Raw genomic sequence first — 487,587 nt, forward strand, 5'->3', positions numbered from 1 at the left:
TCTATTTAACCATTCTAAAAACTCGTTGAGTCTCTCTTCAGTGCCCGACCATATGCACAACACATCATCTATATATCTCTTCCAGAGGACAATATTCCTCTGGAAGAGATTGATGTCAGAATTGATAGGGAAGGCCACAAACTGGCCTACATAAATGCAGGCCAGACTAGGAGCAAATGTTGCCCCCATTGAAGTGCCAGACACCTGTAGGTAGATCTGGTCCTTAAAGGCAAAGAATTTTTGGGTCAGGGCAATCTCTATACATTGTAAGACAAATGTCTGGGGTGTGTCATAAAACCACTCACATTCCCCCAGGGCGTGAGCTGCTGCCACCAGTGTCGCTTCCTGGGGAAAGCTCGTGTACAGCGATTCAATGTCTATAGTGACTAAGAATTGATTGTGCGGATCGTATATTACATCTTCTAGAATTCTTAGCACGTCAGTGGTATCTTGGACATAAGCTGGTTGGGTAATGACACATTCTCTCAAAAAATAGTCTGCGAACTGCGATAAAGGTTCCAACAGTGACTGGATCCCCGAAACTATCGGGCGTCCCGGAGGTGGTCGTTGAGCTTTGTGGATTTTGGGTACTATATAAAATGCCGGTACTCTAGGTCTCATATTAATCAAGAATTCGGCTTCTTTATATGTCAACCATTTTTTCTCCTTTGCTTCTGTAACCAACATAATAATGGTTGCCTGCAAATCTTTTGTAGGATCCCTCACCAAAGGTCTATAATTGTAACGATTTCCCAACAGTCTGGCGACCTCAGTCTCATAGTCCTTAGTATCCATCACCACCACCGCCCCGCCCTTATCGGCCGGTTTGATGGTGATGGCCGGATTACTCTGTAAAGTCTTTAATGCTTGCCAATCCCGGCTACTCATATTGCTATGTGTAGTATCCTTCATGTTATGTTCCAATCCTGAAATATCATGAAGAACTTTCTGCTCAAAAACCTGTACCTCTGGACCTATCATATTGTTACGTGGACAGAACTGTGAGGGGCAGCGCAGGTTGGTCGAAAAAATAGAAGTTGGGAGACACAGGTTACTAACTTTACAGACAGATTTTAACGCTTCTAAAATTCGGTGATCCATTCCCTATTGGTACAGATGGTATATACATAACCTCTGGTTTAATATATCGTCTAAATGTATGAGAATAAGTGAATTAGGGATCTGAGTATTATAATCACCCTGTGAACAGGTCCTTTGTTGTGTATAATTATTTTAGTGGGGGACGACCTGTTCTCTGCCCCTTGAGCTCCTTATTGTGTGTGGTCTTGAGAACGGCAGCTTAGCCATGAGAGCTTTTTAACTATTTTTGTTTTATAGTAAAACATCGCACATAACATACAACACTGTTTATCCAACGGTGGTTGTTACTCTAGTTGGCACTGATTCACCATTGAGGGTCAAGTTGCCCTTCCTCCCCACCTTTTTTGTCACATTTAGCTGAGTATGGACAAGTTCTGCCTAGCTTTCACTGACGATCATATAGCATCCATACTTTCGGGTCCATCATTATTACCTAATGCTCCTCTAAACGGGACGTCATCAGCCCGTGATGAATGGGAAAGACTATCTAACACCAGGAAACGTCAAGTCAGGACTGCGCTCCATGGAGCATTAATGACTGAGTACCTGAGGGCGGGTGCAGCACCAGCAAGCCTCTTGGTGCGCATTGAGCCAAAAATCTTTTTGTATTGTCCCCCAGGAGCAAAGAAGGGTGCACTCCAAACCAGCTTAAGGGCTTGGGGGGAGGCACGACGAGAAAGCAAGGCTGAGGAGGAGGACAGGGATAGAGAGCCCGACAGTGAGGGAGCTGGTTTGTACCAACCTGAGGTGGGGAACCTGTTAGCGGGGCCCAGGACACTTTCTAGGAAGGGCAGCAGTGCCTCTAGCGGTGGCTTGTCTGAAGTGGAGTTAACAGACCGGAGGGAGAAAAGACAGCTCACATGGGACTTAGCAAGGCTGGAGAAAGAGAAGGAGGAACAGAGGATGGCTCATGAGCTAAGGCTGAAAGAGATAGATCTTCAGATCCTAAGAGTCGGGGCACACACTGTTCCTAATGGTGGCAGCAAAGACCAAGAAATCACCAGGGAACCCAAACCCTACCTGCCAAAGGACATAGTGGCTAGCTATGGGGTGGGCGACGATATTGCCAAGTGGCTAGCGGCCTATGAGGTCTCGTTAAGGGCCCATGGGGTTCCAGAGAAGTACTGGGGAGGGGGATTGTACAGGTACATGCCTCCAGCTGGTAGGGATGCTTTATTGGCCTTAGAGGAGGATGAGCAGACCCACTACCCCACCATGAAGGTGGCGCTCATAAGAAAGTTTGGACTAACACCCGAAAAGTACAGACAGAAGTTCCGGGGTAGTCACAAACTGGGCACACAGAATTGGGTGGACTTCCTGGACTATGCAAAGAAGGCACTAGAGGGTTGGATTCAGGGCAGTGAAGTGAGGAACTACGAGGGGTTGTTTGATTTAGTACTGAAGGAACACCTGCTCGAAAAATGTTTCCCTGAACTGCGTCAACACCTGGTGGATAGCAAGCTGACCAATCCCCGGAAGCTTGCTGAGGAGGCGGACATTTGGGCTAGTACCCGGGTGTCCACAAGGGGGACTGGAGGGGATACTCAAAAGGCCGGACAGGGCGCCCCCCAGAAGAAAGAGGGAGGGGAAAAGAAGAAGGAGTTCTCCAAAGGCCCCCAAAATAACTTCCAAGGGAAGGGAACAGGATTCACCCCTAGGGCTAACCCCCCCAGAAACCCTAATCCTGGCCAGAGTCAGCAGCCAAGGGTTGTCCATTGCTACGAGTGCGGTGGCGTTGGACACTACAAGGGAGATGCGAAGTGCCCGAAACGACCACCCCCTCCCATTGGAGGAAAGACCCCCGGAGTAGCTAGTGCAGTGCTCGGGGAGGAGATGCCCTTAACTAAGGGAAGGGAGTGGGCGGGTGTCACTTTAGTGTCCCTGGGAGAACGGGAGATGGTTCCTAAGATCCAGGTGCCCGCAAATACCGCAAAGTATGGGCAGTGGGTCACCATCAACGGCCAAAGAGGGGAGGCTCTGAGAGACACAGGAGCCAGTATGACTATGGTGCGTAGCCAACTGGTGTCTCCAGAGCAGGTGATTCCCGATGTACTCCACCCTGCCGCGATGGCTGACGGCAGAATGGGCCACTATCCGGTGGCCGAGGTTCCCTTTGAATGGGAAGGGGTTGCAGGTTCACTTCGAGTTGCCGTAAGCCCTGCCGTGCCAGTCGATTGTCTGCTAGGGAATGACATGGAGCACAATGCTTGGAAGGAGGTGGAATACCGGACTCATACTGAGATGCTGGGTACACCTGACTGGGCCTGTGTGAGCACAAGGTCCGCGACTACCCGGAGAGGGAGTTCGTTCAGGCTGGAGCCTGGAACAAAGGCCCAGCCAGCTGCCAGTCAAGGGAAGAACCGAGGACAGGAGGAGCCTGCCTCGGCGTCCGCCCCCCGTAGGACGGATAGGCCATCGGAGGTGGTGGACCAGGAGTCTGCGGTGGGGGATGTCACCGAACTGGAGGACCTACCCATCCCGGCCGAGTGGCACGTGGAGGGAGGCCCGTCCAGGGAGGAATTCTGCCAGGGCCAGAAGGAGTGCCCTACCCTTGAGGGACTGAGGCGACAGGCCGAAGCCCAGGCAGCAGGGAACGTTGAAGGGAACTACAGTGTTTACTGGGAGGATGGCCTCCTCTACAGTGAACCCAAGGCACCCCTACATGGATCGTCACGAGCCTTGGTAGTCCCTCAACGTTATCGAGCCTTCCTTCTGGAGTTGGCTCACGAGATCCCCTTGGCAGGACACCTGGGGCAAGACAAGACCTTCGCCCGTCTTGTCCCACACTTTTATTGGCCTCAAATGAAAGTGTCGTCCGATACCTACTGCCGGACATGTGTGTCTTGCCAAGCCAGTGGGAAAACGGGGGTGAAGCTGAAAGCTCCCCTGGAACCACTTCCTGTCGTTAGCACCCCCTTTGAAAGGGTGGGCATCGACATTGTGGGTCCGTTAGATCCGCCTACGTCAGCTGGTCACAGGTTTATCCTGGTTCTGGTGGATCATGCCACACGGTACCCAGAGGCAATACCTCTGAGGACCATAACAGCACCTGTTGTGGCTAGGGCCCTGATGGGAATCTTTACCCGAGTGGGTTTTCCCAAGGAAGTTGTGTCCGACAGGGGGACCAACTTCATGTCAGCGTACATGCGGGCCATGTGGAAGGAGTGTGGAGTGACCTACCGGTTCACAACTCCTTACCACCCCCAGACCAATGGTCTGGTGGAGAGGTTTAACAAAACCTTGAAAGGCATGATCAGAAGTCTGCCTGAAAGCCTGCGGAGGAAATGGGACGTCCTCCTACCCTGTCTACTCTTTTCTTACAGGGAAGTGCCACAGAAGGGAGTGGGCTTCAGCCCCTTCGAGCTTTTGTACGGGCACCCTGTACGTGGACCTCTCAACCTGGTGAGAGACGGATGGGAAAGAACTCCCAGGAAGCTTCCCCAGGACGTGGTGAGCTACATGCTGGCCTTCCGAAGCCAAATGGCTAAGTTGTGGAAGCAAGCTTCTGACAACTTGGAGGCCAGCCAAGCAGTAATGAAGGCGTGGTATGACCACAACGCTCACCCGGTGGAGTTGGAGCCTGGCCAGAAGGTGTGGGTGATCGAACCGGGAGAGCTTAGCGCCCTCCAGGATCGCTGGTCAGGACCCTTTGAGGTATTGGAGAAGAAGGGTAAGGCTACCTACTTGGTGGATCTTAAGACCCCTCGTCAGCCCCTACGGGTGCTGCACGCCAACCGCCTCAAACCCCACCACGAGAGGCCCGAAGTCATCTTGATGATGGTGACTGACGGAGCAGAGGACGCGGAAAGCGAGCCTCTCCCCGATTTGTTTGCGTCTCAAGAGAAGGATGGGTCGGTGGAGGGAGTGATTCTCTCCCCATCTCTAACTCCTGAACAGCAGGAGGACTGCCGCCAGGTCCTGGGGCAGTACTCTTCGTTGTTCTCCCTTGTCCCGGGTAGGACTCACCTGTGCGTCCATGACGTGGACACAGGAGACAGCCCACCTGTGAAGTCCAAGATCTACCGGATGTCAGACAAGGTGAAGGCCAGCATTCATAGTGAAGTCACTAAGATGCTGGAGCTAGGAGTGATCGAACCTTCTAGCAGCCCCTGGTCCAGTCCGGTGGTACTAGTACCAAAAGCTGCACCACCGGGTGCCCAACTGGAACTGAGGTTCTGTGTGGACTACCGGGGACTGAATTCAGTAACCAAAACTGATGCTCATCCGATTCCAAGGGCGGATGAATTGATTGACCGGCTGGGAGCTGCCCAATATCTAAGTACCTTTGACCTTACTTCTGGGTACTGGCAGATCTCTTTGACTGACGGAGCTAGGGAAAGGTCAGCCTTCTCCACGCCCAATGGCCACTACCAGTTCTGTGTGATGCCCTTTGGGCTCAAGAACGCACCTGCCACGTTTCAGCGTCTGGTGAACCAGATCCTCACTGGAATGGAGAGTTTCTCTGCTGCTTATCTGGATGACATAGCCGTCTTCAGTAACAGCTGGGAGGATCACTTGCATCACCTGCAAGCTGTTCTCCAGGCCCTGAGACAAGCTGGATTGACGATCAAGGCCAGCAAGTGCCAGATCGGGCAGGGGTCGGTAGTGTACCTTGGACACTTGGTGGGTAGGGGGGCGGTGCAACCCCTCCAGGCGAAGATCGAGGCCATCATGGCCTGGGAACCCCCCAAGACTCAGACTGAGGTCCGAGCATTTTTGGGCCTCACCGGATACTACCGCCGCTTCGTGAAGGGGTACGGAACCATTGTAGCCCCCCTCACGGAGCTCACATCCAAGAAACAACCTCGACGGGTAGTCTGGACGGAGGCTTGTCAGCAGGCCTTCGTGAAGCTGAAGCAAGCCATGTGCGAGGCCCCGGTCTTAAGGGCCCCAGACTTTTCCAAGAAGTTCATTGTCCAGACAGATGCATCAGAACATGGCATTGGGGCAGTGTTATCGCAACTCAATGAAGAGGGTCTGGATCAACCCGTGGTCTTCCTATCCCGGAGACTACTTCCCAGGGAACAGAAGTGGAGTGCAATAGAGCGAGAAGCCTTTGCAGTGGTATGGGCTCTGAAGAAGTTGCGGCCATACCTGTTTGGCTCGCACTTCCTAGTTCAGACCGACCACAGACCCCTTCGTTGGCTGATGCAGATGAAGGGGGAGAATCCCAAGTTGTTGAGGTGGTCTATCTCCCTATAGGGAATGGACTTTCAGGTGGAACATCGGCCTGGAGTGGACCACGCCAATGCAGACGGTCTCTCAAGGTATTTCAGCCTTAGTGATGAGAACTCCCAAGGGGTTGGGTAGCTCTCCCCACTTTCAGCTGGGGGGGACGCGTGTTAGACCTGTCAGCCCTTTGGGTGGTCCCTCCTCATCATTATTTATTTTGTCCCACTTTTGCCTCAAACCCTGTTAGTATTTTTTCCTTTTTGGGAACCACCAGACTTTTTCGTATTGATGCAGATTCATGGAGCCATTTTATCTACCCCTGGAACTTCTGTCTGAGGGCCTGGAGCACAAAATGGTGGCCACCTGTGACATCATCAGAACCCACTGGAACCTACTAGAACCTTCTGCAACATTCTGGAACCCTGTGACAGTTGGAGGCGGTTTGGAATGTTGGGAAGCTAAGCCAAAGTTGACAGTTGGAGCTGGCAGTTGGCACCTGACTGGTGAAGAGAGAGGAGCAGAAACCTGAAGGAGGAAGGAGTGAGGCAGCAGGGGTGGAAACTTGTGCCTGGAGTGGGGTCCATAAACCCACCCTTGATACTAGTCCCTACTGACTGAGCCCAGCCTGGAGCCCTGTGTGGGAGAAAGCAAGAAAAACCATCTTAAGGACCTGGACAGCAGGAACAGGCCTTAAAAGTAAAGAACAGCAAGTTCCTGACCTGGTTACTGGTAACTCCTTGAAGTCCAACGTCGAGAAGCCTAGAGACCTGGAGCCCGAGGTGGAGAAGCGGCGCTGACTGGAAAGCAGACGTCGTACCCGGAGCCGCCAGAGGTCGAGAGAGGGCGCCAACGGAGGTCGTGGAGAGTACCAGAGGTCGTGGAGGAAGACACCTGAGGTCGAGTGAGCGGCGTCGACGGGGGAGTGAAGTCCGCCCTCCGGAGTCGCCGGAGACCGAGGTGAATCGTGCCGGAGGTCGGGAGTGGAGATCGCACTCCGGAGTCGCCGGAACCTGAGGAAAGGAGCACCGGAGGTCGGGAGTGGAGATCGCACTCCGGAGCCGTCGGAAGTCGACATTGAGCCAAGACTGCCCGACGTCATCCAACCGGAGGTCGACATCGAGCCGGGGCCGCCGACATCGAACCGGAGCCGCCCGAAGTCGACATCGAGCCAAGATTGGCCGACGTCATCGAACCGGAGGTCGACATCGAGCCGAGGCCGCCGACATCGAACCGGAACCGCCTATCGACGTCGTCAAGAACTGACATTGCGCCGAGGCCGCCGACTTCGAACCGGAACCGCCTCACGGCGTCGACACGACTCCAGCGGCGTCGGAGCTTCATAAAAAGGGCAGTAAGTGGAATAGAGGGCGCCTAAGGCCCTGTGGAGCCCTAAGAGACCAACCTAGGGGCTAGAGAGGTGCTGGAACCAGCTTGATTGTGCCAGGGGTGAGATGAGACTAATACAGAGGGGTTGTGTAGTGTGGGAGAGCCAGATCTCTAGATTCCCCCTTGATCTACCTCAGTTTAGGCCTCAGCCTTGTCCAAGCCAGGGAGTATACCCCTCAGGCCATCCAAATCTCTACAAGCTGGGATTGGGTCAAATCATCCCATAATACCTCAGGAATGTGAAATGATTTACAAGTGTCACTGTTGGCTTTTATTATTTATTGGGAGCACTGTATTTATTGTATTCATCCTATTTATTGCCTCACAGTATTTATTGCCTCACAGTATTTATTGTTTCACAGTATTTATTGTCGCACAGTATTTATTGTCTCGCAGTATTTATTGCCTCATAATATTTAATTGCCCTTTATGTAATGCACTTATATTTATGCCTTGATTATTTATGATCTACCTTATTTATTGAATCGTTGAAGTATTATTTATTTGACGTACCCTTCCTCAGGAAAAGCCTTGTGTACTGTGATTGTATTATTATTTATTTAATCAGCAACTAAGAGAAAAGAAGATAAAGAGATATATTTTCAGTATAATTTTTAAGGTGTAGTGTCGTTTTTGGAACGGATGCACGCATGGTTATTGTGTGGGTATGACGTATGCTTAGCACGGTGCCTGATCCCTGACCACTCGAGCCAAGCTACCACAGTGTATGTCTGGGAAAATCCCATTACCACCACCCTTCCGGTGTGGGAGTGGGGTTTTTCTAACACGTAGAAACTGCCCCACAGGCAGATTATCTCGGAGGGCCCTAGGATGGTATGACCTGTAGTGCAATAGTGAGTTTTTGTCAGTTGGTTTTTGATGCACATTAGGCACTAGCTTGTTGTTTTCTGCTTGAATATCAAGATCAAGATATATTGCTGAAGATCTGTTAGCAGTCCATGTGAACTTGAGGCAATCATCAAGTCTATTTAACCATTCTAAAAACTCGTTGAGTCTCTCTTCAGTGCCCGACCATATGCACAACACATCATCTATATATCTCTTCCAGAGGACAATATTCCTCTGGAAGAGATTGATGTCAGAATTGATAGGGAAGGCCACAAACTGGCCTACATAAATGCAGGCCAGACTAGGAGCAAATGTTGCCCCCATTGAAGTGCCAGACACCTGTAGGTAGATCTGGTCCTTAAAGGCAAAGAAGTTTTGGGTCAGGGCAATCTCTATACATTGTAAGACAAATGTCTGGGGTGTGTCATAAAACCACTCACATTCCCCCAGGGCGCGAGCTGCTGCCACCAGTGTCGCTTCCTGGGGAAAGCTCGTGTACAGCGATTCAATGTCTATAGTGACTAAGAATTGATTGTGCGGATCGTATATTACATCTTCTAGAATTCTTAGCACGTCAGTGGTATCTTGGACATAAGCTGGTTGGGTAATGACACATTCTCTCAAAAAATAGTCTGCGAACTGCGATAAAGGTTCCAACAGTGACTGGATCCCCGAAACTATCGGGCGTCCCGGAGGTGGTCGTTGAGCTTTGTGGATTTTAGGTACTATATAAAATGCCGGTACTCTAGGTCTCATATTAGTCAAGAATTCGGCTTCTTTATATGTCAACCATTTTTTCTCCTTTGCTTCTGTAACCAACATAATAATGGTTGCCTGCAAATCTTTTGTAGGATCCCTCACCAAAGGTCTATAATTGTAACGATTTCCCAACAGTCTGGCGACCTCAGTCTCATAGTCCTTAGTATCCATCACCACCACCGCCCCGCCCTTATCGGCCGGTTTGATGGTGATGGCCGGATTACTCTGTATAGTCTTTAATGCTTGCCAATCCCGGCTACTCATATTGCTATGTGTAGTATCCTTCATGTTATGTTCCAATCCTGAAATATCATGAAGAACTTTCTGCTCAAAAACCTGTACCTCTGGACCTATCATATTGTTACGTGGACAGAACTGTGAGGGGCAGCGCAGGTTGGTCGAAAAAATAGAAGTTGGGAGACACAGGTTACTAACTTTACAGACAGATTTTAACGCTTCTAAAATTCGGTGATCCATTCCCTATTGGTACAGATGGTATATACATAACCTCTGGTTTAATATATCGTCTAAATGTATGACAATAAGTGAATTAGGGATCTGAGTATTATAATCACCCTGTGAACAGGTCCTTTGTTGTGTATAATTATTTGAGTGGGGGACGACCTGTTCTCTGCCCCTTGAGCTCCTTATTGTGTGTGGTCTTGAGAACGGCAGCTTAGCCATGAGAGCTTTTTAACTATTTTTGTTTTATAGTAAAACATCGCACATAACATACAACACTGTTTATCCAACGGTGGTTGTTACTCTAGTTGGCACTGATTCACCATTGAGGGTCAAGTTGCCCTTCCTCCCCACCTTTTTTGTCACATGTAGCTGAGTATGGACAAGTTCTGCCTAGCTTTCACTGACGATCATATAGCATCCATACTTTCGGGTCCATCATTATTACCTAATGCTCCTCTAAACGGGACGTCATCAGCCCGTGATGAATGGGAAAGACTATCTAACACCAGGAAACGTCAAGTCAGGACTGCGCTCCATGGAGCATTAATGACTGAGTACCTGAGGGCGGGTGCAGCACCAGCAAGCCTCTTGGTGCGCATTGAGCCAAAAATCTTTTTGGAAGACAAGAAATTCCGGGTGGACTGGAGCTACATCGCAAATAAGTGCACCCGGTATTGGCTTGTCTTGATCATTAACACGGGTAAGAGGCTCAGCGATGAGCTCCTCAAAGAGATCTTAGAGATAGAAGAAGCAATCAAAGCAGACACTACTATTGTAGATACTAAAGAACAACTAGCTAAGATCCAAAGTGATCTGGGGGAGTATCAGACATACATGGTTAATCAAAAGATCAAAGGATTAAGAAGGAATCTAGACAGATTTAGCCACGAGTGGGCCTTTACATACGCAGACGATCAGTATTACCAACAAGCCCCAGAACAGACATAATTTCCAACGGGTGTTAGGGGTGGATGTCGACAGGGTAGAAGGACCCCAAACAATTGGGTCTTTGAGAACACGAGTAGCGAGGATGAGGATTATGTTGCCCAACCATCCACTTCTAACCAAAGAGTGAGATTTAACCCCCAAGATAGAACCAACGAGGACTTTGGCGCTCTATTTAGGGTTTTTTTAGGACAACAAACCCAACACCCTGCAGACCAAAGAGGGGCCAGTCACAGGGGCAGGGGGAGGGGCCGTGCCCGCCAGAATTTGAATTCAACTTGGCAGACGTTCTCCCCAAGGATTACACGCAGCAGGGGCAGAACACCCCTATGATTGTGAGTGATAGCAATATAGTGACCAACCTCTCACAACACCAATTGACTGAAGATGAACTAAGAGTGCTCAATAAGGGGTTGGGGTATGTCCCTACCCCTAAACATGACGGTTTTAAACTCCGGGGTGAACTACATGGCCTTATGAGAAGGATTAAACTGACAAAGTTTTTTGAGGGTAAGGAACAGAATAATCCCTCTATTTTTTCGACCAACCTGCGCTGCCCCTCACAGTTCTGTCCACCTAACAATATGATAGGTCCAGAGGTACAGGTTTTTGAGCAGAAAGTTCTTCATGATATTTCAGGATTGGAACATAACATGTACTACACATAGCAATATGAGTAGCCGGGATTGGCAAGCATTAAAGACTATACAGAGTAATCCGGCCATCACCTTCAAACCGGCCGATAAGGGCGGGGTGGTGGTGGTGATGGATACTAAGGACTATGAGACTGAGTTCGCCAAACTGTTGGGAAATCGTTACAAATATAGACCTTTGGTGAGGGATCCTACAAAAGATTTGCAGGCAACCATTATTAAGTTGGTTTCAGAAGCAAAGGAGAAAAAATGGTTGACATATAAAGAAGCCATATTCTTGATTAATATGAGACCTAGAGTACCGGCATTTTATATAGTACCCAAAATCCACAAAGCCCAACGACCACCTCCGGGACGCCCGATAGTTTCGGGGATCCAGTCACTGTTGGAACCTTTATCGCAGTTCGCAGACTATTTTTTGAGAGAATGTGTCATTACCCAACCATCTTATGTCCAAGATACAAATGACGTGCTAAGAATTCTAGAAGATGTAATATACGATCCGTACAATCAATTCTTAGTCACTATAGACATTGAATCGCTGTACACGAGCATCCCCCAGGAAGCGACACTGGTGGCAGCAGCTCGCGCCCTGGGGGAATGCGAGTGGTTTTATGACACACCCCAGACATTTGTCTTACAATGTATAGAGATTGCCCTGACCCAAAGCTTCTTTGCCTTTAAGGACCAGATCTACCTACAGGTGTCTGGCACTTCAATGGGGGCAACATTTGCTCCTAGTCTGGCCTGCATTTATGTAGGCCAGTTCGAGGCCTTCCATATCAATTCTGACATCAATCTCTTCCAGAGGAACATTGTCCTCTGGAAGAGATATATAGATGATGTGTTGTGCATATGGTCGGGCACTGAAGAGAGACTTAACAAGTTTTTAGAATGGTTAAATAGACTTGATGATTGCCTCAAGTTCACATGGACTGCTAACAGATCTTCAGCAATATATCTTGATCTTGATATTCTATTCAAGTAGAAAACAACAAGCTAGTGACTAATGTGCATCAAAAACCAACCGACAAAAACTCACTATTGCACTACAGGTCATACCATCCTAGGGCCCTCCGAGATAATCTGCCTGTGGGGCAGTTTCTACGGTATCGCCGTAACAGCTCCACGCTACAAAAATACTCAGAACAGGCAGTTGACTTAGCCAGCAAATTGGAGAATCGAGCCTATCCTCAGAAGGTCATTAAACAGGCAACAAAACAAGCATATAACACGCCACGTGCCGCATTATTGGAAAAGACACCCAAGAAAAGTGGAGAATGTATCCCGGTGGTTACCACCTTTGGTCCACTTTCAACGAAAGTTAGACAAATCATTCGGAGGCATTGGCATTTGCTAAAAACTTCCAACATGAATATGCCACAGCCTCGTTTTGCCTTTAAACGATCAGTTAATATCCGCGATCGGCAGGTGCACACCAGACCTAAACAAGAACTTAGAGATACCGGCGTACCGCAGGGACATTACCCATGTGGGAGTTGTTCAGTATGTGAGTGTACATCCCCGACAAAAAGTGTTACTCTTGCCAGCAAAAATCCTGGTTTTTGAACAAGTTCAGCAATTGTAACACTACCAACATCATTTACAGACTCACATGTCCGTGCGCCCTACACTATATTGGCCTCACGACACGGAAGGTCAAAATAAGGATACAAGAACACTTGAGCACATTGCGTGCAAGGAAACTAACAACCAAACTGGTGCAGCATTTTCAAACCTGTAAACATGCACTTAGGGATGTCCGTTGGGTTGTTCTTGAGAGGGTAGTGGGGGATCAATACAATATGGAAACCAGACTCAGCACCAGAGAGGCACGGTGGATCTATCAAGAGGGGGTTGATCAGGTCGGATTGAACGAATGGAATAAGGTCAGTGTATAAATTAGAAACACTGTTTTGATGTCCCCCAAGTATTCCACACTCATATACTTGCTCTCCTGCCAAACCGATGAAGCCCTGTGCTATCAAGCAAAGTGGTTCAGATTGGAGTTGAATATACCTTGCTAAACACTATACTTACATTTTTTGTCTGGGGGTGATGGCACGATTATCTCTAACCCCGTGTAGTATTGAAGTTGTCAGTACTATAGACATCATGCAAGGAGCATTTGAATAGCCGTGTGTGTTCACCCTATGTTAAATAAAGCTATCATGTGTTCAATTAATAAAAAGCAACTCTCTAGTGAGGGTATTGATAAATGAACCTGTTAATAGCTTTAGAAATCTAAATGGTTCAAGTTCAGTCAAATATTAATATCGGGACCCGCATAATCGTGCAAGTTTATGCATACATAGTTTTTAACATTTGTGAATAGATGGTAAAATTTAACTTTATGTAACACCCATCTAATATGCACAAGATAATATATTCAGATACTATGCACAACAATATTTGGAATAGTGTGCTATGAAGCACTTGATTTCCGCTATAACAACGAGTAAATTAGCAGGTTAGCGGATCCAACTCCATTTAGTAATGGCGCCGGCTTTAGCATAGAATACACAGCGAATTAGCTGGCAAAGGAGGGGCCGATCACGCGCGATGACGCAGCGCGCCAAAGCCCGGTAATAATCTCGAGTCCAATCCGGGCCGATGCGATGCTGAGTCAACATCTGACACCGAAACGGTCACGGTAAGCTTGTTTGAACAAGGTTCTTTGAGTACACGCAATGTGGGGGGAAGAGATTACGACAGTATTGGCAACTCCATTTGCTTTGTATCAGCATTTAAAGTGATAGACCTGACCTCTCTCTTTTCTCCAAAAACCATAGCGGAAGTAGAGGCTTGAGATAGGGGGTTGAATGTAACAAGGAAATTCACATACTTGCTGCCATTGCCATATGAAACTAATGGCAGAATAGGAGAGTGTATGAAACGTTATTGAAATTGTGTCTTGTCAACATTCACTGCCTCACGATACTTTACCATGTTTTACAGATACACGATTGGAAGTGACTGGGTAAGCCAGTGAAAGAGTGATTGTATACACACACACAAGTGCTTGAGGGTACAGGTATGCCCATGGTGGGCAACATCCCGGTAAATGCTGCGACAAATATGTGGGGGAGGTTTTCCACATTGAATAACCTGTTTTTAAATGTGACCAGATGCCAATTAATTATGTTATGTTCTGCATGTCTGTCTGTTTTCTTGTGTCTCCCGTAGGTATTTTAAAATAGACAAGTTTTGGTGCAGGGTGGAGTGATTGACCCACGCCCTGAAGAAATTGCCGTGAGTTTTCTCCTTTGGCAATGAAACATGTCAGCTTTTAATGAGCAGACACACAGCACTGAATAAAGATTGTTAGCAAGTGTGATCTAGCTCGGTTTTAGATTGGGACTGGGGGGGCAATAGCTTGACTCCTGAGTTTCAATTGTGGGGTTGATCCTGTCGCACTAGTTGGTGCACAGACAATCTTTGTCAATACACCCTAGCACCTTGTCTTTATGGTTTTTCTCACCTTCTTATACACTTTTGCTTTGGAGCGGTGGTAGCTGATGATGAGAACCTGAGGTAGCAGGCGAGTACGTTCCTGCTCACCCCCTTGGTGTTACTACCGTGAGGCACCACCAATCCTTTCTCACATTTTTTCACATCCTTTTCTTTGTGTTTTAGTTATAGCTCACCACACAAAGGGAAGTTGGGAGACACAGGTTACTAACTTTACAGACAGATTTTAACGCTTCTAAAATTCGGTGATCCATTCCCTATTAGTACAGATGGTATATACATAACCTCTGGTTTAATAGATTGTCTAAATGTATGACAACAAGTGAATTAGGGATCTGAGTATTATATTCACCCTGTGAACAGGTCCTTTGTTGTGTATAATTATTTGAGTGGGGGATGACCTGTTCTCTGCCCCTAGAGCTCCTTATTGTGTGTGGTCTTGTTCATATGCCCCAAGGACTCTGACGATGTTGGCCAGGGCTTCGGTCCCAGTGTCCAGTTGATTTTGTCACCCAGTTGCCCTACCACCTGCCCTGCTGTCCCAGACCTGTCCCGGACCTGTGGCGTCCCCACTCGACACACCCACGTACTTTCCATGCCCTCCTCAGATTGTGGGGTGGTGTGGGCATCCTCTGAGGCAGGGACAGTGTTGCCGGCAGGGACAGTGTTGCCGGCAGCACTGGTGGTGGAGGCCGCACAGGTCGTTCCAGCAGGGGTCAGTGCAGTTGTTGTTGCTGAGGTGGTGGCGGTGGGGACAGTGAGGGCCTGGGACCTGGTGCACCCTGGCAGGCCTGATAGACCGGCTTCTGGGTCCGCATCCAAGGAATCTAGGGAGTCTGCATCCGAGATTCCATGTTCCGGGGGGAGACTGGCTCTGCAGGTTGGTGTTGTCATCTGCAGCAGTTAGTTCTTGGTCACCTGTGGAACAGAGGAGAAATGGTCATTGAAGTGTACCCCACATGCTTGGTGTTAGATGTTTGGATGTAACATGTTATGCACCACACAGTTTACATTGACATCACTTTGTATGGCTGCATGGTACTGAGAATCATGACATGATGTGGAGGTACATTCATTACTTGTCCATGGTGTGATATGTCAATAGATACCATGCGCGACGTACAGATTGTGTGATTACAAGGACATGTCGTCATCTAACGACTAGCAGCACAACAATTTTATGTGAAGCATCTTTGTTGTTTGCTCTGCATGAAAGACATTACATCTGAGCATGAACTAGCCATTGTAATCTCATGTATACCTTTGTCATATCAGGTGTTTTGCTTTCTTTTTACTACTGACCATGCTTAATTTGTTTTCATATGGGCCTTGATGCTCTGCCCCCATGGCACTTACAGATAGCATTCCGTGCTGTGCATTATTGTGCCCTGAATTTCTTAAACATGTGATTTGGTGAGTCACACTTTGGTTTCTGTGACAGTTACATACGCTTAGCTGTCTGCACACTGGAAGTGGCTATTGGATCTATGCCAAATTTGGTGTGATGTGAGGGCTGGTGTGGTCATATGGCTCCATGCTTTTTGAGAGAAATGCGGGGTGCATGCACTGTCTACTTACCTGTTCTGTAGCACATTTGTGGGGAATTATAGACACATCTTTTTGGGTGTGTGGTGGAGTGCTGCTCCATCTTGCTTAGCTTTGGGTCAAGGGTGCCTGGTGGGAGTTGTAGTGCAGGCTTCCCAAACACAGCCAGCCCCTCCCTGTTAAGATGGCTACCTACTTGTTAGGTGAAGGTGGGCAATGCAATGGCTGACACATGGTTGTGGGTGTGAGGAGTGCTCCATCCTGGTGTGCTTTGGGACAAGGGTGCCTTGTGGGAGTTGTAGTTCCGGCTTCCTCACCACAAACCCCTCTCCCTGTGAAGATGGCTACCTACCTGTAAGTTTGGTTGGTGAAATACAATGGCTGCCACATGCGTCTGGGTGGGGTGGGGAGAGTACTCCATCGTGCTGAGCTGTGGGACAAGGGTGCCTGGTGGGAATTGTAGTGCTGGCTTCCTCACCACAAACCCCTCTCCCTGTGAAGATGGCTACCTACCTGTAAGTTTGGTTGGTGAAATACAATGGCTGCCACATGCTTCTGGGTGGGGGGAGTGCTCCATCCTGGTGTGTTTTGGGACAAGGGTGCCTGGTGGGAGTTGTGGTTCAGCCTTCCTAACCACAAACGCCCCTCTCTGTGAAGATGGCTACCTACCTGTAAATTTGGTTGGTGAAATACAATGGCTGCCATATGCTTCTGGGTGGGGGGAGTGCCCCATCCTGGTCTGCTTTGGGACAAGGGTGCCTGGTGGGAGTTGTAGTTCAGGCTTCCTCACCACAAACCCCCCTCCCTGTGAAGATGGCTACCTACCTGTAAGTTTGGTTGGTGAAATACAATGGCTGCCACATGCTTCTGGGTGGGGTGGGGGGAGTGCTCCATCTTGCTGAGCTATGGGACAAGGGTGCCTGGTGGGAGTTGTAGTGCTGGCTTCCTCACCACAAACCCCCCTCCCTGTGAAGATGGCTACCTACCTGTAAGTTTGGTTGGTGAAAAACAATGGCTGCCACATGCGTCTGGGTGGGGTGGGGAGAGTGCTCCATCGTGCTGAGCTGTGGGACAAGGGTGCATGGTGGGAGTTGTAGTGCTGGCTTCCTCACCACAACCCCCCCTCCCTCTGAGGATGGCTACTTACCTGTAAGTTTGGTTGGTGAAATATAATAGCTGCCACATGCTTCTGGGTGGGGTGGTGGAAGTGCTCCATCTTGCTGAGCTGTGGGACAAGGGGGTCTGGTGGGAGTAGTAGTGCTGGCCTCCTAACCACAAACCCCCCTCCCTGTTAAGATGGCTGGCTCCCTGTGGAGCAGAGGAAGGGAATGGTTACACATGGCTCTCGGGTGGGGGGGAGTGTTCCATCCTGCTCAGCTGTGGGACAGGGGGCCTGGTGGGAGTTGTAGTGCTAGCTGCCTGTACACATGCAACCCAGGGAATGTTGCTAGCTACCTTTGGGGAGATTCAGAGGGAGTGAATGTTACATCTGTGAGACATGTGTTGGGGAGTGTGTGGTGCACATGAATGCATTTGGGCCTAGGAGGTGTAGCTTTGTAGTTGTGCAAGACAGTACATAGCAGTGTAATGGTATACATTTGTTTGTACTCACCAGCCTGCACTCCCCCGGGTATTCCTGTCTCTGGATGCAGTATGGCAAGCACCTTCTGCTCCCATGCAGTGAATGTTCTTGGTGTAATGGGAGGGCCACCGCCAGTCATCTGAGCCAGCTTGAGGTTCTTGTTGTTCCTTTCTTTAACCTTGCTCTTGAGGGCATGTCACCGCTTCACAATCTCCTTCTTGGTGCACCGTACAGTCCCTACTGCATTGACTTTGTTGACTATCCTTGTCCACATTTGTTCTCTGGTGGCTGATGGTGTCTGTTGGACCAGGGTACCAAACAATTGTGGTTCTACTCTGTTTACCTCATCTACCATGACTGATAACTCATTGTTAGTGAATTTGGGCATTTTCTTCTGTGCCATGGTGTGTGATGTGCAAATGTATTAAATGTGCAGGTGTGAGAGTGGTGGTGGTGATGTAAGTGGTGTGTGTGTGTGTTGTTGTGCTGGTGAGATGGTTTGCCTCTCCTTTGTGCTGTAGGGTTGGTCCCTTCGGGGGGAAAATTGCAAAGAATTCTGGTCAGGGAAGGGGCTGGTTTTATACTCAGGTTTGTGGGTGTGTCAAAATGGAGTATTGCTGCCAGGTGTGTAGTGTGGGTTGTCCTGGGATCTGTATTTTTTTAGTTGTCATGGGGATGTGTCATTGAGGTGTGTTAGGTGTTTTTGGGGGCTGAGTTAGTTTGACACTTGGCGGCCTTGTTGTGTGTTTTTTTTTGTCGACCGCCATAATTGTTCCGGAGCAGCCGCAGTGGTGGGTATGCAACCGCCCTTCCGCCGGCTCTCCCATTCAATACTTTTTGCGATCGCAGCAGTGAGAAACAGCGGGTTGTTCCGCTGTCACCTCAATGGTATCCTAATTGGACGTGCGGTCAATCCGCTGTCCTTACAGCGGTTTGGGGTTTATCCGCCACAAATCCGACCGGCGCAGACGGATTTTCACCTGCTCCGCACGCTACTGCCGTTCTTTCGTGGCATTATTCCAGCGCGGTCTGTTTTTTCTGGCAGTTGATCCTAATATGGCCGCCGGTTTTGCCGCGGTACGTGCGGACAGTTCATTTCCGCAACCACGGCGGTCGGAATAGTTTTCGGACCGCCATCCTAATCGACCCCCAAGTCTCAAAATATCTTTCAGATTACATTACCCAGATTTTACATATTCAAGTATGAATCAGCACTTCTCATAGCTAAAGCAGGCCTCAGACAGCAGGGCTATCGGTCCACTCTCAGTTACACTATACCAGTCATATAGGGCCGTGCACCTTATATTCAATGTGGCTCCGGCCATTTGTGGGACTAAGAGCCGGCACCCCGTTGGCCTGCAACAACCCCCATAGCCACTCTGTGCATCTCCTCGCTGGATTCTCAGCACTGCCCCCATCCATCACTATTCCGGTGTCCGAGCTGAGCTCTTCATCATCACCAGAGCTCCTTGTAACAGAGGGTTTGTTCCATAGCTGACCCATCCACCACGTCCCCTTCATGGACCGGGCTGGAACCATCCTCTTCTGGGTATCTCCCTTCGCACCCTGGGCTGCCGGGCCCAGATGAGGCTCATGTCCTTCTCCCATGTCCGCACATCAGCAGTTAAACAGACCAGGCCGGTCTGTGCATTAGCTTCTTGGTCTGGGCAGATCTCCCTGACCCCTGCAATGTATTCCACCAACCCTGCCACCAGTACAGCTGCTTTCTGCGCTCTCACTCAGCTCTATCCCAGCAGGACCAAACAGTACACCCTGGCCTAAAAGGGCCTAATTACAACAAACCAAATGAGCCTGGGCCCAGTGGCTGTCACTCATTTGACCTTACTGAGCCGACTCCTTCACAGACACACACGTCAACTAGTCGGACTCACCACACAAACCTGCAGTGCTGTGTGCAAGGACACTGCCAGCACTGTCTGCAGACTGCAGTATATCATGTGTCTGAACACCCAGGCACACACTGGAGCTAAAATTGCATCCAGTTCCAACTCATGTACCGGAAGCAGTCTGTCTCACTCCACAAGTCGAGACTGCACAGACTTAATTTCATGCCTTCCTGCCTGGAGCTAGTCTACCACAATCTTTCCCAACTCATCACAGGATAGGGTGGATCCCATCCCATTCTGCGACCAGTGCTTAATTTGAGCCAGTGGTTTCCGGTGCTCAGCACTAGCACTTAATCATCAACACATGCGCTTTTTATGAGCACCAGTTGAGGACACATTCATTTATTTTATAGGGAGATTAATTGATTTGCCCAGAATCACAGGATGTTGAGCGATGCCAAGACTCAAACCTGGTTCCCTAGCTCTGAAGTCGGCAGCTCTGGCCTTTTCTCACATCCTGTCCCCACTTTCATGCTTGGTAGTTGGTTCTGTTTAAGGCGGCACTAACAGGAGAATTGAGCTGGTGCAAGCTGCCTCCTGATGAGGGCCCCGGAACTTACTGTTTTACAAATTAACCACTGCCTGTGACGTGTCGGGAAAGGGTGGGTTGATAATGCTCTCCACTTCCTGATTGATGTGGAGGCTTAGCATTTCAGGGCTTGCATCTGAAACGCCTGGAATGAGGTGAAGACTGGGCATTGATGCTCAGACTTTGCAAAGCTGATGACCTCACAGGCCTCAAGGCTGTGAGGTTGTCAGCCCGACAAATACTTATACTTTGGGCCAGCCCAGGGTGAGCAACACAAGAGCAAGTAGTGAAAACGCCATGAGTCACATGTCTGCACTAGTGTGTGTTATTATCAATCACAGCAACAACGCGGTGAGTGGGGCAGACAGTGCTGACAGTTCTAGCAACTTACAAGGGTGTATTTTTTAAAGTAAAAAACATTTAGCATTGCTATGGTTGCAACGTTTTTACTGTAAATGTAAAGGGGGTGGAGCCTGACGCCCTTGGACAGAAACCGCTGCTGCATCCACTGAATCATTCTTGCATTCACTCTCTGACACACCCACAATAAAATACACACACATATGCAAGATAAATTAAAAGAATACAAGTAGGAAAAAAGAAAACATGCTGCTGCTTAAACACAGCAGGCACATGCTTGCAATAGCAAAACTGAACACAGCAGCGGATGTCTGTTTTGCACTGGTATTGTGCTTAGTCTGTTGTTGTTTTTAATTTCCAGCCTGGCCCCCACACTTAGAACGAATATATTGATCCATTCTGGAATAGTAAAGCAATGATACACTGGACAACTGCATTACATATAGGTCACCTGGTTTAGAGGAATTGGCCACACGGGAGACGTCACGCTAATGATGAAAACAGCACTGACCAGGTGGCCCGTTTGCACTGCCGATGAAGCTGTAGTAATCTCTGAAGAAAAAGTCAAATATAAAGAGGAGATCCAAAGGTATAAAAGGGGAACTATAAAAGAAAAACAATGAAAGCTAAAGGACTGTCCAGCCAGCCCTAACCCTGAAGTGCACTTATTTTCAGTTAGATGTGCACATGTAATCAAAAGATGCCAGCATTCAAAGAGCAAGAGAGCCAATGACTGATGCAAACTGAACCATTGCCCCATGCAGGAAGCTGTCACAGGTGGAAGCAAAGTGTGAATGGCACTCAGGCAGACCAATAGCAGCAGAGGGCTGACCAAAAGGCTCTCTATGTATCTATATGGATATATATTTAACTATATAAAGGTATGTATTTAATATTTTTTCATTACAATATCTTACCAGATAGCTAAGCCTGTCAGGCATTTCGAAGAGAGAAATAATTATTACAGTGCAAATCTTCTAGTATTTGTCAAAGTGGGTTTTCAACACCAAAATCTTTCCCTACAAAGGAAATCTTTGGGATTTCACGTAACAAAATACCCGAGTGCAGGCTTTACATGGTGCAAAAGCAATCCGCCCTTTTATGGTTTACTGTCTTCAACATATATTTTACATAGTAAATAAATCAGGCCTACTGGCTTTGTCATAACGTAATGTAAGAAATAGATCAGACCTATTGCATCTCAGATACTTTTCCCAGTGAACTACTGGGCTTAAAGCTGCTATCATTGGCTTGTCACCAGAACCAATTTGGGCCTACTGTACAGAGCTTAACTTTTCTCATAAGGCAACTATGAGCGAAACAGTCATAAAATTATAAACGTATACAAACCTACATTTGGACAAGTGAAATGCTATTTCTCCTAAGAGGCTCTAACAAGAATTCTAACAGTTCACATTTTCTGTACCTACAGTTTATCAGAGTGAAGTAACTAACACCAACCACTTGCCTACTAAAGTAATCTGTGAGATTCTATTTAGCTAAATACCTGCATACAGGCCTTAGCACAGGTTAATAACAATCCACCCTTTAAAGTCAATTGACTTCAACATATGGTTTTCACACTCAATATGTCAGGTCTACTGCCTTTATCGTTACCTTTTATATTAAACAATCAGGGCGGTAACCTTTATCATTGACTTGTCAACATAACCAGCTTCAACCTAATGTGTCAGGCCAGACGTAAGCTTTCTGACAAGGCAACCATCAGGTATTCTGTAATAAAGTAACAAATATGTACAAAATTACAGTTTTCAAAACAATCTAAAATCCCTCCTGCTAGAGTCTAACAAGGAATAAACTCAGTGGTTGTTCGGGTGGGTTCCTAACATCAGAAGCCTTGTCTGCTATGGCCCTCTACGAGATTCCGCTGACAAAGTATCTGCCTCGAGGCTTCAGCACAGTGGAACAATAACCCACCCTTAAACGCCTATTGCTTTCAAAACATGCTTTTCACAATAACTATGTCATAACTACTTAATTTGTCATCATTTTCATTATAAACAGATCACACTTAAGGAATACGACATAACTTTTCCCTAGTGAAACAATAAGGCTTTTACCATTTAACATTACATTTTTTCTCCCTGGAATCCCCCATATTGTTCACACAGATCAGGCGGAATTTGTTCCTAAACGTAACACCACTCATAATTTAAAGAGACTGGCGCATGTCTGGCACACCCCATACCTGATGGAAGACAACTACGCCCTCGCATTACTAGACATAGAACAGGCTTTTGACTCTGTGGAATGGCCTTATTTGTGGCAGGCCCTCCAAAAAATAGGGGCTTAGGGTGAGTTTCCTGAATGGGTGCAGTTGCTTTACCAAGCCCCTGTGGCGCGGATCAGAGTGGGGGCCTTGGTACGTAGGATGATCAAACTGTGTAGGGGCACGCGCCAGGGATGTCCGCTCTCTCCGCTACTGTTTGCCATAGCAATGGAGCCACTTGCTGTGGCTCTGTTGGGTGGGCTAGGAGAGTGGGGGGTCCAGCTGGGCGACACTAATCATGTGGTATCTCTGTATGCTGATGATACCCTGGTCTCTCTCCGCCAACCGGCAACATCAGTGCCATTGCTGCTTGCAGAGCTGAGGAGATTTGGTGTGGTGTCTGGGCTCCGGACTAACCCGGGAAAATTCAAACTAATCCCCATTGGGAAATTAGAGAGGGTGCTACAGGCAGAACTCCCTAAAGATGAACTACCATGGGTGGGTGAAGGGGAGAGATACCTAGGTATAAGGCTGGCAAACTCACCATCTAGGTACTTTGATCTCAATATTGGCAGAGTGATCGAGGAACTACGGAGCTCTGTAAGGTTCGGGGGGGACTTGCCGTTGTCCCTCATGGGTCGAATCGCTATAATCAAAATGATTATCCTTCCTAGGTGCTTGTGCACAATGCAACACTCGCTTTATCTTATTCCCCGGTCATATTTTCGAACGCTTGATCAACTTCTCAGAGACCTTTTATGGGGCAAAAAACTAAAACGGGTACGGCTAACAATGTTACAGAGGACATGGAGCCGGGAAAGGTTGGAGGTTCCTTGCATAGAGCTATATTACATGGCCTCCCAGCTACAGCATGCAGTGCATTGGATGGTCACCGATGACAATTGGGAGGCGAATCTCCTAGCAGGTACGTATGTCGGATACACACGCCCAGAATTATTCATGCTTGGGAGAGGAGTCCCCCCCAGATCCCATATATCATATGACATGTTACAGAGATCTGGGAAAATGTGGTCCAAAGGGTGATCCAACACATGCCGTATGCTCCTGATATGCCTCTGTGGGCACTACGACCCTTTGCCCGTATAGTGAACTCTATGTCCATAAGGAAGTGGAAGGAGGGGGGCTGCCAGACATTGGGAGACCTATATACGAACTGTAAATTTTTGAAATGAGAGGAAGCAACAAGCGTCTTTAATCTGGGGATGGGGCAATTTTTCCAATATGAGAAAATCTCCAGTGTGACCCGACAAATATGGCCTGGGTTTCACGAAGAACCCCCTAACACCAATACATTTAAAGTAATGTTATATGTGGCACAAGGCGGACGACTGGTTTCCCAATAATACAGAGCCCTGAAGGACGACCTGTCTGGGGGCGTTCTACCCGTAAAGCGCAGATAGGATGCCTTGCTGGAGATATCACCATCACATAGATAGTGGGAAAGAGTTCCGGAAGGGGTCCGTACCGTTAGCTCCAATGCACAATTTAAACTCCTACAATATAACCTAGTACACCAGGTATACCTTACTTCACGTACACTATATACAATCTATCCCACTCGAAGTGCTAAATGTCCGAGATGTAAGGCACAGGTAGAGAACTTCATCCATATGGTTTGGACATGTTCCATGTTAGCTCCCTATTGGGACCAGGTATTAACACATCTTGAGAGAGCCACAGAATGGGAGATACCAAAAGAACTCCGACAAGTAATATTGGGGCTACTACCTAGCCCCAACTGTAAAAAATTAAGTAGGTGTTTTCTCTCCTTTGGGGCTCCTATTAGCAAGAAGAGGCATTTTTTTTTTTAATAAATCTTTTTTTATTGAAATCAAGGCATGACAGAAGGAAAGGGAAGGTTACACGTACAATAGCATTATTAATTACTTTACAAATGGTACTCGAGTCATAGTGATCCCGAAAAAATAATGACAGTCACTGTTGAAACATAGTTATATCCCATTTCCAATCTCTTCTCACAATCTCGGAGGTTCACATATCTCTCCCCTGTGAGCATTCCACTGCCCCCAAACCTGCATCCATTTATTTGGGCATCCCCTGACTTCGTATATAGCCTTTTCCGTGACCATACACCAGTCCATATCACTACCCCAATCCTCGATACTTGGTGGACTCTGAGCTCTCCACAATCTCGCAATGTTGCGTTTTGCCACCATCAGCCCCTGGGTAACCCATATTCGCTCCTTGGAAGTTAGGTCGGTGGGGCCCCAGATGTTTAGGAGGGCTAGTTTAATGTTACAGTCTATCTGCTGACCCAGCACTTCTTCCATAAGGTTTGACACCGCCTCCCACTAGCTCTGAATAGTCGCACATTCCCACAGTGTGTGGACAAATGCTCCCTCCTGCCAACACCGCCTTACACAGCCGCCATCTGAGCAATAGCCCATGCGAACCAACAGCGACCCCGACAGATAAGACCTATGGAGAAGCTTCAGCTGCACCAGGCGAAGCCTGGGGGAGATGGCTACCTTGTGGGGTAGGCCACCACCGCCAGCTACTTATCATCTTCCAAACCCGCCACGTCATAGTCCCATTTAGCCCTCAGATGAGTTAGAGGATCCCCCATGTTGTTAATCAGTTTTTTGTAAATGAGTGATATGGCTTTCTCCGGCAAATCTCCATCTAGGACTCGATCCTCAAGTGGGGTGGACTCGGGGAGCTCAGTATCTTTGGGGAGAGCCGCAAGTAAGGCATGCCTGATTTGGAGATACCTGAAATGTTCAGAGTGCGCCAGCTCGTATTCCTGCTGCAGCCATGGAAAAGGGACCACCCCACCTGATCTCCACAAGTCACCCTAGATATACCTATGAGTTCCAAGCGATCAAAGCCCCTCGAGCGACTCAGTCTGCCCAGTTGCTGGCAATGCCAGAGTGGTGTAACCATCCCCTCCCATCCCAGGCTTTTGTTAGCCGATTTCCATATCTGCACCGCATGTCCAGTTGGGCCAGTCAGGGCAGGTTTCAACGACAGCACGTAAAGGGCCTTGTCAAAGTTACCTCCCGGGAGGAGCCATCTGTCGATCTGGAAGGCCGGGTCGCCCTGCGGCCTATACATAAATCGGCGATTACATTGGTTAATCGCCGCTAGATGTGATGCCCAATAGTACTTTCGTATATCTGTAAGTCCGATGCCCCCATCGAACCACCCCAACGGGAGTTTGTGCGTCGCAATAAGAGGTGGCTTCCCCTTCCACAGCAGGTCCCGTATGATACAATCAATTTCCTTAAAGTACGAGGGTGCTACAGGAGAAGGAGTATTGTGCAGTGCATATACGAACCTGGGGAGGGACATCATTTTGAACAGAGCCGCCCGCCCCAAGAGAGACAATGGAAGCGATGTCCAATGTAGGACGTCAGCTTTAAGAAGCACAAGAGGCAGCAGGAGATTGCGATCATAAAATCTGGACGGATCCTTAGAGACCCAGATCCCCAGGTATTTGAAGCCATCAGTAGTTTCCGCCAGTTGATAACCCTGAGGGAAGGTCTCTTTCCATAGAGGACATACAGCACTGATTTGGTCCAGTTTATAGAGTAGCCGGCATATCTACCAAACACATGCAATATGTCCAGGACCACATTAAGGGACACAGCTGGGGTTGCCAGATAGAGCAAAATGCCATCTGCATACAGCGATATGCGGTCCTGCCATCCAGATGTCCATTTGAGGCCCCTTATGGCGGAGTCATTGCGGACCCACATTGCCAAGGGCTCGAGGGCCAGGGCAAAGAGAAGCGGGGACAAGGGACAACCCTGCCTGGTGAAGAAGAGGCATTATTATTGCCTGGGTCAGACCCAGGCCCCTGCAGATGGGAGAGTGGATGAAAGATATATGTGAATGGGCGATGTCGGAGTGGGTGCGAATGAATATGGTACTTAAGGACAAAAAAGTAGAGGGAGACCTTCGGGCATGGTCTCAAATGATGGTAGATCTTAGGGATGAGCATGAGTCAGAAACACAGATATCTTGAAGAGTAATTAAGAAGTAGACATGGCATGGGTTAACATGAAGTGTTGAGAACGGGATACAGCAACCATGCATATAAAAGCACTGGAACCATGACTCAATGTATGAAGCGCAAGGGGGGAAGTTGGGAGTTAAGGTTGGTAAAACTCATGTAGACTTTATGCAAGTACTGGATATGAACGTTATTCTGTTGGGGATAATGGGCAAATGGGAACCTATTCTCTCCTTGTTAGAGTCCTCGGACTCGTAAGGTTAGATAAATGTGAGAACTGGAACATGATATGATAAACGGTTGTAAATGTTTGGGAAGGGAGGTCGGGGGACTACACAGTTACTTCGATATCCAGCTGTAAAACAATGCCTATATGATATAAATGCCAAACAAACTTATGGAGAAAAAAAATCATTGGTTTGACCCGATAACCAACAAAGGCCAATGGAAGTGTGCAAACCCTGGGAACTAGTGACCATCATGCATACAGTTATGAAATTACAAATATGTACAAAATTACAGTGGGCATATAATATTCAACCCCTTTCAATAGAGCATAACAAGAAATGTTATAGAGAAAAACTTCGACTCCCCGGGTTTACCAGAGTGGGCGGCCAACACCAAAACTATTGCCTATTATGGTAAACTGTGAGGTCACATATATTCAAATACCTGACTCCACCCAATAACATAGGGGCTGATTACGATGGCGGTGAACCCGCCACTGGCAGGCTGCCAGAAGCGGGTTCACCGCCATCGTGCGGCCATTTTCTACTGACCGCCATATGGACCGAATATTTCTGCTTGTTTGCGATAATTTTAAACATTTTCGCGATAATTTGCGAAAGTTAATTTCGCAAATTCCGCCCACCCCTAGTCCTGAGCATGGATGGGGTTAAATGTTTTACTAGTAACTTATGTAACCTGTTAACTGATGTAATTTTGTAACTTTGTGGTACCTCATGTAAAGCGCTCTAATACCTTCAGGTCTAGTCAGCGCTATATAAAACTCAATAAATAAAATAAATAAGTAAAATAAGCAACTCAGTTGTGCTGTACGGTGCATAGGCTTTGCCACAAGTCAAAAGGTGGACTTCAAGCACTCTTTTCAGTGGAAGCACAGAATTTCGGCCCAGTCAAATCCAGCCCTCGCATACATATAACTAAACTGGATGCCAGAGGGGATAACGAGACATGGTTCACTGACACAACATCAATGTAAAAAATATCGATGTTAAAAATATCGAGTAAAAAATATAGATAACAACAATATCGACTCCTATACTTAAACAGATAAGTATAAAAGTATCAACCAAAAAATATCCCTGTAAAATTATAGATGTATAAAATATCGATTTTTATATAAATATAAAATATAATAATATATATTAAATTATTTAAATATTAAAAATATTTTTAACAAAATTAAATACATTTTAATAAAATATAACAAACAAACTTCATTAAAAAAGATAAACACACAAACATAATATTTTATACATATATATTTACTTTAAAACAATTAATAAACTATCATTTTTAATTTATATTACAAATTTAAAATAATATAAAAAATAAATATATATTGATGATTAAAATATAAAAACAAAAATCTATAATGAATTAAAACATTAAACTATTAAAAAATATTTAAACTTACATTTCAAAATACAAACAATGCAACAGTAGGGAAAATGTTGGATAGCAAAGGGGTAAAAATAACTATTCCCACTCCAGTGAGTGCAACAGTAGGGTAAGTGTTGGATAGCGGAAGGGTAAAAATTACTATTCCCACTCCGAAGAGTGCAACAGTAGAGAAAGTGTTGGATAGTGGAGGGGTAAAAATTACTGTTCCCACTCCAATGAATGCAACAGTAGGATAAGTGCTGGATAGCGGAGGAGTGAAAATTACTCTTCCCACTCCAAAGAGTGCAACTGTAGGGAAAGTGTTGGATAGCGGAGGGGTAAAAATTAATATTCCCACTCCAAAGAGTAGAACACTAGAGAAAGTGTCGGATAGCGGAGGGTAAAATTACTATTTGCACCCCAGTGAGAGCAAAAGTAGTGAAACTGTTAGATAGCGGAGGGGCAAAAATTACTATTCCCACTCCAAGGAGTGCAACAGTAAGGAAACTGTTGGATAGCGGAGGGGTAAAAATTACTGTTCCCACTCCAATGAATGCAACAGTAGGATAAGAGCTGGATAGCGGAGGAGTGAAAATTACTCTTCCCACTCCAAAGAGTGCAACTGTAGGGAAAGTGTTGGATAGCGGAGGGGCAAAAATTACTATTCCCACTCCAAGGAGTGCAACAGTAAGGAAACTGTTGGATAGTGGAGGGGTAAAAATTACTGTTCCCACTCCAATGAATGCAACAGTAGGATAAGTGCTGGATAGCGGAGGAGTGAAAATTACTCTTCCCACTCCAAAGAGTGCAACTGTAGGGAAAGTGTTGGATAGCGGAGGGGTAAAAATTAATATTCCCACTCCAAAGAGTAGAACACTAGAGAAAGTGTCGGATAGCGGAGGGTAAAATTACTATTTGCACCCCAGTGAGAGCAAAAGTAGTGAAACTGTTAGATAGCGGAGGGGCAAAAATTACTATTCCCACTCCAAGGAGTGCAACAGTAAGGAAACTGTTGGATAGCGGAGGGGTAAAAACTACTATTCCCAGTCCAAAGAGTGCAACAGTAGAGAAAGTGTTGCATAGCGGAGGGGTAAAAACTAATATTCCCACGCCACTGAATTCAACTGTAGGATAAATGCCGGATAGTGAAGGGGTAAAATATGTTATTCCCACTCCGGTGAGTACAAAAGTAGGTAAAGTGTTGGATAGCGGAGGGATAAAAATGACTGATCCCACTCCACTGAGTGCAACAGTAGGGAAAGTATTGGATAGCGGAGGGGTAAAATTTAGTATTCCAACTCCAGTGAGTGCAACAGTAGGGAAAGTGTTGGATAGCAGAGGGGTAAAATTAACTATTCCCACTCCAGTGAGTGCAACAGTAGGGAAAGTGCTTGATAGCGGAGGGGTAAAAATTACTCTTCCCACTCCAGTGAGTGCAACAGTAGGGAAAGTGTTGGATAGCGGAGGGGTAAAAATTACTATTCCAACTTCAGTGAGTGCAACAGTAGGGAAAGTGTTGGATGGCGGAGGGGTAAAAATTACTATTCCCACTCCACTGAGTGCAACATTAGGGAAAGTGTTGGATAGCGGAGAGACAAAAATTACTATTCACACTCAAACAGTTAAAAAATATATATATGTATAGATATATACATATATATACATATATATATTAAACATTAAATAAAATCATAAAAATAAATAAACAATATTTTAAAAATGATAAATAAAATATATTATATATATAAAAAGAAAGCACATTATGATATTAATTACATATAACAAAAACCTACAAATAATATATACAAAAATTAAAATTAAAAACTGTTTGAACTAGAAAATATTTACAAGCAAAAAAATGAATCAATACACAAATGTATTTATTTTATATCCTACCCTATAACACCACACCAAAAACAAAATACTTCAACATTTTAAATTAAATGTACTTCCATATTTAGCATAATTAATAATCAATTAAAAATATATAAATAATAAAAAACCTAAGAAATATTAATTGACTACACACACTCTAACTCTATAATATCCACAACACACACCTAAATTAAACTATAAAATAATAAAACACAATTAAAAAACTTATGTTTAAATTAAAAACTATTACTATTGCCAACTAATAATAAAGTAATTCAAACGTATTTCATACCCACCCTTTACCCCTTTAAAAGCAAAAACAACACACACAAAAATTAACAATTACCCAAAGTAAATATCAAATAATTAACATTAATTAACAACTAACGCCGCTGTTGTGGTAGTGGGACCGGCCGCCTACAAGGGGGCCTACTCACCTAACGCATTACGATGCAACCGCCGCACCGGGGGTCGCAGGCCCTATCTTTTGCATTTGGCATTTTGCAATGCCAAAAAAAAGGCACTTGCATATCCCGGCACTACGAGGCAGGCACCATGCGGTGCCTGTCCCATGGCGCAGGGATATGTAGGGGGCACCATTACCCCCCAGTGCCCTTGCTCCAGGCCCAGGGATGAAGGGGGGCCCTTATAGGCCACCAAATCCGTTTCCGCCTTCCGTTTCGTGGCAGGTTGAACACAGCGAAACGACCGGCGCAATGCTCCGCAATGTGGCTGCTGCGACAGGCGGTCGGAAACTGACCGCCTGCCGGAGCCGTGGAGGTCGGTCTTTCCAACCGCCACGTTTCCGCCCGAAATTGTAATCTGGCAGGCGGAAAACCGCAGTACAATAGCAGAGGGCCCGCCTCCGACAGGCTGTCGGTGGCGGGCCCTCCACCATCGCAAAGAAGCCCTATATATTAATTATACAAATAACCTACCACCCTTTACTCCTATAAACACCACATCACACACCTAAAATTAATTACATAATTACCATAATTAATTTCCAATTAATTAATTAAAATTAATTAACAACAATTTTTTAATTAATAAATTAAAGATTCATAACTTTCCACCCTTTACATCTAAAAACACCACAACACACATCTAAATTAATTACACAATTACCATAAGTAATTACCAATTAATTAATTAAAGTTAATTAACAACCAATTATTAATTTATTAATCATAAATTACTTTATGCATTAAAAACTATAAAATCTCAACCGAACACATATTAATAAATAAAAAATAATCAATCAATTTAATATAATTAAATTACTTTCCACCCTATTCCCCTATAAACCCACAACCCGCTGCAAAACTTAAAACGCAAAATTCAAATAATTTTTTTTTATAACTACTAAAAATGTAACACATATATTACAAACACAAACCATTCTTATACAAGAAAAGATACATAACATAGCTATAAAATATATACTAAAATACATAACATTAATTTAAAAAACGATATTTTTAACAACCATATTTTTGCAAACGATATTAAACACTTCGTTATTTAAAAAAAGGATATTACTTACCTTAAGTCGATTTTCTTGACCACGATATTCTTGCTGTCGATATTTCTGAACCAGGATATTTTTTACTCGATATTTGTGCAACTCGATATTTTTTATTCGATATTCTGTCTCTCCACCACGAGACCTCCCTTCTAAGCATCATAGAATGGAAATGGATGGACTGGATGCAGACAACGAACAATGGATTAAACAACATCAGTAAAAGTAATTGTAAATGAACTACAAAGCTTGGCATCATTAAACATCTAATGCAATGATTTATAGGAGATAAAACATAATGGCCATATGTAGGTAGTCAAATACCGGTCGGTAACGGCCGAAATTCGGTAAAACACACGTTACCGACCGGTATTTAGATAGTTGAGATGTAGGAGGCCAAAAACACATATTCGGTAAATATGAATCGGTAAATACCGATTCAAATTTACCGACTTCAAAAATACCGCTTCAAATTTACCGAATACATATTTTCCGAATCGGTAAATATGAAGTGGTAAATATGAAGTGGTAATACGGAAAAATGTTATGTATGTAAATTCGGTAATTAAGAAATCCTTCAAAATCGGTAAATAAGAGTCGGTAACTAACACTGATAGAAATAGATGGTAATTTTCAACAGTGCATTTAAGCAATCCCAAAATGCAACAGCATGGACAACATGGCCGCTCTGTATGTCATTGCAAGGCGGCTACGTCTACAGGCTGCAGGACTGAGGATATGGAGACGGGAGGAACGCATCTACAGACAGCGCATCACACTCTTCCAACTGACTGATGCAGAGATACATGAAAGGTACAGGCTACACCCCCAAACCATCTTGGACCTGATAAGGGACCTGCACCCACTCCTGGACCAGCCAACAAGAAGGGCCCATGCCATACCACCACATGTGCAGGTGCTCTGCAGCCTACACCTACTTGCATCTGGCAGTTACCAGGGGGTGATAGCTGCGGTGGGCGGTGTTTCCCAGAGTTGCCTGTCCCGTTTCTTCAGGAAGTTCCTGGAAGCCATGATGCAGAGAATGCACCACTACATCAGCTTTCCAAACACACAGGCTGAACTGCAGAAAACTAAAACTGACTTTTATCAAATGGCACAGTTCCCCCATGTCATTGGCTGTATAGATGGCACACACATCCCAATCTGCCCACCAGCTGCCACTGAGCACATCTACAGAAACAGAAAGTCCACCCACTCCATCAATGTGCAAGTAATCTGCGATGCAGGGAACATCATCACTGATATTGTTGCCAAATTCCCTGTGAGCACCCATGACTCCTACATCTTCCAGAACAGTGGGATCTACACACGACTGCTTGCGGGAGAATTCGGAGAAGGATACCTGCTAGGTAAGTAACAGTGACGCTACATAGTACTCAGTGCAAATCATAGTGTATTGAGGCATGTGACTGATGTCTCCCTTTTACTCACCTAGGGGACAGTGCATATGCCGTGCGGTCATTCATCCTCACTCCCTACCTACACCCATCAACCCAGAGTGAGAGACGATATAATGTGGCACACAAATCTACTCGCAATGTGGTGGAGCGCACGTTTGGACTACTGAAGAGCAGGTTTCGCTGCCTCCATAAGAGTGGAGGTGCACGCCAGTACACACCCATCCTCTGCTGCAAGATTATTGCCACTTGTGCAATGCTGCACAACCTTGCCACAAAGAGAGGCACAGAGGTCGAAATGACATATATTGAGGACAATGATGATGAGACTGCGCATGCAGAGGCCAACGCAGCAGGAGTACAAACAGCAACAGATGGAAGAGTGAGACGGGCAGAGATCACATCCAACTATTTCTGAATGAGTAAGGGGACACAGCCTGTAGTTGGATGCCATGACGTAGTTTAATCAGGCAGCACTACGCCACAACACAAAGGAAACTGTATTGCAACAACAATGAAAAATTAAATTTTGTGAGTTAAGGGTTACTTCACCCAAATGTGTCATTGTTTCGCATGGGGCATTAATGTTTGTGCCCACGCGCAGCAGTGCGGGATGGAATTGAGGGGGCGTCCTCACTGGCTGGGGTACCAGTGGCACCACGTTGACGCCTGTTGCTCCGACGAGTGTCTGGGACGGGGGGGGGGTTATGCTGCTCCTGCTGGTCGTGTCTTCTGTGTCGCCAGCATCCAAAGCGCCAGCTGCTGCAGACTGGCTGGTGAGCAGCACTTCTAGTGCACTTGTGACCCTAACCATCCCCCTGGACACATCTGTGCTGCACTGTGCAAGGCCCTCCTGCATCGCAACAGAGCGCCTGCAGATCAGCGATGTGGCAGTCGCCAGCCGGTTCACTGCCCTCGAGGTCTGATCCTTCCTCTGATGTCCCCTGCGCCGTGTGGCCCTGTCCTCATCGAACTTTGAGCACAGCTCCATGATGGATTGGGACATGTCCCGCATGCCCGCTGCCATATCAGCAATGCCCCCTGCCATGGTGGTGATGCCCTTTTCAATGTTTCCAAAGGTGTTGTTTAGGCCACGCATCTGTTGCTGTACGGACACCATTGCCCTTGCCTGTACGCGTTGTATTTTCACCATGGTGCCCTCAAGACCTGAGAACACTCCATGGCCCTGCCCAAGGGGAGGTGGACTCTGCGGCCGAGCCCTGCGGCGCCGTCTGCCAACTGTGTGTTCTCCCTCAGACTCGGATGGCACACTGGCATGGGTTACATCCTGGGGTACAGTGGACGTTTCCGGGCCCCTCGACTCCTCGGATGATGAGTCAGTCACATCCAACCTAGCTGCAGGACGCCTCCTCAACCTGTGCTGTGCAGGAGGTGAAGATGGTGGTGAAACCTGCAGGACTGGGGATGCTGGCTGGAGCGGCGATGCTGGCTGGGGTGGTGTAAGTGCCTGTGGTGCCGTTCCCTGGCCGGAACTGGTGGTGGCCTTCTCTGTGCTGGGTGTGTGGTGTGCTCTCTCTCCCTTCTCATGGCCAGTTCTGTGCGCAGTAGTGCCTGTGGACAGAAAAGCAACAGCAGCTAAGTGTACCTGAAGCTTTGTCTTGATGACATGACAATACAATTTCTAGACAGTATCTCAATGTCCTCGTATCATGTTTGGCCTTTCAGGGACTACATCTCCCATGATGCATTGCAGGCATGCACTAATACCTGTACTGGAGTGGGATTCTCATGGCACATTTTGAGAGTTGGGATAGGGGTAGGGGGGGGCACATTGCTGTGCAAGCGTCTTACCTTGTTTGGAGGTGCCTCTGGCGGAGCTGTCAGCGTCCCCAATCCCCACGATGCTTTCTGGCTCAATCGTTGTCTCCACTAGCTCCTCCAGTTCTGTCAGGGCTGGTGCTCTGTTGCGTCCACCTCCTGTCTGGCTGGCCTCTTTTTTTAAGTCTGCCACCTTCCTCTTGGTGATAATGCGGATGTCATACCACCGCTTCTTCAGGACATCGATGTCCCGGGGGGTCACTCCTATGGCATTCACCTGTGCCTGGATTCCAAGCCAGATCTTTCTTTTTTCTGACTCAGGCACTTGCTGTGACAGTTTCCCAAATAGTTTCTGGTGCTGCTTCACGACCTCCTCCACCAGAACTTGCAGCTCCTTTGGGCTGAATTTGAGCTTTCGCTTCCTCTCCCCTCCTTCCCTCTCTGTGTCCTGGCTGGCCATGCTTGCAGTCTCCAGGTCTGAATCTGGCAGTTGCTCTCTTCCTCTCCTCAGCACTCCCAGCCTCTCCAGAGTCTGCTAATTGTGTGCACCTGCCTGGGTGTGGCCACTCCCTGGTTGGGTGGGGTTGAGGTTGCACAGGATTGGCTGCTTGAAGTCATGTGTTTTTGAACTGCCGATTCGGTATTTACCGATTCGGTATTTACCGATTCGGAAAATACCGCTTCGGTATTTACCGATTCGGTAAATTCCGATTCATGTTTACCGAATTTTACCGATTCGGTAATGTTTACCGATTGTTGACCTACATATAACTTACCGATTCTTAAATACCGATTCGGTAAAATTCGGTATTTATGAATCGGTAAAAATAATTTACCTGCATATGGCCCCAAATGCGAGATTACCTAGTGCATTTTGCATCATTGCTGTGATTCTTGTATTTCTGAGATTGTCAAATCTTTGGGTAATTACTCACATACACACTGTTAGAAAGTTGATTATTGTTGACCATCCTTCCTCCCCTCCCCCCTTGTTTTAACTAAAGAGACTATATTAAACAGATCATGCCTACTCTGGGCCTTCCCCAAGGAGACCGGCATATATTGCACAACCTGAGTTCAGAAGTAGAAAAGTTTGACCATTTGACATGCCCATTCTGCATTGTGCACAGTGGTCATAGATGTGGTTGTAGTGATTTTTGAGTTTCTGGATGATTGATTGTCACCAACGTGGTTTTTGATTGTTAAGTGCAGCTGTACTGGCCTGGGTCTTTTGAAATGTTCTCTAAATAATACACATCAGCGAAGTGTCCAAGATTGCATCTTTAGTGCAGGAGACACACTCTAGTGTCCTTTGCGAATGGTGGATATCACCAAGATGACTTGAGTGGGATGTTCTTCCCTTGGTTAACTTGGAAACGGATGAGGCGCTGGCAACATGGAACCACACCCGACTGCTCTTGACAAATCAAGGGTAATTGATTCATTTACTGTTTTGCTGCAGCAGTGTGTGTGTGTGTGTGTGTATATATATATATATATATCCAAAAGAAAAGTGCTCTCACACTTGAAGGTACCACACATGGCGTTCTTTACTTTCTTTTTATTGCAAGGACCGCAAGGCAAACAACTTCGCATTTCCAGCTACAAATTCGCCATTTTCACCATACGCGTTTCGGGCGTGCCTCGCCCTTGATCACTGGCATGGCTTCTCAGGAGGATAGGCAGCAAACAGGTAACTTTGCGTCTCATTCAGTTTATATATCCCGCCCCATTGGGCGTATGAAGGTAGTGCATGCTGGTCTTGGTAGTTCAATAAAAGTCTTAAACCTCTAGTGGGTGCCGCAACCTTGTTCCCTCACCTATGGTCATCACCACAGTGGGTTGCTGCAAAAATGCCAGGTTGGTGCAACAAGCAATTTACACAGTGTATCCACAATTCGTGACGGGGGATACTCACTTTCATACATATCCTCATTCATTTCAGTGTAAAGTAAATTGGAGAAATAGTAATCATGAACTGTGGTAGTGCTCTTTAATCACTTCAGAATTAATAATGAGGTATGTGCTATTTATTCCCATTTCATTAGATGCTGACTGTCAATTAGAGCTTGTGAACTATATTAAGGGGTCGCTTTTCTTATCCTAGGTGCATAGATGGGGGGCCGTAGTCCTGATGAGGCCCGCCAATTCATGAAATGGCCGAAACGTCTACAATACACCCTTGATTGTCATTTGATTTATTCACATTGAAAACTTCAAAGAGACTTTTGGCAGGATTCATGTTGTTCAGAATGCTCACAACAATCTTGGGAGTCAACATTATATTTACATAGCTCTGTACATCATTATATACTTACTTATTTGCACACTGCGCCGTCTGCACTGTAATCACTTATAGTATAACACTTTTATCACTTGATTCAATAAATATATTTGTACTAAAAAGAAAGGTGAAGTTCAGACAATATTTTGTGCAATCAGCAACTGAGTGTTGGCTTCATGTCATCAGTTAGGGGCCGATTCCGATCCGGGTCGGAAGGGCAACAAACGCGATCCGGCTGGAAAAACTACAAGCTGTACATGTGTTTTCCGCCCGACTCGTACAGCTGTACAAGCGAGCAAGTACATGCGAGCTACGGGAAATTCACCGACCGAGTCGTTCCCGGGTCCGAACCGCTCCGTACGTATCGGCTGTAACCTAACCGTGCCGTGCAATGGATGCGATTTACGACCGAGCCAGTACGATGCACACGTTGGACAGCTGGTGCGAGCCGGAGTGTCCGGCTCGCAAAACGTCCAGGAAGTTGCTTTTGTGAATCCGCGTCAGACCCCCTGTCACCCACAGCCCTACGACTCAGACACAGGGGTAGACCCAAGGGTCTCCCCTACACAGCCATGTACGGTGCAGATGGCACTGACACTTACCCACTGTAGGGGGCGCCCTTGTGTGAGACGTACCCATTCAGTCAATGGGAGCCCATGCACACGTCGTACGACCGGCTCCCATTGACTCCTATGGGAGTCCGACCGAACAGAGTCCGGCAGCATACGGCCGCATCGTACTCGCTCTTTTCGGACTGCAGGACACCGGCTCGGTCGGAAAACACTCCGGATCCGGCTCGGTCGGAGAGCTGTCCGACCCGGATCGGAATCGGCCCCAAAGTGTTGCCTGATTCCATTAACAGGGACTTCTCCGAATGGTAATACTACAAAAGTTAATAAACAACAAGGGGGACAATGAGGGCTCGATAAAGGTCCACCGTACTTGCCCTGGGTAGAACTAGAATACAAAAGAGGTACGGTGTTCCTGGGTGGCAAGTTGGCCACCTGGTGACTGCTTTTCTCCGGGGGAACATCCTACCGATAGAAGAAGTGGTATGTAGAACCACCCCACACACTTTAGATAGTTTTCATTTAGTCACTAGGTCCTGAGGAATCGCCAACTGATCTATTAGAGACATTTTATAGGCGAGAAACATGTTGACCACTAAGGGGTAGAGCGTAATTTTTGTCAGATTAAAACAAAATAGTCGCCCTCCTTCTTCTTTTTACTTTTTAATCAGGTTGTGACCTCTCCAGAATAAAAATAATTATAGAGGATTCCCTTACCTGTTTTAACCCACACACCACAGCTACATCTTACCAGGCCCCTCACACCCGCAGCACCTATACGGCAAGGAACAAAAGATCTCCGATAAAGAGCCCCTTTATGGGTGCCCGTCTGGCATTGCAGCGCCGGCTCGACGAGGAGCAGACCCATATGATAAAGCATGAAACACAGAGCTTGCTGGGTGTGTGAGGGTCCTAGTTCCGAAAGGAGGTATTTCCCACCTCCCCACCACTCTGAGTACTCACCAGGTGGCCAACTTGCCACCCAGGAACACCGTACCTCTTTTGTCTTCTAATACTACAAAAGTCCCATAGGACTTGCCTAATATATGTTATCGCTACCCTGGTCCTGAAAGATGTAGGGGCTTTTACTGTTCATATGTAATACCTTGGACCCTGGCATGTATATTTGTACAAATTAAGCAGTGTATTAGTGTTACAATTTGAGAGATAATTGATGTCTAGTGGGTGACACTCAGGGCATCATTTCTTAAATGACACAGGTAGAGCCAACTCTTAGTACTTGAGAATGAGTTTCATGACCTGTATTCATATTTTATAGCTGTGTAATCACTATTTATATTTTTGGTTTGATGCCCTGTTCAGTAGGAGCAGAATATCTACTGTCCAGACCTGTAAGGTCCCTTTATTCTGAGCAGAAGGTCTGATGTCAGAGCCTGGAAGAGCTGCGTAATTATTATTACTGATAACTATCCCACAGTTTTCATTTGACCACAAGCATGCTTAATTTGCAAAACGGCAAGTGCTTGGGCCCACATTTTATTCAGAATTCTGCAGCCGGCGCTACGAATATCGGGGTGCTGAATACAAAGGCTGTGTAGTATCGCTTCTACCCAGGGCTTTAAGTGAGCCGGGTCTCACCGGGTCTCAGCACCGGCCGTTTTTTAAAGGGGGGCTCGAAACGGGCCTCTGTCGGTCTCTGTTTTGTGCCCTGGCACAGGCGGTTCGTATTTTTTCCGGACTGCAGTGACAGTAGCACATCAATGTGTGCGTGCTCACACTGCTCACTTCTCACAAGGGAGAAGTTACGGCATGACGTTGTGCCAAGTGAGCATTGTAGGGGAAGGGAAATCCTTGCTTCTTGCATCTCCCTTGTGTCTGCTTTTTAAAACACAAGACTCCGAGCTCTGTTGCGAGTGAGGGGGCACAAATTAAATAGTGCACACTGCAAAATGCCACTTCTCTTTTTGAAACTCCGGAGCAGCAACATTGTTGTGGTGTCGCCAGGTGTTGCAAAATATATATGTATATCCGTTTAAATTCATATGTATGCACTCACACTAACATGAGGCCCAGAGCTTCAAAGGGCTTCCTGTCTGACCTTGCCTGGACAAGCTTCCAGCAGCTATTCTGAATCAGTCTTAGAGGTCACTTTCCTTGTCCTGACGTCATCATAAGTTTCCTTATCTGGTTGTGCAAGTTGCTTAGACAGTGCCGAGCCAGCTTTTCTGGTCTGCCCATATCTGGCTGTTTATAATTTGCATGGTGCAGACATTGCACATCCATGTTAGCCATATTTGGCTTGGTGCCTTATTCTAGTTCCGCTTACATGGCATTACTGAACTATATAGCACCCAGAAACCAGCCACTCTGGGAAGAAGCAGTCTGAGAGCCCCTAAGGTGACAGATCTGACTTCTTCCTTGCTAATTAGTAATGATGCATGCTTTTGGTACCAATAAATAAATTTCACTCTGTTTCTGAGCAAACCTGGTATGTCTGGTGAGTTTCATTCATTTGCTCCTGGGAGGGTGCCAGTATTTCCCCATCATCAGGGCTGTAAGTGGAAGCTTTTTCAATATTATATATAACAAGCCATAGTTGCTGCTTATTTATCTTATGCAACTAACAACCATTGACGAAGCCAATAGTCCTGACTTGTTGTAGGTATGATGTGACTTGTTGTATCATATATCTGGATGCAATGACAGGAACAGCAAAATACAAGTCGGGCGGCACACTTGCTAAGCACAGATATTTAGCTCATGTGTTTTAAGCCACGCCCTTAATTACATTGACCACGCCCCACTGAGAGACCCCCCTAGTCTTTTTTCATCCCACTTAAAGCCCTAATTCTACCTCTTACCACTTTCATCCACCAACAGACACTTTCTATCTCTTTGTTTTGCTCTAGAGGGTTCTTTTTCATCCCTTCTTTCTTCCTTTGTCACAGTTTTTTTCTCCTTTCTCTTTCCCACTGTTGTGTTTTTCTCTCTCTTGTTCTGGGTAAAGTCTGATGAGGAACAATAAACTCTGGTCCCCAAAAATGAGTGCCGATGCACCCCACCCGTAACCACCGGCTAAAATTAAGCACTGTCATGGGACATTGGAGCTTGTCATCCTCCCCAGTTCCCAAAGAATTAGGCGAAACCAGCTGGAAAATATTTGTAGACGATATTTGGAAAAATGCCACATCACAATTATCTCAAACACATTTTGGTTTCCCAACAACCTCAGTGTAATTACAGTGAGCTTTAAACGTCGCCAGGCTTATTCACACAGTTAATTCTCGAAATTACTTTTTATAATTGTGCTCACAAGCACGGCAGAACTCATAAAAAGCACAGCAGGACGAAGGTCAAAGGGATCAGGGGAATTATGTAAATACAACAAACCCACCTTTAGAGAATTAATTATATTCCATTTAATGCGGATCACGAGGCCGGGCATGTTGTGCTTACGTGTGCACGCCTGCCAGCCGCCCCACACATAAGCCTGGTAAGTTTGGCTGTAATTTCCACCCTTTAAAATGAATACTGGGGTCAGGTGCATCTTCAAGGGATTAAAAGCGACCCTGGCATCAGTAGTACTTTCCCAAGCGGGTAGTTTCCAGAGCTTAGATTTCAACCACCTAGCACCTTTAATTACAGGGTAAATCCAGTGTGCTGATTAATTCAGAAAGTCCCTACCGCGGGTCCCTCAGCAGGGTTATGGCTTCCATCTTTTTGAGCCATGGCGCGAGGGCTGTGCCCACCATGATGTGATAAGCCCTGGATTATGCAGTGTAGGACTTATTTTACTGGGGCATTTATATAGCGCTCGCCAAGCCACTGAGCGCCACCTAGTACGTTGCATAGGTCCGGGTATTCTACACAGACATGTGGGTGACAGATGCCTGGACAGACTGGCATTTTCATAAGCAATGGGGAACATGCTACGTCATTATGGCTGAAGCATGAACAGTGGAAGCACAGAGTTACCTAGGCGCGGTTGGCCATTAGTACTCCAGGCAACATATTAGTCCTTACAGACAAGCGAGTCAGGAAAAGTGGGGGCACGGCCATTAACAAGTCAGGCATAGACCAAACATATTCATTAGCCCCACATGGCAAGCATGCTATCGAAAGACACAGGTGTCAAGTGTAGAAGGGTTATTTAAAGTACTTGACCTGAACTCACTATGTCTGCTACTGTTGGCTATTTCACCTTACAGAATGGTCATATCCACCAAACGCCCTAATCCCACCAGCTCGTCTAATTACTCATCATCATGGGTCCACCTGCCCACCTCACTCTCTTAGGAACTACGAAGCGCCCTAACCATGAGCGATACGGCTTCTTCTCCCCCAACACCACTAGTTAAACTTTGATATCTTGGACCTTCATGTTTTTTTTCCATTCAGGTCCTATTCCTTATTCATCCTGGATTTAACACAGCTCGTACTCCATTCAACACCTCAGTCTTTCAGAGCACACTCGCTCATTGTTCTCACAGAGCCCCTGATAGCCCCTCTACCTTGGACTAAGACCGTCCCCTTTACACCTTCCCTAAGCAGAATAACCAGTCATGTTTGTCAGATGGAAGCTTCACCCCTTCCACAGTGCTGCATCTTGGCACAGTCTCCGCCTTTGCCATGGTGGTACGACAGCTTGTTCCAAACACTTACCGGCTCTGTACACTCAGCTGTGATTGGTACTTGCAGTATGACTGCTAGCTCTTTGCAACGGTGCTATCTCTCGCCGAGCGGTAGTGGTCATCCCCAGGGGCACTGGGGAAGCACTTCCCTTCCTTAACTAAACATGTCTCGGTCTCTTCTTGCACACAGCATTGCCTCAGGGACATGGATTCTGCCCATATGGCTCAATTTCCCAGTTCCTTTCCTCTTCTCTTTCATCAGGAAGTTGGAATAGTTAGTGTCCTTCTCTGATAACCTTCAGGCACTTCCCATCTTGAGGTGGTTACACTTTCTTCCCAGTCTCTTCCAAGTCATACGTTATCAACATTATACGTGAAGCCCAATGTATAGAAACAGAAGCCACAGATCCTGGATCATGTCAAGAAAGGAAGGCCAATGACCTTGATTCAACCTTCTCTCAGGATAAGCCCTTCAGAGGTCATGAGTAGCTCTCTAACCCTGGGGCTACTTCAAGCCATCTTCGGGGTTACCGGTAAACATACGTGGCTCCATCTCTCTTCTTCTCATCTCTCAACCTTCCTCTCTCTGCCTTGAACTCCTGACTGACAACCATCCTCGTCACCTCAATACCGATTCTGACATAGCATTGGTGACTTCACTGTCTCTTTAGCCCTGGCTGACACTGGAACATTCTGCATAAAAGTACACCTAAACCAAGCAAAGTGTGAAAAAACATGGAGAAATGCAGATCCTATTTAGAAAAACATGGCAGCTGTCACTCTGAATCATGTTCAGTAACACTTTCAACACTGTAGAATACTCAATTATTACCCCTACCCAAAATTCACTGTTATGGAAACACCTGGAATGCCATCCTCATAGGTGCCACATGCGTGTTGGTCACCTCGAGGGTGTGAGCCATAGAGGAACAAGGCTGCTAAAGCACAGGTGGCCAAACCTGAACCAAAGACCTCTGCTTTGAAAGAGGACTGGAGTCCAGGAGGAGAGATCATAACATGACTGAATGTTCTGTGAGTATGCAATATGCTGACCCTTTCCTTATCACCCATTATGCTATGGAGGTTGACCCTGGGTGAATACCACGATGAGGGACATTGGGAACGTCCACTTTCTACAGAGGCCTGCGGTTGTGTCCTAATACTGGAACTGTTTGAGCCATCTTTTTAGCCCAAATGGTGCCAGAGATATCGCTGTTTCATGGTCTGACAGGACCCTAAATTTTATGTCTACACTTTGATTTAGGAGCACAAACCTGGCCCAAGGCCATTAGTGTGCTTAACACTAGGACCAGACTACGGTACACATTTTTTCAGGCATGTAGAGATTAAGTAATTTATAGAATCGCAGGATGTTGAGCTGAAGCCAGGATCTGAAACTGGATCTCCATTGTCCAAAGTCGGCAGCTTGCGCCATTAAGCCACATGTCCTTCCCACTGATATTCCACAGTGCAACCAGCTTTACAAGTTGAGCATGTTCTGGCCCCTGCTCCCCCTCATAACTTGAGTGTTTGCTCATCCATTGCACTAGAAGTTCTCCTCTTGGAACGTGTGACTTTAGAGATGAGTCGAAGTTGAGTCTGACCTCACCCGTAAAAGTACACAGTGCTCCTGCCGTCGAATACCAGAAACTAGTCTTCGCATACCATTGTCCTTTCATTGGCCACAGAAGGCAGTAGAACTTTCGGACTTGCTTTGCTGCTAATCACTTCACCTGCTAGACATTTTTGGTGATGGGTTTATTAGTTGTGATTAGCGTGCTATACTTAAACTGATTTTGAAACCTAATGCCTCCTTCTGGATGAAGCCTTGAGTAATCTACCTAGGTATCTATGGAAAGTCAAGTATACAAAGGAAAGAACTTGGTTAGCTATTTCTGCTTCAACAGTACTTGACTCACTTGGGAACCATCTGTAAATGACAGTGAGAGTACTCATCATGGATACTGCCAAGTAACCACAGGTTGACCCGGTACCCATCACAGTCGTAAAAGAAAGGTACGAGAGGATAAACCTTTCCCTAGTCCTCCTAAATTGTAGATCTAAACATACACAAAGAAGGGAAAGTCTCTATGTTATTTAATTTTTCACAATCTGAGTTAGGGAAACCCTAAGGGTTCATTAATACTGCCCTGGCCCACTAGTTAGTGCCATGCTTCATCATAGTGCCGCTTCTACACTCTGCTGCAGACCAACACGGTGGAGCACAAAAAATATTTTTTGAAAAAACTCTAGGGATTAGTTTATGTAGATGCAGTAATCTGACTAAATCTATCCAGGAGGGTACCCTCTCTCTTACTTTATTCCTGGGTTCTTCCTGATAGGGTTAAAAATATATGTTGCGGGTGTAATTAGGGAATTAGCGTCCCTGTCACCCTCTCTGCTTGTATCGACATGTTTCTGCCAAATTCTATAGCCCACTAGGGGTCATTGGCATTCCTCAGGATATAGATCCCGTTTACTAGCCTCCAAAAATATTCTATAAGTGAGGTTTTTCATGTTTACTTAGCTTTTCCCCTTATGGTAACACACCAGGAAGTTCCCGAGTTTCATATATCCATTCCAAAATTCACAGTGAGAGTTGGACATTATCCTCTCGTCACACTTACTCCAAGGAACACTCGTCGCCCATTTGGTCCTCTCTTCACCCAGTACCCTACCTTGTTGCTTCACCTATCCCAAAAGAGCATATCCTGAATACCCTCTTCAGTAGAACGGAGTTGCTTAAGCATGTCCACATGACCATCAGCATTTCGTACAATATCAGTACTTTCTCATCTGTATTTAAATATTGGCTCCAGATCATCGCCCGTTAAGTGCTTAAACCAATAAATACTCTCCATTAACAAATACATTCCCCACCTGAACTCTTAATCGCACTTTCCCTCCCAACACCTTTATTCTGGCACCTATCAACACATACCCTGCTTCCCCTCTTTCTAATCTGAGGACTTTCCCGCTTCCAACAGTCTAGACACCGAAAAGATGCTAAAATATTCCAAGTAAAACAATATCTCTTCCCATTTTGTGTTGTAAATTTCATGTATGTACCTCAGTATTCCCCTCAGGCCTGCCATTGTAACTAGACGGCTCTCTCTAACTTTGTTGTCCCTTTTTGCTATCCATCATGCCCTAACTAATGCTATGCTTAGCACACCCGCTGACTCTATATGCTCCCAGAACACTAGCACGCCTGAAATGGTAATACTAACAATCCCTTGTCACTAAAACTTTAAAAGATACCTTATCACTTCTAATCCCTTCTCTTCTCAAAATGTCCTTGCCTTGTCCCTCTCTTTGTCCCTCTGTGATACAATTCGAATCCCACACACCTGCCCATGCACCGTTTATATGTTTGCTGTCAACATCTATCAACTGCAGAGCCTGCACTCTGGAGGCCTCCACCAATACTTGAGAATTCTAGTTGGTGGTCTCCTCGCTCCTGGAACCAGCCACAGAATCTCTGCCACTGTAAACGAGACAATGTATCCACAATGTGATACCTCATACAAGGTACATGCTTCACCGTGATTATGTCATTATAAATCATGCATCTGAGCACTAAGACACTCAAGAGACTAAGGTCTTGATTATGAGTACCTTAGCAATGTCAGATATGTCGAGACACTCAAGAGACTGAGGTCTTGGTAATGAGTGCCTGGGCAGATTCTGACTAACCCTGGGCCCTGAACTCCGCTGGCAGAGTTTGCAGAATTTTGCATACTCCGTGTTCCGCAGAGAACGCAAAGTTCCTGCAAAACCTCCGACTCCGGAGCGGAGTTCAGCCCCGGACCCTCCTGCCTCCTACCCCACCGCAATACGTCAGGCATACGTCATGGTAGGATTGCACATGTGCACACATGTGCAGTCCTACCATGACGTACGAGATTACGGCGAAGAGGTGGAGGAGGGCAGCCCGGGACACCGCGGTAAGGTAGGCGCGCTATTAATTTACATTGATTGTAAATTTTAAGTTAAAAAAGATATATTGCAGGGGCGGTGGGAGGCGCGGAGCGGGGCAGAGTGGAACGGAGCTCCAAGGAGTTTTTTGGCAACTCCGTAGAGCTCCGCGTAGAGCAACTCCGCCTGCAACGCCCGGGCCTAATACCAATAGCTCCTATTCCTGCATATATCTGGATTATAAATCCCGTCAAACCCTTGCACCGCTACAATTTGTCCCAGATAAATTCCAGCAGATCAAACCTACAGGTATTTACTAGGGAACATTCCCAGAAAATACTGCGTCATGCGGATTTTGGTGGTGTATGGACCAAAAAAACTATGTTATACCCCACTTTCACTTCAAAACTTATAATTGTCATTATTTATCCCATCCACTAAGTAATGGCCCCCGGGGTGCAATATATGATACAGGACTTGCAATCAAAGCCTAAATATCTTCTCATCCCACGCAATCTACTAGTTCACGCGTGGCAGCCACCATGTTATCTACATTAAAGTTTACCTTTTGTTGATATCAAAAACAACCAAAGGTGATGGACTTAAATAGTAGCACCTACCTTTTGTTTGACAGACTGTTTTTTTCCACGGTCCAACGCCATCAAGAAGGGGAAACACGCCAAGAAAATGATGTTACAACTATCCGTGCCATTGTCACCTGATGGGTCATAGTATATCTGCACAGCCCTTTCTGTTTGGTAGCCTCGATACTACATTATTTAACTTCAATCTGAAGTCTTTATCCTTACTTCCTCCAAGCTCAACTGGAAACACATGGTTTTAGTGAATACATTTAATATATATCTGCCCTCCCTGTGTCTAGACCACGCCAACATAGTGATTTCCACCAGTTTCATCCAACAAGGTGAAAACGTCTTCAGTCATCCATTACCGAGGCTTCAAGTACTGGCACTGCAGAATTACAAAAAAGACCAGAATTAGAACAATTCTGATCGTCTTCGAAGTTACACATATCAAAGGTTAAGATGTGGCGTTACGACTAGAGCTGCTGACCTTTGAGCTAGAGAACCAGCTTCGAGTCTCCGCTCAACATCCTGTGATTCTGGGCATTTCGCTTAATCTCCCCGTGCCTGAAAAACAAAACAAAAAAAGCGAATGTGACATTGCATAGTATAACTGGTGCTAAAGTCTCCAATACTTTTCGGTCGAGTTCGTGTTACATGAAAATGCAAAACCAAATAAAATAGAAATTCTCCTCCTTTAAAACAACCTAGGCAAGGGGGCACTGACTTCAGCCGTAAGAAAGTTCTGCGATTAGTTTAATACCATTCCTTGAGATCAAACATGGAGGGAGATTAGTAACAGACTTTAGCATACCTTTCAGGGGGGTCCTTCTCTGAAAACAGAACCAACATGTCTAGAAAGCATATCCTGTTCCTCTGACAGAGTACAGGCTTGTAGAAACCGTAGAATGTGCCCTCTTTTTTTATACACCACTTACAGTTAAATGTATCCTTGTGTTATACTGTGCAGTACCAACAATCTTTCAGTTGCAAACTTACTAGAAAAAAACACTTCTCAGTTTATGAAGGAGGTATTGATCGGCAAATCACAGTAACAATAAATGCTATCAATATATATTTATTTATTTCCTTGAAGATTTATACGACACCATCTCAAACTCACACGCAATGATTTGCTCAAAAATGAAAAACAAATTTTTTTTTTCTATCTAAAAACGTTACTCTGTGTTGATGGTGTCCAACGTAGGTGCAGGAGGGGAACATTTAGAAGATATGAATTTAAGATAACCTTACATACAATGGCCTAAATTTACTATTCTTTTCGTGGGTGCTCATGCAGTTCAATGCGGTGCAAGTTAATTCTAGAGCAATGCCAAACTCGCTCATCACAGTGGACCACCACCCGCTCTGTTAATGTATGCAAATGGGGCATAACGTGGCAGTCACAGAGCACACACCCCTCAAATGTGAAGTAAAGCTAAAATTAGCAAGAACAAGATTTGCTTCATATTGTAGCATTAGCCTGTGCTTAAACCTCTTGTAGCTTGGCACACAAACAGTCAGCCTTAACTTAGAGGCACTGTGTAAAGTATTTATGCAGCACACAAACAGTAATAAAGTGAAAACACGACACAAGAAAAATCCCACACCAATCTAGTAAACAAAGTACATTTTAATAAATAGCACAGCAGAATGACAAAAATCAAATCAATAGAACCAGAGATATTGAATTTTAAAGTTTTTATTGAAAATAGCACCAAGAAGCAGAAGGTGCCACTCACAGTAACCTAGTTGCCCTGAACAGGGTGGGGGTGGGGCAGTCACAAGTTCAGGCTGACTGCAATGGAGCTTGGGCCGGATTCAGGGACCGCGTTAGTCCAGCTGAAGAGTTACCTTTTCAAGACCAGCAAAAGAGTTCCATTTGCATTGGGGGAGGCCGTGAGGAGGAGCCTTTCGGCACGAAGAGCAGGTCGAGTGTCACAGATGGTCATTGCTGTAGTACGAAGAGCCAACCATCGCTGGAACCTCGCATTGGTTGGTCATTGCTGATGGTCGATATCGGTGTAAAATGCAGGTCTTCCGTTGGTGGTTGTTGCAGGCGGCAGAGATTTAGCATGAACGGGCATGTTTGCAGTCCAAAAAACCCCAGACTTCAGGATTTTCCCCTTTTTCTTCAGGAGGAGCCCTTACTGATGTCAGCCAAGGCTTCAGGGCCTGCGAGGGGCACCCCTTGGGGTCAGGACTCACTCCAGCAGTTGCAGCTGGGCAGTTGAAGGTAGACCTCTGGAAGCTTGTTGGGTCCCTGTAGCTCATACAGAAGGTCAGCCAACTGTCCCTTGGAGTCACTCTTGGCAGCCTGGGATCAAGGGGAGAGGATGTGGTCCGTCGGCTGCGCTGCGGCCTCTGGTGCAGGAAACCAGGGTTCGAGCCTCGAGGTCGCGTCCACATCCTGTGATTCTGGGCAAATCACTTAATCTCCCCGTGCCTGAATGTGTAATGTAAATACGGTGCTATGTAAAGCGCTCCAATACCTTCGGGTCGAGTTTGTGCTATATAAATATGCAAAAAAGAAAAGGGAAGCATGTCCCAGTCTTTCTTCTTCAGACAACAAGGCATTCCTTCCAGCAGCAGGGCAGCCCTGCTCAGAACAGGACAGTCCTTTTGCGGAATCTTACACAGGTCCAGGAGAGTTCTGAAGAGTGGTTTTGAAGGTCTCACTGCTATTCCTGATGCAAGCCTTTTTGTTGGGGAATCCTCTAACCTAAACCCAAAACTGATTGTGGTCAGTGCTTCCCATTCCCCTACGTTTGGCTCCAAACTGTCTAGCGCGACAAAGGCAAGGACAGGCCTGGTGTCAGGTTCCTTTGTGCGTTCTGTCGGCAAGGTCCACTGAAATGTAATCAGGACAGGGTACAGCTCCTCCCGCCATCCTCCAGGTAGACCCTCTACCAGCTACACCCAGGTCCCATTGTATATTGTCGGGCCCAATAGACATTCTTGATGATGGGGACCATTAACAGGCCCAGGCAGCTGGAAACTTCAAGAAAGTCCTCAGAAACATTGGGCAGGAAAATGGCAACTTTCTAGGAGTGGCATTTGGAAAATTATAATCTAATGTTCAGTGTTACTATTGAATAGGATTTTAAATTACAAGCCATTTGAGTGTAAACAGTATTCAAATATCTGATCCCATTCTGAAATTAGCACTTATTAAGTGTAATAAGGCAAACCAGTGTTAGTCCATAGGTGAGATAGGCCTTATAACTGTAAAAAACGACTTTAAGAGGTTTTTTTACTGATGAGACGTGTGTTGTCCTTATCTTGAGGATTCCTTCTTGCGTAGTGATGGTGGTGGCTAGATGCTCCAGTGGATGCAGTGCTGGTTGTATAGAGGGGCCTGAAGGTGGCTTCTTAAGGAAATTTCGCACTGAGGAAATGCAGAGACTGATTTCAGAGCTCCTTTGATGCATACCAGGTGGGATTTCAGTGGCCATGACAATGGTGGATGCCGCTGATGATGCCCTGTCACTCGAATGCATGGCTGGCAGGGGAGATGGAGAGCTGGAGGAGTTGAAAGATCCTGAAATGCTGATGATGAGGATGGCACAGGGAGACCTAGAGCGAAGCAGGGTTTGAGCAGAGGAAGGTAGGACACTTGGCATCTCCTTTTCAGGAGAGAACACTGGAGATGCTGGAGCCAGCACAAGTGCAGATTGTTGTACACAGGAGAAGGAGGCAACTTGCTTGCCACGGCCGATGGGGATGAAACAGCAGATGCTGATGCTGCACCCCTCAATGCCACTGTAGAGGAAGCAAAGGGTAGGATAGCAGTCAATATTAAGGTACATCTAAAGTCTAGACAGTTAAACAATTTCTAAGTGCAATTTTCATACTCTATGTATTTCAACCCATGGTCGTGGAAGATAGGCAATCATTCAAATTTGCATCCAGCAGGGCATGGCAAACGCGATCAAGAGCGATGTCATGCTCACTAACATCAGACCCATAGACCAGGATGTCGTCGCTGTAATTCAGCGTGTTCGGAATGTGTTGAATGATCTGGCGGATAGCTTCCTGGAAAATTTCTGCGGCAGACGAGACACCAAAGCTCAGCCGTTTGTACCGGAACAGTCCTAGGTGTGTAGCGAACGTGGTGATGTAACGAGACTTGGCGTCCAGTTCTAGCTGGTGATAACCTTTATTCAGGTCCAGCTTTGAAAACACCCTTGCGCCATTCAGGGCAGCGATCATATCGCTCAGGTGTGGTCCAGGGTGTCGCTCTCTTTCAATTGCGGTATTGGGCAAGCGCATGTCAACGCACAATCTCACTTTGTTGGGAGTCCCCTTTTTCGGTACGATGACCACCGGCGATACCCACGGCGTCGGGCCATCCGTGCGCTCGATGATGTCCGCTGAAAGCAGTTCCTGAAGTTCCTCCTCAACAGCACTTTGAAGATGATAGGGAACCCGTCGTGGGTGCTGCGCAACGAGCATGACCTGTTCATTGATGTGCAGCCGAATTTGGCAACCTCTCAGCTTGCCTAGACCGTGAAAGAGTTCGGGAAACTTGGTAACGTAGTCCTGTGTGTTGTTGATTTTGAATAAAATTTCCACCAGACGAAGCCGCTCCGCCGTGGGGAGGCTAAGAAGGCAGTCGGCTTCAGGCACTTTGATGACATGTATGACCGCCTGTATGGTGATGTTGCCATGCGTGAGCGTTGTGTGGAATTTACCCAGACAGGGAAGCGGTTTGTTGGCCATCCACATGAAAACGCGGACCGGTGCAAAAGTCAGTGGGGGTTTTGGGACCATTTTGTCATGCTCCGTAACTGGAATGTAGTTCAGCGAAGCACCGCTATCCATGACAAATTTAGTGTTGTGATTCCCCACTTTAATGTCTAGTCAAAGATATTTTTTTAGCTGATCGGGGTCTGCAATCATGTTCAAGTATTCCACTCTGTATGTAGAATCTCGGGAGGATGATGAGCTCGAGTCCCGAGATGGGGATCGGCGTTCCCAACATGACCTGCGTGATTCCCGGCTAAAATGTGATGAGCCTGGGGACCGCACGAGCTCTCCTCGAACGGCTCGTATGTGGTGTTTCCGGGTGTCTGAGCGGGACGATCTCGTTGTTTCACTTCGCTTGTTTCGGTGGTAGTCCCCACACATTGCTTCGAAGTGATTGGACCGCCCACATTTCCTGCACCGTTGGCCCATGGCCGGACAGGTGTCCACATGGGGGTAGTCACGTCCACACCGATAACATCGCTTAGTCCTTTCTGTCTTCCGATCTCTTCGCCTGAGCTCCCTTCTCCCATACTCCGGATGCCGTTGGCGAGACGACGTGCTGTGCCTCCATTTGTTCTCCGGCGAATATTTCCTTCTGCCACTCGAGTGTTCTTGAACGCGGTGTGCTTGCTCATGGCTGACGTTGTGACCTGTTTCAATGGTGGCAGCGTGTTCCTCCGCTTGGTCATATATGCGGGTCATTTCTTCAATCTCTTCTAGTTCGTGGGTTTTCCTCAGTAGCCGTCTCCGGAGTGTCTCTGAGTGGCAACCTGTTATTATTTGCGATTTGATGGCAGCATCAGGTGAGAATGTTTCAAACTCACAGTATCTCGACAGCCGTCGTAGCCTGGTGATGAATGCACCCATCGCTTCCTCCTTTCCTTGGCGTGCTTGATGGAATGTATGGCGCTCATAATCTACGTTTCTTTTGTGAAGGAATTTTTTGTTCAGTGCCTCACGCACTTTGTCATACGTCCCCGTTTCAGCAGGCGGAAGATCCTTGATTATTTTGCTTATTTCTCAGCCTGCGAGGTTGCGGAGGGCAATTAACTTCTCTTTGTCTTCCGTCACCTTGGATCCCTCAATATAGTCTTCAAAGTCTTCTAACCATTCTTGCCACTTGGGGCCCATACTCCCTCCCGTGGTCACGGTCAGAGATTCCGGAGCTCGCAGGTGTGATCCGAGGAGCTTCCGCTGTGGTGAGGTCGACATTGTGTCGTTGTCTTCTTTCCACTCCCTCGGTGGTGCTTGTTTCTTTACGTGTTCTCGCCAATGCTTGTTTATTTGCTCTCGTCAATGCTTGTTTATTTGCTCTTGTCGACGCTTGTTTATTTGCTCTTGCCACTGCTTGTTTACTTGCTCTCGTCAATGCTTGTTTGTTTCTTCTTGCCAATGCTTGTTTGTTTGCACATATCAATGCTTGTTTACTTGTACTTGCCAATGCTTGTTTTACGTCCCTTCGCCAATGCTTGTTTATTTGCACTTGACAAGGCTTGCTTATTTGCTGGGTGCCTGACTTCAAAATGGCCGCTCTGCACCACTCAAGGGGACTGTCTCGAAAACTGCCTGACTTCAAGATGGCCGCCGTCCCTGCGTACACACGAGGCTCTCTCTCCTAGCTCAGTCAGTCATTTCCATGCTGGACTCACCGGCAGGCAGCTTCAGGGTGGCACTCTTCAAGCTCTGCTTATCTCCGACGGTGACAGCTATCAGGTGAGGTCGGGGTGGGCTCCCGCCTTATTCTGCAGCTTCCCGCTTTTCCCTCGTGACAGCGTGCCACAGCTCACGCATCGGGCGTGAGGTTAGCCGGCATCGACGGGCTTTCAGCTCGTATTTCAACGCGCTCAATGACGCGCGCTGGCAGGCTTTCGGAGACGGCGTCTCCAACGTAGAGGCACTACTCTCTTCATTCTGGGGCACAAGGCAGGGTCGGGGTGGGCTCCCGACTTCTGTACTCACTGGTGGCATCCAACTCTTACACATCCAGCGTGCATCGCGCTTCGGAGCGATCGGTCGCTTCAGGCAGGTCCACACCTGCTCCTGTGGCTGCTCCCGGCTCTTCAATAATCTCGGGGGCTCCTTGGACAGTGGGGGCTTGCTTATCCCACCCTCGTCGCCAGTTGTAGCATTGTGCTACAAAGAACCACGGACACTTCTTGTGGTTTACAGGAGCTTTATTCATCAGCCTCTTATCTCTGCCTTGTCCCTACACTAACTGCCCCCTATCCTGTCGGGACTCCTCCTCTTCCCTCGACCCTCCGGCTCCGCCCTCCCCAGCTACTGGACTGCTAACTCTATTACACTGAGCAACATGGCTGATGCCTGGTGGAGCTGCTAGACAGCTATAGAGGAGATTGGCCCTGGTTCACCCCCTTGTCCGTCCGTCACCTACCCAGCCGGACATTGGGCATAGTTCTCCATGTCTCCCCGCTGTGTCTACTTCCTCCCTCACTGACCTTACCACCAACCGTTGAGACCTTGCTTTTTGACCGATGCCCGGTGGAGCTACCTTGATAGCTATAGAGAAGATGGGCTGTGGACTTCCCCCTGGCCGTCACCTACCCAGCCGGACTTTAGGCAGACTTTCCTTCGTCTCTCCGCCGTATCTCCCTCCCACCCGTTTACCTCACCCTTCTACGCTCCTTTCATCTTGTCTTCTATGCTCTTTAATGCTTGTAACCAATGTATCTTTGTAACAATGTGGAACCTCACGTAAAGCGCTCTAATACCTCCAGGTCTAGCCAGTGCTATATAAAACTCAAATAAATAAAATAAAATAAAAAGGTCTGGGAATAATCATGTATTCCAAACTTAAGATGCTCTCTGCATAAGGATTGCTGAATATGGCCCAGCTCTAAAGGAATGGCAATGATATCCCCACTGGTTCTGATAGAAGTACTTATGTACCCCCTGGCATTATCAGTAGTTTCCTGTCAATAGTAAAGAATCCAGAGGCCGAGGCAGAAGAAGCGCGGCAGGGAATAGCCCAGGAGAGAGAAGCAGGAGACCACAACCTATGAATCAGTATGGGTGGGAATGGGAAGAACAGGAAGGGAAAGGGAGCCCCCTGCACAGACATAGGTATTAGGGCTAAAGAGCAACATGCTAAACTGAGAGACTCAGAATGCATAACACTCCTCGAATATGGATCGGCTATTGCTACATACGGCACGCCTGGCAGGCGGACAAGACGACGCAACAGGCTTGAGCGTATACCTCCGCGAGGGCTGAAGAGGGTAGCGGGCAAATAGTAGGGAGGTAAAGGACACCGCTGGAAACAAGAGCTGCACCAACAGTGGCACCAAGGCATGAGTTCTGTCAACAGAAAGGGACAATGGGAATGAGCGACCATTAATAAGGCCTGAATGTAATAGTGTCTGTATTGATAATTGTATGATGCCAAGGGGAAATGTTCAATATGCCTGCATATAACAATGTCTGCATTGATGATTTCACAATGATAAGAGGAAATGTTCAATAAAATTTGTTTTTAAAAAAATCAGTAGTTTCCTGGCAAGGCCAACAAACGCCAAACCTATCCATTCCCTTCAAAGTGGCACACCTGGCAAATCAGGTGGAATCGTGTTATTTCAGTGTTTTCTTCTGCTTTGCTGCATTTAGTCTATGTTTTTGGTAAAGTACAGACATAAAATCCACCATTTTTGGTGCATTTCTTGCATTTGATAAAGTGCATTTTCTGCCTCGGTTTTAAATGCATTTAGTACTAGCTGATGGAAAAGGTTGTGGGCGAACAGAGTCTGGGCAGCATATTGTCTTCTCATTAAGGAAAAACTACACTTGGTTCTTCTGCCACAATATGCAGTGCGGCTGCCTTTTCAGGTTTTATGGGAACACACACCTCTAAATCTGGCTGTCTTTATTTTGCTAGAGTCAGATTAATTTTCCTATTGACCAAATGGGTATCTCCCCTCCCCAAAATGAGGGGGGCAAAGGAAGGGAGATAGAGGATGTGAGAGAAAGAGAGAGAGAGAGGGGTGCAAGAGCTAGAGGGAGAGAGAGCAGGCTTCTGCGTCCAATTAGTGTTGGCACATTAGAGCTTGACAGATGTGAACCAAACACCATCCCAATATATTTATATTTTGATTCAATGGAGAGCTGGGACCCAGTTATAATCCATGATCCCAGTATATTTAATTTCATGCTACATTTCACAGCTTTTGATTTTCTATGATTGATTTCAAGTTTGGGCCACTCTGTAAAGCCTGGAAGCCGTAGCAATCCTACAGGGGTCACACTCATCAAAAGCAAATCATCAGTGTATAGAATGTGAGTAAGGCGGCGCCCCTAGGTTCGGAGGATGTGCATTTGTGAGATGCACATCTGTGGGCAGACTTAAGATGTAGATATTTGACAATAAGGGGAAAGAACACACACTTGTTTTAGGCCAAGTGAAGTGCAGATTTTCTGAGAAAGCTAAGTGCCATCTCCAAGCTTGACACGTAACCAAGTTTCGGCGTAAAGAAGTTGAATGGCTCTCATTATTTTCAGCGGGATCTCGATACTGCTAAGTTTCTCCCAAAGTAAGTGTCGAATACCACCTTAAAATTGACAAAACAAACGTAAAGTGTTGATCTTTCAGTGAAGGCCTTTCAATGCAGAGTGTTTCATGGAATAAGATCTAAGTTGTCAACCCATTCTTGCAGATCTTTCAGTAATAAACTTGCAGAGTGCTTGGAATCAATGTCAAGTAGGGCTGCTAATCGATAATTTGCTGGGTCGCCTCTGTCGCCTCTCAGAAATGGGGTCTCTAGTTGGCAGTGATTTGCACCCTGTCCAAGTGAGTGACGCTCACTCTAGTCAGGGTAAGAGAGTCATGCAGCTAAGATAACCCCTGCTCACCCCCTTGGCAGCTTGGCACAGAGCAAGCGGGCTTATCCCAGCGGGAATGTGTAAAGAATTTGTACAGCCACACAGAGTAACACAGTTAAAACACTACAAGTGGACTCCACACCAGTTAAGAAAAATAGTCAATATTTATCTGAATAAAACGGATCACTGACGAAATATCGAGAAGAAGAATATCGAATTGCCAAAATATCGAAGGAAAAATATAGAATGCCAAAATATCGAAGCCCTATCTCCAAAGAGGTAAGTACAAAAATATAGAATCCAAAATATCGTTGTAAAAAATATAGTTAGTCCATTCCATTTCATTAGTCTTTATTGTCGATGCATTTCATCATAAAAGACATTTACAAAGCATTAAAAGATAAAAGTACATATTTTCAAAGATACAAATTTTTTAAAAAACACGATTTTAAAAGGAAACATAATCAAAATGTTTAAAAATGGGTCAATGTCTTAATGCCTCTTGTTTCTAATAAACCAAACCCAAGCCAAGAACTTAGCAACAGCAATAGCAACATATTCACTGGGCTCAAATCTCAACATTTCTAGGGCTTCTGACCCTTGCCTAGTGCCCAATGTTCGACATAAGGGCTTGAGCCATTTTGCTCGGGGTGCAGCATAGGCAGGACATGCAAAGAAAATATGACCAACAGAATCAATGCAGTCAGGGCAACTTTTACATGAGTCATTAGACATACCCTTCCACTTTTTAGTGAAAAGGTTAGTCTGAAGTGTGCCTACCCTGAATTGATGATAAAGTTTTCTGTCACAAGGTCTAGTGATGGTATCCCAGTATGCCTCGAGGAATGGAGTTCTTTTTTGGACCAGGAACCTTCCCGTCAAGGACTCTGCAGTAACTGAATTAATATGTTTCTGCTGCACCATAGACCAGTAGAGACTCTTGCAGTCTTTCTTAGAGGGAAAGGGGTTATTAACCGGGTCGGTCCATAAGTTGCCCAATCCCATAGATTCCAGGAGCTGCCTGGTCTGTTTGAACCATGGTATGTTGCCAGCCCCTAGAATAGAGCGTACATCAAGGAAGGCCTTTGCATAGAGGGCCAGCTCAGGGACAGTCCATAAACGCCTCCAGAAGGCCAGTGGCTTAAACCTCGCAATGTCATCAAACGAATGACAGCCCAGATCCAGCAGGAGAGGTTTAACTGGAGTAGAACATGGAAGGCCCGTGAGTAATCTAAAAAATTTATATTGTGCCTTTACCAAAGGAGAAAGATCTGCAAAGCCCCAGAGCTCAGCACCATAGAGGATTGCAGAGTTTATCCTCGCATTAAAAATTTTAATGGGGGGGCCCATCATTCTCGACTTTGATTGCTTATGTTCTTTAACTAGGCAACCAGAAAGCTGGGCAAATTTTAGAGATAAAACATCAATTTGCGGCCTCCAGTCCAGCTTATTTTCGAAAACTACCCCTAGATAGGTCATAACGTGTGTACGCTCAAGCAGAGCTTTGTCCATAAAAACATGTCCCTTTATGCCTCTCCCTTTATTAAAAACCATATACTTGGTTTTGGACACGTTGACCGCCAGGTCAAAATCGGAACAAAAATGTGTAAAAACATTAAGTGCCGCCTGTAGTCCAGATAGAGTCTGAGAGAGAAGTAGGGTGTCATCAGCGAACATAAGGAGTGGGATTTTAATACCTCCAAGCGTGGGAGCGTCCGTCGATGTATTGGAGTAGTACTTAACAACACTGTTAATGAACAATAAAAACAATGTGGGAGCAAGTACACACCCCTGCCTGACACCCCGATTGACCCTGAACCGTCCAGTAACCTGGCCCTGTTTTCCCCAGCGGACTTGTGCGTAGTTGTTGTCATGGAGCCTAATGATGATATTCAAAAGGGCTGGGGGAAGCCCAAGCTCCGCCAGTACGCTCCAAAGTTTAGTTCTATTGACTAGGTCAAATGCTGACCGAAGATCTACAAAGGCAGCATATAAAGTACCGCCACACAAATAGACCGTTTTCCAGACAATCAGTTGGAATTTGAATGCCTGATCGATGGTACTAGTACACGGTCTAAAACCGGCTTGGAGAGGAGAGATGATATCCTCCTGCTCAATCCAAGCCTGGATTCGTGCCAAGATCATTCTGGCGATAATTTTCTGGACCGAGTCAATAAGACTAATTGGGCGGTAGTTCCCCGGGCGTGAACGGTCACCTTTTTTAAAAATGGGGAGAATCTCGGCCCCCCCCCAAGAATCGGGAATATCTGCCCCTCTGGCTACGGCATTGGCAAAGTGTGCGATGTAGGGCACCCAGTTCACTGTATCAGATTTAAAGAGATCTGCGGGAACGCAGTCCATGCCCGGCGCCTTGCCACTTGAAACCTTGCTCAAAGCCTGTTTGACCTCAGCGCAGTCAAAAGTTAAAGTTATGGGGAGGAAAGGGTCCCCCGTTATAACTGGGGCAGGCCCCTCGACAACTGTGGGATCTGAAAATTGGGATTCAAAGTGGGTCACCCAGGCTTCCGGGGGAACATGATTAGAGGGGACCTGACTATTCTGGCTGTTACCCCACTTAATAGTATGCCAGAAGAGGGATAGGTTCCGGTGCTTACTAGCAGCCAAGAGGTTGTTCCAGTGATCGTTATCCCACTCCTGTTTGGCCTTGGCCTTTGCCTTTTTATAATTTATCCTGGCCAATCTAACATTATCTGGTTCTTTATTAGCAATGGCAGATTTTAATTTGCTAAAAGATTCTCGACAAGTTTTATTGTACCAGGACAATGGTTTTGGAGCTATGGATTTCTTGGCCTTACAAGGTTTTAAAAAAAGGGATTTAAGGCCAGAGAAAAGATGATCATGTATGCATGTATATAGTTAGTCACAATATCGAATTATTGTAAATGTCTTAAAATTAATATAAAAATTAATGAAATACAACATGTAATTAACTGAAACATATTTAAAAATACTTAAATTACTTTAAAATGAATAAATAATTAATGTAAGTAAAAAAAAAATAATACATATATATTAACGTAATATTAATTAAAAAAATGCAATATTTTTTGCGTAGGATAGCGGGCGGGTAAAATTTACTATTACCACTCCAGTAAGTGCAATAGTAGTGAAAACGTTGGATAGCGGGAGGGTAAAATTACTATTCCCACTCCAGAGAGTGCAACAGTAGGGAAAGCGTTGGATAGCGGGAGGGTAAACATTAGAATTCTCACTCCCGACAGTGCAATAATAGGGAAAGCATTGGATGGCGTAGGGGTAAAAATTAATATTCACACTCCAGAGAGTGCAACAGTAGGGAAAGCGTTGGATAGCGGGAGGGTAAAATTTACTATTCCCACTCCAGTGAGTTCAACAGTAGGGAAAGCATTGGATAGCGTAGGGGTAAAAATTACCATTCCCACTCCAAAGAGTGCAACAGTAGGGAAAGTGTTGGATAGAGTAGGGCTAAAAATTACTATTCCCACTCCAGAGAGTGCAACAGTAGGGAAAGCGTTGGATAGCGTAGGGGTAAAAATTACTATTCCCACTTCAGAGAGTGCAACAGTAGGGAAAGCGTTGGATAGCGGGAGGGCAAAATTGACTATTCCCACTCCAGTGAGTGCAACAGTAGGGAAAACGTCAGGTGGCGTAGGGGTAAAAATTGCTATTCCCACTCCAAAGAGTGCAACAGTAGGGAAAGCGTTGGATAGCGTAGGGGTAAAAATTACTATTCCCACTCCAAAGACTGCAACAGTAGGGAAAGCGTTGGATAGCGTAGGGGTAAAAATCACTATTCCCACTCCAGTGAGTGCAACTGTAGGGTAAGCGTTGGATAGCGTAGGGGTAAAAATTACTATTCCCACTCCAAAGACTGCAACAGTAGGGAAAGCGTTGGATAGCGTAGGGGTAAAAATCACTATTCCCACTCCAGTGAGTGCAACAGTAGGGAAAGCGTTGGATAGCGGGAGGGTAAAAATTACTATTCCCACTCCAAAGAGTGCAACAGTAGGGAAAGCGTTGGATAGCGTAGGGGTAAAAGTTACTATTCCCACTCCAAAGAGTGCAACAGTAGGGAAAGCGTTGGATAGCGTAGGGGTAAAAATTACTATTCCCACTCCAGAGAGTGCAACAGTAGGGAAAGCGTTGGATAGCGGGAGGGTAAAATTTACTATTCCCACTCCAGTCAGTGCAACTCTAGGGTAAGCGTTGGATACCGTAGGGGTAAAAATTATTATTCCCACTCCAGTGAGTGCCATAGTAGGGAAAGCGTTGGATAGCGGGAGGGTAAAAGTTACTATTCCCACTCCAGTCAGTGCAACTCTAGGGTAAGCGTTGGATACCGTAGGGGTAAAAATTACTATTCCCACTCCAGTGAATGCAATAGTAGGGAAAATAATAATGTAATATTTTATTAAAAATAAATAAATTATTAATACCAAATACAAATATTAAAATTAATTACCAACCAAACAATATTTAATAATTACTTTATTATAAATACCAATGTTTTTTTATTAATAACCTATTGATAATTACTTAACAACCAATTAATTTTCAATACCAAAAATTAATAAATGAAATTAATACCAATTAATAATTAATTAAGAATACATTAATTAGCAATATACAAAAATTATTTCTATAATTAATTATTTACAATTAAATTAATTCCCACCATATTACCCTATAAACCCACAACCCGCTACAAATAATAAATTAATACAATTAACATAATTATCAATTAAACAATTAATACTAATTAATTACCAATTAATACAAATTATTTACCAATTAATAATTAATCAACAACCAATTAATTTTCAATACCAATTAATAATTACCTAATAACAATTAAATTACTTCCCACCCTATTCCCCTATAAACCCACAACCCGCTACAGAAGTAAAACGCAAAATTAAATTAAAAATAATTAATAATTCCTAAAAATTATTATTTAATGTACTATAATTAAATTACTCCCCACCCTAATCCCCTATAAACCCACAACCCGCTACGGAATCAAATTACACAAAAATTAAATAACATAAAATTCATTACTTTAAAAATATTCAAACATACATTCCAAAATTTATACATACTTTTAACACATATACTAACACTTAAAACACTATAAAAAAATTAGATATTTTTAACAACTATATTATTACTGTCGATATTACTTACTTCTATATTATTTAAATCGATATTTTAGTTCTTACCTGATTTTCGATATTCTTCACCACTATATTTTGGCAATTCGATATTCTGTCCATTCTGGTGCCGATTCCGATCCGGTAAAAATAATTTGCGTACGACCCGTATCCGTACAAACTGGCAAGTACGAATCGTCCGTGAAAAATAACTACGAATAGCGTCGGGAAAAGTCTACGAGAGTGCGTCGGAAAGTGTTCATGTTCGAATATCGTCGGGAAAAGTGTACGAAAGTGATCCGGACAGTTTCACGTGCAAATCGTAAAACACAAATCCGAGCGCGCAAGTACGATCCCGACCGTCCGTCCGAATACACAATCGCAAGTAAAAAGGCCCGTACGGAGCCAACGCTGGTGCACACATGTACACGGGTAAACTCATGCCCGTGTACGAGCCGTACAGCCCCCCCAACCCCAAATATGTCAGCACCGTACACCACCCTGTCCGCACTGTACCCCAGCCCCGCAACTGTACGTGCCGTACCCCCCCATGTACGCGCCGTACCCCCCATGTACGCGCCTTACCCCCTGTTCGCACTGTACCCCAGCCCCGCACCTGTATGCACCGTACCCCCCCATGTACGCGCCGTACCTCCGCATGTACGCGCCGTACCCCAGGGCCGCACATGTACGCACCGTACCCCCACCGCATGTACGCGCCTTACCCCCCCCATATACGCGCCGCACCCCCGCATGTACGCGCCGTACCCCAGGGCCGCACGTGTACGCACCGTACCCCCACCGCATGTACGCGCCTTACCCCCCCCGCATGTATGTGCCGCACCCCCGCATGTACGTGCCGTACCCCAGGGCCGCACGTGTATGCACCGTACCCCCACCGCATGTACGTGCCTTACCCCCCCCGCATGTACGCGCCGTACCCCAGGGCCGCACCTGTACGCACCGTACCCCAACCGCATTTACACGCCTTACCCCCCCCGCATGTACGCGCCGTACCCCAGGGCCGCACCTGTACGCACCGTACCCCCACGGCATGTACGCGCCTTACCCCCCCCATGTACGCGCTGCACCCCCGCATGTAAGCGCCGTACCCCAGGGCCGCACCTTTGCGCACCGAACCCCCACCGCATGTACGCGCCGCACTCCAACACCGTACCCCAGCACCCTCACCCAGCATTGCATATGTACGGATCGTACCTACGCGAAAATGACTGTTACAGAACCAGAACACTGTAAAACAGCACAAGGAGGGTCAATTCGACTCGCACAACACCACAAAACACGTCTACATGACAAAATACATCTCAATGACTGACCTGGCACATCCAAACAGGCAAACAGAGGCCCCAAATCACAACCACCACTTATAACACACCCACCAAAATTCAAACACAGCCACACCCAAAAATGGACCAATAAAAAGGGCCCACACACACAACCCATGAGCCTTTGCAACAGACCCACTGCTGCCAGACCCCACTGAGAAACAACTCCACAGAGAAACTACTCCACATCACTCATACCTCCACTACACCTTCAATCACACACCTTCACACAACCTCATCCACAAACATCCCCCTCTTCACATTCACACACACACCGTCACATTCACACCCACACACCCACAACCATCCACACCCACACCCCACACCATGCCCACAGACAAGAATCCAAAGTTCACAACGGCGGAGCTGGACCTCCTTGTCAACGAAGTCATCGGAGTCGAGCCACAGCTGTTTGGAACATTGGTCAGACAGACCAGCATATCTGCAAAATCTGTCATGTGGCAGAGGATTGTCGACAAGGTGAATGCTGTTGCGCCCACCTGAAGGACCAGGCATGAATGCCAAGCCAGGTGGTACGATCTGCGCAGGGCGGTCAAGAAGAAAATGAATGAAGAATATGCCCAGACTAACATCACTGGAGGTGGGCCGCCCCGCAGACCCGTACACTACCATCCCTGGGAGGAGAAGGTGATGGCCCTGCTACCGCCGGTGGGAGTACACAGAGTCGAAGGAGTCGCAGAGCCTGGTGAGTACACAAACAACTTATGTAACATGAGGGCAATGGGGTCCACACCACATACACACCAAATGCACCCAATGTCCCCCAAGCACTCACCGCAAACAACCACACTCAAAAACCACGCTGATGCCACTAACATCACCATGCACCCTTCACAAATCAAGGCAAGGCCATGTCCAAGCCTACAACAACCACAAACACAAGACTGGATGTCCGGGAGGCTGGGAGGGTGGGCCCCACACAACACATTGTGGAAATGAGACGCAGACACCAATGCCCTCAGCCCATATGGCATAGGTACATAACCATGCACAATGCACAGGGACTGGCGAAGTACTGACAAGGTAGATGACACTTGGCTCTGCTGTATGCAGCACAAGGCCCTCCTGGGACCACTGTACACTCAAACACCAACTCCACAAGCACAGCTATCTAGCACAGGAACTCACACTCACTATCATGCCAGCATGCACCATGAGGGGTGTTGGAGGGAGGGCCCCCGGGTAGTCGGGGAGACTATTCCGGGCACCTTCCTACCGCAAAGGTACAGCCGAGCGCCGCTGAGAAGCCCCCTCGGGGAGGTCCTTCTCCTATGATCGTACTAGGCCCAGTAACACCACCACACAGGACTCAATAGCAGTTGCAAGATTGGATTCTTTATCGGCAGTAATACGGGCAATATTTACAGAGGGATCGAGGGATCCTATGAGAGTCTCAATGTTCGTTAAGAGGATAGGGTAGCGGGACAGTCTTAGTACCAACCAGGTATGGGAGGGCTCTGTGCCAGACCTTGGATGCTGGTCTCAGAGCGGCTCGGACGTGGAGAGCCGCGACGGCGTCTGCAGGGCTCGGATGGTAGTTCCGCTTAGGTCGAGCCGCGACACGGTCAGCAGGGCTCTGGTGGTAGGTCCGCTTCGGTCGAGCCGCGACGAGGTCAGCTGGGCTCAGGTGGTAAGGTTCAACAAGGTCGGGCCGCGACAGCGTCAGCAGGGCCCCAAAGGTTCGTGAAGGTCTTTAAGCACGGTGGAGCCGCGACGTCGTCAGCAGGGCTCAAGTGGTGGTTCCGGGTGAGTCTTCTTCCGTAGGGTCAGCCGCGATCCGATCAGCAGGGCTCTTGACTCCAGGATACAACTACTCCCCTGTTGTCGGGTCGCCCCAGATATAGGACGGGAGCCCTTTGATGTCCGGACCCTTGCGCCCGGAGGGGGCGGAGAGGCCGGGTAGGGAGCGGCCAGACGCCCAGCAGGAGAGGCGCCAGGCCCCAGAGAGCTGTGGGGCGGTCACACCCAGGTGTGGAGAGACGGTTGGGGGTCCCATCGATACTGCCCTCCACCGGGAGTGGGAAGGGCTCACGTGGTATCCCCCGGGCCAGGGGTTGGCGTCTCGATGTCGGGCCTCGCTGGGACCGAGGCCGGGTAGAGCAGGGTCATACAGATGATCACGTGGAGTGACGTGCAATCCAAGATGGAGGAGTCCCGATGTGCATGGGACCTCGTGCGGCTTAGCGCGGGGAAACAGGACCACGCCACGAGGCCGGCTCCCACACGCGTCCCCCCCAGCTGAAGGCAGGGAGAGTCACCCATCTTCTTGGGGGTTCTCCTCGCCGAGGCGGAAGAATCGGGACAGGCCGTCAGCATTGGCGTGGTCGTTGCCGGGCCGGTGTTCTACAGTGAAGTCCATCCCTTGCAGTGAGATGGACCAGCGCAACAGCTTGGGGTTCTCGCCCCGCATTTGCATGAGCCACCGCAAGGGCCGGTGGTCAGTCTGGACCCTGAAGTGGGTACCGAAAAGGTAGGGCCGGAGCTTCTTGAGAGCCCATACCACAGCGAAGGCCTCCCGCTCGATGGTGCTCCACCTCTGTTCTCGCGGCAGCAGTCGGCGGCTGATAAAGGCCACCGGTCGGTCGAGGCCCTTGGCGTCCAGCTGGGAGAGGAATGCCCCGACCCCGTACTCCGATGCATCGGTCTGGACTACAAATTCCTTGCTGTAGTCGGGGGCCTGTAGCACAGGGGCAGCGCACATGGCCGCCTTGAGAGCATCAAACGCGGTCTGGCAGCGGGGCGTCCAGTGCACCGTCTTGGGCCGCTTCTTCGAAGTGAGTTCCGTAAGGGGGCCCACAATGCTGCCATAATCTTTTATGAAGCGTCGGTAGTAACCGGTGAGGCCTAAGAAGGCCCGGACAGCGGTTTGGGTGGCGGGAGGCTCCCACGCCTGGATGGTGTCGACTTTTAACTGGAGGGGGGCCACCTGGCCACTCCCCACCTGGTGGCCCAGATAGGTCACAGAGCCTTGACTGATCTGGCATTTACTGGCTTTAATGGTGAGCCCGGCTCTTTGGAGAGCGGCCAGGACTTCCCCAAGGTGTCCTAGGTGCGCGGCCCAGTGGTCGCTGAAGATAGCAATGTCATCGAGGTAGGCCGCGCTGAAGGCTTCGAGACCGGCCAGGACCTTGTTTACTAGCCTCTGAAAGGTCGCTGGGGCGTTCTTCATGCCGAAGGGCATCACCCGGAAGTGGTAGTGGCCATCGGGGGTAGAGAAAGCTGATCGTTCTTGTGCGCCGGGAGTGAGCTTGATCTGCCAGTACCCAGCGGTGAGATCAAAGGTTCTTAGGTAGCGGGCGGCCCCTAAGCGATCAATCAGCTCGTCGGCTCGTGGCAAAGGGTGGGCATCGGTGTTGGTAACTGCGTTCAGGCCCCGGTAGTCGACACAAAATCTGAGTTCGGGGGCCGTGCCGGGGGCGGCGGCCTTTGGTACCAAGACTACCGGGCTGGCCCACGGGCTGTCGGAAGGCTCGATGACTCCGAGGGCGAGCATCTTGGCGACCTCGGTCTTTATGCAGGCTCGGACTCGGTCAGGCACTCTATAAGCACGGTGTCGTACAGGGGGGCTATCCCCCGTGTCCACGTCGTGGACGCACCAGGGGGTCACCCCAGGCGTGAGAGAGAAGAGGGCAGCGAAGGGTTGCAGCAGCTTCTGGCAGTCGTGGCGCATTTCTGGTGTCAGGGTGGCGGAGAGGCGGACGCCCTCCAAGGAGCCGTCTTGGCTCGAGGACCCCAGGAGGTCTGGTAGGGGCTCGGAGTCACTTTCACCCCCATCGTCAGTAGCCAGCAGTAAGCTTAGTTCAGTTCGGGCAAAGTGGGGCTTGAGCCGGTTGGCGTGCAGGACCCGGAGGGGGTTCTTCGGAGACTCCATGTCGACCAGGTACGTGACGGGGCTCTTCCTCTCAACTACCTTGAAGGGCCCGGTCCACTTGTCCTGCAGGGCGCAGGGGTCCACGGGTGACATGACCCAGACCTGCTGGCCCGGCTCAAACTCGACGGCGGAGGCATTCTCGTCATACCAGCGTTTCATGTCTTCTTGGCTGGCTTCAAGGTTGGCTTCTGCCAGGGCACGGAACTTCCGAGTCTGGTTCCGCAGGGTCAGGAGGTACCGGTAGACGTCGGGCGGGGCACTTTGGACGTTCGCCTCCCAACCCTCCTTGACCAGGCTGAGGGGCCCTCGGACGGGGTGCCCATACAACAGTTCGAAGGGGCTGAAGCCCAGGGACTTCTGTGGTACCTCCCGGTAGGCGAACAGGAGGCAGGGCAACAGGACATCCCATCTCCTCCTGAGGGGCTCTTCCAGGCCCTTGATCATCCCCTTCAGGGTTCGGTTGAACCGCTCGACCAGTCCGTTCCCCTGGGGGTGGTAAGGGGTAGTGAATTTATAGGTGACCCCACATTGTTGCCAGAGGGATCTCATGTACTTCGAGATAAAGTTCGTCCCCCTGTCGCTCACTACTTCTCGGGGGAACCCCACCCTGGAGAAGATGCCCATCAGGGCCCGGCCCACCACTGGAGCTGTCACAGTTCGGAGGGGGACAGCTTCTGGGTATCGGGTGGCGTGGTCGACCAGTACCAGGATGAAGCGGTGGCCCAGGGCGGTTCGGGGGTCGAGGGGCCCCACGATGTCGATCCCCACTCGTTCGAACGGGGTGTGGACGGCTGGAAATGGTTGTAGGGGGGCTTTCACCCGTCCCCCAGTCTTCCCGCTAGCTTGGCAGGTCGGGCAGGACCGGCAGTGCTGGTCCACGTCTCGTCTCATTCGGGGCCAATAGAAATGGGTCACGAGGCGGCTGTAAGTCTTGTCCCGCCCTAGATGTCCGGCGAGGGGCACGTCATGTGCCAGGTTCAAGAGGAACTCTCGAAATCGGAGGGGGACCACCAGCACCCGGCCGGCCCCTAGTTCGGCGATTTTCTGCTCGCTATACAATAAGTCATTGTCCCAATAGACCCAGTGGGTTCCCGTAGGGTCCCCCGCAGCCTGCGCGGCCGCCTGCTGTCGGGCCCCCTCGAGGGACGGGCAGCCCTTCTGCTCTTGCTGGAATTGTTCGCGGGTGGGGCCCCCGTCGTGGCGCCACTGGGCCAGCTCGGGGATCTCGCTGAGGGGAGCGGCCTCGTTGGAAGAAAGTTCGGACGGCCCGGCCTCCTCGTCAGGTTCCTCCGGGCCGGAGGAGGTGGATTGTTCGGGGCCCGCCGGCTGGTCGGGGGCCGGGGCCGGGGCCGCGGCTGGCTGGGCGGTCATGGACCGAGTGGTGGCGCAGGCCCACTCAGGTAGTCCTAGCATCCCCAGATGCTCTCGGCGCTCCACCTGGGCCCAGGGGGAGCTCTCTAGGTCGTTCCCCAGGAGGCAGTCCACCGGGGTGTCGTCGCGGAAAGTTACTTTTAGGGTACCGGACACTCCTCCCCACTCGAAGGGGATTCGGGCCATCCGGCACATGCTCTCGGTGTTGTCTGCGGTCCGGACAGGGCAGAGGACATGTGGCAGGATCTGTTCGGGGGTCACCAGATGGCAGCGGACAGCGGTCACACTGGTCCCAGTGTCCCGGAGGGCCTCGGCCCGTCGCCCGTTGATGGTGACCCACTGTTGGTATTTCTGGGTGTTGCTTGGGATGGTGGCTCGGGGCACCATTTCTTGGGAGCCTAGGCATACAAGCGACATGGCGGCTGGTTCCCACTCGGGGGACCCGTCGTCGTGGTTTTCCTCCTCGTCCTCTCTCTCCCCCAGGGCTGCGGCGGCTATGTGTCGGGGAGGTGGCCCCGTGGTCCCGTTCCGTCGGTTCACGGGGCAAGCCGGGTCGCTTGCATAATGGCCGGTCTGCTGACATCCGAAGCAGGTCACTGTCGGTCGTGGTCCAGACCGGGCGATAGGGGTCCCTCTTCGGCCCTGGGTCGGGGAAGCGGGGTTGGTTGCTTGCCCTCGTGGCAGACTTCTGGGCGGCCCGGCTGGGAATTCTCGACTGCGGTGGGACCCCCCTCCTCCGCCTCGCTGGCGGGGAGGTCCCGTGGTACTCCGGGTGTAGTCCCCCACAGGGTTCCGGGGGACCCGGGTGTTGACCCATCGGTCCGCTTCGGCGGCGAGCTTCCGGGGCTCGGTCAGTTTACTGTCCAGGAGGTGTTGCCTTAGTTCCACAAAGCAGTTGTTGGCGAGGTGCTCCCAGACAATGAGGTCGAACAGTTCATTATATGAGGTGACCTTGCTCCCTTTTATCGATCCTTCCAACGCTCGGCTGAAGAAGTCCACGTATTCGACCCATGTGGTACCGGGGATCTTCTTGCAGTCCCGGAAGCGTTGCCGGTACATCTCGGCCGATAGTCCGTAGCGTGTGAGTAGGGCTTCCTTCATGTGGTCGTACGAGGTCATCACGGCGTCGGGGAGTTGCAGCAGGGTATCCCGCCCCTCGCTGAGGAACCTCCCCCATAGGCCGGCGCCCCAATCCTTCCGGGGTACCCGATGGGAGGTCATGGCTACCTCGTACGCTCGGAACCATTGCTGGATGTCGTCATTTTTATAGTACTCCTTGACGACATCCTTGGGGATGTGGACCTTTGGCTCGGTCAGGGGCAGAGCGTCCCGGGCTCCGGGGTTGCTGGTCTCCCCAGTTTTAGCTTTTAGTTCAAGTTCTTTAAGGCTCCTCTCGTGCTCGAGGGTTAGCCGTCTCTCCTCTAGCTCCCGATGCCTTTTCTTCTCCTCGATTTCTTCTTGCAGCCGTAGTTGCTCCAGGGCTATCTTTTTCTCCGCCAGTAGGAGCTCACCGTCCAGCCGGAGTCGGGCAAGGTCCATTTCGTGTGTCCGTGCCCTTTCCCGTTCTCGTATCTCTTCGTGGGAAAGGCTGTTGTCCGGGACGGTTCGCTCCCCGTTTGTCGGGGTCGTGGTCGGCAGGTTTCCGTCCCGGGCCGAGGTCCCTTCGGCTCGGGGTGGCGGGGTCTCGAGTTCTGCCCAGGCTTTCAGGGCTCTCTGCATATCTTCCTTGGTGCCCAATCCTGTGGTTGGGATCCCTTTGTCCTTGCAGAACTGTTTGAGTTCTTTGTGGGTGTATTCCTCCAGTTTCTCCACCTGGAAGGTTGCAGCTACGGTTGCTTCTTGGCCATCCATGGTTTTATTTTCCCGTCTGGTCCGGCAGTGGTTGCGTTACTTGCTTGTACGATTGCGTCTTGCTCGGATCCCGTCGCTGGCCACCAAATGTTGGAGGGAGGGCCCCCGGGTAGTCGGGGAGACTATTCCGGGCACCTTCCTACCGCAAAGTTACAGCCGAGCGCCGCTGAGAAGCCCCCTCGGGGAGGTCCTTCTCCTATGATCGTACTAGGCCCAGTAACACCACCACACAGGACTCAATAGCAGTTGCAAGATTGGATTCTTTATCGGCAGTAATACGGGCAATATTTACAGAGGGATCGAGGGATCCTATCAGAGTCTCAATGTTCGTTAAGAGGATAGGGTAGCGGGACAGTCTTAGTACCAACCAGGTACGGGAGGGCTCTGTGCCAGACCTTGGATGCTGGTCTCAGAGCGGCTCGGACGTGGAGAGCCGCGACGGCGTCTGCAGGGCTCGGATGGTAGTTCCGCTTAGGTCGAGCCGCGACACGGTCAGTAGGGCTCTGGTGGTAGGTCCGCTTCGGTCGAGCCGCGACGAGGTCAGCTGGGCTCAGGTGGTAAGGTTCAACAAGGTCGGGCCGCGACAGCGTCAGCAGGGCCCCAAAGGTTCGTGAAGGTCTTTAAGCACGGTGGAGCCGCGACGTCGTCAGCAGGGCTCAAGTGGTGGTTCCGGGTGAGTCTTCTTCCGTAGGGTCAGCCGCGATCCGATCAGCAGGGCTCTTGACTCCAGGATACAACTACTCCCCTGTTGTCGGGTCGCCCCAGATATAGGACGGGAGCCCTTTGATGTCCGGACCCTTGCGCCCGGATGGGGCGGAGAGGCCGGGTAGGGAACGGCCAGACGCCCAGCAGGAGAGGCGCCAGGCCCCAGAGAGCTGTGGGGCGGTCACACCCAGGTGTGGAGAGACGGTTGGGGGTCCCATCGATACTGCCCTCCGCCGGGAGTGGGAAGGGCTCACGTGGTATCCCCCGGGCCAGGGGTTGGCGTCTCGATGTCGGGCCTCGCTGGGACCGAGGCCGGGTAGAGCAGGGTCATACAGATGGTCACGTGGAGTGACGTGCAATACAAGATGGAGGAGTCCCGATGTGCATGGGACCTCGTGCGGCTTAGCACGGGGAAACAGGACCACGCCACGAGGCCGGCTCCCACAAGGGGACAGACACATCACCTGGGAGACCCAATGACAAATCACACTACACACAACAGCAGGCCCGGTCACAACCCCCCCCCCCTAACACAAGCACACACACCCGGGGCAGGCAACAGATTTACACACTCCCACAATGGACATGTGACACAACAAGACCGATTCAGAGCCAAATAAGCATCAGAGCAAACAATCTACAGGTCAAACACTCAGGAGAACATCCCAATCTGTCCCCCGCAACATATCCATCCCCAAGTGGACATTGAGAGGAATGCTAGGCACATCCAACTACCTGGAGGAAATGTGTCAACTTGAATATGTATGAAACATAGATGTCGCATGAAACACCATTAACATTGTCTCCCTCTCACACACAGGGCAACGTCGTTGATCTCCCCCCAACACTGGGGGGGAAGAATCACAGTCCCAGGCACCGCGTGAAGACGATCCCACCGGCAGCGACGACTCTCACCACTCCGTGGATGACCCCGACCAACCTGGACCCTCTGGTGCCCAAGCCCCTGCAGCACCTGTGTCAGGTACATCTGTGCCAACCCCCACCCGCATTCCTGCCACATCCCAGGACACACCCAGGAGCCCTGCTCACACTGAACAACACAGCCAGTCTGACCAGGAGGGACAAGGTTCTCTGGGCACCCAGGAGGAGGCAGGCAACCCTGCAAATGCCATCCCTCAGGGGTCCCGTAGACCCGATGTGCCCACAACGGCAGGCCAGGCTCAAGTGGGCAGGGGTGGTGGGAGTGGAGGCAGGCGGAGGCGTGAACCTGACCAGCCAGCTCAGGACCCCGGTATGTCACACATACGCAACATCCTGGACTCATACCGGCGTGACACCAGAGGCATCAACCAGGTTGTGTCAAGACTCTCCGAGATGCAGGGGACCCTTGATGAGATTAAGAACCTGCAGGTCGAGCATCATGCCAGTCATCAACAACACCAAGGACGGATGGAGGCAAGACTGGCTGAGCTCCTGGCGGTGCACAGGGACGTGAGCCAATCACTCCGTCGGATCGCCCAAAGCCTGGAAAACCCTCCCTGTGCCAACAGGCGTAGCCCAGCACCAGACACAGGGAGGGAGGAGGAGGAGGAATCATCTGACGGAGCGTCCCCAGCATCGTCAAGGCCTGCATCTGAGGGTCCCCGGAGGAAGGTGGGTCGTCCACGGAAAAGACCGTGAGAGTCAGCGGACCAACCCCATCTCCCAGGTCACCTGGCCTGGCACCTGGCCCTCCGGCGCAACAGCAGCACCTCATCCAATGACATTCTCTGCCACATGGACTTGCTGGTCACAGTCTGACCAATGATGACCAACACTGTGGTCTGGACTCTGATGACTTCCAATACCAAGGATACCATCTCCCCCTGTGAACTTTGGATTCTATTCCCCCAGTACAGCACCCAATTGTATCTACCAAACCACTTACCCCACCGTAAATAAATATTTCACTTTGGACATGAGACGTTCCTGTCATTTTGCATCATTCAACGACATATGTGTGTGGAAATGTCAATCTATGCCTGAGTGTTGAAACAACTCCAGCCATCCATACCCTGGGATCAGAGTCTAGTACAGGACACACATGGGTCACAAGGCATCATTCAATGTAGGCATGGAGCACAACACTCATCTGTGATGGCCTCTGGCTGTTGAGGGGGGCTTGCTAAACTGTGCGGAGAGACCTATTTGGGAGATTATCATCAAGGCGTAGAGGTCTTGGCTCATGTGGAGGTTCCCGGGGAGGGAGTCCCAGGTATGTGTGGCCAGGTGGGAGAACAATGTCCTGTATGCTGGAGTACGGTGGATGTGAAGAACGGTGGCCAGGGCAAGGTTGGATGCACGGAGATGGCCCAACGGGATCTAGGATGACAGACGTACAAGGTTGGTTGGGGTCGGGGTTGTGGACTGCCTCCTGAGTGCGGGTGGGGAGTGTGGAGGTCACCCTGCAGCAGACAGTGATCCATTGCAGCTATCCATGGTGGACGGTGAGGTGGCTGGGGCGCAGGGTGTTGAATCTGAGGTGTGCAGATGCACCCTGGAAGTGGACCAGTTTCCTGGGAGTTTGGATGTACTTGCTCCGTAGAGGGCAGGGCAGTATGTGACACGGATGTTGTCATGGACCTGGGGGATGGTCTGTCTTTTCTTGGAGTGGATCTATCTGTGGATCATGTGCATAATGCAGAGGGCGTTGCAGCATGAGGTACAGATGCTGTGGACTAGCAGGGCATATGTGAGCGAGCCAAACATGATGCACACCATCTTGTGTGTGTGGTACTGGGTGCTTGTGCAGGGCTCTTGCGGGTGGGACACAGGCACTTGACCCAGCTGGAAGGGGACAATCCTCAGATGTTCTCCTCAGTCCTGTACAAGTCCAGCCTCAGGGTGCTCGTGTGCAGCCATCCATCAATAGATCTCATGCATACTTGAATGAAGGAACTGCCAATGTCTGTGTCTTTGTTGAGGGTGAGGAGCACCTGGCTGTCAATGGCATACGAGCTGATGATGAGGTGCTGTGCGCATGTGATGGTGGAGAGGGGGGTCCTGGACACTCTGTAGATTGACATGCTGAGAGATGATACCTGTGCCATGTCCCAGACAATGACACCACACTAGATGCTGAAGGCTGGAGTCCCACTCCCATGCCCTTGCTGGGCCACAGAGCCGGTGGGGAGTATTAGGGACGTGGCCTGGTTGGTGTGACAGGGCCTGGAAGGCGGGGCAGCGCAGTGTAGGCAGTTGGAGTTGCACACTCAGCATGCAAAGGTGTCGTGTGTGTGCCCAGGGTATGTCTGACAGCAGGCGTTAGATGTGCAGATGGACATAGCTCGGAGTGTGGCTGATACATCAGACTGTAGTGTGATGTGGGTAATGCAAGGACAGGATGGTGGTGCAATGTGCACCTTGCATGTGCTGATGGTCCAGCCTTTGGCACCGCGTGGCGGCAACAGTGGCATAGACAAGCTGAGGACAGCAAAATGAATGGGTGGAGGGAGGAAGTGAGGAGCATCCTGGAGGCGTGTGTGTTGCCAAATCTGGATACTCTGTTGGCCCTTGCTGCAGGGGCTGCAGCAGCAGGCGGCATCTCCTCGCAAAATGACAGAATTTGCACACATAGACTAGGATGTCAGAAGGACAACTGCAACAGGCGCGTGTGTAAAGTAAGGAGTGTCCAGTGTCACATGGCACACCCAGAGACATTGCATGCACAATCACCAAAGAAGCATGACACCGGATCAGGAAACTGAAGGCCGACCTGCGCACAGGAGACACACCCTCAGCAGCTGTTGGTGGCCCATTGTGCGGACCAACATGCCAAAAAACATACACGACCATGTACTTCATGCTCAATAGGGAGCCTAACCCATGAGCAACTGCATGCATGTTGCTAAACTACACATGGACTCCTATGCATAATCTTCCACAACTATGCCAGATATGCCGCATGCAAAGTGGCAAGAGACCTGCATTGACAGAGATGAGGCACCTTGGAGTGTGACAAACACCTTTATTACTCAGCCGCACACTAAGGGAAATGCATCAATTGGAACAGACTCACAGGTCATTTGGCTGACCATGTGTGACCTACAATGGACACCCCCTTCAACACACAGATGTGGAAATCCTACTGAGCTGGCACACAAGTGAAGGGGTTGAGCCTAACACCCCTTGCTGCACACGGAGAGTCTACAATTCCCCATTGAGCCTCATATGGGGATGTCCCACACTATGTCCACCATTAGCATCCCGTATGTTCCTTGGAGCCGTTATACACACATTGATGCCTCCATCAGAATCCACACACCATTACAGATGACTGCCAGGAAGGGTGACCATCAATTCATGGGAGCCATGCAACACGTCATGTGGCCCATGGTGAGTCGACATGTATAACAACATGAGCAACTATGAGTCTCGCCTATATGAAAAACTTGACACAAACGTAAGGGTAAAGCTAGTGTTGTGAGTTCATGTGTACATGTGTGCGTGTACGCATGAGTGTAAGATTCCCATCATCCACCCGAAGTGGTTTGCTTCATCATCTGGGAATTGAGGACTAATTTAGAGAACCATCTTCTACTGAGCAAGTCGTAGATATTGGTCTCTTATTTGTCCCAGCGTGGTGGAAACTAGTTTTGCTAGATGATGATTGGGTGTGATGGTCGCAGTGCTGGTGTGTGGTGATGGTGTATAAGTGCTGGTTAAAAATGTCTAACAAGGTACAAAAACAACTTTATTAGTAGCTACCTTGTTGACAAACTCTAAAAACAGTGCTCTAACAGTTTCAAATATAATAACTGTGTTGAAGAACGGTCAACATGTTTCTGCTAACGGATTTTAATCATCCTAGCTTTCGTCAGGACCTAGAAGCTACTGCGAAAAACTGTGTAAAATAATAAAGTGATTGATACAACCTGGACCCTGATAGGTGTCCAAGAAACTCCGTGGGCGGTAGTTTATATTCACTGACCTGCATAAATGGAAAGAAAAGATAAAAATAACACAACATAGCAAAATACCCTTCACATAGTGTACTTCTCAAGATTTTACAAATAGCATCCGGCACAATGTCCGATAAACCAAATACTCTTGGATGTATTAAGACTGTGATAAGTCTAACAACTCAAATCGAAATTAGACGACTTAAAGGCACTTACCCAATCTGTAATGGGTGTGCGCCTCACCTCACCTGGCTACTGCTCAGGTATAAGGAGGCCCCGCTCTGTAGAGAAAATCAGAGGGTTCAACAATGTTAAAACCTAGTGGTTGGTTAAAATTTAAACGCTTATGCCCAGCCGCGTAATGTCAAGAAACGCCTAATTGCACCGGGAATCATCCGACCGCTACAGCAATGGTCTCTAGAAAGCGCTCGATCTCAGTGACATTTTAAAGATAATGGTTAAGGCCTAAGCAGAAGGCCGGCTTGTACCACTAATGTGGTGCCTGTCACGTAGCATCAACTTATAGTAGAATGACAGCTCACCTGTCCGTCGGTACCTCTTGTCAGTGGCCGTTCTTAGTTGGTGGAGCGATTTGTCTGGTTAATTCCGATAACGAACGAGACTCCTCCATGCTAACTAGTTACGCGACCCCCAGCACACCCAAACCACCACTTAAGAGACTTACATTTGTAAACACCTTCAGCACACTGTCAAATGACGTGCAAAAAGTGGTACGAAAACATTGGCGGATTCTCAATTTGAACAATGAAGAAATCCCTCCTCCACTTTTCTCGTTCAAGAGAGGTACTAACCTCAAGGACAATTTGGTACACACACGACCCAAAACAAAGAAGGATCCTGCCATATCTACACTCTGGCACCTTCCACCGGTTCAAGGCCACTATCCTTGTGGCTCTTGCTCGGTTTGTCCTCAAACAGAACCCACTAAATCGGTTGACATTGGCACCCCAAAACCTTGGATTCTCAACAAACACACTAACTGTAATTCAGAGAAAGTCATCTATCTGATTACATGTCCCTGCTCATTGAAATATGTAGGGATGACCACCCGAAAAATCAAAGTGAGAATAAGCGAGCACAAGAGTACTATTAGACGCAAGAAACAAGCAACAAAAATGTCTAACCACTTTCTCTCACTTAATCATAAACCAGAAGACATCAGGTGGTTAGTCCTCGAACAACCATTCATTCCATCACATATAACAGACATCACTAACTTTCTGTTCCACAAGGAACAGAAATGGGTCTTCAAACTCCAGAGTGATCGCAATGGGCTGAATGATGATATTCCTTGGGCCTCACTCTAAGAGCAGACATCTATTAGTACCCTTCATATGTATGGTAATGATGTACTAGGAGGCGCTGAATTCTTTTAGTTCCGCTCTACAAAGGAATGGCCTTCTTGTCTACCATATGCTTTTAATATCATAACACCAGGTGTTTCGCTGTCCTTATCAGTTTATCTGTAGGTTTGTAGCCTGCTTTCCAACTACGGCAGCCCCTGACAAATATTGAGTCAAATACTACATTTCCCAGACTCTAACACGGAACGCGATGACGCAACATCTGCGCACGCACGTCAGCCTCGGTTTCCCTTAGTTGCCATGACAACTTAGATCGGCATTCTCTATTTCTGCCGTGTTCGGACACCTCGTAGGTTGCCTCCCCTACGAGCTCAGTACTGACAAGAGGTACCGACGGACAGGTGAGCTGTCATTCTACTATAAGTTGATGCTACGTGACAGGCACCACATTAGTGGTACAAGCCGGCCTTCTGCTTAGGCCTTAACCATTATCTTTAAAATGTCACTGAGATCGAGCGCTTTCTAGAGACCATTGCTGTAGCGGTCGGATGATTCCCGGTGCAATTAGGCGTTTCTTGACATTACGCGGCTGGGCATAAGCGTTTAAATTTTAACCAACCACTAGGTTTTAACATTGTTGAACCCTCTGATTTTCTCTACAGAGCGGGGCCTCCTTATACCTGAGCAGTAGCCAGGTGAGGTGAGGCGCACACCCATTACAGATTGGGTAAGTGCCTTTAAGTCGTCTAATTTCGATTTGAGTTGTTAGACTTATCACAGTCTTAATACATCCAAGAGTATTTGGTTTATCGGACATTGTGCCGGATGCTATTTGTAAAATCTTGAGAAGTACACTATGTGAAGGGTATTTTGCTATGTTGTGTTCTTTTTATCTTTTCTTTCCATTTATGCAGGTCAGTGAATATAAACTACCGCCCACGGAGTTTCTTGGACACCTATCAGGGTCCAGGTTGTATCAATCACTTTATTATTTTACACAGTTTTTCGCAGTAGCTTCTAGGTCCTGACGAAAGCTAGGATGATTAAAATCCGTTAGCAGAAACATGTTGACCGTTCTTCAACACAGTTATTATATTTGAAACTGTTAGAGCACTGTTTTTAGAGTTTGTCAACAAGGTAGCTACTAATAAAGTTGTTTTTGTACCTTGTTAGACATTTTTAACCAGCACTTATACACCATCACCACACACCAGCACTGCGACCATCACACCCAATCATCATCTAGCAAAACTAGTTTCCACCACGCTGGGACAAATAAGAGACCAATATCTACGACTTGCTCAGTAGAAGATGGTTCTCTAAATTAGTCCTCAATTCCCAGATGATGAAGCAAACCACTTCGGGTGGATGATGGGAATCTTACACTCATGCGTACACGCACACATGTACACATGAACTCACAACACTAGCTTTACCCTTACGTTTGTGTCAAGTTTTTCATATAGGCGAGACTCATAGTTGCTCATGTTGTTATAGTTTGTGGATCTGGGGATTGCAACTATTTGAGTCCTTAAACTTTATCCCTAGGACCCCCACTCTTTTTCAGAGATATCTTTATTATAGAGTCGACATGTATGCATGGTAACACAACATGCACAGGAGCAGTCCCCACATATCACAAACACGTACCACCCCCAAAATGCCTTGCTGCACTCCTTACCCCAAATGACTTGTCACCATGTCTGTGCATGTAACTCTGATCCAGCACACATTGCAATACTCATGAGGAACAGCAGGAGGGCAATGATGACATGAGCAGACGACAGCCGCAAGAACCTGGGGAGGACAGACACACAACAAGTCAGCGAAGAGCTAGTAATCCGCAGACATGTACATGTACTCTACAGGAATGATGTTGTCACCATGCCCTTAACAAATTTAGTGTCCCAGCTAATATGTATGGAATGACATCATCACTTGAAAGACACATCAGAACACACCTCCAAGTCACTTAGCACACAGTCAGCTCGACACACACATTGCAACACATGCCACACAAGGCTCAAAGCGTGCACACTCAGACACAGGGACTCACCATCATGAGAAGAAGTTGCGGATAAGCTGACTCCGGATGTCCTCATCCTCATCCTCATCCTCATCCTCACTTGCCCCGTGCCCGAGCCCTCCATCCTCCACGGGTGGATGATCCGGCTCATCCGGATCAAGGATGAGTGGCATGGCCTTCTCCACTGCCATGTTGTGCAGCATGCAGCACACAATGAAGATTTTGCAGACCTTCACCGGGGCATATGGGAGTGCACCGCCGGTCTTGTGGAGGCACCGGAATCTGCTCTTCAGGAGTCCAAACGTCCTCTCAATCACGCGCCTCGTCTGCCCATGGGTGTCGTTGTACCGGTGTTCTGCGGCTGTTCTGGGGTTGCGGAGAGGCGTCATCAGCCATGGCATGTTGGGATAGCCAGAGTCCCGTACATGGAAACATCATGTGAAGAAGTGGGTCAGGAGATGCCGTGAGAAACAAAGATAGCGCTGAACACAGGACTAACAGAGTATACCCACCAACAAGACATGCTCGTTCCGCGTGCAGCTGCAGCATAATTTCTGGCACACTGCTACGCCTCATGATGTATGCATCATGTGCGGACCCTGGAAAACGTGCACAGACATGGGAAATCAGCATGTTAGCAAGACACACCACAAGGGCATTAATGGAGTGGTAATGTTTTCTGTTTCTATAGGCTACCTCCTGTGCCTGTGGTGGTACAAAAGCCACATGTGTCCCATCAATGGCCCCAATTACATGAGGCATCCCTCCCAGGGCATAGAACTCACCCTTGACACCTCTCAACTGCTCACGAGTGGGAAAATGGATGAATTCATCCAGGTGCAACAACATGGCTTCTATAACATCATGCAGGACACGGCTGAACATAGTCTGGGACATGCCACCGACATCAGCTAGGGTCAATTGAAATGTAGGGCTGCCATCTCCTTCACCTTGGGGGTCAGAGCTGTAGGATACCTGTGTTGTGGTTGGAGGTGTGGTGCAAGCCGGCGGGTCAAGTCCTCTATCAACTCTTGCGAGAATCTGTATCTGCGTATGCAGTCATGTTCACGCATGGCATCCAGGTCTGGCATTCGTCTGGGGAGAGGCGGTGCCCTGCAGAGATTTGGAAGGAATAACGAAGAGTTAGTACATTACCACACCAATGTCACTGAGGTCAGCGCATGGTCAACAGCTAATACACATCTGCTTAATACAGAGTCTGTGCTGTGCAATACATCCAGGACACGTGGGCCAGCCAGGTGATACTCCTATGAACAGCCAGCCACAAATGTTGACGTGACATGCCATGAAATAGCTGTAAGTGACAAGCCAGACACATTACATGAGTGACAGACATCCACATATCAGCATTAGAAGGATGTCATCTCATACAGACAGCTGGCGGGAGTCTAGACGCACAGGTCACATGTTATCTGGAAATGGACAGATTACACACATTTCCATTAAGGGGTCCATGTCAAAAACTTATTTCACAGACATTGAGACAACGCAGACATTGCCTCATGTCAGGAAGTAATCTGCGAAACATCATGACACAAGTAACGTGTGAGTCCACATGTGGCATGGTGTGCGTATATGTGTGTCATGCACAAATGCACACATACACATGTTGGATGCTGCAACAGCAGATGGAGTTGACGGAACACCAGCGGAAAGCTCATGGGAACACATGACACACACATGACATAGTCACATCGTGGCACACTGGGAGTCACATGTCAGGTGTAATTATCCGTGTACCTGGAATCAGGGGACAGTTGCGGGTGTTGCAGACTGTGCCATACCAGTGATGCAGTGCTTGACACGTGTGTCGCACATGCACACATGTGCAAAGTGTGAAGGGGAAGTGTGCCACGTAGTGCCCCATCACACATGACATGTGTAAACAGCTCATCACACATCTATTGTGCCACAACATGAGGAGACATGTGCCACATCACTGCCTGACACACCCAGGCCCTGCACATGAAGGACTGCACTGACAATGACTTGATGTACAGCCTTGTGCGAGTCTGACACCTCCATTCCTTTCGTGTGCGCCTCCTATCACCAGTGTAAGCAGTGAAACGCAGTACACATGCTCTGAGGGCGTGTGTAGAGCCCGTACGCACGCGTGTATGTAGGCCCCAGTGATAGGCACGTACTCACGCGTGTATGGCCCGTACACGCGTGAGTACGTGCCGTATCACTAGGGCCTACGGTACCCCCAACGATAGTGATAGGCACGTACTCACGCATGTACGGCCCATACATGCGTGAGTATGTGCCGTATCACTAGGGCCTACGGTACCCCCAACGATAGTGATAGGCACGTACTCACGCATGTACGGCCCATACACGCGTGAGTACGTGGCGTATCACTAGGGCCTACGGTACCCCCAACGATAGTGATAGGGACTTACTCACGCGTGTACGGCCCTCACACGCGTGAGTACGTGCCGTATCACTAGGGCCTACGGTACCCCCAACGATAGTGATAGGCACGTACTCACGCGTGTACGGCCCGTACACGCGTGAGTACGTGCCTATCACTCTCGTTGGGGGTACCGTAGGCCCCAGTGATATGGGCTGTACACGCGCGAGTACGGCCCGTATCACTGTAGTGATGGTGCCCTAGGGGTACGTGTGAAAAGCACCGTACCTGTGTGGGGATTTAAGAATTACAATGGTGAGACATGAGGGACAAGTATTAGGGCCTAAATGCATGCTGGTTGTCATGGATACCGAGTTTCAAGTTCAAATTTTTACACCATGTGATCTGGAAAAATCAGTTGGCCACATTTAACAATGTTGCAAAGTGGTTGTTGACTTGACATGATGCTGCTAAATCGAAAGATGCAAAGGCTGTCACTGGTGTATGTTTAAAGGGATTGGAGGAAACGTAGGATGCAAATGAGTCTGACCAATCACTCTGTACTCTTGTATATGAAATAGGCCAGCAAGGCAGATATAAGGCAGGCAGAACCCATGAGAGGGCACTTGCCTGCACAACATGTCAGTCGATACCACTGCTGCTGTATTGTCTCCCTCTGGCACCATGTCAAGGACTGTGGAGAGGGCCCAGCCTTTCACCCAGGAGGAGAACGAGGCCCTGCTGGATGTGATCCTCCCACAGTACCCCATGCTGTATGGTTGACCAGGGGAGCAGGTGAGTGCTGACTCCAGTACCTTTGCCTGTGCACCTTTATTGTGTCTGTCACTTCTGGCATTGTGGCCAGGTGTGACAGACATGCAATGTTGGGTGGAGTGGGTCCCGGGGGGGGGGGATGGCTTATGTCTCTCATGCAGGGCTTGATGTAGTTCATGTGTGCATTCCTCACTTGCATTGTGCTTACTGTGACATTCACTGCATTGTGCATGGCACATTCTGCCAGTCAAATCCTCTTGGGCATTCTTGTTCTATTGTCCTGTGGTGATTCAGTGGTCACCCCGGTGTGACAGGTGACTGCACCCACAGAAGTGTGTGAGAGTTGAGTGGAGCTGTGGTGAGAGTGGTGAGAGTGTCCAAATGATGTGTACGCCCCCTGGACATTGATGTGTGTGAATGTTTCTTGTCATGTGGATGAGTGTCTATGTGGAGTGTTGCACCACAACTGCATGGAGGAGGCAACTGCTCAATCCATCTGATGTGTGAAGTAAGCCGTGCTGTGTGTCTGACTTGCTGAGCTAGCCCCACACCTGTGACCCCCCCCTGGCAAGTGGCACATGTGCAGAGTGAGGTTTGCATCCGCTGTTGCCAATGGCAGGTGATTGATGTGTGCCTGTGTGTGTCTGTGTACTCTGCTGATGTTTCGTCAGTGGCCTGGGGCATGTGACTGCTTAGCTTTGCTGTCCATCAGCCTTGTGTTGCTTGGGATGCACAGTGTGTGCCATGATCAGGGATTGGTTCACACCCCTCATGCCACCTGTGTATTTACTATGCCATGTAGTGCATTGCTGTGTCCCCAGTGGAAAAAGTCCCTATGACTGAGGTGCTATTACTTGCCAGCATACTATGCCCTGTTCCAAAAATCTAAGATGTTCAACTGTGTGTCTCTGTGACATGGTGCAGGTGTAGTGATGTTGTCCCACTTTGTCATCCACACAGGTATCCCCCTACCACAAGGGGAAGATCTGGAAGGACGCCGTCAAGGCCGTGCAATCGGTGGAGGGTCGCAGTCGGCGCCTGCCACAAGTGAGGAAGAGATGGCAGAACATCCGGTGCTGGACCCGGAGGATCGCCCGGGTCATGCTGAAGGACTCACCTCCTCGCAAGCATGGCGGGCGCCGGCGCCTGACCCACCAGATGCGGCGTGTCCTGGCGGTGGTCTTCCCTGACCTGGATAGGCGGATACGGGAGTTACAGCAGCAGGAAGGGGGTAGGTACATGTGTGTTTGTTGTGTGTCGCCAGCTTTTGATGCTGCTCAGTCGCCTGGAGACACTTCCAGGGTATATATGTGCAGTGCATATCCTGTTCCCCCACAGTCAACCTGTGCTGTTCTTCCTCCCATCCCCTCCTTGACATGTGTTACCTGGTCTGTGTGTGATCACTATTGCACATGGTCATCTAGGCTGCCAGTTTATCAAGGTGCACACTGCTTTCAGCATCATGTGTGGGGGTGGTCTGCCTGTGCCCTGTCCTGTACAGTCATTAGGGGGTGCATATTTGTTGCCACTGATGCTGAGTCCCAACATAGGAGTGTGAGGTTTCAAATGAACAGACTTGCTGCATGCATTACCAATGTTGTGGCCTCAGACATGATGTGCATGAGTGGGATATATGCATAGTGCCGGGACGGTTGCTCCTGTAACAGTCAGCTCATTCCAGGACCATGGAGCAGTGTGCACACTACAGTCCCCTGTCACAGCCTGCCCTCCTACTCATGTGTGTCATCCAACACTGTGCACATTCACTGTGGGTTCATAATGGCTCTGCCTCTGTGGCATTGTTCCCTGGCCTAGGTAGTAGTTTTCACATGTGTGATACATTTGCCCACTGGACAGGGATACAGCAGTTTGCTTGTGCATACTCACACTGGGCAGTGCCTGTGTGGCTATTCACAACAATCTGTTGATGTTTGTTTGTGACCAATATGTTTTGGCAGCCCTACAAGGTGATGTCGTGTTAATGAAGCTACTTTTCATACACCACCCCCAATTTACAGCTGATGTGCCGCACCAAGCCGTACACCTACATCCATGGCGTGTGTACGCCTTGTATCCATCATGTGTTGGGGCTGTAGGGGTACGTGTGTACGGCCCGTACCCACGCTCTGGGGGCGTGGGTACGGTCCGTACATGCGTACCCCTACGTCACCACTGCAATGGTGATACGGCCCGTACCCACACTCTGGGGGCGTGGGTAGGGTCCGTACACGCGTACCCCTACGTCACCACTGCAATGGTGGTACGGCCCGTACCCATGCTCTGGGGGCGTGGGTACGGGCCGTACCACCATTGTGGCGGTGACGTAGGGGTACGCGTGTACGGGCCGTACCCAAGCTCTGGGGAACGTGGGTACGGGCCGTACCACCATTGTGGCGGTGACATAGGGGTACGCGTGTACGTCCCGTACCCACGCTCTGGGGAACGTGGGTACGGGCCGTACCACCATTTTGGCGGTGACGTAGGGGTACGCGTGTACGGGCCGTACCCAAGCTCTGGGGAACGTGGGTACGGGCCGTACCACCATTGTGGCGGTGACGTAGGGGTATGCGTGTACGGCCTGTACCCACGCTCTGGGGAACGTGGGTATGGGCCATACCACCATTGTGGCAGTGACGTAGGGGTACGCGTGGTACGGCCCGTACCCACGCTCTGGGGGGGCGTGGGTACGTCCCGTACCATCATTGTGGTGGTGACGGGTACGCGTCCACGTCCACTTCCGTTGTGGCGGGACGTGGGATTGGTGGACACGCCCCCGAAGTGACCAGACCATGGAGGTAATGAATGTGCAGGATGTATTGGTAATTTGTGGGGTGTGGGTTATGTTTCCGGCCCCTTGCACCCCCCCCCCCCCCCTTTGCCCCTGGGGGTTGTCCTGACCTTCTGCGGCGTCTGCGTCGGTTTCTGTACACGAGGTGGTAGGCTATGAGGGCCGGGATGACGCGTAGCTTGGGGTCCATCGCTGTCCGTCGCGTACCGGGGCTCCTTGTTCGTGTCGTCCTCAATTTCCCGGCAGTTTTTGGCTCCCGTAAAAAATGCTGCGTGCGGAGTGACGTCGGCACGAATCGCACTTGCTGGTCCGTAGAACGCTGCCTGACTCCATCCGGACGTCGCGTATGCGCCGTCCAGATTCAGATTTGTATGTATTTTTTTGCCGGTCGGTGTTTTTTACGACTCGTACGGAAATGGCAGTTCTGTGTGAATCGTACTTGCGAGTTTGTAAGCTGTTTTTCCCGGGTACGAGTCGGACGGAAAAAACGCTCCGTACGACCATTCGTACCCGGGTTTTACAGGATCGGAATCGGCACCTCTATATTAAAAACTCGATATTCTGTCCAGTCGATATTTTGAATTCGATATTATGTCTGTTTACCGAATAAAACAAGACAAAATCAACAAATATCCAACATACACAAGTCAAAATATCACCTTTAAAAGATGCTCCAAGTTTAGTCCACAAAAATCAATGGATGCGCTCGTTTAGGATATAGTACCTGAGATGCATCACAAATCCAAGAATTTGAGGAACAGGGGAGGTGAAGCGTTGAAAAAGCAGGTGATGTGTCGGTTCTGTACTGCTACAAGGGAGGTGAGGTGTTGGTTCCTTACTGCTAGGCAGGGGAGGGGATGCGACGCTCCTTACTGTTGCAGGGGAGGTGATGCATCGTTTGTGGGTACGATGCGTTAGTTCCTTACTGCTGTGCGGTGTCTATTAAGAATTAAGAGCCCAGGGACGATGCATTGAAAATCCAGCCATGCTGAGACAGTTCTACAGGATTGAAGCAGGCGCTGCATCGGATTCAGAGCAGTGCGTCACGGACTTCGGTGATGCGGTGCTCGAAGCTCACGCAGCGGCAGTTCTTCTGTACACTGCAACAGAAAGCTGGGGCCTGCATTGTAAGCTGCGGTCATTGCGTCAAGCGGGGACCATTCTCTGGTGCTGCCAGCGGTGATGCGTCAAATTTGCAGCAATGCGTCGGTTCTAAATGACGCTGGGAGTCAATGTGCAGATTTGAAATCACCAGGATTCACTTTCAAGGGCCCAGGAACTGGATTCCACACCACTTGGCAAGTCAGTACTCCAGCAGAAGAGCCCAGGTACTGGCAGGTGAAGAATTTGATGGCCCTGAGACTTCTTAACAGGAAGCAAACTCAGCTCAAGTCCTCGGAGAAGCTTGCATGCAAGATACAGAAAGCAAAGTCCAGTCCTTTCACTCCCAGGACAGAAGCAGCAAGAAGCAGGCCAACACAGCAAAAGCAAACAGCAAAGTGGCAGTCCCTTCTGACAGCTTATCCAGTTCTTCTTCCTGGCAGAATGTCCTCAGTCCAGAAGTTTTTTAAAAATATGGGGTCACAGGTCCAGTGCCCATACCTATTTTAGTCTTTGAAGTAGGAAAACTTCAACGGACAGTCTTTGTAGTGCACAACAACCTGCCTTTCCCTGCTTAATTTGAGCCGGTGGTTTCCAGTGCCCACCGGCACTTAATCACCAACACAGGCGCTTTTCATGAGCACCATTAAAGGACACATTCATTTAGGAGAGATTTGGGTGTCAATTACAATCCGGTAAAAAAATTCCCCGTGCGACTCGTATCCGGTCTTTTTAACGTACGAATCGTTCAAGTGCCGTACGAACTGGCAATCACGATTCGCATGGTAAAAAGTCCATACGAACCGCATCGGGAATGATTTCCCACACGTCCTCGGGTCGGAAAATGTGTCCGACACGTCCTCGGACGATGTACCGTACAAATGTGAAAGGTGAAGTCCGACCGAGGAATCACGATCCATCCCGTGCGTCCGATGTTACAACCGTATGGAAAAAACACCGTCCGCACCGAACTCCCATAACAACCATGGAGACATGTGCCCGCATACGCGCCCAACACTCCCCCCCACCCCCGTACGTCCGAGATGTACCCCCCGTGTATGTACACCCCCACCCGTGTATGTACACCCCTGTACGTCCGAGTCGTACCCCCACCCCTGTACGTGTCGTACCACCGTCTATGTACATCCCAGTACGTTCGAGTCCTACCCCCACCCCTGTACGTGTCGTACCACCGTCAATGTACACCCCAGTACGTTCCAGTCATACCCCCACCCCTGTACGTGTCGTACCACCGTCTCTGTACACCCCAGTACGTTCCAGTCCTACCCCTACCCCTGTACGTGTCGTACCACCGTCTATGTACACCCCAGTACGTTCCAGTCCTACCCCCACCCCTGTCCGTGTCGTACCACCGTCAATGTACACCCCAGTACGTTCGAGTCGTACCCCCACCCCTGTACGTGTCGTACCACCGTCTATGTACACCCCAGTACGTTCGAGTCGTACCCCCACCCCTGTACGTGTCGTACCACCGTCAATGTACACCCCAGTACGTTCGAGTCCTACCCCCACCCCTGTACGTGTCCGACCCCCATGTATGTACACCCCAGTACATTCGAGTCGTACCCCCACCCCTGTACGTGTCGTACCACTGTCAATGTACACCCCAGTACGTTCGAGTCCTACCCCCACCCCTGTACGTGTCCGACCCCCATGTATGTACACCCCAGTACATTCGAGTCGTACCCCCACCCATGTACGTGTCCGACCCCCATGTATGTACACCCCAGTACGTTCGAGTCATACCCCCACCCCTGTACGTGTCGTACCACCGTCAATGTACACCCCAGTACGTTCGAGTCGTACCCCCACCCCTGTACGTGTCGTACCACCGTCAATGTACACCCCAGTACGTTCGAGTCCTACCCCCACCCCTGTACGTGTCGTACCACCGTCTATGTACACCCCAGTACGTTCGAGTCGTACCCCCACCCCTGTACGTGTCGTACCACCGTCAATGTACACCCCAGTACGTTCGAGTCGTACCCCCACCCCTGTACGTGTCGTACCACCGTCAATGTACACCCCAGTACGTTCGAGTCCTACCCCCAACCCTGTACGTGTCGTACCACCGTCTATGTACACCCCAGTACGTTCGAGTCGTACCCCCACCCCTGTACGTGTCCGACCCCCATGTATGTACACCCCAGTACGTTCGAGTCGTACCCCCACCCCTGTACGTGTCGTACCACCGTCAATGTACACCCCAGTACGTTCGAGTCGTACCCCCACCCCTGTACGTGTCGTACCACCGTCAATGTACACCCCAGTACGTTCGAGTCCTACCCCCACCCCTGTACGTGTCGTACCACCGTCTATGTACACCCCAGTACGTTCGAGTCGTACCCCCACCCCTGTACGTGTCCGACCCCCATGTATGTACACCCCAGTACGTTCGAGTCCTACCCCCTCCCCTGTACGTGTCGTACCACCGTCAATGTACACCCCAGTACGTTCGAGTCCTACCCCCACCCCTGTACGTGTCGTACCACCGTCTATGTACACCCCAGTACGTTTGAGTCGTACCCCCACCCCTGTACGTGTCGTACCACCGTCAATGTACACCCCAGTACGTTTGAGTCGTACCCCCACACCTGTACGTGTCGTACCACCGTCTATGTACACCCCAGTACATTCGAGTCGTACCCCCACCCCTGTACGTGTCGTACCACCGTCAAGGTACACCCCAGTACGTTCCAGTCGCACCCCCAACACAACCTCCTAAGTACGGAGCGCACCCCAGGCCCCAACATCACAACCGCATGTACGAGTCGTACCAAGCCACACACAAGGACAGCACCGTACAACCAAATGGCTCATGTACACACCGTACACACGCTCAAAACGCACGTACACAACCAGGACAAAACAAAACAACACAAGAATACACTATTCGAATGGCACAAAGCCACTAAACATGGCCAACAAACACTAAAAAAACACATTCACTGACCTGCAACTGCCAAAAACAAACAGAGGCCCAAAACACCACCACTCCTTATAACACACCCACCCAAACTTCAAACACAGCCACACCCACCAATGGACCAATAAAAAGGGCCCACACACACAAACCATGAGCCTTTGCAACAGACTCACTGCTGCCAGACACCACAGAACCATACTACAAGCTTCACCACACCTTACACTTGCACACCTTCACACAACCACCTTCACAAACACCCCCTCATCACATTCACACACACACACCTGCACAACCACACCCACACACCCACAACCATCCACACACCCCCCCCACCATTCACACCCACACCCCTCACCATGCCCACTAACAAGAATCCAAAGTTCAGTAACCGAGAGTTGGAGGTCCTTGTTGATGAAATCCTCAGAGTCGAGCCAAAGCTCTTTGGAACATTGGTCAGACAGACCAGCATGGCAGCAAAAACAGCCATGTGGCAGACCATCGTCGATGCTGTGAATGCTGTTGCGGACACCAGAAGGACCAGGCAGGAATGCCAAGCCAGGTGGTACGATCTGCGGAGGAGGGTCCGAGCCAAGATGCTGGAGGAACACAACCAGGCCAACGCCACTGGAGGAGGGCCCTCCCGCAGACCCGTACACTACCAGCCCTGGGAGGAGAGGGTGATGGCCATACAGCCGGTAGAGGCAGTCGAAGGATTAGGAGGACTCCGAGACCCGGGTGAGTACACGAACAACGCACCTCACATGGGGGACCTCATCCACAACCAAAATCACTAACAGGCACGCAACCACCCCAACCTATCGCATGACTCAACCACACTCCATGAACACGCACATGCCACTGCCGCCACCATGCCCCATGCACCCAGCTGGACAATGTCAAGTCACAGGCCACAGAAGACACCAACACATGACACGGTAACCCGGATGGCGGGAGGGTGGGCCCCAAAAATCACATAGTGCAACTCAGAAGCAGACAACAATGCCCTCTGCCCATATGGCCCAGGTCACAGCCAGACAAACAGTGTGTCCCCACACAGGAAAGACTCGCCAGCAAATGGCAGACGCCTTGCATCAACACATGGGGGTGAAGGCACTGTTTTGCACATGACAGCAGCTAATGAACAGCCAACACTGTGAAAGAGTGGCAGCACACACAACCACAGCAGCAGCGCACACACAGACACTACACCCAATGGGTGCCTGGAGATCAGAAACAAACTCACATCAACAAGCCAAGGGCCATTCAAAGGACTGGAAAAAGTGTGTGTCTAGGAAGCTGGGCTGAGGTGACAGAGGGTGACACACAGAGGGAGGGAGAGGGGGACAGAGAGGGAGGGAGAGGGGGACAGAGAGGGAGGGAGACACAGGGACACGGACAGAGGGAGGAGGCTGACACACGGAGGGAGGGAGAGGGGGACAGAGAGGGAGGGAGACACAGGAAGACGGACAGAGGGAGGAGGCTGACACACAGAGGGAGGGAGAGGGGGACAGAGAGGGAGGGAGACACAGGGACACAGACAGAGGGAGGAGGCTGACACACGGAGGGAGGGAGAGGGGGACAGAGAGGGAGGGAGACACAGGGACACGGACAGAGGGAGGAGGCTGACACACGGAGGGAGGGAGAGGGGGACAGAGAGGGAGGGAGACACAGGGACACGGACAGAGGGAGGAGGCTGACACACAGAGGGAGGGAGAGGGGGACAGAGAGGGAGGGAGACACAGGAAGACGGACAGAGGGAGGAGGCTGACACACAGAGGGAGGGAGAGGGGGACAGAGAGGGAGGGAGAGGGGGACAGAGAGGGAGGGAGAGGGGGACAGAGAGGGAGGGAGACACAGGGACACGGACAGAGGGAGGAGGCTGACACATGGAGGGAGGGAGAGGGGGACAGAGAGGGAGGGAGACACAGGGAGACGGACAGAGGGAGGAGGCTGACACACAGAGGGAGGGAGAGGGGGACAGAGAGGGAGGGAGACACAGGGAGAGCAAATCAGCCGTGTGGTGTGTGGGAATGTCTGCTCGTCAGCAGGTAGACTGCGTGCATGTAGCCAAGGGTGGCCAGTGCCAGAACCCCCCCTCTTCACCATGGCAAAACACAGGGCCATGTCACAACCTGTTCACGAGCACAACAACAGCTACCTGCATTATATAAGTGTGTGGATCCACTCCATGTGCACATGTACAGTGCTACACGGATGGCGCCAATGCATGGCTCGCCACACCTGCCCACTCCACTGCTGACTGCAGTCACACTTGACGCAGCAAGTAAGACTGTGCCACACATAGTTAAAGGGGCCAAAGTGCTGCACAAGGGACACACCCATGCACAAGTGCACTGTGAGTGGAATGCAAGACAGATCCTAATTCCAAGAGGAAAATTGCCAACTTTGAAACTGATGAAACATGGATGTTGCATGGACCAAAATTAACATTGTCTCTCTCACACACAGGTCAACGTCGTGGTTCACCCCCCAACACTGGGGGGGAAGACTCACAGGACCCGGATCTGCGGGAGCCCGATCCCACCGGCAGCGACGACTCTCACCACTCTGTGGACGACCCCGACCGACCTGGCCCCTCTGGTGTCCAACCACCTGCAGCACCTGCGTCAGGTACAACTGTGCCAACCACCACCCCCACTCCTGCCACATCCCAGGAGACACCCAGGATCCCTGCCCCACCACCACAATGCAGCCAGGCTGGCCAGGAGGGACACGGTGTCCCGGGCACCCAGGAGGAGGCAGGCGACAACGCCAATGCCACCCCTCAGGGGTCCCGGAGACCCGATGTACCCACAAGGGCAGGCCAGGTGCAAGTGGGCAGGGGTGGTGGGAGTGGAGGACGGCGGAGGCGCGAGCCTGACCAGTTGGCTGGGGAACCAGTATTTTCCCATGTCCGTAACATCATGGACACATACCGGCAGGACACCACGGGCACGGCCCAGGTTGTGTCCACCCTCAATGAGATCAAGGGGAACCTCGATGAGATAAAGACCCAGCAGGCCCAGCAACATGCGGAGCAACATGCCTGTCTACTGCAACACCAACGGAGGATGGAGGACAGACAGGCTGAGCAAGTGACGGTGTTCCAGGGGATTCACGATACACTCCGTCGGATGGCCGACAACATGGGCAACCCTCCCTGTGCCAGACGGCGTAGAACATCACCACCCACAGGGAGGGATCAGGAGGAGGAGGAGACATCCGACGGAGCATCCCAAACATCGTCACGGCCTGCTTCTGAGGGTCCCCGCAGGAGGCCGGGTCGTCCACGGAAAGGACCGTGAGGGTCGGCGCTACATCACCATCTCCCAGGACACCTGGCCTGGCACCTGGCCCACTGGAGCAACAGCATCACAGCATCAAGAGACATTCTCTGCCACATGGCCCTGCTGGTCATTGTCTGACCAATGTTGACAAAGACTGTGGCATGGACTATGAGGATTTCCAATGGCAAGGACACCAACTCCCCTACTGAACTTTGGATTCCAAACTCCCGGAAAGCCCCTCACTTTATCCTCCCCCCCCCAAAATAAAAATACACCATGAAGAGAAGATGCATGCTGGTTGCATTATTACCTTACATGTGTGTTGTAAAGTCTAAACATGCCTGAGTTCTCTTTTGACTTCAACCATCCACACCCTGGGGCCTGAGTCTGGCACAGGACACACGGGTCACAGTGTATTAGGCAAGACAGACATGGAGCACCATACACACCCGTGATGGGCCCAACCAGCTGAGGGGGTGGCCGCACAACCGTGCTGACAGACACATTGAGTACAGCAACAGTCATGCGCAGAGGTCAGGGATCATGTGGAGTGTCCTGGGGGGCACCCAGGTATGTGTAGACAGGTGGCAGAACCATGTCCTGCAAGCCTGAGTCCGGTGGATGCAGAGAATGGGGGCCTGGCCAACGTTGGATGCATGGGGATGGCACATGTCACAATACCCACACAGTCATGGAAATCATGCCCAATACACAGTCTCAGCCCACACACACAGCTTGCATCTTGCTACTCGACACATCGACACATAGCCACTATCCGGGAAAACCATGCCAGACATGCTGGATGCACCGTGGCAACACACCAGCATTGACTGAGAAGAGGCACCTTGGAGGCATAGGGACACCTTTATTAGTCATGTTTTCGGGATTGCAGAGGCAACTTGAAGTACACATGAACACTTCTTGTGGAGTAACATGTGGGTCCAACACTGGCACCCCCCTTCTGCAGCACAAATGCGTGATAGCCATGGAATTGGCACACAATTGTCGGCTAACAGCTAAACACCCACAGCTGCTCACGGAGAGACTGCCATACACCATTGATCCGCTGATGTGGAAGTCCCACACCATGTCAAGCCAATGCTAACCGTATGTGTCCGAGGGCAGTGTCACACACATTGATGGCATCATCACAATCCACTATCCCATCACTGATGACTGTCAACCAGTCAGACCATCTATTCAGGTGTACACAGCTGCATGTCGTGTCCCATGGTGATGCTACATGGCTGCAGAGGAACCAAACATCGACAGGGGCAGTGTGCATACATCGTGAACAACTGCCACACCCAATACACCCCTGATGCATCCCTTACCCTATGGAGACTTCCAAACGTGTCCGTGCCTGTAACGCTGAGTCAGCCCACGATGACGTGTCCATGAGGAATAGCAGTGTCTCTACAATGCAACCAGCAGACGGCATGCGCAAGTACCTGGGGAAGAGAGACACACAAGAAGTCAGCCACAAAAAGCACAGCCACTTGCATGTGCATTTACTCGACACATGTATGGATGACAACATGCTAGGTCACAATTATGACTGGGGAAATACAACCATCACTGCCACCATCACTCCAGTGACACACCCACACACACCTCTGACTCACGTGCCATACATGCAGGTGGAGACACACATCACAACACATGCCACACGGGGACCAATGCGTGCACACTCAGACACTGGTACTCACCACTAAGCAAAGAAGTCGCGTATGAGCCGAGTCCGGATGTCCTCTTGCGGCTCCACATCCTCCACATCACTAGCCCCATTGCCAAGCCCTTCGTCCTCCACGGGTGGATGGTCCTCGTCATGTTGATCCAGGATGAGTGGCACAGCTTTCTCAACTGCCATGTTGTGCAGCATGCAGCAGACCATGAAGATTTTGCAGACCTTCGCAGGGGCATATGGGAGCGCGCCGCCGGTCTTGTGGAGGCACCGAAATCGGCTCTTCAGCAGGCCAAACGTCCTCTCTATCACTCGCCTTGTCCGGCCATGGGCGGTGTTGTAGCGGAGCTGGGCCGGCGTGATGGGGTTGCGGAGAGGTGTGAGCAGCCATGGCATGTTGGGATAGCCAGCGTCCCCTACATGGGAAGCACATGGACATCGTTAGAAGTGGTGAAGCGGTCGTGCTGGTAGGCTATGCAAAATACAGGATAGACAGACTGTACCCACCAACAACACATGCTCTTTCGTTGCGCAGCTGCATCATCATTTCAGGCATCCTGCTACGCCTCATGATGTAGGCATCGTGTGCTGATCCTGGAAAACGAGCACAGACATGTGAAATCACCATGTTGGACTGACACACCGCAAGGGCATTGATGGAGCGGTAGTGCTTCCGATTGCGGTACGCTACCTCCCGTGCGTGTGGTGGTACCAAAGCTACATGTGTCCCATCTATGGACCCAATGACATGGGGCATCCCTCCCAGGGCATAGATTCCACGCTTGACCCCAGTCAACTGTTCAGGGGTTGGGAACTTGATGAAGTCATCCAGGTGAATCAACATGGCCTCTAAGAAATCATGCAGCACACGGCAGAACATGCTCTGGGACATGCCACCAACATGAGCTATGGTATATTGAAAGGTACCCGTGGCAAGAAAATGTAGGGCAGCCATTACCTTCAGCTGGGGTGTCAGTGCCGTAGGATACCTGTGCTGCGGTTGCAGGTGTGGTGCCAGTCTCGCCGTCAACTCCAGAATCAACGGTTGGGGAAGCGGTAGCACCGGATACTGTCATTCTCCCGCATGGCAGCCAAGTCCGGAATTGGTCGGGCAAGAGGCGGCGCTCTGCAGTAATTTGGAAGTGACAAGGAAGAGTGAGTGCACTACGACAACAATTCATATGTACTGAGCACATGTTAATCTGTCAATACACATATGCTACATAGGGAGTCAGGTATGTGCTACATGCCCTGGACACGTATGGCTGCCAGGTGACACTCATACCAAGACCCAGCTACACACGGAGATTGAGAACCTCCCCATGCCATGCCATGGGAATAGCTGTGTCCCAGTGCAAGTGAACAGCCAGACGCAAGACAGGAGTGACATACGCCCACACATCAGCAGAAGTAGGATGCCGATTGCAGAGACTGGTAGCGGAACACTAGAGCCACAGGTCACATGACATTACACTAGGACAGCCCACACACCTTGCCATGAAGGTGCACATGTCATGACTCACCACACATTCATTGTGAGGATGCAGACATGTCCTTGTCACGCTACTCCGTGTCCCATGCATACATGTGCACCTCACATCCGATACCACATGTGGCATGGTGTGCGGAACAGTGTGCAATGTCAATCTACACACAGACACATGTTGGTTGCTGCAACAGCTGCAGCTTTTGAGGGTGCTCCAACATCAACCTGATGGGAAGCCCCCACACATACATGACATAGTCACATTGTGCACCGTGGGTAGTGACAAGTCAGGTGTGGTAACCCCTGTACCGGGCATCAGGGGACACTTCCGTGTGTTGGTGTCCGTGCCATGCCAGTGACGCTCACCCCAAGTGTGCAGTACGACATGCTCACATGTCAAAGGAGTCAAGGGCATGCCTGGCACACATTGCACCGTCACACAGTACATCTGTACACATCTCATCATACATCTGGTGCCTTCTCGACTCAGGAGTAATGTTCCACATCACAGCCTGTCACACCTGTGCCCCACACATGTAGTAATGCACAGACGATGCCTTGATGTCCATTCATGGACAAGTATGTCCATCCATGGACAAGTATGTCCGCCCTATTCCCACCTGTGTGCCGCCTGTCACCACTGTGATGTGTGAAAACCGCCGTACTGCTGCTAAGAGGGCCTATGTACGTTCCCATATCACTATGGGAGTGCTGCCGTATGTGTACCCATCGTGATGGCGAGCGTACAGGCATGTGTACGGCCCGTACCACTAAGAGTACGCATACGCAACAACACCCATAGTGGTAGGGCCGTACGCACGCCTGTACGCTCCCTATCACTATGGGTGTCCTCGCGTATGCGTACTCGTAGTGGTACGGGCCGTACACACGCCTGTACGCTCCCTATCACTAAGGGTGTCCTCGCGTATGCGTACTCGTAGTGGTACGGGACGTACACACGCCTGTACACTCACTATCACTATGGGTGTCCTCGCGTATGCGTACTCGTAGTGGTACGGGCCGTACACACGCCTGTACGCTCCCTATCACTATGGGTGTCCTCGCGTATGCGTACTCGTAGAGGTACGGGCCGTACACACGCCTGTACGCTCCCTATCACTATGGGTGTCCTCGCGTATGCGTACTCGTAGTGGTACGGGCCGTACACACGCCTGTACGCTCACTATCACTATGGGTGTCCTCGCGTATGCGTACTCGTAGTGGTACGGGCCGTACACACGCCTGTACGCTCTCTATCACTACATGTACGCATACGCGAGGACACCCATAGTGATAGGGAGCGTACAGGCGTGTGTACGGCCCGTACCACTACGAGTACGCATACGCGAGGACACCCATAGTGATAGGGAGCGTACAGGAGTGTGTACGGCCCGTACCACTACGAGTACGCATACGCGAGGACACCCATAGTGATAGTGAACGTAGGCATGCGTGTACGGGCCGTTGCAATGCATTTGGGGTGCCCTAGGGCCCCGGAACGCACCGTACCTGTGTGTGAAGCTCCAAATTACATAGGGGACACATGAGGGACAAGTATTAAGGCCTACATGCATGCTGGTTGTCATGGAGACCAAGTTCAAATTTTGAATTTGTTCTGGAAGGTGCACAGCAGAAGTCAGTTGGAATGAATCTACTTTGTTGCAATGTGTTTGTGGGGCTGACATCATGCAGGAGAAAAAAACCGATAGAGAACCCACAGACTGCTAGGTTTGAAGGGATTGGAGGAAACATAGGATGCAAATTTGAGTGACCAATCACTCTGTACTCCTGTGCATGAGATGGGCCAGCAAGGCAGATATAAGGCAGCCAGGTCCCATGAGGGAGCACTTGCCTGCACATCTCTATATTCCACGACCCAGCTGCTGCTACTGATTCCCTGGAACCATGTCAAGGGCTGTGGAGAGGTCACAGCCATTCACCCTGGAGGAGAACATGGCTTTGGTGGAAGTGATCCTCCCACGGTACCCCATGCTGTATGGGCGACCAGGTTATCAGGTGAGTGCAGTGTCCACTGCCACAGACTGTGTCCCTTTTTTGTGACTGTGACTTCTGCCATTGTGTCCAGGTGTGACACACATGCTATGTACTGTAGGAGGGGTCCCAGGGGGGGGAATGCCTGATGTCTCTCAGCAGTGCCCTGAGACAGGAGGGGTGGGTGCAGAGTCCTCCCAGCAGTGCCCTGAGACAGGAGGGGTGGGTGCAGAGTCCTCCCAGCAGTGCCCTGAGACAGGAGGGGTGGGTGCAGAGTCCTCCCAGCAGTGCCCTGAGACAGGAGGGGTGGGTGCAGAGTCCTCCCAGCAGTGCCCTGAGACAGGAGGGGTGGGTGCAGAGTCCTCCCAGCAGTGCCCAGAGACAGGAGGGGTGTGTGCAGAGTCCTCCCAGCAGTGCCCTGAGACAGGAGGGGTGGGTGCAGAGTCCTCCCAGCCAGCAGTGCCCTGAGACAGGAGGGGTGGGTGTGATGCACAGTGTGAGCCTGGCTCATTGATTGTGTAGTTGCCCTCATTCCACCTGTGTCCTTTCAATGGCACGTACTGCTTTTGGCCTTCCCCCAGAGGATCATGTCCCTATGACAAAGTTGCAATGCGTTGGATGCACACTATGCCTTGTTGTAAACAGCAAATGTGTTCTAATCTGTGTCCCTGTGACATGTGCAAGGTGTATTGATGTAGTGTCACTTGTTCATCCTCACAGGTAGACGCCTCTGCCAAGGAGCAGATATGGCTGGACGCCGTCAGCGCCGTGAGGAGTGCGGATGGTCGGAGGCGGCACCTGTCCCAGGTGAGGAAACGCTGGCAGGATATCCGGTGCTGGACGCGGAGGATCGCACGGGTCCTGCTGGGGGACTCACCTGAGAGCCACAAGAACCGCGGGCGCCGCCGTCTCTCCCACATCCAGAAACGTGTGCTGGCGGTGATCTTTCCTGACTTGGACAGGCGTCTACAGGACATGCAGCAGCCGGAAGGAGGTAGGTACATGTGTGTGTTTGTTGTGTTTCACCAGCATTTGTAAGTGCACTGTTCCATGGATACACTTCCAGGGTTTATGGTGCTGTGCAGATCCTGTTCCCCACAGTATTGCAGTGCTCTCCTGCCTCCCTTCCCCTCCTTGCAATGTGTTCCCTGGTCTGTGTGTAGTCACTCCATCACAAGGTTATGTAGCCTGGCACCTTCTCCATGTGTACAATGCCTGCAGCATCATGTGTGGGGGTGGTGTGTAACAGGTTTTGTGACCTTGCCTGGGCCCTGTCCAGTTCTGGACTTGTGGGTTCCATGTCAGTTGGCACTAATGCTGAGTCCAGACATGGGAGTTAATCTCTCCAGTGCCAGGCCTTCCAGCAGGCATGTCCCATGTGGTGGCCTGTGACATGATGTGCATGAGTGTGCGTTACGCATAGTGCAGGGATGTTAGCGTGTGTTGCAGTCATTCCCATTCAGGAGCATGGAGTTGTGTGGCCACTACTGTCCCTAGGGGCATATTTTCCTAGGTATCATGCGTGTAATCCGAGAATGTCGACAATCTCTGTGTCTACAGCATAGGTTGTGCTCTGTGCCATTGTCCCCTGGCACCATGTTTCTTGACGTGAGATGTATTACAAGTGTCCACTGTCCAGCCTGACCTGATTTTCAAAGTACATACTCACGGTGGCCATTGCCTGTGTGTCTTGTTGCAATCATCTGATGATGCCCATTTGTACATGATTATTTGGACAGGCGCACCTTGGGTATTTGGCGTGCAATCTTGAATTGTTGCATCCCATGTGTATTTCACCCAGACTAAGAGATGTAAGTGCTTCCTGTGTCTCCACAGATTTGTCTCATGTAGGGGGTGGGTGGGGCGGCCATGGCCTACATGTCAAGACCTGTCATCTCCTTGCTCGGACTGGCCAGTGTGTGATGTTTGTCTGGACATACACTCAAGGTGCAGCGTGCCAGTCAGGGTGGGCATGTTCTCAGTATTACCTATGCTGCATGTGCCTCTAGTTCCTGGATTTGGTCCCTGCTCATCCCAATTTCCTGCCACGCTGTGTGGTGCAGATGCAGTGCTGTATTGTCCCCAGGGCCTTGCTCCTCAGTCAGAATACCATGTCATCTAATTTGCTATTGTGTCATGCTCTCCATAGTTTTTCCATGGCATGGTGGGTCACACAACTGTGTCTTGCAGGGCCTACGTATGTACCTTGTTTTGTAGTTGTAACTCATTCTTTGTTTCAGGCTATGCACTGTAACCTACGTAGATTTGACTCATGTGACATATGTATACAGGTGTATGATTAATTTCTGTCTCTTCACCCTGCCCACAGCATCGTCGGGGGACACGGAGGGAGACATGGACACAGACGGCGCGGAGGGACCGAGCACCAGTGCCAGCGGTGACATCGGGGCTGGCACTTCGAGTGGGACTGAGGCGGAGGAGAGTGAACCCGGGGACCTGTCGACTGGCACAACAGAGTATGAAGCTGACGGGTCCGAGGATGATCTCTTCGAGTGGGCGGTGGCTGCACCACCATCTGACAGCAGCCCTACATCTGGCACCGCCCCCTCCATTGGCATCAGCCGCCTCCCACGTGCTCGTGTCCCTTCCCAGCGTGCCCGGTCACCACATGTCTCCTTCCTGCCAGGCACCGCACCCCCTGCCCCTGTCTCCACTGCTGCCGCCAATGCTGAGTCTGTGGACATCCAGCGGCAGTTGCAGATTGGTCAGACTGCGATCCTTAATGTCCTCCATGGCCACAGCCAGGTCCTCAACAACATGGAGGCATACTTGGAGGGCATTCATTCATCGCAGGCTGACCAACGCAACTTTCTGAGGTCCATAGACTCCACACTGACTGCAGCAGTGGGTCTCCTGCAGCGCTACGTCCCACCCCCTACCCCTGCTCCTTCCACAATTCCCACTCCCATGCCTGTCCCACATACACCCAGACGTAAGCATGCACCCACCACAACAGACACAGGCACCACACCAGCAGGGAAGGTCCGCCGCACACCTCCTGACACGCACACACAGGGTGCAGTAGGCACACCCACTGGGTCGGGGGGCAAACGTGTGACACGCAGCCAGAGTGGGAGTCCGCATTCCACCCAATCCACTCCCTCCAAATCCCCTCCCCTCAGCTCTAATGGCCACATCTCCCCCAAAGACTCCTTCATGGCCGCTCTGTCCCTGAGCCCCACAGTGACACCACCCCGCAAGCGGTCAAGGAGGTCCCCGGTCAGGGTGCTTGAGTCTCCCCCCCTGTCCACACCCTCCCCCAGTGGCGCTGCGACCCATCCCTCTGACCCCCCCCCCCCCTCCTTGGGTCCTGTGGTTCCTTCGGGTGCAGGGGAGTCCCTGGAGGACCTTGCTAAGGTGTGCAGCGAGATCCTGGCCTCCGCCTTTGGCCCTGCCCCACCCCCTGTGGTGGAGTCCTCCATCCCTGCACCCACGACGCCTACCCTTCACCCTCCTGTCCCTGCGGTGCCTGTTTCTTCCCCCCCACATGATGCCCTCACCCCTGTGGAAGACAACGGATTGTAACTGTGCAGGCAAGCTAGGGGACACGCATCCCACTGTGTCCCCCATCCAGCTGGGACTCCTGGACTGCCCTATGGCCTTTGTTAATATTGGACTTACGTCATACTAGTTTTTTGCTCATGCTGAATAAAGCTATTTATTTATTGCCCTTGGAACACTCCTGCATTGCTGGCATTGCTGTTGGTGGGGCTGCTACATGGTTGTGGGTGTTGGTCATGTGTTGGGTGTGTGGGTAATGTAGTAGTGTGCTGCTCATAGGGGGGACCCCTGGATCTGTGTGCCATCACACGGTGTTAGCTACCTTTCTCCATTCATGTAAGCAGTTGCTGCATGTTGCAATTGTCCCAAGGTGTATTCCTTCCTCTGTGTACCCTGACTTCTTCCCTGCAGGGTGTCCCCTGACTTTAGCACAGAGCTGTGTGTCCATTAGCTGGGTGTGTGACGTAGTCCTTCACCTTTGCACATGCATGCTGAGCGATGTCTCCACCTGCATCATTCGTGGCATCCTTGTTAGTCATTGTACTTGTGTATGTGGCCTATTGACATGACTTCATGTGTACATGTTTTCTTTTCTGCGCTATGCATGCGTATACTCCCAGCCTCGCACACATGTGGTACATGTACTGCAGGGTCTTTGTGCACCTGACTGACATTTGTGGGCATGGTATCTGTGACTACTCCACCCTTTGCATTCCATGGGCACTGCTGGGAGTGATGGGCACCCACCCCTCCTGTCTCTGGGCACTGCTGGGAGGACTCTGCACACACCCCTCCTGCCTCTGGGCACTGCTGTGAGGACTCTGCACACACCCCTCCTGTCTCTGGGCACTGCTGGGAGGACTCTGCACACACCACTCTTGTGACTGGGCACTGCTGGGAGGACTCTGCACCCACCCCTCCTGTGTCTGGGCACTGCTGGGAGTGATAGGCCCCCACCCCTCCTGTCTCTGGGCACTGCTGGGAGTGTTAGGCACCCACCCCTCCTGTCTCTGGGCACTGCTGGGAGTGTTAGGCACCCACCCCTCCTGTCTCTGGGCACTGCTGGGAGGACTCTGCACACACCCCTCCTGCCTCTGGGCACTGCTGGGAGGACTCTGCACACACCCCTCCTGTCTCTGGGCACTGCTGGGAGGACTCTGCACACACCACTCTTGTGACTGGGCACTGCTGGGAGGACTCTGCACACCCCCCTCTTGTGACTGGGCACTGCTGGGAGGACTCTGCACCCACCCCTCCTGTGTCTGGGCACTGCTGGGAGTGATAGTCAACCACCCCTCCTGTCTCTGGGCACTGCTGGGAGTGTTAGGCCCCCACCCCTCCTGTCTCTGGGCACTGCTGGGAGTGTTAGGCACCCACCCCTCCTGTCTCTGGGCACTGCTGGGAGTGATAGGCCCCCACCCCTCCTGTCTCTGGGCACTGCTGGGAGTGTTAGGCACCCACCCCTCCTGTCTCTGGGCACTGCTGGGAGTGATAGTCAACCACCCCTCCTGTCTCTGGGCACTGCTGGGAGGACTCTGCACCCACCCCTCCTGTGTCTGGGCACTGCTGGGAGTGATAGGCCCCCACCCCTCCTGTCTCAGGGCACTGCTGGGAGGACTCTGCACACACCCCTCCTGTCTCTGGGCACTGCTGGGAGTGATAGGCACCCACCCCTCCTGTGTCTGGGCACTGCTGGGAGGACTCTGCACACACCCCTCCTATTTCACAATATGTACGCTCATGGCATACACGGATGTGGGTACGCTCCATGCATTCGAGGTGAGGGTACGGTCGTACTTACACTGTTGGGGTGGGGGTACGCTCCATACGTACGCGGGTGGGGGTACGGGTCGTCCTTACACTGTTGGGGTGGGGGTACGCTCCATACGTACGCGGGTGGGGGTACGGGTCGTACTTACACTGTTGGGGTGGGGGTACGCTCCATGCATTCGAGGTGGGGGTATGTTTCGTACTTACACTCTTGGGGTGGGGGTACGCTCAATACGTACGCCGGTGGGGGTACGTGTCGTACTTACACTGTTGGGGTGGGGGTACGCTCCATACCTACGCGGGTGGGGGTACGTGTCGTACTTCCACTGTTGGGGTGGGGGTATGCTCCATACGTACGCGGGTGGGGGTACGGGTTGTACTTACACTGTTGGGGTGGGGGTACGCTCCATACGTATGCGGGTAGGGGTACGGGTCGTACTTATACTGTTGGGGTGGGGGTACGCTCCATACGTACGCGGGTGGGGGTACGGGTCGTACTTACACTGTTGGGGTGGGGGTACGCTCCATACGTACGCGGGTGGGGGTACGGGTCGTACTTACACTGTTGGGGTGGGGGTACGCTCCATACGTACGCGGGTGGGGGTACGGGTCGTACTTACACTGTTGGGGTGGTGGTACGCTCCATGCATACGGGGTGGGGGTAGGGTCCGTACATATCCGTCCCCATGCTATGTGATGCTTGTGCGGCCCGTACCCAGGCCTTTGCCACGTGGGTACGAGCCGTCCCGCCATTGTTGGGGTGACGTGGGTGTGGGCGTGGTAAGACTCATACCCACGCTCTTCAGGCGTGGGTACGGGATGTACCTGTCTGGTTGTGTTGCCGGTTCGCGTCGTGACGGACTTCCGTTGTGGCGGTCGCTGGCTTAGCTGGACACGCCCCCACCCCCTCGTAGTGACCAGGGCATGGGAGTCAGGTATGTCCAGGGCATGTGTGCTGTGTGACTTTGGTGGGGGGTTTGTGGCCTGCCCTGGTCCTGCCACCCCCACCCCACCCCACTTTCCCCCCTCCCTTAGTTGTTCTGACCTTCTGCGGCGTCTGCGTCCGAACCTGTAGAGGAGGTCGACTGCTATGAGGGCCGGGATGACACGTAGGTTCGGGTCCATGTCTGTCCGTCGCGTACGGGTCCTCCTTGTTCGCGTCGTCCTGTCTGTCCGTCGCGTACTGGTACTCCTTGTTCGCGTCGTCCTGTCTGTCCGTCGCGTACTGGTCCTCCTTGTTCGCGTCGTCCTGTCTGTCCGTCGCGTACTGGTAGTCCTTGTTCGCGTCGTCCTGATTTCCCGGCAGTTTTTGGCAGCCGGAAAATATTCACCGTGCGGGATGACGTCGGTGCGAATCGTAATTCCTGGTTCGTGAATGGCAGGCTGCGAGCGTCCCGACGTCAGGTCGGCGCTTTCCCGGATCGCATTTGTAGGTTTATTTTGTTCGGTCGGGGTTTTTTACGATTCGTACGGAAATGATGTTCCCGTGCGAATCGTAATTCCATGTTTGTATATTTTGACGACCGGGTACGTGTCGGACGGAGAATATGCTCCGTCCGACGGTTTGTACCCGGTTTTTACAGGATCGTGATCGGCGCCAATGTGATTTGCCCAGAATCACAGGATGTTGAGCCGATGCCGAGAAACTGGTTCCCCAGCTCCGAAGTCTGCAGTTCCGGCCATTACGCCACATCCTCTCCCCACTTTCATGGTTGGTAGTTGGTTCTGTTTTAGGCGGCACTAACAGGAGAAATGGGCTGGTGCAAGGTGTCTCCTGACCGGAGCCCTGGCACTTGTGTTTTTTTTTACAAATTAACCACAGTTGGAACAACATCCCTGTATGAATTTAGAACGCACAAACTCTGCACCAAATTCGGAAAGAGTTGAAGACAGGCTCTCGTTGACTGTATCTTTACCTTTGACCCTGTACAGCTCTCTGCTGTTTTTCTGGAGTTATCTCAATGCAAATGCTAAAGAAAAGGGGTGGGTCAGCAAAGAGAGATTACAGGGGTTGGCTAAATGCTGGCTGTTATTTTCATGCACTCGGGATGTATTTATTTTTGGGGATTATCCAGAGAACAACCGCCTCACACTCTCATCAATAGACAAATAGAAAGCAAGACCTCAAGGCACGTAAAGCCTCAAAGGAGCTTTGGTCGTGGCCTAGAATCAAGCATGCTGTAAACATCAGACTGCTGAACTTGGACATAGTGTGTTTGTGTGTGTGCTTCAGCCTTTGTAGCCGTTTGTTGTGTGTTCCTAGGTGTTGCAGAGGTCTCACAAAACTCTGGGTGACACACACATGCACACAGAGATACACACGTTTCACTGCCATGGAGATTGTCAGCTTCAAGCCCTTACTCATTGATAACATGGAGCCCTCTGAATGTTTGAGCGCCTGTCGATGACGTGTCGCAGGAAACTGACTCATGTATACAGAAAACTCTTCAGAATGTATGCTGCCAGCATCTTCCCAGCCTACATCACCTCTCAAGCAACCCCCAACATGCATTTTGCACAGTAACATCCATCGGTACCACCCCCAGATGTTTGTGCCTCTATGTGCAATGGCATGTGACTATGTACAGCCTTTCTTGTTAAAATAATACATCATTTTTGTCTTAAATACAGGAATAAATGTATACATCAAAAGTCCTCAGTACCCCACAATAACATGCCTCTCCTGAAAAACAAAACATATACCCCCCTCATGACGTATCCACTTTCATCTCTGTGCCGAAGAGGACCAGGTAGGAAGATACCTCATTGTGTGTCTCACTTGGCTCTCTCTGGATAGGAATGGGATGCTGACGGAGACATACTTTGGGGGGTTCAGGCTGCTCACTGTCTCATGAGCTGCTCTGCCTTTTAAGCCCCTTTATGCTCACACACTGTTAATATTACTGTTGTTTTTTTCAGGTGTGATCTCAGACCTGGGTTCATCAATAGCCCCATTCAGCAGGGATTCATTTGACCTTTATGGTTATTACTAAGTACTTTTATAAATGTGCTTGAATGCCTTTTGTGGTTTGTTGGCGCTTGGAAAATAAGCGCAGCACTACACGCTCACTTATCTCTCTTGAATATAGTGTCATCAAGACCCTTCTTTGGGTTATCAATATGCCGCATTACATTTTAGGGTTGGAGCTCACCACCGTGATCATGTGAGTGCACATCCACGGGGACCACTTGTGACCCTGACCTGCGGCTCTATCTCAGTTCAGTATACCGTTATTGTACATACCTGTATTCTCCCTCCCTGTCATGGACCAAATGATGCTTTGATAATCACTAGAACTCGCCCAAGGTCTCGGCCTAACATCTGCCTGCATGCCACTTCATTCTTGGACACACTGGAATAATCCACATTTATTGTATGGACTACACATCCCAGAATGCACTGCCAAGCCTTCACGAACGTCTGGCAACCACTGTGGAATACCTTCAATAGAACATGTCCTGCTGTTCTTCAGCACTGTATTCTCTCTTCCAGGGTTTGTGGTCCAATGGGATTACACACACACTATGGCCAGTCGTGTGGTTAATCCTGTAGAGCCCAATCACGTGACTCCATCCTGGGCTTGCTGCTGCCTGGCACTGCTTATGAGCTCCCATTGCCTTAAGCTCCCTGTGCATGCCATGCTGTTTGACCCTTTGTGTACCAGAACACGTTACTTGTTTGCTGGCGAATTCTTGCCTTGCTTCCCCCCCCCCCCCCGAGTCTGTGTCCTGTTCCAGTGTCTCGTTCTATACAACTCCCTCAGCCTTGCAATGCATTTTGCTTACTCTATCTCCTGCCCTTAGTTTCCAGTCAGAGTCAGGTACAGCTCCTTGGCTGTCCCCTCTCTAATTCTCTCCTTGTTTGTTCATTCTGCTCATGCTATCATCTCCATTTGCTTCCTGCCTTGCCTCCATGCTCCTGATTTAGTTGCCGTTTTGCCTGTTGCTTGTCTGTCCTTTGCTGTTGTTTCTGCTCCTGTCTCTGTGTTTTTCTCCCAGCTTTATCTGTAGATTGTTTGCATTTCCCCTCTTGCAGCCTCCAGTCACCCTCCAGTTCCTGTCTCTTGCTTGTTTCAGATTCTAGTCTCATTGTCCTTCCCTGACATTTAGCCTCCAACCTCTCTCTGCTGAGCTTGGTGCAGTTTCTAGTTTGCTTGTGCGTGTCCTGCCTTGTTTTTTCTCAGTTTATCTTGCCACTTTGCTCTTGTATATTTGCTATAGACCCCGAGGCCTTTCCTGCTTCATTCAGTCTCTAGTTAATCATTTTGCCTTGTTAGTCCCATGCTTACATTCCAGTAACTACTGTCTTACTTGTGCTTGTTCACTGAGAGCAGTTTTCTCGCTGCTGCTCACCTTCCACTCCTCGTGTGCACCTAGTGTTTGGTAAGTGTACAGTTTTGTCTCACCTTTTGATCATGGCCACTGGATTCCAGGAGGCAATACCCACCCCACCCTTTGTCTTGAGTTTCATGTAGTTTTATGTGACATAATTAAACAAGCCCCCCCCCCCCATTTGGAATCCCAGTGCACAATAGGCACGCTGCCTTGGAGGAGGTAGATTGACTGGGGGAGGGATTGATGCAGCGAGGGAACGCTAAATTGGTGAGGGAAACCGGAATGAGCAGAGTTGATTGTAATCTAGAAAAAGCAACAAGTAGCGGCAGAACATATCACATCCTACAATTAGTCCCGCAGGGAGCGAAGCTGCAATGCCCCGAGGTCTTTACCCTCAACTACTCGGCTGCTCAAGGGGGATCAGTAAATAAAGAAGAAAAAGCTATGTGGGCTGATGGGAAGGATAGTGCCCGTATGGCCGACTGTATACATTTTAGGGATGGCAATACTGCAGGTGTGACAGATGAATCAGACCAGGGCCTCGGGTTACAAATTCTGTCATGGAACTTAGCGGGGCTAAAGAACAAACTTGCATGCCCGGACTGGGGGGAATTTGTGGGCAAGTATGACATCTGTCTCTTCCAAGAGACGTGGGCAACAGTGGGTGTGCAGAGGGTGGGCTTTGCCACATTTGATAAGTTAGCAGTTAAGGGGAAGAGGGGGAGACCCTCGGTGGGCTGTCAATTTGGGTGGGCACATACCTTGGATGTACAGTGGAACTGTTGACTACACCCTCTAGGGATATTCAGTGTGCACTCCTCTCTAAGCTAAAAATTGCCTTAGTCAATGTATACTCTCGTCCGGTTAATAATAGCCACGAATCAGCTACTATTGACCTCCTTGGCCAATTTATACCGTCGCTGGACCCAGGAATTTGGGTCATTGTGGGAAGCGACTTTAACTGCCACTTCGAACCACTCATAGACTCCGACTATTTAGACCCTTCGGAAGAAGACCAATTGTGGCTCATCCCTGACCCACAGATAACACCCATTAAAACCTGGTCTCCTTTGGCCTTGCAGCTGAATGCCCTTACTTTAACCTTGTCGCTAAGAGCTTGCAACGGGCGGACCAAATCAGACCAGCCGGGGAAGTGTACATTTAACAGACCAGGCCAAGCCTCACTCCTGGATTACATCCTGGTAAAAACCAGACTTTGGAGTAGGGTGCAAGATTTCTACATTATACAGAGGCAGGACAGTGATCATAATGCGTTGAGCTTGATCCTCAAACCCTGCAAGCTGGGGATTGGCAATCCATCCCAACGTTTTGAGAAAGGGACTAGTGCATTGGTTGTAATAGACAATAGAAGGAAAGTTAGATGGGAGCGTATACAGGAGTCTCCACTTAAAATGGCAAAAATATATCAGCTAGTCCTCCCAACGTTAATTAGGATGAGGGATTTCACGTTGGTGGAGGGGTCCAGCATAGATCAGGGTGAGGTAGGAAAAATTCATGCAGAATTATCCTTAAATCTGGCAGATATTTTCTGTCTGACGGGGAGCCATAGAAAAAGCTCCGGTAACAAATGCTCCTGGTATAATGGGGATTGCCGCAAGGCAAAACAAGACATAATTATGGCAGGGTGATATCGCTCTGAAGAATCACAACTATGTTTTCAGCTGGACCCAGAGTGGCTTGTCTCATGTATGTAACTACAATTCTTGTTTGTGTCCTAGTGTTCAGACACAGAATCGCTTGTGCTGCTGCCTTTCTAGAGCTTGCAGGTATTATCTAGGCCTGGGTGTGAAATCTCGCTCCGCTTGTGGAGTTTGCAAAGTTTTTCTCACTCCGAGCAGTGTGCAGAGGTCTTCCCTCACTCATGTACGTTAAGTGGGCGTCCACAAGCGTGCAAAATGTTACTCCAGACCTCTTCCGGGGGAGATTTCTCAGTTCTGAGTTATATCTGTGAACAACGCTAGTGGTAACCCAGTGTATGTTTGAGCAGTTATTGGTTAATTTTTCTTTTGGAACGCATTAAGGATACCTTGCCATTTCTGCCCTGCCCCTTACACTGTTGCACCTGCTGTTCGCTAGTGTATGTCACGGTCTACTCCTCCGCATCCGTACACCATCACTCTGCTCTATAGTCTGATATTTCGCAACCGTAAGGGCTGCTTTTACCAACCCACATAATAGTACGAGAATCTAACAAACCGGTCCATCTCCACCCTAATTGGTAACCTACAGTGAAGCAACAAACATACAAGAAATTTAGATAACAGCATCACTAACCCTTCCCCACGCCCAGATCATCTGGTTGGGGGATATCGCATATGGTTTACTAGCTGGTGACCTAAGGAGGCGGCTTTGTCTGGTCTTATGGAAGCAAAGGACCCTATTCCAAGCCCTATAGGAGGACAGTAACAGGCAATATCTATGTCCCTGACAAGCACCTTTTCAATAAGTAGCGCACATGGCCATCTCCAGTAATAGATAAAGTATGAGCTATTGGCTGAGTGGGGGGTGGTGCAGCATTTATCACGCTTATGGGGCACATATGGGAAGCATGGACCAATCAAAGTGTAGATTTTGTTAATGGAGGAAGGAAACAAGACAATAAACGATACACACTGTAGACCAGATTGGCTAATGGGGATTTCTATCCTGCCTTATAGAAGCCAATCATTAATACACACAATCATTTTTGACTATGATGAATCCATCACTTTGAAAAACCTATAAATACTTAGAGCAAGACACATATATTAAACAGCATTTTACTAGATTCAGACATAAAAAGTGCAATATACCTTATCTAGCTAGATCACTTTCCTTTTTCAGCGAACCCCATAATTTCTTAAACTTATTCAGTTTGTTGTGACACTTACAATGTAAAAAAAGAAATTCAATACTTAAAAATCTCTTCCAACACATTAGAAAATTAGGCTGCTCTCCAGATCTGTATTTACAGGAGGTAGCCATTAAACCCAGTCAAGACCAGGGTAAGGTATGTAACATACAACAGTGTCTCAAGGGGTATTATTTGTAAGGCAACTTTCAAAGAGGCACGTTTAGTTGCCGTGAGCACAGAGAACAGGGAGACAATGATTCGCAGAAACATGGAAAAACGTCTGTATATATTTCATCATATATTTAAAGACAAAAAGAAAAGCACTGTGTTACACTGGATGACATGTAACATGTGTAATACTGTGCACAAGTGCTCATGAAATGGTGAACGGCGCAAGGGACATGTGAGGAAGTATATACAGCAGACAGTGAGCGCAACCTAAACAAATTATATATACTAAGTGTATACGTAGACTTGCTCAAACAGTGAATGCAGATAATACAAAATAATTCAAATGAGCCATCTCGAGATTCACAGTGCTTTCCTTTTTGTCTTTAAATATATGATGAAATGTTGGACATACAAATGATCCATTCTTCACGTTGTATTGTACCCATCCCGCTCAACCCTCTGCCCCTGGCATCAGAAGGGCTTGGTCTACCGTGTTTACTATAGTGCTACGTGAGCTGTGAATTTGTTTGCTAACTCGGGAAGTGGGTGATAGCGTGTGGGGCAAACTAAACAAAATAGGGCAGTGTTGCTTCTAACTAGAACAGCTCTTGATCCCCATCCCGCTAGTCGCGCCTGCGTCTCGTCAATGTCATCTGCAAGTGTGTATTGCTAAGACTATGACAAGTGATGCCTGATCTCTGCTGATGACCCCTCTACCATGATGCTGGGGACCAACGTGTCTGCGATTTCATTGCATTGACTCTGCAAGTTGCGTATAATCGTGTCCCAATTTGTTGCGACTGCTTTCCGCCTTCGCCCACACCTGCAGGGAGCGCCTGTTTCAATTATTCTTCATGCCAAAGTAGTCAACACAGCTCTTCAGGACTATGAAGGTTAGATCTTTGTTAGCAGCCTTCCCTATTCCACGCCACATGGCAGTTTCCCTAGTCCACCGCCATTGGAGGTCAGCTTCCCTACTAGGTGGCAACCACTGTTACAGTCTAGCCACTGAACCCTCCCAGATTGACTAAAGCTGTGGTCCCATGACCAGCACAATGTTTAACGTCTACTAAATACCCAAATGGATCATCCTTTAAACGATAGGGGATCCGAACCTAGAGTTCAGTACAGTAAGGGAGATTTGCAGGTGTGTTCCAGAATCCACTTTGCCAACCAGCCTTGTAAATTGAGAATCAATTGTGGTGTGCAATCTTCATGCATCGACCACATTTAAACAACTGGTAATTACACGCTACTTTTGAGTGCCCCAGAACAAGGGGGCTCAAATCAAGAGACCACAAGCCACAATACTAGCTCTTAATGCAAGATCCATATTACATCACCTTGATATCTCCCTCCCCATTTGGTGATGCATCTCCCAACTTCATCATAGCTCTTTAGACAGAACCACCAGTTTAAGCATCCAGAGGGCACTAAAATGGTAGATAGATTGGTAAGCAGAATAAAAGCCACAACAAATTCATAGATGAAATGCTCTTGTCAAAATCTCAGCATGCTCAGCTGTATTTCCCTGCAGTGGAAATACTGAGAATGCCTGAAATGATGTCACAGAGTCTCACTATCCTGGCAGTTTGTGAAACCCAACATTATGTCACACATACATGGTTCAAATTCAATGCTATCCTGTCTGTAATGGTGTAAGCTATAACTGATATTCATAACAAGTTAAAGATAGGCCAAGTGGATATATTGTTAGACATGATTAACCAGCTTTAGTTCAAAACCTCGTCTTCTGCAGTATCAGGTACTTCAACAACACCTCAACCGCTCATGACAAAGAGGCCAGGAACCTGCCATTGGAATAACTAACAGGGACACAGATGAAGTCACCTGTATTGTCCCAGCTATACCTCTACCTGAGCCACACAAATTCTGAGGGATCCACAAATTTGTTTCAAGCATTTTCGGCTCAGTGATATCTTCCTTTTTTATCAAATTTCTGTACTTTACTTCAAATGCCATTAAAGTACCATTCATGTTGTGTTCTTGTTTTACTAGAAATGCTAAACATCCAGCTCCTTGATTTTATAAGATAGTCTTGTTGAGTTGTCAAGCAATCTTAGTCACGCCCAGTACATTTCTCTTGGCTCCCAGGCAGTACAGGCATACCAGCTTAGCATCTGAAGGCGAGAAAATGGACAGATGTCCCTTGAGCCACTCAGATATCTGACCTGTAAAGGATCCACTTTAGGGACAGAAAAACTTGCCAGAGATGAACAGATTTCAGATTTTGGGTTCCACAAGCCCTTTCTCTTGAGTCCAGATACAAACACACACAAGACATCTGGAGTAGCGAAGTTAAAAGCTTTTATTAGCAGCCAAACTAGTACAAAATATATGCTGTGTAATGGTAACCAATATCACACTGATTTTGGCAAAAGAGAAAATAAAGAACCTTAAGATTATGAATAAGCCAGCATGATATGTTTGTATTTCTTCTTCCTTCAAATCATCTGATATTGTGAGAAGTGGCATAGTGCAATCGCATCCCTAATGCCAAGGGCGAGACAACCTCAGCTAGCACAGCCGGCTAAATGTAGCGGATCAAGTTAAGCTAGCTGTCCAAGGAGCAGTGGTCCTCCCTGGAGTGAGAGAAGGCCCTCTCTGCCAGAGACTGACATGAAGAGTCTGAGAAGGTGTCCTCAAGATTCTGAGGATCATGAGAGGACTATCCTAGATATCTGAAAAACCTTATACGTCTATATCTTTTCAAACAAATGCTATGCCTAGATAGAACACCACAGCACATTATATGTTGTTTATATATTAACATTACATTACATATATACTATATATATCTATATATACACACACAATAATACATATATATATATATTATATATATATATATATATATATATATATATATATATATATATATATATATAATATATTCACTTAAAAAACCATAGGTTTCACACATGTTATAGTTAGCTGGACATTTCACTCGTAAAAAAACATTGAAATTCCCCCGTTATAGTTAGTTCAGATAACTATAACTCGCGCAACCGCAATCCACTGCTGATGACGTCACATATTACATCACTCATGACATCACTGATGACATCATCCTTGTGATAGAGTGGCGGCCACGCGAGTTATAGTTATCTGAACTAACTATATCGGGGGAATTTCAACGGTTTTTTACGAGTGAAATGTCCAGCTAACTATAACATGTGTGAAACCTATGGTTTTTTAAGTGAATTTGCAAGGTTTTTTAAATGCTAATTCCTAACTATAACGTTTTGTGAAACCCATGGTTTTTTAAGTGAATTTGTACGGCTTTTTAAATGCTAAGTTATGTATGTTTTATTATATTTTTTATATATGTTTTTTGAAGGTTTTTCACCGTGCGTGCACGGTGCTCGCACGGTGCGCGCACCCCGCGATTTTTTGAAAAAAAAATAAAATGTTTTTTTCACCCTTCGGGGTCCTTCAGGGACCCCCTGACAAAGACTAGGGGGTCAGGAACTCTCTACCCTGCCCCCTTTTCACGTTCGCCACCTTCCTTTTTCACTCTCGCACTGAAAACAAACAAAATGGCGGCCGACACTTCCTGATTTCGACTGATTCGAACGTTGACTGACATGAAACCACCAATCAGAATTACGCTTGCGCACGTTAGGGTGCTCGTATGGTGCACGCACGGTGCGTGCACGGTGCGCAGCTATAGATATGTATGTGCTTTTAACTGCAATTTTCTCAGGATCTACTGAACAGATTGACTCCATATATGCAAAAGGCACATCCCTGAGCTGAGGACTACCTCTTTGCCAAATTTCAAGTAATTCTGTTCAGCCGTTCGGGCTGTACCTTGGACTAAAGGTCCCTATGGAAAATTGCATGGGGAAAACGTGTTTTGGGACCCCCTTTTTTTCTCAGTCCCAGCTTGACAAATCCCCCCGAGACTTTCAGGGTAGGAGCGGAGCGCCCCACCTATTTTGAAAATTTTGCGAGGATTCGTCAACCGGCGCCAAAGTTATTCCAAATAGAATGTTGTGGATTTCCTATGGAAACACGGTCCTAACTACAACTATCTACTGGCGACCGCCAGTAGATAATATATATATATATATATATATATATTCACTAAAAAAAACATAGGTTTCACACACGTTATAGTTAGGAATTAGCATTTAAAAAACCTTGCAAATTCACTTAAAAAACCATAGGTTTCACACATGTTATAGTTAGCTGGACATTTCACTCGTAAAAAACCATTGAAATTCCCCCGTTATAGTTAGTTCAGCTAACTATAACTCGCGCGACCGCAATCCACTGCTGATGACGTCACATATTACATCACTCATGACATGGTCAGTGACATCACTCATGACATCACTGATGACATCTCAAATGACATCACTGATGACATCACTGATGACATCATCCAGTGAATATGTCTTTCTGAAAAATAAATATTTTTTATATATGTATATCTAAAGGTTAATGGAAGAATAAATGGGTAAATAAGTGTCTAAATGGATGTTTTTTTTGGTAAAATTAATTATATAACTGACTTATTAACAGTATCTTAGTGAATACAGTGATGTAATATGTGACGTCATCAGCAGTGGATTGCGGTCGCGCGAGTTATAGTTAGCTGAACTAACTATAACGGGGGAATTTCAATGGTTTTTTACGAGTGAGAGGTCCAATATATATATATATATATATATATATATTCACTAAAAAAACCATAGGTTTCACACACGTTATAGTTAGGAATTAGCATTTAAAAAACCTTGCAAATTCACTGAAAAAACCATAGGTTTCACACATGTTATAGTTAGCTGGACATTTCACTCGTAAAAAACCATTGAAATTCCCCCGTTATAGTTAGTTCTGGTAGTGTAAAATAAAAGTACAAGCAATTAGCGACCGTTTCTTGACTTGGGTGGGGGAGCCAGTTAGCAGCAGAGGACAGAAGCAGTGACTTGCTGGATGCTCCAAAGTGCGCATGTCACTTTGGTCGGCTGTCTGGCGTCGACCAAAATGACATGCGCACTTTGAAGCTCTCCACCTAGCTGTCTTAGAGAGCTGGGTGGAGCTGAAGCACAGGCCCAAAGGGCCTGAAGGAGCGTCCAGCCAGCCCGCTCCATCCAATCCTGACACTGATCTCAGATTGGTTAAGGGAGTTGGCGGGCCCATGCTGGAGTGAAGAAGAAAGGGAGGAGTGAGGACGTGCAAGCCAGGTAAGTTATTTATTTTTCATTTTTCTTTCCCTCTTGCCCTCTACCTCCATCCCTCCCCCTCTACACTTGGACGCCATGACACTAGCAGCAGCGGTATGCCCGTCCCCATCCCCCAGTCCCCATAGCTGGCAGCAAGCAATGCCAAACACTCTACTTACAATCTGGCTTTACTTGCATGGCAGGCGGTAGGGCACAGGATCTGACTTGAGCCACACCTCACTACACACAGCTGAAGGCCATGCACAGTAGGGGTTGGGACCTGTGGCAACCTGGTGTCACTGCCTTTCCGCAGGTTGAAGGCCATGTGCTGGCAGAGGCAGGGCGTGTATGTTCACTACGGGTTTACCCTGCACTCAACCATAAAAAAACACAGTTAAAAAAGGGGTTATGGTTCTAGTTCAAACTTGTAAAACTATTGAAATTCACCATAATGTTTATTGATACACTCACACACACCACAACTCGTGTCACCTGCCATGCTGATAACACCAATTTTGACACAAGCACACAAATACAGATATGAAGGAACCAACACGGTGGCCGGCGTGAGATACGGAGTATGTGGAGTGGATTGATAACCATAACTGGAGAATTTAACGGTTTCACTCATTTGATACAACCATAACTCACTTAACTGTGGTTTGTTTCAGTAATATGCATGTTTGTATGAGCAATGCAGCCAAAGCACAAGGCCATCGGTGTAACATCCATGGCCATAGACCAAAGGTCAAAAAGTCACATAATGCATAGTACTGTGCACACACAACAGATTGCGACATGTTTGTGACGTGGGTCAGAGACGTGTTCGAAAAGATTTGCATTGGTATGTCCGCACATGCAAAACTTCTGCCCTTACAGCAAGACGCGGGAGGGGTTGTGTCTTTCATTGAATATTTCCAACAATCACTGTCTAAAGCAACGACTACAGCGTTTTATGAAGACGTAAAGGCACTTTAGCATTCCATCAAAATCTGTATTCGGTTTAAAACAGGTAAACCATAAAAGGCGGCTAAAACATGATCAAATCGTTAAGCCCACAGTATAATGAAAAAGACCAGTATGATAATTTAGCCTTCATGGCAAATTGCCACACCACTTACGCAGCTTTAATCAATTCTGATTGATTCCTATCAACCAATAACAGAAGGGACTTTGCACTTCTGTTCTCACCTGAAAGATGGCTTAAGGGGTTCTGGGGATTCTCACGAATAAAAACTTAACTTGGGTGCAGTGTACCTGGGCAATACTACTAGAAACATTGCGCCCCCCCCCCCCCACCAAGAGGTCAACTATGGGACTTGAAATCAATGACTCGCGGAAGGGGGGGAAGGAGGGTCCCCTAATATCTCAGACAAAACCACTTGACACAACCAGTTATATGAGAATGAATGAGATGATTTTGTAAAGCGCGCAGTACCCGACGGTGTCTTAGCGCTAGGCGAATCAAGAACGGAGAGGGACGCAAGTCAATGTTATAGGCTCATAAAAGGTGAATGAACTACCCTAGGCCCAGTGAGGGTAGGAGACTGGAGATCATTTTACACATGCGGATACGCCACCCATGGCGCCCCAAGTTGCCTTCCACATCTACACTCTAGGAGATACATAGGGATGGAGACCAAGCGCACTGTCGCCAAGTCCAATAATGGATTGGAGGACTGGATATAAAGGTAAAATCGCATCAGTCCTAAATGCTAGATAATATAGTAAGGTCGCTGCTCTGCCAGTTGCTGCCCAGTTTCCATACGTTTGTGTTGGTACAGCTCTATTCCGCAGTTTTACGCATATTGGTAAATCCAACTGTGTTTGCTCATTTGCCTGCAAAAAAAGTGGGGAGCTATATCGGGTGTTTTCACTGTCTGGACTATGTCACATGTCAGAATGTCGCAGCATACTATGATTGCACGTCATAACAACCCTAAAGAGCTAAATAAACAAAGTATGTATGTGATATATGTTTGTATTGTGTAATGCTGCGAAATGTACCCCGAAATAAAAACAAGTTTTTCAACAAAAAAAATACTTGGATGCAGTGTAATGGGGATTTTGCCAGCAGAATTGCTTCTTCATTTGGGTACCATACACAGATCATTTGTCCAAACGAAGAATATTTTTTTCAGTTATTATTAGCAGAGTGTAATATGATTTTGCTAGTGCAGCTCGGAAATTGATTAAAAAGATGCAATAACTGCGTGCTTGGTCAGGATAAAACGTACATAATGTTAGTTGAATATTTTTGCGTTGGTGAGAAAGTATTTTCTTTGTGACCTCGGAAATTGCTGAAGCAGCAGTCTTTCTTTAAATTGTATTGTCACTTCTTGCATGTAAACTTTATAACAAATCTTTTCACTGGGGTCAAATCACCTATTTTCACATTTACTGCCGTTTCCCTGGCAGTGATTGTTTTCCTTGTCAGTTCAGGGAATGCAGTTCTCCAGATAGCGACGTCCCTCAGGAAATGGATTTTTCAGGCAACTCCATCGTCCCTGTATTGCTACAATTATCCATCCCAGCCGCGCGCTGCTGAAACGCTGAAACGCTTGACGTCATCCCGCCAAGGACGCCCGGCTCTAAAAATACAAGGTTCTATTTGTTTTTCCTTCTCCTGCCTGCAAGATTGGGTTTTGAGTATTTGAACAATGATATTTCAATTCTGAAAGGATTGATTTAACAACTGAGGCCAAGACCAGACTTGGAACAGAAGAGAAGCCATGTCAAGACAGGATGTGTGCGTTAGGGTGAGAATGTGTGCTGTTGTGACCCTTCAACACACAGTGTTTCTGTTTCAGCTTAGACCATTCTATAGCACTTGTAAGAAGGATCCTCAAAAATTCTTCTAGGTATTTGTGTACAGAGACTGACAAAATGGCACTAAGGCCCTGATTACGAGTATAGGTTCTATTTATCACCCCTGATAAATAACGATACGACGCAGTAAGTTATTTTTCATGTGCGATAAATAGCACCTATTACAAGTTTGGGATTTTGCCCTTTAACTCTCCAAATCCACATGATATGGTAAATACTGTATGATATTCTCCTGTTAAATTTCGGTAGGATTTGATCTGCCGAAATTTACTGAAAGTTGAGTTATTTGGCGCATCCAATAATTATCGAATGTGTTAAACAAAGTCAAACTCGTAATTCTGCCCATGCATAAACAGAGGTTTACGCACAGGTTTGAAAATAACGACCCACTCGCATTTAGGCCCATGGTATCAACAACAAACTTTATTTTTGACGACATGACTTTGGGCCTCATTTAGAGTTTGGTGGACAGGGTACTCCGCCACACATGTAGGGGAGTACTCTGACCTCCGCACTGACGGTCTGCCAGCTATAGTTCGAGACACAAAGAACATCATGTTTCCGCCGGCGGTACGCCCACTAGCCAACTGTGCCGGCAGAAACGTTGGGCCAGATGTAGATAATCCATAAATACTGAATTCTTAATACCAAATTTTACCGATTCGGTATTAAGAAATTGCTATTTCTTATGTAGCTAATGAATCGGTAAAAAATACTGATTCCTTAATATTCCTTAATACCGAATCAGTAATACCGATTCGGTAATAAGGAATACCTACCCGTTCATTCCTATGGGCTTGGAGGCCCATAGGAATGAATGTAAAGCCATTCTGTATTAGCGATTCGGTATTACCGAATCGGTAATACCGGGAGGTATTTCAAGGGTGCCAGGGTGTCCAAAGGACACCCTGTTGCACCCCTGAAATGTGCCTGTGTGCACATGTGGCGCACAGACATGCCCTAAGGGCATGGATGTGTGCCACATGGCACTTAAAAAACAAATTCAAAAGTGAATTTTTAAAGGAATTCGTTAATTACCACCAACTTGAAGTTGGTGGTAATTGACAAATTATTAAAGCACATAAGCACTCTTGTATGTGCTTTCTACATTGCATTTACCGATTCGGAAAATACAGATTCGGTAAATACCGAATCGGTATTTGCCGAATCATCACCTATATTAGGAATGGCTAAATACCGGTCAGTAACCCTGAAATTTACCGAATTTCGGGGTTACCGACCGGTATTTAGCCACCTACATCGGGCCCGTTGTCCTTTAAATGTAAGTACCTTAAACTGTCCTCATTATTTAGGGTGGAAGTTCTGCGGTACTTCATACTCTGTTCTGGGATGCCAGGCCTCAACAGAAAAAAAATACATCACCACGCCCTGAGAGAAAACTCTTAAGGAGTCAGGGTTATTAGCATCATTTTTGTTTACACAAAAACAAACTCCCACTTTAGAAGTTTGTTTTCGTAAAACATAAAGTTTTGCTGAGTAGCCGCATGGAGCATGGCAGCCACACAGCAAACTTTCATTGCCTTTCAAAAGAGACACCAAAGCAGCGGCTGCTCTGAAGGTGTAGAGATCTCCACCAGGCAGACAAAGAATTCTAAATAAGGCAAGCTGCAGAGTACTTCCCTCCCGGGTCTAAATCACCCTTGTAGTCTTCTTCCCAAGGGAAAACACTGCCTCCTTTTTTTACATTTTGGCTTGAAAGATAAAGAGCTTTTTTATTCTTTGGGACAACAAATGAGATATGTTAAATATATATTAAATATAATGCATTATGCAACCTCATGTAAGAGGTTGTTCAACTCACAATTCATCTTAATCCATCCGTGTGTCAAATGACTGGAATGGTAGTGACATCTTTAGACACTTTCGCCCCCTGGCAGTACATTTCTTCAGTGTGATAATGTTCTAAATCTCTTCACGATATCTCTTCAATTCGCTTCCCAGCAATTACTGCTCTTCTCAGAAGTACTGAAATGAAGATAAATATTCCCTTTGGGGAAATCACCATCCAAAATCTCTTCAATAATTTTCCAGTGCACCCCACCTAGCCTCCAGTGCACCCCACCTAGCCTCCAGTGCACCCCACCTAGCCTCAATGCTCCCCACCTAGCCTCCAGTGTGCCCCACCTAGCCTCTAATGCTCCCCACCTAGCCTTCAGTGGCACCACCTAGCCTCCAGTGCACCCCACCTAGCCTCCAGTGCACCCCACCTAGCCTCAATGCTCCCCACCTAGCCTCCAGTGTGCCCCACCTAGCCTGCAATGCCCCCCACCTAGCCTTCAGTGGCACCACCTAGCCTCCAATGCTCCCCATCTAGCTTCCAGTGAGCCCCACCTAGCCTCAATGCTCCCCACCTAGCCTTCAGTGTGCCCCACCTAGCCTCTAATGCTCCCCACCTAGCCTCCAATGCACCCCACCTAGCCTCCAATGCGCCCCCAAGCCTTTAATGCACCTCACCTGTCCTCCAATGCTCCCCACGTAACCTCCAGTGCTCCTGCTCTCCTAGCCACCAGTGCCCCTGCTTTCAGTTTCCAGTGCTCCTGTTCCCAGTCTCAAGTACTAACACTCCCAGGCGCCAGAGTTCCTGGTTCCAGCCTTTAGTAGTCCCCCTTAGTGCCTCCAGTGCTCCGCTTAAGCCTCCAATGCATCCCTCCAAGCCTCCAATTCATCGCTCCCAGCCTCCAGTGCTCTGCCTCCAGTGCTCCGCTACCAGACTCCAGTGCTCTGCTCCCAGACTCCAGTGCCCCGCTCCCAGCCTCCAAAGCACTGCTCCCAGCCTCCAGTGCTCCACTCTAAGCCTCCAGTGCTCTGCTCCCAGCCTCCAGTGCTCCGCTCCCAGCCTCCACTGCTCCTTTCCTAGCCTCCAGTGCTCCTTCCTCCCTCCAGTGCTCCACTCCCAGCCTGAAATACTCCGCTCCCAGCCTCCAGTGACCCGCTCCCAGCCTCTATATCTCCTTTCTCCTTTCTCGGGCCTTCCCTGCTCCTCCCACCCTCCAGTGCTCCACTCCCAGCCTCCAGTGGTCCGCTCCCAGTGTCCAGTGCTGCGCACCCGGCCTCCAGTGCTTCTGCTCAATGTCTCCTAGACTCCTGGTCTGAGTCTACAGTGATCTTGCGCCAAGTCTCCAGTCATTCTGATCAAATCTTTAGTGATTTTACTCAGTCTCCAGTGCTTCTCCTCCCAGGCTCCTGTGCATCTGATTCGAGCCTCCAGTGCTACTGTTCAAATCTTCAGGTGCTGCTGCTCAAAGCCACCAGTGCTGCTGCTTGAAGCCTCCGGCACGCCTGCTCCCAGTCTCCCGGCTCATGTACCCAGTGTTCCCACTCAAAGTCTCCAGTGCTTGTACTAAGACTCCAAATGCTCTTTATCCCAGTGTCCAGGCCCCTCATATTGATGTCTAAGGCACCTGACCCCGGTGTCCAGGGCTCCTGACCCCAGTGTCTTGGGCACCTGACCCCAGTGTCCAGGGCCCCTCATCCTGATGTCCAAGGCACCTGACCCCAGTGTCCAGGGCTCCTGACCCCAGTGTCTTGGGCACCTGACCCCAGTGTCCAGGGCCCCTCATCCTGATGTCCAAGGCACCTGACCCCAGTGTCCAGGGCTCCTGACCCCAGTGTCTTGGGCACCTGACCCCAGTGTCCAGGGCCCCTCATCCTGATGTCCAAGGCACCTGACCCCAGTGTCCAGGGCTCCTGACCCCAGTGTCTTGGGCACCTGACCCCAGTGTCCAGGGCTCCTGGCCCCAGTGTCCAGGGCTCCTGACCCCGGTGTCCAGGGCACCTGATCTCAGCTTCCTGGGCACCTGACCCCAGTGTCTAGGGCTCCTGACCCCAGTGTGCAGGGCTCCTGACCTCGGAGTCCTGGGCACCTGACCCCAGTGTCTAGGGCTCCTGACCCCTGTATCCAGGGCTCCTGACCCCTGTGTCCAGGGCTCCTGACCCCGGTGTCCAAGGCACTTGACCCCGGTGTCCAGGGCACCTGACCCCAGTGTCCAGGGCCCTTAATCCTGATGTCCAAGGCACCTGATCTCAGTGTCCAGGGCTCCTGACCCCAGTGTCCAGGGCTCCTGACCCTGTGTCCAGGGCACCTGACCTCGGTGTCCTTGGCACCTGACCTCAGCGTCCTGGGCACCTGACCCCAGTGTCCAGGGCACCTGAACCCAGTTTCCTGGGCCTTGATCCCTGTGTCTAGGGTCCCTGACCCGTGACCCCTGTGTCCAGGGCCCCTGGCCCCTGTCTCATTTGCTCCCGACTAAAGCCTCTGTGTTCCTGTCCACAGTCTCCAGCAGTACCGCTGTTTAAAGACTTCAATGCTCCTGCTCCCAGTCCTTTGAACGCCTGCTACGAGTGCCTTGAGCTCCTGCACACAGTGTCCAGTCATCCTGCTCCGTCTTTCGTGCTGCTTCTCAAAGTCCAACCAGTGTGCCCGCTTTATCCTCTGCCCAACGGAGGCTGCTCTTGGCCAGTAGTAGTGGGGCGGGGGGGGGGGGGGGGGGGGGGTGGGTTTAAGAAAAAAAAGAAAAGAGCACATACCTGCCGGCCAGCCACTGCCTCTTCTCCGTCCTCTGTACTGTGTCGGACCGGAAGCACACAGGCTCCCAGACTCCTCTAAGTAAATCACAACGCTGCTGTCCGCATTGTGCACTGAACGCGCTGTGGTTTAGTGCTCAGTCAGGCAGTGGAAGCCTGTGTATGTTCTCCACCCAAGCTTGTGTATTACAGCCCAGTTGAGAACATGCTAAGTGTGCATGACTGTTTGGCTGGCAGAAGACGGCCGTCCAAACCGTCATACCACTCCTCCCCCAGCTCTAAAAAGCCCAGCCCCGCCTCACCGAACTCCTTCAGCACGGAAAAATACAATGACAATAACAGCGTGCTATTATCATTTTATTTTTCCATTTTTGCAGTGCTGAAAAGCAGTGGGGCGACGCTCCTCCCCCTTAGCTGAGGAGCCGCTCCTGCCATCAATAAGGTCGTGATTTAGGGTTTGGCAGGCGGCCCGTCAAACTCTGGGAGGATGTTACATCCACCATCCTGAAGGACTCCTGCCTGGCAAACTCAGAGGTCGCAGCGGGCCAACAATATAAAAAGAAAGGGTGCAGATTAGGGATTTGCTTCCGCTTTCTAACTTCCACCCACACTGCCCTTGAGGAAGTCACCCTTGCTCCCTCTAAACTAAAGAGCAGGTACCAGCTTCAGCAGGGATCTCACTGGACAGATGACAATGTTTTTATGGCTTTTCTTTTCTTTGAACTGTGACTTTCAGGTTACAAAACAAAAGCAGAAGCTAATAAATAACAGTGCAACAAAGAAGATAACATGACACTGTTTTAAGGGGAAGTAGTGACAAGGAGTGGTGAATCAACCAAACATGGTTACAGAGAGACGGAGAGTGATGAAAATCCTCAATAGAAGGTAAGTGAGAGGCAAATGAAGCATGAGCTTAAAAGAAAAGGAAAGAAGTAAAAAATAAGAAAAAAGATGGAAGACAAAAAAGAAAGCAGGAGATTAAGACGGTTGTAAAGAATGAAAAATGGAAAGAAGGTAAGAAAAATGGACGCATGCTTCGCCCCCTTATTTAGTAGCAGATATGTATTGTATTGTAATTGCATTTATATAGCGCTTACTACCCCTGATGAGGCATCAAAGCGCTTTTTTGGTGAATAGCACGCTATTACAGGACACATAGAGTATTAGTGTTGAATTAGTATAGTGAAACATGCAAGTAATTTTAAGTAGTGGATAGGTTAGTCAGTTATTTGGATTCGGAATGATAGCAGAAGGATAGAAGAGGAAAAAAAGGTTTGCATTCATATAGCACCTGTTACCCCTGATGGGTGTTGAAGCGCTTTTCTGGCAAGTAGCACGCTACTCCGTAACCCATAAAGGATTAGTGTTAAAAATGAGTATAGTGATATATGAAGTAATTTGAGTGGTGGATATGGTATTCAGTTATTTGGATAGAGAGAGGGTAGGTGGCAGGATAGAAGAGGGAAAGAGATTTGTATTTATATAGCGCTTGCTACCCCTGATGGGGGTTTGAAGCGCTTGTAGTTCAAAGTGGGAGTCATTTAATTCTTTGGTTACTCTCTTGCTGCAGGCCTATTGGTGATCACTGCGCCTTCAGAGGAACCGCTCTCACGGCGGTTCCTCCAAAGGAAACAAATGTGTGGTGAAGTCCGCCATCAGTTTTGACAGCCATCCACCATGCTTTTTTCAAAAACAAACACCCAAAGTAGGAGTTTGGTTTTGAAAAACAAATAACTAATGACCCTCAGACCCAAGGAGTTTATTTTGTGTGGTTGTCATTATTTGCATTGTAGACTCTTAGTATGGGCAGTTTGCTTCCCTTACTTTGATGGTCAGCCCTCCGCCAGACCATCGGACAAAGATTTCCATTGACGAAGCCAACAGGAGTACCACCGACAGAAAACTGGCAGGCCACCGGACCCTAAACAGGGCAGGCAGACCAATAGTTTTAGTACAGGGTACTCCGTCACTCTAAATTGGGTCCTATGTCTTCTTGCCACAGCTTTTCTAGGTAAAGTATGGGGCAACGTCAAAGACTGGGAGCAAGATCAGACCAGTGGCGGCTTCTTCGATAAGGCGGAGGAGCATTGCCTTACTGTTTTTTAGCAGTGAAATGAAGGAAACATAAAATGATAACTCGCGTTATTATCATTTCATTTTCTCTTAATTCTGCAGCTCTGCGTGAGGGGACGAGGGCAGGAGAGGAGTGATAGCACCCTCCTAAGTGCACAATGACTGCATGGCCGGCCCTCTCGGGCTGGCCAAACAGTCTTGCGCACTTCGCATGTTCTCCATGCAGACTGCATTACATCCTGCATGGAGAACAGGCCCAGGCTCCCAGTCAGTGTCTGAGCGCTGAAACACGGGGCTTAGCAGCGTTGTGATTGGCTGACTGGGAGCCTGGGTGTGCTTCCTGTTCAGGCCAGCGAAGGAGGACTACAGAGGAGAGACGCGGCCAGGAAACTGCGAGAAGGTACGTTTTTTTATTTTATTTTTCAATACCCGCTTCCACTGTGTCCTCCCCACCTCCCGCCCCCTACCTCTGATCCGTGCTGGTCGCCGCTGGATCATACTCATCTATGTTAGAAGCAGACTTCGCCTGGCTGAATCAAAACAATCAAGATGGTACAAACAAAACTCTATTATTCTTATTTCAGTACTTAGGTAAACATACTACCTGAGTAGGTTTATAGACAAAATAAAATATGAAAAGAGCATGACTTTACAAAAGTGCTGGCTTTCTTGTGGTGAAACCCAAGGACAGTAAGCAAAAAGTGGTGTGAGTCTGCACGATTTGTAATGTAAGCTCAAGAAATTGATTTCAGATAACTGTATATTCTGAAATCAGACCTATTCAGAAATGAATAACCAGTTTGCTTCTTTTAAAAAATCAAAGAACCTACATTTGCATTTGTAGCATGCAAATATTGAACCACAACCAAAATTAACAACTGCAGAGATTTGGGGAGTGAGGAAAGTACTAAGGGGCTTTAAATGTGAACATTAAACTGCATGTAATGAATGAAAAGAATGAAAATACATTTCTAGAGCGCATGGCTGCCTGGGGGCATCCCAGCGCTAATAGCGGTGCAGCTTCAACTTCGGGCAGTGTTAGGGAAACAAGTAGGTTTTTACCTGCTTACGAAAGGTCAGGTAGTTTGGTTCAAGGCGGGTACAGAGGGGCAAGAGATTCCATAACTTAGCGGCATTTTACATGAAGCGACGCCCTCCGCTTTGTTTATTTTTTTATTTTTGGCACTACCGCCAGTTGTTTATTATCTGACCTTAAAGACCTATTAGAGCGATAGGGTTGAATAATGGACCTAATGATAGGCGGGTCCATGCCTGAGAATGCTTTATGTGTAATACACAAAGCCTTGAACTGGATTCTCTCTTGAATAGGGAGCCAATGAAGTGATGCAAGCGCGAGCTTAGCTGAGAGGCGTTTAGAAGTATTCGTAATCAGACGTGTTTCACAATTTAGCATTATCTGAAATTTTTTGGTGCTAGCAAGTGGGGTTGCCAGATATAGGGCGTTAGCGTAGTCAAGGCGTGACAAGATCAACGCTTGGACCAGCACTCTTCTCCCAGAGAAAGGTAGCAAGGGGAGAATCTTTCTTAACATTCTTAAAATCCCATAACAACAAGCTGCAAGAAAGGTTGAGCGAGTATGGTTTACGTGCTTCTCAGCTATTTTACCAATTCCTGGTAATCGTGAATTAGGGCGGTAGTTTGCCAACACGTCAGAATCTAGGTTAGGTTTTTTTAAGAGAGCTCTAACAATTGCCTGTTTCCAGCAGGGGGGCACTAATCTCGTTACCAGCGAAGCGTTTATCACATCCTAGATCACTGGTTATACAGTCTCAGAGATGAAATTTAAAATGCTGGGGGGTGCTCCAGATTTGAGTTGACTCAAAATCCCTCAAAGGGAGATCAAGTTCAAAGGGGGGTTGCCTCCAGCAGACAATCCCCACATTGGGCTGTCAAGTCAGGTGAAGATAAGGTTTGTGGGATCGTCGCCAGAGGAAAGGACTTATAGACAGTTTGTATTTTTGTAATAACACAAAACACGTAAACTTTTATAGTAGAAAAACTGGAATGGAAGCTATATGATCAGTGTTCTTTCAACAGCAACAATTTGTTTTAGTAGATAAAGTGTCATCTCTTCGACATCGAAAGGGGCGAAAAGGAATCATTACCAGTTTTAAAAAATCAGGTGAAAATGAATAGCCGACTACTGTCTATGAATCCCTATGAAAAGGACCGGAATAAATTGTGAAAGCCATTGGCCCACAAAGAAAACAGATGGATGAATAGTGGGTGGTATAACATGGCTGGGAGGAGGGGTGGGCTTTAAGACAGTCAAATGATATAGTCATTTATGTCCTGTCCTTTTATGTCCAGGGAGGGCATACTGGAATCTGTTCTGCTCAGTTCAAGTGCGACCATATCCCTGAAGGTTATTCCAGTACTGCCACCTTTTATTGTCTGTTGCGCTACAGAAACTGCACTTTTATCTTCTGTTCATCTAGCCTATTTAACTCTGCTGTATCTGTGGGACGTTGCTGGATTTGCACAAAATTGAACTTGGTGTCTGGCCAATGACGGAGCCAAATCAATTAATCTACATTCCATTTTGTTCTGTTTCGTTCTAACCATAAGACCTAGCGGGCAGGTTCAAGGCACTTGTAGCACTTCCTAACTGATAGGTTATGACACAGTCCCATCATATTTTGCCAGAAGCTGCTAAAGAAAGGGAAAGATCACATCATGTGAAACAACATGGCCCTTTCAGTATGACAACTCGGGCACACAACTGGCTCATGGAAAGTACATTTTGTGGAGCCGTTTAAGCATCAGATAAGTGTGGTATAGACTACCGTACTGTCTTATACCTACCAAGTTGCACTCAGACGCTATCACCAGCAAATAAGAGACACTAAGTAAAAAGCACGAGTGTACCACATCAAGGGAAGTTCCAACAGCTGCAAAGAGATCTCGATCGTCAAGGATTTCACCTCGCCCTCAGCCCCTGTCAACAACATCGCTGCCTCCCAGCAACTTTGCGATAACCTATCCAACTTCTTTCACAGCTAAATTGCAAACATTAACAGCAATTTCACACACCAACCCAACCCCAGTAAACTCAATGCTAACCTACTCACCACAAACCAAGACAGCCACCTGACTGAATGGACAACCCACACCAGAAATGGCATATGGCAATCCTGTAGACCTTCCACTCACGGGCACTAACAGACCCATGCCCCAAGACATCTACATCCTTGGAAAATCCCCAAATAGCACCACCCTGGCACGAAACAGCACCACCTTGACCCACATCATCAACACCTTCAGCACATTCGTCACTTTCCCTGATGAATGGAAACGTGCAGAAATAAATGCCCTCCTCAAGAAGCCCTCACCCGACCCGAATCAACTGAGTAATTTCCGATCCCGCTCCCTGCTCCCCTTTCGAGCCAAAGTTATTGAGCAGGCTATCAAAAGCAACTCACAACCATCTTCTAGACAGCATTCAATCAGGATTCAGAAAGTACAACAGCACTGAAACAACACTCATCGCGCCCAGTGACAACTTTCGAATCATCTTGCTCGACCTCTTCGCGGCCTTTGACACTGTCTCCACAACACCCTTATCAGGAGGCTCCACAAGATTGGCATGCAAGGATCCACTCTCAATGGATGTGTTCCTTTCTCATGGTAAGGACCCAAATGGTCAGGCTCCCACCCATCACATCAGAGACCAAGAAAATGATATGCGGAGTTCTACAGGGATTGTCCCTCAGCCCCACGATTCTCAACATACACACGATGCCGCTCACCAACACGATCCGATCATAAGGCATCACCATTGTCTCCTACACCGATGACGCCCACTTCATCCTCTCCCTGAAAAACAAGGCAACTACCAAGAGAACCAACTTCACCATCTGCATGACCATGGTAGCGGACTAGATGCGAACCAACTGCCGGAAGCTCAACTCTGGTAACACAGAAATACTGGTCGTCCTCAACAAGACCTCCCCATAGGACTCCAACTAGTGGCAGTCAGAGCTAGGACCAACACCCACACCCACAGACCATGCAAGAAATCTAGGGCTCATCCTAGACGAAAAGCTCAACATGATGGTTCATGTAAACGCAGTGTGTACTTCCTGTTTCCACATCCTATGCATGCTGCGAAAGATTTTCAAATGGTTGCCTCAGAACACCAGAGGGACAGTCATGCACTTATCACCAGCAAGCTGGTATAGGGAAACCCACTCTATGTCGGAATCTCCAGACAACTCCTACACACACTCCAGACCATCCAGAATACTGCTGCAAGACTCATACTCAATCTGCCATGCCGCACTCACATCACATCTCCTGAAGCTTCATTCGTGCCCCATTCACAAGCGCAGCTGATTCAAACTTCTCACACACACACATGCAAAGCCCACACAACACAGGGACAGACTACTTGAACAGCTGCATACACTTCAGCAACCCACCAGATGCAGAAGCCCTGCCTCTACCACATACTCCCTGCATCCATAAAAGCATAACTGGAAGTTGCTTATTCTCCTACATCGCACACAAGACATTCCTTAACTCATCACAGCCTCTGCCTCACTTCTTGAGTTTCACAAGAAGATGAAGACCTGGCTCTAAGTATAAGTCCCTTGGGGACCACACACCTACACACCTGCCCAAGCGCTTGGATACTCTCTCAGATGATTAGTGTGCTACACAAATCAACCTAACATAGCAGTTATCAGGAACTTGGCAATCATTAAAACCCTACTCAGATATATCATTTTTCTACCATTACACGTCTTTCACTTCCCTTGCCAACTCTTCAGTCGATGTCATTCCCAGGGCACCTATGTTTGGGGTGGCCTTATCAGTCAGGGTAGAGTATATCTACTTCTCTTCATAAATCTAGCAACAGTTATACTGCGGTTGTACGCCCATGCTACTCCAACCCTCTCTGCAAAGCCTGGTCAGTGAAACAAACACTACAATCTGACCCTATGAAATACCAAACATTTGTTGTGGCACTCAAGTGCCATCCTCACCCACAAGTTTTGGGATGCCTGTTCAGGCTTAGCCATCTTGCCACTGTGTTTAAATATTAATTTTTAATGCTAAACCATATCTGCGATGGCTGCGGAATGTACAATAACATTTCTATGTGGTCAAACAGTGAGCAAATTGGAACATTGCCCCTGTTTCTAGCATATTAATTATACAATTATCAAAGAAGAGAAGAACAGATACTGTGCAAAAATACAACATGTACAGATTCACAGTTGGAAGAAGGTGTGCTTGGAGCTCAAGGCACTCACAATATGAAAGGTAGTCAAAATATAGTGAATACACCATAAAACCGGCAATGGGACTACAAAGATTGAATGATAACGCTACTACATCTAAAGTATTGTTAGTCAGAATGTGGATGAATCCAGATAGGTTCCATTTACCATATACATTGACAGAGTTTCAACCCAAGTTAATTAATGGGCCATCATCAGGAATGTCAAAATTTGAAGAAGCAGCGAGCCATGTACTATCAAAAAAATGACATTTAATGTGTAAAATGAGATAGTAAATGGTCAGAGCAGGTGTAAAGAAAAAGCTTTTTCACTGAAAGTCTACTCACTGTAGGTGATACTGAAAAAGTCTGAAAAAGAGAGATTGCAGTGACAATCTAATGCGTTAGGTGAGGCAAAGTAGGAATCCATCACCAACACACTGAAGTGGGCACTTACTTATAGATGTTCTGAGTTGCCATTCTGCGACCTATTGGATAGTATTAGGGCATGGAAGGGGTCGTCAATTATATCCAAGATGGCTGGCGGACGTGCTTCCAGTAAACATGAAAAAAAGGCTCAGGCTACCATAAAATGGACCAAAAGGTCCTGAGTTGTCCACCGGAACCAAGATACGAAAAAAACACTTAATCAATATAAATCATTATTATAAAACAACAATCAATGTGTGAGAAACAATTACTCATATCCATGGTTCCTTATGGTGAAAAATAGTGACACTGTGATAACAATTAGAAAGATACGGATGTGATAAATAACAAAATTACAAGAATAATATTGGGTAAATTGACATCAATAGCCCATTTAATGGTAAAAGTAAGCAAAAGCACTTACTCAACATATAAAAAGAGTACATATATGTAATATTTTATCAGAATTACTAGTTTAATACAAAGTATGTGTTCTACTCTTGTTTGATTGTTGCGTAATCTATGTGCTAGACCCATTGGAAACCTCCTAATTTGCTCCAGTGTTTGACTGCAAGGAACTGTTGTTATACGGGTGTTAATTGTCCTTGGTTCCAGGTGCTGTTTATAAAGGGTAGTCCCTGTTCTGACAAAACGATGGAGAATGTACAACAACACTCCCAAAATGTATCACATGTTTTTTTTTTTTTAATGATTGATCTTAACTTTAATTACTTTTTGGATTTACTCCAAAGGAAGGCTTGTGGTGGTGCCTATCAGTCTAATTATTTTGAGTCTGCAACTACTGTCATTGCTCTGAAAACAAATGTCTTTGATGTTATTACTTTTAATAAGTATAATTTAATTTCATTAGTCCTGCTGGAAACCAGCTAAGGACAAAAAAGTGGATTGCCAGCCAAACTTTATTGCACTTATGAAAGAGCCCTGGAACAACCAGTCCACAGCTTGGAGTCAGATGTAACTTGTTGCAAAACAGAAGCCTTTTGAACACTGACAGTAGAAGACAGCAAGGCTGAGACCGATGGAATAAGAGTCAGAGTAACGAAGTCGGGCAAGAGCTGCACTTTACACAGGAGAACAAAAAAAAAAGCATTGGAAAAAAAAAAGGTCTTGAATTTTTGTCATGTGAAGGCATGTGCCAAACATATTCAAAGGGATAGCCAGCAATCACGCAATGCATTTACTTTTAAAGAAAACCCACCCCAAGATGGTTGTTGATGTGCTACATGTGCATGAGTGCGGGCTCAGTGAAAGAATATCGGAAACATTAATATTGTGTGAACAGAATATCGTGTCAAAAATATCGAGGCCAAGAATATCGAGAAGGTAAGTGCAAATAGGTAAGTATACATTTACTATTCTTAACTCCAGATCTAGGTACCTTGAAGATGCATATCATCAAGGTACATATAGCTGGAGCTATATATAGTAAAACTTCACTTTCCTATAGAAAATGACCTTAGAAATATTCTTGTCCTCGATATTTTTGACAAGAGATTCTGTTCCACGATATTTGTGTGTCCGATATTTTGTTCAAACACCGCATACAGTGAAAGTCAAAAGAGATCATGCAGGAAAGTGGGGGGAAGGGAAAAATGCAGTGAAAGAGAGCAATGCAAAACATGCACTGCCATTGAGTGCTCAATATAAATTAAAAAGAGTCCTCAAAAGGATGTAGTAGAAGGATACAAGTCATCTAATCACAGCACTTTGAGACTGAAATTCTCCTGAGCGGAACAAACATAGGAATGGGGAGGAAAGACATTGAATCAAGATAAAGAGGAGACAAATGAGAAACAACAAAGCCATCTAGACATGACAAGGGGTTGACCCAAAGCCCAATCCAAGTATGTGTTGTATTGGAAACAGCAGGTCTGCCTACAAAGAGCAAAAGTACTCTATAGCTGAAACTTAAAAAAGGGGTAAACCAGAGAGCCATGCAAGTGAATTTTTAATCCCACTTCAGCCAGAGGAATCCATGTTACCAACTGATCTAGCCCCCTCCGCCCCCCAACAAAAACATCTAATAGTATTGCACTGATTAGAACATTTATTTACACGCTTCTTGTAATAAAATAGAGTCGCTTTTGTTCCGCTCATGCGCGAGGTTTAAGAACTGTCTCCTCGTTCCACTGGGTTCTTTCCTCAAAACCTTTCACCAGGAGTTGGCCCTCTGGAACAAAATATTGAACAGTCTGTTTTATTCAAGACCGCGGGCCCTTTTAAGAGACCACATTTGGGTTGGTTTGAGAACCCTCTTGAAATAATTGCTGCTTTTGACAACTTATTGATGTAGACGTGAATGTGCGTCAACTGTTAAAGGACAGAATCTCCAGGAAATACCAAATCATTCGTTCTCACTTGTTTTCATTATTTTAATTCTGAAATCGACCCTCCCATCCAAACACTGGCGCTAATGGCCCCACTAGGAGAAATGCTTACCTAGGTTGTGTCCCCACCCTTTTTAGGTTTTGCATGCACAGTGCTTGCGCTGTGCTTGTTTTAGAGTCCATGCACTCCTTTGTACTTTTCAAACTAAAGACAGTGGCAGATTAAAACCTTACTGAAGGCACACATGCCCTTTATACTACACAGAAAGCTGACCCCTCTCAATGGACACGCAGGATCCAGTTGTGCTTCCACCCTATCCATCATTACATGTAGGCATCCGTATATTTTATGACTTATGAGGGTGCTTTCAATAGACCAAATATATTGCTTTACAGTATCTTGAGGAGACCCTTGCATAAAGAGACTGGTGTTTGTTGAAGGAATTGTTTCTTCAATTACCAATGTGAGCCTAACCCGCCAACATTTTTGGAAATGTTACTGCCTGATGTCTTTTTATGACTTGGACCTTAGCATTGTGTCGGGGTGTCTGGTGTTCAGGTCACCACCACCACTATTCTTCACAAGCATGCTCTCCAATACCACTACTCTCCACTACCATCATTGTCCACCTGTGCCACTCTTCCCCACCACCACTATGCATGACCTCCACACACTGCTACCAAAACCTGCCAGATCCACCATTCTCCACATCCAATATGCCACTCTCCATCACTGCTCTCCAGTCCCGTCACATTCCACCTCCATCACCCAAGCTACACCTCCTCAACGCTACAGTCGTCCCCCGTCCCTTGCAGCAGATGAGATGTTACCATTGGTTTTGGCAATCCCAATGCAACTAGTACCAGTAGGTGAACCACTTAGTCACCCTTGCGTATAAAACGCAATAGATTTTGATTGACTAGTGATGTAAAGCATGAGAAAGGCAAGCGTGACAGTAAAGATTGTGCTGTCCTTTTCTAGTACCGACTGCCATCACTGGGAGTCCTTAAAGAAACCTCTGTTCAAACAACCGAAATGTACTGAACTGTATTTTTGTGGTGAAACCTAATAACATGACAGAATAATAGAGCCTTTCCCCGCCATGTACTTTAAGTAGCCCACGAGAGAAAACTCTTTAGAGTGGATGTCGTACATACTTATGCCAGAGAAAATTATATGGCACGTTATTTACAACAAATGTATTACAAAACATGCATTTATTACTACAAGAAAGGTTAAATTCGAGATTATTACCACCATACAGCAAAATTAACAGACAAAAACCACTTTTTGTACTGCTTTGCAGACTACATGTAATAGTTAATTTCCACATTAAAACAAGACTTCTAATGCAATGTGTAGCGGTGAGGGTTTTTCTTTTGTACACAAGTATTCTGAAAAGCATAATGATTACAAATACAAAAAACATTTTAGCATAAACAGAAACTTAACTTGTCTCCAGAGCGATGAAAATGTGTTCAAAAGTGGCGTTCTCAGAAGGGTTCATTGTCTCAGTCCCAAATGGAAGTTTTATGCTGCTGTTCCTTCTATCTTGGCCACTGAAATTGATTTGCTTATCTCAGTCCTAATTCTAACATGCCTGATATTTTCACTATAGTGCATAACTTTATATACCCATATCGATAGATGCAGATCATGTTGTACCAGGTAGAGGAGATAAGAAAGTACCTTTAATATGAAAATACATTATTTCCGGCACTACTGAACGTGTGGCATAGTCTGCCACACATGAACAAATGCGTTCTGGGCATACAAATAATGATCTGATTTTCCATTGCGTTTCATACCAAGCTTGAGCGAGGATATGCACTATTGTCGAGCTCTCCGGCACTGGGAAGCCCTAACCAGGGCAGCAATGTGCGGTATAAATTCTGTTAGCATTACAGACCGCAGTTCTGTCCTATCTAGGCGATGTAATTAATCAGTTTTATATACCACATTTAATTGTATTCATTTCACCATTCATATATCTCATGGTACTAAGCCGTCTGCATTAAAGACTACTCGCCACCCATTTTGTTCTAATTGTCTTCCTAATGCCCATGTCACTGTTTTCAGTAACTTTTGAACCATTTTGGCTAGAAACTTTTTTTGTTTGGTTAAAATCTGCAGATTATGCTTCTGATGATGGATTAAATGGCAAATGCGTAAAAAAATCCATAATTGTGAGAAAAACGCTGTTACTGCATATATAGCCTTCCTCAATAAACAAGCCATAACGCTTTTACGAAGGTTAAGTGACTTATATTGCACGACTGTTTACTAAGCTAAAATTAACAACCAAAAAAACGTAATATTAATCACATAGGCAAAACCTAATGCATTTATCAATGCTTGTTCTATGCAGCTACTCGATTAATCATCAACCAAACAAAGTTCAGGCACATCTCTAGCATCTTGAAGGGTCTGCATTAGCTCCCTTTTCATGCTTGAATCCAATTTAAAATTGTTAGTGAGCTAAAAAGCACATCACCTGAAAAAACTGACTACCTGGCCGCTAAACATATCTGGCAGCATATGCACAAGGAGCACATCTCTTGCCAGTCTGGAAATACAAATCACTTAGTGTTTTAAATGGAAATCTAGGAGTGCAGGTACTCACTATTGAGAGTAACTCTTTGCACTTGAGAAGTGCCGGTACTCTCCTATTAAATGCATAGCAGCAGTGTTGAGAAGTGCCAGTACTCTTCCTCTCAAATCAGAGTTCCGGTACTAAGTACCGGACCTTACCGGCCCATTTAAAGCATTGGACTTACTACAAACACAAGCATCAAGAGGTTTTTCAGAATACAGCCCAAGACTTTTTGGACCTTTGTACTTTGGATTTTCCCCCTCATTGTTGATATCCCGGAAAGACCTCTGAACCCACATCATCAGTAATCTTCTACCTTCTTATACGGTATGTTCCCCATAACCTCCCCCATTCTATACGCTTTTGGTATATATATTGTGTGTTTAGTGGAATACCAAACAGACAGTGGCAGCACTTCTCATTGCAAGCACGTCTGTATGAGCATCTCCAGTCACAGGGGACACGTACTTTATAGCCCTCGGGTGTCTCCTTGGGGTAGGGTGGCGTGTTTCTAAATACCCCAATACAATTTAACAAATGCTTTGCCTTCTACTACAATGCTTATAGTGCTCTATAATGTGTGCAGATAATGCAGACAATAAAAATAAATACATTAAAACACACCACATAATATGAAGTCTGTGCAGTTTGTCATTGAGTCAGTTTGTAAAACTAAACTCAGCTGTCCTATTTTAGGCACCACCTTCCTAAGTTTTACAAGGTGAATCTTACAGTTCCTGACTTCAGAATCCCTTAGTTGCCCTGTACATGTGAGGGGACCCTTTACGCATGTTTCTATTTTGCAGTTTTATATAGCGAACTCAACCCCAAAAAATTACAAAAATGTACATAACTGCCAGTAACATTATATATGGTGAGAGCACGAATCGGGGGTACACGCTGGTGATGGAGCAGGTAAAACTAAATTTTGTATACCTCCTCTATTTTGCATGAAATTAATTACATAATCATTCTAAGCATTAACATGTACTAATTAGTTGGAAGTGGAACAACTAAGCAATCCTTACACCTTGATAAACACAAGATACACGTGGGACGAAAATGCTATTTGCATGGCAGAACAACTAAATTAATTAACTATGGTACACAAACTAACTTTAGATTGTGGTGAAATAGAGAATTGCATGATTCATGTTGCTTTTGTGATGTTTTGTGCTTTTAGACATGCAGAATGGTATTATTGCTTTAAATGTTGCTACAAACTAGGAAAATACTAATATTGGGATTGGTGTGGGATTAAACATTAGAATCTTCATTTCTATATTTTAATTACTGTTATGTCTGTTTTTGCTTAAGTTGGCATTCGGGCCTGCTAGGGCGCAGTACTTAATATGGAGCGCGATGTCTACTGCGCAGAATCGGATGGCTCTGGAGATCTTCAAGTGACCTTAGTTCCTGTACCAGCATGTCCCTTGTCAAGGATAGGAGCATGGAGGGTTGCCAAGTGATGAACGATGTGAACTACTAAGTGGACAATAGTCCATTCTAACTCTGGAACTTTTGCCTGTGAAATGCAGAAAAGGATATACATTTGTTCTCTGACATGCCAGGTCTCATGGGAAACCAGTCGGACATGAGAAAACTCAGAGAATTTACAAATTGGATTGGATTAGCCAATCGGAACTGTTTTACCCCTAAAATTGTTGCACATTGATCTGAAGTCAGCTGGAAAAAGGGTATAAAAGACTCTGATCTGCAAAGGGGGGTGGTTCACTGGGATGATCGTCTATGGCGTTGAGTCTGCGTTGAGCTGATGAAGATTTCCATGGTTTACCTTGGGTTTCTTTAAATTCGAGAGAGCGATTCAATCTGATGGTTTGAATATTGTCGTGGGTTGGACAGTTTATCCTGGAGATTGTCGCAGAGACTTGAATAATCCTCTGTGTGATCGGAGGGTCGCCAATTTCAAGATTTTGGTAAAGATAATCTAATGCAAATCTATGCTTATGCTCTAAATATTTGATGTCCTTTTGAAATAAATCTAATTATGTTATATTCTGTAGTGCCTAAAAGTTAATGCAGAGCAAACTAATACTGGATTAAAAAAAATTGGATTAATAAGAAATGAGTTTGTGATTCTTTAACTGAGTACTGGAATTTAAACAAATGTTTCCTAGGCTTTAAATTGTGTTTTAGCTGGTTCTATATCACCATCAACCAGTCTAATTGGTCCGTCGACCAAGTGGTGGAGTGCCTTGATGTCAAAGTCAGGATTTTATAGGTGCAGATGTATATAATGTATATAATGTAAAGGAATTACTCCTGATAAGTAACAAGGTACCCCCACATGTCCAGCGCTTTTTCTCCTGTGCACAGATTCGAGTGAGACATATGAGTGTTGGTGTTATGGGCCCCACCAATGAATGAATGTATGGATGAGTTAGTGTGATGACGAGTCTGTGACATAGGGAGAATATGTAAGTTTGTCCTTTTCCGCTGGAGCACTGGTACACGGCGTCCACCCACTATTTTCACAGCAGCAACGTGCAGGCAGCTACAGGGTCTTTTTTCCACCTCCAGCTTGGCCAAAGATAAAGCAGAAGTTAAGCGGCCATCTGGCGTCCTTTGGATCGAGTAGCCTGACTGGGGGCGTTCTGGAGCCTCACACTTAAATGGAAATGCAACAGAAACAAAAGCACACAACTTGTCACTTCACAGGTACTTAAGAGAGGCATGCTTTTGACTTTGTTCAGTCACTGTATATAAGTGCATGCATTGTATGAATGTCAGATGTGTTGGTCTCTCCCAGTATTTACACAAATAACAATTTGAATAGCACTATTTTATTTATTTTTTAACATAATGTGCTTTGCAAGAGACACCGAAACCTTCTATACTACTTTGATTAGAATATGGGACTACACAAAATACAGATCTCTAACAAATGCGTTAACCTCCAGAGTTATCTCACCATTATTATTATTCCCCGAGATTTACTGGACACCTCTGCAGCAGATGCCTTCACCCCATAAAATATTTTAAAATACAAACTTTGCAACAAATTAAGCAGAACAGATCTACTACCATGCTTCTCCTTGTTGCCAATTTCTTTGTGGCAGGGTTTAGAAAACATAATGTATTAGTTGAGGCCCAGAGTTTGCGTCTGGCTTGAGCCACTTTTTTTTTTTGTTGCATATTTATATAGCGCGAACTCGACCCGAGGGTATTGGAGCGCTTTACATGAGCACCGTATTTACATTACACATACAGGCACGGGGAGATTAAGTGATTTGCCCAGAATCACAGGATGTGGACGCGACCCCGAGGCTCGAACCCTGGTTTCCAGCACCAAAGCCGGCAGTCTAGCAGACGGACCACATCCTCTCCCCTTTTTGGCACAACCCCGTGCCAAATCTCGTTTGTTACATTTCCCAATGTGCTTACTCGTGATAAACCTGATAAACATGTGTGAGGTCTTAATATCTGATGTCTCTTCTTGTGAGGTCACTTCCTGTGATGCCACGTGTAATGTCATGCGTTGTGACATCATGATGCCACTTGCATACTGCCTAACTTGCTTAGGCCCCCAACTTGTTTTTATAGGACTTGTACCCTGCATAAGGTCACATTTGTTTGTATTTTTTTAGGCACGGGGAGATTTGCCAAGAATTTTAGGATGTTGAGCCAAACCAGGGACTTGTGCCTAGCTTCCCCTGATCCAAAGTCGGCAACTCTGGCCGTAACACCACATTTTTTCCTCAATTTGTCTGCACGGCCAAGAAATGTGCAGCCTGTCGGATTTTAAGCTGCTAGCTGCTCTCCCTCGAGCAGAAAGCAATACCACCGCAGCTGAGTCAATAACAAACTAGCGTAAAGTGGTAATGGGACCGAACGCATAGTACGTCCCTTCCTGGGTGGACCTTTCTCTCAACTGACAGCAATTTCTAACCAATCGGATTCCTCCGGGGCGGTACTGACGTGACCCCTCCCAGTACCGCCCCAAAACTGGCAGTCACTTTAAACTGGCTGTCTGATTGGCTGTGAGAGGCCTCAGTGTTGTCACTAGTTTAGAGCTGAGGGGAAAACAGAGGCAATCGCCGACGGAGTTTTTTGGGAGCTCGGCCGGGAGACGGGAGACACGGGACGCGCTCTGAAAGCTCCTGCCGGACCCGAGAGGGCAGGAGGGCATCATGTCTACGAACCAGCTGAAGCCACGGCTCTGCCACATGCTGAAAGGGGAGGGCGGCTATGGTTTCCACCTGCACGGGGAGAAGAACAAGAGCGGGCAGTACATACGCAAGGTGGAGCCGGGCTCTGCGGCCGAGGCAGCGGGGCTCAAGGCGGGGGACCGCCTGGTGCAGGTGAACGGGGCCAACGTGGAGAAGGAGACCCACCACCAGGTACTGGCGCTAACCTTTATACCTCTGTGATCCTAAAGCAACAGGTGCTAAAACTTCTGGAAACATCCCTTCCAGGCGCTGTGCTGACATCACAGCGCGCAGCGCTGACAGTTTACACCCGACTGCACATTGCATGCTAGGGTAATATAGGGTGTAATATATGGAGAGAAAGTTGAAATGGAAGTCCCAGAATGCAAAGTGATATCAGTAAAACATTCATTAAAACTTGGCAAAAGGTGTCTCACACACACCTTAAGGCGTCACTTGGAGATACGACTAATAATAATTTGTTTTGAAATAATACTTGTCTTCGCAGCAAATATTTTCTACAAAGCTCTTCCTACCGCATGTTTTGTTGTGCAGCTAAGTAAACAAAAGATTTAACTATTACCAAAATGTAATGGTGTCTACTCATCTGCAATAAAAACTTCAACCTTCTTCCTTCAGCTCTTGCCGTCTTTGGAAAGTGCCTAGGGCCTTTTCCAGTGCCAAATCAACCCAGCACGTGCTAATGTTTCTCTTCGTATATTCTCAGCCTTTGGCCTTCCAGCATTTGGTAGGCAATCGCGATACCACTTCTAATCAAGTTATTATCGAGCCCTTGCAGTGTCTCCAGTCAGCCGTCCTCTGTCGCAGGCAGCTTTTACACCCAGGCATCTTCTGTCCCTTACAGGTACCCCGTCCCCCAGTCGCCACCAGTTTCACCATTGAACCTTCCTCTGCCACTTGCAGGGTCGCCTTCTAGTTTATTTCTTTTGGTTGCAATATTTAGATTCAGGTTTTTTTGTATTGCTTACTTAGTTGCAGGCTTCCAGTCCTCCTGTGACACTTGGTCCCATCCACTCATCTTCTTTGTCCCATCCACTCATCTTCTTTGTCCCATCCACTCGCCTTCTTGGTCCCATCCACTCGCCTTCTTGGTCCCATCCACTCGCATTCTGTTAGTTGCAGGCTTCCCATCTAGCCATCCTCTGACAATTGCAGGCTTCCCACCCAGCCGTCCTCTGTCACTTGTTGCCATCATCCATCTTTTGTTAGTTGCAGGCTTCCCATCCATCCAGCCATCCTCTGTCACTTGCTTCCATTATGCCATTTCATGACATTTACAGGTTTCCCATCCAGCTATCCTGTAACACTTGCAGGGCCTCTATCCAGCCGTCTTTGTCTCTTCGATCCACCCAATTCTCAGTTTCAAGGTTCCCAACTCGTATCCTCGTAACTTGTATAATGCGACCATGCACAGAACATATTTGTTCCATATGCTGCCTTCTCCACTCTGCCCTCCTCAACATAGAGACAGAGACGAAACCTAATTTCCCACTATTAGTGCCTGAACTCTTGTTATCCTTTCCCCTATATTCCAGCTACCTTTACTCCTAAAATTCATATTTTCCAGTACAGAGCAGGTATTCCACCAGTTGTAGGGACTGATTTTATTCACTCCACAAAACCCCCGGTCTGCTATCCTTATTATTGTGAACCCCGATGATCCAAGGCACCCACCATCCTTACTACAGTACTCGTCTGTCCATTGCATATTACTATGTTCTCTCCACTCCCAGCATGGAGGTGACCCACAGCCGAGTTCGTATAACCACTGTATTTATCCTTTCTGGTTTCCTTAGTCGTCGCTCTGCATCCTACCCCCTTTTTTTAATCGTATTTATCATAACAACCTGGAGGAAAACGTAATCGTACATTCCTTTATACTGCAACATGATTAATTCTTTTTGAACCAAGTGAACCAGATTACACCAGCAGCCTCTACTATCCCAGCTCTTCTTTTGTTTCTCTTTGATTTGTTCTTTGCCCTCATCACTCGTGTTGCATTTGTGGTGGGAATGACTCGCCATATTTAAAACCCAGTATGCGTTTCTTCTACTGTTCCTTCCTCAAACAGACTTGCGTTTCACTATCCAGTCCACAGCTAGGTTGGTGTCCTACACATGCCTCTCTACTTACGAGCCTTCCTTGACTGTCTTCACCCTTTCCCATCTGACCATGCCCACCTGACGCCATACCATGCCCACCTGACGCCATACCATGCCCCCCTCATCTTCCTTTTTCAGTGCTTCTGTTTTACTCTTCTTTTCACACATTTTCTGTGCGGATACTAGAAGATTTGTCATACACAGCTGCTGTCCTTCTTCAATCAACTTCTTCTGTGTACTCAGAATATCAAGATATAGACTTATTACCATTCATGCTAATTGTCAATCATTAAAACATAATCACATACTTCTCAAAGCTGACCCCTCAGTGCTATATATTACTATATTCTACCTTTGATCGCAGTCACAACTTGTATCTATAAAGCACACGTTCACCCGTGGGTCTCTTCGCACTGAAATGTAGTGTTACCCAACCAAATGATGGTAATTTTATTTGCTTCAGAAGGAGGAAATGCTTAGACGCTCCATTATTCGAACTTGTAACCAGAGGGTCATATACAGATTTCTGGAGTGAATGCATTAGTCCTTTGAGAGACCAGACATATCCTCGTCTCAATAAGGAACATACTTCCTAAGAGAGAGAGGGAGTTCTCACTCCATTTAGTAAAACTCTTAATCAACAAACACTTCTATCCAGATCCTGTTAAACTCTGCTACACTTCCTGGCGCTGTGTGTGCCATGGCGGTGGTAGACCACCAGGTACCCAAACTGCATTACCCTATAGCACACACTTGCCCCCGCCTTGGCCTCTTCAGCATTCCATCTGAGATTTCACAGTGAGTAGCAGATGCATCTTCAGGGTTAAAAATAGTTCGCTCTTTGGAAACACACTGCTTTACTTAAACTATCTAGATCTGTTGAGTGGAATTACAAAACCAGAGTATGTTTACCACCGTTGTACAAGGGTGGTGCGGGTGCTGCAGCTGACGTGGCAGTTGAAGTACCTTAATGGGTCTTGGAGCTCAATTGCTCCCATGGAATTTGTGGTCAGTTGCTTGATTTACTCCTGTGACTTTTGTGATCTTCCCCCCTCCACACACACTTTTATTCCAGGCCTACTGATGGACCAGCGCTCACAACTGCGGGGTTGATGTTCTTTAAGGCAGTAGTAAATGGTGCCCACATCTCCACTGTAGGTCACATATTCCCACAGTCAGTGGGAGTGGTGATGTTACTGTCTTGTAACTTCTGTGGATACCAATGCATTTGAGTACTGAAATTGTGCCTTCTAGCCATAGAACTCTACCATAACTGTACTGCTGGTCGGTTTCAGTATTGTGAAGATCCGTCCACAGGCCTTAAGAGAGCACCAACATCATCTGATGTGATTGATACTCCAGGATAAACAGTTTACTTTGGCTCTGAGCATTAACTGTAGGAAACCCAAAATGGAGACTAAATCCATCTCCCATCCATAAGTCTGCCCCCTTTTCCTCCCTTTTATGGCCTGTCATATCGCAGGTGAATGGTCCCACGGTCCGACTGAGCAGCATTATTGAATTGTTTAGTCCTATCTTGTCCCTCCTTTTCTGTGGTCCTTGGGTACCCTGTCCTCTTCTTTTCAATCTTCAGCTATTCGAGAAGTCGCAGCGTCACTGTTTACTGGTCCACATCCTCCCTCCATCACGTCTGTTGTCCATCACCCTATGCTAAATGTAAATGTATTTGTACTTGTATAGCGCACTTCTACCCAGAGGTCTCGTAGCGCTGTATTCATACCACTGTGGAACCCTTCCTGGTTTTCCTGTGAGATGTCCACTCCTGGGCACCCCCAAGGTGAAGCCAGGCATCCTAGCTGTGGGGGCCGTTGTGGGGATTAAGCAAGCTATTGCCCAGAGTTGCACAGTGGGACCCATGATTAGAATAGGCACCGAGGCGAGAATTATCAGGTCCGGGGAAATTGAATCCAAGAGCCGCCGAGGCGGGAATTGAACCCTGGTCCCAGGCCAGACCTCTGCATCAGGGTCTGCCGCTCTAACCATTGAGCCACATTTCTCCACATGCTACTGCCTGTGTCCCTGCACTGCAGTCTATAAATACTGTCCTTATAGTGTCAGCCAACAGCATGAACATTTTTCTGTATTGTCTAAAGTTGATATCACCCTTTCGTTTGCAGAATAAGTTAAATTGTAGTTCAGAACTGGTGAGGACTTGGTGGTAAAAGAGAACCGGATTTGAAATGGCTGGCAGATTTGACTCCATTGTTAAAAATTAATCAATGGATACTTTTAATTGTGTTGTGTTTGGAGCTGTGTGCAAGTAGTTCCGCAGCAAACCAGCTAAGAGCAGTGCAGGAGACTAGCTTCCAAATGTACAGGGCATGTCCCTTAGTATGGCATGGTTTTGAGTACAATGCCCAAGGCTAGCCCATCAGGTGCTGATTCAGAGCATAACGGGCTCCGTATAGAGGGGACTAGGTTCACTTGCGCTGCCCCTTTCCCACTCTAACACCAGAGAACAGCTTGCCACCCCACTTCCACCGTTGTACCTTCATTTACATCACAGGCTCTGTGATCAGATCTGTTTACTATTTTGCACGAGTTGGAGGCAGGGAATACAAGTGTCTGGATATATCAACGGTCACTGTACCTGCTCCATCGCAGATTGCCCACAGCATATCTGTTAAAATGTGTACTTGGCAAGAATTAAGTTGTTGTGTGGAGGTAGGTAGGTCACCTGTTGTAAACGCACATACATCGCCCCTGTGAAGAAACATCACTGCAGAGATTCGACAATCGACATGGCCGCCCATCCAACACCGCTCTTGTGCGCTCAATATTTGTGTGAGTAGGGTACATTTAACACCTACATAGATGATAGCTGGGAATGTTGGTCTCTAGCGCGCACCAGTTTATTTGGAATGTCCGCAAACGTTAACATAGTTCAGCTCATTGATTCCCTTTTCTGCATGTTGGCCAATGAAAGGGAGTTTGACTTAACTTCTGCAGCCAGTCCTCTTTGGCTCTAGGTATTACCAAAGTTCTCGCATTCAGATCACTGCAGACTGTGGCAAGGCAGACCTACTGTTTACCACCAGGAGTCTCTCTAATCAGGGCCCTGCTGCCATTCTCCAGCTGACCTGGGTGAACTGCTCATTATGTTTACCATTGATCGGAGTCCCAGAGCTTCTTCAACATCCGAGTCTATGGTACTGGCTCGAAGGGCTTTACCAAAAGTGTCGTTCTGTCACGATTCCACTGACCATTGTGTGCGTTGCACGCTACAGTCACTACAGCACCAATGCTTGTTTGCTCTCTGTGCTTGAGCAGTTTTTTTTGATAAACACATTTTCATTGGTTTTTTTTTAAAAGGAACAAAGTCACGTAGTCAGTACATGTCGTGCAGTGACAGACGGGATTAGCAGTAAACTCATCGTGATCAACTCGGCACTTTCAGGAATTAAGCAACCTGGAAATTGTTGCTTTCTGATTCTAATCCACCGCCCACATCCGAAGCCCCAAGCCATTAACCCCCATACTTTTGCATTTAGCTGGCCTCATACACTGGCTTTTCTTGTTGCGCGCTCCAGTCCACCCCACGCCTCCATAATGCCATCGTTGGTGCCCCATGAGCCTTCCCATGTGCAACAATATCTCTCTTAGCCATTACAAGAGTGGCTCTGCTCAATGCTCTGTCTGCCCTAAAGCCCTCAACACCATCATCCAGTCCCAAGAGCATCAGCAAAGGGGTGAGTTCCAGCGTCCGGTCCATTGCGGCTTATTGTTCAGCCAACACTGCTTCCCAATAACGGATTATGACGGGACAGGACCACATCATGTGAACTAAAGGCCTCCCAGTAGAGAGGAGTGAAATCGCGCACACCGGCTAAGAATGTCATTGATCCAGCCCTCTTGGACCTATGCTGGGCACCCCTGCCATATGGGATACTAGGGTTTGTTTACCAAGTCCATCTCCTTTGTCTCTTTGTTCCACTTACAATAGCTGCTCAAAACAAAAAATTGACAAAAGTCAATAAGTCTGGGCTTTATTTCTTTTTCATTTCCTCAAACCTATGCAATAGACATTAAAAGTAACAAAAAGTACAAATGCTGCTGTTTAAAAGTAGTGTATATATTTACAAAAGAAAAAGTAAGTGCAAAATGACCCACAGAAAAAAACCGAAAAAGAAACATGAAATGAAACCAGAGGTGGGCGTCTCAGCCCTGCCATTGATGTGAACGTTTTTTAACAGAATGTGCTAGTGTGGAAGAGCAAAATGCTGTCACTCACTGCTAGGTACACTCCCAGGAGGGCTGGTTTCTACTCCCACCCCACACCCATTCATCACAGGCATCCCTGGTCAGGTGACCCTGCGAAAAAAAGATCAGAGCGCATGTGCTCGCGGCCAGTTATTAGTACCACATACTTGTTCGTGGCCCTGTCTTCCTTTGCTAAGCGTGTGGGCCCAGGGCCCTCGATACAAAAAACCACCAATGACTGAACTGAGCTAACCAAGTACCCCATTGCTGTAGAGTGTGGTGGGAGGAAGCGAAATCAGTCACGTGGCTAGACTTTTTGCCACCCATGGCGGCAGGAGGGGTGTGTGTTGTCTATTCCTGCGTTTGTCGCAGGTAAGAGCACGGAGGGGGGGGGGGGTTGCTAACAATTCCTGCATTTGCCACCCTGCAATGGCTGCAGGTAAGAGGGGGGTGAGGCTGTCGTCCTCCAAACTCATGCCCCCCTGCTTTGCCACTGAGCGAAATGTGAATGATACTTCAAGAGACTCTTAGACGAAGCGGACTGACCTGGTGGAAGGAGTCTGTGGAGACAATTAAAGCTGCCTGTGGTCCAGACACACAAATGGAGGCGTGTTCAATCAATGTGTGGAAAGCGACAATTAGACGAGCATAGTGCGAAACCTGCTCCTGCCACTGGACTCTACAGGGACCTGAATCTTGCTGCATCCCACGTGCCTGCCCTGAAGTAAACCATGTAGGTAATACACTTTTTGGGGGCCCTCAAAACTTTTTGTTTCTTTGCACACCTCTGATCAAGCACAGACTGTGGCGCAGAGCCTTTCGGCATGGGAGTAGATTCAGAAAATGGTAGGCGTAGAAGTGACGCCATGCACTGTTAGTCCCTGATGACGTGACATGTTTGCTGCTTGATTATTCCGTCATCAGCCTGGTATTGCTGCCAATGAGCCATGGGAGAGTATGGACCGCAAGCTACAGAGATTAAACAAAACCGTTGCATTACTGTTTATTTTGTTTTCTTCTTGCTGCTGATTTCGTGACCCCTGAACTCGGGGGTAGCAACGGCAGTACACTTGCAATAGGTGCCAGAGTGAGATCTGCTGTACAGTGCCAACCACGAAGCTTACTTTCTCTCAGCGCTTAGATACCGAACGGCAAGCTGGGAGGTGGCAGCTACAATCCTTGGCTACTCTTATTTGATATCCATGTTTGCTGTTGGGGTCTTCCGTTTCCATATAGCTAGTTAAGACCACTCCGTTCTGCCTATCGCACCTTAGCCTCCGTCCCCAGGACCCACTACATCCGAACCGGAGGAAGTTCCCTCTCCCACCTCTCCACCAAGACATGGAACACCCTGCCTTTCCACATAAGGCAATCCTTGTCGCTGACCAAATTCAAGAAGGACCTCAAGACCTGGCTCATCGAATGATCCTCCTCACCCAGAAGGACCAGCAGCACCCCCTCCTTGCCCCCCGCCCCAAGGCCTTGGGACCCTCACGGGTGAGTAGTCCCGCTTTACAAACCCCTGATTGATTGAGTTACTGAAGGGTGGTTGCATAACTCTCTCTTGTCTCTTCTAATCTGCTTGGCGCGAAGCGTTGTCCCTCGTCTTCTGACCAGAAAGGCGCGTAGCTAATGAGGCTGTTAGTTCTGGGAATATCCGTGCTTGGCTCCCAGGATAGAGGCTGGCTGCCTGCCCGTCTTGTTTAAACTTGATACCGCTGTCAGCTGTAACCCCTAGACGCTTCTCCGAGATTCTAGGCATCTGCTTGGAATTCTGAATAATCGGCCTAACCTGCAGTGAAACTTGTTTGCAGGACTTTCGGACAGACCTATGGATGCAATAGGGCCTCTTTACTGGTGTATGTTCCTGCAGCATTTGTACAGCGTTTCATACTCGTGGCTAGGCTGCAAAGCGCTTCGATTTGCGCTGGGTTCCTGTCGCCCTTCGGAGTGTATGGTTGGAAGAAAGTGAGATGTAGTTTGTCCTATCTGGGAGGTGGTAGGGGAGCTTCACAGGTATAATTCAAACACGCTACATCGCTGCCCAGAAGCTTAGACTCCTTCGCACAGGCCCACTGCTCTTTGACAAGCTGGTCACCTGCAGCTTTTGTATATGTGAGTGGCAAGAGCCAGCTTTTAGGCCCTCCGGAATTCAAGGTGACTGTTTTATCTTGATTGAGCGGGGATCGTGTTTGAAAGCTTGGCGGATTGGACAGGAAGGGAGCATCGCCAGCTCGCACCTTGCTGAAGGGTGCAGTGGCCAAGAATGGGGCCAGCATTCTTGGTCTTGTTTGGCGAAAGGAGCTGAGCTTCTTTTGAGGGAAGAGTGGTGGTTGGTGTGGCTTGTTAAACACTACTTTGAATGTGATGTGTCTAGGCGCAGGCAGCCAGTGTCGGGACCTGATTCTCTGCCGTGAGGCCCATTTCTAGACTGCGAAGTTGTGTAAAATGAAATGATGGCAGACTCGCAGTTTGGACAAATGTTTGGTCATCTGTCCAATTTCAAAATATTCCCTAGTGCTCTTGTCCCAATTAGGAACAAATGAGTCACTGCCGAAACTTGCAAGTCTCGTAACTGGACCTTCTTCCTCCATAATCTTGTAGTGTCCCTACCAGTTGGGCTGTGGCCCATAGCACTTGGATACAGCGTACATCACCTTTGAATGGAGAGCCCTTCAGCCATGCACAGTGACATCCAGACTCCACATCCCCGCCCCTGGACCATATGCCCACCAGCTCACCGTACATACAGTGTCCCTCTCAGAATTATACTGAAGACATACTGAGGGATGCTTACTTGGCAGGGAACACTTTTTTTCTGTCATGCTATAGAGATATTATAGACCAAGAGTAGAATAGGCAAATACATTCTGCTTATACGTAGACCTAGGCCCCCTTCCTCCAGAATTCTGGGTAGGTTGGAGTAGAAGGCAACACAAACAGCCAGCTTTAGCCAAGATGTTATTTAACAAAATGTTAGGCTATGTTAGGGCATTTCTATAGTCTATGATCTGCCACTGGGTTAGTCTTGGAGCCTTTTCGACAGTCCATATGACTTTCCAGCTTGGTTTTGAGGTTTCCATTGCAGCCCAGAGTCTGGCTCGGCTTGCGGTGTTTTTTGCCAGTTGTTTTTCAGTGTGTTTCTCTGTTAGGAGGCTGTGTGTTCTCATTAAGATGTGGGTATGTGATTTTGATGTCTCTCGGGTGTAGCTTGAGGGGTTTACCAGTGACTTGCACATGTTGTAAGCCTGCATAAATGCCCCTTTTCCTCTAGGAGTAGATGTGCATTTTCAGTTGACTGATTTGGTGTATACCAATATTTACCCAATATATAGTGAAGATCTTCGCGATGTGTCGGACAGAGGACTCTGTAGGCTGCATTAAATTGGGATGTTTGAGGCCTCCCATGCAGGTATCTCTGCTGCAGCAGGAAGCAGGGAACTCCAGCAGATGATTAACTGATACAGAATTGCCCAGCATAGTCCCCAAGGAACTGAATGAAGTGTACCGTATTTTCTGGATATCAACATGCGGCGAAACTCCTTTACATCGCCAGTATTTATTTTGAAAAAATGGTATGGGTGCGGCTCTTCTGGACTAATGTGGAACAACCATGGGCTAATAAGCCTGTACGTTGTTTTAGACCATTGGTTCCTAACCTGTGCACCAGGGACCTCTGGGTATCGTGACTGCTTACAATATTAAAAGATTAATAAAGTGTGTGTATATAAATAAAGCAGCAAAATTGAAAGTTTTTCAAAATGTTCTGTCATTGTGAAGGAATTTGAAATTAGAGACTAACAATTAAGTTGGTATCCTCAGATGGATTCTTGGGGCAGTACAAGTGCACTAAGCAGAATTATTTATAGGCTTATAAGTGGCTTTAATTACATTTAGAAAAGCTTCATCCTTCCGATTAAAATTAAAAATGTGATTAAAAAATATATATATATTCTTTTGAATTAAATAAAATATTAAATATTTTGTGTATTTGTTCGATGGATGCCTATTTCTGTGGGTTTTTTTGTATTGTTTTGCAGTTCAAATAATCAAAAATGCTTTGCCTCCCCAACTTCTAATAATGACTCATTGGGGGTCAACAGGTTTCAGTGATGGTTAAGTAGGGGTCCACAGGAGTCACAAGGTTGAAAACCACGGTTTCTAGACTAAAGGATGCAACTTATGGACCCGAGTATAATTGGGAGACCAGTAACATTACTTCCCAAGAATTTTCTTCGCCCACCTGCCAATTTTGTTAGGCATCTACAGCTCACGGAGAGCTCTCACTGTTAATGACACCCAGTCACAGTGGGTTAGTTTAATTTTATCCAGAGCATCTTACTTCCTTTTTAGATGAAACATGATACCCCCTTAAGCTGCGATGCTCACTTGCTTAGCCTTGGAGAGATAAATGCACAGAGGCACAAGGGGCTGGAGTTTGGTTCAGTGGACAGATTAATGAATCTTCCTTTTCGAAGTCCCAGCGCACCTGTCTCGTTCACAATTCGCGTGAAGTGTCTTGGGATACTGCTGAAAATGCATGTCCATGATTGGTCCCTTGCATCGCATCTAAATACTCCGGCTGAACTGATGTCTCTGTTCAGACGCTTGGCATCCATGTTATAACGAGCAGAGGGCAAGCCATCCCATTGGACAAAAGCTGCTCTTACCAAAAATGATCAACAAGGAGGTCCTGACATTTTTCCTTCTAATAGGACTAAAATTCAAAAGCGTCCATTGCATTTTTTTATACCAGCCTCCACAGTGCATCAAGCAAGCATCGATTAGGAGCCTGACCTATTTCTGTCACCCCACCCAGAAACAAGAAAAGTTTGTTCAAATTAGGATCATAATACATTTTAGAGCCCAGTTTTTTAAACGGAGTGATACGAAACTGGGAGATTTTTGGGAAGAGAAGTAATGACTCTTCAGTCTCTTACCAGTGGAACTTTGTCTCCTTAACTTCAAATCATGCATGTGGTAACGTGTCACTGATGGAGATGGAAAAATCTTCTGCTGAGATGAACAGTGCGGCGCCGAAATTATGGTCAAGTCATGTAAGAAAGAGAGTGGTGGATGATGGCGCCTCACCAAAAAATAACGTTGTGAAAGCCATGAAGCTATTTATCATTCTATCTTGTGGAAGCAATGTTACGGACTCAGAAGTGGTCTCTTCCTGTGCAGTGCCTGGCCTTTTCTGCAGACATGGTGCAGACGCCAGTGGGCCTGTGCCTGGCCTGACTATTCTTTTAGTTGCCAGGGCCATTTCTTCTCTCCTTTGCTCCCTGTCCTGCTTGGGCCTGGATCAGCTACAGCCCCAGACTTTCATCTAAGTCTGGGCACCCAAAAACTCGCAGCTCCTGGCACATATGCCAGCAAGCTTCACTGAGTGAAATCATGTTAACCTTTTTTGTTTCCAACCTTTATGAACATTTTATTGTGTGATCGAATACAATATATTGGCCATTCGAAACCTGCTCTACATGTTACTGGTGGTTGTGTAATGTTAACTCTACTGTGTCTCCAAAACCCATCAGTGACGTCATTTGTGAGTGGTGCATTGAGGGTAGATTTGCTTTTATTGCTGTTGCAAACCATAGATCTGTGCTTTTAAGATTTTGGATCACAACCTTAACTTTCCTTTAAATGAAGACTTCGAGGAGGGTGGCTATTTTGTTCTTTATTATTAATGCTCCATATTTTATAATGCAACCATAACTTTACTTTAGCAGTTTTTTTGGGGGTTAAAAGGTTTTGGTTTGTTATGATGTACTCTTATCTTCTTGAGCAAAGTATCCACTCGGCGAGGACTTTGAGACAGGATTTCCCTTCCATGTCAACCTGCACTCACTCATGAAGACCCAGTAGGCACAATGTTCGGTCATGCCCAGGGAGCTCTGGGTATTGCCCCTGCCTGTTTGGCCATTCCCTCTGCCACGCCACTCTTGGTATGGACTTAAATGCACACAGTAAATACTGGATGCAGGTTGTAACTTGCAGGGATGCCGTGTACCTTGTGCCTTTATTCCCAATTGACACTGCTTTCGGCTGTTCCCAGCATTCACTTGCTGTTTGGCACATCAGGGAAGAGAGTTAGTTACTGGCGAGCATGCTGAGTGGGGATTTTTGCAATTCATTTGTGCCGTTAAAGGAGTTCAGTAATTTGGCGCCAACACTCGCCCCTTCACTCTCACAGGTGAGAATCACACTTAGTCTCTCACACTTACATTTTTATGCCCTTCATTCCAGTGAGTATAGAGGGTACATCCTTGATTTTGGCATGGTAAAAGATGTAGGATGAGGAGCGCTTCCCAAGAGGGTGGAAGTGTATTGCCTGCATTACTGTGGCTGCAAGGTGGAGACCCAGACACTGAAGCACTGAGGTTGGAGGCAGGGCCACCTTTAGAAATTTCATGAGTACTTTTGCTAGCAAGGGGCTACTGATTAGTTCCTCCAGAGCACTGCATCTGGTTGATGGTAGGGTGAGGAGTTTCCGTTGTGTTAACTGAGGAACTTTTTTAAGTTGCACTTCTTCTTATTTCGTCTATCTTTGATTACTCCTTTAAAAGAGGTTGATGACAACCAGGTACAGGAACCTCAGACTTAATTGTGCATATGTTGTGGGTGTACCTGCTTGGAGACAACCCACTGCTACCTGTTGTGATATGCATCACTCCACACAAAGTCTGTGTTTGGAGAGCAGCTTGAGAAAGACTCTTGAAAAGAGAACCACACCCAACTGGGTCTGAAGTTTGAGATTGTGACTCCACATCCCCTGTCTAATGTGTATCGGAGTGGGACCAAAACACATCGCTCAGACTCAGTTCTACATCCTTCATAACCAAGGAAGTGAGTCCTCCCTAGAGGACTCAAAGGACTGCTGTGTGGCCAGGTTTGTCTGCTTGACAGCCAGCATCCCAGAGGGAAGGGGATGTCAACTGAATTCTGCACTTTATGGCGGAGGAGATGTGTATCTCCCTCGAAGCATCCGTGTCTGCTGAGCGAGAATGTACTCGGCCTTGCAGGAGAAGATGTTCCGTGGATTCCCGGGACTGAGGAAAAACCATACAAAACAGACTACCTGAGAGCAAAGCCTGGACGACTTGTGCTGCAGAGGGCTCCCTGGTCACTCTGGAAGGATTTGGGATTGTGGCGGCGGAGTGAGGATGAAAGTGCTGTGGTGTCTGTTGGTTCAATTGGGGCTGCAGCTGCCATGGTGACTGTGCATGCAGTATTGGGGCTGCAACTGCCTTGGTGAATGCTTCGGTGCCAGAAGTTCAGTTTGGCCTGCATCTGCTGGGGCTGCCACTCAGTGCTGAACTGAGCCTGGGCAGCCGGGGACATTGATGAGCTGTCACAGCTGGAATCCTCAGCGGCCCCTAAAACGGTCTTGTATCACTACAGTTCCCTGCCTGTGGTGGGACAGCAGGGTCCCAGATCTGCCCTAGAGCAGTGACGGGGACTTTTACAAAACGAGTGTCGGGGGTAGGAACGTTTGAAAAATATGAAAGGAGTGTGCATTTCAGTTGTGGGACAATGAAAAGGTGCCCCTGAACCTGGTTCATGCGTTTGCTCCAATTGCTGTAGAGGGGAGAAGTTGATTAAGGGTATACTGGAAAGGCCTAGCAGGAGAATCCGTAGGTAAAGCGCCACAGGGGAGAATTATATTCAGGATCACTATGCTGCATATTGGATTGAATTGTTTCATATTTATTGCTGCTGTAAGACCAAGTGTTTTTTCAGTAAAAAACAAGTACTGGACTAAACATTAAAGTTATTATGTTGGCTATTTTGGTTTGAGTACTGAGCTTATGCACCACCCACTACCCTCAAAAGAAGCCTGTGAATGTTCCCCCTTGCTACACTGAGGGTAGGGTTGCACTTGGTCCAGTTTCCAGAGCCCTAGTATCATGCACACCAGGACACAGTGGCAAACGACCGTACCCACCACTGTTGGGGTCCAGTAGCTCCTATGTGCATTGTAGACGAGTCGTTTCCAGTCTAAATTTGAAATTGTGGTTTTTATGAACATAACAGTCCAGATATAGTAAGATTAATCATGTAGCACACCAACAACATTTTTCTAACTCAAATACCCCAAGCCACGGAATGATAAAGCATTAACTTTATGCCAAGTTGGGTGTACATCGGTTAGTTTTTGCTGCGTCAAAGTTTCTATCGGAATTAATAGGTAATGGATGTTTTAGAGGCCCACCAATATCTTTTGGCCGCTCTGATTAGCGGACTTGAATTTTTTATGTCTGCACTTAGGTGAATGAGCCAAGACACTGCAAGTAATTTTCTATGGTCTAAGCATTTTACCCCTAACGTGAGTTGCTATTGTTGACGGTGTAGTATGTGTAATGAATGGATACTACGGAGTATGCAACAGTGAAATGATGTGGTTACGTTTTATCTTGCAAAAATTGATTTGTTGAATTTTATCGTTTTGGCGTCCTTTGTATGTGCATGAAATTTGGTTGTGACTTGATATATTCAGGTTATGGTCCTTATTTCAAATGTAGTGCTGATGGGAAAGTTATATTTATGGTGGGTGAAGTAAAAGTGCAATTTTGACAAAATTTGAAATCACATAGCAGTTGGTGTTCCCAGCCACAAAAGAAATACTACATGCAGTTAGAATAGACTTGAAGAATCCACTTATGCTCTTTCACGGGTTTTGTGTAAAACAGTTATGAAAGTTTCAGTGGATAATTGGGGGATCATATTTTTTTTAAAACTGTGATAGGACAAAGCCACTTTTTCTGATAACGGCTGTTACAGAATCCATGGTCGCTTACCAAATCAGAGCGATCGAGCTGGTCACGACTAAAAACCGTTGTAGCTGCCATTTTCACAGTGTGCGGGATCCATGAAGTTTTAAGGATCAGCTTTGCATAAAAAGAAATTGTGAAGGTAATATGTGAAATGGGGGCATCCCTGACTCCTGGAAGGTAGTGTGGGAATTAAAGTGGGATGGCGGTAATTCCGTCAAACGTACAATTTGTAGAGATTTTTTTTGATGTTTATGAATCTAGCAACACAAATTCTGGAGGATCCCTTTGCCCAAGGAATGAGGTGCAAGCTTCCAAATTGGTGAGATCCTGCTCCCAAAAATAGAAAGATTTGTTTTTGGGCTCTCTTTCGATTTGTTGCCCTAAAGTGGGACCGCACGCCCTGAGGAGCAGCATAGAACCTGCACAAACAATGTAGGCATTTACTTTGATCCACTTGTCCCAGTAGAGATCTTAACATTTTAAAATAAAATTTGGCACACTGTCCACAAATGGGCACTTGGCACTGGAAAACTAGATGCCTTGTGGTCCTAGCCTGCTCCCCACCTCCAAAGTCTATGCGCAGTGGGTTAAAGGGCATGTGAACTGGTGCATGGCTTGGCAAAAGGCTCAGCTCTGGTGAAAGCCCACCACACATGGCTGAAATCAAATTTCTTAATAGGAACTCATTTTACACATTTGAAGGCAATGCACAGTTGGTTATGGCTGGGCACAGGGCAAGACAAAAGGAAGCAACCTTCGAAAGAATGATGCGGAGTGTCTACAAAGGCCATGCTGGATGGGTCCTTGCTTTGGAGAAAAGGATGCCTTGCACCAAGATCCCACTGCACATGACCAAAGGTCAATCGCAGTAGGTTCTTGAAGCACAGGAGCTGGTCCTATGGAATTGCTCGAATGCCATACTTATGCCCTGAGCTCACCTCCTAAGGATGTGTGCTTTGGTTCCCTGGTTTGGACAGTGGAAAGTGTTTGACATTATAAAACCTAAAAAATCACAAACAACTTTGTCAAAGGTAGATTGTTATTCGGAAGAGAAATATTGTGTGTTGTAAACCAAAAAAAAAACATTGTCATTCCCCTAACTTGATGGATGGTATGATTGTGAAACAAAGTAAAAATCATGGACGTTTACCAATTCGGGTGAGAGTTGCAACCATAGCTCCCACAATGTACTGTTCATGACATGACATCTGATGTTACTGATGTCACTTTAGATGCTATCTGTAACCTAATTGAATTGGTGTGAGAGATGAGGCAATCCTGTTGAAATACAGTGCCCTATATAAGACCATACTGGCCCTGACTGAGGCAATGCACCGTAACTTCCAGAGGTGGGGGTATTGAATGCATCCATGATCTTCTCCCAGAGGTCACTTTTTCACACCGTCTGTAGAGTAGGCAAGGCAGAGGGTTGTTGAGCACAATGCCCGGCTAGAGGATAAACTGTGAATATATTTTTTTTAACTAGTAGTGGAAATAGATATAGCTATTTTCATTACTATGTGAGTAAAATTAGGCTGGTGTGTCAGCTCTTGATAATTCAGTTATTCAGAACTGATCTGTTCATTAAATCTTTTGAACCTAAGCCTAGTTGACCATTCCTTGTCCATTTAATGTATATAAAGGCATGATGAATGGCTGTAAGGAGGAGATTTGATGTTGCTACTATAGTTTTCTGTCTGTAAGCACCAGAAAGTTTCAACTACAAAAACCCTTTTCAACTTCCAAGTCAGTAGTTAAAGAAACCAATTGCTGTCTTTTTTTTTATTTTATTTTTTTTTTAACCTCTTTTACAGATTTCTGTTTCTTTTTCCTAACCAAATACCCTTTTTAGATCGAGCTACTAGACCGCTCAAGCAATGTCTATTCTAAGACATATTGTGGACTTACAAAGTACATGCAGGGGCTTGGAGCCTGGCCATTGCTTGCCATTGGTTGACTTTCCTGTCACGCTTGCTTCTTATTCGATGAATTGATTTGTCCAGCTTGTCTGTCCTGCCCCTGGATCATAACCAATTTACTTGTGCCTTTCCACTGCTCACTTTTAGCGACCTACTTTTTAGTCCTCGCCTAGGCAGCGCTTGCGCTGTCTCATCGAGACATGCTGTATTCAGGATATTTGCATAAAGCTCCACCCACTTTCTGCTTATCTTTTTAATTGGCCCCTGTCCTTTGTAAATGGTGGCTTTTCATTGGTCAGTGGGCTTAGTAGTCCCTCCTTAGTACCACCTTGTCTCTTAACCTCCCATGAGGACATCCCCTGTAACATGTGGTGTTACTCCCTAGGTTTTAATTACAGCCTCGAGGCACTCTTTTCTTGAAGGCCTTCAGACAGGACACATACTTGGTCCTACCTAAGCTAGGCTGGCAGTGGTTACTTCGCTCACTAGAACAGATCACATTTATGAGACCATCTATAATTTTCCCTTCATCAGCTCCACACAGAGTACAACCTAATCTGAAATTAATATAATTATTTTGTCACATTTAAAAGCTACTAATTGTATATATGGACATAGCTATTTGAATGTACTAGTAGTACTGTCATGCCTGCAATGTATTCTGGATAGGGTGGATTTACCATATCTTCTGCAGGGTGCAGTACCATATGTGACCAAACGAGGTCCGCAGTGCTGGTGCCTTGGTCACTAGAGACCTCAAAGAAGCAGCTTGTGGTACTGCACCTAGATGTGCAGTGCTGGTGCCTTGCTCACTAGGGACCTCTAGGAGCAGCTTGTGGTACTGCTTCGAGACCTACAATGCTGGTGCCTTGCTCACTACGCAAGCTGCATTTGAAATGCATTACGTCTCGTGTTACTGAATGTATGAGCTATTGGTGTTGCATTATTATTTGCAACGTCAATACCTCAAACTATCAGTAATGCGAGACCTATTGCATTGCAAATGCTTGTTTCTTTTGTCTTGAGCACGCAGCAGGAGTGCATGTGTTTCCAGATTCTCCATAGTGTGCTTCTTCTCTTCCTAGCTTTGCTCTCCTTGTTGCTCTCTCGACCCTCACTTTTCCTCCCCACCCTGCCCTCTTTATTGCTACTCCGAACTAGGCCCTTCTCTCTCGCCATTGCTTTTCCTCCTGGATTGCCCTCTGTGTTGCCTCCATCAGTGTGTTGCTTTCCAGATGTCTCCATAGTGTGCTTCGGTTAATACCACCTGGCTCCATGTTCCTCTCTCTTGCCCATGTACTTTTTGCCTACCTGCTCCATGTTGCCCCTCTCCTAGTTTGTCCTCCTCACCCCCAGTGTTGCCTCTGCCCCTACATTGCTTTCCAGATGCCAGCATAGTGTGCTTCTCCCCCCCTCGTACTCTGTGTTGCACTCTCTTGCCCGTGCAAAACTTCCCTACCTGCTCCATGTTGCTCTCTCACCCTTTGCTTCTCCTCCTTATCTCGCCCTTTGCTTCTCTCTTCACGCGCCCTCTGTATTGTTTACCCCACCCGTGCCCTCATTCTCTCTTGCCTGTTGATTCTCCTCACCCCCCCTGCAATGTTTCCTCCAACCTACCATGGCCCTCCATGTTGCTTGATTTCCCCCCGTTCCCCACTTACACTTCAATTGCCATAGTGTCTTTGTCTAAAGTTTGTTTCCTTTATCCATGCTGCACTTCATTGAAAATGCCGTACAGCATGGCTAAAAACTATTGGTGAAGTCAGTAGGTCAGAAAGGTGCGACCTATTGGTTTTTCCAATGCTTCTTTCTTATTTTTTTAGCACTCCTATACTTGACCTACTTGTGAAAACTGAGATAATGATGCATTCTTTCTGACCTATATTTGTAACCTCATAGCCACAGAGGATACAAAAAGGAGGTTCAACCGGACCGCTCTAAAGTGCACTTAGTGTATATTCTTTAAGACCCTTTCCACTGAAGACGGGCAGTCCTCAGAACAGGCAAGCCATGCTAACCGCTTTGAAGAAGATCTAAATTGTGCTGCCTTATTAAAGCTGCCCAGTTTGTGGGTCAAGCGAGAGAGTATTTACACTGTAGATAATGTTCTGTTTTCCATGTGATTCAGGGAAGGGCTAGGTAGGTGACGTTTTATGCTACTGCTGCAGAGAGAACTTTGAATAAAGTTAAGGCATGGTTGCGCTTTTGGACGAACTGGTACCAGAGAGATTCTAGCACTATTTGCAAAGGCATTTTGGAGTAAGTAAAATAGTATTTCTGCAGCACTCTTTAGCATAGACTTGCATGCCTTTGTGAATTGGCCCTAATAAAATGTAAAATGACAATATTAATTTACAGTCAAAACAATTAGAAAGTACTCTGCCCTCTTCACACTTTTACCAATAGGAAGTTTTACGTTTCAGGTTAGATTCATAAAGGCACATAAGAGTATGTAAAGAATACTGCTGAAATTGGACTTCCCACACTGTTGCTATTCAAGACTCCTCACATGCACTGATATGTTTTTAGGAAGTTACCAAGCCCGGATAGGCCTTCACATCCATATAGAATCAACAAATATTTCAATTTCATTTTCAGTTATTACAGTCTCTAGGCCAAGTTGATTCCACCATGGGCCCAAACCTTAGTATGGGATGGCCGGCACCCTCTATCCTAGTATATATTATTCTCCATAAGCGCACAGTAATTCATCGCACTCACTCAGCACATGTGTGGGCCTTCCTCACTTCCAATGCCCTTCTTCGCCAGGAGACTTATTCCTGCATTTATACCACAAATCTAGAGGAGCCAGATTGTTTATAATAGATATATTCGACCTGTGAAGGCAGGTCATAGAACTTTCTTTTTTATCCAGAGGATCTGCAGCTTAATCTGCCCTTAAATTGTACTCAGAAAGACAATGGGTTCTGGTATTTAAGAGTGGTGGGTGACTTGTTTGGTGCCACTGCTTTGTGGATTAATGTATTTGAAACGTAGGTCCCATCTACTTAGCAACTCAGTAGCCATACTGGCCCCTTCTGTGTCATTTGGTATTTACATGTTTTTTTTTTTTTTTTACCAAAGGGCGGTGCCTAAGCTTCTGTTTGGAATCTTGCTTGAGCCGTGATGCATTGTAGTGGGAACTCTGGTTAATCAAGTTTTCTCTAAGGCAATTAAATAGAAAGTGATTCAAAATCTGCAATTAATTTTTATGCGTTTGCCTGCACAGTGTTTGCGAAATCTCTTGTTTTAGAAAAAAGGTCTTAGAAGGGGCATATAAACTGCCCACTACTTACCTTTTACTTAATATTGGCTAGCTCCCATGTAGTTCCCACGTAGCTTTACTCGCCATTGGTGGCTTCCCATGTGGCTCACATATCCCTCTTGTTTCTTTGTTTTCTATTGGTGAGTGCTTCCTCCCGCCTCTGTCCTCCTTTTAGCTTACTATTGGCTGGCTCCCACACACTTTACTTAGTATTGCCTGTCTCTCGCATGGCTCTCAAGTCACTTTGTTTCCTATTTGTCAGCGCTTCCTTCTCACCTCCATCTTCCTCTTGGGCTTCCAGTCTTCATTGTGCTGTGGAGCCTTGACCAAGTACTGCTTCCACTTGCCAGTGTCCTTCCTCTGCAGGCTCCAGGGGATACTTTTTTTTGCTCTCTTCGCACCTTTTCCAGCAAAGCTTCTTGCGGGCTACGTAACCAAAGCACTTTGCACAGTCTTTTTGCCCAAAGGTCTACTACAATCAACCTGTCGTTTATCTGTAAAGATTATGGAACTTGGTGTTGAGATGTCAGAAGCACATATGCTCTGCTTCTAAACTTCCTCGTACCTCCCACAAAACCAAGACTAGACACTGTCGATCGACAAAGCTATCTGGCATATATTGAGCTCTCTTTCCATGAAGCTCTGGCCACCTCGCGCTGTCTTTTTGAGCTGGTGGTAAAAATGTTGAAATAAAAAACACAGTGGACGAGAAGTAAATGACCAGAAATCTAATTAAGTAGAAAACAAAAATACTGCATGCGTGAGAATGCAGTACATTTTTTATGAAAATGTTTTCGTCCTGCTGAACTCCCCCATTGTATGTATTTAGTTAGACCACTCAATTTAGATTTATTTGCGTAGAAAAATAAGCAAGGAAGGTATTGTGTTGCACGCTAAAAGAGGCATTATATTATTTTGTAGCCTCTTAACACAATCCCAGCGCTGCTGCCTTGGAGGCGCAGCTGAAGTCAACTGGCCCTCTGACATACAATGCTACCAAACCTAAAAATTTTATTGAAACTTCCCGGGCTAAAAGAGTGCAGCTAAGGGGCTGTTACGGATTTTTCACTCCTCATGGTCCAAGAACCCTCCTCCTAGGTTTAGCGCTCTACATGACCAGCATTGGCAAAGCTAATAGGTTTCGCCTCTGCAAAATATGTTGATTTTGTCAATGTTTTTTTAGACATGTTAAACAGTGTACAGCACGGCTTAAAGGAGAGGGCACTATGACACAGTCAATGTCCACCTCATAGCGCTTTTAAAAGAAAAAACTTTAAGCAACAGCTAGCGCAGCTGTGCATCATATCTTTAAAAAAATTGACAAAACCAATAGATTAGCAGTGGCGAAACCTATCGGCTTTGCCAATGCTAGTGTTCTCTAAAGACACACTTCTTCTTTGTCCTTAAGGCAACACCCACCCAGCACCTCCCCAAGCAAAGAATAACTTGCACAATTATGTATTTGGCTTTAAATCTCACATGGTGTCTTATTTCTAACCCTGGGCGTAGTTCGCGGAGTAGCGCTACGCAAAGTGCGCTTCGCACTACGCGTAGCACTTCGCGAACTGCGTAGTACCCTGTTCGCGCTGTGCAAGATGCCGCTTTCAATGATTGCACAGTGCGGACAAGCATCCGGCACTGTGCAATCATTGAAAACTGCATCTTGCACAGTGCGAGCTGTAGTTTTCTGCCGCTCGAGTAGATTTTTACTCGAGCGGCAGCTTTCTTAACGCGAACTGGTAGTTTCTCGTCGCGAGCATACGCGACCACTCGCAATGAGAAACCTGACCTCACGTTGAGAATCTTGCCGGGAGGTTTATTTTCCACGCTCGCGATCGCCAACTTGATGTTGCTGATCGCGAACGAGGAAAAAGTCTCGCCGGGATGTCGTTTTGCTTGCTCGCAGTCGCCAACTTGACGTTGAGGACCGCGAGCAAGCAAAAAATTACCGCTGCACTACGCAACGCTACGCATGTTTGCACTGTGCTTCGTGCAATTCAAGTAGTGCGAAGTAGCGCAAACTACGCGAGCGTAGAGTAGGGCTTTGCCAAGGCTTACTTATTTCTTTCCTCGGTTCTAATGAATTAGTGCGCCTAATAATTCCTTCCATCTTGGTCTACACTCCAGATGCATCTGTGATTCTTCCTTTCTTTTTCTTTGTGAGAATCTCGATACAATTTACTTAATTTCAGCACTATATATGGTAAAAAATTAATAAAAAATGATTCTTATTAAACGAGATCTTGCCCATGCAGAACAACTTAAACTCTGGGTGCGCTCTTACCAATGCGCATTAGTCTTCCATGCAGAATATAGTGATATATGTTCATCTTGTAGGTTTAAATGGGCCCTATAGAAGCAATTTTAGTTTTGAAACACTTGTCAAATCTGATTTTGTATGATGAAAGATGAGAGAAATTAGCATATTAAATAAGTATTAGTGTCTATTTGTTTGGACAAAGTCCCTGCCGTTAGAATCTGATTGAACAGTCACGAAAATAGTTTGCGAGTGAAATCAAGAACCTCTTCCATGTCTCCCTGTTGTTGAATTAAAAAATGTGTTGGTGCATGGGAGAGCACCATGGAGCTCCCGGTGGTCGCTTTCCATTAAACCCTCGTATTTGGATACTGTCCTGCTCTACTATAAGCGAATGGAGGACGCTGCAGAATTCTTGCAAAAAGCCTTCCCTACCACTGAAAGGAAGATGGATCAGATCTTTACATTTGAGCACACGGTGAATGGTTTCTCCATCTCGCTCATACAGGCATTGCTTTGCTGTTCTTTGTTATGATAAATATTTATACTGCACACAGCCCAAACTTAATCTCTTTAGGTGTCGAAAATTCCGTCAGTTGCAAGAAAGCTGAACCCGATGTGCCCTGTTTCTTCTTTCTCCTAAACAAACTATGTAGCAAAGACAACAAGCTAGAACTTGTTCGACCAGGCTCACCCTAGGAAAAAGCCACCTTTAAGGATTATTTGGCATACACTTGTATCGAGCCAAACCCCATTCTGTCATGAGAGGGGGGAAGCTTTCTTACCCCTTGTTTACCTTGTCTGCTGTACCTGTCCTGCAAAACTGTTGTGGAAAGCCTCACCCACCTTGCATTCATATCCAGATTTATCACCTTCAACTAAGTTTAAATGTTCAGAAAAACATTGTGATCTTCCAAGTAGCTCAACATATAGATTTACTGGAGGTTTTGTAAAGCACTAGTTGCCTGTAGAAACAGCATCCCAACACCTTGCCAGGATGGGGCCAGTGGGCACTGCTGGTGCCAGAATAAAGTCTTCAGAATCTGCTAGTAGAGTGCATAGTACCGGGAGAAAGATTGGCATCCAGGCACACCCTTTTAGGCTCTGGTGATGTCATTATATGAGCAATCTCTATTGGTGGGAGAGAGATGGTAACACCGTGGTCAGCCGAGAAATGGCAGGTTGCTCATAAACTGTTAGCATGCACTGGTCATGGGCCTCCGAACATCTTCATGAGCGTAGATATTTATGCGGGAGAATAGTGCCTGCGCGTCATGGGGCAGAAGTACAGGGTGCCCTTAAGTCTAGAGTGGTCCTGTTTGACAATCGAACCCAAGGGTAGGAACAACTAACACAGTCCTATGAAAAGTACAAAAAATATGTAGCTTGCCTCTACATGATGTACCACAGACCTGGTTGACCTGCCACCATAATTGCGGATGCACACTCACAGATTTAAATCAGTAGTTTTATAAACCGTCCTCTGTACCTGACTGATTACTAACCTCATTCTTTCAGCTGTGTAAAAAGCAAGGATATTTGAAATTCTCCATTGCAGGAAGGACATCTTTGTGTTTTTTTTGTTTAAATATGATATGTTTGTTAAAAAAATAATAATGCCTGAATACAACAGTGAAATATTTCAAGCAAGAAATAAGAGTATTTTTGCTTCGAGGAGCAACAGAAGGTGGATGATGACTACTAGAAGATTTAAAGTGGCTGAAATATATCTAGTGTTTTAGCTGGGCTAATCTCTGAACCATATGTAGCACTGGGAAGAGTGTCTACTCGCCAGCAGATATGGCAACTAGATTACATGGTAAGAGTCCCTTTTTGGAAGAACAGCGAGTAACCAAAATGTTTGTAACTGAAGAACTTTGTTGGTGACTACAATGACCTTTCCAGTCAGTTTGGGACAAGGAATGGGACCATGACAAACACAAGCCCATTTTGAGACCTTCACAAGGATACAGTGGCTGAGGTTTTGTTACCGTAACTATCGCAGACCACAGTGTGACCGAGTGGGTTGGTATGGTGGGTGGCCTTTTCAGCTACAGTGTTGGTGAGCTGGATGGTCCTCAGAGGCCCTCTGGGTGAGTGGGATTGTACCAAGACCCACCGAGACAGCATGTGGGCGAGTGTGAAAGTACCGTGACTAATACAGGGACGTGATGGTACGCTGACTCTCATAGGCACCCGGTTGGATGATACCATGATCCTAACATGCACATTGCTGTAGAGTGGCATAGTTCTTTAGCCCATGCAGGCAAGGCGTAGGAGAGGAATGTCCAGTAGGTCCCTCACAGGCACAGTATAGGACCGTCATAGTTCAGAGTTCCCCAGTCCTAGATGAGTGTGATTGTTACTGTTTGAGAGGGATTATCACTATGACAGTCATAGCCACATTTACAGTTTATTTATTGAAGGACCATTATTGCCAGGTGAACAACTGCAGGTTCCCTCTTGTAGCGTTTTCTTTGAAGATCTTGCTGTTTTAGTTCCCTAAAAGATTTGAAATATTTCAAGAGTTCTTGAAACAGAGTGCATTTTTTCGCAGAAGATCCATCTGGATGTTTTAGAATCTCAAGGCATTGTCCCATTTTTCTTTGTGGGTGAAGTGCCTTGAAAATGTACATTTTCTCATAGTTTTATGCCTGAGATATAGGAGTGTGGTGATCAGGTGTATGTTGGGCCCTTAGCTATGTCTGAGAAAATCACACGAGCTTGGCGATAGCCACACAATCAAGTGTTACCAATCACGGCTGTAGGGTATATAGAACTTATGATTGAGTTTGTATACTGTTCTAGGCTTGCTTTCTTAAGCCATCTGAATGAGTGACTGTACTGACCAGTGACCTTGGATTACTCTTGGGTTTCCATAAACTCATAGATTGACCTGTACGCACATTCCTGAACGATTGAATGGCCACGGAGGCATGATGTTGGGTATGTTAACAAATTTGATCGACTGGGACGCATGCAACTGCTCTCCTGCTTGCTGCTTTTATGAGTGTCATGGCGAAACCTCACCGCTTCGGTGACCTTCGACTCAGATACATGCAACTGCTGTCCTGCTCGCTGCTTATATGAGGGCTGTGGCACAAACTCACACTGATCCCATATGTACATATGGCATTGTGTCCAGCATGGGTTCCATCATTTCTCTTCTCTTGGAACTACAGTTTACAAAAGGAGAAAACTACAGCAAGAAGAAGGAAGTTCATATGAGATTCCAACATGTCTCCACTGTTGACAAAGCGATGTATTTATTTTTTATATGTATACATCGTTCTTGACCTCGTATGATTGAGAAATGGCATTTGTTTTTAATTGTTCACCACACAAACGGCACCTGTGTAACTTGGCCTCCTTAAACTGCCCCCCAAGTGGACGTAATTAAGAACAGGTAACTCTATTACTTGAGCCGTACGACCACCAGGGTAGCAAGTTTGGCTAGGTCTGTTGGTTCTGAATTAATACGTGTGATTGTGTTCTTTTTCACGTTGAAAACGACTTTCAGATGATGTTAATATACATGAAAAGTTAACCAAAGTTTGTATATTTGCTTAGTTGCTTCTATATCTCTTACCTGCTTCATTCTACCTCTGCTTCTCTTTTCTGCCCCATCTATAGGTTGTGCAGCGGATTAAGGCGATAGAGAATGAGACCCGCCTGCTGGTTGTAGACAAAGAAACAGATGAATACTTGCGTAGCCTTCACATCACCTATGCCGAGGCGATGGAGCAAGGCGACGCCCTAGGGAACCTGCCCCAGTCTCCTACCAACTCCACCTCTGGGAACCTGCCCAGTTCTCCGTCTAACTCCACTTTGGATAACTCTCCCTCTTCACCCACCAACTCCATGTTTGGGAACTCTCCTACATCTCCGTCCAGCTCCACATTGGGGAATTCCACTACATCTCTCACTTCCTCCATGAAGTCGCCCAGCAGTGACAATGGGGAGGTTTGGAAAACGCAGGTGGACATCAGCGATGGGGACCTGAGCAGGCGCTCGCTCAGTCACACCTCCGAAAATGGTAGACAGGTAAGGTGTAGCACCCAGAGCTCCATTAGGTTCATTGAACTGGTGCTAGAGAAGTTTTCTAGGCACATTTGAACTGCCTCGCGAAAACACTCGAAACAGTATTTGCCCCGATATTTTGGTCCACGAGTCCATGCAACGGTGCACGGCACCAGCGCAGTGTGTGTTCTTTGGTTGGTTAATCCAAAATTGCACCACTTTGATCTGGCCTCCAGTGCTTTGTCACAGCTTTGATACTGAAAATAAATAATTTGTAGATTGTAAATAAGTGAACCACAGAAGTAATTACAGATGTGCTACCACAGTTCTAGACCAGTCCAAAAGACGACAACCTGAAGACCGTTTGATTGCCAGGAATTAGTTACCGTGACGGCTCTGTCCATCTGAGCAGACATAGGCTATTGTGATGTCTGATGCTCTGAAACATGACCAGGCCCTTGCTTATTACCATACCATATTGTGAACTAATGCATTTATTATAAAAGTGTTAAAAAAAAATTTGGAATGAATGGTTGACAGTCAAGTGTCTGCATTGCAAACTCTTTTAAAGTGATATTCACCGGGCAGATAGGAAACGCCGAAGGGAAGATGGGTCTAGCAACTTGTGCTTGGTTCTTTTTGCAAAGTGGAGGCTGACTTTATGCAAGCCGCGTGCACCTTTATGGCCAAACACTGTAAATTACGTCACCTGCTTGGTATTGATTACCAAATAGTTGGCACTCTTAGTTTTTTCTAAGTTTGTAACTGAAGGGAAGGGGTGCGATTTGTTGCAGCGCTTTGACTGATTAATCCCCCGCCTCTGTAGTGCGATTTTAGAATTTCAGGATTGATGCTTATGTCTACTGCACCAAAAAAAGGGTTGTTGTGTAATACAAGGACTACTTTTCTCAACATCCAGTGACTGCGGGCGAGATAAGCCTTCCAGACTAACACAAGATCCAGTGTCTTCTCTGCAAGCAATGCCGTATGATAAGTGCCTGCATGTATTGTATTGTAATTGCATTTGTATAGCGCTTACTACCCCTGACAAGGCATCAAAGTGTTTTTTGGCAAGTAGCACACTACTCCCGAACCCATAAAGGATTAGCAGTGAATTAGTATAGTAAAAATATGAAAGTAATTTGAGTGGTGGATATGTTAGTCAGTTATTTGGATTGAGAAGGATAGTGGAGGGATAGAAGAGGGAAAAATGTTTGCATGTGGATCCATTCGAATCTTAGGGATTTTTGCTAGAACCCATTGGTTCAGAGATTAAAAAGGTAACATTGTTAGCATAGGTGTCGGAGGAAGTGAAGGAACGGAAAGAGATGAAGCAACAATACAGCACGGTAGTGGAGAAAAGTACGAATGTGACCATATCGGAGCGCCGTGGTCTTGAATCTTGTGTGGTTGTAGGAAGAGCATGTCTTCTGTTTGCATTAGGTATTTTTTAAAGGCCAGCCTAAAAGTGTAGGCCACGAGGTTCAGTGGTAGTGAAGTCCAGCTGATTAATGCAAAAAGACCAGCTGACTGATATTGAGAGTTTTGGGATGCTGATAGACTGGTGAACTTCCCTTAGAAGCAAGTTACGGAGAAGAGATCAGGTTTAAATATTAAGGTGATGGAACCCCATGATGTGTTTCAGACCTGTAGGATTTTGGACTAGGTGCTTTTTAGGTCTATCCTACCTATAGTGAATGGACTGGCTCTCCAAAGAGTATTGTTTACAATAAAGGGCTTGGAGCCTGCCCACTGCTTACAATTTGTTGGCATGCTTATTGTGCTTAACTGTTTTGTCCTTTCATGGCTTATTTGTGCAACAGATTATTTCGGTTCTTTTTCATTTTGTACGTGGCTCCTTCTAGTGTGGGGTACTTTGTTATGTGCTGTACCCGATAGCTGGTTCTTTTGGTTTGTCAAGTAAGACTTGGAGAAATGGGCAAATGTCTGCGAGGTGAATAATTTCAAAGGTATTGATCGTGCTTGCTTCTCCTTTGATTTTGGAGGTTTTTGCAGAGGCACCTGTGTGTAGACTGGGAGGCCAGAATTTGTGGTGGCACTCGTTTTTAGGTCTCGCCTAGCGACGCAGCGCATGCGCTGCTCGCCTTGGTGAGATCTATTGTTGTCGACTTCGTTGGGACAGGATATGTGCACGCGTAGAAAGGACCGCAGTCGGCACGCGTATGGCGTCAGCAGAACTCGGAGGACAGGAGATGTGCACACGTACGGCTCGGGGCACATTAACACGCCTCCTCCTTGCTTGCTCGCATGCGTACAGCGGCGTTCGCATTACTCAGAGGAAATGAGATGTGCATGCCTCTTGTGATACGTCCTGTTTGCTGGCTCACTGCCGCTCCTTGTGTTTCTCTCTGACCACCTTTCTGTCTCTCATCATCCTCGTATATCTTTTTTTTTTTAAACAAATTGTATTTGATGTTTTAAATGTAATATCGTCATCGGCCGCAACATTGCTGATGACATCATTTTGAGATGTTGTGCATACTCCATGAGGGTAGCAGTATACAAGAATGGGGCGTTCACCACACGCACGCTCCGTATTCGGTCTGTCTGCCAGTAACAAAACAGCTTGCACTGTATTGGAAGTGGCGATTGGGAAGGGTGTGCAGTGGGCTGTCCCATTGGCATCTAGCGGGTTTGACCTCGGCTCTAGCCAGGTGTGGTCAGAATATGGGAGTTGGGTGGGTCTGGCATCGCAGTCTGTGGGGCTGGTCTTGGCATAGGGGCGTCTTGCAATGGAGAGTCACAGGCGGGCATTCTGGGTCGAAGGGCTCAAACTTGGGGGGGGGTGCAGATAGTGGTAACCATCAGTGGGACCCAGCGCAGCCCCACGGTTTGGGAAGCGCTGGCTCGCTGTAAGCTAGGGAGGCAGAGTCCGGCCACTGTGTCCAGAGGAGAGGCGTCGACTGAGACCCCACCGGATGATGCCAGCGGCTACGGTAAGTCCGACTGCACTGGTGGTACTAGAAAAGATCGATTTTAGCATGCTCATGCGGTCTTTAGCAGAGAGCTCTTGTAAAAGTGATCCTGTACAACAAGAGCCACAGAATCCGGCATCTGGTGTGTCACCCTCCCTTGATCTGTTGTTACAGCACAATGCATGGCATGGCTTTAACCCCTGGTGCTCCAGTTCTGTGAGCTGGTGGCTGGCCAGCACCTTGGAAGTATATGGCATTAACATGTGGAGAGATTTTTTTTCTGGTTCGCTTCTAACAGTAACTTGTGATTTTTACCATGTAGGAGCGCTTGTGTAACTGTATCACTGCTTCCTGACGCTCGTTGCAGGACCAAACGTTTGTCGTTACATTTGTGGTAATTTCTGTCTACTAGTTTGATTTAATGCTAAAAAACCGCACTTTTGTCCAAGCTGAAGTGTCATGCCATATTCCTAGATCAAATTGGCTGTGGATGCAATTGGGGACGTTAAACACTAGTTTCTGTGGAATTCTATAGATATCGTACTTAATCGATATGACTGGCTGCAATAAAAAACTGGCAAGATTTAAACTGAGACAAAACAATTAGTGAGGGTGACCGTATGGAGAAGGCTGTGGTATCCGCACCTCTGCGTTGGACGCTCACAGCGGAGTCCCAGCCATTCTACGTCGCTTATGACTATTGGTGACCACATGACACCAAGTCACCAGACCCAACTTTTCCAGTGCTGGAATTTGATTTAATATCTCAGTGTATTAAGGGAGTTCTAGTCTTGGTTCATTTTAATTAAGACAAGTGCACCTACATGCCTGCGCAGCAATATTCTATTTCAGCCTGTCTTGAATGGCTTTTATTTCAGCACGCCACCGTGGTGCGGAAGCTACTTCCGGAAGTGATTATATCAGTAAATATTTCGCTAGAACTCTTCATACTACTTGCATGTAAAACCTACAAAGGCAAAAAAATTTACTTTCAATTTATAGTGAAATGCTTCTGTGTTGTGCCCTTGTTTCACCTGTCCTCATTTGGGCGTAAACTGGGGTATGTATCTGAATTGGGATCCTTATATTTCCAGGAATTCAATTAATCAACCAATTTAAAACTTTATTCAGAAGCTTTTTAGCAACCATAAAAGTAAGCGACAGTACAAAGACACATTGAAAAAATTCAAAATAAATCCAGTGCAAAAACGCAATCTGTTATCAGAGCATTGACCTACGGGCTGGTATGGCAGTCTTTAAACAAGCATTTGCAATGTAATAGGTCTCGCATTTACGCAAGTTTGAGCTATTGACATTGAAAATAACAATGCCTTTTATTTTTGTTTTCTTTTTAAAAACCTAAATAAAAGGCATTGTTATTTACAATGCCAATAGGTGAAACTCGTGTAACTGCGAGACCTATTGCATTGCAAATGCTTGTTGTATATTAGATCACATGCATTTTATAATGTATCACTTTGGGAATCACCAGATCTTCAATTCTTTTGAATTCTGTGGTGCTCCGTGTCTCTAATCTTTGTTGGTAGGAAATTCCATAGTTTGGCAACTTGAACCGTGAGGGAGTGGCACTCCTTGTTTATAAGCATGACTGACACCTCACACCGCAGCACCTGCTTGTGCTTAACATTATTAGCATGAGTCTTCGACCTTTGTTGAACTATGACTCAGTTGACTCACTAGCCCAACTGGCTTTATACCTGGAAAAGAAACCCCTACTTTGCATTTATCATGTGGCGGCGGGTCTTGCTGTTAAAGGTTATTAATTAGATGTGTGGGAGACGGCAGCCAGGGACGCATGGTCCTTTCAGAAATGTCTGTGGCATGACTGCCCATTATTTTATGACAAATTTTCATGAAATCCTCATGAGATAAATGAACCCATATGGGTGTCATTTAGATAGTGCCATATTTTCAGTATATCCCCTTGAGAAGAATTAACATAGAATGGATGTGCTTGGGTATCATTTGCACAGTGCCATATTTTCAGGATATCCACATGAGATAAATTTACATGCACTTCATCTAAATCGGAATTATTGGTCAGAATCATGGCTAATTTGATAATCGGGTCTGGTTCCTGCCCCTGTAAACCAGCATTGCCCACCCCTGCTCGATTTTATTTTATTTGTTCTTCCTACAGAAAGCTGTGGTTTGAAATGTAAGCACTGGCACAGTCAGCTGTGCATAAACTAGCACAGGATTGGAATTTTGAGGAAAATATACAATTAAGAAAATCTAAAACCATGCACAAATAAATTAGCTTAAAGTACAGCAACACTTGAAAGTCTGATTTTTATAAAATGCAATTTTACATCTAAATATATTATCCTCCTTGTACCTGTATATCCTCTCTATGTACTTCTGTATCAATATATTTCTTACTTTACTCCTGCTGTAGAAGAAGAAGAAAAAAAGCTTTGACCCTCACCAATGCACTACTGTCTCACCCTGTGCCTAATTGAATATACCCTCTACCGCCACTCTGACTCATCCCAAACCTTATTCTACTTCTATGTTCTCTCAAACAGCCCTTTCTAAATTCGTCCCTCGTGTATACCTCCTTTTACTTTTTCCAAAGCGCACCTTCTACTATGATCTCCCAAATACCACTTTCTAAACTCTTCCTTCCCTCTTCCATCCCTTCCTTATGCTATTCAATTAACAGACTTGCATGTCCACCGCTCAAAGTAACTCCTATTTTCCTATACTAATCCACCACTAATCATTTTTGGGCTCCGGAGTAGCGTGCTACTTGCCGAAAAGCGCTTAGACACCTCGTCAGGGGTAGTAAGCACTATAAATATAATTACAATTCATTTGGCAGGGGCAGCGGTTCGAGGATGCACATTACTCGGGTCCTATGGAAAGCATCCATCCATTTCCTGAAGGGAGCGGGGGCGCAGACGGGGCTTGTGTGGTAGGTAGGAGGTAGAAAGCAGGCGACTCTGCTGCGGAGACTGATAGAATGAAGCAGTACGTGGAACAGCATGTGCAGGAGACAAAAGGAGACACATTATGCTTAACCCAGCCCTCGGGGCAACGCAGCAGTTATGAAAGCTTGTCACACGCACGGATTGAATATTTGACAACTCCTTCTCCCACGCATACTGTGCAAACATCCAAGACAGGTGTCGGATCTCAAGCTGGCGATGTGGTTAACACCCAATGTGTCGCTGTCAGTGCTCCTGCGGGCATCTGTGGACATTGGTTCCCAATTGTTTGTTTTCTTGCACAGACGTAGAAAAAGCACCCAAGTGACTAGTTGCGTCATACCTGATACCGTATACCCCACAATTGATAAAGCGGTCAACTGGAACCGTGATAAGGCATTCCTTTAAAAAGGCCTAGGGTTTCTTCCACCTGCGATGGGCATGCCAGTATTTGTAGGCCGCAGTGAATCCACAAGTGACACGAATGGTTTCACACACTTTCTTGTGCTCTTCTACACTCGCTCTTGTGCCATGTCACGGGTATGGCCCTATGGCTCTCTCACTCTCACCCTATCGGTCTGTCTCTTCGCACGGCCCCTACTATCGCGCCCTCTGTCTCATGCTCTACCTCTTGCGTGCTCTTCACACACAATGTGATTGTAACCTGTATCTATTCACTGAGCCTGGGCAATAATGGCGCAGCTCTCCATCACTTTTCCATTGCTTAAAATGACCCTTGAATGTTCAACTTGATGTAATGTCAAAATTTCACGTTCATGTGAGTAGCCTCTTGACCTAGTATTTCTCATAATGTCCTAATCCGGATCGGACTGGCCTATATGGCAGTCGGGCAGTGCCTGAAGACCTGGTCTGATCAGTCCGTGCAGGGGCCAGTATTTGGTGGTTTGTGGGTATGTTTTATGGAGGTTTGTGGGCTGGTTTTATAGTCTGCTGGGCCGGTGTTCACTGTTTATTTTCTTGATACAACCACAAACATTGCCTGCAGAAAGTTCAACTGTATGCAGTCTCCATCCCTTGTGAAAATCCTAATGCAGTGTCTGTTTACAAGTTCAAAACTCCACCGATAAGCAAACGCGGGCCACTTTTTTAGCGATCTGATTCGCTAATTTAGATTTTGTGTTCCCATGCGACCCTGCTCCTCACTCTGCAGCCACGTTCCCTCCAGCGTCAGACCCCACATTTCACCTCTGTTCTGTAACCCGTGTTCCTTATTTGAGACTGCCGCTTGCTCACTCCTTGACCCAGTGCTGCCTCCACCTGTGCCGCCTTTAACTCTACTCGAGCCGAAGGTTTAGTTATCACTGCAGCGGGTGGTGCTGCACCGGGGCCGCAGGATTCAAGGGGCCCAGACCGCCCATGGATGGACTGGCCTACATGGCAATTAGGCAGTGCCTGAAGGGCTGGTCTGATAGGTCTGATGCCCCAGATTACACCATGTCTTGTATCTGAGACTTTGTATGGGGAAAATCCTATTGCTGGACAAGGGGAAGACCACAAACTAACTGAAAGTGAGCAGCTGTTGTTGGCATTGCTCACGATTTTACCTTTGTTTGTGCTTTCTTAGCATGAAATGTCTGTTGTGAGGATACAGTTCATGCTAAAAATTAGTGGAAAATGCTGGAGTTGTCATTTCACGTAATAACTTGTACTTGCTCGTAATATTTTGGGTGTATCATTTCCGCAGATTTCGCCCAGCACCAGTGACCGTGGCTCTCCCCTATCATGCAAAGGCAGTTATCTAAAGCAGAACCATGTGCCTTTGAAATCTTAAGTGTTATTGCAGCATGATCCCTCCCCAATGAGATAGCTAAAATAGCACTGTGGGGTAATGCACCACTGCTCAGATCTTTCTGTACCCGGAAGGTTAGAGGTTAAATGGGGGCCTGCCCACTTACCCTTTCATCCTTTCCAGGTTGATGACCTCCCTATCATTAACTTGGGCAGCAATAAATGATAGTGCAGTGGTTTAAAAAGTTGAGCCTTATTTAGGGGTGTGGGATGTTAAAACCTTGGAGTATTGCAGGGTTCACCCTGTGCGAAGATGGGTAAAGTTTCCAGAATGTGTCAGAGGTAGACTAACTTCAGTGCCTGGAATCCGTCGCGATCAGATTGCCCGAAGGATGTGGCGTGAGGCTGAATAATAATGGCTGCCCAGTGGGAGTAATTTTACTTTCTAGAAGTCCTGTCATGGTGGCCCAAGAGTGGCAGCGGCAGCCGCTGCAGTATGGGAACCGTGTCCCTTTGAGAAGACGTGCATCATTTTGTGACTTTTTCCAGAGGCGTAGTTTAACTTTTTTGGCAAGAATTTCCAGCCACAGAATGTTCTAAAACATGGAAAATCAGGCCGCGGGTATTTTCCGAGCTGAATCAGTCGTCCCTGCGAGCCTAGGTAGCCCTTACCCCGAGAGGCTGCAGGAAAACTCTCCCTTAGCAGCGCACCGTGCATTCCAGTGCATCCCCAGTCTGCCCCTGCCTACCAGAAGGCCTGTTCGAAGGAGCATGGCTGCCAGTAAGCAGGGAATGGATGGTGAGTGTTGGGCGAACGCAGCGTGGCAACTCGTGGCCCTAAGCGGGAAACGTCTTCCAAAAAGTATATGTGTAGTATTTTGAAATTATTATAGGATAATTAAGTAGGTGGCAGTACGTGTGGTTTCCCAAGTCCATTGGAAACATGCTGATGCCCATGATCAGTTGTAGTTTTAAATTATATGATTATTAAATAGGTGGAAGTACGTTATTTCCCAAGTCCATTGAACATATGCTCGTGCCCAGTTATAGCGCAGTCTTTAAGCGTCTCTGTGCTACTGGTCAGTGCAGTTTTGCAAATAATCGCATTTGCAGTTCTAAATGTATCTTTAATGAAAAAAAAAAATCATTTTTAACAAAACTATATATAGAATTAAGGATGTACTACTTTGAACACGAAATCCCGTAAATTTCGTGTAGAAAATGTGTACTGTTGTTGATGGGCTGAAGGTGAGCCAACTCTAGCCATGTTCTTGTAGATTTTATTTCAACACGACCCCTAGAGATGCGAGTGAAGCCCTTGCAGCTTGATTGTCGGGGAGGCGCCTCAAGTTTCCACTCGCTTGTTGTAAGCGAGGGCCCTGCAAGGGCGCACTTGTGGCGCGCGCTTTCCTCCACTCTCGCTGCAGCCATGGCAACGCGTCACGTGCCTCCTGTGGGGCTCCGGCGCCTGCCACGGGCTGCTCCCGAGGCCTGGCGATGGCCGATAACCGCAGGCCTGCAGCTGGGCGAAGGCAGGACGATGGGAGCTGCTCTCCGTGCTGGAGAGGCACTCCTCCTGCTCGCCCCACGGCTTCTAGTGCGAATTTCATCAAACCGTGCCCCTACTTTCGAACCCCTAGGGCTTACGGAGTCCTGGGAGTTCAAGCTGAAATGTGCCCATTGCTCCAACGAGCGCTGGATCAGTTCTGGGTTATGATTACTTTTAAAATCCCCCTTCTGCCTGGAGAGCTTGTGTGTGGAAAATGTTACGAATACGAGATTGCTTCATGCCAGCAGCGCTGCAGTGCCCCAGTCCTGTGGTTTTCCTTTTATAAATCATTGCTCTCAGGTGTGGTTTTTAAAATGCATCAAGTGGGGGTGAACCAAGACTACAACTCCCAGAAGGCATTAGATTGGTGCATGAGACACAAGGATTGACACCATGCATCCTCATTGTCATGTGGTCACCTGAAAACTCATATGGAATTTATTTAGTGCAGACTGAGCTAGGGAACTGCCAAGGAGCTTGGGGACTGGATGGGGGCTTAATGAAAGAAGGTGTACAAAACCGAGTATGGAAGGGCGGGGGCTGCAGTTTTCTCCATGGCTTCAGAGGCAAAGGGAGCTAGCGAATTGTGAGCATCCTTAGAGGGGGGTGATGAGGTCAGGTCTGGATTACCAAATAGGCAAAGTAGGCTCCGGCCTTTGGGCCCCACTCCTTTTAGGGGTCCAGTGACCATGAAAAAAAATTGGTTTATTATAATTGCTGGTTGGTAAAATTAAAAACTTATTGGGTAATTTGCGAGGTGAGGGGGGGGGTGGGGGGGGGTGGGGTCGAATGTCTAGGGGCCTCCACAGGCTCTGGCTGAGGCGCTCCTTGACATGGCTTTGCATCTACTTAAGTGTGGGATAGAGTAACTTCAGTTCACCAAAAATGCCTGGGGTAGCTGTTCATCATGCAAATACACAAAAAGTCAAAAACACTAGAGCTCCCAAGACACCACGGGACATGACTTGTGTTAATATGCTCTTTGACCTCTGTGACATCTCAGGAAGTTTCATAGATATAATCATTAATCCTGATGCTTTCACATGAAGTTTGAATTTGAAAGGCAAAGGTGTTCTCTTGTTATGCGTTGTGCTCTTTTTCTGGATGGGAATATACTTTTAAATGGATGCCAAATTTAACAATTGGCTGTTTTGTGGCCAAATAGGTATGCATGTACTTCAGAAGTCCTAAAATAGAGGCGTTTAATTTTTCCTCCTGTTGCTCTCATCATTTTAGATCCTCATTTTAGTTCTCTCATTTTGTGACAAAACATGTTAAGTTGAGCAATGAGAAATAAGGGACGAGATGTGAATGGGATCATGGTGTTATATGTGACGTGTCTTTTGCAGTTTGCATTTTCCAAGTTCTCGCAACACGTAAGAATGAAATGAAAGCCCCTGAGAATGTTCTGCACTATTTAATGGGTTTTTATAGGTTAGAAGTTGAAACAATGACACGCAAACAAGAACCACTAATGAGCATGCTGACTCGAGCGTTTAGCCTTATTAAATGACCTTTTACCTCCTAGTGTGATGACTTCTCCGTAAAGCCTCCAGTACATTGCAGCTGTATAAACATAAGCAATGGAATGAACACTCCCACGTGCGCTTGGTGGCACTTACTTCCAAGAGGTGGTTCTATTTTAATTCCACGTACATTATTCCAGTTCACTCGAGAGCACTCTCACTTAATATAGATTTTTTAAGTTCTGGACAGCAGGAGGAAATATTGATCCATAGCCGGGGTTGACTTGACGAGGGGTGTTGAAAACAGAATCAGAGTCACCAGCTTTGACCGCTGGCCCCAAACACTTGTTGTCCAGGGTGTGAGTGAGTCTTCGATGAATGTCTCTTTTCCTCAGAGTGAGCACCACAACCAAGATCTTATAGCAGTACCTTCTGATATCTGCTGCAAACAATATATCATGATGGTTAAAAAGCAATGCAGAAGACCATACCAGTAGTTAAATGTCCTCTTCCTGAGATATAGCCCGAGCCTCAAGCCTGGGCCTGTAATTACAGGAGGTCCGTATAATGATCCGTTTAGTCCCTGGCAGAAAACCTATAATGCAGTTGGAACATTATCCTGGAGAACAACGTGATCTAATTGATAAGGAAGTAACAAACATTAGTAGGAGGAGACGATTTATACCAGCTATTATTCACTCTCTTCCGATCTGTGGTCCCCAGTGCTCTAATTGTGTTCAGAATATGACTTCCTTTACTTGCCTGCTTTCTTTCTCTTTTCTCCCAGCTGTTCCTGGTTAATATATTGTACATTATATTCACAACCTAAGCCCCGACATTTCCTACAGGGGCCTACCTCCATCCTTTCATCTTCTCTCTGCCTATTACCTCAATTTCACCTGCAAACCCATCACAGCCTCTCTTGCAGCCACGGCCAAATTTAAGGAGCAAAATCTAACTACAGTTTGATGCTGCATAGAATGCTGCTGATGGTAATTAAGAAGACAAAATCCAAGAAGAAGGGACGAAAGCCTTGTGGGGAGATGCGTATAACTGTTCTCAAGTTGATCCAACTTGGGGAAGAGCGTACAGAAGAACACTCAGGCTACCCATTGATGAGGTAAAATGATGTTTTAATAGTACAGGTCCGTCGGCTGGCTTTTCACAGCAATTACAATCCCGCCTTTCACTGATACATTAACTTTGTCCTAAAGCCAACCTGCCTTAATCCCTGGTCTTCAACATCTGTCAGGTTCCTCACATATGTTGCTGCTTGTCTCCTTCCACCAGCCCCTCCAAGCTCCAAACACCCACCTAACAGCGCCCCAGTCCTTCTGTAGTGTGGCATTAACAGCATTTTTTCTGAGCCTAATGGAAAGCGACAAGACTCCCATCCCACCAATCTTAATCCCACCAAGCGGCCCACAAATAAGGATAACTTTCCCGGCCATGACACACCCCTCCATACAGCTTAGTCTGCCTAAGCCCTTCCACCACAACCATAATACCCAACTTGAAAAGGACAAACCCCAACACTTAAATTTCAAGGGTTAGGTGGGTGGGGGAAAATCCTAACTGTAAGGCCACCCCATGTGATCACTTCACAGGAGAGGGGCCAAGCTGACCCAACTTGACTTTACATAACTTGAAACCCCACCCGACCTCCAGTCAACCCATCCCTGTTCATCCTGATCTAGGCTCTGCAACTCTCACCAATAACCTTGGGGGAGAGGGGCGTGTAAAATGCTTCATGGACAACACTTTCCGCAGTCACACCCATTGTCTGTTTTTGCTTGTTCCTCTGACACTTGCCTATATGAATGGGTGCCTGCCTTCTTTTCAAGTCATTTGAAACAAAGCCATGGTTACCATTTTCATAGCTGTCTAGTGGTCCCATTTCAGTTGTGACGCGTTCAGTCCGGTATGGCTTGCCCATCAACTTCATGTTACATTTTGAAAGGCAAAGAAGTTTTCAGCAATTTTTTTGTAATGGGATGTGGTTTTCTGGGTGAGAAGATACTTTTAAATGAATGTCTAGTTTAAAACTTGGCTGTTTTTGTTTATATTTAATCAGAGGAGGGAGAGAGAAGCTGAGATCCATTCGGCTTCCTGTCAAAGGTAGATAATCAAAAGGGAATGGACCACTTGTACCTGTGTTCCAGCCAGGGTCAGGCTTGTTAACCGACTTAAAAACCCTCCTTCACGTACAGGTATGGCGAGCGGTATATCTTGATTATCCGCTTCTTACATAACATGAAAGCATGGTCATTGGGTCTTTGAGTTAATATGCTTTCCTTCACCTGGAGGTTGACCATCTGGTTGTTACAGTAGTGATCAGTGATAAGGCGATGTAGGGTGAAGTGAATTAAAACTGCCTACAACTTCTTCCCAAGAACCTTTATTCGGTTGGAGAAGAGGCAAGGTAGTGTGGTGCTCTCATAGAAATAGTTATGTTCTATAGCACCTTGTTGTCCATGTGCGAGGTCGATGTGTTTCAGCCCTTTTTATGCCCAAGCGGGTCGGGGGGGGGGGGACTTTCTTCAGGACCTTTTCGAATGTGAGGCAGCCAATTAAGCTCCTAGTAAGGGTAGGGAAGGTGACTTACCCTTCTTCTTATAAGTTACTGGTCAATAGTACCTATAACTTGCAATTCCCCAGTCTGGCTTCTTTGGGGGGGCTGGCGTGCTCGGAGGCCTGAATTTGGCAGGTTGCTCGACTTGTGCTCACTCTGTTTTCGGTTCCCAGGTTTTTGTTTGTCCAAATATGTATGCATGTTCTTCAGAATAAAATATGGAGATATTTCATTTTCTAGTGATTTCTAGTGTCAACTTTTTTATATTAGCACATCAAACGTTCAGCTTGCTAAAAAATAATGTTGACATAAGACCTAGGACTGCCTAGTGGTTATGAATGACAGTTCGCAGCTAAGCATGTTATCTGCCCCTGAAGTATATATAGATTTGAAAGTGTGTCAATTTATTAATGTGTACTTTTGTCGATTAACTAATGCGGCCCAAAACCTTCTAGGATTGTATGATGAACCTTCTGATAGTTTGTGATGCTTCTCATATGTATTTATTTATAAAGACCTTTGTGTTTTCTGGTAAAGTGTTGTGCTTCCTATTTTCTGTTTCTGTTCTTTTTCATTCAAAAGTATTTTTTAGTATTGTTTATTGCTCCCCCTTATTTTCTTTATCAAAACTTATTTTTAAAAAGTTTTATATAGCGCTAACTTGGCCGAAAGTATCAGAGCGCTTTACATGAGCACCAGTTGTGTTTCATTCATTTTTGTTAGGCACGGGTAGATTCACAGGATGTCGAGCGTCCCTGCCGAGACTCCAGTCCGGTTCCCCAGCTTTGAGATCGACCGCTCTAACCGTTAGGCCACATCCGTTTTGCAAAGCTTCAGTTTCTTTTTTTTAGTTTTTTCAATTCAGACTCCTAGTTTTTCTGACATTTTATGAAGCTTTTGGAGGTTTTATTAAACTCTTTGTCGATAATATATTACATGAAGATTCATGTGTTTTTACTCAAGTCTTTGTATTTTTTTCTGCTACTGTGTTACGAGGCTCCATGTTAACTTTTTTTTCATGAAATCATGTGATGCTTTTTTGAACTTCTATTCACACTTCATTTTTTCTGGCATTGTGTGATGCTTTTCTGAATTTCATTTAAAAACTTTTTTTCTGCTGTTTTGTGATGGTTGTCTGGGTTTTTATTCAGATATGTGTACTTTTTGGTTTGTTTTTTTTCAACTTGAATATCTTTTGCTGCCAAAATATTTAATGAGTATACCATTGTATGGCGCTTTAAAACATTTTGGAGTGTGGATCATGTTTAAGAAGTGTATAGAATTGTCACATCAAAATTAAAAAGGTGTAGTACAGACATGTTTGCAAGCTCTTCCCATTGTGCACCCAAAAAGAACTAAGACCTGCTTCCTGAAGCAAAATTTAGAACGCTCAAATATGAAGACACTCACTTAGGATGTAGGGTCATCCAGTTCCGAGGTCTAGAAACCTTGAATTCGGCAGTCCGGGTTTTAAAATAAAATAATCACCACAGGAAACCCTATAGAACTCAGTCATTCCTCTTAGCAGCGCTATACCCTAGTTGTGGAGTCCTGCCATGACCCGCCATTTGCAAATAATCATTTGGCGATCAGTAAATTTGATCATCCTCCATTTGTTTTCAAAGATTAAAATATTGCTGAGTGTATTTCACGGATTCGGGATTAAAGTGATCCACGGGTAGTCTGCAAGATGAACAAGTAAAGTGAAGTTGACTATCCATGTCAAGTTCCTCTAAAGTTTCCATGTGCCTCTTGACTTCTGGTGCCATGTACTTGGATCTTGGCTCACTTCTGAAAACAATCTTCTGGGCAGAATTTCTTCATAACTGTACCAGGCCCGCCTGCTGTGGCTCGGGATTCTCCTGGGACAAGGAGGATAAACATTGAGTTTATCAGCCACCCCACTATAGAGCCCTTTTTTGTTTTCGGTGTGTAACTATGCATCATCCTTGTGTTTGTCGCTGGGGTGTTTTGCTTTTCCATTGTGCTTTTCAACCCCATGCAATTATGCCTTCTGTCACTTGAACAACCAATAAAATGGAGACCCTTATTACAAATTCTGAGTACCCATGGCAGCGGGGAGAGAAATTAAATGTTCCATCTTTCTACTTTAGGACAAGAGCTAGCGAGAGGACTCAGTAAGGCCATGGTAGCAAACCTGCTTAACTGTCCCCTTGCTTACTGTGTGGCCAACTCCTTTAGCAGTGACACTCCCTGTTCGGTAGTAGGTGTTTAAAAAGCAGCGCACTGCACTTTGGGATTTGTGTCCTTTACTGGCAGGATTTTCAGGGTGGTGCTTCGATTACATAAAAAATGTGGGCGAGACGCCTTCTAAATCAAATGACACCAATGGAGAACAGAGGGCTTCTGCGTTTAACATTGAAGGGCATCACCAAGCCATCATTCGCTTATGGTGCAACCAGCCTCTGTTTTCCGGTGGTGTATGGTGGATGATCAAGCCTGCCCTGATACCTGTCCATGCAGACTCCAACAAACCAGTCGCCTTGACGAGTATCTCACAGAAGTCTTACCGTTTCAGGAATTTCCTGTGACTGCAACTAACTTGTTTACCCGGCCATACGCTGGCACTGTGGGATGTGTGCGTTTCTCAGAGCTGCTCGGCAGTAGTTTTGCAAAGCAGCTGATGTGCTACAGCTGCTCAGATGGTTATGTTTGGAAATTTGGCTATAGCAAAAATCAGGAGGCAATGTTTGAAATTGTCTCTGGTTTGCTTTAATCCAGTCACCAGCCGCCGACTTTAGTTTAAGCATTTTAATTAAAGTCTGAGTCGCTGTTTGGCTTTGGGGATATTCTGCTAATACATACTGTTAGAAGGCGACCTCAGAGGGGCCCGGAGGGGGCCCTGACTGTCCTGAGACCCACCCTCGGGGTATCGTAGCCGGGCACTGGCGGGAGATTCCTCAGGGGAGCAATCTCGTATCTAGGATCGTACACTCGGCACCACACGACAAAGAGACACCACACCGAGAGTTCTTAAGAATAAATCTTTATCAGATCGGAGTTGTAGGATCTTTAAGATCGGTAAGGCAAATATATACAAGTGGAGCGCGGGCTCACAAAGTCTTGGAGGGGGGGTAGGAGGTAGCGGGACAGTCTTTGAGGATGTGGATCAGATGCAGGAGCGTACCCGGCGCACAGCTCACAATCCTCGAGCTGGGGGATACGCTTGTCGTCGTGGGGTCCGGCGGGACCAAAAGAGTCTGTGGGAGCCGCGAGTCACTCAGCAGGGCTCAGGTACAAGTTCGGAGGTCTTACGATCTTCAGGGAGCCGCGAGTCACTCAGCAGGCCTCAAGCACAAGTTCGGAGGTCTTACGATCTTCAGGGAGCCGCGAGTCACTCAGCAGGGCTCAGGTGTTTCCAAGGCGAATCTACCGGACAGTCCCAGAGCACCCCTTGTTATAGGGCGACTCCTCTTTGATGTCCGGAGTCTGTGCAGGCAGGGGTCTTGTCACCTGGGGGTCGCTTGTTGGGGTTTCCTGCCATTGTCCTTTGATCCTTTCAGGGCCGGGTCGGGAGGAGTCCTAGACACCCAGCAGGCGTGGAGCCAGCCCTCGGGGAGGCCAGCGGGTCGATCGAAACCCACCTTCCCAGGGAAGCGCAGAGGTGATGGAAACTGCTCCTCCCTTTCTCATCCCAAGGGGAGCGCGATGTCCTCCAGCCGGAGGGGCGCCTCTAGGCCAGGGTCGCGCTGGGGCCGGGCGGCCATCTTGGTGCATGAAGTGGGCACGCGGGCCCGGTGTGGCCGAAAGGAGGAAGGCCACGGACGGGGAAGTCCGGGTCGGGTGTGTGTGTTCTGGTGGGAAGGATCGGCTAGGCCGTGGGCTCGGGGGATGGTGTGAGGTACAGGGGTCAGGTCTGGCTATGTTACGAGGGCCGGTTCTAACACGCGTTCCCCCCCCCCCCCCCCGCTGAAAGCCGGAGAGAACTACCCATCTTCTTGGGGGTTCTCTTCGCTGAGGCGGAAGAACCGGGAGAGGCCATCGGCGTTGGCGTGGTCTGTACCAGGGCGATGTTCCACGGTGAAATCCATCCCCTGGAGGGAGATTGACCACCGCAGTAGCTTGGGGTTTTCTCCTCGCATCTGCATGAGCCACCGCAAGGGGCGATGGTCGGTTTGGACCTTGAAATGGGTGCCGAACAGGTAAGGGCGTAACTTCTTGAGGGCCCAGACTACGGCGAACGCCTCGCGCTCGATGGTGCTCCATCTCTGTTCCCTGGGCAACAGCCTTCGGCTGAGGAAGGCTACGGGCTGGTCTAGGCCTTGGTCATTCACCTGGGAGAGGACTGCCCTGATGCCATGCTCGGAGGCATCAGTTTGTACCACAAACTCCTTGGAGTAGTCGGGGGCCTGGAGGACGGGGGCAGTGCACATCAGGGCATCGAACGCCTCTTGGCAGGCAGGGGACCACTGTACTTTCTTGGGCTGTTTCTTGGACGTGAGTCCCTTGAGGGGACCGACCAGGCTGCCGTAATTCCGGATGAATCTCCGGTAGTAGCCCGTGAGGCCCAGAAAGGCTCGGACCTCCGTTAGGGTAGTGCGGGGTTCCCAGGCTAGGATGGCATCGATTTTGGGCTGTAGAGGGGCGACCTGCCCGCTTCCGACCTGGTGCTCAGGTAGGTTACCGAACCTTGCCCAATCTGGCACTTGCTGGCTTTCACGGTGAGGCCTGCCTGGTGCAGGGCGGTCAGCACCCTCCGGAGGTGCTGGAGGTGCTCACTCCATTCAGAGCTAAAAACTGCGATATCGTCGCGATATGCAGCACTGAATTTTTCCAGCCCGGCCAGGACTCTATTTACCAGTCGCTGGAAGGTGGCCGGGGCATTTTTCATCCCGAAGGGCATCACGCGAAAGCGATAGTGCCCATCCGGGGTGGAGAAGGCGGACCGCTCCTTGGCTCCTTCTGTGAGCGCAATTTGCCAGTAGGCGCAGGTGAGATCGAAGGTGCTGAGGAACCGAGCAGCCCCGAGCCGGTCAATGAGCTCGTCGGCTCGGGGAATGGGGTGGGCATCGGCTCGGGTGACTTCATTGAGTCCCCGGTAGTCCACGCAGAAGCGGAGTTCTGGGGCGACACCGGGGGTAGCTGCTTTTGGGACCAGGACCACGGGGCTGGCCCAGGGGCTGTCTGAGGGTTCGATCACTCCTAGGGTCAACATTTTCGAGACCTCGGCTTGAATACAGGACCGGACCCGATCAGGGACTCGGGTAGGCTCGGTGTCTCACCGGTGGGCTGTCCCCGGTATCCACGTCATGGACACACCAGTCGGCGACTTTGGGGACCAGGGAGAAGAGGTCAGAAAACTGCCCTAGGAGCTGGCGGCAATCCTCACGTTGCTGGGGAGTGAGGGATGGGGAGAGGTTCACTCCCTCTACGGAGCCGTCCTTCTCTTTGGCGCACAGGAGATCAGGGAGAGGATCTGACTCCTCCTCGGACCCGTCATCAGTGGCCAGTAGGAGGCTCAGCTCCGTCCGCACAAAGTGGGGCTTGAGGCGGTTCACGTGGAGGACCCGGAGGGGGTCCCGGGGTGACTAGACGTCCACCAAGTACGTGACCTGGCTCTTCCGCTCAACCACTTTGAAGGGCCCGGTCCATTTATCCTGGAGGGCGCAGGGTTTCACGGGGGCCATGACCCATACCTGCTGGCCCGGCTGAAACTCGACCAGAGTGGCGTTCTGGTCGTACCAGCGCTTCATCTCCTCCTGGCTCGCCTCCAGGTTGGCCTCGGCCATCTCTCGGAACCTCCTAGTCTGGTTTCGGAGGGTCAGGGCGTAACGGAACACATCTCGGGGGGGGGGGGGCCTCGGGGCGCCGCCTCCCACCCTTCCTTGACCAAGCTGAGGGGCCCCCTGACGGGGTGTCCGTAGAGTAACTCAAAGGGGCTGAACCCCAAGGATTTCTGGGGAACTTCTCGGTAGGCGAATAGGAGGCAGGGGAGCAGGACGTCCCACTTACGCCGGAGGGGCTCTTCCAAGCCCGCGATCATCCCCTTCAGAGTCCGGTTAAACCGCTCTACCAGGCCGTTTCCTTGGGGGTGGTACGGGGTGGTGAATTTATAGGACACCCCGCATTGTTGCCATAAGGACTTCATGTATCGGGAGATAAAGTTGGTACCGCGATCGCTCACGACCTCGCGGGGAAAACCCATGCGGGAGAAGATTCCCATCAACGCCCGGCCCACCACGGGGGCTGTGACGGTGCGCAGGGGGATGGCCTCAGGGTATCGGGTGGCATGATCCACCAGGACGAGGATAAACCGGTGCCCTTGGGAAGTAGGGGGGTCCAGAGGCCCCACGATGTCGATCTCGACCCGCTCAAAAGGGGTACTGACGACAGGGAAGGGTTGGAGGGGAGCCTTGCGCTTTCCTCCGCTCTTCCCACTGGCCTGGCACGTGGGACAGGACTTGCAGTGGGCTTCTACATCTGCTTTCATTCTGGGCCAGTAGAAGTGAGTCACGAGGCGACTGTAGGTTTTGTCCTGGCCCAAGTGGCCTGCGAGGGGAACGTCGTGGGCCAAGCCCATGAGGAGGTTTCGGAAGCGTAGGGGTACCACCAGCACCCGGCCGGACCCTAGCTCCACCGACCCCATGCTCGCTGTACAGAAGGTCATTCTCCCAATACACCCGGTGCGTCCCAGTCTGGTCGCCTGCGGCCTGGGCCTCTGCCTGTTGCCGGGGCCCGACCAGGGAAGGACAGGTAGCCTGCTCTCGGCAGAACTCCTCTCTGGAGGGGCCCCCGTCGTGGCGCCACTGGGCCAATTCGGGCAGATCGCCTAACTCGGTGACCTGGGCGGAGTCGGAAGGCGGGGGTTCGTCACTGGCGACCGACCCTTCTGGTGGGGGGATGTGGGGACCCTCGGCGGGGACCATCCTATCTTCAGTGGTCGGGGCGTCGTCGACTTCCCTCAGGGGGGGTCAGTCGGGTCGCCATGGATCGAGTGGTGGCGCACACCCACTCAGGGAGGCCCATCATCCCTAGGTGGGTCTTGCGCTCGACTTGTTTCCAGGGGGAGCTTTCCAGGTCGTTCCCCAGGAGACAGTCGACTAGATGGGAGGTTCTCACTGCGACTTTCAGTTTACCGACCACCCCTTCCCACTCGAAAGGCACCAGGGCTACCTTACATAGGCTTTCCGTGTTGTCTGCGGAAATGACCGGGCAAAAGACGTTGGGGAGGACCTGGTCTTCGTGGACTAAATGACTGAGGACACCGGTGATGCTGGCCCCGGTGTCACGGAGGGCTTCTACTTGGTGGCCATTGATCGTTACGAGCTGCCCATATTTCTTCGTGTTGGAGGGCAGGAGGCTTCCAGGGACCATTTCTCTATCTCCTAAGGATACTAGGGCCATGGCTGCGGGTTCCCACTCTTCGGTCTCCTCAACCTCCTCCCCCAGTGCTACATTGGCTATCTGTCTAGCGGGGGGTGCTGCCTGGGTGGTGTGTGGGGCCATGGGGCATTCAGGGTCGTTGGCGTAATGCCCGGGCTTCTGACAACGGAAACAAGTGATGGTCACCCGGTGCCCCCGTCTCAGGGGGGGGGGCGGATACAGCTGGTGGGGGTGCCGGGAAAGGCGGAGGTTGGGACTTCGGGGGACCAGACTGGGACTCTCTCTGCCCTCCCTGGTTTCCCCCCCCCTCTCTGGCGGGGTGGTCCCTGACTGGCTCGGGGGTACTCTCCTACAGGGCCCCGGGAGACCCGGGTGTTTGTCCAGCGATCCGCCTCGACGGCCAGCTTTCTCGGATCCGTGAGCTTGCTGTCGAGCAGATGCTGGCGCAGTTCCACAAAGCAGTTCGCAGCCAGGTGTTCCCACAACATAAGGTCTGTTAGTTCTTCCAGGGTGGTTACCTTGCTGCCCTTGATCCACCCATCGAAGGCGCGGCTGAAGAAATTCACATACTCCACCCAGGTGGTACCCGGGATCTTCCTGCAGTCCCGGAACCGCTGGTGGTACATCTCCGGGGTGAGGCCGTACCTTGTGAGGAGGGCCGCTTTCATGTGGTCATAGGAGGTCTGCATGGAGGTTGGTAGGTCGAGCAGGGTGTCTCTCCCTTCGCTCAGGAATCGTCCCCACAACCCGGCCCCCCAATCCTTCTGCGGGACCCGACGGGAGGTCATGGCGACCTCGTAGGCCCGGAACCACTGTTGAATGTCATCGTTTTTGTAATATTCTTTGACCACATCCTTGGGGATGTGGACCTTCTGCTCCGCCGGGGAGGCCGCCTCTCGGTTCCCCGGGGGCCACGCTTCTTCGCTTTTTGCTTTCAGCTCCATTTCCTTCAAGCTGCGTTCATGTTCCAGTTGAAGTCTCCTTCCTTCGTGTTCCCGTTGGAGTTTCTTCTCTTCTACTTCACCCTGCACTCGCAGCTGTTCCACCGCTAGTTTTTTCTCGGCCAATTTCAACTCGCCCTCAATTTTGAGTTTGGCTAATTCGAGTTCGTGATGGCGACTTCTTTCTCTGTCTGCGAGTTCCTCCGGGGATAGGCCCCCGTCTGGTATGAAGCCTCGCACCTGATTGCTGCTGCGTTCTCCTTGGGAGGGTCCAGCTTCGTCGTGGGGCTCCCCCACTCCTTCTGGGCGGGAGGCTCCAGAATCCACCCAAGCTTTCAGTGCCTTTTGCATATCTTCTTTGGTGTTGACCAGTGGTAGCGATTTTGAGTTCCTTACAGAATTGCTTCAGTTCTTTGTGTGTGTACTCTTCCAGCTGTTCCACCTGGAACACTGTACTTATGTCGTTTTCTGTGAGAACCACGGCGTTTTCTTCTGCCATCCTTGTCGGTAGTGCGTCAGCCGTTCACGGTTCGATCTCTAGATTATGGGCCCGAATCCCGTCGCTTGCCACCAATGTTAGAAGGCGACCTCAGAGGGGCCCGGAGGGGGCCCTGACTGTCCTGAGACCCACCCTCGGGCTATCGTAGCCAGGCACTGGTGGGAGATTCCTCAGGGGAGCAATCTCGTATCTAGGATCGTACACTCGGCACCACACGACAAAGAGACACCACACCGAGAGTTCTTAAGAATAAATCTTTATCAGATCGGAGTTGTAGGATCTTTATGATCGGCAAGGCAAATATATACAAGTGGAGCGCGGGCTCACAAAGTCTTGGAGGGGGGGTAGGAGGTAGCGGGACAGTCTTTGAGGATGTGGATCAGATGCAGGAGCGTACCCGGCGCACAGCTCACAATCCTCGAGCTGGGGGATACGCTTGTCGTCGTGGGGTCCGGCGGGACCAAAAGAGTCTGTGGGAGCCGCGAGTCACTCAGCAGGGCTCAGGTACAAGTTCGGAGGTCTTACGATCTTCAGGGAGCCGCGAGTCACTCAGCAAGGCTCAAGCACGAGTTCGGAGGTCTTACGATCTTCAGGGAGCCGCTAGTCACTCAGCAGGGCTCAAGCACAAGTTCGGAGGTCTTACGATCTTCAGGGAGCCGCGAGTCACTCAGCAGGGCTCAGGTGTTTCCAAGGCGAATCTACCGGACAGTCCCAGAGCACCCCTTGTTATAGGGCGACTCCTCTTTGATGTCCGGAGTCTGTGCAGGCAGGGGTCTTGTCACCTGGGGGTCGCTTGTTGGGGTTTCCTGCCATTGTCCTTTGATCCTTTCAGGGCCGGGTCGGGAGGAGTCCCAGACACCCAGCAAGCGTGGAGCCAGCCCTCGGGGAGGCCGGCGGGTCGATCGAAACCCACCTTCCCAGGGAAGCGCAGAGGTGTGATGGAAACTGCTCCTCCCTTTCTCATCCCAAGGGGAGCGCGATGTCCTCCAGCCGGAGGGGCGCCTGTAGGCCAGGGTCGCGCTGGGGCCGGGCGGCCATCTTGGTGCATGAAGTGGGCACGCAGGCCCGGTGTGGCCAAAAGGAGGAAGGCCACGGACGGGGAAGTCCGGGTCGGGTGTGTGTGTTCTGGTGGGAAGGATCGGCTAGGCCGTGGGCTCGGGGGCTGGTGTGAGGTGCAGGGGTCAGGTCTGGCTATGTTACGAGGGCCGGGTCTAACACATACTGTTTGAGGTTTACTTGTTTAATGAGACTATTATGGCATGCTAGTAGGAGATATGCTGTAGTGGTTCAGTTGTTGACTGTTTCACCCAGAGACTCCTCACCAATCATGGCTACTGATGATTACCCAAGTTGTGTGACCCTGGGAATATCCATCTTTTTTGTGTGCTGCAGTGCCTTAATTATCAACTTTTAGCATGCTTAGAAGTCAGCCGTTATCATCATGGAGCACTATATGAATTAACTGGATATGTGCATGTTGAATACTGGGGAAATAATTTGTTGATCTCGAGGAGCACATGGCTGATCGGCAGGCCATGGATTTTCAGACCTGAAGGTTGGTGCTGTTTCGGAGGTTGGGGAATGTGGCTCCAAATGTTTTTGGTCTCTTGAATCCATCTGGTATAAAGATCAGAAGCAAAGATGGGCACCCTGGATGGTTCTGAAGGTGAGGTGGAGATTTCAATGTTTTTGACCACTGTGTGAAGCTAAGGTTTGGCTTCTTGTATCAGAAGTGTTGCTGACAGGAAAGTCAGTGGGGGTTGTGATATGAGGATTCTCATGATGGTAGGGTGTGGTATCTCTGATATTATCAGACCTCCTGCGTGCTGCTGGCGTGGAGGTCACGAGGCCCGGGTGCTGCTAGGCTAGTGTCTGCACTATTCAGGCTCCAATTATGGAAATAATTGTGGAGCAGCTTCAAGGTATCTTTTTGCAGTATGTAGAGGAAGGCGGGAGTTTTGATCAGAGCAGGGATAAAGGCACTTGGTGATACTTCTTGCCTGACAAAATCGCCATTCCAGCCATAAACCAGTATCCGCTGCACTCCTTTACTTGCCTCAAAAGCTGATGCCTTCTCCGGGTGGAGTGCACATATGTTGCCTTTCCTTTTATAGGATGAGTTTGATCTTGCGCATGCGTGCCAGAGATGTTCTCTTGTTTGGGCGCAATGAGGATTCTGCAGCGAAATAAGCACAAGAGTCTCTAAGGAGGTGAAATAATGAAGATCGGATTGAGGTCTGCTGTGGACACAGAAGGTGCGCTGTTGTAACTGTCCTGTGTGGGAGGAGTTGGGTGTCAAGCTGAGATCAGAGATGTGCTCCGATATACTTGGTTGAAGTTGACATACATTCGCACTGTTTCACATTTCTCTTGGTCACTTTTCTGTGGTTCCACTCTTATCATGTGGTCCTGAGGTGGAGTGATGAAGACACGCCAATGTGTGACTCCATCATAGGGTCCATGCAAATAAATTGGCCACGTAGCATTAATATGTCGCAGTCTCCACCCGGCATCGCTCGGCTAGTCCACTTTAAAATGTTTTGGAGAAAGCCACTCTTTTGAGCACTGAGACTTGAGACCACTTTCTTCGGACACACAGCATGCTCAGTGGCTGACATCGAACATACGGTATCCATACTTTAAAGAACATACTTTCCCATACTGTACTGTCCAGAAGGACACTTGAAGAAATGCTTTCCTTCTGGAGCCCTTGACATATGTAATACATGCATGATAACTAGTATGAAATCCAGATTCTCTTCTCGCCAGCCATTCTTGAGGGTAACTGAGTCGCTTGTGGTGCTCTGTAGCGAGTTATGGCTCCAGGGTGATAAATGCCAGATAAATAAATAATAGCTCTTGCCTGCTGGCCTCTTAGGCATCGAATTGTTTCCAGGCTGTTGCAGATACCGTCGAGATGAAGCATTCCAAAAATGCATTGTGGCCTCCTTGCTGGACAAGGTTTAGAAGCAGTTAGTTTGTGAAAAAGGAATTGCATCTTGCGAACCTGGCACAGCATCCTGTGGTGCTATCTAGCATTCAGCAATGAGACCGCGGAGCCACCCCTCGGGTTCTCAGGGGTCCTCAGATAATTGGAGCAATATCTCTCAAGCTTCATAGGCTCCACTGGATAATGTCTAAACCAGCAGATGTGCTCCTCTGGCATCAGAGGGGGCTTCTAATAATGCAGAAGAAAGGGGCCTGTATCCTGCAGGTCGTTTAGGAACCTATGGTTGCAGGAGTTGGGTGCTTTAAATTTCTTTATTTTTAGTGACTGGATCTTGGGATAAATGTGTTTTCTAAACCCTGGTGTCATTTGTTTCAAAGCCACTCCCTTTCATGGCATGTATGTGTGAAAGGAGATCTAGTGCAGCACTTGTTTGCCCTAGCTTTCTGGATGAGTGTTAGCATGATGGATTACTTTTGTGATCCTGTCTTTTCTCCTGTTATTATACGTGTTGCAAGTATTCTCTCTACCTCTTGTGAAGAGGGCGGACAGATGCTCCTATGCTGTTTATTTCGTGACTGAGCATGGATACCTGGTATGGCGGCTACACGTGAAAGCTTGACTCTGTGGAACCATGTGACCGTGTTCAGTTTCATCTGTTTGGCTCACCCTTTGGCACTAAATTTCTTCTAGGCAGCGTAGGAAGACGACGCTGGATTGAGCGGTTATAGTTTTTCAGGTTTGGTGAATTGGGGTGTAGGTACAGGATGAGGTTACAGGCTGCTTGTTTCCATTTCATGAGATACATCTGACAGTCCTTTGCATAGTTGCCAGCAGTGAGGGGTTGTAGTTTGTTCAGATGATGGCAGAAGACGGCTTCATTTTGGTGGGGTCATGTAGGAGCCAGTTACTGCCTCGCTTGTACTTTTTTCTCAGCGAAGTTGCAGGTAGTTTAATGCTTTGGGTGAAGCAGGGAATGGTTGTGGTTTTAAAGCCACACTATATCCTGCGGGTGCTTGGGACAAGATTCGGCTCATTGAAGAGGTATGTTTCAGTTTTGCGGTGAAGCTCCTGAGGTTGGAGCACAGTGAAGACTCTCAGGAAGGTTGTTTCATAGGCAGGGACCTATGACTGAGAAGCATCTATCTCCTCTTGAGTGACATTTGATTATTAGATCGATAACGGTGTTGGCTTAAAAGAATCAGTTAGGCTGAAAAGACTGATAGCGTGAAATTTCAGTTTGTAGATCAGTGGGTGCAGTGCTTCAAAGCTTTTTTGGTCGGGCGGATCAGACCATGCAAGTTGTCTGGTTCCAAAAGTCATATTGTGGCCTTTCCAACACTGTATGGGGCTCGCAGCTCGCCAACTGCTTACCATTGGGAAGCTGCACTGTCACTCTTTCTTTTGCTTTCTATTGGATCACATTCCTTGTTTCAACCTGCCCATCTTGTTTGTCCCACCCCTCGAGCCTCTCTTTACCATCCCTATTATTGGCTAACTTCTATGCTTCCTATGCTCGTTTTTTAGATATATTTTTTTCTTTTTGTTTAAGCACTCTTTCAGAATGTATTTTTTGCCAGCTGTCTCCCTCATGTGCTTTTCTTCCGCCCCTGCCCCATGTTGCTCTCCCTCGCCCATGGGCATCTCCATCTAAGCTCCATGTTGCTTTCTTGCACCCGTGCTCTTTCCCTTAGTTTGCTTCTCCATCCTCCCCCACCCCCATATTGTTTCTCCTTCGCCCGCTGTGTTACTTGGTACCACCTGTGCAACCTGCACATCCAAGGATCTTTTTTTAAAACCACATTTGCGCTGCTGTGTTTATTTTTTATACATCAATCTCGATTTGGAAATGTTTGTAGCCGCACTCTATTATTTAGAATACATTTGAGCACATTCAAAATGATGCTGTAGCTGTCATTGCGTTTTTAAAAAATAATAATAATAATAATAATTTAAGCCGTGCTGAACAGTATGTCTTAAAACATTGGAAAACCCAGTAGATCTAGGCAAGACCTGTTTTGCTTTGCCAGTGTTAGATTAGCCGAGGCACAATATAGTGCCGCAAACAAGGCTCTATTATTCTATCTCCGAGTTCTAGTGACTTATTTGGCCACAAAGCTAAAAGGTCCGATTTGTAAGTGTCATGTGAACAAAATAGATATACCATTTTTGGCTCATAATGCATTTATTACCAGTTTATTGTTTAATATTACAAGTGAAAAAGAATTCCTAAGTTCACATCGTTTCTTCTCAATAATTCTCGCAAGTAGAGGCGTTCCTGTGAATTATGGAAAATAAGCTGTTGTGATATGCGTCTGAATTGAGACTTTTGATTTTGCGGCTGTTAATAACCTCATAGTTGGCGCTTAATATTACCGTATCATCAGTTCCTCCGGTTTTGTGTCTGTTTATTCACCTCTGTATTTATCCATATGTATTTGTTGCATCTTTTGTCTGTGTTTATACATATCTATGCTATGCCCCGTTGCGATTTCTGCTAGTAAATGTCCACATTTCTTTAACCAATGCATCTACAGTCAGGCTTGGATACCCGTTTAGCTGTATACAAAACAATACAACCATCTTAAACGGTCATTGTCTTTCACACCCATGTGCGTATTTGAGTCTATTTAATCTACATTAGTTTCCGGATTTTACATTTTGACAATAATTCCAAGCCTCGAAAAAGATGGTTTCTATCTATATAAAAATCAATAAAAACAGGGATCACTAATTATGCACTTTGTCATTTCTAAATAAGTTAAAGTTGACCATGGATATTTGGACCCTGGGACTTCCTGGGTATGTTAATACAAAACACTGCTTCCATTTCTTGTATTGGTTTTCTCATGAGCAAAAGATTGCATATGATTTATTTGGTAAAAGAGTGACCTTTTGAAAAGGGAAGATTCGCTCTCTGACTGAAATGAGTCGGATCAGAACTTGAAAATACATGATGTGCCTTTGTAGAGTCAACAGGATATCTCTTGGGGAAAAACACGTGTTGGCTGATAGTTTTATGTATATGGAATCATGCATCAATTTTTCTTCTATAAAATGAGTGTGATCAATAATCAAGACCAGATCGGAAAGCTGTACTGTATAGTTAACATACATGGAGGGTGCTCTGATCGGAGTATTTTTTTCTTATTGACCAATTAAACTGGACCTAGGGAGTCACTTCCAAAGGCTCCTCAGAGCACCCCTTTATAAAATAATCCAGTTAAGAAGGTGATGAAATCCAGGCCGCTCAGTTTGAATCAAGTACCTAGTCTTGTGAATTCACACATGAAGCCTTAACTGGACCATAGATTCGCATAGGCTTGAGCAGCCATGAGATATTGTTTAGTCTGTTGGAAAGCGAATGTCTAGTCGGTGGGGCACCAGAGTATTGTGCAAGGAACATTTGAGAACAGCCGACTAATCCAAAGAAATTAGGAGAGCATTACCATGCTGAGATCAAAAGAGATTTGAAAAGGTGGATCGGTAGATTTCTGAAATGTCTGGAGAGATATCGGTGATACCTTGAAGCGAGTTCCAGATCCTCTGAGCTCTGTCTCAGAAGGCTTGGCATGAAGTTTTGTATTTTCTGGCCACACATCTGCCATGGGGGCAAAGGCAGAACAAGGGTACCATGTGACTGAAGGAAAATGAGCCCCTGACCCACTAGTTCGGTGTTGTGGCGCACTTATCTGCGCATGCACATGGGCCAGGTGCCACTGCTGCTGCAGTACTAATGCTAGTTATGTCCCTTCCTGGGGCAGGTAAATTCACCTGGAGAAGCACAGGTTTGCATGCCCTCAATCCATGCCATTCCTCCAGGGCTTAAACTTTAGAACTGGTAGGGCTCACTTCCAGTTCAGCAGGACATGCCTAGTCCTTAACCTGAAGTGGAGACCCCAGGTTACTAGAAAGCCCTGCAATTAAGTACCATCTCAACTAATTGACCCCAGTGGACAAAGGAAAATCCCAAACTGTGCCCTGCTGAATGTCTCTGATTTCTGTTCACCTTTCCACCACCTGTATCAAGTGCCCCTGGCATGCTTACTCTCCGCAGCCTCACCCTTGCCCTGAGGATTATAGAGAGATCAGAGCCAGGGAGGGAGGGAGGGAGGGAGGGAGGGAGGAGTGCATGCCTCTGGTCGGTCTTTTGGCGTGGAGTTGGCTCCCATATCTCTTTTTCCATTTTTACTCAGACTGTCTGGTCCGGAGATTATCAAATTAATCCCTATCGCATCCTTCTCCTGAGATTCCTGGGTTCTTTAATTCATTATTTGAGTATTGTGCTGTCTTGCATTTTTTTTTCCTGTTTCATGAGCAAGAAGTTGATACCCTTGTGGTGATTGATCGACTTTAATTTCATCTCTAAAGTGTGCTTCTGTTTGCCAGCAATCCTCCTCCCCATCTTAACTGACAAATGATCCGAGAAGGGCACGGAAACGACCTTATTTCCGAATTTCGGAAGCCATCTATGAATTTGGAACTAACCTGTTCGCGATTCATGCCTTGGTGTCTAAAGGCATGCATGCAGATTCTTTCTTATTCCTTTTCTTTTGCAGTTTTTTTTTTATATAGCTTGAACTCGACCCGTTGGTATTGGAGTGTGTTACATGAGCAACGCTTACATTACACAAGGACATATTAATTTTTTTAAGACACGTAAGCATGTGAAGAATTCGAGTTTCAAGTATTGAGACTGAAGGAACCATTAGAGTCAAGTGAAGATGACAAATTAACCTGGCATTGGAGGGTGGACGAGCACACACGAGATGCGTGAAATGCCTGTAGTGGAGAAGGTGGATGAGACACAGCCTTTTGGGTTTGCAGGGGGTCCACCGATTGAGGTTGCTGGTGGCACTTTGTTAGGACTCTGGAAAAAACATGTAAGTTTGAGTTCATGGATGGATAAAACACATGAGTTTTGGTTTGCAGGGGGCCACCTAAAATTGATGTTGCAGCGGTCCTAGCACCTGAAGATAAGGGTGTAGGGGGTGTCAAAGTGTGAACTTCGGGTTTCTAGGTCAAGAAACTCCTGAGGTTGTAGGTGTGGGGATGCGTACGAAGAATTCAATGATGCCCGAAGGAGCACTTGAAGTTGTCGGGGAAGGAGGGTGTGCACACTTGAGGGAAACCACAAAAAAAGCCTGGCATTCAGGTTGGAGATATAGGTGCTCCAGACTTACAGATATAATATAGGTATTTCACAAACCTGAGAACCTATTGCTATGTTTGAAGTTTGAGGGAAGATCCCAATCTAGCGTGTCCCTCAGCGCTTCAAGCTTTGAAGGCAAATAGGAATGTTACGGAGGACTCTTACTCTAACCATTCTCCTTCAGGTTCCTACCTGGGAACTCCAATCTCTGCGGAATATCATCAAGGAAACTCACCGAACCCCAAAATCTTAAAGCGCTTATTAACCCTGTTAACCAGAAAAATGCAAGGTTTGTTATGAGCAAGTCCCTGAACATATGCTAATGAGACTTGCCGGGATAGATCTATGAGGTAGCAGTGTAGAAGGGATGTAGTTCCGAGAACATTTGACTGCTTCTAGGAAAGCATAAAGTGCTAACAGACATTTAACATTTTCCGTGTGTCATTTAAGAGCATAGTTTGAGGGTGAAATTTAAATTGGGGAGATCAGTGACACAAATCACATATCAACAGTGACCAAGAGGTCGGTAATGCCGAGTGTGCTACCTTGCCTAGTATAAAAATCCCTAGCACACTGTAGGGAAGGGGCACGTCGAGGGCCTTTGCGACCAGTCCCCTAAAATACAGGCACCACTCCGTCCCTCCCCATTCCCCACACTACCCTGCCAAGATAGCCTGAGACCACACCTTTACAATTTGGTTCAAGATTTTACAATCTCATGCCTTAATTCCTAAATTATAAAAGCAAACTTTATGCCACATCACAAAAAAACACAATGTAAAATTTTTATATTACTTTAACATTGTTCCCCCGTGTGAAGAGTCTGCTATACATCGAGTCCCCTAACCCCTCTACCATCCCACCAACCGACTTCTGTGTGCTATTGGTTGGCCTGTACCCGCATCACTCTGCCCAACTCCAGATTATCACTCTTACACGTAAATACCTGTGCTTTTCCTTCAGAACGCTATTTATGTGAAATGCCGGAACTTCTCTCCATGCAGGAAGCCTGCACGCCCCAGAGTGAGCCTACCTGGGGCATCTTGCACCATTGGAGAGACGGTCTGGGCAACTAGGGCCATGCCTTGGTTCCCTGGCGCACACCGCATTCTCCAACCCCCAAAGGGCCAATGTCTCCAAGCGCCAATGCTCAAGCGTAAGAATGGGCTAAGGGACCATAGGAGCGACCGTCAAAACTTTGCCATTTGCAGCTTTTCTAATGTCTGCTGCAACACCCCCCTTTGAGGTCCCACTGGTACCGATATAGCGAATGTATTGTTTTTGTGAAATATGCAGGATTATGTTAATTTCACTTGATAAAGCGCAACAACTCCTACCCTAAGGTATATCTCGGCACTTGGCCAGAGTAGACAAATAGCCAACAACAAGAACACCCACGTTTTCAGCATTTTCCTTAATCTGGTCAAATCAGCACAACAGCAAAGATGGAGATGCGGTTGATTCCAGGTGGTGGGGGCTGTAAAGTAAAAAGCTCTACCACCGTATCTCACAGTACGAACACGGGGGACAATCAAGAACTCTTTATCGCTAGATCTTAAGGTGCGAGAAGGCAGATAGCGATGCAGTTTATCCTTTAGTTAGAGAGGGGCGTTGCCTATCACGGACTTATGGGTGAGACAACGGATCTTAAAACAGGATGCGTTTTTGGACGGGGAACCAATGAAGATCTCTCAGAATAGGAGTCGAAGAGGAGCCTGACGGGAGATTACAAACCAGACGGGCAGTCATATTTTGTAGCACCTGGAACTTAGACAGTAAGGTGTCGTGACTGTCATGAACAGTGCATTTCTGTAGTCCAGGCAGCTAATACCCAAGGTCTGGACCAGTGCATTCCTGGCAGAGGATGGTAGCCAAGGAAAGACCTTCCTCAAAAGTCTCATAGTCACAAAATGGGTGCCACTAGTAGCAACAATGTGGTTCTTCATGGAGAGTTCCTGGTCCAGTTAAACCGCCATATTTTTAACGGCATAACATGGTGAAGGAGCTGCTTCCAGCTCCGCAGGCCACCAGTCGGGAGTCCAGAGGTACTGAGCTTTTCAAAACAGTAAGTTCTCAGTTTTTTCTCCGTTCAGCAGGAGACAGTTGGTAGTCATCCAGGCAGTGATTTTCCTCAGGCAATCTTAAACGATGTTTCGCATTGCCAGTGGCCTGTCCCAGTGAAATGATCAACTGCGTGTCATCAAAGCCACAGGATTTCACAATCTGGGCTGGGGAGGGGGGCACATAAATGGACATAGGGTGACCAAGAAACATTTCCTCCAACTGTGAACTCACCCTGCCCCAATACGACCAAAGGCATCTGGAATACTTCAACGTATCTGTAAGGCAAAAAATAAGTTAGTCACCCCATGCAACAGCACAGCAAGTGGAAGAAAGAGCCCCCACTCCGTCCAGCACCAGCAGAAAGCATATGCTATTTCAAAGAAGAAGAAGGTAGCAGGATGGGTGGGCAAAGCAAGTGATCCTCCACTGCATCTTCAGCTGTGGTTCTTTCGGTGATGGTTGTGGCGCGGCAAAGAGTGGTCTTGGGCGGGATGAGGCTGCAAATGGCCAAGTCTCTATCTCAGCTTCCTTTTGAATGGCGCCCCCCCCCCAACCCCCGCTCCTCCTTACGCCGCAATTGTGAGATTCACGACACTGCGGGGACCAGGGCTTTACAATGCGGTGGGCCATGCTCACCAGCATAAGGGAGGCTTACCAAGTAGCCCACCATATTGTAATGGTACCAGGTGCCGCTCGCCCAACTTAGGGCGCACCTCATTCCATCTCTTTCCTTGCCCCCTACCCAACGTTCATGGCTCTTCCAGCTCCTTCTAGCTCCCTTATCAGTGCATTTTCAGCAAGGCCCAGTGCTGAAGATATCTAGTTGAAGGCAATATCCCTGGACGGTGTGCAGTGCTTTTAGAAACGATTACCAATGAACTGGTGTATGTGTCCGGTGACTGTGTAGACTGGAACTTGCCAAGTCCACATATATCAGTTGTGTACGTAATCAAGGTTTCTGGGAGTACAGACCTCTAGCTTCCAGACGTAAACTCTCTCCAGTGTGCTATGGTACAGGTGCTGCCACCCTCTTAAATTGCAGTGACTAAACCTAGGGACATGCGCTGTAGTCTTCAGCATACACCGCCTGAGTGGCTGCTTGATAAAACCCCTGTTTAGGGGGAAGCGTGTGGCTGTCAGTGGGTCTGTAACAGAGAGCCGCGAAAAAAGACAGCAACAAGCTGATTGAGAGTGTTCTCTGAGATGGTTTCCATTCCACAGACTTGTGATTGAAGAGGAGGGCATGCAGCAGCCTTGTTCCTTAAGAGAAAGTAATGTTGAACAATCTTCTGATTTCCTAAAAGGCACAGTGATCACATGCTTTGGGGCTCGTGTATCTCCAAGGGAAGGCTGAAGGTGAACTGAAGCAGGTCCTAAAAGGCCAAGGCACGGGTGTTTTCTGTCCTGACATTGTAATGATTCATGGCCATCATGCTCGTGACCAGAAAAGGACCCTTTGTTCCAGTTCTGTTGTCCTTGTTCTTTGAGAAGTTACAATGAAAATGTGAGTCTATAAAGGTCCTTGTGCTGTGGCATAAAGTACCATTCAATAGACACTGAAGGTTATTGCATATTTGGTTTGACCATAGTTATTGCAAGAACTGGTAATAGACCATTTCTTTTTCGTTGAAACTGAGTTTTATGCAGAATCGCGGTTCATCGTTCCATCCTTTAGAGGTTGGCTTAGATCTCTGTTTAGTTCTGCTAAATAATGTTTGAATTACAAATTGGTTACCGATGAGATCCCTTGCCCTGCTTTCTGCCTGATACCTTTTTTTTTTATGCATTTATTTTTATTTATATTTGTACCTGGATCTAGGTTTATGCTGAGCTCAACCAGATCCCTGCGTGCCCCCATCTTGTCTCCACTCAACCAGATCCCTGCCTGCCCCATCTTGTCTCCACTCCACCAGATCCCTGCCTGCCCCATCTTGTCTCCACTCGACCAGATCCCTGCCTGCCCCATCTTGTCTCCATTCAGCCAGATCTCTCCGTGCTCCATCTTGTCTCCCCTCATTTGCCAACTTTTTTATTTGATCAGACCGGTTTGGGCCTTACTTGAGAAGACTTCGAACAAACTCTGGCCTGCGGTGCGGACGGCTTTTGCTGTACTCTGAAGATCCTTGCTCCTACCAGAATGCTCCTGCCCCTTGCTTTCGACTGCAATGCCTGCATCGCCTGCATCTTGTGTAACATTTGTCGTCGCAGAGCATGGGTGGGAAGAGAGCATTCTTCTCGAGCCCTCTTGTGTGCAGGCCAGCCGTGAGATTGGATATTAAACCTTAGACAGTACACAATTGGCGCTCAATAAAAACTCATTAAAACTTTAGTACCAGGACTTCTACTTGGTATTGTTTGTAAAGAATTGGTGTTTGGAATGTGCCCTTAGCTTGCCCATGGTGGTGTCTGCCACTTCCCAAGGTTGATTGAGTTACTTTTTTTATCTTCTGGAGTTCACCCTCGACCTCCAAAAAGAGCTTTTGGCGTTCTGCACGACTTCTGCCTTTATTTTGAAATTTGACGTAATTAAGATTTGCCAAATATGAAAAATGTTCATCGTTCTCCCATAACCAAGTCTGTAACATGCGGGTTACGTAACTTGTAAGTTAAATATTCACTATTTTTGTTCAGAGGAGTCCGATTTCTTTGCTTACTGCATGTTTTCAGAGTAATGTCGATTTATTTTGCGTGCGATGCAGTCACCAGCTGCTCCCGTCACCTGTAGTGCTGTGGGGTCACGGGAGAGTGCAGTGGCAGCGATGACGTAAACTGTTTGCCACAGCCCTCCAGGCTCGTTCCCCGAACACCAGGACCTTTCACCCACACGTCACTAAAGCTGACCATTTGACCTAGAAGCGACAGGTGTGTTCCCCGTTGCATCTACCCTGCTGACGTCACATCTTGCATCCTCACGAGCCTACCTGACCATGTCCTGTTTCAGTAGTGTGCCAAGCAGTTTGGATGCGATACTCGGACAGCCAAAGGTGGAATATTGTGCGTTGTAAAAGGCTATTACTGGCAGCGGGCACCTAGGAAGAGAAGCAAATGAAGAAACCACAAAATGCGGACGAGTTTACAATTCGAGTAACTTTATGTTCTCTCTTCTGTCTGTCACTTTTTTAACAGCCTCTTGTGATCTGCATCCTTATGTCCCCTCTCGGACACCGTATCTATGAGCTTGTGTTGGTGTATTTCAAATAAAGAACTAACTTCGCCACGACTTTGTATGAGCGTGAGTTCTTTACGCCTCTTTTCCTTACTTTTTTCTTCTTCCCCTGTTTGTGCAGTCAGCATAGTTTTGTGCTGAATTAGACCCCTTTATTGCTCCTCGATACGAGTGTGAGGAATTTCCTGCTCCTTTCAGCGGTATTTCCTGGGGATTGCTAGACCCTGAGAAGCGGCTCTTCTCTTTAAATGAGGCCTTGGCCACAGGAATGTGAAGTGAGCCGCTCTGACGAAGCCCTAGCATATAGAATGTTAAAATGCTTTTTGTTGATGGGTCTTGGGAGGGTTACATTATTGTATTTCTTAATACTTGTTGCTGATGCCCCATGATCACTAAGGGGGTTAGAATATATTAAAACAGATTACAGGTAAGGGGGGGTGGGGGGTGTAGGGGTGTCCAGTGCACGACCATACTGAGCTGGCAGTACTGTAGAGGAAGGGACACTGGGGGCTCAAAGCAGGTGCCTCTCGGATAGAGCCGTCGTTGAAATATACAGCAAGCCGTGCTGACATCTACTAAAGAATGGCTGATCCTGGAAGGCTGTGTGGATCTTCTGTCTGGGGACAGTCAGCTTGGCTTGGCCGCACTGCACATGACACCACTTAGGCTCGCCATTCTGAGTGGCCCAGGTTTGAAGGGTTAAATCAGTATTCTCACAGTCTAACAAAATGCATCCACATGAGCAAAGCACATGTATAAATTGTTAGAAAGACAATAAAGTAGGTGAAACACCGAACAGTACACTTAGTAATAATAATTTATACAGCGCTGAACATGTGAAAACTAAACCAAGGCACACTCCTTTAAAAGAGGGTTCTCCAAAGTCGGTCCTGGTCGGCTGGATCCATGCCAGATTTTAAGATAACTACATTTAACTAAATGGGGATATGCTAAAAATCTGGCATGGATCCGGCCCTCCAAGACCGAATTTGGAAAATCCTGGTTTAGACCAAGTGTGTTTAAGGTATCTGTGTGGAAGGAGGTTCTTTCAGTCACTCTCGGTTGTTTGGGAAGAAACTCCACACTGTACAAGTAGCACTGGAAAAGCCCCGCCACTCTAGAAAAGAACATGTACAGATGGAACCTGGTGCAACAATAACACAACCCCAGCAGTACAAAGCAACAGCGCTCCACTGATGCCATACAGTTTGATATCCGCTTGCAGAGGCACTGACCACTAAATAACGCAAACAAAGCATCCATAATACTACACTAGACGTTCAAGTATATGTTCAGAATGATGCTTACAAAGGACCGTGCATCAACAACCAGGCTTCGCTCTGTGATGGAATCCTCAAAGCCATCGCGTGAAGGTGCCAGACCCCATTGCCCGTTGTAAGGCCATGCTAATGGCAGAAGGAGGCCCATCAAAATAACTACAACGTAACGAATACAGGACATGTGCGCATGGATGGTCTCAAACGCAGCCTTTACCTCTCACAGAATAGAAATGTAGCGGAGGAGTTCGATGATAACCACCCAAAGCCTGGCCCAGGCCGGCTTGTTCTGCTTCCAGAACAAGGCCGCCCTCAAAATGCTTAGTGATTTTACAGTTGCTAATGTCAGCTTTTTTTAAGGCGATATTGTTCACGTGATGCTTGTGGTTCAGTGTGCTTTTCTGATTTAACAACGGTGTGTTTTGTGGCCTCTGTGTACAGAGAGCAGATTCCTTTAAATCCCCAGTACATGGCGCGGCCTGTGTTCTTGTAATCCGAACTCACTGAGGTTGAAGCAAACCGGTTTGTTCCAGGGAGGCCGCGGCTGGCCTCCTAGGGCCTTGGAAGGCTATTCTTTCTTGCTGGGTGGTTTGGGGAATGGTGGTTTGCTTGTTTCCTAGTGTCCTCGTTTCCTCAGACTGCAATGCTGTAATATCTCGTCCGTATGGAGGTTGAGCGTTTTGAGCAAACTTTTCAGAACTTTTCATTCAGAGGGAGAAAAAACTTCACGAAAATACAATACACTTGTGTTTGCAATTACGCAATTGCTCCACACATAATTTGCAGAAGTCAGTAGCCCACACATTCGAATATTTTACTTTTTGGAGGTTTCTTAGGCCCAGTTAGACCATTACACCCATAATTGTGCATCTCTCACAATAAACGGAATCACTTGTCATACTCATGCTTGCAAAGCTTTATACATCCACTGCCCCATAGTTTGAAATGCCAGATTTTATAAGCCGCTGTATTTTGATTGTAGGCTGGTTGCAGGAATGAGTCGAGAATTTTTGTCGGGCTCAGCAATGTGCTCCTTCAGAGGAGAGCCCAGCCATTTAAGCCAAATTTTAGAAATCTGGACTTTAGAGCTCCAAAGGTAGTTCGTTGCATGCCCTGTGAAAGAAGGCATTGTGCGCTCAAACTATAAAATGCCCTACTCTTTTCAGACCCAGGGCAGCTATGGGAGGCAGTCCACATCCACAACATAAGTGTTAGTCCCTAATTATTTCATTTTAATCCCAACTTGCAAAAGGGTGCCAAACGAGGTCTCCATGTACTTTATTCACTCTTTTACCCTTGGACATTTTTAGGTCTGACAAGTTGTTGTCAAAACACCTCTTTGGGACCAAACCAAAAACTTAGTGGGCCTTTGGCCAGCTCATGTGAGTGGAAGGGGAATAGCAAGGCCAGGATTGATCGTCTTTTGCTTTTAAATTGGTTGGCATGTCAGGTCTCATTTGCTTACTTCTTTTCAATGGCTTTCTTTCCTCTTCTTGTGCTTGTCCTACTCCTGGAGCCATAGCCTTTGGATTGGATGGCGTATATACTCCCACTGCGTGCATTCAGGAAACTGTCCTTTCATTTCAGCATCCAGTGTGAGTGCTTGGGTTTCTTGCTCTCTCTCCTGCATGTGTTGCTTCCTTTGCACATACCAGTCTCCTGCGCTTTCCTACTGCTCCTGCCCCCTGTATGTCTGATGCTTCCACCACTCCTCACCGTCTGATTTTTATTTCTTAAACCCCAGTCACAAAGTGTCTCGTTGGGCTCGCACTCCCCATTGCTCCCTAACTGCATCTCTCGCCACCACTCCTTTCACCGTCACCTCCAGGCCGTTGCTCTGCAGCAATCCCTTTTTAACCACAAACCCCTGCTCCACTGTTGCTCACCGTCTCTGCTGCACGATCTCCTCTATCCTGCCCCTCCACCTCGTGCTTTATCCACCCCCCCCACTTATTACATGGACCCGCAGCTGCAATTTGCCACCAGCCCACTCCGTGTTCAAAAAGTGCTTGCGTACATATTAACTTATTTTTTAAAACATTTTTGTATATACTACTCCCAGGTTGAGATCGCTCCCAAATTGGCATCTGCCATCTTGGGATGGTAAATTTAAAAAAAAAAAAAAAAAAGGTCCACATTAGCGGCCAAATGCAAACCCTGTCTGGTGTCAGTGCTCGTTTATGGTGCAACTTTTTTGAAAGCCAGTCTGGTTATTGGGGTCATTCCATTTTAGGGCTTTCAGGCTAGGGTTAAGAGAATGCAGTATTGACTATTTAGAAGTTATTTCTCAGGTTCTTCCAAAGTCGCAGTAAATGGACCCAAACACGTAACCTATGCACACATCTTTAACCGACCTGCATGTTGAGCACTGATATGTGCTATGTAGCCACAAAGTGGATGCATTGGATGCAGTGCAGCTACCTGTTACTTCTTTCAGGATTGTGAACTAAAGTTCGACGAGTCCGATTCATAACACACATTCAGGATACCCATTTGAGATGCATTTACCAAAAATGAATGCAAATGGGAATCATTTGCTTGGTCATTTGATTAATGAAGGTGGCGTGGGCCACCCTTCTGTATGTGGTTGTGAATTGCATCTGGATGATGGACATATTTCACAGTGTTTGGTGAAGCTTCTTTTAATCTGCATACTGCTGTGCTACTAAATGGCTTCTGCATGCATCCTGAACCAGGATAGGACGGTAGTGGAAAGAAAGATCGACACAACTCAAAGAAGTCACTTGACTCGCATTATATAACTTGACAATCCTAGTTCAGTGTGTCCCTTAATACGACGTACAGATGTAAACTACACACACCCCACACACACCCCACACACCCCACACACACCCCCCACACACCCCCCACACACACCCCCCACACACACCCCACACACACACCCCACACACACACCCCACACACACACCCCACACACACCCCACACACACCCCACACACACCCCACACACACCCCACACACACCCCACACACACCCCACACACACCCCACACACACCCCACACACACCCCACACACACCCCACACACACCCCACACACACCCCACACACACCCCACACACACCCCACACACACCCCACACACACCCCACACACACCCCACACACACCCCACACACACCCCACACACACACACCAACCACCCACACACACACCAACCACACACCAGCATTTGAAGCATTCCAGGACTCCTTCTTAAATTCAGCCCCTGATTCCCCTTTGAATTAATAGATTTTCTGGCAAAACCTCATTTTCTTCTCAAAAACACATTTCCCTTGGTGTCCTTTTCTCAATGGCAGGCCATGATGGAAGAAGCGATACATGCATTAGTTCTATCTTGAAAAGTGTACCCTGAGCTGCCTGATGGAGCAGAAGCCTGAATTGGGAGAACCAGGAAAATGCTTAAAAAAAGGCGTATCGAGGTTGTAAAATGCACAGATTTTTGAGACAGAATATTTGACAGAATAGATCATGCCAGCGGCCTCCACACTCCCACCAAAAGGAAGGGTGGAATTAAAATAGCAAACAAGATCAGTGTGGGGCGGTCGCGGTTCGAAGTTGTTTTTCAGTCACCATATCTTGATGTCTTGCTGACCAGAGGATACAAGTCCTGCCCATGGCTCAGGATTTCCTCCCAGCAGCAAGGACTTCCTCACCACGCCTACCTCCCAGGATCCTCCCCGGAGTTGTTTCTGCCTCTCTAACAATACACTGAGATCTGCAGCGGAGATTGCACTGAAACTCCAAGTTTGCATGAGCCTTTTTTGTTATTTTTTTGCTAAAAATAATCTGAACAGAGGAAATTTTTTACTTGAGGTGGGTCCATTCCTCCGGGGCGTGAGTCTTTTCCTGCAGACACATCTATTCAGTGAGGCCCGGCTCGGCTTCACCCTTAGGGCGTAGGGATCGAGCATTGTATCTGCTCCAAAAGGGAACATGGAGTACAGTACAGGATGGAGCATGAATGAGGTCAGGTTGTGACCGGTACTCTTCTTACACTCCTTCGAAAACTATCACTGGGCTAGAAAGAAAGGCCTATACGTCTACTTGAACAAATTATTGTTGCCTGTACTGTAAGGGAATGCACATTTTGTGATGTGCAAGAGTAAGGGAATTGATAGTGTCTAAACAGAAACAGCACGATGGTGGCCCGCCTCATCTGTTATGGCCGTGTGATCATAAGTATATTTGCAGTTTTTTTTCTCTAGGATTAATTTTGAGTCTGCTGTCTGAATCTCTTGTATCCTTTACTCTCTGGGTTTCTTACTACCATCATCCAGAGATGAACGCTCTTGTGGCCCCCCTGTATTGGTATCACTATCATCCGCCTCTACACTAATTACAGAGAATGTGGCTTAACGCTTGGTGTTTCGTGCACAAAGACTTTACCTGGTTTCTTCGGGCTTCTTCATAGAAGATACTGCTTCTGCTGAGCAAGACATTTGTGCCTGAGCAACATACAACCCTATGCTGTTTGCATTCTTGATTGCAACAGTAACATAGGCTACAAATCAGACGTGCTCCTCGTGGGCATCAGCGATATGAGGGGTCCTCTACGGGCAATGTACACCTGGCGTCCTCCGACAACCCTTCTTAGCTCCCTAAAACGCCTGCTTTTATTTAAGCACTCTTTTTGAAGACTATTCAAACTCTCCTTGTCAAGGCTAATTGATCAGTAATGGTATTAAAGTACGTATGACGGGCTGTGTTTTACTTCCGTACGCATGTGCCGATTGTTATGAACGTATCCACTACCGGGGACATAATTTATTTATTTGATAGTTTTCTATAGCGCCTGCATGTATCATAGCGCTGAATAAAAGAAAAAAATTCCACCTGTAAAAGTAGTTGCGTAGATTCATGGCCCGTTAAATATAAGTTTCATATGTAATAGAGAAGGATATCATGAATTCATTTTCTAATCGTTTGCAAGTGGTACATACTGTGAAGGGTGTGTGTATGTGCTGGAGCCCTGCCAGGTTTATGGGATAGCCACGAATATAGATTTACCCAGTTAGTTCTATCTTCTGTAACTATTATCTCACCTGGATATCTTCAGAGTTGTGGCACTGTGCCAGCCCCTTGTGTACCAACGCATACCAACCCGGGTGTAAGGTCAGTCGGGCCAAGGTGTGGACACAGTAAGCTTGTTCTCAAATTAGATTGGTTTTGGGGCTCTAGCCTGTCGCCTTGAGCAGGGCAAAAGGTTAAACTTTACTGCAGTCCATCTTCTTGCTAATCTAGAAAGAACACAGCCCAGCAATGCGGTTTCTGCTAAAGCAGAGACTGCTGATAAACGCCAGTGCTTCCAGCAGCCTGGGGATTTACGCTGAGATCTGGTGCTGTAGGAAGGCCGTGTTCACCAGTCAATCCTATGGAAACTCCTTAATTCAAGCCTTGATGCTGAGTTTATCCCTTACCTTTCGAAGCTAGATATATAAATGGATTCTCTAGTCTTAAATAGCTCCTAGTGGGACAGACAGTGGGGCGGGACGAGGTGGGAGTAGGGTTTGCTTTCCTTACTCCACTGTGGAAGGTGTCTTTTCTCTTTGTTGCAGGGCCTGGTGAGTTGGTGATTTGGCCTTGGTACTGTCTGATTTGTGTGACAGTGTGTGGAGATTACCGGTCTCACTGAAATCTGGCACGGAGTTCCATTTCTGCTGAAATGTTATTTCTTCGTCTCCCAGACCCTGTTGTGGTTCGCGCTGTAGTTTTGTTTCATCTCTGCCCGAGTTTCAAACCGTTCCACTCAGGAACCCTCCACCAGCGCTGTGCGCGACAGTGCAGAGAACATTGTTTTCTTAAATGATGCCCGTCTGTCATTAAAATATACATTGCTTGAAGGTCAGTTGTGTGCGCTCATTCTTTCTCAGGGCAATTGCAGTCCTTTCCCCATCATAAATCCTGGCTGCGTCATTCATGTTTGAACAAGTAGCTTCGGATCTGCCTCCTACTATCGGAGTAAGGGTAGAGTTCAGTCGACAATTTTTTTATTTCAATTCTTTTTTTTTTTGTAAATTCTTTATTGGCATTGTTATTACAGTAGTTGAGCATGTGCATTTTGTAAGCATTAAGATTGTACATGTGCATCTAAATTAGCTGTTATCGATTTAAAATAACTTTATTCGACAATTAAGTCATGAAAGTAACGTACATTTGCCAAACTTCATACACATGCTAAAACATAAGTTAAAACATAACGTATTTCCATAAGCACATAATTTCCGGACTTGCATCTGTAATAAACAACAACTTAAGTAGTCAACAGTGATGTCTGGTAGGCAGTTTGAAAAAAAAAAACTTCCTAGTTTGATTTAGATTAAGCAGATAAATCCAAAAAATAAAAATTAAATACATTAAACATAACTTCAGGTCAACGCTGCCAAGTTGGCACTCTTAATATTTGTCTGTCTGGAGCGTATTATCCAGGCCCACTTTATGTATTTTGCCATTGCAATTGCGTTTAGTGGGCTTGGGTCAGAACATAAAATTCTTAGTGCCTCTACATGTCTTCGGGTGCCTAGGAGGCGACAGACAGGTAATACCCATTTTTTCCGTGGGAGCTCGTAAAGGGGACAAAAGAAAACAAAGTGGCTCATAGATTCTATCTTGTCCCTACATTTTGGACATTTGTCCAAGGACCCTTTCGTCCATTTTGATGTAAATGCAGCAATAGGGAGGGTGCCTACCCTAAACTGAAAATAAAGTTTGCGATCTGTTGGTACTTCTATCAAATCCCAATAGCATTCCTGGCTGGGATAAACCTTAATCTCTAGATATCTAGCTGTTAACTGGGAGGTGCACCCTTTTGCAGCAGATTCGGTGGCGATGAATTCCCAGTATCTGGTTTTGACAATTTCCTTTGAAGGGAAAACAGCATTTAGAGGATCGTCCCAAAGGTTGCTCCAACCTAGCCTGTATAGTAACACCTTAATGGACCTCAACCAATCTATTCTATGGAACTGATCTTTTTCCATTATTTCTTTTAGGCCCATCGCGTAATGCTTTAACTCCTCGGTTGACCAAATCCTGCGCCAATATAACAATGGTCGCAAATTGGCAGTGTCTTGTATGGTTTTCAAGCCTAAGTCCCAGAACAGGGGTATCAAGGGAGTGCTTTGTGGTACGCCAACAACTTTCCTTACAAACTCGCTCTCCATGGCGATCAATCGCTTTGAGTTACTTCCATAACCCCATAACTCAGAACCATACAAGGATGAGCTGCGTACCTTCATCTTATAAACCTCAAGGAGTGGGGCTATCGGTTGGGTCTGCGAAGTTTTAAACCTTTTTAAGAGGAGACCAGTCTGCTGCTTGAACTTCAGAATAGAGGAGTCTATTTGGCTCTTCCAATACATATTCTTCTGTAAGGTTACTCCCAAATAGGTAAAGGCGTCCACCTGTTCCAGGGGGGAGCCGTTCATTACAATTACGCCACTAAAGGGTTTGTACGACCTACACGGGTTCGGGCCATTCAAGACCATAAACTTGGTCTTGGAGACATTAATCTCCAAACCACGTAGCAAGCAAAATTCTTCAAAGCGACGGAGGGTCAGCTGAAGGCCACTCGGGGTTTTCGAAATCAGCAGAGTGTCGTCCGCGAACATAAGGACAGGAATGCGGGTACCGGCCATTGCTGGAGCATCAGAGGGGACCCGGGAGAGGAACTCGGCCACCCCGTTCACGAAGAGTGAGAACAAGGTCGGCGCCAAGACGCAGCCTTGCCGCACTCCTCGCTCCACGGGGAAAGACTCCGTAACCTCGCCCTGTCTACCCCACCGGACCCTAGCAAAATTGCCCTCATGTAGGCGGACGACCAATGCCAACAACTCCGGAGCCATCCCCATACCCTCCAACACTTGCCACAGCTTGTCGCGTGGGACCAAGTCGAAGGCCGCCCGCAAGTCGACAAACACGGCATACAAGACCCCTTTTGCCAGGACCACTGTACTCCAATAGAGGACGATAAACCTGAATACCTGGTCTATAGTGCTTGTTTTAGGGCGAAACCCCGCCTGCAATGGACTTAGCACATTACTTGATTCCATCCAGGTCTGGATCTTCCCCAAGACCAGCCTGCCCAAAATCTTTTGTAGAGCATCTATCAGGCTAATGGGTCTGTAATTGCAAGCCAACGATTTGTCTCCTTTCTTATATATTGGGACGATTTCCGCACCTTTCCAAGAATACGGGATCGGCATTCCCTGTGCAATAGCATTTGCTAGATGCATAATGTATAATAGCCACCTCTCTCTTTTGTACAAAAAAACGTCAGCCGGGATACAGTCCATACCGGGTGCACGACCCGGAGTCACCTTGTCGAGCGCAATGTCGACATCCCCGACGCTAAATACAGGGGTATCATAAAAAATCCTTACCTGAGAAGGCTTGTTAGCTTCCACAGGGCCTAACGAATATTGAGATTTAAAAAAGTCTACCCAAGAACTCTGTGGTACGTGGTTTTGAGGGCTGTCAACTATTTCGCCCTTTTTCCATTTAAAAATATTCCAGAATTTTTTCTGGTCCTTATGAGCACATGCTACTTTTAGGTCTTGCCACTCACTCTCATTCCACTCCTTTTTAGCTTTCCACAGGGCTTTTTTATGGATATCACGAGCAAGTTTGATCTTGCTCGGATCTTTTAATGTTAAAGCAAGTCCCAGCTCAGTACGAGCTTGTTTACAGGAGGCGTTGTACCAGCCCTCATGTTTACTTCTTTGGGCTTTCAGCACAACGGGGGGTTTACAAAAACAAGATTTTAGTTTACCAACTAACTTTCCATGGATTTCCTCAAATGTTATTAGGGGTTGTCCTAAATTACCAGCTGTCGTAATTAACGACAGTGCCTCTTCAACGTGGTACTCTATCATATCCAACAAGTCTGGGTGTTCTACTACATAACGCCATTTAAGATGGCGTTCGTCGTTTGATAGAACTACCGCTAGACCATGCTTATCTGGTATTTGATCTTTGCTAGTTCCCATTCTCAAATCAAACACAGCTATTAGGGGATTATGATCGCTTTCAGTTCGTGTCTCTACCACCATATCCACTAACATATGCCACATCCTCAAATGGACTAAGAGGTAATCTATATTACTTGCCCTAATACCATTGTTATACGTTTTGTTGCACTTCCTATCTGATTTGGTTCTGCCGTTGGCTGCCCTCAGCTGATTGCCCAGGCAGAACCCTTTCAGGTACAGGGCCGCTTCAGTCCATTTGCTAACAGACTTCACCTCAAGCTGTGGGACACCCCAGTTAGCGTCCTCTTCCTCTGTCAGGAGCATGTCTTGTTGGCCAAGTGGCTCGAAGGTTGTGTTAAAGTCTCCGGCGATAAGTGGGAGCACATCAGAGGGGCTAGATTCAACAATGGTGTTTAATGCGGATATCACCTCAGATGTTTTCCCACCTGGTAGGCCCCTTGCATATACATTGAAAATGTCAATCTTAAGGTTTTTCAGACTAGTCAGCCTGATTCTCAATATGTCGGGGCTCTGAGTTTGGATAATTTGTAATTTACATTCCAAATTCTTTTTAACCCAGATGATCAGGCCTCCTGATGCCCGTCCCCTGGGCATTTTCACTGCCGGAGTAAAAAAGTTCAAGTATCCAAGCATGAACACCGGGTCCACTGACCATGTCTCTTGGAAAAGACAGATGTCATGTTTGCTAATGAAATCCACCCAGGGAGGAGATGCTAGCTTAGAGTTTATACCCGCCACGTTCCAAGATAGAACCAATACGAGGCTGGCAGAATTGGATCCCCCTTCCATGCTCCCTGTGATCTGTATGTGGGTAGGGACTGTATCCTGTCCAAGACAAGACCTGGAATTGGTGACTAAAATTTCCTTTTGGCATTCAACATGCATGCCTTGTACGCTATTCCCCATCGTATTTGCTTGTGCATGGGGTATATTAATATCACTGCCATTAGGCAGATCACTTCCACACGTACCCTTATCTGGCATTAGGGGCACGTTAGTTTTACCACATGTGCCTGGTGATAGCAAGGATACACGTGGTGTGGCAACCTTAGTATGAATACTACCACCAGACAGTCAATCGCAGTCCGCTAACCCAGAGAGTACGTCGAATCTGTTTATCGATCTTATATCCCCAAAAAAGGTTCCATTAGTCAGGGGGCCCCTGCATGCATTTCCACCTGTAACTTGTGGCTTAGATGCGTAAAAGTAAGACAGTGGCATTGTGCTTATCATAGAGGAGGAAGCGGAAGCGTTTTGGGGCCAGGAACAAATATATTCCACGCACCGCCTATCCCTAAAATTAATGACCACACAATCCCCCTTCGATGATTTGGTGTTTCTGCCTACCCAGTTTACACGCCTTGCATATAAGATCTCAGCACTCATCTGGGCCGGTAGTGGCCGTTTAACATTAAGCCAATGAGTGCATTTGTTCTTCAAATCCCAATAGGATTCCCTTGCCCCCTTCGCCAGGCTGGGAACCCCAGTTAGGATCACCACATAGGGGGCAGCTTCGGGGGGTAGATGTAAATCAATGAGGCCTGAAGAGATCTGTGCTCCAGGTTGAATAGTTGGAATATGCCTGCCAGTTACTTCTCTACTATCCCTGGGGCTAGCTGGTATCGGGTATGGGGAATGATGTTCATCTGCTGACCTAATGTCCACTACTGGGGTCTGGACAGGCTCATGGGGGATGGGCCGGTTATCTAGTATGGAATTAGTCAGATTATTGACTATGGATTTAGTCACAACCCTTTGGCCTGTTATGTCAGAACTCTGTATTGGCGGGCTCTGGTGTTGTTTTCCCCCCCGAGAGTTCCCCGATGCAAGTGAAAGTTCCATGCACACAAGTCTGCTCTCGATAGAGCCTAATCTTTCGTAGATGGGATCACATAATTTCTTAAGAGTACTTTCCATTCTGGCCCAAAAATGTACTGTATCAGTTACTTCCGTCTCATCCATCCCCAACAATGGTGGTAAATGAGACCTTAAATCAGTTGTTTGAGGTTTGGGGTGTGGGGCAAAAGCCTTCGATGGAGCTGGAGCTAGGGAATGACCAGCCTTGGTATTGGTATTACTCTTCCCAGCGGCTTTCTTTTGGTTACCCCTGCAGTTTTTTTTCAGGGTAACTGCTGGCTGTTGCTTGCCAGGAGCCGCATTTGGGTTGCTGGTTGAACGAGTTTTAACACCTGGCAAAGGTTCTGAAATGGAGACCCCGTTACCCCTATTAGTATTATCATCATTATCGTCCGGTATTTCAATGAAAGACGTGGGGCATATCATTGGTTGTTCTTCCAACACGGGCGATACTGGGCTCGAGGAGTCCAACCTTACAGGCTGACCACAGGGTGGAGATTTTGAATTGACCATACTCCCCAAGGAAGACCTCTTGTCACAGAGAGTGTCTAATGAGAGTCTTTTCTCAGTTAGTTCGATATCCTTTGCAAGGGCTGTCTGCACTCTCACCAAGAAATTATCCAATGTTCCCATTAGAGCGCCCCCAGTCGATTGCAAGATAGGACCATCCCTTTTCTGTGATTTATCCATTTTTTGTAAGCCAGTCACCCCGTTTTCGTGCAACGTCTCTCTGAGTAAAATTGGGCTGTACTGGGTTTGCACTTACCAGGCTCCCAGGGCGGCAAGCAGCAGATGTTAGAGAGGGGTCCCGTTCCGTTCTCTGTCGTTCTCGGACGGGCTCAGACGGGCCCGCCCTTGGCCCGGGCTTCGCCCCGCACGCGTCCCGCTCACGCGTGAGCTGAGAGCAATTAAATAACGGAAGGAGGTGTGTCCGGGAAGAGGACCAGGTGCGTTCGGTGATTTTTGCTCAAGGCACCCTGGTCCTCGCAGTCCCTGCTCAAAGACAGCCTTCTGCGGTGAGCGCACCTGTCTATATCGCCCCACGTTCCGGTCAGCTCCTCGGTAGTAGCAAGATTTAAAATTAATTAAAACCAGCAAAGTCCCAGCCTACGAACGGCACCCGCCAAGCGGGGGCCGTGAGGCGTTATGTAGCAGTTGGAGGCAGAGGGAGGTGTGTCCGGGAAGAGGACCAGGTGCGTTCGGTGATTTTTGCTCAAGGCACCCTGGTCCTCGCAGTCCCTGCTCAAAGACAGCCTTCTGCGGTGAGCGCACCTGTCTATATCGCCCCACGTTCCGGTCAGCTCCTCGGTAGTAGCAAGATTTAAAATTAATTAAAACCAGCAAAGTCCCAGCCTACGAATTAGCTGTTATCATTATAGACATTTACATTTGCGTCAATTTCACGTAGATGCTATATGCGCTGTAGCGGGTGTTTGCCAAGAAGAAAACCGGGGGGAGAACCACATTTTTTATTTCAATTCTTTATTACATTTTTCTGCGATAATAATCGAATAATGGTCAATAAACCAATATCTGCATAGAAACATAAAATGCCATAGATGAAATATGAAACATAAGCAGGAATAATACCAAAAAGAGAGGAAAAAAACAACATATTAAAAAATATTACAGGTACCATAGTAACGTATAAAGATAAGTTGACACATCAATATTCAAATGTATTATTACAAAAAAAGAACGTGGTATGCAAATTATATATAACAGACTTTTTAAAACCCATCAACACTGAAATATAATGAGAAATCAGAATCCTAGTGAACATAAGAAGGGGCCCCATATGTTATAAAACTGATGTAAATTGTTATTCAATTTATAAATCATTTTCTCGAAGCGAGCCACATCAAACCTATCTGCAAGCCAGGAATGAAGAGTTGGTATAACATTAGATCTCAAAAAAATTAAAATATTATTTTTAGCTAGACTCCGAGGGGTGGAGTGGATAGTGTTCTGCCCTTCCAAATCATTGTCTTGTGTGGCTGGTTCTGCCCTTCCAAATCATTGTCTTGTGTGGCTGGTTCTGCCCTTCCAAATCATTGTCTTGTGTGGCTGGTTCTGCCCTTCCAAATCATTGTCTTGTGTGGCTGGTTCTGCCCTTCCAAATCATTGTCTTGTGTGGCTGGTTCTGCCCTTCCAAATCATTCTCTTGTGTGGCTGGTTCTGCCCTTCCAAATCATTGTCTTGTGTGGCTGGTTCTGCCCTTCCAAATCATTGTCTTGTGTGGCTGGTTCTGCCCTTCCAAATCATTGTCTTGTGTGGCTGGTTCTGCCCTTCCAAATCATTGTCTTGTGTGGCTGGTTCTGCCCTTCCAAATCATTCTCTTGTGTGGCTGGTTCTGCTCTTCCAAGTCATTGATTTGTGTTGCTGGAGAGTCTGTTTGAGTACATCAGACACACAAAGGGTGATGGGAGGAATGCTTGCAGTATGTTTTACCACTGCCAATCGCTTGTGTCCTCATTCCAACCCATTGTTCCTTTTTCCACATGCCATCTCCGTTTGGACTTAGCCAACTGCCAAGCCTGGTCCTCTTCAAACGGGAATAAGAGGAACTTCAGACTGGTTTCGCCTTGATTGGGGGATCTTCAGTTGGTTGCAGTTTGGTTCCAGTGGAACAGTGAGCATGCAACCCACGTCTGGGCATACCCATGGCCCCTTAGGGAGGTACATCTAACAGTCAGAAGGTGATGGGAGGATTCTTGCAATCTAACCACTGGCAATCATTTGGCTAATATTTCAACCCATCGTTCTTTTGCCCATTATGCCTCCTCAGATTAGACTAAGACGTATGTAAATCAGTCAGACGTGGGTCCCGTGCTCACTGTGCCACTGGAACCAAGCTAAACCCGGCTGAAGAGTCGCAATCCAGGCAAAACCGCTCTTGGGTTGCTTGTGTTCCGCTTCAGAGGACCTGGTTTGGCAGTTCAGGCTGCAATGTTCCTATTGGTGCAGGACCAAGAGTGATTTGCATATGGCTGGGTCCAATTTGAAGTTGCATGGTGGGTAAAAGAACGATTGGTTGGAATACTGCCCGAGCGATTTTCAGTGGTTAGACATATTACAAGCATCCTACCATCACCTTTTGTGTGTTTGAGTCTATTTGGGTAGCCCACGTCGGTATCTGACTGGTTGGTATGGCACCATTAGTTGGACAGAGTGCATCTTCTGATCACATCGTAGTCTTGTACAAAAGATGAATGATTTTTAATTCAACTCCTTGCTCAGTTGAGAGAAGGTGAAGGGTTATCACATTGTCCTCCCATTCAGCCGAGTGGAGAATGTTAGTCTAGAGTCAAGTTGATATGGCAAGGCGCTTTTCTGTTGGGCTGATTGTTAGATCTGCAGAATGGCCTCCTATGTTGGGCCTAGTCTGCATGTAGAGAAGGAAGGGGAGGATGGTCCAAGTCAGATCAGCTCAATGCTGAAACCTTTGCAGATTGCCATACTCAATCCTGACCTCTGCAAATACCTAGGAGCAAGCTATCTACCCGGTATTGAGTGCTATGTAAATACTGGCCATGTTTTTACAACTTTCAGCTGACAAGAACGAGCTGTGCACGACCAAATCTGACTGCATTACCTCTTTTTAATGATCAGTTCAGGTTTATTTTCCCACTCAGGAGACCCATTACACCGAGCAGTTGATAACGTTGAGAAGGTGGTGTGTGAGCACATAATAGGCAGGTCATGGGGGTAGAAAAGAAATGGTTTGGAGGCAGGGGTCATAATAACATGTTTTTGTGTCTGGACCGGTGAAGCTTTAGTTGTTTAACCAGCCTTATGTTTCCAAAAAAAGTCATAATAAATAAAAACACACACTCATTTTGTCAGCCCTCTTAAACCATTGTTCTGTTCAGGTATGATTCAAACATGGCTTCCACCCTGCACATTGTACAGCATGTCACAGTGGGTCAGCCCACTTCAACCATTGGCTCTCTACAGTGTGATTGATGGGATTGTTCCTGTGCACATGGGCAATTTCACCTAAAAAGTGATTCCCTTCAGTGGTATGACTCTAGGGCCAATCCCTGCTTTCATTAAAAAAAAAAAAAAAAAAAAAAATTACATTTAGATTTGTTATTGGCCATTTTTGCTCGTTGTTTGGAACACATGCAGGTACAACACCTCTACACCTCTAGAAGGCAGCACTTATATTTTGTGTTCTTTTCAACTTTTAATTCCTGTTGCATGTGTTTACAAAATAAAATTCGACTGGCTTCGGCAAGCCTTCAGTTGGTTTTGCCAATGCTTGTTTTTTCCATTGGTGGCAGAAGTCCTTCTCCTGCTCCTTTCTGAAGGCATGCCTAGCACATGGAGAACTTCTGGTGCTTTGCCTTTTCCATCCTTAACCATAATATTGGCAATCAAAACCTTTCTGATCATCTGGTGCCATCTCATTCTTAAAACCGGTTGTTCTTACTTCCCATGAATCTTACGCTTTTTGGCAGGAGGTGTTGCGGGGCAGCCCGCTGTAGCATGTGAGAACCTGACAGATCGGGACCGGCTTGCTCCAGGAAGCAATCTCAAAGTGGTATTTGGAGGCTGCAGGCATGGTGACTGCAAGCCATGGTGTAATGGATTTGCTTGTATTCTGGTTTGACGCGTGCCTGATTTCTATATGTTTCAGAATGGTATTGTAGAATGGTAACATTAGGTTAGCCGGTGAAATCAGATGTACAATCCTGTGGCTGCGCTAACAATTCTGGGTGTTTCCTTCATAAGTTAGGAACTTCTGGCTCTCGCAGTGAACGGATCAATCACCTCCCTTCAGACTAATGTCCTGTGTAGAGCATTACAAAGCATTCTCAGTTGCCATAGTTGAAGTGAGGAATGTGCTCTACTTCAGGTGAAGTGGGGGTGGAGAGTTGTGCAATTTTGAAAGTGCTTACAACTGCCTTCCTTTTGCAGCCCTTGAATCTGCTTGATGTATTTCTGAATTATGAATACCTTCTGTGCTGGGTAGTCTGAGGGTTGACGGTGCATGACCAATGAAGTTAGGCCTGTTTGTTGGAGAGACTCCCTGATGTGAAGTCCCCCATGGCCAGAATCTAGAAAGAAACCATTGAGGTCCCGTGGTGTTAGAGTGGGTGAGGTGCTTCCCTCAGATTAAAGAGACAACGCTCCAAGAAGGGCTGGAAGTAAGGGGTGTGCCTTTTGTCCTCCCATTTAGAGATTCAGTTCAATTTGGTACCCAAGCATCTAACTTTAAGTATCGGCTTGAAAGACTTTTTAGCTTGCGGTTACCAGAATTGTTAACTGGTTTACCAGGAAAGCAACTTTTTGTGTTTTTCACCCCTGCTTGTGGGGCAAATCGACCTTTGGAGTATCTTGGCAGAGATAGCCTCTTCTGTATCACCTATGCTAGCGGAGTAGTTGGGTTACAATTCCCCTTAATGCAAACAAGAACAAAATGGCCCAATATCCCCATATCTAATATTAAAAGGCCATGGTAATTGGTCACATCTATTGCTAAAGCAGCTAGTGCAGAGAATCCTTCAGTCCTCTGGACATGATGCGCTAATGATGACATAACATCCTTGTTGCAGGAGCGCAGCTGTGGACACATCCCTCCTTCTGCCCACAAACCTGGCCATTTTCCTCATTAACCAAGTGATCTTTCTTCTGACCCTTATTCCTGCATCAATATCTCTGATCTAGCTTACAGCAAATACATTCTTTTCCGTTTACAGATGTTGCATGTCTCTGATAGTGGGTATAATCCTCGAAGCCAGACCTCCAATGTATCAGTGGTCCAATATATTGTGTACTTCATCTTGGAGTGTGCAGGATTTTCTCACCCCTCCTTAAGGGAGGGGCCATTGCAGCATCGGGGGCTTTTCATATAACATGTGCCGATTAACCGGACTTGTGAGTCAGCCATACAGGCTTCACCAAACCCATCTACATGCACTAAGCAAGTCATGTGTGCTGTACAACTTAATTCTCAGTTGGTTGGGCAGTCCCAACATCGCTTCATATTTCTTCACTAGGTCAAAAAATACTGTACAATCCTCGGAATGAATGATGTAAAAGTAAATTTGCTCCTAAACGAATGGGCAATATATAAAAAACTTGACAAAAGCAAATGGGCAAATTGGAGAAGATTCCCCCTTTCCTTGTCAAAGACCATGTAAGGGAATGTGTGGGAGCGAAGGGGTGGTGGGACCAGTGCACCGATGAGCTGCGCTTACTTCAGCTCTGCAGTTTCGACTACACTCCAACCCCTCCCTGTTCTGGGTAGGGAGCCCCAGGCTTATTAAAGATGGTGTGGTAAAGGAGTACGCGTGCATGAGTCCAAAGGGTGAGTGACTTTTACTTATTATTATTATATAAAAAAACGACAGACTGTCCTCCCCCCGCATATCTTATCTCTGATGTGGTTTGCTGACACAAAGTAAAAAGTTAAAAAAAAAAAAAAAACGTAATCACAAGGATCTTGGCTCCTTGTGCTGCCCAGAGTGCCAGGAGGTCTAGAGTTGGGAGGTGATGGGGGAAGGAGGACAGTGAGTGCAGGACAGCCTGTCCAGCAGCATGTGACCCCTGTTTCCTGCACAGCAGAGTTTCACCCACACAATTAATTAAAAGAGCACTCTCCTCCCTGCTGAGTTCGGCCACCTCCCGGCAGGCGCATCATTCCAAAAATCACTAGCACAGCAACCCGTCATCCAAAGTGCCTGAGATAAGTGATGGCAGAAGCTGAAAATTAATATTTGTATATGTGGGGAGGGGGTCCGGATATTACATCTGCGAAGCAGAACCAGAAATAGTGGAAGCCCAGACAACATCTCAACTGAAGTCTTAGACCAGCTTAAAAGCTATGGAGCTATTTAACTTTGTGTACTATACGCCTGCAGAATTCTTTGTGGAAACCATAGAAATATACAAATTTTGAAAGATTCTTCTACTGTACCTCCATATTTTAAAGGTTTATGAGCATGCTGTCGCATGTAGGAGACCCTTAAGTGGGGCCGGGCCATTGTGAGTCTCGGAAGACCCTGGAGAAATGCATTGACCCAATATAGTTCTGAGGGTCTTTCTGAGAAGAAAGGTTCCACTTGATTTAGTAGGTAGAGCCGGGTCTAGGCTTTCTTAGTTTCCTTTGTGATGTGTCCAAGAGGGTGCGACTGGTGTCCAGGTGAGTACGAGTGAGTTGACATTGAGGGGTTGACCAAGTTCATGTCGTTGAGCAGGGTGGTTTCCTGTTGGGGTTGTCCCACTAACTGTATTCTAGGTCCACTTTCTTGATGTATCTGACTTGCTGCTCAGCGGGAAGGATCAAGGCCCTACTTGGCGAGTAATAACAAATGTTTTATGGAATGAGTTCGCAATTGGCTTTGTCCAGCTACATTTAACTTGCCTGCCTACCCTTGAAGGATATTTGCTTTGTATTTGTTGCACTTTTCCCCCACATCAATACACCACTGTTTTGATGTACTTTTAACTTCTCTTCACTCGACACTGTTTATTTTAATTGTGTCTAATCTCTTGCTAAAAACCTTTTGTTAGTGTAACAAATTAAATGAATTTTGATGAGGGATCCTATAAATGTGCCCTTTTCATGTAGCATACTGAAACTCTGGCGTGGATCAGACTCTTATGGAACGAAGCTGGACACTGCTGCTTTAGACCATGTCCAATAAGGGCGAAGGGGAAAGGAGAAGCTCATTGATGGAGTGATTTGTCCAGGGTCACACGACGTGCTCTGTGGAGAAACCCGAACTGTAATGTGGCCTCCAGACTGTTGAGTCAACAGTTCAGCAAGGTCGTCAATCACCCATCCAATAACTGTGAGGTGCTGTATTATTCAGTGTTGTCATGAAGGTTTAGAAATAATGTAACTGGTGTCGGGGAGAATATGAAAGCCATATATTAGGGACGCAATTATAATAGTAACATGGTGCATGAGGTTTGTTTCCTGAAGCGGCCTCCCGACTAGATCTGCGCTTTATGAAAGCAGAAAATGAACGCAGTGCAAAAAAAAAAAAAAGAAAACATTTTTAAGTTACTTGATTCTTGTAAGTCATGTGCGTGGTCCCAGAAACCAGAAATCAAAATGTGCGGAATGTATTTTTATAATATACACGTCTTTGGAGGTTTAGGGGAATGCTGTTCACAAGAGGCTTGGGATTCAGTGACATTCTAGTGATGGATGGATGGAAATATATATATATATATATATATATATATATATATATATATATATATATATATTTATATTTTTCATTCCCACCTGACAACGGTTTGTAGAATAAAGGTCCATGGCCTTGTGCCATTGATGACAAGTAGTCATTCGTAGGCTTACCTTCGAGGCAGCCCTTCTGGCAATCCCCGGCCTAGGCTGGACAGGCCAATCCTTGGATTCTGGGAGAGCAGCCCCAGGGCCGCCATCGCCCCACAAGGCCAGCCAGGCATGTGTATTTTGGAGAGGGAGGGAAGGAACCACTGGAGGAAATGCCTTTCTCAAGGGAAACGCACACAGGCCAGAGCTCCAGAGTTCGAGAGCCCTGGTATGAATGACCTGCCGGGCTGTGGGGACTGGTCTGTGCGGACAGTGACCAGCTGTTAGAAGACATGGAGACCGCCTGATGGGTGACCCTGCCTCCTCTGTGTGCTGTGAACGTTGCACGACAGCGCTTCCTTCTTCTCACGAGCGTTTTCGGTTCAAATACTTTAGAGTGCGCCCATTTGCTGAAACTTTGTTCTCGAAACCTCCCAGCCTTCATAAAGGTTGGAAGACTTACATTACAGAAATATAACTGTGCATGAATACATTGTGTAGCGTAAAAAGTCTTGTTTTTTTTTTAAACCCGGAAATTTGTCACATTATTGCAAAAAAAGAAAAAAACTTTATAAGCCAGAAAATGACTTTATAAGCAGTGTTGTGCACATTTTATAAAACGTTGAAACCTTTGTCGTGCACTAAGTTGAACTTTTAGGTGAAAACTGAATTTTCAAGCAAGCTTACATTTGAAGACTGAGATTGTAGTATAAAGTAGTCGAGTAACGAAAAATAGCCGGACTTCAACCACTTGTAGTTGAATACATATTCTACCTTCTTGTCCTCCGTCGTGAATATGAATATGTGACGGAAGCATCACCTGCACCAGAAGCCAAAATCTATCCTAGTCCTCCTCGATCTCTCCGCAGCCTTCAACACAATCTCCCACTGTACACATCCGAAGGCTTCACCTCCTGGGCATCCATGGGCCATCCTTCAGTGGATATTCACACAGGAGGAAAACAACCATGATACTACCACCCTACACATCAAAACCCCAAAATCTCATCAGCAAGGTCTGTCCAGGCTCGTCCCTCAGCCTTACCCCTCTCTAATGTATACATGGCACTCCTCGCAGACATCGTCAGAAATCACTGGCATCAGCATTGTGTCATATGTCGATGACACTCTGCTCATCCTCTCCCTACTGGTCAAATCCAGTGCTGTCAAAACCAACTTTACCAACTGCATGAGCAACGTTGCGTTATGAATGAGTAGCATCGTCCTCCAGCTCCACTCGGACAAAACCAAAGTCCTGATTTTCAAAAACCCCTCCCCCTGGGATGCCTCTTGGTGGCCCTCCAAACTGGGCTTGCTACCCACCCCTAATGATCATGCCAAGAACCTCCTGGTTCATCACCAACCTCACCTTGAACAAACAGATCAACTCAGTCTCCTCATCATGCTTCCACATCCTGCGAATGCTACGCAAGATCTTCAAATGGATTCCTATGAAGATCTGACGAACTGTCACCCAAGCTCTAATCACTAGCAGACTCGACTACGGAAACACCCGCTACTCTGGAATCCCAGCCCACGTCCTACACCGACTCCAAACCACTCAGAACTCCACCGCCAGACTCATTTTAGACATCCCATAAAATGCCCCCATCTCACCACAACTCCGCGCACTCCTCTGGCTCTCAGTCCGGGAAAGATGCGAATTCAAGCTTCACACGTACTCCCACAAAGCCCTCCACAAAGTCGGAGCAGCATACCTCAACCGCACCCTCATCTTCTGCCAACCCACCAGACACCTTTATTCAGCCTCCCAAGCTACTGCAAGAATGCCAGGTGCGGGGGGGACAATCCTTCTCACACATTGCAGCCAAACCCTGAAATGGCCTCCTGCTACACCTCAGAACTGTCCCTTCCGTCATGGACTTCCGAAAGAAATTAAAGACCTAGCTGTTGCAGAAAAAACAAGCATTATTCCATCCGCCCACCTTTCACAGGCCCGCCCCACACTCATCACCTGGATACCAATGCATGTGATTAGCTACACTTAACAAATCCACATAACATCCTCACCTAAGCTGACCAGATATTTGAAAACTAAAAAAACTGGGCATTCCACAAACATTAAAGGACTACCATTTTGCATCATCCTAAGGACATAGAATGACTTAATCAAGAGTGCTCCTCAATATAGAAAGCACAGACAAAGAGGCACTAATGGTAATTAAATGCAACTTTTAGTCACAATATCTTCTGTGTTATTTAAAAGTTGTAGCGTAATGGTCAGAGCTGCCGACTTTGGAACTGGATAACCAGGTTCTAGTCTCTGCATCTGATAAACATCCAGTGGTTCTGGGCAAATCACGTAGTCTCCTTGTGCCTACAAAGAATGGATGTGCCCTTATGTAATGTAACTGGTTTTCATGTAAAGTGCTCCAATACCTTTGGATTGAGTTCGCATATAAAATTGCAAAAAAGAAAATCGTTCTTGGTTAGGGCTGCTATTTAATCCTGCACTGGAACACATGAAAACCTGCCTCCCTCTGTGTTTAATCAACCCATTGAGCTACAATTACTGTACAGATGGTGAAAAACTGGGATTGTCCTTGCAAATCCTGGATGCCACATCTCCTTACTGTTCCCAGGCACAGTCCCCTCGATATTGTGTCGCCCGAGAGGTGTCATCACAACTTCGCATAATTGCGTCAACATTGCAGGATTCTTTCTCTAAACTGCCCTGTCGATGTTCTGCAGGGAGGACCAAAGCTGAATTTGCCATGTCAATACTCCTCTCCTTCCTAGGGTTTAGGTTGAGCCTGGGCAGCGCATGCGCTGGTCTGCGAGGCATGCTGTATTAGTGTATGGACTAGAAGCTCTGCCCATATTTTTCATTGGCTTGTGGTGTTCTTTGTAAATGCTGGCTCCTGATTCGTTAATAGGCTTGTTAGTCCCTCCTTAGTACCGCCTTGTCTTTATTTGTAACCTCCCATGAGGAGTGGCCCTTGTATTTCTGTTACACGGTATGTCTTATTTAGTCTGTAAGCACTATTTTCTTTGAGTTTCTCCTACTGCAGGCACGACATGCTTTCCTGCAACATTCAGTGCGCAATGCGTGCTTTCACTTTCCAAGCAGCCCGGGGCAATGGTGGCCGCTTCTTTGAAATGAAATAGGTCTCGCATTTACAAGAGTTTGAGCTATTGGCATTGTAAATGACAATGTCTTTTATTTATGTGTTATTGATCAAGCAGATAAATATGGCATTTACTATGTCAATAGCTTAAACTCTTGCAAATGCGAGACCTATTGCATTGCAAATGCTTGTTTTTTAAGCCCATGCGATCGAGGAAACTGTGGTGGTGGTTTAAGTGAAGTGGGTAACAGCAACTGGTAAGTGGGTTGTTTTCCCCCATCTTGTTTCTTACTGTTCGATTTACTTATCCGTGTTTGTGCTGCTCAACCATCCTTTGGCGTATCACTTCATTAGGCCCGCTGCTCTTGATATCATGTTGTTTAACCAGATGATGCAACCACTAATTTGAGGGGAAAGATGGGGCTTTGGTAAGTTTTGCAAACGTTTGTTCTAGAGAGATGATTTTGATAGAAGTGTAAGCAAATCAGATTTCTTCTCAGTCTGTGCATGAAAGCTTCTATCGTGTATTTGTATTGGACAGCTGTGAGTTCTTCAACTCCGCTGAGCAGAGAAGCTTGTTGGACCAAGGGGGACTGAACTCTTTGAAGAGGTTTGGGGATGGGTATGAACTGAGCACGTAACTAATTTGAACACTGGCACTGAACTTTGAATTCATATTCCCGATTTCTGCGAAGCCAAGGGGGTGGCAAGAATACCAATACCAATGTATCTTAATGTAGCCCAGAAGCTATCCTGCCACTGTTTTTGAGGCAGCTCAGTTGCACATTGTGCTCTTTGGTATCAACGGGGCATGATCTGTAACGGGAATGTAAGGAAGAGTAACCAGCTAGTTACGTAAAATGAATATGCACTTGACCACTGTGTTTACTTACATGAGGGAATATGGTGAGATTGCGGCCATGAGTTTTTAGCTGACAGGTGATGGTAATGAGGTGGTTGAAGATATGCGGTGCGTGTCCTCTTTGAAGGTGGTCAGAAGCAGGTGGCCGCGATTTTGAGTTTCGGGTCACCTCTGACTAGCAATCCTCTTGGTAATTTGGGTTATTACAGACTAGGGCACAGCTTGTTGTTCTAGTAGGAACTTGTAACTTTATCCAGCAGGGCTGCAAAGCAGATCATGGAGACACAGTTATCATCTGGTTGGGCAAGTTTGTTAACCCGTCCTGTAGATTTGTAGTACGAGAGCGTGTTCTTGACCAACAAACCATGTGTTGGTCTCCACAGATTCTGAGATGAGGGTGCACCAGAAAGATGCTTTCAGTTGAGTCGGCGAGCATCTGCAAATCTTGGGCTGTGAAAAGTTCGGTAGATTATGAAGAATAAGAGGCTTCTGCCTGCGAGCGAGGGATGGAGCAACAGTTCACTACAGGAGAGAGGTTTGGGGAGTGGAGCGACGGTCTGTGAGGAAATGTTCCACGTCCAGTACTTTATGTAGGTGGTTCCCTCCACCAGTAGCTCTCTGCAGATGTGTGGGGCTGTCTGTATTTGGTCAAAGATTGGTGATTAATAAAATGAAGCCTCTTGGGAGATTCTTTAACAAGATGGCTGCCAGTAATTGGCTGATAGGTTTTGTCCATGCCATGCATGTGAATTTGTCCAAGAGGTGGCACCTTGAGTGTGCATCCCACTCACAGTACATTGGTCTTCCCAGCCCCTGCTTCTTTACAAGCGTTTCGTGCTGATCACAAGATGCCTTGTTTCAGCAAATGAGCAAACTCTATCTTTGACCTACTCTATCTTGTTCCGTTTGTTTTAGAGTAAACAGGATCCAGTCAGCGAGTTAGGGCAGATACTGCGTCACTGTTTATAAGGATGTTGTTTGCAGCCCCTGTGATAAACTTGGAGAGATACCATTGTTATTTCGTCTGTGGCTTGACAGATAGAATTCTTCTTGGTAACTGCTCTGACGTTTTAGGCCTTTCCAGCTGTAGCTACACCCCCGATAAGCAGCTGGCCACCCTCGGGCAATTTCATCAGAAGGGAGCGGATTAGACTTTTAAAGCGAGCGGTCCATGAGCGGGGGGGGGGGCGCGTTTTTAACCAAAAATCCTCCAGGATTTACCTGGAATACTCGAGAAACAGCTGCTCGCATCCCCCGCTCCTTGACTGTGGTATGTCCAACCAGGCTCCCGCATCGCGACCGCGATTCTCCGGCGTTTTCTCGAACATGATAAATTAAAATGGATGTCTCCGACTCCAAAATGAATTAACTGTAACGTCAAATTATTTTTTTGCCCGTTCCATGACATGTTTGTTTATTTTGCTGATCCACAGTGTTTGTTGTGCCTCTTGTTTGATTATCTTTTCGCTTTCTTTCCTTTAACTCTTTGGACTCCCTCTGGAGCAGCATTGTATCCAAAAAAACGAATATTTCATCAACGGGATAGACTCTAAGGCTGGGGAAGTGATCCGAGCCAAATCAGTAGTCTGGAGGAGGGGGGGGCGGGGGGGGGGGGGGTCTTGTTGCACTTGCAATAGTGGCTTCAAACCCGCCCATGCTGCCTTTAAAGCGAGTGTTGCATTAAAATACATTTTGCCGAGCGAATCTGTTGTGGATCGACACGCGCCACATATTCTGCTATATACGGTTTTGAGCCATGGAAGCGCAACTTGTTTCCCTCAAACTTGTGTGAAGACACCAGCTGATGTTTGCACTGTGTACACAATCTGCTTAATGTCTGGGCGGGCTGTAGAGTGATGATTACAGGTAATTCTATGTCCAGAAGAAGTTCAAATCAAGCTACAAAGAAAATGTCTGTTATTTCCTTTTGGCAAGACAAATTTCCTTCAAATACTGCGGCTAATTCTGTGCTTGTGTAGTACAATAAATGCTATGCATCACAATAAAAGCTAGTGAATGCCCGCTGGACACGGGTGAACGTGTGTGCCATGACGGCAGGTGCCCAGCATCCACTTAGTTTGCAAACATTGGTCAAAGTAAGATTTTTGAGCGGGGCAGCAGGGCTTTGCTTATAAATTGGGTCAAACATCTTTTAAATTGGGATTCCGCCTTTGTTCCTTAATACCATGAGTCGGGGTAAGCTCACCGTTGTAGCGTTTTCATTCGGAACCCTATTTCTTCTATATTTGAGGTTCATAATGTTGCCTGAGTTGACTGTGCTTGGGTAACGCAGTTTGCTCTTTTTTTTAACCACAGAGCAGATTATAAAAATGCTAAATTGCGTGAGTTTTACTGGCCGCTGGGCTCAGAAATGTGATTATTTCTGAGCTGCACTGGCTATTTGTCGACGATTTGCACAATTCAAGATCCTCTTCCTCGCATTTCATTATCCAGTAACCCTTTCATAGTGTTACCCCATGTGGATCAGGGTGTCCTTCGAAAGTCCCAAAGCACTGCATCCACACCACACTTTAAAGATAACCACCCATTTAAATACATTGAGCGTAAATGTATGTGATTGTTCTGAAATCTAGCATATATTAGACCCTGCCTGAACTTGGTTTATATGCTACATAATTACACTGCACTCAATGCAACATACACTCCAAATAATACCACTTAGTGCCACATAATTACACGCCACATAATTACACTCTACTTAATGCAACATACACGCCACACAATACCACTCAGTGCCACATAATTATATGCTACGCAATTACACTGCACTCAATGCAACATACACTCCAAATAATACCACTCAGTGCCACATAATTACACGCCACATAATTACACTCTACTGAATACAACATACACTCCCCATAATACCACTTAGTACCACATAATTACACGTCACATAATTACACTTAATTCAGTGCAACATAAATACACTCCAAATATTACCACTCAGTGCCATATAATTACACGGCACTTAATTACCCTCTACTCAATGCAACATAAATACACTCCACATAATACCACTGTGGCACATAATTAGATGCCACATAATTACACTCTACTCAATGCAACATAAATACACTCCACATAATACCACTCAGGGCCAGATAATTACACGCCACAAAATTGCACTCTATTCAATGCAGCATAAATACACTCCACATAAATGCACTCTATACAACATACCACCAATCAACATAAATGCACTCCACACCATGACACAATTTCACTAAGCATAATTTCACTCAACACCACAGTTCCAGGCCACACAATCCAACTCCACACATTTCCAATACACACGGCATAATTACACACCAAACAACATATTTCAACTCCACAATCCACAACATACCTCCAATCCACACCATATAGTGTCACCACCTGAGCACCAAACCCCATTCACCACCACCAGGGCCGGACTGGCCGTAGCAGGCACCGGGCAATCCCCCGGTGCGCCGCACGGGTGGGTGCCGGTTTTGGGCCCCTGGGGGCCGTTTCTGTTACAGGGTCGATTTTGCCCTGTAACAAAATCGGCCAAAAACCGGCCCTCGCAAAGAGCTTGGCGGCACCCCCAAGCACCGGGGGGGGGGGGGGGGGGTTGTATGGGCGGCCGAGCACTTTGTCAGGGCCGGTTTTGGTTCCTAGTCCGGCCCTGACCACCACCATTTTGCATCAGCGCAGCACGTAAGCATCACGTCAGTCTGCCCTTGGAATCTGGCATCTGTTGATTCTCCCCTACTGTCCGTCCGCTGCTCGTGTTCTAATTAAATTACTGTTTTCCAAACTCCACTCCCCTGTTATTTATGTCCCGCTCCCCATAACATTTTTTTTTTTATAACAAACAAGCATGAGAACAGGCAGGAAGAAGTTGCCAGCAGTGCAAGTACAAAAAAAGTAGAATACCTTTTTTATGTTCAAATCTTTTTTTTAAACAGGTTTTTCAGTTGTATATAATGTCTTCGTTTGTATAAAGGTAAAAAAAAAGCTTAACACTTTTTATTATTACTTTTCAACATAATGCACAGCAGCCGCAATGCTCTACTACATAGCCAAAAGTTCTGGCCAAACACATAAGGTCTCAAAGGCGAGACCTATTGGCTATGCCAATGCTTTCTCTTTGAAGAGAGGAGACTTTGATGGATTATCTTAATGAATTTTGTTAATGAGTTTACAATTGTTTGTGTATGGTATTGGCACCAAGAGTGTACGGGCTTATTATTTCACTTTTCATATTGTTCCAGCTAGCAATCGAACAAGAGTTTTGGTGGCCCTATTGTGTGACTTTTTATACTGTCTTGAAATGTATTAATAAAGATAGCCATGTATGAGTCATGGCAGGGTGCGATTTTCCCCTGCAACACGTTTATAGCCTTGTATATCTATATCTCACTATCAAATGCATCTCTTGGCATTGAAAAGGGCACAGACTCCAAAGTTAAGTGCTTACCATAGATTTATTTCTCCAAACATGTAGATATAATATATGTAATGTGCAAGAGGTTGCGTTTTTAGTAGAATTTTGCGTATACACAAAAAAGCCATTTTAAAAAAAGTGCTGTGACATGGCCAGGATTGACAATGTCCTACTGTTTTTGTTTTTACTTTCAGCCATGCTGCGCTATTGTACAACAGGACTAAAAGATTGACAAATTTAAGTAGATATTGCATAGGGGACAATGCTTATGTTTGTGTTGCCCCAGTGTTTCGGTAGTAAACCTACCACTTAATTTCCTAATTAGTAAAATAGTTGTTTGCGTCGAAATCCAAACATTTTCAGGGCTTTCTATGAACATCTGCTGCAGTTGTCGTCACAGTTTATAAGTCTCCACTAAGTTTTACCTTTGCCTCCCACCTGACAACCAATTCCTAAGAAAAGCATGTGTACCCATACCGAATTATGCCACACAGTCCTTTGTGGCAATGCCTAGCAGCAGTTTGATGTGAGGCAGCAGAAGAATGTTTTCAATACAGGGTGTGATCAGCGCGCAGTCATTTGTCTGGCAGGTAAGGGCCACCACTGTGCATTTTGTTATTTGCAGCCCATCGTTTCTAATGGGGAAACATACACCTACATGCATCAAAGCACACCAATGAGAGCTAACCAGGAAGGAGCACCCGAAATATGGCAGCAGTATCATAACAAAAAATGTCTGCCAGAAATATTGCGGGACCTCTAGATGGAGGGAATCTGCTCCTACATACGGATATCATTTTAACTGTATACTAATGAAATAAATATATTTGAAGAACTTAACCTGATCAAACAAACGAAGAATAAGGAAACTTATTTGACTGGGACTACTAGAGGAAGGTATAGCTATATTTCTTGAAGTTGGAGGGAAACAAGTTGAAATCTTCTTTACACTTAAGTGATTGCCCTGAAGAAGTCCGCTTGGACGAAACGCGTCGGCTACGCTGTTTATGTCTTTTACATTTGTAAAGAAAAGAAGAATATAATAAAGAAACAATTGTGAAATCACACCTGCTGAATGGACTGATATATTACATGATTGCAAAATAACGTTGTGGAGTGCTGGATCTCAGTGTTTTGTTGACATAGTTTACAAATTTGGCTGCCCACTGGCATGAATAATAGAAAATCTGCACTCAGTATGACGATAGTTTTCTAAATCTTACGTAGGGACAATATTTCGTTGGGGGATATTTTTGATAATGATATTCTGACATAAAACCCTACCCGAACCTCTTATCGTAGACATGAACTGTTGCAGCGTGGGGCCCGTTGCGCGTGGGGCCCGTTGCGCGTGGGGCCGCGCCTGTGTGGCCTGATCTGAATGTACGTGGACCTGCATCAGGGCGGTGCGCGAGACCTACAGCAGTTCAGCATGTAGTAGAAAAGTATGCTTGCAGCTATTAATAGATCAATTCATTACACAGTGTCGTGAAGTGTGTTGCAGGCATTGTTGGGTGGAGTATGCGCCACCTGTGGTTGAATGCTCTTACTCCCGGAAAAGCGAGTGAATGAATGATCATAAAGACTGACTGACTGCCTGCTGAGCTGCAAATGGGTAAGCTACTCATGGAGAGAGGGTTCAATAATAAATAGATCTGAAAACCGAAAAGCAATTGGTTATGAAGAAACCGATAAACGGAGAAAAAGCCTATGAATTAAGTGACCGACACCAAGTTCTCTTATCCTCCAGTAATAAAAAACGCAGTTCTATAAATACCACCCGCCTGTATGGACAATTGCTTTACCGGTAAGCGGTAACATACCGTGGGAGCCCGATTATGTAGATTAATCCCTTTTCATCCACCCAAGTGATTAAACTGGCATGCACAACGTTCTGCCGATGTGGCTGCTGGAGAGGGCACAGGATCTTGGAAGAAAGGTTCAAGGCAGTGCGCCATATTTGAATTGCCTCCGGTTTCTCCCCCTAGTACTTGGGCACTGATCCTCCTTTCTGGCCAAAGACTGGACGTTTGTCTGCACCCAAAACCAGCAGCATCTGCTGATGCAGGAAGGACGCTGCCTCATCATTTGTCAATTTCAGACTTTTGGAATTGGTCGCGCCATCCAGGACGGTCCATTGTTTGTAGTGTATACTCTGGTCATGAACAAGATCGCACTCCTAGATGTGCGTTGACTCTAAAGTCTGCACGCCCCATTGCTTTTCCTTCGTTCTGTGCCATTGGCAGTTCAGGGGAAGAACGGACCAGTTCCCTTCCTGCCTCTGTTTCTGAAAAAAAGAATATTGTTTATAATAGAAATAATGACCTTGAGGCTGGACACTTCCTTTAATTCTCTGTTGGCTGAGTTGGAGGCCTTTGGCAGTTCCCCAGAACTATTAATGCCGCCAGTTATTTTCCCTTCCAATGCTTTTTTTAATGTGGCTTGGTCACGATTTGTTAATCAAGGTCTTTAGGTGTGGCCGGCTAGTATTTTAGTCACCGTGTGAAACCAGAGTGCATTGAGTTCATGTTAGGATGATATTTAATTTAAAAGATTCATGATTTGCAGAGCTTCTCGTACATTCTGACGTGGTTTTCATGTCCGATTTCAAAACCACAGTTTTATCGCAAAGTTTGTCCTGTTAGGGGGGCCTCTACTGAGAGATGCATAAAAGCTTTGAGGATGGAGGTGCTCGGCTCAAAAGCATCTTTTCTGCATCTAATGCAGAGCATCCCAATCAATTATGTTGTAGGGTCTTCTGGTCTATTCTACTAGAGATGTTACAGGTCGTACTTGCTGTAGGTCTTCAAGGTCAGGCATGGTGCAGTACTTTGAAGTAGGATCTCGTGGTAACAACATGCCCTCTCCGGTCTAGTGCTTTCAGACCAGAGAGCACCTAGAGGACTCTAATGCGTCCAGGCCATTTATGGTTTTCTGTTTCGAAGTCACGTTGGCAGCAGTGCCTCCAGGCCGCTTTGGCAGCAGTGCCTCCAGGCCGCTTTGGCTGCAGTGCCTCCAGGCCGCTTTGGCTGCAGTGCCTCCAGGCCGCTTTGGCTGCAGTGCCTCCAGGCCGCTTTGGCTGCAGTGCCTCCAGGCCGCTTTGGCTGCAGTGCCTCCAGGCCACTTTGGCAGCAGTGCCTCCAGGCCGCTTTGGCTGCAGTATGATGTCTAAGATAACCTTTAGAAAGCTATCCTAGTGGTAGCTGTGGAGAGTAGCCTTCAGGCTTAATCTTGAAGGAATGTAAAGCAGCTTGTTTTACCAGAATATCATCTCCTGGTTGACTAAATGAAAGGAGAACCACACAGTAGTTATATAAAAATATGTATTTATTAATATAACACTCTCTACTAGTCTCTACATGAGATTAGAATGCACAGCACACAATACTGAATCAATAGAACATTCGTAAGTAGCACAATACACAGCGGGCTCCAGGGGAAGACCGAACCATATACTAAAAAAATGGTATAACAATCATTACTTGACTAGACACAGCGCCTAGAGCATGTAGAATCGCTGGGACCCCAAGGAACCACCCAAGGTAGTGACACAGTGAGCCCACAGAGGACAGGTGCAGTGAGGAAACACGACCGCATGCTCCGTACGACTATGGGAAAGTCACGGTCGCAAAGATACAGTCTAAGGACACTTCTACAAGGACTTCAAGCGAACCTTTGGTACATAGGAGGTTCTAGAGCCAACCCACCAGTGAGTACCAAGGTACCAGTGTTACCTATCCAAGAGGAGCCGAGTTCATGGGGGTCAAGTGGTGTTGGAAACCTTCGTCCATTTTCAATGGAGAGCTACAAAGAAGTACTGCTGCCGAGAAGGCGAAGAGTGTCCGGTGGAATCCAAGCCTGGATTCTAGGTGAGAGGAACCTGAAAGCAGAGGGGACAGAGTCTGGGCCACTTCAGGTGACCAGGGGCTCAGTACTAAAGATCACCGATGTCGGGTTCTTCAGGTGCGAAGAAAGGATGCTTGACTCTGCAGCCACGGGGACCAGGAGACGTCGAGGATGACCAGTATCCCGAGGTGAGCTGTCCCACCAAGGATGTCGAGTGCTGAGGGGTCGATGTCCGACTGGAGCTCCAACAAGCCTTGGCAAATGCAACCCACGCAGGAAGGACAAACCGGTTATGGTGTGGACCAACAAGGTCCAAGGGACTCTCCAAGCAATGGGGAGTCAGGGCACGTCTGGAGCAACCAGGGAAGCCCAAGAACAAACAAGGTGACCCTTGGCAGGACCCACAGGCCAACGGACCAGGGTTCGCGAGGAGACCTCAAGTAAGTCTGCAAAGCACCTGCCCACGGAGCACTCGGTGCGACGAGGCCGGATTTTTTTGGTGCAAATACTGCTCGGGTCAGGACTACTCGGAGTCCAATACACAAGCTCAGGGGTCGCCAACAAGCATATGCACTTGCAAATGTATGCGGTGCACAGGGTTTCAGGTCACGCGGTTCCCACAAGGGATACTGGTCTCAGAATCGCTGAGAGGGCAGATCGACCTCGGGGGACATGCGGAAACCCACCTCCTGTGTTGCTGAAATCTTCAGAGTCCTCAGGAGCTCGGGAGATGCAAACCGATCAGATGCGCTTAGGTGCCTGCTAGTGCAGGGGAGTAACTCCTTTACTCCAAGGGAGATTCTTCAATGCTTCATCGTCGTGCCGGCAGTCGAAGTACTTGGTTTCTTCTTAGTAGAATCTTGTCCAGGTAAAATCTAAAGTCCTGTAGCCAGGTAACCCACTTTATATCCATGGGAAAGGGTTGGACAGATTCAGGGGACCCTCCTAGGGGAGGGGCAGGACAGAGGGGTGGCTACACCCATGTCCTTTGTCCAGTTTCGTGCCAGAGCAGGAGCAAATGGCTCCCAGAACTGGTTGGAGCTGGACTATGCACAGGGACACCAAACGTGCCCCCAGTTCAGACTTTCTATTACTCTCCGAGTACACTCTCCCAGCCCCAATACACTAAACCCTGTCTGGGACGTGGTCACACCTCCCTGTGACAGGATGCCTAATGTCATGCCTTCCTCTGCTCGAGCTTGGCTCGGCAGCCGAAGAGCAGAATCGTGTCTGTGGCTGGCAGCATCCATTTTGTGCTGCCCGGCACTAGTTACTGGTGTGGAGGTATGATTCCAAGGTGTTTGACACCAAACACAACATGTTTCTAAGCAGCCGTTTTAAAGTTGGTATTTACAGCGAGGTTATAATGCAACTTAACCTATATGTCTAGCTGCATCACTGACAGCCCCACAGAATGGTCTCCGAAGGCTGCAGAGGGGCTCTGCTCATTCAGGGGCACCCTCTCACGTAAAACCCAGCACCCTGCTTTCAGGATTGATGAGGCCTGCCATAGGGGTGACTGATAGGTTTTTAAGTGTAGTGATTTAGATAGATATAGTGAACCTATATCTAAGTAGGTGGTGCAAGCACCAGCTTACACAGGCTGCTGTAGCAAACCTGTTATGTCATTTTGAATGGCCTCTCATGGGTGGCATAATACATGCTTCAGCCCATGGGAGGCCTCTGGGGTACCTATGCTTTGGGTACATGGTGTACCATATACTAGGGACTAATAAGGGTACCCCAGTATCTAATCTGGAGTGTACCTAAAGTACATACATAGCAATTAAGGGAGAAAGCAGATAGATTGGAGTCTTGGATAGCAGGATCCCAGTCAGACTAGTCCAAAAACAGTGAGACCTAAGCAAAAAGTGGGGGTAACCATAAGAAGCAAATACTACTTTCCTACACAGTGCTTCCAGGTCACTTTGGCTGTTGTGCCTCCGGGTCACTTTGGCTGTTGTGCCTCCGGGTCACTTTGGCTATCGTGCTTCTGGGCCACTTTGGCTATCGTGCTTCTGGGCCACTTTGGCTATCGTGCTTCTGGGCCAGGTCACTTTGGCTGTTGTGCCTCCGGGTCACTTTGGCTATCGTGCTTCTGGGCCACTTTGGCTATCGTGCTTCTGGGCCACTTTGGCTGTCGTGCTTCTGGGCCACTTTGGCTGTCGTGCTTCTGGGCCACTTTGGCTGTCGTGCTTCTGGGCCACTTTGGCTGTCGTGCTTCTGGGCCACTTTGGCTGTCGTGCTTCTGGGCCACTTTGGCTGTCGTGCTTCTGGGCCACTTTGGCTGTAGTGCTTCTGGGCCACTTTGGCAGTAGCCCAGCTCTCATGTGGCGCAGCACTTCCTGCACTCATGTACTCCACTGCTTTTAGCTCTGATATTCTGCAGCGCTTCCATCTCAAATGTGCCACACCAGCTCTCTAATAGCACAGCGCTTCCAGCTCTCATTTGGCATAGTGCTCCCTGCTCTCATGTGTGGCACTGCTTCTAGCTCTGACTTTACGCAGCGCTTCCGTGTTGCGCAGCGCTTCCGGCTCTCATGTGGCACAGCGCTTCCAGCTCTCATGAGCTGCACTGCTTTTAGCTCTGATGTCCCGCAGTGCTTCCGGCTCACATGTGCCGCATTGCTTCCAGCTTTCATGTGACACCGTGCTTCCAGCTCTCATTTGGCATAGCGCTTCTAGCTCCCATTTGCTGCACTGCTTCTAGTTCTGATGTTCCGCAATGCTTCTGCTCACATGCGCCACAGCACTTTCAGCTCTGAGGTGCTGCAGCGTTTACAGCTCTGAAGTGCCGCCTCAGCACTTCCTCTCGTGGCCTGCTGCACATCCAGAGCTGCGCTTCCAGCTTTCACGGCCTGCTGCGATTCCACGCTCACTGTCTGCTGCGCTTCCAGTGCTGCGCTTCCAGCTCTCATGGGCTGCTGCGCTTCCATGCTCACTGTCTGCTGCGCTTCCAGTGCTGCGCTTCCAGCTCTCATGGGCTGCTGCGCTTCCACGCTCACTGTCTGCTGCGCTTCCAGTGCTGCGCTTCCAGCTCTCATGGGCTGCTGCGCTTCCAGCTCTCATGGGCTGCTGCGCTTCCAGCTCTCATGGGCTGCTGCGCTTCCAGCTCTCATGGGCTGCTGCGATTCCACGCTCGCTGTCTGCTGCGCTTCCAGTGCTGCGCTTCCAGCTCTCATGGGCTGCTGCGATTCCACTCTCACTGTTTGCTGCGCTTCCAGTGCTGCGCTTCCAGCTCTCATGGGCTGCTGCGCTTCCAGCTCTCATGGGCTGCTGCGCTTCCAGCTCTCATGGGCTGCTGCGCTTCCACGCCCACTGTCTGCTGCGCTTCCAGTGCTGCGCTTCCAGCCCTCATGGGCTGCTGCGCTTCCAGCCCTCATGGGCTGCTGCGCTTCCAGCCCTCATGGGCTGCTGCGCTTCCAGCCCTCATGGGCTGCTGCGCTTCCAGCCCTCATGGGCTGCTGCGCTTCCAGCCCTCATGGGCTGCTGCGCTTCCAGCCCTCATGGGCTGCTGCGCTTCCAGCTCTCATGGGCTGCTGCGCTTCCACGCTCGCTGTCTGCTGCGCTTCCAGTGCTCATGGGCTGCTGCGCTTCCAGCTCTCATGGGCTGCTGCGCTTCCAGCTCTCATGGGCTGCTGCGCTTCCAGCTCTCATGGGCTGCTGCGCTTCCACTCTCACTGTTTGCTGCGCTTCCAGTGCTGCGCTTCCAGCTCTCATGGGCTGTTGCGCTTCCAGCTCTCATGGGCTGCTGCGCTTCCAGCTCTCATGGGCTGTTGCGCTTCCAGCTCTCATGGGCTGCTGCGCTTCCAGCTCAGATGGGATCTCTTTTGACCCCACGCCTGGCCTGCTGATGGCAGCTATGATGTGGACGCCGTCTTTGGAAGCCAGCATTCTTTATTCCTGCCTGGTGGTGCCCGAGTGAAGGCTTGGAGTGCCGCCAGTGGAGGTGCACCACTGCCCCGCCGCCTGCCTTTGTTTACCCTGGTGTTGAGAGGCAGCGCCGGAATCCTGAACGCCACATGTTAATTGAGAAGTGACCTGTTGAACTCTTAATCAGGCCACTGATATTGCGGCACAATGAACGGCGGGCATTAGCGGTGTCGAGTGTCCCCGGAATCCTCTTTCACTGAGCCTCGGAGCGCACCTAAGCTCTGCTAACAATCGCATGTTGTTCCCGGTGGGCTGGACCGGGCCCCGGCATTTTGGGGAGCGAGGGGCGACCACTCTTTCTATTTCAGGCTTCTCTTTCACGGTGGTGCCTGGGCTCTACCCGTGAAGTGTTTTTTTTTTAAGCCTGCGCCTTTAAGTTTTGCTTTAGCGATGCTTTCTTGGTGTAGGAGCCGTGTAAATATTTTAGTTTCGAGAAAGCGGTACCTGCCCAATTTGACGCACTGGTTGTAGGGTCACAACCCCCTAATAGCTCCAGTCTAGTGAGTAGTCGTTTACAGGTATGTTGCAGTGCTTAAAGGGTTAACCTTGTTTGGGGAATTTTGAAATATTGAACAATGTTCTGGTGATCGATTTCTTCCGTGGAGTCATTTGCCTTTTACAGCATCTACCAATGTCAGGAAAAGCATCTCAGAACAGTTTTAAAACAAGCATTGGCAAAATCGCTAGGTCTTGATTTTTGTAAGTGAAAGTTTATTTGTTGAGTGATTTGATATTGTGGACGGATGACTGAGTAAATGGAAGAATGAGTCAGTCGTGTCGATGACTGAGTATATAAATGGATGAGTTACTATGTACATGGATTGTTGATTGAAGTGCATAGATGCACTGAGGGGGGATTGATGGGTAAATGCTACTTGTTAGAGATTTTTTAATTGGCTGAGACTGAGGCATGCTGTCACAGACTAGGAGTAAGATGCAGTAGGTGTCTATTCGTCAAACAATGTTCAACTGGCCATGCACATCTTTTCTTCTATGTAACTGGGCATGCAGCAAATCAATGTCCTCATTTTTTGCCTAGAACAGCTGCCATGATGCCAGGACAGCATTATGCTAGGAAGGCCATAACCATGCAGTGATTTATCATATTGTTCCAAGTAACTCCTGTCATTAGGTCAGGACCAGCACTGTCCTAAGTACGCAAATGTTGATGCCATTGTGCTTGAGCCCAAGAACGCTCCCTTGTTTGTAATGCGCCTTGATTTTAAAGCAGGAGAACACATTGAATGAGGTGAGCCATTGCAGAGTTATTGCTGCAGGCAAATGCCCTGGACCTACTTTTCCTCACGGAAACCTGGCTGAACCCTGCATCTCCACCAGAGATCGCCACAGTCCTCCCCTGGCTACACGATTGCCAGGCAGACAGACTTCACACCCCAGAGACTGAATCGCCATCATCCACAAGCCTACCATCTTTTGCACCACATCCATGCACACATCAAATTCCAACATGGAACTCCTCTCGTTCAAGCTCTACTTCACGGTCAGCTTCACCCTAAGCGCCACTCTCGTCTACAGACCTACGGGACCGAGCACCAACTTCACCGACACCATCAGGGACTTCGTCGCACCACTCGCCCTCCATGCTAGCAATTGCATCCTGCTCGGAGACCTGAACTTCTACCTGGAAGACCACGCTAACTCCCAACTCAAAAGCACTCAACAAAGACCTTGGAAGCCCAGTCCTCACTCAGCGAGTAGAGACCTACCTCCTGGACCTTATTTTCACCACCTTCGACAACATTCGAGTCAAGGGGTCCACACCGGTGCTTTTGTCAAGATCGGCATCCTGTCCCGGTTCAACGCACGCGCACCGCCATCAGACCAGCTTGCCAAAACGAAGAGCATCACTTTCAAGGACTGAAACCTCGCTTAACACCCACAGACCCAATCACAGCAACAACCTCCCCAAAGCCATCAAGAATTTCAACAGTTTGACCACTCTCTGCCCCATTCCCCCTTCAAACGGAGCAATACAACACGATCCAGACTCCAGGTCAGCTTGTACATGGAAGAACTCGGACTGATGAAACACCATTGCAAACAACTGGAGCAAAAAGGGAGAATGAGCCAGGACAATGCAGACAGGAGCACGTTCAAATTTGCCATAAGATGCTATGACAAAATGACCTGGAGGGCCAAACCTGCCGCTCTGGCAGACCACATTGATGCTAACACCAATAGAAGCAAAGACATATTTGCTTTTACGAAAGATTTCACCTCACAAGCTGCAGCCCCCAACTCGATCACCCCCTAATCGGACCTCTACAACAATCTTTGTAAATTTTTCAGGAACAAAATAGCATCCATTTACAGGAACTTCCTCCTGCAACTGGACCCAACAGAACTTGCCAAATGCCTCCCACTCTTATTCAAACAACCTATGCTAACCACACGGCCGTCTTTGCCCCAGAAGAAACTGACTCCACCATAAGTCCATCCACTCGAGACAAATTTGTACCCCTGCCCCTCATCAACACTATTCAGTCTGGTTTCAGACCCAACCATAGCATGGAAACTGCCCTTATAGCTGCCACAGATGACATATGCATGACTGTGGACCAAGAAGACAGGGCGAATCTCATCCTCCTGGACCTCTCCGCAGCATTTGATACAGTCTCCCACCCCCTCCCATGCCTACACAGAACTAAGTTCACACCCTCCATTGGATCTGCTCCTCCCTGACTGGAAGGACTCTGTCAGCCTGGCACCTTACACCTCTGATTCCCACAACCTCATCTGCAGAGTTCTGCAAAGATCCTCCCTGAGCCTGACCCTCTTCAATGCATTCATGATCTCTCTAGCCAACATCACCCACTCTCACAACATCAACGTCCTCTCCTGTGTGGACAGTATGGAGCTCATTCTTTCCCTCACAGAAAAGACGCCCAGTACCCAGATAAAGTTCAATGCCTGCATAACTGAAATTGCCCACTGGATGAAGGCCAGCTGTCTAAAGCTGAACACCGATGAGATCAAAATCGTCATATTTTGGTAGAACACAATACAGTGGGACTCCACCTGGTGGTCAACGGAGCTAGGACCGACACCCAAACCCACCACCCACGCCACAAACCCTGGGATGATGATGACGACATGATGACATGATGATGATCATGATGATGATGATGATGATGATGATGATCATGATTATGATCATGATCGTCGTCGTCATCACCGCCTCATGCTTCCATACCCTAAAGATGCGAAGGAGGTTTTTAAATGGCTTCCAATCGGCACCCAAACAACCATCGCGCACGCTCTAGTCACAAGCATCCTAGAGTACGGAAACACCCTCTAGTGCCTGATCAACAAAAATAATTCAACAGAAAGTTCTCAGAATATTCAGAATTCAATGGCCAGAATCACCCTCAACCTCCCACACCACACTTGCATCACACCACACTTGAATGAGCTCCACCGGATTCCAGTTCACAAACAAGCACAATTCAGACCCCCTCACCCACACTTTCAAGCCACTACATAACAATGGCCCCACATACCTCAACAATCGCATCTGCTTTCACAAACCTTACAGACACCTGCACTCATCATGACTCCTTGCACACATTCCACGCATACAGAAAAGCAGATCCAATGGTCAAGCCTTCTCCTACATCTCACCTAAAGCGTGGAACGACCTGCCGCTATTCATAAAAGCCTCCTCCTCACTTCTTGAATTCTGAAAGAAGCTGAAGATCTGGCTTTTTCCAGTAGTCCCACTAGGCCCAAGGTGTGGTTAGACTCACACCTGCTGAGTGCCAGTATAACTCCACTGGGATGGTGTGCTCTACACATCTTCATGACATAAACCACATGTTTAGGGTCTTTTTGGTATTTTCTTTTTCTACCTACAGAAGTATCTCTTGCAATTACAGGCTATTTTGAAACTTAATACTCATTTACATTGTTATTCCCCAGTTTGCTTATTTTTTCCGGCATGTCGCCGATTTTTCTTTGGCTCACAATTCGGTTTCCTTCACAATGAGCTTCTTCACGGTTAAATAATAATTTTCTGGTTTAGTCAGGCGGCTAACAGGTTCTAAAGCATCAGAGCCAAAAAGTAAACTGCCATTTAACCTGCTGCATTTGTTCTAGGGAGACAGACGTCTCTAATGGGCAGGAAGTGTGTTCATAAAGTGCTGTCAGGCTATAAGATCCATGAAGTGTAGATCTGATGGGCATTCAAGCCAGAGACAGATGCTGAGAATCGGGCAGGTACCAGGAAACCATACGTTGAAAGGATAGCAAAGAGATTGGTTTTTACAGACTCGTATGGTGTGTTTGTGTGTCGCAAGCGGTACTGTGGTCTTTAGTGTCAGCCATAGTGATAAAGCAAACAAAAGCCCCTTTCTGGTCTCCTGATTGTTTTGTAACCTGCTTCAGAGTAGTGCATTACTGCCATTTGTATGCTCTGGTGTGCTTTCAAAATCTGGGACCCTGTTACGGTTCTGGGGCATTCATTGATCAACTCCAAGTGATCCATTGACATTGTATTTAGTGATGTTTTGTATTGCTTAGAGGTGAGGTATCCCTGATTGTGGGCAGGCCGGTAGAAGCAGGCCAACCTATTGGTTAGTGATGGATTTCATTGGATCGAGGCCGGCTAGATTCTGTTATGGACATTACTGTTTTCTTCACTCAGCTGGGTGTGTTGTCCATACCTCAGCCTTTGGTGGCTGCAGTGTTTCCAGGTATCTTTTACCATGATGTGGCTTTGATACGCTGCATGGCCTTAAGGATGCCTTAAGCCTGTTTTGTTCTTTAGGAGGGTTGAGGTGTAGAATGGGGAGAAGATATGAATGTATTGTTGACTTGATAAAGTCTAAGCGAGCTGCATGGCCTGGAGTTGTGCTGTGTAGTTGATGCTACCGGAAGTTGTGCCTGAGCACGAAATAGAGCCTGTTATGGATTGTTGTTGAGATGGCATACATGTATCCATCTTTATGGGTTGGGGACTGTGTGTCGGAAGCGGGTTTATGTGTAGGACAGTCGTATAGGGCTATCATTTAGCTCCTAATGTGTGGTACATAACAGAGGTCCTCACATTAGGTGTCTGACCTCATTGTGTGAAGAATGCAGGATACTTGCCCCATGCCTTGCATAGGTCATCTGTCGGTCAGCTTCTCTTGTGCAGATGCATGCTTCAAACAGCAGAATTTAGGAATTGTGCAGCACAGTGGTTCTTAACCTGTGGTCTGAGGACCTCTGGGGTCTGCGACTGTTTCACATAATATCGAAATGAGTCAATTAAAATTAATAAAGTGTGTGTGCGTGTGTGTGTATATATGTGTGTGTGTATATATGTGTGTGTGTATATATGTGTGTGTGTATATGTATATATATATATATATATATATATATATATATATACACACACCACACACACGAAATTGTAATGCATGGCTAGGAAATCGGGAACTTTTCACGCCCTCTCAAATCGAAAAAATTGAGGAAGCGAAGTGCATGTGTTTTGCAAGAATTGGAACTGCCCATCAACTCGCATTAAACTTTGTGCGGCACTGAATTTTTCGAGCACTACATTTTATGCAAGTCTCACATTTCTATGTTGATTGCCAACATCTCCAGAGCATAACATTTCATTTGACAGATCCCTGTAAACTGCATGAGGTATGTAACTCGTAAATTTCGCTTTTTATTGTTTCGAGTTTGCATTTCTTCGCAGGTGTTTTTCATTTTGCTTTACTTTGTTTGGGTTCCTTGTTGCCCCTGTACTCACCCTGTTCTTCATCACTTTGTTTTTCGACAGTCATTTTTTTCCCCCTTTACTATGATTAATCTCTCGTACATCATTTTCGCTTTCATTTTCCTCCTCCTTACTGTCTCCGCATCATTCCCCCCCCCCCCCCCCCCGTTTTTCTATTCCCCTTTCCTCACTTTTTTATTACTGAAGATGGTGGTTCCCCAGGCACGCTATTTCGCCTCTTCCTTTCCTACCTTTTCCAGGGTTTTCCACTTCACTTCCTTCAATATGTATTTCACATTTCGAAATCTTGTTTTTTTTTCTACATTATGGATGGTTCATGGTTTTCTTTGTTCGTGAACTGTCCCATTTTTCAGACCTGAAATTCAGAGTGATAATTCTGTCGTTTTGAGATTCTACCTACACAAATAATCGCTTCTTGCCTTTAAGGCCATAGTGTATCATTGGAGTTCCCCCGTACTTGAAAGCCCCCTCCATTCCTGTCTTCTTAGCCTCCTTAGCAGATTCAGCTTTTAGCCTCCAGATCCATATCCTGCAGATTTCAGTTCCACCAAGCTCTTCTTGCGAACTACACACTTGGTGCTGAGCTGGTAATTGGATTATCCACGATTCAAGGGATATGTGGCCCAGGAGAAATTGAGATTTCCAGATTGTGAAACATATACTGATTTTCACACTATTTTAGAAGGTAAAAATTGAGTATAAATAAAGTTTTCTGAAGCGCTTGCAGTGCTAGTCATCGAGCAAAGGTTAAATGATCCACTCAAACATGCCTTCTCTGGCCTCTCTTCGGCCTTGTCTACACTGAATGAGCCCTCTGTGACATGTCTTGCATTTTGCAAAAGGCCTTGGTCTGCCAGGATTGACCACTTATTTTAGTACTAGGCTGGCCTTTGGTTTCTTGTGCTAGAGAAAATCTTGGTTACAAGACCCCATCCTTCAGATGCTTTAAGAGCCACCTAATGTATACAAAGCTTCACCAATAATGTTCAAATCAAGAGTTTGCCAAAACGAGGTAGAAGAGAACGTTGAAGCCATCACTTGCCAAAGGCTGATGAAGTCCTCACTAAGCGCCAAAGTACAACAATTCATGCATACGTTTATCCAAATACCATGGCAGCTGGATGTATGCGCACGAAGCTAAGGAGATAAGTAAGCTGGTACACAATACAGAATGATGGCTTTGGGGCTAGCGAACAAAGTAAAACGTGTTAATACCACTCCTCACATAGATTTTACTTATCGGGATTGATTCATAATGGTTACGGTACAAAAAGTGGATGTCTAAATTGGAAAAACCCTAATTTTACCAGCATCTCTGAAGGGTACGTGTGTGCCAGCCACTCGTATCTATCCCGGTATTACTTCCACCATCTCTTTTCTCAGTTTTATCCCCTCCCCCGCCCTTCTCCTTGTTGCTGTCTCTGCTCCCTGTCCTTCACAATCTCTTGTTTCCCACTCGGTACAGTAGAGTTCAGGTCATTTCGGTTCTCTGCAATATGGGTGCTTCATTGCCATTAGCGCTCGGCCTGCCATGTCAAAGTTAATACAATGCTGCAGAATATACCTCTCCACATATTTCCACGCGTCCTATGTCACCTCTCCTCTTCCTTGGTTTCTTTATCCTCATCTCCTGTTTCCAGGCTTTAGTTCTCGTTTCTGGGTTCCAGCTGTGTTTGCTTCTTGCCAGATTGAGTTGTTCAACATTGTTGCTTGGAAAATAAGCCCCCAGAGAATCGATGCAGATTCAAGAAATGTGTTGATGACCAGAGGGTGCAAACATCCAGCATTTGTTTCATTATAAGAGGTAAAAACAACGAGAGGCCATCTTGAGAGAATCAAGACTGTCGCAAGATCCAGTAACATTTACTCCAGCAGTGATGAAGCTAGAGGCATCTAACAATATTCAAAGCTGATCATGCATCACATTGAGTGATGCCTGGTGCAGCAGTGACCACAAGAGTCGTGTGGGACCACCATGGAGGCTTACAAAGCTTGGCACTCTTGCACAGTGGGAAAGGCAAAGGGCAGCAGACCTCAAACACACCGCTCTTTTAGGGATCCCCGTACTGTCAGTTGTTCCCGGCATACTAGACCGGTATCCAGCGCAGAACCAGCAGGGGGTGGCTTGCTGCCCTAAAAGCAGCAAACATGGCCTCCTTGCTATGGGGAGGGGTGGCACAAAGTTACTTTATGTAGGGTCATAGGTCCTTGCCCAGGCCCTAAGTACTCTCCTGCACATGCAACATTTTGTTCAGCATTACATTCAAATTGAAATAACTTCCGTATTGTGTGCAGTATGAGTATTTATGGACCGTCTGACCTCTTTGTTTTCGTTCCAGGGTGAAATTTGTTTAGTTGCTTGATTAGTAATTTTTGGTAATCCGTGTTGGACTTTTGAAGTGGAACATTATCTTGTGTCAATCGAGAGAACATTTGGCAGTGTCGTACACATGTGATGCTCTAAATCTTACATGTTTGTCTGATATGGCACTGTCCAGCACTGAGTAAAAGTGTTTGGCTCTACATTTGGGGGTGACGAGAATGCACTTGAAGGCCAGCACCAAATCCAGCTTTTCAGGGGAATGTGCTTCACGTGCACTGAAATGTTCCTTGTCGTGGGGCTCATGAGTAGTCGGCACTCCTGTATAACCTCCTAAAATGGTGCATCTTTTCCCTGCCGCCAAAAGTCCCCCGGCAACTTAAGGCCACCCCACAATGGTCCTAAAATCTGTTCTATTAAGGCTGGTGCAGAATGCAAGTGCATGTTCCCCAACCCAGCGTGGTATACTTTTTGTGATCCTGCATTGAAAAGGTGTTTGTTAGTATGGACTCTACGCCACCACCAATGAGGTCACGATGCGCATAAAGTGTGTTTTATGGTGAATGTACAATACACTTGTGTATAGTGCACAGTCTGTTAGTGTGCCCTCGTAGCTTCACTTCTTTCTTTGGCTGCCTTTTATAGTATTCCCAGGTTCCCATCACAGTCCCGTGTCTGAGGTGTCCTGTACTTAGCTATGGGTATTCTCCTCCAGCCAGGCTCTACCGTGGGAGCAGTGTCTTATTCATTAAGCTGGCAGGATGGGTCAGCCTCAGAGGTGTGTGCACTTCAGTTATGGGGATGACTCCTGACGAAGCCAACTCGGCCTTCCATCCTTCTGAGGTAGGTAAATTGAGAAGATAAATAGAATAATAGAAACACCAGTTATTTCCAGCACTTGGAAGTGGTTAACGTGTTATTTTTCTTGGTCAGTGATAGAAGGGGCTGCGGGAGTGAGTACCACTTGTTTACACACCTTTGGTCAGTACCATGCTCTTAGTTGGGCAGCGTGTCTTAATCTAGGATGATGTTTCTGTGTGGCTTATTTTGGTGCCTAGTACTGTTGAAAACCACATGAAGTTGCCAATCTGGGATATCCGAGCAGTGGCTGGGTTCATGAGCTCTTCTTTCAAACATGGTCTGTTAGATATTTGAGTCTGGCGCATCTTGGTGGCAAGTGCTGTTGGGAGCATGAGCCCAATGTGTATTTTGCACCTATCGACATACACAGCGATATAATGGTGTTTGCATAGTTTCATAGCTTCTTTACCAGCTCTTATTCTGCACAGAGTGAGTCTGTGGCCTCATATGCATTGATGCTTGCTTTGTCGTAGGGCCCGGAGTGCCGCTCTCTCATCCTCTGGCTTGCTTCCAGCAACAAAAAGTTTGCAACTTTTTTGGCAGAACGACTAGAATACAGCGGCGGCTGGTACACAACCGGCCTGGCAAGGGGGGTTTGAGGTTAGGTGGGGTGGATGCGAAAAATAAAAATCCTGCTTACCTGCTCTGCAGGGCCACCATCTCTCCGTCTCTCCTCCAGCGTCTTCTCTCCTCAGGAAGCATCCAGGATGCTCTAAGCCAATCGCAGCGCTGCTGTCACCATGACAGCAGCTTTGTGATTGGTCTGAGCGCTGAGACAGGGACTCGGAGCCTCGGCATGTTCTGTACCCAGACTGTGCATTACAGCCCGGTGTAGAACATGCTAAATGCGCATGACTGTTTTGCCGGCCCAAAGCGGCCAGACAAACCGTCTTGCGCCCTTAAGTGCATGAAGCACTCCTCCCCTTGCTGGCTGTGAGACCGACCAGCCTGCCCGCCCCCAAAACTGCCTCAGTAAGGAAAAATAACATGTAATAACAACGTGTTAACATTTTATTTTTCCTTTTTTCCACTTCTGAAAAGCAGTGGGGCGACGCTCCTCCGCCTCAGCAGAGGAGCCGCTGCTAGAGAAAGGGTTGGTACAGACATGGTTGTCACTTTCCAGAGCAATTTCCTGACCTGGAGACGTTCATAGCAGTTCCTGCATGTCACTTGCAACCTCTTCGACCAAGCGGCGCAGTTCAATACCTTTGTAGGTTCTGTAGAAGAATGTGGTTGCCTGATGACTCCGGTCACTGAGAGCATCACTACTGCAAACGTGGGGTTTCCTTTATCAGCATAATTCATTCTGGGAATTGAGGTCCTGGTTCCTTTAGTTGTTCCTGTTGAGCTAAAACACCTGAAAGCTATGACTTGGAATCGAACCTAGGACTGGGGGTGATCCAACCATGTTCAAAAGACTTGTGATGTTGCCATTACTGCACATTCGCTGGTGTCAGCATGTCTCCTAGCAGCATCTTCCAAACGTCTGATCTGCAGGGGATTGGCTGCCTTCTCCTGGACGTCTGCTCGGTCCTCAGATTGGTTGGAAAGAACAGATTGCCTTCTGCTGTAGAGGTTTCTCTTCCTACTGGGATCTCTTTGCTGATAAAACACAATTTTGGGAACCTGTTGAATTGTGATGATGTGAAACGAAGATGTATATTCCCATTATCTCCTAAACTCGCGTATTGCACATGTAGACTAGCCCACAAGTCCTGGCAGTTATGCCACTGCCATAGCGGTCATTGGTGAAGTGCTTGCATTGGCACCTGTGCCCATGGATGTGAAGGTCCACTCCACCTGAATTATAGCAGTTTTTTACCATCTACTTTTCTTTTTTGCATAGTTTTATATATTTCCTACCGTACGCTGCTGCAGAGGTATTTTATATTAGATGGTATTTTTACAAAGGTGTTGCATTGACCACCATAAGAAATAGGGAGTCCTAGATAAAGTGAGGAAATGCATTTTCAAGCAGGTGTACAGTAAGAGTGGCAATTTTGCCTTGACGTGTGGATTCATCCTTGTAGGTTGCGTTGGGCATAAGCTTTTTTGGTCCTTTTTGAAGGTATGAAATGATGGGTTTTGAAGGAAAATGAGTTCCATATTTCAGTGACATTCGCTGAAAAGGAAGGAGATGTAGTTCTTTATTCCTTCAATTTAGGAGAGCTTGGATTTCACACTTGTTAGCGGTGACTGACCTTTAAGGGAATGCACTCCTGAGCCAGATATTTGGGAGAGTCATAGTGAATGTCTTTGTCAGCTATGCTGGCTTTTTTAAAGTACTGCTAGCTTTCATCGGAAGCCTTTTGAACCTGGCATGATGTGTTCAAAACCTTCTACTCCGGTAACCTGTGTTGCTGCTGCTTTCCGTTGCCTTCAAAAGATCCAGCTCCCCTTGCTTGCTTCAGGTCAAGTGGTGATGCCACTGGCACAGGAGAGATCCTCTCGCCTCTTATTTCATAGCCTGCCAGGAACAGTTTGCTACGGATTTTAAGATGTATCATGCTGTCTTTATACTTTTTACCTGCTCCTTGGTGAGGCTGGTTCTACAGAGCAGAAGCTTTTCTTGATCCTCCCCTGTGTTTATCCTAAGCTGTAACAAGGAGATAGTTCCTCTAACTAGCCGGTGCACTGGTGGGTGCTGCCTGGCTGCAATTTAAGTCGCTGGGAGATCTGAATTTCAGATCGTAATGCCCTCGCACACCTCACACGTGCTGCGTGATTGGTTTTATGCACTTCCGAATGTAGATTTCAGGGGTTGCAGAATCCCCAAATTTAGTTTTCTGCGTTATATATGCTAAGAAAATGAGAACTCGTCTTTGGCATTCTTTTCTTTTTATTTGAAGTCCTGTGCAGGGACAGAAAAACAGCCGACACGTGTTTCGCCCGGGGGCTGAAAAGCCAGGGCTTTTTCAAGGCTGAAGGCGGTGTAGTGAGGTAGTATGACGGGAACAGGACAGTTGGAGAATCATGTGATTGAAAAGACAGAGTTAGAAGGTGCGAAGTACAGACAAGTGAGTGGGGAAAGGTATGTCAAGAAGGTGGTGAGTAGATAAGGAACAGGACAGTTGAGTCATGAGATTCAAAAGGAGTTAGAAGGTGCGAAGTATAGAAGAGGCAGTTGGAGAATGTGAAGAATACATGGGACGAGGGGAAGGTAGACAAGTTGAGAGTAGAGAAAGAGAGAAGATCCGAAAGACGATGGGACAGAATCAAGATAAGTCGTTAATATAGTGAGTGGAACGATTCATGGGTCGAAGGTGACGCATAGTAAGGTCTGGGGTGTGACGGGGATTCTGCTCTCTTCTGTCCTATATGGTCCAGCGCCTCTGCTCTCTTCTGCTGTCCTACATGATCCGGTACAAAAGGGGGTGGTGATGGACGGAGCATCAGAACCAATCAAACACTCACACCCAGTCAACAGATCTGGGTTTGATCCATCACCGTTCTTTAGCCCACTCTGCCACCCCAGTTCAGACATGGCCATATGCAAATCAGTCTGACCCTGTGCCTCATGGGAACAGTCCAGCCCGAACTGCCAAGCCATGCCTTCCCTGGACCGGAAACAAGCTTCCTAGGACCAGTTTCGGGGTTTCACCCCTCTTCAGTGAGGATAGCTTGATTCCAGTGGCATGGAGAGCACTGGACCCACGTCTGGGCATACACTTCCCACTCTGTTTCCGGTCCAGGGAAGGCATGGCTTGGCAGTTCGAGCTGGACTGTTCCCATGAGGCACAGGGTCAGACTGATTTGCATATGGCCATGTCTGAACTGGGGTGGCAGAGTGGGCTAAAGAATGGTGATGGATCAAACCCAGATCTGTTGACTGGGTGTGAGTGTTTGATTGGTTCTGATGTTCCGTCCATCATCACCCCCTTTTGTACAGCTTTGTTCGCCATAAGTTGGCAGGGTATGCTCAGACGTGAGTCCCTTGCTCACTTTGCCACTGGATTCAAGCAAGCCTGGCTGAAGACGGCTGAAATGCCAGAAACCGGTCCTAGGAAGCTTGTTTCCGGTCCAGGGAAGGCATTGCTTGGCAGTTCGGGCTGGACTGTTCCCATGAGGCACAGGGTCAGACTGATTTGCATATGGCCATGTCTGAACTGGGGTGGCAGAGTGGGCTAAAGAACGGTGATGGATCAAACCCATATCTGTTGACTGGGTGTGAGTGTTTGATTGGTTCTGATGCTCCGTCAATCACCACCCCCTTTTGTACCGTCCTAAATGATCCTGCGCCTCTGCTCTCTTCGGTCCTAAATGATCCAGCACCTCTGCTCTCTTCTACTGTCCTAAATGATCCTGCGCTTCTGACAATTTCTACGACTACATTGGAGTTGTAGTCTATTACAAATCCTGAAAGACAACACAAGAACTTATCAACCCTGAAGAAGTCCTCCTCAGAACGAAACATGTTGCCTGGGCTGGATTGTGATGTCTGAAGAACAATATTATTTTGGATACTACATTATGGCTCCTGCTTCATGATGAATTGATCAGAAGAAAACCATTTGTTCAGCGAAGATTGCAATTTGACCTACTTAACTTTCAGCCACCTCCTTGTGTTCATACAACGTTCCCTGTTGTGTGTTGTATTTCCCTAAATTGTTGGCCAGCTAAAGGCTGGGTTTTAAGAGGCAGCTCATAATTTAGGATTGTGAAAACATACAACCAGCGCTGATGTCACTATGCATGGTTATTGTAGAAAGAGAGATTGAATTTGAATGCCTTTTCAGATGTAGTGGGTGCAAGGGCAAGTGCCCAGAACACCTAAACCAGCTAACATCCTCTTTACAACCCATCTGAACCTTCGAGCCCATGACACTTGTTAGCATCAGTATCAGTCGGTCTCAGCATGAACTTCAGCCTGAGCATCCAAGTACCTGTTGTTCAGTAAGCAGTGGTCCTTCAGGAAGCAGAGAAACCTGCTTACTTGAACAAGTGTTTTGCACGAACAGCATAACTAAAGCCCACTAAGCAATCCCTGCATCCCTACACTTTACATGAGTTAACATACATGCATTCCTCTGCCGAAGATTTGCACTCACCCCCAAAGCTATCTGAATTTGCCTCCAGCCTTGTTCAGTTGTAAGCATGATTCAGTAGACGAGCCCTTCTCTTGACCAAGACAATGGACACATATTTCTTTTAAGTAGGAGTGAAGGGGGCGAGTGACTCACAACGGATCTCATTCATAACACATAATGTATTAGCGACCCGTATCCATCTCATTCATACGCTGATCAGTCTCGCTGTGCTGCAGACGCCTCCTCTTAAGCCGACCGTGGTTCTCATCCTTTACACAATGGTACTACTGGAGTTACACTGTTGGCACGCTTCCAGGGGCATGCACCACCACTGAGCTGCCAGTGCAGAGAGGCAGGAAGGCTGATGCCCTTCTTGGAAGTCCAGGTTACACTGCTAACCTCACCCTCTGATTCGGATTCTGTGCCAGAGCAGAGGGAATGGCAATAGAACCTTGAATTGAACCAATGGATTGGCCCCTTATGCTGAACTGCTTCCCGTTCTCACTGTGATGTTTCTGTGTTTTCTGCATTCTTTATAAGAACACAAGTTCTCCTGCCTGCATCCATCCAAGGCGTCCTGGTACTAAGCAGTAACTCTTTCATTCTGTCCCTCGGAGGGCTGCACATTTACTGGACGTACCCGCATACCTATCCCATAGCTCAGCCCGCAGAAGCTACACACACTCCCTTTCTGCCCAAAAGTAAATCTATGTGTTATTGAATGTACCCATAGAGATGCAGTGACATAAGTAGTAGGAGTGCGTATATTGCAAAAGCCGAATTGGACCATCTTGAAACTTCTCCCTTTTGTTTCGTATATGTTATGTCGTGTATTTGTATGTATATGAAATATTAAATGTATGAATTTTAAAAGATTATTTTTAAAGCCTAGCTATTCTTTTTCAAACTCCTTTGGTATTGTGTTAGATTGGATATGTTTTTATGATTCATGAGCAAGCGATTGCTTGGAAAATAAATTTTTTAGCGGGGTAAAATGTGTGTCTTGATTTGCAGAATATTGTCCTTTGGGTTTGATGGGTTTCTATTGTTGTTTTGGACAGTGTTATAAAGACAGTGCTGTGGAGACAGTGGGAAGAGACTGGGAATCTCCTTTATAGTAAGCATACCTCTGGAATGACCCATGAAGCTTCAGGCAGCGATACATGTATCTGTGACATAAGGAGCAGCATTAGTGAGCGCATAGTTTGATCTCTCAATTACGTTTACTGTCCATGCCTTTGTAGGGTCCTGTGTCCATCAATTGTGTGTCTTTTGCTTTTATTTTATGGCACCCAGCGACTAATGGAGATGACGCGACTCATGCTAGCACTCTGATTAAGACAGTGGAAAAAGGCCTTGTAACAGTGCACAGCTCCAGGTAAATGGGGAGTTTCCTCTGCGGTGCAAGCCAGTCAGAGATGGAAGAGGAGGGTGTGGTTTATGGGGTTACAACAGTACAACTTGGTCCCGAGAGAGCCTCACCAGTGTCTTGGGTTCCAGACCTGGGTGACTGAGAGGTAGCACTGGATATGTAGACTTTGACATCATGAAGTAGAGTAGTAAGCTGATGTTTGATTGGGACAGGTCTGGGGATGTTGAAGAAAGACTATCAAAGGCCTCCTGTTTAATTTAGGAAGATTAGTAGGACTATTACCAAGGAAATTGGAGATAGAAATGAGACTTTGTTGTTCAAGGGTATCTTGTGTCCTGAAGTCATGGTAAGTAGAAAGATTGTTTGCCTGGCATTTGTCCAATTATAGTGTCAAAATATGACTAAGTTAATTAACGTATTTTTTTGTCGCTCATATAATTTGTATTATTCTATGTACTTCTGTTAAGAACTGTGACTTTTATCACACTAACTATGAGGTTCATTAGGTTATGGAGCAATTTGGTTGGTGATTCTTGCATGCTGATATTTCCTGTATATGTCCTATTGGTAAAGCGTGTGTCAGGTTAGTAAGTTTCCATGTATGTTGACTTCTGTTTGGGAATTGCAATTTATGTTAATAATTGTGGTTTGCTAAGTGCTGCAAGACAAGTTAAGTAGTGTAAATTATCCATTTGTAGGTTGTTTTTGGAGTACTGTGTGAAAATTTTGTTTCGACTCCATTTGGAGTTTAATTAGCTGTTTGCGAATAGGGTGTAGTACTGATCTGTGTGTTGTGTAGATATGTACTTGTGCATGCCCAGGTGTTGCAGATGTGTAGAAGAGAAGTATCGCTTTTCAAGAGATAAAAGTGTAGTGCACTTGTGTATGCGAATTGGGGAAATAAAAGTACCCTACCAATAAATGGTTACATGGAGGAGTACCAGATCGTAGGCATAGCTTTGGGAAGAGTAGCACCCGGTGACTAGACGTTGTATGAGGGGAGTACCCTATGGTATACGGAGGAGGGGAGAGTAGTATCCTGTCATCAGGGATTGCCAGAAGAAGTACCCTGTGGAGTGAAAATATGTAGAAGTCTAGTACCCACTTATGTGGGTGATGGCCACAGATTTCTCTTGGAGTGTTGTGAATGAATGCTACAAGCTTGTGATTGTTTTGTGGTGTGTATTCGGTTTGCTTATAAAGGAGGCATCAGCGTTGTGTTTGAATGGTACTGTTTAATAGGGTCAGACTGGTCTATAGGATGATCAGGCAATGATTAAAAGGATGGGCTGACTGGTCAGTGTGTGGGCAGTTTTCTTTTGGATGCTTGTGGGCCTAGTTTATGGTTTGTGGGCTGGTTCTTACTGCTGATTTCCCTGATATTGAAATTAACATTCCTTGCTACAAGCTCAGATCCATGCAGTCTTCCAAACCTTGCAAAATACTTATACAGAGTGTCTTTTAAAGTTCAAAACTGCTCCAGTTTGTAACCATGGGCCATTATTTTAGCTAGCGAATTCACAGATGGGTGTCACTTTTATTTTGGTACTTTGTCCTATTTTATGTTTATGTCTGACCCTGGTGTTTAACACATTAGGTGCAGGTGTCGGCCAATGGCCAACACCTGCACTTCCTCCCCATTGAGGGTGTCGGCCATTGGCTGACAATGGGGAGGCCTACAAGGAATCCTCCGGTGCAAGCACTGGAGGATTCAGTCTTTTTTTTTAAAGGGTGTGGGGGAATGCAAAATTGCTTCTGCATCAGCCCTAAACCCTCCCTTTCACTCATCTGTGACATCAGCACATAGAATAGTACAACATTTGTTATTACCGATTGGATTTCGCTGAATTTGTGCCTTTCAAATGTAAGCCAATGTATCAGGAAGAAGACATTTTAAAAAATATCCTCTAAATTATATGCTAGGACGGGTACCCACAAATTAAGAGATGTACAAATAACCACTACTCCTAAACTTCGTTTCTTGTGCCCATTTCAGGAATAAAAAGGTTTCCTTGATCCGCATTTTTCACTCTACATATTTCATCTGATGAACTGGTCTATACTTGGTCCTCAATGAAATACCATTGTACGGTGCATCTCGGCTGTTGAGTCTGGGTACCTTGGGTTCTTGAAGAATTTACAAACACTATATATCCCCGCAACCAGAAGAGTCTAGCGGACCTAATGGTACATTGCTTTTGTAAATCCGCCATCGTAACAAAAAGTTACAGTTGAAAACGTCACAAATGTACATTTCCCCTAATAATTTTTCAAGTTTTCTGTATTTCATAAATTATGTTCCTTGGGAAAACCTTGAGGGATTAACACATATGACCTGTCACCACTTGCTGTATTCGGAATTTTGTGTACCACAAATGAAGTTGGTTGAGAGCACAAAATATATGAAAAATAGGCTACTACTTTGGAAAATGCCAAAACTGTGGTACAAAATTACGTTTGTTGATTCAGCTCGGCATGTTCCTGAAAGCTAGAAAGATGGAGACTTTACCACAACAAACCGTTCGTTGATGTCATTTTTATTGGGGGGGGACCACCTGGCACTTATCTGAAGCACTATTTTCTTTTTATTAGATTGTGTAGTAACATACAGTAATTAATCTATACCACTGGAACTCACAATCACAATGCAGTACCCCGCTGCATCCAGCTAACTACCTCACTCCTCCGCTCTCAGGCAACTGTTTAAGTTTGATTCCCATTCAGCCATTGTCGGAACCAATTCTGCCGCCTAATCTCGAATAATCTCTCACCTTACCACCATCACCGCCACGTTACAAAAGAGAAGTGTGTATCTATCCAAAGTTTGTTCCCCCCACAAATACCCAGCAGTACCAGCTGATGGGTGAGTACTATTGAGCTACCTATGACTGAGGATATTTGGCATCAGACTTTCTCCCTACATTGTCCTACCGAGGGATAGCCCCTCGAGGTATGACAGTGTGCCCCTTTGCCGCACACCCCAAGATATCAGTCATCTTCAATTTTGCCCATCTTAGCTAGCCTGCTTCTCGTGAAGTATGCTCTATGCAGTATTTTCAGTGGACCTGCTAAACCCCTCCCATGCAATACAATGCCTTTTTAATCCATTATTTGAATTTTCATGCATGTTCTTTGGCGACAGGGCATAGAACTCCAGGAACTTTCCTCCCTCAAACAAGATGATCCCCCCCCTCCCCCTCCCCCCACTCAAAGTTCTGTACAAGACCCTTGAATTTGGCAGTCAGCTACTGCCTAGCCTTATTCGAAGTATTGAAAGAACACCACAGTTGAGCCTTAGCTGCAAACTCTAAGTGTAATTGTTCAGTACTAGCTGCAAGATTAAGACACTCCTGAATCGAATGGTTCTGGAGGCACGATAAAAATCACATGCTACTTTACAGTAAGTCCACCCTAGTACCGTGCAATTACAAGTCAAACCCGAAGGACTGGGATACCCTTCTTCCTGTTGTAAAACCAGTCCGAATTGATAATTCCGTGGTCTCTAATGCACACATTTACCATCTTCCCTGAGCAGGTGGTAAATATATGTCCGGACCCCTGGGTGGGTTAGTGGCTGAGGTGGGCAGAGAAGGGGCTCTGTATGTTTCACATGTTTAAAAAAAAAAAAAAACACTGCTCAGAAGTCATGCAATCAAGAGGCATATTAATGCATGGGAGGGGTTGTTGAAGGTCTTCAACTTGATAAGCTCAGAGTGGCGTGAATGGGACAGTTAAAAAAACAAATTGTACGAGATTCAAAGAGTGTTGAAGCCAGCTTGAAAATAAGTTTCTCTGTTTTAAAACCAGTACCTCCCTTATTATTCAATGAGATGTGGAGTTGCTAAAAAGGAAATCTGCAGTGGCTTCTGACTTGCCTGGCTCTACATTTGCTTTCAATTTTTATGAAAGTGTTCAGGAAGTGTGTACCAATTCATCTAGAATCTGGTCTCCAGTGCAGAAATGTCTGCCTGCCTTACCTAGGCAGGGGTCAGTAGGCTGCTTGCACTTGCCATGCACTGGATCAAGCTCCGTGGCATTGTCCTGGTCCGCATATCAGCACCCCTGATGATGGTGCTCATGGCCCACTGCTGCTGCACCTATGTAATCCCAGAGGGTTGTGCACCGAACTACAGTAGCACATCCAGATGTCTCATTGCAAGAAATGCCCCCTGATCGCTAGTGGCTTGCAGTGATGGCCTCCCTCTACAGGATTCCATATGGTTCGGTTTGGTTTTGAAAGCCTTGAAAAGGTATTATCCAAAACAACGAATGGCCTGCAGCACCACCTCTACACAGATGATGGAGGACCTCCCTCTTACTGATCTGCTGAGCCAGGCATCGGTATCTCCAATCCGTATGAGAGTTTGGCTAGGGAGAGACAGATGCAGGAAGGTACCGACTGGATTGTGTTCCAATTCTATGCTAAGAAGTGTTACTTGGCAGAAGGAACTCGACCATTATCTGTGTTCATGGTGGCAGTCGTGGGAGTGCTGGTGTAGTCTAAACGTTCAGGTGGATATTGTGGATACTTTATAAAATTCGATTTTGTAACTTTTAAACTCTGGATTACATCTACTTTCATCCTTTATGCTTGGCAAAAACACTTGCCAACTACCCCCCTTTTTCATACCGCAGGTGTGGCCAACGTTGGTCCAGGCATCTAATCCGTACTAGATCTTCAGGACCACCATTGTCTCCATAAATTATTCTGTTTAAGATTCTAAAGATGTCTCCGTACAAACAGCATGCCTGCGCGTCCAAAGATGTGAAGTTCTCTGCACATCCTAAATGCATAGTCCAAATCCTACTGTCTCTGCCTGGCTCAGGAAAATGTGCGCTACCCAGCACCCTTCCTGCAAATTCTCCAGTAATGTCAGCCGTCAACTTGGTGACGCCACCTTAATGCTTGGTTAATGCCCTTTCTCGTAAACGGACTCAGTGTTTTTTCAGCTCTGTTTTTGTTTGCAGCATGGCAACAGATTTGCGTCACCTCATTTATTTCCTTTTAGTTTTCCTTTTTTTTTTTTTATGTCAGATTAGCTAAATTTACTGTGAGCTTTACTTTGCGGTAGAACAAATATTTGTCCTGTGAAGCAACAATTCATGATCTTGGCAAAACGGTGATGATTTTGTGGGAGCAGGCTCCAGTTGCTGGGTTTGGTTAAGTTGTCTGTGTGGGGGAGGGTTACAAGAACTGTTACCTGTGGGTTGCATTTTTTGTTCTGGCCTCTGGCTATGTTCAAGTGATTTACAAAGTGACCTAAGGTATCATTAATGGCTCCTACCTACATCCCTGTGCACAGATGTCTTCATTCATACCTGGATAATGGACCTAAAGTGGGTATTTCCGAAGAGGAAGAACTCTCATCAATGATCCGTGACTAAAGCGATTGTGTAAAACACTAATGTGCCAGCAATGCCGCCTGTGCTCTACCTGGAGAGAGACATGCTGTCTCTGTAGAGCATACTGTGTGCAATATGCTTCTAAGGCGCCTGCTCATTTGTGTTTAATTATTGCCATTATCTGTTCCTGCCCTGATGTATTTATTGTGTGCGTCCCAGGATCTTTGCTTCAGTTCTTTTTTTTGGGGAGGGAGAAATCACAGTATGTTGAGCATCCCTGCCGAGACCCGAACCCGGTTCCTCAGTTTTGAGGTCGACCACTCTAGCTGTTAGACCACATTATCTTCCTGGGGGGGGGGGGGGAGGGGGATGCGAGACCATCAGGCCTGACATTTATAGCATGACCCAGTTCCGAAAAGCAATGACTACTGCAGACTAACAAGCCCCAGTGTAGTAAAGCCGCAAATCTTCATGAGTTACATGACCACCGGCCATTGGTTTCACCAATGGAAACACCAATCCAATCACAAATGAGTGTCTCCGCACTCGCCAGGGATACTCCAAGATCAATAAATGTAAGGGAGAGCAAAGCACATGGCAACATATCTTGAGCCCTTTTAGAAGCAAGATCACGTGCTAAGGCTGTGGGATGGATTGAACCCCTAGAGGGACTGGTCTCTAGAGGACCTGTCAGGTGCTTGTTGGACTTTGAATGGATGTGATAGCCTCCAAAGACTATGAAACTTGGAAAGCCATGTTTGGCTGAAGATAAATACACTATAGGAAGACCATAATATTCCTTTTTCTATGTGGCTATATTTTCTTCCCTGTGTGTAGGTTTATCGCATAAAATCATGGTGGTTTTCATGGAGCTGGCTTTACTGACACCTTCTCAGGACATTCCTTTATGCTCCAATGGTATGCCTCTAAGGAACAATGTAATGTGTGATAATTATTACACATAACAAGTATCTGCATTATTTTCCAACAATTGCATCAGAGAATTCTGGTGAAGTTTTATATATATATATATATATATATATATATATCTATATATATATATATATATACTCCATATATCTTCCACAGCATTACTTTACTACCACTCCCAGAAGCCATAAGCAGACCTGCCAACTCAGTGTCACAGTGTGTCACAAGATATTGTCTCCCTTCAGACGATAACCTGGTAATGAGCCGATATCACACAGTGGCAGGGAAGACAGGCTGGAAACAACTGCACAGCTTGTCTTCTGAGACTCTGAACAGCCAAGGTTCATTAAGCGGTGTGAAAACACTCCAGGACATCGGTGCAACCCCCTTTTCAAGCTTGTCTTTTTTTTTTTTTACGTGGATTGGTTGGTGAAGGAAGCAGGCAGAAGTGCCTTTATGGTAGTTCACAAGGCCTGCCCCCTACAAAAACCCACCCCTGTTCACACTGTGAAATATTTGTTTTTAATCTGTATGTCTTCATAAATGCCTTTCAGATAGTCCCAGTTACCTTTTTGGACACATGTAAAGGAAAACTAAGTGACTTTCTCCTTTGCAGCTCCTAGGTGGCATCTAGAGTGCATTTATGGTTGTCTGTAGCCAGGTCAGCACACTCTGCTCGGTGACTGGCAGCATCTGTTTGTTTGTGTGTCTAGTTTTCTCTGCATTGTGTGTTATGGCTTCACTCTTAACTATCACTTGGGAGGACCCAGAGCTTCCTGTGGCATGCACATTCCTGTGTGTTGCCCGCTTGATCACTCCACGGTAGGCTCTAAAGATTGCCCCATCTCTCCTGGGTTAATCAAATGGAATTCTCTATTGCTGGATCTCTCATGCATAGATGGAGGCAGTCCTTCTCTTGTGAAAGAGACTCACTAGATGGTTTGATGGCTACTTTTTTCCGGCGGAGATTTGGTCCTCTGTTGCTTCAGGGTAGACTCATTATGGCATTTATGCGACAGCCTGTATCTGTTGCATGCGTATGGATCGCATCCCCCAAACCCAATCCAGAAGAGACCCTAAAGAGCCTTATTTCATGTGACTTTAATCAATGCACTACTGCGTGCGGCCCACCCTTACACCTGGGTACTTGAAAAAGAGGCTTTACTGTGACTGCATTTCTCCTGTTCATGCCAGTGAGCTCCTCCTTCACTCTGCGATGGACATGAGATCATTAATATGGCTTGCTTTATGCCGTGCTGATTTATACTACATCTATACTGCTGATTACTGTTGCCCCGAGAGAATTACACAGAGCATATACCATGACTGCCTTTATCAAGTGCATGCCAAGAGCTGTTGCTCCGGGGTGGATTTGTTGAGAGGCCCTCTATCATGTATAATAACCGGATTACTGTAGGGTGCGTGTGGGCCCTCTCACTCAGCTTCCCATCGTCGCATGCACAGGCTCATCAACCCAAAATAAGAGCACCACTCCGATCACTCACTCATGGCACCAAAGGCTTTCAATAAAGTGGAGGAACCTTTAATGCATTAATCGAGAGCGTGCATTCGTAAGCATGAGCAGAATATTGATTTACATCTCATTTCATAAGTATATGTTAATATGATACTCATGCCGTTGAAGCGATTTTGCTGTGACATGTTAAAATGTGTTTTCCCGACTTCTGCTAACTAGGCCTCAGGCCGCGATGCCATGTTGATCAAAATGGACGCTACCGCATGTTTTTATATTTATTTTGTTTCTGCTGCTCGTAGTCAAACAAGATGCCCATTTCTTTCTGAATGACACTTTTTTTCAAAGAAGTCCCTCTATCACGGGCCAACTATTGCAATATGTTTTCAAGAATCTTACGCTTGCACTCCGTATTACATTCATTTACTATGGTTCACTGTTTATGTAACTATTTTTTTATAATCCTTGTTTTTTCGAAACTCTACTCTAGAACTCTCTCAATGAGTCAGTCTTACCTTAATTGACTGTATTTTGGTATACTGGTTTGTACCTTGTCTCTTGCACACATTGCCTCAAGACATTGGGGTCTAACACTGTCCCAGATCCACCCACTGGGGGGCGTGCTATTGAGGTCTAAGGTGTTCGGGGTATACCAGGTCCACACAGGCCACTGTACAATTCAGCCTTGTGGAGTGCTAGATGAATGCAGTTAGAATTATAGATGCTTCAGTTTAAGTAAGCTGTTGATTGTGATTGGTGGAGGAGTTTGCTGTCAGGGACTCTTTGAGACGCGAGCTTTGAGTGGGCCATGATGTCCCTTGCCGCCTCTGGCAATGTTAATAAATAGCACGTAGCACTTTGCCTATATATTTTATTCACAGGATACAGCGGTTTCAAGGGATGAAGTGCGATAGTGGCTGTGTTACTAGCCTGCGCCCTGGGTTTTAATCCCAGTTTCGACTCTTGGGTCAAAAGCATCCTGTAATTCTGGACAAGCCACTTCAGCATCCTTGTGCCTCATTTGTGAATAAGCATAAGTTGTAGTAAATGTTATAAAAAATGTGTAAACAAATGTAATCTAATAATCAACCATTCAGTGTGCTTTCCACTTGTGTTCCCACTCCTCTCCCAAGTAATAGTGTCAACTGGACCCACCTGGCTCTTTCAAGTGCAGCACATCATGCCCTTTTCACAAGCTGCATCTTTTAGTCTTGCAGGTTGGGATGGCATAGTGATCCATACAGCAGTATGACAAGCAGCTGCCAGCACTGGATGCCGGCGTCCAGTGTGTACCGCGGTGAAAGGAGGAGGGAGCATCTTACACCATGAGATCTTTTCACTGGCAGCGGCTTTCTGAAGATATGGGATTTAAGATCTTCCATCTAGCCTTGAAATGCCAGCACATCTTGGACCCGACCTGTCTGTAAGAAGATAACCGCCCTTTTTATTCCACAAGGGGCACCTTCCTCTCAACATGGAGGCTTGGTGCTTATTGTGAGATCTATGTTGGGTTCAAAAGGGGCTGTGGTGTTCTATGTCTGGGTTGCTATGGCACCCAACAGTATCCTACTTCACCTCCCCAGAAAAACGCCTGGAAGCTTTTTTCATCTGATGCTACGTTGGAATGTTACAAAGGATGAAGACCACCTAAGGACAGAGTCCTGTGTATTGTTTGAGTGACCTTCTAAGGGTGCACAGTCCTGTGTATTGTTCGAGTGACCTTCTAAGGGTGCAGAATCCCATGTATGGTACGAGTGACCTAAGGGTGCAGAGTCCTATGTATGACCCGAGAGACCTTCTAAGGACAGAGTCCTATGTATGGTTCGAGTAACCTTCTAGGGTGAAGAGTCCTGTGTATGGTTCGAGTGACCTAAGGGCGCAGAGTCCTGTGTATGGTTCGAGTGACCTTCTAAGGGCGCAGAGTCCTATGTATGGTTCAAGTGACGGTTTGAGTGACCTTCTAAGGGTGCAGAGTCCTATTTATGGTTCGAGTGACCTTCTAAGGGTGCAGAGTCCTATGTATGGTTCGAGAGACCTAAGGGCGCAGAGTCCTATGTATGGTTCGAGTGACCTAAGGGCGCAGAGTCCCATGTATGGTTCGAGTGATCTAAGGGTGCAGAGTCCCATGTATGGTACGAGTGACCTTCTAGGGTGAAGAGTCCTATGTATGGTTCGAGTGACCTTCTAAGGGCGCAGAGTCCCATGTATGGTTCGAGTGACCTTCTAAGGGCGCAGAGTCCCATGTATGGTTCGAGTGACCTTCTAAGGGCGCAGAGTCCTATGTATGGTTCGAGTGACGGTTTGAGTGACCTTCTAAGGGTGCAGAGTCCTATTTATGGTTCGAGTGACCTAAGGGCGCAGAGTCCTATGTATGGTTCGAGTGACCTTCTAAGGGCGCAGAGTCCTATGTATTGCTTGAGGGTTCCTGATGTAACTGAAAATGTTCTTGGTAAAGTACTTTGCTTCCTCTTGAGCTGAGCCCATATTATATATAGTTCCTGAAATAAAAATACGTTCAAAAAAGTTTTTTCCTCTCTTCCCCTTTAGTTGAAATTCATAATTAATTGCCGTGGCATCATTTCTGTCAATTATGAGGAAACGCACTGGGTTGACATCATAGCCCTGAATTCTAGGCTTGCTCAGAAATAGCCTGCTGCGCTGCTTAATGCTGGGATGCCCAGATGGGATCCCGTGGCCGCGATCCTTGCCATATTCCCGGAACTATCACCATAAGATACATGTACATGCAATTAATCTAGAGACAATCTCAAAGCTGTGTTTGCTCTAATGGTTCAGGTGTATTGTGTTTGCAGATCTATAAATAGACGCGTCACATTTTCTCTTGAGGGAGTTTCGTTTGCTAACCGCGTGGCTGTAATTTACATGGCGCCGCATGAACGCTGCTGGTCTGGACTTGTAGTGAGATCCATGCCATCTGCTGCCAGCCGCGGTGCCCGCACTGACGGCAAGGTGTAGTAAACGCACCTTCTGGCACCACCGCCACGTGTAGCTCAGCCATACAAAAGGCGATGGTGTGTTAGCTCGGTCCATTCAGTGGCAGAGTAAGTGAACCACATTGTATCCCACGATGCAGACATTGAGGAGAGGGTGTCCTGGAGTGCAGTGTGTGTACAGGCCCATACATACCAATCGACCGGACTCCGGCGGGAGGCTCCCGATTTCCGGAGCCAGAAAATGGCTTTCTTTTGGCTGTTTCCCGCCTGAAATGGCCTCTATTCCAACTAAAGTCTATGGGAGAAAATACATTCTCTCGATTATTATTGTTTTTAAATCTCCCCAGGGCTCGAGTCGGGGGTAGACGCTTTTAACAGGGTGGACGCCGTCCATCCTGCCAAGCAGTTGAGCCCCGCTCTAAAATATGCTCAACTCGTCCCGGTGTAGGTTTGAGACACCGGGATTCATTCAGCAGCGTCTGCTCATTATCTGCTTTCCAGCAGCAATGTGCAGCCGAGGAGGATGGGTGGCTGTCATTTGACACTGCAGCTGGGCCATGACGAAGGCCGAACTTAAGGGCCCATTTGGCCTTCTTTTGTCCAAGTATCCAGGCTGGGGGCTGCCTGGAGCCTCGCACCGAGATGTAAATGCAGAGGAGGGGAAACCAAAGCAGCAGCTTGTTAACACTTCAGAGGCGCATAAGAGAGGCCCACATTTTGACTTTGTTGTGACCCCCATATATAATAGATATTCATGCACTGTAAGAATGTCAGATGTGTTACTCTGTCCTAGTGCAAAATAACAATTTAAATACCAGTATTTTGTTTTTGCTTTACAGCGCTATTCACCCCAATATAGGGTGTCTGGTCACTTTACAGCAAACATACTCGTTATATTGACAATAAACCGCACAAGTTTGTAAATAATTGCACAGGACGTGTTACATAAAACAGTGAGGGTTACTGGGTGTAGGAGTCGCATATAACCCTTCAGAGCTCACTCTAAAATACTAGAAGGATTACAATACAACTGCGTGTAACAAAATGACCTTTGTGTTCAAAGCAGTAACCCACTTTCTTACCTATCTACATAAAATAAAATCTGCCAGCTACATGTTACATGATGTGCTTTGCAGGAGGCGCATTTACCCTGTATGCTACTTTAGGTCAAAATTAGGTCTAGACAAAAACAGATCTTTTCATTAAATGTGTTAACCACCAGGCAACTAAAGCAATCACATCTGCATGAAAATTTGCTGCACATGAAATATTACGCCTGATGGGGTAGGCTGGCAGCATTGTTAGTTTGTCAATCCTTGGGTAAAGGAACCTGTCACGCGCAGTGATGTCACTTCGTGTGATGCCACGCGCCGTGATGTCACTTCCTGTGCTACTACCTAATTTGGAGTGTCCCCCCCCCCCCCCCCGCCCCCCACTCCCTTTTTTTTTTTTTTTTTTTTTTTTAGGACTTGTGCTCTTAATATCCCACTTACCTCTTCTAAAATGTTGGCATGGATGAGACCCTAGTGTGGCATATACCGCATGGTTGGTTGTTTCTTTAGTCCTTGCAAGTGTTGACCCAGGCTTCCATGTAAAGATCCCTGTGGCACCCAGAGCATAACCATGATGGAACCAACTCGGGCTGCAAACAGTGGACTTGTTCCTGACGTCCTTTTCCCGTGCGGACCCGGGGCGGTGTCACATCACACGTCGACAAGAAAGGCGGAAGTGTGGCACCGGCTTTCTTCTTCTTCTTACCCAGCAGATACGACCATGCCAACTTGTTTTGTCTAAAGATTGCCCTTTACTTGCTTGGCCTCTCTGCCTACATGCAACATGGCGGACAAAGGTCGTTTTAAGGAAGATTTCTTTAAAACCAGATCATACAAGACCGAAAGAAGTGATTGAAGGCTCACCTGATGAGGTTGAAATGACAAAAAAAGAGAAGTTTCTCTTAAAATCTATAAATAACCTCCACACCGACCTCAATCAAAAGCAATAAAACTGAGATTGCTGTGAAGGCAATAGAAGAGAAAATGCAGGGATTATCGATGCAAGTTACGGGGCTGAAGAAGCAACTAGCAGACAGCGAAGAAAATGAATACAACGAAGGGACATAGCCGAGGCAGTGTAGAGTATAGTTGCCTTTAAATATTGCTGAATTTGAGAGCATCGTAAGACTAGATTCCAAGATAGAACTGCTGGACAGGCACTCAAGTGGCTTTTATTTGCAGGTGCTTGGAGAGCCTCAAGTGATAGCGGAAGAACAACTGTCTAATGTGATATCCGGCATTCTGAGAGATGATGGAAAAAATTATGAAAAATGTGTCCAGGCTGCCTTCTGCTGTCAAAACCGGTGGCAGGCTATCAGAGCCAGTGTAATGATAATAGGAATATTTCCACCAGAAAATATTAAAATGCCAAACCAAAATTAGACGTAGTTGCTGAAAGAGAGTCATATTCTGGCCTTTCTGGACCTGACCCCAGAAACGCTTGCGAGAGAGAGAGCTGTGTTAGAGGTCCGAAAGACTGGGCAGCCAAAGAAAGGCAGAGTAGCATCAGTTCGTCCATGGTTGGACTGAAGGACCTGCTTCAAGGCGGAAGATCTGTATTTCCTACAGTACTTTCTTGATCACTGCTGCAGAGGTCACCTCTCTGGTCTCTTCATGCCACTGTTGATACCTCCTTACTCCTTAGTTTGGCTGGTGAGTCTATCCTCGTTGACAATCTGACTTTGAGTTTACAATACTATCTTCTCTGGGGAAACCGGGAGCACTGGGTTTGCAAGCTGGCTTCTGCTAGTTGGTTCTACCTCTCCGAAGATGAGTGCCTTTAGCGCCTCCCTTCCTCTGCAGTTTCTTGCTTGGCCTCTGTGTTAAGAATGGTATGTGTATTTTGAGGATTCTGTTACGTAAAACGGTTCTGGGAATATTGCATAGCTTTGCGATGTTTATATTCTAACACATCTGGGTCACGACTGTAGGGATGCTGCACTAAGGCTAAGGTTATTGTTAATAAAAGCAATGTAAAACCCTTTCCTGCTGAATGGTATTTCTTAACGTAAAGCCTCTTCCTATGGTGTTTTACAGTGTGTTCACAATGTAATGCCTCTTCTCCTGGCACTTTACAATGAGTTCGCAATGTAAGCGTTCATAGTGTAAATCCCTATTGTATCTGTCGGAGTTCACAATGTAAAAGCCCTACGTATTGCATTTGATAAGTCTAGCTCAGGAGGTCCCAGGGCAGCCGGAAGTTACTTGCCCCAGTTGTGTCAATAGGTGTCTTTCCCCTAATGTGTCCTGCTGTCTCCGTACTCAAGACTCTCAGACCCCTTTAAGGGTGCCCGTCTGGTATTGCAGCGCCGACCAGACAAGGAGCAAGTCCATATGATGAAGCATGACACCTAGCTTGCTGGGTGTGTGAGGACTCCAGTTCCGACAAGGAGGACTTCCCTCCTTTAATCCCTCTATCACGGTGTCTGTCCTGTGGAACAGCATATCTTTCTTGTTGAGCAATGTTTGGGCACGTATGCTGGACCCTGTTATCAAGCCCTTGAGTCCCCCTTTATTGTTAGAAATATCTATTGATTAGCACTAATTCGGCAGACCGAAGTGCAAGTCATATGTTCTCAAGAGTCTCTGTGAGCCGGGGCTATACAAAAGCAACAACTTGCAAACTAACAGGTGTTAAAAACCTATTTTAACATCTAAGGTTCCATTTCATGATCTCTCTCCCAGCTAGTATGTTTGCGTGAAGAGAAGAAAAAACCCCAAGTGTTTTATTTTTCAACTTGTAACCGCACAAACTATTCAAAAAGGCATTGCTTGTTGGTGAAAAACAAAATAAAAGGCTTTATTTGACAAACGCACCCACTGAAACGTCCGCGCTCTCAGAACATCTTCAGACGTTTCCTTGAGAACCACCTCTTTCGAAAAGTACCTTCTCGTTCTGCTTCATGGTGCCGTCCCAGGGCCCGCATTACTCCGATGAAGGACATTGTGGTCGCCCATTAGTAACCCCTCTGCAGCGGATGTCTTTGTGTGTTGCCTCGGTGTCCGCCCTCCTCTTCATTGAAAACGTCCCGCGCACCTCTTTCATGAAACCTCTTTGGAGCTAGCGGAAAAAGTGAATTCAACTAAGTGCAAATGAGGGAACATGGATAATAGGACTATATCCATGTTTAGTTATTTCCCTTAAATCCATCTGTCCATACAGAGGTTCAGGGCTTCGCATCAGTGTGATGCCTGATAAGCAGTGCCTGAGAAACCACCTGGGCTGGATATCCAACCGCACATCTGCAGATTTCTTACATTAGGGATTCCTGTTTTATGTTAGCTATATTTTGACTCTAGCGTCCTTATTTTTCCAAATTAAAAGCTTTGCACTTCCAGAAGTTCCCACAAGAGGCATTAATTCACCCTATTAATGTCACACATCTGATCAGCCATCACCCAGAGTGCTGCATTACAAAATACACGAGTGGTGTGCTTCGGATACTGCAAGGCTGGGATGGTGTGGCCACCTCCTCTTTATTATTCAGGTATTTTGTTCTATTTATGATGGATCCCTGCTACATAGTGTGTAACTGTTAATTTACATCTGCAGCGGAGTAAGTCTCAGTGGTATCCGTCATCTTTGTGCTGCCACTTTGGTCTTAAATAGATATATTAATTAAGGTGGTATATAAGTTCCGTATCGGCCAGGTCTGGTGGCTAAGTCGACTAATGCGTCCATTGTAGAGGCCTGTGTTTGACCTCATGGTCACAGGTTCAAACCCCCTCTTGTCCACTCAGCCTTCCATCCATCAGAGGTCAATAAAATGAACATCTGTTATTTAGCGCCAAGATGTCCTTCTTGGTGAACGTGCACTTTACAAATACACATTATATTATTATTTATTTGTAGATTTTAATATATGGCATTCCCCTACTTCTGCTGACGACTGCATTTCTTAGAGACAGTCCAATCTGTTTTGGGAATGCTTGCATCTTCATCACCAGGAGAAAAGTAATCCTTCTTGTGTCTGCTTCATTGATTTACTGCCTTATTGTCATAGCTCAGTCAGTCAATGCGGGTGACTGCTTCTCTTACAGGAAGTTCTCATAAACTACTTTCAGAATATAGATAAAATCCCTTATCAGTGCCTAGTAAATATAGCATGTATAGATGCATGAAATATCGGTTGTTAGAGAAAAACCCTCCATGATGTCGGGGATATCTGTACAAAAGGGGGGTGGTGATGGACGGAGCATCAGAACCAATCAAACACTCACACCCAGTCAACAGATCTGGGTTGGATCCATCACCATTCTTTAGCCCACTCTGCCACCCCAGTTCAGACATGGTCATATGCAAATCAGTCTGACCCTGTGCCTCATGGGAACAGTCCAGCCCGAACTGCCAAGCCATGCCTTCCCTGGACCAGAATCAAGCTTCCTAGGACCGGTTTCTGGCATTTCAGCCGTCTTCAGCCAGGCTTGCTTGAATCCAGTGGCAAAGTGAGCAAGGGACTCACGTCTGAGCATACCCTGCCAACTTATGGCGAACAAAGCTGTACAAAAGGGGGTGGTGATGGACGGAGCATCAGAACCAATCAAACACTCACACCCAGTCAACAGATCTGGGTTGGATCCATCACCATTCTTTAGCCCACTCTGCCACCCCAGTTCAGACATGGCCATATGCAAATCAGTCTGACCCTGTGCCTCATGGGACAGTCCAGCCCGAACTGCCAAGCCAAACTGGAACGGCATGGTGAGCAAAAAAACGATGGATTTAGGCCCAGATCTCTGTACTGGGGTGAATGTATGACATTGTTCTGCATTCTATCCATCAATTGTTGTTTTTGCATTTGTCACCCCGAGTGGGAAGGGTATGCCCAGACGTGGGTCCCTTGCTCTCCATGCCACTGGAATCAAGCTATCCTGGCTGAAGAGGCTTGAAACCCCGAAACCGGTCCTAGGATGCTTGTTTCCAGTCCAGGGAGGACCTGGCTTGGCAGTTCGGGCTGGACTGTTCCCATGAGGCACAGGGTCAAGACTGATTTGCATATGGCTGGGTTCAAACTGGAATGGCATGGTGAGCAAAAAAACGATGGATTTAGGCCCAGATCTCTGTACTGGGGTGAATGTATGACATTGTTCTGCATTCTGTCCATCAATTGTTGTTTTTGCATTTGTCACCCCGAGTGGGAAGGGTATGCCCAGACGTGGGTCCCTTGCTCTCCATGCCACTGGAATCAAGCTATCCTGGCTGAAGAGGGGTGAAACCCCGAAACCGGTCCTAGGATGCATGTTTCCAGTCCAGGGAGGACCTGGCTTGGCAGTTCGGGCTGGACTGTTCCCATGAGGCACAGGGTCAAGACTGATTTGCATATGGCTGGGTTCAAACTGGAACGGCATGGTGAGCAAAAAAACGATGGATTTAGGCCCAGATCTCTGTACTGGGGTGAATGTATGACATTGTTCTGCATTCTGTCCATCAATTGTTGTTTTTGCATTTGTCACCCCGAGTGGGAAGGGTATGCCCAGACGTGGGTCCCTTGCTCTCCATGCCACTGGAATCAAGCTATCCTGGCTGAAGAGGGGTGAAACCCCGAAACCGGTCCTAGGATGCTTGTTTCCAGTCCAGGGAGGACCTGGCTTGGCAGTTCGGGCTGGACTGTTCCCATGAGGCACAGGGTCAAGACTGATTTGCATATGGCTGGGTTCAAACTGGAACGGCATGGTGAGCAAAAAAACTATGGATTTAGGCCCAGATCTCTGTACTGGGGTGAATGTATGACATTGTTCTGCATTCTGTCCATCAATTGTTGTTTTTGCATTTGTCACCCCGAGTGGGAAGGGTATGCCCAGACGTGGGTCCCTTGCTCTCCATGCCACTGGAATCAAGCTATCCTGGCTGAAGAGGGGTGAAACCCCGAAACCGGTCCTAGGATGCTTGTTTCCAGTCCAGGGAGGACCTGGCTTGGCAGTTCGGGCTGGACTGTTCCCATGAGGCACAGGGTCAAGACTGATTTGCATATGGCTGGGTTCAAACTGGAACGGCATGGTGAGCAAAAAAACGATGGATTTAGGCCCAGATCTCTGTACTGGGGTGAATGTATGACATTGTTCTGCATTCTGTCCATCAATTGTTGTTTTTGCATTTGTCACCCCGAGTGGGAAGGGTATGCCCAGACGTGGGTCCCTTGCTCTCCATGCCACTGGAATCAAGCTATCCTGGCTGAAGAGGGGTGAAACCCCGAAACCGGTCCTAGGATGCTTGTTTCCAGTCCAGGGAGGACCTGGCTTGGTAGTTCGGGCTGGACTGTTCCCATGAGGCACAGGGTCAAGACTGATTTGCATATGGCTGGGTTCAAACTGGAACGGCATGGTGAGCAAAAAAACTATGGATTTAGGCCGAGATCTCTGTACTGGAGTGAATGTATGACATTGTTCTGCTTTCTGTCCATCAATTGTTGTTTTTGCAGGGATATCTGTGACACCGTAAAATTACTTACCCCTTTATCTGCGGGATTGCATCCAACCAAGATGGTGACTTGCAAACAGTTCGCGTGTACATTCTTGTTAAATGCCCTTTGGGTTTAAATATGTATTTGAGGTATTTCTTTGTTGCCACTGGTTGACTCGGGACCATGTCCGTGTGCTTATTGATACAGCATCCTCTAAAGGGGGTGTGCATGGTATCCTGATAAAGGTTAGTTTGTGTTCGATACTAACCATAACTAGAATTTTTGTTCTTCCAAATAGCACCAAATACTACAGTTTTGAGAATGTGAAGCTCTGTTTGTCACCACTGATACTCCATGTAATCCCAGCTGTTTCTAGCGTAGATGGGGAATGAGCTGGTTTTCTAGGTTCGTTCGGTCGCTGGCCAAAGGTTATTGATGGAAAAAGACTCCCTGAAACCATTTGCTCAGACCAATGTATTAGAAAGATGTGTGCGGTGTTAGAATAAATGCACTTTAATGTGAGAGCGAAAATTGCTGCCAGCATCTTAATATCAAAAACGTGTTAATAGCTTAAAGTAAAATGTCACGATACTTTTAAAGGGTTCAGAAATATAATTTGTGATGCTAGAAATGGAAAATTCATTCCAGTTCCCTTGCAGGTTCTCTTTCGAAGCTTTTGGTTCTGCAGAAATTCTTCCTAATTAGCTGCAAACCGGATACATTTACTTTTAAATAACCATTGTGCACTTAATTTTCTTGATTAATAATCCGGGGTGTTAAAGTCACACAGTAGGTAAGCATTTGTCCGTTCATTGTGGTTGGAGGAGCAGCCGAGCAGGTGTATGAGGCTGTCTCGCGCTTTACACTGTCTCCCTCACTATTTTAGCAACTGATGTTTAGGCCTTTCTATTTAAAAAAATAAATAATTTACCACTATAATCTATTCCGTTTTGTGTACAGTACGACATCCTCCTGTGACCCCAAAGGCAGTGGCTAATGTGATTGAGAGTGGGGGTGGGGCGGAGTGGGGGGGGGATTAATCAAATGTTCCACTCTGTGCCCTTATCTAGGCCAAAGAGCTTTAAAAAAAGATGGCCTCCCAGGAGCTCAAAGTGGTGCTGGGAAGACACGAGGGGGCGGGGTTACAAATGGCGCACTGGGGGTGGCTGTCCGTTCCAGAGGTTTGAAGACTGTGGGAGCAAGCTGATTTACCACAGCTGCCTCCCACAGCGTCCCTCGCCAACCTATCTACAGCCACATAATCTGTTTCATACTTCTGTATCCCTTATCTCTTCACAGGCCTCGTCTTATCTTGCAGAGGGCCTTATCGGGGGTTTTATTGCGGTTATCTTCTGTCTCTTATCTGTCCTTCCTCTTAAGCTGGTTCCCCGCATTCCAGACTATCCACGGATCTCTTTACTTACCCAAACTCTCTCCGAAGTATTTACTTTTCCCGTGGTGTTTGTTGTCAGCTGATCTGTTTACGTTGTTGACTTTTTACTATTTACACGACTTAAATGTTCTCTGCGGATCGGTTTCGTTTTCAGCGTGCATTTTGGTGCACAGTTTGTACGATACTTTTTCATGGAGCACAGTGAAAAGCAATTGGTCAGCTAAATGTGGATTCTCAGTTGTGTTTTAAATTGTAGTTTGATGGCAAGGAAAAGAAGTGAGTATAGCGAATTCAGTGAGGTCTCCAACTACAAGAAAACAATCCTTCTACTGGAGGTGGGGGGGGGGGGGGGGGGCATTTGAGCTGAATTTAAGTATATATTAGTCTTGTAAACGGGGATTCAGTGCCATTTCAGTCGGAGCAGATGTGCTCTAGTTGAAACTCCATTGGCTTAAATAAAATTCTGAATGCAATTCCAGAATGCACTAGGTTTTTAATCGGAAGCTTCGGCCTTTACACTTGATGCTGTTGGTGGCATGGCATGTACCTCACACCTGCGGGATAGCCCCTTGTCGCGAGGTATTAGCCCCGAGTCCTACAACCGAAACAAACCCTTTGAACTGAAAAACCCGTGGTCCTTGGTGCACGGTTTATTCATTTGTTGGCTAAAAGGATCAAGTAATTTAATTCAATCCACACGACGTGAAGTGCGTTCGGCATAAGGGATTGGTTCCATAAGCACGTGAGTGATGCCCTCACACGGTTTGTACACAACGTAGACTAAACCTTTTAACTCGCTTGGCCCCAGAGAATACCCAGTAGCCGTATAACATTTTATAACAAAACAATCAAAGATGGCGGGAACATCACATTGCTGAGAGGAACCGTGCAAGCTTGGTTGCATTGTGAAAGTTGAGATGGTGAACATCATGAGTTCGTTAAAAACCGAGGTGGAAAGACTCTTTTCCTCCCACCTCCTGTGGTGATGAGATCTGATGGCTGGTGGCTTCCAGCTTGAAGTGTCCAGTGCTCTTTTTATGAAGGCTCCAGTCGATAGGAGTATCAAACGTTGGACTCCCTTACGACAGACACGGTTCCATCTGATTTTTCACTCCCCAGTACAAATTGCCTGTACGGGATGTTCATCTTTCTTTACCCCGCTGCCTCCTTCCGACTGAGTCACCTACCACCCACCTCTCTAATTCATCTTTCTTGCCCTGTTGATGACTAACGTGTGTTTTGACTCAAGGTAGACCCACACCTGTAGTTTTCCAAGCATTACACTTTATTCACTTTTTGCTGTCAAACTTATAGTTCCATGGGATGAAAAAGTCATGCATGCAAACCCATATACAGAAATAGCTGGAGCACCAGCTTCCGAAAAATTGAGATGGAAAATAATGTTATTCTTTGAGAAAGAAACCACCTTGAATCAGAGACCTGAACTTGTCCTACTTGTAATGAAAGGCGTTTAGGCATTCTGGGACTTGTAGGGGATGCGCTACTCCAGTACCTGTACACACCGTGAGGGGAACGGCCTGAACTCTCCCTTGCTGCCATAGTTTTCTTTCCCCCTGCAGTGCAAAACCTTCGCACATCCCGTGCCATTGCCGTGAGGGGAACGGCTTGGAGACGAACTCCACCTCCCAGGGGGCTGTGCGCGGAACGCGTCGAGCGTCACCAGTGGGCGCCAGAGGCCCATAAAAGCAACTAGCGCCTCCCGCTGCGCGGGCTCGCCCGGGCCAAGGGCGGGCCCGTCCTTGCCAGGAGGGGCCCGGCCCGGGCCCCCCCTCTAACCTCTGCTTTCCTGGGCATGCTTTTGCTCACTACGCTTAAGGTACTGATTCTTTCTTGAACAGGTATTGTTGTATTGTGGTTGTTATGGCCTCCAAAGCCCCTCCCTCCCGTATACAGGGGAAACGTGCATGTTCATCAAAGCGCTCCGGCCTAAAGTTGCACCCTCCCTCACCGGCTCTCCCTACTTCCATTGACCTAATGCTCCAGAAGGTGATTGGAGTTGTTACCTCCGAAATTGAACAGACTGAGAGGCGTCTTTCTATCACTCCGGAATGTTTTCATCCTAACCAATCTCCCTCGAGTGACTGTCTCCCCAATCTCAGTCATATCCCCCCTGGGCTCACGCCCTCCTCGCGGATTTACTTGCCCAGTGTCGACTGATGGTGAGGGAAGAAATTGCCCCCGTTTTACTTAAACTCCAAAATAGCACGTTTTTTAATAACACATCTCAGGTTCTTCCTAACCAGGAACCTAGGCCTACTCACTCAGACTCTACCCTAAATCTTGGGCCCTTGCCTATACAGAACTTAAGTCCACCTTTGATTCAGCAGTCTCACGTAGTCCCTAACTTGATCCAAGACCGACCTTTTCCAAATCCCGTTGCCCTCAGTAATAATCATGATGCTACTCCAACTGATGACCAGGGAACGGTTGGTCCATCCTCTCATACTTTACATAACAATATCCATCCTACCGTTCCCCAAATAGTAAGGCAAGACGCAATACCAATCAGACATGCAGTTGACAACTCCAATAGTCTTTTGTTATCTTCCCTAGGGAATGCAGGGGGGTTCAGTTATTTGCCCCTACAAACTTGTCTTCCCACAATTAATCTACCCCCGGAAGCTGCTCCTTATGTACTAATACTGGCAGGCATGCCCGAATCGAAGCATGGCTATAGAGAATCATCTGGAACTACGCAACAAGAGCTTGTTCTGGCTGGCCAAAAACAAGCAATTTCCATACAGTAAGGCTGATGATATTCTGATGGTCAGGCGGGTTGCTTGGGTGGGTCCTACACACAAGTCTCTTCCTGGGGATTGTGTGATTATACATTTTAGATCCCCAGCAATCATTCGAAGTATATTAATGCAACATCCAACAACAAGGGATTCTTCTTCGAAAATTTGTGCTCTCACTCTTGATTTCTTTTATCCTCGTCCCCGGAGGATGGGTGCTCCCCTTCCTCTATTCAATCCTGAAGGTTGCGTTCCACCCTCACAGCCCCTACCCGTTAACTTGCAACACCACACTACTTATTTTAATTTACCTGTATCAAATCGATATGCTCCACTGGAAGATGTGGATTGACTCACCAGGCCAGTCGTTCTGTCCCCAGATAGCGACTATTTAGGCACATTGGCTAATGACGGGGACTTTATTGCTATTTCTCCAAAATTAGACACAAGCAGGCCCGATGCTCTCGGGGGTTTTCCTCACTTTCTATCTTCCTCTGCTGCAGGCTCCCAACTGGTGAAGGGTATTACCAAATCAGTGAACGACAAGGCCAGTACTCCTCCTCCCCCGTACCTGTGGAGTTAAGTTCCTCAAACTCCAACGGCCTAGAACCATCGGTAATTCCTAACAAACTCGCCTTTTTGTCATGGAATGTAGCGGGGCTCCGCAACAAGATGGATTTACCAGACTGGGGTTCCTTCATTGACCAGTTTGATGTTTGCTTGCTCCAGGAGACTTGGCTCAGGGAGCACTTTTCCAGGTTGGGTTTTCTATCTGTCAACAAACTGGCTTTAATTGCCGAGAGGGGTAGACCTTTTGGGGGCATGTCTATCCTAATCGGTTCCCACCTAGGCTGTACTGTGTCTCATGTAGATACTTCTTCTCCTGACATACAGTGCGTTAGACTCTCATTTCCCTCCAAAATTATTCTGACCCTTATTAACGTATACTCTCGGCCTACCGATTCTGGCAAAGAATCGCCATTATTGGATACCAACGATAAATTCAGATCAACAGTACAGGGTGAAACTATTTTGATTATTGCTGGAGACTTTAACTGCCAGTACGAACCCTTGCCGGGTTTTGCAGAGTATCACCTCTGAGGAGGATTCACTCTGGTCTATTCCTGACCTTCAAGTTCCATCGATTTAAGTCCTGGTCACCTCTTGCCCTCCAGCTGAACTCTATTACCCTGGCACACTCCCTGAGAGCTTGTAATGGCCGCTCTCTATTGGACTTGGAGGGTAGACCTACTTTTAATCGTCCTGGCCAGTCCTCTCGTATTGATTATGTTCTGGTAGAGACTAGGACCTGGCCTTGGGTAATAGACTTCAAGGTCATTTCTCGCCACGACAGTGACCATGATGCCCTCACTCTTGTTTTAAGTTTCCCTGAGATGGGCTTAACTACAGAGGAAAGAACTATTACCCGTGGCACCCCTCTTCTGATGATAGAAGAAGGCTTAAATGGCCAACGCTCAAAAAATCTTCCGACAAAATGACCATTTTATATCAAGCCGTTTACCAGGCACTCTCAGAATTAATTGCCCACTCAGACCAGCGCTATGATTTGTTCACTCAACAGATATATTATATCCACTTGGACTTGGTGTCCGCCCTTGCTGATACACTAAATCCTCCACTGGTCAAACCAGGAAAGCCCAAGCAACTTCTCTCTTGGTTTGATCATAATTGTAAGACTGCAAAGGGGGCACATTTGGCTGCCGTCAAATCTATGAACAGATCACTGATAAGGCAAAAGAGATTGCACTATAAGTCAGTGTTAAATGAGGCTAAACAGACTTGGGACAATAGTAAGTGGGATGCTATAAAATCTGCACTTGGGAACCGGGATATGAGGGAGTTCTGGTCAATAATCAGAAATGGAAGTGGGGTAGGCCGTAAAGCAGACGACCCTAATATTGCCCCAGAGAAATGGATTGAGCATTACCAACTCTTGTATTCCTCTCCAATTGATTACAACCCTTTTCCCGACTCCTCCTCTCATCCTCTGTCCCAAAACGTTGAGACTATATCAGTACGCTCTTTATTTAGCCCCACTCATACACCTACTGAAGCCTCCCACTTTAGAGTCACTTTATTAGAGGTAGAATCTGCTATAAAAAGGCTTCCTGCTGGCAAGGCACCTGGCCATGACAACATCCCTGGCGACCTTTATAAGGGCCAAGTAGCGATTTGGGTCCCATACCTTTGCTATTTATTTAATGCTATAATAATGGGAGCCAAAATTCCGACACCTGGGTGGGAGCTGAGATCATTCCAGTTTTTAATAAGGGCTCTCCCTTACTCCCGGCCAACTACCGTCCGATCAGCCTAATCGATGTAAGCCAGAAACTCTTTTCGCGATTAATACTCGATCGGCTATTAACTTGGATGGACGACCATTCGATTCTTAGTTATCAGGCAGGTTTCAGGGATAAGATATCTACGGTAGACCAGCTACTTAGGCTTCTACTTTTATATTGGAAAACCGTTCGAGTAGAGGGTGGCAGCCTCTACTTAATTTTCGTAGATCTCAAATCTGCCTTTGACCTGGTATCTCGTCATATTCTATGGGCTGTGATGGAGGATATGGGGGTCCCCGCCAATCTCCTCAACATCATTAGGCGACTTCACTTGGACAACTTTGCACAAGTTAGGAGCGGCAAATGGGGTGCTCTAACATCTAGATTCCCAGTTTCGAGAGGAGTAAGACAGGGCTGTGTTTTGGCCCCCACTCTGTTCTGTCTCTTTGTGAATGCACTCATTACCCACCTTAAAGAGGTCAAAGATATTGATGCCCCCAAATTACTTAACGATCAGGTGGTTGCACTAATGTTTGCAGATGACACTCTCCTGCTATCTAAATCGCCTATGGGCATCCAACGTGCCCTGGACAGTTTTGCTAACTTTTGCCACATGAGGGGATTGGAGATCAATACCCAAAAAACTAAATTTATGGTCTGCAATCCTCCTAAGACCAGATGTTCCAATCCCTCCTTGAATGGTATACTACTGGACAGGGTCACTGTGTTATATTTGGGCATCACCTTGACTGACAGAATGGAATGGGGCACCCAACTGGCCAAAGCCAAATTAAGACTGGCACAATCCACAGGTGGTATACTAAGGCTCCATAGAGAGTCCTCCACTAAGCCAGTCGCTCCTATAGTGGAAATATATAGTTGCCAAGCTCGTGGTGCTATTTTGTATGGCGCTGAACTGTGGGGTCACTCCTCGATTTTTGACATCTGCAGGACGGAAAACGCGTTCTTTAGATCATTGCTGGCTCTTCCTTCTAGCACCCCTGTGATCCCCATCAGAATGGACTTGGGCATTAGATCTATTGAAGAACTTGTTTCCTTACGACCTTTATTGTATTGGCGACGACTTTGGGCAACCCCTGAACTGTTGCATTTTAGACTTGAAACCCAAGAGCTGTTGTAACTTGTGGGAACCCATAAATTGCCCTAGTTTGCTTTTATAAAGAATGCAAGTGAGAGACTGGGCATTCCAGGCTTCTGGTCCAATCCAGCTTCATTCTGTGCCGAGATGTCTCGTGCCGACTTGGTCAACTTACATCGTAGGCATAGCATCTCAACCATTCTTTGTAATCCTGGGCTGGGTTCACTCACACGACTATCTTAATCAAAAATCTTATTACAGAGTAGAGCCATTCCTCGATGAGATTGTGCCGCTCTCTGCGAGAAAACTGTATCTACAGTTTAGATACGGTACACTTCCATTAAGGGCTTCCTCTTATAAATGGTCGAATGATAAATCCATGGAATGTCCGGCCTGTGGGGGCAAGGAAGAGTCGGTCGCCCATGTATTTTTCTTCTGTAAAGGGTATAAATTAATACGACTTCGCTGGCTTGTTCCATGTAGAAACCTTGGGGTTCGTAATTACAAACAGGCACTCAGCACTTTACAAACTAACCCCTCCACGCCCATAGTTTTTTCGGTCTCACGTTTCATTAATGCCATGTGGCGTAGGAGGAAAGCCTTTTTATAAATTTATGAGATCCCTCTCCCTCGTTGTCAACTCAGGAAAATGTATTCTTTTTTATCCTTCTTAATGTTTAATTGTAAATTTGTTCAATTCTTTTTAAATTTTGTTTTTATCCCTGTGTATTGTTATTGATCTGTCTGAAATTTTGTATCTTTGATGGTCCTTGACTGAAATAAAGATTATTTGACTTTGTTATTCTTTTTAGGTCTTGCCTAAAGTTGTGAAAGACCTATTAGGAACTTAAAGTGGACTTGCAGCCCAACCATTGCTTACCATTGGTTAGTTTTATTGTCACTCATTTGCTTGCTTCCTATTTGATGGCATGCCTTTCTATTTTTGTGTTTGTCCCTCCCCTAGAGCATATTCTCTTTGCAATCCTTTTTATTTGCTGACTTGTATCCTTCCACTGTTCACATTAGGGAACTACTTTTTCACCACTCCATTAGAGTGCATGTGTTTAACCTCTCCTATGCGTGCTGCTTACCTCCCTAAAATATCCCCGCAACCTGCTGTGTTGCTTCTCACTTCTCCATACATGTCTATGAAAGCACAGCCACAGAGATTTTTGCTGGGGCATAGAGGAAGAACAGGCTTTAGGGTTGTTTTTGTTTATCTCATGCAATACACCTACTGCATGAAAGCACAAACTTTGACAAAGTCGTTTATGGTGTTGGGAGAAGGGCCATCTGCTACACTCTGCTGGCATCTAAGGCAGAAGATGTAGTTCACATTAAACCTCTCCTGGGAAGCTTTTTAAATCTGCTCTCTATGTTACTACAAAGAACCAAATGGTGGAACTCTGTGGAAAGTAAATTAGGCCTTGACAAGCACAAGCATTTCCCTTTATGTTCTGGTGCTTCCTTTTTAAAAAATGTTTTTAAAACCATGCCATTCATAAAGATTGAAAATATTACCTTTTATGTACAATTTTGAGTTACCTTATTGTACGATGTGTGTGTGTGTGTGTGTGTGTGTATATATATATATATATATATATATGTGTGTGTGTGTGTGTGTGTGTATGTATATATATATATATATATATATATATATAATCTATCTATCTATCTATATCCAAATGAAGACGTACTCCTGTCGGAGAACGTAGCCCGTTGAGAGGTGGCACGATGCCGGTGGAGTGTGCCGGTAATTAATTTTTACAAAAAACGGAGTTCTACTCGTGCGCTCAGGTCATAGAAAGGACTTCACCAAATACCAAGGATACTTCAAAGGGGGTTTATTGTCATCATAAACCCAACGTGACGCGTTTCACCCTCAAGGGGCTTGCTCACACACCATTATGTCCATCGATCACAACTTCCATACATTTCCGGTTTCAACATAAACATCGAGAGAGGACTTGCGCGTTCACCTGTGAGCGCCATTTTGGAGTGGTACAATTGCAAGGATTTGCGGCAAACAACAACAATTCCTGTGTTATAATCCCATTTCTCCACCCGGATGTGCCGGTATAGTAATTGTGCTTATTGTTTTCTTGGTACACAATGTTGTACAAAGTTTTACAAAAGTATCCCGTATATAGACTTGCAGTATTATTGTGTATTGGGCATGTTGATAGCATTTTGCATCCATTTTAGAACAACATTTTACCGTAACCTTATAGACCTGGCACATGGTCTTATATCAAAGCCTGACCTATTACAAAATACTCCCATAGTGGGTATTATCTGAGTCAGTGATGATATCAGGAAAAGTGTTATTCAGCCTTGGGGTAGAAAGTTACATTGTATCTATGTCATCAGCTGCTGTTTCCAGCCTATATTAGTACTGACTCACCCCTACTCGAGTTTACCATTGTATTCTTTTATGACATGCAATAAGTAAAAAGCAAAGTCACTGGCTGCTATTTTATATCGTGCTTATATGCTAATTGAACTCGCTCATTATGCCTTTGATATACATATGTATGGTACAAGTCTGATCTGGTGGTACACCCTTTTAAACAAAATCAAACGTGCTTAAATAATACAGTAACGAATTTTAAAATTGAAAATGATCTTCTCTGTTCACTGGAGAGCAGCATTTGAAGAAAAGGGTAGGGATCCTGTGTCGCGGGCCCGAGACATAGTCCCTTCCTTTCCTCCTGTAAAAATAAAACAAGACACACCAGTTTTGTTCATTTTGCAATTAACACCCTATTGTTGAAGATTCTGAAAATTCCTTATGTACTTAACGAAGGGGGTTATAGGTACTTCCTGTCTTTGTACACATGTGGCCACATTTGTAAGTACGGGGCCCAACACATGGTAAATGTACCCATTCAGTAAAAACACATAAAATGCCTCTGGAATACTTTTCACAATTTTTTCTCTCATTTTTGCATTTCTTCATTTTTACATTACGACGTTTTCAGATTTGCCCTATCGTGGCTTACCCATTATGTAAAGACACATAAATTCCATCTGAAATAATTTTCTTCTCATTATTTCGGCATTTACAAATATCCCTTTTAGGGCCTACCCCTATCGAAATTGTGATCAAAAAGAGTCTAAAGGGAGGGAGAAAAAACACAAATGCTAAATTAGTCATTGTGTAAATGTATGGCCATCTCCTCATCAATATTATGGCCATTCGGATAACGTGTCCCCATCCCGATGATGTATCTTGATTCTCGTTGTCTTAATCTTAGTGTACTGTTGCCCCCTCTTTTGTTGGATACTACCTGCTCTATGGCATAGTAAGACAATTTAGTGTAATCCGAAAAGTGTTTGATCTCAAAGTGGCGGGCAATAGGGTACTGTTGGTCCTTATTGGTAATTTCCCTCATATGTTCAAGGACCCTTTTCTTTGCCATATGCGTTTTACTGCCTACATATCTAAGCTTGCAGGGACATTCAAGTACATAGATCACATTGGTACTGCTACATGTAAGAAACTGCTTGATACTTATCATACTATTGGTACTGTTGTTCCAAAATTCTTTCTGCATACAACTGTTTCCACATGCCTTGCAGTGGCCGCATGGAAAGAATCCTTGCAGGTCTATACTTCTTTTGATGTCCCTGTTGGGTAAATCACTGTGAACCAGAAGATCCTTAAAACTATGTCCCTTCCTGTAGCTTATTTTCGGATGTGCTGGTAGTAAGTTTCCTATAATTGGATCCCCTTTGAGAAGGTTCCAACTGCGGGAAATCATTTTCCTGACTTGATCTGAATGTCCATTAAAAGTAAGTATCATCCGAGTCTCTGGGTTGTCAGTATCAATCGTAGGGTTGATTTCGGGGGAGATCTCTAAGATCGTGTCTCTGTTGATCATCTTCACCCTTTCCATTGCTTTTTTGAGTACCCACGTGGGATATCCTCTGTCCTTAAATCTCTGTACCATAGTCATTTGTTCCTTCAAAAAGCCCTCCTCGGTACTACAGTTTCTTTTTGCTCTGAGCAATTCCCCATAGGGGATGCTCCATTTGAGTGTGTTTGGATGGTTGCTTAGGGCATGTAATAATGTGTTACCTGCCGTTGTTTTGCGAAACAGAGTTGTTGTCACTTTGTTCTTTACAATTTCCACACAAGTATCAAGATAATCGACCTTTTGTTTACTGACAGTGTATGTGAGGGTTAGGTTGATAGTGTTCTGGTTTAGTTTTGTAATAAAGTTTTGTACTTCCTGTTTGCTATCTTTCCAGATAACAAACAGGTCGTCAATGTACCGTAACCAGAGTACGACCTTAGTGAAATCATGGTGTAACCTTGCTTCCCTTCTGATGTCCTCTTCCCATGCTCCCATAAATAGATTGGCAAAACTAGGTGCAAAGCTGGTTCCCATCGCAGTACCGAGGGATTGTTTGAAGATCGTACCATCAAACATGAAAAAATTGTTCGCCAGACAGTGTCTGATGATATCAAGTACCATCTGTGTATGTTCCCTGTATCTTGTATGTCTGTGTTTTAGAAATCTGGCGCATGCCTCTATACCCCGATCATGATTGATGATTGTATAGAGGGAATTGACATCCATGGTGACCAATATAAAATCTGCTTCCCATTTTAGATCATAAATTTTAGCCAAAAAGTCTTTCGTATCCTTGACATATGAGGGTAGGATAATCACAAATTCCCTCATAAAATGATCAGCATAACGAGACAGATTCTCCAACACACAACCCCTAGAGGAGATAATAGGTCTCCCCGGGGGAATGTCTCTATTTTTATGTATTTTGGGAAGCAGGTACATGACTGGGAGGATAGGAAATCTTTTTTAAGATAGCAGTATTCTGCCCATTCTATCAAATCCTTATCCTTCCACTCACTTAATTTTTCCCAGATCTGCAAAATGCTATTGTTGTAGTCTAACCTTTTTTGATTTAGAGTATGTATTGGTGTCACTTAGTTGTCTTGTTGCTTCTGCTATGTACATATCTCTAGATAGGATAACGATATTTCCCCCTTTATCTGCGGGTCGAATCACAATACTTTCATCTTTAGCTAGTTCTTGTACAGATTTCCTCTGTGAAAGAGTTAGGTTGTGTTTAAAGCTTCTCATTTTCTTGGCCCAATTTGTTGTCTAAACTTCAGTAGATCCTGGCCCACCTGTTCTTGAAAGGTGTCTGTTATCATGACCCATAGTTGGTAGAAAAGTTGACTTAGGTTTGAAACCTGAGACGGCAGATGCATCGCACCTAATTTCCATTTCGTCCAAAATGCAATGAGCCTCAATATTGGCATGTGAACTACCGGTGTCATTTTGTAGTTCATGTAGTGCCACTAACAGGTCAATGTCCCCTATTGTTAGCTCCTCCTCTGGCCTGGATCTACCTACTTGGGCACTGTCCCTATTTCTTGCAGGTTTGAGTGTATGCCACTTTTTCAATTTCAATTTTCTGCAAAATTTAAAAACATCAATCCTATCATTAACATAATCCATGGGGGTTGCTGGACAGAATGAGAGTCCTAGACAGAGGGTCTTTTTGTCTTTATTACTGATGTTTTTCGTAGAGAGATTGATAATAGTTTGATTTACCATGCTCTCATCCATTAGAAGTTGGTCTTGGAGCGTATCTGTTTTCTTCCCACTTGCTCCGAGTCGTATTCTTTTCTTTCTCCTCTGTAGGATCCTCTTCCGCCTCTTCCTCTTGGTCCTTTTGCTCTTCCTCTTCCCCTTCCCCTTGGGGTATCCTCTCTCTGATTCTCCTGGGGATTCGTTTTCGATGTTTGGCGGCTCCGTCTCATGAGCCTGTACTCGTCTAAAAAAGTTGTTGGGCGAGTTGTAATTTCACCCTCTGATGGTGATCCTTCTGAGGTTGGTGTCTGTTCCGATCCTTCTGTATTGGTATCGCTAGAATATGCAATCTCCTCTTCATGTTCCGTTTGTGGTATTGTATTCGTTGGCACGTTCTTTTTATCTTTTTCATATAGATGATCATATTTTCTACTATGAGTTAAAATTCTGCCCGACTCATAGTCCCCACAATCTCGATGACGTTTTCGTTGCTTTCTAGCTTTGATGTCGTCTTCCACCAACCTTAATCGTTTTTTCATTTCCTCCAAGAACTTAATGTTTAGTTCTTGTTCTGGATGAGACTTTAGTTCTTCCTTAATACGTCCAATTTATTTTTTAATATTGTCTCTATCTGACCAGGCATATTTAACAAGAATTTTCAACATGTTGGTAGAACTATTGGCGGAATTTGCTGACCATTCTTCTAACGTATGTGGATCTAACGAGTCATAGGAGAGAGTAATATAGATCGCAAACCCCGGGGAACCCCGCAAATCCTTGCAATTGTACCACTCCAAAATGGCGCTCACAGGTGAACGCGCAAGTCCTCTCTCGATGTTTATGTTGAAACCGGAAATGTATGCAAGTTGTGATCGATGGACATAATGGTGTGTGAGCAAGCCCCTTGAGGGTGAAACGCGTCACATTGGGTTTATGATGACAATAAACCCCCTCTGAAGTATCCTTGGTATTTGGTGAAGTCCTTTCTATGACCTGAGCGCACGAGTGGAACTCCGTGTTTTGTAAAAAAAAAAAAACACACAAAAAATAAATAAATAAATAAATACTCATGCATATTAGTGTGTGTGTGTGTATGTATGTATATATGTGTATATATATATATATATATATATATATATATATATATATATATATATATATATATATATATATATATATATATAAAAGCTACCAAGTACCCAACGTACGAGGAGCACTCGGGCCTCAGCTGCACACAAGGAGCCATTCATAGGTAAGCACGCCTCCACCACAACGATTCCTTTCACTGTTCAAACTGCCCTGGATGCCTGACGCGTTTCGAAGTGTCCCCACTTCTCTTCAGAGGCTTTGGCAGTTCAAGAAGAGCGCGTAAGGCACCGCCCCCTTAAAAATCGTTGTGGTGGAGGCGTGCTTACCTATGAATGGCTCCTTGTGTGCAGCTGAGGCCCGAGTGCTCCTCGTACGTTGGGTACTTGGTAGCTTTGATTTTTACGCGGCGACCCAGCCGCGGGAGGAGCACCACCCTAGAGAAGTGGGGGCCACGCAGCCTTATCATTGGGCCGATATCGTGGGGCAGCAGCTTACGGATCTTGCACGAACCATGCACAGCGAGGCCCATCTGTGGGCTCGAAGAAGTTGCCAGCTGAACATTTGCGCAACGTAAGGCACTACAAGTCCCATAAGCCCATCCAGGGCGTGCATCCATGCATTTAAGGGGGCGGTGCCTTACGCGCTCTTCTTGAACTGCCAAAGCCTCTGAAGAGAAGTGGGGACACTTCGAAACGCGTCAGGCATCCAGGGCAGTTTGAACAGTGAAAGGAATCGTTGTGGTGGAGGCGTGCTTACCTATGAATGGCTCCTTGTGTGCAGCTGAGGCCCGAGTGCTCCTCGTACGTTGGGTACTTGGTAGCTTTGATATATATATATATATATATATATATATATATATATTATTGTACTTTTGAAAAATACTTTACAGACATACCTTGCACTTACACTATAAAGGGGAGACCTATTGGCTTTGCCAAATGTTTTTTACTTTGTGACGCGCCAGAAAATACATAACTGACTCAAGCGGTCTCATGCCGGGATGAGTAGTCCTAACAGTAGATTTCATCCTGTCAAGCCACCTAAAAGTAAAACCCACCTACGTTCTTTAGAATAACTAACAAAATTATCCATGAAAATTAATTACATCTATAATTTCTGCATACATCTTCATTTAAAGGACTGCCAAGCCATATTATCGGGTGATTGTGTATAAATAAGAAATTTTGAATCTTCGAATAGTCCAAGTTGAAAAAAAATACTTCATAACATTTAGAAATATATTTATGCTCCCAGCAATATAAATTGTTAGGAACACCTAACTTCAATTTGATATTTGGTGGTGGCTCTAAAAGGCCAGCTGCACCACAGGTTTAAACAAGCAATGGCAAGGCCAATAGGTCTAGGCAATGCCCGAGCTATTGGCCATATCAATGTGAATGTCTTTTAGCCATGTTGTCTAGCAGCGCATCTGCTGTTCAGCATGGATGAAAGTTACTGAAGTCCCCCCATGTTGAGGGGATTGTCCTGCCCCTCCTAACACAAAAAAGCGCTGACATGGCCTGTGCTGGCCGCATCATGGCACTTTTTTCAGTGACTTTCAGCCATGCGGAACAGAAGATGTGCTGCTAGACAGCATGGCTGAAAGACATTCACATTGACAAGGTCATTAGCTCAGGCATTGCTGAGATCTGTTTGCTTTGCCAATGCTTGTTTGGTGTGGACGGAGTCTTGCTGAACAAATGTGGAAGTGATAGTGAGAAACAGTTGAAGAACTTTGAAGGGAAGTGAGGATGTGGTGTAATGGCCAGAGCTGCTGACAGGGGAACTGGGAAGCCAGGTTTGAATCTCTGGATCGCCTGACAATTTGTGACTCTGGGCAAATCACTTGCACTTCCCCTGCCTAAGACAATGAATGTGTCATTGTGTAATGTAACTGGGGAGCACTTAAAGCGCTCCAATACCATCGTCAGGTGTTGGCACTATAGCAAGATGGGGTTCGGAACAAGATTTCCAATTCCATTGGATCGTGCAAAAAGAAAAAAAAAAAGCAGCGATGTGGGAGGTGGTTGGCCGACGGGTCAAGCAGGGAAGCAGGAAGGGAGGGGCAAGCAACGACGCGGGAAAAAAACCTTCATTGAAGCAGGATCAGGGACAAAAATGAATGTGTCCTTGTGTTATGCAACTACTGAGTACTTGAAGCGCTCCAATACCATTGACTTGTGTTTGCGCTGTGGCAAGATCGATGATGAAACGAATTCTCCAATAACATAGGATTGTGCAAAAATAAATAAATAGATAAGTTATGTTTGTGTTTTAACAACTTTTTAAGAAATGCATTCTTTTATATACACGCTCATGCATTTTAGTGGCGTGTGTGTATATGCACTAGGGAGACGGCCTGAAAACACAAGTACTCCTATGGGCTGCTTGAAAACAAAGAAAAAAATGGCTCCGCAAACCGGGAGCAGTGAAAGGAGACATGTACTTGGTTCATGCGCTATGGAAGGGCGAAACACAAGAAAAGGGCATGACGCCTGCCTGCCGTGACGAATGGCATCAAAGAGAATGAGAGCGTCTCAGAAGTTTACCAATGGTAGGAGATGGGCGGCTTGTAAGCCCAGAGATAGAACATAACACGTCCCGTCGAGACAGCACATCCGTTGTCTAGCCGAGATCTGAAAATAGAGTTGAGAAGTTTTTATTACTCCAGCCCAGTTTTGTGCAGATCCCAGGTATTGATCTGCCCCCAGTTGCTCCTTTGCCTGCCTCTATCCCCTTGCATATCGTTTTGTTGCAGCCCTGTTTTCCTCACAGGTGTAAAGTGGTACTGCAAATAGATGTTGCATTTTCTTGCAAATTAACTTTAAAACCTTTTTTTCTCTCGAGTTGTAAAATGCATAGGTATCGCTATCTTTTATTGTCTTATAGGAGTGCAAAAGCCTTGCGACTCATATCCTAACTATGGGAAGATCCTAATAGAGAATCTGTTGCACTATCCCGGTGGAGTTGCTAGACAACTAATGAGGAGATTGGCCCCGGTTTCCCCCTCGACCATCACTTACCCAGCCGGACATTGGACACAGTTCTTCCCCGTCTCCTTGCTATGGCTCCTTCCTCCCCTCCTACAAATTCTCCCAACCTTGTTGTTTGTTTAGTTTTCCCTACTACGCTATTGTAACTGATGTAATTTGTAACGCAATGTTATTGCGCTCTGGTACCTCTGGGTCTAGCCAGCGCTACATAATCCTTTTTGATGTACCTTGTACTGCAACGATCCCCTGGTTAAGCGCTCCGATACCTCCGGGTCTAGACAGCGCTATATAGCCTTCTCAAATCAAATGGACTAAAAACTGGTTTTCCTGATCGTTGAGACCTGAGCAACATGGCTGATGACCGGTGGAGCTGCTAGACAGCTAATGAGGAGATTGTCCCTTGCTTTCCCCCTTGACCGTCACCTACCCAGCCGGACATTGGGCACAGTTGCTCCTCGTCTCCCCGCTATTACTCCTTCCTCCCCTCCCTCCTACGAATTCTTGAAAGATTGTTCATGTGTACTGTACCTTACTATGCTCTTGTATCTGATGTAACTTCTAACACAACGGTCCTAAATGTAAAGCGCTCTGATACCCTCTTGGGTCAAGTTCGCGCTATATAAAACGTTATAAATAAATAAATAAATCCTCTTTTTTCGCAGGAGTGCATGCACTATTTCCCCCCTAAGATGAGTTGAGATCTCCAGTGGGTCACATGAAATTGCTTGACCTCTCCTCCTCAGTGTAAGGCTAGCCGCGTACAGGTACGGATGCAGGCTGCGAGCTGGAGTCACCTGGGCGGGTCAGCTGGTTCTGCAGCCTCTGCACATGGTGGCAGTTGGTGTAATATGGCAGCTATTACTCGTGACGTCAGTGGAACTCTGTGCTTCCTTGTGTCTGTACTTTAGCATAAAGAAGACCAATTTATGGCTGCTAACCAGGAAGCATTTCCTCCTTTGCGTCGGTGGAAAGGGCCCAAGGCCTTCATGGGCTTTCCATTCCTCTCAAACCAGTTGAAGCTGCGCATGGTGACGACATCAAACTGAGGCTGTTGTTTTTGTAGATAATTGCTTTAGCCTCCGTCTTGAGAAGGTAACATTTAGGTTTGCTTGCACCAAAGGAAAATTGGAGAACTTGAGGTCTAAGACATGCCAGACATTACCGGCTGCCGGCGAGCAGCTTACATTTCACTTCCAGGCTCGAACATGGGCTCCAGTTTTACTTTGACTACTCTGCTTAAATATGTGTTCTTTCATTGCTTCTGCTGGGAGTTTTTTCATTGAAAATCATTTCTGATGCTACTCCTCCTCTTGTCAGCCCCACACGCCTGCATTCCCGTCAGCCCCACACGCCTGCATTCCCGTCAGCCCCACACGCCTGCATTCCAGTCAGCCCCACACGCCTGCATTCCCGTCAGCCCCACACGCCTGCATTCCCGTCAGCCCCACACGCCTGCATTCCCGTCAGCCCCACACGCCTGCATTCCCGTCAGCCCCACAGGCCTGCTTTCCTGTCAGCTGCACAATCCTATCTCATCTGCCATGCACAACTCCCCTCTCGCCCAACCCTTCCAGGAGCTAGAGGTAAACCTTGCTAATCACCTCTTGTGCTGAGGAGCTGCAATGACCTTGCTGTTCTCTGTAGATTCAGTATCTGGCCCAGACTTAGGCTCGTTGAATGAGCCTGCATGGAGCGCACCTTCCAAGAATCCCTTGAAGCTGGTTAAGCGCAACTCTGTTCGCTTTTATACTTTCCGCATCACCTTTGCTCTGAAACGTAGCTTGAAGTCCACTCCTGCGTGCCTGTAGTAGCCATCCTGCCGTCCCTCATGACACCCAGCTCTGCCCACGTAGACCTCACTACATACCCCGCAAGGTGTGCCTGGTTGGTAGAGTTTATCTGCAGCGAAGCCTCTCATCCTCCCACCCTTCATCAGCTTCATGTCTAACGAGAGCTCCAAATCTGTATCAGCGTGACTGGAGCAGCCACCCTACCCACAAGCATCACACTATTAACTTGCACCCAACCTGTATCAGACAGCACTTCAAGCAACACCATTGATATGAAAGTGCTCCATAATTCGACAGTATTAAGCAGTATATCTGAATAGAATTGCCTAACTAGTCGGTGATCATTCTGAAAATCTGGGGAGCTTTGACAAACCTGCTCGTGGAGAAAGCAGGAAGCATTGAAAATAATGACAATGTCCACAGTGACCAAGGAAGAACTATGTGAAAAGGAAGGGGCGATAATCTAAGGCTCCAACATAGAAACCTTGTGGTTAAAGAGCCAACAGGGAGGAGTTTGTCTTGGTTCCAGTTATTTTCAAGGTCCATTGTGAGAGCCTCTTCATTGCCCTGCCAGGAGGTACCATGAAGGCCAATTACCTAGGAAAGGAGGTGCTTCCTAATGTGACTTAATAAGAAATGGCTGAGAACGAATAATGGCTTCCTAAAAAGATATATCACAGCCGTTGCTGCACGTCATAGATCATATTTAGGCTTTTGATCACTAAAACATCATGACCAAGACATTCAGAAGTAAATTATTGTTGTATTGCTTGGAACCATATGCCAGGATGCCCTGCCAAAGAGCTCTCCATTTGTAGGGGAAAATCCAAAAGATATTGAAGTAGCGGTTCAATAAAGGGGACCGGGCATAAAAAAGGTGAGCCTTTATTTGAGTTCTTGGTTTCAGTCTAAAAGATGGAGACCGTGGGCCAGATGTACGACCTGCCATTTCGCGAATCACGATTTGGCATGTAATATAGTGTCTTGGACACTGTTTGCGGTTCCCAATGGGGTCGCAAATTCCAAGGCTCATGAATATTAATGAGCCTCTTGCATTTTGCGACCCCATTTGAAATGGCTGGCCCTCCAAGGGATGGTGGCCTGCTGAGTTCAGCAGACCACCATGTCTGGGACTGCTTTTAAATAAAGCAGCTTTTTTTTTTTTTTTAAAATGCAGCCTGTTTTCCTTAAAGGAAAATGGGATGCATTTAAAAAAACAAAAATGAAACCTTTTAGTTTCATATTTAAGGGCAGGCAGTGGTCCCTGGGACCACTCCCTGCCCTTAAAAAATAATTTTGCATGCCTTTGGAAAAGGGCAGGGGTCCCCTGGGGACCCCTTCCATTTGCGACTGCATTGCCACCTACTTGAAGTAGGTGGTAATTTGCGAGTGTTTTGTGACTGCAGTTGCGGTTGCAAAACATTAGTACATGGCTCTGGAGTCGCCATTTGGAAGGGAACGCCCCTTACAAATACCGAGTCGCAAAACAGTATTTTGCAAGTCACAATTTATTTGCAACACGCAAAATACCGTTTGTACAAGGGCCCATGGTTTTTCGCGTGCGCAAACCGGTCTAAGACCCGTTTGCACACGCTAAAAACTGTCGTACATCTGGCCCCATATGTTCCACCATATGTGCTAGTGAGTTTGAGAGGTTAAGCATGAAGGACTTTCTGGACCGGGGAGTGTTTGTTTAGGGCATGTAGTTTTTGTCTCACCACAGAGTGTTTTGCCACAGAGTGCCTCCGGGGAGCCTTTACCTGGCATGCAAGGGCTTTGCCCATGGAGGGCTTTGATAGGCTGGCGATGGCTTTGGAGGAACGTGTGTCTGGAGCAGTGCACCAGAGCAGGGTACCAAAGGAAGCTGGATGAGCTAAATAGACCTGATGTGGTGTAAGAGTAATTTTATACAGTGGGCCACAGTGGGAGCGGTGTATGTGAACAACACAGCTGCTTGCTACTTTTGTTTCCAAACAGGCAGCTCTGTTTGCACAAAATATGAGCTCTGCTGTCGTAAATCTAGTCCTTGGACTACTGCGATGTGACAAAGTCCTGAAAGTGAAACCTTTCCAATGACGGCAAAAGGGAGTTTAAAAGGCCCCGGTAGTGTGAGGGGTGTGGGTGTAAATAGGTGCCCTGCCTCCTCTCAGTTTTGTCGTCCTGATCTGAGCAGCAACTTTTGCTGTTGCTATTAAATGATTTTTGACCAAGGGCTAGTTATAGTGGAGTCTTTTATTACAAGGTGAGTGTCTTTATATACCTAACAAACCCTGCATGGCAAGTTAATGCGCTGTCCACGGCATTGTATGGTCCAGTGATGGGATAGGCTGTTTGCAGAGCTGTGCGAACTTGTTTGAGCACCAGGTATTCTCAGGATTGCTGCTCTTTTACTGTCGGACAAAGGCTTGCACATCTCCCATGATGTAGGCAGGCATGTTCGCAAGGCCTCCTTGGTGGTGGGCCACGTTGTGGCAGACGGTGTATACAAGATTATCTTACTGCTTTCTGAATAAGGAAAACTGGACAGCTTTCTAGAAGCCTTGGTATCACTGGCTTTTCAAAGAGTAATGACTAATGGTACCCACCAACAAACGTGGTTACAAATAGCGCACTCCAGTTATATGTCCTGCATTGACGAATGGTACTTTCCAATAACAACTCATGTGTTTATGAGTGGTACTCTCCAACAAGTCGTGTGTTTACGAATAATACTCTCCAATAACAAGCCGTGTGTTTACGAATGGTACTCTCCAACAATAGATCATGCTTGCATTGGTGAATGGTGCTTTCCAGTTGTAGGTCTAACATTTATGGTAATGGTGTGTCCTCCGAGCTAAAGTCCTGGCTCAAGCTTAAAGAGCAGAGCAGTGGAATTATTGAGCAAGCTGATGAATTATGGGCTGCGTACAGGGAGAATTGTTGTGGAACCTGATACTTTCTAAATCGGACTCCATGAGAGATGGGTGGAAGCTTGTAGATTTTAGCCCAACATATGCAGGCTAGCCATACTGTTCAAATGCATGTTGTAAAAATTAGACCATTTCACCTATAATTATTTATTTAATGTTTAGGTTTTCTCCTCCATACTTGCCAACAAGTTCATTATCCATGTGTTTGGCTGCTAGCTGGGTAACCCATTCTTTCACAGACTTGGTTTAAACTGTAGCTGAAAAACATAATTTCTTGACTACGCATTAGGAGAAGTGATAGGGCAGACGAATCAGCCAGTCAAGTGAGGTCTGTGACTGCCCGATCAGTACCACCACCAAAATTTTCCCCACATAAATATTCCCCCACACCTACTGCCTTCCACTTTAATTACAATATCTGAAATCCACAAGTAGAGTGCGTAAAATGTGTCCAGTGATTACATAGTACCCTGAATTAATTTGCACATTTACTAGAGAATGGATCAGTGTAGGAGTAATCAGTAACCGCACATCCTGCACCCTACTAAGCTTTTTTTTTAATAAATGTTGGCTTGCCCTGGACATTCATTAACAACTAGATTTCCTCTTCAACGTTTCTAGATAATCACCCTTCCTGCTCCAGGATGTTTACTTGAGATTGGGCTGCAGCAAAGGAGTCTTATCTTAAATTGGATTTTCCTGAAAAATCTAGCAATTTTTAAAACTATACAATGTTGTTGATCTTCCTACTTGTCTGTTTGAAGATCATTCCACACATAAATGGGTTGGGGTGGTCCGAGAACCAAGAACCTTGTCTATCTGTAATCTTTTTTGGGTTCCGGAGTAGCGTGCTACTCGCCAAAAAAGCGCTTCAACACCTCTTCAGGGGAAGTAAGTGCTATATAAATGCAGTTACAATACAATAATGCAGCTTTCTTCACCGCAGACCGTGTCAAAACTGCACCTGAAATATAAATCATAACTCCTTCTATGGTTATCTGCATGGTACAGATGGTGCTGAGCTTGAATGCTGACTTTCTGATGACACACTTCTTTCATCAGATCTTCGGATTCCTGCATTCATGTATGTAGTTTTTAGGAGTATGGTGGTGGAACCCTGGGAAGATCTGGAGCTCATAAGGACAAACATTGGCGATACTTCTCCCACGTTCAGTAGGCCTGATTTGGAGCCTGGTGTCGCCATTTTCAGTTTCTCCACCATATGTTGCAGTTCGTTTTGGAGTGTGAGTATTTTCTATTACACCCCAACTGCAAACCAGGGCCTTTCCTTTGGAAGTGGGAACTGTCTGGCAGAACAGTACTGTGCTGTTCCTTGTCCTGCATTAGCTAGCTTGGCATTGCGAGTAGCGATTGATTCGTGTTTTGCAATATAAAAAAGAGAGTGCAGGTTCCAGACTGGCCTGAGATGTGTTTGCGCCTGTTGCCATGGATGTCTTTATTTTGTTAAATAATGCTGGACTTGGATTTTGCTGGTAAGCCTTAGCTCTAAGATAATCCCTCTCTTCTGCAATGGATCCTGCCGCCTCGTTGTTGCCAGGAATACCTAATTAATTTGAATTGAGTCTCACAAGACTTTTCTCTGCAAAACTTTTCTGTACATCGCAATTTATTGATATTGATTAACTAAAATGTTCTCGAACTTTTAGTGAGCTTGCAGTAGTGTCTCCAAGTAGGATCAGAACATGCCGACCTTTTTCACTAAACCTTAGCCAAATCCTACCCAAGTCAAAAAACTAGCAAACTTTTTTTGCACGGATCAACCACCTTAACATGCACCATAAATTACTCTATTCTTAAAGTTCAGTGAAGTCATATGTGTTTTACCTATTCTCACTGGAAAGCAAGCTTTGGCAAAGACAATAGGTCTTGCTTATGCAAGAGCTATTGACTTTGCTGATTTGTTTTAGCCATGTTGTACACCAGCATGGCTAAAAGTTAGTGGGCTTAAGGAGAGTGGTGTGGAGCGGAGTGTTGTAAAGTAGAGTTAAGTGCTATTGAGTGACATGAAGGGATTGGAAGAGCGGAGAGTGGAGTTGTGTTGAGTAGAGTGTCGTAGAATGGACTAGATTGCCATAGAGTGGAGTGACATTGAGTGGAGTAGGGTAGGAGAGAGGAATGGTGTAGAGTGTTGTGTAGAATGGAGTGGCATAGAGTGTTTGAGTAATGTGTAGTAGTGTGTCGTAGAATACAGTGGAGTTAAGTGTCATGGAGTGGCATAGAGCGAGTTGCCTGGAATGCCATAGAGTGGAGTAGTGTTGTAGAGTGGCATAGAATTGAGTAGAGTGTTGTAGAGTAGAGTTGAGTGTCATAGAGTGGCGTAGAGCATCGTAGTGTGGAGTATCGTAGAGTGGAATAATGAGGGCTAGACAAGTGGGGTAAAGTATAGTGGTGCAGAGTAAATTGGCATACAGTGCATTGGTTTGAGTAAAGTGGTGTATAGTGCACTGGTGTATAGTGTAGAGAATATACTAGTATAGATGCCTGAACATCTCCAGATGTGTTATGTTGAAACGATCTAAGAAAGCCAGAATAGATGAGTGTCATTAGATAAATACAGGGAAAGGCCGTAAACAGACTGATTAAAATATATATATTTTTTTACAGTGTTTTATATAGCGCGAACATGACTCGAAGGTATCGGAGTGCTTTACACGAGCACCAGTTGCGTTAAATATGGACACTTTCATTTTTGTTAGGCACGGGGAGATAAAGTGATTTACCCAGAATCACAGGATGTTGCGCGGCCTTGCCGAGACTCGAACCCGGTTGCCCAGATTAGAGGTCGACCGCCCTAGCCGTTAGCCCAACGATTGAATGGTTTTGACGGACATCTATAATATGATCATGTTTGTCATCCTGCAATGTGAAATGCATGCCCGGAGGACATTATTGTAGCTACTGCTCATTTACTAGCTTATTTATTCAGCTTTTGAGTTTGGGTGTAAGGTTTACCTGCAGACTGTTTGATGACCTTGTAAGCGTGTCCCCCCCCCCCCCCCCCTCCCCCCACCACCCGCCCCCCCTCCCCCACCTCAAGAGCTTGAACTGTGGTAGTATTTTATTACTTTTTTTTCGTAGAAGTGTAGAAATATTTCTGGCATATGAATTAATAATTTTGAAGATCCAGTGATTGACCCTAGGTCTAGGTTTTCCATTTATTGTCCTTTGAATTTGTACTCTTAACGGATGGTCAGATGTCTACAAAAGTGCTCTATTTTTCAGTGATGCGGTAGACCTTGTTGAGATCTTGAATCTCTTTCTTGTCGTGTGCTGGTGATTGCTCGCTTCTGAATATGCAACAGTTTTGTTGGGGTCCTCTGTGAATTTTGTAACGAGAACCTCTGTTGATCGGAGCATCTAAAGAGTACCTCCCATCGGGTAATGGTTGCGGTGCAGCTCCAACGAATGTTGTTGGAGAGATGCACAGGGTTAAGTGAATACGCAGCTTAGCTGGAGAACAGGCCAGCTTTATTTTCTTCTGTTGTTGTTGTTCCTTTTGGCTGAAGCCTCATTGTTTATTTCTCCGGCTTGTGTAATGCTAGAACGCATCTGCACATCAGAGGCCCTGCATTGTTGAAGCTGAGAGTGGAGTTTCTGGGCAGGAGTCCCTGAGCCGGTGCCAGCGCCCCATCGTACACAGCACATGGAGACCATGGGGCAGGCTGCTGCCCAAGAGAACACAAACAGGGCTTTGAGCAGGGCCTTCAGTCCTCTCCATGAGAGAGAGGTTTGTGCGCTCCCGCACCAGACCAGTTCAGCCTGGTCTCGAATGGTCACAGCCAAGCACAGGACTATTCAAGGTGGAGTGAGAACGACCTCCAGAAACAGGGTGAAGTGGCTGTCGCCCAATGAAGGACCAGGGAAGGGCAAGGCCCCACACTGAAGGGCTTCCTACAGGAAACCATGTGTTGAGTCCAGCAGGCTCGGGAAAATACACCCCATCCAGATAACTGAAGCACTTATTCTGGCTGCCAAATTGGCACCAGTCAGGCAAAAAGGAACTTCGTTGTGTGGGAACAAGCCCAGTTGCTGACGTAAAATGGGAGGTGTTAGTAAGTTCACGTGCAAAGGCTTGGATTAATTCCAAAGCAGCATTTTTAATTCGTGGTTAGACCCTGGGGGAGTTATTGCATAACATTTAATAGTAAACTCCCTCATTGTTGGGGGAAGTCCTGCTTTTATATGTTTTATGTCTGGTCCCTTTGCATCTTTTATTAGGAAAAGGAAGTCCGTATGCTCGCCTGACATAGGACCTATTCCAGCCATCCTCGCTACAGATTTGTGAGCCAGGCTGTGTTCTAGCTGCATGGATTTAACCCCCTATGCTCTGGTATTACTTTTTAATGGCATTTATTGGTTTGCGGCGTTAGCGTGTTGGAATTTTTTTCTCACTTAAGCACTGGCTGAGGTTATCCAGCAGCAAAACAAAACAAAAAAACAACTAAATAGTTTGCTCTGAATTGCAAGTTGAATTCCTGGGAACCAGCTCAAACCCATCACAGACATCCTTTCGTGTGTGTGACCAGCTCTGCAGCGATCACAAGCACAGAACTGCTGACTGCCATTAGGTGTCACGTGCCGAGCTTTCTTTGCCCACATTCCTTCCTCTCAGAGGCCGCATTTAATGGCTCTCTGAGGTTCTCTTCCCAGCAGTAAACCAGGGTAATCAAAGTATGGCCTGAGGATTACTTGCATGCGCCCCTCGTGGCAATTCGGAGCATTCTGCGGGTATTAACCAGTATGGTCTGGTACTACCTATATCCCTCTCCTCTTTACCAAGAACCCTTGGGGTGGGAACCCTCCCGGCTCCCATGGGGCATCCGCCCCCTTTTCCACCAAGGCAAACAATTAAAACACCACACTGTTTGGATTAGGGGTCGTAAACCTCGCCCGCATTTTATTACATAAAATAAGTAAACATTAAAATTAATATTATTTACATTATGTACACAATACGCAGAAAGTCCAATACATTGATAGGTACAAGATGTCAATTGGCTATCCTCAACATACTTCTAACATGCTTCATGCCTCAGCAGTCAGGGCACTCTGCCATACACCCCTCCAGAGCCTCATCTAATTCTGCCAGATACTAGGGACACGTTGGGTAATTAGGCCATGGATTAGTATGCATACAAACAGATCATCTCAAAGTGAGTGAGATCATTGTCAGGCAAATCTGCGTTTTGATTCCACAGATTTCACTGATCAAAATTCTTTTGATATGGGGTGTGTTTGCTGCCTTTTTTTTTTTTTGTTGCAGTTTTTTAATAGCGCAAACTCGACCCTAAGGTATTGGAGTGCGTTACATGAGCACCAGTTACGTTACACAAGGACACATTCATTTTTGGTAGGCACGTAGTGATTAAGTAATTTGCCCAAAATCACAGGATGTTGAGCCAGCGCCAAGACACTAACCTCGTTCCCCAGCTCCAAAGTGGACAGCTCTGGTCCTTACACCACATCCTCGCCTCTCGTGCCCCATGTGGCTGGCTTCAACTTGCTACCATTAGTGAGTCCGGTCCCTTTGCCTGGCCCCTTTGGCCAGTATTTTTTGGTCACTCACCCACGCAGTGTGTAGCCGGATTGTAAATACTAACCATGTTTGCATAAAACAGAAGCAGATGAATAACTTCACAAAGTGATTGGCCAAGAGTGGACAATTTAGTCACATGGGAAGGCTGGAAATAAAACCACATTATGTTTCCACAGTATCTGATAGAGACTTTGTTGTAGATTTTCCCCAGGTGTCACTCTGGATCTAGAGTGTTTTCATCAGCAATACCCCTGTGCATCGCTAGGTGGTGCCGGTTGGCTCCGCATCTGTTGTTGGCGTCGTGCGCTCACTACACCACAGCTAGGATGGCTTCTATGGCTAGTTCTAGGAAATGCCCTCCACAGAGATAGGTCACTCTGTTGGGGACCCTGCCCAGACATTTTGCTGCCAACATATTTTGATAAAGTGAGTAAGCTCAGAACTGAGTCTGGTATTCCAGAGCCATGACCAAGACGTCCCCCCCACTATACCACTTCTAGTGGTGTGGATTGAGGCGGTGTCTGCCCATTTCAGTAAATTGCCTTCGCACTTTCGGCTCCTGTCAAGATTTGTTTTATACCATTACCTTAATTGAGCATTTTTCTAAGTGCTCCTTCTGTTTAAAGATAACAGCATAAGGGGAGCAGAATCTTGGGGTCTTTTCTCTTTGCTTTGGGCCAGTAGATCAATAGTCAGCAGCACCAGTGGATGACGTAGTTGTGCACCACTAGTGTCTGAATATTCTTTTATACAAGTGCAGTGATAGTCTTTGCAGCAGTAGCAGTCAAAGCGAACTCCAGCAGATTACTGGTGTGCACCTCAAATCATACTCCGCCAATTAACTACTCTGTCACATTTACATCTCTTAAATAGATCAGGAGCCCGTTTTAGAGGAATGTGCTATGTATTTAAACTCGAAAGTCGCTCCATTTCTCACTGCACCCCCAACCCCACTCGCTCACGTGCAACACCGCCCCACTTGCCCCCAGAAATTCGGCCCTCTGTCACACTCTGCACTTAATTGTTGGCCCCAGAGAAAATATTGGAGTACCTATGCACTGAACACTAGTTGCTGTAATCTTTCCCAATATTTTTTAAATGTTTGTCTAGTGTTTGAATCAGTTAAAATGGTTGCGGGGCCCAGGTTTCAGGGCCATGGACCCTTCAGTAGGATTGGTCAGTTTACAATAGTTTAAGTCCTATAAATCCCTAAAGTTACTGTCCCTTTGCATTCAGGCTCTCGGAGAATAGCTGTAGAAGGGGGATCTTGCATGGACAGCAACCCACAGGTATTGTGCTGTTCACCTGTGTTTGATTGAAACTGTTGCAGACTGTGGTCCAGTGTAGAGACTGTTTAAGCAAAAGCCTACAACTAGTTGAGCTGGATTTTCATCCACCCCCTGTTAATCCTAAAAATCCATGGTTGCGCGATTTATCTGTGACTCCTGATGTTTCCTGATCCTCACTAACCACTTGGGAAAAGGGAGGGAGAAAACTGTGGCATGACTGTGATGTCTTGTGAGCAACAAAGTGGAATGATGCAGTGACATGACATGGGTTGTTTGGACATGCTGTCGGATTTGGTGCGTGGATTTTGAAAGCATGATGATGGTGCATGGAAGTTACCGTGGATACTTCTAACTGCACAGTATTTCCCATGCGCCAGACTGCATCAGAAGATTTTGTGGTAGCAGTGATCCATGCTCTGCTGCATGGCGTTGTGCGACTCTTTGCTGGCACTATATTGCCTTGGAAATGATGGAGGGGTGCCACTTGTATGTGCTCATCACGTGAGCGAACTGTAGGTGGGGTTGGTGCATCCGTCCTCCCCCATGCTACAAAAAAGTATCTGGACCCAGTTTGGCACCTCGGGGATATGTTAAGGTGAGTAATCTTTGGTTAGATAATTTATCCACCAGAAAGAGCATAGTACATTTTGGGGCTAGTGTACTTGGGCTAGCCTAGCAGTTTATTAGAGTTAGAGGTAGCTTTATGTTTATGTATTGGTTATGGTGTTAATGTGGCAAATAATGTATTTTACCATGTGCTTGTTCTGCTGTTGTACATGGGAAGGAAGACCGGGGAAAGTAGCTTAGGAAAAGACGGTGCCGTCTGGTAGCGGTATCTGCTAGGATTGTGTTTCATCAGGTGTGTTCTTGGACCAGTCGACAAGTGCACTGTATTGAATGCACACTAGCTTGATGTGCAGAGTTCAAATAAATACACACACACCGCACACACCACACACACCACACTCTATCTATCACCGGTCCTCATTGGTTGCAAATAGGAGGATTTGATTCGAAAGGTGTGTTTTATTGAAGGCAAAGTGGTATTTGCAAAGGAGTTACTTCTGTCTCACTATTAATGCTCTGGGACGAGGTATTTCTTGCATAAATGGGAGAATTGTATAGGTGCATGGTTTTGGAGAAGTGGTGTGTGTGTCTTACTTATTTCTGTGCCTAATGATGTTGCTCTTGGGTGCTGACAAGCGCTGGTGTTAGGAGAGGGCGTTCTAGACGGCACTAAAGTTTGCATGTTTTGTTTTCATGGCCACAGTTTCACTCTGAATTTAATGGGGACCGTCATTACCAGGTACTGGAGACAATAAGAGTGGTGCACATATACCATCATAGGGGGCATATGCTGTGTGCAGATCCGGATGGTTTCAGAAGTCTGCCACGTGCTCATGATGGTTTGTCCAGTGGGTGTTGTGGAATGCTGGATTGCACTGATGTTCACACGTGGATATCGGAGTGTGGTTTCCTTTTATATGGATACGTTCTCTTTTCGTCAAAGAGAGGAGAGGTGGAAATGTGTCTTATCCTCTGTAAAAGAAGAGGGATTGATGTAGTAACTTGGCGTGTCTGTAGAATGTTGCATGTGGATTTTGAGTATGTTATGATGCTAGAGTATGCTGGGGTGTGTGTGTGTGCGCTTACCTTTGATACTACTTGCCACCACATCCAATGACCATGTCTTTTTTGCACTCCGAGTCAGTCTACAGGCTTCCATATTTCCTCTCGGATACAACACAGGTGGTGTCACTCCCACCTTTCACCTCAGCAGCAGTACTAATGGCGTAAAGATTACTTGGAGATCGTCTCTGATCCCCGTCCTGTTTAATGGTTATATGTTGACATTGGCAGAGGTAGTATGGGCCATTAGCTCTGAGGCTGTATCTTGTGTAGAAGACACCCCCAGCTTATCTCCATTTGTAATAAAATTGCTGAAACTCAAGCCAATTTCTAAAGTGCTTGTGTGGTCTCCACTTGGATGCATCCCTATTGTCTCAAACCAAACTCTTATGTTGGCAAAACAAGCCCATCTCTGGTGCAGAGAATACTGGCCTTCGGGACTCATGCTCTCATTGTGTCCAGAATAAACTATGACAGTGCCTTAGCTTGTATCTCAACCTCTTTGATGGCTCAGCTTCAAACAGTCCAAAACTCGGTAGCCAATCAAATACTTTATCTTCCCGCGAATATCCATAGGGCTTCTGCTGGAGCTATGTTGGCTCCTGATCCGAAAGAAACAGTTTTAAGGCCCTCTGTCTAGTTCACAGGACACTGAATGGTCACAGCCTCAGTTACCTAAAAGATCCAAACCTTACTGCTCTCGGTGGAACCTGCACTCGGCTAATGTGACTCTGGTCTCAGTCACACTGACTGACCGCAGCTGCTATGCGCTCCATTCATTCATTTGTCAAGAGACTAGCCTACCTGTAGTTTCAGTACAAACTTAAGACCTAGCTCTCATCACAGCCATAAATACAATGGTTCCTTTCGTTCTTCTGAATTTCTCTGTGCAGTCTTCGCCAGTACGCCCTTCGATGGGTTACGGAGCGCTTTATAAACCTACATAACATATTATCAGCCTGGCAGTGAATTGCCATTGGAGGGAGGTCGGAGCCATGGCAGGAGCTCTGGAGCCGAGGCTGTAACTTGGACTAAAGAAGTTCACTCCCTCCCAAGTGATCCAGACTGCTCTATGTGAAGGCTCTGCCCTGCAGCTACTGACTCAGTGCCATTCCTCCTTAATGTTACGCAATAATAGATAGTGCAAGTAGACATGAAAAGCAGCAGAGCTCTGTGCTACGGGCAGTCAAAGTATGTCGATGCAGAGGTATGGTTTAGATAATGTTCAGGCGTAAGGCGGATAGGGGGTTAAAACGCGTCTAAATGTTCAGGAGAGGAGAATGTTTTGGGGGTCTCCTGGTGGGTTCAGTCAAGCCTCACTTAGGGTGGGAGCACAAAGTTTTTTGGTGCGCCGCTGCAGGTTTACCGACTACAGATCAATTTAAAACATTTTCATAAATTGCAGGAAGCGGAGGTGAGCCCGATTTGCAATAGGATTTTGTACCATTGTCTTGGGTGTAGACCGCGATGGTTTGTCTTCATGTAGTAAGAGATTGGCTGCTGGTGTTTCTTGCCAGAGAGGGCGAGTGTGTCTGCCAGGAATGCTGCAGATGTTCTCATCATAGTTGTGAATGGATTGTAGGGGGACTGAGATGACTGTGTTGCGTGAGAAGCCAATGAAGGACTATCTAGCAGTATAGTGTTGTTGTGGTCATTTGCCATCACAAGACATTAAGAGTCAGTTTGGAGACTATTTTGATGGAACCCTGTATACCTTTCAGTACAGCACTGGCACCGTCCTTTTGTGGAGACCCATGAACTGGATGGGTCCTTGCTAATCTGATTATGGAAGGTGAGCTTTATGTTTCTTGAGAGGAAAAGCTGAACCAAGTCTCTGTTCTTTCTTTGCAATGTAGGCGTGACTTTCTTCATAAAAGCCAAGTGACTCTGTATTGACTGGACTGAGTTGTGGGGAGTTTGAGATTCTGTGCCAAGAGTCATGAGTGGATGTGTGGTGCGTTAGGGATCATGGGAAATCTTTGTTTTGTGAAGCAGTGTTCTGGGTGTGTGTCTTATAGTCTTATTTGAATGAAGACGGATGATGCTTTCAAGTGGTGGACGTTATCGACCAACAATGCCCATACAGAAAGTGGTCCATCATAATCAACCTAGTGGATGTGGATTTTTCTTGGCCTCAGGACCTGCCTCCGTCCACCCATTAGTTCTGTTTACAGGTTATCAATTGCTTATGTCACAGCAGATGATTGATCGAAGTCAGGTACTCGGTTGAACAAATTGCTGTTAGTTGTTCAAGAATGTTGCGAACCATTGGCTGGCTTTATCCTCTATGTTCACGTGCCCGGTGAACCTATTAATGATCTGGTGATCAGCAGCTTCCAAGGTTGAATCCAGGAGCACCAAGAGATTGGATCTTCCATTGTCCAGAGCACACCCATCATCCTTGATGGTGGCTACTTCTGTGCTGCAGCTGGGAACCAATACGCCCTACCAAAGCATAGGAACACAGGGATAAGGAAAGAACTTGTGTGCCATTGGTGTGATGTCACAAATGTGATTTTAAAAAAAAATCTATTTATAACATTTGAACCAAAATAACACTTTTTACACATTAGTCTCCAGGGCTGTTATTGACTGATTTAGCAGGATGTCTGGTCATGCCTCAGCTTCAGAATAAATTTCACATCCTTGAAAAGTTCTTCCCTTTGTTTTGCCTTGAGTATCATGTAGAATAAATGATATTCGTAGCAGGTCGTCACTAACACTGCTCTTGTTAGCCCTTAGTGGGGGTGTATAAATCTGTGTCACTATGCAAAATTGACTATTGCAGTAGTTAACTATTTATCAGCCTTGTGGCATACGAGACAGGGATGGAACAAATCTAGTGTGCGGTTTAGGAAACACCCACAGACTTGCCCCTCCCAGAGGCACAAAACACAGCCAGCTATCCTGTCATTAATCGGAACCCTCCCGGCAATGGCAGCAATTTAAAAGTACACTGTCCACAAAACGTAGAGCTCTAAACACTGACAGTAAATCATACAGCCGCTGTCATTAATCCAAGAGCTCCAGACATTGACAGCAAGTCACAGCCTCACTGTTATTGAAACTGAGTGCTCCAAGCACTGGTCGTAAATCATATCCCATCATTAATTGAAACTGAACTCCAAACACTGGCAGTAAATCATGTCCCAGCAATCATAGAAACTGAGAGCTCTAAGCACTGGCAGTAACTCATGTCCCAGCAATCAATGAAACTGAGAGCTCTAAGCACTGGCAGTAAAACATGTCCAAGCAATCAATGAAACTGAGAGCTCCAGACACTGGCAGTAAAACATGTCCAAGCAATCATTGAAACGGAGAGGTCCAGGCAGTTGCAGTAAATCATACACCCACTATCATTAACCTGAGAGCGCCAAACACTGACAGTAAATCAAGTCCCTGCAATTATTGAAACTGAGAGCTCCAGACACTGGCAGTAAATTATACCACTGTCGTCAATAATCTGAGAGCTCCAGACATTGGCAGCAAGTCAAAACTACAATTAGAGCAAAAGTGGGGGCTCCAAATACTGGCAGTTATTCCGCTCCATAATGTTCTTAAATAAGAGGGCTCCAAACACTGGCGCAATTTCATCTTCTCATTGTCATTGAAACTGAGTGCTCTATACTCTAGCAGTAAGTCATAGCTCCATATGCCTTACTCTGAAAGCTCCAGACACTGGCAGCGAGTCATAACTACACCGCCATTAATCTGATATGGCCAGACACTAGCAGCGAGTCGTAACTACACTGCCATTAATCTGACCGCGCCAGACACTGGCAGCAAGTTGTAACCACAGTCCTTAATCTGATAGCACCAGACACTGGCAATTCCACTGGCATTAATCTGATAGTGCCAGACACTGGCAAGTCCTCACTACAGCCATTAATCTGATAGCGCTAGACACTGGCAGCGAGTCGTAACTTCTGTCCTTAATCTGATAGCGGGAGACACTGCCAGCGACTCCCAACTACAGTTGTTAGTCTAATAGCGGCAGACACTCGCAGCGAGTCATAACTACACTTCCATTCATCTGATAGAGGCAGACACTGGCAGTGAGTTGTAACTACAGTCGTTAATCTGATGGCGACAGACACTGGCAGCTAGTCATAACTACACTCGTTAATCTGATAGCGGCAGACACTGGCAGCGAATCGTAACTTGACTGCCATTATTCTGAGGCCTCAAGACACTGGTAGCTTCATTAATCAAAGTTCGTAAGTACACATCAAAATCTGATGGCTAAACACTTTTTTAATAGTGACTCATAACTACACAGTCATTAAAAATGAGGTCTACAGACATTGGCATCAAGTCGTAGCTACACTATCCATAAAGCCGGCGGGGGTCTTCACTGCTTGGCCCTAGGAGTGCCACATTGACGTCCTGTGTGTTAACAAACTCAAGGTCCCCGACCACATTTTGTATTACACCGCGGTTAAGAGGTCTCGCACATTATAGTTGCTACACTCTGAAGCAGTTACATATACTGCCTGTTAGCCCTTACCAGATTTATGTCACTGAGGGGTAGCTTCTTACCTTGGATAAGTAATGGGCAGTAACTTGTGTTATTGTCCATCTCAAAGGTCAACAGTACAATGGGCATATATGAGTGTCAATCATGGCCTCCTATTTCCCCTTTCCTGCCGTGCCCCCCTCAGGCAGTCCCGCCTCTGTTCTTTGCCTGTTCTACAATTAAACATGGCGTCCTGAGACGTCACCAGGAGTCTGTTTGGAGTAACAACAGTCAAACGTGTGCATACATGCCAACGTTTCAGAAGAGCAAAGTGGGAGATTTTTTTGAAAAAATCGGGATTATGGGCCCTTGAATCGGGTTACTGTCATGTATGGGCTTTGGAAGTGTGCTGCTGCAGGATCGGACATTTGAAACGCAAATGCACGTGTTTTTCTTCATGGAGCGCAATGGCAGGCAAAGAGAGGGTGATGCAAGTGTTGTGCACTGGCCTGGCAGGTTGCTGGCAGTCCATACACCAACACCCCCCCCCCCCCCCCCCACCGACCCCCTCCCCCCCCCCGTGGCAGCCCGGGCTGAAACAGCTTCCCGGGCGCACACACAGCGCCCCTGAGTACTTCACAGGTCTTTTAAAGACCATTCGCTTGTTAACGAGGCTTTGTTGGTTTTTCACCCCTTCTAGAGCCCCCCGCATCGCCACTCTGACTATTGCTGGAAGAATTAGCACGTTACACAATACCAAGCCCTGTCAACTGAAACCCCGAGAAATCGGGTTTCTGGATGCTTGAATCGGGAGGCGGGAGACTAGCCTTGAAATCGGTAGTCTCCCGCCTGAATCGGGAGGGTTGGCATGTCTGCCTGTGCGCTAGCGATTCTTAGCTGTGGCTTTGAATTCTCCGCACTTTTCCATTCAAAACTTTGTTGTGTGTTCTTAAGCAATTCATCAAGACCGAATCTAAAACGTCAAAATAGCGCGTGTAGAATGGGGAGGGTCAGCTGTGTTGTGGAGAGGCGCGCGGACCGTGCTTTGTTTGGTGCGCAACATCCGGCCCCAGGGATGCGCAAAGTCGGGAACATGATGCTTCTGTGAACTCTGTCCCTTGATTTAAACGGGAGATTTGCATTTCCTTTGCTGAATTCTCGCCCCCTTGTGTTGTCGCAGCTGCAGAGTGCTCAGTAGTTCTCGCAAACCTTCGTATGTTCGTCCTGCAGGTTCCAATGGTCTGAAGGGACGCACTGAAACTGAACTGCAGTTGCACCCCTGCAGGTGTGTCTCGGTTGTAGCAAGCAGTAGGTTTCACTACCCCGTGACTTGTGTTGAGAGTAATAATCCACGCAGTTCATAGCGTTTAGGTTATTGGCCTCACAATAAAGCCTGTTACCACTGCTCGGAGGGGCGAGAGTTGCCACAGCATTGCCCTGTGGCCCACAAATATGTCCTGCTGGAAACCACAAGGGCCATGCCTGCACGTCAAGGAAGAGCACCTTTCTAAAACGTTGTCACCTACATCTGCCTCTTGGTACATGTTGTACGTGACTGTGGCACATCCTTACGCATTGAGTCAGCGGAAGGCCACCATTACCGGTGCCTGGCCCTTGTCACGGCTTGTGCATCAGTACTGCATACAGTTAGGAGGCCACCATTACCGGTGCCTGGCCCTTGGCACGGCTTGTGCATCAGTCCTGCATGCAGTTATGCATTCACTCACCTGGAGGCCACCATTACCGGTGCCTGGTCCTTGGCACGGCTTGTGCATCAGTCCTGCATGCAGTTATGCATTCACTCACCTGGAGGCCACCATTACTGGTGCCTGGCCCTTGGCACGGCTTGTGCGTGAGTTCTGCTTATAGTTAAATATTCAGTCTGATAAAGGACACCATTAATAGTGCCTGACCATAAACTAAACTTCTTCCTGCCTTTTACAAGGGTCACAGGTGGATGGGTGCACACTGGCATGTGCTCAGTATGTCCCAAGCAGAAATAACTGTGGACGCTTACTTCTTGCGTGATTGACATCAGACCCTCATTATTTCTGCCTGCTCGTGGTCCTAGTCCGCAGGGCAGAGAGCTTAAGATCTGTTGGCCTTTGTCTAGTTAACTAGTGTTACAAGTAGTGCGGGACCAGGCGTGATGCCTTGTAACCAGGCCAAAATCATTTCGATAACATATGACCATCGAAAGGTTCAGGCGCTGTTTACGGATAAAGTGCTTTATTCTTTACCGCACCCCTCATTCTTTGGCTCTCCTAATCTCTTGTTTTTCCTTCTGAAGGATCTTGTAGCTATGGTGATTTCTTTGAATTCTGTGAACATATCCTTTCTATCATGCCCTTTGACCAGTTCAGGTCATGCCATTGAATGATTCGGCCTTGAGCCTGTGTCGAACATTGAAAGGAACTCTGCCTGTCCTTGGAATGAATTTTCCACTAGCGTTGTACGGCAGAGTAGGCGAGTTAGTCTTAGGGGAGCCAGCTTTCTCCCTGTAGCAAGAATAGACTCTGCTGCGTTATGGTGGGGTATCGTGGGGGAGTGAGGCATGCTCTGGGAGTGGAGATGAAACTTGTATGTTCAGCCCTAGCACATTCTCTGCACATTACATACACTAAATCCCTGTAGACTTTGGCACACCGTGATACGGACACCTGTAAACCTACCTAGATTGAAACACCGGTCACTGACTGTACTGAGGGTCTTGCTACTGAGTGTCTGAAGACCATTCACTCGTTGGTGTGATCCTGTGGTGTTGGCGTGACTGGATCAACATATGCAGAATCCCCAGAGTGGCCCAGATGGGAGAGATCTTGAAGCGCCGAGATCCTAGACCGTGGGTAGAGCACTTTAACACTGCTAAAAAAAAAAAGGCGCTAGTACCATTGCTTGCAGGGATTTCATTTGGCAATAGAAAGTGTAACAATGAATCAATCGGGGGTTTTAGAGCGCACTACTCACCCGTGAGGGTCTCAAGGCGCTGGAAGCGGGGCAGCTCCGTTGGTCATTCAAAGAGCCAGGCCTTGGGTGATGTGGTCATGTTGTGGGATGTGCAGGATAAGTCTGGACGGTCTGAAGTTTGCAGAGGATTTTTTTGTTTATTCCCGCATAGAGAGCGTTTCCGTAGTCCTGTCTGCTGATGAGTGCGTGGGTGACGGTCCTCCTGGCGTCCGGGGGGGGAATCCATTTGAAGGTCTTGCGAAATAGGCAGAGGGTGTTGAAGCAGGTGGAGGACACAGCGTTGATCTCGCGGTTCATGGTGAGTGAAGAGTAGAGTATGATGCCGAGGTTGCTTGCGTGGGCCGTTGGGGTTGGTGGGTTTCTGAGGGCAGGCAGCTGTCGGGTGTTGTCCCATGCTGAGGGGGTGGAGCCGAGGATGAGGACTTCGGTTTTCTCAGAGTTGAGCTTCAGGCGGCTGTTGCTCATCCAGATTGTGACGTCTTTCATCCATTCTTTAAAATTGCGCCTGGTGATGTCGGGTTACTTGGTGAGGGACAGGATGAATTGGGTGCCGTCAGCGTATGAGACTATGTTGAGTCCGTGTTTTCTGACAATGGTTGCGAGGAGGCCATGTAGAAGTTAAAGAGTGTGGGGCTGAGGGAGGATCCTTGGGGTACTCTGCATCTGATCTCTGTTGGTTCGGAGAGGAAGGGCGGGAGTCTTATTCTTTGTATTCTGCCTGAGAGGAACAATCAAATCCAGTGTAAGGCTTTTCCTTGGATGCCCGCATCGTGGTGCCTGGAGGCTAGTGTGTGGTGGGAGACGTGTCAAAGGCTGCTGAAAGGTCCAGGAGGATGAGGGATGCTGTGTGGCCTTGGTCGAGGAGGGCACGTATGTCGTTCAGTGGCGACTGAGGGTGGTCTCGGTGTTATGGTTGCGGCGGAATCCGGATTTAGAGATGTCTAGGATGTTGCTGGTTTCTATGAAGTGTGCTAGCTGTGTATTGACCGCTTTTTAGATGACTTTAGCGGCGGAAGGGACCAGTGAGATGGGCCTGAAGTTCTTGAATTGCTCTTTACAATCATCGAAATGCAAAAAAAAAAAATATTTTGAGTTCTTCTTCGTATTACACATGCAGTTGTTTGTTCGACACATGGGGGTTCTACCAGAGTGTACTTGGTCCGTAACTTTCTTGAGCACCCCACAGACACCCTATATTTCCCCAAAGTAGATCTAGTTTAGCCTCTGTGGAGCGAATTTCTCTAACTGTACCTTAACTGTCTTTCTATTCTTTGCTGCCCAGCAGAATCCTTGCGTACAGGGCACGTTTCTGTGCATATTGGGTTTGCCTTTTTTAGGTTGAGCCTAGAGGCAGCTTCAGCTCTTTGTTGCCATCCTTAGGTTTTCAACAAAATACATGTTCACTGATCAGTTCAGGGGCTTGTGGTCAGCCCTCTTCATCCATCGGTCAGTCCAGGGGCTTGTGGTCAGCCCTCTTCATCCATCGGTTAGTTCAAGGGCTTGTGGTCAGCCCTCTTCATCCATCGGTCAGTTTAGGGGCTGTGGTCCCCCCTCTTCATCCATCGGTCTGTTCAGGGGTTTGTGGTCCGCCTCTTCATCCATCGGTCTGTTCAGGGGCTTGTGGTCAGCCCAGGGGCTTTGTGGTCAGCCCTCTTCATCCATCGAACATTTCAGGGGCTTGTGGTCCGCCCTCTTCATCCGTTGGTCTGTTCAGGGGCTTGTGCTCAACCCTCTTCATCCATCGGTCTGGTCAGATGTCATTTTCATTTTGCTTTATACATCATGGGGTAATGGCTGCATCCACTTCTGCCTTTGAGAATCGATTCACAGACATTGACTACATTTTGCATGTGCCCGCCTGCCTACATGGTAGTTCCCTTAACTGTCAAGGTTGGCTGGCCAATCACCGCGTATTGGTTTCATTTCATGTTTTTGATTTGATTAGATGATAGCATTTTTACTTTTGCACTGTTCTTGCCTATGTGATCCCAAAAAATTACAAGTTGACGAAAGCCAGTCTGATTGATTTTCCAAGGCTTGTTTCTGTTCTGCGTTTACCCGGTCATCCTTGTGCAGCAGCAGCTGTAGTACCGGGAGATAGTGAAAGAGTAGTTGATGGTGCGGATACTAACCAGAGTGTCTACAGACGAGGAAGAAGGCTTATCGGAGCACCTAGGTCATGTCTCATGAAAATGAATGAATAAAATTAAATGAAATGCCAGCATTTGTAAAGCGCACAGCTACCTCCGGAGAGGTGTCCCAGCGCTGGAGGCCGTTGGGAAGATTAAGTGAGCTATTGCCCAGAGTCACGTGGTGCTGGGCTAACCTGGCGCCGGGGATCGAACCGTGAACCCCGTGGTCCAGAGTCAGGCACCCTGGCCGCTGCACCACACCTAGACTCTGGTGCTATTGGGGCACTAAGAATGTGTTGTGCTCACAGCATACAGTAGAGCCCTTGTCCTGCAAGCTGGACTTGGGCTGAGTCAGAGCTACACTTTAGCCAGCACCATTGAGGGAGCTCAGCCCTGCCATGCCGTTCCTCATAGCGGGACCAGTTGTGTTCGAACTCCATTCGCATTACTAAGCGCACATTTGTGCTTCTCCACCCTTTTGTGCGGGGAAACCTCTATCCTCCACTCACCTTCTGTACTCCATTTGCAGACTGTCCGGGTGGGCTTGGAGGGTAAAGGCCTTGCTGCAGGCTAGAGGCATGGTTTCCTCTACAGTGGCAGTCATCCACGGGTTGGAGTAGGCTACAAAGATCTATGCGCTGGCTCGCGTCTGTGCACCCATCCTGAAGGAGAACATGGTCGACCTGTTTTGGCAAACTCTGTAAATCCCCAGTGGCGCCCAGATCCAGTGGACTTCACTCACTTGAGTCCGCTTTCAGAGCTTATGCAGGCATTAGCCTGTAAATGCTGATGCCTGATGGGAGGCTTTGGGGCGGGGAAGAGGAGAAGGGTCTATACCAGTAACTTGAGGGGCATGTGAACACTATCCATACCTGTAAGTGTGCACGTGGACGCTTGCTGCACCTGTTACTGGTCATGTGGAATGCCACTTTGCCTGCTGCCATGTGCCCAATTTCAGGTAATGAAATGAAACATGTTAAAGCTAGTTGCATCTGTTTTTGGGCCTGTGAACATGGATTATTTATGATATTGACTGGCCATGAAGGAATGAACTGTGTCTTTTACTGCTCCTTCTTTTGGAAACGGACAGAACAGTTATGGAGTATGTGGAAACTAAACTGGTGGTACCTTTGACTGAATATCTTGTGGGAGCCGAGAGTTCCTGTTAGTATGCAGCAGTGACTGGCTTTTTTTGTTGCCAGAGAGAATGTACAAGTTGTTATACTTGCCACTTGGCATGTGGAGCGCGGCAGTCTATGGCTCATGGCATCATCAGCTGAGTGTTGTGTATGGACTGAGCAAGGGTTCCAACTCCATGCAGCTTCTGAAGAATTGCATCATCAGCCGAGTGTTGTGTGTGTGTATTGAAGAAACTTCCAGGTGAACGTGCAGTCGCTGGAGCATAGTGTAATCAGCGGAGTGTTGTGTGTGTGTGTGTGTGTACTGACATGGGTTTTAGCTCCCCGTGGTAAAATGCTTCAAGGTGGACGTGCATGTGACGTCATAAGCTGAGTGTGTGTATTGAACATGGTTTTCAGCTCTTTGTGGTTTGATGCTTCCAGGTGAACGTCAAGTCTCTGGCATGTGACGTCATCAGCTGAGTGTTGTGTGTGTGTGTGTGTATTGAACATGGGTTTAGTCTCCGCGTGGTAAGATGCTTCCAGGTGAACGTGCTGTCTCTGGTGCATGGCGTCAACAGCTCTGAGTGCTGTGTGTGGATTGAGCAAGGATTACAACATCTTGTAGAGAGATGCTTTAAGGTGAATGCGGCCTTAGGAGTCGCAGAGGGAAGCGCGTTTCAGCAGGTTTCTTGGCAGTGGCTGCTACTGTACTTGTTCTAACCTTCCTTGTTTCAGTCATGTTTGTACAATATGCCATCCACCACCCCATCCGCTCCGCTCCCCTCCCCACCAACACTCATCCTAACAATTCCTTCCTGTGCCATGAGAGGTGGTGATGCACAAAAGGAGTAGAAGGAACACTTTGTGGATTACTTGATGACACTGCAACATGTAGGGTCAACTCTATATATGATTGTAGCGTTACACCTGCCTTATCTCGGGTGCGAGGGGCAAAGAATTCTGACAAATGATGACGGTGGAGAGGATGTGTGGGAGAAGGAAGTTTTACATCGATGCTTCAACAGAATTGGACAGGTATTGTGCACCTAAGGTTTGGCGTCCTGTGGGTTGGTTCAGGTGCTTCCTTCTGAATCAAGGGAAAAGGGAATCTATTGGGGAGCTTGTAGTGGTCTTCAGAAATGAAGCCATTGCCTGTATGTCTGTGGACGGATTATAAATCACTTCAGTAGTGGAAGTAAGTGAGACAGGCTGTGAATAAATGGTGAAGCCTCATTACTGGATACCATCGTTGTGATAACTTGGAGCTCAGGTGTGTAGAGAGCTTTTTGAAAAGTGTATGTGGAATGACAGTGGTAGGAACTAATGAGACTAAATAGATGATGGTGTTGGAGAAAGTCTTGGAAGAAACCATCTAACCTGTTGTAGCATCATAGCTGCTGAGCAGTTTTCAAAACAAACTGAATGGTGGCAAACAGAATTGCTGAAGGGAGTGAGTTTGGTTATTTTCTTTCTGTTTGTTATTTAATGTTCTTATCGTTGTAAAGAAGGGGAATGTGTCTACGTATTGTGCTTGTAGGTCAGTCCTCTTGTTGTGCAGTTTCCACTTATCAGTAGAATCTGCTCGTTTGTTGCACAACAAACTTAGGGTGAGGTGCCTAGACTGATTCCAAGCACCCCCACAGGATATGTTGGCCTAAAGACCAGCTAGCTCCGAGTGCCACCATAAGCCCCCCTAACCCTTCCAGGGAGCGAATAGTTTCTGGCAACCACTCAACAGAACAGCTGTGACTCCTCGGAGATTGTGGTAACAGATCAGAACCTCACGCTCAGTCACTCATGCTCTTTTGTTCTCAGAGAAATAGCTAGAGAATACACAATGGGACTTTTCAATATGTTCATTGAACCAACGTTATTTTTGTATAAAATACATGTGCTGCAATCATCAGTAAACTGAAGCAGATGAAAGTGATTGCAAACACTAAAAGAGTAAATAGCAGACATAGTTCTACCATGGTGCTAAAACAGTGTATATATGCAGGCATATAAAACAATGTGGTAATCGGGCATACTCGTACTATGCAATCCCTACTCTGTGTGTACCTAGAGTGTGTAGGTGCAAAGCCAAGAATCCTCCCAAGGGATGATCCAACCTCATTACCTGGCGGGAGAGATTGTAGGACCCCGTCTTGGTCACAAACAGGATACCGCTTACGAAGATGTAAATAGCCCTGTCACCCTGTGGAGGAAGATAGCTTGACAATTGTACATTCGTGCATAAAAGCCTTGTACTTGGTGTTTGAGGCATCGTGATAATGTTATGCAAAGCCAGATATGTAAACAAAAGTAGTTTCAGAGAAACTAATCCAACATTGTCATGCACACGAATATGTGAAAAAGGTCACAGCAGTAATGTTATCATGCAGAAAGAGGACAATGTAAGAAAAATGTGCTCCTAAGTTACATGGGCCTAACCTGGGCACATAACAATCTCTGGCACGGTGTGGAATGTTTTCACTGGTAGGTCCGGCTCCGTTAGCTGAAACACCTTGATGGCCAGAGCTAGGTTTAGGGGCAGTTTACGAATAAAGTGCTTTATTCTTTACCACACCTCTCTTTCTTTGGCACTCCTAATGTCCCGTTTTTCCTTCTGAAGCATCTTGTAGCTATGGTGATTTCTTTGAATTCTGTGAACCTATTCTTTTTATCATGCCCTTTGTCCAGTACTGATCATGCCATTGAATGATTCGGCCTTGAGCCTGTGTACGTACATTGAAAGGAAATCGACCTGTCCTTGGAATGTATTTTCCATTAGCTTTGTACAGGAGGATAGGCGAGTTACTCTTAGGGGAGCTAACTTTCTCCAAGTATCAAGAATAGACCCTGTTGCATTGCGGTGAGGCATTGTGTGGGGGTGAGGCATGCTCTGGGAGTGGAGATGAATCTTGTGTGTTCAGCCCAAGCACATTATCTACACGTTTCATACATGAATTCCCTGTACAACTTGTAATTGTAAATTGTATTTACTCAGTCGTACGTATAGTTATACTGAGAACAATTGCAACCTGCAAAAATGCTTCGATTGGAACACTTGTCGCCGACTGTACTAAAGGTATTGCTACTGAGCATCTTAAGACCATATACCAGTGGGTGCGATTCGGTGGCAGTAGTGATGGCGGTGGCTGAGACTGAAATAGCATTTGCAAAATTCAATGAATAACTCAGACTGTAGAGATCTTGAAGCATCCAAGAAAAACTGAGGGTGTATAAATAGCTGTAGAAGTGCTGTCGCTCATTGTGTATTCAGAGAAGGGAACATAGCAACTGGTAACACATGGTGCTACTCCTCCAGTGACTGTTGTTAAGGCCTGGGCTTCAACAACTCCGTTTTCTGGTAGTTCATTAATGCTTCTCTCACTTCATGCATTGTCCAGAAGTCCTGCTGTAGGCCACTGGCGAAGTCACTACTCAAAAAGCCTGACTTGGACCCCAACAAGCTGCAATGACTCCTTTGTGGGGACCTCAGCTTGTCTCTGGCAGGGTTCCACACCAGGCACAGCTTAGAGAACTGTGTTAATAGCCATGGCCAGCTTGGATGTTTTTGGTGAGCAGACCAGCCTACGTCCTTTGGTCTTCTTAGTTACCTTCAACATGGGGGATCATGACATCCTGATTGACCGTGACTACTTTTGGTTTAATCCCTTTGTCAATGGCAGAACCAGTCAGTCATACTTCTCCCTTTAACTCCGTTGAAGACCCAATTATTTATAGCGTTCCAATGGGTTTGGGCTGTTCGCCCATCTTATTTGACCTCTACGTTCAGCGCAGGTTGAGTGTATTGCTCCCTCGGCTTTCATGGTATTTTATGTCCAGATGCCACTCACCTTCTACTGATTTTAGAGACCATCAGTCTTTGGTCAGTAGTAGAATACCAGAAGATTGCATTACCTCCATCCTGAGTTGGATGACTGCAGAATACCTAAAGCAGAACAGGATAGAACTGAGGTTTTGATTGCAGGTGGTGATCTTTTGATCTCATCTTGCTGGCATTGGCCTGACCGCTTTGGTTGCCTTCCGGCTCCAGTGCCCAATTTAAAAAACAAGTTTGTCATCTTAGATCAAGATCCTACTTCTGTACCTAGGCTCAGAATGGCTGCTCCTTTTGTGTTTGTCGCATGCTTTGTTGTAGATCACATGCTGTGCACTTTTCCGCCATCTAGTATATAGACGTGTGAAAGTTGTCCTTTTTAGTATTATTTTCTTGTCACAAAAATCGACAATGCACAGGCATATAGACTCCTTATAATAATTGGTTCGAACCAGTTTCTTATCATTCTTTGGGGGGGGGCAATATTTTTTTCCTTTAAGGCGTCCAGTTTGCCAAGGTATACAGACATAAGGAAAGTAACACCAAGTATGCATCTTTTGTAAATACCGTGTCTCCATATATCATTTAGATAGTATGTCCGTTGTATCTCGTCAGAGAAAAGTATAACACCCCAAAGTCACCTGATCCTCACGTGTGAATAATAGGAGGAAGAAATGGAAACAACTAGGGGAGGGGGAAGAATCGACTGAATAGTAATGTAGGGAACATACATCATACTGCTGTTCTGCTCAGTACATAATGATCCAATAGGACCTTGTCACCACAGTAAAAATATACCAGGGCGTATTTGAATCCTAGTGGACCCTTAGCAGAGGCTTGATTTTCTCCACCCTTCTTATGGTATAGAGTTCACATACAAATGCAGATGATTACACCCCACTCACGGCCTTCACGTGTCAAAGTTCTGGATCATATGAAAGTACAATAGGATGGTCCAGGATCTGAGACCCAGGTAGGATGAAAGGCAATGATAGTGCACAATGCTGATTCCCTTTTTAGGTAATGGAAACCTACCATCCAATCTGCGTGTCCCCTTTACATCATGTAGGATATATAATAGAATTGATCTTAGCTGCAGGATCATGTGTTCTCTTAATGTCTTGTTATGAAGGCACTACTCTGTGGTACATGATTAGGCCACGGTGGACAGCCAACAACAAGCCTGCGAGTCCCATATTCTGTTTATATGACGTAGGACCTGTTCATTCCTGAACTGCATCTGCACTGCACACCAGCAGCGGGAACCATGTGTCTAGAACAGCAGCAGTGAGGAACTTCAGGGAATAGGAATGTAGATACATGTGGTACCCCATCATCTGTCCCCCATGCACTGTGCCCGTGTGTGAGCCTCCGGCCTGGGTATTGATGTTTTCAAATCTCAACATCTTCAGCTTCTAAGCTGTCAGCAGCTCTTGAAATAAGCTTCTATCAGGCAATGTTTGTCTGTGTTTGTTTGAAAGTCTCTGAATTTCCTCTTGAAGATCAGTTGATCAATCGATCGTATTCCTTTGGTAGCCCAGCACCCCCTCCCCCGCCTCCCACGCACACAGTTTTGCAAACCTTTTACCAGTAGTCCTGTAATCACTCTTTCTGGAGCAGAAATATGTGCATGCGAGTCTGTTTTAGTAGACGGATACATGTATTCCATATTGACAGTGTGCATGGCATCACAGAATTGGAGCTCGTCCTCCGAAGTGGACCAGCTTCAAGTGAACCTTCAAGATGATATAGCAGGCCCGCAGGCCCTCCTAAGGTTTCTCCCACAGCTTAATTTGATCCAGTGGTTTCTGCATTTTGGTCTTCAAGTAGTGAAGATTTTTTTTTCCGTTTCTGGAACTGGGAAAGTCTATTTACATTTGAAGACCTGGCGTTCAGCAGGCGGACTGTGTTGCAGTTAGGGAGGGTCGAAGGGGGCATTCCAGCAGCACTCGGGGGTACAGACCCTTTGTGTGTGTCTCGACTCTTGTATTGTTCTCGTGTGTAGAAAACTGAAGACCTTAATACAGCTGTCAGCACCCAGCAGTCCTGGAAAGATACTTTGAGGATCCCCCGCTATCCAGTGATGAGATAGGGAGGCTGGGCCCAGAAGAGAAAGACCAGAGTGCGCTGAGAATGTGAATTATTGGGCAGGGGACAAGGCAGAGGGGGATACTGGGAGATGGTAGGGATAAAAGAGCAACGAAGCAAGAAGACGGTAGTGAAGAGGTCAAGGGTGGCGGTGGTCCCCTAAAGCCAATGCCGAACCTCTGTAATAACTTTCTATGTACGCAGTTGTTTTCCCTTGAAAAGTTACAATAATCGTAAGTTACATCATTGATGTCCAGCGTTGGTATGCAGGGTCAGGAAATGTGTTTTCACGTGTGCCTCTAATGGGAAGTGTAGTGGTCGCACTTTTTTAGGCCTTTAATAAGACTTGTTGAGACATGCAGGATGGCTTTTTAGTGCTTGTGTGGGGTCGGAGAGCTCCAGGTTGGAAAATCACGACCTGAGGTGTTCTGAAGTCGGTTTCGAGTAGGAAGACTTTGGTTGATCGTCGTACGTCCTTTGAAGGCGATGGCTTTGTCGAGTATACGTCCAAAGCTGTCTCAGTCCATATGGGCTAGCACTGCTTCGGTCTGTGGTTGTGGGGTCTTGTTGGGGAGCAGTTCAGACGGAGGTTCTTTGCATCATCTGGGGGAATGTAAGCTCTGCTTTAAATCCACACAGGGATGGACATGTTCCCCGGCTCTCAACTCAAACCAGGTCTCGGTTCTGAGCTCAGGCACCTGTGCATTCTCACTGTGGTTTCGTCACTCTCGGCCATTCCACTCTGTTTTTTCAAGAGGGGGATGTTGCACGTGCACACGGCCCTGTGGTGCCCCGGCTCCTTTGGGACGGATTCATTTTCGGAAAGTACGTGTCGTGTCAAATGCAGAATTTCAACTAAATTGCAAGTGACGTCTCAGCGCGGTGCAGACGTGTGGTTCTGAAGGCAGGGTGCGCATTCAGGATCCCTGTGCCCCGGATAATTGGCTCCACATGTCTCTGAAATTAATGAAATAGCCCCAGCTCTCCTTGAAATGCTCCACGTCTCAGAGAAATGTGTGCAGGGATTAAGATGGAAGATCATGCTTTGGAGTAAAAGCAGATATTCGTCCCTTGTGATTATAAAGCGCCATTAGCCTCCTCTTCCATCGCTGAGGATGTGTGCGCACTAGCACTCTAGGCATCATCATATATTTCATTACTGACAGTGCTTTAAATGGGCAGGTGCTCCCAGGTACCGAGTACCTGCACCTACTCTATTTTAAAAGGACTGCACCCGTACTTTTCTGCAGTGGTGCAATACTTTTAATCGCAGAGTACTGGCACTTCTCAGGTGCAAACGGTACCCTGGAATAGCGAGTACCTGCACTTTTCTATTTCAATGCCAAGCACTTATGACTGAAAGAGGCTATCAGCACCCTCAAAACCTCAGTTTACACACTTAGTTTGAAGCGATGCCTGCGGTATCTCATTGGGTTCCGGGAGGGTTTTTTGGAGCGCTACTCCCCTCGCTGAGAGCACACGCTCACTGGTAGCATGCGCTGTAATGCAGAGCATTGATTGCAATCAGGCAGGGTACTGACGGGAGACACTCATTGGCAGATGAAAATAACCTTTTGAGCAGATAAACGAAATAAAATGAATAAAATGCAGCTGAAGGCATATGAGTTCCCGGGTTGGACCAGGTCTTGTGGTCTCACGGTCCATTTCTGTGATTATATGAGGCTCTTTTGAAGATTATGTGAGGAGTTTTTCAAGGCTCTGATGTTCTTTTGTAGCTTTGGTAGCCTATGAGTTGTTGGTCGTTTTCTTGGTGTCTTTGAGTATGTATTGGCTAGGACTGTAGATGGGGCCTGGTTATACCCACCTCCTGTGATGTCTTCTGATCCTCATTGCTTCATACACTGTAGTTGGAAGAGAACATGTCTGCTAAAGAGCCACCCGTGGTCCGCTTATTGTCCAAATGCCGGCCAGGCCTTGGGTATTAGCCCAACCTTTGGTGGAATGCACTCAGCTGTAGATCACCTGTGTGCATAGTCACAGCTTGCAGGAGGCAGTTCTACCACCCCTACTTTTTCTGGATTCATACAGTCTGTCAATCAAGTAGTTACCGCTCTCTTGAGGTGCTCTTCCCGTTGGTTAAGGGCACCACGGCCCTGGTGGGTAAGAGTGAACCGGCAGTTCCATTTAAGAAACCTAGTGCCTGAAAGGGAACATCTGCATTCATTCCATGCTGGGTGGTGATGGCTTGTATTAGATCGAGGTATTTGACAGGAATATGAGACGTTATTTTGCATGCCATTACTTCGCATGCTTTTACTACGCGGTTATTACTTGGCAATAACCGTTACTACGCAAGTTTTTACTTTGCATACCATTACAATGAAAGTGTTATGGTATGCGAAGTAAAAACTTACCTAGCAATAATAATGGTATGCGGAATAACGTGTCATACTACACTTAACCCTAAAACTCTACACTACACTTCACTAACACACAACACTACCCTTAACCATAAAACACTAACCCCCCCCCGACACTACACTAAACCCTAAAACACTACCCTAGACTTCACTAACCCACAACACTACCCTAAATCGCTAACCCCACCCCAGGACACTACACTAAACCCTAAAACACTAACCCCACGACACTACACTCAACCCTAAAACACAACCCTAAACTACACTAACCCACAACACTACCCTAAAACATTAACCCCCCGACACTACACTAAACCCTAAAACACTAAACTAGACTTCTATAACCCACAACACTACCCTAAACCCTAAAACACTAACCCAACGACACTTCACTAAACCATAATACACTACACAACTACACAACCCTGCACTACCCTACACAGCCCCTTCACAGCCCCACTTACCTCTTAACATACGTGGTTCAAATCTTCTCCCCTTCATGCTTCCACCTGCTTCCTCCGTCAGACTCTTTGCAAATGTCCGCCGTGACTACTACCCGCCCCCTACGCATGCGTTGTACAACGCATGCGATGTAACAGCATGCGTACTAAAGGGACGCGTTGTTACATCGTATGCGTACTAACGCTTGCGTAGTAACGGTACGCGGAGAAATGTCCGCGTACTAGTGGATGTTTCCCATTTGACAGATGTTATCAATATCCCTATCCAGGATCTCAGGCTCCAGAAGCCTAGAAGTATATTTCATGCCTCTGTTATTGCATGCATTGCACCCTGGTAAGGCACTCTTCCACAGGCTCTTAAAAACTATACCAAGTATCTTTATAGCCTAATGTTCCTTCTACGTATGATTGACATTACATATTGTGAAGGCACAATAGGTGGGACATGGAGTTTGAGATCCTGGTTGAAGTTCCTTCCAGCTTTCATACTAGAGAGCGGAGTTGACGCTTGCAGCTTTACTTTACTTATTTTGATGTGTGAAGTGCGTCATGCAGCCAGCTGGTGGCAATTTCAGGGCACTTCGGGTGGATTAACGAGAGTGGGAAAATCTGTGCTCTTAGATGTCGCCATGAGCAGAACGCCACCGTGGATGAGATGGCAAAGCCTTTGGTAAGACCAATCAAATGGAGCACCAGAAAGGAATGGTCTGGTCTACTGCCTCTGGCATTAATATATTGTGGGGATAGACTTCCTCAGAGGCGATACGCCAGTTCCAACATGGCAAGTGCTTGGCAGACAAGATGGATTCATTGTGATAAACCGAGCCGAGGAGGTGGGTCTTCAGTTCTCTTCTGCACTTTAGTTCATTTTTGAGCGTGCATGTGGAGTTGTCTGTGGCCAAGTGTTTATACCTGTATCTCCTGATGGCAAGAAGGTTGTGATTGGCTGAGCTCCGGCTCTTGGAAGGCTGTGATTCCCGATCTCGCGCTCATGGACAGCAGGTTGGAAGAACCTGGGTGGATACCCTGAGACTTGGCATGAAGGTTGTGATTGGCTGACCTCCGGCTGATTGAGGGTTGTGTTTGGCTGATCTCCGGCTGATGGAGGGTTTTGATTGGCTGATCTCCGGCTCATTGACGCGTTGTTTAAATATCCTGGATGGATGCCTTGGGATTTGGCCCTGCATTCCATTGAGCACCAAGTACAGGTTTGTTTCAAAGACCGCTCCCCAACCTACAAAGATGGAGGGCAGGATTTTGAGTGGGCCAGCTCGCTTACACTCAGTATATGAAAACTGACTTTGGAAGGTGTCCCTACTGGACCCTTTATTTATGTCATTTCCTCTGCAGATAAAACACTGATTGATTTCTGAAGCATGACAGAAAAGAGTAATCCATGTCCGTGATGCAGTGCCTGTTTACTTTTAACGTTATGCTTCCTCTTGCAACATAGTGCTCCTGTATAGTGCATACAGTTGATTGAGTCGCCTCCTGGTGTCTGGTGAGTTCCAGTTGCAGGTGGGCGTCCATGTCAAAGCACAGTTCAAAGCTCTGGCTATGAGGCTTAAGGCAATTTAAGATTCTCACAGTGCGGTTCACTGGATCAGAAAGGCTTCAGACTTCATGCTCAACCAGTCTTTGACCTCTCTGCAGCGTGTATAGAGCAGTGATCACATATGTGCCAATTGTATTTAACTTTTTCTGTGAAAGAGGAATGCATAGTTGTTGAAATATCGATAGTGTCAAATGAAAAGAAAAATGTGATTATAGGCGAGAGAGGGTGTGTTTGGGGGGGGACTGGGGGGAAACTGGGGGGGTGGTATGTTGAAGGGGGGTGATGCCATAAAGTACATGCAAATGGAAGACCATGATGAAGTGGAAGAGATGACTTGTATGATATCGATGGAGGATTTCAGAAAGATGATGGGAGAGGAAAGGGCAAGTGTCTAACAGATAAAAAATGGTGTGGAGAGGAGAACGGAAGAGATTGACACTGTAAAGACTAACATTACCGCTTCTACAGACCCTAGTAATGCGTACCTCAGTCTTGTATATTCCGAATTATAATATTTACAAGCGTTGGAAAATCCAATAAGTCTGGCATGTTTAAGTCGTGTTTTTGTTGTGTAATATGTCTGGGTAGAATAACAGAACTCGGCGAGAGGCACCCGAATACTGGCCAGGGCGCAGGCTGTGCGAAGCACCGTTTTACGCCACAGCTGACGTAGCTAGGGACACCCCTCTCCAGACTGCTTCCACAGAGGCCCTCCTCGTGTTAACGCATGGGTGTTTCTTCCCCCTGGGATGAGAGGGTCTTTCGGCCCGAGCAGTGCCGGCTGTGGGGGGAGCCGCAGTGTGGAAGCCCCCGCGGACACAGGGCCCTCCCTGGAATGCGGGAGGTGTGCTGGGGGCGCTTCGAGGGCTATTTGATAAAACCCAGGCACGAAGGTTCACGGCGGAGCTCGTCCGTCTCAGTCCCCGGTTTACGGAGGAGGCTGCATTCCGCGGCAGGCAGCGCCTGTGTTTACGGAAGGAAAGCGCGCATTCATCAGGCAACAGCTGTGTCCGCGCACGGGCCCTCGTGTCATGGGCAGTGGAATGTGGGGCCCCTCCCAGAGGCTTGGTGCCAGGCGGTGCGGGAGTATGCCTGACGTACCAATGCCGCGGTGCCAGGCGGTCCACGGAGGTATGTTTGGTATTGGTACCCAGGGTAAGGCAGTGGACCCTGCCCTTTCTAAAGCTGGGATGTCATGCGGAGCAGTGGACTGTACCAAACCATGGTGCGAGAGTATGCCGGACGTACCAATGCCACGGTGCGAGAGTATGCCCGACGTATCAATGCCACGGTGCCAGGCGGTCCACGGATGGATGTTTGGTGTTGGTACCCAGGGTATGGCAGTGGACCCTGCCCTTGCTAAAGCCAGGATTTCATGCGGAGCAGTGGACTGTACCAACACCATGGTACGAGGGTATTATTTATTTATTTATGCATTTTTATAAAGCGCGGACTTTACCCGAAGGTGTCAGAGTGCTGTACAATAGAACCAGTTACGTTGCATGAGAGAAATGTTACAAAATAGAACGTACAAAAATAGCAGGACACATAATCAAGCACAGCAGGCAAGATGAGCACAATATCAAACACAGCAAGCAAGGAATGTACAAAAAATAAATAAATATAGCAAATTTACAATGACTAACGAACTTCCTAGCGGGGTCTGAGAATGAAGGAATTAGTTCTGAAAGTCTCTTTGGAATAGAAGAGATTTGAGGTCCGCTTTGAAGATCGGGATGGAAGTGGTGACACGGAGCAAAGGAGGAAGCGAGTTCCAGATTCTCACCGAATTACCTGAGAACGATTGAGACATCAATTTTTCCCTTTTGAAATAGGGGAGCTCAAGCAAGAACTTTTCCGCATTCCGTCTCAAGCCTCCGGACAATTTCAGCTTATTCGCCAGCTAGCGAGGGGAGGAAGAGTGCAAGGCTTTGTGGGTGATGCAAGCCGTTTTGTAAATAGCTCTAGCCTCGATGGGAAGCCATCGGAGAGAAGACAGGATAGGAGTGATGTGGTAACTTCGTTTGGATCCTGAAATGAAGCGAGCTGCTGAATGGAGGACGGATTTAAGGGGGGGAGAGGTGAGATTTGGGAAGGCCAGTCAGAAGAGAGTTACAATAATCCAGTCTAGAGAGAACTAGTGATTGGACCAAGGTTTTTAGGTCTTTCTCTGGGAAGAACCGATGAATCCCCCACAGAAGACTCACCTGATAACGTGCGTTCTTGGCAATGGAGTTGATGTGTGAGATTAGGTTGAGTCTTTTGTCAAGTATGACACCTAGGGATTTAGCGCAGTCGACAATGATGGGTTTACTGTTGAGTAAATTCAGCTGATCGATCCAGGATTGAACAGGAGGCGGGGAGAGAGAGGTAGATAGGAGGAGGAATTCAGTTTTGGAGGGATTGAGAATGAGTTGGTGAACTAACATCCAGTTGTGAATAGAGTTGAGAGTAGAGTTGAGTAGTGAGAGATCCTGAGAGGAAGACACCTTGAGGTAGATTTGGGTGTCATCTGCATAGAGATGGTAAAGGATTCCAGATTTGCTTAGGAGTTTCCCTAATGGTTCCAGATAGAGATTAAACAGAGTGGGTGCAAGGATGGAACCTTGAGGGACGCCTTGACCAATCGCCAGTGGAGACGAGAGACTGTTCGCAATCTTGATCATTTGGGATCTGTCAGAGAGGAATGAGGCAAACCATTTAGGCACTGTGCCTTCCACGCCCATTCTCTGTTGAAGAGTGTTAAGGAGGGTGTTGTGATTAACAGTGTCAAAGGCTGCAGAAAGGTCAAGAAGAATCAGAAGGCACGATTCCCCCGAATCGAGTATATGCAGCGCATCATCGATCACTCGCAGCAGGGCTGTTTCAGTGCTGCAATTTTGAATAAAGCCAGACTGGAACAAGTCAAGGATATTATTGTCCATAATGTGTTGGGAAAGTTGTTTTGCAACACATTTTTCTGTGATCCTTGAAAGAAAAGGGAGATTGGTGATGGGGCGGAAGTTATTGAGGTTGTTCGCATCTGCGGAGGTTGTTTTTAGAAGGGGGGGTAACCTGTCCGATTTTGAGGACAGCTGGGAGGGATCCTTGACTGAGGAAGAGATTAACTAGCCTGGTCCAATAAGAGTATTGGTATAGAAATCAATGGCGATGACCCTAGGTATGGGGTCAGAAGAATGGTTGGAGGGTTTGGTTTAGATTTAGAGGATGCATTTGAGGAAGTCATTTTCTGAGATGGCGGCAAAGTTCTGCCAAGTGACTAAGGATTTTCGCTCCTCAATGTGGGTGGGGTGGGTGACCTGATCCACCAGTTATTTGACCTTTTCATCAAAGAATATAGCGAATTCAGTTGCTTTCTTTGAAGCATCCTCAGGTTTGATGGTTTGGGGAGAACAGTTTGGGTTTTTGATGAGGTCAAAAAAAAATTTGGGTCTGTTTTTAGCTGAGTCGAGGAGGGATCTGAAATGTGATGCTTTTTCATGGAAGATGTGCTTGTGGTAATTGGATCTTGCTGAGCGTAAAAGAGAGAGATTGGAGGTGGATGGAGATTGTCTCCAATGTTTCTCCAAGATTCTAAGGTTTTCCTTTCGTCATAGAGAGCTTTATTGAACCAAGGTGCTGAGGGGGTGGGTCTTTTCCTTTTGCTTTGGAGTGGAACGACATTGTCGATTTTGACTGACGTACGGGTATGCCTGACGTACCGGTGCCAGGCGGTCCACGGAGCTATGTTTGGTATTGGTACCAAGGGTACGAAAGTGGACCCTGCCCTTGCTAAAGCCAGGATGTCATGCGAAGCAGTGGACTGTACCAAAACCATGGTGCGAGAGTATGCCTGACGTACCAATGCCACGGTGCGAGAGTATGCCTAACGTACCAATGCCACGGTGCCAGGCGGCCCACGGAGGTATGTTTGGTACCAAGGGTACGGAAATGAACCCTACCCTTGATAAAGCAGGGTCGCCTTACGAAGCAGGGGTATCGGGACTGTACCAAAACCATGCTGCGAGGGGGCGCGAGAGTAGGTCTCACGTACCAATGCCACGGTGCCAGGCGGTCAAGTGGGTATGTTTGTTACCAAGGGTGCGGCGATAGACCCTACCCTAGCTAAAGCCAGGATGCAATGGTGGCTGGTCCAGCTGGACTGTACCAAAGCCACGCTGCATTAGGGCACATACTCTACCGACTTTATAGTGCAAGAATGTGTTCTAATGCATTAACGCCATGGTGCCAGGGGGTGGGGGTAGGGTAGACTGGTGAAAGGTGCACTCGACCTATTCAAGCCACAATGTCCGAGTCTGCAAGAGACTGTGTGCTGCATGTGCCAAGGGCATCGTAGCACACGGTGCAAGTATGTGTGTGCTTGCAGTGCATGCCCGTGGCATGAAGCTCCGCGCAGATGCTGCTGTCCTGTACAACGCGATTTCCGCTGTTTTTCACGAATACCAATTCAAGTCTGCTCCTCGGTAGGGGCCGGGGTTTGCCTTCAGGATTAAAACCATCATGCTGATAGTTTATCCTTACACTAGCACGACTTGAGGCGCACACCGTGATCTATCGGGGTTGTCTCAGAGTCTACATTGAGCTGTTATTGAAGCAATCAAGTTCATTTATTCTGTACCTCTTCATCTAATGGCACATCCGTGTTTTGAAGGCCATTAAAGCAAATCAGTTTTATCATTTTTCATGTTCCCTTTAAAATGAAACCAGGAAAGTACATCGTATTCAGTTTTTAATGTCATTTGGGAATTATATACTACGGCCTCTTCCCCAAAGGATAACGTTGCATAAGCCAAGGATTACATGCAAAGTGTGCAGCTTATAGAGGGGCGGGCAGACAGACGTATACATGAACGTACTGGGTCTGCTATCGGAAGAGGTGGCAGCGTGGATCTTGGTGCACGTGCATCACCGGCCCAGGTGCTTTGCAGGTGAGATGGGGATTTGGTGGTGGGCACGAGGTAAAAGACCTTGAGAAGGGTTATCATTTCGTAACTGAAGGTCAGGAGTCTGAGGGCCAGTCTTGGACATAGGCAAATATAGTTTCCACTGATAGATTTGTCTTTATTCATTGCAAACAAAAGTATTTATTCAGCGCAAAATCTAGCAGGGAATTCCTTTCTACTGCAAGTTGCGTCGCTGCTGCCCTCTGTCAACCACTGGCCACACTACCAGCTCTGCATAGGCTGCTGTCACTCAACCATCACTAGCGCGCGCTGCCCCGCCTGAAACAGGGACGGGGTTTTGGGACTCAGTTAAGAGTTCTTGTGCTGCTGAGGTGTAATGTCCCTCAAGAATACCTAGCTGTGGCCCCTGCTGCTCAGCTCAGGGGGCTGTAGAGGGGGCCTCGGAGCTCATGAAGGCCTTGCAGGATGGCACAGAGGAGCCCCTTCGGAGCTGGTTCTTGGGTCAGGATGTGAGGAGGGGACAGTGGAGCCAATGTACGTGCGCATGTGTATGCTGTAGCGAGAATGGATTGGCCGTAATATTACTGCAGTGAACCTGGTTTGGGATACGTTTGTATGTGTTTATGATTTTGTATAAACTAAAAAACGCATCTTTTAAAAATGGCTGTGCAGACTTTAGAACAGGCCGCATTTCGCCCACTGAAGCTAATCTCTGCCTTCAGGAGTTGCATGTCATTTAAAGGGCCTCTGATGGCCGTGTTTCTGCAGTCCACGGCCCTCCTGTGTGAGTGGCACAGGGAGCGCTGCCAGGGCTCTGTTCCTACTGTGTGCACTACAGTCAAGTGGAGCCTTTCACTGGGTTAATCATTCCCTAAGTGAGGCCTCTTGAATCCCTGACGAAGGAAAACAGATGTGTAACCTAGCAGGTGAAACGACACACCTCCAACCCCCGCCCTTCCGCTCACCCCTCCTATGTTGGAGTTTTCCTCTGGCCGGATTCAGGGATGTAAATATGAAAAATATTTCCGCACCCGCTGGCACATGCCAGGTACAGGCACGAGAGAGGTGCCTTCGAGGGTCAGGTTGGACCATTAACAAATAAATACTGAATTGTCAACAACATGACATCTGGAGCCGACGAGCAGGCCCCGTCACCCTGCTTTAAAGGGTCATCTTCCAGCTGTGCAGGGGTTTGCTGCAGATGTTGGGTCAGGCTGTGAAAAGCATTTTAGCAGATTGCAAAACTCAGGCGGCTGGCACAGCAGAGCGACTCCACTGCTGCTGCCTGCGAGTCTGGCTCCACACTCCAGCCCCTCTCGAGGGGTAGAGAGGGCTTGCAGAGGCCGAGCTCTGGTGTTTTTAAGTTTAAAATTCCAGAAATGGAAAACCAGCGTGACGCTGCCCCTGGGAAAGGTCTGACTGCGGATTGGGTCTTCTTGCTGGCTACAGGGGTCTTCTTGCGCACTGAATGGGGTCTGGTTGCCCGAGTGAGGCAGCGGGCCAATCGTGTGGCCACCCACAGAAACAAGCCGGCCTGTTATGGGAAGGAGCCGGCTGCTACTGGGTAACTGAGGGTGTAATGGTGCACACCACCTTCCTTCCAAACAGTATTTTACATCCAAAAGGGAAAGTGAATAATTTTTGGAATTTGGCTAGACGGCACATGCGTTTTCTCTTCGAGACATTTTGTTTGCACACAATGGGCTTACAGTCCGCCCAAAGCTTACCAATGGCTTGCTTCAGGGTCTCTAATTTCTTTCATTCCTGTTTGTCATAGCTTGTATATGTCATGTCCTCTTCTTGTACTTGATCCACGCTCCAGGTGAGCTCTAAACACGTGTCCTTACACTACTCCCGTTTCTCGAGTGATTTTTTTGTTGTTTTTGTTTTTGTTCAAGTACTTCATGCGAGTGCTTGTGTTTTCTGTCCGTCTTCCATATCCCCGTTCATGTTGCTTCTTTTCCCTCCTACCCCCCCATGCCCCTGTCTGTTTCTTCTCCACCCCCATTCAACCCAGTTTTATCCCCCACCACCCTCGTTTGTGTTCAGCTTTTCCCCTGTCCGTCTGCTCCCTCCTTATAGTGTTACATAAGTAATCATCATATCCCATGCCAGTTACCACACATCGCAAAATCCTTTGTACATACCTTTGACTTGGCTCCTTTTTATCCACAACAACATTCTTGTCCTGTAACAGAGCATTTTCCTGCTTACATCAAATTAGCAGTTATTTTTGCATAAAATGAGCTCATGCTGCCTTTATTATCGCTACTTTGTAGTAACTACTCACTGCAAATACGTTCAGTGCGCCAGCACATTTTGCCACTCCCTCCCCCTGTAACTCCCTCTTATTCACCACCAAGTCCTCGCCACCCGCTCTCCGCCCCCTCCCTTGTGTTGCTTTCCCTGGCCTTCGTGTCATAGCACTTTTTTAATGACTTTTAGGCATGATGAACGGCAGTCATGCAGCTATACAACAAGGCGGCTAACCTTTGTTTTCCGGTGCCGTGAGGGGAACGGCCGATACTCAGCATCTTCCAACTAAGCCGTGAGGGGAACGGCCAACGCGCAAACTACAACTCCCGAACTACAACTCCCAACGGCCCCTGTCCATCGGGCGCTGGGGGACGCTGACACTGCGACAGGTGGAGCTTCAAAAGCCGCGCCGGACTTCTGCAGCGCGGGACACGGGCGGGCCCGTCTGTGCACATCGGTGCCAGGAGGAGGCCGGGCTGGGCACCCTCCTAATATCTGCTGCACTGGCTGGAGTGCGGCGTTGGTGATCTTGTTGTGACCGATAACCCCTAAAGATACTGTTTTTGCCATCCCGGATGTGACTGTTAGCAAAAGACACTGTTTTTTTTCTTCTTTCTGTCTGTAAGAGCTGGACTATCTTCACTGCGAAAGACCCCTTTTCTAGCGATGTTATAAGGGGATCAACCTTACATGGTAGTAGCACATTGTAGTACATTGAGGACAGTAAACCGATATTGTGCCCAGTTTGATTGAACAAGCCATATTGTAAGCCCCCTATTACCATCAATGGGCACAAGGAGGTTGTTGGATGGGGGCGAGGCTGGAGGCATTAGCTCAGATCGGAGCAGAAGGGGCAAAAGGGCAAGGAAGCTCCATCTACACGCAAGTAGTAATTGTGTCTTAGATCGGATAGACACCCTGATAGAGGAGTGTGAGGGTATCCTAGAGCTAGAGCCTACGACACAAGTTACTAGTGTCCCACCTCCAATTAGGCCGTCCCTTGAAGATAAAACGCCCACTACCATAATCCCGGCAATGTTTCATAAAACACGTACAAAAAAAGTTGCTAAAACCGCTGATGAAGGAGCAATATCTAAAGAGGGCGTAGCCAACATAGATCACACCGTCACTATGGTGCAGTGCACTAATAGATTCCTCCCACTACTTGATATCCCCAATAACGAAACAAGAGATGAAGGTGGGTCTCAGGCAAACCAGATGTCCCCGGCCATTCCTGAGCAGGGTAGGGACAGGGGGCTAGACTCATCTAAGGAACATCAAGACTTACTTCAGCTAGTCACCTTGCTGAGGCAAGAAATGGGTTTAATGAGAGGCCAGATCGAGGATCTATTATTGTTGGTAAAATCACTGACATCTGACCGATTGCTTTCCCTTGTACCCCCCTGGTTGCAAAGACCCAGGACATTCACACGTCATATCAGCTATCACCCCACATACCAACCAAACGCAGACTGCTGGGTCACATTTCGTTTGGGTAGGGCCAGGGCAGAGATTAGAAGGACATCCTTAGTAAAGTCTGGACCTACCCCAAATTCTACTAGACCAAACCCTACTGTTGGCCATAGCTAAAACTCTTTCCCAGTAGCTTGGGTGCGGGCCCCGGTACGTTATGATGGCAAAACCGTATCACATCCTACCAAGCTAATGGCAGAGAAGCAAAATAGGCACCTGGCTAATTGCTCTATGGAAATGCCTAATTCATTAAAAATTGTCATGGCGAATGTACCAAAACTAGTTGCAAACAAAAGACCAGAGAGTGAGGATTCCCTAATAAATAAATCAATTAATTGGATACGGCACGTGAGAGGATGCCGTTCGGTAATTAGGGAAGACCTAGTTAAGGCCCGCAGGTTGGTAGCAACATCAAACTCCTTGGATAGCATTGAGCTTACGATGGCCAGGGCAGATATAGCGGAAAATCTATTTGCCCTTGAATTCCGCACAAGTGCTCGAGGTCAATCGGCTATCCAGTTGAGACGCCCTCCTAAGACTAGTGAAAATGTCCACCAATATGAGCATAACCTATCCAGGCTCCGGGGTGTATCAACGCTAGAAAATATAGATTGACACAAGATGGATCTGGTTAAGAGGCAGCAGGTTCAGTCACCATCTAAGTTGGCCCTCAGGGACAGCCCTTTAGGGCATGATCGTCCACCTTTAGAGCTGGACCCAGGTGTAAGAGAGGATGTCCTGCTAATTAACCAAAATGAAGGGCTAGGACAAGAGGGCAGCCCAAGCCTAAGCTCACGCGTATCAAATATCCAATTACCTGGCGGTACGTTACCCGTAATGAATACTGACCTGCAACATTGCAGGCTTAGGTTCCAAGTTGGGATCCCCAGAGTGGCATGCTTTTATTGAGAAGTTTGATTTTTGTCTGTTCCAAGAGACCTGGTCAGAAGTCCCCCTCTTTTGTGTTGGTTTACTACGTTTTTATATCCCAGCCGTAAAGGCCCAAAAGGGAGACCATCAGGGGGACTGACATTGTGGGCGATGCAAGATATGGGGCTAGATATTCAAGCTATCCCAACCCATAGTCAGGACATTCAGGCTGTTAGATTGTCTAGGGGCACTAATGAGATTGCAGTAATATATAAAATATGTGCGAGGCTCAAGGGGGGAAAAAGTCGGGAGTTTAGCGGCTCTTGACGACTTTCTTGAGGGTAGCCAGTCAGGCACACCCTTGATCATCGCAGGGGATTTTAATGCAACGTTTGAGCCACTCTTGAATGAGGAGGGCAACTCGTTTGACGAGTAAGATCTAAAGTGGGCTGTCCCAAAGCTGGAGTTAGACCCAATAAAAAGATGCAAAAACCAAAGGAAATGATGGACGGAGTGTTGAACATTGCAAGCACTCACCCCCAGTCAACTGATCTGGGTTTAATCCATCACCGTTCTTTAGCCCACTCTGCCACCCCAGTTCAGACATGGCCATATGCAAATCAGCCTGACCCTGTGCTTCATGGTGACAGTCAAGCCCGAACTGCCAAGCCATGTCTTCCCTGGACCGGAAACAAGCTTCCTAGGACCGGTTTCTGGCATTTCAGCCGTCTTCAGCCAGGTTTGCTTGAATCCAGTGGCAAAGTGAGCAAGGGACTCACGTCTGAGCATACCCTGCCAACTTATGGCGAACAAAGCAAAAACCAAAGGCAATTATGGACGGAGTGTTGAACATTGCAAGCACTCACCCCCAGTCAATAAAAAGATGGTCTGATGTGGTGATCCAAATTAATTCAATATGTATGGAAAAGGGTTTATGGGCACTTGATGGCCATACAATGTCTGACAAAATGGGGGCCGATACATTAGATAACAGACACAGTACCAGTAGGATAGATTATGTTCTGGTCAGCCTAGCACTCTGGCATAGAGTGAAGGATATGAAGATCCAAGATAGACTGGAAAGCGATCATAATCCTATGTGTGGTCTTGGACCTTTCTTGCTCCAAAGTCCGTCACAATAACTACTGACGTTGTCCCATCAAATGACCTAAGGCGATCAAAATGGACTAAATTAAAAGAACTACCGTTAGTACTTGCTAGCATTGAAAAAGAGTTAGATCGGGCCATTAGTGATCTAAAGGTTAGTGCATCTAATCCGATTGATTTAAAGCTATCCATTAGCATACATAACAAACTTTTTGGACTACGTATGCATCTTGGTACAAAGAGCAAATCTAAAAAGTTACGCATACCGAAAGTAAAGGAATGGTATAGTACCGAATATAGTAGGTCTTGTGTAGCTTTAGGGGATGCTATAAAGCAAGGGGACCCCGCATCGGTACGAATAGCAAGGGCCATATACCGGGGGGTGAAAAAAAAGGCGAAAAAGGAATGGGACAGTAAAAGGTGGGACGAACTGAAGGAGGCCTTTGTTAATAGGAACCCAAAACAATTCTGGAATGTCCACAAATGCAATAGAGGAGGGCAGGCCTCCCAGCCCCATAATCACGTCTCACAAGGCGAGTGGGTAAACCACTTTAAACCGCAATACGCTGCAAGTGAGTATGAAATAGAGGGCAGCATTGCTAAACAGTTTTTTAATGGGGCAGTTTTTAGCAAGGCAGATGTTGAGGTGGCCCTGAAATCTATTATGGCAGAAAAAGCTCTGGGTTTAGATGGAATACCGGGGGATGTATTCCTCTCTAACAAAGCGAGATGGAGTTCATATATCCTCTTACTGTCAAATGCTATAGCCTAGGGTGTGCAGGTTCCAGATTCCTGGAAAGGTGCAGAGATTATTCCTGTTTTTAAAAGAGGAGATACATCGTGCCCAGGGAATTACAGTCCTATTAGCCATATTGACTCGTTACAAAAGGTAATGGGCAGGTTGGTGCTCAACAGAGTGCAAGATTGGATTGATGAATTCGGTGTCTTATCGCCCCTCCAAGCAGGATTCCGTGCTTTTACAAGCACAATAGACCAAGTGTTCAGGTTAACTCTTTTACACTGGAAGACAGTAATCCTGGGTAAGGGCAGTTTGTATGCCGTCTTTGTTGACCTTAGGTCAGCATTTGATCTTGTGCCACTTGGAAAACTCTGGCAGACATTACAAGACATGGGGTTACCACCCAACTTGCTGACACTTATTAGAATGCACGAGGACAACAAGGCTAAGATCCGATGGGGCAAACCGGGTGAAGTCACAGATTTTTTCCCAGTGGAGAAGGGAGTTTGACAGGGATGTGTACTGGCCCCGACCCTATTTTCGCTCTACATAAATGGGATAGTGAACTGTATGAGATTAATCACCACTGATGCACCGTCACTGGCAGGCCAAGAAGTCCCCATACTAATGTTTGCGGACGACACATTGATCCTTTCTAAAACACCGAGTGGGCTCCAGAAAGCCCTATCAATCTTCGAAGAGTTTTGTGCTTGACGGGGATTGGAGGTCAATGTGTCTAGAACAAAACTGATGGCCTTTAATCCACACAGGGCCTTTAAGGGGGGCATCAGGCTGAATAACGCCGTGCTAGATCAGGTTAAGGAGTTCACATATTTAGGGGTCAAAATTCAGGAGGGTCACACCAAGTCGATCAAGCATCACTAAAACATTGACAATTGGCAGGGGTGCTGCAAAAAGAATACAATACCTCCTTCACCAAGACAATTAGCCCTGCTATGGAGATTTATAAAATGAAAGCAATTAGCTCTGCCTTGTATGGTGCAGAACTCTGGGGTGATGAGAACTTAGCCAAACTTACCTTCTCGGAAAATAAGTTTCTCAAATATTGCCAGTTTGCCCCAGAGTACTCCGATACGCCCATTACTGATTGATCTTGGGAGGAAGTCAATCGCGGAAACTGCAAAAGTACGCCCCCTTTTGTACTGGTGTAGACTTTGGTCTACCCCAGAACTTGCAGAGTATGCGGCTGGCCTCCTAGATGTAAAAAGGGCGGACACATTACACCAAATAAGATGGCTAAGACAGCTTAGAGTCACCCTATTGAATATGGGTATGAGTTCTCTATGGGAGGATCCCAAAAAACAATCTTTCCTTCAAAGCAGAGCTTGAAGGCCAAATACTGGGAAATGGCCCAGACCGATTTAGTGAGAAACTGTGAGCCCTCTTCCCTTACAGGGCGATTCCTGAGTTGTAAATCCATACCTGAGCTAGAGTAATATTGGGACATTATTACTATGCCCTTTGAGCGGAAATTATATTTCCAGTTCAGGGTTGGCACACTGCCATTAAAAGCTTTTACTAGCAACTGGTCCACACCTAGTAATGATTTGTGTCCGGTGTGCCAGATCGGCAACGAATCATTGGCCTATGTATTGTTCGAATACAGTGGTTATAAAGCTCCGCGGCGCACCTGGTTGTCCCCAATATGCAAGCTTTTGGGAACAAGAAGGGCGCAAGAGGCTGAAAGAATCCTCAGAAGTGACACAACTGAAGCGATTGTTGTAGCCATGACAAAATTCCTGGGGTGGGTGTGGGCAATTAGAGCAAGATCCCATAAAGAGATAATGGTTCATTAACATATATGCCTGGCTGTAATGCATTTCGATGTAATCAACTGCTCTTTAGTCCGACTGTTAATAAATGTCGTTTGTATAGAAGTACACTTATAAAGTTTTTAGCTAACTAATTTTTATATTAAAAAAACATATTTACCTTGTATAGAGTTTTTGTGATACTCCTATCTTTCCATCCTAGAGAGCATGCATTGTTTCTGCAAAGACTTTCCATGAATTGTTTGTAGAAGTTTTGTGTATGGTTTTTATATGTAAGTTTTGTGCTTTTATGACCTAATACGTCGAATAAAGCTTTTTGGATTGGATTGGAAACAAGGCTACAAGACATTGACAAAGCCAATAACTCTGAAATTGCCGAGGCCTATTGGCTTTGCCAATGCTTCTATGGCGCAGCTGTTGCCAGAAAATAATGTAAGCATCACTAGAGAGAGATGTTCGCTCCACCCACATGTTGTGAGCCAGGAGTACACGTTTTGATTGGACAGAAGTTGTGTGCTTCCAGAAAAAAAAGTGCTTGTCCTCCACCAGCTTTGACCATTTTGTTTATTTATCCAGCTGCCGTAGGTGATCTTTTAGGGGCACACACATTAAATTGGACGGCTTTAAAGTGTTTTGGTAATTTATGTAGTTTTTTCTGTGGCAGCAACACGGATGGGAGGGTAGTACTCATTAATCTACATGGATTTTTAGGTCTGGCTTGACAGTGCATGCGTCACTTTACCTTTTAAACTACACTAATATTCTACAGTTCTTTTCTTCCACACAAACACACATCTATTCCCATGCTATTTACATGTAATGCTTCACATTACCATGCAATTTTCCTTTAAAACCAGTGCTATTGGCATTGCCCATGCTTGTTAAATGATTGTGCGAGCCTTCTTCCCAAAAGGTTCTCTGCTTAGAAACAATAGATGTTCCAATGTCCAAATAGATGATTGAATACTTATAAATGTTAAAAATTGTATTATTCACTAGAATTCCTTTAAAATTGTCTCCAAACACACAAAAAGCTCTCCAGGGTCTCACTTATTATTTCACTTTTGACAACCTCCAGCCAACACTTGAGGATGCGACAACAGCTAAGCATTGTATTGTCCTGTAATTCTATAACACTTACTACCTCTGAGAAGGCTTTGAAGCACTTTATTTTTGGTAACATGCATCTCCATACCCAAAGTTAGTGGTTAGTTCAGTGGTTATTCATCATTGTTGTAAATGTGCTGGTTATTGAGCTAGTCTTGTGCTCGGAGGAAACCGAAGTATTTCCTCTAGTTCTAGTGGCAGTTAAAGTTAATAGGATGGGTGAAATTATTAGTGGGTTCATGCAAGTGGATAAAAAAAATTTGAAGCAGTAGCTTTGAGTATGATTTTTAGCAAAGTAAAAATCAAAGGCTCCCTCCCAGCAAAACGCCTCCTGAAGTGACCTCGAACGGGGCTCTCCTTGAATGGATAATGTTGCGTCAGGTGCTGGAGTCGTGGTGGTGGCGCGACGATGAGGATGGTGGTGGAGAGACAGTCATGGTTGGAACAGTCCGGTTCCAGGACCTGAGCGTTCGGGCCATGCATCAAACCATGCTGAAAAATAGTAGTGATGTTGTTTTGACACCTGCGTGAAAACCCTGGCGCAGGAAGGCGTTGTTGTCACAGTGGTTGTCCCAGCGTGCTGCACTGGAGGAAGCGATGTGTTCTCTCGGGCAGATTCGGGCAGGGCTTTCACAGAGGGACAGCAATTTAACGCGGAGTGACTATTCTGCTTTGCTCTCTTGATTACTGTGATGTGATGTGCCTGGACTGAGGTGAAGTTCTGATGTGGGGCGTTAATGGACACATCTCCTATGTGGGGGTAGCAGGAGGGGGGAGGAAGCATGGAATTTGAGTTGGTGGTTCTTAGGACAGTGGTCGGTTCTGAATCTGACTTCCTGCTCTCTTCTCACCTCTAGGCCCTTTTAGGTGACTGGGGGCAGGGAGGAATAACAATTTGGGTCAGGTCTACAGTTAGATGTGATGCAAACAGGCCTACCGATGACGTAGATACCTATCACACTGATATGTGACCAAACAAAATGAGAGTATGGTGACCGCAGGTTACATGTGATGCAAACATATTAAACCAGGTTTTGTGTGGTCTCTTAAAGTTATCGACCACAGAATCCGTCGTTTTCATGCAGCTTCGGAGGCTTCAGTGTTTAAGCTGCTTGGATACAAGGCAAGGAATTGAGGGTTCCAGCACTAAATGGAGCAAAATTGTATATATTTTTTAAGCTTATGCACATGGTGGCTGTGCGTACTATTTTCAATGCATAAGATGCTTCTACCGAAGAATGCAGAGTGAAAAAGCTGCCAGGTCCGTGGTAAGCCATAAAGAGGAGGAGTCTGGGACAGAGAAGCCGCAGGGAATTGTGAGCAACACTGAGACCGAGAGATGGTGGGAAGGGAAGAGAAGATGCTGGGACTGTTTTAAACTACCAAGTGTTTGATTGAAATAAAAAAAACATAAAAAAATTAACAGTAAAATTAAATTGCAAGGGCCATTGAAAAGTGAAAATAGAATATGCAACTATTTGTTAGGAAGGTGAGAAAATGCGGTCTCCCGAAGTAAAGCGAACCAGTAGTGAAGTGGTCTGAACCATTGGCCTATGCTTTGGTGGACGGAAGCAAATTCAAATGACAATTTAGTAGAACCATTGATGAAGACTGCTCACCATTGAGCTGGTTGGTTCAGTGGAAGGTCTTGTAGAAATGTGCCGGCCACCTGTGATGTGTTCATTTACTGTGACATGAAATAAATCATAGAATTCCAAGAAGCACAGGATCCAGTTCCTTGTTGCAGTAGGAATCGCTGATAATCGTAGAAGTGCCACTGTGTCTATAGCTATAGATATCTATACATATCTCAATCAGATCAGATCTAAAATGGGACAAGCGCATGGAAACTCAAGATCACACATTTTTTGGAAGAATTGAGAAATTGAAACTATTGTATGAGGTGCATGCAGGGGTTCTGGCATTTACCGGGTCAAGGATGGGATGGATCGTGCATGTTTGAAAATGGGATCGTTTGCATGTCGGAGGGACGATCTTGAACATTCAGAGTTGACACACCAGGTTTGGTCATAGGAAGGTGGCCGGGAGAGGACGATCAGTCACATCGATTTGCCTATAAAATTTGGCATCCCGGGGAGGCTCAGAGCTGCACGGTAGGGAATGCGTGACTTTGGGAGGGGCTAACTCCTGTCCACGGGTGCTTTCCGATACAAATCAATGCACCTCATGTCTACATCTGCTGCTGATTGGATTTCTTTGTCACCAAACGACTCCCAAGCCCCCTTAAATGAACTGATTGGTCCTACCGTGGATAGCAGGAGTTCACCTGCTAGAAGAAGTGGCTTGTCACTGTAAAAAGTTTCTACCACTGGAAAGACTTTGATTATTTGTATCCTTTGAGCACTTTCCATCAATGAGGGATGTTTCTTTGATGTGGCGGAGCTATTGTCCGGAGGTACAAAGAGCTGGTTCCAGCAAGAGTGGTTAGTTCCTCATATGTGAAAAGTTTGTTCCTCAATTGTGAGGAGCGGGTTCCAGTGGAGTGTGGTTTTTAATACTGCAAGCAGTTTGTACCACATTGTGAAGAGCGAATTCTTCTTATAGGGGTTGCTTTCTCCTGTTGGAAGTAGTTGGCACCTCGTTGTGAAAAAATGGTTCTTCCAGTAGACGTTGGTTTCTGGTAGTGGAAGAAGTTGGTTCCACTTTGTGAAGAGCTGCATTCTTAAGTGGAGGTTGGTTTCTAGTACTAGAAGCAGTTGTTACTACTTTGTGAAGGGCTGGTTTCTTTTGCGAGGGAGGATTCCAGACCTGGAAGGAGTTGGTACCACACTACAAAGAGTTGGTTCCTCTGGTAGAGGGTGGTTTCTCTTCATGGGAGGAGGTGGTGCTATGTTGTGAAGAGCTGATTTGTCCGGTATAGGCTGGTGTCTCATGCTGGGAAGAGTTAGTACCACATTGTGAAGAGTTGATTTTTCGAGCTGAGAGATACGTTTGCCCCTCTCTGAGAATTCTGCCAATAGAAGGCACTGTTTTCTCCTTGCAGAAGGAGCTGCTTATCCCTTGTTAGGAACTGGTTCTTGTAGTTGACTTTCCCACAGAGTGGATGCCAAGAGCAAGAAGCACGACCCTCGTATATTCTTCAGTAATGTGTTCACAACAGAAGTGTTCCCTAGAAAATTGCGAACTTTGTAAGTAATGACGTGACCGCAGATTTAGCAACTCTTGTAGAAATGCTCAAAAGCGTATAAATGCATGCATATATTTGTAATTTCAAAAGAAAATGTGACCTGAAAGTCCAGCGATTCAAAGGTGTCTTCTGTTCGTCTTAGGATGTGAATGGACAAATGAAGGACCTCCACCCACGCCTCTGTGTGCTGAAGAAGGGCCCGAATGGCTATGGATTTAACCTTCACAGCGAGAAGTCCAAGCCTGGCCAGTTCATCCGGTCTGTAGACCCTGGGTCTCCGGCTGCAAGAGCTGGGCTGCAGCAACAAGATAAAATAGTAGAGGTAAGCTGCCCTCCACTGAGCTGTGGCATGAGCAAAATAAATCTTCTTTTACCAATGTTTTGAAGGGGGAAACACACATTGTTTGAGTTGGACACTGAATTGGTTGCTCTGTGCTTGATCTTTCTTTCCCTTGTAATTGGTTTTCGTAGATGTGCATGCTGGACCACAAACCGGGCTATAGGACAGGCATGAAAGTGGAATCTCTGACTGCTACCTATGTGTTTTCAGCTCCACTGGGGTGCCTGCAAATAGTCAGACAAACTTGAATGGAAAATACAAACTATTTTTTGCTTAAACGCTCCGCTGCCTGCCAGAGGGTCCCTATAAATCCGTTAATGGTTGGTATGTGGTTGCAGTTCAGACTATTATCAGTTTGTGGTGAGGAAGTACTCAGTTTGCTTTCAACACTTTTAGCAGGAAGTACTCTGTTCGAGGTCTGAGTGACAGCTGGAAGTATATTGTTCAGGGCCACAGGGTTTGCCGAAGAATGCTGTGCAGAGCTAGGCTTTTGGGAGGAAGTACTGTTTAGGGCCAGGCTATTATCAGAAGGCATCCTATGTAGGGTTAGACTTGCACTCGGCAGTGTACTTCCTGCTGTTAGCCTCCTTGAGTAGTGAGTAACATAACCTACTTACGAAGGGCATCGGGAGATGTGGCTCTCACAAACAGGAACTCCGACAGGCAAATTGTCGATGCTTAATATGTTTGTGGTAGGCACACAAATTAAAGATGCTGGTACAAAACTGTTTTTATTCTGCCAGCATGTTGAAAAAATTGGAAGGTTGAGAAGGTAAACCTTTAAGTGGGGCTGATATTGCAGCAGCATGTAGGTATTTATCTAAATTTGGGAAGGTGGAGGCGAGCAGGGGCGTTAATGAGAGCAGGAGAGGAAGGGAGAATGTGTCAAGAAGAGAGCCCAGCGTTCTTTAGTAGGTCAATGAGAGACTTCATGCAGTCGGTGGTACTACAAAGAGTGACTTAAGACTCTGTCCCTTCGATACATTTGTACTTTTGTATATTTATATCTGAGACTGATGCTGAGGCTTCAGATGCGCTGCAGAAATAGAAACGCAGTGGCAAACGCTTGCAAACAACATGCTCTGTTGAGGAACGCTTGTAAAAGTTAAGGCGAGGAAGGGAACACGACCATACGCTTCATATCCTAGCATGTTAAAGGGGGTAGTATGTGATCAAACCAAAATCTGATTTATAGAGCGCCGCTGATCACCCACAAGGGTATCCAGGCCCTGAGAGCAGTGCTGCTTGTGATCTAGGTACCCTGAATTTTAAAGTTATCCTTCCAGTGGTTTTCCTGTTCTTCTGCTGACCTCCTTTAATATGTCCATCTTGTCTTCTCTCCCTCGTTTCCTTTGCTTGTCAGTCTCCTTTGCTCCTCAGCTCTGTATTTTTCCTCGCTCCTCTACTCAGCTTGTGGTAATCGAAAGAAGTACTACAACAAACGCATTGATTATTTTAATTGCCCCTTTTGTTTTTTTAAATAAGTAATTTAACTATTCAGTTGATATCAATTTAGCAATTGGCTGATGTTTCTAGGACCTGTCACCCTTTTCCTGGTACGGAGCCAGCCTAGAGATGTTTTTATGTTTAAGACTGTCCTATTTTCAGGAGTTTGGTTGTTTTTAAAATTCATATAAAACTCTTGTTAGTACTGTTGCTGCGTTTCATTAATTTTGTAGATCTGGATCTGCAAAATGTACTCAGCAGTTCGTAAAGGGAGAGTCGTACCATACAAATCTACCCAATCTTTTTGTTGGTGGATTGGGAACAAGGGTTAAGCCAGAGTAATTGTATCGGGTAGTTTTCCCCCCCGGATAATAACTAATAGGCACCTTGCATGCCAGCAAACGTGCTGAAATGTTTGTTCAGTGCTTAATTTGAGCCAGGTGGTTTCCGGTGCTCGACTCCGGCACTTAATTCCCAACACCGGCACTGATGATAGTCCACCACATGGTGGCGTTGTCTGTCTAATTTTGAGCAAAGCACACAAACCATGTTTAATAATTCAAGATACATCAAAAAGGAAGAATGCCTGTAGCCCAGGCCATTATTCTAGTTCTGGGTGACCTGGAATAGTCTGAATTGTCACACGTGTAGGAGTGCTATGGTCAGTACTTGTGTAGTTACTGTCATTGGCAGCATTGGCAGGGGCAGTGGGTGGTGCAAGCTGCAGAGGCCTCCTGGCGAAGGCTCTGGCACTTACTCTTTTTATTTTTATTGTTTTACAAATTAAGTACTGCGTGTAACAGAACACATTTTAAGAATATGGACATTGAGGTCAGTTGGTCCACTAAGGTGCAAGAAAAGAAAGGATACAAAAAGGATTATTATAGAAACTATGGCTTCCATTCGCCCTGCTTCCATCGTGCACAACACTAACCTATCAAGTCTAATTTTGAAGCCCTAAAAAGCTATTCATCTGGTTCGAAGAAGCAACGTAGCTGCCAAGAGTCGAAGCATCACCATTCTGTATCATCTGCACGGTGACAGGATATATTGCATGGCATATGAGCATCAGTAGTTAGCTGCTAGAGGAAAGAGTTATGTTCTGTGTTGTTTGTGGCTAGAATGCTGAGTATACGTGCCATATGGTCCTAAATGGATCAGTTCTTTGTCAGTTAGGTTCTGCTTGATCTTCTTGTGCTGCTTCTTGATGTGTGGTCCAAAAGTCTCCTTTGCCACCCTGAAACCGGTTTCTTCAGTTTAAGTTGAGACTTGGACCAGCAGAAAGTTAGATTCCTTCTTCATGTATCTTCATGTACTGTGGTTATATGGAGGATCATGTGTCCTCTGGGATAACTTTGCAAAGGGTGCCCTGACATGCAGAAGGTCCATTTGTGCACAGTCTTGTGCCCTCAGGGATAACCCTACAAGAGGCATCAGGCTCTGAAGGTGACCCTGAAGTTTGTGCCCTCAGGGATAACCCTGCAAGAGAGGCATCCTGATGTGCATGGGACTGTGAATTTGTTCAGTCTTGCACCCTCGCAGATAGCCCTGCAGGAGAGGCACCTTGATCAGCAAGTGACTGTGAAGATTTACAGTCTTGTGACCTAGGGGATAAGACCTGCAAGAGTCCGTGTGGTTTGTGCTTGGTTTTGTGCCTTCCGTGTTAATCCAGAAAAGGAGGCTCCCTAATCTGCTAGAGACCATATTTTTACTGCAAGGCATCACTATTGAGTGGGGTTTTGGTTCTCCGAAGCAGTCCTACATGGGAGGCTGCAGCACCACCATAATGCTTGTGCTTATTGTTTGTGGAACTCCACTGCAAGAACACACCGTTACCAAGGCTCCAAAAGACATGCTTTCTTTGTTAAAAAAAATATTTTAATTAATTTTCACATTGTCAAATGTCACATACATTTTCCATTCAACAGTTTGTAACTAATTTACTTTCCCTCATGGCTGTACGACATTATATAAATTATCAATCATGATATGTCCATGTGTCGCTCTCCATTGCGCTGCAGTTCCATTTCCACCGTTGGGGGGAGACGCAGGTTGTCACGGTATGCATTCCACTTGCCCCATTTTCTATCCCATTTCTTTGGACACCCTCTTGATTTAAATACCTCCTTCTCTGCAACCATGCATTTATCAAACTCGCTCTGTCCGCCGCCCCCCAACCTTTTGCAATCTCACGTTTGACTAAGGTGTAGCCCAATGCGGTCAGTTGTTGTTCCACCTCTGTTAGGTCAGTCGGCTCCCACATGTTGAGAAGATCCAGTCGCGGCGTAAGAGTTAGCTCTTTCCCCAGGGCATCCTGGATGTGAGTCGTGGCCCCCTCCCAAAGTGGTAGCACCCCGGGGCAATCCCAAATCATATGATAAAAGGATGCATCTTGTTGGCAGCCCCGGAGGCAAAGCGCATCCGCTCGTGAGCCTATTTTTGCTAGGGTTATCCCGGTCAGATAAGATCTATGTAGAATTTCGAGGTGAATTAATCGAAGGCGCAGGGTGATGGCAGCTTCCCTAGGCGACATTAGTGCCTCTTGCCAGTCCTCATCGTCAATGGGCCCGAGATCTATCTGCCATTTCTCTCGAAGTTTGTGGAACGTGTCATAGTTTTTTGTAAGTCAATGATATGGCTTTAGTAAGCAAAGCTCCGTCAAGTAGCCGATCCTCCAAGGGGGACGACTCTGGTATGTCATTCATATCAGGAAGGGCTGTGGTAAGGGCATGCCTAATTTGAAGGTACCTAAATACCTCTCCGTGGGCCATATCGTATTTCTCTCTCAGTTCCCCAAACTTAAGGATCGTACCCTGCATAACCAGGTCCCCAATGGTGGAAATCCCAATGATGTACCACTTGTCAATCCAGGCTGGTGACACAGAAGTTTCAATTTTTGGGTATACCACAGTGGTGTGGCCTTGGTGAGGACATTTGACCACCCGAGACGGGAGTTCGCCTGTTGCCAATTTGCGATTGTATGGGCTGTGGGGCCGAAATATCGGCCTTTGCAAGCCTTTGAGTACACGCCCCCAAGTACCCTGCTCTCCCTGTTTGATATTTATCCAGTGAATAGGCTGGATCCATAGGGTAGCGATATATCCAGTGACTTATCACCATTAGTTGCAACGCCCAATAGTAGAGTCTAATGTCCGGGAGGGCATTCCCCCCATCATACCACCCCTTAGTTCGCTTGCTCATCGCGATACGAGGGGATCCACCGTCCCATAATAACGTTCGGATTTCACTCTCCACCCCTGACAAGTACGCATCTAAAAAGGAGCCGCCCGCCCACCAGAGAAAGGGGCAGGGACCTCCAGTGCTTCACATCCGTGCGCAGCCGGGCCAATGGAGCGGCAAGGTTACGATCATAGAAAAGTTGGGAGTCTGGGGTTATAAAGATTCCCAGATATCGAAAACCTTCTGTGGCCACCTCTACCCTGCAGCCCGGGGGAAGCCGGGGAACTGGGCCCTGAAGAACAAACAGCACCGACTTGCTCCAATTAATAGAATATCCCGAATACTTCCCAAAGTTTGTAAATATATTTAATACCCCATGTATAGATCTATACGGGGAGGCGAGATATAACAGTATGACGTCTGCATATAATAATATTAGGTCGTCATGCCCTTCCGCCCATTTCAACCCCCTCACCATAGCGTCGCGTCTGACCCAGGAAGCTAGAGGTTCCAACATTAAGGAGACAATTAGGAGGATAGAGGATAACCCTGTCTAGTGCCTCTTTTTAATGAGAATATGCAAGATGTATAGTTGTTCACTCACACTTGGCCCGAACACCCGTATAGAGCACCCTCACCCAGCCCAGGAACCTCGGGCCAAAGCCCATGCGCCTCAGTACTTAGAATAAGTATGGCCACTCAATAGAATCAAACGCCATGGAGTCATCAAGGGATAGCACCACTGCGTCTTCCTCTATAAACTCTCGGCGCGCGAGCAGATTGTGGAGATGCCAGATTTTGAGTGCCATATTTCTCCCTGGCATAAAGCCAGATTGGTCTGGATGGACCAGTGAAGAAATAACCGTAACCAAGCGTAAAGCTAGTAATTTCGCAAGAATTTTAGCATACACATTGAATAAAGAAATTGGCCGGCTTCCCCGGCTTACGAATCACAACTATTGATGCTAATCGCTGATCCTCCGGCAGGATCCCCTTCTCGTAACTCATCGTACATGGCCCGCAAATGAGGCGCCACCTGGGTGGCAACCATTTTCAGGAATTCTATGGGAGTCCCATTGGGCCCCATCGCCTTCCCCGACTGAATCTGACTTATGGCCTTTTGAATCTCGTCGTCCGTCAAGTCCTCGTCAAGGGAGTCCCTATCGATATCAGAGTGTCAGCAGGTCACTATCTGAGAGAAGTCAGTGGGAGTCCTCCGCTGTATACGTAGTGGAAGGGGAGTAGATTTGTTCCAGGTGGTCCGCGAAGGCGTCCGCTATTTCTTTTGGGTGTGTGACCTGCGTCCCATCCCTAAGAGTCAACCTGGACACCCATCTCTCACCCTGTTCACTCCTCTCCAACCATGCCAGGAGTTTACCCGCCCTATCCCCCAGTTCCATACATCCTGTGTTGAGTGTGGAAGAGTTTGGCCTTCATTTGTTCCCTCGCCAGGATCTTGTATTCCTCTCTTGTTTGAGCGTGAGGCGGTGGTAGCCTCCACTGAAGGAATATTGATACTTTCGGCCTCTAGCTGCTGGAGTTCACTTTCTATTTGGACCAACTGTTGCTGTCTTTTTTTTTTTTTTGTATATCCCACCTTGAGGGCCAGGGCCTGTCCCTTCAATACTGCCTTAAAGGCTTCCCATATGGTTTGCGCCGAGTCCACTGATCCCACGTTCTCTTTGAAATAGTTGATGGTCTGTGTAAATAGTTCCTCTTTAATATCAGGGACTTGGAGCAACCAGGGGCTGAGGATTATCGTGGCTCGTGGTTGGTGGTTAAAATTGGTAAGTTCAACCCTCACTGGGGAGTGATCTGAAATACACCTCGGTAGGGCGTGGGGATTACGGAAGTGGCCAATGGATGCCGAGTGTGTTGGGAAATAATCGATGCAGGATGAACTCTTATGTGTATTGGAATAGAAGGTACATTGGACTCCATCCGGCTGCAGTTTACGCCACACGTCCGTCAAACCCTTGGCTGTGGTGAACTCCTCCATATATTCGTGGGGTCGTGACAGCGACCGTTGTGGATATCTATCCCTCCGATCATCCATAGTCATGTTAAAGTCACCCCCCTTCTGAATCAAGGTGCCCACCTGAAGGTCAGCTAGCATCTTGCTCAGGTCTGCTAGTGCCTCCTTACCCAGTGCTGGCGGAAGATATACCGAAACCACATTCAGCGTCCTCCCTTCCCACTGCGCCACTAGGACTGCAAATCTACCCCTTGGATCTACCCATGTGTGCGTCTATGTGAGTGCCAAGCTCTTTTTAACCAGGATACCTGTCCCACGAGATCCCAAAGTGTATTCAGCGTGTATCAGTAGTTTATATCCCCACCGTGTAAGGGCTTTGCATTTATTACCCACCAAGTCAGGAGTCTGACATTTAAGATATTGTTGCACTATTCCCCGTTTAATTTTGTCCCCATCCGATTTACATTCCAAGTGAGCACTGAGAGTGATGTTTCCATTTTAACCTCCGTCATCTGAGGTCAGGGCAGAGGGACCGGAACAGTCCGAGTCTCCCCAGGGCTCGGTGTCCGCTGCCTGCAGGCGTGATCTATCGCTTTTCCCCTTTCCAGCACAAATATAGGTATATACAACAACACAGTTTGCGACGCCTTTGGTCGCCTGTCTGGGCTCAAGGTCAACTGGGGCAAGACATGCTTGTTTCCGCTGTTGCCGGGTAGACCGGTCCCCCAGTCGCTGACAGGGATCAGATGGGAAGGTAGCTGCCTGCGATATTTGGGGGTTAATATTTACCACACCCAGCCTGATTTGCTGGAGGGGAATATTGGCAGAGCCATTCATGGATTGCGTGGTAGTATGGGTTTCTGGAGCACGCTCCCACTTTCGTGCGCTGGGAGAGTGGCGCTGTTGAAGATGGTGGCGTTGCCACGCCTCCTCTACTACTTTCGCACCCTGCCCATATGGATACCTGCATCGCTTTTTGCACGGCTTCGAGCACTATCCACGAGCTTCATATGGGGCTCGGGAAGAAGGCGGGTGGCTTTGACCACATTGCGGCGGCCGAGGGCGGAGGGGGGCCTGGCAGCCCTGGACTTTGCATGGTAATACCTGGCGGCCCAGCTCCAATGGCTTACGCAGGTGGTGGCCAGGGAGTATAGAGGCCCGGACGGCCCACAGGGTAGGTTAATTCCGCGGCATGTGCTCGCCTTCATAGTCCTTCAACAGCGGCTGGACCTTGCCCAGCTTACTCTGGAGGAACGTACCCTCCGGTTGTGCTGGAACAGGTGCCAGAGGCGGACCGCCATAGCTCACCCTTATGCCCCGGAGATCCCTTTGGGAATGTGTATGGCGCTCCCGCATGGGGGCGATTGGTCTGGACTAGCTGTTTGGGAGGAGCTGGGCGTGCAGGTGGTAGGTGATTTATTCAGGGAAGGGGTGCTGTTGCCCTTCCAGGACTTGCAGGACTCTTATGGGCTTCCGCGGGGGGACTATTTACTCCACGCGGCCCTTGTTGCGAGCCTCCAGAGACATTGTGCTATGGGGCTCTCGGAGCCACCGGTCGCCGCGGGTTGCCAATATGTAGTGATGGCGGCGGGGACGGCCAAGGCCATTACTTGCCTCTACCGCAGGCTGTCGACAGAGGGCCTGCAACCCCTAGCCGTGTTAAGGGGTAAGTGGGAAGTGGACCTTGCGAAATTGATCCCCGAGACCACGTGGTCCACGCTGGTGCGGAGGGCCTGGAAGGGAACGCGGAATGCCCGGTTTCAGTTGGTTCAGTTTTTTACGCTGCACAGGGCTTATCTGACACCGGTTAAGATATTGCAATATTTTGGGGGTGCTCACTCTCAGTGCCCGAGGTGTGGGGGAGAGGGGGCCGATTTCCGCCCTATGTTTTGGTCCTGCGTGCAGTTGGGTGACTATTGGGCAGATGTAGTGGATTGCCTGAATCAGGTGACAGACCGTTCTATTGCTCCGGAAATGGGGGCTTGCTTGTTGCTTTGGTTTCCCCACGGACGAAGGTTACCAGTAAGTTCTACGATTTAGGGTTGATCATGGCCAAGAGGGAACTGACCATGCACTGGAAATCCCGGGCGGGGCCAAGTTTCTTGCGGTGGAGGGTGGCGTTTGCGAGATGGGCTGGGGCGGAGGGTACGCTCCGGTTGCAATTGGCCCTCCGGAGGGACGACGAGAGAGCTCTGGCGACGGCCCTAGCGTGGGAGGCGCTGGTGGTGGAATTTCAGGGGCTGATGTCTGACACAGGGGAAGCAGGGAGCACGTCTGACAGGCAGGAGGACACGGTGGGTGGGGAGTAGGGGAGGAATACTGGTGAGCACTGGACAATTTAGAAGTAGCGGGATGTGTGGGAAAGCCTGGGTTTCCTAGGGGCGGTTGAGCACCCGTACATGACTCATAGTCGGGGAAGGGTACGTAAGGAGAGGGGACGACAGAGGGGGGCACACTGACATGGGGTGGGAGAGGGAGGGCGGGAGGGTCCACATGGGAAGGATGATTAAGCTCCTGGATGTTTGGTAGCAATGATAAATGTACGGTTCTCCTTTCGACGGTGGAGGTAGAGGGGCATGTATTGAGTTGTTGTTTTGAAAACAATAAAAATTGTTTTAAAAAAAAAAACCAGTTTGCGACTATCTTCCCTCTACGGCTACTTTCAATGATGAAAATCAGACATGACATCATATGATCTGTGACTTGCAAACTCAAACAACCTTGAATCCCCAAACGCCCCTCCCCAAACGCCCCTCCCCACCCCCCTCCCTGCTGCTCTGCCCGTGGATTTAGAACTACCCACACCCCAACGAGGCAGAGTGACTTTTTCCCCCCCTGGAAAACTCGTAGGTGCGGGCTGGCAGCCCTCCCTCCCTCTCTCACCATACGCGAATTCTACCTTATTGCTCAAAAAATATGAGGCCTTTTCTCCAGCCTCTCTTTGGTCCCGCCCATCTCCACGGCTCACTACTACATACCTGCAATCATTTTAATTCTCAGTCAGAGCCTACAAGTGCCCCTCAGTCAGGAGAAACTCTCAAATCCTCCCCTTCCGGCCACTTATCTGCAGTCAATACATGTCAGACCCAGTCCCAAGGAGCACTTCACTCAGCTGCGCTTTGTCTCTCCCACATCTGCCATGGACGAACCATCTCCCAGCTCTGTCCCATGATTAGATTTGTCCGACCAGTGTCCTCCATTCCGTACTCTGCGCTGGCATCCAACTCTGCGCCAACCTTCCAACCACTCCCATGCTTCTTCTGGTGAGGTGAAGAACCACATCTTACCCTCTGATTTACCCGGAGCTTTGCTGGAAACAGCATGGCATACTTCACTTCACCATCTCGGAGCTCCTTCTTCACTGCCAGAAAACTGCGTTGTTGGTGGGCCTGGACCTTGGCTATAAAGTCAGGGAAGAATGTGACCACACTATTGTCCAGTTTGAGCGGAGGATTTGCTTGTGCCGTTTATAAGATTGTGTTGCGGTCTGTATAGTTGAAAACCTGTGCGATGAGCGGTCGGGGGGAGGAGGGGGGCCCTGGCTTTGGGCGTTCCCCTGGGACCCGGTGAGCCCTCTCAATGGAAAAATAGCTCGATAGTCTCTTGGGCTGTGGATGTTTGAGGATCAGATCTTCCACATAGAGTTCCGCCGCTGGCATCTCCGCGCTTTCCGGCACACCTAGGATGCGTATATTGTTCCTGCGAGCCCTTCCTTCATACTCATCCAGTTGTTTTGCCATCACAGCCTGTTGATCTTTAAGTTCGCTGACTTGCTGCTGGAGCTAGGATGTATCTTTCTGTAGTGCAGACGTTGCGTCCCCGACATCCTTCACTTTGCTGTCCATCTTGCGAAGACATGCTTTCTTGCCCTCTCCTTAATCCCTCGGAAGCAAAGGGAGCCGTAGCAACCAAGAGATGGACAAGTTGTCTACCCTGTCATTCGAGAGGTGTATGATGCGGTCTTCGCTACCCCTTGCATTTGATGCATGAGCATCCATGGCCATCTGATTATCCCAGACTTGCATTCTTATGTGGTAAGGTTGTGATAAGAGCAAACAAATGTTGGTGTGCTTAAGAAGTGTTGCATATAGCAGAAATGTACACATTACTGGAATATTTTTTTAATATCTCTTTGTTGGGTTTTTAGTATCAACCTTAATATCAAACATTGCACTGACACACAGCTTATTAGAAAGATGACCGAGCATGAGAGTACATACTTCCAAATTCCATCTCAAATATTCTTGTCAATCACAGAACATCCCTTCTACCAGAGGGCCCATATCTCATGTTCTCATGTAGGGGCATAGTTCCACCAGTACACCATATATCCTATGCTTTGTACTCACACCCTAGGCCTTGTAGACCAATTCCTCTACCTTAGTGCAAACGTCCATGCCCCTCGTCTATTCATTCACTGTGGGGGCCTCTGCATCACACTGTCATGCTACGTCTCTTTTTTGGTCCCCAGAACTTCCATGGCAGAAACAAACGGGTGCAGCGAGGACACACACCACACACACACACACCACACACACACACCACACACACACACACACCACACACACACACCACACACACACACCACACACACACACACAAACACCACACCACACACACCCCACCCCCCTACCTCCATCAGTCCCAGTGTTGCCATGCGGGGATCACCAGGAACCACCCTGCCAATCACCTCCCCCAGAATGCAATCTACAGATTTTCGGTAATGCTGTGTGAGCGGACATAATCAAATCACTTGGAAGAAATCTCCCTCTACCTCTTGACCGCTATCACAGCTTTGTGTTTGCGTTCTCCCCATTTGCCAAATGTGTTTTGGAGCATATTAATACCTGTGTAGATATTTAAACGTGTAGCAGAGATTGATACGTCTGAGAAATTCCTTTCTTCTCTAATTTTAATGATATTAAACTTGTCCTCTGGGGAGATGCTATCCTGAATTGCATCTATTTTTTCCCCATAGACCGCCAATGCATGACGTAGTAGAAGGTAGTGATAAAACTGCGAGACACGTAACAAGAACTCCAATTGCAAGACCCGAAAGGTTTTATATGATAATGTGACCACAAATCCCCTAGTGATAAAATTCCGATCAGGTCCCACTTCCTGAAGCCTTTTAGGCACCCCACTTGTGGAAGTTGTGTACCATGCCATAGCAGCGTAGCGTCTGTTAGTATCCTTACACCTGATGGACCTCAACGCAGCTTTCCAGCATATGAGAGCATCCTAGTAACCTTGGGATGGAATTGGGGTTTTTATCCTCGTACAGCATATGGAGCAGTGCCTGGAGTTCTATCCAGGGTAGCTCCAACCTATGTAGGAGATCCAGCCTTTAACTATGCAACCAGTCTTTAATGGGAATCAACTGTACCACCCAGTAGTAAAGTTGTACATCTGACCAACCCAGGCCAGCATCGTATGGAGAGCAGTGGCACTTCGCAAACGAGACCAGCAGGACTGCCCCTGCCCACAGAAAACCAGACCCCTCCAACTGCATCGCCATAAAAATCTGATGTGATAATATGCGCAGGTAGGTTTGAAAAAAATACAACAGGATGTGGAGAAGCACCATTTTAAAGAGTGCACCTCGACCCATATTCAATTCCCAGCTTCTGGTACGAGAGATGGTTATTTCCATGCTCAAATGCATAAAATGTTCTCTTTCAACCTGCAACTGCCGCATAGTCGGTGTTGTGTGAATATCCTTGGCAATAGGGGAAAAATATTGATTTCTGCCAGTTTACCCGCAGACCCGAGTCATCACCATAAATGTTAAGGATTTCCATCAACCTCTGCTGCGAGATATCTGGCTCCTTTATATAGAGAGGCATATCATCTGCATCTAGCGATATCCTGCCCTCATGTCCCGGGCCCCATTTCATCCCCCAGAGCTGAGCATCCACACTTAACCACTCTGCCAAATTTTGTATTGTGATTACAAATAGTAAGGGTGAGAGGGGCAACCTTGCCTTGTGCTCATCTCTACGCAGCTGTGTGTAGAGAGTAGCAACATAATGCTGAATGCTGGGGCCAAAATTCATTGTAGATAACACCTGGTGCATAAAGGGGCCAGTGGACAAATGCTTTTTCTAAGTCCAGGCAAAGCAGTGTTGCCGGACCGTGCAGCTCCCACACCCTGGCTTCTGTGTGGCATAAATACATTCTGGTCCGCATGGATCAGAGACTGTATTACTTCATGTAATCTATGGGCCAGAGGTTTGTCTAGGAGCTCAGCATCTATGTTAATTAATTAAATCAGTCAGAATGAGGTGCACATTTCTGGGCATTTAGAAGGTTAGGTAAATCCTTTATTACCGCCCCTCGCATATCATAGGGCAACCATGAGTGTATATATCCCTCATGAAACTATGCAGCTAAATGTGGTGTCAGTAAGGAGGCTTATTTAATGAAAAGCTCCACAGGCAGGCCATTGGGACATGGGGTCTTCCCCAATGCTATTGTTATGGCATCTCGTATTTCCCCCTCCATGATCTGGCGGTCCAATTCCGCTTTGTCAGTCATGGTCAACATGCGTATGGGGAGGTCGCTAAGGATGGGGTTCTGGACCTCCTCCTAAGGGAGTCATCAATGGCTATACAATTCTCTATAGAAGGCGGCAAAAGTTTCCACTGTCACAAGGGGGTTGGTATGTAACTTGCCTGTTGCATCACGGACTGCTGAGACCATTCTAGAGCCATACTCCTAGTTTGCCAGCCAGTGTAGCATTTTTCCGTGCCTTGTCTGCCTGTTCAGTAGTTTTTGTTTTAGCGTCAATATGGCTCGGTGGAGTGGACGTTCTGAGTCTGGAGCCAGAGGGGCCATTTCCGTCCCCTCTAGCTACTGAATGTGACTCTAGATCTGCAATATCCGTCCTCCTATCTGCTTCCTTACTCCTGATAGAGGCCATGACGGAGCCAAGTAGTACTGTCTTGAAGACTTCCCAGACGTTTGTGGCTGAGGAGACCAGGGGCACATGCTTCAAGCCTTTTTCCGTTCCCAAACGGGCCGATTCACAGGGGGTGCTTCGGGGGGGGGCCTTAGACCCCTAGGCACCCTTGAATTTGCATTCGCAATTTGCAATTACCAATTTGGTAATTGATGCTACACAGGATGTCCAAGCTTGGGGCCACCACTCCTTCACCTCCAGGTACTGAAGCCAGGACTGCAGCTTGCAGGAGGAGGGAGGAAGGGAGAAAGAGGTAGGGAGCTCCCCGGCGGCACAACACAACCAACTCCTCCAAGCCCTGGACCACCCCAGGGGCAATCCACCAGCATTTCCTCCTCGCCGCGGGACGGGACCCTGTGGGAGCTACACCCAAATTTCCTCGCTCTGCACTAGGGCCCTTCTTGCGGCCCACAGAGCCACAGGGAGGCCTGTGCTGTGTCGTCCAAGAATGAAATGGCAGGGGAGCAGCACTCACTGCCGCAGGGCCCTGACCTCTGCCCATTGAATTCCAAACAGGCAGCATTACCCTGGTGGCGTTAGCCTCCATGCCCCGAAGTCACCTATCCACCAGAGAAGGTTCGGAAAAGCAGCCCTCCTGCCTGTGCGGCTTCCTTCTGCTGTACTTGCCCCGGGCCACTCCAGCTCACTCACACACCCTCCCGGCCATCGGCCTGCCCAGGCCTAGTTCCAGGGCAGCCATGAGGCCAAGCGCAGCACAGATGCTGTTTTGCCATGTAGGATAGTGTCGGGTTAGGGCTCTGGCTACATCCCGCACGTTACTGGAATATTATTGTTTTTGTTGCTCCATGAAGCAACCTTGGAATGCAAAGAAGACCACTATTCTCTCGAACAATGAAATTTCACATTCTTGTAGCCAGCAGAAAAACAAGTCCCATCTGAGGTCCAGTTGAGCTGGAGATACTGTCAGTAAAATGGAATCTGCTGGTCAAAGGAATCAGCTGTCAACCTATCCGTTCATCTCTTTCAGGTAACTCTGCCGCTCAGGCACATTTTTATTTACTTTTATTTTTTAAGTTTTTTATAGTGCGAACATAACCCTTGCGGGTATCAGAGTGCTTTACAGAGTTACAGCATGAGGATCAGTAGAAAAACAGTAGTAATGCATTCGATGTAAATTCACTTAAACCTAAAAAAAACAAAAAACTAAAAAGAAAATGGAGTCTTTGTTAAGAACAGCATATTGTCATAGATCATGTAGTGATGTACCAGGCCGAGATGAACAGCTGAGTGGTGAAGTGGGTATTGAGCTGAGGAGAGCATCAGGTAGCTAGAATAGTCGATCATGTGGGCTGACTGTGGAGATAATCTCATTAAGACCAAACACCGAGAACCTGTGTTCCCCGGCTAACTTGAAGTTCAAAAAGTAATTAGCGGACTACTTGAAGTAATCTCAAAGACTAATAATTACTCTGGGACGATATTCAGTACATTAATGAGCTTTATTAGTGAGGTGAAGCTTAAATTCTATGGAGACTGGTTCTATGAAGCCCACATCTCTGCATACCATGTGCAATTAGTGTGTGTTTTTGTAAAAAAAGAAAAATCGTTGGGAAACCCCTTTGAAACACAGCCGTCCTTTTGGCTTTCCCAGTGCTCCTTGGTGACGCTGAACAACAACAAAAAATACTATTACAACAATTAGTTACTTAAAATTCATTTCTTTAGGAAAACATTGTGCAACCTACACAAATGACCTCTTGCTGAAATCAGAAATATTATCTATTTTTCAAAAATATATAGCTTTCCAGTTTCATGCCTCTTTACCTAAACTGACTTCAACTACGTAGAAACAACAAAAAAGGAAAAGATAACAAACGCAACATAGGAAATTGCAAAAACTGTGATGAAAACAAACATGTTTCGTAGTCTGCCTGTTTTCGGAATTTGGGAAGATGTAGATATTCACATGGTAAACCTTTTGTTTATGCCATTTTTCAGGGGGGGAATTCCACACTTTCATACCCAGCACTTCTTTTTCTTTCATGAAAAAAAGGTTCTGTAGTAGGGGATCTCTGTGTATAGTCATAATCTATGAATGGTCCCGCCCATGTGCGGGGACCCCGGAGCAATCAAAATATCTCTTAAGGTGTCCTGCATTTTCAAACCTGCAAAGACACTTAAGAGACAGACAAAATAATAAAGCCTATTACAACATGGCTGCACTGGCCAGCACTTCCTCTGAAGTGAACACAAAAGCCAAAATAAAGTTTAAATGTCATTTTTATTCACATCTGACATGTACCGTTAGTGTATCACACTCCCTTCACCAAAATCCCTTTAAACAATAGAGAGGAAGGGGTGGACAGACAAGCCCTATAGGCTGTCATTATGTGTCTGCTAAAGGGATACCGTGCCTTTAAGGAACTCTCCAGAGACCCCCGGTATCCCAGGATGCACAGCCAAAGCAAGTTACTTTCAGTTCTTTTTTCCGGCTCCTGCTAGCAGGACCCTGGAGCTTGAGCTCTACCCTTTTGGGTGGATATTTGGATTACATTTTGGTTTTTTGATACAATAGTTTGTTCATTCGACGTCTAGAGCCTTTCTCTGCTGCATCCTGCAATTTGGTGCAGTTTGACCCACTCTTAGCATGGCTTTATTTGATAAATGCCCTGAGTGTGGGAGGAAAAAGGCCAAGACGGACCCACATGATGTCTGCATCCTCTGCTTGTCATCTTCGCATGTCCCTGCTACATGTGACATCTGCAAGACTTTCTCCAAGAGGACCCTGAGGGACAGATAGAAGATTCGCCTCCAGGGACAGGAGAAGCAGAGGACAGGTGGGGCTTCGGGGCATGGAGGATCTCATTCCCCTTCCTCTGCCCATGCTTCAGCCGCTGGAGGGACCGCCGGGCAGAAAAAGGGGCAGAAACGACACCTACCGGCTGGTAGGTCGCGTTCGACGTCGAAGGCGTCGACATAGACGGCGAGAGGTAAAGCACCGGTGTGTTCGCCGTCGATCGAGGGCTCTGGATCTCGGCGTTCTCGACGTTTGACGTCGAAAGAGGGGCCGGCGAGACCTAGGACTAGGTCGCCGTCGAGGATTCCACAGTCGACGCCGACACACCATCGACGTCGTACCAAGCCCCACCGACAGCGCAGCTCGCCGTCGAGGCGACCCCGCTCGTCTCCTTTGCCGTCGACTCATGGATCGACGCCGACGACATCGACGCGGAGACGCCGGCGACTGACGTCGAAACGACGGAGATCGCCGTCGAGGCACAGATCGCCGTCGAGGCACAGATCGCCGTCGAGGCACAGATCGCCGTCGAGGCACAGATCGCCGTCGAGGCGAAGGAGGTCGACGTCGAGGCACGGTTTGCCGTCGAGGCGCAGGGGATCTACGTCGAGGCACAGATCGCCGTCGAGGCGAAGGGGATCGCCGTCGAGGAGGCATCGCTCACCGTCGAGGCTCTCCGTCGACCCGCCGTTCGACGTCGGGGGGACGCCGACCGGCGAGGAGACGCCGTACGAGGTCAACGCTAAGTTCGACGTCGAGGACATCTGGTAACACGTCTTCGGTGATTACGATCTCCAGTCGTGGATCTAGGAGGAGACGGCGCTCCCCCTCGTTCACTTCAGCACGGGACAGGCCCGCCAAGAAGAGAAGGGTGGACGGGAGCCCGGACAGTGCTGGTCCGGGTTCTCCTGCAAGGAGTGATGGAGCTCCGCAGCCTCTTCCTCAGCCGCTGCCTCAGAAGCCTCCTACGCCTCCTCCACCTCCTCCTCCTCTGCCTCCTCCTCCTCCCAAGCGACCTACGCCACCTCCGCCACCACCGGTGCCACAGCTCCCGCCGTCTCCTCGGCTGCCGGCGATTCCCAAGGCTCCACGCAGACCGAGGTCACGCTCTCTATCTCGCAGGAGGTCACGGAGCAGGCACAGATCGTCCACTCACACAAAGCATGGACGACGGAGATATAGATCTCGTTCCAGAGGCACGAGGTATACGGACTCTTCTGGCAATGGACGGCTCTCCCCCTCGCTGTCGGAAACACCGCCTACTCGAATCTCGCCGGTGGATGATATTGCCACGTTCCAGGATGTACTGATGAGGGGGGCGGCGAAATTGGGAATCTCAGTGGCAGTACCGGTTCCCACTACCTCTGTGATATTTGAGACATTGCACAAGGCTCACCTGTCACGGCCCCTCCTTCCTCTGGTTCCAGGTTTGGAGGAACCAGCCATGGAGGTCTTCTTGACACCAGCCGTGGTGAAGGCTGCTCCCTCACGGTTACAGAAAAAGTACAGGGCCCCTGATTCGGACCTGGCGTTCCTCAGGGTGGACCCTCCCCCGGACTCTGTCATTGTGGTTGCGGCTCGTAAACAACACTCCACGACGCCCTCTTCCACGGCTCCTCCGGATAAGGAGAGTCGCAAGATGGACTCCTTGGGGAGGAGGATGTGCTCTACGTCGGCCACGACTATGAAGGCTGCTAGCGCTTCCGCTCTGCTGGGTCGCTATGACCGGTCGCTTTGGGACTCTCTGCAACAGTTTGCTGCCTCCCTGCCTAGGGACAAAAGGGAGGACTTCCAGGAGGTGTTGAACGAGGGCATGATGGTCTCCAACCAGATCATCAGTGCGGCGGGGGATGTATCGTTGCTGGCGGCCCATGGGTACTGTCATGGAGTACACATGAGGAGACATTCCTGGCTGAGACTTACCTCTCTAAAACCTGAGGCGCAGCAAAAGATTGCTAACTTGCCTTTCTCTGGCACGACGTTGTTCGGATCTCATGCGGATGACGAGATGGCCCGCATGAAGGCCGAGGCAGAAACCCTGAAGGCCGTGGGGTTGGAGAAACCCGAGGAACAGAAGAGGTCCTTCCGTTCCTATGGCAGGCGTTATTCTAAGCAGCGCGGCCAAGGGCGTCAGTTAGGTCAACAACAACACCAGCCAGCAACAACAACAGTTCCCGAGGCAGTCCTTTCAAAAGCGCCAGAGGGGCAAAGGCCAGCATCAATCCTCGTCGGGGAACAAAGGCCCGGCCGGGTCGAAGCCCTGAAAGGTCACTTCCCCCTCGTCCGTTACCCGCTCCGGTGGGGGGGGAAGTATTCAGTACTACCTGGCAGAGTGGAGGACAATAACTCAGGACAAGTGGGTGCTGAATATTGTTTGCAATGGATACAGTCTTCGTTTCACCAGCCCGCCTCCACAGATTCCACCAGTGCGCTCTCCCTACATGGTGCGCGAGCTCCAGTGGGAGGCGGACGTTCTGTTAAAGAAGAAGGCAATAGAAACTGTTCCTTTGAGGCAAAAAGGAAAAGGTCTTTACTCCAGGTTCTTTCTCGTCAGAGAAAAGGACAAGAACGAGTTCAGGCCTATTCTAGATCTGCGTCAGGCAAACAAGTGGATCCGCAGAAAAAAGTTCCGTATGTTGTCCCTGCATCAGATTTACCCTCAGTTGCATCGAGGAGACTGGCTGTGCGCCATAGATCTGCAGGACGCTTACTTTCATGTGCCGATCGCACTAAAGCATCGCAAGTTCCTGAGGTTTCTGGTAGGCAACAACCATTACCAGTATACAGTACTCCCGTTTGGGCTGAAGTCTGCACCAAGGACGTTCTCCAAGTGCATGGCGGTGGTGGCAGCACACTTGCGGAAGAACTAAGTGTTTGTGTATCCATACCTGGACGATTGGCTGATCAAAGCTTCCACGTACCAGGAAGCCCAGTGTCATTTCAACAGGACGGCTGCCCTGCTTCATCGCCTGGGACTGCACATCAACATGTCGAAGTCAGTGCCGACCCCTGTGCAGTGTCTCCAGTACTTGGGGGGCCTCAGTCAATACTTTGAACGCAAGCGTGTGTCCTTCGGAGGAGAGACGCTTATCGATCCGTGGGAAGGCCCTGCACCTCCTCTCAGCCCACTCTCCTACAGTGAGGACGGTGTCCTCTTTACTGGGGTCGATGGCTTCCTGCATCTTTCTCACCCCCAATGCACGTCTGCATATGAGGCCTCTGCAGGAATGTCTGGAGGATCAATGGGACCAGAGGCGGGGGCGTTGGGAGGACAAGATTCATCTGTCCCAACACGCTCTACAGTCTCTGAAATGGTGGTGCTCCTCAGAGAATGTCTGCAAGGGGGCTCCTTTTCACAAGGATATTCCGGTCCAGACCATAGTGACCGATGCGTCTCTCCAGGGCTGGGGAGCGCATTCGGGCCCTCTTCAGATTCAGGGGACATGGTCACAGACGGAGATGACTTACCACATCAACTTTTTGGAACTCAGAGCAGTACACTTGGCCCTGAAGGCGTTCCATCCCTCCTTCAAGACGAACTCCCTGCTAGTTCAGACGGACAATACTACTACCATGTATTACCTCAACAAGCAGGGGGGCTCCCGTTCACGCACGCTGTCTCGGGAGGCACAGGCGATCTGGAATTGGCTGGTGGCCAGGAACCTAACGATCACGGCGACCCATCTGCCGGGAGTGCAGAATGCCCAAGCCGATGCACTCAGCAGGCTCGTTCAAGAAAATCACGAGTGGGTGCTAAACGACGACGTACTAAGAGGCGTCTTCGCAGAGTGGGGCACTCCGGATATCGATCTGTTTGCTACGGCAGAAAACTGCAAATGCCGCAACTTCGCGTCCAGGTACTACCAACCAGGGACACTGGGGAATGCCCTATGGATCAGCTGGTCCAACAGCTTTCTCCACACCTTTCCACCCATTCCCCTGATTCCGGCGGTGCTGATCAAGCTGTCGCAATCCAGAGCCAGAATGATCCTGATTGCTCCGGAGTGGCCGAGGCAATGGTGGTTCACCGACCTTCTTCACCGGTCTGTTCTGCCACACCGGCGCCTGCCGTGTCGGCCGGACCTTCTCACGAAGTTCGGAGGACAGATGGTTCACCCCAATCTCTCGTCCTTGAGTTTGGCAGCATGGCTCCTGAGCTAGTACAGTATGGACACTTGAACCTACCTCAGGACTGTATGGAGATCTTGAAAGAGGCGAAGAGACCGTCTACGAGGACTTCTTACGCCTATAAGTGGAAGAGATTCTGCTTATGGTGCAAGGCAAAGGACATTGACCCTACATCCTGTAAAGAAGATGTTATTTTGCCTTATCTGCTGCAGTTAGCTCAATCTGGGCTTAATTTTCAGTCTATTAAAGTTCATCTCGCAGCTTTGACTGCGTATAGAAAGGGCCCTTCCCAAACCTCATTTTTTCAACTCCCTGTGATTAAAGATTTTTTGGAGGGTTTGCGTAAGGTGTTTCCCCCTGTTAGACGACCTTCTCCACCATGGGAACGTGGTGTTGTCCAGATTGATGAGGGAGCCTTTTGAGCCTATTCATAAGGCTTCTTTGCAGCATTTGTCCTGGAAGGCTGCCTTCCTTGTGGCCATTACATCGGCCAGGAGGGTAAGTGAGATTCAGGCTCTGTGTTGTCAAGAGCCGTATACTGTATTCCATGCGTCTAAAGTAGTGATGCGTACTCATCCTAAATTTTTGCCTAAAGTGATATCTGATTTCCATGTAAATCAAATGATAACTTTTCCTACATTTTTTCAGCATCCCTCCTCTCCGGCGGAGAGGTCTCTGCATTCACTAGATGTGCGTAGGATCTTGAAATTCTATCTAGATAAGACAAAAGACATCCGCAGGTCGGATCAACTGTTTGTGAATTATGGTTCAGTTAGAACTGGTCTAGCTACCTCAAAACAGTCCATCTCCAGATGGATTGTGTCCTGTATTCAGCTTTGTTATCAGAAAGCTAATAAGACGTTAGGGGGTAAGCCTACAGCGCATTCGACTAGGGGCAAAGCAGCTACTACAGCTTTGCTTAGGAATGTTCCCATTGCTGACATTTGTAAGGCTGCCACCTGGAAGTCAGTCCATACGTTTACAAAGCATTACTGCCTGGATTCTGATGCTAGGGCAGATGCGCAGGTTGGACAGGCTTCGCTGAGGAATTTGTTTGCACAGTGATTTGTTGGTGTTTGGTTCTTACTCCACCGCTGTTTGTTGGTTGGGATGGGCTTGCCATTCTATTCATAGATTATGACTATACACAGAGATCCCCTACTACAGAAGGAGTAGTTTCTTACCTGTAACTCCAGTTCTGTAGTAGGGGTATCTCTGTTATAGTCATAAGCGACCCTCCCTCCTCCCCAGTGGAGTAACCTGACAGTATCAGGCCTGTTGTTATACACCTTCAAAAAGAACTGAAAGTACTTGCTTTGGCTGTGCATCCTGGGATACCGGGGGTCTCTGGAGAGTTCCTTAAAGGCACGGTATCCCTTTAGCAGACACATAATGACAGCCTATAGGGCTTGTCTGTCCACCCCTTCCTCTCTATTGTTTAAAGGGATTTTGGTGAAGGGAGTGTGATACACTAAAGGTGCATGTCAGATGTGAATAAAAATGACATTTAAACTCTATTTTGGCTTTTGTGTTCACTTCAGAGGAAGTGCTGGCCAGTGCAGCCATGTTGTATTAGGCTGTATTATTTTGTCTGTCTCTTAAGTGTCTTTGCAGGTTTGAAAATGCAGGACACCTTAAGAGATATTTTGATTGCTCCGGGTCCCCGCACATGGGCGGGACTATTCATAGATTATGACTATAACAGAGATACCCCTACTACAGAACTGGAGTTACAGGTAAGAAACTACTCCTTCCACAATTTGGTTACTTTATGTCCCTCAAGAGTAAATCACAACCCATAGGTATGTGTACAATCGCTAAAATAAGCACGTTTGGCTGAAAAACTACCATCCCTAGACCTTTTTGAAAACTAGAGACCTGAAGGAATCCAGGATGGTAACTAAATGTCCTCACATTTCTAGAAGGGAAAGCTCCAGAATTTGCGGTGAATAACAAAAGTCCTACCACCCAACATTCCAGGCTACGCAATGTTAGAAAGTGCATCCTACTTGTGTGGGAGAGCCTATTGCTGGGAACAGAAGAGGCCCCAAAATACACCATCGAAATGTCAAGACTTTTGCCTCGAGATCAGAGTAGTTACTCTATTTAGGCCTGTGGTCTTTGCTAGCACCCAACCCTAGACATTTTTAAAAGCTAGACAGACTCTAAAGTCCAATGCGGTGTGGCTTACACGAATCTTTCTATTTTTCTGACACAGAATGCTCTACAGACATCAAACAGTGAAAAAAAACAGAATTTTCTAACACTTATTGGACAGAAAATTCTGAAATATGTCGGCAGCAACACAAGTGATAGCAACTAGCATTTCCACACTTCTCACAATATACTACTTGACTTAGCAGCCTTATCGCCTGAGACGGAAAAAGCCCAAAACACACCATGGGAACCTCAAGATTTTTGCTTTGAATAAAATCCATTCTCAGGATTTGGGTAGTTCTGTGGTCTGCTCCTGTGTAAGGCCAGCCCCTTTGGAAACCTACTAACCCTGTGATATTCTGAAAACTAGAGACCTAGGGGAACACTCGGTGGTGAGATTTTTGTGGATCCCAGTGCTCTCTCTAACCCAGAATGTCCTGCAAACGTCATTACAATGCCTTAAAAACAATTGCCTCTCACTTTATGTGGGAAATGACTGAATTATGCAGCCCAGGGGTGACCAACCTCTTTGGAAACCTACCACCCTACATATTTCTCAGAAATGGTGACGCATGGGCAACCAAGTTTGTGTGGCTTCCATAGATCCCACCACTTTTGCGTACCCAGAATGCACTTCAAATGTCAGTGTATTGGTGAAAAAACAGTTTCCACATATTTATGTGAATGAAATCTCCAGAACATGCAATTAACAACAAAAGTCCTACTATCCATCTTGGTCCAATAGCACATACGGTCTCTGTTTGGCGGCTGGTTAGCAAACGTTTGGGTTGGCAGGGAAAGCTGACTAAGTCCACGCCTCTATGGTCTTCCCAACAACTGGGACTATTGTGTCATCAGGTGGGGTTCGATAGATGGGATACAATAGGGATCTCCAAGGTTGGGGACCTCCTACAGAAAGGGAAATTACTCACATTTAAGGAACTACAAGTGAAACACGAACTGGCACCCAAAGACATTTTTAGGTACCTACAAATCCGTCATGCGCTGACCACAGCACTAGCAGATCTGACGACTGTCCCAGACTCATCCCCTCTGGAGGAACGACTTCTCTGAGTCCCTCCCTACTAAGGCCATTTCCCTTACTTACCGTAAGCTGTGTAATAACCTCCCAGATCCCTTCCTTACACTTAGAAACAGATGGCAATTAGACTTAGGACAGCAGGACGCACTGGGAAAACCACTCGTGCTGACACCCCCGCTGGGAATCCTGAACATTTGGGAAGCAAGTGATAGCACAGACACTGAACAACAATTCACCATCCTGGGATACACCATGGTTAAGAGAGCCATTGCTATGAAATGGGGGGCTGCTGACAAGCCATTGGTGATTGGTTGGGTGGCGGAAATGGACAAATGTATGGTTGCCGAGAAGGAAGTTTATAAAGCTAGAAGTTGTCCTAAGAAATGGGATAAAAAGTAGGGGGCCTGGAATGCCTATCGGAGGGAACTCTGCATTTCGACGACTGTAGAACTTGAAATGTCACGCAAGAACATCACGACACTGTAATGATTGATTGTATTATTGCCTTCTATATTGCATCTTTTCTCTTTTAAATGATACAATGTATACTATTAAGATCTGTATATGACGAATGTTTTATTCACAATAATAAAAAATATTTTCAAAAAAGTCCAGATCAACCAGGGCTGGGAAAAAAAAAAAAAAGTCCTACTATCCAGCATTGCCACTCTTCCCCCGATTACAACGGTACTGCACGTGTGGAAGGACCTATCCTACCGGACAGGAATCCCTTAAACTTGTGACTGTGTGACGTCCGTATGTTTCTCACATGGTTACTGCCATATGCACTCAGTCTACTTCTACATGTCAGGAAGGACTGGTCTTAACCCCATCTTTTAAAACTATCCCTGGTGTCTAGAGGGCAACAGGGATTGTTGGTCTGGGTTGGCCACCTGGATCTTAAGTTTTGCCTTGGGGCGGGCAGATTGAGAGTAACCCCCTCCGCACACTCTGCCACTCACTGGGAAGAACACTGTTTGGGCGTCCGAGGCTGGGGGAGGGTCGGCGCAGCCTCATGGCAGGACGCAAAGCCCCAACTCCATTATATATTTTTAACCCATATCCTTCTCTGTGTTGGGCAGATGCAGGGGATGTGGGGGGAGGGGAGTAATCTTCAATTTACTCGCTGGAATGGATTGCATCTCCTGTGCGGAACTTTTGATATCTTTATGGTTCTTTGACAAAGCCTTGTTGAATTGGTACATGATGGGCACAGAGGCATAGTGGCCACTTAAAAAAAATGTTGCACCAAAAAGTGTGTTTCCTTTTGCGAACCAATTGGTCGAAAAGATTCTTACAGATTGTCAAATGTGAATAAGTGTAGGAAAGGACAGTGCTCTCGAACCACTCCAGATATCCCTCTACCTCAAGAGGGATAGAAAGTAGATGGTCACTTCAGCGGGCCCACTGAGCATCTACTGGTGGTGATGGATGAATAGTTGTGATTTCCTCTAGTAATACCTGTACCAAGTACAGCTGCTGAGATGGTTATTTCGGCATTGAACAGAAATTCCTTGATGTAAGGAATAACCAGGTGGTGTTGGTTTACACCACTAGCCTCCTTTACGTTGTAAGGACTTCAAGGAGTTTGTAGACTACATGGAGTTCCAGTGTCACAAATTACACCCCTCTAGGCTCAGCTCACTGGCATCATTTGACAATTCAGGACCAATCTGAAAAAGACATGTAAGCCGTCAAGATGACCAAAGAGGCAGTTTTAAAGGTGCTGTGATAGACCCTGTGGAGCTATCAGCACACTGCACCATAAGTAAATCGCCTGCTGTTTGAGAGATGAGGATGAACCAAATGTTGGCTACCACCCAATCATCTGAATGAATGTGAAAGGATCGGTGCTCACGTGTGGTGGGACAGTCCTATTTTCACAAGGAACTAGTCCTATTTCCTCTCACTAAATGGTGAGCCATGCATTGTTTCTACACCTGAAGATGACACAGATTAATCTGACAAAGAACTGCCTGATGAAAGCCCATCTCTGGAAAAACTCGAGCACGGCCTCTCCCACACACGTGTTACCTCAGACCATGGTTCTCATGAATTTGTTTTGTCTCCTCAGCCATTACCCCCATATTTTTACTACATTCGCTAAAAAGGCAGCCTGCCACCCTCGTTGGTACATCACATCACTTGAGAGATATTAACAGTCATGGACTGAGTGTTGTGGTTTCAGGTTTAGCAAAAGAGAGGTGTTGTATCTCAACAGTAAGGTCATTTACAGTGCACTAGTAACAACACATGGCTTCCATTGTTTATATGCTTGGAGAACACGGGTCAGAATACAGAGATGCAGAGTCGCCAACCAGACCCCACTACCTTTGCTGCTGTACTAGACTCCAAAATAGTTATGCTAAATTTGCATCATTTTCTTTGCAGAAATTATGCGGAATTACTGAAAACATTTTACAAAATGCCAAATGAGCATTTTGTCCTGTATTTTTAGGTCGAAGCCTACATTCAGAAAGCTTCTCTGGGAATGCATTCCACCCATCGCTTACTATTGGCTTTGTGGTTTGTAACTCACATTTGCTTGCTTTCTATTTGCTGGCTCAATTTGTTTTAGGCTGTCTAGATTAAGTTTGTCTCTTCCGTTGCACAAACCCTATTTACTGTGTTCTTCCACCAGTACTGGATTGCTGTAAACAGGCCTTTAAATCTTGTTCTGCTCTTGTCACATTTGCTTTGCATTCAAATACAGAGGTCAAATGTGAGGCTCTGTCTTCCATAGAGTTGGTGTTTACTTTTCTTTCTCTAACTTCAAAGTGAGAGGATTTAATGTGACAAACATGCTGGTTACTGGGGTTGTGCTTGAGGAAGGCTTTAAGATGCTATTTTGTTTTTAGCACACAACCACATTTAATTGTCTGTAAATTAACTGTCTAATAATTCAGAATATATCAAAATTAGAAAAGCACAAATAAAGCAAATTTTTGGTCATTCTGAAGTGTGGTGGAAACAATATTTTAATACAATCCAAACACTCCACTCTACGCCACTTCACTCTATTCCTCACTACTCTACACTGTATGCTCCTACTCTGTACCACTCCACTATACACCAATGCACTCCATGCCACTCTAATTTACTCTGCACTCTACGCCACAGTACTCTACTGTGCACCACTCCCCTCTACTCTGAAACCATCTGCTGTATGCCACTGCACTGAGCGCCACTTCGCACCACTCCACACTGTCACTTCACTCTACTCTGCACCACTTCACTCTACGTTGCCCTACTCTACATCACTCTATTGTCTTCCAATGCACTCTATCCCACACTACTCCACTCAGCACCACTCCACTCTAATGCCACTCTGCACTCTATGCCTCTGTACACTACTCTGTACCACTCCACTCTATGCTAGTGCACTCTGTCAATCCACTCTATGCTACTCTAATTTACTGTGCACTCTACTCTACGCCACCGTACTCTACAGGGCACCACTCCACTCTGAAACAATCTACTGTATGCCACTGCACTCTACTCTGCATCACTGCACTCTGCTCTGTGCCACTACACTCTGCAACCGCATTCTACTCTGCATCACTGCACTCTACGCCAGTGCACTGTACACAACTGTTCGAGGCATGTGGGCTGCTGAATTCATATCTGTGCATAGATCGCCGCCTAGTGTTGGGTCCGGATGTTTGCACGTTGTTGTCCTGAAAGAGTCTTCGAAGTATCCTTGGATAGGTGACTCCTCCCCTGGACTACAGTGCGCATGGGCATCCTCTCCATCCTCAGATTGTTTTTTTCCGCCATTGGGTTCGGATGTGCTATCTTAGCTCAAGTTAGGAAAATATTTGGTCGAGGCCAAAAGGCCTTTAGTTCGCGTCGGTACTGTTTATCGATCGGGTTTCGATAGAATTTGTTAGTTTACTAACTTTTCAGCACCGACTTCTTTCGCATTCACCTGTCCATCGACTACTTCGACGATGGAATCCAGGACGCCGTTCAAAAGGTGTCCGGTATGCAATGCGAAGTACCCACACATCGACGTCCATCCGGTGTGCAACAAATGCCTTTCACCGGACCATGACGAATCCACATGCATGGCCTGTGCCCGGTTCCGTTCTAAGAAGACCCTGAGGAACCGAAGAGCGGCGAGACTCGAGGCGCGGCACGCGGCACCGGCCCCAACGGACATCTTCGACGAGGACGACGTCGAAGAATTAGAAACCATACCCTCCACTCCCGTTTCCGAACACGACCCCGGATCGGACGAGGGCGACGAGTCGCTCTTCCACAGAGGTGAAGACGACACCGAGGTAGGAGACGACGAGGAGGCCTTAGGGGCCGAGGAGAGTAGCTCCGATGATGAACAAGGCCTACCTGTTCACACCACGGAAACACCAGCGCCACAGCCTTTGGCTCCGGTCGAGGGATCGCCTTCGGGCCTTACCCGAGTACCATCCCGTAGTTCCTCGGCCCCGCCCTCGGGCCCGGCCTCGGACGTTCGGCGGCAGCCATTGCTGCATACGCCAGCTGGTTTCCCTACCACAAAACCGAAACCAAAAGCTGCTCCGGTTCAAACGAAACCGAAACTGAAAGTGGCCTTGGTCGGATCGAGGCCATCCACGCCTTCGACGCCAGCGCAACGCGTCGGCACCGACCGCACCAAGAGGGACTTCGGTGCCGAACTGGAATCGGGCGACATCGGGGTCGACAAACGGAAAAAGGCCATCGGCACCGAGAAACCTACTCGGCTACCGACGCCAACGACACCGAGGGCAATACCGCCTGCTTCGCCACGCGTCGCTCCCTCGCCGACGCCGAAGCCTCACGTGTCGAAGACGTCGGTGGTGATCTCCACACCTCGACTCGAAGACCCGCCGGCACCGAAAAAATCCACGCCCGGCTCTACGGCCCTGCCCGGTGCCAAAGCCTCAACGACGCCCCACGTGCGGCCTGGTGAGACGCAAAGCAGCAAAACCTCGGCGACACTCAAAGACCCGTCGGGTTCCGGGCCGATGGGAGCTCCAGCACCCTCTACGGGGCCAGCCAACATTACCTTCGGCTTGCCTCCGTCAACGATCCCGAAGATGTTCCAACTCAGGACACGGGTCACCCCAACTACGGTCACACCCGCTGAGACGTCTCCGGCGCGCGTCATCGACGCCGACACTGGCAGGATGATTCTCCACGACCGAAGGATAACTTCGGAGCCGCCACTGGACCCTTTCAGGATCCCACTAAAGAGGAAGTTGCCTTTAGAGTCCGAACCTCTCCTTTACGAACCCTTCCATTCACCCTACCAGGATCCACACCGGTTCTCCCCCTCACGCTCCGACACGGATGCTTTGGAGGACTACATGGGGGACCAAGCACCCTACCATGTAGACACAGACCCTGATGACCAGCAAGACCCTGATCAAACTTGGGGCGACCCTGCAGACCCCAGTGCACCTCTCGATACACAGGACCCACAACTCTATGGGGCAAAAACATCTCCCACGGAGGATACTGCGGCGTTCAACGCACTTATTGAACGTGCCGCTAATAACCATGGGGTACAGCTTCACTCAGATACCATCGAGGATGACTTTCTCATGGACACCTTTGCATCCTCAGAAAGACATGTGAAAACTCTGCCAATGCTGAAGGGGGTCCTCAAACCTGCTAAGGACATTTTCAAGGAACCCACCAGGGCGCGTGTGATAAACCCCAGGATTGATAAAAAATACAGATCAGCACCTGGGGATCCTACTTACATCAAGGGACAATTACCACTCGACTCCATCGTCGTGGCGAATGCTCGCAAGAGGGCACACTCGCAAACGACAGGTGACGCTCCTCCCCCGGACAAAGAGTCCAAGGTGCTGGAGACCTCTGGCAAGCGAATTGCCGCCCAAGCTGCCAACATCTGGCGCATAGCCAACACTCAAGCGCTCCTCGCTCGATACAATAGGGCGCACTATGACACAATGGAGCAACTACTCCAACATCTCCCTGACCAGTTCAAAGAAGGTGCAGAAATTCTTATCAGAGAGGGACAGCTACTCACAAACGCTTCCATCAAGTGTGCACTAGATGCTGCAGACACAGCTGCCAGGGCTGCGCCGACATGCCTGGCTACGAATCTCAGGATTCAAGCCTGAGGTACAAAACAACATACTGAACCAGCCCATCAACCCAGACTATTTATTCGGCCCAGAGGTTGACACCACCCTGGAAAAGATAAAAAAGGACACGGACACTGCAAAGTCCATGGGCGCCCTCCAAACTCAGTCCTTTCGGAGCGGCTCCTTTCGTCGCCCCGGAAACAAGGGGGCAGGTAGAGGACAGGGGTCCCAACAAACATATACCAAGGGCAATACACAGACCACCAACGATAAAAACACCCGAGGTGGATATCGTGGCTCCAGTACAAAGGGCAGAGGACGTGGCTACGGCAACACCAGGTCCTCCCCCAAGAACAAGCAGTGACGCCCTCTCCCTTCCTCCCGACCACATAACACCTGTCGGGGGAAGGCTACAAAGGTTCCTGTCAACGTGGAACTCCATCACCACAGACAGGTGGGTCAAAGATATTATAAAATACGGTTACTGTCTGGAGTTAAAATCCACTCCACCCACAATACCACCAAGAAACCGTCCTATGTCCTCAGAGCACTTAACGCTCTTACAGCAAGAGGTGCAAAGTATGCTTCTAAAAGGCGCTATAGAGGTCGTACCCATCCACGAGCAGGGTACGGGGGTGTACTCCCTTTACTTCTTAATTCCAAAAAAGGACGGGTCGCTCAGACCTATATTAGACCTGAGACCCCTGAACCAGTACATTCTCTCAGAGCACTTTCACATGCTCACTCTACAGCAAGTCCTTCCGCTTCTCAAGCAGGGAGACTTCCTAGCCACACTGGACCTCAAGGATGCGTACTTTCACATACCCATCCACCCCTCACACAAAAAATACCTCAGGTTCACTGTTCAGGGGCAGCACTATCAGTTCAAAGTCCTTCCCTTCGGCGTGACAACGGCGCCCAGGGTTTTCACGAAGTGCCTAGCTACGGTGGCAGCCCATCTACGGAGGCAGCATATACACGTCTACCCCTACCTGGACGACTGGCTCGTTCAAGCAAAGTCAGCCCAGCAATGTGCAAGCCACATGTCACGCACCATTCACCTTCTTCACAGTCTGGGATTCTCACTAAATTACCCAAAGTCACATCTCCAACCCGCACACGTACAACAGTACCTAGGTGCGACTATAGACACTCTGGCGGCCACAGCTCAGCCAAATTTAGTGAGGATCAACAGCATACAACTGCTGATCTCCAAGTTCAAACCCAATCACTCACTTCCAGCGCGAGTGTTTATGCAGTTGATAGGCATGATGGCCTCCTGCATCTTCATAGTCCCACACGCGAGATTACATATGCGCCCGCTTCAGGAGTGCCTAGCACGTCAGTGGAATCAGGCTCAAGGACAGTTGAAAGACCTAGTGTTGGTGAGCGGTCGGGCATACAACTCTCTGCATTGGTGGAATCCACGAAACCTTTGCAAGGGCCGACCGTTCCAAGAGCCTGTCCCACAGATAGTACTGACAGCGGACGCGTCTCTCCAGGGATGGGGAGCTCATGTACTCCGCTTCACAGTGCAGGGACTATGGACAACGCAACAAAAGAAGATGCACATCAACCTTCTGGAACTGATGGCAATCTTCCTAGCCATGAAGGCATTCAAAGTACATCTATGCAACAAGGTCGTGTTGATCCGGACGGACAACATGACCGCAATGTACTACATACAGAAACAGGGAGGCACACACTCTCCACAGTTGTCTCATCTGGCTCAGAGCATGTGGAAGTGGGCCATTCAAAGGAACATGTTCCTCATGGCGGAACACCTCCCGGGCAAAGACAACCAGATGGCGGATCTGCTCAGCAGACACAGCCACCAGATGCACGAGTGGGAGTTACACCCATCAGTACTCCAACCGTACTTCCAGCAGTGGGGTCATCCGGAGATAGACCTATTCGCGACAAGCGAAAACGCAAAATGCCAAAGCTTCGCCGCCAGATTCCCACATCCGCAGTCGCAGGGCAATGCGATATGGATGAACTGGTCCGGCAGATTTGCGTACGCTTTTCCCCCAGCGCCGTTGATACCGCTGGTGGCTCGCAAACTCCGACAACACTCCCTGACACTCGTCCTAGTTGCTCCCACGTGGGCACGCCAGCCGTGGTACACCACCTTCCTCGAACTTTCCGTGGTGCCGCATCAAAGGCTGCGGATCAAACCCGCGCATTTGACGCAGAACCACGGAGAGGTTCAACACCCAGATCCGCAACAGCTGAACCTAGCGATCTGGCTCCTGAAGTCCTAGAGTTTGGCTATCTCAACCTGCCACCTGACTGTATGGACATCATCAAGGAGGCCAGGAGACCCACTACCAGAGCTTGCTATGCAGCCAAATGGAAACGGTTCGTCATTTATTGCAGTAATAATGACATTAACCCGCTGGACGCATCCATCCACAACATCATTTGTTACCTATTACACCTATACCGATGCAATCTGGTGTACACCTCTATACGTGTCCATTTGACTGCAATATCAGCCTATCTGCAAACCAGGCAGCACCTCTCTCTATTCAGAGTGCCTGCCATCAAAGCATTCTTGGAGGGACTCAAACGAGTCATTCCACCACGCCACCCACCGGCTCCAATGTGGAACCTCAACTTGGTCCTCACACGCCTGATGGGTCCACCCTTTGAACCTCTACACTCATGCGAGATTCAATTCCTTACCTGGAAAGTGGCCTTCCTCGTGGCGATCACTTCCCTAAGGAGAGTTAGTGAACTCCAGGCACTAACCGTTCAAGAGCCATTTATACAGGTTCACGCCAACAGGGTCGTACTACGTACCAACCCCAAATTCATGCCCAAAGTAATATCGCAGTTCCACATGAATCAGACAATTGAACTGCCCGTTTTCTTCCAAAACCCACAAACTGTTGCAGAAAGGGCACTACATACACTAGATGTGCGGAGGGCCCTCATGTACTACATCGACAGGACTAAACCCTTCAGGAAGACAAAACAACTGTTCGTTGCCTTTGCCCCACACCACAAAGGTAACGCCATCTCCAAAGCAGGGATAGCCAGATGGATAGTTAAGTGTATTCAAATCTGTTATCAAAAGGCAAAACGCACATTAACTATTCCACCACGAGCCCACTCAACACGTAAGTTGGGGGCTTCCATGGCCTTCCTAGGAAATATTCCCCTGCATGATATATGCAGAGCAGCCACATGGTCCACTACACACACATTTACAAAACACTATTGCGTAGATGTGCAGTCAAAACAGCAGGCAGCTGTAGGACAGGCTGTTCTCAAGACACTTTTTCAGACCGCTGCAGCTGGCACGGGTAGCCGCCGCTAATAGAGGGCACTGCTATGTATTCTATGCACAGATATGAATTCAGCAGCCCACATGCCTCGAACTGAATATGCTACTTACCAGTATGCATCTGTTCTTGGCATGTAGGGCTGCTGACATTCATATCGCCCTCCCTCCTCCCCGGCGCCTGTCGCAGCTGCAGCTCTCAGAATTACTACAAGCATGGTCATCACTTTCTGTATCTACTCCATCACTGCCACAATGGCGAAAAACAATCTGAGGATGGAGAGGATGCCCATGCGCACTGTAGTCCAGGGGAGGAGTCACCTATCCAAGGATACTTCGAAGACTCTTCCAGGACAACAACGTGCAAACATCCGGACCCAACACTAGGCGGCGATCTATGCACAGATATGAATGTCAGCAGCCCTACATGCCAAGAACAGATGCATACTGGTAAGTAGCATATTCAATACTCTGCAACACTATACTCTGCAACACTTTATGCCAGTGCACTCTACACCATTGTACTCTAAATCACTGCACTCTTTCACTCTATTTTACTCCTCACCATTGTACTCTATGCCGCTGCGCTCTATGCCATTCTATACCACTGCACTCCACACCAGTGCACTCTACTCTGCACTACTCTACGCCATTACACTCTGCATCGCTCCACTCTGCCACTGCACCCCATGCTAGTGCACTCTTTGCCACTCTACTATACACCACTGCACCCTACAACAGTCTACTCTGCAACACTGCCCTCCCTGCCACTGAACACTACACCACTCCACACACTGCACACTACTATGCACCACTCTACTCTGTACCACTCTACTATACGCCACTCTACTGCACTCTAGGCCAATGCACTCTAATCTACTATGCACCACAGCACTCTGTGAGACTGCACTCAACGCCACTCCATTGCACACCTTTCTTCTCAGCAATACTGGACTTTATGCCACTGTACTCTACGCCACTACTCTATGCCACTTCACTGTACTCTAAAATAATCTACTCTGTGCCACTACTCTACAGTGCTCTACTAAGCTATTTGCCACTCTACACTATGCCACTGCACTCACCTGCACCACTCCACTCTACACTACTGAACTCTATGCCTCTTTACTCAACTCTGAAACAATCTGCTCTACGCCACAGTACTCTATGCCACTGCACTCTACTCTGCGCCACTCTTCTCTACGTCACTGCGCTCTACGCCTCTCTACTCTGCACCACTGCACTCTAGGCCACTATACTGTACTCTGTAACACTGTATACCACTCTACACCATTGCGCTCTACGTCACTGAACTCTACGCCCCTCTATTCTGCACCATTGTACTCTATGCCAATGCACTCCATGCCATTACATTCCATGCCACTACACAGCATCACTGCACGCCACTCTAATTTATTATGCACACCATGCCACTGCACTCTACACCACTCTACTTTACACTTTTGCACTCTACCCTGCACCACTCTGTAACAGTCTATTCTACGCCTCTGCACTTTATGCCACTCTGTCACTGCACTCTACACCACTTTACTCAAAACCAATGCACTCTATGCCAGTCTGCTCTGCACTACTGTACTTTACGCCACTTCACTCTAGGCCACTCTATGTTACTTCACTGTACACGACAACACTCCATTCTACGATACTCCACTCTGACGCTCTACTCCATTAAACTCTTCTCCACTCTATGCCACTGTACTCTCCTCCACTCTATGCCACTAAACTCTTGAACAGTCTAGTCCACTCTACAACACTACTCCACTCCCACTATTCCACTCTACTCCACTCTGACACACTATACCACTCCACTCTACTACATTGTAGTTCACTCTGCCATTCCACTCACCTACATTACTCCACTCTGTGCTGTTACACTGTACGACAATCTACGCTACACCACTCCACGCCACTCTGCTCTTTACCACTCCATGACACTCTGTGCCACTCCACTCTACTCTGACTCACTCCACTCAACTCTACGCCCTACCACTGACTCTCTACAACACTCCCCAGCACGCCACTCTATGCGCCTTCATTACACTTCACTCTACTCCAATTTACGAGACTCCACTCCACGCCACTTTGCTTTCTCCCACTAACGTTTAACCATGCTGAACAGTGGCCACTCTGGTGTACAACATGGCTAAAATCAGGGCTTTAAGTGGGATGAAAAAACTGTGGGGGGTCTCAAAGGGGCATGGTCAATTTAATTAAGGGCGTGGCTATAACACATATGCTAAAAATCTGTGTTTAGCACAGTGCTCGCCCGACTTGTGTTTTGCCGTTCCTGTCATTGCGTCCAGGTATATATTACAACAAGTCACATCATACCTACAAGTCAGGACAATTGGCTTTGTCAATGGTTGCTACTTGCTAGTTGCATAAGCTAAATAAGCAGCAACTATGGCTTGTATATAATATTGAAAAAGCTTCGACTTAAAGCCCTGGTGGCACCATGACAATTTTGCTGCTCCTGAGTTTCAAAAAGGGAAGGGAAATCCAGAGATAATGACTAATTTTAAAGGATTTCCCTTCCTCTAAAACGCTCACTATGCGCACATTGATGTGCCTGATGTCACTGCAGTCCGCAAAAAAAAAAAACGGACCGCCTGTGCACAAAACAGAGCCCAATAGAGACCTCTTTCGAGGCCCCCTTGAAAAAACTGCCGGTGCTCAGACCCGGTGAGACCCGGCCCACTTAAATCCCTGGCTAAAATATATCGGCAAAGCCAGTAGCTCTTGCATAGGCACAACCTATTGGCTTTGTCAATATAGTAATGCATTGTGTGCTAAAAAATAAAAAAGACCTAAATTGCAAGTGACTTGAAATGTGGTGGCTTGCTCGGTTTGTTTGTGTTACCTCTGTGCACCAGCTATAAGATTTGAATCCAGACGGAATCTCAATAACACGACATGACAAAATGGCTTCGTTTTGAACATTTTTCTTAACAAGCACAACGCGAAATGCTGGAAATTCGTTGAGATTACACTGGTGAAAACAATATTTTGCCCAGACTGGTTTGAAAAGCATCCTGAAGAAGCACTGAATGATTTCGGTGTCTGCGCTACAGCGAGAGTGGTACAAGAGGGCTGGTATGCCTTATGGCGGGAGGCGGTCGTTCCTGTCATGGTAGAGCGTTTTGGTGGTACCGGGCAAGTCTGAAAGCATTGAGAGTAGTAATAGCAACCTCCATTCACCCTCCTCTGGGTCGTGCCCCCCGAGACTCGTACGGCTCGTGCTATGGCACTTTATTTGGGGGAGGGGCGGGGGTCTGTACGAGTGGTAAGTCCCCCTCCGCCTGTAGAGCGGGCTCCAAGTCAGGCAGTCCTGCGGGCCCGCCAGGGCGGTGAGTAGTAGAGGCCGCTGCTGGGAGCACGGAAAGGTGACACCGCACCTGTCCTCCTCACGCCTGTAAATATTACATGAGGAACAGCCGCGTCAGCAGAGGCTTCCGCGGAAGGCCTGGCTCCCGTGACCGGGGCCGAGCACGGGGCAGGCGGCCCTTGTAGGTGCCGGAGAGGCGAGCCGCCGTGCAGAGGTCACGGGCCTACGAGGAGCACGACAGACATGAGGGGAGCGACGCCCGGGACAGTGGGAGCGTCACGGAGGAAGCGGCTCCGAACAACGCGGCCGGCCATTGGCTGCGGAGAAGGAGCAAAGCGTTGCTAGGGAACGAGCAACAGAAAGAAGGGGGGGGGGGGGGGAACAAAGGTGTTGGCTTTAATTTCCAGCAGCAAAAATAAACTGCACAGGGCTAGAACTGGAAGCAATCTCCACAGAGAATGGATAAACAGGGGGACCTTTCCTCTCGGGGTGCGGTGCTGCGCAGGCGTTCCCACGTTATCTTTGTTGGTAGTTTCTGTATTTGCCCTGTCTCTGCAATATGTGACAGGCCAGCGAGCGCTTTACCTATATTTTGCAGTTGTATATAGCGCGAACTCGACCCATAGGTATTGGGGCGATTTAAAAGAGCACCAGTTACGTTACACAAGGACGCATTCATTTTTTAAGGCCTAGTGATTTGCCAACCATCACAGGATGTTGAGCCGACGCCGAGACTTCGTTTCCCAGTTCCAAAGTTGACAGCTCTGGCCATAATGCCACATCCTCACCCAAATGAGGAACACCTACACGTGTGCGCGCACACGTTCAAGTACAGTTAAACTCCATATATGGCCAGCTTAGCCTTTCATCCTTATATTTTCGGTAATGCAAGTACCTTGACATTAGTGAGTTCCATAAATAATGTAGAACGGCTTACTTGTGTGGGGGGGGGGGGGATTGCGACTTCAGTGCTCAGAGCTACATACATACATTACTAGAAAGGAATGTTGAAATACCCAATGTATTTTTGCATCCAGAGCACCACAAGAACACAGGTTATAGTAACTGATAGAGATCAGGGTATCAAAAATATGCCCACTACCACGGATAGAGTAATCTCACAGTTACACGCACATACATTCATCATACGCTAGGGCCCATTTCACTAACATACGCTCAAATACTCTACCAGCAATAAACCTGTGGGAAGAAAACTCCTAAACCACCCTGCATCTATATCTAGGCGATAGGACCTGATTATAGTGGTTGTCCTTAAACATACTCTATACAATCTATACAACAATGATCAAAAATGTACACAATAATTGACAAGAAAGAATATTCAACACCATGTTTAAAAGTTATATTGCTTTATCTAAATTAGTCAAAGTAAAATCAGAATAAATCATTTCTCATAGTTACCTATTCTAACTAAGTGTCAGAACGGGTCAGGACAGGTCTCTTGGTAAAGTCTCTCAAGACAAAGTCCTCAGCATCGATCCTCAGCAACGCAAGTTCACGCGGCAAAGGTAAAATGGCAAGTGGCAAAACCCTCCCTAAGCTAACAATTCTTATAATGAAAAATACAATAGAAACACACATAAAGTTGGCAGGATAAACTGTATCACTGAGCAGAACGAGAAGGAAGGGATGTAACATTGCTACATCTGAATCTCCGCTCAGGAAAAGTCACAAGACGTGAACTACGGAACAGGAATCCAGAAACTATCAAAGTATCCAACTCGCTCAACTTCCCTCGGCAGCCGAGCCACAGTTCATTGTCTGTTTCTGAAGCTCCTTTGTTTGCCAAGGACGTTCCATTTCTTTTGGAGATCCTCCAAACTGCTGATGTCCTCATGGAAAAATACAACAAGGACCACGGTCAGTTGTCTTCGACCTTATTCCAGCAGGGGTCTCCCTTGCCACATCACAGAATATGCCACAGCCAGGCTTCGAAATACTGTCAGCTCGGTTAAGGCCTTCATAGGCCACAATAGACCATCTTTAATTAAAGAGACAAAATAAACGTTACTACAGCATAATGATTAAACAGTGTAAACCCCACTAATACCCCTATGTGTATGCATTTATCTAGCTTTGCGACATAAAAAGCATTAATTCAGACAGCGTTTTGTGCTTAAAATAAATATCACACAGCAACGTTTAAACATGAAAACTTGCACGTTATTATTAGGACAGAAACAGCACAAATAAGCTAACCCTCATGTAACTTTCTCTTATGTTAGGACAAACGGGTTGATTAATAAGAACACACTTGCACAAGACAAATAATTAATTGTTAATTATTAATAAATTAATAAAACGCATAGACATGCCAGAGCTTCAAAAGCCCTAGAATTTTCTAAAAGAAAACTCTGCTCCAGCAATCCCCCCTTTGGTGATTTTATCACCAAATAAACCCCCAAAAAAATTAGTGAAAATTTAGTCCCATTTTAGGAGAAATCAGAAATGTCTTTTCCCCTTACACAAATTACACACCAGTCACTCTTTCATCATCTCTCTTTGTCTCTAAATAAACACTCTCCCTCAATTCTTCTAATTCAATCTCTTGTGGTTCTCTTTTCGAAATTTTCGAATTCTTGTTTTTCTTTTCATTTTTCAATTTCTCTTTCCCTCTCCTGTTTTTACAACACACACACACTAATCTTAGTATCAGTAAAGCAACAATTATACAAGACAAAGGAAACAATATTCTACCTATAATAGTACTACCTATTTTTGCAATAAAATCTTTAACAGCTATCATCTTATTAGCTATTTTAGTCCATAAACTCCCAGTTTCAAGTGGTACTAATTCTTCATGCAAATCAGTAATATTTTGATATAGACCTTCAGGTCTTTACTTTCGTCAGGAATATAAGTGCAACAATGTTGAACTTTCAAAATTCCACAGACTCCACCCTCCTTGGCCAAAAGAATATCAAGGGCAAGTCGATTTTGCATAGACATGGCACGTACGGCACTTAACTCCGTATTTACCAAAAGAAACCCTCCTGCGGTATTCGTCGATAAGCGATCAACCACTGTGGACAGTTTCCGAATTCCATAAGCATTTAAAGAAATTCCCACTGCTGGAATCAAAACCCCAAAAATATCACCCACAATTTCAGACCAAGTTTCTCTCTTAAAACGTGTTAATAAGTTAATATCTTCTACATCTCTTATTTTATCTGTATGAAAAATCTTAGGAAAAACTAGGCCCACATAACATGTGCCATACCAATGGTCAGGCAACTTGTAATAAGCCTTGTTCCCACACACATAGTACACTCCTGGAAAAATTGTATCTTCTCCACCTCTGAAACCCCAACCTGTCGCAACGAAGTATGTATCATGGCACTCACTAGTCCCCACAAAATATGTATCATATTGGGATTTGCTTCTGGTAATGCATAGTTTACCCTTCTGCGGTGCATCTAGAGCTAAAGTTGGACTGACCCCATTTTTCAACTCTTTTCCCATCTCAATGTCCCAAATTGTCTCACTCACTTCATATTTTCCCGCTTTCTCATGCATGTTCACTCTCCTTTCCTCTACCATATCCAGGAAAGCTTTCTCCTCTTCTTTCAGACTGCAAGTTAAATTATTCTTAAAAATGTAATCTAATGTTAATCCTTTTTCTTCAATAAAAATCTCACCAAAAGTGTTAGCTTCTTTAGCTGGATTCAGCTCTTTGTTCATTGGCAAGTGCCCAAAAATACTATCTCTGTTAGACATCTTATAATCTATTTTCCCTAACAAATAAAAAACACTACTTAAAATACTACAAGAAATACCATATGTAGCTGGTAAATGGTGATAAGTAACACCCTCTGAAACGGATGCAGGTAACTGCATGCAGACATAGCAATCCCTTACTTCCATTGTCTTCACATATTCATATAACAGTTTAGAAAAAACATTACTAGAAAAATTATTAATTGACCTATCTTTGTGTATGTAACTACTACTTCTAATTGGAACTACTTTCTGTGAATTCTTCTCTATATTAGTCATAATCCAGTACAGCAGCAGCACATCTTACACCACTTTTTAAAGAAGGCACATCTATTTTTATTATTCTCTATGTTAGCCATTTTGCTTTAACCTCTACTACTCCACTACTGAAATTAGAACTTTTCAAATCTTCAACGTTTGTTCCAAACTCTTCAGCTTCTTCAAAAGATCTTTCCGTTCACTTAGACCAAGTGAATCCTTCTTTTATTCAGTTTGGATACTCATCATTTTTCACTCCAATTTCTTTAACATCAAATTGTATTAGATCTCCAACATCCAAATCCTCAGTATCTGACTCTTCTCCAATGTCAGTCAAGAGTACTTTCAGGATTTCACCAGTGTCTTCCTCAACCACTCCTCGTACGGTCTCCTCTGGATTTCCTTGACTTTCCACCTCTTCACCTTCAGGCAGTGTCACATACATCCATTCCGGCGACCTATACTTCTGGTTAGGTTTTCTCACTCTTTTGACTTCTTCTGGTTCTTTCGGTTCTTTTGATTCTTTCCCTTCAGCCTTTGAACTTTGACTTGATATTTCATTCACTTGTTCAGCTTTTGATGAATTTGCTCCTATTATTCTGTATCTCACCCTTTTAACTCGGTTGTTAGGCCAACGATCTCCTTTCACAACCTTTTTCGGCCTTAATTCTTTAACACTCTTTTCTCCAATCAAAGTTCTCTTTCTCAGAACTCGACCCTCTGTTTGTTCATTTTCATCATCCGATTCTGTTTCAATTACCTTTTGCTTTCGTTTCTTAGCAGTTTTCTTTTCTTCCACAGATTCTTTCACCACTATTTGAGACTTCCCTACTTCTGTCCCTCCTCGGGTCTCCGACACGCAATCTTCTTGCTGTCTACTTGTCCCTTCTCCTAGCTCCTCATCAATGTTCCCTACACCTCCTCGGGGGTCTTCCGCAATCTGTCCCTCTCTATCTTCTTCTGACCCTGTTTCTTCAAGAATAATCTCAAGTGGTTCTTGTTGGAAACAGCCCACTCCCACTCCGCAGGGTGGTGGTGGACGCCTCGAACACACTGTGGTAGCTTGGCTCGAGTGGTCAGGAAACAGGCGCAGTGCTAAGCATACAATATACCCATACAATAACCATGCGTGCATCCGTTCCAAAAACGACTCTACACCGTAAAAATTATGAAAATATTCTTTCTTTATCTTTTTCTCTTAGTTGCTGATTGGAAAAATAAATAGGTCAATCACAATATACAAGTTTCAATTAGTGCAGGTCAAATAAATATCGGCTGTTTGATGAAATAAATAGGGGTGATCATAAATAACAGGGCATAAATACAAGTGCAATATATACAGACAATTAAATACTTTGAGGCAATAAATACTGTATCAATAAATATTGTACACCAACAAGTCCTGTGGACCTATAAATATAGTGCAGCAATAAATAGGTAAAAACTCAATAAATACAGTATCCCCAATAAATAATTACAAGTATACAGCACCCCTCATATAATCAGATGACACTTCACTTCTTAAGGGCTGATTTGGCCCAGGCACAGCTTGTAGGGTTGTGGAAGGCTTGAGGGGGGAGGCTACTCCCTGGCTGGGACAAGGCTGAGGCCTAAACTGAGGTAGATCAAAGGGGGGAATACCAATGCCCTGGCTTCCCGTCTCCACACAACCTCTCTAGGTCAGTCCCAGTTCACCCCAGGCACAGTCAGGTGGGTTTCAGCACCTCCCTAGCCCCTTAGAGCAGTCTCTCAGGTCTCCACAGGGCCTTAGGCGCCCTCTACTCCACTTACTGCCCTTTTTCTGTTGTTCCGACGCCGCTGGAGTCGTGTCGACGCCGTGAGGCGGTTCCGGTTCGGTCTCGGCGGCCTCGGCACAATGTCAGTTCTTTGTCGACGCCAGAAGGCGGTTCCGGTCCGATGTCGGCGGCCTCGGTTCGATCTCTACCTCCGATTTGACGGCGTCGGGCAGTCTCTTCACGATGTCGACTTCGGGCGGCTCCGGTCCGATGGCGCTCTCGGCTCCGATGACGTCGGCCGGCCTGGATGTCGACTTCCGGCGACTCCGGGGTGCGATCCTCACCCCCGACCTCCGGTGCTCCTCCTCTCAGGTTCCGGGCGACTCCGGAGTGCGATCCTCACTCCCGACCTCCGGTTCACCTCTACCTCGGTCTCCGACGACTCCGGAGGGCGGACTTCACTCCTCCGATGACGCCGCTCGCTCGACCTCGGTTCACTTCCTCCTCGACCTCTGGTATTCCTCTCGACCCCCGTCGGCGCCCTCTCACGACCTCAGGCGGCTCCGGGTACGACGTCTGCTACTTCAGTCAGCGCCGCTTCTCCACCTCGGGCTCCAGGTCTTCAGGCTACTCGACGCCGGACTCCAGGGAAACCAGTTCTCAGGTCAGAATCTTGCTGTTTTCTTGGTTCTAAGGCCTGTTCCTGCTGTCCAGGTCCTTAGGATGGTTTTCTTCTGTCTTCTTCCCACACAGGGCTATAGGCTGGGATCCATCAGTAGGGACAAGTATCAAGGGTGGGTTTATGGACCCCACTCCAGGCACAAGTTTCCACCCCTGCTGCTTCACTCCTTCCTCCTTCACTGTTGTGCTCCTCTCTCTTCACCAGTCAGGTGCCAACTGCCAGCTCCAACTGCCAACTGCCTCTCTTATCCTCCCAACATTCTAAACCGCCTCCAACGGTCACAGGGTTCTGGAAGCTCCTGGAATGTTCTGGAAGGTGCTGGTAGGTTCCAGTGGATGCTGGTGATGTCACAGGTGGCCACCATTTTGTGCTCCAGGCCCTCAGACAGAAGTTTCAGGGGTAGATAAAATGGCTCCCTGAATCTGTAGCAACACGAAAAAGTCTGGTGGTCCCCAAAAAGGAAAAATTCAAACAGGGTTTGAGGCAAAAGTGGGACAAAATAAATAATGATGAGGAGGGACCACCCAAAGGGCTGACAGGTCTAACACGCGTCCCCCCCAGCTGAAAGTGGGGAGAGCTACCCAACCCCTTGGGAGTTCTCATCACTAAGGCGGAAATACCTTGAGAGACCGTCTGCATTGGCGTGGTCCACTCCAGGCCGATGTTCCACCTGAAAGTCCATCCCCTGTAGGGAAATAGACCACCTCAACAACTTGGGATTCTCCCCCTTCATTTGCATCAGCCAACGAAGGGGTCTGTGGTCGGTCTGAACCAGGAAGTGCGTTCCAAACAGGTATGGCCGCAACTTCTTCAGAGCCCATACCACTGCAAAGGCTTCGCGCTCTATTGCACTCCACTTCTGTTCCCTGGGAAGTAGTCTCCGGGATAGGAAGACCACGGGTTGATCCAGGCCCTCTTCGTTGAGTTGCGATAACACTGCCCCAATGCCATGTTCTGATGCATCTGTCTGGACAATGAACTTCTTGGAAAAGTCTGGGGCCCTTAAGACCGGGGCCTCGCACATGGCTTTCTTCAATTTCTCAAAGGCTTGCTGACAAGCCTCCGTCCAGACTACCCGTCGAGGTTGTTTCTTGGACGTGAGCTCCGTGAGGGGGGCTACGATGGTACCGTACCCCTTCACGAAGCGGCAGTAGTATCCCGTGAGGCCCAAAAATGCTCGGACCTCAGTCTGTGTCTTGGGGGGTTCCCAGGCCATGATGGCCTCGATCTTCGCCTGGAGGGGTTGCACCGTTCCCCTACCCACCAAGTGTCCAAGGTACACTACCGACCCCTGCCCGATCTGGCACTTGCTGGCCTTGATCGTCAATCCAGCTTGTCTCAGGGCCTGGAGAACAGCTTGCAGGTGACGCAAGTGATCCTCCCAGCTGTTACTGAAGACGGCTATGTCATCCAGATAAGCAGCAGAGAAACTCTCCATTCCGGTGAGGATCTGGTTTACCAGGCGCTGAAACGTGGCAGGTGCGTTCTTGAGCCCAAAGGGCATCACACAGAACTGGTAGTGGCCATTGGGCGTGGAGAAGGCTGACCTTTCCCTTGCTCCATCAGTCAACGAGATCTGCCAGTACCCTGAAGTAAGGTCAAAGGTACTTAGATATTGGGCAGCTCCCAGCCGGTCAATCAATTCATCCGCCCTAGGGATCGGATGAGCGTCAGTTTTTGTCACTGAATTCAGTCCCCGGTAGTCCACACAGAACCTCAGTTCTGGTTGGGCACCCGGTGGTGCAGCTTTCGGTACTAACACCACCGGACTAGACCAGGGGCTGCTAGAAGGTTCAATCACTCCTAGCTCCAGCATCTTAGTGACTTCACTATGAATGCTGGCCTTCACCTTGTCTGACATCCGGTAGATCTTGGACTTCACAGGTGGGCTGTCTCCTGTGTCCACGTCATGGACGCACAGGTGAGTCCTACCCGGGACAAGGGAGAACAACGAGGAGTACTGCCCCAGGACCTGGCGACAGTCCTCCTGCTGTTCAGGAGTTAGAGATGGGGAGAGAATCACTCCCTCCACCGACCCATCCTTTTCTTGAGACGCAAACAGATCAGGGAGAGGCTCGCTTTCCACGTCCTCTCCTTCGTCAGTCACCATCATCAAGATGACTTCGGGCCTCTCGTGGTGGGGTTTGAGGCGGTTGGCATGCAGCACCCGCAGGGGCTGACGAGGGGTCTTCAGGTCCACCAAGTAGGTAGCCTTACCCTTCTTCTCCAACACCTCAAAGGGTCCTGACCAGCGATCCTGGAGGGCACTAAGCTCTCCGGGTTCGATCACCCACACCTTCTGGCCAGGCTCCAACTCCACCGGGTGAGCGTTGTGGTCATACCACGCCTTCATCACTGCTTGGCTGGCTTCCAGGTTGTCAGAAGCTTGCTTCCACAACTTAGCCATTTGGCTCCGGAAGGCCAGCATGTAGCTCACCACATCCTGGGGAAGCTTTCTGGGAGTTCTTTCCCATCCGTCTCTCACCAGGTTAAGAGGTCCACGTACAGGGTGCCCATACAGAAGCTCGAAGGGGCTGAAGCCCACTCCCTTCTGTGGCACTTCCCTGTAGGAAAAAAGTAAACAGGGTAGGAGGACGTCCCATTTCCTCCGCAGGCTTTCAGGCAGACTTCTGATCATGCCCTTCAAGGTTTTGTTAAACCTCTCCACCAGACCATTGGTCTGGGGGTGGTAAGGAGTGGTGAACCGGTAGGTCACTCCACACTCCTTCCACATTGCCCGCATATATGCTGACATGAAGTTGGTCCCCCTGTCGGACACAACTTCCTTGGGAAAACCCACTCGGGTAAAGATTCCCATCAGGGCCCTAGCCACAACAGGTGCTGTTATGGTCCTCAGAGGTATTGCCTCTGGGTACCGTGTGGCATGATCCACCAGGACCAGGATAAACCTGTGACCAGCTGATGTTGGTGGATCTAACGGACCCACAATGTCGATGCCCACCCTTTCAAAGGGGGTGCTAACGACAGGAAGTGGTTCCAGGGGAGCTTTCAGCTTCACCCCTGTTTTCCCACTGGCTTGGCAAGACACACATGTCCGGCAGTAGGTATCGGACGACACTTTCATCTGAGGCCAATAAAAGTGTGGGACAAGACGGGCGAAGGTCTTGTCTTGCCCCAGGTGTCCTGCCAAGGGGATCTCGTGAGCCAACTCTAAAAGGAAGGCTCGATAACGTTGAGGAACTACCAAGGCTCGTGACGATCCATGTAGGGGTGCCTTGGGTTCACTGTAGAGGAGGCCATCCTCCCAGTAAACACTGTAGTTCCCTTCAACGTTCCCTGCTGCCTGGGCTTCGGCCTGTCGCCTCAGCCCCTCAAGGGTAGGGCACTCCCTCTGGCCCTGGCAGAATTCCTCCCTGGACGGGCCTCCCTCCACGTGCCACTCGGCCGGGATGGGTAGGTCCTCCAGGTTGGTAACGTCCCCCTCCGCAGACTCCTGGTCCACCACCTCCGGTGGCCTATCCGTCCTACGGGGTGGAGACGCCGAGGCAGGCTCCTCCTGTCCTCGGTTCTTCCCTTGACTGGCAGCTGGCTGGGCCTTTGTTCCAGGCTCCAGCCGGAATAAACTCCCTCTTCGGGTAGTCACGGACCTTGTGCTAACACAGGCCCAGTCAGGTGTACCCAGCATCTCGGTGTGAGTCCGGTATTCCACCTCCTTCCAAGCGTTGTGCTCCATGTCATTGCCCAGCAGACAATCGACTGGCACGGCAGGGCTTACGGCAACTCGAAGTGAACCTGCAACCCCCCCCCATTCAAAGGGAACCTCGGCCACTGGATAGTGACCGGTTCTGCCGTCAGCCATCGCGGCTGGGTGGAGTACATCGGGAATTACCTGCTCTGGAGACACCAGTTGACTACGCACCATAGTCATACTGGCTCCTGTGTCTCTCAGAGCCTCCCCTCTTTGGCCGTTGATGGTGATCCACTGCCCATACTTTGCGGTATTTGCGGGCACCTGGATCTTGGGAACCATCTCCCGTTCTCCCAGGGACACTAAAGTGACACCCGCCCACTCCCTTCCCTTAGTTAAGGGCATCTCCTCCCCGAGCACTACACTAGCTACTCCGGGGGGCTTTCCTCCAGTGGGAGGGGGTGATCGTTTCTGACACTTCGCATCTCCTTTATAGTGTCCAACGCCACCGCACTCGTAGCAATGGACAACCCTTGGCTGCTGACTCTGGCCAGGATTAGGGTTTCTGGGTGGGTTAGCCTTAGAGGTGAATCCTGTTCCCTTCCCTTGGAAGTTATTTTGGGGGCCTTTGGAGAACTCCTTTTTCTTTTCCCCCCCTTCTTTCTTCTGGGGGGCGCCCTGTCCGGCCTTTTGAGTATCCCCTCCAGTCCCCCTTGTGGACACCCGGGTACTAGCCCAAATGTCCGCCTCCTCAGCAAGCTTCCGGGGGCTGGTCAGCTTGCTATCCACCAGGTGTTGCCGCAGTTCAGGGAAACATTTCTCGAGTAGGTGTTCCTTCAGTACTAGGTCAAACAGCTCCTCGTAGTTCCTTACTTCACTGCCCTGAATCCAACCTTCCAGTGCCTTCTTTGCATAGTCCAGGAAGTCCACCCAATTCTGTGTGCCCAGCTTGTGACTACCCCTGAACTTCTGTCTGTACTTTTCAGGTGTTAGTCCAAACTTTCTGATGAGCGCCAGTTTCATGGTGGGGTAGTGGGTCTGCTCATCCTCTTCGAGGGCCAATAAAGCATCCCTACCAGCTGGAGGCATGTACTTATACAATCCCCCTCCCCAGTACTTCACTGGAACCCCATGGGCCCTCAACGAGACCTCATAGGCTGCTAGCCACTTGGCGATGTCGTCACCCGCCCCATAGCTAGCTACTATGTCCTTTGGCAGGTAAGGTTTGGATTCCCTGGTGACCTCTTGGTTTTGGCTGCCACCATTAGGAACAGTTGGTGCCCCAATTCTTAGGATCTGAAGCTCTATCTCTTTCAGTCTTATCTCATGAGCCATCCTCTCTTTCTCCGTCTCATGAGCCAACCTCTGTTCCTCCTTCTCCTTCTCCAGCTTTGCTAAATCCCATGTGAGCTGTCTTTTCTCTCTCCGATCTGCTAACTCCACGCTGGATAAGCCCCCGCTAGAGACAGTGCTGCCCTTCCTAGAAAGTGTCCTGGGCCCTGCTGACAGGTTCCCCACCTCAGGTTGGTACATCTCAGCCCCCTCGGGGTTAGGCTCTCCATCCCTGTCTTCCTCCTCAGCCTTGCTTTCTCGGCGTGCCTCCCCCCAAGCCCTTAAGCTGGTTTGGAGTGCACCCTTCTTTGCTCCTGGGGGACAGTACACCCCCTCCCGCTGGCAAAACTCCCTGAGTTGGGCCACAGTGTACGTTTCTAAATCTTCCAGTACAAACTCCATCTTGCCCACTCAGGTTAGAGGACAGGTTTTGTGCAGTAACAATGCAGGGGGGTACCTTTAGTAATACCTCCTCCCACCACCAGAGTAAATTTGGAAAAAAACAAAAACCCACAATTTGGAAGGCCGCTGTGAGAAAACTCCCGGTGTAGGCCTATGGACTACCCACAGTTATTGTTGAGTATATGTAGGCACAGCTCTATCCCACCACTGAACACCAATTTATGTTGGAAACAGCCCCACTCCCACTCCGCAGGGTGGTGGTGGACCTTCCCAACACAATGGGGTAGCTTGGCTCGAGTGGTCAGGAAACAGGCGCAGTGCTAAGCATACAATATACCCATACAATAACCATGCGTGCATCCGTTCCAAAAACGACTCTACACCGTAAAAATTATGAAAATATTCTTTCTTTATCTTTTTCTCTTAGTTGCTGATTGGAAAAATAAATAGGTCAATCACAATATACAAGTTTCAATTAGTGCAGGTCAAATAAATATCGGCTGTTTGATGAAATAAATAGGGGTGATCATAAATAACAGGGCATAAATACAAGTGCAATATATACAGACAATTAAATACTTTGAGGCAATAAATACTGTATCAATAAATATTGTACACCAACAAGTCCTGTGGACCTATAAATATAGTGCAGCAATAAATAGGTAAAAACTCAATTAATACAGTATCCCCAATAAATAATTACAAGTATACAGCACCCCTCATATAATCAGATGACACTTCACTTCTTAAGGGCTGATTTGGCCCAGGCACAGCTTGTAGGGTTGTGGAAGGCTTGAGGGGGGAGGCTACTCCCTGGCTGGGACAAGGCTGAGGCCTAAACTGAGGTAGATCAAAGGGGGGAATACCAATGCCCTGGCTTCCCGTCTCCACACAACCTCTCTAGGTCAGTCCCAGTTCACCCCAGGCACAGTCAGGTGGGTTTCAGCACCTCCCTAGCCCCTTAGAGCAGTCTCTCAGGTCTCCACAGGGCCTTAGGCGCCCTCTACTCCACTTACTGCCCTTTTTCTGTTGTTCCGACGCCGCTGGAGTCGTGTCGACGCCGTGAGGCGGTTCCGGTTCGGTCTCGGCGGCCTCGGCACAATGTCAGTTCTTTGTCGACGCCAGAAGGCGGTTCCGGTCCGATGTCGGCGGCCTCGGTTCGATCTCTACCTCCGATTTGACGGCGTCGGGCAGTCTCTTCACGATGTCGACTTCGGGCGGCTCCGGTCCGATGGCGCTCTCGGCTCCGATGACGTCGGCCGGCCTGGCCTCGATGTCGACTTCCGGCGACTCCGGGGTGCGATCCTCACCCCCGACCTCCGGTGCTCCTCCTCTCAGGTTCCGGGCGACTCCGGAGTGCGATCCTCACTCCCGACCTCCGGTTCACCTCTACCTCGGTCTCCGACGACTCCGGAGGGCGGACTTCACTCCTCCGATGACGCCGCTCGCTCGACCTCGGTTCACTTCCTCCTCGACCTCTGGTATTCCTCTCGACCCCCGTCGGCGCCCTCTCACGACCTCAGGCGGCTCCGGGTACGACGTCTGCTACTTCAGTCAGCGCCGCTTCTCCACCTCGGGCTCCAGGTCTTCAGGCTACTCGACGCCGGACTCCAGGGAAACCAGTTCTCAGGTCAGAATCTTGCTGTTTTCTTGGTTCTAAGGCCTGTTCCTGCTGTCCAGGTCCTTAGGATGGTTTTCTTCTGTCTTCTTCCCACACAGGGCTATAGGCTGGGATCCATCAGTAGGGACAAGTATCAAGGGTGGGTTTATGGACCCCACTCCAGGCACAAGTTTCCACCCCTGCTGCTTCACTCCTTCCTCCTTCACTGTTGTGCTCCTCTCTCTTCACCAGTCAGGTGCCAACTGCCAGCTCCAACTGCCTCTCTTATCCTCCCAACATTCTAAACCGCCTCCAACGGTCACAGGGTTCTGGAAGCTCCTGGAATGTTCTGGAAGGGGCTGGTAGGTTCCAGTGGATGCTGGTGATGTCACAGGTGGCCACCATTTTGTGCTCCAGGCCCTCAGACAGAAGTTTCAGGGGTAGATAAAATGGCTCCCTGAATCTGTAGCAACACGAAAAAGTCTGGTGGTCCCCAAAAAGGAAAAATTCAAACAGGGTTTGAGGCAAAAGTGGGACAAAATAAATAATGATGAGGAGGGACCACCCAAAGGGCTGACAGGTCTAACAGTTCTTCAATCTCCTCCTCTTCTGATTCAGGAGTAGTCTCCGTGTGATTTCTCTTTTCTTTTCTTTTCCCTCCACTGCTACTTGAAACTTCAGGCTCTTTAACAGAATCTGATCTTCTCTCTGATACTCGCAGTGATTCTCTTGAAGCTCTCTCTGCTTCTTTTCTCACTGATTCCGTATCTTCAGAATCTTCACCATCACTGGAATCTGACTCTTCAAAATACTCTTCACCAGTTCCCTCTCTCGGGCTTGGAACTCTCAGAGTATGACTTGCATGTACCCAGTGCCTCACTCCAGCACACTTTACTGCAGTCGTTGTAGTCAGAATAACTTGTCTCGGCCTTCCCCACCTTGGAATCAAGCAATTTCTTCTTCTGTGCACCTTAATCCTCACCCAGTCTCCTGGACTCAGATCATGGGCTTGCTTCTTCTCAAGTGTGGTAGCTTCTTCTCCAACCTGGTGAAACACAGAATGAACTGCGTCAGCCAGGCCTTTACAGTAATCCAAAATCATGTCATCAGTTATTGTCACCAATTTATTTACAGGCACGAATGCATGGCGCATTGCACGTCCCATAATTATCTCATGCGGGCTCAAACCTGTAGTTCTATCTGGAGTAGATCTCATAGTCATCAGAACTAGAGGTAAAACGTCTGGCCATTTCATGCCAGTGGCTAAACACATCTTTCCAATTCTATTCTTGATTGTGCCATTAATCTGCTCAACCACACCAGAAGCCTCTGGTCGGTATGCACAATGTAGCTTCTGCTGTATTTTCAATGCTTCACAAATCAAACCAATGAGTTCATTTTGAAAGTGTCTACCTCTGTCAGACTCAACTGTAACTGGAAACCCGTACCTAGGAATCCACTCTCTCAACAGTAATTTTGCCACTGTTAATCCATCATTTCTTCTAGTCGGGTAAGCTTCCACCCACCTTGAAAACAAACCGACTACCACTAGAACATACTTCAGTCTGTTCACTTGGGGCATTTCAATGAAATCAATTTGCATTCTTGTAAAAGGACCTCCTTCTCTGCCAATTGTCCCTAGACTCACCACTGTCTTTTTCCCAGTGTTAAATTGCTGACAAATTAAACACCTTTGACAGATGCTCTCTGCAATTGTCCTGAACTTTGCATTGTACCAGGTCTGCTTGAACGACCTGACCATCGCATCCCTCCCCAGATGTCCCTGGCCATGATACATCCTTGCCATTGACGACAAAATTGAATTTGGCATCACTGGTCTGCCATCTCTGTAGACCCAAACATGGTCTGTTTCTCTTGGAGCACATCCTGCCTTAACCCAATCTTGTTTCTCTTCTTCTCCTGCCTCATCTTGTAACTGCTTCACTTCATCCCACGTTTCTAGGACATTAGTAAACATCACAGAAAGAAAAGACATTTCCTCCATTCTATCCCGATTAATTGACTGATTTGTTTTAGCACAATACTGTGCAACATCATTGGCGTACCTGTTACCAACAGTGATAAAATCATCCCCTGGACCATGGGCAGCACATTTTACAACTGCTAACTCCTTAGGCAGCTGTATCGCCTCAAGCAATTTTCCAATCAACTCAGCATTCTTTATCGGAGTTCCACCCGATGTCAAGAAACCTCTTTGTAGCCACAGCTGGCCAAAGTCATGCACCACTCCAAATCCATACTGACTATCAGTCAACACAGTTGTTCTCAAATCTTTCCCAATCTCACAAGCTTTTGTCAATGCCACCAATTCAGCAACTTGCGCAGATTTCACTCCTTTCAATGGTGATGCTTCCATGACCTCTGAAACTTTGCACACTGCATATGCTGCACATAGCACACCATTATCATTTCTCAGGCATGATCCATCCACAAACAACACATGGTCATTCTCAGGTAAGGGAAGATCCCTTATGTCTGGTCTCGGTTTTGTACAGTACTCAAGCACATCCAAACAATCATGATCATCTTCCATCTTTATTCCCACATTTTCAATATCCGGCAAGAGTGTTGCTGGATTCACATTCACACATCTCTCAAGAGTCACATTTGATGCTCCCAGAATCACTTTTTCATACTTAGTCAACCGACTATGTGACATATGCTGAGTTCTGCTTCTTGTCAAGAGAATTGCCACATTGTGAGGTACGAATACCCTTACAGGATACCCCATTATGATTCCCTCACTCTGTTCCAGGCTTCTGCATGTCGCAGCCACAGATTTTAGACAACCTGGTAAACCCACAGCTACAGGGTCAAGTGTCGATGAGAAGTACGCAATAGGCCTTCTCAATTGCCCATGTTTCTGGATTAACACTGAAAGTGCACATCCATTTCTCTCACTGCAGTACAGTTCGAACTCTTTTTCGTAGTCAGGCATACCCAAAGCTGGAGCTTCACACATTTTACTTTTTAGCTCTTCAAATGCTGCCAATTGTTCTGCATCCAGATCCAATGGATCTGTCATTTCACTTTTTGTCAATTTAATCAATGGCTTTGCTATCAGGGAAAAATTAATTATCCACTGACGACAATATCCCACCATACCCAGGAACATTCTCACTTCTCTCTGGGTTTTTGGAGCTTTCATTTCTCTGATTATTCTGATCCTGTCAGTAGTCACTTTTCTCAGACCTTTCTCAATATTATGTCCAAGATATGCACCTCTTTCTTGCAAAATTGCAATTTGGCTGGAGATACCTTTAACCCTCCATCTGCCAGATGATTCAGTAAAGCTATGGTATCTACTTCACAAGCTTCACGTGTCTTTGATGCCACCAATAGGTCATCAATGTACTGTACTAGCACTGAACTCTCAGGCATGATCAGACTTTCCAACGATTTTTTCAATAACTGATTGAATATCGAAGGACTCTCCGTATATCCCTGTGGGATACGACACCATGCTAAAATACGCTGGCCAAACCTAAATGCAAAAATCGGCTGGCTGTCATGATGCAATGGAATTGAAAAGAACGCATGACACAAATCAATTACTGTATACCACTCAGTATCATGTGGAATTTGATACAGAATCACTGATGGATTTGGCACAATGGGACAACATGCCACCACAATCTTATTAACTTTTCTCAGGTCTTGCACGATTCTGAATTTGCCATTGGGCTTTTTCAGTCCCATTATCGGTGAATTACACGGACTACTCAGTAGTTCTCTTAGGACTCCTTGCTGAATCATTTTCTCAATTATAGGAGTTATCCCTTCAATTATTTCTGGTGTCATTTTGTACTGAGGAATGTTAGGATATGTAATTCCCTCTTTCACTGCAATTTTCACTGGATCTACATTATTCATCAATCCCACATCCTCTCCTGTAAAATCCCAAACTGCTCTTTTCACTGTGTCTCTCAGCACTTGAGGCAAATCCTCCGGATTGAACACTGGAAATGCACCAATCAACTCACTTTCCCTATTTTCTAGAGTAATTCGGTACAAAACATCATCATCTGGTGTCTCAAAAGCTATTCCATCCGGTGTACAAAAAATTGTACAATTCATCTTACACAATAGGTCCCTACCTAACAGGTTCACTGGACTCGTGTCACAGACAATAAATCTGTGCATATCTGAAAATTTCCCTATCTGTACTCTTACTGGTTCAGTAAGAATTGTTCTGATTTGTGTATTGGCTACACCAACTACTTGGATTGCTTCATCCGAGAGAGGAAGATTTCTAACATCTGTTGACCTGACAGTTGATCTTGTCGCACCTGTGTCTACCAAAAAAGTAACACTCTCCTCATTTATTTTCCCATCCACAAATGGTCCTGCCTGGTCTATTTCTAGAGTTGCACCAAGTATGCACTCTTCCTCCTCTCTTCGGCACCGTCAATAATCACCCTCAGACTCACTCCCTTCACTCTTTAACAAGTACTGTTGTACTTTGTTAGAACGTCTCTGTTTGTTTACCTGCTCATCATTGAAGAATCCTGAGTCCTGATTGTACTTTTGTACCCCTCTATTCTGCGGCAAGGGCGGTTTTGGCTCTTGACTCTGCTGTCTCACAACTTTTTGCTGTTGTTGCTGCTGGTTATTCCCTTCATTCTGCACCTGTTGATTTAAGGATTTACCCTCATTTAATGGTGGATTAGGACATTCCGATCTCCAATGTCCCAGTTGGCCACAGTTGTGACACGGGAACTTCTTTTTAGCTTCCTCAAGACTTCCCTTTCCTTTTCCTGCAAATCTCGGTCTATTCCCTGCATTATTTCCTGGATTATTTGCCTGTTCCACCAACTGTGCTTCCTGTCTTTCTGCAACTTTCACTTGTGCCCACATCGCTTTCTCTTTCAGCTTTCTTTGTTTTGCTTCAATTTCATCACTGAAATATTTTGCATGTCTCAGAATCTCATCTACTTTTTTACTCTGCCAATCCACTGTGTGCTCACGAATTCTCTCACCAATTTCAGGTCTGAGACCATATACAAATCGGTATACAAAATGACTCAAATCCTTGTCACCTAGGTGTTCATCTCCACTGAATTGTTTAAAAGCCAGTATCAGCCTTTCGTAAAAAGCATGAACTGATTCTTTTGCTTCCTGTTGTGTTCGATCTATTTTAACCCAGTCTGTCTCTTTTGGAGGAACTTTACTCTTCAGGTATACCATCACCTGATCATACTTCCTCATCACTTCTGGATCTGGTGCCCCTGTTCTTGGATCTCTTGGATATTCCTCAGTAGGCCAACTCACAACTATCTTACACTCAGTCCACAAGTCTGCTGGAACAATTATATCAAACAGACTATTCAGGTCAACCCACAGCACTTTTGACAATTTCACAAATCTGTCTACCTGCCTATACCACTCGACGGGCTTTTCTCTCAATCGAGGGAAATCATTCGTAAATGATAAAATATCCTGTCTGGTCCATGGAACATGTACATATCCTCCTCCAGGTATTTCTCTCATGGGATAATTCGCCACTGGTTTCTCTTTTTCTCTCACTGGAAATGCTGAGTAAGTTGTTCTATCTTCAGATTCCTCTCTTTTCTTATACCACCTATCCTTCCACTTTTCTACATCACCCCATCTTCGCAATAATGCCACCATTTCTTTAATCTGTCCTGTTCTACCAGAAGTATTCAAATTTTCTATGTCCTTCTCTGTGAAATCCATCCTGTACGTTTTCTGCAAAGCCTTTACTCTATCAATGTCAACTCCTTGCTCATTCGCTATTGCTCTTAGTCTATCATGTGTATTTCTTGCTCTCCATGTTATGCTTTTGCACATGAACATTAGCTCACCATCATGATGACTCTTCAGGATTTCTGTTGGAACTGTTCCTGTCACAAGCTCTTCTAATTCTATACGTAACTTAACCACATCAATAACTTGTGAATCCTTATCCTTTTTCTGAAGAACCTTCATCCAATCATTCAAATCATCAACTGGTATTTCAGCAGTTTTCCTCACTGGAACCACTTTTTTCTGCGGTTCTAAAATCGGCATCCCTGAACAACTAGGTTCACTAAGATCCAATAGTTCACTACATGTGTCATGTCTTGTTTGTCTCAGGTCACTTCTCCCTGTTCTTTTATCTGAATCTCCTGAAGGACCAACTGAATTTGTCGAATCATTTGCAATATATGGAACTACCAGTCCATTTTCACCTGTCCTCTGTTTATCAAACACAGGAATAACCGGACCTATAGTTACAGGCACCGTAACAGCTTCCAGATTCTTCGTTAACTCTCTAATTTTCTCAGTCAGTTCTGTTGTCGTTCTGGCTAATTGTCTGGCATTTTCCTCACTACCTCTATTCTCTCTCTCTCTAAAAGAACTACTACCTCTTGATTCAGGTGTCATTTTTTCTTTCTCAACTGTATCTCTTATCGGAGAAACAACTGGTGTACTCTCATCTGGTTCTGGTCTATATGGAGGTGGTCTCTTGTAAATCATGTCATTTAAGACCTCATCCTCATACTCTCCATATCTTCTCATATCTGACTCAGAAACCCTTTCTGCTGAAGTAGCAGAAACTTCAACTGTTCTCATAGGATATAATCCCTCTGACATACTAACATCTCGCCATCTTTTCATTCGATCATGATGTGTCTCACGATCATGTCTCCTCCCAAACATGTACCTGTAATACCCTCCAGATCTTTGCTTTTCTCGGTCATGAACTTCCTCTTCCCATTCCACTAAAGCCTCAAACTGTGTAGGTCTTGGCTTCGGGTCTAAGCATAACATCTTTTCCCGTAAATTTCTCAACACGGCCAAATTAAATGAACCGTGTTCTGGGAATGCTAAAACACCATCTTCTTTAGTATACCTAACCCAATTCTGCAACCATATACAAGTATGTAATCCATATTTCGCAGCCATGAAGGATGCAGGTGTTTTCGCTGGAGGTAGCAACTCACCCTCTCTCGTCTTAACCTCTTTATCCTTACTAAACCACTTCTTAACCTTTCCAAAGAACGTCTTTTTCTTTTTCTCTTCTTGGTAATACATTTTAGCGCTTACCAAAACTCTCTACTCTTTCCGTATTATAAATATACAATACGAGTTAACGCACCAATCCTGGAGCGTCTACGTCACTAATCAGCTCTTCCAATCCCTGCGCGACTCGCACTAACGCACCAATCCTAGCGCGAACCCTATTCTGATTCACTATCCAATCAGTGCGCGGACCTTCTGACGTCAACAGCCGCTGCAGTCTCTGTCTCCTGTCTCTGTCACTCGTCTACCCCTCCTTTACAAAAAACTCTCAGTAGACTTCGTGTCAAAATTTCTACAAAATCTATTAGTTACAACATAAAAACATCTCCATTGTCTGCTTCGCTAACCACAGAATAGTATAAAAGAGTCTATTTCTCAAGAATCAACAAACTTACATACATCTCATAACTGTTTCCTCTAGGACTTATCCAAAGAGTCTTACAATCAATTAATGTACATACATTCACGCACATTCATACGAGAAAAATATAGTACATGCACACAGAATCCTGCTTCCCGAGAACAGTGCACAATCTGTCTCTGTACAGAATTATAACTCACAACAACTAAGCAGCTTACCTCTGCCCAGTTCCTCAAACAAGCTCAGAGAATACCTATTACTCCTCCCGCAATAAGCTTTAACGGCAATCCTTACGGATCCCTGGGACTTAAGACCAGAGTTTCACAGATAACCTTCACTACGATACACACTCCTTATATACCAGAAATATTTTCTAATAGTAACATACAATAATGTCACTGATTCCGAACCCAGACAATGTGAACGCGCAACTTCAATTGTCACACGTAATTCCTTACAATCCCGTCTTTCCCGAGAGCAGCATATACACCTTCCTCTGCTCTACTACGGAACTGCTACCAGCTTCCAAATTCCAGAAGCACTACACATAACTCAACATGACGACTCCAACATATAGTATTAGTACATATACCAACAACATCAAAATAAGTCAATAATCAATAAGCTAATATACAAGCAATCTTATCTTATCAGATCAAGACAACCATCTACAACCATCCTCTGCTACCAGAGAAATTGATAGAGATCAGGGTATCAAAAATATGCCCACTACCACGGATAGAGTAATCTCACAGTTACACGCACATACATTCATCATACGCTAGGGCCCATTTCACTAACATACGCTCAAATACTCTACCAGCAATAAACCTGTGGGAAGAAAACTCCTAAACCACCCTGCATCTATATCTAGGCGATAGGACCTGATTATAGTGGTTGTCCTTAAACATACTCTATACAATCTATACAACAATGATCAAAAATGTACACAATAATTGACAAGAAAGAATATTCAACACCATGTTTAAAAGTTATATTGCTTTATCTAAATTAGTCAAAGTAAAATCAGAATAAATCATTTCTCATAGTTACCTATTCTAACTAAGTGTCAGAACTGGTCAGGACAGGTCTCTTGGTAAAGTCTCTCAAGACAAAGTCCTCAGCATCGATCCTCAGCAACGCAAGTTCACGCGGCAAAGGTAAAATGGCAAGTGGCAAAACCCTCCCTAAGCTAACAATTCTTATAATGAAAAATACAATAGAAACACACATAAAGTTGGCAGGATAAACTGTATCACTGAGCAGAACGAGAAGGAAGGGATGTAACATTGCTACATCTGAAAATCTCCGCTCAGGAAAAGTCACAAGACGTGAACTACGGAACAGGAATCAAGAAACTATCAAAGTATCCAACTCGCTCAACTTCCCTCGGCAGCCGAGCCACAGTTCATTGTCTGTTTCTGAAGCTCCTTTGTTTGCCAAGGACGTTCCATTTCTTTTGGAGATCCTCCAAACTGCTGATGTCCTCATGGAAAAATACAACAAGGACCACGGTCAGTTGTCTTCGACCTTATTCCAGCAGGTGTCTCCCTTGCCACATCACAGAATATGCCACAGCCAGGCTTCGAAATACTGTCAGCTCGGTTAAGGCCTTCATAGGCCACAATAGACCATCTTTAATTAAAGAGACAAAATAAACGTTACTACAGCATAATGATTAAACAGTGTAAACCCCACTAATACCCCTATGTGTATGCATTTATCTAGCTTTGCGACATAAAAAGCATTAATTCAGACAGCGTTTTGTGCTTAAAATAAATAGCACACAGCAACGTTTAAACATGAAAACTTGCACGTTATTATTAGGACAGAAACAGCACAAATAAGCTAACCCTCATGTAACTTTCTCTTATGTTAGGACAAACGGGTTGATTAATAAGAACACACTTGCACAAGACAAATAATTAATTGTTAATTATTAATAAATTAGTAAAACGCATAGACATGCCAGAGCTTCAAAAGCCCTAGAATTTTCTAAAAGAAAACTCTGCTCCAGCATAACCTTTGCTGATGTCAAGCACGTAGACGAACGGAGTTGACATGTGCGATGAATCCATGTCACCGATCTAACCATATTGCTCTGTAAACTAGCTGGTTCTGGAGGCAAAGCTTGTCCATAGATGAACTCCCATCCTTGAATGAATGTGACATGACATATAGAATTATAGATGAGTAACAGTGGAGTACGGAGATGTTTTTCACCGAAGGGCTCTGAATAATATCAAATAGACAACAGCAGCAAAGCGGAAGTTGTAGATCATTTAATCATAACCCCGAGGTGAAAAATACCTCTGATATTCAAACTTTTACCCATCTATAATTTTGATGTGTGGCTCCAAATATCATCTGTCCCTGCTCTCAACTGCTACGTAGGGGTAGAGGAATAATGGGAGAGCCATACATAAAATGACCCCGCCTCCCCGTAGGCTACTGCAGGGTAGTGTGAATTTAGCAAGCTGCCTGCTCCGCATACTTTTCAGGGGTTATGTTTTTACAAATAGCGCCATGGAACTTTTGGGTGACTGTATAACCCCCCCCCCCCCATAACATTTCCATAGTTGGTACATAGACATAGTTGATGTACCCCTCTCCTTCTGGCCTGTTTTAGGACCATGGTCTATTTTAACAATGTCTGAGTATAAAAAACAAACCTTGTCTAACATTTCAGCGATTGGAATCATTGCTTTACCAAGTCAACACAAGCAGAGGCCTCCAGGTGGTAAGAAATGTGTGTGCACCCAAAGCGCAACACAATGATTCTATGCTGAGGGAAAGGGCACCAAGTGCTGAATGAAGACATCAACAGAAACCAAGGAGGTGCACATCATGTGAGCAAAACAAACCATGTCGCTGCACAGGCGTGGAGACGGACTCAACAGGGCTCGAGTCGGGGTACCACGCGGGTGGACGGCGTCCCCCCCCACTTATTTTACCAGGTTTTTCCGGGTGGACGCCGTCCCCCCTGCCCAAAAGCTGGACAGCATTGTGTGAGCAGAGAGCCCGGGTGGGAGGGAAGTTTCCCGTAAATTACCAAAGATATGCTAATATTTGTAATTGGAGACTTTAAGAGGCACCGGTGGTGTGTGCAGGCTGGAGTGATTGGGAGGCGGAGCGAGCAGGCGTTGGCGGTTAACGCTTGGAATGTGTGTCCTTCTGTATCTTGTGCACTTTTGAGCACTTCGTTGTGCAACTGGGGCACCCCCTCGGGGGAGTGGGGGGGAGGGGGGGTTGCAAAGGACATCGAGGAACAGACCAGGGGTAGCAGTGCTGTGAAATGCCCCGTCATCTAAAGGCATATGTTGTGACGTCACTTCCGGTGACAGCGTCCCCCCACTTCTTTTCATGAGATTCCTGTTGTGACGTCACTTCCGGTGACAGCGTCCCCCCACTTCTTTTTTTAGGACTTGTGCCCTGGGACTCAATGTTACTCCTTGCAGTTAATCATGTTCACCAAGGTTTGCATAAAATAAAGAGAAACTGGACCAACACAACACCTTTGTATATATGATTACTTCTGCATCAGATGAGACCCATGGCCTAGATTTAGTTGGTGATGTTTCAGTAGGGTTCTCGATCATTCATTGAAATAGAGCAGACTAACCGGGGGGCGGGCTTGTTATAATTTTCAGGGAAAACCTTGAAATCTCAATAGGTAAGCCTGTTAATGACTATGCTAGTGTAGATGAATTTCTGGGTTGCAAGGGAAACTCCCGGATTCCTCGCCTATTTACCTTCTGGTGGTGTACCACCACCCCTGCCCAACATCCCTGTGGACACTTTAAATCAGGCTTCTCAAATGAGTAGCTCATGAGATACTGGTAGCTATCCAGCTGCCTGCAAGTAGCTCTGTGTGCAGACCAGCCCACTTAATCAGAAGCTTTTATTTGGTTTAAATAATAGATCTATGCCAAAACTGAAAAGCATATATTTGAGATGACACAATGTGCTGCATTTACCAGAATGCAATGGGGTGAACTGTGCTGAGATGAGAGACTGTGTGCTCCCTTCTCCCTTATATATTCAAAATAAAAATGCATGTATTTTCAGAACTTTTTTCTGAATCTGATGTTTGCAGAAAAATGGTTGAACTCGCCAAATATATTTAAAGCCGTAATGAGTAAATCAATCATGTGGTGTTGAGTAACCTTATTACTCATATTATTACCTGGGCGCCAGGAGCGTTGCAGCCATGGGTGTGATGCATTATCCATGTGTAGGCATTCCAAATTAATTATGCCTTTTTTACATTAGTGCTCACAACCCTGCATGATGCACTGAGGTGATCTCTACTGTCAATCTTGCATGTGGAGGCCACTGATGTAATCGTATCTGATAAACACTAATAATCATAGTAGCTCAGGATGATTTTCATTGAACATAAGTAGCTCTTATTACAGAAAAGGGTGGCGACCCCTGCTTGAAATCATCTATTGGAAGTTGTTAGCCAGGTTAATGTATTCAATTCACTGAAATTTTAATATGTGGTTTGACCCCCAGGGAGGAGCGATTAAGATGTTTTTAAAATGTATTCTCAGTCTGGGACTTGAACAGATTGTTAAATTGCCTACTCTTAAAGCTGGTCATGTTATTGACCTGTTCTTCAAATCCCACAATGTGCTTCACAATGTGAAGCCTCTTAGTTAGAACAACCATTTTCTGATCAAATTCAGTATTGTGCCTGCATGATGATGGCCGTATGATATTAATACCACCTTGCCTTAAAAACCCGACCTTTGCGATTATAAAACTGACATACCCAAACCTAAGAAAATGTTTACTGCAGCTGGGAAATCAGACCCAAGTATTTGAGTCTGAAACCTTTCTGTCTTATGCCGCTGAATGTTCATCACCCACCTTCAAGGACACAGTATCTGTAAACATTAAAGTAGGGAAAAGGAAATCTCCCGGGCAGCCTTGGTTTACGGCGGCCATACGAGCAGAAACACTAGAGTGTAGACAGACCGAAAGATCCTGTGAAGGACTTCTAAAGAGCAGACATTCAGATCATTTTGACAGTAGCATTCAGGAAGCCTCAAATTCAACTTGGTCCTCGTTTAAAATGATAAAGTACCTATCAGCACCTCAGTACTCTTCCAACTCCACCACCCTCACCACAGAATTTATTTGACAAACTGTCCAGTTTCTTTGTTAACAACAATTCTGTCAATTTATGAGCGCTTTGGAAACCTCAGCCATACTCCTAAGGAAGCCACGTCAAGTAACTACACTCAAGAAGATCCCTTTGTAGTAAACACTATTCCCAAGCTGGAAGATTTCACTACTTGGCAACTACATACTTTCATTAAGTCAAATTTGTGCTTAGTCAACGTTTTGCAGGATTTTGCTGAGGTTGTTACTCCTGTTATAACCACCCTACTGAATTGCTCTTTTGATGCAGGCATTGTAACTAGCAGTTGGAAAGATTTTGGCGCAACTCTAGATCCTTCTCTTGACGCTAGCTACAAACCTATCATTTCAACTTTCATTTTGTGCCGAGATAAGTGAGAAATATCTGGTCTTGTGGCTTTCTTATCTTGAAGAAAATGACCTGTTGGCATCTGCTCCATCTGGGTTTAGGCCTTGGATAAGAACATATTTCCCTCCTCTCCAATCTAAGCGATTTGCGACAAACCGTGGATATTGGCTCTAAAGCAGTGATCCTGCTTATTAACTTGTCCCCCGCTTTTGATATGGCTGCTCATTCAACTTTGATCGACTGCTTAGCTGATATAGGGCTACAAGGCCCAGCGTTTGGCTGATTTATGGCTTTTTGAGAGGTTGAAGTCAGATTCTCTCAATGGGGTTCTATAGATCAAGAAGAGTCTTTTGACTTGTGGGGTACCTCAAGGCTCGTCTCTATACCCTATCCTATTCCATATCAATGGTCGCTCTTTGAAAATTTTCAGTCTTATGGAGTAAAATGTGTTTCTTACGCTGATGACACTCAGTTGTTTATTAGATGTGGCCACCCTCTAAAGGAAATTTAGCAATCCCTGAACAACTGTTCTTCCTTTATTCACTCTTGGGTGGGTTAAAACAAGCTGAAATGAAACTCTGAGAAATCTGAGATTTTAATAGCTGGCCATAACTCCCCATGGAGGAGTACCCTATGGCTAGTAGGCCTAGGCGGTCACCCGGAACCATCTGAAGTGGCGAGTAACCTGGGCTTTATGTTTGACAAGGGACTTACCATGGAAGACCAATTCATCCCAGTAGAATCTTCATGCTCACGTCAACTAAAAATTCTTTGAAAAAGCTTGCAAACAATCGCCCTCAAGAAGCGTCCTGAGGTGGTGGGGGCGTGGCTAACTGGCCATCATGGTGGACGCGAGCTTGTAAAGCTCCGACTGAAGGCCCCAGTAATCCGGCAAAATTCCCCTTAAAGTGCGCCATCTAGGACCGCCCCCACAGGCACTTACTGGCAAAGAAGTGGTGTATCCTGGCGAATCCCTCCCGACGCCGACTTGAACGTGGGGGTAGTAGCTGCAGGAGTGGAGCTGACACGGCCTGTGCTGGGTGCCGCGGGAAGGCAAGGAAATCGGACGAGAGGAAGCGACCAGCGCCGCTGATCTGAAAGCAGCGGAGGGCTGGATCCGGGACGACGAGAGTGGCGGCGTGCTTGGTGGGTGTAATGTTGCTATGTGGGGTGGGGAGTACTTGCTTTCTCCCTTTCGCTTTAGGACTGCTAGCTTCACTCTGACCCACTCCCCTTTTTCCAACGCCGTCTCTTTTGTTCTCTTGTGGCGGTTGTAGTGTTCTGTATAGATGCGTTGTGCCTTCTGTAGGTTGTGTTGCACCACTGCTGGAGACCATTTGCTGGTGATGGTCTTCTCCTGCCACGCCACGTTGTCTCTGGTGAAGGGTTGCCTTCCACGTAAGATCTGGAAGGGACTGTACCCCGTACCTGTGGGGGTGATACGGTACGCCCATATCGTGCTTTGCACTTCTTTCTCCCAGTCTTTGCCTCTCGTGATGGCCGCCTGTATGGAGCCCATCAGCACCCTGTTAAACCTCTCTACTTGTCCATTGCTGGACGGGTGGTATATCGAGGTGTGTCTGAGTATTATGCCATTCCTGCTCGCGAACGTGACCCACTTGTCGGAGATGAACTGGGGGCCATTGTCGCTGATAATGCCCCTGGGTATGCCTTCCCGGAGGAACACCGCCTTGAGGAAGCGTAGTATCACGTCCGTGTCCATGATCTCGTTGATGTGTACTTCTGGCCATTTCGAGTACTTATCAACTAGTACACATAGGTATTTGGCGATCCCCTGGTCATCCAGTATTGGCCCCAGTATGTCCACTGCCACCTCTTCCCATGGGTTGCTGGGGTTCGTGAATTTCCCTAAGGGTGGTCTCTTAGGTTTAAGTGTCTTGTCCGCCCCCAGGCACTGCACACAGTCTATCACGTGCCTCTCCACATGCGTGTCCATCCCTGGCCACCAGTATGTTTGTTTTGTCCTGGCCTTTGTCTTCACGATTCCCAGGTGGCCTTCGTGTAGTATGGTTAGCAGGGTCGGTACGATGTTCTCCGGTGGTACCACCCTGTCACCTCTGTAGACGAACACTCCGTCGTTCCCCACCGACAGCTCTTCTCTGACCTCGTAGAACTGCCGGATTTTTGGTCTTTGTCTTCTCCTTTCTGGCCATCCTCGTACGATATACGCCTTGATGTCATCCATATCTCCATCCGCCTCATACGCGTTTTTCCATTCCTGCCTGCTGATGGCTTTTTCCGGGTCGTCCGTCAGGGCCACCATCTCATCGTCGTCCTCCCTGTCATTGGAGGCACTGTCCATCGCGGATGCCCTGCTGAGGTAGTCCGCTATCTTGTTTCTGGAGCCCGGGATATACTCCACGTCGTACCTGTACTCCAGGAGTTTCAATGTAATTTTCGCAATCCGGGGTGTGGCGCCGGCATGGCCGTCCGATGTCAACACCTTCACGAGGGGTTTGTGGTCTGTCTTCACTTGGAATCTGGTGCCCCACAGGAACTGACGGTACTTCGCCATAGCCCACACTACCGCCAGCATCTCTTTCTCGATCACACTGAACTTTTGTTCCGACGCTGTCAGCGTCCTGGACGCGAAGCTGATCGTCTCCGTTCCGCCTTCCGGTCTTTCCTGCATGAGCACCGCTCCAAGCCCCTTTTCACTCGCGTCTGTCATCAATATTGACCGCCCCTGGGGATCGAATCCTTGTAACGGGATCGCTCCGCCGATTTCCCGCTTCACTGTGTCGAACTCCTCCTGCGTCTCCTCGGTCCAGATGAACGTCGTCTTGTCTCTCGTGAGTTGCCTCATGTGGTGGGTTTTCGTGGCAAAGTGGTGGACGAACTTGCTATAGTACTCCGCCATCCCTAGAAATGACCGTACTTCTTCCTTGGAGGTGGGCGGTGGTGCTTCGCAGATGGCCTTCACGTTCCCTTTCTTCAGCGTTATTCCTTGCGCACCTATCTCATGCCCCAGGTAGGTGACTGACGTCATTCCGAAGTGACATTTCTCCCACTCTGCCGTTAGGCCTTTCTCTTCCAGGATCTTCAATACTGCAGATAGCTTCCTGTCATGGTCCTCCAGCTCTGTCCCCATCACGAGGATGTCGTCCTGGAAGTATTGCACTCCCTCAATGTCCTTGAACAGGCGGGCCATTAGCTTCTGGAACACCGCCGCTGCTGAGGCGAGACCAAAGGGCATGCGGCAGAATTGGTAGCAGCCGAACGGCGTGATGAACGACGTCAGTTTTTTGCTTGTCGGATGTAGCGCTACCTGGTGGTATGCCGATTGCAAGTCAATGGTGGAGAACCATTTCACTCCTTTCGTGCGGGCCAACATTTCCTCTATGCGTGGCAAGGGGAACCTTTCGACCACTATGCACTTGTTCAACTCCCTGAGGTCCATGCAGAGGCGCACCTTGCCTGACGGTTTCATGGCCACCACCAGAGGCGCCAACCACTCCGCACTGTCGATGGGCTCAATGATCCCCCCTTCTTCCAGTCGGAGGAGTTCCTGTTGCACCGCCTCCCTCACCGCAATCGGGATGTTCCGTACTTTGTGCGCTACCGGCCGGGCGTTTTCTTTAAGGACGATTTTGTGGGAGAACTTCTCTAGTTTCCCGATCTTCCCGCCGAAAACCTTCGGGTGCCCGCTCCGCCATTTTTCTGCCGTCGACTCCTCTCCGTCCAGAGTCACCATCACTTGGGTGTCCCCTCCTGGGTTCAGCTGTACGCCCAACTCTCCTTGGTCCATCCAGCCCAGGACTGACTGTCCCTTCTCCGCGACGTACAGCTTGCAGAGCGCACTCCGCTCCTTGAACTGGAACTTCAGTGTCTTGAACCCTACCATCGGGATAGGATCCCCTGTGTAGGTGACGGGTCGAATGTCGGGGGGTTCTAGTTGCGCGCCCCACGTGGGTCTGAACCTCTCATTCCATACTGAACGTTGGACGATCGTGTATGGAGATCCTGAATCCGCCACGATGGTGATGTGTATTCCTCCAATAATCATGTCGCACTGGGGTTTGCGCGTTCTTCTCCCCTCTATGCCCAGTACCTGGTCTTCTATACACAGGACTTCTTCGTCTTCTTCATGGTCTTCTACTTCTCCCCCCTCGTCCTGTGCCACGAACTTCACCGCCTGCTGTCTCCCTTTCCTTCGGCATACTTTTTCGTAGTGACCTACCAGGCCGCAGAACGCACACTTGGCTCTGAATGCGGGGCACCGTTTGTCGTGCGCCGCATGGCTCGCGCTCCCGCACCTGTAGCATCTCATGGCCTCGCCTTTTTCTTGTTTCCATGTCTGTCCGGGTCTTGTTTTCCCTTTGGTCGCTCCTCTGTACTCCCCCGTCGTTGGTTTCCCACGTGTCTGATGGTCCGCGTCGTCCACCTTGTTGACCGTGAGCCTGGGGGCCGGTTCTCTCTTGGCCGCGTCCGCACATCGTTTTGTTAGTTCCGCTCTTTTCACTATGGCGATCACCTCGTTCAGCGTCGCATCTCCATTCGCCCATAGTTTGTCCTGTACTGACTTGCTTGTCGTGTGCATGACGATCTGGTCCTTGATGAATTCATCCTGCAGTCCGTCATATTTGCACATCATCGCCAGCTTCCGCAACGCCGCTACGTAGTCATCTACGGATTCCCCCGCTTCTTGCTTTCTCTGCTGGAAGTTATAGCGGTCGATGGAGGTGCACACCGCTGGCCGATAGTGGTTGTCTAAGTCTTCTATGGCGTGGGTGAACACGTCTGTGTCCCCTACCTGCCTGGTGGTCGGTGTAAGGTTTTGAAACACCCGTATTCCTTCTGGTCCCAGGTTGTGTAGGAGTATCCTCTTCCTCCTGGCACTAGAGAACGCCTCCTCGTTCTCATCTTCTAGCGCTTCCAGGTAGTTTTTGAAGTACTCCCTCCAGTCTTCCCACTTCATTATGGGTTCTCCCGGGCGTGGTAGGAACGGAATCAGCGTCGTCAGGGTCAATGACTGTGCACTCATTTTGGCTTCCACCAGCTTCCTTGGACTACCTGGTGCGTCTGTCCCCGCTCCCCTGCTTCGGGTACCTGGGACTGCGTTCGAGCTGGCTGCTCCGTCGTCCCCCGACTCCGCCAGGGTCTCCTCTGTGGTTCCGCTGTCCGCCTGCGATATCCTCTACCTCGTGGCTGGTTCCTTCACTGCCCACGTGCCACTGCCCGGCGTTTATCTGCCTCTGCCGCGCTCTCCCAGTGTGTAGGCGTCTGTCCTCGACCCCTCCGGTCTTCTTACCGCGTGGGGTGGTGTCCCTCCTGGTGGACCTCTTCTCTGATGCAGTTTGGGGGGCACTTTCCTCCTGTTGCACGTAGGGTTCTCAGGATCCCATCCTCGTCGCCACTGTAATGTTGCTATGTGCCTGGCTAGCAGTAGCTCCTCCCAATGACTCTCAGGAAACGTTATGTAGGTTGTAGGAACCTTTATTTCACTTTTATCTGCCTTACTGAGAGAGCGCCGGGCAACACGCTCCGATCGCCGTCTCTAACTCGCGCGCTCTGTCGCGCATGCGCAGTAGCGTCCAAACGGCCGCTACGCACATCTCCGTCTTCACGTAGTGCGCGCGTCAACTAGACCGCGACACTACAGTGGGGCGCCCTACCCGGACCGAAGGAGTGCCCAGGCCAGCTGTGCGGAGATCAAGGACGGAGCTGGGGTGCATCACTTACGCCGCTGCCCCTGGAGGAGAGACGACCAGCCACTTCTACGCCGGCAAAAATAGCGGGAGGCCCTGACGTGCTGCACGGCCTTGCTCATCTGTTGCTGAACGGAGGTGAGCGGAACACTCGAGCCCTGGAGGGCAGTGAGGCCCGAGAAGACTGGGTGCACTTGCTGCATTGCTGCGTTGCAGACAACTAGGCCGCAGACAACTAGGCCGCAGATTGCTGACGGGAGCGACCTGCGGCCTATGAGAGGCAAAGCCGCGTAGCGACCAACAGATGATCGCGGTGCCGACCAGCTCGCAGGGCGAGAATTAGGAGCGAGCGCGACCGGAGCAGCGGAGCGCCCCCCTGTGGGCTTTCACACCGGATTGTGCTGTTAGGTGCCCGGAGGAACGTCCAGCACTCTGGGAGCAGGAAAGGAAGTAGCAGCAGGCACGGGTAGGCTGACTCAAAAGTGGGACCCTGGGAGTGTGTGGCGGCTGGCCGAAGGAGTCTGGCACAGGGTAACAGAGGCGTCCATCCCACTGAACAGCAGCATAAAAGACAGGGGCTGGCCCGGATCCAGAGGGAGACTGTTGGGACTTCGGTACACCTGACGACGCAATACGGGTGGCAGGCGCTGCGTACCAGGGCCTGAGCGGAGTTGCTGAAGAGGACTCGCGCCGCGGGCGGGTGCTGCACGGACACTGCCCATAAGCACTGGTGAGAGGCCAGCCAGCATTGGAGTTTCTGCATGTGGTGAGCAGAGCGAGGCGGCTACCAACGAGGACACCTTGGGTGCACCTAGACACTGCACGCGGTGAGAGACATTGGCCGGACTGCTGTTCGTCAGTACGGAGAGACGGATGCCCACCTGACGGCAAGTGGCGAGATCTGCACGTATTTGTGGTGCAGGGGAGTCAAGTGGAGGTCCCATGCGCTTGGCAGTACATGCATCGGATGCAGGACCGACCCAACGAGCTGCCTGTCCCCTGCTGCCTAGGTCCACCCGGACTCCTCTGACCAGGAAGTCATAACCCCGGAGAGACACGTTGGACTGGAGGTACGGAGGTGCAGGACGCCGGCACAGAGATATGGTAGGCAGCGGATTGCTGGACCTTCTGAAACAGAGGATGTGTTGTGAGCTGTAAAGACACTGCTGGAGAAGTTGATACTGACTCCAGTCCGGTGTACCGCATAACTTGGCAAAGGAGACGCTGCGAATGCCCTCAGCGCAGCAGCACGTGATGGGATGCATGCGAGCCAAAATAAAGCAGGGACAGCTGCGGACCGGTGTGCTGAACCTCCGACTCTGAGGGAAGGCACTGAGGCGGAGCTCGCGTCTGCTACGTTGGCAGCCAAGATGGATTCCGTCCTTGTAGCAGTGGAGAGAATTGGGACTGCGCTGGAACACACCAGAGCGTCGCTGGAAACGCAGATCGATAAGGTCACTTCTGATTTTACACTCCTGCACGTGGATCACCGAAAGCTTGCAGACAAGGTGGTTGCTCAAGAACAAGTGCTCCGAGACCTTCAGCCGATCACCCGTAGTCATGCAGCCGCGTTGCAAGATTTGATGGACAGGATACATGCTTTAGAAGACAAGGCAGAGGATGCGGAAGGGCGCTCGCGCCGCAATAACATCAGAGTGGTGGGGCTGCCGGAAGGGGAAGAAGGCAAGCGCCCTGAACAATACATAGAGAGCTGGCTGCAAGATCTACTCCCGACGGGGACACTGTCCAGCCACTTCGCAGTGGAGAGAGCCCATCGAGTACCGGCCCACGTCGGCGAGGTCCAATGCGCAGGCGCTGGCGGACTGGCTCTCGAACTGGGCGCTATTAGATGTGTGGCGGGCCCTCCATCCGGTCGACCGTGTTTACTCCTACTACTCCGCTCTCCATGACCTGCACGTCCGGCTGGACAGGGTGGTAGGGTCACGGTCCCTCCTACCGCTGCTGGAAACCTCGGAATATTTGGGTCGGACACACTCCGATCATAATCCCCTGCGGATTTGCATCAGCTGGGAAACTGATAAGCCCCCTATCCCCACATGGCGCCTGCAGCCTAACGCGCTGGAAGACCCTGAGTTCCGCTCGTCACTAGGGACGGCAGTCCTGACATACTTAGAAATAAACAAAGGCACGGCTAGTGACGTACTGGTGGACTGGGGCGCCCTCAAGTCAACACTCAGAGGCCATTGCTTTGGTGCCTCCTGGAATGTCCGTAGGCAGCTGTCGGCGACTATCTCCCGAATTGAATCCCAGCTGCTGCAGTTTGAAAGGGAGGGAGAAGGGGGGGGAGATAGGTAGGCGGGTCGCCTGGAGGCCCTCCGGACACAACTAGCGGAGCTGTTGGAACGACTGCGCTGCCACAATTACGCAGCACACACGGCCCACACGCATGCTGCAGCAGACAGGGCGGGTCGCTTACTTGCATGGCTGATGAGATCGGATACAAACCGTGCTCGGATAGCGGTGATACTTACGTCGCAGGGAGATCTGTTATACACGCAACGAGAGATACCTGCAATAATGGTTGGACACTATACGCAGCTGTACCGGTACCAGGTCCGCTGCACTGATCTCGAAATAGAGGGATTCCTGGAGAGGATCCAGTTGCCTGCGGCCTCGGCTGAGCATCAGGAGGCGCTTAATAGCCCCATCACATTAGATGAGGTAGGTGAGGCGATTGCGTCCCTGGCATCTGGGAGAACTCCAGGGCCGGACGGCCTATCGTCCGAATTCTATAAAGCCTACCGAGGGTCTTTGGTGCCGCACTTACAAGCTGTCTACTCCAAGGCGCTAGAGAAAGGCACGTTTCCCCCTTCGATGCGAGAAGTGTACCTGATATCCCTGCTGAAGCCCGATCGTGACCCGACAATTTTGGTGTTGTATAGACCGCTGGCGCTTTTGAACGCCGATTACAAAATATTTGCTAAAGTCTTGGCGGAGCGATTGGCGCCGGTGGTTTCAGCACTCATTCACAGCGACCAAAATGGATTTGTGCCTAAGCGGAGTACGTCCCTAAACCTGTGGAGATTCTTCAGAGTCGCGGCAGACAAAGTCACTGATTGGCCGAATGCGGGCTGCTTAATGCTGGATCTAGAAAAAGCATTAGATTGTCTGGAATGGAGGTACTTCTCAATGCTACTGCGGCGCTATGCTTTAGGAGAGGAATTTTTGCAAATGGTAGGCCTATTTTATAGAAATCCTACGGTACGGGTCAGGCTGGGTCCATATGTCGGGAGCGGTACCGGTGTGCAGGGGCACCAGGCAGGGGTGTCCGCTGTCGCCATTGCTATTTGCATTGGCAATTGAGCCTCTGGCGGCGGCACTCCGCACACTGGTGGGGGAAGGCGTACCGTTGGGTGATGCAACTCATCAAGTGTCATTATATGCAGATGACTTGCTGGTGTACGTGAGGGACATACAGAATATCCCGGTCCGGCTGGCCCGTATATTGCGGGATTTTGCAGCTATTTCGGGGCTTCGGGTAAACGCTAGCAAATCCTGCCTATACGCGTTTGCGGAGGGACGACCATATCCGGGATACACTCTCAACTGGGTACGGGTGGTATGGAAAGAGAATACCTTCAGATACTTAGGTATCCAGATATACCGCCAGCTGCAAGACATATTGGATGGGAATGTGGGTCGAGAGGTTGCAGCACTCAAGTCGCAGATGCGCTTCTGGGGTACGCTGCCGTTGACAGTTACGGGGAGGGTGGCATTGGCCAAGATGGTGGTCCTTCCCAGGCTACTGTACTACTTCGCCAACTTGCCAATATACATACCAGCGGCCTTCTTTACTGCATTCTCTAAATCGCTCCGGGATTTCATCTGGGGGAGTAGTCGTCACAGGCTGTCACTGGCGAAACTATACTTACCCACGGATCAAGGGGGACTAGCGGTGCCCTGCTTCGAGCAGTACTACTTAGCAGCGCAGTTGCAGTGGATAGCACACTGGTTTGCGGACAGAGACCGGGACGACACTGCGACGTTGCAGCCTCCGTACACTCTGGAGCGGCTTCTCGTGCTCTTCCACCCGGCGGTCAGGCACGCGACACCATCACCACTCCTCCTAAAAGTGGCATACAAATGCTATCGTAGAAGTTTATACATTACTAGAACCCTGATCCCCTACGCGCCTGCGTTACCCTTAGAGGGCTCCCCCAGGGGGTACGAACACTTACCCCGTCGGCATTGGAGTGTTGGAGATATGCAGATATACAGACTCTGGGGGACCTGTATCGGGACGGCGTGTTAGCGACATGTGAATGGCTGGTGGAGGGGGGGGGGCTGCCACCGGGACAATTCCTTGTGCACCGCTCTTTAGTTGCTATGCTGTCGGCCGTGTGGGGGGGACATGTCAACAGAACCAACGCAACATCTCACTATACAGTACCTCCATGTTATGGGACGAGGCAGGCACCTGGTACGTTGGTTCGCAGGGTCTTGACATACGTACGCACGCAGCGGTCACATTAGCGCCGCTCCGACACAAGTGGGAAATAGACCTAGGGAGGCCCTTAGAAGATAAGAAGTGGGAAAGTACGTATCCCATGGAATATGAGGCTCCGACAGATCCAATTGTTCATACTACACAGGGCACGGAGGCAATTAACAGGTACTTTCACCGTACAGATGCGGTGTGCCCCAGATGTCTGGAACCTGGGGTGGGGCTGATCCACATGCTGTGGAGTTGCCAGAGGATCCATACTTATTGGAGTAGGGTAAGCGAGCTGCTGCATACAAGTACAGACCGCAGCTTGCCATTTGAATGGGAGGTATTCCTATTACACCAATTCCGTAGAACGCCGGCCATGAAGGTGACGTCCCTGTTCTTAGACCTGGGAATGGCGGTTGCCAAAAGGTTGCTTACCAAAAGGTGGAAAGAGCGGGAACCCCCATTCCCCCCCCCCCCCCCCCCCCATGTACAGGTGTGGAGACACTCGATCTATGCCTGGGCGAAGGCAGAGGGGACAGCCATTAGAAGGGAGGAAACGCTGGGTCTCAGGAAGGAGCCAATAGCCGCTCGATGGGAGGGTCTGCTCCAGGCACTTCAGGGGGTAGAGGAGGAGTATACGGGGGGGGACTATCTGAAGGGAGTGACATAGGTTTAAGGTAGATGCTGGAATCCGCAGTGGAGTGGACTGGTGTGGTTCCATGTGTTACGGTTCAGGTTCCCTACATGTATTGATTCGTGTCAAAAACAAAGTGGGGGGGGGGGGGAAGAAGTGTCTTGCTACGAGGAGGCAACAAGCTTTTTATTAAGCTGGACGAGGTCATGGGAAAAGGCAAGGCTAGGTGAGGGGAGTGGGGGGTGCCACTACTAAAGCCGGGCTGAGTTGGGACTGTTGGGGATTAATTGACTTCTTTAACCCCTTGGCTGCGGCGGGATTTCCGCCGCAGCGCTGGGGGGGGGGTTTGGGGGCAGCGCGGTGGCGCTGTGCTCATGACGGAGCCACTCCGTCATGAGCCACGGTTGAGCTGTGCTCATGACGGAGTGGTTCCGTCATGACTCCGCCCACTGCGCTAATCGCCCGCACAGGCGGGGAATCAGCGCAGCGTGGGAGGAGCGGCGGCCAACGGCCGCAGCATGACGGAACCACTCCGTCATGAGCACACGGCACCCGTGGCTCATGACGGAGTGGTTCCGTCATGAGCGCTGAAGGGGTAAATGCATCTGTTAAACAGTCCAAATGGCACTAACGGAAGGACTACACTGCTGAATTTGTGGCACTAAGCAGCTCCCAAGTAGTGGTATACTCTAGACGTAATTAGAACTGGCAGCTGTCACTATGCTCAGTCGGGGGTTGCGGCTGTGTCTATGGCGAGCGCAGGGTCTACCATGTAAGTGGCGAAACTATGTTCAACATGTCTAGTTCTCATGTATGGAAAGTGTGCAAACAATGTTGTCATTCATGTAAATGTAATGCTTTGAATGTTAAGTAAAATAAAAACAGATTAAAAAAAAAAAAGCGTCCTGAGGTGGTAGCAGCCACTGTCCTAACCAGGATTGGCTATGCCAATGCCTGCCACTTAAGACTGTCAGTTGTTTTACTGTCTTGTTTGCCAATGTTTCAAATCTGTCCGCAAGGGTTGCCACTTGCAGACGTAAATTTGATCGTTACTGGAGCCAGACGTAGGCTTTATTGGGTACCTATAACCCAAAGAATACTCTTCAAAGTTCCCTGTCTGGCCCATAAAAAAATCATTTATGGCAAGAGAAAATGTATACTGAATTCTGTGATGAGAAGTTTTGAATCTAACCATATCTTAAGGTCCACTTCCAGAATGTTGATCATGGAACCCTATTTGCTAAAATAGCATGACTTGGAGGGAGATTCTTTCAAGTGCTGGCAGCACACGCCGCGAGCAATCTTTCAGACTTCTTAAAACGGATTACTGACCTATGCATTTTGTGAAAAAAATAAAACAAAACCCAGTGCTTGTTTAAGCTCTGTCTTTTACTTCCTTTCTTGTTGCTTTTCTGGCTTACATTTTAGCACCAAGGTACCTGTTTTTTGACTAATGTAGCGTTTTAAAAATACTATTTTCGTTAATTTTTTAAAATTTAGTTTGCAAAAGTGTTTCAAAGCTTGTGTTACAAGTTTTTAAATACAACGAGGGCATTTTTTAAACCATCAGATACTACTATAGTATGCCGGATAGGGTGATGAACAACATATTAGAATGCAAATGTATTAGGACACAGCTTATAGCAGGAATTGTCTGAATATCAAACAGATGTGCCAACTGGAGGCATTGTTTTTGATATAAAAGTAAGATATAAAAACTTGTACTATGCCATCAAATTTGAATACCTGAAATATTAAACGCCATCGAAATCTAAGAAAGGCAAAATATATATTTTTTGGGCAAAACAGCAGGCCTTCTTTGCTTTATTTTTTTCCACAGTAGGCATTTTCACAGTTACTTTGAGAATTTAAACTACAGTACACATTTCTATATCTCGCCTCTTCTGACTTATTATCACCATGATGCATCTGTGTAGTATATCAATGTTGTAACTATTCGGAGCAAGTGTGAAGTGTTTAATTCTGGAGAAATGTACACAACATTTAAGACCCAACATCACAGGTGTGCTGCCTAGTTCTGCACTTACTGTGTACATTTAGGCTTAAAAAGCAGGCCCTCGAACATGAGATTACAGCAATATTTTTGACAGGGCTAGGGTGATTTCAGGGGTTAGGGCAGGAGTCTCCTTTGCAGGTCCAAGGAGGAAGGATCAATACCATATTTTCAAGACAATCGCTAGCTAAGTACACAAATTACACTTAATCTTATTATTTACAAATGCATCAGCGCATATGCCGAAATTTAGCATGGATCATGTCTTCCTGCATCTACGCTGGAAACCCCTGAATTCATCTTAGCAAAGGTGTAATGTAAACAATGCATGGAATGCTGTATGCATGCATACACAGTGATAGCTGGCTGGACCATTGCAGTAGCCCCACTCCACGTACTTTCTCGGGTGATGGACCCACAGATGACCCATGTTTCAGGTGACTACTGTAGGATGAAATGGTAGATGGCCCTCCAGGGGAGTTTGGCTATAGGAATCACCCCAAAGATATGGATGAGTCTCTTATGCCACATCTGAAACACCATATTCATACAGTGCAGCTCAGCGAATAAGAAATGGCGAACAAATAGAGATGGACCATGACACACTATCTTTAGAAAACATTCACAAGCAAAATCATAGATTATTCGGCAGTAGAAATCCGATAACTATATCCAAAGCCACCCCTAAACTCCAAAAGCACTACAAAACCACACCAACGCCATGTTGTGCACCTTATAAATGCTCATAACATTTAAGCTGGAATAGTTGGTTTATCTTTCTCTGTGAGAGTAAATGGATTGGTGGATGGGATTTGCACCTCCAGCTGGTAGCTTCTTCAGGGAACTGGGTTCCTAACAACGCTCGGTTGGTTATAAGAAAGGTGCCACTCAAATCTTATTGACCACCTCCACGGGGGACACTGTTCAAACCTGCACAGAGTTGTGACTTGTATTATGCTGCTTATTTTATGGTATACCCATAGTTGCAATGAGATGTATGTGTGTGCTGATGCCATAGCTGTCTGTGCACAGCTTGACTGTTCTGGTTTTTCTGTGCAGGTGAATGGACAGAACGTGGAAGGCATGAAACATTCAGAGGTGGTTTTGAACATCAAGTCACGAGAGGATGAAACCACGCTTTTGGTAGTTGATCCAGAGACAGAGGAATACTTTAAAAAACTTGGAATAACGCCAACAGAGGCTCATGTTCAAGGTGAGTAAATTACAGCCACTCCTGTTGCTTAACACTAAATCCTCTAGTTTTGTAATGAGTAGACCCATGCGTTGTGATTATGTTTGAGAGGCGATTTCTGTACACTGCAATACAAGGACTCGTGGTTATTGTGGTTCCTCTGGGTACTGTTGGCACAAAGAAGGGTGGCATTGGCTTTACAGACAGGTCTGTGAATAGGACTCACAATCCCGGTTTCAAAGAAGGTCTGGAGAAGCACGTCCAGTTAATGGTGGAAAATTAATTCTCTGCAGAAGCTGGAAATTTCAGTGGAAAATGGCATCTTAAGGTCCTTAAAGATCAGAGGACATACTTCATGCTTAAAGACATGGCTCCCGGAGTTTGTTATACAAGGGCTTCTAATCCATAAACTCAGCCGCGTGGTCTGCAAAGCTGAAGTATTTTGTGGTTTCTAGGCCATGCAGAGTACTTCCTTGGTCAGGCTTAACATACAGAAGTCTAACAAAGAACTGAGACAGAAACAGCCCTTTTCATCACATGCCCCTTAACTGTGGAAAGAGCTCTCGCTGTCCATGAGACTTCCTTCCTCCCTATAGTGTTTCAGAAAAGATTTAAAGACATGCATCTTACTGTCTCCTACCACCCAAGGACTGATCCTTCACCATGCCTCTTCCCTCTCTTCGATGTAACCTGCTCGTGGTATGTTTTATAAGTGTTCCTGTATGCAGGTAGCCTGTCCTCCATGTGGGTCACAAATTCCGGTTGCTGTATGCAACCATCGGTTGACCTTTGGGCTAGGTCAGTTCTCTAGCAATAATCCTAGCCAAAATAGGAATACAAGTGCCAACCTTCCCAGTGTGTTACAAAATGGGTTAATTCTCTAAAGAGCAGTTAACATCCAGCTTGCACTTTCTCAAGAAAACATTTTGAAACTTCTCTGTTCTTTTCATGTACTTCCCTGGATCCACATTCTTAATCAGATAATCTCATTTAACCTCAGCCCTTTTCTAAAATGTTACAAAACAAAAGTAGAACCACACGTATTTGCTTCCTCAGTGCTTTAAGGTGGTAGGTGCTGAGCACCTGCACTCCCTTAGTTAGAAAGGGAGAGTACCTGCCCTTCCCAGCACTGGTGCAATACTTATACTCTGTTGTGACTTATTAATAACAGAGTATAATGCGTGCATCCATTTGGGGGATGATCGATTACGAACTATACTTCCCATAATGCACAGTTCCATATGACCATCCCATTGGAGGGAGTGCTGTATTTAAATGAGAACATCATATGCACGCATCCTTTCCGTGAAAGCCTCTGAAGTGAAAGCTGAGGAGCTTTCGAAATGCGTCCGGCAAACCTACACGGAGGTTGTTGATGGCTGTAAGCGGTATCCGTCCATACCATGGAAAGAGAGTTCTCTTGCTGCTGCTGGCAGAGTGCAACTCAACTGATGGACACATCTGAGCTGAATATATATATATATATATATATATATATATATATATATATATATATATATATATATATAATTCTGTTCACCCTAACCCTAGGGTTGCAAGAACCTGCACATCTATATTCCATTTAAAACAGAGTTTTCTGCTCACTTTTCTTTCTTCTGTCGTGCCATACGGAATAGCCACAACCATGTTTTTACGTGTCGCCTGTTCAGTGCATGCACTGCAATTAACATGAGTACTTTCACAAAGGCACATAATCTGCCCGCAGCTGTGCCTTATTCACAAAAGAAATGCAGCAAGTCTGCAAGTACGGCGTGTGCTTTCAGAATCACCTGAAAGCACACGTCCTGCTTGTAGACTTCTTAGCCGTAGCTGCCAAGGTTTCCGGTTGCCTATGTGTGACATTTTCATAATTTCAGGGAAATTAGGAGTGACATTCAATGACCATGAGTGACACTTTATCGGAAGCAAAATTGAGCAATGAAGACGAGGGAAACATCAGAAATTGCTGCTGCAATGCATTCTCTGTTCCTGCTGCTCTGTCTGCTATCCAGGAACTACTGTTAGTTCTTGCTTCTGGCAGGTTTGTTGGTCTTGCTACAAATGCTATGACTACCATGCTAACTTAGGGCCTTATTATGAGTTTGGTGGTGGGGGACCGCCTGCACCACCAAACCCATGTGAGCACCACCTGCCAGGTTTTTTCTTTTATTTGTCAGTGGCAGGCTGTTCCACTGCGGTGCCTATAAAAAGGGCACCGCAATGGGAATACCAAAGCAAATTCCTGCAGGGCATGGATTTGCAAGTCCATGCCCTGGGGGAACTGGTGGTGCATGCTCATGGGGGTGCATATGTGCCCCCCTGCATGTATTCCCAGGTATGTAAGCTTGCATAGGCTCCCAACATTTCCCCACCATATCAACAGAGTTCCAGTTGATAATCTTTAGTGAAATCTTATATTGGTACCACTTTTGGAGTTCTGTGCTTTTCTAAAGCCGAAGTGTACTTGCGTGTGTAACCAATTCATGTCATGGTGTGTGCATCTGAATTGCAAACCTGCCTTAAGACCCATCATGTTGTGCTGGATGTGTGGAAATGAACCATCTCTTCACTTTTTAAGCAAAGGTTGGGAGTGATTTTTGCACTAATATTTGTCGCTGCACCCACACGCGCAGTCTGGTGCTTGGCACACACAGCATTGGCTGCAGCGCACAAAGACCTTACACTGCTGCACACAGAGGAAACAAAATATTGCTAGAGACATGCAGACATCATAATTTTAGCCAACTCGGGGTCCATCCCTGGCATGAACTCTAACACTGCATCACTTTACTCACAGAGTATGCTCAGGAAGCATGAACGTTCATATTCAGTCTAGGCAAAGGGACTACCTAATAATAATTGTTCCTGTCTTAGGGCTTCATCAGCACTTCGCTAGGTCCATGAAGTCTGGTTGGGCCATGCATCAGCAATCACTGATTAAATCCCTTCCTGAAGCCCAACGGTCAAGGAAAAAAGTAATCATCCTCCTCTTCCATGAACCTGTGTGTGCCCTTCACTTATAAGGCCATTTGCAATATTAAATAGACACTGTACAGCTACTAAATGCCATCCAGGCCAGACCTCCCCATTCTTCAGTGCAGCAAAATCCATCCAGTCTCTCCAGGCAAGAGGGTTTTATTTCCGCCGAGACATCTGCCACTGCCTCGTCCACCTAAAGAAAATGGGCAGTCAATAAGGAGGTGGTTAGATGGAAGAGCGGTCCTTTCCCCATCCTCAAAAGTGAAGACTGAAGTCCCAGGGACAAGCCACCCTTCTTTATACAGTCTTGTTGGGTCAGATCCACTCCAGTCAGGGCTCTGAGGCTTTCTCTCCAACAGACCACTGGATCCAGATAAACACGGATGCACGGATTGTCCTCTGACTAGTGAACAACAAATGTGCTGCCACCTCCATCGGAGCTGCTGCTTCACATCCCAAAATCTTACAGGAGAGGTTGAGAGACTGCTCCCTGTGGACACAGCTGATCCTATGTAGACCTCTGACAGGGAGCAGTGTTAATACTGCCACTGCTTCCTTGTAAGAGAAAATGAGAGTAAGTTCTGTTACTCCCCTTTCCCAACCCCGGACCTCTGAAATCTAAAACTGATGTTTTTGCGGTGTTGACCACATGAACTACGTACTTCTGTTGAAAGTGGTGGACAAGGGCAGAAACCGAACCCTTTGCATATCTAGTTCCAATTGGAAATAATGAGAGCTCCCAGCATCTCTAGATATGTAACTTGTTTGGTTGTCTGGTGGCGAATCGTGTGGGAAAATCTTCAATGCTACTCCACAAATTTCAGCATCTTCATCATAATTCCTTCCAAGCCGTGGTTTTGGTCAGTTTGTCATGGTGTCAAAACTTTTAATTCTACATCACGAATTTCAACATGATTACCCCAATTCCTATTTAGCTGTGGTTTCTGTTAGTTGGTCAGTTGTAGTCAAGGTATCTTTCAACCCTGGTTTGCCCTTGTGACTTCCGGCTCGTGTGCTTTACAAATACACCTGTTACGTTATGTTATGAATTCGAAGTCTAAACTAGAGCAAACATTGTTCTCCCCGAGACAGACTAAGTAGCACGCCAAATTTGGTCATGACTGAGACCGTCTGGAGATATTGTTCTGATTACCCGCCGGTTTTTCGTTTTCCTCGCTTGAGTTGCAATTTTCTATGTGCCCTATCATTTCTGTCTGTCTACGTTGCATTTGTCTTGTCCTTGGTTGACAGCATGACCATGTGATTTGTACCGGACATCTTATGGAGTTTTGAGCAACACAGTGGTGTTTTCTTGTAACGGTGGCTCCTGATAAGCTGCCTTTTGCCTGCAGCTGGTGCTTCATGCGGTCTTGTCTCAACATGTTGAAGTATTATTTTCATTTGTTTAAGGTGTAGGTACAAAGTAATTTGGGATGTCGGCCACATGTCGAGTTTTGTTCAGACCGTCATTGAAGGCGGTGGAAAGTGACAGGATCAGAAAGAAGGCATGCATGTTTCTGTCTGGCTAAATTTAGACCTCAAAACATATGACCGTACCCTCTCTGGGACTAAACTGGGGTGCTGGTCGTGTGAGGCAATGCTAGTGCTGTGCCTTGCAAGCTTTGTGGCTCATTGGTACTGCTGTGTCCTGAAGGCTCCTGTGATGCAATGGTAGTGCTATACTATGCACATTCTGACCCAATGGAAGCAGTGTATCCAGCATGCACTGACTCAGTGCTAGTGCTGTGCCTGCAGGCCTCTGTGTCTGTGTTAGTGCCGTGCTTGCAGGCCTGTGCATCTCAGTGGTAGGGCTGTGCCATGCACGCTGTGACCCAGTGGTAGCACTGCACCCTGCATGCTGTGACTGAATAGTAGAACTGTATCCAGCATGCTCTGATTCAATGTTAGTGCTGTGCTTGCGGGTGCCTGTGCCTCAGTGCTAGTGCCATGCCTGCAGGCCGCGGTGTCTCCGTGCTAGTGCTATCCCTGCAGGCCCCGTGTCTTAGTGATAGGGCTGTGCCTGCAGGCCCCTGTGTCTCAGTACTAGTGCTGTGCTTGCAGGCCCCTGTGTCTCAGTACTAGTGCTGTGCTTGCAGGCCCCCGTGTTTCAGTGCTAGTGCTGTGCTCGTAGGCCCCCATGTCTGTGCTAGAGCTGTGCCTGCAGGCCCCATGTCTCTGTGCTAGGGTTGTGCCTGCAGGCCCCCTTGTCTCAGTGCTAGGGTTGTGCCTGCAGGCCCCCGTATCTCGGTGCTAGTGCTCTGCCTGCAGGTCCCCCATGTCTCGTGCTAGTGCTGTGCCCTGCAGGCCCCTCTGATGCAATGGTAGTGTTGTACTATGCACATTCTGACCCACAGATAAAACTGTATCCTGCATGCTTTGTTTTTGTGCTAGTGTTGTGCCTGCAGGCCCCTGTGTCTGTGCTAGTGCTATGCCTGCAGGCCCCTGTGTCTGTGCTAGTGCTGTGCCTTCAGGCCCCTGTGTCTCAGTGATGGGGCTGTGTTTGCCGGCCCCTGAGTCTCAAAGGCAATGCTGTGCCTGCAGGCCCCTGTGTCTGTGCTAGTGCTGTGCCTGCAGGCTCCGGTTTCTGTGTTAGTGCTGTGCCTGAAGGCCCCTGTGTCTCAGTGCTAGTGCTGTGCCTGCAGGCCCCCGTGTCTTGTGCTAGTGCTGTGCCCTGCAGGCCCCTGTGATGCAGTAGTAGTGCTGTACTATGCATATTCTGACCCAATGGTAGTACTGTATCCTGCATGCTTTGTTTCAGTGCTAGTGCTGTGCCTGCAGGCCCCTGTGTCTGTGCTATGGCTGTGCCTGCAGGCCCCCCTCTCTGTGATAGGGCTGTGCCTGCAGGCCCCAGTGTCTCAGTTATAGTGCTGTGCCTGCAAGCCCCCGTGTCTCAGTGATAGGGCTGTGCCTGCAGTCCCCGTGTCTCAGTGCTAGTGCTGTGCCTGCAGGCCCCCGTGTCTCAGTGATAGGGCTGTGCCTGTAGTTCCTGTGTCTCAGTGCTAGTGCTGTGCCTGCATGCCCCCATGTCTCAGTGCTAGTGCTGTGCCTGTAGGCCCCCATGTCTCAGTGCTAGGGCTGTGCCTGCAGGCCCCGTGTCTCCATGCTTGGGCTGTGCCTGCAGGCCCCCTTGTCTCCATGCTAGGGCTGTCCCTGCAGGCCCCCCTGTCTGTGATAGGACTGTGCCTGTAGGCCCCCGTGTCTCGGTGCTAGTGATGTGCCTGTAGGCCCCCGTGTCTCAGTGCTAGCCCTGTGCCTGTAGGCCCCCGTGTCTCAGTGCTAGCGCTGTGCCTGTAGGCCCCCGTGTCTCAGTGCTAGCGCTGTGCCTGTAGGCTCCCGTGTCTCCAAGCTAGGGCTGTGCCTGCAGGTCCCCATGTCTCGTGCTAGTGCTGTGCCCTGCAGGCCCCTCGGATGCAATGGTAGTGTTGTACTATGCACGTTCTGACCCAATGGTAAAACTGTATCCTGCATGCTTTGTTTTTGTGCTAGTGCTGTGCCTGCAGGCCCCTGTGTCCGTGCTAGTGCTGTGCCTGCAGGCCCCTGTGTCTGTGCTAGTGCTGTACCTGCAGGCCCCTGTGTCTCAGTGTTAGTGCTGTGGTTGGAGGTCCCTGTGTCTCAGTGCTGCGCCTGCAGGCCCTGTGTCTGTGTTAGTGATGTGCCTGCAGGCCCGTGTGTCTCAGTACTAGTGCGGTGCCTGCAGGTCCCTGTGTCTCAGTGATAGTGCTGTAACTCTGTGATATTCAGGGCTCAAAAAATCAACTCGCCCACTTGCATTGTTGAGTAAGATTTATTCAGGAGGAGCTATTTTTAGGGACTACTCGCCCTGTCTGGCAAGTTGAAAATCCATTCACTTCAGTCACAGAACAAAAAGTAAATGTAGGAAACAGAAGTCAAAAGTCAGTTTGTCTTCCTACATGTATTTCTCTTTCTGTGACTTAAGTTAGAGGATTTTGTAAAGTGAACTGTGTGACAATTGAACTTTGCACAGCCTGTTGAATGAAAGGTTGTAAGATGTCCGGCTTTTTTCTGACACAACACTGAAATAGGTAAGTGAACTTTTCAAACATTTCAAATATATTTAGTTAGTCATGAAGACCCATTTTTGTAATTCTGTGGTGAAAAAAATTATTTTTATAGGATCAAAGCAAATTAGAACACTTTGCTTGGTGATGTGCAAAGTTGAAATATTTTTGCTGAAACCCAATTTCCAAACATTGTTTATGCGCTATTATCAGTAAAACTACATGTTAGTGGGAAAGTTTTGTGGCCATTTCAAAGGAAAATATGCTATCTGTAAATGACAGTGCACTACCACATCATGCTTTGGTAACACATTTATGAAAAGTGAGTTTTTAAACATGAACTGGGAATTATTACTGCTCCTGACCACATGACAATGCCAATAGTGAACTAAGAGGCAAGCCAGGGCTCATGTGTACCCTAGATATGGTTTTTATTCTTGCTATACATGGAGCAAACATTTAGTCTAGTAAATAAAGAGGTTTTTTGTACAACAGAAATAGTGAACTTGCATATTTGAAGGTGCTCTCAAGTGATAATAAAGAAAAAGGCTGCTCCATAAGACAAAATATTTGCCTAGATCACACAATTTGAGGCCAGTTCACGGGTCAAGAACATTACAGTTAGGTCGAGTAGATTATTAAAGTTACTAGACCTGCAGGTCTAGTTACAGTTTTACGATTTTTCGAGCCCAGCTAGTGCTGTGCCTGTAGGCCCCAGTGTCTCGGTGTTAGGGCTGTGCCTGCAGGTCCCTGTGTCTCGGTGTTAGGGCTGTGCCCGCAGGTCCCTGTGTCTCGGTGTTAGGGCTGTGCCCGCAGTTCCCTGTGTCTCGGTGTTAGGGCTGTGCCCGCAGGTCGTTGTGTCTCTGTGTAAGTGCTGTGCCTGCTGGTCCGTGTCTCAGTGATAGTGCTGTGACCCAATGGTGGTACTGCGCCTTCAGTTATTTGACCCAGTGTTAATGCTGTGTCCTCCATGCTCGATGAAACAATGGAAGTGTTATGCTCTGCTGTACTAATGTATTTTGTGTCTGTCTGTTCTGTGGTGAAATTTTCTGGTGTCCCTTGTGAACCGGTGTTAGTGTTTCTGCTGTGTGACTCTTGCAGTCTGGTGTGCGACTCTTGCAGTCCCTTCTCTTGTGACCCAGTGTTTGTGCTCTCGTAAGACTGTGGTAGTACTGCGCTCAGCAGGTCCTGAACAGAATGGAAGTTCGATGTCCTGTGACTGCGGTACGCCTGTGTCCTATCTCGTCTGTGACCCAGTGTTTCTGCTGTGCCTTGTTGCCCTATGAGAGCAAGGTAAGTGCTGGCACGGCCCTGGGCACAGTATGACTCCGTGGAAGAGCTGTGCTTGCAATTCTGTGGTAGTGCTGTGTCCTGCCTACCCCAGTGGCAAGAAAGGAAAACCGCGACAAAGGGAGAAAATGGGGATAAAAAAACCTGCAAATGTGAGATAGGGACGGGAAGTGCAGGCTGGTGGAAGAAAGGGCCATGAGGTGGAATTTAGAGCAGGCAGCCTTTGTATTGGCAACATTCAGCTGTACTAGTGACAAGCTGCTAAGAAAAACTTTGGGCTTCTGGCCTGCACATAATTATTAAGGCTCTCTGTTTATCATTTTTACAGATAAATACGGACAGAAAACTATTTATTTTCCTGTCTGTATTTATTTTTAAATGTGGATAAAAATGGAAATTGGGTTGTTTTTGAGTGATTTTTAAATGCTTTCAGTCATGACTGCCAGGCATATAGCTGTGCAGATTGAAAAGCAAAGGGATTAAAAGAAATAGGGATTTTAGTAAAGAGCCTTACACAGCAATACATTTGCAAAACTTTAATACTAAAATGTACATATTTTCTTACATGTGCAGATTTTACCATCTGAGTGTGTATATATCATTGAAACCTGTCAGGCGTTCAGGCACGAGTGCGCATTAACTGGTTAAATAAATGCAGAAATATACACATTTCAGCTTCATTTTTTCATAAATCCTAAATAAATATGGATAAATACAGGTAAAATTAGCAAAAAATAAATATGGATAAATACAGACGGAAATTACAAAAATATAAATACCATAAAATCGGGAGCCGTAATAATTATTTACTTATATTTTTTCAAACAAATCAAGCACTGCAGTTTGAGATTAGTTATTTCCATCATCCCTGCGGTGGCATCTCATTTTTCCCCCCAATCTTTTTATCCTGCGGTGGTATCTTTAGTCGAACTTCTGTTGCTGTCTAGTGATGCTCATCTGCACTGCTTTGGTAGTGAACAGTGTCAAACTCCCCTGACGGCACAGAGACGTTGGCAGCAGTCTTGGCTGGAGCCTTTCTCTCAAAGGGTGGATGGGGCTTCACTCCAGTGCTGCAACCTGTATTGTTACATATGGGAGGCCCATGCACATACCAGCCAGCACCAAATAGTTGCACAGACTGTCTGTGCTAGAAAACTGCCATGTCCGTAGCCAAACATACCCATCGTAACACGGAGAGAGCGCTTGCCTGTATTAGGTGGCTAAAGAAACTTTACCATTGCTTGGTGCCCTCAACGCAATTTTAGTTTTTCTCCAAATTTTGTTTTTCGCTTTGCCCTCAAGGGTACCGAAGTAATCAAAGCCACAAAATAGCTTGTAGAAACTTTCTTTGTAATTGAGGCTGGCTTACTTTATTTGCAAAGATGAAGCCTGCAAGTGGTGATTTCTATTTTCTGTTTTTGTTGTCCTATCATTTTTTCTAATACACTGTAGTGTGTGGGTCCCCTCCCTCCTTTTTTCCTTTGAACAACTACGCACAGCCTCCCGCTTGAGACTTGTTATGACTTAAACTGTGTTCGGCAGTCATGGGTACTTCTCCCAAAGGTCTTTGAGTGCTTTCTAGATCTTAAATTGAGGAACACTGAGGGAGCTGGTTGTCAGCTGGGAGGTAAAATCAGCCCGTACTATCCACATGTATCGCACGTGTGGAGCGAGTAAGTCCAGCTGTCTTCTGGATGGGAAAATTATACCAGAAAATTGTGCCTTCTCCCAGGGGTGATAACATGCTGAAGAGCTGATTCATCCATCCATCCACCCCTAAATGCAGCCCCCTGGTCCTCAGCCTACCCGGCGGTTTGTCTTCGTCTCATATGTCCAACCTAGCCCTGGAAGAACCCCTCTGACACTTAACATTCTCATGTCTGCTCAAAATAGCAATGACCTCCTATAAACACAGTGTCCGTCGTTAAACCTCCAATTGAGTACTTCAAAAGGTTGAAGTCAAAGGGTTATACTAAAATCGGAATCGGCCATTGCGTCCCTGTCAGGGAGTGGCAAGAGACCCCAACTGAACTTATCCACGATGTCTACCTCGCAGGGGACGGTTAAGGCCTCTGGTTGATTTAAGCGGGTTATTTTCAGTTGTGTTATTGCCCCGTGTGGACGAGATGCTGCTGGCCAGCAGAGAACGGTGAACCGAACATACAAAACTCACTTATCTTCCATCCCCAAGGTCTCTCTGCTATTAGAAGCACTTGGCGCACCTGTGTCCTACTAAGTGCGAAACGAGCTGTAACTATCTTTAGACGCTGCTCTTCTAGCTGAGACGTGTATTGCGTAAGTCTTCGAACACCGCCTCTGGGAACGGAAGTAAATCTTTCTAATACTATAATTGTACCCTTTTCCCTGTCCTCAAGATACTTATTTTAAAGAGAATTGATTGACGCACTGAGCGAATGCGGCATAGAAGAGGCAGCTTCTCTCTCTCTCTCTCTCTCTCTCTCTCTCTCTCTCTCTCTCCTCTCTCTCTCCTCTCTCTCTCTCTCTCTCTCTCCTCTCTCTCTCTCTCTCTCTCTTGTGAAAATGACAGGATACTGGAGTCCCCATTGCTAGACTGTGCAAGGTTTAGTCACACTGACGTAGTGAACCCACAGATGATGTAAACCCCGCATGCATGCACACCACCGCTGATAAATCCTCATGCTTGTGGCTGCGGGCAGTGTTTTGTTAAGAGTAGATCAACTCAGAACACACATCATGCTCTCTTGTCCCTCAAGCTCAACAAACGTTGTGTTTTAGTAGTCGCAAGCTTGACCAAAGCAATGGTGCTCATCTCCGTGTCCATTACTAGGACAAAATACATAAGTGCATTTACAGGTTCCTTCACATGGGCTGTTCCCGTCACCATCATAGGTGTGTTAACCTAGAGTAGTAGTGTGAAGCCAGCTCTGCTTTGAGCTAGCCATGCCTGTCTGGAACGACCCCCGGGTTATATGATGCATACTCCGGCCACAGGATGGCCTTTGGCTGTCTGAAAAAGACTGTGTTCCCAAAGTTCAGTCGCTACAGGATGCGCTGACTGAAGTTCTAGGATTCGCATACAACATAGGGTAGCCACAAACATTTGTGTACCTGAGAAAAAAAAAGAAAACGGTCTTAGAGCCCGGCTATTACAGATCATTGCTTGGCTTCATAGTCACTCTCATTATGTTGCTTCTCATTGGTCATCGCGCTTGTGTGTTTGACTCTTGATAGAGCTGGATCTAAGTACTAATTAATTTGTCTTTATTAGTGTCCTTCAGTTGGTTGTGCTCGGATTCGGGTACTTTTTTTTCCCTTCGCTCCAAACCGCCTCCCCGCCAACACCCTCCCCCATTCCCCTTCGCCCCGCCCCATATCTATGTGCGCGAAGTGCGGTGGCCTTTTGAATGCAAATTTTCCGACTTATTTTAGAAGATAATTAAGCTGCAGTTTTCGATCATGTTGGGTTGGTTGCTTTGCAGGTAAGTTAGCTCGGCGGGTTGTGTAGTGGCTGCTGGCACATGTTCAAATTGTGGCATGTGGCAGGGCCGACTCGATGTTGGTTGAGATAAGGTGGGGCGAGGGGGGGGTCATAGCACATTTCTGTTTGCATGGGGAGGTATCCATGGTATGCTCAAGTGGGTAGTGTTACAACAAACAAATGATGGACGGAATGCTGACAATGCAGACATTCTCCCCCAGTCAAGAGATCTGGGTTAAATCCATCGTTCTTTTGCCCACTACACCACCCCAGTTAGGACATGGCCATATGCAAATCAGTCTTGACCCTGTGCCTCATGGGAACAGTCCAGACCAAACTGCCAAGCCATGTCTTCCCTGGACCGGAATCGAGCATCCTAGGACCGGTTTCTGGCTATCAGCCGTCATCAGCCAGGATAGCTTGACTCCAGTGGCGTAGTGAGCACGGGTCCCACGTCTGGGAATACCCATCCCACTTAGGGCGAAAAGCGTTACAACAAACAAATGATGGACGGAATGCTGACAATGCAGACATTCTCCCCCAGTCAAGAGATCTGGGTTAAATCCATCGTTCTTTTGCCCACTACACCACCCCAGTTAGGACATGGCCATATGCAAATCAGTCTTGACCCTGTGCCTCATGGGAACAGTCCAGACCAAACTGCCAAGCCATGTCTTCCCTGGACCGGAATCGAGCATCCTAGGACCGGTTTCTGGCTATCAGCCGTCATCAGCCAGGATAGCTTGACTCCAGTGGCGTAGTGAGCACGGGTCCCACGTCTGGGAATACCCATCCCACTTAGGGCGAAAAGCGTTACAACAAACAAATGATGGACGGAATGCTGACAATGCAGACATTCTCCCCCAGTCAAGAGATCTGGGTTAAATCCATCGTTCTTTTGCCCACTACACCACCCCAGTTAGGACATGGCCATATGCAAATCAGTCTTGACCCTGTGCCTCATGGGAACAGTCCAGACCAAACTGCCAAGCCATGTCTTCCCTGGACCGGAATCGAGCATCCTAGGACCGGTTTCTGGCTATCAGCCGTCATCAGCCAGGATAGCTTGACTCCAGTGGCGTAGTGAGCACGGGTCCCACGTCTGGGAATACCCATCCCACTTAGGGCGAAAAGCGTTACAACAAACAAATGATGGACGGAATGCTGACAATGCAGACATTCTCCCCCAGTCAAGAGATCTGGGTTAAATCCATCGTTCTTTTGCCCACTACACCACCCCAGTTAGGACATGGCCATATGCAAATCAGTCTTGACCCTGTGCCTCATGGGAACAGTCCAGACCAAACTGCCAAGCCATGTCTTCCCTGGACCGGAATCGAGCATCCTAGGACCGGTTTCTGGCTATCAGCCGTCATCAGCCAGGATAGCTTGACTCCAGTGGCGTAGTGAGCACGGGTCCCACGTCTGGGAAATCCTTGAAGCTTGACCAAAGCAATGGTGCTCATCTCCGTGTCCATTACTAGGACAAAATACATAAGTGCATTTACAGGTTCCTTCACATGGGCTGTTCCCGTCACCATCATAGGTGTGTTAACCTAGAGTAGTAGTGTGAAGCCAGCTCTGCTTTGAGCTAGCCATGCCTGTCTGGAACGACCCCCGGGTTATATGATGCATACTCCGGCCACAGGATGGCCTTTGGCTGTCTGAAAAAGACTGTGTTCCCAAAGTTCAGTCGCTACAGGATGCGCTGACTGAAGTTCTAGGATTCGCATACAACATAGGGTAGCCACAAACATTTGTGTACCTGAGAAAAAAAAAGAAAACGGTCTTAGAGCCCGGCTATTACAGATCATTGCTTGGCTTCATAGTCACTCTCATTATGTTGCTTCTCATTGGTCATCGCGCTTGTGTGTTTGACTCTTGATAGAGCTGGATCTAAGTACTAATTAATTTGTCTTTATTAGTGTCCTTCAGTTGGTTGTGCTCGGATTCGGGTACTTTTTTTTCCCTTCGCTCCAAACCGCCTCCCCGCCAACACCCTCCCCCATTCCCCTTCGCCCCGCCCCATATCTATGTGCGCGAAGTGCGGTGGCCTTTTGAATGCAAATTTTCCGACTTATTTTAGAAGATAATTAAGCTGCAGTTTTCGATCATGTTGGGTTGGTTGCTTTGCAGGTAAGTTAGCTCGGCGGGTTGTGTAGTGGCTGCTGGCACATGTTCAAATTGTGGCATGTGGCAGGGCCGACTCGATGTTGGTTGAGATAAGGTGGGGCGAGGGGGGGGTCATAGCACATTTCTGTTTGCATGGGGAGGTATCCATGGTATGCTCAAGTGGGTAGTGAGCGCAGTCTGTGCACACTCTGTCCCCGCACATCAAGACGGGAGGGGTCACAAAGCACCCAGTGAGCCCAAAGCGGTAAATAAATAGCACCACTCTCTTGCTGGCGGCTCTCTTCATTATTTGCTTTTTTTTTTTTTTTTTTTTACTGTAAGTGTGCACAGGACCCACGTCTGAGCATACCCGTACCACTTAGGGCAACATATGAAAGTATATAAAAGGTGATGGATGGAAAGCTTGAATTAATCTCAGACACTGGTAATTACTCAGGCTGCAGCCCAGTCCATCGTTATTTTGCACACCATGCCACCTCCGTTTGGAACCGAAAGGCTAGCAATCCAGGTCATGTTTTGCTAAAAAAAGATGGATTGGGATGTGGGCTGAGCGATTGCCTGTGGCTGAGATTAATTCTAGTATTCCACCGAATGAATCCTCTTATCTGTGGTGGACGACTTAAATGGCAGGGCTGATGAGGGATGCACACAGGCACTGGTACTACTAGACCTGTCGGCAGCATTTGATACCGTTGACCATGGGATTCAGGGGAACTGCTTTAAATTGGATGAAATCCTTTTTAAAGGATCGTATCTAGTCAGTCCGCCTCTCACCTTACAGCTCTGCTAAAGTAAGCGCGAATTGCGAGGTACCACAGGGCTCCTCCCTGTCCGCCCATCTCTTTAATCTTTATATTACCCCTTGATACATACCTTACAACAACAAAAGTTAAAAATCTATAACTATGCAGAGGATATGCAGATGATTTTTGCAATTGATGAGCCATCGGACTGTAAGGTATTCTTCTAGAATACTATGCTATTCATCAGAGACTGGATGAATAGCAACCAGCTAAAACTTAACTTTGACAAAACAGATTGTCATCCCCAATAATAAATTAAACTATTGGACTCCTGCTTACTGGCCAACAGAGTTAGGTCCCCCACCTAATCTCAAGAGCATGGCAAAAAGTCTCTGCGTTCAAATTGATGTGAACCCATCCATGAAACCCCAGATAAGCATGGTTACAGCCTCTTGTTTTCTTCGAATTAGGAAGTTCAGAAAAATGTGAAGCTTTTTCACTAGAGAGGCCAGCATTTTAATCATAATGGCTTTGATTTTGTCCAGAATTGATTACACCAATGTGCTGCATCTGGTTCTCCCTATTAACCAAAATCGTAGACTTCAGATGGTACAAAATCAAGCGGCTAGAATCATTTTTCAACAGCCAACAGCCAAGATTTTACCACACGAAGCCTCTGATGAAGGGGCTTCATTGGGTCCCAGTGACACAGGATGCGTTATTTTCAAAGCGATCCACAGCGAAGGTCCCAAGTACATATCTGCAAGGATCCATAGATATTCCCTGAAACATAATCTCAGATCTGCTCAAAGGAATTTACTGATGGTCCCGAGATGTATACGCAAAAGGATGGGAGGGACACGGTTCTCCATGTTAGTTCTCCAACTCTGGAACTCTCTGCCCATCGCAATCAGACAAGCAGCAAACTACATGTGTTTTAGAAAGATGTTGAAAACATGGCTATTTACTCAAGCTTTTAACTAGGTGCGGGTTCAGATGATGACGGTTTACTAACTCAGCGCCAAGAGACCGGACTGTGTACGCGCCCTCCTCAAATTCCCAATAACATAACATTCCGTCCATCACCTTTTTAGGTCTCGCCTGACCCAGCGCATGTGCTGGTCTGGCGAGACTTTTTGAGAGGGCTCCAAAAAGTGCTACCAGGCCAGCCTAGAGCTACAGTGCATGTGCGCGGGCGCGCGCACCGCGATTACTTTTACTTTCACGGCCGCTTTGATGTTTGATAGCGATCACTTTCACTTTCGCGGCCCCTTGGCATAGCCAATAGGTCTTGCTTTTGGGACCTTATAAGTATTTAGTTATGCAAGTGTTACATGGCTAAACACTTATAAGGTCCCAAAGGCGAGACCTATTGGCTATGCCAATGCTTGTTGTTTTTGCAGTTGCATTCGCCGCCCTAAGTGTGACGGGTATGCCCAGATGTGGGTCTCACTGTGCCACTGGAACCAAGCTGGACCTGGCTGAAGAGCTCAAACTAGGGCGAAACTGGTCCTAGGTTGCTAGTGTACCTGGCCTGGCAGTTCGGGCTGGACTGTTCCCATGAGGAGCAGGGTCAAGACTGAGTTGCATATGCCTGGGTTCAAACTGAGGTGGCATGGTGGGCAATAAAAAGGATGGATTGGGATGTGACCCAAGCGATTGCCTATGGCTGAGATTAATTCAAGCATTCTATCCATCACCTTGTTGTTTTTGCATATGTTTGTGTGGAAGCAAAGAACTGTAGATTAATATTGGTGTACATTAAAAGTTCAGGTGATAGTTGCACTGTCAAGCCAGACCTAAAAATCCTTGTAGGTTTATTACTGCCCCCTCCCATCTGTGCTGCTGCCCGATAACAGCGAATGATCTAGTAATCAAAAACACTTTAACCCCTTGCATGCCTTTGACGGAACCACTCCGTCATGAGCCACGGGCGCCGTGTGCTCATGACGGAGTGGTTCCGTCATGCTGCGGCCGTTGGCGGCCGCTCCGCCCACGCGGCGCTAATTCCCCGCCTGTGCGGGCGATTAGCTCAAGAGGGTGGAGTCATGACGGAACCACGCCGTCATGAGCACAGCTCGCCCGTGACTCATGACAGCGTGGTTCCGTCATGAGCATAGCGGCGCCGTCAACCCCCCAAACCCCCCCCAGCGCTGCGGCAGAATTCGCGCCGCAGCTAGCATTACAATGTCATGTGTGCGCCAAGAAAGTTTAAGCTTGGGCAGCTGGGTAAATATACAAAATGATCACAGCTGTGTGGAGGGCAATTACTTTTTTGTGGAAGCATACAGCTTCTGTCCAAGCTAGACTTGTACTCCTGGCTTCCAACATGTGGGTGGAGTGAAACCCCCTCCTGGTGATTCTGACATAATTGTCTGGTGATAGCTGCGCTGTCATACCAGACCATAAAATTATGATACCTTATTCTCCTAAATAGTGCTTCATACCAATGTCTGCCGTTTCTCACTGCTGTAAATAACAACCACATCAATTACGCTAATGTAACATATCAACGCCCAGTCAGAGCACTGGAGGTACCTGTAAAGACACTGTATATTTCTCACCCCACTGACGTCATCAGGAAGTGCAAGGACACATTGTCAGCAAGAAACACCTTTGTGCTGTTTCATTGCATTTCCATATGGTAAAAGCTCAGACCAATGCCAAGTTTTTATATCAATAAGTTTTTTTTAACCAAAGAATCACAGTAAAAACAGAATGTGGAATATTCTTATTTTCATTGGGGAGCCACTTAGTATTGAGTAATCCAGCTTCCAGAATTAACTGTAAATAGTCACCGATTTGCATCCTCTGTCCCAGCATATATCACAAAATTCCATGTTGGCGAGCGATATCTTTTAAGTCATTTCGCGCCCTTAGGTCGATATGATTTTCTAGTCCTACTTTAGCGAAGTGTCCCCGTTTTCAGTTTTCAAAATCAGGTTACCATTACTTGATTGAGTGATTCTGAGTAGAAACAAGACTGTCTCCTGAAGACCGGCCCCTCTCAAGGATGCTCAGCAATCAGGAACATATATTGCCCTGTTTGGAAACTGCTGTGTGATGTAACCGGCAGTATGAGTATATTATGTTCTCTATTTGCAGCTACATTCTCTTTGTAAGTTGACTATCACATAAGTTGATTACATGTGATCCTGTGTATGCTCTGCCATCACTGTAAAGCGTTCTGTGGTCTACAAAATGTCGTTCACGCTATATATAAAAGTCCTCAATAAATATTGGCAGGCAGTGCTTGATAGTATCTTTGAGGGGGGAGGTTTAGCTTCTTCATAAAGTGCAGGTTTTGGGATCACCATAGTGGGGTCATTTAGGCTCCGAGCAAGAGCTAAATATAGGTTTGCACCAAGTTTCGCAGTTGCCCCCATCAGGGCAAATTCCTCTAGCACCAGTTTTGCACAGAGTTACCACCAGCAGGACATAACTGCCCCTGTGAAACAGTGTGCGAGGGGTAGTAGCAAGGACAAGCAGGCTCAAACCCTGTTTACTCATGTTTAGAGCCATGAGCATTTGTAATATTGAGGGGCCAAGCCACAGAGGTTACTCCTGTAGTATCGGGGGTATGCTAATAAAAGATGTTCTGCATGCGTGAATCAAAACCCAGATGCACTTCTAGTGCTACCAAATGTATTTTCCTGTGTGTGATGTACCCAACGTAAACATTACGTACGCCTAATTCCAGTACCCCAAAAAACGGTGCTTTATTTATTTGGAAAGTTTTCTATTGCTCGAACATGACCACTGGGGTATCAGAGCGCTTTACAATTTATACATCAAGAGGAATACCGATACATGCAATCAAAGCAGAACCCACAAAGCAGAAGATACAAAGTCATATAGAGCAAAGGGAATCTGGTGACCATAGCAGCTGGGCCACAGAACTGCGTCTGTGACCTCAGTATCCACTTGAATAGCCAGTCAGAGGCAGAAATGTCTTCATCAAGAGCACTTTGACTTCCTTTTTGAAGAACTATCGGCGTTTCAGAGGACATACCGAAGTCAGGCAATGGAAATACTGCATGGCTACTGTAGATTTACCTCCTGCAAATTCACAAAAGAGTTGTAGACCTGGACACTGAATTGGCAAGCAATAATAAACTAATATTGTGTACAATTTCGTCAACAAACAGTTATGACTTGTCTCCAAAGTGATAATAGCACTCAGCTGGATCCAAAACTCAGCAAGCGTGTAAGGAACAATTCACATTTTCTTTTGCTGTGACTTGGTGTGGAGTATGCTTGCATTTCTCCTAATGTACCTCCTAATTTCCCAGAGAAGTTTTGTGAACCAGGCCTACAGTGTAAATCAAGTTATCACCCTGGAAGCACCTAGAGTCCAACAATGCAGTTAGCACGCCAGTTGTTGGATCTTTGCTATTGTGTAATCCAAGGCTCACAGGTTACCTTCCGGGTTACTGTGACTTCGACTTTTATCATAAGTGCTCAAAAAAGTTCTCTGTAACTATATGATCATTTGTGTCAGTGAGTGTCTTTTTGGTGGTAAAATAACGTGGTCCATCTTCTGAGAGCGCTTGGACTCCTGGGTATTTTTTTTAAATTTCAGCCCGTGTCCATTTTGGAGGCACTATGAGGCCTGTTAAAAGCATCAGTGCGCTGAACCACAAAAAGACAGGACAAGAAAGGTTTTAATAGTTATACTGTAAGGCACATTGGTTCTAGAATTGTGCCTACACCGAGGCACCTGATCCACCTATACCTGAGGTCATGGCAGAGAAAATGGACGCTGAGGAGACCCACCTGCCAGATTCACAGCCCATTTTATGTTGCCGGATTCACAAAATGTTTTTGCACATGCAAAAAATACTTTTTGTGCAAGCCACATGCAAAATGGACTTGTGCAAAGGGTGAGGTGAAGCCCCTAGTTTAAGGTGCGCCAGATTACATAAGCAGGCACCTCGCTTGTGTCTCTCCCCCTTCTGTCTGTCAGACGCTGTCTCATGATTTCTGCAAAGCAGAAAAAATGTTCAAGGCACATATGGCTCTACTGTGTTCCATACTGGCATCCCCTTCACTGCACAAACCACTGGCACACACAAAACGTATTACAACTCCCCTCATAGGCCTGTCTGCAGCAAATAGCTTCCACATCAATGTGGGTGAAGGATACGTGATTTTGGCACAAGGCTAATTGTGTCTGTTGTCTGTGTTGTCTCCACACACCCTCCCTCTCTGTTGCCCCCATCATATCACTTTTTTGTTTTTACTTTAAACCATGCTGATGTACAGACAGGAGTAAAAAACATTTACAAAGCCAGTAACTCTTGTCGTCGAACTATTTGATTTGCCAATGCTTGTTGGGGAACTGCTAGATTGCTCTTGATGAGCATATGTCAGCTGGGAGGTTTCTTTGTCAATGGATGTCATTAATAAGAGAATTTACACTACACTGGATCCCTACCTTGGTAGAGAACCTCCGCTTCCGCCTTTTGGATACTTCAGCATCCCTCATCAGCCCCCCATTGCTGGACATTCTCATACCAGCTGTGCAAGTTCATGGATTTGATCTGACTGATTAAGGCCTCAGTACTAAGAATAGTACTGGGAGCAGAGTTGGTAACAAAGCAGTGCTGCGGAGGGAGCTTCCGGTTGTTTAGAAGCCAGTAAGGTTCCTCAAAATGCTTTGCACCAACAGATAAGAAATCCAGAGAATTGAGCTTATGGAGTTCCTGCATTGGTGCTGCAGTTTTCATTTACAGATTTATAAGAAGCATTTCCATAGTGTACCTAAATATTTCCATTTTCATTGTTGAGTACATAATAAGACATGCAAAGAGTCGGTGTAAAGAAAAAATTGATCACAGAGCCTACTTTCTGTCTATTCCTGCTTTCTGTCGGTGACGTACAAGGTTACTTTAGTTGAATGTCTTCTCCTTTAACTAAACTGGGAGTAATACTTGATTTAGCTCCCTGGGCCTGAATCCCTGGTAGGCGTTGCACCTGCAGACAGCAGTGTAGTACTATTCACTTATCCAGCAGAATTACTTGTATATCAGGGAGCTGTTGCACTCTAAACTTCGGGTGTGTTGTGTGCCTGCCGCACTCCCTAGTGTGGGTTGAGCCGATATATAAGCCTGTATGTAGTGGCGTGCTTTTACTACCCTCCTCTGCACTAATATATATAACGGAATCCTCACTAGCGAGCCTGTTGGGTCTGTGCTGCCGCGGGATAGGCTTTCTCAAGTAGTTCAGGTGATCCTGAAGTAGATCCCACCTTCTGATTCTTTAAGAGTTTCAGCTCATTGGCATCTCTAGTGTGGGGCCTGTGCCCCAGCTCTATTTGTCCTGCCCCCACCCACCACCACAGTAGTTGAATGTGCCATAAGGCGAGATAGAAAAGCAACCAGACACTGCTTCTTGCCAAGCACCTTAATTTTTCCAACTGCCTTTCATTTTAAAGCAGCGTTGTTTGCTTAACGTTTTTAACCCCTTCACTTAACTGCCCAAAACACAACATGGATTTGGGAAAAAGGGGGTGGTGATGGACAGAGTTTCTGAATGATGCAGAATACTCTTACCAAGTCAAGAGATCATGGTTTTAATCCATCATCGTTTTTTAGCTCACTGCACCATCCCAGCTCAGAACCCGGCTACATGCAAATTAGTCTGTACCTGTCCCAGTGCATGATGGGAACAGGGAAAACCAAACTACCAAGCCAATTCTTATACTGGGAAGGAAACAAGCTTCCGGGGACCGGTTTCTGGCATCACAGCCTTCGTCGGCCCGGCTTGCCTGAATCCTGATGGTGCAATGAGCAAGGGACTCACGTCTGAGCATACCCTCCCACACTGAGTGTGGATAAAATCGATTTGGGAAAAAGGGGGTGGTGATGGACAGAGTTTCTGAATGATGCAGAATACTCTTACCAAGTCAAGAGATCATGGTTTTAATCCATCATCGTTTTTTAGCTCACTGCACCATCCCAGCTCAGAACCCGGCTACATGCAAATTAGTCTGTACCTGTCCCAGTGCATGATGGGAACAGGGAAAACCAAACTACCAAGCCAATTCTTATACTGGGAAGGAAACAAGCTTCCGGGGACCGGTTTCTGGCATCACAGCCTTCGTCGGCCCGGCTTGCCTGAATCCTGATGGTGCAATGAGCAAGGGACTCACGTCTGAGCATACCCTCCCACACTGAGTGTGGATAAAATCGATTTGGGAAAAAGGGGGTGGTGATGGACAGAGTTTCTGAATGATGCAGAATACTCTTACCAAGTCAAGAGATCATGGTTTTAATCCATCATCGTTTTTTAGCTCACTGCACCATCCCAGCTCAGAACCCGGCTACATGCAAATTAGTCTGTACCTGTCCCAGTGCATGATGGGAACAGGGAAAACCAAACTACCAAGCCAATTCTTATACTGGGAAGGAAACAAGCTTCCGGGGACCGGTTTCTGGCATCACAGCCTTCGTCGGCCCGGCTTGCCTGAATCCTGATGGTGCAATGAGCAAGGGACTCACGTCTGAGCATACCCTCCCACACTGAGTGTGGATAAAATCGATTTGGGAAAAAGGGGGTGGTGATGGACAGAGTTTCTGAATGATGCAGAATACTCTTACCAAGTCAAGAGATCATGGTTTTAATCCATCATCGTTTTTTAGCTCACTGCACCATCCCAGCTCAGAACCCGGCTACATGCAAATTAGTCTGTACCTGTCCCAGTGCATGATGGGAACAGGGAAAACCAAACTACCAAGCCAATTCTTATACTGGGAAGGAAACAAGCTTCCGGGGACCGGTTTCTGGCATCACAGCCTTCGTCGGCCCGGCTTGCCTGAATCCTGATGGTGCAATGAGCAAGGGACTCACGTCTGAGCATACCCTCCCACACTGAGTGTGGATAAAATCGATTTGGGAAAAAGGGGGTGGTGATGGACAGAGTTTCTGAATGATGCAGAATACTCTTACCAAGTCAAGAGATCATGGTTTTAATCCATCGTTTTTTAGCTCACTGCACCATCCCAGCTCAGAACCCGGCTACATGCAAATTAGTCTGTACCTGTCCCAGTGCATGATGGGAACAGGGAAAACCAAACTACCAAGCCAATTCTTATACTGGGAAGGAAACAAGCTTCCGGGGACCGGTTTCTGGCATCACAGCCTTCGTCGGCCCGGCTTGCCTGAATCCTGATGGTGCAATGAGCAAGGGACTCACGTCTGAGCATACCCTCCCACACTGAGTGTGGATAAAATCGATTTGGGAAAAAGGGGGTGGTGATGGACAGAGTTTCTGAATGATGCAGAATACTCTTACCAAGTCAAGAGATCATGGTTTTAATCCATCATCGTTTTTTAGCTCACTGTACCATCCCAGCTCAGAACCCGGCTACATGCAAATTAGTCTGTACCTGTCCCAGTGCATGATGGGAACAGGGAAAACCAAACTACCAAGCCAATTCTTATACTGGGAAGGAAACAAGCTTCCGGGGACCGGTTTCTGGCATCACAGCCTTCGTCGGCCCGGCTTGCCTGAATCCTGATGGTGCAATGAGCAAGGGACTCACGTCTGAGCATACCCTCCCACACTGAGTGTGGATAAAATCGATTTGGGAAAAAGGGGGTGGTGATGGACAGAGTTTCTGAATGATGCAGAATACTCTTACCAAGTCAAGAGATCATGGTTTTAATCCATCATCGTTTTTTAGCTCACTGCACCATCCCAGCTCAGAACCTGGCTACATGCAAATTAGTCTGTACCTGTCCCAGTGCATGATGGGAACAGGGAAAACCAAACTACCAAGCCAATTCTTATACTGGGAAGGAAACAAGCTTCCGGGGACCGGTTTCTGGCATCACAGCCTTCGTCGGCCCGGCTTGCCTGAATCCTGATGGTGCAATGAGCAAGGGACTCACGTCTGAGCATACCCTCCCACACTGAGTGTGGATAAAATCGATCACCACCCCTTTTGTACCGCTTTGTTCGCCATAAGTTGGCAGGGTATGCTCAGACGTGAGTCCCTTGCTCACTTTGCCACTGGATTCAAGCAAGCCTGGCTGAAGACGGCTGAAATGCCAGAAACCGGTCCTAGGAAGCTTGTTTCCGGTCCAGGGAAGGCATGGCTTGGCAGTTCGGGCTGGACTGTTCCCATGAGGCACAGGGTCAGACTGATTTGCATATGGCCATGTCTGAACTGGGGTGGCAGAGTGGGCTAAAGAACGGTGATGGATCAAACCCAGATCTGTTGACTGGGTGTGAGGGTTTGATTGGTTCTGATGCTCCATCCATCACCACCCCTTTTGTACCGCTTTGTTCGCCATAAGTTGGCAGGGTATGCTCAGACGTGAGTCCCTTGCTCACTTTGCCACTGGATTCAAGCAAGCCTGGCTGAAGACGGCTGAAATGCCAGAAACCGGTCCTAGGAAGCTTGTTTCCGGTCCAGGGAAGGCATGGCTTGGCAGTTCGGGCTGGACTGTTCCCATGAGGCACAGGGTCAGACTGATTTGCATATGGCCATGTCTGAACTGGGGTGGCAGAGTGGGCTAAAGAACGGTGATGGATCAAACCCAGATCTGTTGACTGGGTGTGAGGGTTTGATTGGTTCTGATGCTCCATCCATCACCACCCCTTTTGTACCAAAACACAACATGGACATGTCACATTTTACCACAGTAAACTGACCATTTTTTGCAATGTGCCTAGCTGTGGATTTGGGACCCTAGCTCAGCCGGCATATAGGGAAACCTAGCAAACCTGTACATTTTTTTAAACTAGACACCCAGGGGAATCCAAGATGGAGAGAATGGTGTGCCTCTCACCAGGTTCTGTTACCCAGAATCCCTTGCAAACCTCCAACTTGGTCCAAAAAACACATTTTCCTCACATTTCTGTGATGGAAAGTTCTGCAGTTGCGTGGAGCCACAAACTTCCACCCACCCAGCATTCCCCCAAGTCTCTTGATAGAAATGGTGGCTCACTTCTGTGGGTAGGCCGAGTGCCTGTGACAGGAAATGGCCCAAAACGTACTGTGGAGACTTCAAAATTATCGATTACAAAAAGACCTTGTTTTGCAAAGAAGTCACCTTGGTTTTTGAACCCAGGCTCAGCAGCCATCTAGAGAAACCTACCAATCCCAGGCATTTCTGAAAAATAGACACCCAGGAGAGTCCAGGGAGGTGTGACTTGTGTGGATCCCCCAACCTTTCCCTACCCAGAATCCCCTGCAAACCTCAAATTTAGCTAAAAATATCACATTATAGGCCATTTTATAAATATTCAATGGGTTCTAATGTAATGCAACTAAGGTCCAGTAAGTGTTACCGAGTTTAAAAATGTTAAAAAATGAAAAGTAATACTATCACAAAATGTGCCGCATTGTGCCGCATAATTTGCCTTTTCTTGTCGTATAATTTACTCAACCCTGCCAGATAATTTGCCCCTCTCCTGCCACATAATTCCAGTGGACCTGGTTATAGTTGGCTCAGGTAACTATAACTGCTGAATTTAAATGGTTTTGTACGAGTAAAATCTGAGGCAAACTATAATGTCCCTGTAACCTTTTTTTTTTTCTTCAGTGGAAAAAATATATATATATTACACAGTGCTGATCGCCGTTATTTAATTATAATAAAGTAAGAGTGTTTTTCGTGTTGTTAATAACTTTGGTGCCGTTTAACAAATCTTCATGAAACTTTCCACAAAAAAATGTCATCTACTTATGCTCTTTCTTTAAAAGTATTCGGGTGATCCGTAAAAATGAACAGAATTCTTCTGTTTATGAGATGGTGTCCCAGAGAAACCCTGACCCCCACCCCAAATCCCCAACCCCGGGGCCCTGTGGGATACTGCATGGACCTCCGTGCGGTCCCACGGCACGGGACCCGGAAAAAATAGAAGAATTCATGGAAAATATGGAGTTGGGAGGGACCTTGAGGGGGTAGACTGCCCGAAGGAGGAATGTGTTTTTTTTTTTAACGCAAAGTTAGAATTTATTAGCTTACTTAACAATGTTTTTTTTTTTCTTTAAATGATTATTGGTTTTTAAAATATAAACATGAAACTAATACAGGTCTGGAATTGACATTAGAAGGCATGCATAGATACGACAGTCAACATAAACGCGGTAATATCTTTCTGTCGAGGTTCACAAGTTCTGCAACGTAGTATCAAGTTGCAGTAGGAATATCTCAATTTAAAAAAAAAATCCTCGCCTAACAATGTCACTTTAACCTTTGTTTTATCACTGAATATAGGTATATACACATGCCTTCAAAGTCTTATTTAAACATTTTAAGCTAACATGTAAATCTGACTTTGTATGCATGTGGCTATAGAAATATAGACATACAAATGTATATTTAAACATTTTCAGCACATGCATGTATATATTATATAATACATCATATATTAAATTATAATACATTTTGATATAACACATTATATTAAATTAAAAAATGAAACCTTTGTCTTTCTGTGTACATTACCATTCCAGGTGGTTGTTTATGCGTGTAGTATCATACCTGGTGGCTGTTCTCTGTGCGTATATTATCGCTGGTGACATATGTGCATTATTATTTCTCATAGCTGTTCATGCGTGGACGGTGTCAGTCACGGTGGCTGTTCTCTGTGCATGTATTATCTATGTTGGATACCTATTATTTTTCATGTCCTCTTGGGTCACTATTCACGGTGTGTTGCCATTTTTTGTGGAATTCCATTTCTGCTTGGTGTCATTGTTATGCATGACCATTATATTGTTATGTATCAAAAAATAGGTAAGAACCCAGTTTTCTTCCTGTCATTACTGCCGACACGAACTCTTTTTTGACCGTTTTTTCCAGTGGCCCTGATGTATTTCTGTCCGATGTGAATCGGGGTTGTGTTGCATTTGTGTATTTAGGTTAGAGTGAAGTACAGACACATGGCTGGATGTTTGTTCATTTATGGGTTGTTTTTGTCTCGTTTTAGGACCCCTGCCTCAGCCCATTCCGAACGGATCTGCTCGGCCCCAGGTCAGTCCTGCAGCTTCACACTTTGTGAGTAGATCTGGCGTATTTGGGAATATTAAGGGTTGATGATTTCAGAATGCTTTGTGGGCTGACATGACCCACCCAGCAAGTGCACAACATACCTGCTCAGAGTGTCGTGCGTGTTACTCACTCATTCACCACCCTATGTTCAGACCCCTGTGAGAGCCTGCATTTGTTCCATCTGACGGAGTTATTAAGCACTGCTCGGCCATGGGCTCTGGTACTCGGCTATTCAGGAGAACCACTAACTCTGTCAATGATTCTCTTTTAGAATAATTGCACTTTAATGCATTTAAATATTTTTCTGCTTGTCGTGTGTGGTGCACCAATCGTGAGGTCTCACAGCAATGTGGTATTGTCTTATTAGGCTCAAATTGGAGGAGCAGTGCCTTGTGTAGTTGGTTGAATGTAGTCTGTAGATACCTGAAAATGTGGCACAGGTCAGACCCTTTTGACACCACCTGTTCTCTGGGCTGTTACCTTCAGTGCTTGCCTACCATTTTACTCTTGAGGGCCCAGGTAATAGCTAGACTTGTTCATCCAAAGTCTTAACTAAACTACCCTGTTACAGGTTGTCTTATCTTTTTTCTTTATAAACCCTTTTTTGTAACATGGGTGTATACACATGCTAAACATTTTTATATCAAACAGTTGATGGTGGCCATTTGGCAGGTCCAGTACCTTGGATTCGGGTATTGAGATAAGAAATCTGCAAGGGCACCGGAGTATTAACCAATATCATATTTGTGGTCTCTAGATTACCTGTGTTTAGGTAACCTGGAGACCACTGGTGTTCAGGAATGTAGTGGTTGAGGAGACATGTTTACTAGTGGTGATTGGATGCAACTTTATTGCTCTCCAATAAACTCCTTTCCTACTAAGAAGTGGTGTGTCTCTCTACAATTTGGCGACAAGGATGAGATCTCCCCTAACATCAACTACTACAGAGGTTCCGGGTGTCCACACGAGACGAAATCTGTGGCGAGCATGAGAAGTCGTGTGGACGCTGTACTGATCTGATAAGGAGGTCGGAACTTCAGAGAATATCCGGAGCCAGCCACAAGCACACGACGAGGCTGAATGCACTACGAAACGAGGAGGCGGACATCACGAAGTTATGGGGGTTTTATTGTTACCAGTAGAGGAATAGAGTAATCATCTCGAACCCACAGGAGGAGGACCAGAGTAGCAATTACTCTACAGTGGTTCAAAACATATCTCCAGCTGGTTCAGGGTGGTCTTGGATCTGTATGGGCCACCGGATCAAGCATCTGTTAGTTGTATCAGTCCTTCGTTCAGGGACTTGTATTTAACGACACAGAGTACTCATCCCCGGGTAAAACCTATTGAGTAGTTTCTGGGCGAGGTATGTCCAGGGAACTCATGTCTAATGTATGACTCCCAGGAGGTTTACAAGTCACCCAGACCACCTGATTCAGCCTTGATCACCTTGTCCATCCCCATTGATGAGGCCCAAATAGTCTGAAACGGATGTTGAGTTGCTAAGGTACCTCTATAGAGAGGGCCAGTCCTGGCAGTAAGACTAGACTTCTTCTTATCGGAACAGGACCAAGTCTGATCGGCATATAGCTGGTTCATGTCTAAACTGGCATGGTGGGCACAAAATTGAGCTGGAATGGAGAGCCGTGTAAATAATCCATGGTATTGAAGCATTCCAGAAATCATTTTATTTTATGTTCCCCCATACCACACTTCTTCATCGCGCCTACAGTGTGCCGCACCAAACTGTGTGAAAATGTTTTGAGATTTTAGAAATGCTACAAGACCATACAGATGTGGGACATGTGCTACACAAATACTGATAACTTGCTATCACACTATCCAGTATCACACGACATACAACATCACAGAATATACCACAACCATACCACTTCACCATCACTCACGTCCATGCACTATATAACCATTCCACATCATACCATACTACATCACAGCTAGTAACATATACAACACAGCCTACTACGCATATACAACACAGCCTACTACGCGTGCACGCAAACTACATCACACAAGCCCAGAAGGGCACAGTACCCCACATCGCACAAGGCCCAGGAGAGGCACTAAACAACATCACACAAGACACGGGAGGGGCACACTAAACTACACCACACAAGACTCGAGAGTGACAGACCAAAAGCAACTCTTAACAAATGAAGAAACGAAAGACAAAGGAAACAAAGGACAAAAAAAATGGGAGTATAATAAGATAATAAACCCTAGGGGCCGATTCCGATCTCGATCTGAAGGGCTCCGAATTGGATTTGGAATTGCCTAAACCGATCCGGAGCCCTTGTTCCTGACCGATTCGCTCCCAGTTACGAATGACCAAGTACGATGCCTGGAAAGCCTTACCGCTGACCGAATCGGTTCTGGAAGGCATATGGAGAGATAGAGCCCTCCTGAGCTGAATCGCACAGCTCTATGAAGTTGGTATTCCAAGCAAGAAAGTACGATGAACGATTTGAACAGCCTTTACGATTCGGTTTGCCCGGATCGAAAAGGCTGCTGGAATTGGTCTTTGGGGGCCTGTAGCAGGCCCCCCCTTCATCTGGGGCCCTCTGAAACGGGCCATTGGGGGTACCCACGGGTACCCCCTTTCAGGCCATGCACAGTGTGGTAGGCACCAAGGGGTGCCTGCCACTGGGTGCACGGTTTTCCCAACCACCCCTTTCTTCAATGGGAGCCTGTGTACGCATTCAGTACACAAGCTCCCATTGAAGTCAATGGGAGTACGACCGAATCGTATCTGGATGCATTCACATGCATCGTACTTATTCTGTCGGACTCCCCTGACCCGAGTCGTCTGAAACGCATTCCGGACACAAGTTTGCTCTCCGTATGAGATCGGAATCGGCCCCTTACTATGCAAACAGCACAGCAAGCAAACAAGTGTAAATGCTATGCAGACTTCCACCGGCGACAAAGATTGGGCAAATTACCTGGAACCACCGGGGTACCTTTGGGTAGTCAGAGCAATAATTGGTGGACCCAGACTCGTGGAGGGGTAGGAATTGATGGCCCTTTTACTCAGTTGGGGACTCCGGCCAGTGTGAGACTGAGATACTCGAGAGGAAGCCAAACAATTCACTAACCTCCCACCCTCACATGGAGCAGATGGAACTGTCCACACACGTGGATTGGCGGGAAGGTTTCAAGACTCAGTCCTGAGGTGAAATGCAAACTAGCAGACAGTGGCCCCTAGGCAGAGAATTCACGGTCACACAAACTAGAAAACAGCAGCCCCTGGGCAGAGAATGCAGGGTCACACAGACTAGCAGGCAGAGACCCCTAGGCAGAGAATGCAGTCTCACACAGACTCGCAGACATTGGCCACTAGGCAGAAAATGCAGGCTCACACAAACTAGAAAACAGCGGCCCCTGGACAGAGAATGCATGGTCACACAGACTAGCAGGCAGCGGCCCCTGGACAGAGAATGCAGGGTCACACAGACTCGCAGACATTGGCCACTAAGCAGAAAATGCAGGCTCGCACAAACTAGAAAACAGCGGCCCCTGGACAGAGAATACAGGGTCACACAGACTAGCAGGTAGCGGCCCCTGGACAGAGAATGCAGGGTCACACAGACTAGCAGGCAGAGACCCCTGGACAGAGAATGCAGGGTCACACAGACTAGCAGGCAGAGACCCCTTGGCAGAGAATGCAGGGTCACACAGACTAGCAGGCAGCGGCCCCTGGACAGAGAATGCAGGGTCACAGAGACTAGCAGGCAGAGACCCCTGGACAGAGAATGCAGGGTCACACAGACTTGCAGACATTGGCCACTAGGCAGAAAATGCAGTCTCACACAAACTAGAAAACAGCGGCCCCTGGACAGAGAATGCAGAGTCACAGAGACTAGCAGACAGCGGCCCCTTGGCAGAGAATGCAGTCTCACACAGACTTGCAGACATTGGCCACTAGGCAGAAAATGCAGTCTCACACAAACTAGAAAACAGCGGCCCCTGGACAGAGAATGCATGGTCACACAGACTAGCAGGCAGAGACCCCTGGACAGAGAATGCAGGGTCACACAGACTAGCAGGCAGAGACCCCTGGACAGAGAATGCAGGGTCACACAGACTAGCAGGCAGAGACCCCTTGGCAGAGAATGCAGGGTCACAGAGACTAGCAGGCAGAGACCCCTGGACAGAGAATGCAGGGTCACACAGACGAGCAGGCAGAGACCCCCTGGACAGAGAATGCAGGGTCACACAGAGTAGCAGGCAGAGACCCCTTGGCAGAGAATGCAGGGTCACAGACTAGCAGGCAGTGGCCCCTAAACAGAGAATGCAGGGTCACACAGACTAGCAGGCAGCGGCCCCTGGACAGAGAATGCAGGGTCACACAGACTAGCAGGCAGAGACCCCTTTGCAGAGAATGCAGGGTCACAGAGACTAGCAGACAGCGGCCCCTTGGCAGAGAATGCAGGGTCACACAGACTAGCAGGCAGCGGCCCCTGGACAGAGAATGCAGGGTCACACAGACTAGCAGGCAGCGGCCCCTGGACAGAGAATGCAGGGTCACACAGACTAGCAGGCAGAGACCCCTTTGCAGAGAATGCATGTCTCATCACCCTACAAGCCAGCCAGTTTACACGATTTCGGTGTATCACGTGGAATATGCATCCTTCACAGGGCACAAAAGCATACTGTTCCAAGCCTCGTATGCAACGCCCCTGTTGGCTTCACGTATACCCCTTCCCGGATTGTACACTCTGCGCCTAGACAGGCGCCTTCTGGGCTCTTCCTTGGGGCTACAGGCCAGCTTTGTGATGTAAAAGAGGTCTGTAATCCGCTCTTTCAGCGGAGTGGAAGTGAAGGAACAGTGCCCGGTATCTGGGTGTTTGCAGCTTGTGGGGTGGGTGTTTTGCACACACTCCACCAGCCTTCGTTAGTCCTCACGTGCTGACTCACATTTTTGGAATCTTCCTAAACTTTCTTTTTACGAGAGAGAGAAGACCCCCTTCAGCGGTTAGAACAGTTCCTTTTACCGAGGTGAAATGTTCAGTGCACCCAGAACTTGTTGCATCCTTGTTTTCACATCTTCCCACTCATGGTGTGCGCTGTGGAGAAATGATGCTCCAGGCCAGGCCAGGGTGCTGGGTCAGTCCGTGAAATATTTGATTATTCTTCGAGTTCCCATAGACAGCCACTTGGAAAACCCATAATTTCTTCAATGTCATTGCAATAATATGCTGTGAATGCACCATTTGGTGCAATGTCTTAATTGATTAGCAGGGGAGAGAACGGTTCGACACTCCGCTCCCCTTTAGATATTTAACCCTTCCCTCCACAGTCCTGGTCACCCACCCCTCTGCAGATCTGAGAAAGGGTCATGCCACGCCCTTCTAAGAGGTTGGCAGGAGTGCTTAATGTCGGCAGCGGAGCGTCTCCCCACTATTTATTTTATTTATTTATTATTTTAATTTATAGGGTGCAACAGCTACCCAAAAAGGGTCCTGGCGCCAAGCGGACTAGGTGTAGCTAATAGAAGACAGTAATAGGAGTTACTGGTTAAATAACCAGGTCTTGAGTGATCTGCGGAAGCGTGTGTAAACATTCTCTTTGCGTATGGCGAGAGGAAGGGTGTTCCACAGTGATGGACCTAGGTAAGTGACAGATCTCCCCCCCCCCCCATCCTGGATAGATTGAACCCAGGTACTGTGAAATATCCGAGAGTGGTAGATCGTAGATGGCGAGTGGGGGCATAGGGACGGACAAGAGAGTTAAAATACTGTGGTGCCGTTCCCATTTTGATCTTTAACATATAGCTCAGGGTTTTAAACTTAATGCGGGTCTCTACCCTGAGCCAGTGTAGGTTACGGAGGTAGCCAGATATCGGGGTGGCTTTGGGAACCTTGCAAAGTAATCTTGCTGCAGTGTTCTGTACTAACTGCAGTCTTCGAGTCACTGCTTTCTTTGAGCCAAGGTAAAGGATGTGTCCATAGTCCAGCCGAGAGGTGATGAGGGCCTGGATCACTGTTTTCTGGGTGTCATCTGGGAGCATCCAGATGATCTTCCTGAGCCATTTCAAGATGGTAAAGCAGATAGCTGTGACCTTTACTGCCTGATGGTGCATGGTTAGAGAGTCATCGATAGTTATCCCCAAATTATGGACAAGACTGGAGGGTTTGGGGAGGGCGCCCATCTCAGCAGGCCAATGTAGTGGGCCCCACAGATCTTTATTTTTGCCTAGGATGAGGACTTCCGTCTTATCACCATTTAATTTCAGGTGATTGCGGTTCATCCATGTAGCAATTTTCCCTAGGCCTGTCTGACGAAGGGATGACGAGCCGGGGTCAGTACTGGAGAGGGAAAAGATGATCTGGGAATCGTCTGCATATGTAAAAAGAGTTAGGCCTGCTTGTTCTGCTATGTCTGCGAGAGGCCTGACATATAAATTGAAAAGAAGAGGACTAAGGATGTAACACATTATTATCATTTTATTCTTCCATGTAGAATTCAGTTTTGGGGCGAGCGGGGCTTGGCTGTCATCACAGCCAGCAGGGGGAGGAGGAAATATGTGCACTTAAGTGTGCATGACGATTTGGCTGGCTGCCTTGGGCCGGCAAACAGTCATGTTCCCTTAGCATGTTGTGCACTGGGTTGTAATGCACACAGCCTGGATGGAGATCATGCACAGGCTTGCAGTCCCTCTCTGAGCGCTGAACCGCGGCGCTGAGACCAACAACGACGCTGCTGTCATGCTGGCGACAGCAGCGTAGTGATTGACTTAAAAGAGCCTGTGTGCTTCCAGGAGGAAAGACGACGACGGAGGAGAGGCGGCGGCGTGCTGAGGTAAATGTTTTTTTTCTTTTACACCCCCCCACCGCACCCCCCTTTCCTGTCCCGTACCAGCCACCACTGCTGCTTCTGTGGCAAACCAGATATGATTCCAAGAACTCGACAATGCCATGGTGGGGGACAAGCAGAGGTGGGTGGGCAGGGACTCCTCCGCATAGGACTACAGGAACATGCCTGTCCACGGTGGAGAGGTGCAGTACAACTCCGAAAGGCCCTCCACTCCCCAGTTTGACAGAGGCCACCCTCCAAGAGGGCATAGAGGGCTGGCGCCTTAATTGGTCATGGGGGCCCAGAAAATTTGTTTTGGGTAGCAAAACTTACTACAGGATTAAGAACTACCCCTGCAACGGAAATGGGGGTCACCAGGTGAGTACCAAAGGAGTGGGAAAAGGCACAAACCCCCAGGGGCCAATCAGGAGCCAGGGGTATTGTTCAAATAGCTCTATGAGGGGGCAACAAAGGGAAAGGTGAGGGACATAAACGGCTCTGCCCCACGGTATGCTTATTAATAGAAGAGCGGGGCAGCGCGAGACAATTGACACCCGCCCACACCTAATGAGGAAAAAAAGTCACAGGACAGGGTGGGGAGGCAGCCTGCAAAGGCGGGAAGACAAGGAGCGTGTGCTGGTAAAATGTCACAACACGGCACAGCGGGGTGGCGGATGGAGGCTACTTACCTGGGGATGCCTTACAGCAGGGTAAGTTGGCTGACAGGGAAAGTACACAGAGCATGGCACTCGCAGCCCAGACCCGCTGGACGGCAGGGCACAAATGGACAGACGAGGTAGTGAGTTGAGCCTAACATCAGTTGATAAATTACAGCCCTCGCGGACAGAGGAAACCCCACCTCAGAAAACTGTATTCTCACAGGTTGACATGTTTGATTTATGACATGATTTACAACTAATCAATGACTGATTTATGACGGGGTGTAATTTATGGCGGCCCCTGTCAAATGATCCATGTCAAAGGGGCACGCGCTAATCATATATGCTAAATAAACTGCGCCCTATAATTCCAAACAAGATTCATTACATGCCTTATGTATTTGTGATGCAAGTAACAGTGAATTATATGGTTGTTGGAGTGGGCCAAGTGCGGAGTTAATATCTGTCCTCAGCTGCATAAGCCAGGGCAAGAGGCCATTTCCTTGCCTACAATGGAGCCCACCGCACCCCTGCTATTTTAGTGATGGGATGCAAGACAAATTGCCCTCTCCCCCCCCCCCCCCCCCCCACCCCCCCCCCCCCCCCCCCCTGTTTTCTACAAAAACATCTAAAATACCATGTGGCAGAACTGCAGTTCGCATACATTCTTAGTATATTCCGGGGCACCCCTCTTGGAGTGCAGAGGTGCTTTACAGGGGGCTTGGAAGGTTTTACATTTGCAAAACTCAATGTACTGCATGGTCCAGGCGCTTAAATCCGGCCATTTGTCACGCATACCTTCAGCGCATTCTGAGGAAAGCCAGATGTGTCAGCCTGACACGCTGCACTACGATAGGATGACCAGATTTTGAGAAGCAAAAAACGGTACATGCCAGACCTAGAAATAGGACTAAAGGCTGCCAATGATCAAGGAATAAATCTGTCTTGTCCCGGTTTTGGCGTAGCATATATATATATATATATATATATATATATATTATGTAATATACTGCAAAGCAGAATTCAAAGGTATGCTCTGTTTTCGCAGGTGCCTATGTCATATTTTGAAATAACTTATGAAATGTATCTTATTTATCTTTTTCAGGCAGCGCAGAATGTGGTGTAAACATAGCCCTGTTGACGTGTGCCTAAGTATATGGGCACACATTTACAGGGCTACGTTTACATAACAATAGCTATGGCAGGATGTCGGGACCTCCGCCCTCCTCCCAACTCTCTCCCCTCTGCTGGGCGCACGCAGCTCACCTCCTTCTGTGCTGCCAGAAGCAAAAAGATAAATTACAGGAGTTATTTTAGACTTTAGAGGTGCTTGGCATACTTTTCAATTGTCGTTTGCGGCAAGTGTTGTAATTTTCCCCAAAATACGGGACATGCATTCAAAATTGGAAAATGTGTCTGAGCGCTGGGACAGTTCTCTGAAAACCGGAACTGTCTGGGGAAATCCGGGACGTCTGGGCACTACGACCCCTACTTTGCAGGTCGAGATTTTGAGCTCAGCCTTTCCTGCTAGGTAGTTCCCCTCCATTGGAGCCTAGTCGGTCCTTTGAGGCCTCTGCGCGGAAAGGAATAGTTAACACGCAGCAGCACCGCCTTTGTGCCTGTACATCATCGAAAAAACTTACCACCGCTTCTGTGCTCTAATTGTACGATGTGTTCTGGGAGGTGTAGTCTTTGCTTGCTTTAGGTACACTAGCATACCTGACTTTTAACTGGGAAGCTCGATACCAGCGCTTCAACTGGGCAGGTAGTGTCAGGTACTCGGTATCTGCAATGGATAGTACCAGCACTGCTTCTAATGGGGGAGTACCGGCACTTGCCAGCAGCGAACAGGTACTCTGGGACACGGAGTTTATGCACTTGTATATTCCCAGTTCAAGCACTGCCTGAGACTAAAAACATGGTGTCCGGACAACACACAGCTTAGGTAGCTCTTTGCGCAGAAGCTGTATTGTGATTGTTAATAACATAAAAACTAAACTAACTGCCGAATATCACTTCCCATGAAACCCTGCGCGTGTGTTGAGTCTGGGAGTTTTGCAGCATCCGCTCCTACGGCTACTGGGACTGGATGTCAGATCAGACCTGAATCTGCGTTCACTGGGCCCTTGCTGCACGGCGCAGGCAGGCTCGTATGCTAGTGTGCTGAGCCGGTTTACTGTAAGCAGGCGATAGTTGCAGCGGTGTTAATCCGTCATGGGCATTTCACACAAGACACTCACTTGTTTGTGGTGAGAATCCCTACCCATGGTATATATGAAAACACTGACTCCCTCCCTGGGACATTGTGAACTGTTCTTTATTTACTTGCATCCTTCTCCACCATTCCCGTGGATGGATGGAACATGCTTCCTGAATTGTCACAAAACTGTATCTAAATAGGTGTGAGAATGGGACAAGCATTGGCACAGCCAAGAGGCCTCGCTTTGGGGCCGATTGCCTTTGCCAGTGGTTATTATCCCGGATGCCGTGCATCATTGACAAAGAGGAGGAAAAAAAGTCTGACTGGCCATGCCATTTTGTATGTGTTTGCACCATGCTTGCGCGCCTGTCAAAAGATGCAAGAAGTGTATTTTTTTTTTGTTTTTTTTTAGTGGCTGAGGAAGCAACATGGAGGCCTGACCATAGTTCTTTTCACAATTAGACTGCAATCCCTAATAAAAAAAAACAAAGCACATTTAGCAATGGCAGTTGGTGACTGTGAAATTGTTGCGGCATAAATTTCCTTCCCTGCCTTGGTGAGATTAAAGTGAGGGGGCTCGAACACATTTTGGAGGATTCCGGGGTGAGCGGGAAGTGCGCCCGGAAAGAAATGTTTGGAAAATAAAAACAAGGTATCCATGAATAACTTTATTTCGGTCATGAGACCATAAAAGTACAATAAGATATATACAAGTACAAGGATAAGACCATAAATACAAGAAAGGTTAAAAAAGATTATTAAACAATGAGTTATCATGGTTAAAAAGAAAATAAAGCTAAAAGGGAAACATTTCTTCAAATAAAATTCATCCTTCTCCGCCACATGCCATATAAAAAGCGGGAAACTGCATAGACAATGAGAGGATTGGTGTCAAACGTCAAGACTCTACAAGCTTGTGCACACTGTCTGAGCCCCAAATTTTTGCACAAGGGGACAAGCCAACATTTCCGAATCATGCTGTAAGCTGGACAGAAGAACATGATATGAGTAATATCTTCATTACAAGTTTTGCAGGCTGGGCAAATGCCCTCCTTCAATTTATCCCATCTAGATGTCAACGCCCCAATTGGCAGGGAACCATGTCTCATCTGAATATATAATTTCCTAGCTAGAGGAGGCTGTACTAAGTCCAAGAATACCTCCAGCCCAGAGTCGATTTTCACCATTAAGAACTCAGAGGTCAACCTACCCAAGGTTGACGAGCAGCATAGAATTTTGGAATTATAAAGTCTAACAGCCGCCAATATCTCTGACCTTTGAGTCCTCACACAGCTAATACCCGGGGTGTCCCAAAGATGGGTCAAACCAACTTGATAAAGGGAAGTCTTTATATGGAGTAGCCATGGTATTTTCTTGTAGTTTAGCTGTCCCCAAATTGCAATAAATTCCGCTCTGAAAGTTGCAAGTTCAGGGACAGACCAAAGCCTTCTCCAATAAAGTAATGGTCGTACAGCCGCCAGGTCACTGATGGATTCTAGGTCCAGGTCCAGACGCAGTGGTATAAGAGGTGTGCTCTGGGGGAGACCAACCAAACCGCGCATAAAAGCATGTTCTACCTTCCGTAAGTTGGATGTATTTATGTGGCCGCGCAGTTCAGCAGCATACAAGGCTGCTGACCTCACCTGTATTTTGTAGATCTCTAGTACAGGAGTAACAGGTTTGAATATCGAGATTCTATGGAATCTTCCGATTCCTCCCGTTATCTGGGAAAGCCTCAGGGAAGATTTAGCTACTTGAGCATCCCACACGAAGTGCTCAGTCAACGTGACTCCCAAATAGATAAAGGTCTTAACTCTTTCTAGGGGAACACCACCTAGTGCAGGGTTCGGCGGGTGTGCCTCGGGGGATTGAAGATCATAAACTTAGTTTTCCCCAGATTGTTCTCCAATCCCCTCGAGGCACAAAAGGTCATAAACCCGTCCAGAACCCGCTGGATGCCCGATTATGTCCGCGACAGCAACAATGTGTCGTCCGCGAACATCAGAGCGGGCACCCGACCAGAAGCCAAAAACGGGGCGTCACTATCCCTGAGACTATTTAGTTCGTTAATCAAACCGTTTACATATAGGCTGAACAATGTAGGGGCCAGTACACAACCCTGGCGTACCCCCTGGGTTACAGGAAAGCGAGCTGATAGCTCCCCATTCTTCCCACACCTCACCTGTGCGAAGTTCCCTGTATGAAAGCGAACCAACACATCAAGTAGGTAGGGTGGGAGACCAAGTCCCTTCAGCACCGTCCAAAGTTTCTCCCTGGGGACCAGATCAAATGCGGCCCGCAGGTCCACAAAAACAAGGTAGAGGCTGCCACCCTCCACTCTTGCAGTTTTCCAATACAGGACCTGGAGCCGGAAGATCTGGTCCAGGGTAGAAATACCCGATCGAAAACCGGCTTGTAAGGGAGTCAGTATTTTGTTCACCTCCATCCAATCTAATAGTCTGTTCAAAAGTATTCGGCCCATCAGTTTTTGGGTGGTATCCAATAAACTGATGGGTCTGTAATTGGATGGGGCTAATGGACAACCCTTCTTAAAAATTGGAACAATCTCGGCTCCAATCTATGTCTCTGGCAGCGTGGAACCTTGCAGAACCGCGTTAAACAGAGCGGTCAGGTGTGGAGCCCAGATTTTAGGTTGGGAACGGAAGAGGTCCCCCGGGAGCTTATCAAGGCCTGGCGCTTTATTTCGGGGCAATCCCTCAATTGCAGATTCCACTTCTTTAAGAGAAATTGGATCTGAATAATTGACCTCATTCCCAACATGAAGGTCCTGTGAGCTCGACCCTAAGCCCGAATGACTGTAATCAAAGGGGGGGTCACAAATACAGCAGTCCCTTGAGATGGTGTATTGTCCTGTGCCTGGGAGACAGAAGCCCTCAACTCGGGACTTGAATAAAGTTCTTTAAAATGCGCCTCCCACACTAAGGGAGCAATATTAGGGACCCCTTCCTCCCGATCGCCTCTCAGTTATAAAGAGACAATGGCCCAAAAACTCTTGTGATCCTTGGAGAGGAGTGCTTGTCTCAAATCATTCCATCTGGATTCCTCCCACTCTCTCTTGGCCCTGGTCAATTCCTTCTTATAGGATAACCCGAGTGCTCTAATTTTTGATGTAGCCTTAGATTTAATTGCTGCAAGCATATCTCTCTTTGCAGTTTTACAGGTATGATCATACCAGGGATGTATTCTGGCCCTTGACTGCCGAGTCCTGGCAACTGGATAAAATATTTCACCTAGACTCGTAGTCAACTTCCTGTGTATCTCTGTAGCCTGGCTAGGGGAGGGAAAACCCCACATTTCACTAATAAGTGGAATGGCAATCTGGTAAATTGCTGCAAGCCGAGTTGGTGAATCCAGACATGCTGGCCATTTGACCCTTCTCCTATTATTAGATATAATAAAAGGTGGTGGAGCCATCTTTGTACTTGGGTCTGGATTAGATAGGCCGAAAGCACCTGGCTTAAGCGTCAAAACCAGGGCATTATGGTCGCTGTCATGTCTGTTTACAACCCTAAAATCTTTAAGCTTGTCCCAGTGTTTAGCTTCTATTAGACTATAGTCTAAAATTGATGTACTATTAGACCTATTAAATGTGAGTAGACCAGAGCTAGCATTATCAAACCTTCCATTGCACGCCCATAAGGACATTGCGAGTGTAAAGGATTTGATTTGCAATACCAGCTTGGTCCAAACCCTTACTGGGGCTATCGCGGGGGTTGGAATGCACCCAAGCGAATCAACTTCCTCATGGTTGCCATAATCAGGAATACTCAGAGGTTCATACTGGCAATTAAAATCACCACCCAGGATTATCATTATAGTAGGGTCAAGAGACTGAATGAATAAGTCAAGCGTAGTAAAAGTGCTTGATTCATTTCCATTCGTGGTGGGCCTGGAATAAGTATTTATAATAGCCAGTCGTGACTTGTCAGGAAGGATTAATAAAACACATTGGATATCTAAAGAGTTTGTTCCGAGCTCAGTGGCCTGTATACCCAGATGTGTTCCTACCCAGATAGATAGGCCCCCAGAAGGGCGGCCCTTGCCCCTAGAAACTGCGGGAATATCAAAGGTCGCAAAACCATAACATGCACTCCCTTCAATGCCCAGGTCTCTTGCATCAGACAGATGTCAAGGTATTTTATAACACAACACAATTATTTTATCTTATTAGACGCAAATCTTGATAAAGTATTCAAGTTTTTATGTTGTGTGCCAGGGAAGCCTTACCTTCCACAGGGGTGCTGGGACTCCCGTCCAAGAGACCTTTGAAAAACAGTAGCAAAACAGTGAACTTTTCAACATAACATCCCCTAAAAGGTAGCTAAAGAGCTATATATTTTTCCAGCAGCTAAAAAAAAGTCTTGTTATGCTGGGCATTTCCCTGATAGTAAACTTGCTGGTACCCTTAAATGTCCAGGCAGAAGAGCTCCGCCACCAGTGTCTGGTGGGCCACGAATGGTGGTTGCATCCCAAGGTGGAACAGGGCATCTTACAACAGTGGGTAGAACTCTTGCTGTTTTTTTCGCCACGGTTGAGAACATGCAGTGTCAAAACATTTGCGTTTTGTGATTCCCAAGAAAGCTCTCCCTGGGAGGTTCATTCCAGATAGTGGAGCACAGGACTTCACATGCCTTTCCTCCTCTGCCTCTCCTGCCCTGAGTTTGAAGATCAGGAACAACCTGGCTCAAGTCATCCTAGTGGCTCTAGATTGGGCCAGGAGAGTGTGGTACCCGGACCTTCTGGGCATGAGCATCTGTCCTCCTACCAGGCAACCGCTTCTAGAGGACCTTCTGTTGCAGCAGCAGCAGGAGGGTTCTGCACCCGAACCTGCATGATCTGCACCTCGATGCGTGAAGTTTGAACAGTAGCAGTTAATTGAATTTGCTCTACCACCTGAGGTTGCGTATGTAATCTTTGCTGCTAGGTGTCTGAGACAAAATTGTGGCTTTGTGTGGAGTCCGCTACACAGACCTCTTACAAGCGAAACTGTCAGATGTTTTCTTGTATGTTTTGTCTTTGGCCCAGCAAGGTGTTACAGTGGGCAATATTCAAGTTTCTTTATTGGCTCTTTCGCTAGACCAACCATATAAATCGCCAATTGTGAAACATTTTATTTAAGGGTTGACATGTTCCCTTCCAAGCCGTTTGTGATGCCTCAGTGCGACCTTAATTTGGTCCTGATGTTCTCTATATGTAACTTTTTCAAACAACTGCACAGCTGCCTGTAATGTTTGATGACACTCCGTGTTCTTCCTGATTGCGATAACTTCAGCTAGTCAGGTGAGTGAATTCCAGGTCTTTCGGTATAGCTGGCCTACACCACATTTTCCTTAACAAACTGGTGCTGTGGACCCGGGCGGCCTTCTTGCCTAAAGTCATGACTCCTTTTCACGTTGGACTATCCACCATGCTTCCACTGTTCTTTGCCCCATCTCACCCATCGAAAATGGAGTGGAGACTTTGTGGGCTAGGCCCCAAAATGGGTTTTATCTTCTATATAGATTGCACCAAAGACAATTGGGGGAGACTCAACTTTTTGTGGGGTTCTCTGGGCAGAGAAAGGCAGTCTCCAGAAGGTCTGGGAGCCCATTCCACCAGGGCTAAGACTGCCACCACTGTGTTGGCATGCAAAGTGCCTGTCCTGGACATCCGTCAGGCCATGGCTCCCCTCTGTCAGTTCTGTGGCAGAACGAAGCCAACACAGAGCCGCACAGCACCTTCTGGTGGCACCTGGGAACACGGCTGATCAAATTTCCAGATCCAGTCTTGGCGCCTGAGGATATTCTAAAGATGAGAAATCTCAACTTGAAGTATCCACCAGAAAGAGGTTTACCGAAGGTGTTCTTGTTACTTGTTCGTCTGTGCTTCTTGCTTCAGACTTCTTCTCCTTTGAGCACCATTTTGGCATCACTGCACCACACTGGCTCTCATTTAGTCTCTCCTGCTAAATCTGTGGCAATGCTGGTGGACTGTTTAGTATTAATGCAGGTATAGCAGGTAACTAGGAATTCACTTGCTAGAACACAGGTAAATGCACTGAAAGTTGCAGAAACAGTGTGTAGTTACCACCACCAGACAGCTGCTGATAACATGCACATTTTTTTCAGTAGTGTTACTGCCTTTGAAATGCAGTAATAATATACTACTCATTTTAATATGGAAAAAATATATGGCAACTGGATTTCAACACAAATACTATTTTTTTCAGTTTTTCTAAACGACTGTCTGTCTCCTTGGGACAGGATCGTGAAGAACCAGGAGCCATTTTGTTTGTCTCCATTGACTGAAGATTTCCAAAAAGGCACCTTTCACTTGCAGAATGAGCTGATAACTTGTTTTTTCAAGTGAATAATTTTCTAAGTGTGCCTCAATATAAATTTGTGTATGGGAAGACAGTTTCAGAGTTTTCTTCGAAAAAAGAACAAACTGTTCCATTTGCAGCTAGAGCTGTAGTTCGTTTCAGAATGTTGTACCGAGAGCCCTTTCTAAGCTTCTCTTCTCTCCTCAGTGCATGGCAAACAAAGTGGTGCTTGGTGCAAAATACTTCATGTGCCCCACTTCTTGTCTTCAATATCTGCGCTGCAACAGGCAACCACTGAATCCGCAACCGCATGAGAGGAATCGCATGGGGATCTTAGCAACTATTCTAATAACAGAGTTCAGGATCTCATTGTCTGTTTTGCAGTTTTTGTGCGAACCACAGCTATAGCACTACAATAGTTCTGATTGCTTCGAGTGATCAGTCTGTACTTTTTTTTGTATCAAATGTCGTAATCTCCGAGCTACTGGAAGTTGTTGAAGGTTTTCACACAGTATTTGTGTCCCAGTGTGGAATCTGCACCCCGATCTTCAAAATCTGACACCCTGAAATGTTACCTTCATAGATTCTGTTCTGCACAGCATTGATCTAGTGTTAAAGAACACTTTCCTCAACATCAGACCCAACATTAGTTTAGCTGAAATAGTAACCGGAGAACTCACTGAGTTCTAGATCATAGAAGAGTTAAAAGGTTTTATTACAAAAATCTCAAGTTAACCATTACAGATAAATACAAAATATATGCCACGAAGGCTCAGATACAGGGTACATAGTCAGAAATCAAAATATTCTAAGTCCTAATAATCAGAAAAATGGGACGGAATCAGAGGAATCGACAAAGACCCTGGTAAAAAAGGGAAATCTGGTTCACCCCCAAAACCAAGGGATTTTAAACTTATTTTATGAATAGGCAGCAAGCAAAAACTGCAAATTCAGCATGGCATGATTAGGGATAACACCTTTTGAGCAGATCCGAATTTAGATCATCACAAATAGACATACAATATTAACTCAATTTAAAGGAAAGGAAAACTCCAACAGATTCTGTATTGTTGTTGTCCAGAGATGCACAACAGAGAATGAAACATTTTTCAAAGAAAGACCCATATACCAGTGTATTCTACCAGGCCCACATTGGAACTTCTTGCGGAAATGTCCCTGTGATTGAAACATTTAGTACACAAAGAAAGTTGAATTGACAATATGTGCTATCTAAGGAAAATAACTAGTAATGTGACAGTGTCCTGTGCTCTGCGAAGACTGTGGGGAGAGGACAGGCAGGGGGACTTGATGGGATTGAGCAGGAGCAAGACTAACAGAACACCAAAACAGCATCCATATTAATAAAATGGTGACTGTAAAAATGCGGCACACTAAAGTACAGTAATAAACACACTTTATTGTATCTAATAAAAATTGTTTCAAGTGCAACATGAATAATTCATCAGTTACAACTAGATCCATCATAAAAATCATTAGTATTCAAAATGTATTTGGCACCCAAATTTTCATTTTTAGAAAAAGCTTCCACAACCGGTTCCATTGTAGCCATTGCTTAATTTGAGCCAGTGGTTTCCACTAGGACTTATGACAGAATGCCACATGGTGGCGCTGTATAGCTAATTTATGGATGAGGACAACAGTTGTTTATTCGTTCAATCTACAGCAAAAACAACTAATAAAAAAAAAGCCATTCTTATAGCATTTTGAGCATGGGATAGTCTGATTTGTCACAGTCTTAGGGGTGTGATGGTTAGTAGTTGTGTTGGGACTGTCAATGGCATCGCTGGCAGGGGGCAGTAGGTGTTCCAGGCTGCAGTTGTCTCCTGACGAAGGCCCTGGCACTTATTTTTTTACAATTTAAGCACTGATCTTAACCCCTTGAGTCTTGACTTTTTGTACTGCAGCGATCAGGCATTTCTCATTTTTTTTCCGACCCCTTTTCTGACTAGCAGTCATTAACTGCCCTGTTTCCATTCAAGGACAGCCAGGTCGAACTCCCATCCATGCTTTCAAGTCAGTGCTGACTTTTCCAAATATCAGCGTTTTCTGCATAGCCACCCATTAGCCAAATGTAAAGGTGATGGAGAAACCCGGCACCTCGGACTGCCAGGAGTTTACATTAGAGGTTATATATGTTTAAGTATGTGTTAGGAGTAGGGGACAAGGAGAACCACTGGCATCGAGCCCCTGGTATATTCTCTCAGATGCAGGGATACAACATTGACTAGCACCCAATGTTGTGGCTGTCTTTTCCAACCAATCGGAGAGCACCTGGCTCAAAGGGGTTCCAGAATGTCTTCTGTATATCTCTGAGGCTAGGGTTTTAACTTCTGGTCCCCATCGTCTCTAATCCACTCTCTCCTATCATGAATATTCCTGCTCTTCTTGTGAAGGTGTACATTTTGGCACAAAGGAAAGTGATAGAACAACAGAATATGGCCTACTGGCTCAACAGCTGGTAGAGACGGAGGTGGCAGTGATATCCCATAAACTGATCTGGATGGCCTTGGTGCAGGGCATGTGACAGTGTGGATGGATTCCAATGACTTGACGAGAAGTGATCCAGGGTCTACCTTACTGAGTAACTACGGTCTGCTCCAGTCCCATACGGGAAAGCAGGATCATACAGGTCTGAAATAGAAGTATCCAGTACATGTACCCGAAAGCCCAAGGTATCCAAGAAGCATTGCTTTGGCCTTCATTAAAAGAAACATATGCAGCAAATCTGCACGCTGTTGCTGTTAATACCTCTCCAATCAAACAGTAAATAGTACCAGTCCAGATATTTTCAGGAATTACCCACTGCAAAGGTTCTAAAAATGTTGAAACCTGCTGGAAGATCCTCACTAAGGCCTGTTTCTATCAAGAGGATTTCCTCTCTCAAGAGAAAAGTTTGGTTACTTTTGGCCTTAGTTCACCACCTACTGCCTTAATTGTATAGCACTCGGGTATGTGTGAGCCTTTCTGAAGATAACCTCTCCATAATCCACTCAGCGGAGAGATCCTCTTGTTACAAAACGTCCTGAGAGCTGGTAGCTCCGCTTCTGTTACAGTCCCATAGATAAGGAGTGAACCCCTCCAGAGCTCGGCCACAGGTGGCTCCAGTGTACAGGTTGAATCCTGCAAGCATGATCAATCTTCCTTTGTAGAGTGCAGAAACCCTCCACCCGAGTCTCTTTAACTCCAGAAGGTATTCTAATGGTTCAAGTTCCATTTTTAATAAAGCGCATTACTGTGCCTTTTACCGATTTATCCTGGGAGAATGAAGGAGCTCTCCTTGATGCAAGCATTCAGCGAGTCCTCCGATTCTGCGTGGACTGTGAGAAAGGCTTTGAGGTCATCCAAGACCTTGAAAGGCCCTTGACTTTGCAGAGAGATGATTTAACTCTAATCACCCTAGATTGTTTCCACCTTTCTTGAGTACTTCAGTCTGGGGCCCACTCCTCTATAGAGATCCAGGTTCGCCCGCTCAGTGCCAAGGCAACTCCGCTAATCTCCCCTATCAAATGTTACCATTCAGAATCTTCTCTACCGGTTTAGTAAACACTATTAACAGGGCATTCTTTCCAGAGTTAATGTCCAGTTCCTTAAGACCATAATGAATACTGTTTTGCTAAATTTTAGGCTGCTCCCCCCCCCCCCCCCCCCAACGCCCCCCTCCTCCCCCGCCCCCATCTCATTTGTCTTGAGAATTGATCATGTATTGGGATGCTAAGATGAAACATGGTGTCCTGGAAACTTCAAAGCAAACATGTTCATCACCTTTGGCCTTACGCCCTACACACCATCCTCTTTGCCCCATCCCAGCCATAAAAGAATCCACACATGGACAGAGAAAAGGAATTAATATGCAGCGGGTCAGTGGATCTGTGGCTTGGGTCTTGGAAGTCCTCGTTGCCCTGGCTTCTTTCTTAAAGGGCCAGCAGACATGCTGCAGTTTTCTACACTGCTATAAGATTCCTAACTATGCCCCCTTCAGGAAAACTGTTCTTTTAATTGTACCTCGAATTAAAACCAGAAGTCAAGAGTCATGCTCCCAGCAGAAGTATTTTACATTTAGGACGGCTAACAGCAGGGGTGTTTTACTGTAGGCTTCAAGAACGCAGCAGCGGCCTCTACCCGCTATATAAGACCTGCTCAGTCATTCTTTGTGGGGCTAAAAAGGAGAGGGCGGATAACAAGCGAATGGGCTTCAATGGAAGATGAAGTCTGCAGCAGCGTGCTTTAAGGCTATCCGCAGATTCCGCCCTCTGATGGCGAATATACTAATAAACGCAAGGTTTAATACTATCACAGCTCTTGGCAGATGCTTCACAGCACCGTTTAACAGCCCCTGCTGTCTATTTATGACCGTACTGTAGACGCGCACTCTGCTCGGGCCAGTAACATGGGAACACGCCTTTAATGGTCTGATAATGATCTATAACATTATACACATAGCTGAGGTTTTCTACCGTGTTTAATGCTCACTGGCCAAGATGCAATCTGCAATCCTACCCCCAGCAGAGCTGGCGTGCCAGTTTCACCTACCGAGAGTTACAGGGTGTATTTCACAAGTATTCATTGCCTACTCACCCTGAGCAGAATTAGGGTAGCAGAAGTCTTATGCCAGTGATTGTGGCCCATAGTGCCAGTATCTAGTCGCCCTTCTAGGTAGATTGCTAGCCCTGCTCGATCAGTTATCCTCACTGGGTCCTTGCACAGCCTGTTTGTCACATAGAATATTATTGGCTCCTTCCAGAGCAAACCTTTGTGCCTTGAAGAAGGAATAAGGCCTGGCTCCCTTAGTACCGCTACTGCCCGTGTGTGTGTGTGTGTGATGGGTGCCCTCTCCAGGTGCCTCCTGGCTGCAGCCCACCTCACCGCTGCGATAACCTGGGTGCTTTCCCTTTCCACACACGTGAGAGGCTGACATTGCTGCATTTGATTTAAATTCCAGTGGACAGTTAAGGTGTCTCTTGCATGGACTCCCTTTTGGGGCTTTTTGTTCAAATGTCTTATTTGCCACAAAGAAATGTATGTCAATTGCCCTAGTTTTGTGAAACAATTGATGCATCCTTACACAGGGTCGGACTGGGACAGAAAATAAAATATGTCTAGGCACCAAAGGAAAAAGTGGCCCACATTAGTGAATTAGATATGTAATAAAGTGGCCCATGATTGCAAATTGGGGCAGTTTTGAACTTGTAACGACACGCTGTCTAGGTGTTGTGCAAGGTATGGAAGACTGGATGGATTTGAGCTGGCTGCAGGCAATGCATCTTTTAATAGCCGGGAAATCAACAGTAAAACCCGACCCAACAGACTATAAAACAGGCCCACAAACAGCCAAAAATTCGATCCCCACAATGAGCTGTCAGACTAGCTCTTAGGGTGCTGTTTAATTGCCTTATAAGCTGGTCCAACCCTTTCCTAACGGTCCATCCAGAACTCGGTTCTACCTCATCTCCCCTTCTTCAGGAGTCTTGAGTCACAAGTCCAACTACAGAGGCATGTTCTTTTTTTAGGTGTCGCCTAGCGAACGCAGCGCAGACTCTATTGTTGTGGTGTCTCCTCTGCTTCACACGCTCCCACCAGCGCGCCCGCATGGCGTCTCGTCTCTGGTGCCCACCGCGCACTCACAAGCGCATCGCATGCTTTCACTTTCCGTCCCCCGTCTGCTCCACGGAGACAGCTTGTTCTTTTTTGGATCCATTTCACAGGGAAGCAACTAAATGAAAGAAGAAAAGAGGTTGTGAACCGTTTCTTCAAGTCATGGTTTTCAGTAAGTGAGAAGCAAGACCGAAAGAGAGGGAATAATAGAAAGAGGGTGGGGGCAGCTGCCAGCACAGAAAAGAGGACATTGTCCGTGTCTTCGCTGGGCAGTAAAGCGCGGATGTCCGTATCGTGCCGGCTTTACTTTACTAGTCATTACTACCTCTTGTTAGCAGACTCTTGCAGTTTAATAGCAATGTTAAAAGGCGTTTTCCAACTCGGGACGGTTTACTGGTGATACGAGAGTTTAGTGTACATTCTAGCGCCTGGAAGGACCAAAACCCTCAGTATAATTATTACTTTGTTGTGGGAATTCAGAATATCATGAAACTAGCCCGCCCGATTCCCGTATGTTTCTCAGCTGTTTTTTCACACGGACGTTTTCGATTCTTTGCACAGATAAACCTCTCAACTTCAAGTCGTGATATCTCCCCATGAGTGGCAATCTCAATGCAGACGGTATCTCTCATGAACAGTAACATTGGGATTACTGCGCCATTCGCAGCCCTCAGCGGTGCCCATTTTGATGCCCTAAAAGAATCAAAGGCTGACTGAGTTACGAAATTCAAGCCTTCAATATTCAGGCCCCTGTTTACAATAGGAACCCTGACCACCCAGCTACCCAAACCAGCTCTACCTCTACTGGACTACCCTATCTACTGGTTTTTGCGTGTGTATGCAGGTAGGTATGTCTGTATGTTTGTAGGTATGTCTGTATGTATGTAGGTATGTCTGTGTGTAGGTAGGTATGTCTGTATGTATGTCTGTAGGTATGTATGTTTGTAGTATTTCTATACCGCACATCTAACCAAAAGCCAATGAAGATGATGTAGGCCCTAACTCACATGAACAGAAGATGCATGTATGTTACAAATGTTTTACATTCCATCACCGATTTGGCATTTTGCCTTGTGCGAGCAAACAAGTTATTTGAAAGGGGGGGGGGGGGCTAAATGTATGGAAACTAAGTTCCTGTTTGCAAGTGGGAGGATGTAATTTTCAAATATTGAGGCTTTTTAAAACAAGCATTTGCAATGCAATAGGTCTCGCATTTACGCGAGTTTAAGCTATTGGCATTGTACATGACAATGCCTTTTATTTATGTTTAAAAAAAAGGCATTTTCATTTACAATGCCAATAGCTTAAACTTGAGTAAATGCGAGACCTATTGCATTTTCAATGCTTGTTCTTACTTGCCAGCACAGCCCGGGAATTCTCTGCTTTGCACATCCGTGCATCTCTTTTGAGTTAGGGAACTTCTTGAAACATCGTCACTGGCTCTAAGAGATTTGCTTCTGGTCTTGCTTGTAGTTTCCGGTTGGTGCCAGGACACCCATCAGGGTATCTAGATGCTTTAGAAATACTATAAATGCATTCTTTAAATCTTTTCCATCAGCATCAGGCATTCCGTTAGCCTGGTACCTGTAACTGCGAGGGCACGGTACATTCCAATAGAGAAGGCGCTGCTACAAGTTAATTTTCACTTGATTTAATTGACGAAGATATATATTTTGTTGGATCTTTTTAAATTGTTATATGGCTAGCCATAAGAACGCAAGTAGTTAATTAAAACGATGTTATGAAGAAGTGATCTTTCATTTGCAGCTAGCAAAAGATTGTGGGTGATGGTGCACTTATTTGCACAGCCAGCTTGAGCAACAAAGGTTTCCCTCGCACCGAGATTAGAGGTCGGTGAGCAAACAAATTAACACGGCGAGGGGAGTCCAGGGTCTGGCTTGGCTTTTAAAGCCTGTGCACGTGCCGAGTCCTGGAAATGTTTCCTATGTAAATCCTACAGGAAACATCATTTGAAATATTATAAAGTCTCTTCAAGATTCAAGAAAGTGTATTTCTTTAAAATTTAGAAACTGGCATTAATAAGTCTTATTAACACACTGCATTGAGCAGTACTTATTCAAAGTGAGCAATTCAACATGAAGTTTGAACTATTCGTGTCCCCATCCTGGCGACAGTGCCATTAGTAAACTAAGAGGTAACAGTTATCATGTGAAACCTGTATGTGTCCCAATTCTTATAGCTAGAACAACATTATAGTCTATTAAATTAACCGCAGAGGGTTTTTGTACAGCTAGTATTCTGAACGTACGTATTTCAAGGTGCTTGCCAAGGCGATAGTGAAGAAAAGGAGGATCAGTAAAATTAAATATCTACATAAGATCACACAATTTAGTTAAGTGGGAAAGCCGCAATTAATCCAGGTTTTCTGTTTTCACTTTGTACAAATCAGCCACTAAATGAGTACATGTCTTTCTTTTTTTACCTCCAATGTTAATTTACCTTCATGTTGATAAGGGTAGAGTGAGGGTGACAGGCGGAAGCCACATGAAAGCTCAGCTCGTTATGGGCTCGAGTTGCAACGGGACCTCGAGCCGACCCAGGCTTCAGGCTCGAACCCTGGCCCGAGCTTGCAGCAGCTCACCCACCTCTACCCAAGATATCCTGGATGGGCAGCCAGGGGTAGAGCGAGCCATGGTGAGGACAGGAATCAAGCAGTATGTAAAGCACACGCTGGAGAGCTGTCCTGTTTATTTGCCTTGAGGGTAACCACCTTAGGATCCCGGCCAGGGGGCCTAATTGCAAAAGATGAATGACTCCTTGACAGGTATTGTTGGATATCAAAATCAAAAATGAGGGAGTGACGGAAATGTATATGGAGGGTTATCTCCGTTCCCTGCCGAATGTATAATCGACAAAAAAGGAGGGACCCTCCTAGACTATCTAATGCCCAGTATGGGAAACACTCCTGGTTTATTCAACTGGAGTCTTTTCCATCTAATATTGGTTATTTGGTCTTCTAGGAGGTTACTTTTTTTTATTTTTATTTTAAGTTATTGTTGTATGTCAAGTCTTCGCTAGGCTGCAAGGGTGTAGGGCCCTGTACCAGGTGGTGCCAGATATTTACAGGCATAGTTTGAATTTTTACAACTGTGTGGAATTGGATTATGTCAGTCGCAGAACCCTCTGCTCTGTTGTCCATTCATTATGATTCGGATGGAGTCCACTTCTGTGACAATGACAGAAACCATTTCAAACGGAACATACAAGAGGCCATAACCGCCCAGAGATGAGGATTGGCTCTTGAAGCATAGAGGTGCAGGTGGCGGCCGGGCCTAGCTGCCGGCGTAAGGCTACTGCGAAGGGGTGGAAGGAAAAAGCATAGAGCTGACCATTTTGGCACAAAAGATCTTGTTCCGGAAGTGAGGTTATAACCTGCAAAGCGTGGTTAAAGGAACCAGCACTTAATTTTCTTCTGGGTAATAGCAGTTACCTTGAGATAGACTAGAGGTTACTGGAAGTCAATTGACTGTGGAACAATTACTGTTTATAAGTGACCAGGAGTGAAATTCGCCAGTAATGTATCCATTCTTAGTTAGGGAACCATAAGCCAACCTTCACGCAGGACGTAGAAATGTTTAGAACTTGCTCGAAGGCAGCAGCCGCCCTGCAGGAAAGTAGCGGCGGTAGAGTAGAGGCAACGGCGTGAACATTAACCAAATAGGACATTTATCAAGAAAAACGGCCTCGGATACTGTGAGCTAGGTCAAGTAATTGTGCAGAGCAGTGACCCTAAACCTGCATCCTTCGTTCCAAATCCGACTCTGTGGCCTTCATTATTGTGGTCAGGCTGTGGCGCGGTAGGCGTGCCACTCACGAGCCGCGTGGGCGCTCTGCTGCCAAGGGCAGGGGTCCGAGGGACCTCGAAGCTGGCTGCACCCGGTGCTCGGTCACGGAGAAACACTGTGGCCTCCATTTGCACCCGATGGTAATGGACACAGCAATGCAACCTCCTTCGAGACCTCCCTGTCCAGCTCACAACCCAGGGACCGGGATGCACTAAAGGGCGTTGATGGCACGTGCCTGTTGTTTTTAGGGCGATGTTATTAAAGTTCCTGGGTTAAGGCTGTGATCGGGGCTGGAGCTCGGAAGCTCTGGGTTGTCGTGCAAGGGGTGTCCAGTGCAGACCCCTGCAGTTTGTTTTGAAAAGAGAGCTGTCGTCGGTGCGCGCCCCTTGCTTTGGCACCTAAAGTATGACAGCAAAAATTTCATGACCGGTTTTTACATCTTTGATCGTTCCAAGTGCTTAACGTGGAAGTCCGATGTCATTACATAGTCACTAAGTATGTGCTTGCATTGAATGTCCGCGCTGTTGCATGAAAGGCGTGGCAGCCCTGCAGAGATGGTATTGTACTGCGCCTTACAAGTTAAGTCGCCCAGTTTAGGAGGGTGGTTACTGCCCGTTCAGTTTAGCATTCTCCAGATAAGTGGCGTTACTGTCCCTTTCTTGGCAGTTTAGCAGTTCTACTGGGTGGATACGGTACTGTCCCATTAGACGTGCAGCAGATCTGCTGAGCGGTGCGGATACTGTCCATCTCTTGTGTAGCAGATTTGACAAGGGCTGGTGGTTTTGTCTACCACTGGTCTGGAGGCCTCCGAGAAAGGTGTCGGTATTAAAAGTATGGCAGCCATGTTGAGATGGGCCAGCAATAGCATTTGTGGCACATGGATTCCTGAAGTGCAAGTCACCTGGGCATTCTCTTACCTGCCTGTCACTGCCAGCCACTTAACTCCCCCCACACTTCCCCATTCTACCTGCCCTCCGCATAGGATGGCCAACAGCCCCGTTTATTGCAGGACTCTTCTGTTTTGGGCAGTACTTTTTTGTATAAAAAAAAAAAATGTGCCTGAGACTGCAGCTTGCACCACACATTGGCCCTCCCAGCGCTGCCAATGGTGGTACCAACCAGGGCCGGATTGGGAACCAAAACCAGCCCTGGCAAAGTGCTCGGCCGGCCCCCCCGCGGGGGGGTGGGTTGGGGCTACTGCCGAGCTCTTTGCCAGGGCCAGGTTTTGGCCGATTTTGTTACAGGGCCGATTTTGCAGGTATGCTGCAAAAACGACCCTGTAGCAAAAACGGCCCCCAGGGGTCCAAAACTGGCCCCCACCCGTGTGGTCCACCGGGGGATTGCCCGGTGCCCGCTACAGCCAGTCCGGCCCTGGTACCAACACTGTTACTAATCATCACACTCCTACAAGTGTGACAAGCTTATTTTCAACCCCCAAAGCTATAAGAATGGCAAATCGTCAATAGTCCTTTTTAATGTATATTGAATTAATAAACAACTGCTGTTGTGCTCATCTTGAAATTACACAGGCTGTGCCACCAGGTGTTGGCAATTAAGTGCCAGTGCCAAGCACTGGAAACCACAGGCTCAAATTAAGCACTTTTTTGGGGGATGGTGTGTCCTGTCTCCGCACTCAGCTGGGCAGCATGCCATAATTCCTGCTATTTCAAACCAGAGCAGATTTGTATTTATTTGCAATTTTATAAAGCACAGACATGGCCCAAAGGCATCAGAGCGCTTTAGAACAGTAGCAGGATACATGGGGTAACAGAGGGTTACAGTAAATACATTCAAATGTGTACATCGGTAGATGTGTGCAGGCATTACCACAAAAGACAGTTAAAGCAGTTGGTCAGAGGACATACATAGTTTAAGCATCGATTTAGCTGGTGGGGTCAAATAACAAAGGTAGTTCAGAACGAGCGAGTACTTACAATTGGGCATGGGTGATTAGCCAAGGTGTCTGTCAAACAGGTGATGCAAATGGTGAGGAATGCTCACTGCAATGACCGTAAACAAACCGGGGTAGGCTGTGACACCACAGCGGAATGTCTTTCTCAGAACATATGCTGTACAGAGTAGTAGCGGCTGCTACTGGGGATCAGTGGTGAGGCTGGGAGAGGAGGAGGTTAAAAGAGAGAAACAGAAAAATAAAAAATAAACGTACCTTACTGGTGCCCGCCTCTCCTCCATCCTTCTTGCCGACGCAGGAACAGGAAGCACCCAGGCTTCCAGGATCCTCTAGCCAATCACAATGCTGCTGATAACAGCGTTGTGATTGGTCCGAGTGCTGTGGCTCGGCGCTCAGACAGAGAATGGGAGGCTGGGCATGTTCCTCCCCAGCCGGTGTATTACAGGCGGATTGGGAACATGCGCAGGACTGTTTGGCTGGCCCAAGACGGCCGGCCAAGCAGTCATGCACATTCAGAGAGTGCCACCACTCCTCCCCTGCTTTTTGGGCAGCCCAGCCCCACCCGCCCTACGCCTGGGGCTCCACTAGGGAACAATTAAATGATGATAACCTGACATTATTATCATTTTATTTTCCTTGTGGGTCGCATCTCCTCCGCCTTAGCGGAGGAGCCGCCACTGGTCAGCGGTACCAGGGAAGGCGGCGCGTTTGCTACCCATTGATTTGGGGAATGCGTCCTGCAGCGCACTCTACATGCGGCACCGCACCGGCTCATAAACACATTCACCTGAAGGAGCAGGGGACTGGACTCAAAATCTTTAGGCTGCCCCCCAATAATTAACCAGTTACACTGACCTCCGAGTTCCCTTCAGAGCCGAGTACTGCCAATGATATGATTGTGTTTCATCAGTTGGGTGCAGTTTAAATGTTCATTATTTGTCATAAAATATAATAATGTAGCCATGAAAGTATGATGCAATCATCATGTGTGAATTGAAACTACGCCAGGGGTCCTGTCCTGGGGATATGCTGGTCATCTCCCTATAGAGTATCTCAACATTCTCGCCTGTAGTGCAAATTAACGGACAAAAGAATAGTGATTCAATGATTTGTCCAAGATCAGATAGTTTGGTAAACTAAGGAAACCGAGCTTGCCATGCAGGACGCACAACCGCAGGCCGCTTAGGGCGAGCGTTGTTCGGCTTGGGTGAAGCTGCGGCGTGGCTCAGCCCCGCTGTAAAGGCCGTTTCCCGTATATGCGTGTTCATTACCAGAATATGTTGGAGTAGTAGAGCCAGGATTATTTGTCCAGACGCCTATTTCCATGAAACACACTCCAGCTCGTCTAATAGGTGAGGGTGGCTCTGGCAACCCAGCCAGATTCCAGCCTTGTTGTGAGGACTGTGGTTTTATTGTTATTTTTTAAGTAGCATTCCCTACCCCGATTCTAAATGCTCTGTGTGTGCAGGTGAGGCTGCACGGCCTATGCTGTGGCCACAGCGCAGGGTGCGTGGTCTGTGCCGTTGTTGGCCACAGATGTCCCAGTGTCTAAAATACTATCCTTCAGGTGCGATAAGCAGCTACTCTCTGCGCGCCACTCTCCCAGGGCAGCAGCCGTGAGCAGGCGAGGCTTAGGATGGGGGCTCCGGTATAACGTGACGCGGGAACCGCAGTCGATAAAACCAATGTCCTGTCAACATAACCTCCCATGAACAGACTGGTGCCCCGAATGAACCCCCAGATACGTCCGCTTTGACGCCTAGCCACCCCCTCCTCCCCCGAATGTTTTCTAATGACAGCGCTCCTTGTAGTGCCCTGTAAAGTGATGATGGAACGTACGCCACCGTCCCGGTGAACCCGGGAGTATTCCGTGCCCTTTGTGTGCCTAGGCCCTGATGCCAGTTTGTTTAAAATAACCAAGTATTGACCAGTGTGTGTGTGTGTGTGTGTGTGTGTGTGCGTGCGCGTGCACACTCTAAAATGTGCTGCGTTTCTCCCACAGGTCAACGGCGGGTCGTCCACTTCCTCGTCGCACAGTGACCTCCAGAGCCCGGACAACGAGCCCAAGGTAAGCGATGCCCTCCGCGTCACGTGCCGCGGGGCCTGACCCGCCTCGCTGACCCCGCTCTCGCGCGGGGTGCGCGCGCAGACAGAGCTCGAGCCCTCTCTCAATGGGGCTCTGTCCAGGGGCAGGCGGCCGAGCGGGGTCTGGTTGCACCGAGAACAACAATTGTAACCCGATATATTTTATCCCTTTAAAATATGCCGGGCGACGATTATATGAAGCTACACGAGTTTAAGAGGAAATGTCTCCCGCAGCGCTCGCTTCCCAATCTCTGGTTTCACGGCGCTGCAAAGCAAACTGCTTCAGCGTAATGAGGCTTGAAAGATGACTGGCCACAAGTTGTGCTTCTGGTTATCACCTCCTGGAACACGGGTCCTCTCCTCCTCCCCGCGGTGTGCGAGACTGGGACGCATGCCTCGGCGAAGACTTACATGGCAAGGTGTCTTAATCACATTCTACTTTATAGAAATAAAACAAAAGTAATTTAAAGGTTTGACTCCGAAACATACGCTTCGGAGAGGTCCTAGCCTAATTTAAAGGGGTTTTATAGAGCGCACAAGCTACCCGTAGGCACCCAGCGCTAACTAGTGCGGCTGAAACTAGAGTCTCTAAAATGCTAAGTAGCAAAGAGGAACCCACCGCAGAATCCACAGCTACGCACCTCACATTACCCACCAAAATTAGAGACCGTCTGGAAGGGGTGACATTAGGACCTTGGGATACCACGCACATCTGTCTGGGTAAAACAGTAAAAATTGGGAAGATGTGGTCTAATGCCAGAGGGGCCGGTTTAGGAATTGAGGAAAAAGGTTCGAGTTCCAGCGTGGACTAGACATGCTGTGACAATGTGCAAATCACTTAATTTCCGCAAATCGCCCCCCCCCCCCTTAAAGTCTGACCGTGTGTATTTATAATGTGGTGCTCTCTTAAATAGCTCTTGACTTTGGTGCATGCCTACCGCCACCTTAATGCCAGCATAAGAGATGGATGGATAGACAGACTGCCGCTGGCTTTCCAACACCTGATCCCAGGGCAGTGCTGAGGGCAGCTCCAAGGATTCCATGCGACGATTGGTGTCTGTGCATGAGGTATGAATCCCCTGAAGCCACCAAATTGTCACTGAGTTGCACTCGAGAAAGACCTCTACACTATACTTTAATAGGAGTCTGCCGGGTCATGTGTCTAGTAGACCTTTCCTCAGCTGGGTCCCCTATGATGCTTTGAGTCAAGATATTGGAATGTTTACAGTTAATCTCTCAGCAAAAAGAGGTCAATGGACAAATTGGTGCACCCAGATGTTTACAGGATGACCTCTCGACACATTGGACTATGTAAGTGTAGCATTGGCTCTCTGTTGCTGCAGCTGGGACCAGCCATCTGTCGATAGTGTGGAGGTGGATTCAGAACAAATAGCACTGCTTTTTATAGGTAACAATACTTTCTTATGCTACAGCATCACAAGAGGCCTTGGATCTTTGCATACAATATGTATGTATTATTGGTATTTATATGGTGCACACCTAGCTAGAAGGCAAAGGAGCGCTGGACATTACATTAAAGAATGAGAGACAAACTAGAAGACTGTGTACATCAAGTGCGGATTGCACAAATATAATTCAACATTATATTCCACCTTTTTTTCGACACTCGGACATTAAGTGATTTGCCCAGAATCACAATGTTGAGTCCAGGGCCAAGGCTGGGATTCTGAACTTGGGACTCCATGTTCCAAAGTCGGCAGCTGTAACACAGAGGCCACATCTCCTTCCCAACCTTGTGTATTGTATCTCCTGCATGTCTGGTGGGAGATTTCTTGAGCATAATTGAAGTCTGTGGTGACTGGTTGGGGCTGGCCTCTAAAGTACCCTCTCTCAGGCTGTGAAGAGTAGTGGAGTAGATGCATCAGTAGAAGGCTGGGAATGAAAAGAAGCCGTTGCCTCGACACACTTGAAAGTATTGGCTGGATGGACATTTAGAATCTGGCCGGCACAACTTGAATAGAACTCAAGGACTTCGCGGTGACTCTGCCTGCCGTGTAATGGCGGAGCACTTAATCCATTAGGAGGTGGAAGAGTTCTTTATTGACTGACCACTTGATGAACTTTACCTTTATATCTTGCTTTAAGTCTTAAGTTTCAAGACTTCAGCCATAGCGTGTCTCGAGGAGGGAACCATGCTGTTATATTAATGATGTCTTAGGGAAATCCTCTCTTTCTGCTCAGCTGCCTCATTTCAAAGGTGGAGCATACATTTTTATACATCCCTGGTTTTGTTCGGGTAACCTAGTGGTCAAACTTAAGGCATATTTGCAGCTCGCTTCTCCTTTGATCAGGTTAGTCTGGCATAGCGAAAGATCACCTGGCTGTTAGAGGTTTGTTTCATACTGGGAAGACATTGGTGAGGGGGGCGAGGCAGCCACCAGAGTAGGGCTGCAGTGCGTCCCACTGTGGTGCAAAGGGTACAGCATCCAGGATTGCAAAGCCATTTCTAGAATGAATCGTGTCCCCTGGCTATCCATTATCAACCTCACGCTCAGCGTCTGGATCCTTCAGCCTCCTTCCATTGAGGATGCAGCGGTCGATCCTCAGAAGCCCCCTTTGGATTAGATCATCCTCTTGAAAACATTTGGCATGGGGAGAGGCACCAAGAGCGAAACCGGCAATGCAGAAACTGCTTCAGAAACCAGTTCTGGTGTACCCTGTACAGAAGCCAGCGCAGCTCTCAGTTTGGTGCTTAAAAATAGATAGGAATTAATATGAAACCAAAATGGACAATAGTATGTTGGCAAATTCACCTGCCGGAGGAACTGTATCCGGTTTTTGCTCCTCAGCCTCTTGTGCTACCGTATCAGGAAGATCACAGTCTGCCTTCATGTTCTTGATCTTGCCTGACAGAGGAGATTGTGAATGGAAGATCTCAATTGAGATACATCAACAGGGTCCAGTGTATCCAGACCACTGGCGTGCTGGGGTATTAGGGCCAGATTTGTCTGAAGAAGTCCTGGTGACATCATCATCACCACCCCCGCAAGGATCTGCTATGGGAGCATGCTAGCTGGAGGCTCATACTCCTCAATCTGCTGGCGTGTGTCTGAAGCAAAAGCGTGTGACTGGCAGGAACACTCATGAGATGCGGGGAAGGCCCGGCAGAGATTGACATTTGCACCACTTGTGCGCTCTCTGAGGTGTCCCTGGGCGTGGGAGTGTAAAGGTGGTACTGCACCACTATTACATCTCACACTCTTCAGTATCTTTTGCATAAGGGTGGCCTTTTTACCCCTTGCCTGCACCAAGAGGGGGCTGGACTCCACTGCTAAGGAAGGTGACTCCGTAACCGTAATGGCACAGGGAGCAAAAAATATGTTGCGTGCGCTCCGAGTAATAACCAGTTGTTAAGTTTAAAGGGGCTTTTAGTAAAAACACAAAACTTGCCCTTTTAGCCAGTCTTATGACGCCAACAATAAGAATTCTGGAATGAGCCTTCATTTGATACTGACTGGTTGTAAAACTTATTGGGACATCATTCACTCGATAATTCTTTTAATTGAAGCACTTCTGTCCATCGCTTTTAGCCTTTTTCATCGTGGAGCTGGACTTATCTTGTCCAAATGGGACTATTTTGCAGGTTGACCGTACCAGGAAGTTTTCTTTGCTCCCTGTTGAAACTCCTTCCTGGCAGTAAGCACAAGGGCCTGCTTAACCTCTTGGTGCAGTACACTGACGGCAGCCCACCCAGGAGAGGCCGGGAATATACTGTGGGAGAGCATTGGACTGAGACCACCACACACAGACAGGGAGGCAGACTTAATCAAACAGGGCATCAAGGTCTTGGGAGCAAGCTAAGGTTTGGCAGAAGAGAACTTATGCACTTGAAACACCTCATTCTTGGACCTCAATGGATCCCTCTAGAGAAAATGATTGTGCCCCTGAGAACTTTCACCATCCTAGGAGTTACTAACACCTACTTGTGCCTAGCCTGAGGTGTGTTCCAGAGGAAGGATGGCGAGGTCTCCTAGGGGGAGGGGCCTTGCTTACTCACTGATCATGAGACCCTGAAAATCACACTCCGCATCCGAGCCCATCTCCTTGCTGCACGACACGTTTAAAACACAGTCCAACTATGTGAGGTGAATAACAAGAGAGCTTGTAGCAGTGATGTCACATGGAGCACAGGTTTGGCTAGATAGCTGTTAGCCATGCAAGATGCGGCACAACTGCTGTAAAAAGCCTGCAGCACAATGCACGAGGCTTGAAACCAGAGGCTGGGAACACAGACTGCGTGAGCTGAAAGAGGGGTTATTAAACAAGCATTTGCAATGCAATAGGTCTCGCATTTATGCAAGTTTGAGCTATTGACATAAATGACAATGCCTTTTATTTTTGTTTTAAAAACATAAATAAAAGGCATTGTCATTACATAAGAGATAATGTTTTCTGTAGAGCGAGAAACCGGGTATAGCTAGAGAGAAAGAGCGAGTTAGAGAAAGCGCGAGAGAGATAAAAAGAGGTGTGGTGAGCTGGGGAGAGGTCACTTTGTAGAAGAGTTTTGGACTGCTAAGGATACTTTTTTTTTTTAAGGTGTTGGGATAATCTATGGGAGACTATGAGAGAAGGAAGTTTGTGGTACGGTAAGGTCTTTGGAGGTTTAGGCCCGACATGTCTGCTGGGTGGGGAGAGGTGACCCTGGAGATAAGCTCTGGACTGCTAAGGACGCTTACTTTGAGTGTGTTTAAGAAGCTGTGGGGGAGGATAAGGGGAGGAAGTTTGTGCTACGGTAGGATCTTTGCAGTTTCAAGCTTGAGACATGTTAGCTGGGCTGGGGTGAAGTCACCGCCCAGTAGAGCTTTTGACTGCTACCTTTCAGACTTTTGAGGCTTTATTGGATAGGATGAGGGTAAGAAGCTTGCACTTTTTTTTTTCTTTCACGTTTAGTCCTTAGACCTGTTAGCGAAGCTAGGGAGAAGTCCCCATGAAGTAGAGCTGTGGCCTGGTAAGGATGGTTATTTTGTGGGCCTTTGAGGATTAGTGGGAGAGGATGAGTGGACGAGTGGATAAAGCTTGCGATTGTTTAGAAACTTCTACAGGTCCAAACCTTAGATACGTCCACTGGGCTGGGGAGAGGTCACCTTGAAGTAGAGCTTTAGACTGGTAAGGACACGTACCTTGTGGGCCTTTGAGGTTTTATAGGAGAGCATGAGGGTAGGAAGCTTGCGCTTCTTTAGATATTTCTACAGGTGTAGGCCTTAGACATGGTAGCTGAGCTGGGGGAGATGTCACCCTGCAGTATAGCTCTAGCTGCAAAGTACGCTTAGTTTGTGGGCTTGTGACAATTTTTGGGAAAGCAAACAACAGCATAGGAAAGAGAAAATTACCATGGTAGTAAAGATTCTTATCTTTATTGCAGCTGCATGTGTGGAATACAGATGGCATGCTTGTCCATAGATAACAGTATGTGAAGATTTCCATAGAAAGTAAAACTTACGTTTTTAAGCTGCGAAGCCATTTGGTGTGAAGATTACGGCACATCTACTGTTTTGTTACATAAGTTTTAGTATTTTGTACATTGAAAAGTACGCTAAAAGAAAGTACAATGTCCCTACATGGTTTGTTCCCCAAAAACCCTCTTGCACCTAAACAGTTAAATACATTTAAAAGTCACACTGCCTTTCACATACCAGGGAAAATCTAAAAAACATTGAAAACATAACTAAAAGCAAGGGCTGACTTTTTTCCCATAGAGACGGATATAATTATTGGATACAAAATTACCTTTTTGTGTGTTTATATCACACCAGGATTGTATTGGCACATTTATTGCCAAATTTACAGTGAATTTGTTAGAATGTAAAAATAGAAACGTCTAGTTGTGTACAATATTGAAATATAAAAAGATCATGCCAATTGGTTGTGGAACCAAAAACACAGTGTAAAGAAAATGTAATGAAAGAGTGAGTAAGAGGCAGAAGAAATAGATTGAGGAATTAAGGGAGAGAGTGGGGGAGAGATTAGGAGAGGAGTGGAAGAAAGAAGCAAAATACGTTTTATTAATCTTTCTGATCAATAAATGCACGGAAAAAGACCTGAAAAGAACTCTGGATGGAGACCACTGGGTATTACCCCCCCCCCCCCCCCCCAACCCAACGTGGCGCACAATTATTTTTTTCAGAGCGCCACACCTTTTTGCTGAGACTTAAATATGGGAGGACGTTTGGGGGACTGAGTCAATCCTCTCATTCCTTTAGTCTAATGCACTTAAGTCTCTGGCTGTGAGCAAAGACTACAATTCCCAGAATGCCGTATTTGCTGAAAGGAGTCCTCTGGTAACCACTAGGAATAAAAAAAGCATGCAGTGGTGAAAATGTGTAACGCACCACGTAGTGCCAGCATGTAGAAAGGTAAGGTCCTGCCGGTGAGGAAGTCTTTGCTGCCCATGCTGGTCGGCTGTTGTCGCACTTACCCAGCCCCCTCCTGCTGCGGCCTCCAGAAGGGTCTACAGGCGCACCCTCCAAAAGCGAGTGCCACAACACCCTCCATTGTTGCAGCCTCCAGGACCCCCACACGTTTGTCCAGTAATGTCCACAGGCGCAGCCTCTGGTAGGGTCCACAGGCGCAGCCTTTGGGGCGGGGTCCACAGGCACAAGGTCCACAGGCGCAACCTTTGGGACGGGGTCCACAGGTGCAGTCTCGGGCAGGCTCTACAGGGGCGACCACCAGCAGCCTCTCACAGGCACAGTGTCCGAAGACTCTGTTTAAGGAAGTTCCTCTCTCCCATTTCGCGGGTTGCTCTCTCCACGACATGCACCCCAAAATTATTCACCGACACCTGCAGCCGCTCCCTTGCTGACAGGAGGGAGATTTCGTAATTCCTCTTTAAGAAATCTGTGATTGACAAGTACCGTGATCACTTAACACAAGATAAGCCCCTATTTAGAATGCCAGCCTCGCCCTGTGTGCTCTGCCTTCTTCTGCATAGCTGTTGTCCCTTGTAACCACGTGACGCTCCAGCACCCCCTCACGGAGATCTTTCAGGATTTTCATCGATCCCAATAACATTTGCATTGCGCTTTCGCCAAGCGGTCTTTCACAAACAGTACTGATGCGCAATCAGCCTAGGCACCTCCCTCTGCCGAGCCCTAAGCAAGCACCCGACCTCCACAGTACCTGCCTTGCACTCACAGGAAAAGTAAAAAAAGAAAAAAGGCACGCGGCTATGTTAGGCGATCGCAAGAAGTTACAAAAGAATCCCATGGCAGCCATTATTAGTGCTGAGACTGCTGCGAAAAAAAGTGCTCACAGACCTAATTGAAGGAGATTGTTTCACGAGGCCAGCACACGATCCAGTCCGGATGGGCTGGCCGAGAAGGAGACGGGGCGTTCACCTAGAAGCCTTGTTTCCAATCGGAGGCCAGCCTTTAACATAAATAATGACGCCGGCCAATGGGAAGGATGGGTGGGGCTTTAAGTCCCCTTCCAAAGTCTCCTCGACGACAATAGATCTCGCAGAGTGTGCAGCGCATGCGCTGCAACACTAGGAGAGACCTAAAAACAGCTAGGCTATTCAAAGAGGCAGGTACAGAGCCTAGGCCACGACATAGCCACAACTCAATGTGTGTATATGCATGTTTTATTTATTTTATTTTAAATGTTTTATATAGCGCTAGCTTGACCTGTAGGTATCAGAGCGCTTTACATACATACTGTAAAGAAAAACCGACGGAAATTGCATTACATAGTAGGCAGGCAGTAAGAAAGCAAAACCAGGGATAAAAAAAAATACAGCATAGAAGATAAGGTGGTTAACACAGTCCGGTCACCAACTATCCTGGAATGTCAAGAGAGAGGAGTAAACTCTGATGTTGAAGTCTATGTTAGTTGACGTTGGTCAGGAAAGTATTTGTTAAGGAGATGGATTTTCAGGTCCCTTTTGAAACAGAAGAAGGAGGGGTTGCATCTGAGGGCTCTAGGGAGAGCGTTCCACATCCAGGGAGCGTTGCCAGAGAACGATCGGTATTGTGTGGTTTTCTTTTTCAGTTTCGGAGGAAGAAGGAGTGAGTTGGAGCTTCTCAGCGTTCTGGATTGACCTGCTCTTACTAGTTTGTTGTTCAGGTAGTTAGGGGCCGGAGAGTGAAGGGTTTTGTGTGTGATGCAGGCCAGCTTGTAAACACTCCTCCCTTCCATGGGAAGCCAGTTGAGGGAGTTGAGAGCTGGAGTGATGTGATCAAATCTTTTTACTCCAGATACGAGTCGAGCGGCCATGTTCAACACTGCCCTTAGAGGGGCTAGGTGAGCTTTTGGAGTCCCTGTTAGGATGGCGTTCCCGTAGTCGATTTTAGAGAGAACTAGGGATTGGACTACTGTCTTGTGGTCATCATGGGGAAGAAAAGGTTTCAATTTCTTGAGGTGTTTTAGAGAGAAAAAAGTACTTTTTGCAGAGTTTTTGATGTGGGCCTCCAAAGATAAGTTCTTGTCAAGGGTGATGCCTAGAGACTTAACTTAGTCGGATAGGACGATGGGGCAGTTTAGGGCGACCAGAGTATTGAGCCACTCTTGGATTGGACGATGGTTGCTTTCTGGAGTGAATAGGATTAGTTCTGTTTTATCTGGATTGAGTTTTAAGTGGTTAGCGTTGAACCAAGTTTGGATCTCGGTTAGAGGCATTGAGGTGTTAGATGTCGCTGGGAGACTTGATTTTGAAATAGATTTGGGTGTCATCAGTGGAAAGGTGGTAATTCACTCCAGCTTTTTTCAAGATTATTGTGAGGGGCTCCATGAAAAGATTGAAGAGGGCCAGGGAGAGGATCGAGCCTTGCGGGACCCCAAGTGTGACTTTTGTTGGCTTCGAAAGACAGGAGTTGATTTTAATTTGTTGCGAGTGGTGTTTAAGGAAGGAGGTGAACCATTTTAGTACTGTGCCATTGATGCCGGAGCGCTTCGACAAGGTCTCCAGAAGCACTGGATGATTTACTGTGTCGAATGCCGCAGATAGGTCAATAAAGATGAGTAGGCAGGCATCACCTTCATCTAAAGCCTTGTGAATATCGTCAGAGACGTTGAGCATAGCTGTTTCCGTGCTACAGCCTTTCCTGAATCCTGATTGAAAGGTGTTGAGGAGGTTGAACTCATCAATGTGTTTGTTGAGTTGGTGGAATTTCTCTAATACTTTTGCAAGGAATGGGAGGTTGGAGATAGGTCTGAGGTTGTTGAGATCATTAGGGTCGGCCCCTGGTTTTTTGAGACTGGGTGTGATTTGTCCAAGTTGAAGGGAGTCTGGGACACAGCCTGAGGTGAGAGAGGCGTTGATGATTTTTGTCAAGAAAGGGGAAATGGTGTGGTTAAGTTATTTTATGATTGTGGATGGGATGGGGTCCATAGTGTGGGAGGAAGGTTTTAGGTTAGAAATTATACTGAAAACCTCATTTTCCGACATAAGCTCAAAGTCGGACCAATGCGCATTGTTTTTTAGCTGGAGGCAGACCTGATTGTCCTTGGTAAGAACTCTTTCTGAATGATCAGGGGTGGTTAGAGTGGGGCAGGTTAAGGGGGAAGGAGGGTTAGAGGTTTGGATGAAGGATTGATCAATTTTCAAGACTTTATTAGTGAAGAAGGTGACAATTTCTTCACAACGCTCATTGGTGGCTTTGATTTCTTGACAGGGAGTGCAGTTAGTTTGGCTTTTGACAATGTTGAAGAGTTCTCTCGGTCTGTTTTTCGCCAGATCTAGTTGGCTGCGGAAGAAAGGCGCCTTTTAATTAAAAATGTGTTTTTTGTATGCTTGCCGAGCAGATCCAAGTTGCCCTAGGTGTAAGGTCAAGGGGTTTAGTCTCCAAGACCTTTCAGTTTGTCTGAGTTGACGCCTTTCCTCATTCAGATCCACGTTAAACCAGGGTTTAGATTTGGTTCGCCTCAATTGTTTGAGTTTGAGAGGAGCTACTTGGTCTAGAACCTCTGTCATTTTTGAGTTAAAGTGTGTAGTCAGCTCATCGGGCGTCGATGATGAGGGTTGGAGTGGAAGATGGGCATGAATCCTGGATTCAAGTTCGGATAAAGGGACTGCTTTGATATTTCTGGTCCAGTGTTTAGGTTTGTCATCACGAATAGGTTGGTGGGAGACAAGTGCATCAATTTTGAACAGAATGAGGTGGTGGTCGGACCAGTCAATGGGAGAAATCGCTCTCAGAGAGACCAGAGCATTGTTGGTAATGATCGCATCCAGTGTTGCACCTTTGATGTGAGTAGGTTTATTGCAGAGTTGTTTGAGGTTATATATTTCAAGTAGGTTGGATAGGTTCTGGGCAGTGGAGTCTTCTGGGTCGTTCCAGTGGATATTGAGGTCACCCAGGAACACGTCTTTAGTGTCTGTCATGGAGAACCGTGATATTAGGTCTTTTAGGTCTTCGGGGAAAAGGGTACGCTCTCCAGGAGGATGGTAGATGGTGTGGAATTTGATGGGTGAGGTGCCCTTGGCAGTGAGTTCGACACCCAGGTATTCAAACGATAGGTATTCTGCAGGTTTAAGTTTGGTAATCTGTATTCCTGCCTTGTGGATGATGGCTAGTCCCCTCCCCGGTTTTGATCGGTCTGTCTTGTCTGATAATGGTGTACCTTGGAGGGGTGAGAATGTCAAGAATGGGGGTGGAGTGGACATTGAGCCAGGATTCAGGGAGGAAAGCGATGTCAATTTCTTCAGCGAGTAGAGCTTCAGCAATGTCTGTGGCGTGTTGTACTGCTGATCTGCAGTTGAGGAGCATGCAAGAGAGAGGACGGGGAGCCTCGATGATGGGGGGGAATAAGGTGGATAGAGGAGTATTGAGCAGGAGGTCTAGGCGAGTGTGACTCTATATTTATTTTTCATAAAGCATTTCAGTGCGTTTTCTCATAGCCATCATGCTTTATAAAACATTTAGGGCCTGGTCCCCACACTCTGGCCTCTGGGACTGCTCTTTCTCGCGTTCTGTAATAGATTAAAAGCTCCCTTTGTTTTTTCTTCCCACAGGCAAGAGGCTCGGACAGGAAGGACCCCTTCGAGGACAGCGGCCTGAGCCTCAGCCCCACCGCCGCAGAAGCCAAAGAGAAGGCGCGTGCTAAGCGCGCGAACAAGCGCGCCCCGCAGATGGACTGGAGCAAGAAGCACGAGCTCTTCAGCAACTTCTGAGGCGCGCGCGCGCCTCCTCGGAAGGAACTCTCACGGGGGAGGAGCGTGGGCGGAGTCTGCTGGCCCTCCAGACCCTGTGTGCTTACAGGGGGACCCAAGTATCCACACTGACCAGCGACGAGAGGCGGGGACCAAGGCCGGGAACCTTCTAGCATTTCACATCCTCTCGTCGGGCCACCGGAACCGCTACCAGCGGGAGAGGGCTGGGCTGCCTGCTGCCTGTGAGGGTTCTTACTTCATCTCTATGGTTCTCACGCAGTTTGTGTCGTTGAATCCCACTCGAGAGGGCTGAACTAGATCCACACTCCTCGTCTGAACGCATCTGCAGCTGGCAATGAGACAACAGCAGTAGCTGGGAACAGAGAAGGCATGAGCGCTGTGAAGAGCGCTCACGTGCTCGAGGTCTGGTTACTGCACCGCTGAACACAGCCCCCTCCTTCTCAAATGCCTCGAGGGGCCCTCACCACGCTCTCTCCCTGAAACAGACCAGACCCATTTAAAAAGACGCAATGTGATCGAATCAAGGGCCACCACTGATGTGCACCGGGACCTCGACCCAGCACAGATGCACATTTGGTTTTAATCGAGACCCGGATGCAGAGCGCGTTTTTTGTTGCCATTGCAGTCACCCTGCTGCCCTCTCCAGACTCTGAGGACAAATATAACTTAAAGCCCCTCCTGTTAACGCCCTTCCGCCTGCGTTGCTGCATCTTGGTATGTTTAGTGAGAGCGGCTATGCAAGATGTGTAGAAGGAGGCAGAAACCTGCACAGCCTTGAGAACCCCAGGGAGGCTGTTCTGGACTGCGAGGGGGAGGGTATCCCTGCTAGGAGGTAATGTTACCTAGGATGCGGTGTAGCACGTACATACCTGACCTGATGATCCTGTTGCCATGTGAAGGCCTGACTTCTGTGGAAACAAACACTGTCTCCATGCACCATCTGTTAACATCAACCTCTGTTATGTGACCACTCATCCACTACATACTTGAAACTGCACCGAGACAGTTAAAAGTGAACAAACTCACATTTTCAAAACAAAATGCCTGAAATACCATTACATTTCCATTGTAAATTACTGTGCTCCAACCTTCCATTACCTAAGCAGAACCGATGTGTGAAGGACGCATAAGTGAGCCAGCAGATGGCATGACATGGCCAACAGTGGTCAAGCCTTTTGATGCCTTTATCTGATTTTGTACACCGCATCTAATTGTTTCTGACATCCCTGCTGGGAACATCCTTGTAGCCTAGTATCATTAATGTTTGTGAAAAGAATGTCTACATTACTTTTTTTTCTTTTCCTTTAATTTTTGGCTAAGTGGATAGAAAATAGCTGTATGCAGAAAAAGAAATATGGCGCATAATGTGACATTTCCAAGCAAAGATTTAACAACTGGGTTTGACTAGTATTAAGAGACTGACTAGCTAAAGGCAGCCCTTAGGATCTAGGCATAACTTGAGATGGGAGACATTAAATCTGAGATTTGGTTTAAATTTGCCCAAGAATGTGTGAGGGATTTGGGATGGAATTCGACCCATTGGTGCCGCTGAATGGGATGTGCTGCTGAAGTCGATGGATTCTTTCTGCAAATGTAATTTGCACCTTCCCAGAGATGAACCGTTGTGCTGATCAACACAGGGGTGACGAGGAAGGATTCCTTCTTGCAGCAAGCACGTAGTTCATTGGTGCGATCCGCGACCAGCATTTTTACGTACCTTTCAAAAAGGATTGAGATCTACTGCCTGAAAATCTCTTTTACTTCGAGCATCATTGTTCTTAGTGGTGGGGGTCTTTTCTGCGGGCGTTGTACATTCCAGTGGACTTGTTTGTAATGTGTCGTTGCTCAGGAGTGCAGTGTGTAGCCATCTCAGCGAAGCGGATACTGATCACGAGGAACCGGGCACCTTTTCCAACTGGTTTGTTCCTGCTAATAGGTTGACCTTGTTTTTGAAGATTTGTTAGTTTCATTAATTCCACAGTTAATGATATGTTAGCCCTTGAAGGACGCGGGGCAAATTGTTGACCCTATAGAAAGTGAGGAATTCTGTGTCTTTGAACAATACGGCTCAGATACGTCTTGCTACATTGGGACCATAATAGGTAGACACTAATAATCATGAAGGACAGGTAGTGAACAGTGATTTTATACGTGTTGTGCCACACTAATGTCTAGTGTGTGGGCTGGAATAACACTAAACGGTATGTATTGCGGTCTTATTCTCACTAACGCATCATTGTTCCTTGTACTTATAAACCACTGGCATTACATTTGTGTCTTATTTTTACGTTTTACCTTCTGTGGGCGGTTGCCCTGGCAGTGCACTTCATATTTCTGACACCATGTTAACTGATAAATTCCCACACTTTTGTACATTTAATCTTGATAAAAGAAATTATAAAGCAGTGTATCTGTATTGGAAGCAACAGAATGTATAGTGTATTGTTAATAATAAACATCTGCTTTGTTCATGTATGCCTTTGCATGATAATGTGATCTGTATCCTTTTCAGTGTGCTGGGTGTTGCGTGCACCTCAATCGTGCGTGGGGTATGCGTTGCCAGCGCTAAAGGGGAGGGAAACTAGACTGCATTCAGCGAAAGTGTAGGATAGTTAACTGCTCACCTGGCTGTGCGCTTACTAGCGCAGCATCACCCAAATAAGATGGTATTCAACTTCAGCCTCAACCAAATGTTTAATATGGCCACATAGTGAACTGAAAATCCTGGTGCGCCACAGGGAGTAACAATATGAATTCTGAGATTCTGAAATCCGTACCCAGCTACACTTGATGCACAACCCTTCTTGGGAGGGGGGGCGGGGGGTGCACTTTCAACCTCCCCCGCTTAGTAGTGTTACTGGAAAGTGTGTTGTGGCTAGTGAGAATGCAAGGGGGCACGCTGATGTTTCCCTTGTCTGTCCC

General features: G+C 47.2%; 1 protein-coding gene across 2 annotated transcripts; it reads left to right on the plus strand.

Moving 5' to 3' along the window:
* The first annotated feature begins 139,599 nt into the window (after window positions 1–139,599).
* NHERF2 (NHERF family PDZ scaffold protein 2) lies at window positions 139,600–487,140 on the plus strand. Of its 2 annotated transcripts, none has more exons than XM_085629400.1 (7): window positions 139,600–139,971; window positions 165,975–166,385; window positions 340,671–340,850; window positions 417,359–417,512; window positions 444,063–444,106; window positions 473,452–473,517; window positions 484,507–487,140. In XM_085629400.1, exons 1-7 carry the CDS (start codon window positions 139,762–139,764, stop codon window positions 484,663–484,665), a joined length of 1,224 nt encoding a protein of 407 aa, XP_085485526.1. In that variant the 5' UTR covers window positions 139,600–139,761; the 3' UTR covers window positions 484,666–487,140. The 2 variants fall into 2 exon arrangements, with proteins under 2 accessions (XP_085485526.1, XP_085485525.1); XM_085629399.1 differs by having other exon boundaries at window positions 139,622–139,971; window positions 444,063–444,130.
* The last annotated feature ends 447 nt before the right edge of the window (window positions 487,141–487,587 follow it).

The sequence above is a fragment of the Triturus cristatus genome, chromosome 10 (genome assembly GCF_964204655.1).
Source record: "Triturus cristatus chromosome 10, aTriCri1.1, whole genome shotgun sequence".
NCBI classification, from domain to species: Eukaryota; Metazoa; Chordata; class Amphibia; order Caudata; family Salamandridae; genus Triturus; species Triturus cristatus.

What these genes read in the sequence shown, in the direction of transcription:
- NHERF2 (XM_085629399.1), top strand. Translation starts at nt 139,762, where the DNA reads ATGTCTACGAACCAGCTGAAGCCACGGCTCTGCCACATGCTGAAAGGG. An exon ending in AACAAGATAAAATAGTAGAG is followed by an intron (nt 340,851 to 417,358) that starts GTAAGCTGCCCT and finishes TTTTCTGTGCAG; the next exon opens with GTGAATGGACAGAACGTGGA. An exon ending in GCCCGGACAACGAGCCCAAG is followed by an intron (nt 473,518 to 484,506) that starts GTAAGCGATGCC and finishes TTCTTCCCACAG; the next exon opens with GCAAGAGGCTCGGACAGGAA.